Genomic DNA, 531,037 nt, shown 5'->3' on the forward strand with positions numbered 1-531,037 from the left:
CCGCGCTCGCTTCCCCCTTTAGGGACTCCCCTCCCCCATCTCGTCCGCTGGGGAGGCCCCATTTCTCCGACCTCTCCCATCCCAAATTTCCCTACCCAAAATTCCACGGAGGTAGGTGACCACGGCCTGGAAGGGCTGAGGGACCACAGCATGCGAAGGTACATTGGCACCCACCCCCACTCCGACTTGGGACAGCCTAGATGGCCCTTCCCGGCTTAAAGCAGCGCTTCCGCCCGCACGTCCCCCATGCGGCGGATCCCGGCTCCTAGGCTCCTGGGCTGCTGGCTGCGGGCCTCTTAGTCCCGAGATCTGCCGGGACACTGCGAGCCTGCTCGCACCCAGGCTAGTACCCGGGCTAGTACTCACAAAGGCTCCAGGCCGCCAGGGGCGCCGGGAAAAGTAAAGCAAAGACCCTCAGAATGACACCCGCCAGCCGCGCCTGGGCCTTCTGGCGTCCCCTAAGCTACTGACCACCTCCCCACCACTGCTCTCTTACTCTGAGATGCAGCTGAGCCCAGAGATGGGGATCTGTCCCATCCAACCGCCCTAGCTGCAGCACCTGGGTGGAACCAGTGAGGGGGGCGCGTTCATTCATTCATTTCTTCAAAGGTTTTTCTCCATCTACCACCCTAAAGGCCAAGTTCTCCAGTCTCCTGGTGTCTCCTGGATCAATTTGCAAATATTAATATATGACAGTGATCATACTCGGTTATTGTGCCCATTTTATAGACAAGGTCATTGAGACCTGAGAAACCCCAAAGATCGCAAAACACATACTGTAACCCCCCCACACACACACACACACACCCACTGCTGGCCTTTTGTTAATGTGTGCATTCATCCTCACCACAAACTTCAGAGGAAGGCAGGCAACCGCCTTTGGATACCTACCCAGATACATGTCACGTTCCAGATTCCCCTGGCAATATTTTTTGCATTGCCATTTAATTTTTGTCTTGTTATTCACTTGCTTTGGCTTTGTCTCTTTATGTGTAAGCTTGAGGGCAGTTACCCTGTCTTTAGAGACAATGTTTCATTGTTCTTGGTGACAAAAGAGACACAAAGGAGACACAGGCTTGCTCCTGGTGACTTTGAGGTGTGATGTTAGTCTCTGTTTTTTATTTGGAGCAAACTCTCCACATATTCCCTCCCTTGACCCCAGCTTCTTGCTGCCTGCTGAAATGGACCCGCCTTTGAGCTCAGAAACTCACCAAGCTGGTACCCTTTCTCTGCTTAACACAGCCCAGTCGGGTCACCATTCTTTACTCTTGGCTTCTCTCATCTGTTGGTGATTTTCTTGTTTATCTAACCTAAAAAATCAAAAGCCATTTCCCCGGAAGCAAGGGTTCTTAGACCCCCAAGGGGGCTGAGGATAGAATTCTGAGCAGCCCACCTCATTGGAATCTTTTACGTTCCCAAATCCCTAAATGGTACTTAGCATTTCCTTTGGTTATGAATAGGCAGCAAGTAGAAGCCCTTGGGATTTTGTCACTAATACAAACCACTAATTTTTTTTTTCATATCATGCCACAGTTACTCTAGGTATCCTGAGAGACTGTGTAAGCTACCCAACTCTGAAAATCATATTAGACCCACCATTAAATCTTTTTTAAAAATTTTTTTAAAGTCTTTGAATAATTTTTTGAGAGAGAGAGAGAGAGAAAGAGAGATTTTTAATATTTATTTTTTAGTTTTCGGCAGACACACATCTTTGTATGTGGTGCTGAGGATCAAACCCAGGCCACACGCATGCCAGGCGAGCTACCACTTGAGCCATATCCCCAGCCCCCACCATTAAATCTTATTATTTAAAGTTTTAATAAAGAAGAGCATTTTACTGTCCAAATTTTCTTTTTTGATACTTGGATGTCTGTATTTTAGTTAAATGGTTTTATTTGCATGCACTAAAAATGCATCCTAAGTGTTTTTAAAAATTACTCTGAGAAGGGGCCACAGGTTTCACCAGATGCCTGAGGGGCCCATGGAACAGAAAGTGTTAAGAAGCCACACCCTAGGAGTGGCTTCAAAAGCCTCTTCCAGGAAGGATCTGTCCTGCCAACGGTTACCCTAGAATTGGGTGGGAGATCCTCTTGTGGGGGGCAGCCCTGCCTTGGGCACTGAAAAGTTCAGCCGCTCCATGATCGTTTCTGGGCACTTGCTTGGGCACTGATCCTACCCTGAAAGCTGAGGCAGGAGCTTCCGGAGAGCCAGGGCAGCTCCTAGAGACAGCAGAAGCCATCCAGGGTGCAGAGGAGGAAGTTGAACTTGGGAGACGGCTGAGCAGAGGCCAGGAGATCCAAAGGAGTCGCAGGAGTGGTTCCTGAGCTTGAAGCCAGAAGCTAAGCCATACGAATAGGTCGCGCACCTGGGAAATCGTTTCAGGGCCACAGAGGAGAAAAAGGAGATACTGAGTGTCTTGCTATGTGGGTAAGGTGAGGGGCAGGTGTATCTAATAAATGGCCTTCCAAGGACCAGCATGTCAATTTCCCCGGGACCAAGGTTGTCTCCCTTGAAGCTGGACTTCTACTGCCAAAACCCAGAAGGTCCTGAGCAAACCAGAACGAGTTAGTTCCTTACTTCCAGTCCATATATATCTGGAGACTTCTGAGGCTAGAAGTCCTGGCTCTCAATGTCAGCCATGCTCAATAAATGATAACTATTATCATCACAGTCTTCTCACCTTTTTTTTTTTTTTTTTCCCTAAGCAAACGAGGAAAGTCCATAACTGTGTAAAGAAGCAGGGGATAAAAGCATGTCATCAGTCCCATGCCAAGTAGCCCTCTCTGGTGCCACAGAGAATGCATGGCTCCCTCTCCCCCCCACCCGCCTGTGTCCCTCCTCCCCACCCCCAGGCTGCAGTTTCTAGAACATTCCTGTCAGGTTTCTTCATGAGAAATGAAAGCGAGCAGTAAAACATGATGGTACAGAGGAAGGGAGTGGCCACAAATCCTCACGATGCTGCAGGTGAACAAGCAAATTCTTAAGATGTCCCACCTCTCCTCCCCAGAAAAACAATAATGACAGCAGCAGCCAAAAAAAAAAAAAAGTTCTTGGCACAAAAGGTGACTCTTGCTCATCCGGGCATCAGCCGCAGTTCGCTGGCCTGTCCTCCCTGGCAGCCCCAGGCTTACAAGCGGCTTAAGCTGCCTCTTGGTTTGACAGTTTTCCTAGGTGAGTTGGCCTTCATCAGAAAGGGTGTGGATTTCACCCACATCAGGCGCCAGAGTGTCCCACTGGCCACCCTGACAGTGCTGACCAGGGTCAGCTGCCTTCAGGGAGAACTGTGCTTCCAGCACCTTCTCCAGGGCTCCCCAAGGCAGCCTGAGTGGCTCTGTATACTCTATAGCAGTGTGATTAGAAGCAAGGGGTCCAGAGTCGGGCTCCATCAATTATTAACCACGTGACCTTGGGCAAGCTACTCAACCTCTGTGCCTCTGTTTCCCCTTCTGTGAAATGGAATGCTCATGGTTCACAGGGTGGCTGTGAGCCGGAACAAGTCCGCACACGTGAAGTGCTAGCTATCATGAGCCAAACGCCTTGAACCCCAAGTGTGCACCAGGCCCTGTTGGGGACAGGGCTTTGAGCTCCATGTGACAGGCAATCAGAGGTTTGCAACCTGCACATCCCCAGGGGGGCCGCAGGTGGGAGGGGCCCTGCTCTCTGGCCACTTCCCGGATTCCCATCTGTTAAGCATGTCCTTTACCCCAGCCTTCTCCCTAAAACCTCATTTGTTCAAGAACTTCGTACAGACAGGGAAGTGGCTCACAGGGGAGCCCCGGTCCCCGGCACAACTAAGCCTTGAACCCAGCGCTGACCTCCCGTCCAGTCCTTTCCTTTCAACTGTAGCCCCTTCCCTGACACCCAAGGGGGACTGTGGAGTGAGCTGTCGAAGTGACTTCTGGCGGGTGGTGGAAACCTCGGTGTGAGTAGAAACTCCAAATGAGTGGCAAGAGGCACAGAGAGCGCGAGGGACAGGGACGTGGTCCCATGAGGCAGAGACAAGCTGAGGAATGTCACCTGCAGTTTTGCCTTGGTGCCCCTCCTGCTCTGACTCCTCCAGGACACGCCCGCCCCGTGCTGGCTGGCTGGCTCTCACTGACCGAGCATTTCTTCTGTGCTGTTTTGCTGTGGCTCCGGACAGAGGCACAGCCACGTTCAGTGGGTGCTCAGCTCAGGGACCCCCAAGGTTCTCAGCAGGTTGCTTCCCACACCCTGGGAGGCTCCCTCGGCTCCTTTCAGTTGCTACCTTCCAAAGGCTCTTCCCACCCTGGTCCCTTTCTATCCTGTAGTGTGGCCCTGGCTTCCGTGGCTCAGTGCCGTGTGGGTGAGATCCACCAGGTAGCTGTGTGCAGGACTCATCTCTCTGTGTCGTGTCGTGGCTCATGGTGTGGAACGCGGCACGACTGATTTATTCCATTCTGCTGCCCGTGGACATTCGGGTGCTTGCCCCATTCGGGACCGGGAGGGTGAACGTAAGCACCTGCTCCTCTCAGGCTTGGTTCTAGAGATGCTGTGTCAGCGGGTGCCAGCAGGTTGAACATTACCAGATACTGCCCAGCAGTTTTCGAAGTGGGTGATCGGGTTGTGCACCAAGGTGTGGAAGTGTTCTGCTGTCTGTGGCCGAGCTGATCTTCAGCACTGAGCGACCCTTGATTTTAGACGATGAAACCACTTCCTCCTAGCTCTCCCCAGTACAACCTTCCTCCCTCCGTGGTGCACCACGGAGCCAGCACGCCCAGCCCAGGCTGCCCTCCTCTTCCAGCTCTTCCCGGTGTACTCAGAAGTCCCCCCTGGAGGACACGCGTCCTTCTCTTTGATGTGCCCTGCTTCATTTGAAGCTCAGTGTTTAACAAGACGGCGCTTTCCTGGGTGTGAGGCACTGGGCCTCTCAGAGCCTCAGTTTCCCCATCTATAAACAACACCTCTGCCTCCTGGGGCTGTGGAGAGAGTTCGGTGACGCGCTATCTATGAGGTCCTCGGAAGGATGCCTGGTGGAGGGTAAGTCCTAGATCAGGGTGGCTCTCTGAGGTCACTCCAAAGCCCACAGCCCTCCCTCAGGGGAGATGGCCTCCTCTGCCTCGTTTTTATCATTATCTGAAAGCTTTGGAAAGGGCCAAGTGGCCTCTCTGCCCAAGAGGTGGACCCTTGACCTCAGGAACAAAAGGAGCTGAGCCTCTTCCCTCTGGCCCACGGCGGAGGCGCCTTCATCCTCACCTTGGCCCCGGAGCGACGGTGGCGGAGCACTGAGCCTCATGGACCACCGCCCCACAGGACCACCTTGGACTCTCCTCACCCATCTGAGAGACCTCGCTTTACAGGTGGAGGCACTGAGGCTGGGAGGGGAGGCCAGGGGCACCGAGGACCTGGAGATGAGAGGTGCAAACCCTTGAGCAGGTCCTGGGTGGCTGTGCTGCCCACGCCTGCCCCGGCTGGAGGAGGATGCTGAAGCTGAGCAGGGGACAGGGGTGGGTGAGTGGTTGCCAGGGTGACGCCGGGAGTTCCAGAAACCACTGGGCCACTGGGCGGGAGGGCCTCCCCTCCAGCTTCCCGTCTGCAAATGGTTTTCTTGTGTCAGGGAAAGCCTTCTGAAGAAAGCAGGGCAGGTCCTCTGGCCTCACGGTTCAATTGCTGCCGCCACCAAGGTCCCAGCAACAGGGACACCTCCCGGGAGGTGACTGCAAGAGAAGAGTGAGTCACCGGCCGGCGCTCTTCCTGGAGGACCGCCCCTTCCAGGCCAGGGAGGGAAGGAATGTGACTGAGCTCATCCAGGGCTCCCTGATTGTCCTCAACGCGACTTGGAAGTTACTCACCCCTCAGAGCCGCCTGGGTCGGCTGGCCACTCACACGGTGGCTGTTTCATAACCACGGTGGACTCAGAGGCTTCTTGGTCTACACCTGCCCTGCACCTGGTCAGCCCAACTCGAAACAGATTACGGGAATCATTAAGTGTCCAGCGACAGGTGATTGACTAAATAAATCTTGGCGTAAGATGAACTCCTCAGGGCAGGCCACAGGACAGAGCACGTCTGTATTTATTGGCTTAGAAAGAGAAACTGCTTACGGCTGAAGCAAAGAGTAGAGAACACGACGGGGACTGGTGTCGCTGGGTGGCAGAGCACACGTCCAGGATGCAGGGGGCCCTGGGTCCCACCCCAGCACCACGACCAACCAAACAGAAAACAACAGATCGACCCATTTTATAAAGTGTGTTTTTTGCTGGGCGCGATGGTGCGCGCCTGTAATCCCAGCAACTGGGGAGGCTGAGGCATGAGGATCGAAAGTTCAAGGCCGGTCTCAGCAACTTAGCAAGGCCCTAAGCAACTTAGTGAGACCCTGTTAAAATACTGAAGGGGCTAGGGATGTAGCTCAGTGTCAACTACCCACCCTTGGGTTCAGTCCCTGGTACCAAAGAAAAAAGAAAGAAAGTTGTTTGTCTTATAAATATGAGATTAAGTGTGTATATACCTAGAAAAATCTAGAAGGATATCCCAAAGGCCAGCAGATGACTTTTACTTTTTGAAATCCCTTTATGTGTTTTCTGAATTAATAACAATAATGGAAAATGAAAAATCTATTTCTATTTCAAGAAAACACACACACACATTGAATGTGTCAAAGACCCCAGGTGGAGTGGGAGGTAGAGAGACGGCTTATGGCCCTGGACTTCAAGAAGGTTCCAGACCCAGCCACATAAATATCTAGGACAGTTCACACCTGGTGAGTGGTCTGACAGAGGCACCAGGCGAGGTGTCAGGAGAGCACAGAGCAGAGGTGGCTCTGGGGACAAGGGAGCACATGGGCGTTGAACACCCGTCCTGGGCCCCACGCTGAGCACCTTCTCTCCTCTGAGGCTCATGACAGCCCTGGAGGAGCAGGAAGGCCACCACTGTGCTCTGGAGGGAAGCGACTCACACGGCCACAACCTACCCAGGGCCACGACACAGCCACAGTGGACAGGGACAGTGGACAGGGCACTGTGCTGTCTCTCCTGCCCCCACCATTCCCACCATCTGGGGGGAGTGTTGGGGACAAAGCAACTTTGTCCTCAAAGGTCACGTGACCTTGATTCACAGGCAGAATCTCAATAGCAGGAGAGGCCCCCAAAGACAGTCTCCCCCTCCCCAGACCCCCCCCTGCCCCGTGATCGCCCCTGTGCATATCTACGTCTCAGGTCGGTGTGAAGTGGAAATAGGAGCCCAGGGTATTGCAGGCAGATGCGGCAGAGGTCATCATGAGTGTGAAGCACCTTGAAACCGTGCCAGCCCCCGGAGAGCGCTGGGGGACAGAAAGCCACAGAGGGTCTGGGGGAGGGCTACCTGAGATTCGCATCCCTTCCCTGTCACTTACCAGCTGAGTGACCCTGGACAAGCTGCTTGACCTCTCTGGGCTTCTGTTTCTTCCTCTGTAAGAGGAGGGGGATGATAAAGGTCCTGATCTCCTACGTTGGCCTGGGGAGAATGAATAAGGGTTCAGATCGGTGCCCGGCTCGCATTGTTTTGTTCTCAAAGATGTGGAAGTCGCCGGCGCCGGCTCCTTGCTCCCCAGCTTGTGAAGGCCCCTTTGTGTGAACAGGTCCCTAGGAGGAGTCAGAGCAGCATCTGTAGGTTGAGAGGAGCTGATGGCAATGGCTTCACAGGTGTCAATGGGGGTGGAGACTCGGGGTCAGAGGAGAGGGTTGAGGGGACAGAGGGCCTCCGACAGCGTCCAGCCACAAGAGCTCAGGATCAGGCAGAAAACGGGATTAATCAGAGCGCCTTTGCCGCGGGTCGCTGGGGTCGACCAGTACCAGCAAGTCGTGCCTCACGCCCAGGGGAAGGCTCATCTCACGGCAGTGCTGTGGGGACACGCTCATGTCACCATTTCACAGATGAGGAGACTGAGGCCCAGGCAGCCCAGGTGACTTGCAGACATCTCACGGCCCATCTGTGGTAGGACCGGGACCGCGACACGGCTGCACAGGCCCGAAGGCTCCTCTCCTCCAACCCACGGTCCCCTGGGATGCCACTACCTGCCACAGTGGGTGGAACGCACCCCCTTCACCCCGGCACCCACAGCCGAATGGTCCCGCCTCCTGGGCCGTGAAGGTGACATCGGATGGAGCCCACCTTCTGGCCCCTGGGGAGAGCCCTGGGGTGGTCTGAGGGCGAGAGCTCCCCTCTGGGCTTCCCTCCTGACCTTCTCCTCAGGGAAGGTCAAGGGCTCCCGCCCCCAGGCAGGATGGGGACACGTGCTGGGGGAGCCTCGGGGAGGTGCAGCCTCTGCTCTGCTCTGTGACCTGGACGCTGGTCACCTGCCAGGAGTCCAGACTCCCCTCCCTGTCTCAGTCGTGCCCTGGGTCATCCCAGGAAGCGGGCCCCGCAGGTGTGACCCCACTCCCCACCTCAGCTTCCCCCTGAAAACCACGAAAGTTGTCCAGACAGACTCCAAGGGCCCTGCCAGTCCCCCGAACCCAGGGGTTCTGCCAAACAGCTCTCTCCCTTCTTAAAGGGGAAGGAGAGAAAGACGTGGCCCCTGCTGTTAAGGAAGTCACCTGGGGAGGCTGGGGCTGAGAGAAGGCCGCTCTGGGAGGGGGACCACTTCCCACCCACTGGGACAGCACTCATCACCAAAAATGGCAGATCACAAGAGTTGGTGAGGACAGGGACAAACGGGACCCCTGAAACAGAATGTCAAATGGCACAGCTCTGGGGAAAGCAGTTGGGCAGTTCCTCAGAAAGGTGAACAGAATCCTCGGCTGCTCTGCTCCCAGGCGTTTACCAGGAATTGAAATAGGGACCTGAGCAGATACTCGCACACCTGTGTTCACAGTAGTCAAGAGGCCGCAGCAGCCCAAAGTGTCCATGGAAAGATGAATGGATGCTGCATAGTATTTAGCCCTGAAAAGGAGGAAATTCTGACATGTGCTGCAACATGGATGGTCCCAGAGACGGGAGGCTTAGAGAACGAGCCAGACCCGAGGATGAACAGGTGCGTTTCCATTCCTCAAGGTGCCCGGGACAGGCTCATTCACAGAACAGAATGTAGAACAGGCTAACCACAGCTGGGAGGCTGGGGACTGGGAGCTACTGTTCATTGGGCACAGAGTCTCAGGCCAGGATGATGAGAAAGTTCTGGAAACAGTGGTGATGTTTGCACGATACTGTGGAAGTGCTGAATGCCCCAGGAGTGTTCACTTAAAAGGTAGTCGAAGCCGGGCTGGGTGGTGCCCTTCTGTAGTCCCAGCAGCTCAGGAGGCTGAGGCAGGAGGACTGGGAGTTCAAAGCCAGCCTCAGCAACTTAGCGAGGCCCTAAGCAACGCAGCGAGACCCCGTTTCTAAATAAAATGCACAAAGGACTGGGAGGTGGCTCAGTGGGTAGGTGCCTCTGGGTCCAATCCCTGGTACCAAACAAAAAATCAAAAGTTGAAATGGTGAATTTGATGTGGGCTCACTTCACCACGATGGTCAGGGTCTTAGTGACTTCTGAGAATCCTGGGGAGCCGAGTGGACGAGGTGCACAACCTCACAGTACGTTCCCTGGCAAGAGACACACTGTCCCCAAGCAGTGTCTTTGCCGAGAGGGAACTGTGTCGTGCTGAAGCCCCCTTCCTGGAGGCCTGCTCTGCCGGGCCCTGGGGCAGGCTCCGGTGTGGACAGCTGGCACGACTTTACCACCTGCCATCTGCTGGTCCCACTGTCCAGAGGGAGGGACCGGGCATGCCCACCCGTGATGCCCAGGACAGGTCCAGAGTCCTCCAGGAGGCGGAAGGTGTTGAGAGGTCAGAGTGGGTGTGCTGGGCTGGGAGGGCCACAGGCGCAGCATGCGCTGTCTGTCCCGTAAACCAAAGTCCTGGGGAATCTGAAAGTCAGGGCGAGGCCCAGGGACTGCTGAAACCTGGGCGGCTTCCTGGAAGAGGTGGCCTTGAACTGGGTCTGGATGGAGGTAGAGATAGGATGCTTCTTGGGGATGCCAGCTTTTCAGCAACCCCTCCACTCGGGCTGGACGCAGCAAGGACTCATTTATGGAGCTTCTACCCAGCACTGAGCTCATGCAGTCCTCACAGTGTCCCTGTGATGTGGCTGTGGTTATGCTGAGGTTATAGTTAGAGAAACTGAGGCTCACAAGCCCGACTCCCCTGCCCAGGGCAGGGGCATGATGGTCGAAACCCGGGGCTTCTCTGACTCCCAAACCTGTGCTGCTCCCTGAAGATCCGAGCCAGGCCCACTCCCCGCAAGACCCCTGCCACTTCAAGACACAGTCCAGTCCAGCTTTCCACCTTACTTGCTGTGTTACCTCAGAAAATGTACTCACATTCTCTGATCCTGGGTTCTCTGTAAAGTGGGAGAACATAGGAGACCTTACTTGGAAGGATTTCTCTAGATTAAATGAGAAACTTCATCGAAAGTGCTCCAAGCAGCTCCTGCACGTCACACCCCCCCAACAATTGATAGCCGCCTGTTACTGTTATATCATCCTCATCCTCCTCGTCATTATTATTATCATTGTGACTACCATGGCTTCTACTAGTAGACAAAGAGCCTTCAGAGGCTGGGCAGACCACACATCTATGAACACCACCGGGGAGGGGTGGGGTCTGTGGCAAGTCAGAGTGTGCACGTCCCTGCTTAGAGACGGACTGTGGTTTAATTAAAAATAAATGTTCGGTCCTGGTCCCTGGTTCTTGGCACAGAGCATCGACAGCCCTTGGAATCTACTCTCTTTTGCACACTAGTGAGATAACTTAGGGGGTCCTTAGATAGCTTCAGAAAGGGCTGGTTGACAGAGAGACCCATCACAATCACAGCTGGACCTCCTGGCCCCGTCCCCACCTCTGGGGGGAGGGACTGGACCATCACCAATGGCCGATGACCTGGTCAGTCATGAGCACACAACTGATCCCCCGTGAGCCCCCTAAGCCTGGCGTTTAGAGAGCTTCCGGGCTGGTGAACCGAGGGTGCCCTAAAGCTCTGCGCCCCGCCCCCATACCTTGCCCACTTGGCCCTGTTCTGCCCTTCATGGTGGACCCATAAAGCAGGTGCAGTGTTTTCCTGAGGTCTCTGAGTCATCCTAGTGAATTATTAAACTCAAGGAGGCCGTCATGGGAAACCCCAATTTATAGCCCGTCCGTCAGGAGCAGGGGGAACCTCGTGGCCATGGACTGGTCTGCAGGGAGGGCCACCTCTGGGGACCTTCCTGGGGGACTCTGGCAGCTGGCGTCAGAACTGAATGGAGTTGGAAATGGCTGGTGTGGAATCGCAGACGGGTGTGCAATTCTGACCCATCCTGTGGCGTCCAAAGAAAAGACAACCCCTGGTCACCCTGCAAGCTAAGAGCAGGACGCTGCGCTGGGACCCGAGGCGGCACAGGGAGCTTGGGGACCTGCCACACCCGCCCTCTTGGGGTCTGACCGTGGTCCCCCCGACGGTCCTTGAGCAGGGACTGTGCGTGTTTCTGCCTCTGCGAGGACCTCACAGTGTGCAGTGAACCCCCAGAGCTGCTTTGTTTGTTTATGTCAAATCAACCCACTTAGGATCGGATGTGGCCCCAGCCACCAGCCCACAAAGCTGGAGGACACTGACCCGTGCCACAAGGCAGCAGCGGGGGTGGGGGAGGCAGGTCGGAGCAGGACCCAGGGCCGGGCACAGCCCCTCCCCGGGTAAAGCACCATCACCCCGCTTTTCAGCTGAGGCCTCTGGGCCTCGCGCTTGGGGCCTCCCAGTCCCGACAGCCTAACTCTGGCCTCTTGATGCCCTGAGCAAGCCAGGCAGCTGGGGCACACACGAGCTGTCCCTTGGCTCTCTTCCAAGGTCCCAGCGGCTCTGCGCACCCTTACTCACCTCTGGTTTTAATTGTTAATTTAGTGATGCTTTGAAGACGAGCTCCAGGTGATGCACCCGACTCCTCATGACGAGTCTTGTTAACAACCCTGAGGAGGATCCCAGGCAGCCCTGCCAGGCCGTCAGCTCGTCGATGGCCGTCTCTGGGCGCTTGGCGAGCTGACTCGCGCCCACGGGTGGCCAGACACGGCGGGCTTCATAGCAGATCGCAGCTCTAGGTAGAGCTCAGGACGCAGCGCAGAGACCCACCAGTGGGTTCCGGTGACACGGCGGATGCCAGACGGACACCGGGCCCCTGAGGAGGTCAATCCACCCTGCTGAGCACCCGTGATCGGGGATGCAAGGAAAGAACCTTGCTCTTCTTTTCATCTGTCCTTGTCCATAGAGACCACAGCCCTGGCTCAGACCCTCCCTGGGTGGGCCTGCGGGAAGTTAACCATCAGCTCACCCCCACACAGCGTGAGCAACACCCCTGCAAAGGGCCTTCCCCCACAAGAGGTCCACCTACAGAGAGTAACAGCCAACTCTGGCCCACGGGACAAACCCGGCCTGCTGCCTGGTTTTGTGCTATTCTGGAATTCAGAATGATTTTTGCGTTTCTAAATGATGGAGGAAAAAAAATCAAAAGAAGCATCCCATTTTGTGATACGGGACAAACACATGAAATTTCCATCTCCGTATCTGTGAATGAAGTTGACTTGGCACACATCATCGTCTTATCTGTCCTGCATTTGTGCTATCGGCAGAGTCGACTGGTCACAACAAAGACAGATGGCTGTGAGGCCTGCAGTATTTATTATTTAACTCTCCATGGGAAGCCTTGACAGCGCGAGTTCAAAGCCAACCTCAGCAACTTAGCAAGACCCTGTCTCTTATAAATAAGTTATAAAAACAGGTTGGGGATGTGCAGCACTCAGTAGTTGAGTGCCCCTGGGATCAATCCCTGGTACCAAAAATAGATAGATAGATAGATAGATAGATAGATAGATAGATAGATAGATAACAGAACTTGGCCAACTACTGTAGGAGGTGCTGGCTGATGTGGGAAAGATATTGGTGAGGGTACCAGAGTGAACGAACAGATCCCTCATTGAAACACTGGGAGATTGTTTTCATTGGAGGAGGAGGAAATGGAGGTTCAGAGAGGTTTAGTGATTTCCCCAAGGTCACATAGCTTGTCATCATTGAGCTAGGATTTGAACCCACGTCAGATTCTGAAGAGGCAGGTTGGCACCAACTGAAAACAACATGGGTTTGCTCATCTTTCTTCCCAGGGCTCCTCTGCAAGCTGTCTGCGGATCCCAGGCTGACCCCATTCCTGAGAGCATGCTCGGAGGGCGGGTGGGACTGGACACGTGGCTCTTTGGAAACCAGGGGCTGGCAGACCCTCCCCTCTCTACCTCTAGAGTTCTGTGGTTTCCAGAGAATTCCCAGAGGAAGGCGTCTGCAGTCCCCTGTACCTTCCCCAGCGTGAGGGCCCAGGTCACAGCTGGGGCCATCCTGCCAGGGGCTGGGAGTGCCCCCTTGCTCCCCTGTCCTTCCTGCCTGCTGCCCCGTCCTGGTGACCTTCCCAGTCCTCCATGCAGCGGCTTTCTCCTGACCTCAGGGCTTGGCTCTGCTTCCTGGCTGCTCCGTCCCCGTCCCTTCTCTACAGGCCAGTGACTCCGTGACTAGCCTCCAGGTGACCTCCTGTTGGCCTGCCCCGGCTCTCCTGCCAAAGTCAGGGGTTACGGTCTTAAGGGATATTGTCTCAGCACCTGCTGGCGTCCAGTGCTAGGGACGCACAGGGACAGGACATGGTCTGTGCCTGATGAGCCCTGGGCCTGGAGGAGGCAGAAGCGTGAGGGACGGAGGGCAGGGAACCGCTCGTGGCTCTGGGCTGCTGGGGTGTGGAGGGCGGAACTGGGACCCCAGAGAGCCGAGGTCTCACGCACTTTGAGCGCTGGGAGCAGAGGAACTAAAGGAGGATTTAATAAGCAGGCAAGGGCTGCTCAACGCCACGGTTTAGCAAGCTACCACCCGGCCTCCGGGCCTCCACTGGGCCTCTGCGCTGCCAGGCAACCCCACCGCATTCCCAAGCCACTCCTGTCCCCGCCTCCCAGGCCTGTTCACACCTTCCCTCTCCCACAGATTGGGACCCCTCCCTCCTCCTCCTCAGTTAATGACCTTCCTCCCTATTTACTGAGGAAGCAGAAGCAGCCAGAGGAGAGTGCACAGCCTCCACTTCCTCCTCCCAACCTGGGTGATTCTGTACAGCGCTGTCCCCATCGCTGTGTGTGGACCCTCTGCTCCTACCCCAGGCAGGGCCACCCTCTGGGGACGAGACCCTTCCTGCCAGGGAAGGCGCTGCTCCCTCAGCTGGCCCTGCGGCGGCCGGTCTCACCGGCAGACAAATCTCTACCCTACCTTACAAGTTTGGTTTTTTTTTTTTCTTTTTTCCTGACCCTACTTTCCCCTCCGGCTCCTGCTGATTTTTCTGATGACTTTCATAGTAGAATTTCACGAAAGAGTCGTGAATTTTTCTGTAGTCACCTTCAATGTCAAGAATTCAATCAATCAATCAAACTGAACATGGAACAAGAAACTATAAAATGACCATGAAGATTTAAAATCAACTGAATAGAATGTCTACCAATGAAAAAAATCTCTATAAACTGAAATTTAAAAATCAATGGCTAGGACCGCTGGCGGCACACACCTGTAATCCCCGCAACTCGGGGAGGCTGAGGCAGGAGGATCGGGAGTTCAAAGCCAGCCTCAGCAACAGTGAGGCGCTAAGCAACTCAGTGAGGTCCGGTCTCTAAATAAAGTACAACATAGGGCTGAGGATGGGGCTCAGGGGTGGAGTGCCCCTGAGTTCAATCCCCTGTAACCCTCCCGCCCGACAAAAAATTCAATGGCTGGTTTACAAAGCAGATGGTATAGGGATGAAAGGATAATCGGGAGAAAGCATGATAGATCTGGAGAAGCTGTGCAGAACATGTCACAGAGAGATAAAACTATAGACTGAAAAAGGAGGAAATGGGTGTGGTGGGCAGAGAATGCCCCCTCAAAAAAACAAAACAAAAAAAAAACCCTCATGACTTAATTCCTGGAACCTGTGAGTGTTACCTTATATGGCAAAGGGAGGGACAGTCTCTGCAGGTGCAATTAAGTCATGGCTCATAGGATGGGAGATTAGCAAGGATTATCTGGGTGGCTCCAAATGCAATCGTCTGAATTCTTGAGCAGAGAAAGGAGACGGAGGAAGATTTGATAATGTGAAGAGGGGAAGTCTATACGGCAGAGACACATTTGCAAATGCTGCCACGGGTCAAGGAATGTGGACCACCACCCAAAGCTAAGAGCCAAAAGTCTCCCCTAGGGTCTTCAGAGGCAGCACAGCCCTCCTGACACCTGGGTTTCAGCCCAACGACGCTGGTTGAGGACTTCTGGCATCCAGAAGGATGAAAGGGTAGATTCTGTTGCTTGAAGCTTTAAGTCTGTGGAAATTTATGACGTAGCCACAGGAAGCCGATGGAGAGGAAGAGGAGCAACAATCAAAGAGATGATGACGAAGCACTTTTCAGAAGTGATGAAAGACATGAATTATCAGATTCGAGACGCACAGTAAATCACGAGCAAGCTGAACGCTTGAATCCACAGCTCCAGACGCATGTGTCCCGTGGGAGAGCCCGACCCAGGGCAAGAAGAGCAAAACAACAGATCACCAGCAGGGAAACCAGGAGAGTCGACACTGTGGCCAGAGGACAGTGGAACACTATCTTCAAAGGACAAAGGGAAAAGAACCATCTAGAATTGTGTACCCTGCAAAACTATCTTTAACGCACAGGGACAGAAGTCTCCAGTCAAAATTGAGTGGCTCACCACCAACCAACTTTCACCCATTATAAGATACACCTGAGGAGGAAGGAAATGATCCCAAATGTAAGGTCTCCAAGGCAAGACAGAACAAAGGGAAGTAAAATGAATACTAACTACATAGAATATAATGTCCTCACAAATTAATTTATCATTCACTGCAGTTCCAAGAAAAAATCCCCAAGAGGTGTTCAAGTCACATGACCATCTGTTCCCTGTAAGGAAGAGCAAAGAGCCGACACATTCCCAAAGGAGCTAAGTGTGGTCTAGAGTGAATCCGTACACACCCAAGGAATCCATCCTACCCAGGAGAGGCCACCCTCTGGGGACCGGACCCTTTGATGACAACAGAAAGTGTCATCAAAACTCGTTTTAAAGCATTAGCAATTTAGATAGTGTGGTCACGGCTCAGAGGCAGATACACAGGCAAGAGGACCAGCCTGGAGAGTCCAGGAGAGACTCAGGCATAAGTGGAAATATAATCTGCAGAGGATATAGTTTTGCAAAAGAATGTAGAAGATGAGCTACTCAATAAACAGCTGGTGCAGGCTTAGTGCTTATCCATATGGGAAAAAAAACTGAAATTGGAGATACATATGTAATCAATGTCAGGTGTATTAAAAACCTAAATGTGCAAAGGAATATGTTTAGAAGAAAATACAGGAAACGACGCATATGACCTCAGGAAAGGGAGGCATGTCTTTAAAAAAGACACAGAAAGCACAAACCATAAAGGAAAATCTCCATAAACTCCACTGTGCTCCAAATAAGAACTTTTGTTCACAAAAACACAACAAAAATGAAAATGAAAAGACAAGCCAAAGATCAGAAAACGACACTTGGATGCATGTAATCTGGGGTCGGGAGAGCTGAAGGGCTCCTAAAAAATCAATAAGAAAGAAGAAACTCTATAAAAAGGGGCTGGGAGCCGCCAAGTGTTCAGAGACCAGGAAACAAGCGCTGCCAACCAACGTGGGGAAAATGCCCAGCTCATTAAGGACTCGGGCAGGACAAGGGCAGCGCTTCCCAAAGGAAGGAATGACAGCTGGGCTCAGCCTTGCAGGGAGCTCACCAGGGAGCAAAAGCAGTCAGCCCAGGGAGCCGGCAGGACAAGGTTCCTCAGGTTCCAAAGCATGCAGAACTAGAGGCAGACTGCCTCCATCGGGAGGGACCAGGGCCAAGGGGTAAGACAGGAAATCCAGGGGGCTCCTGCCTCTGGACGGGGGCAGGAGAAAAGCTTGAACTCGAACTCAGCGTTTAACGTGGATGGAATGTTCTAGTGTTCGAAGGGAAAGGCTAGTCCTCCACACGTACCTGTCGTCGGGAACGCCCGAGGATGGTGTGGACCACAGGTACCAAAGAGACTGGAGAGAGGAGACCTACGCAGAGGCTGTCACTCTCTGGGGTCTTTGGGCACTAAGTGAAATCCTGGGTGGAAAGGGCTTCGGACAGTGTCCTCCCTGGGGGAGTGTTGCCCTTATTGGGATGACATGGGCTTGGCAGGGGGCGGTGGCAGTGGGTTGAGGGAAAAGGAATGGACTTTCAAGATCTTTGCAGCCTAGACTGATGGGGTGGGGATGAGAGGGTCCCCCGTGATCTCATTTCATTGTATTAATTAGTGCTCTTAGTATCCACAGAAAACCCAGCAAGGACTCTAACAGGAGGATGGATCAGAGGGAGCTGGTTTCTGATCCATGCTTGGGTCGGGTGTTACGTGTACTGAACTGGAGGCATGAGAGAGAGAGAAGGTCACACAGAGCACGTGGAAATCATGGAGACTCCAGGGTCCTGGGGGGGCTGTCCCCGGGTTTGCCCCGGCCACCACGTGCAGACTCCACAGGCCCTGAGTGGGGGCAGCGGCAGCCCCAGGCAACTCCAGAGAGTGTGCTGGTCACACAGCCACCTTCTGTCCTATGACTCTCCTTGCCTCCTAAAAATGCCTGGGTCTCGGTGTGGGAGACACACAGCCTCCTAAGGTGGAGCACTGGGGCAAAGTCTTTGGAGACTCACCCAGGGGCCTTGGCAGCCCCAACCAAAGGTCAAGGGTGACCTCAACACGGATTCCACGGCTTGTCTTGTCCTTGGAACCTCAAATCCCAGTTCTGGAAGGCACTTCAGAAGGTGCCAGGCAGCCCTGCCTCTGAGACCAATGTGGACAGACTTTTATCTCTTCCTTCTCCCAAAGTCTCCCATGAGGGAGATGCCACGAATTCCCTTGGGAACATTTTCTCCACTGTGCGATGCCCGACTGGGTCTTGACACCCTGCAAGTGGTCCAGCAGCCTCTCTGCCCATCTCAGATGACCAGGAGCCCAGGGTAAGGACCAGCACCTGGGATTGAGCCCCATGAGGGCTGCCAAGGACCCTCCCCTTGGAGCACTGTGGCTTCCATCTCCAAAGCAAATGCCAATGTCTTCCTCCATCACCACCACCCCTGACATCCTTAACTGTCACCTGGACCTTGCAGTTGTCCATAAGAGTCCCCATGTCCCCTCTTGTCCCTCCATCCTTCAGACCTTTCTCCACCCGACAGCCAGAGAACTATTCCCTAAACGTAACTCAGATCCCATTGTCTCATGCTCAAGGTCCTCCCCGAGCTTCCTGCTGGACTGGGAATTTGGACCCCTCCTGCTCTCCAGCTCTGTCTGCCTGGCTTGGCCCCTAGGACTCCGTCCAGGCCCCTGAGAACCAGAAGTTCCTCTGAAAAACCTTGAGGGAGAAGGGGTTATGGGAACATGCTACCCTATGGAGTCCACAGCGAGCCTCCCATCTGAGGCGGGGCCAGGGTGCCGCAGACGTTTTCAAGTACCTTCAGCCCCGCGTGGAGTCCCCATAAAAGTCTCCTGAATGAGCTAGGGGACAACTATATGCACCGACAGGGCTGTGCCATAAGAAAAACCAGACACAAGCCTCAGGAGATTTGAATGCATGCTGGTAAACTCGAGCAGCGTGAGACTGTGAGTAAGAAAACCCGCTTGGGAGCAAGAATGACACAGAGATGGTCACACAAACCTGAAAACAAGCAGGTCACAGATTCGCATATTTAATATACTCGTGTTTTTATTTTTTAAGCATAGAGGATTTGGGAATACACGCAGGAAAACCTTGATAATGAAAATCTTTACGGTTTAGTATTGTGGGGTTTTTTTTCCCCTCCTCCTTCATTTTGAGTAGCTGCATTTTCAAAGAATTTACAATGAAAAGAAATATGTAGGCATAGCTGAGGAAAATACATGTGGAATGAAAGCCTGTAGTAAGTGAAGAGCTCTAACTTTCCCGGGTGTGTTATGGGCTGGGGGTCAAACCCAGGGCCTCACACAGGCTCAACAAGCCATCACCGGGCCACGCCCCCAGCCCTTTATTGTTTTAATTACACCCATAACACACCAAGACAGACTCCAGTGAAACAGTCAAACAGAACACACCAGGCCACCATCGTCCTTGACCACCACCTCCGCCGTCCTCCAAGTGCCTGACCCTCCCAGGGCTGACCGTGCGATCCCCTGCAGCCCTTTTTACTTCCTCTTACTGGGGTACATGTGTCCATTCAGGAGCAGGCAACAGTCTGTAGGGGATTCCTAATTTTTACAGAATTGGTATCGTGATGTACGTACCGTACTGATGGGTGACTGGCCTTTTCTCTTATCCACAGACCTAGGAGATCTTTTCCTGGTGTGAAGTGAGACCTCTCTCAGTCATTTTAACTGCTTCTAGGGCCCACGGTATGAAGGGATCACAGTTTGTCCAACGCATCCCCAGTGGATGGATATTTAGGTTGTTTGTTTTCAGCGTCTGATGCAGTAAAAATCCTGGCCCAGGCCTGTATACCTCCAGTGCATACTCATTGCTCCAGGGGAAAAGTAGAGTCTATGGACATGCACATTTCAACTTTAAATAGATAACCCCAAGTCCTCTCCCAAGATGAGACTTTCCTATTGATTTTACCACTAACAGTATGGAAGATAGCTGGTTCTCTAATTCCTTGCCAACCCATGATATCATCAATCTTTTAAATTTGTGTGTACGCGTGCGCGTGTGATCAATAATAAGGAAGAAAATGGGCTTTTCAAAGCCCTCCTTCCTACTCCCTCCACTGTGCAATGCCCGACTGGGTCCTGACACCCTGCAAGTGGCCCAGCAGCTCTCTGCCCATCTCAGATGACCAGGAGCCCAGGGTTAGGCCCAGCACCTGGGATTGAGCCCCATGAGGGCTGCCAAGGACCTTCCCCCTTGGAGCACGGTGGCTTCCATCTCCAAAGCAAATGCCAACGTCTGCCTCCATCACCTCCACCCCTGACATCCTCAACTGCCACCTGGACCTTGCAGTTGTCCATAAGAGTCCCCATGTCCCCTCTTGTCCCTCCATCCTTCAGACCATTCTGCATCCGACAGCCAGAGAATTATTCCCTAAACATAACTCAGATCCCATCGTCTCATGCTCAAGGTCCTCCTGGAGCTTCCTGCTCGACTGGGAATTCGGACCCCTCCTGCTCTCCAGCTCTGTCTGCCTGGCTCGGCCCCTAGGACTCCGTCCAGGCCCCTGGGTCCCTTCCTATGGCACACAGATCTGCAGCTCCTCCTGCCTCAGGTCCTCGCCCACAGTATTGCTTCCGTCAGGGTCCCCGGCCACTCCTTCCCTGCTGGTCCCTGCTCAGTGTTCAGGGCTTGGCTTAAACACCGTGCAATCTAAAAGGAGCCTCCTCTTCTTGTCTGATTTCCCATCCTTTGCCTTCACAGCACTTGCCAGAACCAAAACTTAGAAGCTAATCCGTGTGTTGCTTTGAGTTCCTCTTCCCACCAGAGTGGGCGATGACAACGGGAATTTGTCTTGTCCTTCTCTGTATCTCCAGCACCCAGCACCATGCCCAGCACATCATAGGTGCTCAGTAAGTACTGATGAATGAATGGGTGAGTGAGTGAATGGGACATCTCCAGGACAGCCCGGGAACCAGGGAGAATAGAGAGGGATGAGCAGGGAGTCCTACACCACGGAGAGACGGCTCTGGGGAACCTCAGCCAGGAAGGAGTCCTGGGGCGGTGGTGACCTGGAGATGGCTGAGATGAGCATCCAAAGTCACCTTAGCTACTTGCTATTCTCTCTGTGACCCCAAGTCTCAGAAAAAGCCTGTGCTGCTCGCGTGAGTGATACCATGAGGAGTTAACGTAAAATGGGGCCACTCAGGAGTCCTGAGGGGAAGGGAGTAGGGAACAACTGCAGGACACAGAGGTGACCCAGAGGAGTCCCAGCACCCGAGAACCCTGGTGACATGTGCTAGGTGGAGACACCAGGGGTCCCCTTGGCGGGTACTCGCTGAAGGCAAGGGTGACCCCACCAGATTGGAGGAAATTGGTGATTCTATTTTTCTACCAGATTGGCCATCTTCAGAAGAAATGAGTGTTAGAAAAAAAATCAGAGAACTCACAAAGACGAAGTGGCTTATTTCTCTAAGGAGGAGGGGTGGGGGTGCATGGGGGGAGCCTGGGCTCTGGACTGAGATACATTTTGGGTGGGTCCTCCTGCACACCTTCATGTCCTCATATGCAAAGTGGCATATGCAACCACCTTTCACATCCAGATGTTGAGAGAGAACAGGAGAAAATTCTGGAAAGCCCTGGGCACAAGTAGGCATGCTTATAGTTTCCTTACAGCAGGTGGAGAAGGGGGAAGACAGGCCGCACAAACAGTGGGTTCCTGTGTGTCTGCACAAGGTGGGCGCAGGGCCGGCTTCCTGTGTGTGGCAGCCCTGCCATCTTGAAATTCTTAACATTTGAACAAAGGAGTCCATGTTTTCTTTCTGCCAATTAAATTATATAGTCGGGTGTGTGTGTGTGTGTGTGTGTGTGTGTGTGTGTGTGTGAGAGAGAGAGAGAGAGAGAGAGAGGGAGAGAGAGAGAGAGGGAGGGAAGGCTGTTGCTGCTCCAATGGGATGCTAACAAACTTCAAGAGCCCCGCCAGTCCCCACGCCGCCTGCAATCCTGAACCAACCCCACACACCAACAAGCCGAGACTTCACCCAACAATAGCCCCTCTCAGCTCCAGACACCAACAACAAAAACAACCCTCCTAGCCTTTAGGCTGTTACCCAAACACCCTCACACCCACAGGCCGAGGCCAGGCACCGGCAGGGCAGCGCTAGGTGTGGGCTCCCACAGATTTTCCCAAGGTCCCTTCCAGCTCCTGGGAGGCTCAATTGCCAGGAGGCAGTGGTGGTTTTCCGACACTGGGCACGTGATCTGCTGGCCCCGTAGCACTCTGTGCAGGGCCCTTACCACCCTGGGCGTGCCCTAGGTGATGTGTGTACCTGGGCCAGAGGTGAGCCTCTTGAGGACAGGAGCTGGGTGGCCTTCACCTCCATGTCCCCAAGGTGAGGTACCATGTCAAGAACCCAGTAGATGCTCAATCAATGCTCGCTGAAGTCTTTTTATGCACTCCGTCCACAGATATTTGTAACCCGTGGTAGAGACTGCTCATCGAGAAGACTAACATTAAACCCAGTCATGATAAAAATCTTACAATCTGAGGAAGCATTTAAGCTCAGCAAGATCTGGACTCTCACCACGTCAGGCCGAGCCTCCAACAGGCCAGGATTCGTGCTGCTGGGAAGAGGAACAAGGAAAATGGAGACACTCGGACTCTACCTCCAACACTGCTGCTTCTGGGGCTGGCGTCTCCCCCCTGCTAAAAACACGGCAGGGGGTGCAGTGGAGGGGAGTGGCCCTGATGGAGCCAAGGGACCTTCCTCCTGCCTGCTCAGCCACCCTGGGCAGCCACTCCCCTCTCTGGACCTCGCTGCCAGGGATGAGGTAAACATGTGGGGTCAGAGCTGTGCCATCCATGTGGAAGTGTCTCACTTCAAAATGTGGCTATTGGGATGGAACTGAATTTGGAATCTTATTTGCTTTTAATTCATTTAAATTTAAAATCAGAGACACAGGCCAGTCATTGGAGTGTTGGATTTTGTTTTCGTGGTGCTGGGCTGGCACCTGGGCCTCACCCAGGCTAGACAAGTGCCCTGCCACTGGGCTGCGTCCACAGCCTTCACACTGTGGGCCTATGGTTTTCCATTGTGAAGTTTCTAAAACTGAACCTAGATCAAGAGTGCCTAGGAAAATCCAGCACTAGGACTGAAATGTGCTCTAGTACGAAGTACAGATTGTGAAGACTATGAAAAAGATTGATACTTTCTATATCAGTACTTTTTATACTGGTTGCATGTGGAGGTAACAATTTCCATCTAATGGATTAAATAAGTTACAACATTACAATAAATTTCACCTGTTTCTCCTTTTTTTTCCTAGTGTGAGAATTAAAAATTTAAAGTTACATATAAGCTCACCTTCTACTTCCATCGGACAGCACTGGATTAGAAAACCTCTTTATTGTACTTCCTTTTTTTTAGATTCTGATATCTCCAGCTCTGTAGGCACGTCTTTCTGTAGGTCTGACTGCCTAACATTGGATCTCACCCACTTTTTTGCCTCTGCACCTTGATTTTCCAGAGGAAAATTACCTTGGAGAGAACCTGCACCCTAGCTATAGGGACGGGCCTGACCAATCAGAGCAGAGTTATGCTCCTTTGACCACTACGATTGGTTCGGGCATGACACCTGACCACAGGCACAACCAATGGGAAAGTTTGGAACTGAGTGGGGCTTTCTGCTGGGGTTAGGGGAGGCGGATGAAGCCCTAGGCCTGCAGGTGACCAGGTGACCGTCTCCTCCCTGTCCAGAGCTGCTGCTGACCAGGAGCCAGCGCAGGGACAGGAGGACCAAGAGTGAGGAGGGTCCAAGTCTAGCACCTGAGCCAAGATCTCCCCTAGACTTCTGTTACCTGTGGAGGAAGACAAATCCATTTCCCTGAAGCCAGTTTGACCTGGAATCGTGTCCCCTGAATCCTGAATAACCCTTGGACCCTTGGTTACCCCCTTAACCTCCGCTCAGTGAGCATGTTCCAAAACCTCCTGCTGGGCACCCTTAGGTTGGTCTAACCGGCCGCCCCCTCCCTGGTCCTCTGCCCTGACGCCCACCCTGCCGGCCCCAGCCTCTCCCCACGCAGCCACCCTGCTCTCACGGCCTGTCATTGGGAACAGCTGCGGTGACACAAGCCGGCCCCAGCATCTCCTCTTGGGCTTTTCCACAGGCTGCTCCCCTCCCCACCCCCACCTGGCCCCCACCCCATAGGCTTTGCAGACTGCCATCTTTCAAGCCTCAATTGCCCTTGTCCAGGCTTCCGAGGACCCCTGTGTCGCCAGCTTGGGCACTCTGGTGCCCGTCTCTTGTGCCCAACTCCTTGATGGCATTCGACACAGTCGACCCGTCCTAACTTCTTGAGATCTTTCTCTTTCTCTTGGCTTCCATCCCCCTCCTCCTACCTCTGGCCATTCCTTCTGTTCTTCTTGGGTCTCTTCTTTCCTGTGTCCCTTCCACACATACTAACCAGGGCCTACTATGTGCTGAGCCTTATGCTGCACAGAGAGTCAACAGAACAAAACGGCCGCCCTTGTGGAGGTACATTTGAGGGCAGATCTTGATGGATTCTTTAGGGCTGCTCAGCCTCTAACGTCAGCCTTTACTACGGCTAATTCTGATAGGGCTTTAAATTCCATCCACATATTGATGAGCCCCATTCGGGGCTCTGGCCCTGGCCCTGACCCAGCCCCCTGAACTCCAGACTCCTGACTCCAGCTGCCTGCAACTATTTGGCTATCTACAGGCTATCGCTGTCCTAGAAACAGAAATGCCGGCTCTCCTGCTCCCAGCCTAAACCTGTTTCTCCACCTGTCATTTTCCATCTCAGACGACGGCACCCAGTCCACCCAGTGGCTCAGGCCAAAAACCTGGAGTCATCCTGATTCCTATCTTTTCTTCTCACCCCACTTCCAATCATCAGCACATCTGTCAACTCTATCTCTAAAATGTGCCCTGGAACTACTCACTTTTCCCTCCTACCCCCAGTCCAGGTCACCTGCCTGCCTCCCTGGGCCACTGGAATGACCTCTGACATGGCTTGGCCACTTACACCCCTGCCCATGACCCCTGTCTATTTCTCATGCCATGGCCAGAGGGATCTCTTAAAAATGCAAATCAGATGTCGGGTGTCTCCTGAAAACCCTGCAGTAAACAGCGTGGGAGAAGATAGCTGCACCATTTGTAGAAGACAATGGATTAGTAACTCGAATATATAAACAGCTCCCACAAATCAATTAGAGGAAGACGGCGGCTTGTGGGAAAGGAGCAGGAGGTGTGAAGAGACAGCTCTCAAGAGAAAAAAATCCCAAAAGCCAATAAATACGAAATTACACGTTCAGCCTCCCTAGTCATCAGGGAAACGCAAATTAAACCGAGTTACCATTTTATGCCCAAAACATTGTCAAAATTTTAAAAGGCTGACAAGATCAACGGTTGGCAAGGACATAAAGAAACAGGAACTTTCAGAGGCTGCCAGTGGGAACGTCCATGAGCGTAACGACTTCGGGGAACCAAGGGGCGGCTTCTCGGAACGTTGAAATCGTGCGTGTCCTGCCACCTCCCCCCGTCTCAAAGACAGCTGCAATGTGAGAGAGCAGGATGCGTTCGCCTGTAATTTGTCCAGTACCTGGGGCAAAAAATGCTGGTAACTCAGGACATGGTGGAGAGTCCGTCATGCCCCTCCTGACCATGGGGCTGGGGGCCACTGAGGCTGCCCAGCACCTCCGGGGGCATCCACAGCAGGGGGGAGAACAGAATCAAAATGCAAAGCGTGGTTTCTACTGAATGCAAGTCCCTTTCACCCCCTCATAAAATAGAAAAATCAGACACCGTGAGGGGAAAACCATCTGTGTAACATTTCAAGGGAAATAGCAGGGCACGGTGGTGCACGTGTGTAATCCCAGCAGCTCAGGAGGCTGAGGCAGGAGGATCATGAGTTCAAAGCCAGCCTCAGCAACTTAGCGAGGCTCTAAGCAACTCAATGAGACCCTGTCTCTAAATAAAGTATGAAAAAGGACTGGGGATGTGGCTCAGTGATTTAAGTGCCCCTGTGTTCAATCCCCGGAACCAAAAACAAAAGTAAATACAAAAACAAAATAAAACAAAAAGAGGAACTGATTTATACCTACATCTGTCAAACATTTTCACATGTAAAGAAGGAGGCGGTAGAAAAATGATGCACACGCTGCTTTCATTGTGCAAACTTAATACTCTCACCTTAAAAAGAAAAAATGGTTTCCATGACCATCTGGGTCAAATCACAACGTCTTGTGATCTGGCCCTTGCCCTTGACTCTATCTCTGTCGCAGACCACTCACCAAGCTCTAGCCGGGCTGGCCACCTGCCTTTCCATTAAGAATCTCTGCCCCAAAGCCTCCCCTGGCCTGCAGATGTTCTTGGCTGGTTTATTTTTTTTATCTTCTCCCCCTGGACTGTGTATGGCCCAAGCAAGGAGGAAGCTTATCTCTCTTGTTCAGTGGTCTGCCTCCCCAGGGATGGCATGAGTAGGTGCTCACTAAGTGTTTGTTGGATGAATAGGTGGACTTCCTCCAGGAAGTCTTCCGTGAACTCCTAGGCTAAGAAACATTCCCGGGCTCTGCATTCCTCTAGCCTCCCGGCTCGGCCTTCTCAGCCACATTCCCGCTGTGACTCAGGAACATTCACTCTGGGGTTCTGGAATGGACGTCAGGGGCGTTCCTCAGCATCTTGAAATTCTATGCAAAACGTCACATGCACATGCTCATGACATTTTCTGGGCAAATCTTCCCAGTCTTCACTAAAGGGATCTGTGACACGGGCACCAAAGTGTTTTTCTGCTGCTCTCTTTCCGGTGGGCTATAATTGGCCAGATCCTCCAGCCTGTGGGTGGCCTGGGGACTAGAAGGTGCCAAGTCCACCACCCTTCCCCCAGATCTAGTGCAGGCCTGGTGTGTCACAGGTGGCTCTCCAGGAAATCTCGACTACGGGAATGAAGAGTGATGGAAGGAAGGAATGCGTTCAGAGGCCGCGGACTGGACCCGTGTTGGCTCTCAGGAGCCTGAGACATTAGAAACCGGGGCAGACAGGAAGTAGGAGGCGGACCTCAGAGCAAGGATGCCTGAGAGCTACCCTCCTGGGACTGGCAGGTGCTTGGACAGGGCTCTCTTCTTGCTCACCCTGAGACCAGCTCTGGGGACCCGCCAGAGTTTCCATTCCCGGCCCAGTGACTGCTGTGGCTACAGGGACAAGCTGCCACCCTCCTCCTCGGCTTCCTCCTTCTCCTCCATCTGGCCCCAGAGGGAAGGCTGCAGGTGTGGCCCCCTCCTGCCTCCGGAGGCTTCGGTAGCAAGGGTGTTGCAGCCGAGATCAGTGCCATCACCAAGCGGGGCAGCCCCATGGAAACCCCACAACAAGACACCAAAACAGAAACCAGGCCCTCTGGGAAACCCAGGGGCAAGGAGGGTGCCTTCTTCACCAGGGCCTTAGGAATCTAGAAATTCCGGTGGCGCCAACTGGGCCACGGGTGCGGGACACCAGGCCTCATTCCATATAAAGACATCCCAAGCTCCAGGCTGAGTCCCTGTTTACCATGTGGCCAGTCTTTGTCCAAGGCCACAGCATCCTGTCACCCACTCCAAGGGAGGAGGGGATCTTAACCGAGAGAGCCATGGTCCCCAACCTCCTTCTCACTCTCCAAATAGACACATTGAGGTATTCACAAATCCTAGATAAATCACACTACCATGCACATTATACAATCTAGATTAATCTACCAAGGAGACATTTTGAAAGGGGAAGGTTTTTAAGTATATATGCAAATAAGAGAAGCTCTTCTTGCCCCGCCCCCCACGGAGCACCACCTCCCAAAGTTCAGGAATGAAGCCCAAGCAGGCTGGGCCCTCAGTAGCACCAGGAATATCTTATACTATTGGCTTCCATTTATTGAAGCCTGCCAAGTGTCAGGCCTTGGGCCAAACAATCTGCAAGTTTGGTTGTTGTTCTGTCTAGTTTAGCTTTTCTTTTTTTAGATAGGGTCTCTTTCGGTTGCCAGGCTGGCCTCCAGTTCCTGGGCTCAAGTGAGCCTCTGGCCTCAGCCTCCCAAGTAGCTGGAACTACAGACACACACCTCTATACCCAACTGATGATCTACATTTAAAAAAACTTAATCCTCATAGAACCTCAGTTCCATTTGACAAGGCAGGAAACTGAGGCAGGAAAGGCCCCATGACTTGCTCAAGGCCCCTCTGCCAACCAGAGGCAAAACTAAGATTCAAACACAGGTCACCTGCTACCTGTGACCTTAACCTCCAACGTAATGCCACTACGTATGGCACCTGTACTCCATCACACAAGGCTACCCTGGATAGCTGTCAGTTGTCACAGCAACCTTTGCAGGGGACCACCATTACTTTTCCCAATTGACAGATGAGCAGAGACTCAGAGACTAAATAATCTGCCAAGGCCACTCAGCGAGGGAGAGGTGATGGCAGAGACTCATGCCCATGGACTCCAGCATGCTCCTAACCCAAGCCTGAGCTGTTTTTCCGGAGTCCAGGTGCAGTAAATCCTTCACTCAGTTGAATTCCTAAGACAAAAACCAGCACCTAAAACAATGAATGGCAAATATTCTGAGCTTGGATGGATGGATGGATGGATGGATGGATGGATGGATGGTGGGTGGATGGATGGATGGATGGATGGATGGATGGGTGGGTGGATGGATGGATGGGTGTGTGGATGGATGGGTGGATGAATGGATGGATGGGTGGATGGATGGATGGATGGATGGATGGATGGGTGGATGGGTGGGTGGATGGATGGATGGATGGGTGGATGGGTGGATGGGTGGATGGGTGGGTGGATGGATGGATGGATGGGTGGATGGGTGGATGGGTGGGTGGATAGATGGATGGATGGGTGGATGGGTGGATGGGTGAGTGGATGGATGGATGGATGAGTGGATGGGTGGATGGATGGGTGGATGGATGGATGGGTGGATGGGTGGATGGGTGGGTGGATGGGTGGATGGATGGATGGATGGATGGATGGATGGATGGGTGGATGGGTGGATGGATGGATGGATGGGTGGATGGACGAGCAAACTAACAGGTACAGAAATGAATGGATGGGTTAATTTTTCTGATCATATCTTTCCATCAGTGTTCCACCAGGCGAGACAGACCCTGGTGCCCATTAAACCTTCTCCCAGGTCTGGAGGAGCTCTGTGGGGTGGGGCCAGGTGCACTCTTGCCACAGGTGTGCCTGGAGGATCGGTTCCACCGGCCACACCATAAGAGCCAGCCCTGCGTCTGCACACCCTCTTCGCCTTCTTGAGGGCTTTTCTCCACAGCCATGCCAAGTACTAATGACTACTTGCCCATAGGAAAGGTTGAAGCGCCTGTAGCACAGAGAGGGGTAGTGAGGTGACCAAGGTCACACAGGAAATAGCTGGCAGAGTGGTGGGTCTCACCTTCTGTCTCACGTTTCCTCCAGCCTATCCCTGTGAATTAGCACCCGACCTAAGCAGTCACAGTGTCTAGACGGGATTGCTGGGGGCTTGCCCCAAATCCACAGGCCAACAGGTCAGGAAGAAGCATCCTAGCCCTTATTCCAGCAGATCCCAGTCACCTGGCCAGGCCCAGAGAACTTCAGGGAGCTGCATGGATGTCCCAAATGGGGTCGGCCCAGGAACCAGGCAGAAGCCAGGGCATCAGCCAAGGTTGGAAAAGCAGGAGCAAGCCCAGAGAGGTTGGCGCCAGGAGCCTGTGGGGCCAAATTGGCAGAGGCCTAGCCCTGTCCTCCTGCTCACCCTCCTGGTGGGGCTCAGTATCAGTGGGAAGCCAGATGCCAGGTCATGGGCCAGGAGGGCAGAATATCCCCAGAATGGACACAGGGCTGCGGTACCCTAGCCCCCTGCTATCCAGGCCCAGCCTGGCACACCCGCCAGACTACCAAGGCTCTCTCAGCTAGGCCAGCAGTCCACCCCTCCAGGCCTGGGAGGCCGGCTGCCAGTCCTTGGCTCTCTGTCTGTCTGTGGCTCCTGTAAGTGACTCACTGGAAGGAACAGCCCAGGAGCAGGGCAGGAGGAGCAGGTCTGGTCCTCGGAGCAGAGAGAAGCCGGGGGGAGTTTCCTGCTGTGGATGGGGATGGAGCCAGCGGGTGCTCCAGGGTCAGACGCCACACAACAGGCCACAGCATCCCACAGGCCATGGCCAACAGAACCACAGAGTGTCAGGGGCACGGCACCGTGGACTATCTGAGTCACTGTGAGCCACAGAAAGCCAGTGTCCCAGAACCGTGGGTTATTAAAATCCAACCAAATGGGCTTCCAGGACCCCATCCTCAGGATCCTCACTACAGGGGGAAAGAGCCCTGGGCACCATCCCGAGGCTTCGTTTTGCAGTTGGGGAAACTAAGTCAGATGATCAAGGTCACCAAGGTCGGGCTCGTGCCCAGCCCTTGCCACCCCCCAACCTCACTCCACTTCTAGACAAGAGCAGCGGCCTGAGCTCCTGGGTCCTCATCCAGGGACCTGCCCGCCTGAAGGATCATCTGACACCACCAGGGAAGTGGCCAAGTCCCTGCATTGTGCGGAGGTCTGAAGCTTTGCAAGCTCCAGGGTCAGGGTGACGTGTGTGGCAAGTCTGGGCAGGCCTGGATCCTTTAAGCCAAGTCCCCATCCCCTGCCCAATACAGGAGAACCCTTGTGATCTCACCTGGAGCTGCCTAAGGTGACCGCACAGGGGAGAGCTGGGCCTCCTGGGCTACAGCCTGGGGTACCGTCACCTCCTCAGGGTCACTTCAGGACACACAAAGAAACCCAGCCTCGTTTTCCAAGGGCCTGTCACATGCTGGGCTCAGAGGGGTAGCTGAGAAGGGAGAGACCCTGTGCCCACCTCTAAGTCCCATAGGCATGTAATTATTTCAAGTCAAAGGACATATGTATGAGAAAAGAGGAGCGTTTAAACGGAACCTTAAAGAGCATTTCTGTATATCAGTTCCTGATTCCTGCCCTTCCCTGTGTTGGATTCATCAGGGATGGACTCGCCTCCCCACACTCACCACCCAGAGAACTGAACAAAACATAAAACAACTGTTTCCAAACATTGCCAAAGAGGGGCGGCCAAGTGTGACCCCTAAAAGAAGATAAACAAGTGGGGAGCCCTGGGATGGCCACACCAGAGTTCAGGGACAGACATCCCAAGTGAAATATTGTCATCTTGCTGAATCGGGGATTCGGAGCTTGGAGTTCAGGGCTGCAGCAAAAATTCTGGAAAGGAGGACACTACGGAGAAAAACGCAGCCGGGAACCTGCCTGGGATTTTCTGGGGGCTGTGGCTGTGGCTGTGTGCAGGTCACACCTGCATAGGTCAGAACGCCGGAAAGGCAAAGAACAACTGGAAAGTTACAAGCTCAACAACTTCTGGAACTCGCCCAGGACAGGAGATATTGGAGTTGCAACCGTTCAGAGTCAGAGTGTGAGAACGCGTTGAAAACCCAGTCAATGCAGACTCGACAGAGGTCGTGCCTTAGCCGAAACAGAGCTACTCCTAGAGTGAGGGCGAGTCCAGATTAGCCACAGCAGAGCCTGAAACCAGGTTCAAATAGACCAAGATGGTGTGCAAACAACCTACAGCCCATTAGAACCAAGCCAGACATTCTTTAAAGGAAAACAAGAAAATAGAGACTCAACAATCTCACGTCCATGATGTCTAGCACCCCGTCACCCCCCGTCGGAAATCACCACATGTGCCCAAAGCAGGGAATTGTGACCCAGTGCAAGACGAATCCGTCGACAAAAGCAGACCCAGAAATAAGAAAGATGATGGGGGCTGGGGCTGGGGCTCAGCGGTAGAGCGCGTGCCTGGTACGTGTGAGGCCCTGGGTTCGATCCTCAGCACCACCTACAGATGAATAAATAAAACAATGGTATTGTGTCCAACTACAACTAAAAAATATTTAAAAAAGAAAGAAAGATGATGGAACTAGCTTACAAAGATGTTTAAACAGTTATCATAATAATGTTGAAGAATTTAAAGGAAAAGATCAGCCTAGCGAAGAGAAAAATTTGAAATGGCATCAAATGGTTTAACACATGTGTAACTGGACTTCAGGAAGGAGGGGGGAGAGAGGGAGATGGGGTGGGGAGGGGAACCAGAGAAAGAATCAGAAAATGTATTTGAACAGATAATGGCTAGAAATGTTCTAAATCTGCTAAGAGCCCACAGATCTGAGAATTCAACAAACCACAAGAGGATAAACATGGAAATCCCACATCAGGGGCTAGGGCTGGGGCTCAGCGGTAGAGCGCTCACCTAGCTCGTGGGAGACCCTGGGTTGGATCCTCGGCACCACATAAAACAATAAATAAATCAAATAAAGATTAAAAAAAAAAGAGGCTTTAAAGAAAAGAGAAAAGAAAAAGAGAATGCCACATCAAGGTATATAACATTTAAATTGCTAAAATCACTAACAACAACAAATTAAAAGAAAAAAGAAAAAAAGTCATGTCACAAAGAGACAACGATGATAAGAATCTAGAGACTTCTCATCCGAAACTATGCAGACCAGAAGACAATGGGACCCCTGGAATGTGCAGGAGTCTACCCAGCAACAAGAGCCACGCAATGAAAGAGAAATAAAAATCTCTCCAGACAAACAAAAGCTGAGGGGATTTGTCACCCGCAGACCTGCCCTACGAGAAACAGGGAGGGAAGTTCTTAAAGTGAAAGAAAACTGATCCTGGGTGGAACTCAAAGTGTACACAGAGGACTAGCAGGTGACGGGGTGGGGAACAGGAGAGTTTATGTAAACGTCTGCCCTTTGTTTTTCCACTCTTTAAGATGATCACTGTTTAAAACCAAACCCAGGACAGTGTCCGGTGGCGTTGGTAAGGTGTCCAGAAACCAAGTGCGTTACTGCAGGCACCCACAGGGCCCCTTGGGGAAAGGAGGCACAAGCTCCGTGTTTTAGAGGTTTGGTAGAATCCAGTGGTGACGCCGTCCTCTCCTGGGCTCTGCTGTACTGGGGAGGCTGATCCCATCTCATTGCTTGTCGGGAGACTGTCCCGATTTTCCGCGTCTTCATGGTAGGTTATGTGTGTCCAGCAGTTTCTCCGTCTCTTCCAGGTTCCCCAGTTTGTTGGCGTAGAGTCGTTGGCAACAGTCAGCGTCCGTGCCCTCCGTGGCAGTGGCCCTCTCTGGTGTGAACTAAGCCACGCTGGGGCTGCCTCTCGGGATTCCTCTCCTCCTATTTGGAGTTGGTACAGATCACGAGAGATGTTTAGCTCGTAGCTTTTTAGTTTTTTAAAAAAAATGTTTGCAGAGAGCTGGTGCAGGGAGGCCAGGTGCCGTGGCAGCTTCTGCCCACACAGTCACTTCACTGTCGGGTCACCTTGCTGTCACCAGGCGGCAGCCGGGCCCCTGGCTCCTCTAGCTACTGCTGAATTGTCCTGTGGTTGCTGTGCCCCAGGCCCAGGTGTGCGAAAGTCCCCAGCTTCTCCTCTAAGTCATTCCCATCACTGAAGGTGGGTGGGAGGAGGTGAGGGATGGACACCTGAGTTCTAGATTGTTCCTGCTCTCCCCGCTCCTGTCCCAACTTTAAATCCATCTACCCATCAGTACCAGCACCAGACACGAGAAAAGAGCCTCGTACAGAGAGTTTAGCCAACTCCACAGAATTATGTAAGGACAAACTCCGATAACAAAGCCCTCATTTCATAGCACACTCAGTAGTTCTGTTTCTCTGACTGAACCTTGACTAACAAACAGGCAAAGAGGCATAAAGCGATGTGAACACTAAGTGGTGATTTAAAGGTTTATGTTATTAACCCTAAAGCAGCTACTAATAAAACTTTAAGAGTCAAAATAAAATGGACTAATTCCTTTTCTAAAAATTTTTGCAGTTGTAGATAGATAGAATGCCTTTATTTTATTTGTTTATTTGTATGTGGTGCTGAGGATCGAACCAGTGCCTCATGCGTGCTAGGCAAGGGCTCTACCACTGAGCTATGGCCCCAGTCCCTGGACTAATTCTCTAATGCATCCAAAAGAAGTCAGTCGAAGGGAAGTTAAGGAACAAGGAGGTTATGGGACAAACAGAAAGCCAAGCAAATAGCACAACTGTCCACATCAGCAACTGCATTTAAGGTAAGTTATCTAATAGTCCCATTCAAGGGTTGAGACTGTCAGAGTGGATTTAAAAACAAGACCCCATTGCACGCTGTCGACAAGAAACCTACTTTAAATGTAAAGATACGGATGCATTAAATGGAAAACCAAAAAAATAGACACTAGGGAAACATCAATCACAAAACAAGTTGGAGTGTCTGCAATAATATCAGACACAGTGGACATTGGAACAAGGTCATTATGAGAGGTCAATGAGGACATTTGTCAGTGAGCGAGGGATCAACAAGCAAGAGGATATCACATCCCTAGATGCGCACACGCCTCGCAGCAGAGCTTCAAAATACTTGAAGCAAAACGCGACACACCTAAAAGGAGAAAGGAGCAAATCCGTCATTAGATCTGGAGATTTCCACACTCGCGGAGCTGAGGGAACGGGGTGAGCAGAAAGTCAGCGAGGATGGGGAGACTGGAGCGCTGTCCCTCGACTTGAACCTGCTGACGTTTACAGAACACCCCGCCCACCAGCAGGGTATACAGTATCTTGAAGGGCACAGGGGACATTCACCAAGACACACAGAGGCGAGGCCTCCAAACCTGTCTTCGTACCTTCAAGAGGATTGAAATAGCCGCAGTGAATCTGGAAGAAAAGAAAAATAAGGGGCACCCAAGTTCCCATAGCTCAAGGCAGAAATGAATCTTCTTTGTCATGTGCACGCGGCACATTTGATGGTGACAGGCCGCTGTGGGGCCCGGAGGCCTAACTCTTTACAGTCCAGGCCAAGAGTCGGCCAGGAAGGACTCAGGCCACAGGGCTGGTCGCTGAAGGTCTGGGGGCTCTTCAAAGGAGGCTGTGGCCATGAAAGTCTGAGTCGCCTTGTTCACAGCCCGTTCCCCGAGCTCCTGGGCTGAATCCCACTGCTCCAGCTACTCCTGGGGTCCCCGAGGCACGTCCCTGTGCCCAACACCAGGCCAGCTGTGTTCCCAGCACCCCCACCACCTGCTCAAAAGTCTGGATCCTCTAGAAAGATCCGTCTGAGGTAATGCCGACCGCCCCCCGCCCCAGGACGTGGGCCTCCTGGGTCAGTTGGTCAGCCAGACCTGGGGATCTTTCTGTCAAATCTTTCAGTCCTTCCCACTGCCACCGCCAAGTCCACCCCCACCTCCTTGACTCCCGGTTGCCTCCCGCCCCTCCCTGCCTGGCTGCTAACCAAGCCTCAACTTTGTTGTGTTCCATGTCTTAAAAAATCAAATGAAGCCAGAATTAGAAGGCAGTCGGTGTAGACAGGTAAATGGAGTCGGGGCGGATCCAGGAGGCCAATTTGGAGTGGGTCTGGGAAGTTGGAGACTGTCCCCTGAGGGATCTTATCAAGAAAACTGCCCCTGGTCCAACCTGTTCCAAGGTGACCTGTCCCAGGAATCTGCCCTCCCCACAGGGAGCCCTAAGGTTGTTAAAGTGTCCTGTCCACTCCACCCTGCCCTTCCCCCTTCAGCCCACCTGTGTCCCACCTGTTGGCACCCCCACCGGGCATTCCTGGAAGGAGAAAAGGCAGGAGAACAAAGGAATCCGAGGACATTAAAACAGGGCAGAACCCCTCGCCTCTTGGGATACCAGGACACCAGCTGTGGCCCCTTCTCCCTCACAGGAGTCTCTGTGACCCCTTTTTAAATAAACCCTGCTCCATATGCCTGCCTCCATGCTTCTCTAACGTTATACTTCAATACGTGCGGGAGCAGGACTCGTCACCGATAACCCGCGGTATCAAGAACACATATTTAATACAGGTAAGCAAACCCAAAACAAATTAACCAATAAGAAGTACAAAAAAAAAAAAAAATCCTTAATGGCCTATTGGCCCAATGTCACCCAGAGACAACCAAGCTTAACATTTTGGACCAAGAGCCTTTCTTCTTTTGTGCGCTGGGGATGAACCCAGGGACAGCAACCACTGAGCCACATCCCCAGTCCTTCTTCAAATTTTTTTATTTAGAGACAGGGTCTCACTAAGTGCCTAGGACCTCTCTAAGTGGCTGAGGCCGGCCTAGAACTTGTGATCCTCCTGCCTCAGCCTCCTGAGCAACTGGGATCTTGGGTGTTGCCACAGCGCTGGCTGCTTCTCACCTCTTTTCTAAACATTCCTTTAGATCTTTTACAAACTCGGATTGTACACAAACTACCAGGGTGACCCAGTTCGACTAGCACGGTCCTGAGATTTGTACCAAAGAGCCTAAATCTCAGAAGACTACTGGTTGGTCCTGGACAAATTGGGAGAGCCGGTCACCCTGCGACTCCCTGCTTCTTAGATGAGCACCTTTTGATGTGGATAATGTTTTGTGTCTTCGTTTTAATCAAATGCAGGGAGGCCGGAGCGTATAGATGTCCAGGAGGCCTTTGGAACACCCCAAGGTTTAAAGCATGGAGCTCTAAAGTGGGGGCACCAGAGTCCAATCCAGGGGACGCAGAAGAAGAGCCGCTGGCTCGGGGGAGAAAAGCGCAGCGTCTCTCTCTCTCTACCTAGTCTGCACCTCAGGGTTCCTCTGCTCCAGTCTTTGAGTCTTGCCCGTGCGTGGAATGTTTGTGTGATGGTACAAGTGTTTGATTTAGTGACGAATGAATCCCCATGTAACGGACGTTTTCTTGTTTATTTCCAGCACGATCCTGCAAGTTGGAAACGCTGGGGCAGCTGCTGGCGCCTCACCCCCTCAGCAGGCCCAGAGGGTCCCCCACTGCCCACACTTTGCTCTTCCCCACCCCCCACCTTTACCTACCACCTGCCCAGCCCCACCAGCCATGCCAGCCATGCCAAGCCGTGCCTCGCCCAGAACACCAGGGTCCCCGCCCCCATCCTCTGCACAAGCGCCAGCCGCTCCTGTCGTCCACCTCCTCGCCTCCTGGCCAATGAGACCCAGGTCAAATGCCACCTCTGCCAGGAAATCTTCCCAGTAAAGGGCCCCTCTCAGTCGGGGCTGGGTGCCCTTCTTGGGGTTTCCATAGCGTCCTGGGTTTACCTGCACCAAACATTGACCACATGACTTTATAATTGCCTGTTTAGCCCTCTGTCACCTCCTCAAGGTCAGGGACTGCCCTTCAGATCTGAATCCCTGGTTCCTGCCCAGCCCGGTGCCTGCCCCGTAGCCATAGTCATCTCTTAGTGGCAACAGAATAAACAAACAATAGCAGACACATAGCCCTTCCTCCGTGCCAGGCCCTCTCCCGAGCTCTTCACACGCATTAGCTCATTTAAGACGAGGGACAACCCCACCAGGCAGCGGCTTTTGGTGACTGACCTTTACCAAGGAGGAAACAGAGGTACAGAGAACTCAGGATATCTGCCAAGGTCACACAGCAACCAAGGGGCAGAAGTGGGATTTAAACCCAGGCAGACCGGCCTGGGAGTCTGGGCTCTCCATGGCCACGCCTCTCGGTGAGAGAATGAGCAAATAATGAATGAACAGGTGACGCAGGGAATGAAGACCCCGACGTGCACAGAGAAGCCGGGGAGCAAGAAACGAGCCCCAGCAGCCTGGCACCTGAGGCGCCCTGTCTGCTTCACAGGCATCAACCAACTGCTCCATCTTGGAGATGCCCTGGTCATTGTCCATCTGATGACATTCTTCACGTTTTTCTTGGTGCCTGGGAAGGTGCCAGAAGCTTCGTCTCTCCTCGCCCCACACCCCTTCACCTGCCAAGTCTTTCCGTCCCCTGCAATTCCTCCATCCCACCTTCCAGGGTAATGGGCATCACACTGTAGGATCACCAAGTGTCAGAGCTGGGAGGTGCGCTTACTCATTGTGCTCTCCAACCTTCCATTTTGTAGAAGGGAAAGCTGGAGCCCAGAAAGGCATAGCACCTTGTCCAAGGTCACACAGCAAGTCAAGGGCAGAGTCAGGAACGGACCCACCCACCCTCTCCCTTTACTAACTGTGTGTGTTCCCTGTGTGCGCCTGGTCTATCAAAGGGCATTTTGGGTAAAAGCACAATGGATGGTTTTAATAATTTCTCAATCATAAACACGATCCTCATCTGCTTTTGTGTTGATTTGTAAAGGTCCTGGGAATAGGGAGGTGAGAAATTCAAGGTCAAAACTCTGCAATTCCCTCCAGGCAGAAGAACAAGCAACCAAGACCATCCCCGAGGTCTGGGCGTGTGCTAGGGGCTGGTGCTTCCTCCCACCACCCACTGACTCCGGGCCTGATGGTAAGGAGCCTCGTTGCAGACGTGAGTACACTGAGGCTCACAGAACCAGGGTGACAGCTGGTCCCAATGTTCCTGGGACTGTCCCAGCTTTGAGACCAAAGTCTGGCGTCTCAGGAACGGCCTCCATCACAGGCAAACCACAGGGCCCCGGAAGGATTTGATCCCCAGAGCCACCCCAGACCCCTGCCGCCCCCCTGCCGCCCTCCCACCACCCCCTGCCCTGCCTCCGTGCCCACCCCTCTCTGGATAAGCAGGTACCACTGAGCCGGAGAAGCAGACAGACAGGCCCAAGGGACAGGGTGGCGGGGAGCTGCAGAAGGGTCCCCAGGGACAGCTCCAGAGCCAGGTTAGCTGGGGCCATTGCTGCAGAGCTGTCTGGGAGGTGGAAGGCCACCCGTGTCCCATCAAGGAGGACAAACAGGGCTTTGTTCTCTTCTCCCCTCTCTCCCAGGAGACCGTTGACTGCAGCAGCCCTGTTATCGGTCAGGTCTCTGGTTTCTTGCCAGGAGTGACAAGGAGTTTCAAGTCTGTGACTCTGAGCAAACCAGTCTCCTTGGGACCCTGGCCCAGAAGCCTGGTGGGGCAGGGCAGTGTGTGGACCCGGAGGCCTTTATGGGAGTGGGGTGCCCCGGGGCCAGACTCCCTACTGTGGCCTCAGTTAACCCTCTCCTGCCCAGAGCACTGAGCCAGGGTGAGCACCTGCACACCACAGGGGAAGACACTAAGACCCCGAGAGGGGACATCCCTGGTGAGGTCCACAGCATCCGGGTGACACAGGGTGTCAAAGGCAGAGCCGTCACCCCCAACTCTCCCTACCGCCCAAGCCTGGCATGTTCCCCTGCAGGAGGTTGTGACTTGATGACACAGAGGTGGACATCTGTGTGGCTCCTGCTTCCCACACCACACCTGCCTGAACACCTCTTGCCCCTCCTGCATCCAGCCCACACCTCCTGCTCCTGGGCACCTGGCGTGCGGGCCCCGGTCAGCCAGCTTCCCCTGAGCCCAGGAGGGACCAGGACGCTGCCTCAGATCGGGCGCAGCTGTTCTTGGGCAACCTCGGTTCTTACAGTGGTGTCCCCGGCACTGGGGCGCCAAGAGGACAGGGACCGACCGCCCATCCCCGGCACTGAGGTATCTGTTGACTGAAGAAGTAGATTATTTTGCCAGTAGAGAACCTTCAGCCCAATCATGTGGCCCAGGGGGACCTCTGTTCCACGCCTGCCCCTTGCCCATCTGTCACCTCACGATTCTTAGTGGGATCCCTGATCCACAGTTTAGTGTCACCAAGAGCTTGTTGGAAAGGCAGAAACCGAGGTGCCACTGAGGCCCCAGCATTTGGTTAGAGCTTAGAAACTCAGATGTCACGATGCGCCATCCTGTCCTGCTACAAACCCAAGATGCAGCAGGGGCTCAGATGTGCTGGGTGTAGGGGGAGCGCCGTCCAGGTGGGACAGCCTGGGAAGGTACAGGAGGGTGCGGACCGGGGAGCCCCCCACCCAAGAGTGTCTGGCATTAGCAGTGATATTCCACATGGTGGCAGGAGGAGGGAATGTCACCACTAGGAGCTGGGTATCTGAGACTTGCAAAGCCCTTGACCTACTTTATCCCAATTAATCTTCCCAACCGGATTCTGAACCCGGGGCTGTGCTTTCTCACTTCACAGATGCAAACAGGAGGCGCAAAGCCAGGCGTGGGGGCCGCACCTGAAGTCCAGCTCCTGGGGAATCCGGAGGGGACGGGGCTTGGGAGTTTGAGGCCAGTGTGGGCAGTAGAGCAAGATAGCAAGACCATAGTGGGGGAGAGAGAGAGAGAGGAGAGAGAGAGGGAGGGGGGAGAGAGAGAGAGGAGGAGAGAGGGAAGGAAGGAAGGAGGAGAGATGGAGAGGGACCGGGAGGAGGAGAGAGTGAAGGAGGGAGAGAAAGAAGAAAGGAGGGAGGGAGGGGGAGGGGAGGAAGGAAATGGTGGGGGTGGGCTTGCTCTCCACAGCTAGGAGAGCACAGTGCCTGCCGCCTGTGTGCCCCTGTCCTTGTCGCTGGACCTCAGCCGATGACAGACACCCTTGCAGAACAGTGCTCCCGGGCTCTCGGGCTGCTCCACAGACACCTGTCATCTCAGCCACCTGAGAGCCCTGGCCTTGGGCCACACCTCCTCTCCCTTGGTGACCTTCAGTTTAACCATTACCAGCTCCAAGCTCTCCCTGGGTGATGTCACCCCGCAACCATTTCCCTCCCCGGCTGGGATTCCGGAGATGCTCAGCCCCTTCCTGCGTTCCTAAGACTCCCAGGCTCTCCTTGCAGGCCCTGGGGTCGGGATGTCTGTGGCAGGCCGAGGGGACAGGCAAAGGTATCTCACCGTGCTGATGGGTGCAGCAGAGCGGGTCAGAGCCTCCTCCAGGGCTGTCCCCGTCCCTTCCAGCTGTAAGACTTCTGCAGATTTCCTCACCTCCTGAGCTCCGCTTCTCCCTCTCTGAACTGGGGGGTGACAATCCCACCTCCCAGGGGGCCCGAGCAGCAGTTGGGGCCTGGTCTCTGCAGCTCTCACTGCCTGGAATCCAAACGCTCCTGGGGAGCCAGCAGGCACGAGGGGGCAGCCTGCAGGTGTCCGTCAGTGCATAGAGGACACTCGTGGAGCAGGGGTCACTTTGAAGAAGAGGGAGAATGGGATGGGGCCATGGGTGTGGGCAGTCCCTGGAGGGCAGGCAGTTGGACCCCCACAGACAAAGCCCTCCCCCACTGTTTTTTCTTTGTTTTGCTTTGGTTTTGGTACCAGGAATTAAGCCCGGGGCACTTAACCACAGGCCGAGTCCTTTCTTATATCTTATTTAGAGACAGGATCTCGCTGAGTTGCTTAGGGCCTCACTAAGTTGCTGAGGCTGGCTTTGAACTCATGATCCTCCTGCCTCGGCCTCCTGAGCCACTGGGACTACAGGCGTGTGCCACCTGCCCGGCCCTCTGCCCCACTTCTGCAGGGAGCCCACATCATGGCCAGGGTGACAGGGAGTTTTGGGAACAGCCTCTTGGCTTACTGTACATTCTCACAAAGGACGCTGGCCACCACAGCCAGGCCCCTTCAGCGACTTTGTGACAGAAGGAAGAGGTCAGACAAAAGAAGGGCAGCACTGGTGGAGAGGGGCTGGGCTCCTGAGCTTGGGGACAGAGACACGCTGACCCCTGCCCTGTGACGGCTGGTGCCCAGCTAGTGGCCAGACCCAGACACTCAGGTGGGCGCTGTCCAAGCGTCCGGGTTCTGCCCAGGGCTGGCGATGGCTGGAGATGCCCCCGCAGGGGCAGGGAAAGCCCTGCTAGCAGCTGCGGAGCCCAGCGTCCAGCCGGGGCTCACCCACTTCCCCTGTCCAGGACCTGGGCCCAGGGTGAAAGGCAGGCCCAGGGATCCCAGCGAGTCCTTATAAAGCGAGCCCTCCCGGCGAGCCGCGGCCTGCTTGCTCACGGCACAGGAATTTTCTTTTCCTGTCTTTTAGGCAAAGCTTTCCACCGCGAGGAGGTGGAGTCATCGCTGGTGAAGGTTCTGCCTGTGGCTTCATTTCCTCCCAATTCTTTGCTTCTGTTTAACCTGCCAACCTCCAGGGAGCTGGCTGCCAGGTCGCTGGTGGAGTCAGAGGCCTGGGTCAAACCCAGCCCCACCCCTCCCGAGCCCAGGACCTTGACCCCTGCGTGTCCTATCACGCCTCAGCTTTTCTGTTTGCAAACTGAAGTCACTGCTTCCCAAAGGCCCTGCACTCTCACCCTGGTGACAAAGGCTGCAGGGAGCTCTGTGTGTGGAGGAGCAGGCTGGCTCGCGGGAAATGGTAGCAGGGAAATGCACACACGCATGTGCACATGTATGCACAAATGGTCGTGCATGCACACGAGCTCATAACACACACTCATTCAACACACACACACACACACACACACAGATTCCGCTTGTCGCCCCTGAAAGGTGCACATTCTAGGGCAGAAGACAGACATGAGTCCGGTGACCCCGAACTGGAGAGTAAATAGAGCCAGGAAAGGTGCTGGGCTATCAGGTGCCGTGCTCGCCTGAAATGAGGCCCTGGTCAGTCCTGGGTGGGCAGGAGCGGGAGCCAAGTCCACACGGGAGACGGTGAGATGACCAGGCACTGCCCAGGCAGGGAAAAGAGTAGGCAAAGCCAGTGCAGAACTGTGGCTTGTCCAGGCCAAGGCGAAGGTCCACTGCCAGAGCACAGGCCCAGGAGTGAAGGGGACATGGCCACAGGGGCTGGGGGGCAGGGGGTGGTGAGCGCTGGTCTAGCAGCCCCCGGGCAGTTTCAGTGTGATGGAGGACTTTGTAGGGAAACTTACGAGACGTCAGTGGATCAAACTTAATTTGGATCGAGATGAGACATGACCACCTGCCCAGTTAGGGTGTGGACAAAAGGCAGCAAGTCCCCCCAGACTGATAGCTGAAAACATTCTATTGATTTTATTTTTTTCTGTGTTCTGAAAAATGACCACGATTTGGTTTTAGTGATTTGAGCAACGCCAGCCATGCACAGAGCAGCAGTTTCCTGCAGGAGGCCCGTCTGGGAGGCGCTAACTCAGCACTTACCTTCCCAGACACCTCCAAAGGGCCACCAGGTGGTAGCTGGTGGGACAGGGGCGGGGAGGAACAGTGGCGCTCGGGCAGCTGCTGGAGAATAAATGACACCGAGACAGTTCCCCTCCTTTCATCCCAGGAGACGTGGGTCCAGGATCCAGGCTATACTGGACTCATTAAGGATCTGCAGAGGGTGGCCTCCTCCAGGAAGTCCTTGACCACTGGTCATCTGCTGTCCTGACCCAGTGGTAAACGCAGAATGCAGAGGCGTCTCACCTGCCTCGTTTGCCCAGGCGCCATTGGCACAGGGAGGCCACATTTTGGTGGAAAACACATACAGAAAGAAAAAAGAAGGGAAGAGAGGGTGACTGGTGCTGGCAACAGGAGCCCTGTGGCTAAGCTGTGCAGCTTCTCTGGTGGTCAGCTTCCAGGAATATTCAGAGTCAGCGCCTTCTCTACAGTCCCAGAGGGTTTAGGGGAAGGCCGTTTGGACAACTCAGGTCTCTACAAAAACTTGGACTGCGAGGCCGCGAGTGGAAATGCTTCCCTCGCCTGGATCTAGTTCCTGCAGTGATCGGAGCACCCAGAATCCTCCCTCTGGGCACCGAGGGAGGGAGGGAGCGGGGGAGGGAGGGAAGGAGAGAAGGGAAGTCGCAAAGCATCTCCCAGCACCTGCTCTGCGCCCAGCCCCGTGTTCACCAGAAAACAGCGCTCGAGGTGTCGGAGATTCTAGATCATAACCAAAAAGATGATCAAAGGCTGCACCACCAAGGGCTCCAAATGCAGCGAAGCCATCGGCAGCCAGAGGAGGCTCTAGCCCACGACGCGCAGTGGACCCTCGGGGACCGACACGGGGCAGGCGTCTGGCCTCTGGAGACAGGGTCTGACTTCCTTCTCTTTCAGGAAAGTTCCCTCTCTGCTTGAGCCTCAATTCTCTAGACGTGTGTGTGCAGAGCTCTGTGCGTATTGATGATTTGGTGGCACCTCTCTCAGGGGGGAGGTTCCCTGGGCTGGGGACAGCGGGGGAGGTTCCTCAGGTGTGTTGGCCAGGGCAGGAACGCCCCGGTGAAGGCGTGGGCAGGGATATGCTGAGCACCCACATTTGGTGCTCTGGACACAGGCAGGCCTGGGTGGCCTCTGGTGACAGCGGTGAAGGGGGCCACTCCACGCTCCGTAACCATCTGCCTCCGTTGACTCAAACTTCAGCCAAGCCTGGGGTTAAAGAAAGGTTACAGGAAATGGAAGCCTCACACTTCACTGAAAACCCATGAAGACATCGACTTGCCATTAGGGACGGGGTGGTGGAAGCTGAGACAAGGTTTCCCGGAACTGCAGATCCTGGCGGAGGAGCGGAGGGAGTCGGGAGCCAGGAGAGCGCTGTGTCCACAAAATGCAAAAAAAAAAAAAAAGCAAACACGGAGTCTGCTCTGGGGCCTGTTGTCCTTGGCTGTGCTTAGAACCACTGAGATCTACCGCAAGGCCACAGCAGTCATCATCTGGAAGCTTCCCCAGCGCCCTTCCTGTCTAAGATGGGAGACAGTTGACCCGCGATGGGGAGACTCAGAGTTCACACCTTTTGACCAACCCTCTCCCCATCATAGGTTTCTCTCCTAGAAACGTCATCTATGCCTTTGACAAAGAGCTCCCCGGAGGACCTTCACAGAGAGCTGCACACATCAGGAGGAATCAAATCCCACAGCAGGACAGACAGAGTCCATCAGAGATGCCCCTGATTAAAAAAAAAAATTAGCAAGGGTAAAAGTATCTACCCTATGACTCTGAATCTGCAGCTTCCAACCACATCTATGCACAGAGCTTATTTTATCCCACACTGTGTTTTGTTCAGTTGCTTCCCCGTCTCTGCCCTGGACTGAAAGCTCTCAAAGGGCCACAGCCGTGAATTTGTCACCCCACTGAAAGAAAGCACATTAGTCCATTTTTTGTTTGTTTGTTTGTTTGTTACTATAACAAAATAACCTGAAGCTGGGAACTTATGAAGGAAAAGGGTTCCTTAGCTCACGGTTTTGGAAGCTGAAGGTCCAAGATCTGGCAGTTCTACTAGTTTGGCTTCTGGTGACATCTTGGCGGGAACAGGTGTGAGAGGGGCAGAAGGCGTGGCAAAACAGGAAGGCGGAGGGGCGGGCTTTCACCTTTCCTAAGAACCCCCCGGAAAAGAACCAATTCAGGGGCCCCAGGGGAGCTCCTGTGACCGTGACCCCCACCATGACCTAGGACTTCACACGAGGCAATGACAGCAGAAAGAACTGGAGGTGAGCAGAAGACTGGAGAATCTCAGCAACTAACTTAAAAATAATGACAGCAGCTCCCCTTTGCTGGTGGGCCGCAGGAGCCTCGTCCTGAGCTGGCTCTTCACGCCCCGTGGCTGAGCCCTTGCTCTATGATGCTGAGCCACGCCGGGAGCGAAGGCCATGGCCAAGGCGATCCCCGGGGACACACAGCAGCAGCAGCACCTGGGAACATGCTAGAGACACAGCTCCCCGGAGCCTTCAGATGCAAGTCAGAGCCCCCCCTGGGGTGGGGTGGGGGCGGCAGTGTCTGTGTCCCCAAGGTCCTCTGACTGGTGGGCTGCTGCCAGGTGTCCTGAGGGCAGCTTTGGAGTTGAGCTCCATCCTCCCCCAGGCCACCAGAACAAGCCCACCGTGCCACAAGGTCCCCTTAGCTGACCTGCTCAGTGAGGGAGAAACACTCTCAAGGAAGCAAGAGGGGAAGGTGGTGACGTCCCAGGCTTCTGAGGAGGACAGAACTGGGGTCGAAGCTCCGTGAAGGGCCGTCTGGTCTTTCTTTGCTGTTGCCCTTGTGCTGGGGATGGAACCCAGGGCTTGTGCGTGCGAGGCAAGCGCTCTACCAACTGGGCTGCCTCCCAGGCCCGGGAAGGGCCATCCGGATAGGCTCAGAGCAGAGCCGCAGGTAGAGGGATCAGCACCATCTGCACCGCAAAGTGGATCCCAAGTCCCGTTTCCTTGGAGACTACAGAGTTCAGACAGATGTCGAAGGCTGTGTGCACAAAGCCCTTATCTGAGCCTCCTGTTTCTCTGTCCAAGCTACTGGGATCCTCAGGGCAAGACGGGAGGGTTCACTCCTGCATCCCCTCCCTCCCAAGTCCCCACGGACAAGACGTCAAAGAGGCAGGCTCCTGGTCACCCATGGCTTACTGGAGAGGATAGGCCACACTGGTCCTTTCTCAGTCCAAGCTAATTTTCCCTTTTTCAGCTTGAAGGAGTCCAATGGGTTAATGTTTATAAAGTGCTCAGCACTGTGCCTGGCAAACAAAGTGTGATTTTATATAAAATATAAACTAAATAAAAATATATGGCACATTGCCATATTAAAATAAATACAGATGTCGGTGAATTGACCCCGTGAGGCTGTGGTTAGATGGATAAAAGGCGGCAGAAAGATTTCCTTTTTTCCTTTCCCTCAAGCTAGGCTACAGAACTAAAGGTATCTCAGGCTTCCAATCACAGTCATCAGACGGCTAGGCTGGGAAAGACCCTGAGTTCCAATTTCAGGCATGTCCAGGCAAGGGAGAAGCATTTGCTGAGGGACGATTTTGTGCCGAGCTCTGAGCCACATTATTTGCTCCACAGGTCAAGGACTGTTCTCCCACCGCTATGAAGTGCAGTTGAGGTAGTTGCCTAACTTGGCCTCACTGACTACCAGCACAGCTAGTTCAAAACAGTGTACGACATCGCAGAGCCAATGCAATCCCTATAAAATTCCCCCAACATGCGGCTGGGGCTGGGGCTCAGAGGTAGAGTGCTTGCCTAGCATGCGGGGGCACTGGGTTTGAGTCTCGGCACCACATATAAATAAATAAAGGTATAAAGGTCTACCAACAACTAAACATATAAATATATATAATGTTCTGGCTGCACTTGTATTAAAAAAAAAAAAAAGAAATCTGAAGAACAGTATCAAGCATTCTAACTTATGTATAATTGTAGCCCTGCAAGGAGAGAAAAGAGGAGCAGAAGGAGCTTGAAGTGCAATGGCCAAATGTTACCAAATTTGGTGAAAAACATGGACTAACAGATCCGAGAAGGTCAACAACAAAGATAATCATTCTTAGATAGATCACAGTAAAACTGCTGAGAGATAAAGGAGAAGTTCTAAAAGCAGCAACAGAAAAAAAAAAATGACACATTTTCTATAAAAAAACAAGGATACGATAAGCAGCCGAGTTCTCTTAGAGCCAATGGAGGCAAGAAGACCCTGGAGTGACACGTCACAGTGCTGGGAGAAAAATCTTGTCAATAAAACTTGGTCTATTCAGGAAACCTGTCTTTCAAAACCAAGGGGAAGTAAAGACGTTTATGGATACATAAAAACTAAGAAATCGATTATGGGCAGAACTATATTATAATGAAAACTTTAAAGAAAAATGAAACCTAATGGAAATCCAGACCCCTAGGTTGGAATCCATAAACATGTGATTTATTTTGTTTTGTTTAATTAATTTCTTAAAAAAGATGGGCTGGGGTTGTGGCTCAGTAATAGCGCACTTGCCTACCATGTGTGAGGCACTGGGTTCGATCCTCAGCACCACATACAAACACATAAAATAAAAGTCCATCAATAACTTTAAAAAATATTTTTTAAAAAAAAGAGATGATGACCATTTAAAGCAAAAAAATAATAATGCTCTATCATTGGGTTTATAATGTATGTAGATGTCACATATATAATTACGAGAGCACAAAGGAGGTGTGTAATAGAACTCTGTTGGTAAAAGTTAGTCATTAATAAGTTGAAGCAATTGTGACAAAATTAAGATGCTGCATTGTCCAAAGAAGTCACTAAAACCCCACAAAAACAGCAAAAAAAGATAATTTAAATGATACATTTAAGAAAGTTTGCTTAACAAAAAAAGAAGGCAGCATAACAGTGGCCAAATTATACCGCTATGTTATGTGCACGTACGACTGTGTAGCAACAAATCTCATTACAACCTAACGCACCGATAAAAAATGTGGGTGGAGGAAAAAGAAGTCAGAATAGGTGGAAGAGAGGTACAAAAAAAGCAGAAAGTAGAAAACAAAGAGCAAAATTTCAGACCAATTTCAAACATGTCAACAACTACATTAAATGTGAATGAACTAAACCTCCCATCAAAATGCATGGACTTTAGACTGATTGAAAGCAAGTTTCAATTATATTCTGCCTACAAGGAAGTAAAAGAATGGAAAAGGATATACCATGAAAATAAAAGCATGGTGAACTAGACTGGCCATATCAATAACAAAACAAAATTGACTTTAAGACCATTTCATAATGGAACACTTCATTATTATAAGGGGGTCAACACAGTACAGAGATATAGCAACTAAAAGTGTATATGCACATGACAATAATGTCCCCAAACGCATGAAGATTTAAAAATTCCTTCCTTAGTAATTGATTAAAAAAGGGGTCCAAAAATCAAGGATACGGGATATTTGAACAATACTTGATATAATTGGTATTTATAAAAATCTACCTGACAAAAAGTAGAATATAATTCTTTCAAAGTGTACATGGCACCTTTACAGGTTAGGTCATTTCCTGGTCCAAAAAACAGGTCTCAACACATTTGAAAGAATTGAAAACATGCGGCATATATTCCTTAAACACAAAATAATTAAGTTTGGAATTAATACAAAAAGAAATAATGGAAATCCCCCATACATGTGGAAACTAAACAATATACTTCTAAAGAAATTATGGCCAAAAGAAAACAAATCACAAAAAAAAATTTAGAAAAATATTTTAACCTAACAACTCACATTAAAATTTTCAGGATTTATTTATAGCAGTGCCTGGTGGGAAGTTCATATCTTTAAATGCTGGTACTATTTAAAAAAGAAAGAAGGAGGAGGAGGAGGAGGAGGAGGAGGAGGAGGAGGAGGAGGAGGAGGAGGGAGGAAGGAATGAGTGAATAAAATCAAAGTGCCACTTAGGAGGGAAAATTAGGTCTGAATTAAGTCAAGAAAGGAAATAAGAAGAGCAGAAACTAATAAATTAGGAAACAAATAATTAAGAACATCAATGAAATTTAAAATCTTTCTTGGTAAAGACAAATAAAATTGATAGGCCTTTAGTTAGATTGATTTTAAAGAAAGAATTCACAAGTCACCAATGTGAGGAATGAGATGGGGGCATCACTACGGATCCTACAGACAGGAACAGCATCATCAGGATGACTTCTGCTTCCAGGAAAAATGAAATAACAAGGATGAGATTTTACTCTCCTTCTTGAAACAACTGAGAATATAGACAAAACACAGTGAGCACCAGCTTGCAGACCTCAGATAACAGGCAACAAACATCCATGATCCCCAAGAGACAGAAGTGAGCCCGGCAATTACCCCAGCTGTCTGCCTTGAATGAGTCGCCAGGCTGCAGCACAGGAGGGGAACCAGGTGGGCCCAAAAGATTCCCTGAGTTGAGGTCCAGGGAGACCGCCAGGGTTCAATCTGGAATGCCCCAAAGAACCTCGTGTTGACAGCTTGGTCCCCAGCTTGACACTGGGAGGTGGGAGAACGTTTAAGAGGTGGGGCCTAGTGAGAGGAAGTGAGGTCATTGGGGTGTGCCCTGGAAGGGGATTGTGGGACCATGTACCCTCCCTCTTCCTCTTTTCACTTCCCAGTCATGTGGTGAGTGGTTTTGCCTTACCATATTGCTGCCACCTTGATGTGCTGCCCCACCACCAGGGGCCTAAAGGGAGCAGGTCCATCAGATCATGAACTGGAATCTCCAAAACTCTGAGCCAAAAAATACCCCCTTTTCTCTTTATAAATTGATTATTTCAGGTATTTGTTACAGTAACAGAACGCTGACATAGAGACTAAGTTGGCGAGAGTTGCAGGGCAGTGTACTAAAGAGAGAGATGACTAGAGAAAGAACCCCAGGATTCTTCAGAGTCCCTGTAAAAGGTACATCAGAGTATTGACTGGTACAGGAGGGTGGGAAAGCCACCTCAGACCACGGGTAGGGCCATCCTGATGGAGGAAAGGGAACAGTCACCAGAGATCACACAGGCTAGAAACAGTGCCTAGTTCCATCCCCAGACTGGAAAAACTCAGGATTCACAGGTCACTGGGTGGTACACACACGGGTCGGCAATCCTTCTGTTTTTTTCTTTTATTTTTTTAGTTGTAGTTGGACACCGTACTTTTATTTTATTTATTTATTTTTATGTGGTGATGAGGATCAAACCCAGTGCCTCACACGTGCTAGATGAGAGCTCTACCACTGAGCCTCAGCCCCAGCCCCAGCCCCCATCCTTCTGTTCTTGTTCCATTTTACAAGCCGTACAGTCAAGACCCAAGAGAACTGGACTTTTTTCCAGGTAGCTTAACTGTTTTGGGTGGAGGAGCTCAAGAATGCTTATAGGAGACTCTGATTTACCTGTGGTTGAGTGTCCAACAAGAGTCACACGCCAGAAGCCCAAGAACGTCCCCCGTGTAGCCGTGCAGGGAGGTGGTAGAAATTTTGAGGTGTGGCCCAGAGGAAGGTGACGGGGTCTTTAAGTGGGATTTAATGCTCTTCTCACAGGAGCTCATTCTTGCTCTCTTGGGAAGTCCCCCAAGAATAGATTGTCATAAAAGAGCAAAACTGGACCCTCCTCTGGATGCTTCTTTCTAGCTTGCTCATTTATGCACGTGGCCCCACTGCACGTAGCATGTTCCCTTTCCACTTCCCACCATATTGTAACACATCCAGGTAATCCTCTCTAGGACGCCAGCACTATGATGTTCAGACCTTTCAGTCTCTATCCTTGTGAGCCAAATAAACCCTTTTCATGAAAAAGTTCTCAACCTCAGGTATTTTGTTCCAGCAACACAAGATGGAATAAGATATAGGAATGCAAAAATATTTAGCATCCAACAAAGTAAAATTTATAAGTAAAAAAAATTACCAGACATGCAAAATGCAGGAAAATACCATTCATAATGAGGAGAAAACTCAGAGAATTGAATGGGCTTGGAATTGACATGAATGCTAGACTTACAGATAATGGCATTTAAACATATGCTGGAGCTGGGGGTTTTGCTCAGTGGCACAGTGCTTGTCCATCATGTATTAGGCCCTGGGTTTGATCTCCAGCACCACAAACATAAATAAAATGAAATAAAACATATAGCTGAATCCCATGTGTTTAAAAACTAGAGGAGCTGGGCACAGTGGTGCACGCCTGTAATCCCAGTGTAATCCCAGTGGCTCGGGAGGTTGAGACAGAAGGATTGTGAGTTCAAAGCCAGCCTCAGCAATGGCGAGGCACTTAGCAACTCAGTGAGACCTGGTCTCTAAATAAAATATAAAATAGGGCTGGGGATGTGGCTCAGTGGTCTAGTGCCCCCGAGTTCACACCCCAGTACAAAAAAAAAAAAAAACTAGAAGATTAAAATGACTAAGTAGCGATTAGAAGAAAAAAAACCCAGATCAAAATTTAAGAGATGAAAACTATAATGAAATATATAAAGGGACACAAGAAAACTTTGTTGGGGATGGATCTGTTCATCATATGTAATGATGGGTTCACAGGTGTGTGTGTGTATGTGCGTGTGTGTGTGTGTGTGTGTGTGTGTGTAAGAGAGACAGAGAGAGAGAGAGAAAACTATAAAACTGTACCCTTTAAACATATGTACTTCATTGTATGTTAATTATATCTCAATAAAATCATTACAAAATAAATATAAATAAGAGAAAAGACAACCAAGAACTTGACAGACACCTTATACCCACAAACTTGAAAATGTGCAGGAAGTGGACAAATATCCCCAAAGATGAAAAATAGTAAAACTGTCTCAATAAGACCTACATGATCTAAATACAATCATCGAGTAAATAAATCAAGTTGGTGATTTTAAACTTTTCCACAAAGAAAAAGGCAGGCCCTGGTGGCCTCACGGGTGAATCCTACCCAATCTATGAGGAGGAAGCACTACAGATCCTACAGAAACCCAGAAAACACGGCAGGAAGAAGGGTTTCCCAGTTCATCTCATGAGGCTGGCACCATCCTGGTACCAAAGGCAAAGAAATCACAAGAGAGAAAACCACCATCAACACTCCTCACACACATGGAGACGAAACTCCTGGACAAATATTAGCAAATCAGACCCAGAGACATGCTCAGAGGATGATACCTCCTGGCCCAGTACCAGCTAGGCACGAGTGACATCCAGCCACCCCCTTGCGCACTACTCCACGCTCTCAGGCAGCAGGGAAGCCACACAGTCCCCTTGGGAGTTTTCAGCATGGCTTCCCGAGAAAAACTCTCAGCAAACCGGGAATCGGAGGGCTCTTCCTCCACCTGGTCAAGAACCCCGTGAGAAAGTGCCGGCCGGCATGGCACCTAATGGGTGGACTGGAGGGTACTTCACCTGAGACCCCTGAGGAGGTGGGTCCGGCTCGGCCTTTCCACTCCGCATTGGCGCCGCCACCCCCCATTAGAATGGCAAGACCAGAAGACAAAACAGGTGCCCACACCCACGCTGGCCAGAGCGTCAAGGTGGGGCCTGTCTCCTCGCCGTGGCCCCCAGAGAGGCCCCTCAGCCGGCTTTCTAGAAAGCACCTCGCATGACCATCCAGTAGTTCTCGTCCTAAATACACGTGGGCACCCCTTATCTGAAATGCCCAGGACCAGCAGTGTCTCACGTTTCCTTTTTTTTAATTTTTAAATTTGTTTTAACTAGTTAGACATGACAGTCGAATGCATTTGTGCATTATGTCGATACATCATACATAGATGGGGTACGACTTCTCGGTTTTCTGAGTGTACACGTTGCAGAATCATATCGGTCATGCAGTCACATATATATGCATACAGTAACAATATAATGTCTGTCCTGTTCATTCTACTGTCTTTCCTATCCCCATATCCCCTCCCCCCTCCACCTAATCTAAGGTAACGCTGTTCTTCCCTAGTGTCCCCCGCCTGATTGTGAATTAGCATCCACGTATTAGAGAAAACATTCAGCCTGTTGTTTTGTGAGATTGGCTTATTTCACTTAGCATGATATCCTCCGACTCCAACCATTTTTGTAAATAATATTTTCTTATAGATAGTGAAATATCTTGGGGATGGGGCGAGGTCTAGCCACAGGGCTCACCTGCCCTTCACACACACCTTCACATACACGTAATCTAAAGGCAATTTCACACACTATTTTTGGTGAGCTTATGTTTTGACTGTGACCTGTCACATGAGATCAGGTGAGTGACATTTTCCCCTCACGACATCCTGTCAGTGCTCCAAAAGTTCAAAATCTGGAGCTTCCTGGACTTGGGATTTGGGGATCGTAGCCACCCAAGTGAATTGAAAGTCTCTCCACGTGAAGATACGTACACAAACGATCAGAGCCGCCTTATTTATAATATTTAAAAAGATACAAGCCGCCAGGACATGGTACCCCAGGGGCAACCCTCAAACACGTGGAGCTCCGTGAAAGAAGCGAGACTCCACGGCGCACACACTGTCCCATCTCATTTATGTGAAATTCTAAAAAAAAAAAAAAAAAAAAAGCAAAAGCAAAAGCACCGTGAGAAACCGTCAGATCCGTGCTTTCCTGGGGCTGCAGATAGACCGAAAAGGGACGGGAGGGTGACTCGGGGACCTGCAGGCTGAGCTTTGCACCCATACACCTTCCCTGAAACCCGCTGAACTGTGTGCGGAAACGGGTGACTTCCACGCGGCGTGACATATCTCAGGAGAACTGCAAAGACAGACGGGGACCAGGAAGCCCACGCAGAGCAGGGAACGGCCGGCCGAGGCCGGATGCGCTGACCTATATTCGCGTCTGGTTTGACACCAAGTGCTGCCAACTGCCACCCTCCTAGGCGAGGTTGGCGGGGAAGATGAGCTACCATGGCGACAGGGCCAGCCCGCTCCAACCGGGCAGAAAGGCATGTGACCCAGTCATTGCAGAGTGTGGGACTCCACCGGAGTTCCAAGTCCTGTGGGCACCGCGAGAGGGGAGCCATCTGGCCCTTCGGGGAGGGGGCGGCCTCCTGGGAAACAAGGCACCGAGGGGACCAGCCTCACGGGAGCGGAGATCACGGGGACCCAGGGCCATCGGCTTCCTTCCGGGCAGCCTCCCTCCCCCTTTTCCTCCTGCCCACCCAAATGCCAGGTGGCTGTCATTTCTCTTGTGATTAAAGTGAATCTAATTCCATCTTGCCTGGGGAGTCTCCCGATACCTTTCAGAATAATTAGAATCTCCCTGGGGTGTTGCAAAAACGGGGTTGGGCCTCTCTGATCTAAACTCTGCAGGTCGCTATGGCGACCACCTCCCGATGCTGATTTGATCTCAGTGGGATGGGGGGCAGGATAAGCAGCAAGAGGGACGGGGCTCCAGGCAGAGGGGACTACCTGTGCAAAGGCCCAGCTGTGGGACCAGGAGAGTCCAAAGAACCGTCCAGAAGCCCCACTGACCAGATCCCAGGTAGCAACTACCTCAGGGCCACGGAGGTGTGGGGTGTAAACTACTGTTTCCAAGGGCGAGGCAAAGCTGCAGTGTTATGTCACTCAGCCAGTGCCCTAGTCAGCCAAGGGCGTTGCTCTATGCCAGCTTCACCAGGAGCCTCTGGAGGGCAAGCCTGGCTTCTCCAAGTTTCCTTATAGGAGGCACAAATGTTTATTGCAAACCTACTGTTCACTTTATGGGCAATGTACATACATTTTCTCTCTCTCTCTCTCTCTCTCTCTCTCTCTCTCTCTCTCTGTGTGTGTGTGTGTGTGTGTGTGTGTGTGTGTGTGTGTATTTCATTGGCCTCACTTTAGGATCAGGAAACAGGTCCAGAGAGGTGAAGCTACTTGCCCAAGATCACACAGTGGCAGAGCTAGGATTTACACCATGATCTGTTTTGCAAAAACCCCAGCTCAGAAATCTCTAGGAGGAGCTGGCCTGCTCGTTCCGCTCACCTCCTAAGTCTCAGCACCCAGGAGGGGCACAGCCTGGGTCAGCACCTCCCTGACAACCTGGTGTCTTGCCTCAGTTGTCCTGGGTGCTAGGAAAGTCATATTATCTCGGGGATGACTAATGCCTGAGTATGTACTGAAAGTTTGATCCAGTGATTAACAGGAAGGAAGGGGTGTCCCCCGCCTCCCCACCCCAGCCCCACACAGTGGTTTCCCAATTCTCCGCACTGGTCCGGCCGAGTCTGGGGAGGGAGCTTGGATCTGTGGGTGGCAACAGCCTCGCTGCCTCCAGCAGCTGCCCTGCCCCATCCCCCGAGTCCATCAGGACACCCAGACCCCTGCGGGTTCCCAGCTCCTGGGCTGGCATGTGATTCTTTGTTCCCCAGGTTCACCCCAAACCTTCTGCCCCAAAATACCTTTCTGAGCCCCAACTCATCAAGCTCCAGATGTGCTGACCCCGCCGACTGCCACCCCTGCTTTCCACATGTTGACATTGGACTCTTCACACTGGCCCCTTCTTGGTCATCACAGCAGCTCAGACAACCCTGGTTTGGGGGACTTCACGTGCTGTTCACTGGGGTCCAGCCCAGGGCGCCTGGCGTTTTAGGTCACCTTTCTGAGGGCCTTTCCTGGCTCCCAGGTGACTGCAGGATCCCACAGCAGGTCCTCCTTGGAGGACCCTTCACCTACTTCCAAGCAAGGCCAGAGCCCAGGCCCGCCACCCCTCCCCCATGAGCAGGTGCCAGATAGCACTCAGGACAGAGAGTCGAGGTGACTTGTGTCTGGGTCTGGCTCCCATTGGATATGAGTCTCCGGCACATCGAGGTGTTCAGGGAGTTTGGAGGAGGAAGGCAGGAAGGAAAGGTCAGTCTCGCACAGTGCCCAACCTGGACGTGTGGACTGGAATAGAGAAATGATCCCGATGCCTCTGTTTGCTGAGGGGGAGTTGACAACCTTCCAGATGCGATGCATTTTGCCGTTTTGCCATCGTGGCAGTAAGACAGGCCGAGGCTGAGTTTTCTGTAGACCAAGGGTTGGCCAATGTTTTCCCGACAAGGGCCTAAATAATTTAGGCTTTGAGGATCACGCGCCTGCTGCAGCACATTCTTCTGTTGTTATTGGTTTTTACAACCCTTTAAAAACATGAAAGCCCTTCTGAGCTCATGGGCCAAAGGCAAACAGGCCTTGGCCTGCAGTTGTCCTGCAGGTCACATAGGGCGGTCCTGGGTGGACACTCCGAGAGGACACAAAGGAGAGGGCCAGCCGCAAGTCCCTCCTCCAGAGTCCGGGGAGTGCTCCAGCCCCTCTGGACCACCCAGGCCTCACTCTCCCTGCTGTCGGGCAACCTCGGAGCGCGAGGACCCAGCTCCTGCCTGCGGAGTATGGATCTAGGACATCATCTTTACCGGGCCGCTGATCCAGGAGCCCTGGAGTTTCCTAGCCTCCCTCCTGAGGGTGGAAGAGTTACCTGCGTCCTGGCTCAGTTTGTTCAGAGACCCTGGAGGTGGGGAGGGATGGAGCTGATCCACGGGAGCGCCCTCAGGCCTGGCGCCTCTGCCTGCCTCTGACAAGGGGCTCCCTCCCACTGTGCCAGGGGCCCGGATCCCGCTGGGCAAGCAGATGAGGGTGCTCAGGGCAGGCTCACCCTCGGGGTCAGAGCCCCGCTTTAGAAGCAGGCACATGTGGGGAGACGTGCCTCCGTGGCTGCTCCACCGTGCACCAGCTTCCCCGTGAGCCCACCGCAGGGCAGGTGGGACTCCCAGTGGGGGGCCAGGCGCACTCTGGGTCACAGGATGTCAGGGGGACACATTAGGTGAGCCAGCCTGACAGAGACCCTTGTGGAGAGGCCAGAAACAGGAAAAGGGCTTGGGAGCAAAGTAAGGAATCTCCCCTCTGCCCAGGAGCCCAGAGCTTGTGGAACCAATCTCTCCTCTCTGTCCCCTGCCTAAAAACTGAGCCCGGACCTGTCACTCTCCTCTTCAGACACTTATGTAGACCCAAGACCTGGTCCAGCCCTGGGGTAGCTTGCAACCTCTGCCACCCAGCCCTGTTCCCACCGCCTCCTCCCACCCCTGCTCCCCTGAGCCTGTGTCTGGGCCTTTGCACATGCCGTTCCCTCTGATTGACATGTTTCCAGGGCATCACCCCATCCTGACCCCAGGCAGCGGGTGCTCCCTCCTGGGTACACCACACAGGTCAGGACAAAGTCCAGGGTTTGGACACCTCTGTGCATCTACTCGCCCTGGCCCGGTTGGGCTGGGTCATCCTCATCTTTGAACACCGATGCCCCTCGGGAGCCCGGCCCAGAGTCAGCCTTCGGCCCACAGGGGTTGGTTAAGGCAGGGTGACAGGTGGGCCTGGGGCCCCTCCGCCCACTGACCCCCCGCCCGGGGTCCCAGCCCATGCACCAGCGCAGGTGGAGCTGGGGTGCCAGTGGGAACCCAGCAGGCCAGGCAAGAAGGTGCTCGCCTGAGAACCAAGCCAAAGGTGACCTCACCCTGAGTCAGCCTCCAGGCCCTAGGGGAGGGGGCGGGGCGGGTGGGGCGGTTCGAACAGGCGAGGTGCGCGCCTAGCGCCAGGAGCCCGCGTGAGTCAGGGAAGGGAGCCGCCTTGACCTTAAAAGGGCAGCTGCTGTCCTCACCTGTCGGCTGAGCGCATCCCTCGTAAAAAGAAAAATGAAAAGCAATGGGAGGGAGGAGCCCAGATCCTGCAGCTGGCAGCTCCTCTTGGAGGTAATTAATGCTCATTCGGAAAGAATGATCACACCGTCCCGGACTGAGCCCGGGCACAGCCCCAGGTGTGTGCCAGGCCGGGGGCCAGGACTCAGCCTATCCCGCCGAGGGCCAACGGAGCCCAGGACATGGGCAGCCCTGCCCGTCACCAGGGGCCACCTCAAGGGCTCCATGCCTCCCGCTGGCTCAGGGCTTCCCACCAACAGGCCAGAACGCAGGGACCCTGGAGGTGCCTCGTCCCGCCTGCTGAGGGCTGGGCGCCGTAGGGTGTCTGTGAAATGCACCACCCGCGGGTCACAGCAGAGCCAAGAGCTGGCTGTGGCCATGGACCCGGGCTTCAGAGGAAGAGCCGGAAGCAGAGGACACACGACACAGCCACTCAGGGTCATCCTCTTGGACAAAGGGACAGGATCAGCCACCATTCCCAGGCAGCGACTGCTCCGAGGGCGCTAGTGGGGACAAGGAGGGCCGGCGGGGTCCACAGCAACACAGCTCGGCCACGAGGTGGTGGCTGGGCTCCCACCCAGCTGGGAGGCCCTCAGGGTCCATACCCTTCCAGGGTCACCTGAGGGACCTTGGGTCCCCCGAGGCATGGCCAAGGCCTGGCAGTCACCGGTGCTGGGAGTCCAAGCTGCCTCCCTCCAGAGGGTTCTGTGGGGACAGGAGGCTGCTCCAGGCAAGTTCACCTGCTCTAGGAGGGAGCTGGGCACAGAACCACCAGGTCCACCAGGTCCACCAGGTCCACCACGTCCACACGTCCACCAGGCCCACCACGTCCACCACGTCCACCACGTCCACCACGTCCACACGTCCACCATGTCCACCAGGTCCACCACATCCACCACGTCTACACGTCCACCATGTCCACCAGGTCCACCACATCCACCACGTCTACACGTCCACCATGTCCACCACGTCCACCATGTCCACCATGTCCACCACATCTACCACATCCACACGTCCACCACGTCCACCAGGTCCACACGTCCACCACGTCCACCACGTCCACACGTCCACCACGTCCACCACATCCACCACGTCCACACGTCCACACGTCCACCACGTCCACCACATCCACACGTCCACCACGTCCACCACGGACCACGCCGAGCCAAACCCATGGAGGCCTTTGAGCAGGGCTAGTGCTGCAGGGTGGACTGTGTCACCTCCAAGAAAGGCCCGTTGGAGTCCTGGCCCCCCAGCCTCTGAGCAATCTTATTTGGGAATCAAGGCTTTGCAGAGGGGACCGGGTTAAAACGGGGGCAGAGTAGACTAGGACTGGGGACCCCTAGAAGGAAAACGTGGACCCAGGTGCCTTCGAGGCAGACGACGAGGAGACACAGGGTGAAGAAGCCACGTGACAGCGAAGGGCAGGGGCATCTGCAGGCCCAGGGTGCCAAAGAGCAGCACCCCCCTGATGCAGGGAGAGGCCCCAGGACCTGCCCTGGAGCCCTGCGGGGACACTCCCACCCACCCCTCTGCCAGGCCTCCAGTCCCCGCTCTGCAGGACAAGACTCCTCTGGGTCTTAAGGCATCCAGCTGTGGCTCTTTTTGCAGGAAGACGGCTTTGGCCAGGCCCTGGCAAGGCCACGCTGCTGGCTGCGGGTCTGTGGGCACCCGCGGGGTCACGGGGCTCCGGGGCCTGTTGGGTTTGGAGCTCTGCATCGCCATCCCAAGGTTCCCCCTCACGTCTGAACACGTGCCTCATTCTGCACGGCCCACGGGGTCCGCCCCCTGGCCAGCCCCTGCCACAGGCCCAGACAGCTCGCCAGCCACCAGGGACAGCTTCGCTCTAGACTGGGACCTCGGAGGGGGCCGCCCCAGGCTGGGTGGGGTCCCAGAGCTCTGACTTGGCCTCCTGCCACCTTGGATCCTCAAAGACCTTCTGGGGACGGGACAGACTCCTGGGTGGCCTCAGTAACCCCAGATCCTCCCACGTTGAGGCTGAAGAGGAGAGGCTGCCAAGCCCGTGACCATCTGGAGACAGGAGGTGGGGCCAGGCACCCCCGGACCCCTCGGCCAACACCGTGTGCTGATGAGACGCCCCATCACCCGGCCGCCCGGAGTCCTCGGCAGCCGCCTTGTTGTGGAGGCTTGTGGCCGTCTCCCGGATGGCCCTCTTGTCCCTCACGTCCAGTGGGCCGTGAGCTGGCTCCTCGCCCTTGACCCGGTGGCCAGGAGGAGGGGGTGGAGACGGGAGAGGGGCCTGCTGCTGTCTCTCGGTCCAAAGGCAAGATTCGGAGAGTCCATCAACGCCCTGCACAAAGCCAGGCAAGAGCGAGAGAGAAAACAGAGCCGGGGTCATCGAGGGCCACAGTGACCCCCAGATCTGGCCGCGGTTTCACAGCTGCGCAGCCTCTCACCCTGTTGGCTGGCGGGAGCACCCCTGCCCACACCCCCAGCTGGTCGGCAGGAAGGGCCGCAGGGTGACCACTCTGCGGGGGTCAGCAGCCCGGCCCCGGCCCACCAGCCTGGACTGTAGCTCTTGCACACGATGGCCCCCAGGCCTTCCTTCCGCCCCTCTGCCCAGCCCACTCCCCCTGAGGTCCCTGGGCAGTCGCCGTTGGCCACTCAGCCCGCCTGCCCTCTGGCTCCATCCCTCCAGGCATTTCCCCTAGACTCTGTTAACCATCTTTCTTCCCAGCCAGCGGACCTGTCCCTTCAAGCCAGAGCCTCGTGCTGGAGCGCTTGGCCTCCGAGCCCGAGCCTGCACCAGACATGGTGCAGAGGAGGAAGCATGAAATATTTCTGGGAGGGGAACACTCTTGAGGAGACAAAAGAAGAAAGTGGAAAACAGGGAGGAGGCCAGGCAAGAGGAAGAGGGCGACCGTAACACCGGGCGAGCTGATGAGCACGGTCAGATGTTAGTTAAGGAAAGAATGGCTGGATAAAGTAGAAAACGATCTTGGGGCCCAGTGGAGACACAAGTCCAAACTCATTTTCGGTGGTGAAGAGGGATCTACAAGGGTGGAGGGAGGGGGTGACTTTTGCCCTCTTCCGGTCCCTGATCTCAGCAACTAGGAATGTGCTCAGCCCCCCTGGGGGCAGCAGTCAGTGACATTTATTGAGTAACCTCTGGTTGTTTGGGACATATTCCTGGCATGGACTCCATGCTGGCAGCCAGGAGGGGAACAGGCAGCCGCGCCCGCAGCCCCAGCCCTAGAAGCACTCACCAATCAGGAAGAAGGCAGCTGCAGACCCCACCTGGAGGGACTTCCAGTGAATCCCAAGGAGCTAAGGTTTGCTTCATTGTCAAGGCCAGGTCTGGGGACCTAGGAAAGAACAGGGACAGTGTGGCCTGTCACCTCCACCCCCACTCCCAAGACCATCGCGGTTTTATTTGGGTGCATTTCCCAGGGGCTCGCTCCGCTCCAGGTGTGATTTTTGGCAGAAGGAAGAGGAGAGGCAAGGGACCTCCAAGGAAGGGGCTGTCCTGCCCCCTGTCGCCGGCCCCTCGCGCCTCCCACTGAGCTGTGCATCCTGGCTGGCGGAGTCGTGACCCTGCCCTGAGGGTCTCGGGCATCACCTGGTCCCTGGGCACATTTTTACTAGGCCGATGAGCAGTACACCTGCACGGGGGTGGCAGTCCTCTCGGGGACTCTGAGAAGGTGGGCAGGAGGCTTCAGGGCTTCCAGGAAAAGCGAGCAGCGAGCGCCCCCTCCGGGACCTCCTCTGCACCCCCTTCTTCCGCTCATCTGTTCTCTAGGTCGGTCCAACAGTCAGTCAGCAAACCTTCAGGGGACCCAGGGGAAATAAGACAGAGTGCAACCATGAGGGTGTCCTCGTTTTAAAGAGGTGACAAACAGCCCCAAGACAATCAGAACTGGGCATGCTCAAGGCTCCACGGAGCTGCCGACTCCCTAAGGAGCCCAGAGGGTTCCCAGGGAGCAGGGGCCCAGCCTCCAGGTTCCCGTCCACTCTGTAGCTGGGCCTCCTCCATCAGCTCTGGAAACGCTGGGGAGAAAGGTTCTCCATTCTCCAAATGGCCAAGGCGGTTCCCTACGAGCAGGACCCTGGCCCTCCTCATTAGGCCAGTCACTTAGTGAGGATGGCGGTACAAAGACACTTTGTAAACTGGAAAACGTTGACTTGGGAGCAGAGGTGGCCACCCAGACTGGAGGCCTCCAGCAGGCCAGGGCTGGGCCTCCCCATCTGACGCTCAGTGAGCGGCTCCTGAGTCAGGGCTCTGCCTCCTCCGCTGGACGCAGGCTCCTGTTTGAACTCCACAGGCCCAGAAGACCCTGCACAGGGCTTCCTGCGGAACTCGCCCCACTCAGCGCACACAGATGGCCACTGCCTTCCCGGCCCAGCTGGCTCACCTGGGCCCTCTCTGCCTCGCCAGGAGAATCCTCAGTGGGCTCTGACTTCTGAGGTCATATTTTTAAGCCATTTGTGAAACCCCTTACTCTATGTCTCCTCACCTGCTGGGTGCGGTAACTTTGACCTAACTTCATACTAAAATGTAAATGACTTTACAAGATTTTTTTGAAAAACATGTTCCCAATTGACTAATAAAAATCATACGTTCTGATGCAGGTTCACCACGTGGAACGGGTCTGTCAAGCTCATTACTCCCTGCGTGATACCCCATCCTTTTCCAGAAAACAATACATTGTTGTTCACTGTAGCTGCTACATTGTTGGGAAACAAGATCTTATCTTGGAGTTAGGAAAAAACCTAGCGCTCTAGTTCTTCTCCACCTCGGGGGTGCAGGGTCCGCCTGGGAGTTTGGGGAATCCCGGGCCCGGTGGCTCCCCAGGGCAGTCAGAACCCAGGGGCGAGGTCCAAGCAGGTGAACCTGTGGTGTAACCAGATGTGGGGACTCTTCTACACCCACCTCTTTCCCAGTGCAGGAATCCGCATCATGTATTCATTCACCTTCCATAAAGCACCCACTCGGTGCCTGAACCAGGCTCAGAACCTGGTTTGCTAGCCTTTCCTTGAATACCGCCAGCGACGGGGACCCGCTGCCCGACAGAGCAGATCTTTCCCCAGGAGCCGGTTCTCGGGTGGTGGGTGTGGAGGAGCAGAGAGGGGCCGGGGAAGGGAAACAGGCGGATCTGGCTGGGTCCTACTGTGTGCCACCTGTGGTGTGGGAAGCTGTTTCTTTGGCACTTTGTGCTTCCCTCCCCTACAGCGTTGCTGGTGAGGAAACGTCTCTTGAGGTTCAGAGACGAGAGGGGCGCTCGGAGCCGGCTCAGCCCCAGTGTGGGGAGCGGATCTACACTCAAGCGTCACTGCGGTGGGTTGGGCAGTTGTGGGTTGGGGGACCCCAGGCCAGAGACCATGCCCAGGCAATGTGTCCAGGGGTGATTTCCAGGTGTCCAGAAAGACCTTCCCTGGTCTCCGTCCACCTCTTAACCCCACCTTCTGCACTGATTCTCCTTCGAGTTCCCTTCTCTCTCGACAGAGCGACAGAGAGAGTCCAAGGAAGACATCTGTCCCCAGTCCCTGGGGCCAAGTCACCCCTCCGACAAGAGGCTCTTACACATGAAAGGAGCCCCGTGGGCAGAGTGCGCTCACCCTCCCGGCCTCTCTGTGGTGACACTGAGGTCCTGGTGGGTGAAGAACATCCCCCTGCCATTCCCTAGAGGTGACAATCCCAGGCCAGAGGTGACAGTGCCACCCTAGCCTCCCAATGGCGGCTGCCCTTTCCTGTGCACCAGGGGCCCAGCTGTCCTCTGACACACCCCTGCGAGCCCGGGACCGTGCGCTCTCAGAACGAGCCACGGGAGCCTGCCTCCTGCACCGGCTCCGCCCTGGACCAGCACTCCAAGCTGCAGGTGCCCAGGGGTGCGAAGTCCAGTTAGTGGGCACAGCCGCATTTTAAAAAATGACCTCGAATGGGGTAGAAAAGAGTAGAAAATTGCGCATAATGGAGGAGCGTGTCCCTAAAGCTCTGGTCTCAGCCGGGCGCAGGTGCCGGTACACAGCAAGTCCGCCCTGGGAAACGCTCTTCCTTCCGGAGCTGGGAGCACGGTGCCCTGGACACTGTCCCACTGAGGTGAGGGCTGAGGGAACCCCGACTCGATCACCCTGTTCATCCCTGCCCACGACGCGTGGTAAGAGAGAAGGTCTAGCAGCCACCACCAGGCAGGGAGCAGCGGCTCCCTCTGCCAAGAGCTCATTCCTTCCAGAAGGTTCCTTGTTTGGACATAACCTCCACAGCCAGAAGGTTCTAGAGAAAACCCTTAGGAGCCAGGGAAGGGGAAGGAGGCCTGTGTGACAGCATGACAGATGGGGGTCAGACGTCAGGAGGACTTCCATGAGAGCCTTGGAGGCTGGGATGAGCGAAGCCACATGGATGATGGAGCCACAGACAGCAGGAGGGGCCTTCCCCTCCAGAACAGTTTGGCGGACGTCTCCCTCAGGCAGACTGATGAGTCGGTTCCGGGGCCTCTCAGGAAGCTCAGGCGATTCCCCGAGGCGCGGTCTGGACGGAGGCTGTGGGAGGTTGGAAGCAAGGACGAGCGGGCAACGGCAAGGGACAGAGCAGGGCCACCCAGCCACCGGGGCCTGCAGCCACTTCTGCAGCCCAGCCCCCTCTTGCCAGCCGCAGGGGTGGCGCTCCCAGGGGGCGCGGGAGCGGGACTGGGGAGGCAGCTGGGCCAGCGAAACCCCTTAGCCAGTTGCTCCCCGGCCTCATTTTCCTTGCGTTAGATGAATAGTGGCCTAGATGGGCCTGTCCCCTAGAATAGGGCGCAGCCACACGTGTCCTAGAGCCACATAAAAAGTCAGAATAAACAGGCGTAATTTACTTTAATAATATGTGGTTTAACCCACACCCAAAATGTTATCGATTCAGCATGAGTCTTAGAGACCTCACCTTCTCTCTCCCTCTCTCCCTCTCTCTCTCTCTCTCTCTCTCTCCCTCTCTCTCTCTCTCTCTCTCTCTCTCTTTCTCTGGCGTATCTTACACTCACAGCGCACCTCCATCGGGTGATTGCGCGTCCACGGGAGCAGTCCTGGAGGTCAGTGGCCGCCTCATTGCTGTAGACAGTCCCAGGGCTCCCTAGAGGGTCAGGCTCCCGTTGACCCCGGGCCCTGGCTGGTCCAGTTACAGAAAGCCACTCAGGTGGCACACGTACGAGTTCCTTCAAATGGCAATAAAATGCGTCATTGATTCTGGAATCCAACGCACCTGGCTTCCTGGGCTTTGCGCTCTGGGCCACTTATTCCTCCTCTCTGGGTGTCCATTTTCCCATCTGGAAACTGGGAACGGTCATCACACGCTGTGATGCCTACTCTACGCTCGCACGCATTGTTCTAAGGTTTTATGGATCTTCGCTCTTCATTCAGTGTCTCAATACATGGGCAGCAGAGCTGAGAAGCACTGAGAGGTTAAGTACCTTGCCCGACGTCACACAGCCAGTAGGTGGCAGAGATGGGATTCCCACCCAGGACTCTGGCTCCAAAGTCCTTGTGCTGAGCTCCAGAGTCACACTGCTAACTTGAGGTGGCCTTGAGGATCAAGAGCAGGACTTCCCTGATAAGGGCACAGCCTCTGGCCCACAGCGGGCATCTGCTGTTGCTGCTGCCCTCAACAGAGGCAGGAGAGCAGGGGAAGAGCCCCTGTGTGACCTCCAACACCTGGGGCATCCGGGTCACGACTGGCCAGGAGACAGCCCCGACTTCGGTGCTTTCCTTGTGCCGTCCCCAGCCAGAGGCGGAGAGGGGAATTTGAGAAGGTGTGTCCCTCATAGCTCAGTGCGGAGGCCTCTGAAGGTGACTCAAGGCTCTGGTTGGTGGCTTTGGCGATGGTGGGTGAGATGCGAGAGGTGGCCCCGTGAGAAAGGCTTTCCCAGGGCAGGGCCAGGAGCCAGGAGTGGGCACCTCATTTGGGTCCCACCGCAGATGGGCAGGGACGAAACACCTGGAGGAGGGACTCAGAGGACAAAGGACCAGGAGCCTGGAGGTGGCCCCTGGCCTGGCGGCAGAGATTCCACAGGGGGCGCATTGTCACTGTCACAGGGCACCAAAATCGGATTCAAACAGGCAAGGTGGGACTCAACTGTTCCGAAACCTCCAGGAGGCCACACTTCCTCCAACCTCCGGGCGGGCTGGGCAGAGCTGGCCCCACTCAAGGCTGCCTGTCCCGACCCCACAGTGGCTCCTGGGCAACGAGTCACCCCATTACCTCCAGGCAGGAAAGAGGGGCGTCTCCATCCCAGAGCTCCCACCTGGTTCCCACTCTCCTCTGATTGGTCCTGCCCCGGTCACATGCCCACCGTGAGCCAATCGCTGTGGCCGGGGGATGGTGAACTCTGATTGGTGAGTTCGGGCCTCCAGCCTCCGGCTGGGCGGCTGTACCAGAGACCCTCTAAGTTCCCTTTAGGGTAAATGGTGATGTCATCCAGCAGGGGGATGGGAGGCATGACAAGAGTTGGGGTCCCTCTTGGCCGTCATCACTCTGGCTGTAGCGGTTTCCCTCCCTATTGGTCTCCACCAGGTTCCGAGTCCCTTGAGGGCAGGGGTGGTGTCTGTCCTGAATGCCAGTCTACCGCAGCACCTGGCCAAGTCCCAGTCCCTTGGTGGGTCTCTCCAGCAGCCACCTCCCCCAGCAAGTCTTCCCGGATTGCACCAGACAACCCTAGGCGTCTCCCCTGCTCCCGGCCCGCCAGCTGGCAGGTGTCTGGGAAGCCAGAGGAGGGGCAGGCACTCCGCCCGCTCCCACGCCCGAGCTTGCAGGGTAGTGAAGCGGGCAGCCATGGCCAGGCTGCTCCGAGGTCATGATCAAAACCAGGGCACTGTTCTCGGGGCTGCTAATTGCATGGCGAGCGCAGCCTGTTAACACAGCTCAGACGCTCTGCCGGCCCGGCCTGGAAGAGAGCCAGACACAGAGCCTGGGGCAAGACAAGTGTCCCCAAAGCCAAAGGTCCCAAAGGGGTGACAGCATCTGCCTCACCTGGAGACCCTGCCCCAGACCTACAGGATCTGTGTCTGGGTGCCCAGGAACCTGCCTTCCTGACAATCCCCCCCACCCCTGGGCCATTCTGGAGCCCAGCCCCACCTGGGCTGTCTAACCCCTCCCACCCCAAAGCCAGGCCAAGCCCTCGCAGCCCTGCCGGGTTCCCCTCCAGAGTGTTTCAAGGTGCAGGAAGAGGCTCTGACTGACGGGAGAGGAGCTTGGGAGAGGGAGGCTCACCCAGCAGTGGGTCCAACCGTCCTCTGAGCTGAGGGACCCAGGTCCAGTTGCTGCCCCTCTCTGTAGGGAGATTGACCCTGGGTGGGGCCCTAGCAATGGGCTCACTCAAAGAAAGTCTCTTTGTGTTCTTTAAGAGCCCCCTCCCCAAATTCTAGAAGCTTCAACCCCCTGCCCCCATAATCGAGAATGACATGGAGCTCGCGGTTACTGGAGAATGAACCCCTGGGGGTGAGGCTCTGGCTCGGGCCGGGCAGCTCGACCAGAGCAGGCTCGGGAGGATTGGGCCCTCTCTGCGCCTCTGTTTGCCCATCCAGGAGAGGATGCACAGCTGTGGCACCCCAAGGCGCTGCACCAGCTCAGACGGGCTGAGGGAGGGAGTGCCCGGCTCGGCCAGCAGGGAACCCTCGGCACCAGCCCCATCCTCTGCCTGGAGTCCACAGCTCTCATCGCAAAGACTTTGGTCTCAGCTGACACTGTGGACACCCTGTTCCCTGGGCCTGCAGGGGAAGACGAGGCCGCTTTACCAAGCCAGATTAAGAGGCAGGGCAGTGGACGTGGCCAGCCAGAGTCACTGTGACTGTGGGGTGGACTTCCCCTGGGTGGTGGCTTCAGAGGAGACACTGCTCTGAAGAAGGTGGTGCACACCCAGATCAGAGGACACTGGGAGATTAGGGGAAGGGGACACCGTGTCATTAACCCAACCCTCTCCTTTGCTTCCGGTGCTACAAGCAATCGTGAATGAAAACAAAGCCACAGGCCAGAACCTGGAAGATGGGGGTGACCAGAGTCAGTGACATACACGACCCGTCCAGGAGGACTTCCTGGAGGAGGGTCCTTCTGAACATCCAGGGGAACGGCAGAGGTCAGCAGAAACAGAAGGCAAAGCCAGCAGCTGCAGGGAGCTGGCGAGTCACCAGGTGACATCAGATGAGCACGGGCTAGGTCCAGACTTACCTGAGAGCTGCGCCCGGGTGCTCTCACCTGGGGAACGCTTTCCTTGATGCTCATTTTATGTCTTTATAGTAAGAATGATTTTAAGTTCTGAAGAAATTGAAGACCTGGTAAGATTTGTGCCGGAGTTCCCCCCACCCCCCAGAACCATTGAAAATTTACGGACCTAGGGCCCCATCGTCCCCCAATTTATTCATTTTCTACAAACAAGGACATTTCATTTCACAGCTAAACCACCAAGTCAGAGTTCGGGTTGAGAGTTTAGTAGTTGATCGTTTCCGCTCCGTAGACCCCACACCGGCCTTGCCAACTGTCCCCAAAGTGTCCCTGTATTGAGGGACCCCCCACAATGTCCTGAGGTGTGAGGTTGTCAGGCCATTTTCAGCCTGGGCCGGTAGCTCCGTGCTCCCTTCCACGGCTGTGGTGCTTTGGAAGATTCCAGACCAGTTATTTGGCAAAATTTGGGTTTGGCTGCTGTTTCCTCGTGGCCAGAGTCAGGATACGTGTTGGTGGCAGGACCTTGTCTGGTGGCGCTACTGGGCGTTTTGCGTTTGTGACTTCAGTGGCGATGTTAAATTTTTAAATGAGGTCATTCGTTAGGACGGTGGCTATTAGGTTTCTCCACTGAGAAGTTATTCTCTCTCCCTTTGTAATTAAATATTTTGTGAAGAAATACTTAGAGCCTGTGTGAATGTCCCAGGCCTCGTCAAAATCTCCATTCATTCACCCACTTACCTCTGGAGCGGGGACTTGTGGTCTCTTATCCGACGGGTTACAATCCACGATGGTCCCTGTTATGAGAATGCACAAATTGTCCCCAGGTTTGTCAGCGGCTGCCCCTTCAGGCAGCCCCGTGGCATTTTGACCTATCACCATCATTCTTTTACCATTTCCTGACTTGATGGCGCTAAGAGGTCTTGCGGGCTCACTCATCTCTTCCCTGATCCCTGCTGGTCCCTGGAGGAGGGGACCTCGAAGCCAACGGCTGGGGGTGGGGGCTGCTGCCAGAGCCTCTCAAGAGACAGGGGCAGGCTCAGGACGGGAAGTACATGCTCACGTGGGCCCTCTGTCTCTGCAGGTTCCACGTCCTCAGGGTCAACCGCCTCAGATGGAAAATGTTTGGGGGAGAAACCCCCCACCCGTACTGAGCATGCATGGATTCTTTTTCTGGTCGCTCTCTTTTGCACAACACAGTGTTATAACGACTTACGTCGCATTTGTGTTGTATTAGCTGCTGGAAGTCATCTAGAGCTACTTGAAACACAGGGGAGGAGGTGCTAGGTTCTAGGCAAATACCACTCCATACGCCCATTTCCATCTGTATCTATCTATTGCTCTCTCTTATGTTGCAAACCATGAACTCACTCATCCTGGTACCTCAAATTCCAATCCACATCATTCCTTTTCTTTTCTTTTTTTGGTACCAGGGATTGAACCTTGGGCATTTAACTACTGAGTTGCTAAGGCTGGCCTTGAACTCGAGATCCTCCTGTCTCAGCCTCCCTGGCCACGGGGATGACAGGCTACCGTGCCCGGCAACATCATTTGCTTTCGTTTTCTCCCCTCCCATACGTGTAACTTCCGTGTCCCTGAGATGAATTCTGATCCCCCTTTATCCTCAACGTATTTACCAAATTGACCGAAGCTCCCCCACCCACAGAGACACCCCCTGACATCCCTTCCCCACTTGGGCTCTCCCCGCCAGGCCTCCCCTCCGCAGGTCACCCCCCTCCATTGCTGGGGCTCTGACCCTTCTCTGGGCCACTTTTGCTGCGGACACCCACGCTCCTCAACAGAGCTAGCAGGGGCTCAAGCCAGGATGCACTCGAGGCCCATGTGACCAGACCCCAGGCTCTTCATCACTGTGTTTCCCACAAAATCCAGAGAGAGGCTGGCATCCAAGGAAGCAGGGAGCTTCAGCCACAGGCTTGTTCCCCAGGGGGAAGGGGCAGGCCACCTCCAGCCCTGGCCGGGGCTGCAGACCCGGCCCTCTGCTCCCACTGGCTGGCAGCTTAGCGGGGCCCTCAGGCCTCCGCAGGGTGAAGTTGGGGGTGAAGGATTGGGGGTGACTTCCCACCTGCGGCCGATAATAAAAACACCTTACTTTTAAATAGCACTTTTCGGTTCACAGAGCTCTTGGTAAACCTGCTGAGTCTTCACAGTGGTGGGATCAGGAAGCCTGTTTTATAGTCAGTGATCTGGAGTCCCAGGCGGTGGCCGGCAAGAGACTTGATTCAGAGACCTGAGCCAAGTCCATATGGGACAGCCAGGCATCGGAGGTGGGAACCCCAACATTTAGGCCTGACTGTCCAGGCCCGAGCCCCTGAGTGTCCCCTGCACCCCACCACTCTGCTTCTGTCTTCGGGGATGGCTTAGCTCAGGGGGGCTCGCCACAGCCCCACCCCCCTCCTGAGGACCCTGGGTGTGCGCTCTGGACCCCACATGGTGGGGCATTTCCGTCCCTGCCCCCAGGAGCTCACAGTCTGGGGCAGACATCCCAGGGGAGCTGGGCACCCACACCCTCTCTTCCTGGAAGCCCAGTGCCCTCTCCCTTCCATTGGGACCGGTCACTGCAGGCTGAACCTATGTCCCTAGTGAATCTCATCAGCACCCAGGACAGGCAGCCCCCCTCAAACTGGTGTCCTCCCCGCATTCGAGTCTGGCGGGAGAAACCAGCCCCCACGAAGGACAGAACCCCAGTCAGCAGGCGCTGGTGGCAGGGGCCGCCTGGGGCTCAGGGCGGCTCCCCCAGCCCAGAACACAGGCGGGGCAGCCAGCTGGGCAGGCGCGGTCCTCAGCCCGCACGTGTACGGGGAGCGAGCCACCAGGGCTGCCTCGTGGCAGCCCCGGGGAAGCCAGGCTCCTGCAGCGGGGCCACGGCACCAGGCCCTGGGAGAGGCGCCGGCCTGAGTCAGCCCGAGCTGAGCTCAGCACCAGCTCACCTGGCCCTGCCCAGGCGCCACTCCCTGCAGTGGGAACAGCCTTGGTTCCCCCAAATTCCGCAGGCTGGGAGCCGAGTCTCCGTGCAGCCCAGGACGGGCAGTGCCACCCTCAGCAGGCAGAGCCATTTCCGCCAGGCAGGACCGTGGGGGACTTCCAAGGCCTCTGCCCACCCCAAAACTTCAGGGGCCCTAACCCTCCCCGGGGTGGAGGACAAGGTCACGGTCAGCTAAGGGGCAGACAGGGGTAGGACCTTGCTCGGTGACCCTGGTGAAGACAGACCTCACACAGCAGTCTCTGCTGGGGCGAAGCACACGTTGGCCGGGGTGGCAAGGCCACCCAGAAGGGAAAGGGTCTGTGGAAAGACCTGGGGCGTCAGCGGCTCTGCCCCCTCACAGAGCTGCGCGTGACCCCCGCGGGCCTTGGCTTCCCACCTGGAGAACGAGACCCTCTCCAGCGGAGGCTTCTGTACCGGCCTCCAGGCAGCCTGGGGTTCTGCACGGGCATCTTGGCCCATTTCGGGGAGGGGCAAGACCGTGTCCTCAGCTGGATCTTGGGCATCTCTTCCGTATCAGGCGCGGGAATTGGGAAGGGCTGGAAAACGCGAGGAGCCCGGAGCCCCGCAGAGCTGCTGCCCAGGCCGCCCGCCTCGGCCTCTTTCGACAGGCAGAGCTGCTGGCCAGCCCACGGTGCGCCGGCAGGGACAGGCACAGGTCTCAGGGATGGGCTGGGGCAGAAGGGTGGAGGGCGGCCTCAGTGTCCCTCAGGTGCTCACCCTGAAAGGCCAAAGAGGATGCTGATTGTGAGGCTATTGGTAGAAATACCCCTGGGAGCGGGGTGCAGGGGTGCACGCCCGTCACCCCAGCCACTGGAGAGGCTGGGGCAGGAGGACCACAAGTTCAAGGCCAGCTCGGGCAACCTAACGAGGCCCTGCAACAATAGTAAATAAATAAAAAGGGCTGGGTGGGCCGGGAGTGTAACTCAGTTGGTAGAGTGCTTCCCTCACATGCACAGGCCCTGGGTTCAATCCCCAGCACCGCACACATGCGTGCACACACGCACGCACACACGCACAAAAGAGCTGGGTGGGCAGCTCAGTGGCAGAGCACTCCTGGGTTCAATTCTCAGCACTACAGGGAGAAGAAGAAGAAGAAGAGAATGAGGGGGGAAAAAAAAGAAGAGGAGGAGGAGAAAGATAAAAAGAAACACGCCGAGGCCCCCCTCCAGTGAAGGGAGTGACAGGATGGAGTCTCTGCCCTGGGATCTCCGGGTACCTGGCATCTGACCCAAGACAATTACTGCTCAAAAAACTAAAAATAGAACTACCGTGTGATCCAGCAATCCCGCGTCTCCACACGCACACAAAGGAGATGAAATCCGCCCGCCAAAGAGACACCTGCCGTCCACGTTCACGGAGGACCTTGTCCACAGCAGCCGAGGTGTGGGTCGACCCCGGTGTCCATCAACGGGAAAGTAAAACGTGGTTCCTATACACACGAGGCAGGTTGGAGACAAGAAAAAGATCCCCTCACTCCAGACGACGCGGATGACCCAGGCAGGCACTATGCTGGGTGAATGAAGCCAGGCACAGAGACAAATGCCGCATTGTGTCATTTACACATGGAAACTAACCAAAAAGGAACTCATAGAGCAGAGCAGAGAACGTGGCCCCCAGGGGCAGCCAGCAGGGCAGCTGGACAAACATCAGCTCCACAGGAGGAATGAGGTCAAGAGATCTCTCACACGACACGGTGACCATAGTTCATGCGTCGTGCACCTGAACATTGCTCAGAAAGTGGATTTCAAGTGTCCTCACTACACACAGAGGTCTGAGAGGTGGAGGTCTGAGAGGCAGAGCGTGCATCAGGTACTTGATTTACCCCTTCCAGATGCACACGTCTTCAAAACATCTTGCCATGGACCATGAATAATACGACCTTTATTTGTCAGTTTTGAGTGAGGTGTTTGCACCCACCATGAGGGGCTGAGGCTGAGCTGTGCCTGCAGTGCAGGGGGCAGCCCACCATCAGCCAGAAGTAGATAAATACAGTAACTTTGAAGCACAACAACATCTTGTGTAAAAAGAGGACAGTGGGAGAGAGAACGAGGAGGACAACACGGACAGAAGCTCTGGGAGGCCCTTGACCATGGCAGGTGAGGTGAGATCTGTGGCCTGAAGAAGCTCTAGAAGTCGGAGGAAAGGACTTTCCAGGCAGAGGGAACTGCACAAGCAAAGGCCCTGGGGCAGAGAAAGGGCTTGGCTTGCTGCAGGGTCAGAAGGGCTTGTGCAAGAGGAGCTGTTTCTACATGGCTTTGTCACATTTGGGGGGCCCTGCTCCCCCCAGCTCCACCTGTTACTTGGGCACGTGAACACAGTGAACTGCTTCCTGTCTCCTGAACCTCAGCTGCCCTTGACTGTAGACTTTGGGTCCAGAGTCTCCAGATGAGGGGAATTCCTGCCTAACACAAAGAGACCCCAGGCTCTGGAGAGGACCAAGGCCACCCTGGGCAGGCCAGAAAATCGCCAGGAGGCAAAGACCTCGGGCCCCTGGCTCATGGCTGTGCTGTCCCCACCCCTGGCCTGCCTTGGCTCAGATGCCTAGACTCGTGTCAGACTACACCTGGGGCCACCCCTCCAGAGATGACGCCACAGCTCAGGACCTGGGACCAGCTGGGCAAGGCGGTGGAGCCCAGTGTCACAGTGGAAGGGCAGGGAGAGGGGCTGCCCCTGACCAGAGGAGGGCAGGAGGGATGTGTCGCCTGCTGTGGCATGGACCGCAGCTCTCCCTGCCCTGCCCAGGCCTCTCTGGGGACCAAGGGGCTCGGAGTGAGGCTTTCCAAGGTCAGGGTGAGGGGGGCTGACCTGGGAGAGGTGGGGGAAGGAAGGAGGGAAGAGGAGGCCCAGGAGGGCAGGGGTGGGTGGGGAGGAGGCGCAGGCTTCAGGAGGTGGACAGCTGGGTTGGCAGGTGCTCTGGGTGGAGACGTCCCAGTGCAGAAGGAAGGCGGGGGGCGGGGGTGGGGGGAGGCTCCGCAGCCACCCAGCTTGTCCAGCCTCACACCCGTTTTGGGAAGGAGGGGGCTGGGCGTAGGACAGCCTCCCCGTGGTCCCCAGGGTCTCAGGCCACATGCCTCTGCTCCGTGGCTGTGCTCTCCACCTGGGGTGAATCTGGGGTTCCCTGTCATATCTCAGTCCCCACCAACCAAGCCACAGCTGGCCTCACACCTCCACCTGGCTACCCTGCCTAGAGTGTCCCTCCCTGGCCAGCCCCACCACCCCATTTGCCTACGTCCTGTCCAGTCCCATTGGTCGTGGGACTCAGCCCTGGAAGCCTCCCTGCTAACTCCTCTTCTCCCTGGCTCTGTCACATCACCTCTGTCAGGGCCTCGGGATTCCTCCTGTCCATCCCCTGACCAGAGCTGGCTCTGTCCCTTCAGGGAAGAACCATGAGACACAGGCCCAGTTTCTGCCTGTGTCCCGTATCAGGCCGGCGAAGGAATGAAGGAGCGGGAAGCCAGCTGGGGTCCCCTCCAGAGCCAAGGTCACGCTCGGAGTCCCTTGTACGGGCAGGCAAGTCTCACGGCATCACCGATACCCCCCAAGCTGCCAGGCCCCACTTACAGAAGGCGGAGGCGGCGGAGCCCGCTCAGTGACACTTCGAGTCATTGCTAGAGGGAAAAGGCAGGGATGGTGATCTGGTAGAATAAAAAAGAGTCAAAAGACAACAAAACGCTATGTGCAAAGGAAAAAGACACCAGGCAGTCTCCAAAGCACTGGCACCTGCCCTGCCAGCTCCAGTCTGGGCTTCAGTTTGCGCGTCTATGACATGAGGGACTAAGCCCCACAAGGCCAGGAAGAGCAGGCAGAGTGGGTGCAGAGATGCAGAGACGGAAGGTTCCAGAAGGATGGGCTGGAGTCCCGGGTTCAGAGCAGGAGCGGGAGAGGAGCAGGTGGGTTTTCTAGTTGGAGACGGGGGAGGAGGGAGGGTGTGGGGTGCGCAGTTGAGTCTCATGGGAGATGGGGGCTCTGTGGAGCAGAACCTGCTTTGAAGGAGCCACGTGAAGGGGACCCTGATGGCTGAACAGGAAGGAGGCACACCTGAGTCTCAGCAGCAGCTGTCTGGAGGCCACGCTTGGCCCAGGGCTTCACCCAAAGCAGCAGTGTCTCCAGGCAGCTCCCGGGAGGACTTCCAGGGAACCTGAGCTGTGGTGGGTACCGGTCTTGCCCCTCCCAGCTCAGCCATGTGACGGGCATGTCCTCACCTGAGCAGATCACTGTGGACTGGGGTTTGAAGGTCGTGAAAGCAGGTTTGTCTCCATCACATGGGGGTCTCATTCTCGGGGACTGAGGACGGGGTCTCCTGCTCTCTTGTCTAACAAGATCCAAACAGGCTCCTCTGGAAGACAGCTGACCCCAAGGTGGTCATGTTTTTGTGTCACAGACATTTGTCAAAGACTTTGGCTCCATGGGTGGCCCAGAGCTGACCATCTGACTCAGAGGAGGAATGGGAATGCCATGTCCCCTAACACCACCACGGTGCCCTGGGCAATGGGCTCTGGGCTGAAGGACAGCCGCCCTGGTCTCAGGTGCAGGCACGTGTCCATCCCGGCAGCCCCTCCAGGACAAGCCCTGACTGCACATCCTGACTGCTGAGCTGTGCAGAACGGGTGACTCAGCCCCTCTGGAGGACACTAGGGCCAGATCATGGCTGGGGACCTTTGGTCCAGAACAGAGCAGGGGTGCGGTTGTAGACCAGGGACTCCAGGCTTTCTGCAAGTTCTGGGATGAGTCCTTCAAAAAAGCAGCCCTTCACGGGCTGGGGTTGTGGCTCAGCGGTAGAGCGCTCACCTAGCACGTGCAAGGCCCTGGGTTCAATCCTCAGCACCACATAACAATAAATAAACAAAATAAAGGTACTGTGTCCAACTAAAAAATAAGTATTTTTTAAAAAGTGTCCCTTCAATAGATGAATGGATAAATAAACTGTGGTACGTATACACAATGGAATATTACTCAGCATTAAAAGAGAATAAGTTATATATGGCATTTGCAGGTGAATGGATGGAGTTGGAGAATATCATGCTAAGCTAGGTAAGCCAATCCCCCCAAACCAAAGGCCAAATGTTCTGATAAGTGGATGCTGATCCATAATGGGGAAGGGGGAGGCATGGGAAAAATGGAGGATCTTTGATTAGGCAAAGGGGAGGGAGTGTAGGGAGGGTGCACAGGGGCAGGAAAGATGGTGCGATGAGATGGATTACCCTAGGAATATGGCACATATGGTGTGACGCTACATCGTGTACAACCACAGAGATGTAAAGTTGTGCTGCAATTGTGTGGATGAATCAAAATGCATTCTGCTGTCATGTGTACCTAATTAAAATAAACAAATTAATTTTTTAAAGGGTGGGGCAAAACTTCAGGCTCTGAAATCAGACAAACCTGGATTTATCCTCCTGCCCTATGTTCCTGTCATGTGACTTCAGGGAAAACACCTTCTCTGAGCCTCAGTATACCCCTCTGTCAGATGGGAATAACTCTGATAACCAGACTGAGGAGTTCTGCGAGCATGAAGGGCCGCAGAGGAAGGGCTGTGTGAACACCTGCTGTTATTGCCACAGCTCTCGTCATCATGACCGTGGTCACTGTCACCGTCAGAAAGGCCCGAAAGAGCTCCCTGGGGAAAGACACCCACAGACTGTCCTGATGGTTTCACTCAGAGCAGGGGTCAGGTGACCCGGGTCGGGCGGGAGCCTCTTCCATCTCTGAGGCCCAGGAATGGTGACCCATAGGTGCTCAGGTGCTGGGTGGGGTTAACCCAAAGCACCAACAGTGCTAACAGCACCAATGCGCGCCAGGACCCGCCGACGGTTCTCACGCCACCCCCACATCACGTGGGGGTCAGGTCTGCATCACCATCCAGCTGCCCAGAAGGTCCTGGGGACAATGGGCCCTGGGAGAAGGAGGAAGGGGAAGCCCTGAGGGTTCCAGGAGCAGGGGATCCCTGAGCAGATGGAGAGCAGGGCTAGGGTCGAGGTCTTGTCCTCTGCTGCCACGCCCCCTCCTGTCTCCCCCTCCCAGGGGCACCTGCCCTGCAGCCCTGCCTGGCTCCCAGCACCCCGACACCTTCCCAGGACAGCATCAACCCCAGAGGCAAGACGTGCCCAGGGCTCTCCAAACTCCCTCCACCATGCCCCCCCCGCCCCGGTTCTGCTTTCCCCTCCCAGGAGCCCTGATTTCCACCGCCCCCCTCCAAGAAGCCCTGCCCTGGTGCTTGCACACCACCCTCCAACCACGCCTGACTTCCCCCTCCTCAAAACCCCAACTGTCCTTTCCTGCGCTCAGTCCTGCAGCCCCGCTCCTTAGGTTTTCCTCTTGCCATCTCAGGACACCTGGCCTGAGTCTGGGGACATGTGAGGGCTTCCAGGGAAATGGCCACAGCACCCCGTCCTCTTCCCATGTGCTCCGGTGGGGGCAGGAGCCACGGGGGACTTTCAGGGGAGCAACCTGGAGGCAGAGCACACAGACTGAAGACCCCAATTCCCTGCTGTGCCACTGGTTCGGACACTCTTGGTCCACCCTGCCGCCACCCCCATGTCAGCTCACTATTACTAGTTATCAACTCTCTTCAAGGTGGGTGCGGCCGTCTCCATTTCACAGGTGAGTAAACAGGTTCAGAGATAAATTCACTTGCCGCAGGCCAGCCAGCCAGCAGCAGAACTCACATTTGCACCCTGATCTGTGTGACCTCCCACGCCAGACTCCTTGTCCCATCCCGCACTGACAGAGAAGGGGATAGATGGCCTGTGGAAGGGCTGCTGGAGGCTGGCAGGGTCCCCAGGCTGCATCTCTCTTCCATGAGCCACGGGGATGAAAGGAGCCTGGCCAGGCTTTGTCGGAACCAGAGCTTGGCAAACTCGTGGAGTCAGAAAGGACTGGGGCTTCGAGGGCCCCAGGTGGCGTCCGGCCCTGGTGTGCCCTCCTGGAGCAGGTCGGCCTCCCGGACAGCAGAGTCCTTGCCATCTGCCCCACAGTCCTGGAAAGTCAAGTGCCTAGGTTTTCAAGATAGTGTCTGACTGGGACAAGGACAAAGACAAGTAGCAAGAAATGTGGATGGTGGCCTTAGGTAGCCATGGACGGAAATCCCTGCTCTTTCAACTTCTGACAGGGCAGCCTCCGTTCCCTCACCTCTAGGATGGGGAAGAAAACAGTGCCACCCCACAGGGGTGATGGCTGAGCGCCCTAAACTCTCGCCATGGAACAAGGCCCACATCAGCTGTTGTTGGGACCTGGTCTGAGCAGTGCCTCGGTCAGCCCAGGACCAGGCTGACACCCACGAAGGTGTGCAAGTCCCTGCCCTCTTGGGCCTGTTTCCCTGTCTTTAAGTCAGACTAGACCAGATCACTTCAGGCCCTTCCACCCTCCAGGAGTTCACAGAATGGAAATGTCACATGCAGGTGGGCCATCGATGCTCAGTCTTCCGGGCTGGTGCTCCGGGCGCCACTGAGAACCTGCCCATCTGGCTCGGGGCTGCCTCACCTCCCCTGGCAGGAAGAAAGCCACAGAGCCCCTCCCTGGAGGTGTCGGGTGGGTGGCAGGGCTGCTTTCGGCAGCAGACACTGTCCTCCCTGGTTCCTTTGGGCTCTGAGAAGCCTGTTTTCACCACGGCACAGCCCCACCCACTGGGGGACCAGCCAGAGTGGCAGGGAGGGGGACTGGCTGGCTCCCAGCTTGGCCCCATGAAAAGCTCCTCAGAGGCCTCTCTTCCCACATCAGGGAGACAATTCCTGGAACCCACACTCTTCCAGAGCGCTCATGGTCACACCAGTCCTGGGAGGTAGAGCCACTGTCCCAGGGGTGGAGCAGCCTGTCTGAAGTCACACAGCTAGGATAGAACCAGAACCCTGACCTTTCCACCTGATGGAAGCAGCCCTTTTAGCTGGACATGAACTTCAATGTCATCAACCCCCGTGTGACCAGCCTGACACATGGCTGGGCTGCCCCTTCCTGGACGTCTCCCCACCGTGGCGGGGGACTCAGCCCCTCCAGTAGCTCTTCCCACTGCACAGGTTCTGCCGCTGGCGCTGATTTTTTTTTTTAAAGATGGAACCCAAGCCACTCCACACAGCCCTTCCTAATGACTTATTTCCACAGCCTCCATGAGACATTTCAGTTTACATATGAAGAAACTGAGGCCCAGAGAGCTGAGGGATTGGGTTCAAGGCTACCACACAGCCAGTCCTGAACCCAAATCTGACTCCAGACCCTGACCCTGATGACTTTGCCTCCCATTCCTGGCCACCAGGGCCACATGCAGAGCCAAGCAGCGGGACAAGGAACTGCAGGGTCAGGTGCTGGAAAGAGGATATGGGGCAGGGTTGGGGAGGACCTGGAGCTGGCCAGGGGTCTCAGCACAGTTCTCGCAGGGGCAGCAGCTGCAGAATGCCAGAGATGAGGGTGCTGGGACTGCGTCACCTGCTCACGACCCTTGGACAAGCCTCTGCACCAGCTTCTGACACCCCCCAAACACACGCTCCAGGCCTGTCCACCTCAAGTTCCCCAGACACACTACTCTCTCCCCAGCTTCCAGGCAGGGCTCCTGTGGCTCCTTTGGCCCCTACAAAAGGGGTCTGTGCTGGGTCTCATCTCCCCCTCTGCAGGGGCTCCTTCGGGTGAGGAGTCCAGCAAGCTCATGGGTTGGTCAGACTCAACAAAGAAAAGTACAGGACACCCAGTGACACTCAGAGAAACAATGGGTCGTTTCTAAATATTAGTCTGACCCAAATATTGCATAGGACATACCCATACTAAGTTGTCCTGTGCAGTACTGGAGAGATACTTGGGTTACTAAGTCGTCGACCTGAAGTTCACATTTCTTTGGCCACTGGCTTTGCCTGGCCGCCTGATCTGAGCACAGCCTGTGGATGAGGCACCCCCATCTTGAGCCCCGATCTCCTCATTTTAACAGAAATAGTAGCTAACCCCAGAGAGTTGTGGGCACAAGGGAGGTGATACCTGCTACTGACATGAGCAGGAGGTAAGAGGGGTTTTCCTGAGGCAGAAACCAGAGGGAAGGTGGTGCGAAGGGCAGTGGGCCTGGTACCCCTGGCCTGGGACACCTCTGTGAGTCAGTTCTCCTGTGGGGTGACAGGAGTCCTTTGCCCATCAGAAGCAGGAGGGGTGTGAGGGCTGGGAGCCCCAGTCAAGATGCGCTCTGGAAAGAATCAGCCTACCCGCAGCCACTTCCAGGACGGGGAGAGGAGACAGAGTGGCATTGTTTGACTCTTTGTAGCCATCCACAGGGCTGTGACCCTGTCCCCACGGACAAGCAGATTCCTGCCACAGGAAGGGGCCAGGGCCAAGAGAGGCTGTGTGATTGGGGCTGGGCCACCTGCACTCCCAGCCCTAAGCCCCACCAAACAAAAGCCACCTTCTAATTGCCCTGTTTGCCCTGGCATTAGGGCCAACTGGGGCCCACGTATTGGCCCTGTCATCCCAGCCCATAGCTGGTTCCCAGGACCTTGCAGCTCATCTACCCAGCCCCGAGCACAACTCCCAGCATGAGGCAGTTAGCCTTTGGCTGTGTCCCCCACCACCGCCTGCCTGCTGGGCACCTGGCCAGGTCCTGGCTCCCCAAGCTGCTGGGAGCTGGGATGATCTAAATGAATCCATGTGTAGGCCAGATAGGAAGCAGGACCAGATGAATGAGAAGGGCTCAGGCTGACTGGAAAGACAGGGGCTAGCTAAATCTCATTTACAAGCTGTGCAGTCTTGGGCAAGTGAGCTTGCCTCTCTGAGCCTCAGGTTCCTAATCTGCAAAACAGAAAGAAAAGTAGTAACTGAGGGTTAGCAATCATGCCAGGCACTGTGCTCTGGCCAGAGAAGGTACTCAATGAGTACTGTGGGGTCTCCAAATTTCTACTCCTTCCTTCCTCTCTCTTCCTTTCCTTCCTTCCTTCCTTCCCTCCCTTCCTTTCTGTACCAGGGATTGAACCCAGGGGCGATTAACTACTGAGCCACATGTCCAGCCTTTTTGAATTTTTATTTTAAGACAAGTTGCTGAGGCTGGCCTCTCAAACTGCCTCAGCCTCCTTAGTCTCTGGGATTGTAGGTGTATACCAACACACCAATAGAGACCCTTGTATCGACCCTTGTAGACTGAGCAGGATCGGGGAAATGGACTGACAAGGTCATCAGGCAAAGGAGGTAGAGAGATCTGAGGGGCAGAGGTCAAAGAGCAACAAGCGTGAGGCCCCTCCTACACTCCTGCCCACACCACACCAACCGGCACTGCCCCTCGGGAGGCGGCTGGGCTCTCCCACTGATCACTCCTGGGCTTGTCACCTGGGGCTAATTCTGCTACTGTCTGGCCCCTGGATTCAGACCCAGTGAAGTGTGGATTTTGCTGCCACATGCCACCTGCAGATGGTGGCCACCAACAGTGTTTCATGTCCCCAATGTCTGGGCAACTCCTGCTTCCTGCTCCTTCTTGGCCCCATCCCAGGAGGGTGCTGAAGGGGACAGCATGACCCCTCGCCCCCGAGAGGAAGCCCTACTGTTCCAGCAGCTGAAGTTCAGCTCAGTGCCTGGGCCAGAGATCTGCCCCCATCTAAGCCCGGTGTGGACAGAGGGGTGAGCAGGGGACGCTCTACTCCATAGGTGACTCTGCTCACTCCCGAACCCCGCACCACTCTTTCCTGTGGGTCACACCCTGCTGGGTGACACATGGCTGGGCTGCCTGTAGTGCCCCTGAGTCCTGCACAGGACCCCTGAGGCCTGGACATGGGTAAGCAGAGATTGTGAGTCCTGGCCTGGCCTGGGGAAGTCCCTTCCTCCTCTATGTCCATTGTCCCCAGCCCTAGAGAGTGGGGGGGGGGGCAGAGGGCTGAGCAGCAGGGAGACAGCCCTGCATCCGCATGTGCCTGGCCCAGCATCTCCAGGCCTGTCAGGAGGCCACAGGGGGCAAGCTGGCAGCACACGGAGATGGGGCCAGGCTCCAAGACTGGGCAAGAAACAAGGACAGGTAGGGAAGGGAGTAGTCCTCCTGGGGCAGGAAATGTGGTATAGCAGAGACCACAGGAAAGGAAAGCAAACAAATACATCGCCAAGGCAACTGCACTGCCGGGAGAGTGCTCGCCTGTTGGGTGGGACATCTTCCCTGCCACCCAGAGAAGCAACACGCAGTGCTTCCCAAGAGCCCTCTGCCACAGTCTCTGTGTACTGCTGCTGCACCTGAGCCTGGGCCAGGTTCTAGGCCTTTCTCCCAAACTCGCTCATGGCATCCTCACACAGACCGGGAACTAGCCCAAGCCCCAAGGCAGAGCTGCACCCCGCTGAGCCCCCTGCTGAGCCCTCTCTCACCACAACCACATGCCACCAGATGAAAGGAGCCCAAGACATTCAGCTGCTTTACTTGGGCAATGCACACTTGCCACACAACCTCTGGCTGCAGGTCGGGTGGGAGCGTCCCAGCTCCACTCCCAAAGGCAGCCTCAGCCCCTCACCAAGGTCCTCCAGCTCCAGCAGGAAGTATGGCCAGTTCTCCTGACCACGGGTCAGAGCTGACAGTCCTGCACCAACTCGGTCCTTCCCCTCCTGCAGTGCCTGGGCCTGGGCAGGCGAAGCCCCAGCTCCCCAGGCACCAGGCAGAGGTCCCCATCCCTGCTCCCTCCGACATGGCTCTGTCTCTCCCTCTGCAAATGAGTGGGGACCAAAAAACCTGGGCACAGACAGGGCAGCCAAGAGGTCGAGGCTCTGTCCTGGCCCTGCCCTGGGGTAACCCTCGGCAGCCAGCTCCGGGAGCCCCATCTGGGGACTTCCCATGTCCCCGTTGCTGCTCCTCAGCTCTGCTTTCAGCCCCGGCTAAAAAGGTCTGCTGTGGCCTGGGACACCAGAACCAGCTCCAGGCAAACAAACGGCCCTGCCCTTAGGGGGGATCTTCGACAGGAGAAAGGGGTACCCCGTGGGGGTCTGTGACAAGGATACTCCCAGTCTGTAGGCCCAGACCACCCAGGTGATCATCTCTCTCACGGAAGCAGAGCTCCACGAGGACAAGGCCTGACACGCTCCCTTGGTGCCCACCTGGTACCAGGCAAACATGCCGGCTGTGGAATGTGTGGTCCTTGGAGTCCCACAGCCTACCACATCCTGACTCCCGCAGGTGAGGTACCTTTTCTGGGGTTGTTCTCTCACCTGGAAACTAGAAAACTGCCACCTAACTCAGGGCTCAAGAATGAAATGCAAAGAGCTTAGCACAGCCCCAGCTTCTCGGCAAACACGCTTGGGGTCGGGGGGACAGGTAGCAGGCCTAGTGAAAAGGGGGGACACCCAGCTTCCATGCAATCTCTAACAGAGTACTGAACTTGGGAAGCTAGGACACCAAGATGGCAAAGAACACCGGAGGCTAGCCCAACGACCCTCCTCTAGTAACTGCGGCACACAGGCTTCAGGGGCTTCAACTGAGCTGCCACCAGGCACTGCCAGCTGGATTCAGCAAATTCCACAACGGGGCTGAGAAAGACAGCAACCTAGGAAGTGGCTGAGGACAGAAGGCACTTGCTGGTGCTGCTCCCAGGGCCGTGGGACGTGGCTGGGGAGGCGCTGCTCTCCCTATACCAGCTTCCCCTCCCACTAGAGGCCCTGCCAAGGTGCAGCCCTGGATCCATCACAGACTTGCGTGGCTACTGTGTCAGCAGCTTGCCTGGCATGGTGGCAGGGCCACTGGGAAGCTGTAACAGTGGGCTGGGGCCAAGATTCTAAGGCCTTCACAAGACAGACACCTTGTAGTGAGCTGTGGCGACTCTGGGGGCAGGCCAAGGAGAAGCTTTTGAAGGTTCTGGGTCAATGCCCAATGTCCCGAGGTGTGACAACAAACACAGCTGCCTGCAATAGAGACACCCAACAGCAAACCTGGCATCCAGCAGGTGGGTCCAACTCCCTGTCCACACTGCCCCCACCCCAGCCCCATAGGAAGCCGCTCTTGATTTACTCCCCACCGGCTGTTATGGGATAGCAATTCCACACAGCCCCAGGCCTTTTGCTAAAATCTGGGAGAGGCTCTGAGGAGCCCCCATGAATGTGGGGAGGAGGTCTCAGGTTCAGAATGCAGCTTCAGAGGCACAAACCTGACCACTCTGGCTGCTGACCTTGGCAATGAAGTTAGTTCACTGGCCCTTCTTGTCAGTGACACTGAGGAAAATGGAAATAGCTACTCTCGTCCTGATCCCAAGTCTTCCCTGGCCTTTCTTCCCATGACAACCCCAAAGTCACCAAAGGATGCCCAACAGGCAGCCAGCATGCTCCAAGGCCTGCCAGAGAAAAAACAGTGTCTGCTCCACGGTGCCTGCCCCTTTTCAGCTGGACACTAGAAAACTACCAGGGCCCCTGAATCTGGATTCCAGCGCTTAAGGCCAAAAATTAAGACCAAGGCCTTGGCCTGGAGCTGGTCAGGCTTTGTTTTGCAGGGGGAATCATAGCCATTAAATGCAGTGCCCCGACTTATTGGCTGAGAACAGACGGACTCCCTGTGGGGCTGACAAGAGGCCCAGAGACTGTTCCGGTGTTCACGCCACTGAGGGCTGTGCTCAAGCACCTGGCAGCATCACCAGGTGGGTGCAAGCAGGAGTCCACACCTTAAGTCATTCGTTTATTTCTCAAGATGTGCACACTCAAGTATTAAGTTGGCCAGGACAACTCATGGCTCCTAGGTATGTACAGGTCCTTCAATGGCTTGGGTTACAGACAACTTCATAGCTAGTGCACCACACACACACAAGATAAAACAGGAAGCCTAAAAACCCCAAGCCACTCCAAGAAAAATGAGGGAGGGGAGAAGGGTAATAATGCAGCATCCTGTGGGGGGAATCAATGCACGAGGAGGGGACAACAGAGGGGTGGAAGGCAAGCTAGCTTCAATCTCCGTCAACTGCAGCTTCCGTGAGGATGTTCAGGGGATCGAGTTCAACAGGTCCTTCAGGAAGCTCTCTGGATCGGTGATTTCTGATAGGAGACCTGGAAAACACAGAGCAGAGGGTGGGTAGGAGCAGCGTGCACAGCCCCCAGCCCCAGCAGAGTTGGCGAGGTTGAGAGAGACTGAGAGGCGAGCAGGGCTGAGTGTGGCCACACAGACAGCATAAGCAGGCACTGGGCTGAAGAAAGCCCTCCACCGAGGCCACTGCTAGGAACAGCCAATGCAGAGGCTCCAAGCTCTTGGAAGAGCTGCTCAGCTGGCAGTGGGCTGGGAAGAAAGAGGAATTCATACTGCACATCATTCCATACCTTCAGCCGGTCTCATTTCCAGAGAACGAAAAGATAAACGTTAATAGAGGCATTCTCTTGATAACGAGATCTGGGGGAAACTTTTTTTTCCCTGCATTTTTACACTTACACAATCCTCACAATGAGCATCGGAAACAGTGAAGCTGAGAACCAAGCTAGCAAAACAGAGCTAGGCATGTTATTACCTCTGCTTTGGCCCAGGGCAGCTTCCTATCAGGACACCTCTGACAGAAGGCTGTGAAGCAACAGCGCTGTGACACCAGAGGGCCCTGAACTTTATTCCTAGGTGGGCTTCCGAGGCCTGGAGCCCAAGTCACCTCCCCCTGCTATTACCTGATGCTGGATCATGAAGTCCAAACATAATTTTAATGTGTTTGCAATTAGGATGACAAATTTATTACACAAAGAATTTGTGCACAGGAGGGTATAATGAACCTCGGCTTTGCTAGCTTTGGGAAAGGAGCTGTCTACCAGTGTCTCCCATAATATGTCTAATGTGCTGCCCTATTTAGACACTCAAGAGGTGCTTTTTGCTGATGGATTTACCATCTATTTAAGAGTTAAGAGTGAAAAGCCAGCCTCAGCAAAAGGGAGGCGCGAGGCAACTCAGCAAGACCCTGTCTCTAAATAAAATACAAAATAGGACTGGGGAGGTGGCTCAGTGGTCGAGTGCCCCTGAGTTCAATCCCAAGTACCAAAAAAAAAAAAAAAAAAAGCTGTGACATGAGAGGTCTCTGTCCCCAAAAGGCAGGAAGAAGACAGATTCACTCCCTTTCTCATGTTAATTCTCTGGCTATGTTACTTGGCACGACTTTGTTTTGGGAAACTCAGTCTCACTGCGTCTATAAAACTGGGGATAAGCAGAGTGGCTTTTTCACACGGGGCAGCCTAGAGGACTGAACTCAGACTCAATGAGGGGTGCAGAGCCTCGGAGGCAGACAGCGCTCAGTCTCAGTACACAACGGAGCTGCTGCCCGCTTGTCCGTGGCTTGGTGTTTACATGTTCTTCCCAGGCATTTTGGTGGGAGCTGGTTCACACCTGTGGCTCTTACAAGACAAGCCTTGACACTGACCGGCTACATCAAGGAACTCTGCAAAGGTCTCCACTGGCATGAACTCATCCTGGAAGGTCTTCAGGGCCTTGTCGGCAGCTTCGTAGATGGGCATGTCATTGTGACGGATGTACTCGGCCAGAGAGCAGGACCAGCCGCCCTCCGTGTTACTGGTAGGCACCTTCTACAAGAACCAACAGATAGGGCCAGATGACTCACTGAACGCTGCCTGGTCCTTGGCCTGGAGCTGGTCAGGCCATCTCAACCCCATGGAAAGAGCTCTCCCTGTACACAGAGCTTCCTGAAGGATGTGTTCTACCTCCAGGACCAAAAGAACCTCAGTCACTCCTCACAGAGCTCTCATAATGCACGTGCCACCGGAACCTGGGAGCACCACCACAGCCGCTCTCTTTCCTCCCCACACGTTTCACAGCTGCACGCCAAAGCTACGGGAATCATCACCATGCTCTGACCGAGCTGTCTCACTCAGATGACAACAGAAGCCACCCTAAACACTTTGATTTTCTGAAGGCACAGCTCCCTAGAGAAGTGCACAAGGAGCAGGCAGCAAGCTTGAGGGACATGAGGAGTGACCCAGCTACATACAAATGGATAGCCCAGATGCGTGGGTTTGGCCTGAACCCTCCCCACAGCACCAGCTAGTTGCTTCTGAGAAGCAAAGTGCCTCCAACCAGTGAGGGGCAGCCTGTGGATGCTGAGGCCAGGTCAGAGCCAGGACCACAGACATCCTATACCCCTGCAGAAACCAGCTGGGCTCCCTGGATTCCTTACCTTGAACATGTTGTAAATGAGATCGACGAGGGCCCAAAAGAGAAGGGAGGAACGATAAACAGAATAGTCCTTCACTGCCTTATCTGTCAGCCTGGAAAAGAAAACCAAACCCATTCCATGAAGTTCCTAGAAGGCCACTTGCAAGGGCAGAGGAAAGCAAACATGGGGCCAAGGGCAGAGTTACTATGATATTTGCCTCACATGGCTTGGTCTATGTGCCTGTCTTCTTCTTTTTTTTTTTTTTTTTTTAAAGAGAGAGAGAGAGAGAGAGAGAGAGAGAGAGAGAGAGAATTTTTAATATTTATTTTTTAGTTTTCGGTGGACACAACATCTTTGTTGGTATGTGGTGCTGAGGATCGAACCCGGGCCGCACGCATGCCAGGCGAGGGCGCTACCGCTTGAGCCACATCCCCAGCCCTGTGCCTGTCTTCTTGGAAAATGCAGCTGTGGGCAAGGAAATCTGAAGCCCTGGGCCAGAGGGTTATTCATCACAAAGACAGTCCATGAAATCCATTTGATTCTTAGCACTATCTTCCAAAGCACAGTAAAACCAATGGGGAGAACTGAGTCCAAAGGCAATCAAGCCTCCTGACTTAAGTAATGTAAACAGTTCCAATGTTTCCCATGTTTAGCCCTACACTAGCTTTTGGACATGATGGTGCCTAATATATGAAGAGGAAACGAGGTTCTATTTCATTTTTTTTGGGGGGGGGGGAACCAGGGTCTGAACCCAGGGGTGCTTAACCACTAAGCCACATCCCAGCCCTTTTTATTTTGAGACAGGGTCTCGCTAATTTGCCAGGGCTATATTTGAACTTGCAATCCTCCTGCCTTAGCCTCCTCAGCCACTGGGATTACAGGTCTGTACCACAATGCCCCGCCACCTCAATCTTTACTTTCCCACCAGAAGAAATTTTATAAACAGCCAGGAGATGCAAACCAGCCAAATGCCATCATTTGTCAAACACATGCTCTATTAAAAACAGCAAGCTGGTAGAAAAATTGGTGTTGAGCAACAGTACAGTACTGTCTAGGATGGAGCATGCAACCACCCCAACACCTCCTAAAAACTGAGGTAATCCCAAGGCTAGCTTTCACCACACCCCTTTATTTCTAACCTGTATTGTCGCCACTTAGTCTAATGATTCAATTCAGGATTAAAGACTAGTCAGTGCCTTGGAATGCCAGGGGCTGCCTCTGACAAGGGCCATGGCCTTCACAGTAGACAGTCTTGGCTTGAGGAATGATCACACCAGGTGCAACCTGATGAAAAATAGGAAGACTGGACTCCCTTCAGTGAAGGAAGTGAAGTTTCAGAGTCAAGATTTGGTTTCTACCACCTAAGCTCCATGAGAGAGCTTATTTGCAAATAGCCATAACATCTGTAACAGGTAAGTAAAGGCCATGAACCCTGCCATGGAGTATTCTATACCCTGGAACACTTCTCATGATTAAAGGGACATGCATGAAACTGTTCAGTACAAAATACATGTATATGTAAGAATGATAATAAAATAAGCACAGGTGTTATTTCCTAGAAGCTAAAACCATGGGCCTCAAGTGAAGGGAGCACCTAGCATGAGACAGGCCATTCACACCTGCATTCAGCAGACGCTCAATTCACAAATGTAAAGTAAATAATAAAATGAGAGATGAATGTTAAAATATGCTGCCTAGACCCCCTCTGCCCAAGATCTCCCAAAGTGCCCCACTTCCTCCTCTGCCTCCCAGCCCAGAGATGCTGCAACATAAAGTAAAAATTACTGTCAGGTGGGCCCCTGGATGAGGGTAACTATCCACCCCTGAGTCCTGGCACCCGAGTCCTGGCAATAAGACAGTAGATAAGGCTGTGATGAAGGCCTGAGCAACTCCTATCCTTAAATACCTGCAAGTTCCCAGCAGAGAAAGAACCACTTTTTTCTGAATGTAAAATATGCAGAAGTCATTAGTTTGTCTTGAGCTACTTTTGCATATATCTGCTACTGCTCCTACCTCAAAAGGTACCGGACTGAAGCCGGGTGTGGTGGCACACGCTTGTAATCCCATCGGCACAGGAGGCTGAGACAGGAGGATTGAAAGTTCAAAGCCAGCCTCGGCCTCAGCAAGGCACTAAGCAACTCAGTGAGACTTTGTCTCTAAATAAAATACGAAATAGGGCTGGGATGTGGCTCAGTGGTTGAGCGCCCCAAATTCAATCCCTGGTACCCTCCCCCCCAAAAAAGTAGTAGACTGAGGACAAAGTCTGCTGACAGTGACATTGCCCAATACCAGCATGACACTCTCTGACACATACTGCAGCATAAGGTCATGAAAGCAAGGACCACTTCCTTCCTGAAGTGCAGTTCCCTCTTTGGGAGATGTCCCCAGGATTAGAGAGTGGGCCTTAAAGAAGAAAGGCCCACAGAACATAAGACAGGTGGAATAAATGCCCTTCAGCCATGACCTCTCCTTGGAGGGTGTCCCAGTACTGGGAAAGCCCTTAGCACCTCTGCGGGTCTGTTTCATAGGTGGCAGGTTCACAGCCCAGGCCATGGCCACGCTTGGCTCTTTTCTGTGGCTGCCCTGCTTGGTAAGCAGGAATTCTTAGGTGACCCTGCCCAATTTAATTATTTAAGGCTAATTAGTAAAGGTGACTAAATTGCTACAGAGAAAATGGCAATGCATAAATGTAGCTCACAGTGAATTTCCTAATTAAGCTTGGACCAAACTGACTTTTCTTTAACTGCCTGGGACAGTAGTGAATCCCAGTCTCCTCAGTGAAGGCAGAACAACTCTAGCAAGCTTGGACCCCACACCTGCCGAGAACCTGTGCCCGACTAACGGCCACTCTATGTGCCATGGGTGCAGGCTCAGCCTGGCTGATAAACAGTGTCACAGTCACAGGATCTGACTTTAGATTTCAAGGAGCTGGTTGATTACCAATGCTCAAGCTCTTGGGAAACACTGGCCAGTGACACATGTGGAATAGGGACGGGATCACATAGGAGACTAACGAGATTCCCTCCCTCCCTGTACCCAACAGGCTGGAGTTGGCCACACCATAGGACAGCTCCAGTCTGGTCTCTCTGGGGCACCAAGTGCCTGGAGCTGAAAGCGGTGAAGGACCAAGTGTGCCCACTCAGGCCCCTGCTACTTCACTTTGTTTGTCATCATCATGGGCCTGAAAGTCCCTCTGCTGCTCCCTTGTTGGCCCCTATGTGAGGAAATGATCCTAAGATCCTAAACTACAGGATCTAGAGAACTGAAGCAGAACTGAAGAGAACTGAAGGGACATCTTCCAGAAATGAAGCAGGGTCACATTTCACTCAAGTGGCAGCCGCAAGCTACTGGACTACCCCATGCCTACTCCCCAGCACAGGCAGACTGCTCCCCAACACCAGCCTAAGTGGGGCCAGAGTTCACTCCACACAGCCACCACTGCGGTCATCTCAAAGAGCTGGGGGTGGTTGTTTTTGTTCAGTTGTTTCTCCCAGGACACCCACCATCTGACCCAAACTGTAGCACAAGGTCATGAAAGCAAAGGACCACTTCCTTCCTGAAGTGCAGCTCCTCTTTGGGGGTGTCCCCATGATTAGGGGAGTGGGTCTGGAAGAAGAAAGGCCCACAGAACATGGGACAGATGGGATATGAACAGTAACCAAGAAGTGAGAAGGATGAGCTTTTAACTATTATAAAAGAAAAAAAAAAAAAAAGAAAAGAAAGAAATCCCCTATCACAGTCACCCTGAAACTTCTTAGTTTATGGCAAAACTATCAAATCAAAAAAATTAGTCACCAGGCTTAGTCCCTGCTGATAATCTTAGTAGCTGTATCACCTGGTGCCTGGCTGCCTTCCTCCCTGAATTTTCTACCGAAGGTAAAACTGGCTTCACTTTTTCAATGGATGAACACAAAACCAGAGGGGACCAGGAAACTGCCAGCCATCAGCCTAGACTCTTCAGTGGGAGGGAACCAGTGTTAACATCGACTGCTGAGTCAGCGAGTCGCCTTTACCTAGCACTCATGGATTAGTCAGCAGCTTCCTGAAGCAGGTACTGACCTGGTGGCGCCCCCTGGAGCCACTGCCCGTGCCTGTGAGGTCACCAGCAGCCTCTGCAGGATCTCTACGCGTGTGGCTCTCCACTGCTCAGGGGGCAAGACGTGCAGGGCCAGAACTGTGAAGTAGTGGGGCCCATCCACATCAAAGGCACTCTCCACCCACTTCTCCTTGGGCTGCTCCAGGAAGCCTTGGAGGTTCTTCTCCTCTCGGGATGTTGCTCGGGTTCTGCAAGAAAAGGGGCATGGTGGGAGCAGGAAAGTGGCATGGCGTCACACAGTGGGGTGCCAGCGTCTTTCAGAGCTGGCTGAACATGGGCAGAGCGGAGAGCCCCTTCCGCCATCAATACTCCCAGGCCCTTGTTCATGGCTGATCCCTGCCTCCCACCCCCAACCCCTACTCAACCCAGGACCTCTCGCCCTTGAGCGCCCTGCGGCTGGCATGTTCACTGACTCTCCAATGTGGACGTACCTGACCACTTTGGAAGCCCAGAAAGTGAGGACACTTGCCCAATGTCACTAAGCCAGTGAGTAACAGCATCAAGTGTGGAAGGATCTAGACTCCCTGACTCGACCGCAGCCCAAACTTACCCTTGCCCTCACAGACACTGAGGCGCACCTGGCTACTTTCCCAGGCTCTTTATTTGGTTTGTTTTTCACAGCAGGTGCTCTTCCTCCTTCGTAAGCAGAGCAATTTCTTCTAGGCAAGCACTGCTGGCCGCGCGCACTCTTGCCTAAGCTATGTGGTGATCGCCATCATAGCAAACCTGAACACCAGGCCATTCTGAGTGCTTTATGTGGATTATCTTATTTAATCCTCAAAAGAACCCTGTGAGGCAGGTACTACCACTGACCCAATTTTACAGAGAAGAAAACTGCAGAACAGAGGTATTAAGGACCTGGCCCAAAGTCATGAGTTTTGGCTGAGAACCCTGGCAATCTGGCTCCAGAGCCTGTCCACTGTTAACTCTGCCTCATCCCCATAACGAAGTTTTGACCAGTAGTCATGGACCTGTCAATAAGAGATCACCCAGTCCTTCCTGATTACACTGCCTCCTCATTACCTGGCCGCTGTTCTCATGCCTCAAATGCTTGATGCCCTATCCTGACTCAGTGAGTGTAGGGGGAGGGTGGGGAGTAAACAAACCATGCTAGCAGCCACCCAAATCCCAGTTCCCAGGTCTGCAGGTGGCACTGCCACAGTTGCTGGGCTATGGAGACAAGGGGTGGGGGTGGGGTGGGACAAGGATACCCTGCTTCCCACAGAATGGGTCTGGCTAGAAAGGACAGACAGACCTGATTGGCTTTTCCAGCCCCCGGGGAAACCCGAGGCCTCTGGACATCCTAGGATGTGCACAAGCTCACCGTAGCTTGCAGGTGTCATGGTGTGACCAACTCGTCTTTGTACATGTCCACCAGAGGCACTCAGTGCTCTGTAACCAAGCTCACACTGATGTCAAATGGTTAGTGAGGGAAGGATGAATGTGCTGGAAGAACAGAAGCCTCTGGGTCAACCTCTGCTTGTCCAAAGTAACTGTCAAGAGCCAACTCCCCTCCAAGTCAGGGTCTTGAGCAGGAGTTCTAAACATCTGGCATGCAGGATCATGGCAGTACCTAAGTAACCAGCTCTACCCAAGCAGGGTGTGTGTCGGCTTCTCCCCCTGGGGAATGGAGCAGTCCACTCCACCCCATGGCTGCCAAGACACGTCTCACAAAAACCTGCTGTCAGGGCCCCAAGAACACTGATAATGAGCGCTGTCAGGCCTGCGGCAGAATCTGGACAGTGGGCATGTCTGTGCCGTCAGCGAGGCCAGGTGTCTCCTCTGATACCCAAGGAGTCTGGCAATGATGCAACGCACTCCAAGGAAGCCCTGCCCTGCCTCTGTAACAATGCAGCCTGCACTCTGGAGGTCAGCCTTTTATCTCAAGGACAGGAAAGGAAGGAGAGAACAACATTGTTGATGAGAGAAGGCCAAAAAGGACAAAAGCCGACTGTACTGCTGCCTCCTCAGCACGGCAGTGCCTCAGGTGGGTGGCATAGCTTTCCATAGGCTGCCAATTTTCTGCCCACCAGAGCTGTGGGGCTCTGCCAGGAACATGTCCTGTAAGTACAACACCATTCACACCCAAGAGCTAAGGCATAATAAATCTCTTAATTTGCTTCTAAAACCTGGTGTGGAATGGGAGAATCTTCTCCACCTCCTGAGTGCTTCTTTTAAAAGACACTTCTAGGTGTCACCTAACTATGCCATATTGTGCACACAGATAAAAAAACACATTTTCTTCCTGGCTGCCTTCCTTCTCAGCTGACTTCCCAGATAATCTTCAACGGTCCCTTCCCCTCTCACTTGCCAGAGTTTTACTTGCTGGAAGAAAAACAGGAACAGCAAACCCAGTTTCCAGGCATGCAGTGGGGCCTCAGCTCCACTGCCCTGCCTCGATGGGAAGCCTCCACCTGCGACAGCTCGTGTGCCCTGACTAGTGCTGCGCTGAGCTCCAACCATGACCCCCCAAGCAAGAGCGCAGAATGGCTTTGCCCATTTTGCTACCCTCCAGGCTGAAGGCCAGTCCGAGGATGCAGCCCATGGCTGCCCACAGTGGGACACATGGCAGTGTTAGAAAGTCACCCACCCTATATTATTCTGGGAAGCTCCCAAAAGCTACAGATGAACCTCTCTACCTCAGTAGAGGCTGCCTAAGGTCAGACACTGACTCTGGAACTAAATAGAGAAGTGATGGGAAAGCCAGGGGGTCTTGTGGGGCAGAGGGTCCATGGGGTAGGCCACCCACTGGGCTACAGGATACTGACGTGTTCAGGACGTAAAGCACAGTGTGAATGATGTACGGGATCAGGTGGATGTTACTCTCCCGGCCACCCCCGCCGGTGTCTGCGCTGAAAGACTGCTCCATGGCAAAGCGCAGGAAGAGCAGCTTGATGTCGTGGATATTGAGCTGGTACGTAGGCTCCCGCTGGCCCGTACACTCCTGGAGGTAAGTGTTGTGCCTGGAGAGAAGCAGCACAAACATGGAAGCTGGAGTGAGTTCCTGGAGAAAGCCAGGTTGACAGAACCAGAGGGAGAGCTGGGGACAAGGGCAGGGCCAGCAGGAGACAAGACCACAGGGCATTTTCATTTCTGCTGTGACCAAGTATGACATTCCCTAAGTGTGGACAGATGTCATAGCACATATTGTGGATACATGATATATTTTGGAGGAAACATGGAACTTACTCCATTCTGGCAAGATGATCTACCCACAGGAACTCTCTCTTCAACCTTCAAATTCATTTATTTATTTTTTTTAATAAGTCAATATATATTCCTATCCTTCTGGGCCTTGTCTCTTATTAGTTGGGTGACTTTGAGTAAACTACTTAACCTCTCTGTACTGCCAAAAACAACTCATGGCAAACCTATAAATATGATACCCTTTGTTACTTTCATCATTATTACTCTCAGAGCCTGGTTTACAGTAAATATCTTCTTGTTATTGAGCTTTAAAACAGGATTTGGTAAGGGGCCACTGTGCCATGAAGCCCCACTAGGACACGGATCCCAGAGAAGCTTAAGCTATTCCACTCTGGATTTTCAGATACAGGGAAGCCTTTAAAGGAGTCCAGTATCCTCCGTGCAACTAAGCTACTTTCATTGTTGTTGTTGTTGTTATTATTATTATTATTTCCTTTCCTTTTTTTATTGTTACTAGGGATTGACTGCAAGGCACTCTATCACTCAGCTACATTCCCAGCCATTTTTGAGACAGGGTCTCACTGAATTGCCTCAGCTGGCCTTGAATCTGTGATCCTCCTCCCAAGTAGCTGGGGTTATAGGCATACATCACAAGCTTGGTTGTTTTTATTATTTAAACATCAGAGCCATATACAATTATAAGTGAATTCCAGGACATTCTGGCCTTAAGGACTCCGCTCAGGAGTCTGACTTTTATGTCATAAAATCAGCAGGAGGAGAATGACCAACCATAATTTTAAACAGTGTCTCAGAAACCAAAGGTTCTCCTTTTCCTCACCCTGTGGGTGGGGCTCAGCAGGCGAGGACTTTTGAACCCAGGGGCACTCCATCCCCAGCCCTTTTTAGATTTTTGAGACCAGGTCTCACTAAGTTGCTGAAGCTGGCCTTAAACTCGTATTCCTCTTGTCTCAGCCTCCCATTGCTGATATCACAGGCATGCACCACTGTGCTTGGCAAATTCCATACTTTTTACCATGGGAAATGCTTGATACTCACCTTGCCAAGCAAGTGGCAAAAGCCGATTCAGGGACATGGGGCCCCCAGACCGGGAGGAGCCCATTGCACTTAGTGTTGGCATTCTGCAGAGCGGCACTTTCCCACTCTTCCCGGCCTCGAGCCAACCTGGGTGGGGAGTAGAGCAGGGACAAATGACTACTGGAATTAAGCTGGCATCAGACACCTGGGCGGATGGGGGAAAGGGAGGCTTGCTGTTTAACAGTAAATACGTTAGGCCATGCTCTGACCTATAGGGAGAATGAGCCATTTATAATCTCTGGACTTAAGGACCAAGTCTATAGACCCGAGTTTCATAATGAAGAGAGGAGTGGAATAACCAATCAAAATTTTAAACAGTTCCCCAGAAACTGAGGGTGCTCCTTTCTCTCACCCTGTAGTTGGGTGGGCCGTGGCAGGTCCAGACTTCTATAAACCATGGCAAAGGCTGGCTTCACTAACTTAGGTCGACAAACAACTTTTTACCAGCCTTGGGTTCCTACATCAAGAATGGCTTCTGGCCTATGGTTTAAGGTAGAACATGATTACTCCCCAGAGACTAAGGTGCAGATTTAGAACCTCGGGGTTGGCAGTCCCACTCCCTGCAACTCCAGGGCTTTAGGGAAGTGGCCCACTCCTCTGAAATAATGTAGGTCCAGAGCAGAAGCATACATGAGAGAAAAGGGAGGCTCTGGGAAGACCTGCTGAAGGAGCCACTCTGCAAAAGCCAGTGCCTACCTGACAGCAGCCAGGTGACAGTCGTAGTGCACAATGTTGAAGTGGGACACGGTGCTATAGCCCTGCTGTTTCCGGGGCTTGTTCTCCATCTCCTCCAAGGCTACCCGCTTAGTGAAGGTGTAAATGCCCAGGACCTTTGTGGGCTGCAAAGACAACAGATGATAAGAGAGGAGAGATGAGGAGAAAACCCCACCTCAGGCTTAGGAAGGAGGTAGAACAGAGTGAAGAGAACTGAGTGTCCTCCTTCCCAGGCAATGCCCTAGGATTAGGCTGCTTTACACAGGGAAGTGCACAGAAGAGCAGGTGCTCTGGTTGAAAACGGTTTGTTCTCATCAAAAATCAAGCTGAGGTGTAATTCCTCAGAGCAGCGTTGAGGGTGGTGGGATCTTTAAGAGGCAATCAGGTCAGGGCTCCACCCTCACAAAGACCAGCAGTTCCCTGAGGGGTGTTGTGAGAGGGCCTGGTGCCTCTCTTGGACGCCCTGGCCCCCATATCCTTGCACTTTGCCCAAGAGATCTTACCAGAAACCGAGATTTCAGCACTATGCTCTTGGACTTCCAGAACTATAAGCTAAATGAATCTTTGTTCTTTACAGATTGATCTGGACATTTTGTTACATATAGCAGCAGAAATGTACCAAAACATTGGCACCTCAGCTGTGGGTTTGGCACCAAGCTAGGTAAAGCCTAGGGAAAGGGGTATGAAAGTAGCCAAAAGGAGGGGCTGAGCAGACAGGCAGAGAAGCAAGCCAATGCCATCCTTCTCTCCGGGTCTCATCCATTTGGAAATGCAGGACGTGCTGCTTTCTTGATAAGTCACCTGCTTTTCAGGAGTTGACAGGCAGTGCTGAGGAAGATGCAGCACAGCAGGACCAACAGAGACACTTGCCCTTCCACACCCTGGGTGCTGAGAGTGGTTAGTTCATGCTGGGGAGGAAGAGGCCACCTTCTAGGCCTTCAGGGGAGAAATAGGTCACCTGCTGCTCTACTCCTTTCAGGTTAATCTAGCTTGAATATGCCTGGAAAGTGGGGGCTCTGATCCTTTCCCTCATCATCCTGAATGAAAGCAGCACAGTGTGCTGTGAAGATCCCAGGTCTGGAGTCAGAGCAGCTCCAGCTGGAATTCTGGCTCCACCATGTGTCCTTTGTTTTCTTGACCATAAACTGGGGCTTTTTTACATTTAGACATGATTACCCAGTTTACACAGAGCTCTGAGCCTGAGGCCTCACATACAGAAGGAACCCAGTGGGTGCTATTTGTCATCAAGGATGGTGATGTTCAGTGTGCCTTCCTGCCTTTAAAAGAGGACAGCATACAGCCTTGACCCCAGGCTAAGAACAATAGGGTCTGCAGGAAAGGGACACCGACTGAAAATGAGGCCAGACCATGCCCTCAGAGCCCATGTTCCTGAGGCCAACTGTTGCCCAGCAGTGGTACCTGGAATTTGTATCCCTCTCTGCAGATGCAGCATGTGAGGCCGGGCTCCTCAATCAGCTCTTCCATCTGCTTCAGGAGCGCAGTCTTGGTCACCACCTGGCCTTTTTCGTTTGTCTAGAGAACCCAGGTAGCATGTCAGAAGGGGATTCTCACATGCCCTTCCACCCTGACCTGGTGAACCTTAAACACTGTTAACACCAAGAGCAAAGTCCTTCAGACTCAGATTCTTTTGCTATTCTCCCCTCCCTACAGGAACCCTTGAGGCAGAGGAAAACTACCAACGGGAACTCCAAGTGGTACTTCCATTTGCCACCAAAAAAAGCCCCCTTTCTTTGTTCCAGCAATGCCAGGTGTCAGCTGGGAAGAGCTGCTGCATTCTGACTGGCCCACCATTACAGTGTGATTGTTGAAACTGCTGACACTCAAGTTTGCAGGGACAAGGCTCTTCTAGGATTACTGCTTCCTCTAAGGTGGGATAGTGAAGCACAGAGCCCTTTGTGTCAAACAGATCCTGATCAAAACCCTGTCAACCAATTAGTTTTGTGCCTTGACCTACTGACTTCTCAATTTCTTCATGTGGAAAAATGAATATAATGCTATCAACTCATAGAATCACTTGAGGGTTTAGACAAAAATCTTATAAGTAAGGTGTTCCAGCATTGTGCCTGGCACGCAGCAAATCCTCAATACCCAATGGTATTTTTACTGTTTTTGTTAACTTTTGCTAAGTTAACCCTGAGCCCTATCCATAAGCAGAACAGCAGTCACACCTCTGAGGTACCCGTATACTTAGTTCCTGCCTCCTCCTGTCCTGCCTTCACCTGCACCACTGTCAACCCAGGACTCGAGGAGGTGGCTTTACCGTCATGCCCAGGGTGCCCAGGGCCTTCTGCCTCATTGCCATGGCCATGCGCTTCTTCTCAGCCCGGGTCTCCCTGCGGGCTGCGTCAATCTTCTTGTTTACATCAGGGTGTTCCCGCAGTGCCTCCAGCAGGTTCTCTGCCAGAGTCCCAATGCCCTCGTCACTGGACACCTGCTCCAGTTTATGCAGGTTTGTGATGGAGTCGGTTCCAATCAGAACCTGCCAATAAGAGAGATAAGAGAGAGACCAGAGAGATACATGTATCCAACTCTTGAGACAAGCCTTCTTCCCAGGAGCATAAAGATCTGAAAATCAACTAATACAATCTGTCACTTGCTCAACTGCAATGAGACCCTCTGATTCCATACTGACACAGGGAAGGAGGGTGCCTCTGCTACTGCCCTTCACTTGTTGCTACAATCTTTAGCTTCAGTGTTTCCAATTGTAAAACAGGGATAATGCCAGGGTGGAAGTGAAAATTAAAAATCAAATGACCCATGTAAAATAGCTAGCACAATGAGAGTGAACAGGGCCAGCAGGGCCTCTTATCCTGACAAGAGAAGCAGCAGCCCGCCAGGCAGGGCAGGCACTGTGGTTCATGACACACTGCTCTTAGGTTCTTCATCCACGAGCCCTCCGGGCCCTCTGAACCTAGGGCACAGCTTCCTCAACCCAGGGATACGAGAGGCACAACTAGTATATGTGTGAGCAGAGATAATAAAAAAAAATAAAAATAAAAACAGATATCAACCCCAGTGCTTGAGAAGGTTGGAAGTCACAGTACCATGGCACTGCTCATCAGGCGCTGTGGAGGATGTCAGAACACCCAAGGCAGATGGTGCCTGGAAAAGGCCCCCAGGTGTACTCACTGAGCATCACCACCCCATCACCAGTGAACTGATAGCAATGACTATATATCTGACAATAAGTTGAAAACAACAAAGCTAACTTGCAAAACTCAGCCCTCAACTCAGATCACCTGCTAGCTCATAAATCTACTCTCTCTGCAGCTATGCTTTAAATCACACCTCAACAAAATTACATGTTATCTTATGTCTCATGCTTCTATAAGCTGAGCCCATATTTCAAATCCTATTGAACTTTTCCCACAGGTGCCCCAAACTTAACACCCTGGGTATCTACTGTGAGTGCACATGGATGTATGTGTGTGAAGGAGTGTTTTAGGTGACAGGGAAACAAAAGACTGCTGTCAGTTCACATTTCAGCAAACAGGATAGAACAAACATCCACAATGTATGCTAAAGAATATTTCCCACACACTCTCAAACCTCCCGGGTCCACCACCTCCTTGCACCACACTGCCATTCACCTCGACATCCAATCCAGGGACTGAGCAGTGTTCCTGATCCATCCGGCTTCTTCAATGTGCACAGTCTCTAAATCCATTATTCTACCTCCCAGGTCTCTGTTGAGTCTACTAACTAGTCCAAGCTGCCACTGCACTCCCCTTGACCATGACAGTAGCCTACTTCCAGTCTCACCTCCCTTCAGGGTCTTCTCTGTAATATGGCCAGGCACTGCCCACTACAGAAAATGCACACTCCTCTCATTGGAGAATATTCTTGGACTCACTGTTAGCTCTTGCCATATCTCCTCTGCCCTACACAACTGCTTCCGTTTCTTATGATGCTTCAAGCTTTCTTTTGCCTCTGAGCCTTTCCAGGTATCACTCTCTCTTCCTAAAAATCCTCTTCCCTTTGTCCCCTTCCACACCACATCTATCTCATTGCATGGTCACTGCTATTTTTCTGGTTCCATCTTCCATCAGGCACACTGAACATCTCGTTCAGCAACTTAGCTCAGCCCAGTACCAGACATGACAGCTGTTCAATAAATCCTCTGAAAGAAAATTATGAATGCCAAGCATTTAACTAGATAAAGTTTTACTCTAAAGAAAAGAATTCAATTTAATAATGAAAGCAAGCCCAGGAAGCAGCTGATTGGAGACTATAGGGCTCAATCACAGCTGTTCCTTGACTTAGTCCTCTGCAAAATAGAGCTTCCTCATAGCAATGGAAAACAATGTATGGGAAGACCCTTACTGCAAAAAATCATCTCTACAAAAATAGCTAATTGTGACAATCTGTACTGAGTTGAACAAGAGTTTAGAACAATAAAGACTGGAGTAGAACACTTGGAAGAATCTTTAATAGAATTATCACATTTTTGGAGCGAGTTATCAGAACAGAGCATCAAATAAGAAATTGGAACCACATTCAATATAGAACATTATAGACATTAAAAAAATACAACCCTAAGGACTCTCAAAACTCAACATTAAAAAAAATTAAATAATCCACCTAAAAAATGGGCAAAAGATATAAAGTCATTTCACTGAAAAAGAGACACACATGAAGCACATGGAAAGGGGTACCTGTGCAGCAGCACAGCCACCAGGGAGACACAGCCAGCACAGCAGCAAGAGGTCACTGCACATCTGCAGGAGGCGGAAAAATCAACACAGCCTCCAACTGCTAGTAATGATGCAGAGAAACCAGACCACACACATGCTGCTATAGGGATCTTTGATTTCTTGTAAACAAAACATGCAACTACTATTCAACTGAGTAACTGTACTCGTGGGAATTTTTCTTAGAAATTGAAAACTTAAATTTACCCAAAACCCTGCACCTGAATGTTCACAGCAGCTTCATAAGTAATAGTCCAAAACTGGAAACAACCAATTATCCTTTAGTGGGTGGACGATTAAACTGACTGGGCTATGTCTCTACCATAGAACACTGTGAAGCAATAAAAAGGAATACATGTATTGATACAGGCAACAGCCAGGTCAATCTCTAGAAAATCATGCTTAGTAAAAGAAGCCAATCCCAAAAGGTTACACATAGTATGATTCCATGCACATGACAACCCCCGAAATGACAAATTATAAAAATGAAACACAGATCAGCTCCAGTGTCTCCTGGCAGGGACGTAGAGGGAAGTGGATGCAGCTACAAAAGGGTAACAAGAGGGATCCGTGTGCTGATGAATTTGTCTTGTATCTTGACTGTCAGGATTAACAGTGGCTGTGACACATGCTGTAGTTGTGCAAGATGCCTTCATTGGAAAAGACTGGGTACATACCATTTCCCTGTATTATTTAATGACTGCATATGAATCTATAGTTATATAAAATGAAGTTTGGAGGAAAAAAAAAAAAAAAAAACCCAGCCCTGGTTACTTGCTTTTGGGGGCCAGTTAGGATTTGTGAAGGGTTAATAGACACCTCAGCCCAGTGGGGAGAGATCAGGAACGGGCTGAGTAGAATGGACGGACCTCCCCTGGTAGAGTTTTCAGCTGCCTGAGGCACAGCAGAAAATGGTGGCAATGGTATTGTGAATGTCCCTGAAACTGTGGTCAGAAGTCATAACTGTTTTACAGTCTGGCCAAGTCATGACCCTCATAGTTCAAATGCTATACAGCTGATCCATGAGACAAGAAACCTTACTTAAGACTAAGCAAAGGTGGAAATCACAAATATAATTACTTCCCTCTGCACAGAGAGAACGAGATGACTCCTAAAAGTCCCTTCTACTCTAGGAACTGAGTAGAATCACATCAGTGGTTCTTTGTTCAGTTGGTGATAGATATAAGAGAGTAAATGGCTCCCTCCTACCACACATCCTATCTACAGAACAAGGTCCACATGCACACTGGCCACTCACCTGGGTGGCAGGGTGCTGGATAGCCAGCCCTCGAAGAAGCCTCAAGATAAATGGCAAGGCTGGGCGAGATAAAAACTTTTTCCAAATGTCAGCATCCAAACTGCAAAACAGAAGAAATTGTATTAGCAGGCCAGAGAAGCAAAGCACTTGGAAGTCAGTTGTTCATTCTGTCTTTCTTACACTCCCAGAGTGTGCTTGTTCATTTTGAACTTGTGATCCTCTTGCCTCAGCTTTCTGAGTTACTAGCATTATAGACCTGCACTACTACACCTGGCTTTCCCACTACTGATTTAAACCAGACCCATTAAGAATGTCACAAAGATTTGATAAGAACTACCCAGCTCAGCCTAGAAACTAGACAGAAGTGATGAGCCTGAATAGAAACAAAAAAGCTGCCATCTTTTCCTTAAGGACTCTGCAGTTGTTGAGTGGTCACCCTGATAGTTTCCAGAAGGGGAGGGAAGTCTCCCAGAAGAGCAATGGGCATGAAGCTCTGCACCAAGATGGTGACAGAGAAGACCAAGGACAGGGAGGGAAGACCCAGTCTCTGGAGGAGGGCTTCTCACTTCTTGGCACTAGGGATGTGCTTCTTCATGTAGTCCAGAGCATTCTGGGTGATTCCCTTCTGGAGGATCAGATCTTTCAGCTGATGCCCATTGCTGTTGTTCTTGATGCCAGCTGCGATTTTGCAGAAGCAGTCCAAGAAGACTTTATCATCACCACTGTGGTCTTCATCGTACCTAGGAGCAGAGAGCAGAATCTGAAGGTGTGAGGGTAAAACAAAAACCCACCAAGTCATTCTCTTGGTTAACAATCACCAACCACCTCTAGTCCAAACTCCATCATGATAAAAATCCTTGGATCTGACCATGCCACTCTCCCTCTTAGCTGCTATGTGCCAAAACTCACACCGTTTTTTTTTCTTTTTTTTTTTTTGCATTTTCAAGCTTTTGTGTACACAGCTCCACCTTATCATGCCCCTTTCCATCTCACAAACTACTTCACCTTGTCTGCTAGCCAGCTCTACTTTAACATAATATATTTCAATTGTTGCCTCCCCCACTAGACTGAGCTCCTTAAAAGCCAGAAGGGGGACATAAAAATCCAACAGAAATTCAGTGTTCCTTCCTTGGTCTCACAGAACTAGTTTAGGCTTTTGTGGGGACTCTCACATACTTATCAAAGTTGCAGTACGGTTTGAACCGCTCTACCAGGATCTGCATTTTCTCCACCTCTCCAAAGGAGAGGTATGGGATGATGCGAAGCAGGCCCTGGAGAACACTAGGATTGGAGCGGACAAAGGTGCTGTTGATCTGGTCCAAGAGCATCACAAGTTGATCCTTGTCACCTGTGAGGAGGAGGTTGCCCTGCAAAAGAGAAGTGGGGGTGAAGTCAGGACTGTGTAGTCAACAGCTGACCCCATAAGGTCATCCATTCCTATCACACACAGAAGAACTAGTTTTTAACACTTCCTGGGCAATTATAAACAGCAGGAGTTTCACTTGATAAATTACTTTCTAAGTTTCTGTGATGGTCTCTCAACAATCTCAGGTGGTCAAAATGAACTAGTACAATCTCCCCTCCTCCCAGAGAATTCAGAGGGCCGAACATCCATCTGGGCATATTTCTGGCCAAATCACTGGTACCAATAAGAATGGAGAGAGTTGTAGGTGGAGACAATGGAGAGAAACTGAACTGTGTTCTAGGCCTGAATCTACCAGTGATCAACTATAAGGCATCGAACAGCTCATTTCATTTCTCTGGGCTTAAGGTATCCTCAGTTGACAAAGGTCCCTGACTATCAGCTAAGACATGCCCTGATTCCATCAAGGAGCACTGTTTTAGTGAAAGAACATCCTTAGCAGCTATGTTTCTTCTGAATTCAAAGATCTCAGGCTCTAAGATAATGATGTTCCCATAGTTAAATCTTGCCATTCCTGTGACTTGAGAGGGTCATTCTGGGTTCAATTTGGCTGGACACATGCCTACTGCTGGTAATGAGACAGGGCAGGTTCCCAGTGTTTGTCAGGGAGGGAGTGGGCCCTATACTTACCTTATCCTCGCTCAAGGGCTCAGCATTGGACTCATCTAGAATGATCTCCATGATGCTAAGCACCTGCTCGGCCACAGCCGCACCCCCACTGTCCTTGCTCTCCTGCTCAGCTACCAGGGCCTGTAGAAGAAGAGACCCAGACATTCAGGATACAACCATTGCTGATGACATCTGATGCCGTACATGGCCTTAATTCCCAGAAACTGTGTGAATACACACAAGTGCCTGTTCTGAAAAGGAGACAAGCATGTGGGATTTTGACAACAATGAAAATGTGCGGGTCTCTTTCTTGGGTGCCCAGGAGAAGGGTACTACTTTTCTATTGGTGTGGCTTATGGACTATTTCAAGGACTGCCTTCCTCTCATCTGAATTCAGAAAAGGGACAAGGAAGCTCTGGGGTGCCATAGCAAGAGCATAGGCAAAAGTTAGCAGGAGGAAGGGGGCACTGGAAGGACCCACATTTCTCTACCAGTCAGTCAGAGAGATGGAGGCCTTGAAGAGGCTGTAAGTCCATTTCACCTTGCCCAGAACTGAAGATGCCTCCCAGCCTCGACCTAGGGCTCCCTCTTCATCATCTGAAGCCTCAACTTCTTACCAAGTTTAGAGTTCCCAGCATGACGTTCAAAGTGTTCATTTCCAGCTTGACTAACTGTTGCCGGTTGACTTTCACCTTCACACAGTAACTGAACAATTTCAGCAGCACCTGACAAGGGAAGCAAATCAAAGCCCATGAGAGTGTCCACAAGGGTAAGATATGGGGACCAGCAGGAATGTAGTCTCAGAGGGTTATGTGTAATCAGTAGGTACTTCTTCTGAAATGCAGGGGGGCAGCAGGGGAAATGAACACAAAGGAGACATGGTAAGGTGGCGGGGCTCTTAACAGGTTGGCATTTAAAACAGCAATGTTCTCCAGAGGCCACACCCAGAAGCTGGGCTTATTTCTATCATCCCTAAATGATGGCAGTGACACAGGTTCCTAATGGGATGAGTACTGATACTCTGTCTTGGGGAAATTCTGACACTAAGAGCCTGAACCAATGGTAAACAGAATGATGCCAAAGTTCCCAGAGACTATGGGAGCTCAAGCACCAGGCAGGTCATTTAAAACAGACATGATAATATTTAGCCTTGTATGTTCTAGGGATAAAAATAGTAGTGAAATATTTGTGGTGCCTCTGGAATCCTGTAATTCTGACTAATAAAATAGCCAGAAAAACCTCCAAACAAGATCCTACAATGTGAGAAATTAGTTACATGACAAGATCCACTTAAAAAGCAATAAAAAAAAATATTAATGATGATTGACATAGTTCAGTTACTTGGAGGAAAATAATGAGATTATTGGTTCCATAGATGACTAAAGAAGTACTAGAGGGCTGGGGATGTGGCTCAAGCGGTAGCGTGCTCGCCTGGCATGCGTGCTACCCGGGTTCGATCCTCAGCACCACATACCAACAAAGATGTTGTGTCCGCCGAGAACTAAAAAATAAATATTAAAAATTCTCTCTCTCTCTCTTTAAAAAAAAAAAAAAAAAAGAAGAAGTACTAGAGGCTGCCATGACACTGGGTTTTGGGGGAGCAGGCCGGGAAAGAGGAGTAGGGGGTCAATGATTCAGAGCGTGTAGGGAACTATCAGGTTCTTCGCTGGTCCATGGCACCATGCTGCCCTCTAGGGTTAAGTGGCACAAATGGCCATAGCTTTGTGTTGCAGAGGCCTCTCCTTCCCAGTACAGAAAGGCTGATCCCAGCCCTGCTGCCCACAACTTACTGTTAGAAGGTGGCGGCCCTGCTTGAAATCTTTGATCCCAGCCAATCTGTTAAGCATGCATTCTAGGCCCCCACACTGGGCCATTACACCAGCCATCTTGTAAACTTCTTCTTCATCTTCTTCTTCATCTGGAAGAAGAGGAAAGCCACGAAGAATGGAGATAGGTGAAGATGGGAATAAATCAGAATCCCCAGAATGCAACAGCCCCCTCCTGGGCTGACAGCAGAAGGCCCTTTTCCCTATCTCCAATAAAGACAGCCACAAAAAAGGGTCAATATTGGATACTAGACTATACAACATCATTCCAAAAAGAGCTTTTCTTAAGGTTCAAGTCAATTAAAATCACTTATTCAAACAGGAAACTACAACAATCACTATCACCAATGGGAGAACAAAACAAAACCAGAACAAAAATAAAACTAAACTCAAATTTATTGCTAACTGGGCTGGGGATGTGGCTCAAGCGGTAGCGCCCTCGCCTGGCATGCGTGCGGCCCGGGTTCGATCCTCAGCACCACATACCAACAAAGATGTTGTATCCGCCGAGAACTAAAAAATAAATATTAAAAATTCTCTCTCTCCTCTCTCACTCTCTCTTTAAAAAAAAAAAAAAAAATTTATTGCTAACTGCATTTTCGCCCTAAAAGCTTGATCACTCTCAATCTTCAGATGTGTTGAAATCAGGCCCTGATGTCTATATTTTCCTCCATAGAGAGGTAAATCCACAGCTCTGATGCAGAGTATAAGAGAGTATTTGTTGAGAATACCCAAGTTCCTGGACAGGACTATGTGGTCTGAAACCCCAAGTCCATGTGCAGCACTGCAGGTGGAAGGGACTTTACCTGTGGTGGAGTCCAAGGACTCAATGAACTCCTCAGTAGCATCGCCCAGCAGCCCCCGCATTCGATAAACAATTCTCATGGGCTCTCCCTGAGCAGAGAAAGTTGAAGAAAAGTACTTATAATAAGCCCAGAAAAATGCAAAGGATCCAGCACCTGTTAGGCTTAATGCCCAGCAACATGAAGCACCTCTGCTTTTCTACAAGGCCTGAGCCCCGTTTCAAAACGCACTGCAATTCCTTAGGAGAAAGGAAGCGGCCCAGTGTCCACTGCAGGGTAAGCATCACGTAGACTTTATGCGTAATCTCATTCACACCTTTTTATTAAGGGCTAAGTAGGTCCTATGCTAATGAAGCACTTTACATTATCCTTTTGTACCAGGCTCAACAGCTTGTTCAGTTATCCAGCCGTAAGCCCCATTCTAAATCTAAGCCTATGCCTTGCTCAGGAAAAACTCCAACTCCTGGGACTACTACCCAAAGAATCACGTCAAGCAAGTTCATTTACATCAAAGAGCTTCAATGCAGGTCTCAGGCACTGAGGGAAAAATGAGAACCCATCAGTCTCTACCTGGAAGAGTGTGAAATCTCCATGTCATCACACAAGGAGAGGATTTGACCAGACTGCTCCAAGCTAACACCCACAGCCTGACTAGAACAGTTGGGAATAAGCCCCTGTGGGAATCCATGTGGTGCCAGGCACTGGGCTGGGCTCCCCAGCACAGGTGCACTTGGTTTGGAGGTGAGAAGCAGGAGCTCAACGACATGCTCTAGGATTGAGTGGCAAGTGGGCACCACCCCAATGTCATCTGCCTGTTTCCAACTCTATGCACAGCTTCAAGACAAGAGCCCCTGTTAGAAAGGCCAGTTCTTTAAGGGCCTCCAGCTAGGGAAGCCCAGTGAGGACTCCTCAGAGAAAACCACCACAGAAAACAGAGCACAGGAAAGTAACTAAAGAGATGGGCTATTTATCAGGCAGACGGAGGGTAGAGAAGGGACAGGAAGTTGAAGACCCAGATACAAAACTATCATGAACTCTGGAATTTTCCAGAACCCCTCAGTGAAGTAAGCACACCAACATGAAGAATGAATGATTTTCAACTTAAATATGACTTCATGGTTCAGAGGGGAGATGCTCACATGCATTCTTTGGTGTACCACCACCACTTACAAGAGTGCCCATGGGTGCTTAATCTTTATTATTTATTTATTTATTTTTTAACATGCATTGGAGATTAAGCCTATATTGTTCTATTTGGATGCTAATAAGTCACTGGCAAGATACAATGGCTGGGACAGTCTTCTGTCTGTCACTCTGTCAACAATGCTACATTTACCTAACTGGCAACAGAAACAGGGACCAGGACTCCTGGCATAGTGGGAGGACAGAAAGGAGAGGGGCAAAAATGTACAGTGTATCGCCAATTTATTTTCCTACAGAAATATTTGGGACTAAGTATTTTTAAAAGTTTGCTGTGCCAGGCATGATAGTGCATGCCTACAATCTCAGCTACTTGAAAGGAAGGCTGAGGCAGGAGGATGGCAAGTTCTAGGCCAGACTAGATAACTTAGTGACACCCTGTCTCAAAATAAAAGGGGCAGGGATATGGCTCAGTGGTAGAGCACAAAACAAAGATGTTTGCTATGCTTCACTAACTTAGTTACAGCAAAGTAATGTACTAAACATTTGATGTTTACTAAGAGCCCCAGCAGAGACAAAAGAAGAAAAGGAATAGAAACAGAAAAATGAAGAAGGAAGGGACACAGAAAGAGAGGAAAGGAAGGAAAACAGAAAGAAACACAAAAAAGGGAAAGGGGAAGTAAAATGTCTGACTTTCCTAAGAGGACAAAAAGCATCAAGGTGACCAAAATGACCACAGTACTGTATTTCCTTCATTTCCTTTTCTCCTCCTTGAGAACAACTGCCTATTTGAGTTTCAGTTCCCCAAGGAATAAAACAGGAACAATGCTTCCTGACCCAGCTTTCGATAGGGGGTATGCCTGTGAAAGCTGAATTCTTAAGAGGATACAAAGTTCAAGATAGCCGGCATTCCCCATCACAGCATGGGCTCAGAAAAAACACCACCTGGCCTCAAATCTTTGGGATTTGAGACCTTGCAAGGCAGAAAATGCTCGTGCCTTCTTGAAGCTCTTTGATCTTCATTAGTCAGATGCTTCCAAAAGCAGACAAGATAACTGGTTGATGCCCCATAAAACAGAGAAAACAAAATGCCTAAGGGTTCTTCCGAGGTGGGTAAGTGGTGACATGTGATGGCTCTTCCTGGTCCAAGTCTGTTGAGTCAGAGAAGGACACCCATACCTCCAAGCAAGAAAATAAGCACATACCTCATTTGTGGTACACCAGACCTTTTTGTAAACCTCAGCCACAGGAAGGTCCAAACTAATGATCTTATTGTTCACTAGAAGCTGAAGGGAAAAGATGAGGCCGTTATTCCAAATTAATTGTAAGGCAAGTAAATCTCAAGATCAAAGAACACTTCATGGCAGTGGTTCATAATCTATAATTTCCGTGTGTCATGGATCTTTCCATCAAACACCTGCTCAGGGACAAACACCCTAACGCAACCATGGACTCCAGTTTAGAAACCTTGCTGAGGACCTTCTATTTTGAGCCTACTTTAGTACCAGAAAAGGCAATTTTTCGTTTTATTCAATGTGTCCTACACAATGTGTTGTTTGTTTGTTTGTTTTGTACTGGGGATTGAACTCAGGAACACTTGGCCACTGAGCCACATCCCTAGCCCTATTTTGTATTTTTATTTAGAGACAGGGTCTCACTGAGTTGCTTAGAGCCTCGCTGTTGCTGAGGCTGGCTTGAATTTGCTATCCTCCCATTTCAGCTTCCCGAGCCACTGGGATTATAGGAATGTGTCACCATGCCTGGCCATGATGTACATTTAACACCAGATGCCAGAGGTTGTCTGCCAGAAAGTATCAGACACAGGGCTACAAACTTAAATAGGCACTAAAATGCCAGGATTCTGGGAGCACCATTAACTTGGAATCTCTCAGAAATCTCTGCCAGAAGCATACAATGATATGAAACATATCACCACTATAACCAACAGCCATGAACCACTTGCTTATTCCATGCCTTGGGCAGAGCCATTCATAGGTAATTACCGGTAAAACCCAGGGAGGCAGAGAGTGGGAATCATTAACCATACTTTATAGATAGGAGGCTGAAGTCAGCTCTCTTCCCAGGGCTAATCAGCTACTTAGAACAATCAGCTGGATTTGATCCCAGCCCACACTCCTACTAGTCTCCGGCAGACTATCTTCCCTGATTACCTCCATTCCACTGTCATCCTCCAGGAGAGCCACCAGGTCACAGTCCTGGCAAATCTTGTTCTTTATATCCCTCATAAGTGGCCCAATGCCTGGCTCATTGCTGCTATACGGGTTCCCAGGCATCCTGCCCTGTAAAAAGTCTTCTTGTTGGGGATCCTTCTCCAGAGTCACAAAGAACTCAGTGACTTCATTCTCCTCCTAGAGGAGACAGAGAAGGATGTATCAGAAGGGACAGAGGAAGGAGAGATTTATACCATGCTACCTTGTTCTATGGACCCTCCAAGGGAACACGCCAAATGCATCCAGCCTTTAAATATGAGAGACACAAAGGACAGAAAACTCAGAGGTCATTCTAAATGGCCACATACAATCCAAATAGCCTTCTCTGATACTCAGGTAGACGAGGAGAGGAAGCCTAACACTAAAGCAGAGAGGAAGTGACATGCTCATCTCATGCAAGGCTAGACAAGACCAGTGACTGCGTCACTGATGACCCTGAAGTTGTGGAGAGGACCTCTCTATATGACACAGTAAACCCAGCCCCAATGCCCTCTTATTGCTGTCTGAGGAGACTCATGTCTTCCTCAATAGCAGGAAGGGGTCTTGGGTTCACACTGGGCTTCCATGTAGCTCAAGCCAGAGAGAAAAGACACATGTGTTGCATGTCCACAGAATAAGGGGCTGTAGGGAGGGAGGGAAGGAAGGAAGGGAGGGAGGGAAGGAGGAAGGATGCCTTTATACTCACTCAAAACTGCTTCTTCAAATAGCATGGTGGATTGATAAGCAATGGGATTTTTTGGTAATTAAAAAATAAAGACTAATCTTGACCTAGAATCTAGGAAGTAAGACCAAGGAAGACCGTTGATTTGCTATCATTAAGAACATGAGGTTGCTTCTGCTCTTATGTCAGGGGATCTTCCTACAATTTTGACTGAAGGTCCATAGGTGGCAACATTCCCCAAGACTCTCATGAATCCCCAAGAGGCTTCAGCACCATGGCTTGTGCTGACAGCTAAGGGCCACAGGGAGCACCAAGCTGCTTACAGGATAAATGATGCTGCAGAGCCTCTCAAAGATGAAGACAGGAGTCCGGTAGTCATCCAGATTGTAGCGCTTGGCTGTCTCAATGCACACAGCCATAAAGGCCTTGGTTTCTGATTCTGTACCTGCCAAAATCAAAGTGGCCAAGTTAATTAGGAAAAAGCTTCACCCACATGAACTGAGACAAGGCTTTCAACAAAGTACCATCACTTACATCCTTTCTGCCTGCTAAGTCTTTAAGTATTCTACCTGGCAACACCAATAGTTCAACTGAAAATCTGATGCTGACATGTTTTAAACTCAGACACATTTGATTAGACATCCTGAATACCCAAATCAATATTGTGCCTCATGGCTGGTTCTGTATATGTGCTGCTTTTTCTGAGGGTAGGACCTCCTTATAGAGAGAACTATGCCTTACTCAACTTAGCAACCCCTTGCTAAAAACAGATCTCGGGACAAGGTCAAATAATAATCCTGACTGTATTCCAGTCAAATCAAAGGACAGTTCCAATTTTAAGCTTCTTTATAAAAGATTAGGTAGACTGACCTCATAAGCCAAAGAGAACTTTAAGTCACATGATGGGGAGAAATATGGTGTTTAAATGGGTGGCACTGTAAGGTCACCAGCCAGCTTAGCATGGCATGAAGAAAGTGGCATCAAAAGGACTTCCATTTTCAGGGCTGGGGTTGTGGCTCAGTGGTAGAGCGCTTGCCTAGCACATGTGAAGCTCTGGGTTCGATCCTCAGCACCACATAAAAATATATAAATAAAGATATTGTGTTCAACTACAACTAAAAAAATATTTTCTTTTTAAAAAGGATTTCCATTTTGGATAATACAGCAAGAGAGGTTCCCTGACTTACTCCCTACTTCCCACTGCTAAAAGCAATTTTTAAAAGTTAAATGAATATGTATTAGTGAACTACTATACTAACAAGAAGAATCAAAAGCCAAAATCCTTGAGAAATCAGGAACCCAGGAAGATAAGCAAAATACCAAAGTGGTTTTGGCCTTGAGCTTTGATTTCCACAATCTACCCAGATTTGCAAGCTATATATAGAGCCCTGGACCTGCCCGCACAGGAGTGCAGCAGGAACCACCTCACAACCACCTCCCACATAATCTGTGGTCCCAAAAGAGCTATACTCTTGACATATGGGTCAACTGGAAATAACTTTCTCATTCTTGCATCATCAAAATAACAGACACTAAATTGTCTTTCCTTAAATTATGGCATTATTTGAGTAGGGGTGCAAATCTCCACTGAGAACCACAACAAACTATTGCCTGAATGGGTTTGTGGCTCCAACTTTCTGCTACCCAAGACTGAACAACCTGAAACTGAGGGCTTCCTCTGAGGTAGCTCTGAAATGGCAGTGCCCTGGGATGCTTCACAGAAGCAATTATAAAACTCTTTCTGGAGAAATCCATTTGGGATTGAATACTAAAGAATTTCCACAATAACCTGAGAACAAGGTCATAGTTAAAAAAAAAAAGAATCACAAAATACAACAAGTCTTAAGGTATCATATAAGAACCTGAATAATAAACAGCAGAATCAGATCCATAAAAATTTCAAATTTTAGAATTATCAGACACAAATGTGTTTAACATGCTTAAAGGCTATTAAAAGGGATGGGAGACATGAATAAAAAACAAAAGACAAAATTTAGAACTAAAAGAACTCAGTGATAGATTAAACAGATTACATATAGCAAAGAAAAAATGACTAAACTGAAGAAATTATCCAAACCACACACACACACGACGAGATAAGCACCATGGAAGATGGTGGGAAGGGAGTGCCACAGGAAGAGGGAGAACAGAGCAGAGCTGAACAACGAGACAAGGCTGAGACTTTTCTAACTGATTAAAAACACCAGTCGAAGAACTCCTGCCCTTCTGCTGCTTTACAGCACAACATATTAAGTCCAAATTGACAGAGCCGAGCTCTAAGAACCGGTGCTCTTAAGAGATAGGTTTCTGTCCTTGAATACGGGGAGATGTTTGCCACTCATTCTCTAGCTCTGTAGCACTTGGGGACATCAGAATCATGCACTTTGCCAGTCTAGGAGGGGTGTGTGAGCCTGGGCTCCAGCCCCCAGGAAGTGCTACCTGTGGTCATGTCCTCCAGCATCTCTAGCAGCATATCCTGTGTCTCGTCGATCAGTTTGGTCCTCTGCACCACCAGTTTCCGCAGGCACAGGTATCCATTCAGCACAGTACCCACCAAGCGACTTTTAAAGTGCCTTTTAATGGATTCCACCTCAACAAAGGAGGAGAGAAGGCCTGTGGGGAGAGGAAAATATTGCTGCAAGAGCTCTTGATGAGAATATAGGCAAGGAAGGTCTGTGTCACTGGTCACTAGTGAATGGGAGCTCACAAGTGCAAAGCCATCAATGAGGAGAAAAATGCAGAGCTTAAAACCGCACCATGGTCAACACAAGAGGGAAGAGAGTTGACTCAACACCCAGAAACTAAGTGTCAGTCCTTAAAACATACCCAGGATGCCCTAACAGAAGGGCCAGGTGGCTCTCTCTACCTGTGAGACTTTTGAGGGCATAGCCTTGCTGCAGATCAGTGCTCAGGGTGGCCTCCTCCAGAGCCAGCAAGCGGGCTATTTCCTAAACAGGATGACAAGCACAGTGTGACAGCACTGCCAATGATCCCAGTCCCCTCCACTGCCACCCCAAGGAGCTTGTAACACCAACCAAGGCACATAGGAGTTGCATCTCCTTCTTCTAAGTCTTGGGGCTGCTTTCCAAGAAGCCAAGGGCAGCTGCAGTGCTGTTAGGGCACTGCTTAAACCTGGAAGCAGCCTCAATGGCCAACAGACCATTGATACAAATACCAACAACCACGAAACAAATAATGCTAAGTCATGAAAATAATATTTTCAACAAATATTTTTCCTCAACAAAAAAGAACTCTGAGGCTGGGTGCGGTGGCACACGCCTGTAATCCCAACAGCTCAGGAGGCTGAGACAGGAGGATCGCAAGTTCAAAGCCAGCCTCAGCAATGGCGAGGCACTTAGCAACTTAGTTAAGACCCTGTCTCTGAATAAAATACAAAATAGGGCTGGGGATGTGGCTTGGTAGTTGAGTCCCCCTGAGTTCAATCCCCAGTACTAAAACACACCACTGTTTCAAATACCATCTTTATCCCCTATTGCAATTAAATGATTTAAAAGAGGGGGAGAAAAAAAAAAAAAAAGAACTGATGGAATTAGGGAAACAAGGGCTCCGCTGCAAGGGGGCAGAATACCTTGGTGATGAGGTTGCCCACATAGGGCAGGACTCCCCGAGCTGCCAGGTAGACTTTCCAGTGAGCTGAAGTGATGAGCTTTTGGTAGAGAGCGAGGTACTCAGCAGCACACTCCCCAGCTATGCTCAGCTCGTCCAGGTAACTGACATCAAGAGACAGGACATCACTAGATAAGTGCTCTGAGAGACCCAATACTCCCTCTTACACATCTTCTGCTTTGCCTCTCTTCCTCCTCCTTCTAAAGGTGGAAGAGGACATCTGAGCAACCTGGAAAGACTTCAGAGCACCTCAGGGAATGAATGCATTCATATTTTGGTGTTTAATGCTACAAAGATTACATACAATAATGCATGCTAACCATTTATGTGCTCATAAGATCTTAATAAATTCTAGCTACTACTGCTGCTGCCATTACTACTACTACTACTACTACTACTAAAATGCAGCTTTTTACCCTGTGTTTTTTCTGTGATAGGCAAGGAGAGGGTTATACACACACATGCTTCCAAGCTCTCATCAGTGATTCCCTTGGGAACAGGGAAACCATTCTAGATGAAATCTAGCCACCCTCTGCATCCCACCCTGAAATATATACCTAGTGAGAAGGTCGAGGACCTGCTGCTTGCGGCTGGGGATGGTGGCTAGAGCTTCCACAATGGTACAAGCTGCCTGCCGTGCAGCCTGTGTCGCCGGAGTGAAGAGGACCTGCAGGACATGAGAAAAGACCAGCTCAGAAGAGGCCCTGTTTTCACATGCCCCAGCAGGGCAATCCAACCGTCACCCATCCAGAAGTCCTCTGGGAAGCTCTCTAAGAAAGGGCTAAAAATTCAAGTCACCAGCTAACACAGGACCCACTGCTGCAGACTGAGAAAGAGGCTGTTAAAAAGCCCCCCTTCTTTGTGGAAGTCTCTCCACCAAATAATTTGGAGAATATACCTAAGATGACTAAAAGAGAAAAGGTGAAGCCAGCATTTTTCTTAGCAAAACTTTGGTCATTCTTTTTGGGCATACCTGCAATTCAATTTAAACAAAGTATTTATTTTATTAATCAATGAAAAGCATATAATGACTTCAATCCTTTAAAACCTTAGCTAGATGAAAATGGAAGTTGATCCTCAGGGTTATACAAAATTACATATAAGAGGAAAGGAGGGGTAAGAGAAGAATAATACAAGTGGAAGAAATGATTTACAGTAGAGGGGGTAGAGAGAGAAGAGGGGAGGGGAGGGGAGGGGAGGGGAGGGGGGATAGTAGAGAATAGGATAGACAGCTGAATACATCAGACACTAGAATGGCAATATGTAAATCAATGGAAGTGTAACTGATGTGATACAGCAATATGTATACGGGGTAAAAATGGGAGTTCATAACCCACTTGAATCAAAATGTGAAATATGATATATTAAGAACTGTGTAATGTTTTGAACTACCAACAATAAAAAAAAAATAAAATAAAACCTTAGCTAGGAAGAAAGGGGAAGGAAGGAAAGCAGACACAGAAAGGACAGAGGAAAGGAGCATAGTGCTGACATTTAGTCCTTTAAGCAGAGAGGAGCAGACAGCACAACGAGTCTGACAAGAAAGGCAGATGAACAGTTCTGTTTTGGCCAGTCCCCCATGCTGGTGGTTCTAATTAAGAGGCTCTATCATTTGAAACGAAACAAGAACAGCAAAGGAAAAGCAGGATAGACATGATGAGGAGCAAACACACACTGCTGAGACCAGGGAATGGAGGGCAAGGGACCCAGGAGGCGGCCACTCACCTGTCGAAGCCAGTTGTTATGCCCTAGTTTGAGATCCAAGGGAGTGGTCCTCTTCCCACGGCGGCTCAGGAACTGTTTCCACCTCCACACATACTTCTCGGTCAAATAGAGATGGCGGAGCTCTGACTTGCTGGGGGATTTCCCATTGCCATCTGTCCCTGAAAGACCAAGGATTACCGAGATAGGTGAGTATGAAGAAGTGATCGAAAAAGGGTGCCATCAGGACCAAGGCAGGAGGAAGGAGCTCTGCACATCTTGGACAGACAGTCACACCTCTGATGGGAAGACACTTCTTCCAGGCTTCATAGGATGCTTTGGGATCTCTCTTGAGCCACAGCTGAGCCTGGGCATGGATCTCGTTGCAGTATGGCTTCACTGTGGTGAGGGCCTCGACAGGGACATCCTGGAGGAAGCAAGTAGACAGAGGCGAGAGAGTTCAAGACCCTAGCTCCAATGAAATGACAGTGACCCCTAAGGAGTGACGGGCGACATACACTCTACACTGAGCTTAAGATCACTGGCTTCCACAGTGCAGAAGGTATAGCTGCCTTCCTATGGAGAGTCCTACAACCACATTTACGGATCTCCATCCCAAGGCTAATCTGCAGTTTCCAGAAGCACAGACCTTCCAGGGTTCATTGCACATTTTACAGGATGTGGAAAGCCATCACTAACCAGAAAACAGCTTTGTCTACACAGATGCCCTGAAAGTCTTGGGAACGTCTAGGGAGCTGTGAAGCAAAAACCCGAACAAAAGGCAAACATCAACACTGTGCTTTGGTACTTAGGAAGTAAGTTATTCTGTGAAAATCTCCTTTTGCCTCACATGGTAGGAAAAAAATGACAGTTATACTGGGGGTGAGGTTCCTCTTTCCAATCAAGGACTAATTGTATTAGCTGGGAATCAGCTCTGGGGAAATAATTTTTCATTAAAGGGAAGAAATGATGGTGCTCTAGCCCTGTCTTTGGTGAGGACAGGTGGGTTAGATCAGGACAAGGGAAACACAGGAAATTGTGTGATGCCTCGCCACAACCCCTAGTGCACAGTATCACAAAGCAATCTTTTGCCATGAAGATAACCCACCACCACCACCACCACCACCACCACTCCCACTTGCTAAAGCCATGGTCCATCTGATGCAGCAGGAATCTGAAGGGCCTAAGGACCAACCCAGGGCGGGTTGGAGGCACACAGCCTCAGGCATGCCCAAGAGAAAGAATTAAGGCCTACATATTCTACAATTTGTATAAGCAGGTCAACCTGTGGCTCAGCTATTGTTATTTTAGGATAAAAACTTAGCTTAAAGGGCTGGGGTTGTGGCTCAGAGGTAGAGCGCTCACTTGCCTAGCATGTGTGAGGCACTGGGTTTGATCCTTAGCACCACATAAAAATAAAAATACTGTGTCTACCTATAACTAAAAAAAATGCTTTTTTAAAAAAAAGCTTAGCTTAATTCATTCACTGAATGATTCGCTGAGCAACTATATATGCTAGATATCACATTAAGTACTAGAAATAAAAAATTATAGTAAGACAGTCCTTACTATAATTACTATAACTTAGATTCAAGGAACTCATTAAATCATTTATTTTATACAAACTTAAAGGTGGAGACTATTTTACAGATGGAAAACTGAGGATCATAAGTAACTTCCTCAAGGTCACAATGCTAGTAAAAAGAAGAGGTGGGATTAGAACCAAGCCAATTTGGGGGCCTGGGATTTCCTCACTGCACCATGACACACTCACAAAGGGCGGGAAAGAACACAATGCTTTCTGGGAGCTGCAAGTCTTCTGATGTGACTTCAGAAAGACATAGTCCTTCCAAGTACTGTATCCTATATGTATGTATTTTAATGATTACTTTAAACTTCCTTTTCAAAAATCCCAACCCATCTCTGCTGAATTGAGAGGCAGCTTGGTGTCCATCCAGGTTAGATGAGTTCAAGTAAGCAGAGGCCTCAGGCAGGGCGCAGTGCTAAGAGCCCCCCAGCCTAGTACCTTGTTCTTCTTGCTGGTTGGAGCAGGTGGTTTAATCAGCTTCTGCAAGATCCGCAGGCACATGAGGGTAATGTTCTCAACTACCACAGGAGTCTTAATGTTCACAGCCATGAGGAAAAGACTGAGTGCTAAAGATGGTCAGGAAAGATAGAGTCACAATCACAAGACACATGCCACCTGCCCCAGCAGAGGCTGCCCAAGCGTCCTCTCTCCTTCACCTCTCCTCTGTAGCCAAGACTGCACCTTGGAGTCCCTTTCCATTCCTGGAAAAGCCTTGACCCAGATGTTCCCCAAACTCACCACAGCGTAACCGGAGCTCCCAACAGCTGTCCTCCTTTGAGATGGAATCTGTTAGCAGCAGCATCTCATACTGAAGGCTACTTGCCTAGAAGGCAAGTAGGAAGAGAGATGAGTCAAGAAGACTCTAAAGGGCAGTCCAAGCTCTGATCAGGGAGCCTAACTAATGTCTGACTGTGGGAAGCTCCATCAGAGGAAAAACAGCACTGGAGACCTTTGTGCTATGGAGTGCAACTGGGAAGTCATTCTGGGATGTGAGCTCTCCAAGAGGGTCCCTCCTTACCTCCTTAGTCTCTACAAATGGAGCTGGAGGAGGTGAAGCCAGAACATAAAGGAATACAAGGGAAGAGTCAGAGAGGACAGCTGGCCTGCTCACCAGATCCGGATTGGCCCAGTGGCCCTTCAGGGCTGTGGAGACTTTGCCAATGATCAGGTCATTCATTTGCTGGGTGGCTTCTGGGTTGTCTCTGGGGAGGAAAAGCAATGGAGTTCTGTTATTCATCACTAGTTATGGCCCCCCTGTCCACCTGAAGAGGCCCAGAGAAAATGAATGACTAGGGCTCTATGCTCAAAATTTTCTACTTCCTTCCCAGGGCGAGACTATAGCTTTAGCCTTATAAAACCCTGCTCTGTAATAAAAAGGGACATGTCACATTCACCTTCCCTGGGAACAGATGCTGGGTGAGGAAGAACAACAATGTCTGGGGACCACATACCAATCTGCAGGGCCCCCAGGAGCTGTCTAGTGTGTCAAGTCTCCCAAATCTAGGAGTCCACTGTCTTCTGTGTGGGACACCAGACTTTCCTCATCTTCCCCAACTGCCTCAAGTCATTTCCTACACAGCACCCACACTTCCTATCTATGTCCCTTGTAATATCTCCGTTACTACTAACATCAAGAAAAAAATAAATAAAACTACACCATGCCACTCTCTTGCTTCCAAACACATTTTGAATAAAACCCTAAGTCCATCGATGCCTCCAAAACTGTGGGGCCTGCTCCTCTGCAACATCTGGCCCTCCTTCCCTCTTGACTGCACCCTTCTCTCCCCAGCCACGCAGGCTTCTCTGTCACTGCCCATACTCCCTGCACAAGCCTGCATTTCAGCCTCTGCATCAGCTGCTTCCTCACCTTGCCTCAGAGGAGTCCCCAACCACCCTACCCACTACAGCAAGTCCTCCTACACCTGGGCTCACCATCCCTGCTTTACTTTTCTTCACAATCTTTACTTTCTGACATTATATTGTATCACTGTTTGTTTATTATAGCTTTCTCCGTTTAGGACGTAGGCCACATGAGAGTAAGTACTTTATTTACCACTCTATCCCTAGAGCCTGGCATTCAACAGATACTCAATAAATACCTGTTAAATGAGTGAATAAATAACATAGCAGATAACATTTACTAAGCACCCAGTATGTTCCAGAACTTATGCCACACAGTGGATCTCTACTAAGTGCTCCACAACATGAGTTCTTACTCACTTGACTACTGCATCTCTCCTCCACAAGCCTGTAAGGTACTCACCCACTACTACTGTTAGTACTTTTCACAGGCTCAGAGAAATTAAGGAATTTCCTCAAGGCACATGGCACAAAGTACCATATCCAGCGCCTCATTCTTTCTGTTCCAAAGCCTAAGCTTAAGTCCCTCCTCTCCACTGTCTTCTTGCGTGTGAGTTTCTTAGTCCAAGTAAACCACCACTTTCTCACCCTCCCTTACCAAGACCCAGAGAGTTTCCTCAGGACACATCACTGGAACCAACAAAGTATAAGCCAAATAAACAGTCTGCAAGGAAGCCTGGGTTTCAATGCTCTCTCTCTTTGCTCACCAACACCTGGATGTTTTCACACATTTCCTCTGTGATAAACTAACCCATTTGGCAGGCAGCAGTACAATTCTCTGTACCCTTTAGAGCCCCCAGAAGCACCCCAGTGATAGTAGGAATTAACAGGCCCAATAATCACGAAGCAGGGTCTAACCGAGTTAGGAGGCACATGAGCTGGCGGACTTCCTCCCGCATGGCTGCAGCCCCTCGGCGAAGATTATAATCAAAGAGTTCCCGGATAAGGCCTTGGGAGACCAGGATGTGCCTCAGGGCTGGATTGGTGGCCAGGGCCCGGAGCAGTGTGATACAATGTTCTGTGACAGCGGAGGCACAGCCATAGCACTTGGTGGAGGAAGTGTGGCCACAGCCTAGGACAGACAAGGCGCGGTACTGGCTGGCAGTGAATGTGGGCTGCACAGAGGTCCTTGATGATTTGGTGGCTGCTTCCCTTTGCTGCAGGTCATATTCCAACAACTCTTTGCGTGAAGCAAAGACTTTCTAAGAATGAAAAGACATCAAAGAAAGAAATTGGCAACTAAATAAAGAGAAAGAGGAAGTAAATTGGAAAATTAGTTTTGCTTTGGACAAAATGTGCATGATATAACTGAAGTTTCTCAACAACCATACACCATACCTGTTATATACTTTAACCCTATTTTGCAGAGGAAGAAACAAACTTACAAAGGGTGGCTTGACCAAAGTAAGGGACAGAGTCAGAAATCAGACTCTGATCACAAGCTCTCACTCTTAACTCCCAGGAAACTGTCCTTTAAAGAAAGGTATGCAAATGTAGCAAAGACAGCACACCAACAATTTGAGGAGTAGGCAAAAATGGGTGCTCTCTTTCTATAAGACTTCATTGCTTATGGCCAGTTTCCCTCTCTCAAGGACTAGTCTAGTACATTGACACATGGTCACTCTGGTCAACTGCAGCTGATGTGCCCTGACTCTCACTGTAGCCTAAATCTGGCATAACAGAAGAAGAGGGAACAGAATCCTGGCACCTATCTTTTTTTTTAAGTCGGTAACCCCTCTATTGAACAAAGAAATCAGTTGGGCATGTTGGCACATGCCTGTAATGCTGGCAACTTGGGGAGTCAGGATCTGAAGTTTAAAGCTAGTCTCAACAACTCAGAAAGACCCTGTCTTAAAATAAAAAATAAAATGGGTTGGGGATGTGGCTCAGTGGTAAAGTTCCTCTGGATTCAATCTCCAGTACCAAAACCAAAAAACAAAGAAAAGCTAATGGCCAAGAAAACAGATAATAAACTCAGCTCTCTGACAAATGCCAGGATCTACCAGGTGAGAGGTGGTGTTTGATGTGGTGGCTCTGCCTACTTCAGCAGCTGCAAGGGCAGCACCAAGAGCTTAACTGCTGGATGACAGCAACAGACTACTCTGAAGATAGTATCAATGACACTTGGACAAGACATTTGAAAGTTATCCCCATTCCCTACCTGAATGATTTTGGAGAGTTCATCAAAAGAATTCTTACAGTCTCCACAGTATTCCTGAGCCAGTTGTAGGATATAGCGATTAACGCTGGCTGAAGTGGAGCTGATGCCCCCTGCTGTCCCCGAGTCTTCCTGCAACCACAAGAGGGTGACTGTAAGACTTGTACATACGGGCACTCTTCAGATCATGACCCAAAGCCCTCTCTAAATGCTCTCCAGTTTGAGATTACCTGTGGCTTTTCTGGAGCTGCCTCGTTCACTTTGCAGAGTAGGTTCTCCAGCTGTGGCCGATGGCCCATCAGCTGATGATACACTCGATCAGCTTTGTCCAGAAGAGTGTTGATATTGGAAACAGCCTACTCAGAAAGTGACAGGAACTACGTGAATATTCAAAACACTCAACAACATGATGACTTTCCCTGAGTAATTCCAATTGCCAACCATTTACTAAAACATTTCCCATAAATCAGATAAAATGTTTTAGAAATTATTTTTCACAATAATCTTAGAAGCTGGTATATTTTTCTTAATGGTAGACAACAAAAAACAATGCCGAGGACTGGGGTTGTGGCTCAATGGCAGAGCACTTTGTCTCACACGTCTGAGACACTGGGTTGGTTCCTCAGCATCAGAGAGAGAGAGAGAGAGAGAGAGAGAGAGATAAATGAATAAAGGTGTTGTGTCTACCTACAACTAAAAAAAGAAAAAACAATGCTGAGAAGTAATTCAGACCAGGTCACATAAGAATTAAAAGCACAGCTAGAATGGAGCCTTGAGTCCCTGGCTCCAAGCTAAAGGCTCTGCTGTTATCCTAGCAGGTTCCCCCCTTTTCACTGCCCTTTACTACGCACAATACTCAGGGAAAGCTGGCAGCCTTGGTGTGAAACAACCTATGCAACAAACGCAGGGTGTATCCTCTGCTTTCTTTCTGCCTGTCTAAATTTGGGCTCTAGTTTCAAGACCAACCAATACCTCTCTGAACTCCTAAGCAAACTATGAGACGGAGGCAACTTATGCCATTATTCGCTCCCACCTGAAAGTTGGTCCCTAAGCCCATTATTTACTGGGTTGAGGAAAACACGGGCTAAAGGAAAAGCACATTGCACTGTACCAGCTCTGCCCAAGTTCAAATCAAAGCCACTGTCCTGTGTCTAAGCCATGTATGGCCTTACCTTCTTCCGGTCTTCTTCATTCTCAATGGGATCCACTGCACAGCAAGGTTTAGCGTAGAGCATGAAGTCAAAGCGAGCATATTTACAGAAGCCACAGGCGTTGCAGAGGAAGGGATCCTTTTCATCATAGTTGATGGATCTGAAGAACCAAAGTATTTGAGTCAGTGGGTGGCAGAGTTTGCATAGGTGCCTGAGGAGATGGATTATGCCACATCTGTACTCTGGAAACAATTACAGGAATTACCCAAGAAACAATAACAATAGGTGAGGATGATGTACCCATTCAGGTAACAAAAATGGGTAGAACTAGAAGTAAACTCAATTCCCTTCCTGGGTCCACACCCCTGCCATTGGATAGGCAACACACACAGACACATAACCCACTCTTCTGCCTCTTTTCGTTCTACTCCCAATCCATGCACCCACTGTACATACCCATAATCCTCTAAATATGGAAGGCACCAACCCTGAAATTTTATAACTAAAACAGATAATTACAAGGAAGGTGCTTGGCCCTGGCCTGGGGACAGTCACTGACTTACCTGCATTTGTGACACTGGTACACATTCTCTCCACAGTTGCCACAGACCCCTGGGTTGGCAGGGACAGAGGCACTACAGCGTGGGCACTGCAGGGTCTCTGTGGAGGCCTGATAGTTTTCGTAGAAGTCCGCAAACTCGATCATTAGGTTGGAGGCCACGATGGGCAAGGGCAGGTCAATCTTTACCTCTGTCTGCCCAGGGGTCAGCTGAACTTTCTTGGCTTTGTGCCAGCGAGCAGGCCTAGAAGAGATAGTGTCAGACAAACAGAGGGCCTGAGAGTCATTTAACCCTCTATGGTGACAGTCTGGATGAGACAAAGAGAAAGACTACTCTCTATATTTTTCTAAGGCAGTTAAGTAGTAGCTCTAAAATAATTGCCAGTTAATTTAAAAATTTTTTCCACTATGTTTTCTCTACAAAAAAGGACAGATAGGGACTGGGGTTGTGGCTCAGGGGTAGAGTACTCGCCTAGCACATCCAAGGCCCTGGGTTCAATCCTCAGTACCACATAATAATAAATAAAAGTATTATGTCTATCTACAACCAAAAAAATACATATTTTTTAAATGGACAGATCATATAAATACTTTAAACTGTTCATACAACTTGAGATTCTAAGAAAATAATGAAAGACATTACTCCAAAGTATGCCACACAAATGTCTCAAATAATTCCAAGGGGCACAATGGTGACTGCCACCAAGTTCCCATCACAATGACTACCTTGGAAGGATACAGCTAGGCTACTTGAGAGCAGAGGCATATACCAGGATCTGGTTAGGGTCAAAACCAAGTGCTAAACCAAGTCATAAAGAGAACAAACAGGCTTGTAGTAGTTTAGGGATGACTACAATAATATGATTAGAGTTACACTTTACTGAGTACTTACCACGTTAGGCAATGTTCCCAGCACTTTATACATATTAAGTCATTTAACCCTTAAAGACCTTGAAAGTGAGAACTTGTGTTCATTTTATACTTGTGCAAATCAAAGTTTAAGTCAGTCCTCCAAAGTCACACAGCTGGGAACCAAAGCACATAATCTACCAGTAGCTGTGCTGACTCAATACAACAGAAAACCAAATCCACAGTCTCTGCAGGTGCTACCAAAATGGGCAGCAGCTGGTTTCAGGTTTCCAATGTTAACACTGCTTCTCAAAGGAAGAACAGAAAACATCCTTCACACAGAGCTCCTGGCCATGTGTTGATGGGGTGCACTCACATTATTCTGCCTTTTGGAATAATAGTTAACAATTCCATTCTCCAGCACCACAAGTCTTTTCTTTCTTGTACCAGGAATCCAACCCAGAGACCGTTCCAGCACCCTCACCACCCGCTTTTTTCATTTTGTAACAGTGTCTTGCTAAGTTGCTGAAGTTGCCCTTGAAAGCATCAAAAGTCTTAATATGCAAATAGCAGCTACCTATGTTCTCTAATAGCAAGGAGTGAGACTTCAACAGACAGAACTCTTTCTTTGTGACAGTAGACATAATAACAGCCTCAGTCCTCTTTGGACCCACATGACACATGCTCTGATCCAGATGCTGGGGCCCAGGGGTTACAAAGATTCAGAGTGGGGAGATATGGAGGATAGGCACTATGCAGAAATGAAAATACACTCTAGAGAAGATTCTTGAGAAACACTTCATGCTCTATGTGGAAAAATATAGCTATCTTAATTTAAGAAGTGGCAATGTAGACGGTTTCCCATAAGACTAGAATCACTCTAGTTGAAATGGACGTGAGATGCTGGGAACCCTTGTTGACTTGCCCCTGGAGGCAGGCTGCTGAGGAACTTTCACAGGTCTCTAGGTTGTCACTGAATTAATTTAATAATAATCTATCAATATCTTCAAGAATTAATATTTCACTTTTGTCCCTCAGTCACCAGTGACTCAGCCATAAAGCCATAATGGCACCTAGGGATGTGCTACTTTGTGTCCTTCCAGGAACCAAAGCCAACAACTAGTATTAAGCCTTACAAACCTGCTACCCCACCCCAAGCCTGCAAATCCCATACTTGTTTTTCAACTCCACGATGGCCTGCACAGTTCGGTTGTTATAATACAGGTTGATGGTCCGCACCATCTTGGTCCTCTTCAGGTCCCCAATTTTCACTGTCACTTTGCTAATGGTGTGACTGCCGATGAGCTTCACAACCTGCTGAGTGGTGGTATACCGCGTGTCCACTTTAATGGAAGACAGCTTGATATACTAGATACAAGGGTACACAAAAACACAGAATTAGTTCAAGGGCTAATAAGCTCCTCCTGCCTTCAACATTCATCAGCATAATCCATTCTTCACCCATGGATGAAGCTGCTACTCAGAGTAACAAATGTGGCAGGCAAGAATCTATACTGTGGGTAAACAGACACTAGAGAAGGAACTTCTACACAATAACAACCAATCTCTGGAACCAAGAAACCCACCCCACTGCTACCCAGGAATAGCATGCTAACAATGTTACTTACACAAAATGGCACTTCTGGATTGTTACACACCAGGCAGGGATCACTCTCCAGGTAGTAGCCATCGAACTCCACCAAGCCAGACAAGGTGCTAAGGAAGAAACCATTTCAGCATAAGGAAAGTTCATTTTAGGAAACACTGAGCTTCACAAAGAAGCACAACAAAGCCACTATCAGCCATCCCAGAGTGAGAAAATAAGGAAAGTGAGAAAATCCCAGCAGGGTTTAGAAGCTATAGGAAAAAAATTCAACCAATTGACCTTAGATACTTTCTGTTTCTCAGTTGACATTCAGTGCAATCTCAAAATGCACTAAAACTTGCCTCAAAGAAAAGACATAATTAAATTTACCTAAATAAATAAATAAAAGAATTAAGTCATTGAATTCTATGTTTCAAATAGGTAGGGCTGGGATTGTGGCTCAGTGATAAAGCACTTGCCTAGCATGTGTAGGGCACTGGGTTCGATCCTCAGCACCACATTAAAAAAATAAAGTTATATATATTTTTTAAAAGACTAGAAAGAATCAAACTACTTAATAAAATAGGAAAATTTTGTGGTAAATAAATTATACCTCAAAAAAGTTGTTTAAAGAAAAAAGTTAGCTGGGTACAGTGGCGCATGCCTGCAATCCCAGCAGTTTAGGAGGCCGAGATAGGAGAATCACAAGTTCAAAGCCAGCTTCAGCAACTTCGAGGCACTAAGCAATTCAGTGAGACCCTGTCTCTAAATAAAAAACAAAATAGGGCTAGGGATGTGCCTCAGGGGTTGAGTACCCTGAGTTCAATCCCCAGTACCAAAAAAAAAAAGGAAGAAAAAAGTCACTTTGAAGCCAGAGAAATAATAATCCATCAATTTAAGCAATGTCCTTTTTAAAAAGTCTTTGAATCCCAGTAACTTGGGAGACTAAGGCAGGAGGATCTCAAGTTCAAGGCCAGCCACAGCAATTAGTGAGACCTTGACTCAAAATAAAAAATAAAAAGGGGTGAGGTATAGCTCGGTGGTAAAGTGCACCTGGGTTCAATCCCCAGGACTAAAGAGATTAATTTTTTTTTCTCTTTTATCTTATTTAGATTAAGCCCTTGAAACCAGAGACCTTCTCCTTACCACCATGTGAATTCAGAGATTACACTCAGTGTCTTACAGGGCCAAAGGCCTGAGCACATGGGAGAGTATCAGACTTTATCAACTAGGTGGGTTTACTGTTCCACATAAAAAAGTAAATAAAGTTATATAAACCCCTGAGGAGTTTCTCAATTTATATGTAAGAGTCTATCAACAGGCACAAAGCTATTCAAAATGTAACTGTGCTTATAAACAGGCAGGAAAAAAAAAAAAAAGCTCACTTGTAAATGTTGGAGTTAGGGTGGTTTGTAAGAATATGGTTTTGAGTCCGCAGGATCTCCACAGCCTTCTGTGAATATTCCTTCAACTAAAACGGGATCCAGTAAAGAAACACAGTTAAAAGTCATGTTTTACTGAAAATAATTTTTTTTTTTTGGTTTTTGGCTTTCTGGCCAAAGACGAACCTCCAAGTACCAGACTTCAGTCTCCATTCACAATTATACAAAGTTGGCCCTAATTCCCAACTGTTTAATTTCCTAACATCTCCTTTAGAAGTTCCAAAGATTAAGTGATAGGTCATCCTTCAGACGTTACAGAAAAGATAATTTTTATTCTTCTTTTTTAAAAAAAAATTTTAGTTGTCAATGGATCTTTATTTTTATTTATTTATATGCAGTTCTGAGAACTGAACCCAGTGCCTCATACATGCTAGGCAAGCGCTCTACCACTGAGCCACAACCGCAGCCCAGATAATTTTTATTCTTTTGGAAAGTCATGAAATGGTTATCAAATTGTAGAAACATTTTTAGGCACAAAAATGAGCTACCTGCACCAGGAGGCCATTCTCTTTCCCAAGCAACTGCACAGGGTTGCATTTCTTCCCTTACTTGACTGACTTCTTTTGGCAGAGTCAAATTCAGATTGTACTTATGTGCTAGTGCATATTATCTACATGATATACAAACTTATTTAGCACATTTAATTAAAAATACATAACTAAATATCTTCAAAAGAGATTTCATATATGAACCCCCCCTCCAATCTAGTTGGTTATAATTTTCTTAAGAGAAAAAAGAAAAATGGCAAATTAGCATCTCTGACCATATTGACTATTACCTTCTTCTCTGTCTGTGGAGTTTTCAAGGAGAAATAACCCAGTAGATCCACAAACTGGGCAGCCTTACGACCATAAGCTGGGAGTTCTGGCCAGATGGACCACATCAGATCTAGAAGGAGCTCCTGCTGAGATTTGCTGGAATTTCTGTAAATAAATGATAGCTCCTGTTACCAGGTGGCACAAAATGCTGAGGCACCTTTATTTATCACCAAGGTCCATGTATTATTTCTGTAGACATATCTACTTTCTAAAATCTATAGGTTAAGTTGGAATGGATTGGTGGCTCTTTTGACAATCAATCCTAACAAAGGTAGCACCATCACTCAATCTTCAGTAGGTGGTCTATTCTTATCCAACCTTACTCCAAAGCCGGAAACTGAGCTTTGTTTAGCCAACAGAGTCAAGCCTGGTCGTTTTAGGTTTATGAGCAGAAAACAGTCTCTTACCTATAAAATTAGCTTAATAGCTAGAAATCGATAGCTCAAAGAAGAAATCCTTAATGCTCAAGAGGATTCAGGCTAGTGCCAATACTGATTGTGACAATGAATACATGACAAAAAGCCAAGTAGAACTATTTCATATGCACCCTGGTTCCAGACCCATGCCCATTTGCCAAACCACATCTACTGGCCCTACCTGTAGATGTGAAGTGTCAGGCAGTGGGCCTGCCAGCGCACTGAGGAAGAATTAGACTCCAACAGAAAGCAACGCAGAAACTGGATCAGGGTTTCCTTATCGGCAAATTTGTTCAGCTGGTTCACCAGAGCCGTGCACAGCTGGTCCTCCTGACTGCCTGAGCTCTCACCTAGAAGATCAGGGCAGGACTGAGGACTAAAGAAGACAGGAAGAAGTCACCCAGGGGCCTAGGCCTGCACTATCAGAAGGAGAAGACGGAATTCTTCCTATTTCTAAAAGTTTCAACTAGATGATTATAATTTGCAAAACAATTTTCAGTTTACTGGGGGACAGACGGGATGGCCTGAATTGAGACTCAAAATAATGCAATGTAAACCACCTCCTTTGCTACCAATTGCTGATAACCTGTGTCAGGTCTCCAAGGATCAAGGAAAGCAGCAAGACTTAAGGGAAGGGGTCAGCCAAAAGAGCTGACCTCCACAGAGAATCCACAGCAGATTAAGCAGGATTTCACTTAACTCTGACAATCACATCACAGGGTAGGTATTGTTACTTATTATTTCACAGGAGGGCGGGGGGGGGGGGAAGCTTGGCCTACTAAAAATGTTCAATGTACTTTGACCTTTCCCATTAGTTACTTGGTATAGGAAGGCTTACCTTCACCATAACTGAAAATGAGATAAAAAAACAGATGCTAGAGAGCATTTCAGAAAACCTGAATGAAGGACTTTTCAGAATTTCAGAACAAAGTACATGGTCCAAAAGGGAATTAAACACTTTACCCCAATAACCAAGATCAGAAGTGACTCTTACCATCTTTCTCTTTCTCTTTTTCTTCTTTCTTGCTCTTTTTAGTGGAAGACTTGGACTGTGTCGTGGCTTGTCCAGAACTGGAGGCCACAGGGGCCGAGGAAGAAGTGGTACTAGAAGACCCCGTGGAGGCTGCTAGGGCAGCGAGCACTTTGCTGCCACAGAGAGCACAGGAGAGCAACTGCAGTAGCACCGGGGACACCCCCTCATCCACCAGGAAACTCACTTGGAGGAGGAAGTACAGGACAGCTGTAAGCAGAGGGGTGGTGGTCAGACACACAAGAATGGGAAGACTGTGCCACACAGCCATAGCTGCCCTTCTCCCACCAGCTTTCTTCTCTGAGAAGACAACTGGACCCAGCCTCCACTCCTTTGAACATAGGTTTCTCCAAACTTCTCTACTCCTCTTTAGCTTCACTGCCACAATCTCAGATATTCCTACTCTGTGCTCCCACAGCACCCCAAATCTTGACAATCAGTCCTTATCATTCGTAAGTTTTTACTTTCTTTTTTCTAGGCAGTTTTGTCTCTATATCTTCTTACAGCTCCAGCATCCAGTTCAGTGCTTATTAGCACAAAGCAGCCTCAATAGACAGTTCTTGAAGGAATGAACTATCAACCACAAAAAGCAGCTATGCTTACAGTCATCTTTGATGCAGAATTTCTGCCAATTGATGGTTCGCTGGGCGGCAATTTCAGCACAGGCTTTTAGGTGCTCCATCTGAAACAGAAACCAATCACAGGTAATGAGCAGCTCCACCAACAGCCCAAATAAGCCCACATCTGCTGTCTTTAGTGACTGTCACCTAGCTTGAGACTGCAAAGTGACAATAGTCTTTTGTGTAGGGTTGCTAGTGAACCTGGGAGCAGAGCCCACAACAACTGCAGTAGTAGGAGGCTCCCTCTGTTCTGTTTCCCACCACACGGAGCGGGGCTTTGTTTTCAGGGAACCTTCAGGCTACTCATAAGGCACACCCTTACCCTACAATTTCCCAGACCTCGTACCAGACTGATGAGCGTGTCATACTGCAAGGCGGAGCCTGAGCTGGCTGTAACCACACTTGCCCGGAGGAATATCCCCTGCTCCTCTAGCAGCTTCTTGATCCCACGCACATGGGAGTCTAGAGTGTGCAAATCCCGGAGTTGGCGATATTTCTCTTTTGATCCACAGATGAAGAGCAAAAGTTTGCGGACTTGGCGGCGCACAAATGGAGTCTGCTGGATCATGAGATACTTGAGGGGATAAACATGACAGGGTCAGTATCTCTGGAACTGTATCTCTACAATCTTGACTCTAAAACCCTGAATATTAATGAACTGCAATTAAAAAATGGTAAGCAATCCAAGCCAAGGCACAGCTGTCCAATCCATAACCCAATCCACAGGGACTGGTTCCAGGAACCCCCCCACCCCGCCCACCAATACCCAAGCCTACAGATAGATGCTCAAGTAAAATGTATAGTATTTTTATAGAACCTATGCACATCCTCCATATATTTTAAGTAATTGTTACTTATTACATCCAATACAATGTAAATGTTTTATTTCTGCCAATTGATGGTTATATTGAATATGAATAGATGTTATATTGTATTATTTATAATGACAAGAAAAAAATCCATAAATGTTCAGTACAGACACAATTTTTTTAAATGGATATTTTTGATGGGGCACAGTGGCACATGCCTATAATTTCAGTGCCTCGGGAGGCTGAGGCAGGAAGATTCAAGAGTTCAAAGCCAGCCTCAGCAACTTAGGAAGGTCCTAAGCAACTTAGCAAGACCCTGTCTCAAAATAAAAAATAAAAGGGGCAGGGGATGGGGCTCTGTGGTTAAGCACCCCTGGGTTTAATACCTGGTATCAAAAAAAAAAAAACAAAACAAAATAAACATGTATTTTTGGTCCAGCTGGTTAAATGTATAGATATGTGGATACCAAGGGCTAACTGTATTTCCTTTCAGCCATGTCAGCCTCTGATGAACTTAAGTATCCCTCAAAGGAACCAGGAGAAAGAAAAGCACAGAAAGAAATAATTTAAAAGGAAAAAAAAGAATCACAATATTAATTTTTCTCTTCCTTCCTCAAGTACTTGAGATATTTTGCACGGAAGCTGGCAGTTTCACGCTGCCCATAAATACCTAGAAGGAAAAAAGCATTCTGAATCACTTTTCCAGGTAAAAGAGCTAGGAAAGAGGCTGAGGTGGTGCGGCTACACAACTCAAAATGGGCGTCTGAGATTCTTCTTCCCAGAGTTGATATCAGGTTTGCCATCTGGTCAAGCTTCCGTCTCTGTACTTCAACCCCATCCACCTTACTCCACTGTGGTGGCCAGGTCTGAATCACATCACCTGTGCTGCCCCTTTGCCAGTCAGCTCCCTCCAAGGTTCTACCAATGGGAGCACTGGAGGGAAAGGCGGCAAGGGGCTAACTCCTCTGCAGTCCTACCGACAGCCTCACACAGGATGACTGTCAGCTCTAAACAGCAGCTTCTTTGAGTGCTCCCTGAATCTTCACGTCACAACCCCTCAGAGCTCAGAGGGTACCAGCAGCAGTACCCACTCCTCAAAGAGCTGCTGCTCAGATCTATGGGCTTCTCTTCTTCATTCCAGGGCTGCTGGTAGCTATCCATATTACCACAGTGTCCCATTTATGTCTTTTTTGGTTCTCACACAGGCATTTAACCAAGACCCTACACTGAAATCTCTAAAGATAACTAGAGTGCTTCTTGTTTCTCTGATAGAGCCTGAATGAGTGAAGCTACTCATCACTGTCCATGTGAGGGAGTTAAACATATACAATCAAAAACTAGTGCTGATGGCTTGCTGGGATACGCAGCTTCCACAGTCTGGCTAAATGGCAGGTTCCAGAGGGGCCAGATCATGACCTAAATGAATGGGAAGCTCCACTAGAAAAACACTGGGTGAGGGTTAGGAAGAAAACAGGCCAACAAGGTGACAGCAGGTGTGTCTGCTTCTAGACTGGCACGCTGCACGGGACCTTTACTCACCTCCGAGAGAAAGTAGAACCACGAGTGATCAAAGACAGGAGGTGGGATTCGAGAATTGGTGTCAGCAATCTTTTTGATTTGGTACGGAAGCCTTAGTACCATCTCTGTGAGAAGTTGAGTATAGGCCTCAAATACATCAGCAGCATGGCCCTAGGAGAACATGAACATGAGAACCAGTGCTTGCCACTTTTCCATGGCCACAATCAGGAAAGGGCTAGGTAGTGCTCACTAGGCATTCTACATGCTGGTTGGTAAAGGGCACTTTTCAAAGCTACAACCATTATTGATAGACAAGTTAGTTCACAAACTCAGAAAGCCCTAGGACAACTTTAATACAAAGTTACAGTAGCGACACCTCAAAGCTCTTCAATGGCCTGGCATTTTCTTCTGTGGATTGAGACACTGCATCAAGTGTATTCAGCTTACACAAAAGTTAGAGCTAGATTGGCAAAATTTTGAAAAAAAAAGGAGCAGTTAAAGATTTTCTATTTCTCTACAAGAGATGTATCACATTCCCTAGAACCAAAACTTTCGATTATAACATCAAATACTTCAATAAACCAAGCAGGCCAGAATCACTCAGTCAAGCTTCCTGGGTTCGTATCACACAAACAGGCAGAGGTACTGAGAGATTTGAGGATGACAGGAATAATAGCTATCTTACAAACTGTGCAGTCCCAAAGGAAGATCTTACAGAAGTCTGGGAGTACAATATGTCCCATATTCAATCCCCAGTTTCTTACTGGCTCTATACTACGCACTGGAGATAAAACCTGATAGCAGAAAAGTTTTCCAAGGATCCAATGCTTAAGGTGGATGCTGAAGTAGGACTAGGAATTCGCTAAATGGAAGAAGAAATGATCACAGGAAAAGAATTTCAGAAGGCACAACACGCACAAAATCAACATGCCACATTTAGGGAAACACAAAGCCTGGCAGGGCTGCCTGCAGGGTGTGCTGTAGGTGATAAAGCTAGAGAATTAAGGAGGTGGCTGGATCCACAATGGACTTTTTGACCTAGGTTAGAACACCCAGTGGGAACTCTTCTTGGACTCTTCCATCAGAAAGCCCATGGTAATTAGCATGTTCAAGAGCTTCTTGTGACAGGACAGCAGAGGGCCATCTGACATATACCAGGACATGACCCACAGAAGTTGGCACTACCTTGTACATGTCTCATCTTTTTCTAAGGAGCTTCATGTGGAATGAGATGACTGATTTCATTTAGTTCCTCTGATTCCTACAGGCAGGAATCAGAATGCCAGGAGTAAGGAAGCAGTCATTTATTAAATTCTGCTGAGATTAAACAGCACCAAGGAACCTGGTTCCCTCTTGCAGCAGCTCATTCTAAACTCACTGAGTACAAAGCAGAGTGCTTGGGAGGAGAGCTGGGAGTGCTCCTTGGACCTCACCTTCACATACTGGCGGAGAAAGAATGGGCTCATATCTGGTGGGGAGGAAGTCGTATGTGGTTTCAGCAACTGGCTAGTAGCCACGGGCTCCTCATCATTCTGTTGGCTCTTCCAATACTCCAGCAGTGACTTGAGCACATGCAGGCAATAGTCCACAGCCCCTGAGCTCAGCAGGGCTGCTGCTGTGGCACTGGAGATGAGGGAAGATGACTGGAAGGGAGAAAATACACATAGAGAAAGCAAGAATGTCTTGTAAAAACTGTATAAACCAACTGAGTGCTAAGGGGTAGGAAACACACTCTCACAGTCTTAAAATCAGCTAAGGAAGTGAGCTCATTAGTCTCTTGCAGTTAAAGTGTCCCAACTAGCTCAAAGATTTCCCCCAACTCTTTGGAACAACCACACATAAGAGAAAATGAATACAGGTGCTCAGCCTATCCTCTCTACACACATGTGCCAAGAGGCCAGGGAGGTGAGGACTAGAATAACCATTCCTCCTGGAGTAAGAGGAAACAACCTCCTGGTTTTCTTTTTCCTTGGGCAACAAGGAAAGAGAGAACTTTCCATATAAGTTCTTATCACAGCAACCTCATCCTCCCAGTAGGGGTGCTTCCATAGAGCCAGTTTCCAAAGAAGACCGGGGTGAGTGATCACATGCATAAAAAAGTAGGAGGAAAGCTACTGTAAATAAGACCATTAGGAGAGCCTTGCAAATCCCAGCAAACCCCACAGCCCATAAGCTCATTAAGATTGGATGCAGTTCAGCCTCAATTTCTACCTTCTCCGCTTTGTGCTAATCTCCTTTCACCACACACACTTCGCTTTCTTTCTGCTTTATTACCATACCTTATAGCAACAGACACTAGGGGAATCCTCTTAGCCACTCTGTGCCTTGCAGAACAGGCCCTTGCTTTTCAATAATAGAACTTCCAAACCCTTTAACCCCTCCATTGGAGGAATTGTTGGCAAACACCAGAGCTTGGAAAGGATTCTGAAAAAGGTGGAGGTTCTGTTCTTGAAGAGGTAATAGCTTAGACTCTTACTCCCCTCAGGTAACAATAACCTTATTCTAAAAGAGGAGTATCACACCTCTGCCCTCAGCATGCACCAACTGGACAATCCTCTTACCTTTCTCCAAATTCATAAGCTAAAAGCAAAAATACCTCACATATAGATGACTTGGATCCGGATTTGGTGCGAGACATGAAGACACTAAGGAGTCGCATCACTACCAGGTGGACTTCATTCAGGGGACTGCGCTCATTCTTCTTGGAGACATCCTGCAGGGAGAAGTAGAAGCCCAGAAGCCTGCACTTACTTACAGCTTGAGGTAGCCTCTGAATAAAAGTCCCTTATCCCATCAGCCCTAGTCTTTCTTGGGTGGAATCACAGAAAAACCAAGTTCCAGGGTCCCTGAGGGATCAAAAGCCTGCTACACTCAGAAAGCTACAGTAAGACACAAATACCTAATTAGATGTTTTCATCTCAATGAGCTACAAAAGGTTCATGAGGGTGGGAACTTTGTCTGGTTCATCATTTGTGCTCAATACACTAAAGTATGCCTGGGCTAGTAGAAGCCCTGAACCCACAGAGTCAATCAACAGAATGGGAGCTGTCAGTGAATGGTCACCCTCAGAAGCCAAGTGAAGCTCCTCCAGAGGAATGCGAACCAGAGGAAGGATCTTAGTCAATTTCTGCTTCTTACTTGGTATGCTGCTCCATTTTTACCTTTTTATCCATGCCTAGTTCAGCAATAAGCTGAGAGAGTAGGTTGTCCAGGGCACCCTTGTCTTTCTCATCTTCTCCATCCAGATCCGTAGTGAGCATTAGAATGACCTAGAAAGCAATGAGAAAGAAAACATGAGGGCTGGGGATGTGGCTCAAGCGGTAGCGCGCTCGCCTGGCATGTATGCAGCCCGGGTTCGATCCTCAGTACCACATACAAAGATGTTGTGTCTGCTGAAAACTAAAAAATAAATATTAAAATTCTCTCTCTCTCTCTTTTTTTAAAAAAGAAAACATGAAAGCCAATTTCCTAAGGAACAGTTACTCTAAATATAGGCATCTCTAAAGAAATCCTAATCCTACTTCCTGTTGACCATAACTGTAATGCACTGAAGCGTTTCCACATTCCAAGTTTTCTAAAGTTTAAGTATCCAGAGTCGTTAAGAATCATATTTTGGGGGCTGGGGCTGGGGTTCAGTGGTAGAGCACTTGCCTGACACGTGCAAGGCACTGGGTTCAATCCTCAGCACCACATAAAAATAAATAAATAAAATAAAGGTATTGTGTCCATCTACAACTTAAAAAAAAATTAAAGGTTTTGTAAAATGTGAACAAATTAATTGACTAACCTATATTATATCCATCCAAAGATAATTAAAATAAGGCAGTGTGCTGAGCTAAGAACTGTAGAACAATTTGCCTCCAAGGAAGACAGCTAGTGGAAAAATAGCAACCAGACCACATTTTAATACTTAGAGACAACAGACTAAGAGTCTCAAGAGTAAGCCTCTGCTCCTGGCTCAGTCCAAAACTAGAGTGATGATCTTGAGCATTTTAAAACGATTCTCTAACCCTTAGCCTTCTCATCTAAAAATGAAGGGCTGTGGCTTGTTCTCCTTCCTCTGTCACCTGTGGCTTTTGGTCCTCTGGAAGACATGTTCTCTGTTTAGGACATTTCCACTGTAATGTAGTAGACCCAGGAGAAGCAAGGGATACCTGCATGTACGGGATGGCCCGGACACCTCCAACATTCCGTAGCTGGGGCAAGGTCTGCAATAATCTCTCCAACAGCATTAGGCGTACCATGTGCAGCCTAAAAGAACAAGAGAAATACAAGAAACATGAGTTAGCACACAAGAGCACCAGCTGAGGATAGTTCTTTCCTCCTGCCACCAAACAAAAGAAGGAGCATTAAAAAGATGTTAAGAAATAGGAGCTGGGGTGTGGCTTAGCGGTAGAGCACTAGCCTAACGTGTGCAAGGCCCTTGGTTTGATCCACAGCACCACATAAAAATAAAAAAATAAAACAAGGGTATTGTGTCCAACTACAACTAAAAAATATTTTTAAAAAAAAGAAAGAAAGAAAAAAGAAATGTTAAGAAATACACAGCAACATAGGAGCAGAAATCTCACTCTGTTAAAAGGGAGCAAAACTTGGTGGGACTGCAAATTGGTAAGGCCAATTTGGAAAGCAGTATGGAGATACCTGGGAAAGCTGGGAATGGATCCACCATTTGACCCAGCTATCGCCCTCCTCGGACTATTCCCTGAGGATCTTAAAAGAGCGTACTATAGGGATACTGCCACATCAATGATCATAGCGGCACAATTCACAATAGCTAGACTGTGGAACCAACCTAGATGCCCTTCAATAGATGAATAGATAAAAAAAGTGGCATCTATACACAATGGAGTACTACGCAGCAATAAAAAATGACAAAATCATAGAATTTGCAGGGAAATGGATGGCATTAGAGCAGATTATGCTAAGCGAAGCCAGCCAATCCTTAAAAAACAAATGCCAAATGTCTTCTTTGATATAAAGAAAGCAACTAAGAACAGAACAGGGAGGAAGAGCATGAGGAAAAGATTAACCTTAAACAAAGAGGAGTGGGGGGAGAGAAAGGGAGAGAGAAGGAAAAGCATATGGAAATGGTAGGAGACCCTCAATGTTACACAAAGTTACATAGAAGAGGATGTGAGGGGAAAGGAGGGGGGAAACAAGGGAGAGAATTGAACAACAGCAGATGAGGTAGAGAGGGATGATGGGTGGGGAGGGGAGGGGGGATAGTAGGGGATAGGAAAGGTAGCAGAATACAACAGTCACCAATATGCCATTATGTAAAAATGTGAGTGTGTAACTGATGTGATTCTGCAATTTGTATTTGGGGTAAAAATGGGAGTTCATAACCCAATTGAGTCAAATGTATGAAAGATGATATATCATAAGCTTTGTAATGTTTTAAACAACAAATAAAAAAATATTAAAAAAAAAAGGGAGCAAAACTATTCTAATCTACAACTGATGGTTAAAAAATATTTCCCAAGCAAGCTATCAGGTTCTAGCCATTCTTAGAACCAAACCTCTGGTGGTACAGTGGCACATTTCTGCAATTCCAGCTACTTACAGGGTTGAGGCAGAAAGACTGTAAGTTTGAGGACAGTCTGAGCAATTTAGTGAGACCCTATCTCAAAATAAAATTTTAAAAGTTTTAAAAGCTATTGATATAACTCAGTGGTAGAGTGCTTGCCTAGCATTTGCAAGGGAAGGCCATGGATTCAATTCCCAGTACCAAAACAGCAACAACGAAACAAACAGACAACAAAAAGAACTAAACCTTTAATTATAGGTTTCATGGTTTCCTAACACATGCCTTTAACCTGCCTCCAGGCATTATTTTCTGGAATCTGATGTACAGGCCTGTTGCACCGTAACCTGACCTTTTCTTTTTCATGTTTCCTAAGTCCTTAGGAAGGTCAATAACTGCTTTGTTCTCTCTCACATCTTCCCCATCATTTTCCTAATGTAAAATTTAATGTCAAAACCACTCTCTTACAGACCCAGGAATTTTCTGACATATTTAGTTGGCTTCTACCTACTAGCGTTCTTCATCTAATAGATACACAGTTGGCCTTATGTACCAAGTGCCCACCTAGCTAGTATTCTGACTCAAGAAAACCAATATGAAAATTTATCATTTAAGGTCCCGCTGACAAGATTGGCAGCCTCACCTAACACATGATCACAGACAGATTAAAAGTATGGTTGCTGAATGAATGGATTCACTTTCATAATTAGTAAACTGTCTCTTCATTTCACCTCAAGGACTACTTGTAAGAAATGTGCATGATTTTCTCATGCATTATATATCCTAACAGGTATCCAGAATATTTTCAAAATCATAAATACTTGAATGAAAGCATTTGACCTTACCTGAACCACAAACGGTTGTTATTCTAAAAAGAACTCAAAGGAATGAGTTAACTGTTCTTCAGAGTATAGTAGTATATAACATTCCACACCGGCACCCATGAACAACTTGGGAAGCTATAAGCTGTGAGTAAAATGAGTAAGAACTGCTCAGAGATGGACGAGGTACCAGTGAGGAAATGTAAGACAACAGCAGGAGTTTAATGGTTTCATAGATAAAACAGATTTGGGGATGGAATCATGTCTTCAGATTTGGAAAAGATACATGTGAACACACAGGTACAGAGAAAAAAGACAAAATGAGTGGAGTCAGATCTCAACCAAGATCATACCATATTACTGACTTTCCAAACAGATACTATTCTTGAAATTTAACAAGAAAATTAAAACTTGTGCTCCCAAATTGCAATTTTCTTTTCCTGGGTGACTTAAAGTATTTTATTCTTTTAAAAAATTCAGTGACCATTTAATTAACTTACTTATGGAAAAAAAAAAAGGGGGGAATTGAAAAGCACTATAGGGGCTGGGGATGTGGCTCAAGCGGTAGCATGCTCGCCTGGCATGCTTGCGGCCTGGGTTCGATCCTCAGCACCACATACCAACAAAGATGTTGTGTCCGCCGAAAACAAACTAACTAACTAAATAAATAGATATTAAAAACTCAAAAAAAAATAATTAAAAAAAAAAAAAAAAAAGAAAAGCACTATAGACTCCCACCACCAATATGGCTAGGTAACCTAAACTGACTCTCCTAAAACCAACTGAGAAATACTAAAAAGATATTATAACATTTTAAAAAAAATGATAAGTCTCGGAAAGTTAAGGTGGGAGGGGGTGGGATGGAGAGAAAAGCAAGCCAGGAGGTGCTACGACTGCTTTAGTAGTTTCCAGGTGCTGCCAGGTGGTTAGGACCAAGAGGTCCTGAGGCTGTGGATGTGGCCACTTGGGAGTTGGTGGGGGATATGGTAGGAAAGCCTATGGCCAAGTGGGGTGAGGGCAATCCATGATGGACCATGGAGGAGCAGGCAGACCCCAGCAACATGAACAACTAGCATTTGACAGAGAGGGATGCTTCTAATTGGTCCACAGAAAAGCTGAAAACACTGTTCCTGGCAGCAAGAATGCAAAACAAGGAAGGCAAGTGTGAGGTGACAGAAGTGAGTAAGCCTGATGGACAGGCATTCATTAACAATCGAAAAGGCAAACTTATCTTCTTTCATGAGTGAAGCATCAAATTAAACTGAACAGGATCTCAAATTTGACGAAAATAGAGTGGATGAAGAGATTAGTGTAAGCCTTAACAAAGATGAGCCTGACACAAATTTCGTGGCCTTAATGAAGGAAGAACAGGTGAAACTTCTAAGAGAAGCAATGGGAATTTACATCAGCACCCTCAAAAAACAGAGTTCACCCAGGGCATGATCTTGCAGACAGTGAATGGAGAGTGAGTAGACCCAACAGGGAAGCCAGCACTGAAAACGGAGGCACACAAGACTAACTCTGCTCCTCAAACAAACCCAGGCCAAACCTGGTGGTGTCAAAATCCCCCGTTTATAAGAGCAACCTTAGAGAGACCTTCTCCGACATCCCCAGAGGAACTCTCTATAGAGTTAACCACCCAAGGCTGGTTCAGGCCTTTACCCATGATCCCACAATGTCAGAAGCAGACAAAGGTGAGAAGTTTCACATGGAGATGGCAGTGTCTCTGGGGAATTTTCTGATCCAGTTCCTGAAAAACATATTGCGATGAAGGGAGGTTTAACTCTTGGCCAAAGGGGCACTTTGCTACCATCATGTTGACCTTCATTGACAAGAATGGAGAGACTGAGCTGTGCATGGAAGGCGGAGGCATCCTTGACCCTGAGGAGGAGAGGACACAGCAGAGCTGGCAGCGGTACTACTCTGAAGGCATTGAACAGACCTCTGGCTATGGAGCACATTGTTTTAGGGCCAGCAGCAGGGGGCTCCAGCCTGCTGGATACTTCAATCCAGCCCTCTCCTGACTGGGGCTCTTGACTCACAGGATTGCACTATGTGTATGTTTTCTGCTTGGTGAGGTCACAGAGTAATTTCCCTTTTAAGTGTACATACACTAAATAAACATAACTTCAAAAACAAAACAAAATAAATGATATCTCAAAAAATTTCAAAGGACTAAAATCATCTAGTATGTCCTCCAACCACACAAAAAAATTAAACTATAAATCAATAACATATAATTAGAAAATTCCCCAAAATATTTAGAAATTTAGTAAATACTTCTTAATATCCCCTGGGCCAAGGACTAAACTACAACAAAATCCAGAAAACAGATTAAACTGAACAACAATTAAAACATAATATCAAAATATGTGGACTACAGACAAAGCAAGGTTAAGAGGGAATTTTAGAATAAAATATACAGTTTCAAACATGTATTTTGAAAAATTTAAAATTAATAGTTTAAGTTTCCAACTGATGGAGCTAAAAAAAAAAAGAATAGAAAATTAAGCAAAAAAGTCACTAAGTAGAAGAAGGAAATAAGAGAGGAATAAATACAACGCAGACAAACAGAAAAAAACAGTTCCTTATAAGTTGATAATCACTAGCTAGATGACTGTTATAAAAAGAAAAGATACTATAAACCCTAAAGACATCATAAGGATGATAAAAAATAATTACAAACAACTATATGCCAATAAAATTGGCAACTTAAATAAAATGAATAAATTCCTTATAAAACATAACATGCTAAAATTGATACAAAGAAATAGAAATAATTCTCTATCACTTAAAAAATGAATCTATAATTTAAAATCTTTCCTTAAAACAAGTCTAGATGACTTCATTGGTAAATTTTCCAAGAACTTATAGAAAAATATAGTAATCTTATTACACAAACCCTTCCAAAGAAATGAGAAATGGGGAACATGTCCTAACTTATTTTAAAGGAAAATCACTGTGCTAGACAAAACATTAGCAAATCAAAAACCCCAAAATATAAAGGATAACATCAGAATCTAGTTAAACCAAACCATAGGGTTGGTTTAAGAGAAAAATTGATGTAATTTACAACCATTAACAGAATGAAGGAGAAAAAGTGATATAATCAACTCAATAAATGCAATAAAAGTTACAGGAAAGTTTCAAAACATCACTAGAGAAAACTGTCTCCTAATAAACTAGGAATAAAATTTCCTTGATTTTATAAGGAATATCTGTTAAAACAAACCCTAGTTGGGTGCAGTGGCACACGCTTGTAATTCCAGGGGCTCAGGAGACTGAGACAGGAGGATCACGAGTTTGAAGCCAGTCTTAGCAATGGCGAGGAGCTAAGTAACTCAGTGAGAACCTGTCTCTAAATAAAATACAAAAAATAGGGCTGGGGATGTGGCTCTAACACTACTTATGAAATCTTTGCTAAGCCTGAGTTATGAAAATATTTTGTCTCCTAAAACTGATAATGTGTTACCTTTTAAATTTACATCTACAGTTCAATGGTTTGGGGCATAATGTAAGATTAATTTTATTCTGTATGAATTTCCATCTAACCCCCAGTTTTACTAGAAACACCATCCCTCCCCTAATGTCGCCTTTGGCATAAATCATATGACCATGTATGTATGGAATCTACATCTGAAACTCCAGCCTGTTCTATCGACCTACTTGTTTATCCTTACACCAATCACACTGCCTTAATTATCATAGCTTTATAATAAACTATCATTGTTATATTTTCTGATTTTATGGATTTTCTTCAATATTGTCTTGACCAAAATTAGTCCTTTACTTCCGAACAAGAGTCAGTATCAATTTGTCAATTTAATACATACATAACACCAATTGGGATCTGTGACAGGGATTACATGGATCTCTATCTGAAGACAAATGTCATCTTTACAATGAGACTTTCAATCCATAATCATGGTATAGTAAGTATTCCAATTATTTAGGTCTTCATTAATTTCTCATTAGATTTTGCAGTTTTCAGTAATTAAATCTTATCTGTCAAACTTATTCCTACATGTTATTATTTAATGATACTCGAATAAATCTTAACAAATTATACACACAAGGAATAAAAATGAAAAGTGATTAATTAAGAGACATGGAAAGAGACTATGATAACTTAACATCTATTTAAATGAACTCCCAAAAAGAAAAATAAAAAGTGAGGCAGAAACAACATCTGATGAGATTAATACATGAGGATTTTCCAAAACTAATAAGATACTAACCCATACATTCAAGATTCCCAGACAACTAAGGAAACAAACAAAGAAAACCATCTTATGTAGTTCAGTGCTACGTAGAGCACTTGCCTACTGTGCAAAAGGCTCTGGGTTTGAGTCCCAGCAGCAAAAAAAAAAAAATTCCAGCAATCTCAGAGACCCCATATTATCTGAACACAATGGAATTAACCTAAAAATCACATTAATTTTTTTAAAAAATCAGTATAAAACACTTTGAAGAAAGTTTTTAAAACCCTCCATCAAAATATCAGAGTTAACAGTGTCTGAGATCATCTTCATTCAAAGAGATGTTATAAGTGGCTGACGTTGAAGCAGAAGGGTACAGGAACATAGGAGGTGTTCACAGATGTTCTATTCTGTCTCTAATGCCTGTGTCAGTGATTGTTTTCTTCCTGATAGAAATCATTCAGTTTAATATGCGGATTCATTGTTTTGGCACTAATGTGATAACTGTTGGTCTCAACAAATTCAACAAACATTATATCACAAGTATTATTCTTTTGTGGAGGGGAAGAGGATACTGGAGATTAAACCCAGAGACATTTTACCACTGAACTACATCCCCAGGCCCTTTTACTTTTTGAGTCAGGGTCTCACTAAGTTGCTGAGGGGTCTTGCTAAATTGCTAAAGCTGGCCTTGAAGTTGCAATCCTTCTGTTCAGCTTGTTGCGTAGCTGGGATTACAGGTGTGTGCCACTGTGACCAGCTATCCCAAGTGTTATTCTTAAATTTTTCTTCCTCTGTCTTCTATTTCTCTAGCTACTCTTTGGTTAAATACCAAATCAGTACCAAACACCATCACGTTTTCTTAAGGGGGATAGATTAGAAACTCACAGATTATCTTGTTTCAAAATATTCTACCATTGGTATTTACCAATGCTCTTATTTCTCCTTTACCTTGTATACAAGCTGAATAAAGGAACTATTTCTGATATAATCTACCTATTAACTTATTGATGAGCCTCAAATAGCGCCTTTTACAAAAAAGGATGCAACATAATGAGTTCATCAGTATTAATGAAACAAATTTTTTTTTTTAAAGAGAGAGAGAATTTTTTAATATTTATTTTTTAGTTTTCGGCAGACACAACATCTTTGTTTGTATGTGGTGCTGAGGATCGAACCCGGGCCGCACGTATGCCAGGCGAGCAAGCTACTGCTTGAGCCACATCCCCAGCCCAGAAACAAAATTTTAATAAGAAAAATTCATGGTTTTAAGACAATAATTTTAGACTTATAGGATTTAGGGAGCTTTCAGAAAAAGAGTATTTTCTATTCTCTCTGAAATTGATCTATAGAACTCTAATCAGACAACAGATCTAAGCTGCATATGGGGGCATACAACTGTAATCAAGCTACCTGAGAGGCTAAGTTATGAGAATTAAAAGTTTGAGGCCAGTTTGTGACAACTTATGAAGACCCTATCTCTAAACAAAAAATAAGGAGTAGGGATGCTGCTCATTATTAGAGCACATTCCTAGAATGCAAAAAACCCTGGTGCAATCCCCAGTACTGGGGGGAGAAAAAAAGAAGGAAGGAAGAGAGAAAGAGGAGGAGGAGGAGGAAGAGGAGAAGATAATAGCTCTGGAGCACTTCCTAAGATTTTAATCTGTTTCATGAGTTTATTGTCTTTATATTTCATAAGAAATACACTATTGTCTCCATTCCACCTCTGTTTCTGAAATACTCTGATAAAGCTTAAGATGGTGAATGGTCAGTCCTGACCTGTTGCTAGTGTGGACGTCTCCTTCGGCTTCCCCTTCTCCTTCTCCCTCTGAGCCATCTCCTTCCTGGTGCCCAGTGGTGGTGCTGATAGCACCAGTGCTTGAACTGACACTTCCTGGTCCAGCTGGATGTCCCTCAGCTGTGGCATCACCATAGGCACTGCTCCGGCCAGATACTAGAGGAAAATGGTTAAAAAAAAAAAATTGACTCCAAAGCAGAACGGAATACAATACACTCTGAAGTTAGCTTTAGATATCATTTTTTTCTATATGAAGCTGAATGAGGACTGAATTCATGATCCTGATCCCACAGCACCATACTAAATCACACTCTAGCCACTCAACCTCCTATCGTACCCAAGCTCCACCCACAAGAATGATCTTCATCTCAACAAATTTATCAAATAATTCAGAGAAAACAAACCTGATATGTAAATCTAGAAATTATCAGAGCTACTCTTAATCTCCTCCATAAAAATTTGTCAGTCAGTTGTTAACTATAGACTCATTTTCAAACAAAAATGGCTTTATCATGCTCCCTGATTCCAGAGTCCCCCGCTTATTAGCTAGTGTACTGTGGGGTTGGCTTGCTACATCAAGACATCTGATCATTAATAGGATTGCCCCAAAATATAGTTTATAGCAAAAACTATAGGCTAATGGGTTTCAAGGTCACAGTTATTTTAATCAAGATGTAGAACTGTGCATGTCACTGCTTTTCTTCCACTAATAAAAACTTACACATGCCTGTAAAATATTTCAATGTTTACTTCACTGAGTGTCAGCAAACTCAACACTTGAAACTTCAGCACTGAGGGTAAATGAACTCCACAAGACTTTCAATGAGTCCCTACAACTTCTCTTTGCTGAAAGCAATTCCAAGCAGGGATTCCTATTTGTCCCCACCCTCTGCCCAGCAAGATCAGGACCCCCAGGCACATTACCACTGTGCTCGCCAGCCACTGAGTCCACTGCACTGCCCCCGCTCTCCGAGCCCACACTACCACCATGGTCGGCAGGAGAGGTCCGCAGGGTAGAACCGTCAGTCGCTGCTGTGCTGCCCTCATCATCTGAGGCTGGAGCTGAGAGAGTAACAAGAGCTGTTACAAGTAAAAACCCCTCTTCGGGGTGAAAGTATCAAACTACATAGTGCAGAGGACACGATGCAGTTTATGTATCCTGTAGTCAGAGAAAAAAGGGAAAGATTTGCTTCGCTAGTTGACCACTAACAGGAACAAACACTGTACATGGTGCATTGCAAACAGTACTGAGACAGAAGTAAAAACCCAGTTTACTGGGCATTTCCTTCGCTCTTACACTACAGCGCAGAGATTCAACAAGAATCAGTGATGTGGACACTGAGTCTTCTAGCTAAATGCTTCATGGTCACCATTGTCTAGGTGTTACTGACACCTGCTGAGAGATCTCAAACTAGCCATTGCCATTCAAAGCATAAAACTCTGGATTTTAATGAGATTTGTTTTGCAATCAGTCAATTTATGCTTAGGAAATCACTTATCATGAGCTTTTGAATTGACTGTGTTTTTTTAAAATCAAGTGGTCCCAAGGGGGCTCACTAGGAAATTTCACACGTCCTAATCATCCTCATCAGATGCTAATAATGAAGCAAGGAAATTCCCCAGAGACAGCCACAGCATCCAGGATCAGGGCTGAGCTGAGACAGGAGGAAAATGCTGGATGAGATACACGGGGGGGGGGGAAGCCACGACAGCCACAGAGCAGGTACAGTATGCACACAACCAGACAACACAACAGCGACCTCAGAGCCTGCAATGATAGCAACAGAAGAGACCTCAGAAAAGCAACAAGCCATGGCAGCAGGTGGGGACAGCCAGTTTCTCTTTTTCTTATCTATCCAGGGTCAAACTCCCAGAATAAAACATTAAAAAAAAAAAAAAAGAAAGAAAGAAAGAAAAGAAATAGAAACAAATACAGAGATTCATCAGTCTGGAAAAGTATAAATCGACTCTTCTGTTACTTGAGGGTTGATTCTCCAGTGAGTTTCTCAGGTATGACATCCTCCTTTGTTTGGTTCAACTCTATTCAAAAATATTTATTTTTTCTTATCACATTAGGAAAGTGAGTGAAATTCAAGTCAAAATGAGTTCTGAAGATTTCCTGTGGATCTTGGTTATCCACAAAAACCCTACCTCTCCTGCTCATAGGTGCCTAATGGTCAGCCACGTAGTCCCACAATTCTGAAGCACAACCCAGCTACTTGCAGCTTTAATTTTCTTTGCAAAGGAAGAGTAAAAACTTAAACAGTAAAAACTTTACAGTATCTTGTCTCCCTTTTAAATTTTTTAACATGTTAAAACTCTACAAAGAATACTAAACAATATAACTCAAGCCCTAGTCTAATCAGCCTACCAGCTGCTCTCTGGACCTCTCCTCAAGAATCAGCTCAAGCCAGGCAGCATGCGAAGTGTGAGAAAGCAGAGCCATGAGCACCATTGCCAAGTTCAGCACTATGCCTTCCACACTCATATTCCTAAAGCCAGGCAGAAGCAGGAAGTCCAGAATGGCCTGTCAAAGCAGCTGCCCATTACACTCTCACAGCACTAAGACAAGGCCAAGGGTCCTGGGGCCCTGTGCCGTGCTCCTTGCTGTGGACAGTTACCTGATGCTGTGGTGTCAGAGAGGGTTCCTGCGTCCAGAGAGGAAGAGCTGGGTGCCTGGCCGGACAGTCCTAGGCTCTGAAGGCCCAGGGCACTGCTGCTGCTGCCTGGGAAACAAGTGGAGAGTGAGCACGACATCCCCTCCAAACCCCGTCCACAGCTGCTTTGGCCACCTGCTGCCCTCAGGAGTCTCTACAAGCCAGCACATGACCCTCTCTGGCCTATATCCACTGCTGTCCACCCCCCAAATTCAGTTACAGAGGTGGTAGAATGCTTCCTTCAGCTCAGGCAGAACAGAGGCTGGAGGAATCTAGGAGATTCAGGAGAAATAATCCAGAAGACCAAACCAGCAGACAAAGAGATTGGCTCCCAGCCCGAAATTCTCACCACAATCCCTCTCACTCTCCACCTGTATCCCTTAACAGCTCTCACCCAGATCAACCTCTCCCCAAAAGTGGGGACAAGCTAAGTCAGCTGGATATCAGTAACTGCCAAATCCTCTTTGCTGTGCAAGGCAAAGGCCACTCTATTCCTGGTATTGCCTTCTACCTTGCTGGTCCTGCTGCAGGCTCAGGGCAATTGCTAGTTCAACCATGGTCTCATCATCTGCGTCAGGCGGGATGTCCAGCATGGGAGGGAAGCCCTCTGCGCCTGCCAGCAGGGCCTCCAGGGGAGAGGGGTTGCCATTGTTGACATTCTCAGCTGTCTCCAGGACCATCGACTCAGACTGCAGAGAGAAAACTCTGTCAGGGTCCCTTAGCAAACAGCAAATTTTGGAGTCTATTGAACAAGAGCTAGAGGGGAGCTGAAGCTCCTTTTCCCCTCTCCTGCTGCCAGACTCACCACCATCTCAAAATCTCCGTGATCCACCTCACTCTGCTCCTGGCTTTCCTGACGGATGTGCCCACCATCCGGGATTCCTGATGACTGCATTTTTTCATCTGCATCATCATCGTCATCATCATCCTTGTCTCCTGAGACAAAGAAACCCCAATCACCTGAAGGTGCTTGCTTTTTCCTCCTTAACATGTGGTGGTATAAGTTGAACAGCAAAAAGCCAGCACATGGCACCCTGTGCTTCCAGGGTAAAACTCCCAGGGTGCTATGCCCAGAAACCTTTTTCTTTTGTTTCTTGGACCTAGCAGAATCTAGGAAGATGGAGTTAAGCACAGATAGCTTGTCCCCAAGAAATAGGACTGAAAAGGGATTTGAAAAGGATTTCCCTAAAGCAAAGAAATCTAAGGTCTGACAAACTCCCACCAATTCTCAGGAAGCCTTCGACAAGACATGAAAAATAATACAATTGAGATGTGTATCTGTCATGGAAGCTTAGAGTTTATTCTTTACTTATCTCCAAAACAACTAGGTTAGTAAGACTTTTTTTTTTTTAATATTTATTTTTTAGTTATCGGCGGACACAACATCTTTGTTTGTATGTGGTGCTGAGGATCGAACCCGGGCCGCACGCATGCCAGGCGAGCGCGCTACCGCTTGAGCCACATCCCCAGCCCCAAGACTTTTCACACTACATAATCATGAGAAGAATTAGAATTAAAATGTAAAACTATCAAATGGGAACTAAGGGAACTATAATAGGTCCTATGTAAGCCCACTTCCGTGGGAAGGTGGGAAAGCCTTCTAGAAAAGAAATAGTCCAGGTGAGACTCCTGGTGGTCAGAAGAGGAGACTCTACTCAATGGATTTTGGGGGGGGGGGGGGAATGGGGACTGAACCCAGGGGTACTTAACCACTGAGCCACATCCCTAGCTCTATTTATTTTTTGAGACAGTGTCTCACTAAGTTGCTTAGGGCCTCGTTAAATTGCCGAGGCCGGCCTTGAACTTCTAATCCTCCTGCCTCAGTCTTCCAAATCCCTGGGATTACAGGCCACCATGCACAGCCAGGTTTGATGGATTATTAAAACAGGCAAATATGTCCTTAATTAGAAAAACAAACTGTTGGGCTGGGGATATAGCCCAGTTGGTAGAGCGCTTGCCTTGCATGCACAAGGCCCTGAGTTCAATCTCCAGCACCAAAAAAAAAAAAAAATTTAAAAATTTAAAAAAAAAAGAAGCTTGAAGAAACACAAACTGTTGGCAGTGTAGGTTCTTGCTAGAGAAAAGACTGCAAACCACTACCTAACTCATCAAAACCTTAGATAAGATACATGTTACTCAGGGAAGAATGTCTGAAAGTTACACTCCTCTAGACCCAGGCTGTCCCATACAGTAGGCAACAGCCACGGGTGGCTACTGAGCTCTGGCTAGTCCATCTGGAGATGTGACATTAGCATAAAATCCACGTTGGACCTGAAAGATACCGCCAGAAAACAAAGCATTTCACTAGTGGTTTTTTATATTGGCTACATGTTGAAATAATATTTTTGATACACTGGATCAAGCAAATTTTTAGTACATCAATTATCCTTATTTCTTTATACTCCTTATGTGGCTGCTGGAAAATTTAAAAATATATTTAACTTTCATTTGAAACTTACTTTCAAATCAAATCAAGTAACCAAAGAGTTATATAGTATAATGCTATTAGACAGTCTATAGAATTGCTCTTATTAAAATGTAAAATGGTGAACTCTTGACCAAGGCCAAGTGTATTATGAGGGAAATCTGTGAAATCTGACAAACTTATTATCGGTATGGCCACTGAGGATTCTGTTCCTTAGGCAAAACAAAATGGAGCCTTAATGAAGAGCTTTGGTGCCTGGGGAAATTAAGTTCATTTTGTGTTTGGTCACCATGATCTTTTCAAATGTTCTTATGCTGGGACTCCGGAGAAGCTCCAGCCAAGTATAAGGTATTCACTAACGACCACGTGGGACCCTGTCATGAAGAGTCCTATATCCTTTGCTTGGTTTTCATTGTTACCTTTATTTTTACATAGTCTTGACTTTCATTATTTTTATTCTACTTAACTATACGCATTTTTATATGTCACCTTAAAATTCTTCATGAAAAAGTAGGGTAAGACATAAAAAAACCAAAGGCTCTTGGTCAACATGAGCAGCACTTCCTAAGACTGCACCTCTTCTCCCCCACCCCCCAACCCAGACAGAAGCCCAAACCCACACCTCACATTACCCATTGGAGTGTTGCTTCGAGGGGAAGAGGGCAAAGTCACATGTCTCCGTTTGTTCCTGGGCCTTAGGACTCGAATTAGAGCTTGTTTACAGGAGAAGCTCACAGCAGGATCCTGAAGTTTAAAAGGAAACTGTCATGCTTGTTCACAAAAGCAGCTGCGACACTTTCTCAGCGCGTCACTCACATGCGTTGTGAAGACCTATCTCACAGGCACCCAGCTGACCCAAATTCAGCAGGTTAAGCTGACTGGCACTTCCAACCTGGCATACAGAAGACCCATTCACTGCCTTCCTGTCTCTCAGTTCCTGGTGACAGTCTGGCAGGTCATTTGCCCCTGAAGTCACTTTTGACTCCTTACATATAGACACTGGCTTTTCTTCAGATGTTTAAGCCCTCAGTGCTCCTCTTAGCTCTGTGCTATAAACAGTACCTCTAACATGTAGCTTCTGTGACAGGGTTCCTAGAAAGAGACATCTTAATGTGCTACATTCATTCATGTGCTTAAGTAATACTTAGCACTATATAGCAAATACCAGACTAGTCCTTAAGGATTCAGCACTGAACAAGAAAGACTAAGCCCACTCACTCCCTTTCCTAACCTTACTCTTCCATGCTGTAAGATCTTAAAGCTTTTATTGATATTTGAAACTATGAATTCCTTTAAGCCTATTAAAAAATTTTTCCCAGACATTCTCAGGAATGGTACGTACAGGACATAATAGCATCTGCATGTAGATCTTGGACGCAGTGTTGATACAATCCAGCTCACAAGTACAGTAGCCATGGATAATGTCTACCAGTGCATTGACAGTAGCTTCAATATGAGTAAGGCCTACAGGGAAGAAAAATGTCATCTGAAAACTTGGTGGAAAAGCCTCTAGATACTTGGGAGCTTAAGATAAAGTACAAATTCTTATTCCCACATAAAGGTCAAGCTAACAAAAGACAACAAGCACAACACAGCAGAACAAACCCACAAAACACACACACAGAATGTGGACTGTCAGCAGCATTTGTGATTTGTCTTATTAATAGTCTTCTAATCTCCCAAACTGTCCTCAAAAGCCTTTCCAGATATCCTGCATGATAGAAGTGAGCAGTTGTCCACTCTGCAGCTATCAAAAGACAAGGCAGGGAAATGTGAAGAGGTAGGCAGATGCTAAATGCCCCCTACAATCCCCAAACCTCAGGCAATGATAGAACATGACCTTGACAAGCCTGCTGGTCTAGCTTCCAAGTAATCTCCAAACAGATGAATACCAGGTTGTTCTACTATTCTCTGTTGCTTCCTCTTCCGCCTAAGCTTTCAGTAGCATGAGAAGTTAAGATACCTGACACAGTAGCAGCTTGTAAATAAAATAATTCAAGACTGATACTTAATTTTTAACTTTCGAATAAACATTGAACAAGTTTTAAAAAATGTTCTTAAAAACAATAATAAATACCATAGAAGATACATACACCATACACACACAGTATCTCTTTACAAGAAACGTGCAACCCCACGTGAAGAGATACAGCACAAGAAAACCCTACTCTCTGCCACAAAGCTAGTTCGTGTATCAGGAATAATACACTGATCTAACAGACTTCTAGTTCCCAATTATTAATTCTGGAAGAAGTGAATGATGAAGGCTAAGGGTCATAGCTATTCAAAGACAGAATTTATATCAACTTCATTGTGTATCAAGTTTCAAGTGTCCCTTTTAATATGATACCTGGCAGGCAAGCAGGTGCCAAGAAGGCATTCTTGGGTTTGGACGCATGGAGTTTCCAGAAGTGGTTCACAAGCTGGGTGATGAAACTACAGCAATCTCCTTCCACCTGCTTCTGCAGTTCCTTCCCCTCATCCACTCCTTCTACGCAGGAGAAAGAAGATTATTAACGATGGCAAATCAAAGATGGAATTTAATTTGTTTTAAGGTTAACTCAGGTCAAGGAAGCTTGCCTGCGGAGGGAGTTTCAAGTGGGGCCCCAATCAATATGCCAACTATCCCTAGATTCCAGCAGGCACATCTAGGAAAAAAACAGTCTGGGAAAGGAATATCACAGAAAACATTGAATGTTAGAATTAAGTAGAAAGGGGAGCATTCAGGATCTTTACAGCAGATTAAAAGATGTCCATTCCAACTGTTCAACTTCTAAAATCTAGGGGAACATCTGAGAATGTTTCTAGGATTGTAGTGTTAGGAGGGAGGACAAGCAGGACAATGACAGCACATGGGGACGTATAAATAATAAAAAAATGTAAAGGCATCAATTAATTCTATTTGAAAATGGCAAAACAGGTTTGGTACCCAGTCAATGTAAGAAGAGATGAAGAAACAGAATGCAGCACTGAGTAAGGCCACTGAACATATTAATAAAGTACTGGCAAAAAGACAATATGAAAGTACAAGATACAACCCATAACCTCAATATGAGCAGGACCGACCAAGTTTAGCTTTACCCTAAAGACCGTAACAATGTTAACTCCAGAGACAAATTATACCTGATGTTCAGAACACTAAATAAACTCAAGTATAATCAAATAAAACTCAAGATGAGCACTGGAAAGGGCACGCAGTTAAAATGGGACATCCTAACATTCACAAGATATAGAACAGGCAGCAAAATCCTTATCACAGAGCCTGAGCTCAGTTGAAAGGCCAGTGAGAATAGAAAGAGGAGGAGAGAGCGTAGAGAAGTGTAAGCAGATTTCAGGACCACAGCCACGTAGGCCAAGTTCACCTGTTTCCATCTGGGGCAGCTTTGACTCCGTGAAGTGGACAAGGTTATTAGGTCGCATGATGGCGATGGAACGAGCTGTGATCACCAGCCTCTGGAACACCTCAGGGTCCAGATCCTTGCCTTCTCTGCTGGATGCATTGAGACACTGCACAGCTTTGCTCAACAAGGCCTGATCCTATACAACACAGCATCACAGAGAATCAACCATAAGCAAAGGCTGAACACTAAAAACAAAAAATAGAGGGGAGTGGCAATCATCAGGACTGCTACCTCCTCTCAGGAGAACAGATCAATTCCCACCAACCACCCAGAACAAACCTTCAAAGCAGCCCAATATGTTGGACTTAAAACACATAAAACATTAAAGTCTTTTTTTTTTTTTCTTTTTTTGAACTGGGGGTCGAACCCAGGGCTCTGCGAATGCAAGGCAGACGCTTTGCCACTGAGCTACATCCTAGCACTAAACATTAAAGTCTTTAACAAGTCAAAAGTCATGCAATCAGTATCAAAGCATGATAGGAAAATTAGAGTCCAATCAAGTCTCCGGTACTGCAGCAGCCCAGATCTCCCTCTAGCAGAAGAGCAGTTTCTCAGCAAGTTCCTAGTGCCTAAGGGTGATGTTTCCAAAACCGCCTTTCCTTGGGGAGGGTCACAAGTTAAACTCACATTTCTCAATTTTATGGGCAAGAGACATGAAAGCTAACCAAGGCTTCTGGGCTAGTGGCTTCTAAACTGTCATCTCGTCCAAATAAGGAAACTGGCCCAACTCACCTCCTTTAGCATCTACTGATTTTTATGGGGGAGGCCCTTCAGATGCTCTCCAACCACTAATAAGTCAACACTGCTCCAGGGAACAGGATGCCTTTCACATTATTCTACAGCCAGGGGTGGAGTGAAAACACCGGCAGCTCTATCCACTGAGTGACTCTCCTCCCCTCACTGTTCTGGGGAGAAGCTGCCACCCCTAGTGTCTTTCTCTTTCTTAAGCCTTGCTGATCCTACTAGAGGAATAAAAAAAAAAAAACACAAACCAGTGGCCCACTGGTCGCTGACCCTCAGCTTTGAGTGGTGTTCATGCATTTCCCAGAAGAAAACTCTAGACTCAGGTCTAATCTCACTGCTATCAAGCCTCTCCACAGCTTACACAGCTGTGCCCTCACTTCACATACACAAAACCAACTTACTCAGTTCCCTGTCGGGGCCACAACTTCCAATTCTACAGAAGCCTCCCTGAAAGGGAACGATTACCTTGTGGCTGTGATAGGCCGAGCGGCTGGTATGGAGGCTGGCCAGAAGGCTCTTGGACTGTTGCTGGACACTGGCAGGTGCTGGCAGGGACAGCAGCAAAGTGGCCAGCTCCTGAGCTGCATTCTTGTTTCTCTCCTGATGTGAAAGACAGCAGTTATCACTAACCCCACAATGCACTGTACAATGAACCCTCTAGTCTGCCCTCCCATCCTGCCTTTGAGGCCACCAGAGTGAGGTCATATGTCATAGATTGAAAAGACCAAAAAAAGAAAACTGGTTTTAGAAATCATAATTCTCATATAACACAGGTGAAGGACTAGGATCCAAGCTCACACCACATATCCTACTCTCTGACATGGCTCACTACCCGGCTCCCAAAAGCAGGACGTGAGGCCCAAAGCTGAAGACTTCTCTGGATCTTCTTGGCAAATCAAGATTAGGCTATAAGTGTTGTTTAACTGTGAGGCCTTGGGCCTCAGACAACTCCAATGACTTCCTGCCTCTTCAGAAAGCTCCCAAGTGCTTTGAAGAAGTAACTTGCCTTCTCGATGATTGGGCCAACAGCAAAGCAGCTTTCCAGGGCTTCTAAAGAACTCACAACCAGCCTGGGGAGACAGAAAACCTGGCTTGAGTACAACAACTGTTCTCTCCGCCTCGTGCTTTAGCCTAGGCAAACTATGGTCGTGAGGACCTTGGGGACAGCTAATGAATGCCAAATACAAAATCAAAGCACAATAAGACCTGCCACAGGCACCATGCATATCGTTGCCTGTGTTACAGGCCAGAAGAAACCCAGCTCCTGCTCGGAGATCAACCTGAGGCCATGTTCATAATCCGTAACTCAAAGACAGGGTTTTTCTTGCTCAAAGAGGATAAATGTGCTTCCTTCTGCTGCCTGTGGCAAGGATCACTGAGATGGGCTTAGCAGTCTTGATGCAATGGGACCCGAAGCTCAGGTGCCCAGAGATCAGTGGGCAAGGGAGACACAAAGGGAAAGGTTAAAGCCATCTTCCTACATTAGGAAGGTTAGATTTTTCTTACACTTCCAAGAAAATGCACAAGAGCATTTCCTGAGTCCCAAGGTACGGCAGAGTAAACAAGCTATTTTTAGGTGCATGCCACTAGCCAATATTCAAAGGGCAGTGCAAAGCATCTCTCAAAAACTGACAATTCTCCCTTAGGGAAGGAACAGGAAGCCCAACTATTAAAGGTACCAAATAACATGTTCCCAGGGCTTACTCCTTTGAATTTAACATAGCACAGTGAAAAGACTAACATCCTGACAGCTGAAGCTCTGGACAGAGAAGGATAAGTATTGAGAGGGTAGCTGGGGAGAAAAGGCATGAGGGTAAAGGAAGGCAATGAAGTATTAGGGAAGAGGACCTGAGGTACAGAACAAATGTGGCTGGAATGAGCCCTCTATGGCTCGTGAGCTGACAGGGCTTTCTGCTTGCCCCTCCGCTCCCACCCTTTCTCATCTACTGCAGAGGAGTAGAGAGGACTGGGGTAAGGGAGAGAGCTAAAAGAGTCTGACATGGCCAACACCAAGGTGCACTCACGATCCTGGGTATGCTCCATTTTTACACATGGAGAGCGCTGCAGCCATGCAATGATCAGAACAGAAAGAAGCAGGAGGACTCTTCACAGAAGCAGAATCAATGCAAAGCCACACCATCACATACACTGCTCTCTGACACACAGTCACTCGTGCAGAGAAAAGAAAGAGGGCATACTAACCGGTCCAGCTTGGTTAGGGACTCAGTTTCAGAACTTGGGGGAGAGGCAAAGAAAAAAAAGGAAAAAAATGTGAAGCTCAGAGAATCCTGGAAACACATCCTATGCAAACCATATATGAATAGGGTGGGGGAAAAGAAAGAGAAAGAAGGAGGTGGTTGCTGGTGGGAGGCACTGACTTCAAGCAAGGCTATTCTTACAGCTTACAATGTAAGAACTCACAATCTTACATCGTGAATTATTTCATCTACCATGGCAAACCAGCAGCTCCCCAGCACACAGAAGCCAAGCACAATGCTTGAGAATGCCACCATAGGGAGACCTAAGGAGACTCTGCTACAGGGCGCAGCAGCAGCCTCTCTTGCTGGCAATGTCATTACCAAAGTAAATAGCTAGTGCCCAGGAAGATGAGAAGATGATGAAACCGGCATGGAAGGGAAGATGTTTCCCTAGCATCTTAGCAAGTCTGGATCCTATTCTAGAAAACGGACTTAAGTACCTTCCAGTCTGTGGCCTCTGGCTGCTCCAAAATGTACTAAGAATTAAGAGAAAGGATAAAACATCTGCCTTAGCAGAGACTGTGGCATCAAATGACTCTGCACCCACTTTTCAGGCTTCAGCTGCACAGTAAGGAGACACTGAATGTGGGGGGTGGTATGTGAAAACTAGAAAATCACAGGCTAGACTTGGGACAGGTGCAGAGGCAGACTCTCAAGACACAGTGAGGTTCTGCAGCAAGTGGAAAATGGTGAGAACTGAAACCAACCCCCGCCAGTGCTGGTACCTCTCCAAGACAGTGCCACTGGTCGTGGTAGGGGCGGCTGAGTCGCTGTCGCCAGTGCCATTGCTCTGGTTCAGGTTGGAAGGGCAGATGTTGCTGACGGAAGCAGAAGGGAACTCTTCCGGGGGTTCATCAGGCCAGCCAAACTGTTCCTTCGTCTTGCCGTAAACTTTTACAGCATCTATCATGGTGACACCTGCTGGATCCACCGAGGCACCGACTGCAATGAGCAAGAGAAGCCTGTGGAAGCGCATCCTCTGAAGAGCCATGAGCACCTCTTCAAAAGCAAAGGCCAGACCAGGCTGGGCAAAGGCACAAATCACATCAATTTTTATAAACATAGAGGAATTTTATCTCCTGAGACACTAATGGTACCTTAGATGGTAAATACATGAAGAAACAGTTCCATGGAACAAAAGTCTATGAAGTTTCCAAAGCGTCCCCAAACATCAACATAAGGACCCTCTTGTGCTGTCCCATCCCCAGCAGTCTCCAAACACTTTACTGTTCAAAGTACAGGTCATCACCACTCACATTAAAAACAACTATTTCTAGGACAAAGGACATCAGATGGGTGGCCAGTAAATGACAGAAAAGATGCCAGTCTTAAGAAAAGCTTAGAGATTTGTACCTGGAACTTTTTTAAGTCTTCGATGGCACAAGAAGGCCTTGCTAAACACCTCACAGAGACATGTGACTTGAGGCCTCATCTGGAGAAGGCCCTGCAATCCCACATGCCAGTCCTGCCTCCCCTCTGCCTAGACATAGGTGCAGCCCCATCAGTGAGGTTAAGTCACCCCACAGAAATCAACATGTAACTGAGTTTACCCTATCTTTATCCCTCTATTTTCAAGTATGCCCTTTCCCTGGCACCTGCCTTTTGTTTATATCTCAAGTAAAGATTTCTAACAGCACAGACCACAGAGAAATCAGCAAAGCTGGGAGAGCTCAGAACACTGATGGACCACAGACTGGTGGCCTCTAATCCAGCACTCATAATGAAAGGGTAGAAGTCTGCACCCAGGGTTGGCGACTCACTAAAGAGGTTTAGCTTCTTATCAGCTTGCAGGGCTTCTTCTCTGGTGAAGGGGAAATCAAACCAGCGTGAGCGACTCAGATTAAGCTGCATAGTTCTGCCAAAGATCTCAATGTACGATGGGGCCCGTTCGATGGCCTGAGTCCCGATCTGGATGCGCATGCCTGTCATCACCATGGTGCTGTTGTTGTTACTAATCTCGATAGTGAAGCCACCAGGCTGAAGGGAGAAAAGACTGGAATCAGAAAACTAAGAGAAGTTCTTAAATTAAATTCAGTTGCTCTGATGTAGTCTTAATGTGTGCACCCACATAAGACTTTTATTCTTTTAACTCCTCAGTGATGACTGTCTTGCTTCCAAGGATGCAAAAACAGGCAGGGAAAGGACTTTTTCATGTCTGACTTCCTTCTCCCCAGCATTTAACAACACTCTGCTGCCTTCTTGCACAGTGACCCCAAATGGTGGAAACCTAGCCTTACAGGATCGGAGTCCTTCCGCGTGTGAGTGAAAGTGTTCATTCATCCCAGGATCATTTAGCCACAAATGAGAGTCAGTGATTATGAGCTCAAATTTCTAAAAGGAAAATGTTCTTGAACCATACTGTTGACCAGTCCTTCTATCCAAGGCTTAAACCCAGTCCATCAAAGTCCTCACCTTGGTGTTGGCCACATACATGCCAGTGGAGTTCAGCCGGTGCTTTATTTGTTGTGCATTGTAGACTTGTAGGAGATCATTACCACCAAATTCCACATCTGTCAGCTGCTGGTTGTGTTCAAAGAAGTCAATGGGGAAAGTCACCTGGCTAGAGGTGCGGGTTGCTGTGGAGAACAGTACCAGATTGCCAGAGAGCACTGGTATGGGTGGTCTCTGGCCACCTCCACTCCCACTGCACAGCTAAGGACTCTTCCCAAACTGAGGTCACAAGCTCCCTCTCATCTTTCTAAGCAAACTCACAGGATTTGCATCAGCATGATGCATACGTGATTCCTACCAGCTCTCTAGTAGTTACTATCCCTAACCACTTGACCTAGCAATGCCAAGAAATCTCATACTAGTAATGCATGGATAATCCCAGTGTCTTGGGCAGCTGACACAGGAGGATCACAAGTTCAAAGGCAGCCTCAGCCACTAAGTGAGGCCCTAAGCAACTTAGTGAGACCCTTTCTCAAAATAAAATATAAAAAGGCCTAGGGATATGGCTCAGTAGTTAAGCACCCCTGGATTCAATTCCTGGTATCCAAAAAAAAAAAAAAAAAAAGAAGTCTCGTACTGATGGTGGGTATATGGCAAGCAAGCATTAGTTTCAAACTATTTCTGTACAGGAGGATGTGCTACACCATCATCTCAAACAGACTCTAGAAAAATGTAATGTGATGATAGCTGCAATGCTCCTTGCTCAGCCAGGGTCTCTCACTCCTAAACTCAAGGTTTCTCTCCCTTGAACAGTCCTCTTTCAGTCAGCAAAATCATCAGCTCAGAGACTGTGATAGGTTTTCTTCACTACTCAGTGGTAAATTAAACAAATGAAGTCATCTATTATTTAATCAGTTCAATCCTACGAGCAAGTCATTTTTCCAAACCCAGAAAGAAAACCCCTCAAGCAAGGGCACCAAAGTGATGCATACATCATTCTTTATGGGGCACCAAAGAACTGCTGACTTGCAGCAGATAGACAGCCAACATGTGCTTGTCATCTAGAATCCTTCCTTTCAGGAAACTATCTAAAATTTATCTCTTTTTTCGAACAAATGTTCAAGCAGGACAGTCAACGTTTCTTCTCAAATCTTTATGGTGGTCTACTCTGTCACTGCCTATAAGACTGTGTACCCATTCCCCACGAAGGGGCCTTACTGATGGTAGCTGTTTTGCGCTTTCGAACAGGCTTCATGATGCTGATAACACTGCTGGGCTGCAGGGATGGCTGGAGCCAGTAGGAGGTATTCTCCACATTGGCCATGTAAATGCGAAGGCTGCCGTCCTCACACAGCAAGATCATGGTTGTGCGCTGCTGCTCATTGCAGGCTGTGTGCCTAATGGCAACCATGTCTTGGATCTGTGTGGAAGAGACAAAGGAAGGTCAGTTCCTACACCTAGAGCTTAGAACCCAGAGAGAAAGATCCAGAAAGGCTACTGGTTCCATAGTCAGGTAGGGTTGCAGAAGGGTAGCAAAGAAAAGGCGTCTAGGGGGAATGGATTGCAAAACCTTTTTAAAGGCCTCCGTTGAAAAGAGACAGAAAAGTTTCATAAATAAATGGGCCATTCGGGCACTGACCTTTGCTTTAGCAGGAAGAGTCTTAATCTCTTGGATAAGGAAAGTGTCTGGTTTCACCATAACTACCAGTGGCACACCTGTAGTTTGCTGGACGCAACACACCAAGCCAGGGTGATTCATCACCTCGGACCACTGGCAAAGGGCAGGAGAAGTCTTACTGCCACCATTGGAACTGCAGACAATAAAACTCCCACAGTTAGGGTGTCAATCACCATTGACCTAAAGCCACCCTCCAACTAGCTGACTCCAGAATAATACCCTTGACCAAGGATTCAGATCATCTATGGGTCAGTTTTGTTCCAAACCCTGGGAAACACTCATACATTCTAATGTGGACTCCCAGGAAGGGTCCTCATTTAAAATCTAAACTGCTAAGCTATCACGGTCTGAAGGAACAAGTGACACTAAGTGCCCAGAGGCTTTCAACTCATAGAGCCATGGAGCTGCCTAAGGCTGATGACCAGCATCCTATAAGAATCTCTAAGCATGTCAAGTTATGTCTGAATTCATGTCCATTTTATTTCATCCCAAACCAGGTAATTCCCAAAAGAGAGGCCTGAGAGACTGCCATAATGGCTCTTGAGTAACAGATAGTACTAAAAGAGATACTAAATCTCTTGTTCCTTCTCCCTAAATAAGACCCACTACCACACACATACCTCTCATCTGGAAATTGGATGAAAGTCTCTGCCTCCCCTAGTTCTAGCCATGCCTCCAGTACTGATAACATGTTCTACTTCCTGATACAGTAAGTTTCCCACAAGAAGGAAATGTAAAGGACATAATGGCAGGATGAGTACCTTCTGTCCCCTAATCAAAATTTGGTAATTATTACAATCACATGTGCTGAATTAACTATAGAGCTTTCTCCCTTCTTCATAACAGGAACCTGCCCCCCTACCACTGCCAACTACTTCTTAAATCTCCATGGTGGAGGATGAACCTGCCAAACTTGAATGCCGCTAGATTTTAAGGCTATCTAGCAAGAAAGGAGGATTGCTGGAGAAAAATAAGTTTCTTACACCTCTTCAGATGGAGACCAATACTTGGGAGAGGAGTGAATAGCCCCTGTTGAATCAGGGTATAGGAAGGTGGACATTCAATTCCTACCTTTTGATGTTGATGGGGAAGAGCTGCAATACCTCCAGAGTTGTCCTACTGATGGTGGCAGCAAACGATTTGCCCTGACAATAACTGAAGAACAGCATCTGCAACACGTGGGAGTAGTACACAGAAACACCTCCACCTGCCACCTGGCTGTTACTGTCCTAGTGGGGCAAGATACACATGTGCATCAACTTGTTGTCCTGGCTACCAGCCTCCTGGGTATGCTGGCTATGAGTTTTAAATCATGCTCAGGTACTCTCACACTCCAAGCATGAGATTCCCATGGGGAAACTTCAAAAATGTTCTCAGAATAAAGGAATTTCAAGTTGAATCAGTTTAGTCATGAAGGACAAGAGCTTCTGCTGTTAGGTTAAAACATTAGAAGCACAAACTGAAAAAAGAAAGAAAATGGAACAAAAACAGAGGAGTTACTAAACTAATTAAACCTGGAAAAAAAGGAAATGGCAACACCTGCACTAACCTTCAAGTCCTCATGATTGACTTCCAGGACGTTAGTGACATAGAAGGGTCCCTGCTGGGCACTGCTGGCCTCCTCCATAAGCTGAGTATAGATGTACCCAGCTGAAGACATTATGACAATGATGTTCTTTCCCTCCTCATTGAACAGAAAGGTAACATCTCTTATCTTTGAGCTTGGCAAGAGAAAGTAGAAGGTTGGACTCAAGGCATCAACAGACAGGTCGTAAATCTGTAAAATGGAAGGAAATCCTAAATAAAGGGTAATATAATTCAGTCCCATCCCCCAAGGATTCTGGAGAATTCTAACAGCTGCAGTTGATAATGGGCATTCACTCTCCATTCAGCAAGTTCCTACTAAGTGTTAGACACTAGGCATACAAATATGAATGAAATATCTTCTACTCTTCCTCAAAAAATGAGTGGGAAAGAAACACACAAATTCTGTAACAAGGTCAGAAAAGTGGACAACATCGTCATAGAGCTATAACTGTACCTTTACAAAATCTGCAGTGACGATTGCTAACTCAGTCTGTGAGCCAGGCAACCACACGGCTTTGATGATGAAGTTTCCTGTCGCCAACTGGGGATGCAATACCAAGTGATCCGAGACAGAGCCTGAACTACTGAAGGTGAGCACATGGCAGTCCTGAACACAGTTTAAAGATAAAGTGGTTAAAGGTGATTTGACAAGTAGACAAATTCATCTGAGTTTTCATGCTTCCTCTTCTTCCCTGCCATTCCCTGGCTTAAGACAGTATTTATACTGTCTAGTAACGTATTCAGGTTTGCAGAACACACACAGACTGTTCAAACACAGGGAAATCTGGAAGACCTGGAAGAAATCCAAAGGAAGATTTCTTCTTCATTCCAATAGCATTTAAGCTTCCATTCAACAATGAGTAAGAAAAAATGGTGCTCAGAACAGGAGAGAACATGACTAGGGCACACAGTTGAAGAAAACCAAACTGGGATCAGAATTCTTACCTTCAGCCCACAAACTGCAAGATAGTCCTCCTTGCAGGGATTTCCAGTGAGGCTCAACACAGTAAATGGAACTGGGGCAGAAGCCAAGCGGGTCAGCGTCAATTTCCTTTTGCTGGAATCTGCTTGCTTTAGGAGTGCAGAGAGCTGCAGAACAGTGATCTGCAAAGGAAACATTATCAATTTATTCCCAACCCTATTCTTCTCAGAGAACACAGGGCACATGACAAAAATTCCTCCAGTAGACATGTTAATCCACAGGCTTTTTTTTTTAAATGGAAAAGTCTCTTAGGAAATTTCTAGACAAATATTAGCCTCTATTTGTTCTGGCAAAAAAAAAAAAAAAAAAAAAAACCACAAAATGACTTCGATCCCCACTTCTTAAAAGGGCATTGAGTAGTAATAAAACCAACTTTTCCTTGTAGAATATTTCACAAAATAGTTCCTTATGTCATTCTGTTCTTTCCTAGTTTTCTATGAAACTGTTTTTGAAATATTTTGTAGCTCTTTTAAGAATCATAGTTGTGATGAGAGAGGATAGAATCCAGAAAAGCATAAGTTATTAAGCACTCTTCCAACTTCTACTAGTTCCATAAAACACAAATTTCCCTGTCCTTAGAAAGCCAGGAAGACAGAGAAAGACTGAATAAGGAACACTGGGTCTTCCTATGAAGGCTTTAATCTCTCAGCTTGTACCCTTATAGAGTGACCAAACTGAAAAAGACTGGGGACTAAGCTCTCCTAAGAACCTACTAGTCCCTGCAAATTTCCTAAGAGCATGAAAGATGCTTTGAGTGGGAATTTACAAATAGGAACAGTCTTTGTCCTACTTATATCGGCTCTAATCAAACAACTCAAGGTTCAAGTAGAAAAGTTCAATGAAATCTGTCCCTAATACACTTCTAGAACCCACTGTGACCATGGTCACCTCTTTATTCTGCTTGGGGTTTAAAACAAGCATGACCTAAATAAGTGGGAAGGAATCCAAAGACTCACCTTGCCCTTCTCATGACTGACAGCCAAATGCTGGCGACGCCCATGGGGGGAAGAGAGCACACACATAGCCACACGCCTGAGCACATGAGCGCTGATCAGCTGCCGTATGGTCTGGCCCTGGTCTCCACTATAATTCATCCGAACATTCTCAAAGGCACCTTCCTGAGAGCCTAAGGTGGGAACCTGGCAGAGGAAAGCAGAGGAAGCAGGCAGTAATAAGCAACTAAGGTCCAGTGGATTCATACAGCATTCACATGCCATGCACTGCACAGTTTAGTCATTCAAAAGCAATGGGTTCCAACCTCCCACTCAGGCACATCTGGGTAAATCTGTCAGGCATCTGTCAGCCCAATAAGAACAGTGCAGTCAAGTTTTTCCTAAATTTAATCAATACAACGTACTGGTCTCTTATAAACTGATTTTTAATAAAATACCAGAATACATGCGCACGTGAGTGCTTCCAAATGAATCCTACTCCCTTAGTAATAGCCACCTTGATAGATCCACTCAAGGGTCTCACTCATATTTGTTTGTTCCTCTTCAGAAATTGCCTTAACTTCACTTCCTACTCACTACTGCTACTAAAACAACCAGAAAGACCACACTGAAAAGTCATATTCAGTGCTGAACAGCTGGTTTTAAAGTGAATAATGACTTATATCTGATAACCATATAACCATACCTATCCTATGAGGAATTAAATGTAAATTGTCTAAAGGGCTATAATCAAAAGAGGACAAGAGAAATCCTGAGGAAAAATACACAATAAGGAGGTTTTCAATTTCATATAAATAACAAATTTCTATTATAACTGCCCCAAGGTGGAGTTCCCACATCTTGGGGGTTCATATACTCATGAACTACGAAGAGGACTTGGATCAGCCAGATTGACTTAAATGCCCCCGATTCTCTTCTTTTGAGGCATGCCTCACATGTTGATTATGACATTGTTTATAGTACAATTGAGGGGAGAGGGTCATATCTTAGACACTAAGTCCTGAATGGTCTGGGGCTGACTTGTAAGTGCCTTCCTCAGAGGATCTAGCACACTCAGGTATTCCAACCAACTTGCTGGTTCCTATAACCACCAAATTTCATGCCCTGACACACTCACCATTAGCTGGTCTGTCATCTCAACCACCTTGTCCACTGTGTGCAGCTCACTGAGGGCTTTCTGTGCCCGGCTACTACTTCCCACAGCAGAAGCCTGCTGAAAGTTGGTCTGAATGGCATCCATAAGGAAGTTGAGCATGTCTAACACAAGAGGAGCGAAGGAGAAATTGGCCTGAGAAAAATTGAAATACAAAAGTGAAAAATAGAGCGAGAGAGAGAGAGAATGAGAATGGGTCATACTCATAATATTCTTGCCAGTAACTGCCTTCAGAATCCAGTTTCCTCACTTCCAGTTGGATATCCTAACCAAATCATCATCTCCTTCTCTCCATAATCCTGGATTTGATTCCAGTTAATATGCTACCATGCTACTAATTCTAGAGGAATATTTCCAAACTAGGTGCCCAAAAGAGAAACCCTAATGATCCAAGGTACCCAGCAGATATAATAAGCTAACTTCTCTCCCATATATATATAGAGAGAGTAGGAAAATTGAGAGAATAATCAAATCATTTTCTGATTCTGGACTCCAAATGAGAAACCCAGGCCAAGAAAGGTGCTCTACTACTGGGTGCAGTGGGGCACACCTGTAATCCCAACAGCTCAGGAGGCTGAGAAAGGAGGATAAGTTCAAAACTAGCCTCAGCAATGGTGAGGCGCTAAGGAACTCAGTGAGATTCTTTCTCCAAATAAAATACAAAATTGGCTGGGAATGTGGCTCAGTGGTTGAGTGCCCCCAAGTTCAATCCCCAGTACCCCTTCCCACCAAAAAAAGGAAGAAAGAATGCTCTAGAGTATTACAAAACTAAAAGTTATTCTCACACCAACCCCTGCACTACTAATGCTCCTCAATCATAAATCCTTCTCTAGAGACTGATCACACATACTATTTATATTGTACTGTGAATATTAAGAGAGAAAAAAAGAAAACAAGCTGCAAGGGGAGCCCTAGGCATTACTGACTTTCACACTAACTTGCCAGGCTCTGAACTCTTTCTACTGTACCAGGGACCAGCTGGAAGTCCCACCTGGTTCTGTAGCTCCTCCCGGCAGCCCTCCACTGTACGGCATAGGCTGCTCTTCTTGGGCTTCTCTTCGTCAGTGATTTTTCCATCACTGATGGTGACCTTGGCCTTGTCAGCTGGTGAAGTGCTGGCATGGCGCACCAGACTCTCTGAAACCCTGGGTTCACTCTGAAATGCCGACTCCTTCATGGTGGAGCTCATGCCACTACTAGGAGTTCGTTTCACCAGTGCCTAGGGACAGAAAACATCAGGGTCCCTCAGCTCTTACCAGAGCACAGATGAAATATTTCCTAAGATCTTGGAGCCAAAAGAGAAATTACCTAAGCATGTATAATTATTCAAAATACTAAAATTCATGGTATTTACCTAATATCTAACTTTGCTGCCCACATGTAGTGTCAAGCTTTGATTATAACATCTGCAACTTGTGGAGTTCTTAGGAAAAACTGACTGCAAGATCTTTAAAGAGGCTGTGAGTTCTAATATTCCAAGTGAAGTGCATAGACCACAACTGTACAGATCAGGAACAGAACATGAATATGTTCGTAAACCCAGGTACCATTGAGGTGATGTGGAAATTTTCCAGTTTGGATTAAGTATTCCAGTGTCACTAATAAGTCACCCTTTATGGTTCAGAGAAGGTTGTAAATCTCTTACCAAGCAGCTGCCATCTTCCTTGGCTCCACAGTCACAGAAAAAGGATCCATATTTGGCATAGGAAATCTCGTGATCCTTATGGCACACCTTAGCACATACTGTGCACACACCAACCCCATCCACCATTTTACAGGTGTGACAGTGGTACCTACAAAAAATAAGATCCAGAAAGCAAGCTCAGAAGCATCAAACATCGAAGCCTAGGGTTGGGGTTGTTAGAGCGTTTGTCTTACACGCTTGAGACCCTGGGTTCGATCCTCAGTACACATAAAAATAAACAAACAAAAATAAAGATATTGTGTCCATCCACAATTAAAAAAATTTTTTTTAAATTTTTATTAAAAAAAAAATCAAAGCCTAGCAAATCCTCATCTAAAATGAAGAGCACTTACCAATGCTGGTTCATGAATTCTTTCTGTGTGATCGTAAAAGTGCAGAGTTTATTGCAGAGAGAATCTTCATCCTTAAAGACAATAAGTAATTTTAATCAGAAATCTATTCTTCCATATAGATACCCAGAAAACCACATGAGCTTCCACACTCAATATACAACAGAAACCTATCCAAATTGAAACAGCCTACTGGCTGAAAATCTGCAACAACCTCAAGTACAACCTCAGGATATTGTGGTTAAGAGAAAAACCAATGCTTTCTCTACAAAAGCACTCCCATCCCCATGAAGGACTCATCCCTGAAGTTCTACTTTGGATACAAAGTAAAGAAGCAAGACAAGTGATTCTGAATAAAAGAAAGGCATCTGCTTAATGAAAAGTTTCTTCCCTGAGAGATTAACTCCCCATAGCTTGCTCCTGCAGGCCTAGAAAAGCCAAACCAGGCATGAAGCATGGGAACTAGAAGAAAGGAATAGGGTTGGAAAGTTTATGAAGGGGCTGGGGAAAAGTGCCAAAGGCTTATTAGCACACTAGCCCTGACCTTAAAAGGCTAACTTAGAGGGTACTAAGTACTCAGTACTTACTGAATCCTCAGCCTGGGAATCTTCCTCTTCCACTGCCAATTCCTCCACCCAGTCTGAGTCCACCTCGATGGCTCGCTCTTCACCATCCACTGAGAGGTGACTTGGCCCTTGACCATTACTCTGGCTCAGGGCATTCGTGACATCAGCCAAGTAAGACATAATATGGCACGTGCACTCCAAGACTACCACATGCTACAAGAGAAGACCACAACCTCACAGAAACTTGGTTCTCCAGCTTAATTATTATGTAAACCACATTTTCACAATAAGGATCAGAGGAATGGTATACAGGAAGGGAAGAAAACTAAGATCATTTTAATTATCTATTTCCCCAGCTCTTTCCATTATCTACACATAGCTAGTCAGTAAGCTGTAGTGAATTAGTGTACATTCATTTGTTCTTAAGCACAAAAATAACTCTTCATGAAGTCTTATAAAGCAGAATTGAAACTGGGAGAATGAAGTAAAATTGGAGACAAATCATTCTAGACAAGACCCAGATTATAAATACAAAGAGGCTTTCATTGGCCTTTTCCCTTACCATCTGCTTTTTTTTTTTTTTTTAACCACTGTGAAAGTCATTTTAATTAACTGAACTAAGGCAGAAGGGAAGCAATCACTTTAGAGATAAAGAGAAAAAGTTTCCAACAAACAACTGCAGGTAATTAGTTCATATTTCCCTAAAAATACCAATAGACTATCAACAAAGACTCAGATGTCTAAGCTCTTTCCTCTGCACTGTGACATTTCAGTGCAAAAAGGATAACGATGAGGAAGAATGGAGGGAGAGACGAATGCTGCTGTGGTATCAGAGACCAATTATCTGTCCCTGGCCACCACATCAGATTCATGAGATAGGTGGTAGAAAAAAGTGCTTGAATGCAAAATTTCTCTCAGTCTCAAACTGAGAGAAAGTCACTGTGTTTTCAGATGTATTCTGGTGGATCTTTACCAGGACATTTCCTTCCTATCACTTCTTGCCACCTGGAAGAGGACTGAGGGCACACAGTCAGGAATGACATACTGCTAGGTCCTGAGATCATCAGCCTCATCCTCTGCAGGCTAACCCAAGCCACAGAAAGGAGAGGTTTCCACTCAGTCACAATGACAAGATCATCCCCCGACTCCCTGTTCCTACTTCTCATGTTTCTTACCTTTCCATGCATTACACTGGCATTCAGTTTCTCAACCACATTCTTCTGTGACAGGTATTTCTTGCTGTCCCAAAGCGGGGGAGGGAGAGGAGAGGAGAGGAGAGGAGAGGGAAACATTAAGTTATCTAAGTCATCAAACAAAGGAAAAAATCTTTATGAGCCTTGAATCAATTTGTGGACACTATGAAGCAAAAATATCCTCAGAAAAATATAAGAAATATAGCTATATATCTTGGAGGGCTCTGTTCTTAGGGCTACCATTGACATTTGGCATATTTTCCCAAGACTTCTTAAGAATAATAAGCAGGATTTTATTTTCTCTACTAAGAAAATAAAGAAACAAGGCGCAGTGGCACATGCTGTAATACCAGCAACTTGGGAGAATTCAAAATTCAAAGTCAGGCTTGGCAATAATGAGACCCTGTCTCATAAAAAATGAAAGGGCTGGGATGTAGCTCAGTGGTAAAGGACCCCTGGATTCAATCCTGAGTAGAAGTGGGGGGTAGGAGAGGGGAGAGTAGGGGAGGAAGGGAAGGACAGTGTCCTCTAATTTCAACATCTTACCATCTGCCCAGCCAGTCCACAGCAGCATTATGAAGCTGAAGGTGACCAGCACCTTGACCTGCGCTGGCCAGAGTGGCCATTACAACCATGAGTTCAGGGAAGCCAGTGCCATCACCATTGGCCAGCATCTCTGTTGCCATGGGGGTCAGGGTGCCCAGAAGCACAGCACATACACCTTCTCCAACTTGGCTGGTAGAAAAGAAAGAGCAAATTGGTGAATTACCAACAGGAACCTGACACTATATATTTCAAATTTGTAAGAGCAATTAGAAGAAGTTTTGATTAAATACTAAATATGTGACTCTACACACCAATCATTCACTGAGGTTGCAAATGATGGGCCAAGTCATTCCAGAGGTTTTTTTCCCAAAGGAAAGATCAAAAAGCTAGACTAGAATCCTGAAGTCCATTGAGAGGCAAATACAGAACTACTGAAAATGCTAAGACTAATGCCAGCAAATGCTCTCCACAGATTTCTGGGATTATTAGGGACACAACACACACGTGTGTCTACCTGTTTTCTCGAACAATGTATGTGGTCAGTAACTGTAATAGCTGCCGGTTCTCCTGAATTACATCCAGCTGATCGGAATCTTTTGGGGGCGATGTAGTCATACGAGTGAGCCAGGCCTGCAGGCGCACAGGCTCCACACAAGCCAGCTGTGCCAGTGAGCCACAGAGATGTAGAAGGCTGGGGTTAGGGCTCTTCTCAGCTAGGAACAGACCGAGAGGTTACAGTCCATAAGGGAGGGCTGGGAAAAGGCAAGAAGGCGACAGAGAGCCAGAAAGGGGGAAAGGCTCCAAGTAGTTTCTACTTCCTTCCCAACTTTCTCTGAGGGATTCTCTCCACTTGTTAGCATTTTCATGCGGCAGTTAAACTCAGGCAGAAGATAGGCAAAGTATTAGCTGGACATCAAAGTTCCCATAAGAAGATTACTAAAAGCTGTCACTCACTCAGCTGGAAGAGTTTGGTGAAGAATTTCAAGACTCGGTTACAGAATTTAGCAGAAAGGTTCTCATTGGCTGTTGCCATCATGATCTGCACAAGTTCTCCACTGGGAGGCGGGAGGGGGAAAAATGGAAGAATCATGTTAAGCCTCATATGAAAGGAATCCATCTCTATTTTTTCACAATCTCATCTCCTCTAGGGAAGATGGTCACTGTCAGTCAGCAACACAAGGTGTTCATGAAATCCAGCCCCTGTTTGATAACCCCGAGGAGTAAGCAATTAACCCTCAAGAGAGATGCACAAGCAGGCCTTATGTATTGCCTGAGAACACCTAAATGAACTGTTCCTTGCTCTCAGGAGACATTCAAAAATGTTCACACTAAATAAGTAAAACACATCTCACCTGTCAGAGAAAAACTCCTCCATAGCTTTCCGGGCCTGGCTGCTTTCTAGCTGCTTTTCCAAATACTGGAGACATTCCTCCAAGATGGATTCATCCAATCCGCTGAGGATTAAAAGGAATAATTAACTGTCAGTAATAAGATCTGTTTCAATGTCTTCCTCATACTGACTCTGAAAAATCTAAGCTGTTTACAACTCGACCTTGAGGGAAATTTCCAGTTGAATTTTGTCAAAATTTAGCAGAAAGCCTGGCACTCAGCAGGTAGTCAATAAATGTTTAATGAATGAATGACAACACCTCAATTTTATTTTACTAGCCCTTTAATTAGGAAATTAAATAAGAAAGGCACCTGAAGCCTAGAGTACTGATCCAGATTTGGCCAATAATTTTTTGGGGAGGAGACATTTCAGATGAGTCATTTCTACATAGCTAAACTCTCAAATTCCTTATTTAAAAAGAAAGAAGGAAAGAGAGGAGCAAAAAAAGGAGTTGCTTATGAAAACCTAGACTCAAAGACACAGGATATCCCAACACTTAGACCCTTGTATTATATGCAATTCTCAAAGGAGTAAGCACAACATGACTTTATTTATAGCGCTTACCTACATCAACACAGCATAAAATACCAATGTCAAACAATGAGCAGGACCTCCAATTCCACAGACCACCCGTTTCAAAAGTATGGTGACCAAAATACTAAAAACCAATTTTTTACGGTGTTCCCCTGTATATCTATCTCATCACACCCAGTCCAGTAATTTGTTCAATTGTCTCCAAATCAGAACATTAAACCTTCCATTTTCTGAACATTTATTCCTAAGAATTAATCACAAGAGAACTCCAAATAATTCTTCACACATTTCCACAAGAATGCAAAATACAAGCACAGAATTTCTAGTTGAAAAGCACAGTAGTAACAAGCTCTCAGCTAATGACACAAAAACAACAGAAGTGTTACATCTCCAGCAACAGCAGTCTCGGGAACCTGACTGCTTCCTCCATTAGGCTCACCTGTTAGGATCTGCATGATTAGCCAGAATGTTGTAACAACCAGTGATTAGCTTCTCATAAACACGAGCCAGGAACTCATCAGACTCTGCAGGGCCCAAGATGCGTTCCAGAGAGTTGCTACTGATCTCAGCAACACTCTCAGTGCTTGACTCCAAAAGAAGGGGTAGCAAGGTCCTAATGACCTGTGGTGGATTCATCTCATCTGACCACCTTCAGCAAAGAAAATGGAACTATGTTAAGTGAATATACAACTCCAAAACTCTGCAAGGCAGGATAATTCAATTACTTATTGGGGCTTTTATTCCAGTCTTCTCCTTGATAAGTTTTCTACATACATATTATCATGCAATTTCATAATTTAATATTGTATCAGAAGAAAAATCATTTTCATACAAAAAATACACTTAAGCATCAAATTAATAAGATACATGTTTACAATATTCAAAAAGTAACTAAACCTTATAAAGTTATCCAACCTAGAAGGTTTTCTGGATGAACTCTCAGAAATCTGACTACTCTGTCTGGGGTTGTGGCTCAGAGGTAGAACGCTCGCCTACCATGCGTGAGGCACTGGGTTCTATCCTCAGCACCACATAAAAATAAAGATACTGTGTCCACCTATAACTAAAAAATAAATATTAATTTGGAAATATGACTACTCATACAGCATTGAAGTGTAGGACTTTACCTGTGACCTATGTACAGGAAGACAAACTGTGCCTTCCCTACTCCTTAGGAAGGCAAAGTCTAACTCCTGCAATGACACTGGAGAAACATTAGTAATCAGTCCCTATCATGTGAACATTTAAACCCAAAGCACCTCCAAATCACAATACAGTTTTTTGCCTCTTCTGAAACATACTGCACAGAAAGAAAGGAGGCAGTCCTCTGCTGCCCTTCAGATATGAGTTTTTAAAAACCATTCTAAGATTAAGTGCTTACCCTCTACTCTAAAACAGCAAATTCTCTTGGATCAGGAAGGATATAAGAAAACCACTGTTGTATAGTTATAGAGACTCTCACTATCCTTAAGCTACAGCAAAGCACAGATGTACAAAGCAATAAATTCTAGGTACTGGTACTCACACGATCAGATCTCCAGTCAACCTCACGAGTGAGAGGAGAGTGTGCTTCAGAGATGCTGCCAGGGGCAGGCTTTGGCCACAGAGCGTTCCTAAGTGAGCAGCCTGCACAGCACTGATGTAACTCTCAGAAGGGATGGTGTCATTGGCAAAAGCATTGCGCTAAAAGAAAGCAAATCAGATGTGAATAGACAGATCATCTACCCTGGATAAAATTGTCTAGTGGGGAAAAAAAAGACATAAATTAAGGTTCCACTGAGGTTTATAAACTGTGGCCTCTACCCAGTATACACTGTTATTCATCCTAGGAAGAAAGACAGAGGGGTTGGAGGGCAGTTCACAAATTCTATTAAGTACAAAGTTAACAAATGAAACTAACACCCAATACCAATTCCAAATGAGTGGAATATACAATATACTACATTTAGCAGTAAACTACTGTCTGCCTGTAATAACTGAGATGGAGGTGGATTTTGCAATGCATCTGATCTCCATTACACAGATTATAATTATACTTGTACCACAGCTCTGGGTGATATAAACAGAGGTCACAATTACAAAGCAGGGATAATAAGATTATAACACTTCACATTTCCAAAGAACTTCAATGGCAGAATAATCTACTAACAGAGGTTGTGTGAGCATTCCCAAAGATCAAGTAAACTAAGAGAAGACTCAACAGCATCTAAAAGCTTAGAAAATCTAAAAGTTACTGCATAAAATCATGGCAAAAGGAGAAAATTCCTGACACATAACCTAAAGTGAAAGGAAACCGTTAACACTTACAGCAAATAAGTTGCAACATAGATCTCTTTGCAGGTAAGAGTGAAGAGTAAGAACAGAACACAGAACATCCTGTGTTCAGCATCTACCCCTAGAACACCCATGACTCACCCAAGAGCCAATGTTAGGAAACTCATTGGTGTTGATATTATTCCAGGACTCACACACAGCCTGCACCGAAGATGGCAAATTCTGAACCAAAGTTGGACCTGGAGGCAACAGAAAAGACAAGAAATCACAAGAAAAAAAGGAATGACACACAGCATTTTAAAAGCCAAGTTCAAATGCAGAAACATTATAGCTCAGACTATCAAAATAATTACTGGGACAGCTTAGATAGATATTCCAATAGCAGTACTTTGTCTAAGAACCAGCTAATTGCTTACTAGCTAAGAATCTCAATTGTAAGGTTTTCATTTTCCATTGTATCTACTTTCTAACCTTGCAAGTAAAGACAACTGAAAACAAAGGGAGGAGGATTCATTTTAGCAAATCAGGCTAACATCACCATTAAACATCTGCTCCCCCTTCTATAAGCAAGGAATCTCTTTTCTCCTAAAAACAAATCTGGAGGCCAGAGATCATAAGTGCACATTAAGAACAGCATTCAATGAAGAACAGTCAATGATACTGAGACTCTGAATAATAAGAGTATTTAAAGCTTGACATTAAGAAAAACACAAATCGGCCATAAATTTTAAAGGGTAATTTCTGCACCTAATTCCAATGCTGCTCAAGTCCTTTGTCCACTCTAATAAACTTCTAGATCATTCCTAACACAGGAAAGACATTATTTCAAGCATGAAATAGCAGGGTGGCTAGTTTTCCTACTCTCTGTAAGTGAAAAGAACACAAGATCTCTGATAAAGGTAAAACAGCCTTCTACTTCAGAACAAACTGATCTTGGTTTAGATGTAGGATTTGGGGCAAATAAACTGCTTTCTCTAAGTCCCAGTTTTCCTAGTGAGTAAAAAGGAGATAATAATACTTTACTTCCTGTGGTTACTGTGAAGTTCAAAACAGACAATCCTTTGTAAATGTTTTAACTCACAGTAAGGCAAATGCTTGTAAATGCCAGTAGATGGGTAGAGAGAGAAGCGGCACATTCACTCACCCAGAGTGTTTGCCTTGCACCTACTAGAACCAATAGCCAAAACAGCAGCGAAGCCTTGCAGCTTCTCCTTGGAAGGTTTTTCAGTGGTTCCCTCTTCATTAAAGTTCTGTAGCAAATAGGCTCTGAAGAAAAAAGGAAAGTGAATAGGAAAAGCTGTAGGAATCTAATCCCATCATCATGGTCAGCAGAAACTACCCCAGAAAAGTTGCATAGTCTGTATCTCAGTTTCCTAACCTACTAAATATAGTTGACAATGCCAGCCCCCTCATAGAAACCCCAATGGATAATTGTTTCTCCAAGAATACAAGAATAGCCAATCCTCCAAAATACTCCCAAAACAGGATTCCATGACAAATAAATTTGGGAAACAAATAAATAAATATTCTATCTAGCCTCCTTTCTCAACCTTGGAAGATAAGCAATGTGTATATAAAAGGCTCTAAGTAGTATCATATTTTAAAAATCAAATAAAAACCTATTTAATTTACCCAACATTCCCAAACTTACTTGCACAGGAATATCTATTAAAAACTCTATTTTCAAAAGCACTGGCCGAGTAGGCCAGATTAGAGCCTAGAATATCTACAGGGCAGTAACTGGGTCTGCTCTGGTTACCACTATACCCTAAATACCAAGAACACTCCATGGCACAGAGTAGGAATTCACATTTGTTATTTACATTTATACCTCTATTTGTTAAAAAAAAAAAAAAAAAAAAAAAAGCCTCAAGCAAATACCTTCTCTCTGCTGCAAGATATGCACCCAAAAATACAAGATTAGTCTTATAATTTATAATTAGTCTTTATAGTTAGTCTTACAAGTTTTATAATGAACCCCATCCCTGTACAAAACTCACAGAGCAAGTGCTCACCCATGAGACACTACAAGGGATCAAATAAATAAATGAGCTGAATAGGGCCACCATCAAAGTAGGCCCTGCAGCAGGGAGAAGCCCCTCCTGTGCTCCAGTCTATTACTGTCATGACTGGAGTCCAGTTTTGCCAGTTCTTCAAATTTAAAAAAAAAAAAAAAAGAAAAGAAAAATATCTCAATTTTTAAATAATCTTCCAAATTTTATGTTAAAAATAAATTTTAAGTTTGGTTATTTGTTGTTGTTTATTTGGTTTTTTTGTGAGGTACTTTTTGGTACTGGGGATTTAACCCAGGGGTTTGAGCTACACCCTTATTAAGACAAGGTCTTGCTTGGCTGCTTAGGGGTTCTCTTAAGTTACTGAGGCTAGTCTCAAAATGTTTGATTTCTTCATCAGCCTCCCAAGTCACTGGGATTTCTGTCATGTGCCACCATGCCCAGCAATGTTAAGGTTGTAAAACATCATTAGCAGAACAAAATCTATAGGACATCCAATTTTCAATATAAGTTGTAGAATGGACAAAATTTCAAGATATCCTCTAACTCATTAAGAAAAGATAGGCTGGGGATGTGGCTCAAGCAGTAGCACGCTCGCCTGGCATGCGTGTGGCCCGGGTTCGATCCTCAGCACCACATACAAACAAAGATGTTGTGTCCGCCGATAACTAAAAAATAAATATTTTTTAAAAATACTTAAAAAAAAAAAAAAAAGATGTTTTTCCTCTCTACATACCATGAAATTTGAAGAGCATTTAAAGGAACTCAGTTAATAATAGGAATGATGGAGCTTTTAAAATTTACATTTCTTTGAATCCCAGAAATATAATTCTAGAAAACATTTTAAAGAACTAAAAGAAATCAAATTTCCTCCCAGCTATTATGTGAAAAATTCCTCAATAGGCACCCCTTCTTATTAGAGAAGAAAACATTATACCAAGCATGGGGCGGTTAAGGGGAGTCCCCGGGGGAGCTGCACAGAGTAAGCAGTACTAGCACATCTCAGGTGGGCAATTCGTCACACCTAGTGAACGATGCATAGGTGTCAATGAGTTGGAGCGTGGCTGGAAGGAGGTTCTTGGTGATCTCGGATGACTTATGAGGATCAGTCTCTGCAGCCATCTTAGAAAAATGTTCATCCAAAGAGACCTGGACCTTCGAGATAGCAGCGTCAAGGGTGTAGATGGACTGCAGACTAGGAATTTCATGGAGCTGCAAGATGGTGGTACAGTCGATGCTACAGAATGATGAAATCTTTAAAAACACCCAGGATATTAATTAGTTGTGGCCAAAGGCTGTGGTAGAAGCTAAGTTGTCATTATGGTCCCAACACTACCATACCTGTCGAGCGAAGTATTCCTCTACAATTTCAACATCATATTTCACTGAGCTACACTTGGTGGATGCCAATTCTACAAGAGAGCCAGCATGTTCAGCTTTCATTCCTTGTTTAATAAGATGATCCTGTTTGGATGTCAAGAAAAAAAGCATTTTAAGATCAGTATGAATAGTCCAAAGCTTTCACCAAACTTAAAAGCCCCCATACACATAGAGCAAGGTAACTCTGAATAGCCCTTGGCAGCAAGCTTTGTGTTCCACTGTGGTACCTTTATCCAGTTCACATAGGAGCTGATCCGGAGGCGGGAAGACCATCGCAGAGTATGTAAGATGTCACATTCACTCATCTCAGGTGAGTTCATGGCCAGCTGGTTCATGTACGTCTTCGATGGTGGCAAAATACCTAAGATCCTCCACAGTATCAAGAAGTAATACTGAAGGGCACAGGCCTCCTGGAGAAAGCAAATGGAGCAGTTATTATATGGTATCTCTATTTTCTATTTTCTTTTTATTTCTGTTACATTTTTTTAGTTACAGTCATATGAATGGTAGGAAACTGTTCTTACATATTCATACATTCATACTATATAATAATAATTTGGCCAATATAATAATATAATTTGGCCAATATCATGCCCCTGCATAGTCTGTATTTTCAACAGGGATTTGGCCCTAGAGTCTGCTCTCCAGATCTTTCTAGAAAGCACCCCAAAATGATAAAGCAGAAAATGGCAAAATGAACATACAATTTGTTCCCCACATTCTGCAAACCTTATAAGCCAAAAAGGTTGCTCAGTGACAACTCTAGAACCCCCCAAATTCACCAATTAACCAAAAAAGAATAGGACATTGTTGGGGCAGGTCCATAATCAGTCAGACCTTTGTGTGGCCTAGAATTGCTGCTATGGCTCCTAGAAGTGCAGACACATGTTCACAGGACCATGAAAAAGGCTCAAGTGTGAGGTTTTCAACATTACACCAGTAGTCATAAGGAACACAGATCTAGGGTGGCCACTAGTCCTTAGTCACATTTCTTTCAATGCTGAGAGAATAGGAAAAAAATGATAAAACTGCCTCTACAGTGAAGAGAACTACTCAAATGACATAAGCACTGAAGTACTGATCAATTTTGAAAATAGATATCTGATAAACTGATTACATCCCAGAAGAAAATTTCTGGTAGAAATGATCAATTATTAAACACAGCCCAAACTCCCCAGGCCTCCAAGGTCTTACCAGAGCTGTTACGTTTTTGTTTTCCTTCCTCCTGACTGTATCGATCTGGGATCCAGCTGCAAGTAGGGCTGTCAATGCAGTGTAAAGCTCATCAAACTTGACAAGCTTGGAGAAAAGAACTTCACATGCCTGTGATCGACAAAGAAACATAATCATTTCATTTTATTTTTTGAAACTTGTTTTCCTCTATCCTTGCACTATTACCTAACTTCATAATTGACAATATATCCCATCAAATTATACTTATTGGTTTCTTCCTGTAGCAGTTTCCAGATTCTGGGACCTCACTCAGTTTGTGGACCACTATGAGCATACAACTGCAAGCTAAAGAATGAGAAAGAAGTGAACTATTTTTGTCCATTAAAATATTTGTCTAGGGGCTGGGATTGTGGCTCAGTGGTAGAGTACTCGCCTAGCACACATGAGGCACTAGGTTCAAACACTCACACCACATAAAAATGAAATAAAGATATTGTGTCCACTTACAACTAAAAAATAAATATTAAAAAATATAGGGGCTGGGGTTCAGTGGTAGAGTGCTTGCCTAGCACGTGCGAAGCCCTGGGTTCAATCTTCAGCACCACACATAAGTAAATGCATTATGTGCAACTACAACTAAACATGCAATTAAAAAGACAAATATATATACATATATATATATTTGTCTACAGAAGTTTGTGTCAGAAGTTAACAACTTTTAGCTAAGGTGTAGCCCAGCAAATAAATCCCAAAGTAACGTTTTTCCTTTTAATAGAAGTTCAAATCTTAACAAAGACCAAATTTCCTCATTACAAAAAGTAAATCATTCCCCTTCTCCCTGAAACACTGATTTGGTGGAGACCATCAGGCCCATATATAAAATGGGATTTAAAATTCCTAGTACCACAGCATCAAGTCGGTTCAAATCATCCTCTGAGGCTTCTGGGGACAGGACACAGTAGAATCTGGGTTGTGGGATGGTATCTGGAAAACATAAAAATCTTAAAATTACATTAGAACAAGGTTTCTCACACCTGAACTGCTAATATTTGGAACCAGATAATCCTTGGCTTTGTGAGACTGCCCAAAGAATCTCAGGAGCTTTAAGAGCATCACTGGCCTCTGCCTATGATGCCAGAAGCACCCCACCAAGTGTGACAACCAAAAAACGTCAAAACATTAGCAAATACCCCATGTAGCAGGATATCTGAACTCCTAAACTCACTGCTTTAGGAGTCAACTCAGACACTCTGCAATCCAGTTTATAACATAACTCTATCATTAGATTGAATGCAATAAACATATAAGCTGTTTCCTCAATAGCAAAGGGGCTAACCAGTAAGTTCACATTAAGGCTTCATGAAAGTTAACATTTAGTGATCCTCCAGATCAGAGCAAACACTAAAAATGAACCCAGGGGCCCCACGCTCAGCAACAGAGCATTTACAGAGCATGTGCAAGGACCTATGTTCAATCCCCAGCTCTGCAAAAAAAAAAAAAAAAAATGAAACCCAGAGATACCTTATCAAAAGAATAAGACAATTGCTATGTGAGAAAAACACTGGAGAGAATATTACATCCCCATGACTTTCAGAATAGTAATATCACCAAGACCAAAAGGGAATTTAACTTGTGGGTGAGAACCATATCCCTACAAGGAAAATTAAATTTAATTCCTGAGAGTGACAAGAAATCATGCATTTTACCCTATAGCCAGACACCAGCATTCCTAATTTCTACATCTCAATGAAAAAAGTAAAAATTAATGAGGGTTGTGGGAGTCAATTTCTAAAACTGTCTTAAACCCATAGTTATTTGCCATCCATAGGGAGCAGATTAAAGCAACTGGCAAAAGATCCTCCAGGCATCTCCAAACTTCAAGTTCAATCCTGCTAAAAAGAATCAATAAGCCAGTTTCTTACGAGAACGTTTCTGACCTGATGAGAAATGCTTAGACCAGTTTTCTTCCACTTCTTTGAACCCATGATAGAGAGGAGTGGTCACCCGGCGGCTACTGCTGTCCTGAGATCCATTTGCCCACCCAAAAGGTGGACTCAACAAATTGTGCTGTACCTTTTAAAATAAAAATACTCAATTTGAGGATACACAGTCACCAGGCATGATAACAAATCAGTATAAGAAACCAAAATTCATAAGCCAAAATAAAATTTTAATCTTCTGTGACTTCTTTTAGAAAGGAATTTTTTATGGAATATAAGGGGAATAGTGCTCAATCAAACATTTCAAGAACTGCTAGACATAATAACACTAACTCAGCCTCCCACCCTCAGATTGAATCCTTACAAGGAACTTTACAAATCCATAAAATTTACTGCTTGACCATTCTTCAACCACCAACAATGCTCAGATATTACACATGTAAAGCAGAGTAATTAAGAATAACATGTGAACAGAGCATAAACCTAATTTTAACAAATATCAAGTAATCTATACTTGCCACTTCATAAAGTGCAACTGCACATATGAAAGTTCCAGGAGTTTTTTTTCAATCCTACCTATAAATTTACATCAACACCTAAAACCTAAAGTGAGCAGAACAGGTCATTTTGGATTTGGATCATAGCTGCAATCAAGTTCTCAGTAACAGTAAAGCAGACACAATGTATTGGTCTGTACCTGCTCAAACAGATACATGGGGGCTTTGGAGTATTGATGAAGCAGATAATCGAAGATCAAAAGGAGGCGAGCCAGGACAAGAGGCACAGAGCACATCTGAGCCTCCAGGCTGACACTTAGCTCCTGAATGATCTGGACAAGCAGGGTCAGAATGGCTCGCCGGCCTTTCTCAGAGAGATGGTGAAAAATGAGGAGAAGCAGCTGTAGGTGCTCTATGTTCAGATCTTCTGTCTCACTGGGTACCACCCCCTGTAGGGCATTCTGCTTCATCGTAGACAAAAACCTACCAGAAAGAAAGGAGAACATGTCTACTGGGAAAACACGAGCAACTCCCAAATTTATAATATCTAGCATTGCAAGAGTTAAACTTCTTAAACACAGCCACTAAGATAACAAAAAGAAGCAGCAAAAGGGCTACATGGTAAAAGCAAAAATTAAATTTTTTTCTACAAATCCATTAACTTAGCTCCCAAATATTTACAAGATCCTTTTGATTCTCTTAACTGTGGCCACAGTAGCATTAATGTCCACTTTGCCATTTGTGACAATGGAAAGAACAATAAACTCCCCAAGAGGTGTTGTTGGTGTTGCTGTTTACCTAAAAGACCCAGAGAAGTAGAACTAGTCCAAATACTTTCTTTTCCTATATTTTGATGGTCTCAGTCTCTTTCTTTCTCTCTCCCCACACTGTATATGTGTATGTGTGTGTGTGTGTGTGTGTGTGTGTGTGTGTGTGTGTAAAAAACTAAAACAAGGACACCTACTACTGACTTACACTCCCATTCTGATTCTATAATTTAAGTCTGGTTTTGATAGTTTGGAGGCTATAATCATTGCATGATAATAGTTCAAAATAAATCAGACACAAAATATAAAAAAGAAATTATAATATTTGAGAATGTGTCAGGAAAGCTTTTATGCAAAAAAAAAAAATGAACATAGCACATAGCCAACTGTTTCCATTGCCTTTGGCTATTAGGAAAGAGATTTGTGTTTTAATAAGGCCACCCTTCCCTCACTTGCACCCCCCACTGCCAGCTCCCGGCCTTTTTGCAAGATTCCACCAGGAAAAATATAGTGGGCCTCTGGCATTCAAGGAGGTTTATGATTTCTCAAATCCAACATTAGAGCTATTTGATCCTAGAATGAGGAATAGAAAACCAAAGCCTTTTAGGAAAACAAACTGCTTTGAAGACTTCTAACCATGTAAACAAAAATGGCAAATACAGGTCCATCTAAGAAGGATTTAAATGATTAATCTGAGCTTCCCCCAAGGAAACAAATTCTTTAAAATTTATCCAAAAAAGACTGCAAGTCACTCTAAGGGGTTTCATGTTGAGAGCAAAATAACCAAGGATAGAGTTAGCTTCCTAGCTCCCTTTCTCTCAAAAAAACCAGGTCAGGATAAAATTGGTTATGTTCAAGATTCAGGCCCCTTGTTTTTTTTAACAGCTCACCTTCCCACGATTCGCCCATCATTCCTCTACCCTTCATACTCTAAACACACCATCACACTAGCATCTCAAAGATTAACTACAAAGAACTCAAACAAATAAAGACAGTAAATAATCTTCTCATGGAGTTATCTTACCTGTCCCAAACTTTAAGGCATTCAGGGACATCAGGGTCACCTTGTGTGCTAGCTTTATGTTGCCAGATGAGCAGGAGACGGGAAAGCACAGAGAGGCCTTGAGGGTGAATGTACAAGGGCCAAGGTCCCTCAGAAAAAGGAGCAACTCCCAGCTGCTGCAACAGTATGTTCTGATATGAAAGACACACATAACACCATTAGGGAAAAGGCGTGGGACAGGCTAAAAAGTTACTCATGCTCTTCAATGCTACTTTTTCATCCATTTTATTCACACTGAACAGAGTAAAGAAAAAGGGATCAAGAAATTCAAACTTAGAGATGATCTGGAGAAAAATCATCTGGTCTATGGCCATACCACCCTGAACACGCTCCCAATCTGATCTCAGAAGAAAAATCATCTAGTTCAACAAGAAAAAAACTTAAGTGAAAAATTACTAATCTATCCCAATAACATCCATAGTTCAATTACTGTCTGAAACGGGATCCTAAATGAGGAGAAATGCTTTGAGAATTTTCAAAGGAAAACTACTTGAACTGTAGTAGCTGACCATCTCTTTCATAACCAATTACATAAGACAAAAAAAGCACCCAAATAACCCAAGTTGTGGGGAGATGCAATAATTTGTAAATCCAACTACTCCTAGTAACAGTATTAGCAGAGAAATTCTGCCTTTAAGATATCAAGGGATTTAGAACTAATTGAGAGCATCCTTTGCCTCCAGTTGTAATAGAACTTCTAAATGAGCCTCATTTTTAGGTCAGTTATCTAAACTGCAACTTATTTTTTTCCAACACAAACACACACAATGAGAGTAAACAGATTGCCAATGGGAAAAAAGGGGGTGGGGGGAAGATGCACTTTTTTTTTTTTTTTTTTGGTACCAGGAATGGAACTCAGGGCGCTTAACCACTGAGCCACATCCCCAGCCCTTTTTTTCAATATTGAGACAGGGTTTTACTAAGTCACTTAGGACCTCACTTAGCTGCTGAGGCTGGCCTCAGCCTCTCTGAGCCGCTAGAATTACAGGCATTCGCATGAGTCTCTGCGCCTGACTCTGCATATTTTTAAGTGAGGGCTTTTGTTTTCATCTTTCTGTTTTTTTAGGCCTCAGAGCCATAAGAAATGAGTAAACACGCAAGGGGAGGCCCACTCGCATGTAATCCTAGCCACTCAGAGAAGGACTGCAAGTTCAAGGCCAGCCCAGGCAAACTTGGTGAGAACAGCTAAGGAAATAGCTCAGTGGTACTAGGCTCAATCCTCAGAACTGCAAACAAAGAAAAATGAAAGGAACAAACTTTCCAAAGGAGCCTGGTTTTTAAAGACCTCTCCAACGCTTAATTCATTTTCTAATAAGTAAAACTGCTGTGGTGTGTATAGCAGCAAAATCCTGACTGAGTCATCACCCCTCCACTCTCAAGATCCTTCCCCAACATCCCCTAGGAGGGAGCCTCAGCTCTACTGCTCTCCTCTACTCATCTCATGGTTTCTCATCATGTCAACAGCTGCCCTGTGTGGATAATTCCCAAAGCCATACAATCAACCTGAATTTTCTAACTAACTTCAGACTCATGCTTCCAATGATTTTCTAGATCTTTACCTCACTGGTAGCCCCCAACTTCATATTTAAAATGAAATGCACTGTGTGCATGTACAAATATATAATAACGAGTCCTACCATTATGTACAACTATAGCGCACCAATTAAAAATATGGGAAAAAAATAACAACAAAAAATGAAATGCACTGTCTCTCCTACCCCAAACCAACTCTCCTCGCTGGCTTCATTGTTGTTGCATCACAGTCTTATCTGAGTTCTAAACACAGGTAATATCTAAGACTCCTTCCTCTTCCCATCCTTCACCTCATTTATTTAAGTAATTCCTCATGATCTCTGCAACGTGTATATTCACACCATTTTTCCGTCCTTCCTCACCAACCCATAGAATTCAAAACACCTTTATTTCCTCATGCCTATAACAAGCAGGTGTTCAATGTATATGAATGGACCTAGAAACTGCCATATTATTATTAAATACCAATAATAAAATCATAAAGATAGCAGCTCACATTTAGCTGGTACTATAATGTATCAAACAGTACATTTTTGCCCCCCAATTTTTTCTTTTTTTTTTTTTTTTTTGGTACCAGGAGTTGGTACCACTGAGTCAAATCCCCATTCCACAGCCCTTTTTTAAAATTTTTTTATTTTAAGACAGGGTCTCACTAAGTTGCTTAGGGCCTCACTAAGTTGCTAAGGCTGACCTTGAACTCGGGATTCTCCTGCCTCAGCCTCTGGAGCTGCTGAGATTATAGGTATACACCACACCACATTTTTGCCACTTTTGTATGATAAAATATCTTAACATAAAATTTACCACTTTAACCTTTTTTCATGTATAGCTCTGGCATTAAATATATATATGCATTATTATGCAACCTACATCTCTAGATCTATTCATCTCCAGATCAAATTTTCAGCTTCAACTGGATCTCTGCCCCACTAGACACTCATTTCCCACCCTCCCATCAGCCCCTAGTACCCGCCCTTCCACTTCCCGCCCCTAGAAACCAGACTGCTGTGAGTGGAACCACATATTTGGCTCTTTTCTAACTGTTTCGTTTCACTTAGCATAATGTCTTCTAGGTTCTTCCACACTACGGCATGTGCCCGTATCTCCTTTCTTTTTAAGGCTGAAAAATATTCACTATAACAACTTTTATCTGTTAAATTTTGATGGCCCCCTGGTTGCTTCCCTCTTTGGGCTATGGTGAATGATACTGTTTTGAACTTGAGGTATATTTGAACATTCATTTCTTTGGGGGTATGTAAGTGGAACCACTGGGTCATATGGTAATTTTTTTTTCAGTACTGAGGGGAACCCAGTGCGTGATAGATAAGCACTCTAGTACTGAGTAACATGCACAGTCCATTTGGTAATTCTATCTGTAATTTTTTTTTTTTTAAAGAGAGAGAGAGAGAGAGAGAGAGAGAGAGAGAGAGAGAATTTTTTAATATTTATTTTTTAGTTCTCGGCGGACACAACATCTTTGTTGGTATGTGGTGCTGAGGATCGAACCCGGGCCGCATGCATGCCAGGCGAGCGCGCTACCACTTGAGCCACATCCCCAGCCCTCTATTTGTAATTTTTTTGTGGAATTGCCATTCCATTTTCCCCAACAACTACATCATTTTACATCTCTATTGGCAATGTACAAGGATTCCACTTTTTCCACAGCCTTACCAACACTTATTTTCTGGGTTTGTTTGTTTCGTTTTTTAAAGTAGCCAACCTGGTGGGTGTGAATGCTACTTGTGTTGTTTTAAGCCAGGCATTCCCCCCTCCCAAGTACTAGGCACTGAACCCAGAGGCACTCTACCACTAAGCACTGTTTTAAACACTTATCACTAAAGCTCTGGGCCTCCATTTTCCCCAATATTCATTCTACTACCACACTAATCTTACAAAAACATACTCCAGTGGCTCTCCACTATTTCACCTCCTTTAGGGAATTCAAGACTCCTTAAAATTTGGCCTAAACTATTTTGTATCCTTTCTTACCAAAATGAACCACATTACATCATGAAGTTCCTGAGCCCGGCTAGCACCCTTCCATTTCCTGTGGGGCATTATAACAGCATCCATTCTGCTACTTCAGCTGCTCTAAAGTAGGGCCTTCCCACTCCCACAGAACCCCTCCCCAAGGCATTCTCCCTCTTCATTCAACACCCACTCCACTTCCTCCACCTAGACATTCTACAGACTGTATTAAATTGGTGATCTGTGTACCTACCACATTGTATTCCTAGACAACAGGGTTTGTTTGACCTTTGATTATCTCACAGCACTTAGCAAGGTACTTTGTTCCTTGAGGGTGCTAATAAATACTTATTAAAGAAAGAGTAAACTCAATGAGACCCTGTCTCTAAATAAAATACAAAATAGGTGTGTGGATGTAGCTCAGTGGTTGAGTGCCCCTGATTTCAATCCCCAGTACCACACCCCCCCCCCAAAAAAAAAGAAAAGAAAAAAAGAGTCTAGGGCTGGGTGCAGTGGCACACACTGGTTATCCCAGAGGCTTAGGAGGCTGAGGCTGGAGGATTGCAAATTCAAGGCCGGCCTCAGCAATTTAATGAGGCCCCTTATCAACTTAGTGAGACCCTATCTCAAAATAAAAAATAAACTGGGTGCAGTGGCGCACACCTGTAATCCTAGCAGCTCAGAAGGCTGAGGCAGGAGGATCATGAATTTAAAGCCAGCTTCAGCAACTTAGCAAGGCACTTAGCAAGGGCTGGTGATATGGCTCAGTGGTTAAGCACCCCTGGGTGCAATCCTCACTACCAAAAAAATTAAAACATAAAAATAAATAAAAAATAAAAGGGCTGAGGATGTAGCTTAGTACTGAAGTACACTGGGTTAAATCCCTAGTACCAACATAAAAATAAGAATCTACGAAGACAGCCTTCCAACAAAGGACATCCTACAATCTAGCAATCCCAAAGAGTACTCTGGCTAGCTTACCAGACTGCTTGATTAGAAAAATGTACAATAAGAACAAGTAAATATTCTCCCACAAACTTTCAGCAGAAAGTCTACCTTCAAAGATATTCAAACACCACTAGTTTTAATTTCTTTTCTAATTAGTGAGTAACTTAACTGGTCTTTCGCAGTCAGAATCATACTCCTTTAATGTCCTGACAGCCAAAGACCAAGTTTAAGACTTAACTTCTGTACATTTACTTTCACAGATTGGGTACATTTTCAATTTCCTTGAAGGATGTTGTGTGTATTGTCTTGCCATGGAAGTCAGGCACCTGGGTAAAGATGTGTTTCACATTACTCTAAAGAAATAACACCCAGGGGCTGGAGTTGTAGCTCAGTAATAGAGTGCTTGCCTTATATTGTGAGTCACTATATTCGATTCCAGCACCACATAAAAATAAGCAAATAAAATAAAATAAATAAATAAATAAAAAAAGAAAAAGAAAGAAAGAATATCTAAGTAGGAAAGGAATTCAACAGCAGATAGATTAAACCAATTATCCTTCACTTTCTTCCATCACAGAAAAGAAGCCTGGGGGAAGAACCTGAAGTCCCATGTTTGGAGACGGAATGAAAAGGGAGATTTGATGATTTCTTTTGCCATAATGTAAGTAGTTGGGGCAACCAGACTGCATGTCCACACAAGGCCTGTAGTTATTTTTAAAATGACAAGTGGATAATGTCATTAAGAACTCCTCTAGAGAAAAATATTTCTTCCCTATTCTTTGGGCAAGTTTAGGCAGGCAAAGATTACATCTGTGAACTTTGAAACTTCCCTAAATAAACCTGATCTAGGAAAGGAGCTACTAACTTTGGAAGTGCACCTGTATGTCTAGGAGGACACTGTGGGCTGTATGCTAACTGAAGTATTTCCTTTGTCTTAGGTCAACAACCTCTCAACTCAATTTGTTTCCTACCAACATAAATTTTTCATTTAGGGGCTGGGGCTGTAGCTCAGCAGCAGAGCATTTGCCTAGCATGTGTGATCACTGGGTTCAATGTTGTCAGCACCACATAAAAAATAAACAAATAGGGGCTGGGGATGTGGCTCAAGTGGTAGCGCGCTCGCCTAGCGTGTGTGCGGCCCGGGTTCAATCCTCAGCACCACATACAAACAAAGATGTTGTGTCCGCCGAGAACTAAGAAAAAATAAATAAATGTTAAAATTCTCTCTCTCTCTCTCTCTCTCTCTCTCTCTCTGTCCCCCTCTCTCTCTCACTCTCTCTTTAAAAAATAAATAAATAAACAAACAAACAAACAAATAGGGCTAGGGTTGTGGCTCAGCGGTAGAGCACTCGCCTCGAACATGCAAGGCTCTGGGTTCGATCCTCAGCACCACATAAATAAATAAAATAAAGATGTTGTGTTCAACTATAGCTTAAAATAAATAAATATTAAAAATAAATAAAAAACAAATAATAAAGGCATTCATCTACAACTGCTAAAAATTATTTTTAATAATAAATAATAAATTTTCATTTAAAGTAAGTTTAAGTAACCCTCCCCACCTGTGCTTCAGGTGCAACCACGCAAACACTTTACCACTAGACCACTGAGCCATGCCCACAGCCCACATAACCACATTTTTAAATAACAAAATATATTAAGAAACGGCTCAAAATAAAGCTTCCTGGATATTGTCCCTTTCAGAACAAATGACAGGTTCTTAAAATTTTATCTTGATTCTGAGAATCTCCTACAATAATCCTAAGAGTAACATTTTTCAAAATACACTCAGGACAAATAATTGGAGACCAACCTAATTAAATTCTACTGAGAGAAGGGGGTATAGGTTAACTAAGAATCTGCATTATTTTTGTATTTTAAGGCACTAGAGATTGAACCCTAGGTCTTGTCTTGCACATGCTAAGGCAAGCACTCTACTACTGAGCTGCACACCCAGCCCTGGATCTGCATTTTCAATAAGCGTGTCCAGGAATCCTTAGACTCTGACTATACTAAGAAAATTATCATCAAAATGTTGGGGAAAAAATGTGAAACCACATGATTTGATAAATCACTGATGGTAGTAAAAACAGTTGCAGCAACTTTAGAGAACTTGTCTTGGGTCTTGTGTGCCGACGGTCATACCTTGTATAACCTGGCAATTGTGCTCCTAATTATATTCCCGAAAGAATCACTGTCCCTATATAACAGGGGATCTTAATATAAGAAAATTTGTAGCAATAGCAAGAGTAGCAATAAAGCCCAGACATAATTCAAATGAACTTTAGTGGAAGAGGATAGGAGAGGAAAAAGCTGGAACAATCACAAACAATAGAAAATCATACAGCAGCTCAAACAAAAACTATAGAAATATACAACAATGCAGGTGAATCCTGGCAATGTAATACTATATAATATTGAGAAAAGATTGCATAGAGCATGCCGTCACTTGCTATAAAGTTAAAAACGATTTTTTTTTTTAATTTAAGGAATATAGACATATGGATTTAGGAAAATGAGAAGCTTGAGATTTAAGACTCAAAACATCAGCAACCTCAGTGGAGACAGAACTATAAGATTAAAACTCCACAGTAATGATTTTGCAAATAAGTGTATTTGAGAACATCTACCTCCTATATTTGACTGATCTTTTAAAATGCATTTTAATTTGTATTTATCCTATTACTAATTGTAATATTTTTTCCCCTATGTTTCTTGGTCATTTATATTTCTTTTTTTTTTTTATAAATGGCCTTCTTGTATATTTTGTCTGCTTTTCTATAGGCATAATCATTAGGGGTTTGTTTTTATTGTTTTCACTTTTCTTTAAGCTTACTCATTTGGAGGGAAAGGTACATTTTCTTTTTCAGGAAATGGTCCTATATAAGGCACAGGAAACAGAATAATCTCCCAGTGCTCTTTCCAGCAGGGTAATTCAAGGACAAAACATTCTTTAACAATGGGAACAACTGTATCCCATAGGAGCTAGTGTAAACAGCGCCTGGCCTCATAAGCCACAGTGCACACAAACCTGCAGGTTGGGAGACTGAAGGTCAGAAGTCACCAGAGAGTGGTTGAAGTGATAGAGAGCAGCAGCAAACTCTTCATCTGATGAACCTTAAGAAAGATGGGAAGCCATTTACTAACACCCTGCCAACAGCCAAACTCCACAATAAAAATTCACCCAGCATAGAATCTGCCTACTAACCCTTCAGTCCATCTTTGTCCACCTCCTTGATGATACTGGCCAGAGTGGCCATATGGTGTTCTGAAAGAGACACACTCAAATAGTTTCGGATGAAATTGTTCCGAGAGTTCAACATGGAAGAGGTAATGAAGTTCAAAATGTTGGAAGCCAGACCTAAGAACTAAAAGGAACACAAAACCATTCATTATCAGGATCATAAGCCCTGAGTTCTTACAAACCCTGAATATAAAAAGGAAATATGCCCACAGGTCTCATGCAATAAACACAATGAACTAAAGAATCAGATTTTAAACTACTTCCTAAGTTTATTTATGACACTCTTTCCTATGTAATTCCACCAACGACATAAAATAGTATGCTAATTTAATACAACAGACTTCAGAATATATTCTATAAAGATACAGGATTTCCAACTACTAACGCATTTTCTTTGTTTCTTGAAGGGCCTTTGTCCAGCTCTAGAAATTATTAATAGAGTGAATTCTGAAACCTACACTAATGATTATTACACATATGTAGAATTTCTGACTCTTTACTTCTCTATTAAAATTAATTTCAATTACTGAATAAATTTTTATGTTCATAACCTTAAATAGTGGGTAAACTGTATGAAACTAAGAACTGTAACTAAGTCACTGACTGACAAATTATCAGAACAGGGCTGACATATAGTAGATAATCAAGAAATACTGGCTAAACCAATATTTACAAAGTACATATGTGAGACCTATGCTAATGGTTTTTCAAATATTTTCCCCCAACATACTTAGAGGCAGGTACAATCATTCCCATATAAGGAGACAAAAAAAAAATTTTTTTTTTTTTTTTGGTACCAGGGATTGAACCCAGAGGCACTTAAATACTGAGCCATATCCCTAGCCCGTTTTTTTATATTTTATTTAGAGGCAGGGTCTCATTGAATTGCTTAGGGCCACATTAAGTTGCTGAGGCTGGCTTTGAACTCACGATCCTCCTGCCTCAGCCTCCAAAGCCACTGGGATTACAGGTAACAAAATGTTTTAAAGCTTGGAGTAAGTAATTCAGATTCTTGCCTAGAGTCATTGAGTGGTAGAAATAGGATTCAAACCCAGTTCTGTCTATTCTACAGGCTGTGCTAATAACTATCCATCAGAGAAACAATACCAAAAGTACAAATTATTTAATGAAACATAATTAATACACATAAATTCTAAGCAAAACTATATTTAAATGCTAGTCATCTAACCTGTTTTTTTAGTTCAAATGATCTGATTATCACAATCATTCCACTCAAATCCCCTCCCACTAAACCTCAAAAATCCACTCTTACCAACTCAGGATCTTTGCGACTAGCCAAAATATTGCCCTTCTCACCAGGGGCCTGCTTACTGGGGCTTTTAACTCTAGGAGAGCTCTCCAGTGGAGGGGGTGGGGGAGGGGGTGGAGGTGCCACTTTTTCTTTACTGGGGGAGATGGTCTCCTCAAACCACTGGCCCAAAATAGGTTCACTGTCATCATCTGAATAGAGAAAGAGAAAGCAACAAAAAAAATTTTTCTTCTAAATCAAAAATCACAAGGATATCCTGATCATAGAAGTGGCTACAAAGTACACAAATTTGTCAAAACTTCTCTAAAGGTATACATAAAATGAGAGTATTTTATAGTATGTAAATTATATCTCAATAACACTAAATTTTTTAAAAGGAGCCCAACAAGGAGAAATAATTTTGATTTTTTTAAAAAAAATATTTTTTAGTTGTGATGGACCTTTATTTTTTATTTATTTAAATGTGGTGCTGAGAATCAAAGCCAGTGCCTCACACATGCTAGGCAAGCGCTCTTCCATTGAGCTACATACAACTCCAGTCCCAATTTTGCTTTATTTTACTGATAACAAGTCAAATATTTTACAAGAGGAAATTTATATTTGTCTTATCAAATGTAAACCCTAAGATAAGAATCACACCTCTCTTGATATCTCCCATTGCTCTCATAGACTTAGCGGTGGAGAGCAAGGCAGAAGGGACTATCAGGCCTGTAGTTCATCAGACTCTCCAGTTCCTCCCCTGAATTGCCCCACTACAAACCTATGAACAACAGCCAAAGCAAGTACCTCAGATGTGACATTTAGAGTTGCACTAAGAAAGCTGTAAGCAGAGGTCACATAACAGGGGTCAACACAGATTTTGGTGGAAAAGGCACAATGTAAGCTTAGCTGAGAGTAGCATTCCTCATTCATTCTTCAATGCTCAACTTGCTCTTATTAAATATCATGTTATCGTTGATAGCACATAAAAGCAAGGTTGAAACCAGGCAAGTGAAAACAAAATGGTAATCAAGGAACTATACAATCTGCTGCACTCTGTAACTAAGCTGGGAGAGAAAAGGAGAGGCCTGTACCTTGGCTGCTGTCCTCCTCTGTGCTACTGAAGTCATCCTCATAGTAGGTGTTGGAGTCGGTGGAGGCGCTGGCATCACTGCTCATGGAACCCTTCCTCTGCCGCTGTAGGACACATGCCTAGAACGACAAAGATTTCCGTAATTGGCAATTACAAAAACAGGGCCATTCTACTTAATCTTATTCACCACATGAAGCATTTTCTCCATATGTCATTTTTTTTTTAATCCAAGAGTATTAGACCTTCTGGTCTGTTCCTGCTCTGAGGATCATGCCCAGTAATGTTAGGGAATATATGGTCTCCACTCTCACATGACTTAGTTGACTAATGAATAGATGTTCTAAGAAGGAAAAGATGTAGGGAACAGCTTGTATTTGGCAAATAGGTATTTCTGTAGCTACAGCACCCATGCAAATGATGGGACCTCAAGGGACAGTTGGTGGCAATAACAGATATGGTCTAATTAAATTACATAAAGTTAAGTTGAAGTTAGGCATAGCACACGCCTGTAATCTCAGTGACCTAGGAGGCTGAGGAGGAAAGATCACAAGTTCAAGATCAGCCTCAGCCTCTTAGCAAGACTCTGTCTCAAAATAAGAAATATAAAAACAGGGCAGCTCAGTGGTAAAGAGCCTCTGGGTTCAATCTGTGGTACCAAAAAAAAAAAACCTCTCCTTTTCAAAACTATTACCACAATTTGGGTTTTTAAAGATGATAGTGTATAGTGAATCCTATTCATTTTGAGAAGGGTATATAAGTTCTTCCAAAATAGCAATGGTTTGATTTCCACTCACCTTTCTGTAAGAAGTTGAGAGCAACGTCAAGAGCAGGTTCGTCAGTGGGACAGAGTCAATGAGCCGCTGAATCCTTTGTATAGAAGAGCTCTGGGCCATAATGTTCAAGACAGCAGGGGGACCATCTGTATCCCAACCCTGAAAATATCAATATCAAAGGGAAATTAATGATATGACTTAGCCAAAAAAAATAAATAAATAACCTGTGTTAATAGACCAAGCTAGCTGACCCCAAAGTGGATCTAGCACTTGATATGCTGATTCCAAGAGAATAACCTCCTCACCTTATAAAGAGCCTCCACTTGCAGGTCTTGAAATAGAGATGTTAACAGCTTGATGGCATGGTTTGCCAATATCACTGAGAGTACTCCAAATCCCTGATGCCTACACAAAGAAAAATCAAAACACAACCTTTACATGATTAACAATCAATTACAGTCTCTAAAATGGTATATCTTGTCATTCTGGCATCTTAGATCCCTTGGAGGCTCTATGGACCTCCCCCACACTCCAAAAAATTGTACATACACAAAAAATTGGCATTAAAACAGAAACACAGTCTCTTGAAGCCCATCCTTGGACTGCAAAAGGATCTGCAGGCATGATGGCAAGAATTCCTGGACTAGAAGAAACTCAAATCCATAGATTTTTGGAATTTAAACTCCCAATTCAAAGCCATGATGGTCATATAAAAATACCAACATTTAAGTGTTAACTGGACTTTTAAAGAATCCTTCTTTTTGGGAAGAAAAAGATTAAAATTACCAACTTATGTAAAATATCTGAGAACAAACCAAAGAGAATAAAAAGTTTTATATAACATTTGAATAAAACCTTCTATATGCCCAAAATGTCCACATGACAAAGGGTTTACTTATCAAATATATAACAAGCCATGTAAATTAATAAGAAAAAAAGAGAAAACCAAAGAGGAAAACTGAAGCAAAGGACATAAGGCAGCATACAAAAGAAACCTAAATGACCAATAAATCAGTGAAAAGAAAGAAAACCACACTAGTAATCAAAGATATAAACATTTTTTTTTCTTTTCTCTCCAGATCTCGGCTCCCTAATTTTTTTTTTTTGGCAAAATATTGTAAAATTTAAAATATTTGTGTCCTTTATCATCATAATTGAACTTCTAAGAATTTACTCCAAGGAGACAGCTAAACAAGTTCCCAAAAACTTACATTTCAGGTGCTGGGGATATATAGCTCAGTTGGTAGAATGCTTGCCTTGCATGCACAAGGCCCTGGGTTCAATCCCAGTACCACCAAAAAAGATTTACATTTCAGGAGGTTTACCAAGAAGCATGATTTATTCCTGGGCATGGTGGCTCATGACTGTAATCCCAGCAACTCAAGAAACTGAGGCAGATGAATCACAAACTCAAGTCCAGCCTTGGCAATTTAGCAAGATACTGTCTCAAAGAAAAAGGACTGTGGGTATAGCTCAGTGGTAAGAGAGCCCTTGGGTTCAATGCCTAATACTTAAAAAAGGGGGGAAAAATTATCAGAACAATAAATCTGACACAATCTAAGTATAAATCACTAAGGAAATTAGTCAATTATGATATAATTACTTAGTAAAATACTGCCCATCATTAACAAATCACATAGAATAATAACTAGCTTCCTGCAGTTCTCCTTCCTTCTATGCTTTTGAAGTCTCATCTTCACATAGCAGCTAGGTCCTCAGATCACCAATAAATCAGGTCACATCTCTCCTGATGAAACCCCTCAGACAGCACTTGTCCCTATATTATTTGGCCACTGGCAATCTCTGTGACCTAATTTTCTACCACTTTCTTGAGTTAATTTCTCCAATCTAGTCACAATGACCTTATGATCCTCAAAACTGCCAGTCACACCTCTGCCTGGAATCTGAACAACTCTACCTCAAATATCTACAGGGTTCACCCTGTCACTTCATATATGGTCTCCATGTACCATACCATCTTCAGAGTCCTTTCCAGTTCCATCTCAATTAAAAGAACAGTCATTCATTAATCCCTACTCTGGCTTCTTTCCCTCCACAACACCTACATATGACACTTTACAAGGTACTTAATGGTATATTTGTTCACTGTTTCTCCAGTTGTTAGAAAACAAATGTCATAAAGGCAAAGGCACTGCTTGTTTAAGTGCTATATCCTCCAAACTCTGTATAATAGAGCGGAGTACATGGTAGGCACTAAAAGAATACATAAAATCCAGAAATGCCTGGGCTTAAAAACTAAACTTTGAACAGCACATGAGTCATATCTCCTCCTTTCAAGAAAGGGTGGCAACAGTGACAAATGTTCCAGGAACCACTCCAGCATGAGCAGACGACATCCTCACCCCACAGGTTAAACAGGTGATTGAACACTCACTCTAAGTCAAGAGAGCCATTTTACAACACAAGCACTTTTTTTTTTTCAGTTGAACTTGAAAATAATTATAAAATACACATTACAGATATTTTTCCATCTGACATATAAGAAAACAGGGTCAAAGGAAACCAGTGACTTATCAAAAATCACACAGCTATAATGCAGAGCTAGTGGACCACGAGCTTTATCTTTATTGTTAAATTCAAACCATGTAGGAAATTGCATCTTTCTGTTGGAAAGGTTAGGAGAGGCTGCAAGTGCAGCTCAGTGGTAGAGCAAGTGATTGGTATGTGCAAGGCTCTGGGCTCAATTCCAACACACATACACACAAACTCTAATTCAGAGAGGAGAGAAGTTAGAGCAGCCCCTCAACCAATGAGATAGCATAACAGAACAAGAGTGGCAGTCACAGGAACAGACACATACCCTTTGCCAGGCCCCAGTTTGGGAGAGCCTACTCCTTCTTTTGTACGAGAAAGGATGTCTCTGACTCGGAGGGCAGCCAACGGGTCTTTCTCTTTCCCCTTATCAGCCAATGCGGTAGGACTGAGGTTCAGTATAAGGAAAAGGCTGTTCAACAAACACCATGCGCCTAGCAACTGGAAGTTCTGGTAGTGCTGTTAAAGAAGGCACAAAACATAAACATGGAGAAGAATTCATATCTTATAGACTATAAGACAGGAACCCATTAGAGACATGCTTTCTTACCTCACCACCAGCCCGGCGGGAATTGCTTATCGCTTGTCCAATCATGTCATAGATTTCAAGCTGTTCAGTATCAAACACAAAAAAATCTCAGCAAGGTGACATATTTCATTATAGATACCAAATCTTAACCTTAATTAATTTAACTTGAAGAGTTAAATATCCACAGGCCATTTTTCAACTAGATTATCCCACCATACATTGCTTGATTTTCACATGGAGCCAAAGTCCAATTTACATTTAGATTTTTGTCTTTTTTTTATTTTTGGCGGGAGCAGGCAGATACCAGATTGAACTCAGGGCACTGAGCCACATCCCCAGCCCTATTTTGTATTTTATTTAGAGATAGGGTCTCTCTGAGTTGCTTAGCACCTCACCATTGCTGAGGCTGGCTTTGAACTCACCATCCTCCTGCCTCTGCCTCTTCAGCTGCTGAGATTACAGGCGTGTGCCACCACACCTAGCCTTACATTTAGTTTATCTATTTTTTTTTTTCACATTTCTTTCTCAGGGGTATTCCCTCCACCCAATCTAAAGTAGCACACCAAGCCTGCATCAGATGGCTTTCGATCACCATTCATTCCTCGTATGCAATTATCACTATCTGAAAGCATCTCATTTATTGTGTGCCTCTACTAACTCAGGAGGCTGAGGCAGGAAGATCGTAAGTTTGAGGCTGGCCTCATCAATGTAGACCCTGTCTCAAGATAAAAAATAAAAACAACTGGGGATGTAGCTCAGTGGCAGAGCATCCCTGAATTCAATCCTCAGTACCAGAAAAGAAAAAAGAAAAGAAAGTATATGAACACCTAGTAGGCCCACAAATGATTTGCTGAATGAATGAATAATCTTTCATAAAGCCCACTACTACCACAAAGTTGCAGGTTTCCTAAAGAGCCAACAAAGGGACACATCTTTGCAAACCAATATGCCAAGGAAATCAGCCTTAGACCTACTACACAAGGAAAGGAATATAGAGAATATCCCAACTCTTGTCCCTGTTGAGGAAAAGGAACTGACATGCCCCTCATCTGAATGATCAGGATTCCCTGTACCCAAAGCTTGGCTTACACATTTCTGGACAATTGTAGCTGCATCACTTTCATAGTCGTCTTCTTTGGAGCTTGTGGACCCTGTCCGTACTTGCTGGGCACTACCCACATGAAGGATGGCCATACAGGTTGCCACACTCACACCTGAAAAAGAACAAGCAGAGATTCCAAAACTGAAAGATAAAACATATCTCAATTCCATGACTGAGTATTGAAAATAAACTCCATGGGCAGGGGTCATGGTTTAGATGTAGAGCGCTCGCCTACCATGTGTGAGGCACTGGGCTCGATCCTCAGCACCACATAAAAATAAAAATAAAGATATTGCGTTTGTCTATAACTAAAAAATTAATATTAAAAAAAAAGAAACTCCATAAGGGCAAGACCATAATAAACATAGTCACACCATATAATCCAACGATCACACTCCTATTTACCCAAATGAACAGAAAACTTGCACCCCCCCAACACACACACACACACAAAAAAAAACCCCTGCACATTGCAGCTGTACTCATAACTGCCTACAAATGGAAGCAAACAAGATGTCCATCAATGGGGAAATGATAAACAAACTGTGCTGCATCCATACAATAGAACATAAGTCAACAACAAAAAAAGATGAGCTGTTAAACCAGAAAAGACATGAAGGAACCTTAAATGCATTTGACCAAGTAAAAGAAGCCAGTCTGAAAAGGCTACATACTGTATGATTTTTGACTACATGCCACTCTGAGAAAAGACATACAACAGAAATGATAAAAAGGTCAATGGCTACCAAGGGTTGGAAAAGAGGGTAAGTTAAATAGGTGAAGCACAGGGGATATTCTGAACAGTGAAACTACTCTGTATGATATGATAATGATGGATACATTAACATTATAAATTTGTCAAAAGTCACAGAACTACACAACACAAACAGGGAACCCTACAAGACTAAACACTTTACTTACACTGTGTCAAACTGATTCATTGAGGATAACAAATCTATCATACTTATTTCAGATGTTAACAGGGGAAACTATGCAAGGGGAAAGGAGGTATATGAGAACTCCATATAATCTATTCAAGTTTTCCGTTAACTAAAAGTACTTTAAACAAAATCTGACTTTTTTTTGAGACAGATCTTGCTATATTGCGCAGAATAAATTCCTGAACTCAAGTGATCCTCCTACCCTCAGTCTCCCAAATAGCTGTGACTACAAACAAGTATTAATTAACACACCTAGCTAAAATCTGGGTAACTTTTTTAATGAAAAAAAAATTAAATTTAAGATTTGGAGCCTGGAGCTCAGTGTTAGACCGATTGGCTAGCATGTGTGAGACCCTGGGTTCGATCCTCAGCACCACATAAAAATAAATAAAATACAAGGTATTGTGTTTATCTATAACTAAAAATATATCTATTAAAGAAATTTAAGATTATGAACAAACAAAACCTTGAGCTTTACATGGTATTTCTCAAAAGCATCCAAGCTAAATCTCTCTCCTTAAATCAATCCCAAAGGATCAATTTTCAATAATAAACTAAATCTGAGATATATAATCCAACCATGAATTTTTAAGAAACTTGTCACTGCTGGACGCAGTGGCTCACTGCCGGTAATCCCAATGACTCAGGAGACTAAGACAGGAAAATTACAAGTTAGAAGTTTGAGACCCCATCTCAAAAAATAAAAAGGACTGGGCCCTACATACACATATGATTACACTACTGGTGTGACTCTACACCATGTTCAGCCAGGGGGGAAAAAAGGACTGGGGATGTGGCTCAGTGGTAAAGTGCCTTTGGGGTTCAATTTCCAATACCAAAAAAAAAAGAAAGCTTTAATCCTTATCAATTTTAGTTACGTATTGATTAAATGTATTGAGATCCATGTGATAATCAAGAAATTCACTGAAAATCTAAATTGATAAACCTCAAATTAGATATAAGATCAAATCTCACACGCCTCTTTAGCTTTCTATTCTTAAGGCTACTTCTTTAGCTAAGGCCCTAAATGTGTCTTGCCTAAATGAACTGCAAATTCCTCCTAATCCATCTTCCTGCCTCCAATACTTCCCCAGACCAAAATATCCAGTATTCCACTGTCTAAATGTTCTTCCTATAAAATATAACTCATAGGCTTACACACTCCAGAACCTGTTGTCTACTTCTATAGGATATGGTCCAAATGACAGTCTTGTGTTTTTACATGAGCCTCCTTTTGGTCCATCTATACAACCCCCACCAGTACCCACAAAATCCACAGACTTTACACACATGCATGCAATGCAGTATGTTCTCCCAAATTCCAGAATTCTTTCGGTCCTGTTTTGCCTCTGCCTAGGCGTTGCCAAGGTGAAATCCTATCTGTCTTCTTTTTTAAATTTTTTTTTATTTTTTTAGTTATCAATGGACCTTTGTTTTATTCATTTATATGCAGTGCTGAGAATCAAACCCCGTGCCTTGCACACGCTGGGCAAGCACTCTGCCGCTGAGTCACAACCCCAGCCCCTATCTGTCTTTTAAGAAACAATATCAGAACTCCTTGGAGACTACTGCCTTCATCAACTAAAACAAATTCTACTATTTCTAAAATTCCATAGCAATTTCTCCTCGCCTCTTTCATTGACATAAAAAAAAGTTTTTTAGTAATACCCTCTAAAACACAGATGCTTTTATCTTTATGTTTCTGTTTGAACAAAGATTCTCTAACTAAAGCTGTTCAAAGAATGTGGGGAGATGGGGCAGAGAGCAGTGATTCATACCTATAATCCCAGCAATTCGGGAGACTGAGGCAGGAGGATCACAAATTTAAAGCCAGCCTCAGCAATTTAGCAAGGCCCTAAGCAACTTAGGGAGGTCCTGTCTCAAAATGAAAAATTTTTAAAAAGGGATGTGGCAGTGACTCAGTGGTTAAATGCCCCTGGGTTCAAGCCTGGGTACTACCAAAAAAAAAAAAAAAGTAGGTAGGGAGATGAACCGACCTCAGCAATTTCTTGATGTTCCCCAGGTCTATTTTCCAAGACTTTCTGCACAAACCCTCACCTGCAGAACCAAGTGAATTTCTGAAATTGCTATACCTTCAAAGACATACCAGGGCTATGGTATGTCCAAGACTTAAAACCAAGGATCAGTGATTTGAGTTAAAAAGTCACTTTAACATTAACTTCAAAGAATAAACACCAGCTGTCAGGCCCTGCTTCCAAGACACCATGGTCAACAGGAAGAAGGGATTTTATGGAAACATAAATAACATTCTTCACATTTGTCAACATAAACAGATCCCTTCTGTCCCACAGTCTCCTTCAAACCTGGTCCCACAGCAAGATTCAATCTCCCTTGAGATTTATATATTCTATAAATCTCAGGTATAGAATCCTTATAGGCAAGGATGATATATTATTCATCTTGATATCGCCAAAGTTCTTGTCATTTTGTTCTTCATGCAGTAGATACTTAATATCTATACATTCTATGAAATCGAATGTGCATATAACACAATGCCAGCAGTTAAACAGGGTCCTTTACAAAGATTCCTACTGAAACTTTATTTCACTTACATGTGACTAAATTAGAGATTCTCTAGGAGAAGGAACAAGTTAAGGGGGACAAGTACTCAGGATTCTCACGGTTTCCTGAAATTATATCTGTGTTTAAGAAAATAAGACCAAACATCATAACTTCTCACCTGCATATAGACAACTTAGGCTGAGGACTGTCACTTCTTGTAGACGACAAGGATTAAGAGGTTCCAACACAGGTAGAGAAAGAGCATCCAATGCCATGGTTACATCAATCACCAGAGAATGAAAACTGGAACATAACAGAGAAAAATCAAAGAAGATCAAAGGAATCTTCTGGAACTGCTTGCTTCTATAATTTGGTTAAAAAAAAAATAGCATGCCATAAAAATGAAACAGGTAGCTCTTTTTGGGGGGTGGGGAGTGTACCAGGGATTGAACACAGAAGCACTCAGCCTGAGCACCTTACCGTTGCTGAGGCTGGCTTTGAACTCATAATCTTCCTGCCTCAGCCTCCCAAGCCTCTGGGATTACAGGTGTGTGCCACAGCACTCGGCTAGAAGCACACCTCTTTTGATTAGAATGTAAAGCACAGCTTGGAGGAGCACCTTACCCATTACGAACAGCTGTGGCATCTGCAACCGTTGCAGGCATGATAAAGAAGGAATTGGCTGATACTGCATCCTGGAACCGATTGATGTAGCGTAGGAAATACGGCAGGTTCAAACACACACGCAGTAGCTTCTCTGAGCCACCTGCATTATGAAAACGCACAACCTCAAGACTCTGTTTGATGTCTGTTTTGTCCACATGGAAGAAGCATGCTTAAAGAGTTTTTGTAAGCACAGAAATCATTTTCCAACAGCAGCAAATGTCTTACCAAGCTCTTGAAGACTAGCCACATTCTGAGCTATAAACACATTCTTGGTTTTGACAGCAGAGGCTTGATCTGTGGATGACTGCTCATCAGTTTCTCCTTCCACCTGAAAAACAACACAGGTCTATCAAGACACTACCACCCGTTCACCTCAATCTGCCCTGCTGTACAAAATGAAAATTGAACAGCAATTCAAGGGATACTCAGACTCGCTTATAATGAGGGGGGGAAATTCCTCACTAATATTGGAAAAAATAGAGATATTTTCCCAAGAGGAGGGGAAAATATCTATTCTATAGCTAACACAGAGTGATGCCCTTTTTTTGGGGGGAAGGGGGGAGAACTGGGGATTGAGCCCAGGGAAAATTTGTCACTGGTTACATTGCTAGCCCTTTTTATTTTACTTTTTTAAATTTTGAAACAGAATTTCACTAAATTCTTTAAAGCCTTACCAAGTTGCTTAGGCTGGCCTTGAACTTACAATCCTCTTGCCTCAGCCTCCCAAACTGCTAGGATTACATGTGTGCACCAACATGCCCAGCTAGAGTGATGCCTTTTACAGAAAATTGTACATGGTCCTTCCCCCTGCCCCCCGCCCTGGGGACTAAACCCAGGGACACTGTATCACATTCCCGGTTCTTTTTTTTTTTTTTTTTTTTTTGAGACAGGATCTTGCTGAGTATCTCACTAAATTACTGAGCCCGGCCTCAAACTAGCAATCCTCCCACCTCAGCATCCCAGTCACTAGGATTATGGGCATGAACCACTATACCCAGCTTCTATATGGTCTTTATGCATTGAAAAATGCCTAGAAGGGCTTGGGATGTGGTTCAAGTGGTAGCACGCTCACCTGGCATGTGTGAGGCACTGGGTTCGATCCTCAGCACCACATAAAAAAAATAATAAAATAAAGATATTGTGTCCACCTAAAACTAAAAAATAAATATTAAAAAAAAAGAAAGAAAAATGCCTAAAAGAATGATCATCAAAATAGTAATAACTGGGGCTGGGGTTGTGGCTCAGCGGTAGAGCGCTCGGCTAGCATGTGCAAAGCACTGGGTTCAATCCTCAGCACCACATAAAAATAAATAAAGGCATTGTGTCCAACTATAATTTAAAAAATATTTTAAAAAAATAGTAATAACAGACAGAATCAATTGGCATTAATTTTACTTTCATTGTTTTGTATTACTTTATTTCTACCATAGGCATGTGTGGTCATGCAATGGCTTAACAGAGGGAACACATTCTAAAAAATGTATCATTGGACAACTGTGTCATTGTATAAAATCTCAGAGTATACTTAAACTAAGATGGCTTTGAGGTCACTAGACGATATAACTTCTCAGGACCATATGGTCCATCCTTGACCAAAATGTTATATGTGGTATGTGACTATCACCTTATATCACAAATACAAAATACATAGTTATTTTTGTTCCAGTGTTACCACCTTATCAAATCCCAGAGATGAGGATATTTGGCTGAAGGAACTCACCAGAGCCTGTGGACTGATAGGCGGTGAAGCTACAGTTCTAGGGTTAAAAACTGAGGTCAGCTGGTTCAAAAAATTCATCTGTACCTCCTTCTGCCTCAGCTCAGGGCTTACTGGTGAGGCCAGCTCTTTCTGATCTTCCACTGTAATACAGCAAGAACAAAAAAAGGGGGATCAGCAGAGTGCCACCAAAAGGCAAAGCTGGCCAAGGAGGTGGCCGTGAACCAGGTCTGGAGAAGGAACACGCACCATCTGAAAGTGTCTTCACTGTTTGTGGCAGCTTGGCAGATTTCATCATTGCTGTAAATGTGATAATTTCAGTTCTATCTAGTCGGCTACAACCAGTGCACAGGCCCTTGATTAGGAGAATCAAGTGTTTCTGAAAAGAAAACAAATTCAAATATGTCTTTCAGGAGATTCTACTCTTTTGGGGAATTCCAACTGGCACAGGGCCAAATTTACGTTCACATAAAGAACTGCAATTTGGGGGGAAGGAAAAAAAAAGCAGAGATGCAAAGCTGATGGTCCTCAGACACTACCTGGCCTACAGATTTGTCTTATTCTCACAGTAATTATTTTTTCCCAATTTGAAGTTATGGTTAAGTTTTTTTAAAATGGAAGGTTTCACATACAAATCCAGAATTCTTTCAGCTCTCAACAATTCACAAGATATAACCACTTGGAGCCCCCATTTCTACATGGCAATAATCAGACAGAGCCAAATAACAGTTGGTTCCTTTCATTGGCGCCTCCAACCTTGTCAACCAGCATATTTCACTCATGTTCTATTACCTGCCTGGCCCCTATAAGTATATAAATTTGCAATCCTTGAAAAAGATTCCACAGTCCTATCCACCAAAGGTTGACAAACTACAGCCCCAATTCAGCCCATTTCCTGTTTTTTTTAAATAAAGTTTAACGGAATGCAGCCATATTCGTTCATTTACATATTGTCTATGGCTGTGTTCACAGTACAAGGGCACAGTTGACTAGCTGCAATAATTACCATAGAGTCCACAAATGATTTATTATTCGATTACAGAGTTTTAGCAACCTCTGCTCTATGCCATCCATTTTCCATCAAACCCACCAATCACAATCCTACTTCAAAATAAGGGCCAGAAAGAGACCCATCACTCTCACCTGGGACACAGCACAAGCCTCATCTGGATTTTCAAGACGCAGGAGAGAAAACTCAATTAGGACTTTACAGGCTGCTGCCACCGACTGAAGTTGATTCCGGGGAACTGAGAAAGTAATAAACCTTACTTAATCTGACTGCTCAGCCTCACAGTCAATAAGCCAAACAAAACAAATATTGAGCTCTGTATGTTCAACATTCCCAATATCATTCCATGAAAATAATTATTCAGAACCAACAAGCCAAGGAGTAAAGGCACTTTGGCATTGATAACCATCAACTGCTTATAGATCCATTCATCTTACACTCAATGGAAATTAAAATAATGATAATGAAATATGTTACACTAAGTGCCAAGTACTTCAAATGATATTAGCTTATTTAATCCTTAGACAAAACCTATAAGGCAGGTATTATTTTCCCCTCCCATTTCTAATAAACAAGCAAACTAACATACAGAGAAGTGGCTTGCCCATCACATTCAATTAAGAATTCTGCCTCTTGAGTTTATGCTCCTGACCATGAGAGTAACCGCCTCTCTTTTCCCACAAGTTCTAAATGACTTTTTACACAGTTTCTTCAAGCTAAAGTAGTTTTTCCAGCAGCAGTCAGTCCTATATATAATAAACAGCACTGGACACAGATTATTCAATGGCTCTACGGTTCCTTTTAGTTTATTTGCTTAGCCAATTATTCAAATAATAAGTAACTAGAATTCTTCAGAACTATTCAATTTAGTATGAAAATAAACTAAAAATGCAAAAGTTCAGAAATAACATAAAATAGGGCTTGGTCCCTCTGAGGGTAGGAAATTTCAGAAAATGAGGAACTGAAGATGAACTCTTTTTATAAACCAGAGAACACAAGAGGAGAATTCACATTCTCACCAAAACCAACAAGAAACAAAGTCTAACCTGTGCATACAGGTTATTAGTTAATTTATGGGGGTACCAATATCCCCCTAGAAATTCACACACCAGGAATTAAATGTGTGAAATCAGTAAAATACTTCTGATTGAGAAAGAAAGGAAGATCAACTTAATGGTTACAAAGCGGATGCTGAAGCATAGTAGCTTTTAAAGGCCACTCTGCTGGCCTAGGTAAGGGAGCCCGGCACAGCTGACAATAGTCTCCACTCCTCAGCGGACAGCTTAGGAGTGCTAAAACACAGACCTCATTAACAACTTGTTGGGATGATCTGACAAGAGGATAAACAATCCCCCTATTCACAAGCTCTCGAGAGAGTGACAAGAGTGGAATACTTACTGAGGCTGCAAACTGTTGTAATATAGTGTGTGGAAAGCGCAACAAAAGAGGAGTAGAAGGGCTCGTACTGCTTCTCGTGGTGCAGGATTTCTGATTCACTGTAAAGAAAACAATGCAGCCGACATTTACTGAGTGCCTACTATGTGCCATACATCCCTTTATAGAAATTACTTCATTTAATCCTTTTCAGCAGCCCTACAAGGTAGGTAGTATTCTCTATATTCAAGATTTGGAGCTGAGGATGTGGCTCAGTGGTAGAGCACTTGCCTGAGGCCCTGGGTTTAACATCATTTAAAAAAAAAAAAAATTGGGAAGGTGAAGCTTATAGAATTAAGTATCTTGTTCAAGTAAGAAGCAGAGAATAATAAACAGAAAACATTTTCAAACTCATTTAGAACTAAAGATACACAAGTAAAAATATAACAGGATGCCAGTCTATCCTATATTATTATTTTTTTTTTTTTAAAGAGAGAGTGAGAGAGGGGAGAGAGACAGAGAGAGAATTTTTTTAATATTTATTTTTTAGTTCTCGGCGGACACAACATCTTTGTTGGTATGTGGTGCTGAGGATCGAACCCGGGCCGCACGCACGCCAGACGAGCGCGCTACCGCTTGAGCCACATCCCCAGCCCCTATCCTATATTATTGATTGGCAAAGACCAAAAGCTAATAACATCATTGATGACCAACAAAAGTGGGCAGACCAGAACACTCAAGATATGATTAGCAGAGCTGGGAATGGTGGTGCACACCTGTAATCCCAGCAACTCGTTATGTTCAAAGCCAGCCTCAGCAACTTAGTGAGGTCCTAGGCAATGTGGCAAGACCCTGCCTCAAAATAAAAAGTAAAAAGGGGCAGGGATGTCACTCAATGGTCAAGCACCTCTGAGTTCAACCCTGGCACCAAACCAAAAACTAAATAAATAAATAAAAAGATAGTGGAAATACAGATTAAAGTAACTCATCTTGAAGACCACTAGCAACCCAGAATTCAGTAACTTGAAAAGAATCAATTCAAGGTTAAGTAATAAAAATAAATATATAAATATAAACATATAAATATTTATATTTATATATTTTTGAATTAAGTTAAATCCTCTGATCTGGGCTGAGGTTGTGGCTCAGTGGTAGAGCACTTGCCCAGCAAGTGTGAAGCACTGTGTTCAATCATCAGCCCCACACACATTAAAAACAAGTAAATACATAAATACATAAAATAAAGGTCCATCTACAACCAAGAATCTATAAAAAAAAAAATCCTGAGTAAAAATTCAAAATTCACCACCAGAATATGAGAACATTTTCCCTACTCCACATGCCCCACCACCACCCCAAGGGAGCTAAAGTTAGATCACAACAGATTTGGTGATTTTCAAACCACATTCCTCATCTTTAGCTGAGGAAAGGCCCTATTCTGTGAGAATCTGAAGCCCAACTAGTTCTAAAGGCTAGATACAATGAAGCTGTTTTCTCTATGAAGTCAGATGTTACTCTAGAGAACAAGAAACACAGAACAAAGAGTAAAATGTATCTTATTTAATGAAAAGAGCAGAGCTATATGGTCAATAATTTCCTTAGTAAATTCATCCCCAGCTAGAAGTATTAGCCTAGGAAGGGAAACATAAACAGCTAGGATTCTATTCACTGCCAGCAAGAGTATTCACTTGCAAAATGAACGTAGAAGCCAAAAACACAAGTCAATGTTTGGAAGGTGCTGATGTGAATGATGAATCACCTCAAGCAACACTGAAGAGTCTGGCATTACAAGGACTTTGTTATTTGGAGATTTATCAAGGATTAAGTGGGTATTTATCAAAGATTAGTCCTTTATTTTAGAACAGCTACTTCATCAAGAGAAAAAATATGGAACACCTATGATATACAAGGATCTTCCTGTCCATCAAAGGTCATTTTTCCCTACTTGTTATGATAATTAAAACAGAAGAAACAAGCAGATGAAGTGGAACATGCTTTGTAACCTCAGCAATTTCAGAGGCTGAAGCAGGAGAACTGTAAATTCAAAGCCAGCCTCAGCAATTTAACAAGACTCTGTCTCAAAATAAAAAGTAGGGCTGGGGATGTGGCTCAAGCAGTAGCGCACTCGCCTGACATGCGTGTGGCCCGGGTTCGATCCTCAACACCACATACAAACAAAGATGTTGTGTCAGCCAAAAAGCTAAAAAATAAATAAAAATTCTCTCTCTTAAAAAAAAAAAAAAAAAAAAAAACACAAAATCAAAATAAAAAGTAAAGTGTTGGGGCTATAACTTTGAGCATCCCTGGGCTCAATTCCAACACCCCATTCCCTCAAAGGAGTTCAAAATACCAGGTGTGGTGGTCCACATCTATAATCCCACATACATGGGAGGCAGAAAGATTGCAAGTTGAAAGTCAACCTGTGAAACTCAGTGAGACCCTGTATCAAAATAAAATTTTTAAAAATAGCTAGGCATGTAAGTTCACAGGAAGAATGCTCTTGGGTCCAATCCCTCACACCACCAAAACACAAAACAAAACAAAAACAAAAACTTAGTTTACTAAGCAGCACTCAAAATTCCTGTTGACCAGCTCATTTATAACTCATATACTCAGCAGAAAACTACTAGATCCCCTTGCTTCTCCCTTATGTACTTAGTTTTTCCCTTCACTTCCATTTCCTTTCTTATTCACTGTCCTAAGGTATTCCTGCTCCATAATTTGATGTGCTTTACTGAGTCATTTACCTCCACTGCTTTATTTTAAAAACTCAGAGCTGCTTACCCCCACATTTTTCAGCTGAACAGGTTTACCAAACCCAGGGGGAACACTGCCCACCCAAAGGATGAACTCATTCTGTGCTTTCACTCCCATTCTGGTAATGAAATGCATTCTAAATAACATAGCAATAAACTCATTTAGGTGCCTGGCAATGTCGGACATTATTTTTGATTCATTTGCGGGGAGGACTGAACCTGGGGACTTGTGGATCCCGTTGAGACTTAACAAACTTCTTCCCCTAGAAATATACAACAGTCTTATTTCAATAAGGAAACAGAAGAACAATGGCAGAGGAAATATGGAGCCCTCTTGACCTCCACTTATAATCTGTTTAGGGTAACTAAGGATTAGTTTTAAAAAGACTTGAGGGACAGTAGAAAAGCACTGTGTGTGGCACTGTCACTTTTTTGAGAAAAGGTCTCACTATATTGCCCAGGCTGGGCTTGAACTTGTGATCCTCTAGGCAGGGGTTTCAGGCACATGTCATCATGGCTTCATTGTCAGATCTCTTGATTTTTAAAGAAAGTGTCAGAGTCATGAGTCACCTAATAAAAATGCGCTGCCACACTTCCCTACCCCACCCTCATTCCCCAATAAACTGACAGACACCAAAACACCAAATGTAGGGCAAGAGGTTAGGTGGGAAAGGGAAGAATGAATAAACTGAAGGCAAATACAACCCAAAGGAAGAAAAACAAGGAGACCTAAAGGTGAGTATGCCTTTATTCGGGATGGCAAAGGTATCTTCCTGAAACACCTGCCTCTTTAACACATTCTAACAAGAGCACCACTGAGGCTGAAACACTGCTGATGGACATGGAATCTGAGGCTTTTCTATTCTGTGATAAATAAATGCAATGTAGAGCACAAAGGGAAACAGCAGCTAAGCAGCCAGGTCAGAGAAATCCAATTTGATGTGTAGGTGAAAAAAGAATTGACTGGAGTCTAGAAATATCCACCTCTTTTTAGGATGAGATGGAAATCTAAGGAGGGGGCATAATAAAAGACTACAGATTCACCTCACTTCTCCCTCTTTAATAACATATTGAATATCTGTTTCAAAAACTAAACTCCACAAGCCCCTTACTCCTTATCAGATACCTGAACTTCTAATATAGAAATTCATTACATTTGTTTCATAATACTTTATACATACATAGATACATAGATAAATATTCTGTTGTTATCCAAAAATCTAAGTGCTTTCTTTCAGATACTTTCCTCACACACTGACAGACCTATGGTTAATGTCTTACAATATACAGAATCATTAGACACCAGAACTATTCTCACAATGAGACACTATCTTTCGACAGTGGGCTTTTTGATCCCTGTAGGTCAATCATCACAGCTTACAAATGCAAAAGCACATTTGTGCATTACAGCATCACATTCTCCCTTTCGAGATTTTTAAGAAATGACTGTGCAGTATCTAATGACAATGTTGTAACAGCTTCCCCTTCCCAAGTAGATGTCTTTGCCCTAAATTTTTTCAAATATCCGGGAGGCAGAAATTGTCAGAGGCTTATCAGTAAAGAGGCCAGGTCAGCTCAAGGAAAAGGTTTGTTTTGATTGGGGGTTTGGTGTGTTTTGTTTTGTTTTACTTTTCCAGTTTGTTTTTAATCTGTAAAGACTCAGACTGTCTAATGGCAATTATGCTCACCAACATATCTTGCACAGAGTTAAGGATTTCTCTATACCTTAACACAGAAAGCTACATTCTACATTCAGCAATTATATTAATGAATCCCATGTATAGTATGTGGTCCAATGAACAAGTTTTAGCCACTTCTGATCTGAAGAGTTAATGTTGTTTAAATGATTTTTAAGTCTTTACTACTAAAATGCATACTAGCTATAGACAATGGAAATAAAAGTTATTCCCCTACTAGGCATGCTGGCACAAACCTGTAATCCCAGTGGCTTGGGAGGCTGAGGATCACAAGTTTAAGGTCAGCCTCATCAAATTAGCAAGGCCCTAAGCAACTTAGTGAGACACCCATCTCAAAAAGCAAAAAAGTGTTGGGGATGTAACTCAATGGTGAAGCAACCTTGGGTTAAATCTCCAGTACCAAAAAAAAAAAAAAAAAAAAAAAGTGAGAGAGAGAAAGAGAAGAAAATGAACCCCTGTCAATAACTCAGTTATCTCTTTCTTTAAAAACCTAATGATTCTTTTTACTTCATAATTTATTCATGCTAATATTAATCCATTCCTCCTTCATTTCACAACTTGGTTATGAAGTCAAACAAACTTGTCAAAAAGTACCTTTTCAACTATAAAAGCATGAAAGAAAAGCTAGGAAGTAGAATGGTAGAGTACTGAGGAATCTCTCAGATTAAGTACCATCATACCCAATAACCAAAGGAGGAGAATTCAATAAATGAGCAGGCCGCCAGACAGGAAGTAAAAGTTGATATGATGGAACCAGAACATCAAAAAGAGAAGCAGAGAACAGAAAATTACAACAGAAAAATAGAAGGTCCCAGGAGATAGGAAGAAAAACAGGGCAAGCATAACAATAGAAATAAGGGAACTGCAGAAGTTAGGAGTGGCAATCACACAAGCAAAGTACAGCCTGGGTATCTAAGCCTATGATTAACCAGAAGACAAAACTCACCTCAGTATCTGTCAGTGTTTGGTCTGATACTATACATTCTGTGGCTATAACTCATTATGCAAGAAATAATTGCACAATTTGAGAACTTTTCTTCATTTTTTGGAAAGGCAAATAAAGAAAACTTCTCAAACTGATGGCTTGGTATAAAATTTGTGTGTTCTAAGGCAAAAATCAGCACAGTGTGGCTGGCAGATCAAGTCCAACTAGTTGCCTATCTTTGTACAGCTCACATCTAAGAATGGTTTTTAAACTGAATATTCTATGACATGTAAACATCACATGAAATTCAAATTTTAGTGTCCATACCTAAGATTCTGAACACAGCTGCACCCCATTCATTTATATAAAGTATTGCCCACAGCTGCAATGAAAGAGTTGAGCAGTCCAGAGACCACAGGACCTGCTATTATGTGGCTCTTCCCAAAGTTTACCAACACTGAGCTCTACACCAAACTAACATTTTATGTTTAATTGGTATACACCATAAAGAACTTGTAAGTCAGATATTTCTTCCGTAAATTTTTCTTATGATCATACTTCTCTTACAGGACATGAAGAGGAAAAAATAACAGGCGTTCAAAATTAACTGAGGCCAGCACAGTGGCACACACCTGTAATCCCAGTGGCATGGGAGGCTGAGGCAGAAGGATCACGAGTTCAAAGCCAGCCTCAGCAACAGTGAGCAAGGTGCTAACCAATTCATTGAGACCCTGTCTCTAAATAAAAAATACAAAATAGGGCTGGAGGTGTGGCTCAGTGTCAAGTGCCCCCGAGTTCAATCCCCATACCACCATCCCAAAAATTAACTGAGGAACAAAAACAAAAATGAGGCCTTCAAAGATCTTGCCTTCCAATAAAACTGTTACTTAACCTATCAGTTTGGACTTCTTTTCTAAACCAAAAAGAAGTCCCACTAATAACTACAACCACAAACAACTACTCATTATCTCAGCTAATACAGGATGTGTGGGAGGGGTCATTAAAGCCTATACTAGCAAAATTCAAACCTATTTTGATGAATTTGGTTTTGGCTCCTTCAACAAGTTGGAGGAGTTGTTTAACTAATTCAGTTTAAAAGGCTTGGCCCCAGAAGAGAAGAATGTACAGGAGGTGTCAACAATTGATTTTACAACTTTCTTGGTTCAGATCCACAAAAACATAAAAGAAAATGTTGTAAAAAGAGTGGAACATTGTTAACAGCTAGTAACATTATGAGTATGATTCTGGAAAAAAAATACCACTAATCCAAATGTTTAAGACAGTTTTTTTAAAAAGCTACATAATTTGAGAGCGCTATCTCTGACACTTGTTTACATCTTTAGAACATTCACAGCTTACTAATTAGAAAGGAAAATCCACTTAACTCTGAAGTTATCAAACCCAACAATTACTTTATTATAATTTTTTAAATTCTGCATCCAAAACATCACAAGCCTAAGAACAATAAGCACCATAAGAAGCTCAAGTGTCAAACCATGAGCCTTCCTTAATTAATCAATAGCAATTTCTAACATCCTCGATAACACTTAGATATACCCTTGTTGGTAAGAAGCTAAAATGACCCAGTTAGCAACTGCAGGGAGTTGCCAAAGCAAGGTTTGGCTAGGAAAATGAAAGTGAGACTGGCCTTAAAAGTGTTAAGTCTACTATTAAACTAATGAAAGACCGCTCTAAGTACAGTATGTCAGGAAAAGGTAGACACTCTGAGATCACCACCTTCCTATGAACATGACTCTTGCAGTCTAAGAATCTCTGCAAAAAAAAAAAAAAAAAAACCATGAAACAGTAAGGCGATAAACAGTCTCACGTAAAAGTCTGCAGATATTTTATTGCAAGAGATGGGAGAGGAAGTACTCACTCCTCCGGGAAAATGATCTCTCAGACTCTCAGACTGCGATGTTCCTAATCAAACACCCGTTACAGCAGAAATGTGCAAGAAATGCAAAGTAAAAAGAAAGTCATCGGTGGAAACTAGTGGCTTCAGTCAGAGAAATAACACGTGCCTCTGGTGATTAGAGCACCACAGGGAGACCGTTATAAAATTATGTGGTAGATCTCCAATTTAAACCTCGGGCTACGCTCCAGCCCAGGCTAGAAGGATGAGTGCAGGCGAGAAATGCAAACTCATCCCAGCCTTGACCTTAGCACGGGGGCATCCCCGGGACGTTTCACTTGGGGCGCGATACATCTCAAAGTCACTTCAACGAGTGCGACCACGCCCTCCCGCGAGGCCGCCTTAAAAGTTTTGCTCTGGAGGGGAAATTGAGGCACAGATGGCTTCCCTAGGCGGCGGAGGGAAGCGGAGGCAAGCCCTGGCCTCCAGGGCCGAGGCGCCCGAGGCCGCGACTGGGGCGGGGGTCCCCAAGAGCAGGAGGCGGCCGGGGAAGCGGGTCCAGACGCTCCGGCTCCCCTCCCCTCCCCCTTGCGCCGCCCCGCCGGGGCCGCCGCCCGGTACCTCTCGATGACTGAGGCCACCAGCTGCGGCAACTCCTTCATCTCGAAGGCGGAGTAGGACGCGGACAGCAGGGGCCGCACCGCTACCTCCCAGCCCGGGGTCGTGTCCGCCCCCGTTGCCGGGGCCCCGGGCGCCGGTGCCGCTGCCGCCGCCTCTTCGCCGCCGCTCGTCGCCATCTTCCGTCGTACTACTGCGGCTCCCTCCGGGGGCTTGCCACCGGCCCAGCGCCTCCTCCCGGGAGGGGGCGGAAGTGACGCAATCCGTCGCGTCAGGCTGCGCGCCGCAGTCGCCGGCCAAAAAACGCGACGCGCGGGGCGGCCTCTCCCGTCTCACTTGAGGAACGAAGCGCGGCTGGGGGCTGGTCAGAGGTGCTGCGCCTGCGCAGAACCTAGCTCCGGACGAGGGCCGAGAGCGCTGACCTCTGCGCCTGCGCGCCCGAGATGCTGCTGCAGGTGGGCGCGATGTGGCTCCCGGAAGCCCAGGGAAGGTGAGCTCAGTGCTTGGGCTCGTGGAACTTGCCGGGTGGCAGAGCAGACTGCGCATCGGCGAAGGTACTAGCCCCAGCCCTGGAATGTCAAGGACGAGAAGAGCTGGTCGAAGCCTCATCACTCTCACCTGCGTCCCCTGCCTAGAGTCCCCACAGCGGTCATATATTAGAACTTAGTAGTGTGCAAACTTTCTCCATCTCACAACACCCTTGCAGTTATTTTAATCACTAATCCTTATTCTCTTCACTCTCAAATTGTTTGGATTTCCGTCTGTAATAATCCTACCAGCTTGTTTTTGCATCGCACTTTCCAGTGTTTCTGCCTAATAAATTTGGAGAAGGCGCTCCAGATAAAGATCTTCCTTTATAAATACCTCATTTATTTCAATATTGGAGGCGCGTTCTAGTGTTGCCCCAAAGGCTTGGAATGGCATCATCGACAGCCTAACTTTAGATGACAAATTAGGCTGAAAGCGACCAAAGAAAGAAACGGACCAAAACACTGATACATCTGACCCAGAAAACAGAAACTAATGACTAGTAAGAAAATTTTATGAATTAACTAAAGGATTTAAAATCCCAAGCAAAGACCTTCTCACCCCAACTGGCTGGACATGGAACTGAAATAAATTTTAAAATTTATAAAATGTATGATACAGTCATGTCACGGGAGATGCAACGCAAACTTTGCTAAATGGTATGGTCTAAAGATCAGTGTGGAAGCCGGCGCGATGGCGCAAACCTGTAATCCCAGCAGCTCGGGAGGCTGAGGCAGAAGAATCGCGAGTTCAAAGCCAGACTCAGAAAAAGCGAGGCAGGAGGGACTGGGATTGTGGCTCAGCGGTAGAGCGCTCACCTAGCACGTGCGAGGTTCGATCCTTAGCAGCACATAAAATTAAATAAATAAAATATAAACTGCTGAAACTATGATCCAAAATAAATCTTTAAGCAACTCAGTGACACCCTGTCTCTAAATAAAATACAAAATGGGGATTGGGGATGTGGCTCAGTGGCCAAGTGCTCCTGAGTTCATTCCCCGATTCCAAAAAAAGAAAAAAAAAAAATGAATGTGGAAATACTAATGAAGACACCTGCAGTGAGTAAAAAAATGATCTGCGGGCACGTGTGTTAACTTAACATTCATTCTCTTTCAAGTCGTTCCTCTCTTTCCTTCCTTCCTCCTATACTGGAAATTGAACCTGGGTGCTCTCCCAAATTTTCTGGGACTCTCCCAGGCATGGTGGTGCTGGCACTGGCCTGTAAACACTCCAGCTTGGGAGGCTGAGGCAGAAGAATCGCTAGTTCAAAGCCAGCCTCAGCAACTTAATGAGGTCCTGAGCAACTTGGCGAGATTCTGTCCCAAAGTAAAATATAAAAAGGGCTGGGGTGTGACTGAGTGGTTAAGTCCCCCTCGGTTCAATCCCCAGCACAAGGGGAAAATATTACTGAGACTGGACTCAAATTTGGGATTCTTTTGCTTCAGCCTCAGTCATCACTGCAACTACAGGTATGCACCCTCTGCCAGCTCAATTAAAATCATAATAAAAAGAGCTGAGGGTGTAGCTCAGAGGCAGATCACTACTGGTTCAATTCCCCAGTACCACAGTGGGGGGACGATTATCTTGACATAAATTGGAATTACATGAATATACACACATGACATGTTCACTGAGTCATACAATTATAATTTGTACACTTTAGTGGTTGTAAATTGTACATTAAACTATTTAAAAACAAACAACCAGAGGTGGATTTGCCTTACAGCTGGAGCCTCAAAAGCAAGAGATTGACATTTTTATTTAAAAAAAAAAAATCCTGTCTGATACACAGTTGCCTAAAATAAATTCTAATAGATACAGTGTTTTAGAAACAATGGAATAAAAAACTCATAGCTTTTAGCTCCCAGGGACCAGCCACAGAGGTCAAGCTAAGCTTTTACAAAGTTACAAGAAAAAGTAATTGTGCCTGTTTTGTGGAAACTCTCACTCTATTTTGAGTACTGAAAGATACAAATGGGGAGCAACTTCTTTTTGGTCAGTCACAACAGATTTTCCCCCAACTACCAAGAATATAAATATTTAGATTAGAAACAATTCAATTTAGCAATATGACACAATTATTTGTAATCTACAAGTATTTATTATTGTCCCCAATAACACTATGAACTGAAAACAAAGATGTGTCTTACAACCGTTTTGCTTTAAGAAAGAAAGAAATTTGGTAATTCTACTGCGACTAAAATAGGAGGAAGCAAGACTTACAGAAAACCAAGGAAGGAAAGAAGAGCAACACTGAATTATTAAAATCAGTATGACTTGGTGAACATCCAAATTTGTAGTGCTGTTCATTAGTAGCCAATGTGAATCAATAAGAGCTTAACTTACAAATTGCTATAAAATGAAGTTTAGATGTGCCAACTCAGCTTGAATAATTTACAAAAAATCAAAAGTAGAAGAGTTTTGTGAAATCTTATGTTTAATTTCCAATTCTATTACATCTCTTAGGATTTACAGTCTCAAGAATGTTTTGACCCATCAGATTGAGAGAGAGACAGGAGGGGAAAGGATAAAGCAAGTGTAAAACGTTAGCCTTTGGGGGTGGGATTGGATATCATAAAAATATAGGGAGGGGTCTGGGGCTGTAGCTCAGTGGCAGAGCACCTACCTACCATTGTGAGGCACTGGTTGGATCCTCACCACCACATTTAAAAATAAATTAATATTGTGTGTCCCTCTACAACCAAAAAAATATTTTTTAAAAAGCAGGGGGTGGGAATGCTGGGGTTGTAGCTTAGTCATAGAGTGCTCACCTAGCATACGTAAGGCATTGGGATCGATCCTCAGCACCACATAAAAATAAAATAAAGGTATTGTGTTCACCTACAATCCCCAGTACCACCAAAAAAAAAGCATATATTAAAAAAAAAAGATATAGGGAGGATCAGTGGAGTAAAAGGAGATCAAGAGGGAAGGAGGACGTGGTACAATGGTGCATGCCTGTAAGCCCAGCGGCTGCGGAGGCTGAGGCAGGAGAATTGCAAGTTCAAAGCCAGCCTCAGCAACCTAGCAAGGTCCTAAGCAACTCAGTGAGATCTTATCTCTAAATAAAATACCAAAAAATGACTGAGGACGTGGCTCAGTGGTTAAGTGCCCTTGGGTTTAATCCCCAGAGCCAAAAAAAAAAAAAAAGTAGTGATGCATTTAAAAAAAGAAAACTTAATGTTTGAGGAATCTGGGTGGAAGGTCTCTGGGAATTCTTTATACTATTCTTGCAACTTTTCTATATAAAATTGTGTGAGGAAAAGTCTGTAAATATTTAGGAAAGCATGATTAGAGTATAACGACAGAGCGCCTATTATGTAATAGACACCTAACAGAAGGAAAGTAGCTTCCACATAGGGACAGTGGTTCTTTAGCACTGTTGGAAGTTGGGGCACAGAAGTGCTGTCCTGATCAGTCCTCATCAGTGAAATTAGTAATCTTGTTTCCTCTGCAGATATATGCCTACAGTAAAAACCATGAGTAGGATATAATATCACACTTCCTCTTCTTATCCCATAATGACCAAGCAAACATTTACAATGGCATTTTAGCTTATCAGCTTTTTTACAGGAGGAAAAAAACAGAACATTAACTTTTTTTTTTTTTTACAGAATATGATTTTTTTTGAGAGAGAGAGAATTTTTTAATATTTATTTTTAGTTTTCGATGGACACAACATCTTTGTTTGTCTGTGGTGCTGAGGATCGAACCCGGGCATGCAGCCCAGGCGAGCGCGCTACCGCTTGAGCCACATCCCCAGCCCAAACTTATTTTTTTAAATTAAAGCATTATAGTTCTACATAGTAGTAGTTCACTTTGACAAAATCATACCTACAGGGAATTTAGTGTGTGTGTGTGTGTGTGTGTATCAAATAGATATTTTTTTCCAGGATACCCTGCAGATAGTAAAATCTAGATACTCAAGACCCTAATATAAAATGGCATAGTATTTGCACATAACCTATGTACATTCTCCCATATACATCATCTCTAGATTATTTATAATGCTTAATGCAATATAAATGCCATGTAATTTTTATACTGTATTATTTAAGGAGTAATCACACACACACACACCCAAAAAGTATACATGTTCAGGATAAATGTAGGGTTTTTGGTTGTTTTTTCAAATGTTTTAAGTTCAATGTTGGTTGAATCTGAGGGTGCAGAACCCACTGGTATGGAAGGCCAATTATATGGGCTTCTCATTAGTGAACTGACATTCTGGTTTATCAGTTTTGGTTTTTTGTTTTGTTTTGTTTTCTGGTACTGAGAATTGGACCCAGGGGTGCTTAACCACTGAGCTACAGAGCTACATTCCCAGCCCTCTGTATTTTTTTGAGACACATTCACACTAAGTTGCTTAGGGGCTGAGACTGTCCTCAAACTTGCAATCCTCATGCCTCAGGCTCCCAAGTCACTGGGATCACTGGCCCTACCACCATGCCTGTCTGGTGTCAGTCTATTAGTCCAATTCGGACTTCATCACAGAATATGGGATACATAATGTCATCACAGCCATGATGTGAACCACGAGGTATGATGGAGTTTAGGAGTGAGTGTGCCTTTCAAATTAATTTCCACTTAATAATTTGTTTTCTTGACTCTCATTCTTTTCTTTTGGAGCTGCTGGGGATCAAACACAGGGCCCTGCACATGCAAGGGATGCCCTCTCCCACAAAGCCACACTCCAGCCCTTCATTCTTGCTAAGGGATAGAAGAGCAGGGTACTTCAGTATAATTCTGGCTGTTTTGTACAGTTAGTTTCCTGAGTGGCCTTAGCCTCTATTCTGGAAAGAAAAAAAAAAAAAAAATACTTTCTTGGTACCAAGGGTCAGAAATTTATATCAGCACTTAGGCTGGTGGCAAACAGCCTTCTTGGCTAGAGGTAACTCTCAACCAGCATGACACCCCTAACTCCTAAAAAGTGGGGGAGGGGTGAGTGTGTACACATCCTTTATGCTAAAATTCTTACTGGAAAGATGGCCCAAATAATATAATAATGATTTGCTGGGATTACATTCCTGAAAGAATATTTAATTGATCCAATAAAAATCTCTAATGGAGGGCTGGGGATGTGGCTCAAGCGTTAGCGTGCTCGCCTGGCATTCGCGGGGCGCTGGGTTTGATCCTCAGCACCACATAAAAATAAAATAAAGATGTTGTGTCCACGGAAAACTAAAAAAAATAAATATTTTTTAAAAAATCTCTAATGGAGCCATGCACGGTGGCGCAGGTCTGTAATCCCAGCAGATCAGGCGGCTGAGGCAGGAGGATCAAGAGTTCAAAGCCAGCCTCAGCAAGAGCAAGGTGCTAAGCAACTCAGTGAGACCCTGTCTCTAAATAAAATACAAAATAGGGATGTGGCTCATTGGTCGAGAGCCCCTGAGTTCAATCCCTAGTACCAAAGACAAAAATCTCTTTAAGAATTTCAACCTTGTAACCATTAAAAGTGGCATGGAAGATTCATACTATGGTTGACAGGAGCTCTCTATGGTGTACCAAGTGATAAATTCAAGTTGCAGATCAATTGGGTAGCCAAAAGAGAGACATATCAAATTGCTCAGTGGTGACCTGTGAAACAGGGGTTGAGGGGAGATTTTGGTTTTTATATTTGAGGTACGGGGGATAGAACTCAGGGCTGCCAAGCACTCTACCATTGAGCCATAGCCAGAGCTCAAAACTTTAAAAGGATGGGGGTAGTGGACTGAGGAGGTAGCTCAGTTGTAGAGTGCTTGAGTGACACACATGAGTCCTGGATTCAATCCCCAGTACCACAAAGAGAAAGAGAGAAGCTGACAGAGATTTATAGATTTAAGGACTGCCTTCAAGAAGTTTCACATTTGCTCAGTACAGACAAGAGGGTGGACAGGCCCAGAATTCCACCCCACTGAAAAAAGGAGAAATGAGTTAACTCACAATTTAGAATTGTGGACTGTGGTAGCTAAATAAATATTGGGCAATGCAAACAAAAATTATTTGGATTTCAGAAAAGTTGAACCCTATAACTCATGTGGTAGTTAAGTTACAAGGTCAGTTGTCTATTAGTACCACCTCTAGGTTACGGCAATAAAATCTTAACATAAAGGGATGGGTACATACAAAAACTAATCTCAATTAAAACAAACAAAAATTCTTCCTAACCCTAAATCTTCTATTGCAATTGGAATTCTGTTTCTAATTCTTGCACATTCCTCAATAATCAATTCCCATCCTAAGTCCAAGGCTAAGGAGAAATCAATAAAAGCCACAAACCATTTTACATGATTCCCAACAGGGATTTAGATCACTAAGTACTCAGAACTACTTAGCTGCAAAATTTATGCGAAAAGGTCTACTAGGATGACCAAATTTAAAAATTGGCCCAGAAAATACTAAGGAATCACCCATTTTAAGTTAAACATCATAGGGGGCCCCAAACTAACCTAATTCGTAAGACCAGGGAAGAGAAAGCCCAAGGGATGTGCACAGAAAGAGGACAAGCAAATGGATCAGAGAATAGGGAGGAAACAGGGTCCCAAGCTGTGCGGAGGGTGGAGTAGCTGGTCAGACGAATGCAACTTCAAGGTGTCTGAAGGCTGCACCTGAGGCGAGACTTGGGTGTGACTGTGGCATTAGCTATTTTAAGCACCTGCTCCAAGGTAAGTTTGAGTAGTAGATGGTAATGGTTAGAGCCAAAATAAGGGAATCTTATAAATTGCAGATAACTTCCCTCCATTAGCTTGTTCTTTAAGATTTGGAAACGTAGGTAAATGATACTAGAATCTTATGGATTATGTGGGCTGAGGAAGCAGAAAAGGCAGCAAGACAATAGCTGATGATGTCACTTATGTATCTTTATATAAATACCGACAGCCGGTGTTCCAGCCAAGTATCTCAAAACAAAGGCAATTTTTTTTTTTTCCCTAACTTGTACTTACTCCTTTCTCCCAGGTTACTTTAAGTAATTATTCAAGTACTGGAGATTGAACCCAGGGGCATTTTACCACTGAGCTATATCCCCAAATCTATTTATTGTTTTATTTTGCGATGGGGGCTCACTAAATTGCCCATGCTAGCTTCAAACTTGTGATTCTCTTGCCTGGGCCTCCTGAGTTGCTGGAATTACAGGCCCGTGCCACTGCACCCAGTCCAGGTTAATTTAAACAAAACACGCTGAGTCAGGGTGAATAGACATATTTTCCTGGCAATACATAATCATGCCTTCACTAATATCTATTTGACAACCTTATTACTAAAGTGCGAAGATTATCATTTTTCTTCCTTCTCCATGATAACCTACCTTCAGAATAAGACCACAGAAAGAAGAATTGTTTTTAAATAACCTAAACCAACTCAATTGTCATGTTTTCTTACTAAATACACTCACTCTACTTCTGTACTGCTTTTCTCCACTCTAATGCAAAAGTAATCTCATAGTGGTCATCTTAAGATACAGAACAGGACTCAGGTCAGTCATTCATCACTTTATTCTGAAGATTGAGTGTACCTCTCCCTCTAATCAAAGGGCTAGAGATGACCTATGCTATCACGGTAAAGAGAAGCCCCACTATTCCCCAAGTCCATGAAGCCCTTAGATCTCCTTTTGTCTGAAGCAGTCACAGCAGCCCAGCTAAGCACTGTAGCACCTGCACAGTGCTTCTCTTGTTGAAAGCTTCAAAGATTAGGCTGGGGGCCCGAGATATGGCTCAGTGGTAGATCCTTGCCCGGCATGCCTGAGGTCTTGGGTCAGATCCCCAGCACCACAAAAAAAAAAAGTCAGATCAGTAAGATTTAAAACCTCATCTTAAGAGGAAATATAACACACATTTTAATTTGTATTTAAAACTAGCTGAGGATTTAGCTTAGTGGTAGAGTGTGTGTTTAGTATGCACAGGCCCTGGAATCAATCCCCAGCACCAAAATAAAATAAAACAAAAAAGCCCTAAACTAAAAATAAATAATAGGGTTCTTAAACTTTCTTGAACTAAGCCATAAGATGACTAGGCCAGTCCATGGGTAAAGTGAGAGTATGAGATACCAAGAAACAGGCAGACTCTTTCCATTCACTTGAAATCTGTTCAAGGTTCAGATAATTCAGTAGTTTTTAAAAGGCCTCAGCCAGGCTGGGGATGCAGCTCAGTAGTAGAGCACTTGCCTAGCATGTGTGAGGCCCTGGGTTCTGTTCCCAGCACCACCAAAAACAATTCAAAAAAAAAAAGAAGCTTCAGCTCTGACATATCTCAGGAGAAAAGCACAGGTAATACCCAAACAACCAAGATGTAATTATGCACTTGGCCTTGATGGACTGAAGCAAAGCCTGGGTGGCCCAACCTAATAAATTAAGCATGAAACAAGAGGCTTAATTAAAATTAGTTCTAACACCATGTACAAATTCCACAACGCACCTTACTTCAGAGGGAAGTCTTAAGAAGTTGATCAGCCCTCAACCCTCAGCTAAGGAAGAGCCCACCCTACCCTTCAAGGTCAAGCAGTAAATGCACCTATAACGTGGAGCTGGCAAGAAAAGCTCCCTCTGGTTTTGATGCAAGAGGCAAGGGAAAAGTCAGAAGGATTTCTAGATAAGGCTGGGAAATAAAGGCAAACTGAAATCAAATTAAACAGGTCTCACAAAAGAAGACAATCATTTGGAGGTCTTATGAAGAAACAGAACTTCCATGAGAGGACAAAGAAAGAGAACTGAGCAGCAGCCGTGAACTTGAGCAGGAACCCCTCAGGTGCTCTGTGATCCTCAGCTGAGTTGGAGAGTGTGGTCTGCATTCGTGGGACTGTGCATCGTGTATCCCAAAAGCAGTTATGCATGAAAGTTCATCTTCTTTCCTTCAACTCTTGAGAACAGGAGCAGACACCCCTGCCACTGACCCGCCAGGCCACCGCTGCCACTCCCTAGCTGACCCACGTCCTCAAGGCTCTCCAATACCAGCACAATGTCTTCAGGCTTTACCGCCAGGCTCGATTCAGGAGTTTCACCTGTGCCAGTCTCTTAGTGATCATGGTGGCAAAAACAAGGCCAAAGAGGACACTGCTGATTAACACATAGTCATAGTCATCCTTCAGGACATCAAACTGTTTGGATGGGTAGACTCGCGTTTGGTAAATGTCCAAACCATAGGCCACAACCTGGGAGACAGACGGAATGAGAATTAGGAAGAATGGCAGCCGGAGAGCCACCACAACCTCAAATTCGGGGACAGAAGGGAATGCTATCCTCAGCTGTTTCCCAAGAGTGGTACGATGAACAGATGCCTTACAGGGTGGCTGTGGGCTCCACTCACCAAACAAGTGGACTCCAGGCCTGAGGGAGCCGTGTAGATGCCTCGCATCCGGGAGACTGTCTGGTTGTAGTTGATGAAGCGCTCTGCATGTATCTGTACGTCTGGAGAATACGGGATTAGGTTCTCCTCTCTGCAAAACAACAGAGGGGACAGGCACTCTGAAGCTGCTGTACAGGGACCCCTTGGCTGCCTCTCCTTGGTCCTGGGACTTTTCCAGGCCACATATCTAACTTCAAATCTCCTGTGAAGCCTACTTGGATTAAGTGGTTAAAATCTTAGGGCTGAATGTTAGGAAGGCAGTCTGGAGGGTACTGCTGAGATCTGGATTCCTACTTTGCTCTAAACCTGAAAAGCAGCAATATACAGTTGACGGGGATTTCACACAGAGGAGAAAAGTCAGGGCCATTTTCAAACCAATACACTGAGCCACAAGGCCAGCCCCTGCTCTCCACTCCAGTGCCTCTATCCCGCTCCTCCTGGCCATCATCCCCGGTGCTAGCCACCTTTCTCATGCAGTGCTCCAAACCACACTCCCCTGCCCCTCAAGGACAAATCTGCTATCTTTACAATGTCCACACTGGGAGTGCCCCTAACTGAACAGAAGTCAGGATGGAGGTGGGAATGTACACAGAGATGGTGTCTGCTGACAGTGAATGACCTATCTGTTGTCCCCAGGCCTGGCCCCATGACTTCCATGACTCGCCAGTGTCTCCACACTCAATGATCTAGCCACACAGGCCTATCCTCCCGAACTCCGCAGACATGACTGCAGGGCCTCAGCCCACCTGTTCCCTCTTCCTAGAAAGTTCTGCGTCATCCACAACACAGGATCCTCCACCTCCTTTAGGGCTTTACTCAAGTCATTCTCCTTTTCAGAGGGGTTTTCCCAGGCCACCTGATCGCAAATCCCACCTGGACACATCCCCTTTGTAGCCGGCTCTGTATTATTTTTCCTCCTCAGCATTACAAGTGCCGGATACTGCACTTAATTTTCTTGTTATTTATTTATTTATTTTCCACCAGAAGGTAGGCTCCTCTTCGTCAGACTTATTCAAGTCCCCAGTCCCTAGGTTGGCAAGATGGCACAGGGCAGGCTAACAATCAAAGTTCATTGGTGAAGTGAAGTTCCTATGGCCAGAGCCTTTAGCACAGCCACAGGGCCTCACCTGCTTTGTTCCGTTGGGATCTCAGGACGCCGGGGATCCAGCAGGGCCTTGGGGAGGGAAAGAATTGCTCCAGAAGGGAGCCCAACTGCAAAGGAAGAAGGGAATGTTCACTTACCTAAAACACAGGGAGGGTCAGTTACAAAAATACTGTTACAGAAATTTCAAATAAAGAGTTTAAATCAAGCAAAAGATTGGTCAAGGAGGCTCCTTTAAATCGTCAAAAATGGTAATCCAATAATATACATGGGTCTGAGTGAAGGTTCCCACTTTTGAAGATACTGGTTTCTTCCCATACCATCATCCTACGACACTAGAAGATGAAGTTCTAAATCAAGTTATGGGTAACGGTGAAAGAGAAGAGTGTGGAAGGAAGGCAACTTGGACTTCATCATCCCTCTGCCTCCCCCCAGTAGTCTCCTTCTCCTTAAGCAAAACAGGCCGTGTCTGGCAGTGTGGCCGGCCAGGGAGTGCGGCAGGCCAGCAGCATGAGTTTGTGTGGGAGTCAGTGATGCTGATGGAAGCTCTTACGCTGCCAAGAGGGTTGCCTTCCTCGGATCTGACAGTCCACACCGTAGCCAGTGGCTGTCTAAGCTGAGAGCCCCAAATGTAGGCCTAGGAGACCACTGAACAATCACTGAGTCCTGAACTTGGACTATACAAGATGAAATCTTGCTGACGTCTAAACAAGTCAACTCAGGCTATGTTAAGAATAATACCAGGGGGCTGATATTGTGGCTCAGTGGTAGAGCGCTTGCCCAGCATGTGTGAGGCACTGCGTTTGATTCTCAGCACTGTATATGAATAAATAAAATAAAGGTCCACTGACAACTTAAAAAAAAGAATATCAAGCCACATGATGTACAAAAATGGGATCTTAATGTCATGTAACCTTAAAAGAACAACAAAAAAATGACATCAGGACCATAGACAGTAGTGCACATCTGTAATCACAACTACTTGGGAGGCTGAGGCAGGAGGATCACCAGTTCAAGGCTGGCCTTGAACTTTTGAGACCTTGTCTCAAAAAAAAAAACAAAACAACAAAAAAAAAAACGCTGGGGGTAGAACACCCCCAAGTTCAATCCCCAGTACCACAAAAAAAAAAAAAAAAAAAGAATACCATCAGGGGTTGCTTTTCTAGCTGGGTGAAAACACCAAAGAAGGTAAGTGGTTCATCGAAATGAGGACTAAGAAGAAGTGGTCATCTTTATAGGGCAAGGCTAAACTTTCCCCCTGAATTGGAGCCCTTTTAGCCAACCTTCCATTATAGGTGGTCAGACAGGACAGCCCTTGTCCTTCAGTGTAGCTGCCTCAGGGAACCCGGCCATCCCAGAGCCAGCCCCCAGCACTCACTGAGCAGGTGTCGGCTGGTGATGCCCCGCTCAGTGATGGTGGCTTCCATGGCACTGATGGAGGAGGGGAAGATGTAGGATTGCTGGAGGACCTGGGGCAGCTGGGGACGGTCCAGGGAGCTGAAGGCGGTGGCATTGTACTGCTCGGTACCCTCATAGAGCTCCAGTGCAGTAAGCTCGTTGCGCCGCGCCTTGGTGTTCCAGTACTGATACTGCAAGGAGAGGAAAACTACTCTGAAAGGCACCTTTCGAATCAGCTATAGACCCAGGGAGGAAAAGAAGCGCCTAGCACACCAGCTTACTTCCTGGCTCCTAAGTTTACTAATTTTCAAGCCAGTTTAACTAGGCTATTCACAATTTGCCACATGACAAAGAAATTCTCAATATTCCTAGAAGCTATATTAACAGCTAACTAGATGCCTTTGAGTGCTTACCAGGTCCTAGGAATTGCTATTAGCAAGACGAGGTGACTGTTATCATCCCTATTCCACCAGTGATGTAATGCGGAAAGCTCACGCATTAATTCATAGTCACACAGTCAGGAATAGGAACAGCCAAGATCACACCTAGGCAGTGTGGTTCCTGAGCCTCTGCCCCTAACCAGGACCTATGCTGCCATCCAGAGACCTTTGGATCCTATGAAAACAGAGAGCAGCAACTGGGTTTCTGGAAAGAATTTAAGATGCAGGAGACCACTGGGCACAGTGGCACACACCTGTAATCCCCACGGCTAGGGAGGCTGAGACAGGTGGATGGCAAGTTGAAAGCCAGCCTCAGCAACAGTGAAGCACTAAGCAACTCATTGAGACGCTGTCTCTAAATAAAATACGAAATAGGGCTGGGGATGGGGCTCAGCGGCCAAATGCCCCTGAGTTCAGTCCCCAGTACTTGAAAAAAAAATGTAAGAGACCTCCTGAGCTACCTTATGTCCCTGGTCCCTTCTTACCACCACCCAATTCTCTGAATGCACAATATGGACAGGGCCCTTGGCTTTCTTCTGCACAGATGAGTGGATGATACGCCCAGTGACACCATCAATGAGGAAGATGCCAATGAAGGTGCGTTCATGGTGGACATCCATGCTCTCGGTCACCACGGCCAGCAGGTTGGGATTCAGGCTCTGGGGAGAGACAGAAAAGCTCCTTCAGAAAAATGACATGTCATGTGCTTGGCCTCACAGTGAGCCCAGGGCCACTGTGAGGCTGACCTGTGATTCACTGGCCTGGCAGAGGAACCAGTGTTTCTAGTCATAAGAGCTTCTCATCCCTGGGCTTAGTTTATGTCCACTGGGATTAGGGGCCACGCCAAGTGCCTTGACTCTCCCTTAATTCCCTCAACAACCCTGTGAAGTGGCTTATACCACCCACAGTCCACCAATGAGGAAGTCAGAGCAGTGAGGTGACTTGTTAAGTCTCAGAGCTGGCACTAACATGGCCTTTGGAGACCCCAGGTCTGGAACCTCAGGATACCACTCTAGCACTGTCACTTCTCTCCACCAGGACTGTTCTCCCCAAGGTCACCGGTAGCCTTTCTGCCCCTAACTCCAGTGGGTAAGTGCTGGTTCTCATATTACCTGACCAATAGAACCATCTGGGAGAGTGAGCACGCCCTCCTCACCCAGGACACCTCCCCCTGGTCTCCTTCTGCCTCACTGGCCTCCCCTTCCCAGCCTCTGGAGGAATCCTCCGCATTTCCCCAGGACCTTCATGATGGAAATACCCACAGCACTCAGGCCTTGGATGTTCCCCTCTACGTTCACCTCCTGGTGACCTCAGCCAACCCCTACCACTATTTATAGGTGCTGGCAATGTTCAAATTAAGTATCCAAGCCAGACCCCAGCTCCCAAAACTCCAGGTATTACCATCAGCCATTGACCTCTCCTTAGATTTCACCTGAAACTTCACAAGCCCCAGGCTGACTCTTTGGCTGTACCTGGCTGTGCCTGGGGCCTCCACCTCAGTCAACAGCACTCCATGTTTTGATGTCCCAGAATCAAACTGTCCAAGTCATCTCTCTCTCTCTCTCTCTGTCTCTCTCTCTCACACACACACACACACACACACACACACACACACACACCCTACCTATCAACATTTCCTATTGACTCTACTTTCAAAAAATATCCAGAATAAGTTTCCTCTTCACCACATCCTCCAACCCAGTTCTGCTGCCACCCAGTTCTGCTGCCACCCTCTTCCCTGGATGACGACAACAGCCCACTGGTCCTGCTTTCCTCCTGGGCCCTCTATAGTCCAGTCTGGGCTGCATGGGCCTGTTGAATCTCAGCCTACGTCACTTCTCTGCTCAAAGTTTCCCAGGGGTTCTTCCTCTCACTCCAAATGAAGCCCGAGTGGCAGCCTGTGATGGGTCCCACTGTCTTCAGCAGTCCAGGGCCCTCACTCGCTCTGTGCCGGGCACACAGCCTGCTGTGGTTCTCAAGCACATGAGGCATGCTCTGGTCCCTGTCTGGAAGGCTCTTCCCCAGGTGGCCACCATGACTCATTTCCTCCCTCTGAGTCTCTGCTTCTTTGCCACCTTCACAGGGAGGCCTTCCTTACCACCTGTTTTAAACCCGAGCCTGCCAACACACTGTATGATTTACCTATTTATTGTTTTCACTATTAACTTCTCTCAACTACAATGACAGCCTCATAAACTCCGGAAGTTTTGTTCTTTGATTCACTGCTGTATTCCACTATCTAAAAACAACACACGGCATCCAGCCAGCACTCAAAAATAGTCACGGCTAAGCCTCTGTGGACCTCCTTCCAAAACCCATGGCCACAGTGCAACCATAGGAAAAATATCGGGGACTCCAAAATTGAGAGGCATTCTACAAGACACCTGACTAGTACTCATCAAAACTATTCAGTGGGCTGGGGTTGTGGCTCAGTGATCAAGTGCCCCTGAGTTCAATCCCTGGCTCCCCCGCCACTCCAAACTCCAAATATATATTTAAAAAGGGCTCAGGACCTGGGGTTGTAGCTCAGTGGTAGAGTACTTGCCTAACATGTGTGAGGCACTGGGTTCAATTCTCAGCACCACATGTAAACAAATAAAATAAAGGTCCATCAACAACTAAAAGAATAAAAATAAAATAAAATAATAAAACTATGGAGATCAGGAGCCTGGTGTAGTGGCATATACCTGTCATCTCAGCAATCTGGGAGACTAAAGCAGGAGAATCACAGGTTTAAGGCCAGCCTCAATAACTTAGCAAAACCCTGTCTCAAAATTAAAAATAAAATAAAGGGCTCAGTGGTAGAGCACCTCTGGATTATGACTATGAAGTCACAAAGTCCTACTGGTAGCTACTATTCTTTTCAGCACATGAAAGTACAAGTGCTCTAGTTGATTTTAACTTTTATACTTATGGATCAAAGTTTATTTTTAAAATTTTATCTATGTATATATACACACACACTAATATGATTTTTTTTTTTTTTTAATGATCCTGAGGATGGAACCCAGTGTCTTGTACATGCCAAGCAAGCATTCCACCAGCCCAAAATGTACTTTAGAATTTGTAACATTTTGGGCATTCCAAATGAACTAAAACTGACTGCTGTCACATAGAAGATGTTCATCAATAAAGAATTCAAGTTAAGGACAGATGCGGTGGTGCATGCCTGTAATCCCAGCCGCTCAGGAGGCTGAGGCAGGAAGATCAGGAGTTCAAAGCCAGACTCAGCAACTTAGGGAGGCCCTAAGCAACTTAGTGATATCCTGTCTCAAAATAAAAAATGAAAAGGGCTGGGGGTCCTGTAGATATAGCTCATGGCAGAGTGCTTGCCTCACCTGCACAAGGCCCTGGGTTCAATTCGCAGCACCACCAAAAAAAAAAAAAAAAAAAAAAAGAAGAAGGGCTTGGATTGTGGCTCAGTGGTAGAGTGCTCGCCTAGCATGGGTGAGGCACTTGGTTCGATCCTTAGCACCACATAAAAATAAATAAGTAAAAATAAAAGCATTGTGTCTACCTACAACCAAAAACGTATTTTAAAAAAAGAAAAAGAGGAAGAAAAGGGCTGGGGATGTGGCTCAGTGATTAAGCACCCCTGGGTTCAATTCCCAGTATTGAAAACAAGGAATCAAATAAATAGGATTAATAATAATGTGACCCCGTGGCAGGCATTATTCCAAGCATGTTACCTTTAACCTTCAAGACAGTCCTCAGATGTCAGTGCTACTAACCCCATGATACTCGTGACAGTGAAAGAGTAGGTAAACTAAGTAAATGACCCCTGATGAAGAGCAAGTCTGTGGCTGGGCAAATCTGGACCTGACAGTCCCACTGGAGGCTTGCACTCTGCTGTGTGCTTCATGCTCAGGGAAGCAGCGTCTTGGGGAGGTTCCACAGTCTTGTTACACTATTCTACTGCACCCTCCTCTAACTTAGTCTCTGGCTCCATCAAAAGAGGTATGAAAGGTCATTACTACCAGGATTACCTTCTCACACAAGACGGTCTTGCAGCCCACCAGTCACCCTGTCTCCCTGACGGACTGACTAAGGGTTAGCCCCAGAAGGCTTTTATCAGTGCTACTACTAATGATAAAAGCTAACATCTATCAGGTAGTTACTATATACCAGGCACTGGGTTCAGCACACTATCTCATGTGATCATCACCACAACTCTAGGAAGAAGGTATATCACACCCAGGTTGGGGTATAGCTCAGTGGTAGAGAGCTTGCCAAACACAGGGGAAGCCCTGGGTTCCATCCCTAGCACCAAAGGGAAAAAATGACACCCACTTCACAAATAATAAATATAGGCTCAAAGGAATTAAAAGCAAAAGTAGGTCACCTATCTATTAGTCCTAGTGCCAGAACTGAAGCCCTTATTTCCCTCATTCTAAAGGCCTCACTCTGCCAGGCTGCTGTAACATACCTTGTAGAGCACACTACGGTCCCCCATCACCCGGCCCTGGGAATGGACATGCTCGCTGCTGCGTTTCCCCTTCACCTTGACAATCCGCTGTACTTCTGGGGGAATGGTCAGCTCCCAACTCAGTTCAGTGGTGAGATCCTAGGGCAGGAGAAAAAGTGCTTGTGTTCAGAAGGGGACACACAGACCTCAGACAGCTACAGCTGGTCCATCTTGCAGTTCAGTGTCTGAATATTCTGGGTTAAAAGAAACAAGATCAGAACTCCTTGAAAAATAGCAATAAAGACCTAGCTTATGAAGAAGTTTGGAACCCTTGGTTTGATTAAGAGAAATACTAAAATACCAGGCACAGTGGCCCACGCCTGTAATCCCAGAGGCTCAGGAGGCTGAAGCAGGAGGATCACAAATTTGAGGCAGACTGTAAAACTTTCTATTTATCTCAAAATAGAAAATAAAAAAGGCTGGGGATGTAGCTCACTGGTAAAGTGCCCCTGGGTTCAATTCCCAGTATTAAAAACAAAGAAAGAAAAATATTAAACCCAGTAAAGAAAAGAATACCCAACAGTATTCCATAAACAGTAATGTTTATCCAAGGAGGATGTCTCCAAGGAAAGTTTAGCATTTACTAATAAAATCTGAGATCCCTGCACACCAGGGCAGCAGTGAATTAGTCAGCTAGCCAGGACCTCAAAACCTTTCCATAGTCATAGGAAACAAACATGCATTCACCACTCAGTATGTTATTAGACATCCACACCACAGAATTACATGGAGCCCTTGGGGACAGAGGGCCCGGGACTGGAAAGGGACAGGAGCCTTCCCAAGTGCAAGTGCTCTTTCGATTCTTGATGTGACTGCTACATACACCAGTGGATTCCTTTCATGCAGGTTCATTGAGCCTCATGATTTTATACTTTTTTCAATGTTTCACTTAAATCAAAATGGAATTCTGAACAAAAGGTTAAGGCAGAAAACACATCAGATGAAAAAAGCAAATAAATACAGGCCAATTTCCTTTCAGTAAGAAAACTTTCATGAGACACAGGTGTGTATCCACACAGCTGTGGACACAGCCTCATAAATGCACATGCACCAGAGAAGAGGCATCGAGTGCCATGGGACGACAGCGGGGATCGGGTGGCGGGGCTCTCACACCCTGCTGTGCGCCTCGGTAGCAATGCAATCTCTCGTGATGAGAATGAATTCGTGTATTCCTTAAGTGTTTTAATAAACCTTTTTATTAATACCAAATAAGGTGTCTTTGCCACAGCCTCCTTTGAGGACTCACTAAAACATTCACATGAGGGGACAGGCAGTGAACACGCTTGGAGGTCAGATGGAAAGGCAGCCCTGGCTTGGGCCCATGGGAAGATTCGCCTCCTCCATCTTCCCTTAATCACTGTTGACTCGGATGAAGTCCCCGGGGCTCCACTGACTCACAACAGCCACGTCCTCTTTGCTCCCCTGTCTACAAAGAACATCTCCTGCAAGGTCCCTTTTATGAACTTAGAAAGATAATTTCCTTTTTCCCCTGAGGGTAAAGCATGTGTTTTCTGAGCAGGCCACTCCTATGCTGTTTACGATAAAGTTGAGCTGCCACACATACGTCAGGAAAGGGCATCACACTGTCAAAACCTCCAATGGAACTGTTTCAGTGTCAGCCACTGATTTACACGACTTACATGTAAGAATCCCTGGATCCTCACAGCAACCTCGTGCAGGTGCCTTTACCATCTTATTTTATAGACAAGAAAACATTGGAGATATATGCCCCAGTTCACAAAGTTAATGTGACAGAGCTAAGCCAGGCATGACGGCAATGCCTGTAATCCCAGTCATTCAGGCTAAGGCAGGATTGCAAGTTCAAGGCCAGCCTCAGAAATTTAACAAGACCCTGTCTCAAAATAATATAAAATAATATGGGGGAGTGGCTCAGTGGTAGAGTGTTCCTGGGTTCAATCCCCAGTACTGCAAAAATAAATAAATAAATAAAAGCCCTTCCAGGACAGGAGAGGAGGTCTCTCTGCTGAATACACACCACCAAGTACCCCTCTATGTAGCCCTGCTAACTAGGCCAAAGCCATCGTTTGTGAACCTCAGAGCTGGTGTGTATTGCTGTATGGAAGAGCTCAGCTCAAGTGCGTCAGGATCAAAGCAAACCAACCCTATTTCTAGAAATAAAATTTAAAGCACATGCTTTTTCAAGAGCTGTCCTATAATATCTCCTTCATATAAATATACAACTCATTACTCAACCCCTATTCCCATGTCCCACCCTCCTTTCCCTCTAAGAATAGGGGAAAACATCTTTTCCCTGGGCTATAAGGAAAGAAATGTGGAATGAAAAGTTCATGAGGGCCAGGGATGGTGGGCACACCTGCAATCCCAGTGGCTCAGGAGGCTGAGGCAGAGGATCTCTAGTTCAAAGCCAGCCTCAGCAACTTAGACCCAAAGACCCTGTCTTGAAATAAAAAATAAAAAGAAATGGAGATGTAGCTCAGTGAAGGACCTCTGGATTCAATCCCTAGTACCAAAAAAAAAAAAAAAAAAAAAAGGGCCATGAGGGAGCCGTGCACAATGGCCCATGCCTGTAATCCTAGCAAATCGGGAGGCTGAAGCAGGAGGATCACAAGGTCAAAGCCAGCCTCAGAAAAAGCGAGGTTCTAAGCAACTCAGTGAGCCCCTATCTCCAAATAAAATACAAAACAGTGCTGGAGATGTGGCTCAGGGGGTGAGTGCCTCTAAGTTAAATCCCAATACCTAAAAAAAAGGCCAAGAGGACAGAGGCTTAGTCCACCATGCACTGCTCTGTCCATAGCACCCAGACCACGTCCTCCAAGCAGAACCTGCCAACCAACATGAGCAAGTGATCGATTTTCAATCAGATACTAGGGTTGTGCTGATCTAAAAGTACAAAAAGATGAATAGCATCTCAGTTAAATAACTTGGCAACACCCACATCCTCCCACAAAGAGTCCTGCCAGAGCACTCTTCCTACCTTTCGAAGCCGGTATCCACTCAGCCGTCCCTGCTCTGCATCCACCAAATAGAAGAAGATGGAAGGGGCAAGCTCATGTAGCTGTCTCAAGACATTCCGTGTGGCTGGGAAAGCTGTGACCTTGAAAACCCCAGAGAGCCCATACAAAACGTTAAAGAAAAATTCAGGAATTGCTCAGCCCCATTTCCCAATACTCACTACTGCTTCCCCATAAGAGACAGCCTCAAAAATAAAAGAGCAAATCCTAAAGGAACTAGAGGCAACTCCGATTAGGGATTAAGCTTAATTCTACTAAGTACCTGTGTATTCACAAGTGCAGAAACGCAAGTCACAAAAAAGCCAGGCACACACAGCAGTCATGTCTCTGAGGGACGGTCTGAGGTCAAGCATATGCTGACTGCAGATAGCATCTGCCTGTGCGCCACCTGTGTCTGACCACCCCATGCCACACCCTACTCCACCTGCCATGTCCCAGGAATGCATCCCCCAGGAATGTAGTACCTTGTACTCATCATCTATCAACAGCAGCACCTTGGCATAGTCTTGATCCATGACCGGGAGAAGCAAGGACTGCAAGATGGGCCGCTTTAGCACGGGGGGAGCCACTTGACTCCACTTCCCAAAAATGGGATTAAAGACGTACAGAGAACTCATTCCTGTTTCCTAAAATGGACAGAGCAAACTGTCAAAAAATTTGCAAATCCTAAGGGTAAAACAGTATAGCTGAGACTTTGGCTCAACTGTGAGAAAGTCCTATTCTTTTGCCCTCTTTGTGGAAATACATTCTTGGCTGAAGGTGAATAGTCCCAGAGCTAATGTCAAAGGAAAAAAACAAACTGCCTTTGGCTCCAAACATAACCAAGAACTGGACACACTGAAGAACAAATAAGAGCCAGGCACAGTGGTGCACGCCTGTAATCCCAGTGGCTCAGGAGACCGAGGCAGAAGGACTGCGAGTTCAAACCCAGCCTCAGCAACTTAGCAAGGTCCAAGCAAATTAACAAGACTTTGTCTCAAAATAAATATAAGAAGGGCTGGGGATGTGGTTCAGTGGTTAAGTATCCCTGGGTTCAGTCCCAGATACAAAAAAAAAAAAGAACAAATAAGAAGGTCAAGTAAATACCAATTCAGCAACCCCCACAACGGCCATTCCAGAAGTGTCCACATTCCCTCTCTCTTACTATCAGAGATCCCCCAAATCCATTCTAATTTTGGGAGAGAGATATTTATAAATAGCTTTGTGTTCCACCCTTCCTTATAGAAAACAGTCACTCAGTCACCAACAGTAGCCTATGACTAGAAAAGAAGAAAGCTGGCTAGAGCTAGATCCATTTTCTAGTCAATTCCTCCTGCCAGGCAAGAAACTGGAAGAAACAACCCCCAACCCCTGAATGTTCCTCTTGGGCACTTGGAGGATTCCAAAAGCCTGGGAGAAAATTAAATTTCAAAACACCAAAAGAGCCACACCCACTCTGCCTCAAGTCACACAAGACAGCCTCACCTTGTCCTTCACCAGGAGGGTGCACTGGGGCGGGTGGGGGAAGTGAGCAGTAGTTCTCTGGACCATCAGTTTAAAGGAGGAATCTGGCTTGACGCTGGGTAGATACTGTTTCCACAGGATGGTGCCAGAGCTGCTCTCAATGCCAAAAAGCTGCAAGGTAAACAAATACTCGACTCACTACAGAGAAGCCAAAGAACTGATTCCGTCCTTGCAAACTGGAACCAGTGCCATCCTCTAGCAAGGCTTTTTGACTCCCACCCCCTGAACTTCAGAAGATTTGGTACCCGGAGCCTACAGCCCTCACCTTGCCTGAGGCTGTTACCATCACCATCATCTTCTGCAAGTTGAACTCATCTCTGGCCAAGGTGTCGATGTTGATCTCGTTCTTAATCTGACTTCGGGGCTTCCGAGCATCGTAGAACATTTTCCAGAGGTGTGAAGTCCACGCCTGCAGCAGAATGAGCTGAGACGAGAGGCGTTTCAGGAACATCCCCAGCAGGCCATCTGGCATCAGGAAAAGGGTAAAGCACTCCCCATCAGACAGGGGGTCTGGCAAGGTGTCTGGACCCACTCTCCAAGGAGGACCCTGCTCTCTCCTGCAGAGCATCCAGGTCACTCTTGCTCCAGGCCAAAGCCCAAAGGGCAGTTTGCTCTGACACCCACAGTCTCCCACTTAGCCACACTCAAGCTTCACAAACCCAGCTCCTTTAACCATGTCTGTCTGGAACTGGGACTAGAGGACTAAGAGGCCAGGTTCACCATGCAGGATGCAGCCATGCTGTGAATGTCTAGCACAGTCCCACACCGAGGGTGGTGGGGAAGGCTTCTGGGTGCCACACAGAGCCAGAGAGTATGGGGTGGGGGTGAAGGGGCACGAGTATGTTCACGTGTATATCATGTCACCTCCCATTGCCTCATTCCTATTCTGTCAACTGATCAACATCACCTGACAGCATACCTGTGACCCATCCCAAGGCCCTCCTTCCCTCTAACCCTAACTTCATCATGAGGCTGCATTCTTCAAATCTTCATGGAGACTTGGTGGCAGCTACCAGGTGACACAGTAAACAGCCGTGTCTCTGGGGCCTGCTGGCCTGGATTAAAATCCCAAATCTACTCCTTACTCCTGTGTGACCTTTGGGCCTTGAGTTCCTCATCTGTAAAATAGCCTGCATCCTGGAGGGCTGTTATAGAGATCAGATCACAGAACACAGATACAGGACTTAGCATGGTGCCTGGCACGTAAGTGCTCACTACAAAATAGAACCATTGTTGATCTATTTTCCATTCACCTCAGCTCAAGGAAGAGAAGTGAGGGGCAGAGAGAACAAGTCACAAGTAGAGCAGTTCACACGCACAGCATACACCTCATTGATGCAAGTTAGGAAAAACAATTAATCAAAAGCTAGCCGTGTGGGCAGGCAGCAAGCAGCAAGGCGGCAGGAGGTGGGCTTTACCTTGAATCGCTGGATCCAGGAAGCAGAAATAAACAGTAAAGTCAAATTAATTCTCCACTTAAGAAAATTTGCAATGCCTAGCAGGACACCTGGCCCAGAGCAGACCCTAACAATCACTTCCATGAAGGGGAGAGGAAGGAGGCAAAACTGAATCAGAGTGGGGTGGATCAATCTTATCTGGGCAGTAGGGACTACGGCTGGCTTCGAAGGACATGGAGCTATTTCCATAATAAACAGATTAATCCAGTCCTGTCTCTCCAAGTGTGGACAGTGCCTAACAACTGTGCCTGACAACCTTTAGATATTCAGGGGATGAGAGCTATTGTTTTACTGAGTGTTTTTTTTTTTTTTTGGCCCCAGAATCTTTCCTGGGGGATTCACAGTTCACTCATACACTGGAAAGGGTGGCTACACAAACCACAGGGCCACCAATGCACTGGAAATGGAGCTCATTCACAACAGACTGGCCATCTGGCTGAACCAGGGTGCCAGGGTGCCATGAGGCAGCATCTCCTCGGGTTCAACTAGCAAACTCAGTCCAGGGCAGCCCCCTCCAACACCTCTGCTGTCCCATCCCTGGGTTCATACCTGCCTTCTTGCCAAATTCTCCTTCCAGCTCAGCCTGCGCCCCAGTCAGGGGGAGGTCCACCATTTCCAGGCACACCACTTCTGCCAGGGACTCCTCCCGGGTCCACAACACCACCTTCCCTGCTATGGGAAACCAGTTTGCAAAAGCTCAGCTTGCCTCCCTGACCTGTGGCAAAGCCAGGCACGCCGGTACATGCTTGTAATCCCAGCAAGTCAGGAGGCTGAGGCAGGAGGATCACAAGTTCAGTGACAGCCTCAGCAATTTAGTGAGAATTTGTCTCAAAAAAAAAAAAAAAAACCAGTAAAAAAGGGCTGGGGGCTGGGGTTGTGGCTCAGTGATAGAGTGCTTGCCCATGTGTGAGGCACACTGGCTTTGATTCTCAGCACCACATACAAATAAGTGAATAAAATAAAGGTCCATGAACAACTTGAACATACATGTACACATACACACATATACATATATGTAAGCATACATGTAAGTACACATATACGTATACGTACAGATACACGTATATATATATATGTACACATATACCTATATAACAGGGCTGGGGATGGAGCTCAGTAGTAAAGCACCCCTGGGTTCAATCCCCCATACCAAAATAAAATAAAAAAGGAATCAGAAATAGCAGAGTAAGGAGCTGAAATCAGCAAGTCAAATGCGAAACGTTCTATATGCCACCCTACAATGCTAAGGAATTACTCAAAAGTAGGTGACATATGGTTCTAGAGAAAATATTCAAGCTATACTCCACTTGAACCTTTCCCAGACCTGTTCGCAGCCCCCCAAAACCAGTCTGGGCAGGCTGAAACAAAACCAGGTTGAATGAGGTGCACTCACCCAGCTGCTGTAGAAAAAGGAGCAGGTGATCCTGCGTCTGCACCAAGGCCCGGTAGCCAACTGAGTCGTCCTTCTTCAAGAACACCTGGATGTACAGCTAGAAACCAAGATCATAAGAATCCCAGGATTCAAGTATTAGGCACATCAGGTCCAGGTCACGGCAACATCTACAACTACCATCCACACACCAACAAGGTAACACACGTTCGCTGGAGTCAATACAATGGTCCCTCAGCTCTCTCAGACCAGTCCATGAAGGAACCCAAGCACCTGATGATATCACATCACCCATCCATGCCCTACAAAGCCAGCAGGAGGCCAGGACTAGAATTCCCATCATAAGATGAAGAAGCCACAGCCGAGAGGCTGAGGAACACGACTCAGTTCCCTGAAGGAACACTGGGATCACAAACACAGGCTGTGCAGCTCAGCAGCCCCAGCTGCACCCCCAGCAACACGTCTTACCAGCTCTGCAACTCTGGATACGGTACCAACTGCCACCAGGCCACAGTTACATTGGTAAAACCAAGTCAGTAACTAGCACTTCAGAGGACCACAGGAAGGCCACATCAATTTGTGCATCGGCAAAAAGCTCATCACAGGGCCTAGGGCACAGTGACAACCAGGCATAAATAATATCTGCCTTGGCTGTTATCTATGACCAGTCAGAGGCTCAGGAAAGAGCTAGAACCCATGTCCAGAGCCCTAACCCAGGACCCATGGCTGTGACCTAGCTCTGAGGACAGGAAGCCCCATGCTGAGACACCTGCAGGTTTTCAACGTCTTCAGGCCAAGGCCATGGCTCACCCGCTCTGGCCGAGTGTCATTCTGTTCCAGGCTAAACGAAATTGCAGTGTCCAGCAGTCGCCGACCCGTCTCTACTAAGTAGAGGTTAATGGTGTAGGTCTGGTTGAAGCAAGCCAGCGAGTCCTAGGAGTGCAAACAGCACACATCAACTAGAGGAATCTGCCAATGGTCAGTCCCCCAAAAGATGTCCAATACCAGGGGCAAATACCCTAGAGAAGGGACCAGGCCAGAAAGGGAAATAGGTGCAGGGGAAAATAAAAAAACAGAGAAAGCCAATTACTGAGGCAGAAATGAGGCACCTGGGTAAATAAATGAAATTACAACTACTACACTTGTTTTAGAAGGAACCAGTAAGTAGAGTGTGGCACAGGCATCCCAGAAAGAGGCGAGACTGCCCAAGGACAGAAAGCAGGGAAGAGCTCACAGGAAGCCACAGCTACAACCCGTGCCTTCAGCCAGGGCCACGCTTCTGTCGCACAGCAACTGCACAGGGTACACTCAGCTCTACCAGCTGGACCCCAAAAGAAACAGGGGAACTGAGGCCTAGAGAAGGATGCAATTAGCAACAGATTCTATGGATTCTACCTCTTCATCTCACTGTGAAAAAGGGTCAAGAGCAACACCATTTAATTGACAGTAGTTAGAAACCCAGGGGAACTCAGGGAGACCAGCTAGCCTCAGCTGCTCCCCACTTGCCCTAGTGGCCTCCTGGGACTCCAGGTCTGGCACGCTGCCAGATGCCACACCCTACCTGTGCACTAGACTTCTCCGAAAAGCTCCCCATTGACCCATCTTCAGAATTGCTAGGTTTCTGCTAGAAGAAAGAGAAGGACAGAAGAAAATTCAGATGAAGGGTCCCTTCCAATCCCAAAACAAAGCTTTTATTTCTGTCTTCTTGTCTCTTAGAGAAGGCAAATCTCACTTCTCATCCTGCCCACAAAGCCTATGTGGTTTCTAACTCCCAGGTGAAAGTGGGGATGTCCTATTAAGGCCTCCTTCCTGGGGAGAAAGGGGGTACGCAGAAAGCTCCAGATATGAGGCAAATTCATCTTTCAGCAGCCTCATGTATTCAACCTGACCAGAAGAATGCTCCCAGATTACTGGCTCAGGGCTCCCAGCAGAGAAGAGTCAGGACCCTCCCCCCACACCCGGCTAAGATTCTCAGTACTCACCACTTCGTTTCGACAGGTCATGACTGCGGCCACGGTTTTCTCCCCAGTGGTGCCAAAGCTCACCAGGGCAGTCTGTGGGGAAAGGAAGGGTCAGTTCCCAAATGGGAGCTATGCCAGCCAGCAGCCTTCTGGAAGATCACCTGTCTTGGAGTTCAAAGTGTTCCCAGCTTTGAAAATGATGGCCAGGGCATCTGTGAGCAGAAGCAGGCCTCAGCCACATCTAACAAGCCAGGCACAAGTCCCCCTAAGCCCCATGTTGCTCTTGTATCCATAAGAGGCTTTGAATGACTGTGGACTCCAAGGAAGGTGACAGTTTAATTCTAAAGACCCTCCAAGAAGAAAAAGTATCCTATTCCTACTGTAAGGCTACCTCCAATCTCGGTCCAGAAGCCAATGCCTCCAGGTTCGAGGACACTGTCTCCTAGCATCGATAGCCCAGTCATTCACTCCTGAATCCTAGCCACCCACACTGCCAGTGGTTACCTGGGGGAAGTTCTTGAGCAGACTCAGAGCCCCGTGGTGGTAGTGCAGCAGAGCATAGTGATTTGGGGACAACTGTAGGAAGAACTGGGCCCGAGAAGGATCCACTGGGGTGGGCTGTGTTGGCAGGACCCGGGGTTGGAATCCACTTCCAAATTCTAAGTCAAGAGACTAAGGGAGGAAAGAACAAGGAGGATGAGGACATGAAGCCAACCAGTGACTAGCCCCCCAAGCTGGTGTCCTCTGCCCCACTTTGCTAGAGGATGTAACTAAGCCAGGCAGGTGGCTCCAGAAGCTCCCATTCAGCTTCCTCAAAGGGGAAAGTGGCCCATTTCCCCTGACACCAGCTCTGCCAGAGGCTTGAACTTCTCCTCAGGCTACCACAACCCAAAAAAGAAGCAGCACCACCACCAGAAGAAAGGCCCCCATAGAACTGTGTGCCCCATCCACGCCCCGCAGGCAAAGCCGAGGACCAGGGAAAGCAGCTGCAGCCCGTCGTCACCTGCAGTGGGATCTGCCGCAGTTCCCACTCTGTCTCCAGGGCCAAAGTGTGGAGGGATCGTGAGCCTGGGTCAGGGCACACCAGCACAGCCTCATCCACCAGGCCACAGGCTCCGGTAAGACGGTGCAGCCATGGAGTCGAAACCCTGACCTGCAGAGGGACAACACAACAGGACACTCACGAGGGATCTTCACATTTCTCTCAGCTCATCAGCAGCATCACTGCTAAAATCCCATGGAGGGTCCTAAGCTCAAAGGCTTGGATTGTGGTTGGTTCCACAGGGGTTTTCCTGTCCCCAACCCAACCCCAATGGGCCTCCCAAGAACCTCCAAAGACAAAAAAAAAAAAAAAAATCAGGAATTTCTTTCTGGTCACTTGAAAATACACCAGATAACTATAAATGCCTAACACTTCGGACAGGTATTTCCCTACTATCTATCAAATGTGGCTTCCTATTGTTATTTTACAGAATTATCTTAGAAGACACCTACATGCAGTGACTAGATCTGTGTAATTTTTAGCCACCCCAGAAGAGAACCACAAGAAAAAACGTACTTTAAATACACACAGATGAAGACAAGACAGCAGCAAGTGACCAGAATTAGGGACTAAATGACTTTTGCAACTGTCCAGCCAACTTTTCTGGTCCCCAGTGCAAAAGAAGGGTTTTCTTGACTCCCCTCCCCATTCACGAGGCTCCTCAAGTGCCATGCCCTCCCATACCTGCTGAACAATCTCTCCATCTTCCACGTTAAACTTGACAATGTTCACATGGCTAAAGGGAACGATGCCGAGGGCCCACACCACCCCAGAGCCGTAGGAATACACCATCTGGTAGTGGATGCTGTCACTAAGAGGCAAGAGAGAGCAGGGGCAACAGCTTTATCCCTCAGACAGGAACATCTTTAGGGGTCTTCCAAAACTTGGATGCTAATCCTTAGACAGATGTCACAAACTGGAAATTCCCAGATAGGTTTGTTTATCTCACACAGTTTAGAGTTTTACTTCTGGGTTTGTTTTGTTTGCAGTTCTGAGATCAAACCCAGGACCTCATGCGTACTAGGAAAGCACTCTACCAAAAGACCCCTAGTCTTTTTTTTTTTTTTTCATTGCTTTTAGGGGTTTGTTTAGCAGTATTGGGGACTGAACTCTGGGGCACTCTATACTACTGACCCATACTCCCAGCTCTTTTTATTCTCATTTTGGTATAGCAGCTCAGTAAATTGTCCAGGCTGGCCTTGAACTTGCAATCCTTCTGCCTTAACCTTCAAAGTATATGATTTCAAGTGTATTTCACCACACCTAATTACCTTGCTTTTGTTTTTAATTTCTTGTAAACATTCCTGAGATTATACATAAAAATAATATTTCCAGCTTTTCTTAGGTCAGAGATGTGGTGACACTGGACCTAAGTATAAGCCTATGTACCTACAGAACACCAATCAGCTGAGTAAGGCTGACCCCTGGAGGTAAGCTAGGTACACTGCAGTTCCCAGCAGTCCTCATCAGGCCAATGTGACTCATAGATATTACACACTTGGTCCCACAGGAATTTGACTTTTGATCCCATCCGTATCTGAAAACTGCCACACGAGGTCTAAACAGAACCTTTCCTTCTCCTCCCAACTCTTGTTCCTTCTCAGCTTCAAGTGTCCTCCACCAGACCCCTGGAAACAACTGTTCTTGATTATTCTAGCTCTTACTATGAACGAAAGGCTCAGTCTAACTGGAACTAGAAGTGGAAAGGCCCAGAGCACCACACCCAGGAGCAAGCAATACCCAACCCACGGCTCCCTTGCTTGGTGGCTCAGGGGTTTTCTCCTCCCTGCAAAGACACTCCAGGCATAGCCACAGCTTCTGCCTTCAGACCCACATCCAGGGAGCACAACCCACCACACATGACACCAATGTGCAGGGGGCCTGGCAAACGCTGGAGGCCCCTTAAGGAGAAGGAGGGGCTTATAAGGGAGAGGAAATATGTAGCCACCATCTGGAAGGAGACAGCCTTACCTTTCTGGGAGTTGTTCTACCCACTTCAGATGCCCACTGGAGAGGTGATGGAGGGCAAGAGTCGTCCTCTTCAGGACTGCAACATACCTCACAGAGTCCTGCAGGCCCACCAGCCCAAGTGCCTGGAAACTGAGTACAAGTAGAGAGTGAGCCTCAGGCCAGAGCAGACAGTCCCACCACTGTCCCTGTGGCTTGGTAGGTAAGAAAACAGACTTTGAATTCAAACATACTTGGATCTTAATCCTGTCTCTGCCAGCTTGTTAGCTGCCTCAAAAGTCTACACACTGCTTCCCTAAACCCCCCAAATTCCCTAAGGGCTGCTCCTTTCTTTCCATGGAACTTCATAGCAAACAGATCACAACCCCCTACCATGCACCCATGAGACAGTGCTATCATTATCGGGCTACCTGCCTGTCTGACTGTAAACTTGATGGAAGAAGTTATTTCACATATATGCCCATTGCCTGGGGCCACTAAGAATTTACCAGGTGAATTACCATCCTAAGACATATAAGCTAATGTAAATGACTCTATAACTTAACCTTGGCAAAGATGGAACAGTGGCTCAAGCTGTTTTCTAAACATGAAACTAAAACACAAAGTTTTATATTACGTTCTCATACCTAGAACATGGCAAAGTTCATGCATCATGACTAGGAAAAGAATTCAAGCATAAGAATAAGCACTGGGGGCTGGGGATGTAGCTCAAGGGGTAGCACGCTCGCCTGGCATGCGTGCGGCCCGGGTTCAATCCTCAGCATCACATACAAACAAAGATGTTGTGTCTGCCAAAAACTGAAAAATAAATATCAAAAATTCTCTCTCTCTCTCTCTCACCTCTCTCTTAAAAAAAAAAGAAAAAAAAGAAAAAGCACTGTGCCTTGCACAGAGCTCTGCATCTAATAGGTGCTCAGTAAATGCTGGCTGAGTAAACATGTGCCACACAGAACATCAAGAACAGATGTTTGATAACCAGGCACAGTGACATACACCTATAACCCCAGTAGCTCAGGAGGCTGAGGCAGGAGGATCCCAAGTTCAAAGCCAGCCTCAGCAACTTAGGCCATAAGCAACTTAGAGAGACTGTTTCAAAAAATAAAAAGGGCTGGGGATTTGGCTCAGTGGTTAAGTGTCCCTGGGTTCCTGAGTTCAATCCCTAGTACCAAAAAGAAAAAAAAAAAAAGGCATTTGGTGATCTTTGCCTTTTCATTTATCCTTGGGGGAAAAAACAAAAGGCCTAGGGTTGCTGCCCATGCAGTTCTGTGCTCCACAGAGACTTTCACTCATCCAAAATGAAATACGGCTTCCTCCCTTACCTGCCACTGTCCAAGGTTATCTCCCAGTTCAGGCCCCCAATGTTAGTCTCCCAGGAACGCATGATGCGGCCTCCATTGGACACAGTGATTGCATCTGGAAAAGAAAAGACCAAGGTGAAATTATTTCCCAAACTTGCTCTGTCACTTCCTAGGGTCCATATAAACAGATGATAAACAGGAGCACCCCTCCTCTTTTCCCTATCAGACCCCATACAAAGGAAGGAACCAAGGAATGGGAAGGGGTTGCCCCCACAGTGGAAGCCCCGCAGGCCTCTGCTCACCCTGTCCATGGAGCAGCATGGCGTCCACAGCCCCCTCTGCCGTGCCCTTGTCCACGTGGCGCCACACTGAGAGACACAAAAGTCAGGCCTTACTATGAACATTACCATGACCCAAAAAGAGGACTGAAGAGGTCTTTGTTTGCATAAAAGCCTCCAATTTTATTTAGAAGGAGGAAAAAAATTCAACTAACTGCCCAAGATGCAGTCCTGCTCGCTGCATAGGAGGAGTAGAGAGGAGGCACAAATATGCCCATCTGAAGTGTCTGCTCATCCAGTCCCCACTGCCACCCCCATCAAACACATAAATGAGATGGGTATGATGATGCACACCTGTAATGCCAGCTACACAAGAGACTGAAGCAGGAGGATTGCCAGTTGGAGGTCAGTCTGGGCAACCTGGCAAGACCCAGTCTCAAAATAATTTTTTTTTAAAAAGGGCTGAGGATGTAACTCAGTTTACAGTACTTGCCTAGCAATTGCAAAGCCAAAGGTACTATAAAGAAAAAAAATATATATTATATGCACATATACATAAAAGCATACACACAAAATAAATAATGATAAGATTAACAAAAAATATTACAAGAAAACAGTGATTATAAATTCTATTTTCATGATTTTAGTGCCTAAACACAATCCACCCAGCAGATGTGATTTCAAGGTAGGAGTTACTGCAAAATAGTATAATGTGCTTTCTGCAGCAGTGTCTTATTTAAGGATACTCAAGACTGAGACAATAAACTGCAAAGGCCAGTGCTAGGAATATGTGAATTAGTCAAAGGTGAGAAGAAGTCTGAAAAAACTATCACAATCCACCAAGAAAGGCACCTTTTAGCCATCATGTCCCTGAATTGGGGACTAGTCAGGCAAGCACAGCAAGCCACAGGCCACTTGGATTTATAGCTATCAGCCTTGCCACCCTGAAGCCAGTCATTCTGCACAGCTCACTCACAGATTTCCCCAGTTCGGGAATTTAAAGCTGCAATCACATTCTTCTCCGTGGCCACAACCAACTTCTTGGATCCAGGGGAAAATTCCAAGGAGGCAAACTTGAGCTTCCCAACATACTGCTGTCTCCTGAGAAAAAGAGTGCAGGGGAACACAAGGGTCAAAATCACTGCACAAAATGCTTTGCAAAAAGACAACTCACTGGGTTATCATCATCACACCTACCTTAAGACAGATAAGAAGTGGTTGTTAATGAAAAGAGCTGACTAAAGGCAAGATGTCCATGCAATGCAGTCAGAAGCAAAGGGAACGAGGGTATGTACCTCTGAACAGCTGAGAAATACTAAGTCTTCCAGCTTAGTATTTGCTCAAGGTGATACTTTAAAAAGCCCCCGTCCCAAATCCCACTAGAACAAAGCTAAAGTCTTTTCTGTATTCACTGATAGTCTGACTAGGCACTCACTTAAAAATGGAAGAACCCAGGCCCTGCCTTCAACGAGCATACAATCCAACTCTTTTCACTAGCTATGGAGAAAAAAGCATTTCCAACCCAGCTCCACAAACTGGGTGAGGCCTTCGTCCTCCGTGGCCCTTTGTAAGCCCACACATACTCAGTATCCACCTGATTAGCACTCACTCTCTCGCTGGGCTACATCCACCACTCAGCACTCTTACCTGCACAAAAAGGGAACAAAACTAGTTTCACAAGGTAGACTGTCGCATACAGGAGTGCTTGCCCGTTCCTATCAAAAAAGGTCTGCCATCCCTAGCACACTAAGTACACATGACATTTACACTGCATTTCTCTTTATTATGATGTTGCTTGGTCTAGGTTTTGTTTTGTTTTTTGTTATTTTTTTTTTTTTTTGTGGGACTGGGGGCTAAATCCACAGGCACTCAACCACTAAGCTACATCCCATCCCTTCTTCATTTTTTATTTTGATACAGAGTGTTACACAGGCTGGCCTTGAACTTGTAATCCTCCACCTCAGCCTCCCAAGTACCTAGTCCAGTTTTTTTGTTTTGTATGTTTTTTAAAGAAACCAAACTAGTAGTAGAGAGATGGGTTTATATTTGGCAGTTTCTACCTGCATTTGCACATATTTTATTCTCACTGTATCCACTGAAAAACCCTACAAAGTATGTTAAAAAAAAAAAGTAGTATTACCCCCATTTTACAGGTGAGAAACTCAAAGCCCAGAGAGGTCAATTAATTACTGTTAGAACTAGGACCCAAAAAGAAGACTTTCTGACAATAAATCACATTATCTCTTGAAATACTGTTGTTTTGGCCAGTGCAGTGGTACATAGCTGTGGTTCCAGCTACTCAGGAAGCTAAGGCAGGAGGATCACTTGAGGTCAGGAGTTTGAGACCAGCCTAGGCAATACCCAATTGGGCAAAACCCAATCTCTAAATTGGGGGACGGGGGTACTGGTAGAGTGCTTGCCTAGTATGTGTTAAGACCTGAGTTGATCCCCAGCCCTGCAAAAAGGATGGGGAACGTGGTGCTGGGGGTGTAACTCAATGCATGTGCACAGCCCTGTGTTCAAGTCCCAGCAATGCAAAGATGGGTGGTGGTGTAACATCGCTCATATGGAAAATATGAAAAAAGCATAAAGGTATAAAAACAAACCTATAATACCAATGATATGGACTGAATATTATGAATCTATCTGAGACAAAAACAATTCACAGAAGAGGAGATATCTGAGTTGGGCCCTGATGGAGTGTAAACAGTAATAATGGGTAACATTTATTGATTGCACTCTATGAATCAGACTTTGTGCTAAGTACTTTAAAGAGATTATCTCATTCATCCTCTGAAATTCTATAGGACAGTTAGTAAGCTCGTTTTACAGATAAGTAAACCAAGGCACAGAGAGGTTCAGTCACTTTCCCAAGACTACAAATTCTTAGGGGCATCCTGTGCAAAATGAAAATATTTAAATGGACATTTAAATAGAAGCAAGCCATCTACAGGGCCTTAAGGAAGGGGTAAGTGAATAAGTTCATGGCATTTCCTGGCTGATGAGTTTGGGGTGGCCATACTCTGAGCCCTGGGCTGCCCTGGGATGAAAAAGGGGGAAGAGGCCTCAGTTTAAGACTTATAAGACATAAAGCCCTGTTTACGTGCCTAGGAGACAACAACCAATTAGAGAAAGAATGAAAGTCCACTGAGGCCTGGTGACCTCTGACACCCGGGAGACCAGCAAGCTGACAGTCATAGAAATGAAACCTGAAGAGGGAGAAGGAATCAGTGATCCCTGACCAGAACCCCAAAGCCTGCCTGTATGGTGGCGCCGACACCGTGGGCATGCAACCTGTACAGTACAAGGACCAGCTTAGAAGAGGCGCCCGACGCTTGACTTAATGCTACTCGGTAGTTGTCTAAAAATTCTTGGTTTCTGATTTAAGAAATCACATATTTTCATTTTGCACAGGATGCCGCAAGTCATGTAGCCGATCCTGCTTCAACGGTAACCTCCCGGTAAGAGACAGGTGCTGGGAAACCAGCCATCTACTTCGCGAACAGGCCGCACACGTACACACCAATCAAACTTGCCCACTTGGTCTTCATACACTGCGGCCGCAGGGATAAGCAGCGCAGCCCAGAGCCACCACCGGGAAGCTAGCGTCGCCGCCATGACGGAAACTCAGGCGCCGCCGGCCCGGCATGCACCGCGCCGCAGGCTCCGCCCCCGCGGACCATAGAGTTGGGGTAGCACGCGAAGCCCTGGAGTGTGCTCGCGACTAGGAGGCCTCCGGGACTTCCGGGAAGTCGCTCTGCAAGCTCCGGAGGAAGAGGCGAGTCGCAGAGCCGATTGGGTCAGGCACACGCGAGGGCAGCCCCCGAGGGCCGTCTCAGAGGCCCCCGCCCCGCGTCCTGTTGGCCCACATCCCCGAGTGCCGCACGTGGCTTCAGCGAGATGCCAAAATCCAAGCGTGACAAGAAAGGTGGGCGAAGGGGGCATCGGGATCTGGGGGTAGGCTCTGGAGGGCGGGGACACGAAAAGGGACGCTGGAGCATCCGCGGGTGGAGGATTGGGGCGGCGGAGTCACGGGAGGGAGCTGGAGCCTGGACGGGTCCAGGGATCGGAGACTTTGCATGGCCTCCAGTGCTCTCGCAGCTCTCGTGGGCGAAAAGGCAGATCCCAAACACCTGGGCTGTGCCGGAGGTCGATTTGGCCCACGTTTCCCCCCCTCAGCCCCTTCCCGTGTCCCTTCGTTCTCTAGGCCCCTGCCACCCCGGTTTCCTTTCCCTTTCAGCACAGGCTTTTTGCCACGTCTGGCGCTTTGCAGTCTCTTCTTGGTATACTTGTGCTTCTTTCTTCATGGGGCTGTCCCTTCTTGGTTGTCAGTTTACGGGCACCTTCTGAGAGCATTCCCGACCACCTTTACTATGCTGCCGTGCTCCTCGCCGCGGACCTCTGGCACGTTCCAACAAATGTATAGGGGCCTGGCACTGTAGGTGTGGGAAAATACAGCAGTTACAGGAAGGGCCTAGTCGGGAAATAAATATATCCCCCACCCCCCAATTGAGTGTTTGTCAGGTGGTGATGAGTAAGAGTAGGGTAAAGAGAAGGCAGAGATGACATTATTTTGTATAATGCCCTCAGGAAAGTGATGAGGTGACAAATGAGCAGAAGTCTGAGGAAAGGAAGCAAGCAACCAGTGGAGATATCTGGGAGAAGTGTATTCCAAGTGAAGGGAGCAGGAAGTGCAAAGGGCTTAAAGTGGGTGCATGGTTGACACGTTGTGGGACAATAGGCCAGTGTGGCTGGAGCAGAGTGGGCAAAACAGAGTTGGGGAAGGGCTTCATAGACCTTTGTAAGGAATTGGCTTTCACACACAGGTGAAATGGGTGGACATCCTGGAGCTTGAAGGGAGGAATAGCATGGTTTAACTTGGCTTTTAAAGGATCACTCTAGTTGCCTTGTTGAGAATAGCATTGGAAGATGGGGTCAGAGGGCAAGGATGAAAGCAGCAAGGCCGGCAGTAATGCTGCCTTGGACCAAAGTCGCAGCAGTGGAGGTGTTCCGACGTGGCCAGTTGTATTTCGTTTGCCCTCCTTTGCTGCACTTGCCAGTGACTGGTATTGAGTGCCTTTTACTCTGTGCGCCTTTTAAGGACTGGGCACACCAGGCAGGATGAATAGAGGGGACCAGGCCGCTTGTTAGGAGTACTCAAGGCTTTGCAAATGGTGCTTTTGGTGTTTGTGGAATAATTTGATTCTGTGGGGTGATCCCTGTTCAGATCTGGCCAAACCCAAATTCTCCTGGACAGGGAGCAAATTGAGCCCCAGTTATTTATACAGTGGAGGTACTTGTCCCTTCCTTAAAAGGCAGTGCTACATTCTAAGTGCATGTATGCAATAGGAGATATACAGTCCCCAGATTTAGCATTCTGAGGCCAACCATTGATGGTCTCTATGCACCATGGCCAAGAGCAGAAAGGAATCTACCTCAACCAGCAGGAGAGGAGGGGCACTCCAACAGCAAGAACAAGTCTGGGCCCCTACTGCTGTGGTTAGTTTGTATAACTTACAGGAGATGTGCCTAGGAATCACCAGGCCCAGGAACGCTAGAGAGTGGTCACTCCACAGAGCCTGGGAATGGCCTTGCATGCTAGAAAATAAGTCTCCAAGACATCCAGACTCATCTCTTACCATTCTTTTTTCTTCTTTGTATTTATTAGTTTCCTTAACCAAAACCACCAAGAAAGGGTTGGAACTGAAACAGAACTTGATAGAAGAGGTAAGAGGTCGTTCTTTTTTTTCTTTTAGTGCTTGTGTTTGGTTTATAAAGGTAGGGATAGGACTGTTTGCTAGGGGAGCTTACTGTAGGGAGGTGTTTTTTTGTTTTGTTTTGTTTTTTAAGGAAAATAAAACTGCTGATTGAGCCCTTTTTCCTTTAGCAGCAGCAATACCAATAAAAACTCCCATCATGGGGATCTCCAGCTTTGCTTGAGCCCCTCCTTTGTGCCTAGCACTGTGCTGTCTCAGCATAAATCTTTCCCTCCTAGCATTCTTGTAATACAGATACTAAATTATGTTATTGCTGTTTTGTTGTTGGGGTAACTGAAGCTTCGCCAGGTTTGTTTGCCTACCCAAAGTCAAAAGACTAGCTAGTTACCAGGTACAGATGACTACACCCACCTATCTGCACTACTTCTGACCTGCCAGTCCTGGGCTACAGTAGGTTGAGAGCACTCAGTCTCCTGCTAAACAGAGATTTCATTCCTTAAGAATGGAATTCTATGCCTGGCAAGGTGGCTCACATTTGTAATCCCAGCACCTTGGGAGACTGAAGTTTGAGGATCAGGAGTTCAAAGCCAGCCCCAGTAAAAAACCAAGGTGTTTTAAGCAACTCAGTGAGACTTTGTCTCTAAATAAAATACCCAATAGGACTGGGAATGTGACTCAGTGATCAAGTGCCCCTAGGTTCAATCCCTGGTACCAAAAGAAATGTGGAATACTTTGCTGGGCATGGTAGCACACAACCTGTAATCCCAGCAGCTTAGGAGGCTGAGGCAGGAGGATTGTGAGTTCAAAGCCAGCCTCAGCAATTTAGTGAGGCCCTAAGAAACTTAGCAAGACTCTATCTCAAAAACAAAATATAAAAAGGGCTGGAGATGTGGCTCAGTGGTTAGGAGTACCCCTGATTCAATCCTCAGTACCAAAGAGAGAGAGAGAATGAGAATGGAATTCCACCTCCTGATGGCTTTGGCTTGCATCATAGGTAGAGCAGTATAGATAAGCTGCCTCCCCGAAAGGTAACAAGGCTTAAATGAAATATAAAAAGGGGCTGGGGGTGTTGTTCAGTGGTTAAGCCCCCCAGGGTTCAATCCAAAAAAAAAGGCTAGAGCAGGTTCTCTCCCATCTGAGGCAACAGTTGCCCTACCCATGCTGCCCCTTGAACTCCAGAGCCTCATGAATTGTCCCACAGCTTCGGAAATGTGTGGACACATACAAGTACCTCTTCATTTTCTCTGTGGCCAACATGAGGAACAGCAAGCTGAAGGACATCAGGAATGCCTGGAAACACAGCCGGTGAGTGGGCAGAGGGAAGTGGACTCCTTGGAGTGGCAAAGGTGCCACACTGCTCAAGAACCAGCTATAAGGGGCTGGGGTGGTGGCTCAGTGGTAGAGCACCTGCCTAGTATGTATGATGCACTGGGTTAGATTCTCAGAACCACATAAAAATTTAAAAAAAGGTCCATCAACAATTTTTTTAAAAACTAGAAAAAAAAAGAAAACAGCTGTGGGGTTGGTCGTGCTGTACCAGCGCTGGTGGAGACTGCTAGATGTGCCTCTGCCCATATCCAGATGAGGAGGGATCGTTCCGTGGTGCTCAGGGTGGGCCTATGGAAGGATGTCGCCAGTGTTGGTTCCTGTGTAGGAAGACAATTAAGGAACCCTGGGCTGGCAGCAGCATGATGGGCCGTGTGGAGACCTAGGCGCCTCTAGCCATGCCTCCTGGCGTACTTGGGCCTGGGCTCCTGTGAATTAGAGAATTTAATGGAGAGGCAGGGCCTTCCTTCACAGCCCCCCCTTTTTCTTGGTAGGATGTTCTTTGGCAAAAACAAGGTGATGATGGTGGCCTTGGGCCGAAGCCCGTCTGATGAATACAAAGACAACCTGCACCAGGTAAATCACTGACCCTCACAGGGAGGCGCTGAGGCTAAGCTGCCTTCTCTCCAGCTGCTCCCACGTGCCACACCCACCTCCTCCAGCCACGTGGCCAGCCCATCGACACACCTGGCATGTCTTACAGCTTTGGGTTCTCCCTTCACCTTGAGACGTGAGGAGGGGTGTGGGTGTGTGTCTGTGTCTTCAAACATTATCAGGTGTCCCCTGGGGGACAAGACCACCCCCAGTAGAGAATCAGGGCTCACTTTTGGTTTGCAGGTCAGCAAGAAGTTGAGGGGTGAAGTTGGTCTTCTTTTTACCAACCGCACAAAGGAGGAGGTGAATGAGTAAGTGCTGGTGAGGAACAGAGGGAGGGAAGGTAGGAGGATCCCAAGGGCATCAAGTCGGAGCTGGCTTCTGGAAGCCTCTTACTGAGACCGGGGGCCTGTGACCAGAGGCATCTTTGTTCTCTCCAGCATGGTGACCAGCCTGGCTACAGGGCCCCAGCACCCTAGCTGGGAGGACCTGACCTCAGCTGGCTGGTGGCCCAGTCTGGAACCTCCCCCCACCTCTTACTTCTGTTTTCCCCAAGGTGGTTCACAAAATACACAGAAATGGACTTTGCCCGAGCTGGCAACAAAGCAACTTTCACTGTGAGCCTGGATCCAGGGCCCCTGGAGCAGTTCCCCCACTCCATGGAGCCACAGCTGAGGCAGCTGGGCCTGCCAACTGCCCTCAAGAGAGGTACGGACAGTCCCTAGAGCTGAGAGGCCACGGCCCAGAGCCCAGGAGCACGCACACACAGGCTCTCCCCTTGCTGGCCGGGCAAGCCTCTGTTTTCTCATGTGAAAATGGAGTCGAGTGCCCCTCTCCTAGTTGGAGTGGACAGTGAGTTAAAACCAGAGTACAGCACTTAAGGAACTTTGAGGAGGCAGCCACTGAGTATGAGCCATGGGGACAATGAGCTCTCACCACATGCTTAGCTCCTGCTGCAGTGGCAGAAAGTGTCATGCAGGCCTCTGTGCAGGAGTAACGTGGCCACCCTCCTGCAGGCGTGGTGACCCTGCTGTCTGACTACGAGGTGTGCAAGGAAGGTGATGTGCTGACCCCGGAGCAGGCCCGCGTCCTGGTGAGTCTGGGACACAAGGGCTCTGGTAGGAGGGATGCCATCTGTCACCCGCTGCAAGTGCCTGGGGTCATACTCTTCTCCTCACTCTTGCTTCCCTTTGCAGAAGCTTTTTGGGTATGAGATGGCTGAATTCAAGGTGACCGTCAAATACATGTGGGACGCACAGTCTGGAAGATTCCAGCAGATGGGAGATGACTTGCCAGAAAGCGCATCTGAATCCTCAGAGGAATCAGAGGAGGACGAAGATGACTGACTTGGGGACTCGGGACCGAAGACCTTCTAGCACGTTCTGAGTCTCCATCACACCACGCAGAATTGCTACTGCCCCTCTGGAGGAAGCAGTTATTTATTTTTGCTGTTGATGAAGCCAAGTGTGGGTGACGGGAACTGTTCCATAAAGAATAAAACTTGGTCTATGGGGTGCCACCCTGTAGATAGCAGGAGACTTTTCTTAGAAAAAAGGCCTTTGGGTATGTGCTCTGTTTGGGTCCAGTACCACCCAGTCTGGTGACCTAGATGGCCAGTACAGCTTTGGCTCCTGTGGGGCCACAGTGGCAGTGCAGCTTTGCAGTTCTGGGGACAGCCAAGAGCAGACCCTAGAACTAGGCTTTGTCCTCCTTTCCAGCCTTGATGCCCTTTGCTTGGAATAGACTTGAAGAAAACCAGGCCCAGGCCCCTGGTGGCCCTTTGCAGCCCTGCTTACGTGCTCCCTAAACCAGGGCCTGCTGGTGGCTGCCAAGAAGCCAGGGCTCTAGGATGAGAGTGAAGCCTCTGCTGGGGGCGAGAGCGAGCGTTCGGAGTCTTGCAGCACTCTGGAGGTTCTGCTCTGGGTGGCTACCGTGGTAGGTCTTTGTCCATATCGCTTCATATACAGGTATTCAGTGAAAGCATCAGAGGAGAGAGCTTCTGTTTCAGGCAACATCTATTCTTTGGTTTATGTCTACTCTTCATGGCGTCTAATTCCCTTTAATTTTCCTCTGCCTTTACCTGGCCATAAAGGTATTCTGTGGGGCCTGAGCGTGTGGGTCAGTGTTAAGTACTTGTCTAGCACAGCATGCTTGAGGTCTTAGAATCAGTTCCCAGCATCACCAAGAAATAAATTCTCTGACCTACCTGTTGGAATAGTAGGTCTTAAGACCCCCATTCCAGAGGGATCCTGCCCCATACCCTCAAGGGAGGAAAGCTGCACCAAGAAGCCAAGACAAAGCTGAACAGACAGCCGTGCTGGGATTCCCCACCCAGTCTGTTGGTAAGCATGCCTGTGCAAGGAAGCCTCCGCAGAAACACACAGGGGGCTTGATGTGGTACCCCATCGATTCCAGCTTCTCAGGAGTCTAAAGCAGGACAAGCAGATTTGAAACCATCCTGGGCACTTAGTGAGACCCTATTTGAAAAATCGTTAATAAAGGGCTGGGGATGTAGTTCAGTGTGGAGTGCTTGCATAGGGTCAGTACCACCAAAAACCCAGGTGCAGTGTCCACACACCTGTAATCCCAGCTCACAAAGGCTGAGGCAGAAGAATTGCAGGATTGAGGCCAGCCTGGCCTCAATTTAGCAAGACTCCATCTCAAGATATAAAACTAAAAAGAACTGAGGAGGTAACTTGGTGGAGTATCCCAGAGTTCACTCCCTAGTACTTAAGAAAAAGACTTACATTCAGAGAGCATCTGGGTATGTGGACCCGGCAGTTCCCCAGAGAGCAGAGGACAGCACACCCAGAGAGGGCTGGAAACTGCATCGCCGACCCCCACGTTCCTCACCCTACACATCTCTTTACCCGTTTCCTTTGTAATATCTTTTGTAATAAAACTGGAACCATAAGCAGTGAGTTCTGTGAGTTGCTTAAGCAGATTAACCTGAGGAACCCTGGTTGTAGCCAGTGGGTCAGAAGCACAGGTAAAGCAACGTGGAATTTGCAATGTCATCTGAAGCGTTGGGGGGCAGTCTTGGCGACTGCACCCCTAATCTATGGGACTGTGGGATCTGATACTGTTCCCAAGAAGGTAGTTTGGGGATCAGGTTGGATAGAGCACCCCACTGGTGTCCACTGCTGCTGAATGGTCTGTTCCTTTGCTGGGTGAAAACTTCTCTGTTGATAGGGTGCGAGGGGGAGGAAGGCCGCTGCTTTTCCTATCAGCATCATGCGAAGCCTTCTATCCATCAGGCACATAAGAGGCCACTCGCAGCCCCGCTGTTGAGAGGACAGGCTAGATTCAAGAGGTGGGGGCTGGGAGACCCTGCTGCTTGAAGACTTCAACTCATGCTCCGCCTCCCCCAGAACAGCAGAAAGCAGCCTTTGGCAGCAGAGGAAATATTCACCAGGTTCACCTCAGGCCTAGGCTTCAGCCAGGCCAAGTGCCAACTTTATTCAACAGGAGATGCTGGGGCCGAGCTCAGGTGGCCCCGCATTGTGAAGGCATCTGGGAGTATTGTAAGAAAACAGAAGAAAAATGATCTGCGAACTGTGGTGAGGAGGGAGAGAAGGGCCAAATCAACTAAAGGCTAAAACTGGCCAGGGTAGCAAAAAGAGGACAGGCAGTGCTCTGCATCTGAAGTCAGGTTCAGGCCTAGAGGAAGTATTTGGGACACTCGTGAGCAACCAGGTGCCAGGCTTGATCAAAGGCATCTACAACAGCTGGCTCCAGGGGCCCTTCTTCAGCTGCAGCCAAGTTCTGCTCCAGCTGCTCCAGGCTGGTCATGCCCAGGATGACCGCGTCCCCATGGGCGCCCTATAAGGGGAGAAGGCCAGACTTCAGCATGCTTCTCTGTCCAGTGGCTCCAATCATATGTCCCTCCCTGCCCTGCCCCTGCCAAGATTTGGGATCCGTTATTTAAGTCTTTTATTATTCTGGCAAGAATTTCTGTTGCCCCCAAATAGTCACAGCCATGTGGCTCATAGAGCCATCCCTCCACGTCTCATCAGTAGAGAGCCTCAGCAGCGGGGTAGGGCTGGTCACCTTCCATTTCCAACTGCCTTTACTTTGGAGGGTGGCTGTAACAATTACATATTTCACGAAGTACTTTGCTCCAGGTCTGGTTCTTTTTTTTTTTAATATTTATTTTTTAGTTTTAGGTGGACATAATATCTTTATTTTTATGTGGTGCTGAGAATAGAACCCAGTGCCTCAGGCATGATAGGTGAGCATGCTACCACTTGAGCCATATCCCCAGCCCCAGGTCTGGGGCTTAACAGAAGCTCGCTAAAGGCGAGCCATTTCCCTAGAATGCCCACCCTGGAGAAACCAGTCAGGAAGACTGGGGCAGCAGGGAGAGAGGGAGGTCCCCCAGCCACAGGTGTAGAGCTGGGGTCTATCCAGGATGGGCAGGCAGAGAGGCAATAATTGCTAATGGTTAAAATAATGGAACTGGGTATGGTAGCCTGTAATCCTACCACTGGGGAGGCCAAGTCAGGGAGAGCCCCAGCCTCAACAACTTAACAAGACCTGTCTCAAAAAGTTAAAAAAAGGGGGGGGGGCTCAGGATATAGCTCAGTAGTAGAGAACCCTGGGTTCAATCCCCAGGACCAAGAAAAAAAATCACAAAACTAAAAACATAAATGCAGACTTCAGAGTCAAATCCATACTTACTCCCTACCACATGAAGCTGTGGGAACTGAGGCAAATGAAATAGCATCTCTGAGCCAATATGGTAAGCTGGCACTTCAGTAACTGCTCTAGAACAACAGGACGGCCACCCAAAAGAACTGAGCCATTTCAGAGGAAGAAAAAGAGTAATCACAGAAATAGCCGAATAATTGTATAGGCCCCCTCCCTTCTTCCCTGTCTCACCCCCACCCCTAATATAAAAGAAGAAGCTGTGCCCCGGGGACAGCTGGTTACCTGCAGCTGCGAGTGGTGGTACATCCATCTCAGGGCGGCCGAGGTCATGCTGGGGGCACTGGTGCCATAGGTGGCCTGCAGGGCCTTCTCCATCAGGGCAATGGCCTTGAAGTGGTCCTCCTTCCAGAAGCTGAGCAGGTGGGGAGGTGACACAGGGGTCAGTACCTTGGGATCATTCCAGGGTGGCCCAGTCCTAGACACACTGAGACCAGCATCCTCAAGTAGAAGTGTTAAATTTTGAACCTCAGAATGCTTGCAGATTTCCAGGTGCCCTGTTTTGAGTCCGGGGATGCACTGGGCAAGAATCCTGGCATTTAACATGCCCAGCAGGCGGTAACAATACAGCTCCCAAAAGTGGGATGCTCAAGTACCTATAGCACCACACCTGTGTGCCCTGGGTCACAGGAAGGACCCATGACAAGTTCTGGGCCCAGGTCCAGCTTCTGTGGCCTTGACTAAGCCACCTCCCTTCCCGGCCCTCAATTATCTGCTCAGTGAAGGAAGGAAACACTCCCTGCCAGTCCCATATAGTGACTACAAGAGGTGACAAACTGATCATGCCTTGTGGACAGGAGAGGGTGCACCAGAGAAGACCATCAGGCCCTGATTCTCCACAGCTGAGGCCTGCTCCCTGGCACAAGCAAAAAGGAACTTGAGAAGCACAGACCAGGGCCATGGTTCCTAAACACAGCAGGAAGGACCTGAAACGGGGGTGGTGGGGTGGCGGTGTGCAGATAAGCCTTTAAATCAGCAAAGTACCCAAAGTGAGCACAAATATCAGATGCTCTGCCTCTTCGTCCTTGGCCATTTCACAAAACTAGCACTGGGGTCTCCTGCACACTTCTTGACTTGCTCTGCCTTCCCCTCCCTTGGGGGAAAAAGAAAAGCAAATATCTAGCATTAACTTTGTGATCTGAGGTATACACTTTGTTGCCGTTCTTTAATTCATTAAATTGACATGTCCCCTTGTACTGCTGGAGAACTATTTCTCAATTTGCAGAAGTCAAGCCTCCAAGGTTAGTTTTTTTTTTAAAGAGAGAGAGAGAGAGAGAGAGAATTTTTAATATTTATTTTTTAGTTCTTGGCGGACACACCATCTTTGTTGGTATGTGGTGCTGAGGATCGAACCCGGGCCGCACGCATGCCAGGCGAGCGCTACCGCTTGAGCCACATCCCCAGCCCCTCCAAGGTTAATTTCTGTGTACAGTATGATCTATTTGCAGGTGGTAAGGGAGATGAAGAAGGGCATAGGGGGCTGGGGGTGTGGCTCAGTGGTACAGCGCTGCCTAGCATGAGTGAGGTACTGGGTTTGATTCTCATAAATAAATAAAATAATAGATCCATTGACAACTAAAAAATTAAAAATAAAAAAAGAAGGGCACAGGAAGTCGGGGCAAGATGATAAGTGAGGAGGTTGCGGGCAGGACCAGAATAAAGGGGCAAGAAGAGGGTCTTCTGATAAGGTCAACTTCTTGCATGGACAGGGGGCACCGATCGATGACAGTGAGGAACATGTAGATGGGGAGGAGATAAGGAAAGGAGGAAATTCCAGAGACCATAAAAAGCACAGGTCAAAACTCCCCCACCAGACTCCCAGCTCTGGGCCCCTTCTCTCTGAAGAAGTCTATCTCTGTCACTTTTACAATAAACCTGTTTCAGGGCTGGGGTTGGGGCTTAGTGGTAGAGCGCTTGCCTAGAACACGAGAGGCACTGGGTTCAATCCCCGGCACCACATAAAAAATTAATAAATAAAATAAAGATTAAAACAAAAAAAATAAATAAACCTATTTCTTTGCTTCCTATCTGTGTGTCCTGTTCTTCAATTCTTTTCTGAATAGAGACAAAGAACCCAGAACCCCTAGATGGTACCAGTGGCACATGCCTATAATCTCAGTGAGTCAGAAGGATTGAGACCAGCCTTAGCAAGTTAAAGAGACTCTCAGCAGTCAGGCGTGGTGCACACCTGTAATCCCAGCAGTTCGGGAGGCTGAGACAGGAGAATCATGAGTTCAAAGTCAGCCTCAGCAATGGTGAGGCGCTAAGCAACTCTAAGACCCTATCTCAAAAATGAAAAAGGGCTGGGGATGTGGCTCAGTGGTCGAGTGCCCCTGGGTTCAATCCCTGGTACCAAAAATAAATAAATAAAGAGACTCTCAGCAACTTAATGAGACCCTGTCTCAAAAAGTAAGTGTGGGGAGCGGTGCCTAGTGTTGTGGCTCAGCGATAGATAAACACAACCTAGATAGGCACAACCTAGCACGAGTGAGGCCATGGATTCATCCTCAGCCCCACATAAAAAATAAATAAAGATATTGTGTCCAACTACAATTAAAAAAATTAATATTTTTTAAAAAAATAAAATGGGGACTGGGTATAGATATAGCTCAGTTGGTAGAGTCCTTGTCTCGCATGCACAAGGCCCTGGGTTCAATCCCCAGCACCACTATATATATAAAAGCCACATATATAAAAGAGGTTGGGGGCATAGCTCAATGGTTAAGTACTGTGGGTTCAATCTTTTGTGCAAATGAAGAAATGAATGAAATAAAATATTTTTTAAAAAGAAAAGGAAGGGAAAAAGTGGCTGGCCCCAACAGCTGTCCAACCAACTGACTTGAGGCACTGATGACAGTGTTACTGCCAAGAGTTTACAAGACTCAGCGTGCCCCAGGGGACAGGGCCAGCACCGAGTCCCAATTTCCCCCAAGTCCATCCACAGTTGTCCCCTCCTGTGGACCCTGGAGGAGCTCTTCCCAGGGAAGAGACAACAGTGCAGACTGGAAGAAAGCAGGGATGCACATCCCAGCCCCAGGTCCCTTCCTAGAGGCCATCAGGACTGCAAAGGGGGAGAAGGGGCTCTGTAAAGCCCCTGGGAACTCAGAGACCTAGTTCTGAGCAGCAGGGGAAGAGGCTGCCCCGGGAAAGCAGCCTCAGGGACCACTGTCTCAAACTAAGGGAACCCACCCACGTCCCATCCTGACCGTCCACCCAGCTCACCGATCCCTGTAGATCTCAGCCCAGGTGTGCCCGAAGAAGCGGCCCAGCGGCTGTTTCCCGTCCTTGTCCTCGTACTTGTACTTGCCGGTCAGCAGGCCCCCTGCGGAAGCATGCATCACACTCCAGCCCAGGCCGCTCCCAGGGCTGACACCCCTCACAGATCTGGACTGGGGAGCAGGAGGGACCCAGGAGGGATGAGGGGTGCAGCCCAGCATCTGTCAAAGCCCCCTCGACTTCCCAGGGCCAGGGCTGGGCATCTACCTGGGCAGGAATAGGCACAAACAGGGCAGGAATGCCCACTACCCCCCAGAGGGCCTGTCCCAGGGCAGCCCATACCAGCCAAAGGGTTGAAGGCATAGAATCTCAGTCCAAATTGCCTGAGGCAGGGGAAGAGCTCTGTTTCCACCTGCCGGGTGGTGGCGTTGTACATGCCCTGCAGGGAGAAGGGACAGTTGGAGAGTGTGGGTGTGTCAAGGGAAGGGACATCAGATGTAACCCACAAAACCCTCAGCTCAGACCTTAATGGTCCCAGGACCCTGCCAATCAGGACCTGTGCTGACAAACAGCAGTGGAGAGGACTTATTCCCGTGGGAAATTAACTCTGATGACGTCCTCTTACTACACGAGTAAGTTCCGTGACAAGCGCTGGGCACCAAGCAGTGCCCAAACACTTGCTGTCTGAGGGGGAGGAGGACGGAGCCTGAGATGTCAGCTCCTGGGACTATGAGGAGGTACTCCCAGAAGAAGAGCCACTTAACTGAGACTGAGCACCTCTCCCAGGGAGCGGGGCATGGAAGGAAGGGATCAAGGTGCGCACTGAAGCACGAAGCAAGCTCGTGCCCAGTGGCCAGGCTGGGGAGCTCGGCCTGAGGGCACCTGGGAGCCTCCCACTGGCTCTGAGCAGGGGTGTGGCTGATAGGTAGAGGGCACAGGGGCCAGTCAGAGGGGCAGGGAAACCTGGGAGCAGCAGAGCCCTGGAGCCCGAGGCCTCTGCAGCCCTGGCACACCAGGGAGCCTCACCTGGTACACGGTCGGCAGGATCCAGCCGTTGCTCTTGCACAGGGTACAGATCTCAGCCACCTCCCAGGCGGCATAGTTGGACAGGCCCAGCTCCAGGAACTTGCCCTGTGGGGGTGAGAACACAGTCAGAACCAGGAGACCAGGAAGGGGGCACTGGGGTGGCGGGTGTGTCCCCCACTCTGCTCTGGGTGCCCTATTTTTCTGGTAGTGCCAAGAAGAGGAGCAGAGCAGAGGTGACTGCCCAGAGTTTGGGGCCACCCTCACCTCCTGGTGCAGCTGGTGGCAGGCATGCAGCGTCTCCTCCACAGGGGTGCCGTGGTCTGGCATGTGCAGGTAGAAGAGGTCCACTCGGGGACACTGCAGCCGCTTCAATGATGTCTCCAGCTGAGTCCGTAGACTGTCAGGCTTTAGTGTCATTCCACCCAATGGAATGGCCTTAGTGGCAATTTTCACTATTTGAGGAGAGAAATGAAAGCTCAAGCCAGTTTACCAAACATCAGGATAACGATTAAGAGACAGATCTGGGTTCATATCCCAGCTCTGCCATTATCTTTGTGGCCTTGACTAAATTCCTTAATCTCTCTGAGTCTCAATCCTCTCAACTGTAAAATGGGAGTGAAAAAGATGTTTTGTTCTGCCCCCCACACCCCAAATGGAGGATTGATCTCAGGGGTACTTGGTCAGGGGCACTTGGTCCCTGAGCCACTTCCCCAGCCCTATTTTGTATTTTATTTAGAGACAGGGTCTCACTGCGTTGCTTAGCACCTCACTGTTGCTGAGGCTGGCTTTGAACTTGTGATCCTCCTGCCTCAGCCTCCCGAGCCTCTGGGATTACAGGCGTGTGCCGTGCACCAGCAAAAATGATATCTTGTAGGGAAATCCTGACGATTGATCAGACTTGGCTGAAAATCTGAGCTGCTGATGGCCTCACTATGTGATCATATATAAGGCACAGGGGTTGGCAAAGGAAGGGGCTCCCTGCCCTCAAGGACTGAGTCTAAGGGGCCACTCAGGAGAAAGGAAGACAGGAATATTCACAAGGTACTAGAGAAGCCTGGAGCAGAGGCGAGCGGCTACCTAGGCACTCAGGAAGGCTTTCCCCAGAACCACAATTTGAATCTCCAAGGGTAAGTCAGAGGCCACCAGTTGAGGAAAAGTGGGAGGCTCACTCCAGAGCATGGGGACACAGGCAAGAGCCCAGGGCAAGGACGTCCCGTGTGGGAGCCATGCTTACTAGTTACAGCTCAGGGCACCAGTCTCTGGTTGCATACATGGGGCAATAGAAGGGGCCACAGACCAGACACCAACCAGCCCTAACTGCATCCAGGGACTTTAGGGGACTGAACGCCTTTGAGTGAGGAACTCCATGGTCAAAGTCATAGTTTTGAAAGATGACCTGTATGCAATATGGATGAAACACAGGTGTGGGGACAGGGAGAAGAGTGGGAGGGCACAGCTGGAACTCGGGGCTCCCAGGAGAAAAAGGGCAAGTATCAGCTGGAGACTGCTCCCCAGAACACAGGCCAGCAAGGGGCCTCCAGGTGAGTTCACGCTTTTCTCCCTGCCCCTGTGAGAAGCCCAGTTAGTTGGACAGATGGGTGAGAGGAGAGTCCTCTTCTTGCTTTCCATGTTTGGAAAGTCACTTGGGCAGGTCAGAGGGCAGTCCCCAGTGCCCTTGAGACCCGGGAGAGAACAAGTTCAAAGAAGTATGCATTTTTTTTTAAATATTTTTTTTAGTTGTCAGTGGTCCTTTATTTTATTTATTTATATGTGGTGCTGAGAATCGAACCCAGTGCCTCACGCATGCTAGGCAAGCACTCTACCACTGAGCCACAACCCCAGCCCTGAAGAAGTATGCATTTGGAACTTTAGCATCCACCACATTTTCTGTCCTTCATGTCAACTTAACTTTAGATCTGAGATCTGGGACTTTGGCCCAGCAAACTCTGGGAAGTAGGTGTTGGGAAAGAAAAGGAAAAAAAAATCAGAAATCAAAGATCAGAGTTCTCACTGAGAGGCAGCCAGGGGTTCTAGAAAGAGGGCAGCATTGAAATACTCATATCTCCTTTTGTTCCAGATCTATCATACTGTGTGATAGACCCCAGCCTGATTTTCTCTTAAAATTGGAGCCATCTCACCACAAGGCCATGCAAAGCTAATTTCGGCTTTACTATAAATTCCTGCAAATTCTGAACAAGCTTGGAATGCCTGCCCGTGCCTTGAACTCACCCATGCCTGGCTCTCTGACCAGACAGCAGCTCTCTCTGAAACTTTAGTGACGCCTCACAAATCTTGGCCTTCCCTGGCCAGATAACAACCCTCTGAGGCTCTAATGACCTTCATAAATTCTGATGTCGGGGCCAGCAAAAATGTAAACCAGCCTTTGTGTTATGCTCGTCAGAGTTCTGTTATCTGTAACCCCCCTTTGTGTAACTGTCTGGGCTATTAAGCTGGGCTGCAGGAAAGCTGCGGCTGCTGTCTTGTTCCCGCGGTTTTGGGTGGGAGAGGAAGCCCGGCCAGTCGAAATAATAAGCTTGCTTTAATTTGATTTTAATTGCAGTCAGTGGTCTTTTCTTGCGTCCTGGTCTAACACTGTGAAGCAAAGAGCAAGGCTCCATTGGAGGGGGACAGAGGAAAAAGCCAGAGTGGAAGGAAGCTAAGGGCGATATTAGGAAGAAAGCAACCATGAAATTTCACATTGTGACATGGCGTGCATTATCAAATATGGAACAACAAATTCCATCATTAAGTACAGCGATAATGCACCAATGTAAAAAATGTGGAGGGGAAATAAAAGAAGAAAGCAAATCACCTGGTTGGGTGGCACACACTGATAGTCCCAGCACTTCAAAAACTAGAGGATCATTCCCATGATCCCAGGAGTTTGAGATCAGTTTTGGTGAAGTAGGAAGACCTCATCTCAAAACAAACACCAAGAAAAAGAAAGCAACAGCCAACTTGTCTAAGCCTCACTGTGCGCAAGCACTGGAAATGGCATGGGACCTGCCTCATACACACCTCTTCCCCTGACACTTCATAGATTCCTCCAGCCCCCTCAGCACCATTACCTCATTACCTTTGCATACCCATGCCCACTGCCTGGAAGCTCTTTCCCCTCTTACTCCCTCCCTGGCAAAACTCTTTCCTTTCTCTAAGGTCAACATTCCCCTGTGGGAGATTTCTTCCATGGCTCCTTCCTGGGAGGTGCCCCTTCAGGGTTGCCCAGCCACCTTTAAAACCTGAGCCTCCTAGAGTGAGCCAGTGTCGATTTCTCTCTTATTTTTCAAGAGATGAGTCCCTCTTAGGGACTCCCAGGGCTGCCACATGCTGAAGCAGGAGGCACTGGCAACCCAATAGCCATCTGCAGCCAGCTACTAGGAGCTACCTCTAGGGCCCAGAGAAAGGCTGACCTGAGCAAATAAGGAAGTCCTCTGCCAGGTTCAAAGTCAGATCTGGGCAGCATTCCAGAATGCCAGGGATAAGGACAGGTTTTTTCCTGGTACTAAGGATTGTACCCAGGGTTGATTACCACTGAGTTATAAGTCCTACTTAATTTCTGAGACAGGTTCTTGCTAAGTTGCTGAGGCTGGCCTTGAGAGGGACTAGATGGGTGGGGCTGCATAGTACCAGATTTCAATGTTCTCCGGCCCCCAAAAGAACTGGTCCAGTGGATCCAGGCTAGACCAAGGCTGGGGCAACGCTGTGGGAAGGGTCCTGGGCCACCTTCCCAGAAGGGAAAGAGGAAGAAAGGAGTAAGGGAAAAAGGACCTCCAGTTGTTAGAGGCTAGAAGTGCTTGAGGAGCTTGTTGTGGGACTGGCTCCGGAGGTCGGTGCCTAGAGGACGAAGCTAGCTGGGAAGGGAGAGCTCTGTGCAGTGCAGGGCGAGTTCAGGGGTGACTGTTACCTCTGCAGTCGCTGCCGCCCAGCCCGAGCCCCAAGCCGCCTAGGATGCTCTCGGACTGGCCGTCACCGTACACGAAGGCAGTGTCTATCTCCGTGTGCCCGCGCTCCAGGAAGACACGCACAGTCTCAGCGCTGGTGGGCACGTCCATGCGGCGCCCCATCTCCATGGCGCCTAGCACGGTGGCAGGCCGGGCTTGCGACAGCGGTCGGGACATGACTGCGGTAGCGGAGGGCAACTCAGACTGAAGGTCGTGGAGCCAGGGCTACACCAGCTTCCCGACGCACCCACACCTGCACGCTGCTTTAAGAAGCTAGCAGGGTCCCGCCCACTAGGGGCGGGGCCGGCGGGCGAGGGGCGGGCCGGCGGGCGAGGGGCGGGAGTGTGTGGCTGCCACTGGCACCACTGTTGTGGTGGGGCTGGGACCGTCTTCAATCCCGTTGCACAAACTGGGGCATGGCTGTGGCTGCCAGCGCGTGATCCAGTCTACCACTGAACCACATCCGCAGACCTTTTTTTTTTTTTTTTTTTGGATACAGGATCTCCCTAAATTACTCAGGTTGGCCTCAAACCTGAGATTCTCCTATATCAGCCTCCCAAGCCCCTGGGATTACAAGCACCGACCACCATGCACGGCAAGATTTTCTTGATTCTTTATATGACCATTTTTTTTTAATTGATACCTGGAAATTTGGGCTATTAAGAGCTTGGTGTGTGTGTGGGGGGCAGGTATTGGGGATTGAATCCAGGGTGCTCTACCACTGAGCAACATCCCCAGCCCTTTTTGTTTTATTCTGAGACAGGGTCTCACTAGTTGCAGAGGCCAGCCTCAAACTCAATCCTCCTTCCTTGGCCTCCTGAGTAGTTGGAAATATAGGCACGGGTCACTGTGCCCAGCTTGCTATGAGACTCTTGATTTTATTTAAGCCTTCTGTTTTAGTGCATTTCTTCTGGTACTTCTAAGGGCTTCCTTATTGCCAGGGGAGGGTAAAGATGCAGTCTCCCCACCAGGCCTCCAGTGATCACTCCTTGGCTAACAGGAGTGGCAGGTCTCCTTATTGCTCCCCCACGTGGCCTCTACTGACCCCACTGGGAGGTGAGGAGCCTCTTTAGCGTAGAAGTGAATGTCCTGACACTGCACTAGGCCTCCTCTGACACTGCTCTGGTTGGGGGTGGGAGGGGAATCTTCATTACTGCCAACTGGGGGTGGGGGATCCAGGCTCCTGGAGGGGTCTCCTAGGACACGACAGTGCTGGGTGGGGCTGGGAGGCCTGTGCTGTCTGGGAGGGAGGAAAGTGCAAGCTCCTGCCCAGCTTCTCTAACACCACCCTGAGAGGCCCTAGAGGCACCTCCTAGTAGCCTGGAAGGGTGGAGGTCTGGGCTCCCCATTCAACATTTGCAGACCTGGGTGGTGATAAGGCCCCAGTTTCTGTTCTCTGGTGTTTGACTGGAGTAAAGAAGTTATTTCCTCCAGCTTTTCCATCTTGCCGCCCTACCCCTTTTCTCTTGATTTGGTAAGAACGAGACTTTAATTGGGACTTTTCCTGTATTCACCTGTTGGCATTTCCAGGTTGCTGGCTTCTTCAGCTTTAAATCTGAGATCTCTGAGTGGCACAAAGAAAAACCCAAGAAATTCCCCTGTCATTCCTTAGATTCTGACGTTACCGGAAGCCAATGCAGGGAAACTGACTGGGTCCCAGCTGGCGGGATTTGGCTGTCCACCTGTGTAAGAAATAAGTAAAGGAAAGCTGGTGTGGTCATGCACACCTGGAATCCCAGAGGCTTGGGAGGCTGAGGCAGGAGGATCACAAGTTCAAAGCCAGCCTCAGCAACTCAGTGAGACCCTGTCTCTAAATAAAATACAAAAAAGGGCTGGGGAGGTGGCTCAGTGGTTAAGTGCCCCTGGGTTCCATCACCAGTACCAAAAATGAATAAAATTAAACAGCCAGCCTTGACGGCATGCACCTGTAATCCCAGCCATTGAGGAGGCGGGGGTGGCAGGATCTGGAACTAAGGAGTTAAAAGCCAGGCTGAGCAACGTGGTGAGAATTTGCATTAAAAAAAAAAGTTAAAAATATACTTTGAATGTGATAGCAGCCATACTCCTAGATATGTAGTAAAGAGCAATAAAAACATTCAAAAAAAGATTTATACACAAACTTTCATACCAGTTCATTCACAATGTTCCAACCCAAATCACCTTTCGAATGGATAAACTGTGGTCTAGTCTTACCATGGAATACGATAAAGTCAGCAATAAAATGGAGTGAGCCACTGATACACACATTGTCACTGATGAATCTCAGAAATATTTGCTACGAAAAACAGACACAAAAACCTATGTTACATGATTCCATTTTTTTGTGAAATTCTAGAAAAGTCACATTTATTAGCATGCAAAAGGCCCTGGGTTCAGCAGTGGTGGCCAAGAGTCAAATTTGGGGGAGATAACTGATGACAAAGAAGTATAAGGAGCAGGGTGTGGGGGTGCACACCTGAAATCCCAGCAGCTCCGGAGGCTGAGACAGGAGGATCCTGAGTTCAAAGCCAGCCTCAGCAACAGTGAGGTACTAAGCAACTCAGTGAGACTCTGTCTCTAAATACAATACAAAATGGGGCTGGGGATGTGGCTGAGTGCCCCTGAATTCGATCCCTGGTACAAAAAAAAAAAAAAGTATAAGGGACCAACATTTAAAACTGGTGATTTTTATTTTATGTAAGTTATATCTCAATAAACCTATTTTAGTCAGCTTTTTCATTGCTGCGTCTAAAGGACCCAACAGAGCAACTGTAAAGAAGGAAAGGTTTATTTGCGGGCTCACGGTTTCAGAGGTCTCGATCCATAGACAGCAGACCCCATTCCTTGGGCTGAAGGTGAGGCTGGACATCATGGCAGAGGGCGTGGCAGAGGGAAGCAGCTCACATCACGATCAGGAAGCAGGGGAAGATCCCACTCTCCAGATACAAATATATACACCAAAGCCACACCCTAATTCCCACCTCCCCCAGCCACACCCCACCACTTCAGTTACCACTAGTTAATCCCTCCCAGGGAATTAATTCACTGATTGGATTTAGACCTCCCCAAGCCAGTCATTTCTCCTCTGAACTGTCTTGCATTGTCTCACACAGGAGGTTTTGGGGGGACACCTCACATGCAAACCACAAAACTGGATTGCTAAAGATTCGAACTATCTCCAAATGCAAGTTAAAACCACAAGGAGGTGCAGTTACACCCCCATGAGAAGAGGTAAAATTAATACCAGCCAGTTGGCGGTGGCCGACGGCTGCGATGTTCTGACTGCTAACCTGGGCTTTCCTATCAGGGAGCAAATCTCAGAGACACGGCAAATCCAGTGATTTGCAGTGGTAGAGACAGTCTCTGTCCCTCAAGTGTGGGCAGCTACTTACATTGAACATGGCCTTGGAAGCCACATGCTTGGTCCTCGATGGTATCCTCTCCTGTCGGGTCCCATTTTTGGACACAACCCAGTTTATGTGGGTTTGATTGAAAAAATACCATTAATGAATGCTGAATCAGAGAGGAAGGACCTCCTCCTATATTACACAATTCCTCTCCTGGGATCTAGACATAAATGAGCTCAAGGAAAAGGCACCGTTAAGCTCCAGAAGGTTTAAGTTCAAAGCCCAGGAGAGAGCAAATGACCACAGTAATGAAACGCCAGTCTCTAGCTAGTTATGTGTTTATTACGAACACCTGTAAGTTTTTTTTTTAATCTTTATTTATTTTTATGTGGTGCTGAGGATCGAAGCCAGTACCTCACTCGTGCCAGGCAAGCGCTCTACCACTGAGCCACCACCCCAGTCCCCACCTGTAAGTTTTTGAAGATTCCAGTGAGACAGGACCTGAAGGCAGAGCTCGGTCACTGCTGTCTGCGCCTTTCAAAGACTCCTTTTACGTTCCAACGTGCGTCTGATAACTTGGTTCAGAACATGTGATAGAATTTCAAGGCATAGGATGGACTATCCTCAAGCTTCCTAATGTTGGGCTTTGTCCTTCATGGCTGGGGCAACAAGCCAACAGTTTGCTTTACAGGAGTCATAAATGTCTCTGGAAGCTGCCAAAGTAGCCCCACAGGAGATTACTTGAGGACCTGGGCATGATGATGGTACGCACCTGTGGTCCAGCTATTCAGAAGACTGCAGCAAGAGGATCTCTTGAGCCCGGGAGTTTGAGATTAGTTTATCCTGAACAACACAGCAAGACCCTGTGAAAGAAAGATAGAGAAAGAAAGGAAGGAAGGACGGATGGAAGGAAGGAATGGAGGGAGGAAGGATGGAAGGAAAGACAGAAAGAAATAAAAGAAAGATTGCTTGAGAAATATTGCTTGGATTTGGGGGAGTACTAGGGATTAAACCCAGGGGCATTTAACCACTGAGCCACATCCCCAGTCCTTTAGAGACAGGGTCTTGTTGAGTTGCTTAGGGTCTCGTTAAATTGTTGAGTCTGGCTTTGAATTTGTGAGCCTCCTGCCTCAGCCTCCCAAGCTGCTGGGATTACAGATGTGCACCTCCCTCGCATGACCCCCCATTTATGTTCCACGTAGTCTTGGATGGGTGAAGTGAGAACTTTTGTTCCAGGGGAGCCATTATCAGAATGTGTGCTACTCAGTTACTTTCTTTTTCATTTGGCAGGGATGGAGGGTCTTGCTGTTTCCCAGGCTGGTTTCAAAGTTGTGATCCCCCTGCCTCAGCTTCCTGATTTGCTGTTATTACAGGTGGACGCCATGGCACCCACCTTTAGTTCTATTTTTTTTTTTTTTGCATGCGAGGTAAGCACTCTACCCACTGAGCTATATCCCCAGCCCTAGTTCCATTTTGATAATAAAGTGTTTGGACATTTGTCGTGACAGATATTTTTGTACTAGTGTTTGTCTAACCTATTAGTAAAATAATCCAGAAGCATATTGAAAACTCTGTTAAAGGAAGATAATGTGTTTTGCATATCTCAACAGGTGAAAGCATTTGGAGGTTTTTTCCCTCACCTTTTGCCTGATTAAATATTGAAAAGCCCATTCATTAGCAAGTCCAAGTTCACATGCCAACTGCCAGTAACTGCAATAATTCTGTCATGAATGTTCAATGCTGATGGAGCAAAACTGGCCCCTTTGACTTAAGCTTCGGTAGTCCAGAGTGATTTGCCAACCGATTCCATCTTTTTTCATCTACAGAAAATACTATTAAAATGGAGAAATAGAATTGTGTTATTTCTTGAATGAAGAGAGCATTTTTTCCCCTCTGCTACCTGTGGTTCTATGGTAATTCCCTGACTTGCAGGCTTCGGGCATCGGCAGTTCCTCCTAAATGTGCTCTACCCAATGCATGCAGCCAACTCTGTGGAGATTGTGAGCACTTCTAATCAGCATGTCAGAGAATTTGCACCTTGCTCAAAAAACTATAAATATACATCTCAATTATGCAGTCTAGTCAGGGCAGGGCCATTGTACTCAACACAAAAAACTCAAATGCTCTCATTATTATTTTAGTCTCAGGGCTTGGGGATTCTTTATTCATATTATTGGGGGGAACAGGTACCAGGGATTATACTCAGAGGCACTCAACCACTGAGCCACATCCCCAGCCCTTTTTTATATTTTTATTTAGACACAGAGTCTCACTGAATTGCTTAGCACCTCACTTTTGCTGAGGCTGGCTTTGAACTCCCAATCCTCCTGCCTCAGCCTCCTGAGCTGCTGGGATTCCAGGTGTGCACCACTGTTCCTGGTTATTCATATTCTTTAACTCATAGCAACATAACTTTACATGAAGACAATCTCTGGGGAGAATTCTACCAACAACAACTTCATCATAAACCAAAACTTATTTCTCAGGTTTTTTCGCATTTCCTCTCTCAAGGCAGGGTGTGTATCTGCACAGAAAAACAACCATTCTAACAGGATCAGCCAAAGACAGAGTCCAAGTCACTTTCAAAGGGCCAGATGCCTAGTTAATTGAATATTAAGCCCTGGATTTCCATTTCTCGAGAAAGTTGATAATAAATACATGACTTAATCACAATGTCAATATTTGTCTTCTGTCATGAAGTATAATGATGTCACTGGCCACATGAAAAGCAGAAGACAGCTGGGCACAGTGGCACATGCATCCAATCCCAAATACTTGGGAAGTTGAGGCAGATGGATCACAAGTTCAAGGCTAGCCTGGGCAACTTAGCAAGACCCTGTTTCAAAATAAAAATTAAGGGGTTGGCGATTTAGCTCAGTGGCAGAGTGCTTGCCTAGCATGTGCAAGACCCTGAGTTCGGTCCTAGGCCTTGAGAAAAAATAATAAAAAATAAAAATTAAAAGGGCAATGTGGCTTAGTGGTAAAGCACTACTAGGTACAACCTCCAATACACCCCCTGCCCCCATATACACGCAAAGAAAAGCAGAAAACAGTTGAAGAGGCATAAGTGTCTTGATATAATTGCTGTGTGTGTGTGTGTGTGTGTGTGTGTGTGTGTGCGCGCGCACACGTGTTGCTGGGGATCAATCCAGGGTCTGGTGCATGCTAGGCAGGTGCTCTACCACTGAGCCACACTCCCAGATACGTAATTGCTAATTTTTGAAGATTGCATCTGAAGAATGAGATTTCGCTTTTACAATGCAGAAGGTTCATTTTCTTTTTTTCCTTGTTCTTTTTTTCTGCTACTGAGATTGGACCCAGAGGTTCTTAACCACCAAACTAAACCCCCACTCCTTTTTATCTTTGTTTTTGAGACAGGTTCTTGATAAATTGTCAAAGCCTGCCTTGAACTTTCCACCCTTCTGCCTCAGCCTCCCGAGCCACTGTAGAGCTTTCGAAGCTCATTTTTTTCAAAATGAAGCATTGCCACTTCTGTGAACGTCATGTTAAATTTAGTTACAAAGTTCAACGTTGAAGATAGAAATCTGGGTTTGCCGTGGACAAATTCGAATTCTGGTGGGACCCGGTGTCAAGATGAAAAGAGCCTCATTAAACTAAAACTCTATGGAGTAGAAGTGTCCATGCTCATTAGCAATTATGGAACCTGACCTTCATGCCTTCCGATTGCTTCTGGAATGTATTCAGAATGCAAATACTGGAGATGCGAACTCTCACAATCATTAGCAACAAGTAGGCCAGAACTGAAAGGAAACAAGTAGGTCAGCCCTCTCTGCAGCCTCCAGCATCCGTGGTTTCCCTACTCATTGATTCCTGCCACGATTCAATGGGAATTGTCCCCTCAGAAACTCATGTTGCAATTGGATTGCATTGTGATGGTGCTGGAAGGTGGACCTGCAGCAGGAATTTGGGTCACTGATGCTGACCTTGTAGGACCGGGTCATTGCTCTTGGGAATTAGTGAATTCTCTCCTTGGCAGGACTGGAGAGTGGGTCCCCGCTCACCCTTTTACTTTCCCTGGTGAGTTGAAGCAGCAGGAGGCCCTCACCAGGACCTGGGCAGATGCCAGGGCCATATTCTTGAGCTTCTCAATCTCTAGAACTGTGGATCAATAGGAGAACCTCTTGTCCGGTGAGAAGGCACACGGCTGTAATCCCATCAACAGGGGAGGATGAGGCGGGAGGATCGCATTTTCAAGGCCAGCTTTAGCAATTTAGCAAAGCCCTAAAAACTTAGCAAGATCCTGTCTCAAAACAAAAAATAAAAAGGGTTGGGAATGTGGCTCAGTGGTAAAGCGCCCCAGAGTTCGATCCTTGGTTCCCAAAATATAAAACAAAGACCTTGGTTCCAAAAATACAAAACAAATCCCGGAGTCTCAAGTGCTCTATCCCAGCAATAGAAAATGGCCAAAGACAGGGCTAGGGCTGTAGCTCAGGGGCAGAGCGCTTGCCGAGCATGTGTGAGGCACTGGGTTTGATCCTTAGCACATATACAAATAAAATAAAGGCATCCTGTCCATCTAATCTACAGAGGGAAAAAAAAAAAAAGAAACCAATTCCAATATAAAAACCTCTGCTAGTTCATTCAATTTTTTATACTCTATGGACCAGTTTTTCTTATTTTGATTAAATATAGTTGCTACATTTCAGATCAAACACAGCTTCTTTTCCCTTTTTATTTATGTATTTTGCAGTGCGAGGGATGGAACCCAGGCTTTGTACATGCTGGCCAAGCTCTCTACCACTAGAGCCACATCCCCCAACTTGTTCCTTTGTATTTTTTTTTTTTTTTTTTTGGTACCAGGGATTGAACTCTGAGGTGCTTAGCCACTGAGCCACATCCCACATCCCCAGCCCTTTTTATTTATTATTTAGAGACAGAGGCTTGCTGAGTTGCTCAGGGCCTCACTAAGTTGCTGAGGGGGGCTTCAAACTTGTGATCCTCCTGCCTCAGCCTCCAGAACTGCTGGGATTACAGGTGTGTACCACCATGCCTGACTCCATGTTTAATTTTTTGAGCAACCGCCAGACTGTTTTCCAAATGGCTGCTCCCTTTTACCTTCCCACCAGCAATGTATGAAAGTTCCACTCTCTCCAACCTTGACCAACAGTTGTTACTCTCTCCTTCCTTCCTTTCTTTCTTGTTACTTTCTTTCTAACTCTAGGCATCCTAGAGAGTGTGAAGTGTTGTGATTTGCTTTTCCCTAATCATCGTCATGTTGGGCAGTTTTTCATGTGCTCATTGGCCATTTGCATATCTTCTTGGGAGCATGGTCCATTTGGATTCTGTGTCCATTGTTTAATTGGGTTGTCTGTCTTTTATTAGGTTGTAAGAGTCCATACAGAATATGTAAAACGTCCTGGATACAAGTTCCTTGGAAGATGTGTGATTTCAAAAATACTTTCCTCCATTCTGTGGATTGTCTTCTCACCTTCCCATTGGTCTCTCAAAACTTTTTCTTGATGGTGTCCAAATTATCTGTTTATCTTGTTGCATGTACTTTGGTGTCATATCTCACCAATGAAGATTTACTCCTAGATTCTCTTCCTAGGGTTTTAGGGCTGACATTAAGGTGTTTTACCCACTTTGAGTTAAATTTTTCATATGGTGTGAGGAAGGGATCCAACTTCATTCCTCCACATGAAGAAGAATAAAGACATCTAGTAGTTCCAGCACCATTTGTTAAAGGTGATTCTTTTCCCCATTGATCCTCTTTAAATATCATCATATAAGATTATTGTACTGTCATATGTAACTAATAAAAAAAATCATCATATAAGGTACATGTAAGGGTTTATTTCTCACCTTCTGATTCTCTGGTGGTATTGATCTGTGTTTCAATCATTATGCTAGTTCCCCACTGTCTTTAATACTGTAGCTTGTAGTAACGTTTCCAGGAGACATTGATTTTTCTAACTTTGTTCTTTTTCAAGATTGTTTTGGTTATTCTGGGTCCTTGAATTTCTGTGAATTTTAGGATCAGTTTACCAATTTGTTTATCCCATCCCCCCAAAAAGCCAGCTGCAATTCTGATAGGGAGTGCATTATCCTTTAGATCAATTGGGAAAGAACATATTAATGCAATTGGTGGGGGAGGTTGTTGTGCAATGACAATGGATACACCAGCCCACTGGGGACCATCTGCTTTGGTACAGATGAGGACAAAGGAGAGTGACTTCTTCCTATAAAAAACAGAGCTGAGCTGGTTGCACTGACACATACCTGTAATCCCCAGCAATGCAGGAGGGGAGAGTCTCAAGTTCCAGGCCAGCCTCCACAACTTAGGGAGACTGACCCTGTCTCAAAATAAATTAAAAAACAAAAAGGCTAGGGGTTTAGCTCCTCAGTGGATCCCACCCCTGGGATCCATTCCCAGTACTGCAAGATGATGATGATGTCGTCATTGTCATCTGCAGGGTGTCTCCCTCTAGACAGCACATGGGATTTCCCAGTTGAGCCCCTCTTTTTTTTTTTTTTTAAAGAGAGTGAGAGAGGGGGGAGAGAGAGAGGGAGAGAGAGAGAGAGAGAGAGAGAGAGAGAGAGAGAGAGAGAACTTTTTAAATATTTTTTTTAATATTTATTTTTTAGTTCTCGGCGGACACAACATCCTTGTCGGTATGTGGTGCTGAGGATCGAACCCGGGCCACACGCATGCCAGGCGAGCGCGCCACCGCTTGAGCCACATCCCCAGCCCAGTTGAGCCCCTCTTATCATTCCCAGAGGGGGCTCTTACTGCTGACTCCAGCCACCACTTGTCCCACAACCTGTGCTCCCAACCCTCCCACAGCTACAGGGATTTGCCACATGGAAATGGACAAACAGCAACCACCAGGCCTGGGATTTTCTTCTCAGGCCTTTGTTGCCTCCTGTTTGGACGAGAGATCTGCCGAGGGAATGGGGACCCTGGCTGCAGGTGGAGTCATGACAGAATGCCCGAGAAGAACAACTTAAAAGGAGGAAAGGTTTATTTTGGGCTCATGATTTTAAGGTTTCTGTTCCTGTTACTCTGGGCCTGTAGCTAGGCTGAACATCAGGACAAGAGTAATGGTGGAGCAAAGCTGCTTGCCACATGGAAGCCAGAAGAGAAAGAGAAAGGGGCCCCGTTCCCAGGACACCCTTCAAGGGTTCACACTCAGTGAACTAACTAGGGCCCACCTCCTAGTTTCCACCAGTGTGGACCAAGCCTTCAATACATGAGCCTTTGGGGCCCATTCCAGATCCAAACTATAATACCGCTGTGTCCCCACCTCCAACAGTGGCTCAGAGTGAAGGCCAAACATCCCAAGGATGACCTGGCAAGAGGCTTCACTAAGACAAGAGCAAAGCCATGGCTGCTGACACTGAGCACGTGTGCACCTGCAGCCCAGCTGCTCCTGAGGACTGGGTGGGAGGGTCGCACGAGCCCAGAAGTTTGAGGCCCTTGTGGGCGAAACAGCAGGACCTCATTTCAGAAACAAAGAGAGAGGTCCACAGCATCCTGAGACACTTCTTTATTCTTCTTAGTGTTGACACTAATGTAGCCTTTGCCCAGACTGTCGTTTCTATCGAGTGAGTTGATTCTGAATGAGCGGAAATTACTTCCAGGGTGCACGGCCCGTTTTTCTATCACCAGCAGAAGACTGAGCGATCAGGCTGGAGATCAGGCGAGGAGACCCTTACAAAGGCAGCGTGTTCCTGAGACCTTCCCACTTCCTTTGCTCTCTGGAGACCCCAGCTCATGGGGCCAGCCCCTTCTGCAGGTCCCCAGGCAGGTGGGAAACTCCTTGATGAGCAGCAGAAGATGAGCCTGTGGTTCTACCCAGGCCCAAGCTGCAGCAAGCCGAGTGCCTGCTCTGTTCAGACAGGAAATGCTGGTGTGGGCCTCGGCTCCAGCACCCTCTCACCATAGAGGCGGCAGGGAGAGGGCAGGAATCTAGAAAAATACTGCATGATCAAAACAACCAGGAAAGACCATGCTAAGTCAGTTTAAGGCAAAGACTGGCCAGAGTGAGAGAGCAAGAGAGGAGATAGAAAAGCCTTTGGTACCCCGAGCCATGTCAGGGCCTAGCGGAAGTAGTTGGGACACTCATGAGCAACCAGGTGCCAGGCTTGATCAAAAGCGTCCACCACAGCTGGCTCCAAGGGCCCTTCTTCAGCTGCAGCCAAGTTCTGCTCCAGCTGCTCCAGGCTAGACATGCCCAGGATGACCGCGTCCCCCTGGGTCCCCTGTAAGGGAGAAGGCCATACTTCAGCAGGGTTCTACTGTCTAGTGGCTCTAGTCACATGTCCCTTCCTCTCCCACCCCTGCCAAGATTTGGGATCTTTATTCTTTTTTTTTTTTTTTTTTTTTTGTGGTGCTGGGGACTGAACCCAGGGCCTTGTGCATGCAAGGCAAGCACTCTACCAACTGAGCTCTATCCTCAGCCCAATCTTTATTCATATCCTCTACTTCCAGAAAGAACTGAAGGTGCCTTCAACAGTCACACCTAGGAGACTCTATAGCTTCTTTTCTCTTCTCTTCATCCCCTGCTTATCTAGAGACCTAAGAAAGTTCTGCTACCCAACAGCTGGGCAAACAGCTTCATTATGAACCTCTCTGAGAGTCACTCTTTTTTTTTTTTTAATTTTTAATGTTTATTTTTTAGTATTTGGCGGACACAACATCTTAGTTTGTATGTGGTGCTGAGGATCGAACCCAGGCCGCACGCATGCCAGGCGAGCGCACTACCGCTTGAGCCACATCCCCAGCCCCTGAGAGTCACTCTTGTTCTCCATTTTCAATGTGGTTATGAGAAAGAAAAAATCACATAGCACACTTAGGCCCTGTTTACTGAGCATGAGGGACATGGATGTCACATGATGAGCAACTCCTAAGGCCAAAGCTGGAGGGATTTTTCACAAGGCAGACATGGCCCTGGGAGAAGGAAACCCAGCTCCCACCAGAGGAGCGAGACCCAGGGGTTGCAGAAGTAAAGCTGTGTTTCGATGTCTACCCCCTTAACACCTGTGCAAGCTGGAGTTTCCTTCTCAATAAAACTGGGATGCTTCCTATTAAGTGATAATTCAATCCACGTTTGTAACACTCTTCTTAGGAAGGAGGAGAGCTTTCAGAGGAAAAGCAAAACACACTCTAGAAATCACCCAAAGCTAATTTTGGGCCCCGTAAAAGGGTAGAAGTTGTGCCCCAGGGAGAGCTGGTTACCTGCAGCTGCGAGTGGTGGTACATCCACCTCAGGGCGGCCGAGGTCATGCTGGGGGCGTTGGTACCATAGGCGGCCTGCAGGGCCTTCTCCACCAGGGCAATGGCCTTGAAGTGGTCCTCCTTCCAGAAGCTGAGCAGGTGGGGAGGTGACACAGGGGTCAGAACCTGGAGGGTCATGCTGGGAGTCACAGTCAAAAAGCCCACCAGGGTGGCTGCCCCTCAAGGCCTGAAGCAGTGAAGCCCAGGTCCTCCCTGACAGTGGCTTCCTACTCCGCCCAGGCTGCTGGCTACCTCATCAGACACCAATGACATCTTTATTCTTGAGAGCACGTAAACCTGCCCTTCTTTTCCCCAGGGAAGCACACAGCTAGTGCAAGGGCAAGATCCAGCCTCAGGCCTCCTGGGCCTTCATCTGGGTACTTTCTTCCTTCTCAGAGATGCTCCTCAGGGAAGATCTCTGACGTGACAACCACATGGCCCTGGGGTCCTCGCAGAGGATGACTGACCACATGGCCCTGGGATCCTCACAGAGGCCACAAGAAAATAAAAAGCCTGGCAGAGGGTTTGGTCATTCTTAGGGGGATTAAGAGATTAAGTACAAGGAAAGTCTTGACCCAGAAAACATCTGGAACTTCATTTCAGACCAAAGGGACCTTCCACCCTACCCATCCTGATGCAGCCAGGTGGCTCACCGATTCCTGTAGGTCTCAGCCCAGCTGTTCCCGAAGAAGCGGCCCAGCGGCTGTTTCCCGTCCTTGTCCTCGTACTTGTACTTGCCGGTCAGCAGGCCCCCTGCGGAAGCATGCATCACACTCCAGCCCAGGCCGCTCCCAGGGCTGACACCCCTCACAGATCTGGACTGAGGAGCAGGAGGGACCCAGGAGGGATGAGGAGTGCAGCCCAGCATCTGTCAAAGCCCCCTCTATTTCCCAGGGCCAGGGCTGGGCATCTACCTGGGCAGGAATAGGCAGAGACAGGGCCAGGAATGCCCACCCCCCCCAGAGGGCCTGTCCCAGGGCAGCCCATACCAGCCAAAGGGTTGTAGGCATAGAATCGCAGTCCAAAGTGCTTGAGGCAGGGGAAGAGCTCTGTTTCCACCTGCCGGGTGGTGGCGTTGTACATGCCCTGCAGGGAGAAGGGGCAGTTGGAGAAGGTGGGTGTATCAAGGAAAGGAACCCAGCCTTCCTTTTATTAAAAACATTTTTAAAAATTTTTTGAGCTGTTTTTTGTTTGTTTTAAGAGACAGGGTCTTGCTATGTGGCTCAGGCAGCCTTGAGCTCCTGGGCTCAAGTGCTCCAACTGTCTGAGCCTACAGGGTAGTGGGGAGCATAGTGTGTGCCACCGTCTTGTTCTTGTATGACTCTAAGTTCACACCAGCCCAGGCTTTCCTGCCCCTAGGCCTTCTTTCCCTCTTTCCTTCCTTCCTCTTCCTCCCTCTCTCTCCCTCCCTCCCTCTCTCTCTCTCTCTCTTTTTTTCCACCCCCTGATACTGAAGATTGAACCCAAGGCCTCATACTAGGAAAGTACTCTACCACTGAGCTATATCTCCAGCCCTTTTTATTTTATTTGAGATGGGGTCTCACTAAGTTGCCTAGGCTAGCCTCAAACTTGGGATCCTCCTGCCTCAGCCTCCAGAGTAGCCAGGATTACAAGTGTGAACCAGAACACCCAGCATTCAGCAATTATTTCTAAACACTAGTACTGATATGAAGTGAAGAGAAGTGCTGATGGGCTGGGGATGTGGCTCAAGAGGTAGTGTGCTCGCCTAGCATGTATGTGGCCTGGGTTCGATCCTCAGCACCACATACAAAGATGTTGTGTCTGCCAAAAAAAAAAAAAAAAAAAGTGTTGGGCCCAGGGAAGAGAAACTGGCCTTCATTTATCATTGATAAATATCTATTGGCCCCATTCTATGGGCTGGATACTGGATTTACAACTATTGACAAGCCTGGCAAAATCTCTGCCTCTAAGAGATTATAATCAAATTTTTAAAAAATAGACAAAAGGCTGGGGGTGTAGCTCCGTGGTAGAGCATTTGCCTAGCATGTATAATGAATGTGCTTCATCCCCATTACCACTGAAAATAAAAAAATCTGAGGCTAGTGGCACACACTATAATCTCAGTGACTTAGGAGGCTGAGGCAGGAGGATGGCAAGTTCAAGGCCAGCTTTAGCAATTTAGTGAGACCCTATCTCAAAAAAGTAAATAAATAAAAAGGGCTGGGAATGTGGCTCATTAAGCCCCTGGGTTAGATACCTAGTACTAAAAAATGAAAAAATTAAAATAAAAAGGACTGGCAGGGCTGGGGTTGTGGCTCAGCGACAGAGTGCTTGCCTAGCATGTGCGAGGCCCCCCTCCACTCAGTACCACGTAAAAATAAAGGTATTGTGTCCAACTACAAGTAAAAAAACAAACAAACAAAAAAACAGATGTTTAAAAAAATAAAAATAAAAAGGGCTAGGGATGTAGCTCAATGGTAAAGGGTCCTGAGCTTAGTCCCCAGAATCTCTCCCTCCAAAAGACAAAGAGAATTACAAGGTCACAGTGGGTACATAGGAGGTTTGAAGACTGGAGGCTCCTGGGACTGTGAGGAGGGGCTCCCAGAGGAAGAGCCACTTCACTGAGACCTGAGCACCTCTCCCAGGGAGCGGGGCATGGAAGGAAGGGATCAAGGTGCGCACTGAAGCACGAAGCAACCTCGTGCCCAGTGGCCAGGCTGGGGAGCTCGGCCTGAGGGCACCTGGGAGCCTTCCACAGGCTCTGTGCAGGGGTGTGGCTGATAGGTAGAGGGCACAGGGGCCAGTCAGAGGGGCAGGGAAACCTGGGAGCAGCAGAGCCCTGGAGCCCGAGGCCTCTGCAGCCCTGGCACACCAGGGAGCCTCACCTGGTACACGGTCGGCAGGATCCAGCCGTTGCTCTTGCACAGGGTACAGATCTCAGCCACCTCCCAGGCGGCATAGTTGGACAGGCCCAGCTCCAGGAACTTGCCCTGGGGGGCGAGAACACAGTCAGAACCAGGAGACCAGGAAGGGGGCACTGGGGTGGCGGGTGTGTCCCCCACTCTGCTCTGGGTGCCCAGGTGCCTCCATTCTCCTGGTAGTGCCAAGAAGAGGAGCAGAGCAGAGGTGACTGCCCAGAGTTTGGGGCCACCCTCACCTCCTGGTGCAGCTGGTGGCAGGCACGCAGCGTCTCCTCCACGGGGGTGCTGTGGTCAGGTGCATGCAGGTAGAAGAGGTCCACTCGGGGACACTGCAGCCGCTTCAATGATGTCTCCAGCTGGGACCGGAGACTGTCAGGCTTCAGTGACTTTCCATCCCAAGGGTTGGCCTTGGTGGCAATTTTCACTTGGAGAAGAATGTAATGGTTAAGAGACTTACTAGAGCCACTTAGTGGACATATAACTGGCTAAATTACTTAAGTTCCCTGAGTCTCAATTCCCTAATCTGTAAAATGGGGTGACAATAATATAACTGTCTCCACATGGATGTCATGAGTAGTAATTAATGTCTAAGGTCTCAATATTCACCTTTGTTCCAATCACCATCATTAGTCACCAAACTGCTGGTTTTGCCTGGCCTTGTGCTAGAGACCTTAGGGGCAGCAATGAACTAAGCACACTGATCTCTGCCCTGTGGAAGTCACAGTCTAGAGAGTGTCACTACGGTATGGTTAGGTGCAGTAGGAGAAATGTGCATGGTGCCACATGAACCCAAAGAGAGGCATGAGGCCAATCCTGGAATCCAGGGGAGGCTTTCTCCAGGGATGATCTCAAGTGGAGTGCACAAGAGTGAGTCTTAGCCAACAAAGGACAAGCCTGGGGACATAAAGTCACACAGGTAAGAAAACACGGGTCCAATTCTGAGTTATAAGCCTGTCAATTCCAGGGCAGGGGACATGAGACAAGAGATGGGAACACAGACTCCACCTCAAATACCATCCCACTGAATCTGGGCTTGATCATTCCCATGTTTTCTTGGGTGTGAACCATTCAGCTAGTTCCCTCTGCAGGATGGAGAAGGAACTCTGGAGGGCAGGCCTGGAAGCAGGAGACCAGTAAATAGGCCATCGTAGTATTTAAGAAAGAGATGGTGGCACCTGAATGTGGGCCCCTGGCATGGACCGATCTGAAAGAGAGAGGGAGACTGCACAGCAGGCAGAATCCCTCTCCCTTCCAGACTCTCAGACCCGCCACAGCCACTGTGCACTGCAGAGGCAATGAGAACGACCGTGTTCTGCCATCCAAGCAACTTGGCATGAGCTAACTTAACCCTGTTCCTCCCTCTGTAAAGCATCCCAGCTATCTAGACTGAAGAGTGGAGAGATTCTGCATTTTTCATACTTGGCAAAGTCAACTCACCAGGTTGACCCTGATCATTCTGGATATGGGAGAAAAGTCCACAGTTTCTTCGCCCATAGTCCTCCACCCCCTCAGGCATTCTTGTGTGAACTTTGCCTCAAGTCTGGTCTGAGGACTTTGGTCCAGTGAATCCCTGGCCTCAAAGAAGGAAGCAGGGAAGGACTGGAGAAGAAAAAACAATCCAGAAACAAAATCTGCATTATCAGTGAGAGGGAGCCAGTGAACGAGAAAGCATGGCCTGAGATACATTCCACCAAGGTGTGAAGGCAAGGAGGGCCCAGAGAGACCACTCCTCAGGAATGGGAAGGAGGAGCCTCAGGATGGTAAAGAGGAGGCCAGGCACTTTCCTGGGCACTTCCAGTGGCACCGAGCTAATGAGGGGCAGTCCCCACTCACAGCATCCCTGTCAAGCCACATGTGGCCATCCTTCCACATACCATGAACTTTGCATTTCCAAGCTGTCTTCTGCCCAGCTCTGCCCTGTGCCTCCAATGCCCTTTCTCTTATTCTCCTTCAAGGAAAGTACTAATGACTCTTTAATGCCCAGGTCATGTTCTGTGAGCCCTCCCTACTGCCTCCCCTAAAGTGGTCTCTTCTGCACCCCATAGAGCAATGGTTGCTTCATTTGCCCCACTGGACTCAGAGCCCTCAGTGGCTTGGTCACCTTCCCTCCCACAAAGGCATGACAAAGCCTGGCACAGAGCAGCCACAGAAGCCTTATTCTCACCCCCAGACCTCACCGCCCTTACTTCTTCAACTGGGCCCTTGGCATTCCTACAGTTCTCCTTGAGCTCCAGAGGCACTGCCAGATGCAAAGGACAAAGTCTAGGGACTGGTCAAAGACCAGAAAGAGAAAAGGGTGCTTGTGGGGCGCATGGATACAGGATGGGGGGCACCGGGATTGCAGCTATCAGAGAAGAGGAAAGGCAGTAAAGCACTATTCAGTTGTCTGAAGCTAGATGTGCCTGAGGAGCTTGGAGTTCACAGAGCCGGGGCGAGGCAGGGAGGGGCTGGGGACATCGATGACCACCGCGGCCACTGCACCGCTAGGGGAGGAGGGATTGAGCTCTGCACCCTGCGGGGTAAGGTCCGGCGCGACTGTTACCTCGGCAATCGCTGCCGCCCAGCCCGAGCCCCAGGCCACCCAGGATGTTCTCAGACTGGCCGTCGCAGTACATGAAGGCGGTGTCCAGTTCGGTGTGGCCGCGCTCCAGGAAGGCGCGCACTGCCGTGGCACTGGCGGGCGCGTCCATGCGGCGACCCATCTCCATGGTGCCCAGCACCGTGGCAGGTCGGGCCCGGGCGCCCGAGGCAGCCCGAGGAGACGGCGGTGGCCGGGACATGATGACAGTGAGAGGGCCGGGCCGATCCAAACCACTCGCAGTGCGGACCGCAGCGCGGCCCAGGGCTCGGGACGCGGTGAGCAGCATGGGACTGCGCTTGCGCGCTGGCGGGCCCCGCCTACAACGTGGGAGGAGCGTTGAGGTAAGGGAGCGAGGCCAGGGCGCGCGGTGCTTTCCGGCGCACACACGCCGCGCCGAGACGCCTCCAGGGACCGTCTGCCAAGTGCGCGGCGTAAGAGGCGGAGCCGCGCGGCTCTGGGGACCTGGCGACGGCGCTCTGTCAGCTGACCGAGGCTGGGACCAAACCTAGAAGCCTGGTCCCGCGGCGGATCTCGACGTGGTGAGGTGGCTGGGGCCCGGGACTCTTGGTGCTTTCTGCACGTCTTTCCAGCATCTCACTCCAGCCTCTGCACGGTCCCGGGCTTCTGTCCCCTCCTGTGGCGCGAGATCCTGGGGCGAGACACCGGGCCGGCACTGGGTAGCCCTCGGGGCCCCGGTCGCCTCCACCTCGGGGGCGATCACCACGGCTTCTTGGGCTGGCCTGGCCAGTGTTTGGGGTCTGAGTCCTCTTTCACCTGCTGGTGGCGGTCGACGGGCCCCTGGCTTCCGATGGCTTTGTTTTCCCCCGGGCGGGCCGGGCGAGGGGGGCTCGCGGCGCTGGCCCCAGCGGCCGCCCTGTCATTATCCTTCTAAACAGGCGGCCCGCGCCAGGCTGAGTCACCAGGAGGGAGTTGTGGCCGCCGCTCCGGAGGCTTGGAGTGGGTGGAATCCTCAAGCCAGGACGCTGCACGCCACATTCTGCCCAGGTATGCAGGGAGGGGAGCCCAGATGGGCCCCTCCCACGCCATACTTAGGGCAAGGGTCCACGTGTGTGCTGGGGGAGTGTGGATTTAGATATGTGAGGACTGGCCAGGGTCTTGTCCATTCAGCTTACTGAAAGCTACTCTGTGCCTGGGACCCGGGTGGGTTGGAGTGGGGTGGGAGTGGGATAGCAAGAGCAGACAAATAGCCATCCCTGAAGGTTACTATCCAAGTGTGTGCCTTGTGCCCAGCACCAGTCTAACGGCTGGCTCTGGGTTATCTCATCCAACTCTGGCAGGCAGCAGGCAGGTTAGCTCTTGCCCTCCATCCCGGGCCCTCTGAGATCACAATATTGCTCTTCTTTCCTTTTCTTTTCTCTTTTTCTCTCTTTCTCCTCCTTTATGATTCTCTTTTCCTCCCTCCTGTTTCCTTCCTCTCCGTGTCAACATTTACTGTGCACCTGGTGTCACAGGCCGTGAGAATAGGAAGTACACAACCAGGTTAAGGGGAGAAGAGCGTGTGTAAACAGCAGTGGTTGGCTGAGGTCTGTGGGTAAGCCTTCTTCGTGTGTGGCCTGTGACAGGGGAGGAGGCAGCAGGTCCTGTCTGGCTACCTCTTCTAGGCCTCTTGGATAGGGCAGTTCAGAACTGGGTCATAGTATGTCTTTGCCAGGCCTTCAAGGGGGATAAGGGCCTTACTAGGGAAAGAGAAAGCAGTGAAGATGTCTGACCCTGAAATGACTCTTTGAGGACTTGGAGCAGGAGATAAAGTTAAGAGGGCAGTTCTGGTGTCTTGGGGCCTTGCCCTCAAGGACTTTAGCTTGATCCGGTAAACCAAGGTGGACACTTGCTCTGCTTTGGTGGGAAGTCATCTCTCTGGCTTCCCTTGGGATCCAGGAGAAGGTTTGGGTGGGGATAGAGATGCTCTCTCCAGCCCAGCCTTTCTCAAAGTGCATCGTGTGCACTGGAATTCTTTAAGAAGCTGAGCAGAGGGCCCTGCGGGAACCCAGAATCCCTGTCCACCCCATTTCTGTCTTAATCTGGTGAAAGGAGGGAGTGAGCAAGAGGCCCCAGGGTGGTCAAGATACTGGACTCTCTTGTTTACATCAGACACTAGCCTGTGTTGGATCAGACATGGACCGAGAGGGTCATGTGCATTTCGTCACCCCAGCCACCCCCAGGACGGAGTGTCATTAGCCCTGTTTTATAGATGGGCTCAGACAGATTAACTCACTTGCCCAAGTCCACTCATCCTCATCTGTAAAATGGGTCAGTGTTCCCTGAAGGTTACTATCTGAGTGTGTGCCTTCTTAATGACATGTGCTGACACGTGATGCACTTCGGGGGCATGCTTAGAATCCACGGGGGAGGACGAGGGAGGCAGTCCAGGGGAGGGGCTGGCTGGGGAGCAAAAGGACCGGATTTGAAATGCCTGTGGCATTGCAGAGGTGCAGTTCTTACCTGGACCGAGTGTCAATCGGGGTGGCCTTGTGGGTGCCAGTGACAGACATCAGGTATATGCTTCCATCAAGGGTAGCCACCGAGATCCAGGAGGAGGCTTTCTGCCACCCTGAGCCTGGCCCTGGAGATACTGCAGTGAGCAGTCCAGACAGTGACCTGGGACGCCCTTGCCCTCAGAGCCGGGGCTTCTGAGCACAGCTAGTCACAGTTGGACTGAGAACCTCAGCTTCCTAAGAAAAGGAGCTGACTCGCTTCCTTTTCCTCCCTGACGCTGCCCCCTCCCTGCGACCTCAGCATTTCCCTGCATCCAGCCAGGGCATTGCTTTGTGAGGAGCCCGGGGCCCCCGGCACAAGTGGGAAGTGAGGTGGCTGGAGCACACCCCCAGCCTGGGTGAGGAAACTCCCTCTTGGCACAGCGAGAAAAGGGGAAGCCGGATTTCTCCTCTGCCAGAAGCCAGCAGCACTAGCAGGGACAAGAAGCATCTGAGGCAGTGGGGTGTGGCAGGTCTCCGTCCTGGGCTTGGCTCCGTTGCTTCCTATCTGGGTGGCCTGGCAGATCACGGCCCTCTGCTGGTTTGAGGTGCCTCCTGGATCTATCAGTGGTCCCTGCTGAGCACAGAAAATACTGGACAGGTGCCTGGCACAGAGTCCGGCAGTTAGGATGGTGGTGACTGTCATGGATGAAGGTGGCCCTGGCTAGACCCTGCTTCCTCTTCCCTGTAGGTTATCACTCAGGCAGTGATGGCTCTACTTTGTCCTGGGAGGGACCTTCTCTACTGGCCCCCATGCCAGCCATGTTCTGGCTTGGGAGGTGGCTGTCCATTCCCATGGGCCACAACAGGAGAACCTAGGGGGGCTCGAGCATCCTGTGTGTGGATCCCAGCCATCTGACCAATGCATAGGCAGCTGTCCTTCCAATGAGATTATGAACTTAACAGGCCTGGCCTCCCAGACCCTCCCAGAATAATTTACAGCAAAAACAGAATCAACCTAAATGTTTATGGGTTATAACAAAAGCTCACCCTGGGGACCCAGTTCTACGTGCTGTTTGTCTGAACGCACTTAAGCAGCACAGCAGCCATACGAGGCAGGCCCTGTCGCTACCCCACTGCTTAGGAGAGGGCCGAGGCCCGAGAGGCCGAGACTGGCCCACGGTGGAAGCGCTGCCCAGTGAGACGCTGGGAGGTGAATGCACTTGTCTCGACCACAGCCCCTGCACTCCCCCAGCACATGTTTGAGGTTGTCAGAGCTTGATTTGATCTGTGTCCCCAGAGGCCATTGCATCCTGTGGGGGAGGACTGTGTCTTCCTCCTCTTCTGGCTCAGGGGCTTGGTCAGGGGCAGATGACTGGGCCCAGGCAGCGTAAGTCGGGATGACCATGGACAGGAGCTGGACCTTCCACTACTGAGGCCTCCTCTCTCTCCCTGTAGGACCAACCCTCGCCTGCTCTGCACAGCACCTTCTCCCACGCAGCCCTCGCAGGCTGGGGCCCCTCTCCCTGCAGCCATGGTCCGGAGGAAACTGGGCCCTGGCAACTTCTCCAGCTGCCCCAATGGATCCAGCCAGTGGATATGGGATGTGTTTGGCGAATGTGCCCAGGACGCCTGGGACGAGGCCAGCGTGGGCCTGGGCTTGATCTCCATTTTCTGCTTTGCAGCATCCACCTTCCCGTGAGTAGTCCCTAGTGGCAGAGTTGGGCAGGGACAGTGGCTGTGCTGGCCTCCAGGCCAGGTGTACCCCTTCTCTTCCTCCAGCTGCATTCACTGACAGTAGGTCCAGCCTCATGCTGGGCAATGCCTATAGAGACGCAAGAACATTTGCAGCAGTTTATTGAGTGCCTGCTGTGTACCTGGCTCAGTTCCAAGGGCTGGACATGCTTTTACCTCATCTGGTCCTCTTAACAACCCTGTGACAGAGCTAGTTACTTTCCCTATTTGACAGATGAGGGAACTGAAACCCAGGGAGGTGAAGGAACTGGCCCTGGGTTGCACAGCTGTGAAGGTGGGGAGCGGGCGGCCTGGAGGCAGCAAGCGGGCTCTCGACCTTGGAGCTTGGACAGTCTGGGGGTGGAGACAGAGCTGCGGTGTGAGCACTGCTGTTTTGGGGGTCCAAGGACACTGTGCCTGACAGCACAGGGGTCAGGAGCGTCCACACTCAGCTCTATCACATCGCTGCTGTGAGTCTGGTGTCTTCTCGTCTCTGAAATGGGAACAGGTTGCCACCCTTAGGTTGCTGTGAGGGTGACAGGGGAGTGTAAGGCACACTTGGGCCTTCACACGCAGAGGAGAGGGCACCTCCCCAGGCTGCAGGGGCAGGAGGGGGTTGCAGAAAGGGCCTGGAGGTCTGCCCTAAGCCAGGAGCTGTCGGAGAGGTGAGAACTGGAGTGTGGGGGAGAGTGCGTCAGGGGACAGCAGGTGGAGGAGACAAGGGACAGTGTCACAGCACTTGGCTGGACAGTGTGGGGAGATCAAGGAGGTCAGCAAAGGAGGTGCCACCCGAGGCTTGCTCTCCAGTGTGAAGAAATGAGCTCATGGTCGAGTGTGTGCCTGGCTCGAGGAGGCCCTGGGTTCCAACCCCAGAAAAACAACCACCACCAAAAGGTCGCTGCTCTTTATTGAGGCCCAAGATCATGGTTTGATCAGGGGCTTCCCGTGGTTTTAGTAGCTTCGTTAAGAGCATTCGCATGTGGTACAGCTGACCCATTTCAATGTGTAAGTCAACCATTTAGTGGATCCAGAGTTGGGTAACGGTTGCCACGATTCATCTTAGAACGTTTCCTCACCCGAAAAGAAACGCACCCGTCCGCAGTCACTTCTCCTTTCCCCAGCCCTCTGTCCCGGCGGCCACCCATCTCCTTTCTCTGTAGATCAGCCTGATCTGGACATTTCTCGTTTTTGAACAGAATTTTAATTTTTATTTATGAATTGTTTTCTATCGTATAGTTTTACATGAGGACACTGTTGTCCATCAGAATAAACATCAAGCGGTGTTAAACGAACAAACACACAAACAAAAATCTCTTTAGGATCCTCAGTAATTTTTAGGATATGAGGGGATTCATAGAGAAAGGATTTTGAGAACTGCAGCTGAAATTCATCCCCTTGACCTTGACATTCTAAGTAGAACTACACCGCAGCTCATCAGTCACGAAATACTGTCAGGTCTGCACTCTGTTGAGCAGCTGGGAACTTATACATAACTGAGAGGAAACAGGAAGCACAGAAGGTTGACCAGGTGACGAGCTCCCGAGACAATGGGGAGGCAGAGTCTCGGTGAGGTGAGCGGGTGTTGGCTGTTGGATAAGTAGGTGGTTAAAATTGGTGGTGTTTCTAGAAGAGTCAACTCGGAATTCTCCTATGAACGGCCTCAAAGAACCCCGAGGATGGCTGGGGATGGAGAAAAGGAGGCCGTGGGAGACTGCCTGCCACTCCCGCACGCCACAGTGCTGGATACGCCTGCTCAGTGCCATCGGCGGGGGACTGTGGTCAGTTTGCCAGGAAGCCAGGGCACCGAGGACAGGATGGCCCGTTTTGTCTAAAATGCAAAGTGCGCACACACAGAGCCACCCACCCACACAATAAAAAACACTCAAATCTCTATCAAGTACATCAAGCCACTTCCCAGAAGCTCCTGGGGGAAAATTGCGTTTCATAGGTGACCTGTATTTCAGTATTTGATGAAAAATGCAATGTCTGTCTCTTTTTTCTCTTTTGGCATTCTTGTCACTACAGCGAGAGGAGCCGTGTTTTAAGTGTTTATCAAACTTAAACCCCATGGGGATATAAACCTGGATAATAACTCAATAAGATAAGCATTTTTTCAAGGAAATTGTGCTATGGGGAGGGTTGGATAATGAAACCCATGAAACATATGTATATTTTAATATCTAATATTAGCATAATTTTTTTAATTTAATGAAACTAGATAGCAGCATCTTTATTATATGTCCTGAATTTTGTCCCTTGATTTTGTTGTTTTTTCAGGAAAAAAAAAATGAGCCCCTTAATTTATGAAGCTTGGGAATATTTTTAGATTCAGGCACCTCAGGCTTCATGTAATTAACAAATTGCTTCTGATCCAGAAATTTCTAAGGGCAGTTCTGCTCCCCTGCGTACTAGGCCAGTAAAACTTTACTGCCTTTGTCAAGTTTTATGTAAGTATCCTATACAAATACTTGTTTTAAGCATATAAATATCATTCACATAATAATATTTAACAATGTATCTGATCCACTTCATTTGCAAAGCTTGCCACTTTTCTCTGTCCTTCACTCAGAACGTCATTTTGTTTAGTTTGATACCTTAAAATGATGGTGCTAATATGGCTGTGTTTTTTTATCTTGCTCTTCTGGGGTACACAAACACAAAAAATATCTTATTTCAACAGAAGACCCTGCTAGTAACAAGAAAGCATGAAAATCTTCAAAGAACTCTTTTAAGGATGGAAATTATCCCATAAATTCCCGCGGGCTTAAGAACCCTTCATGATGTCTTTTCTGGCAATCCCTCACCCTTGTGTCCCACCCTCTCCCCGGCCCACACTCCAATCCTAATGTTCATTCTCAATTCATCGCATCTAGTAGAAAGAATCCTGCTGAGATCTAAACTCTCCATCCGTCAGGACAAAATCCTCTTATTTTTTAAACATTTTTAGTTGTAGATGGACACAGTATCTTTATTTATTTATTTATTTATTTTTAATTTTTTTTTTTTAAGAGAGAGTGAGAGAGGAGAGAGAGAGAATTTTTTTTTTTAATATTTATTTTTTAGTTCTCGGCGGACACAACATCTTTGTTGGTATGTGGTGCTGAGGATCGAACCCGGGTCGCACGCATGCCAGGCGAGCGCGCTACCGCTTGAGCCACATCCCCAGCCCTATTTATTTATTTTTAATGTGGTGCTGAGGATCCAACCCAGTACCTCACACATGTGAGGCAAGCGCTCTACCACTGACCTGCAGCCCCAGCCCCAGGACACAGTCCTTTTAAATTGATGTGCTGAGTCACTAATATTAGAGAGAGGAACAAATTGATTTTTAAAAGTCAATAAAATACAACAATCCTTAGGATGCGAATGGAGATGTTTGATCTGGACATTTTATCATCGACTTAAATGGAATCATACAGTGTGTGACTTTTGGCACTAGTTTCTGTCACTCGGTAAGGTCTTCAAGATCCATCCGTGTTGCTAGTGCAGGGGTACCTGCCTCTTGTCCAGCTGCTTGGGAGGCTGAGGCTGGAGGATCACATGAACCCAGGAATTCAAGGATAGCTCGGGCAACATAGCTGGACCCTGTCTCAGAGGAAGATAGATAGATAGATAGACAGACAGGGGGAGAGAGAGAGAGAAGAGAAGAGAAGAGAGAAGCTAGGCTCAGTGACACATACCTGCAATCTCAATTCCAGCAACTTGGGAGACCAAGGCAGGAGGATCAAATTCAAGGCCAGCCTCAGCAAATTAGTGAGGCCCTAAGTGAGATCCCGTCTCAGAATAAAAAATAAACAGAGCTGTGGTTGTGGCTCAGTGGTAAAGTACTTCTGGGTTCAGCTGGAAGGAAGGAGATAAGAAGAGAGCGAGGGAGGGAAGGAAAGACGGAAGAAAGGAAGGTTAGTCATCCATGTTGTATCATGTTTCAGTAGTTCAGTCCTTTTTATAGCTGAATAATATTCCATTCTATGTACATACCACATTTTTTTTAAATTTTTTTTTTAATATTTATTTTCTAGTTCTCGGGGGACACAACATCTTTGTTGGTATGTGGTGCTGAGGATCGAACCCGGGCCGCACGCATGCCAGGCAAGCGCGCTACCGCTTGAGCCACATCCCAGCCCTATATACCACATTTTGTTCATGCATTCATCCATGATGAACATTGGAATCATTACCCTTTTTATTTTTTTATTTTAAGATTTTTTTTTTTCAGTTTTCGGCAGACATAACATCTTTGTTTGTATGTGGTGCTGAGGATCCAACCCGGGCCGCACGCATGCCAGGCAAGCGTGCTACCGCTTGAGCCACATCCCCAGCCCTCATTGCCCTTTTTAGTTACTGTGATTCCTGTTGAATGTGTGTTCACATACAAGTGTTAGTGGAGATTTATGTTTTTACTTCTCTTGAGTAATTTTCCTAGGATTAGAATTGCTAAGTCAAATAGTAACTGTTTAATCTTTTTTTGGGGGGGTGGGGTGCAAGGGTGGTACTGTGTTGGGCCACATCCTCAGTCCTATTTATTTATTTATGTATTTTGGTTGCCAGGGATTGAACTTGGGCACTCGACCACTGAGCCACATCCCTAGCCCTATTTTATATTTTTTATTGGATACAAGGTCTCATTGAGTTGCTTAGCACCTCACTAAATTGCTGAGGCTGGCTTTGAACTCGCAATCCTCCTGCCTCCGCCCCCCTCCCCCAGCCACTGGGATTACAGGCGTGTGCCACCGCGCCCGGCTTTTATTATTTATTTTGAGACAGGGTCTGGCTAAGTTACTGAGGCTGGCCTGGAACTTTCGATCCTCCTGCCTCAGCCTCCTGAGTCACTGGGATCACAGGTGTTTGTCACTGTGGCCAGCCTAACTTTTGTTTAAAATTTTGAGGACTTGCTGGACTGTTTTCCCAATGGGCTGTTCGTTTCACACTCCCCCCAGCAGTGTTTAGGGATCCACTGTCTCCAGATCCCCCTCAGGACCCGGCGCTGTGTGGTTTTATCACAGCCGTCCTCGTGCGTGTGCTGTGGTATCTAATGATGTCTACTTTATGTTTTTTTTTTTTTCCCCCTTTTGGTGTCATATTTAATCCAAGTACCAAAGACTGGGCCTTTTATTCTAAGAGGTTTCCAGATGTGACTTACGTTTGGTTGTTTGATCTGTTTGTGTTATGGTTCATATATGGTGTGAGGTAGGGGCTCACCTTCATTCTGACACATGGGGATTTCCAGGTGTCCCAGCATTGTGTGTTGAACAGACTGTCCCTTCCCTGTTGAATCACCCCAGTGCCCTGTTGGAGGCTTCCATTCTGCTGAGTCACCTGCTCCCAGGTGCCAGGTGCCAGGTGCCCTGTGGCATGGGAAACCAGGGGGATGCATTCTTACCTCTGCAGAGCATCTAGGGAAGTAGGATGGGAGCCTGGAGCTTGGGGCCAGGAAGCTCAGTGAGCAGTGGGCGGGGGGGTGGGTAGGGGCCACAGGAGGAACCCTGCACGGGGCTGGGTGACTGATGGAGGCTGGGGAGGCGACCTGTGTCCCGGAGAACTTGCCAGCAGTATCTGAGGAGCTCCTGGAGCTTCCGCTTCCTGCCTGGGCCTGGCTGATTAACCAGGGAGGGGTATGGAGGTTGTAGAGGGAGCCCCGAGTGACAGCGGAAGGGCAGCCACCTCCCAGTTATTCCTAGGACTCTGGGTCCCCTGGGTGGACAAAGTCACTCTCCTGCAGTTTATGAGACAACCAAGCAGAGCATCTTAGGAGGCGCCTGAGGGCCAGGGGGTAAGCCTTCATCCAGGGCCTTCTCCCTGCTGGGCCTCTGCTGGCAGCTGCCCCTGCCCCCAGCAAGTGTGAGTCCAGGAGGGTGGGGCTGTGGGTGTCACCAAGAGGGAGGAGAAGGGGCCTGCAGGGCTGCCGAGGAGGAAGCCCAGGGAGGAGCGATTTCTGGCTATTTCTGAGACAGGAAGGATGAAGAGGCGTCCCGGTCCCGTCCTGTCCCATCCCTACCCGGAGGGGGCCTGCAGGCCATGCTGAGGTCAAGGGAAGGCAGCCCTGAGTTGGGGTGGGGGCCTCGGGGCCTTGCAGGGAGGTGCCAGAGGATGTGGTCCTTACTGAGGAGCAAAACACGGGACAGCTGTTTTCGGCAAGATTGGGGTTTCAGAAAAGTCCCCGAGAGGAAGGGTGCTTTGAGGGGAGCCGACTCGGCTAGGCCTGGTGGGGGAGGGGCCGTGAGCGATGTGGCGGTGGCAAGGGCCAGGCCCAGGCCTTCTTGGTCTGGCCTTGGGCAGCGGGTGGATGAGAGGCCGTTTGGTTTCTCCCTTTCCTTTTCTTTTTGGTGCTGAGGATGGAACCCAGGGCCTCGCACAAGCCCCGCCATGGGGCCACCCGAGCCCAGTCTTCTCTCCTTTGCTGGTCCTTCCTGTTTTCCTCTTTGCAGATGATTCAAAAGAAGCTTGAGGTCTTGAGGGTGCAGCTCGGTGATGGTCTCGCCCAGCCCGTGGGAGGCCCCGCCCCGGGTCCCTCCTCAGCACTGGGGGGGGGAGGGCAGGGAGGGGAAGTCAGTCCGAGCAGCAAATGGCTTGGGTGGGGTGTGAATCCAAGCCGTGTGACATGACCTCCCGGTCCCCGGGGCAAGGACCATGATGGACCTGACTTCATGGGGGCTGTGGGGACTGGAGGCGCTAAGGCACACCAAGGGCTCTGAGCCCTGTGACCCTCTGGCAGCCCGGGCTCACGCTGGGACTCGGGCTCGTATTACCACCCCATCAAAGTTCCAGAGAAAGGGTCCCAACGCGGGGGCCTTTGGGAAGACGTCCAGGGAAGCAAAAGCCGGAGACGTTTGTTCCAGAGTGACAGGATCCCTGCCTGCGCTCCCCGCCGGCCCTCTGAGGACAGTCCGGCTGTGGTCTGGCCTGTCATATCAAGCGCTCCAGGGTCCTGGGCCCGGCCACCGACGCCATCTTGCTTCCAACCCCCCTGTCCTGATCCAAAAAAAAGAGCATCCAGGGAACCTATGAAGTTGTCCTTAGGGCCTGACACAGACTTTAGGACCCCACGTCCCCAGGGACCCCAGGGTCCCGTGGAGGGGATCCTGAGAAGCATGGGGTCTCTCCAGAAGATGCGCAGCCCTAGGGCTGTCAGGCCGGAAGAGGGTGCCCGGTAGAAGTCCTCTGAAGGGCAGAGAAAGGAAGGAAGGATGGGCTCCTGGGCTGCCTCCTGGCCATTGCTGCCCCTGCCTCCCTGTACCACGGTCAGTCACCTCTTCTGGGGAAGGTTCCCTCACTGGCCCTCGAAGGCGGCTCCACAGCCCCCAGCCTCTGAGCTGTGTCCCCTCCTGTTCCGTAGCCAGTACATCAAGGCCTGCAAGACCGGCAACATGGACCAGGCCCTGTCCCTGTGGTTCCTCCTCGGCTGGATTGGTGGAGATTCCTGCAACCTCATCGGCTCCTTTCTGGCTGACCAGCTGCCCCTGCAGGTGGGCAGGTCCCTGGGCAGGTGGGGCAGCTAAGGACAGCCCTGGCAGAGAGGCCTTGGGAGCAGCTAGCAGAAGAGGTCCAGGCTTCAGAATCCTGACCCCACACCTAGAGAAAGCCTTCTGCCTGCCGTGCTGTGTGATAGTGGGCAAGTCACAGCCCTCTCTGGGCCTCAGTTTCCCCATCTGCAGTATGAGTTTACCAAACCCAGGGCTCTTTAGCTTCTGACGTGTTTTCTGGATGTGGGGCCCTGGAGGAAATGAAGTCTCTGGGAACCCCAGATGTCATTATCTCCGGTGGCCAGGCAGAACTGGGAATCCCAGGAAGACAGTGTCTTCCCAAGAGGGACCATAAAGCCTCGACCGCTCTCATGGCTGAACCAAGGCGTCACATGACCCCCGAGTTCTGTGTTGTCCTGGCAGTGCCAGCCGTGGATCCTTGGCACCTGCCGGGGCTGGATGCCTAGTGGGTCCCGCGGCCCGCCTGCTCTCTCGTGCCAGGGTAGGTGACTCCTCCTTTCCAGGTGAGGAGACAGGCTCAGGGAGGTGAAGTGACGCAGTCAGGTCCCCCAGCTGGGCTGCAGCAGTCTCCTGGGACCGCAGCCAGCGCCAGGGCCCTGCCCCTTGTCTTGCAGACCTACACAGCCGTCTATTACGTCCTGGCCGACCTGATGATGCTGACGCTGTACTTCCACTACAAGTTCAAGAAGCGGCCCTCGCTCTGTGAGTAGCGGCTGCTCTGGTCAGGAGCTCTGCCGGCAGCCCAGGGGGCCCGGGGCGGGGGAGGAAGCAGGGTTCCCACTGCAGGCTGATAAAACGGACCGCACACAGGCCTTATCTAGAAGCCTGGGCCTCAATTAAACAAGATGGAAGGTCAGGGCGTGAACACATCCGGCCCAGACCACAGGGAGGGTCACTTCACTGAATTCTCATTCAGCACACATGGCCTCGCTCCTCTGTGCCTGGCCCCAGCCTTAGAGCTGGGAATTGAGGACGTGTCACACGGGCTGCCTCTGCCCAGCAGGACTCAGAAGGCACTATAGACAGGTCACTACGGAGACAGTGGAGGCACTAGGCGGGCACTGAGCCTCACGGGCCTCTCTGCTTGTGATAACTGCCGCTCCCGCTGCCGTCATTTCACCTTAAGGAAGGTACTGTCATTTTACCTAATCTACAGATGAAGAATTAAAACTCAGAAAGGTTGGCTGGGAGTGGTGGCACGTGCCTGTGATCCCAGCAACTCAAGAGGCTGAGGCAGGGCTGGGGTTGTGGCTCAGGAGTAGAGCACTTGCCTAGCAAGGGAGGCCCTGGGTTTGGTTTGACCCTCAGCACCACATAAAAACAAATAAAATAAAGGTTAGATTCTTAAAAAAAAAAAAAAAAAAAAAAAGAGGCTGAGGCAGGTGGATCACAAGTTCAAGGCCAGCCTTACCAACTTAGCAAAACCCTAAGCAAATTAATAAGACTGTGTCTCAAAATAAAAAGGCTGGGGATATAGCTCAGTGGTATCAAAAAATAAAAATAAAAACCCTCAAAGAGGTTAGGTCACTTGTCCAAGGCCACCCAGTACCTAAAAGCTTAGGGGCAAGGCTGGGACTCCATCCCAGTCTGTCTGTTGCCACTCAGATCCCTAACCTTGGCTTTTCTCTTCTGCCTCGTGACCAGTATCTGCACCCATCAATTCTGTGCTCCTGTTCACCTTGGGGACCGTGTGTACCATGCCACTGCTGAGGGGCACTAGCCCTGTGGCTGCCCAGAGGGAGGTCTTCCGGGGGAGGACACTCCTGTCCGTGGAGCCGGGCAATAAGGTGAGATGGGGTGAGTGGTGGTACAGAGGGTGGGCTCCCCGCTGCGTGGTCAAGTGGGGTGGGGGTCACCCTCTGGGAGGGATCTCTCTGCACCTGCAGCGCCCACTCGCCACTGAGCAGTCTCTTCTGCCCCTACCCAGCCCTTCACGAAACAGGAGATCATTGGCTTTGTCATCGGCTCCATCTCCAGCGTGCTGTACCTGCTGTCCAGGCTGCCCCAGATCCGCACCAACGTGAGCCCTGAGTCGGGTGGGCGGGTGCTAGGGCACGGAGCAGCTCTCCTGGGTTAAGAAGGAGCCTGGTGCAGGGTTTTTTATTCAGATGGTCTGGGACCAGCCTCACTGTTGGCTTGGGCGAGTCACGTCCACTCTCTGCCTCAGTTTCTGCCTCTGGAAAATGGGCATGTGAGGGCCGCCATGGAGGGCTGCAGGAGACCCATGTGTGTCCCAGGGCAATTGGAGGTCACACGAGAGGGAGGAGCTAGGCTTGGAGGCTGAGGGGAGAAGGTGAGGGCAGCGGTGAGGAGGCTGACCGGGCCCCAGGAGTCCGGGCAGGGCTGGAGAGTGAGGACCTGGGGCCGCCAGTCACGGGTGGGGCCTGGGTCAAGTGGTTGGAGCGAGGATGAGGTGTCTGGCCCTGGATGAGGCTGGTCGGTATGCCAGGCGCATGTCGGGTGCTGGGCAGATGGTGAAAAACCCGCTCAGAGTGTCATAATACAGGGCAGACAGACATGTGGACAGTTACCGTCCAGAGTGACAAGAGCCGTCTTTGATGTCTCTAACCCCAGCCCTCTTGGCCCCCAGTTCCTGCGGAAGTCAACCCAGGGCATCTCCTACTCGCTGTTCGCGCTGGTGATGCTGGGGAACACGCTGTATGGACTGAGTGTGCTGCTCAAAAACCCCGAGGTGGGCCAGAGCGAGGGCAGCTACCTGCTGCACCACCTGCCCTGGCTCGTGGGCAGCCTGGGCGTGCTGCTGCTTGACACTGTCATATCCTTCTAGGTGTCCAGGGCTGGGGAGCAGCGGGGGGTGGAGCTTCAGCACCTGTCTACCCATCTACCTAGCCATTCATCCCACCATTTACCCACCGACCTGGGCAACCTGGCACCCACCCACCCACCCATCTGCCCATCCATCCACCCACCTACCCATCAACCACCCGCCTACCATCAACCTACCCATCCACCCATCCCTCCCTCCCTCCTCGTATTAATCCATTCTAGAGTTCCTACCTCCTGTCTGCCAGGCACCAGATTCATTAGTGAGCAAGAACAGCATGGCCTTGCCTGGTGACCCTTAGAGCTCAGTGGGGAGCCAGGCAGGACACAGGATTGTCAGCTAGTCCCTTCCTTGCAGTGACACCAAGAGCTGCAGAGAAAGATGGCAGGAGTGCTCTCCTCAGGACTGCCCTGGCATTTGAGCTGGCCTGGGGGAGGAGACGTTGGTCAGGCAGAGGTGTGGAAGGAGAGTTCCAGGCACAGCTTGTGCAAAGGGCCTGAGGAATAGAAAAGAGGGCTCCATCCAGGCCATGGGAATACAAGCTGGAACATGGAGCCCCATGGGAGTTAGAGTCAGAAACCCTGGGTTCAAATCCTGCCTCCTCCACGACTTCATAGCTGTGTGACACAGTGCAGACCATCCACCTGGGTCCCCATATCCTCATCTAAGTCTGCAGTTGCTGTCTCACCAGGATAATTGGTGATTATGTCAGATAAGATATCGGAAACCTCCCCACGGGACCTGGCACTCAGTGAGTGCTCAGGAAATATTTGCTGAATGGCAGAACAGGACATTATTTGGGAGAAAGGAAACATGGACCTTGTTTTAACATTTGCTGAGTCCCTGCAGGATGTGATAAGGAAAAAAAATTAAGCTCTAGTGGCCCCAAATGGCCCAGCCGCTGGGTACACCCCAAGGTGCTGTAGGGTGGCTGGACAGCAGGTCCTGGGCCTGCGAGGCAGGCGAGGCCACCTGAGGAAGGCCTTGGCTGGACTTGGAGACGAGTGGAGTGTGGTTGGGCACTGGGAGCCAGGACAGCATGCAGTGGGGAGGGTACAGCAAGAGCCAGGGCCGGGGGTCCTGCCTGGCCCCTCCCCTGTGTGGGGGGGTACTGAGGGAGGGTGAGAAGAGGGGACATGGGCCTCCGCTCCTGCTCCGTTAGCCTTGACGCCAGCCCTCAGATCTCTATCCAGTTCTTGATGTACAGGAACAACACCACGTCCTCAGAGCACGAGCCCCTCCTCCCCAGCTGACGGGCACCTCAGAAGGACAGGGACCTCCAGGTGCCACGCCCGGGAAGCGAGAGCTGATGCTGCCCCTGTATTGGGCCCTGGTGACTGCCTGGGGGAGGCCTGGAGTTCCTGGCCCAACTGTCTCCCCACCAGATCGACTGACTCTTCTAGATGCCAGACAGTCCCAGGGCCGCCCAGCCACCCTGGAACACACTTCCCGGGTCCAAGGCAGCTGTCCCAGGAAGCTTCAAGGGAGGGGCCGAGCAGAGAGCTCAGGGCTCAGAAGACAGCGCGTGGCCCCTCCAGCCACCTACCTCATTCTGCCTGCACGCTGGGGCCACAGCTGCAGCAGGTGGACCGGGACAGTCGGGTTGATTCAAGAGGACCTAGTAAACGGTACTTCCCAGAACCACCTGCTTCTGTTGCTCCTTCCCCAGGTGCCGGGGGCTGGGCTGCTCTGAGGAACGTGGTGGGTGGGGACCCAGTATGAGCTGGGCCAGAGGGGACACATCTGCCCACAGCCCTGACCCAGCCTCCTGGGGTGCCTTGTTCCTTTAACCTGCATCTCTGGGCCTCTCTGTGACCCACCCCACCTTGGTAGTGGGGACAGAGAAGTGAGAATCACGTCAGTGGGTCCTTGTTCCTGGTGCTCAGAAGAAGCAGAATAGTTCAGGTTCAGCTCGGTCGGCCTCTTAGCTTTTCAGTGCCTCAGTGACCTCTTCTGTGAAATGGGGTGACAGTGACACCACTTCATATGTCCTTTTAAGGATTAAAGGAGATGATAGTGTAGTTTGGAGTTTAGCTCCAAACTCTGGTATGTAGTAATTGCTCAGCAAAGGTTAGCCTTGTCGATTTTCAGTTGGAAAAGAGGGACAGTCAGGTCTCTCTGGAGACAGGGTGGCTTCCTGGAGTGGTGACAGGCATCAGGGGAAGAGCAGGGTGTTGTGGCTGTCTCCCTAAACTGCTGAGACTGGGCCTGAACTTGCAACCCTCCTGCCTCCGCCTCCGAAGCAGCTGGGACTGCAGGCATGCGCCCCTGCACCCGGCCTCTGGCTGAAGCCAATTCCGGGGGCAGGGGCAGGTGCAAGGCCTGGGGCTGGGGCCTGGGCCGCTCCCACCTACCAAGAGCCTGCCTGAACGAAGGCCAGACCTAGGCTGAGGACAAGGACCAGGTTCTGGGGCCAGGGCTTGTGCAGGTAGCTCGTGGGTGGACAGGGTTTGGGTGGGGAGAACCTCTGTGGCTGGAGAGAGTGAGGAGAGGACTGGGGTCCAGGTGGGCAGTGAGATCGGGAATGGCCAGTGTCCCCAGCCCCGTCTTGAAGGTGCTGTGGAGCTAGAGTGCCGTCGGCCATGCAGCTGGTCTGCTGAGCACTGCCAGGCCGCGTGCCTCGATGTCACCCTCACAGCCCCCGGTCCATGCCACAGCGCCCTGTGACAGGTGGAATGACGGGAAAGAGGAGTTGGGTGACTTGCCTAAGGTTGCCCAGCTGGGAGTGTCCCCTGGGTGACACATTAGGCCCTCGGCTGACAGTGGCCTTCTTCACCCGGTTGGAGCCGAGGCCTGGAGTGGGGCTCTCGCTCCCTCCCTGGCTGGGGGTCCTGGGTGTGGCGGTGCCATCCAGCCTTCCTGTGCTGGGCTCAGTCCCCCTTCCAATCTGGGCGGCCTTTCCGTGAGTCTCTGGACCACAGGGGAGGGTGCTCCCGGCCACTGCTGGCCACAGCTCAAGCTTGCTTCAGGTACCATTTGCCAGCTGGACATGTGGCTCCATCCAGGGCTCCGTGCCACTCACCTGGGGCCAGGTGGCACCCTGTCAGCCTGAAGACCCGGTGCTCAGTGTAGCAGCATGAACCCAAGGGCAGGCCCAACTGGAGCTGGGCAGGAGAGAAAATGAAGCCACAGCCCGGCCTCGGGAAGGCCCGTCTAGTGGGAGTGTCCTTGTCCCTTCCTCTGGGAAGTGCCCAGGCTGACGGGATGCTCTTGCTTTCAGGTGTCCAGTTTGCTGAGAGCTGTGGCTCCTTCCGCTCAGGAAGCCCCAGCCTTATGGGGGAGGGGTGGCCCCTGTCCCCGGGGAGTGCCCTGTGTGATGGAGGAGGCGCTGTCCCTGCCTCTGGGGGCAGCTGGGGCACAGCTGGCCTCCTCAACGTTGGAGGCCTCATTTGCTGCTCCAATGCAGCGAATGCAGTTGGGCTGGCGCCATGGCACACACCTTTGATCCCAGCGGCTCTGGAGGCTGAGGAAGGAGGATCATGAGTTCAAAGCCAGCCTCAGCAAAAGCGAGGCACTAAGCAACTCAGTGAGACCCTGTCTCTAAATAGGGCTGGGGATGGGGCTCAGTGGTTGAGCGCCCGAGTTCAATCCCTAGTACCCCCTCCCAAAATAGATATATATGAAAAAGGGCTCAGGGCCTGGGGTTGTGGCTCAGTGGTAGAGCACTTGCCTAGCATGAGTGAGGCACTGGGTTCGATTCTCAGCACCACATATAAATAAAATAAAGGTTCATCAACAACTAAAAAACAAAGTGTGTGCATTAACTAACTAAATAAATAAATAAGAAAGAGCTGGGGATGTGGCTCAATTGTTGAGCACCCCTGGGTTCAATCTCTGGTACAAAAGAAAAGAGAAAGAAGAAAAGAAAAAGAAAGAAAGCCTGGTATATAGCTGGCTCTGGGGCTGGAGGAGCCTGGTGACCTGCCCCAGGGCCTCATGTTCCATGCCCTGGTGGGGTGACTTGGTGACACCCGAGTGGGAGGGCAATGTGGGGCACAGACTTTGAGGTCTGACATCCTGAGTCCCAGGCAGGCCCCTCTATAGCCCGTGACCTGGAGAGACCTCCCAAGATGTCGTGGGACCAGCTGTGACGCCCTGGGCCTCAGAACACAGTTTCGATGATAAAACGGGCCGCGCTGTGAGCTGCCCAGCGCCTGGCCTGCACGGGAGCCGGTGGACAGGCTGCCTCAGCTCAGCCATCCTGGACCCCCGGCTCTTCCCAGGCCAGCCCAGCTGGTGGACACCTCCACGCTGCTGTGTCCCTGCTGACCGCCATGGGGTCGGAGTTCAGAGCCCGGCCCTTGTGGCTTTCCCTTCTCTCCTCTTGTCCTTGGGCAAGGCTAGGGCCTGATGGGACAGAGCCCCACTCCCTGCCAGATCCCCAGGCCAGCGTGTGGGCATTGGCTTCAGGCCAGGCTTGGCCACAGAAGTGGAACCGCACTTACCAGTGGTCCTTGTGGAGGAGGGGCTCCCTCAGGATGCGCGTGGCAGCCTGGGGCAGGCCGGTCACCCCGCATGTCCCTACCCCGGCAGGCTAGGTCTGTGGAAGTGCCTGGCCCCGTGCTCCACAGCCTGCTGCCTCCCCCAAGTCCCGGGGTGGGGTGGGGGGCAGGAGGAGCTGGCCAGCAGCGGGCCTGCTCAGGAAGGCAGCGTCCGCCTCCTGTTGGTTGGTCATCTCTGGCACCTGAGGACTTTTGGGAACACCTAAGACAACATGGCCGTCAGCTCTCCCACTCTGCGGGAAGGCGTGAAGTCCACAACTCACCCCCTTCTGCCCTTCTCTGGTGGGACTTGGCTTCAGCGGGGCAGAATGGCAGGACCTCAGAGGTTCTCAGGGAAACAGCCAGGTCCTGAACTAGGAGAGAGCATTAAGCCAGTCGGCCTCGCAATTAGCCCTGAGCGCGGTGTGGGGTGCCTGTCAGTGTGGATTGACTCGGGTTAGCCGATCCAGTCCCTCAACCCTGTGACAGCCCGGAGGACACAGTCACCTCCACTGTGCCCACTTCCCTACCCCCACAGGACTGTACAGAGCCCATCTCACCTGTTCACCATGTATCCCCAGTACCTAGTAGGTGTTCAATAAATGGTGAATAAGTGGATGCTTAACAGTCCATCAAAGTATTTGAGTGAGAAGTTCAGGGTAGGGGCTGGGGATGTGGCTCAAGCGGTAGCGCGCTCGCCTGGCATGCGTGCGGCCCGGGTTCGATCCTCAGCACCACATACCAACAAGGATGTTGTGTCCGCCGAGAACTAAAAAATAAATATTTTTTTTTTAAATGTTTATTTATTTATTAGTTATTGGCGGACACAACATCTTTGTTTGTATGTGGTGCTGGAGGATCGAACCTGGGCCGCACGCATGCCAGGCGAGCGCGCTACCGCTTGAGCCACATCCCCAGCCCATCACTCTCTCTTAAAAAAAAAAAAAAAAAGAAGTTCAGGGTAATGAGAATATGATTACATCCTGTGACAGTTCTACTCAGATACAATCCTAAGTAATCTGAAGGCCAGCTATGTAGGCAGGAGAATGTGGGCAATTAGTTGCTAGAGAAAAGTAAAGATTTCATTTACTTCTAAAAGCTCAAAGGGATACATACATATGATATAGTTTACTCATTCTACAGAGCTGTATTTATTTATTTTACACTAACTGGGGATTGGACACAGGGGCCCTACAAATAAGCTACATCCCCAACCCTTTTTATTTTTTGAGACAGGGTCTTGCCAAGTTGCTTAGGGTCTTGCTAAATTGCTGAGGCTCACCTTGAACTTGGGATCCTCCTGCCTCAGCCTCCCAAGCTGCAAGGATTTCAGGTGTGTGTCACCAAGCCTGACTTCTACAGAGCATTTATTGAGCACTAATTCCAGATTAAAAAGTTTCACAAAAGAGGCAGAGACAGTGATATGGGAGTGCTCATCTATGAAGAAATACTTTAAATGACAGAAAATAAGAATGGAAAATTCGGATAAAGTATATTTCAGAATGTATTTTTTTTTCTTTTTTTCTTTTTTCTTTTTTTTTTTTTTTTGGTACTGGGGCTTGAACCCATGGATACTCCACCACTAGGTTACATTCCCAACCCTTTTTGTTTTCTGAGAGAGGGTCTTGCTAAATCGCCCAGGCTGGTCTCAAACTTGCCATCTTCCTGTCTCAGCCTCCTGAATTTCTGGGATTACAGTTATGTACTACCACATCTGGCTCAGAAACTTAATTTATTTTAAGTTTATATAAAATGATGCTGATATTCTGAACTTTGTCTTTTTAAAAAGGTAATTGAATAGAGTAGGAGAGATAGACATGATAACCAAACTGTAAATCAAGAAAAAGATAGCACAGACTAGTTTGGGCTAAAGAACCATCTGTTTAATAAATTGATCATTAACTTCACAGTAAACTGCAACATCTGTGAGAAAACCTGGCTCGGTGGTTCGTTCCTGTGGTTCGAGCTACTCGGGAGGCTAAGGCAGGAGGACATTGAGACTAGGAGTTCAAGGTCATCCTGGGCAACATAGTAAGAGCTGCCTCAAAAACTCAAAACAACGGGGCTGGGATTGGGGCTCTGTGCAGAGCGCTTGTCTAGCATGTATGAGGCCCTGGGTTCGATCCTCAGCGCAACATAAAAATAAATAAAATAAAGCTATTGTGTCCATCTACAACTAAAAGTAATAAATAAATAAATAAATAAAACAAAGCAGATCAGTAACAAAGTTCTCAAAATATTTGTAGCTAACTGGTCCAGTTTGACAGATTTAACAGCCTGTGATTAAGTAATGTGGTTTTCCTGCAGCGGGTGTTAAAAATCTTAGTTCTGTTGAGAATATAAAGCAGGGTGCTTAAACTTATTTTAACTTTTATAATATTTATAATATTGTTATAGTTTGGATGTGAGGTGTCCCCCTAAAGCTCACATGAGACAATACAAGAAGGTTCAGAGGAGAAATGACCGGACTATGAGAATCTTAATCCAATCAGTGGCTGAGTCCCCTGATGGGATTAACTGGGTGGTGGCTGGGGTGGGGGGTGTGGCTGGGGAGGTGGGGATTGAGCCGAGGTTTGGGAGTATACATTTGTATCTGAGCGTGGAGTCTCTCTGCTTCCTGATCATGATGTGAGCCGTTTCCCTGCTCCAAACTCTCCGCCATGATGTTCAGCCTCACCTCAAGCTCCAAGGAAGGGAGCCGCTGTCTATGGATGGTGACCTCTGAAACTGTGAGCCCCTAAATAAACCTTTTCTCCTGTACATTGGGCTCTTTTAGTCACAGCAGTGGAAAGCTAAAACAAATGTCTGCATGACTTATGTTTGGCCCTGGGTTCCATCCCCGGCACCAAAACAGCAACAGTTACAGAGAGAAAAGGAGAAAAAGCCAGTTCTTGGAACTCAGAAGTGGGCATGAGGGGCCTGCTGGGCACTGAGCAAGCAGCCAGGGGTGGGGCAAGTCTGGCTGTGGAGTGGATCGGCTGCCCTCTGACCACCTGCCCCGGACCTGCTCACAGGGAGAAGTCCTGTGGCCTCTTTGGCTTGTGAGGTTCAATGCCAGCCTCCAGCCCTGTGACCGTGAAAAGTAGGTGGTCAGACAGGACACTCCTTCCCCCAGTCCCTTAGGGCTCCCTGATAACTGGAGTGCCCCTCACTCAGCAAGCAGCCCAGGAAGCTACATGGACTGTGAACTGTCACAGAAGGTGAGGCTTCCACGTCTGGAAGGACAGAGGCCAAGGAGGCTCCAGGACCCTCTCAAGCACTGCGTGCGGTGTGTGGAGGTGACATGGTGCACAGGCAGCAGAACGTCTAAGGGCTGCCAGCAGCCAGGGTCCCGTGCCCTTGGATGTGGAGCCAGAGCTGCCACGAAGCAGCTGCTTAGTGAATGTGCAGAGCCAGGGAGGCCCGAGCCTCAGGACCACCCCAGATAGGGCCCCTGTGGCTGATGTGTGTGGGCTGCAGCAGCGGGAGGGGAAGGTTTGGAGACCCCAGGGCCATCCACCTGAGCCCTCGCCCCTCCGGAGGTGCAGGCAGGCTGCTGGCTTCAGGGCCAGGGCTCCTGCCACCACACCCTGACAAGGTTGTCTCCTGTTCTGCTAAGTGCCACCGGGGAACTTCTAGGCGCTATCTAGTGACCCATGGGGTGGAGGACATGCCTCTGCTGCCAAGTCCCAGGAGTCTGTCCCTGAGCCCAAGGACCCAGCTGTTCCAGGCCATTTTCTTAAAACTAATTTCTTCGGAAGGCTCCCGCCGGGACCTCAGCCCACTGAGGAAACCAAGGAAGGGGCATGGAAAGGAGCGTCCGGAGGTAGCAGAGTGGCCCTAGGCCAGGCTACAAACTCTCCTCTTTGGCCACTCGATCCCTGCTGCCTTCATCTAAGAAACCCTTTATCAGCGCCCACTGTCCACGACCTCACAAACTTGACTTAGCATCAAGAAACTAGCAGTGGTGGCTCCTTGGAAGGCTCCAGAAGGCAGAGCAAGATCAGTCCTGTCATATGTCACAATTTCTGGGTTTCAAATGTCTGGTCACATGGCTGCACACCTAATAAAACAAGAAAACTCATTTATTCAGCACCTCGTCTGTGCCAGGCACCGTGTCAATACGACCCCGGGAGGCTGCCGCCCCCTACTGGACACAGGAGGAAATGGCTCGCTGGAGAGTCCCAGCCCAGGCCCAAAAGCCATTGTGCACACTTAAGGTACACATTTTGGGATTCATCATCTCACACTCATTTTTTTTTCCCGCTGCTGTGAAAAAAGCTAAAAACCTAGCAGCCAGGTGAGAGGCGCACACCTGTAACCAGTGACTCGGGAGGCTGAGGCAGGAGGGCCTGAGGTTTGAGGGCAGCCCGGCAACTCAGATGCTGTCCCAAAAAAGAAAAATGGGCTGAGGATAGCTTAGTGGTTCAGTGCTCAGAACCAAAATAATAAGTAATAATAATAATAATAATAATAAAACAAGCTAAGTCAAGCTAGCGAGACTGAGGACTACAGGCCCTGAATAGGGTTTATTGGATGAGGGGCGGCGAGGATCCAGTGGCCTCAAAGCCTAGGAAGGTAGGTGACAGGGCACTGGGTGGGAGGCAGCGCAGAGGAGAGAGCCGGGTCCTGAAGCGCTGTGGGGTTTTGAGGGGACACCCTCAACTTTTACAGTCTGTTTCTTTGAATCTGCAAAAGGGGCATTTCCCCCACACTGTGACGCCCACGGCTGAGTCTCCTGTGCATGGTAGGGGCTTGCTGGCTGCCTGTAGCTGCTGTGTTCCCAAGAAGGCAGGACGCTGAGGGCTGATCTGGGGTGGGGCAGGAGTGCCCCCGTGTGAGTCCCCTCCCCACCGTGTTCACCACCTCTGTCCCCACAGGCGCTAGGTCTCCACATGAGTCCGCAGATGAAAAAACACAACAAGGCCAGTGTGAACTGCGTCCCAGTTTCTTTTTTATTTTTTTGTTCTTTTTTTCCTTTTTTTTTAAGTATGGAGGCTCAAGTATAAGATGTAGATTTTTTTTGTTTGTTTAAGCTTTACAAAAAAAAACAAAATAAAACAAAAAACTCCTTTTGCATTCCATAAAAATTGACAGAAGAGCACCTGGCCAGAAGAGCAGGACGGTCACCCCACCCACACCGTGGTCTCTGCAGGACAGGGGCAGATCTGCGCAGGACGCAAGGCCGCCTCCCCCTCCTCCCAGAGCCGGCCCTGTCCCCCACCCCCAGCCCCAAGCAACTCCCAAACACACATGGAATCAGATTTCCAGTTTTTCTTCTATCTTTCACACACCACAGTTATTTCATAAAATTTTTTTGTTTTACATTTTTTACACCAATGTAACAAAAAAGGTGGGAGGGGTGGCCGACAGACAGTGTATTTTATGCCTATAAATGGGGGGGACGGGGCCCAGGTGAACAGAAAACACAGGTCTCTATGGAAATGTCGAGAGTTTCGATAGCAAAATGTGGTGGGAAGCAGGCCTCGGAGCCAGAGGAGGGTGTTTATCGGGCTTTATTCTCAGGGAGAGATGGCGCTGTGCGGTCGATGATGCAAGGTGTTATGTGACCTGCTGGGGAGGGAGGGGACAAGGAAAGGGAGCAGAAAACGAGTTTTCTAAGAAAGGAATCTAACGAGTGCATGGCGTGTCCGGTTAGCCGAAGCGGAGGTTTAGCACTGCTGCTTTCTCTTCAACGCCTCCACCAGGTCGTTCTTAAGAGCTTCTTGTTTTGATTTGTCTGCAAAAGTCTGCACAGACCTGCAAGGGAGGAAAGGCGCTGTGAGCGATGGAATGGGAGGAGGATGCGGAAGGGACCAGGCCTTGAGGGCGCGGAGCGGGCAGAGCTGCGGGACCTGCACCCTCTTGCCTTGCTGGGCCCCAGAGGCCTGCACAGGCAGGTCACCGCTGCCCCGGGCCATGGGTGACCTGGCCCTAGCAACCAGAACCCCAGTCTGCTCCTCGGGGCACAGGCTGCAACACCTTCTGGAACCAGGCGGCTTCCAAGCACCATGTAGTGAAGACTCTTGGCTTCAGACCCGCGGCCCCAGGTGGCAGACTGAGGCTAGGGGCCAAAAGGAGCAGACTCTGGGCCTCTACAGGGCTTCCCCCTTCTCCCTTCTCCACTCCAGCCCTGCAGGAGGTGGATGCTCCCCTGGCAAGTCAGGGCGCAGCAGCACCCACAGGTGTCCAGGGACCCGCGTCTGTGTGTGCTGCGGTCACGTCAGGGCACAAGGCTTCTGGCTTCTGCTGGGAGGCACTGCGGCTGTTAACGGCCCAGAGAAGCCCTCACCAAGCTCCAGGAGGTGGGGGGAGGGTGCCCTGGGCCCCCCACTGTCAATCCTGGATCTGTGGGGAAACTTCAGCAAAGCTAGAAACAGGGATTTAGGCATTTACGATTCACAAAGTGCTGCTCATACACTGCGTGTCATTGGGTCCTCACACGCATCTTGGAGTCTTCACTATTATTAACCCTCATTTATAGACGAGGAAACTGAGCTCCAAGAAACGCCCCCCGCAGCGATTCCCTGGGTGATCACTTGGTCAAATTTGCCCAACAATAGTAACTGACTCACTGAACTATTAACAACCGTGTAACAGTCTAGAAGCGGTGGGGACGGGAGGAAGCGAGCGTGGGACAGCGTGCTCAGCCAGGGTCTTGCTCCCGTCCACCCACCGTGACAGAGTGGGGAGGGAGCGTGCTGAGAAGGGGTAGCCAGGTGGAGCAGGGCCGGGAGGCCACAGCACTCCGGCCTGAGTTCTGGCTACCGAACCCTAGAAAATCAGGAAGAGTCCTCGGGAAGCTGAGAAGGGCGCTGGTAAGAGAAGCCATCTGCACACAACTGAGAAAAGTCTCCGTGAGAAGCGCTGGCGTTAGGCTGATGCTGCCCGTCACCCTGGGCTGCCCCGGGACCTGCCACAGCCAGGGGCGGGGCAGGGCACCACTCCAGCAGCCCCGGGTCTCCAAAGCTCAGCTGGTACCGAGGGGGGACAGGGGGCGGGAGTGGGAGGGCAAGGAGGCCAAGCAGCAGTGCGGGGCTCGGGCCTGGCGTGGCCGGCTCTTCTGCGGAGGAGGAGCTGAGCGCGCCAGGCCCCAGCTGAGTCTAGCCAGCCCCACCCCACAGAGGAGGACCAGGTGGGAGACGGGAAGTCAGAACGCGAGAGGCACCAAGAGCAGGGGCTCATCTCACAGGCAGAGCTGGGGAAAGTCACCTAGGCAGAGCGTTCAGCAGGCGGACGCACTCTGGGCAGTCGGGTGCCCGGTGCCCACCACCCACCAGGTTTTTTTGTGCCAGGAGGCCAGCAGTGGGTGGCCAGGGAAGGGCACTGGGTGGTGCACCTCATGGAAGGCTTCCTGGGAGCACAGCAGGCCACCCGAAGGCCCCAGCTGAGGCTGGAGCTGTGGCCACCGTGGACCTCAAGCCAGTGCCCACGGCCTCAGCGCAGGAGGGCAGCCCCTCTGGCACGCACACGCCCTGGCCACCCCACTGGCAGCCCCGTGCCTCTTCTGGGCCAGGCTTTCGGTGTCCAGCCCTGGACTAGATGGGCTCCGCAGCCCCCTGCTCTTGTTTCTAGTTTCTAGAGGCAGCCTCCCCGCCCCCGCTCTCTAGGGTGCTGGCTGCTGCCACACATCGTGGTTCCTGGCCGTTAACCAACAAGAAGACCATTTTCCTTTCCAACAGCGCAATGCTGAGGATAGCCTCGGCTCGCTAGGGCGGAGGCCACGTTGCCAGGCACCCCAGACACCCCAGGTACTACAGGCACGGGTGCCCAGGGGCTCCCACGGTAGCCAGGATGGCAGGTGATCACAGGGACTGCTACCCTTTCCAGGTCCATGTGCCACTAAGACTGGGGCTTATCTTGGTCCTGGGAAAGGAAAAGGGAGGACCTGCTGCACACCCACTGCATGAGGTGACAGAGCCAGAGACACTGCAAGAGGTGACAGAAGAGGGTACAGCTTTGAGCTGGTGGGACAGGCGCACACAAGGGGCCTGCTAGTCACCCGACTGGGCTTCTTTAGGAGCAAAAACCCAAATCACACCTCTCCCCCACACCTGGCCTCCGCCCAGAGTACAGTGCACACACGCCACGCACATCACACGTGTCCGGGTTACGTGGGGCTGAGGCTGCACGTTAATGTGGCTGCTCACGGCCGTGAGCGGACTCGGAGGTTAGTGGTGGTTTAAATGGGTGCGTAGCAGCTGGACGGCGGGTGTTGGCGGGTTGGTGAGTCCTGTTTAGTGGGGGTCTCACGCCTTTCAGGCAGGGTACCTGGATTGGCTTAGTTATCTGGCTGGATGTAGACCTGGCGCTGGGTCAGCACTTGAGAAAGCTCCCTCTGCAACTGTTTAAACTTGTGGTTGTCGGGGAGAGCATCAAGAGATCTACAGAGAGTGTTCAGAGAGGGTGAAGCCAGGGGGCGAGAGCACAGCAACGCAGAACACGGTGTAACAGCCAGGGAAACGCAGGGACAGGGGGGCTGCGGGAGTCCCCACTGCAGGTCTACCTGGGAAGTGGTCCTGGTTCTCGGGGCTCACACCAACCACCCCACAACACCAACTGCGCCACTTCTCGTTTCGCAGCCGTGACCTGGGGAGTTTGCTTCTCGGCCTTTTGGCCAGGATCAGCTGTAGTGTCTGACCCCCAGGACCACTGGGCTCTACCTGCTGCAGGCCAGGAAGGACAGGTGAGGGCCCAAAGGGGACTCCTCCTCTTTTTAAACTGCAGAGCAGACAACTTAAATGTGCCTCCCAGATAAATTCATAAGGCCGGGCAGCTGGCCCCCGAGGGGGTTGTGAGATCTGGGCAGGGAAAGGGGCTGAGGGCTCCACCAAGGCCACCCTCCAGCCACCCTCCAGCCACCCCTGGAGCTGGCTGCAGAATCCATCACAGACTTCATCTGACCCCACGAGCACCCTGCACCCTGCCTCCCTGACTGGGAGGTGCTGAGCAGTGTGTGAAAGGTCACAGCTCAGGTTGACGGGGTTTGGAGAAGCTCCCTCTTCCATGGCTGCCCCTGCACCAGCTGGGATCTGTCTCCTGCCCAGACCACCATGGACCCAGAGTCTCCAGAGAGCTTGCCGGCCTCTGCTCGGCTGACATGGCACAACTCAGGGTGTGAGATGGGTGGGGAACAGCTCAGGGCCTGGCAGAGCACAGAGCAGCCAGGGTCCTGTGCAGGCTGGAGGGGCTCTATCCAAATGCCATGCTCTGCAGCCAGGGGCCAGGGTCAGCCAGAGGCGACCGCCAGCACTCCCTCCCGTGTCCTGGGGTGTGGCTGCTGAAGCTCTCAAGCTCCAGCACCCAAGGGCCTGGACATGCTCTAGATGGGCCAGACACTCAGAGGAGCCCGGCTCCAGGGATGAGGGCACCAAAGGCTGTTAAGGAAGGTGAGTCCAGAAACAAAACGGTGGAGGCGAGAACCAAGAGTCACTGTGTGTGCAAAGTACCCAGGGTGCAGTGCCCTCTGGAACAAGCACAGCAATCCCAGAGGGAGGTACTTTTGCCCCATCTTATAGGGGGTGAAGGGAGAGAAGGCCCCCCATGGCATGGCTACTCACTAGCAGACCTGGGGCTTTTATTGAGGCAAGCGCTCCACCAACTGAGCTCTATCCCCAGCCCAGCTGGCAGACCTAGGACTCAAACCCGTGTCTTTTGGTTCCAAAACTTGTACTTTTAGGCACATTACCTCAGCCCGTTGACGATGTCCTTTGTTTTTCCAAAGTAGATCTCATTCAGTGTACTTCTGATTTTGTTTTCCATGTCCTGAGGAGGGGGAGAGAGGGGAGCCAGCATGGCCAGCAGTTAGGAAGGAAGCCTGAGGCCTACGCCCACCTGCCAACAGCTCAGCCTGCAGTCCCCACCATGGACACAGGGGAGCGGCGCACCACTGCACCAGCACAGGGAGCCCACTCTGGCTGCCAAGACCCCACCTATGACTTGTGCTCTGGCCTTGCGGTCCTGTCCTGGAGGAAGCCCATCCTAGGGCTGGCGGCCAACTCTGACCATGACTGGGAGCCGCTGAAACCACATCACCACCCCTCAGCCTGGCCACCCCTTCTGTGAACAATTCTATGAAACTGGAGAGCACTTCCCCCTCTTCAAACAACTTGGTGACAGGAGAGGCCAAGGTGGCCACAATGGAAGCTGCTCCAAGGCCGCCAGCATTCCGGGCCTGTTTCCTTCCTGAGCCCAGGTCTCTGTTCACACCCAGTTCACTGCAGAAACAGGACTGGGCACTTCCTAGAGCCAAGGACAGAGTGAGTCCTCCTGGAGCTCGCATCCAAATCACAAGGCTCTGAAAACCCCAGGCGCGGTGCAGGAGTTCGGGACAGAGCGGAGGATTCGTTCCAGAGAGAGGCACCAGCCCACTCCTGGTGAGCACGAGGAGGGAACCCACCCGAGTCCCGGAGCCAGAGGCCCACTCACCTCCACCAGGCGCCCAATATTGGCTATGTGCGGGGAGCAGTCGCTCACAGTTTCATCCTTCTCCATCTGAAAGACAGAAGCATTCCTGCAAATCAGAGAGGGCAGGGGCTCCAAGAAAGCCCAACTCTGAGGCTCACAAAGGGCCCACAGTCCCCGCTGGTAGCTCTGTGGAGCCAGCCACAGGTGTAAGGGCCCCCCGTTATAATTGAGTTTTTAAAAATAAATGACAGCGGAATGCATTACTATTCATATTACACAGTTTTTTTAATATTTATTTTTTAGTTGAAGTTGGACACAATACCTTTATTTCACTTATTTATTTTCATGTGGTGCTGAAGATCGAACCCAGGATCCTGCATATGCCAGGTGAGCGCTCTACTGCTGAGCCACAACCCCAGAGCACAGTTTTTTTTTTTTTTTTAATTGGTCGTTCATAACATTACATAGTTCTTAATACATCATATTACACGGTTTGATTCACGTGGATTATGAACTCCCCCTTTTACCCCGTATACAAATTGCTGTATCACATCAGTTTCCCTTCCATTGATTGACATATTGCCTTTCTAGTGTCTGATGTATTCTGCTGTCTGTCCTATTCTCTACTATCCCCCTTCCCCTCCCCTCCCCTCCCCTCCCCTTTTCTCTCTCTACCCCTTCTACTGTAAATCATTTCTTCCATTTGTATTATCTTGTCTTACAGAGCACAGTTTTTATACCTCTGGTTGTATATAAAGTATGTTCACACCAATTCGTGTCTTCATACATGTACTTTGGATGATGTGCATCATATCTCACCATCATTGTTAACCTCCTGCCCCCTCCCACCCCTCTGCCCTATCTAGAGTTCGTCTATTCCTCCCATGCTCCCCCTCCCTACCCCATTATGAGTCAGTCACCTTATATCAGAGAAAACATTCGGCATCTGTTTTTTGGGGGGATTGGCTAACAGCATTATCTTCTCCAACGCCATCCGTTTACCCGCAAATGCCATTTTATTCTCTTTTATTGCTGAGTAATATTCCACTTTTTTTTTTAATCCACTCATCTACTGAACTGTGCTGCTATATAAGGGCACGTTTCTAGTACAAAACGATTGAAGTTTTGGGTCATCAATAGCCCAACCAGCAAAACTGACATGATATTTCAGGAGAACATTTTTTGCTACCTTGGGAGGAGCAGATACCTCCCCCGCCACAGCAGGGAGGGCGAGGGGGACCACCCTTGCCAGGTACTGGCTCATCCAGGGTCACCCGGAGAGGCTCACTCATATCTGTCTCTATTACCAACAGGTACAGGCACAAGCTGCTGCTCACCAGTAAGCAACACTGAGTGCTGGTGGTGGGGGATGACAACAGGTCAGCCTGACGGGAGCACCTGGCCACCAACTGTGGGTTTCCCTGTGGCCAGCCTCACTTGTCTGATTTGCCTGTCTTATGCTTTATGCCTTGCTGAGCAAAGGGATAATTATATAAATGTGCAACGTCACTAGACTTAAGATAAGGACACACTGTTGTTAAAATTAAAAAAAAAATTTTATTCTGGGGACTGACACTTAGAGGGGCTTAGCCACTCAGCCATATTCCCAACCTTTTTATATTTTATTAGAGAAGGTCTTGCTAAGTTGCCCAGGCTGACTTTGAACTCAAGAGTCTACTGCCTCAGCCCCCCGAGCTGTTGGGATTATAGGCGTGTGCCACTGCACCCAGCTGAAAACAATCTGAGAGCTGGAGTAAGTTAATTAAGAAATGGAAAGAAAAGTCAGGACGGCCACAGAGCAGAGCCACGGCCGACACCTCCCGAGGACAGGGAGGGGTGGGTGTGGGGTGGGACGGTGTGCTCAGGGGTCCACGACTCTGTGTCCCACCTGCTCCTGTCTGTCTTCATCAGGGTCAGTGACCGCAGGCTGGGAAGGCAGAACAGAGCCAGGTAAGCAGGGCCGAGAAGCAGACAGGTGAGCTGAGGGTAGCCAAGAACAGGGCACTTCAGATATCAGGCTTCAAGGTCAGATAAACGCGAGAGCCCACACAGCAGTCCTTGAAAATGACGGCTGATGGCGTACTTGCTCCCAGAGGAGCAGGGACACTAGGGGGAGGCAGTGCTGACCTGACTACAAGACCTGAGGGATGGAGGGCAAGGTGGTGGTAATATTCCACTGTGTATGTATGCCACTGAAGGCCCATTGTGTGTGCGTGTGTGTCGGGGGGGGGTACTGGGGACTGAACCAGGGGTGTTCTCAATGGCTACATCCATAGCCCCCCTTTTGTTTTGAGACAGGGTCTAGTTTGGAGGCTGAGGCTGATCTTGAACTTGCGATCTTCCTGTCCATCTGTAAATGCAGCGAGAGGCTGAGACAGGGAGATTGCAAGCTCGAAGCCAGGCTCAGTAACTTAGTTGAGACCCTGTCTCAAAATAAAAAACAAAAAGGGGTGAGGATGTGGCTTAGAAACTGATCCAGATACAAACTTTTTTTAATTTTAGTATTTTTTTTTCCCAAGATGAGGTGTCGCTATGCTGCTCATGAACTTGTGATCCTCCGGCATTAGCCTTTTGAGTAGTGATGACAGATGTGTCACTACAGCCAGCAGGCACTGGCTTTTAAGAGAGCCTTGGACAAAGTTCATCCACTTAAAAGCTGAGGGGTTTAAGAGGAGAAATGGGGTGCTCACTCGGCAGGATGCTATCAGAGGAGGACCCAGTTTACTGAGTGACAGTCTGGACCCCGTGGCCTTGCAGGGCCCTCCCAAAATTATGCCACTGAACCTCTACAGAACAAAGAAGCTGGCTCTGGAGGCCGGCTGCGGAGGCCGGCTGCAGAGGCCGGTTAAACGCAGAAGAGGGAGGGGAACGCTAGGACGATCGGCCTCCCAGCCTTGCTGGGCCCCAAACCGTCCAGGGCACTCTTTGGTGAGTGATCTTGGGGTCTTGATCCTGGGAGACTGCAAAGGGCCCCCTAAGACTGGGGTGGTGTGAGTGCAGGGGAACTCGAAGGCGAAGCGGGCCCCCACTTGGCCTCAGGTCTGATACACACTCCACCTGGGCAGCCTCGTTTGTTGGATCATCTTCTCTCAGAAAATGTCCGTTGCCAGGACAACTGGTGGGTGTTCTGTTGAACAGGAGCTGGGAGCTCACTCGGGAGGAAGGAGGGTGCTCCTCCACCCGTTTCTAACAGGACTTTTTGGACGCGCGCTTGCTCTCTCCACATGGAAATGGTTACAGTGCCCAGATTCGGGGCTGCTCCATTCAGGAGCAGCCTGCAGGGGACTGATCCAAATGAACTTTGTCCTTCCAGCAAATTCATCTTTCTCCTGCCCCAGAGCTCTACACAGAGGGCAGATTCCTGTTCTCCCTGCTTTGAGCCACTGAAGGCCCCCCCACCCGTGTGTGGAGGGGTACTGGGGACTGAACCAGGGTGTTCTCCAATGGCTACAGCCCTAGCCCCCCTTTTGTTTTGAGACAGGGTCTAGTTTGGAGGCTGAGGCTGATCTTGAACTTGCGATCTCCCTGCACCACTACGCCCAGCCTGAAGGCCCCATTTTAAATGAGAAGCAGCAGTCCAAGGAGAGGGCCAAGAGCTCGTCACCAGATAAGTCCAGTCACACCAGCAACTCAGACTCTTGGTTCCCATCTTTGTGCTTCAGAGTCAAGAGCGACTTTCTGACAAAGGTTGAAAACACTGGACAATCAAAGGAAATATAAGGCTTGGGCTGGGGGACAGATACACTCCCCAGGAGCATAGGAGGGGCCCTTAAACTCAGGCTGGGAACCTGAGCCTGAGTAAGAGGCCTGGGGGAGGGGAGGGCGGCGGGCTGGTGGGTGCAGTGGGGCCGGGACCTGGCACACAGACTTCTTTCCATGGCCCCCTTGCCACCCCCTGCTGACGCCCCTCCACACCTGGCCAGGGTCGGCTTGCTGGCAGTGCTGACCACCACAAACAGACCTATTTTTGTAATGCATATATTATTACATCCTTATAAAAGTGGCTGCCAGAAGGAAAACATTTTTATGTGCTGTGGCCTCGCAGATGTTCCACAAGGTGGTTCCAACTGAGTCTGGAGTCAGAGCCAGGCTGCCTAACCCCTACCAGACCCTCCCCTCTGCTCCGTGGCCTGAGATGGAGATGAAACGGGCAAGCGCTTGGACCATGACAGCTGCTCTCCTGGAAAGGGGGGGACAGTCTTCTTCTGTCGCAAGGCACCTTTCAGCCAGCACAGTCGGAGGCAGAGCCTGCAAGAAGCCAGCTCCCCTCAGTCCCAGCGGCTGCCATCAGGCCAGGAGGCCCCTGGGACGGCGCGCAGAGCAGGGACCTTGGCTGTCTAGCTCTGACCTCCTCACCTTCAGCTCACGATGAGCCACCACAGGAAACAGTGGAGCCCACGGAGTGGCAGCTCTAGGGCCCGTCAGAACAAAGCTCCACCCCGACCCTCTGGCCCTCGGTGTCCTCCTGGTTGCCAAGCTGTGCTGTGGCACGAGACTGGTTGGAGGCAGAATAACCTGCCGCCAAGCCAGAGACAGTGGTCAGACAGCTGCCCATGGAAGGCCAGGACTGCCCAGTGTAGGAAAACCTAGAGTCTAAACTGCACATATTCTAGAAGACTGGTGGCAGCAGCAGTAAGAGCTGCTCTTTATGGAGTGGAAAATGTGTTGACATGGTAAGAGCTTTCAAAGTAGAATCGCCAACTCTACAGTGAAAACCCTGCTTTTCAGAGAGGTGAAGTGGTTTGTCCTGGTCACATGGCTCAAAAGCACAGGGTGAGGCCCTGAACGCAAGTCTGGATGATTCCCAAGCCCGTTACCTTCCCAGAGACCCCTCTGCTGCCATTTAATCTACATTCTTTACCAGAAGAGCTGAGAGCAAACCACAAGCTGGGCTCAGAAATTCCACCTCATCCACTCTCCCCACCTCATCCACTCCCGCCCTGTCCCCCGGTCAGGGAAGGGTGCAGGGAGGAAGCCTGGGGCTGGGTCAGCCCACCCAGGCCACTGGACACATGCCCAACCAGTCTCAGAAGCCCTCCTGCTAGAGTGTCACCACCCAGGCGACCTCATGAACACAGGAGCTGCTGCAGCTGCACCTCGGCAAGCCCGACTCCCAGACCTGCCCTGAGCTTGGCCTGGCTCACCATGGGCTCCCTCCAGCTGGAAGGAAGGACCGGAGCTTTGTCCCCCTTACGAAACCACACGCCTGGCTTAACCACCAGCCCAAGTCTGGGAGGGCTTTCCTGTGGGCTCTAGGGACAAGTGCCACAGCTGGGTTTTACTGTCCCAAAGACATGTTAGGGCTGCTGCTTGCACACGCCCAACCTGGTCGCCCCATCTGACAGAACATCCCACCTCTGTGTCTAAATATTTACAATCTGAAAAAAATATCAACTGAACATCTGCAGGCCCTTCCCCAGATGGGCGACTGTGAATCTCTTACCAGAGACACGGCCCGCCTCCTTCCCACGCCTCTGCCGTCGCATGGGCGTAGTGGTCCCTCAGTGCAGCTTCCTGCTCACCACGTTGGTACCTGGCGCCCCACACTTTCTTATTTTTTTTTAGTTGTAGATGGACATTGTATCTTTATTTATTTTTATGTGGTGCTGAGGACCGACTCCAGGGCCTCAGGCATGCAAGGCAAGTGCTCTGCCTCTGACACAACCCCCACTTTTTTACCTGCTCCGGGACTTCCTGCTGGGGCCTCTGGAAGCCTGCCAAGGGGCTCCTTCTGCTCACCTGCCCTCACATGCGCCCCCCGGCCCTGGCAGTAGGGCTCCAGGAGGCCGTATGAGCCCCCACGAGGCCTGTAGCTCACCTTCCCTGACAGCCCACAGCTGCGGGGACTTGCCAAAGCACTTTCTAACCGATGTCCCTGAGATGTCTCTGGTGGCGGTAACGAAAGGCCACTGTGGCGGTGGGTTGGGCACAAGCTCACACTCGGAGTGTCCTGGCCAGCTGGGAAATGAGCTGCCATTCATCACAGTGACAGGCACCACTGAGGGTGGCTCTCAGTTCATTCACCTGCGCCCCATAAGCCACCTAACGGGAAAGCTCCCGCAGACAGGGCTGGGAGTGCCGGGGTCACACACACAGGCAAGGGCCCGGGACAGGCTGCTGCTGCCGCTGCTGCTGGGGGAGGAGTGTGACAGGAGGATGGGGACACTGCTTGGCCGTACCCTGGGGGCTTCTGACGGCTGACCAGGACAGCTTGTAGGTCCTCGCCCAGCACCAAGGTCCTGGTGAGGCAGCTCCCCAAACACAGGGCCTCCCTCTCTCTCCGATGGGGGCTGAGCGTGGGATGCTGCTGAGGACGGGGCCCAGCCTGGCCCTGAGGACTGTGCAGTGCTGGAATGAGGAAGCCCCCTCAACCCCACTGCTCATACCCTGGGGTCACCTGGCCCTGACGGCTCTGCTCCCAAACACCTCCCATCCTGAGGCTCCTCCTTGACCCCCTTCCTTCCGTGGCCTAATCACTGGCTCCAGCTGCCACCCACCTCTTCACTGACCTCCTTGCCACAGGCTCATCTCCTCCAGCCCCCTGGGGGGTGCCCAGTCCGGCCATCACCCTCTCCTGTCAACCTGGCCTCCATGTCAACTGGCAGGGCCATGGCCTGAAAATGCAGATTTGTTCATGCTAACCCCCTCCCTCCTCACTCCTTCCAGCAGCAAGCGCACCTCCTGGGGTCAACCGGTTTCTCAGAAGCCCAGGGGACAGTGTCCTGCCCACACTGAGCTCACTGCTCAGCATGCTTCCATCTGAGTGTTTACTTAGCAACTACTGAATGGCAGGTGGGGGGTGGGGGGGCAGACTGACAGCAAGGGTGTGGTGTGGTAGAAAGCAGCACAGATGGATTTTCTTTTGTCAGACCAGTCTGGGTTCAAATCCTCTCTGCTTTCTACTGGTCAAGCCACGGCAGGCAAGTTATTTAGCAGCTTGAGCCTCAGTTTCCTCATCTGTTAAACGGGAAGGATAACTCTACCTTGCTTACAGTCTAACCAGAGTCAGCCTGCACAACCGCGCATGTTTACTGTGAATGACTGATTTGCCCAACTTTCCTGGAACCCCTCATCTTGCATCCACAGCAACTGCAGACATTTTTCCAGGGTTCATCCGGGACTTGTAGCTAAACCCCTCACCTCTTATTTTCCCTGCTTGCCCAGAAGCTGCGCATCATTAACTTAGATTTGTCTACCTCACTGCTCCCCTCCCCCCTTTCATAGTTACTTACACTGGAAAGGAGCCCCAGCTTTGCTGCACCCAGATGAACTATGGGATTGGCTGTAAGAATGATGACAGAGGCATGAATTTCCTCATTAAGCCCCAAGAGCAAAAGGCAATGCAAACAAGGCCCGTGGCCCCGCCCAGGTGTGCCAAGGACAGCCACTCATCAGGCCTGTTTGGCTTGGCAGGAGCCCCTGCACAAGGCAGGCCGGAACCAGGCGCTGGCCATGGGCTGACAGCTCTGACTGAGACTATTAGGAAGGCTGAGGATTAAATATTTGTCCAGGTCACTGTATACCAGGTGGAATTATAAACGGTTCGGAGCGGTAAGTGATGCAGGAAGCAGTCTCCGGATACAGATTTAGGGTTTCCCACCCACTCCCCAAGTGGCGGGGTAGGCAGGCAGGCGGTGCTGGAGCTGGCTCCCTGGGGGTTCTACTGGCCTTGCCAGTCAGTGGCTCCTGGAAGGAAAAGGTCTGTTTCCATGCAGCAAGATGGACTCCACCCCAGAGCACACCAGTGCTTCCTGCTGGGACCGGGTGGGGACAGCCCTGCCCAGAGGCCAGACCAGGACATTCCAAGCTCCCAAGCTCCCTCTGGCTTCTGGTTCCCTAACATAGCAAAGACCCTGACACAGTGGGGGTGTGAGTGTGTGGCAGGGGTTGCATGAAGCCCACAGGTGGTCTGAGGGCCATGTGCAGCCTTGGGAGTGCCGGCCAGCTTCTACACTGCCATTGCTTTTTAAAAGCACAATGAAGCTGTTGTCACTAGTAAAATACAATTTTTTTTTTAGTTGTCAATGGACCTTTATTTTTTATTTATTTATATGCGGTGCTGAGAATTGAACCCGGTGCTCACATATGCTAGGCAAGCACTCTACCACTGAGCTACAACCCCATCCCAGAATACAAATTTGCTTAAAAGATTTACTAAACTGACCCTTTCTGCCATATATTTTTTTCTATCAAGAGCTATCAGTTGGTATCACACTGATACCAAAACCAGGTAAGGACACATCTAGGAAAGAAAACTACAGCCAATACCCTTGATGAACTTAGATGAGAAAATCCTTAATAAATATTAACAAACTGTATTCAACAACATGTTAAGAAGTTTGTATATTACAACCAAGTTGGTTTTATCCAGGGATGCAAGGATGGTTTAACATATGCAAGTAAACAAATGAAGTTCATCACATAATTAGAATTAAGGACAAAAATCACTTGGTCATCTCGATAAATGCAGAAAGCCTTCAAAAAAATTTAGCACCCATGCATGATTAAAACACTGAAGAAACTGGGGAAAAAGGAACCTCCCTCAACATCCTGAAGGCCACGTACAAAACAAAGTCAATGTCATAATGCATGGAGAAAAACTGGAAGCATTTCCTCTAACATCTGAAACAAGATGAGGCTGTCCACCCTCACCACTCCTATTTAATACAGTTCTAGTAATTCTAGCCAGAGCACCTAGGCAAGAGAAGGAAATAAAAGGGATAAAAACAGGAAAGGAAGTCATCAAAGTAACACTGTTTGTAGATGACATGATCCTCTACCTAGAAGATCCAAAGAACCCCACCAGAAGTCTGCTAGAGCCAATACACAATGCAGCAAAGCAGCAGGGAACAAAATCAACGTATCCATTACTATATGCCAATAATAAATCTGCAGAGAAAGAAACCAGGAGAACAATCTCATTCACAAAACCCTCAAAACAAAAACAAATAAAACCTAGGAATAAATCTATTAACCAAGGAAGTGAAACACCTCTATAATGGAAATATACAACACTACACTGCAGAAAGAAAATCGAAGAAGGTACAAGAAGATGGAAGGAAAGACCTCACAAGTTCATTAACAGGCAAAATCAATATTTTTAAAATGGCCACACTCCCCAAAGCAATATACAGATTAGATAAAATCCACATCAAAACACTAATGACATTCTTCACAGTCCTAAAATTCATTTGGAAGAATAAAAGATCCAGAATAGCCAAGGCAATTCTAAGCCAAAAAAGCAATGCTGGAGGCATCACAACCTGACTTCAAACTGTACTACTGAGCTACAGCAACGCAGCCGTGGTGTGAAACAGACACCCACACCAAGGGAACAGAATAGGACACAGAGACAAACACATCCACCTACAGTCTTCCGATCCTTGACAGAGGTGCCCAAAACATACACTGGAGGAAAGACAGCCTTTAAAGCAAATGGTGCCGGGGCAACTGGTTACCCACACATAGAGGAAGGAGAGCAGACCCTTACCTCTCACCCTGCACAAAAGTCAACTCAAAATAGAGCAGAGATCTCGGAATCAGAGCAGAAACTATGCAACCCCTAAGAAGAAAACGCAGGGTGAACATCCAGCAGAGAGGCAAGGACCCCCAAAGCTCAGGATATAATGCCAAGAGTTAATAAACAGGATGGCATCAAAGCCAATCCCCCAAAACCAAGGCTGAAAACTTTTGTTAGCTACTCTTCGGACAGAATTAATACCCAGAATACATAAAAAACTAACACTTCACAGCTGAAAAACCAACCCAATGAACACAATGAACTAACCACTTTTCCAAAGAAGAAATACAAATGGCAATAAATATATTTCAAAAAGTTTAACATCCTTAGCGATCAGGGAAATGCAAATCAAAACTACACTGAGATTTCATCTCACTCCAGTCAGGATGGCAGCCATCAAGAATACAAACAATAATAAATACTGGAGAGAATGTGGAGAAAAAGGAGCACCTTTACCCTGTTGGTGGGACTGTAAATCAGAACAACCACTATGAAAATCCATAATCCAAACGGAGGTTCCTCAGAAGACTAGGCGTGGACCCACTTTATGACCCAGCTACCCCACTTCTTGGTATTTATCCTAAAGAATTAAATTCTTCATACACAGTGAAAACACGCACAACTATGTTTACAGCGGCACAAGTCACAACAGCCAAATTATGCAACCAGCCTAGGGGTCTACCAATAAATGGGTAAAATAAAGTGTGATACATATACACAGTGAGTTTTTTTTCCATCCATAAAGAATGAAATTATGTCACTTGCAGGAAAACGGATGGAATTTGAGAACATTACGTTAAGCGAAAGAAGCCAAATTCAGAAGGTCAAGGGTCATGTTTTCTCTCCTATGTGGAAGCTAGAGAAGAAAAGAAAAGAGGTGTGTGGGGGGGAGGGGGATCTTATTAAAATCAAAGGGAGACCAATAGAAGAAGAAAGTGGGGGCGGGGGAAGGGGATAGAAGGGGAGGGAGGGGAGAAATACTGAGAAATTATATTGGCCAAATTACATTGCTATATTGTAAACATGTATGGGTATGTAACAAAAAGCCCCCATTATATACAATTATAATAAACCAATAAAAAATAAGGGAAAAAATAAGAGCTACTTCCCAGGTACAGTGGTACATGCCTGTATTTCCAGCAACTTGGAAGACTAAGGCAGGAGGATTGCAAGTTTGAGGCCAGCCTGGGCAACTCATACAGAAACCTCATCTCAAAACAATAAGGAATATTACTCAACCTTAAAGAAGAATGAAATTATGACATTTGAAGGTAAATGGATGGAACTGGGAATATCATGCTAAGTAAAATAAGCCAATGCCCCCAAACCAAAGGCTGAATGTTTTCTCTAATATGCAGATGCTAATTCACAATAAGGGGGTGGGGATAGAAGTACTTTGGATTACGCAGATGGGAGTACAGGAGGAGGAGGGGGTATGGGGGTGGAAAGGATAGCAGAATGAAGTAAACATTATTAAACTAAGTACATATATGACTACATGACCAATTCTACATTATGTATGACCAGAAGAATTTTTGTATGATGTGTCAAAATGCATTTTACTGTCATGTGTAACTAATTATAATAATAATAATAATAAAAAGGGGATGGGGACCTAGCTCAGTAGTAGAGCACCCTGGATTCAATCCCTAGTATTGCCCCCCGCAAACTTATTAAAAATCGAATTATCTTTTGTGTATGTGGGGTGCTAGGCACATGCTCTGCCACTGGGCCACATTCCCAGCCCCAAGCATAGTTTTCTTATCCTCACACTGAAAAGTCAGGAGCTCCAGAATGGGAGGGGAGAAGCAGCAAGCTCCCTCCAGAAGCCCTCCAGGCTGCTGTGCTTCTGCCAGTCCTGACTTGTCTGAGCCAAGCACTGCTCCCCATGGGCCTTCTCTTTCCCCTTTACACAAAGCTTCCTGCTGCACTACATGGGCCCAGGTGAAGTCCTCTCTCGGGACAGACATGGAAGGCTCCTGAAGGTGTCAAGGTGTTAGAATGGAATTTCCCTTTGAATGGACGCAGAGTCTTAACCCACTTAGATTCTTCCAGCAGTGTCTGATGCTGACACTGAGAGCAGCTGGTGTGAGGGACAGGCGGGGCCTTTAGTCCAGGCTCCAAGCTCACCTTAGACACAGGCTGGGAGGGAAACGTGGGGCCTGGTTGCTAGTGATACCCAAAGAAAAGAGATGAGAGAAATGGACAAGAGGCATTTCTCAAATTTATTGCTTATGAAGAACTCCCTGGAGAATTTTGTTAAAATGCCAGATCCTGAGGTGATAGGTGTAGGTGAGGCCCATGATTTCTACACTTCTTTTAAAGACATCGATGGACCTTGATTTTATTCATTTGTTTATATGTGGTGCTGAGAATTGAACCCAGTGCCTCATACATGCCAGACAAGCGCTCTGCCACTGAGCCCCAGCCCAGATTCCTGCATTTCTAACAAGCTGTTCAATGACACTGATGCTGGTCCTCAGACTGGGCTGAACAGCGAGATGCAGAGACCCTGAGCTGCTGAAGAGTGACTCAGAGCTGAGGTGACCTGACTTGGTGGCCAGTTTTGGCCACAGGGATGCCGAGTGGAGCAGTGTACCCCCCCTTAGAGCACAACATGTGCCTGGCGCACAGGGTGAGGTGACCCTGGTAAGTGAGAAGAAACCATGGCTGAGCCTTATCCTACTAGCAAGGAGCCAGCTGGGAAAGGACAGGAGTGTGCGGTGCATGTAGCTCTGAGCGCTGATCTGCAAACGGACGTGGATTTACAGCTGGTCAAATCCGCCCAACCTAAGTGAGAACTGCTTGCCTGTCCCGCAGAAGGTCAGCTCTGAGGCTGGCCACCGTGGACACAGGCAAGAGGTTGCCAACAGGAACTCTACCTGTCTGGTGAGGCTGCCTCCGAGATTCATGGTGCCCGAGCCGGATTTGTTGGTTTGCAGCCACAGCATCACCGTGGAGGTCAACTTGTAATGGGCAGTGCGGCCACTGGACTTCTCCTGGGGGAATGAGACAGAGATCAGAACTGGGGTGCAAACCAAGCTGAGGAGGGCCTCAAGTGGCCCCTGAATTCAGGGTCACCCTAATGTGCCACTTTCTGAGTCACCGCTGCAGCACTACCTTCCTTAAAAATCCCAAATGGTGGGCTCGGGATGTGGCTCAAGTGGTAGCGCGCTCGCCTGGCATGCATGAGGCACTGGGTTCGATCCTCAGCACCACATAAAAGAAAATAAAGATATTGTGTCCACCTAAAATATATTTTAAAAAATCCCAAATGGCTTTTGAAGGGCAGGACCTACAGTCTCACACAGTAGGTCCTTTCAGGATCTTTATCTTCAATGACCACTGCAATCTTGACTAAACGCCATCCGGGCACTGTTATGGATCACAGCAGGTCCCTCAGGGGAACACCTGCTGGACAACAGGGCTGTACTGCTGTGCTGAGGCCTTGGCTGCCAGCTGCTGGGGAGGCTGTACCTGCACTTCTACCACATGGATGGAGTCCCAGCAGCCCTTGATCTTCTTGGATCCATCTCCAGCCTTCTTTATGAGGATCACTCCAGCAAAGCCGTGATCTAGATCCCAGAGGTAGACAGATGAGACACCGCCTTCAAAATACCTGCAAGAGACAGCCGTGTGCCCATGAGAGGCCAGGTTGAGTTACAGATCATCAGCCTGAGTCCTGGGCTGTCACCTGGCAAGGACGCACTTAGACAACTGTCTGGGATTAAGGACCCTCCCTGTAATGCTTCCAGGGCCCATCCTTGGATGTATCTTGATCATCCTTTAGTTAGAAGAGGGTGCTGCATCCTTAATGGGGTAACAGAAGGAGCAAGGGATTAGGAGTCATAATCCCTTGATTTTGAGCTCTGTGTCTTTGTTAATCTTACTAAGTGTGTCTGGGCTTCAGATTCTGCCCAGATAAAGGGTTCATCACAGTGAGTGACACAGCAGACCATCAATGGAAGCCACTGCTGCTGGAATAGTCATTACTGCAGATGACTCCGTCTGATGTTCGATGGGAAGGCTCTCTGAGAAGGGAAATGGGGGAACACAGCCAGCCCTGCCTCCCCAGCCAGGCAGGCCAAGGCTCCTATTGGTGGTAGTGGTGGTGTTTTTTTTTTTTTTTTAATGACTGCTAGGAATTGAACCCAGGGCCTTGGCACGTGCCAGGCAAGTGCTCTAGCACTGAGTCAAACCCCAGGCTCTCCTGTCAGTTCTTTAAAACAACTTGCTACAAAACCCCAACCAGAATCGAAGGCTAAATTCAGGACAAGAGCTTCCTCCTCAGCTCCAAGTCAATATGGGAAGTCCCTGATCATGATCAAAGGGAAGAGGGAAAGAAAAGGCCGGGAGGACAGCTAAGGAGCCGGGATCCCAAGCCCTAGGGCCCACATCCACTGCTGTGGCTGAGGAGCTCCCTGAGGAGAGATCTGGAGGGCGGAACCAGCTGCATGGACTGCAAGCTCTGCAGGCAACAGCTCTGTCCTGAGAGGTCAGAATCACGGGTCTTTTTACCAGAAAGCCCAGGGCCTGTGGGACCACAGAAGCCCTGAGAGAACAGTAGAGCAGGCATCTCGGGGAGCAGGCCAGCAGGGGTGGCGCCACCACGGGACCTCAGGCCTGGCAGCCCACAGGCTGGCCGCAGGTGTACAGCAGGCACAAGACACAGCCCAAAGCTGTGGGGTGCTCAGCAAGCAACGACCTGCTGAGGGCGACTGGGGAGCAGCTATGTGAACTTGGACCATGGGGAAAACATCTACTTACATCTACTTACAGGGAAGAAATCAAAACAATAAAGGAAAGTAGATAACCGACAAATAATCACTGTTGTTTCTGACGTTAAAATAAAAGTACCCAAAACGAACACGCATCTGTGAATTACATCCCGACACAGCTGTTCTACAATAAAGAAACGCACGTGGCAAGTGCCAGTGTGCAGAGCGCAGGGGTGGAGGTGTGCAGAGCTCTAGCCCTCCGTAGCTACAGCTTCCACATCCTTGGACTCAACCAATTTTAGATTGAAAATATTCAAAAAGAGAAAAATCACATCTGTACTGAGATGTATGGACTTTTACATGAGGGACACGAGCATCTGAGCACTCCGTAGGTGGGGAGAGGGTGTCCTGGAACCAAACCACTGCAGACACCAAGGGCCCATTACACTGTTTTGCAATTTTACCTAAGTGTAAAACTATTTCTAACTACAATGTTTCTTCTACAGGTCAGCACGTAATAGATGCAGATCAGACCAAGGGAGCAGCCGCTCTACCCAGGAGGGAACCTCCTGCACATGCTCACACCACTGGGCGCCTCGCTGACCTGTGAGTGCCCCCCCAGCCTCCTGCCCAGGGGGCCAACCTGCCCCTCCCTTCTGGAGTCCCTCAGGACAGAGGCCAGCCTTCTTTTGCAGGACCACATCCTGTCACCACTTCTTCATCCCACTTCCTGCATGGGGTCAAGCGGTCATATTCTTGGCCTGCCTCCCAGTGGCATGGATGGAAGAGAGCAGGCCTGTCCCCTCAGTGAGCACCCACTAGGTGTACCTCGAGGTGCCAGACACAGAGCTCAGTGCTGGCTGCACCGCGGAGGAGGCCTCAGACAGTGTGGGCTGGGAGAAGTACAGCATGCAGGGACAAAGCCTGGGACACCAGCCCACACTGGGCGCAGAGGGACCCTGCTCTGGAACACAAATGCCCTTGTTCCTAATCTCTCTCCAACTCCCCTTCCCCGGTGGGTGAATCAAGCAGAGAAGTGCTGTGGCTCAGGACTGAGGTCCCCTCTCCCTCTGTGGAGCCATCCTCCTCGGGACCAGCTCTGCAACGGGCACACACGAGGCCACTCTGGAATGCTCCTGGGTCATGTGGAGATCGCTCGGTCACCTCTAGATGGGAGCTCTTCTGGACAAGAAGTTTTGCAGTGCTCCGGCAGCGTGCGCTAGGATCCTTCTGGCTTGTTCCCCTGCGTTCTGGTGACTCGCTTGGGTCAGAAGTTAACAACTCAAGAGGCTGGAGGAGGGGAGCCTTCTGGGAACCTTCCTGTTGGTGACAAGTGGCCTGGTTCTAACAGTTTCCCCACCAGGTCTGCTTTCGGGGAGGGCCGCTCCTCGGTGTGCTGGGGACTGGGGAGCAGCAGGGTCGGGCTGCCCTTGAAGGGAACCAGGAGGAACCCTGGTGGCTTGATAGCCCTCTTCACATCATCTGGTGACCAGTTAAAAAGCACCAGGTGGCTAAGGTTGTCCCCTCCGCCCATCCCTTAGTGTTCTGCTTTCTTCCAGAAAAAAATGAAACAGCAGCATTAATATTTGATAAGGTGGAACCGGCTACTTCCACTCCAACGCCCCAGCCTGTGGCCCGGCTCCCACGCTGGGCAGCTTCTCTCTGGCAACCTCCGCTTCCCTTTGGGCCGCAGAGACCAGGTCTCCTTTCCAAATGCCAGAGATGAAGGAGGTGACACGCAAGCTCAACTGTGACCGCCTGTGGGTTACTATCCATCCCCCAAAATACTTTTTACAAGCACATTATAAAAGATGGAAATTTAAAAATTAACCCGCAATACCGTAAATCAACATGCCCATAAACCTGGTTTTTCCACAGTCCCTTCCAGTCATTGCCCATGGCCTAATCTTTCCGTGACATCTGCACGGCAACGGCACCATGTCAAGCTCGGCCTTCTTCACCTGGCACCTCATCACTAGCGCTTTCCCACAGAGTTGCGTGAGCAACAGCTGGGACAGTATCCACGGCAGGATCCTCGTTACAGCATGACTTTTAATACAGAACGGATGGCAGTGGAGGTGGAGGCGACGCTGCTGGCTGCTGCCTTTGAAGGCGCTCCCTCCCTGAGTGCATCGGGCGCGCTCTGTGGGGGTGGCAGGCGTGCTAGGACCTAGCCCGCTCAGCTATGGCCAGAACATCTCAACAATTCAGGAATGGACCTGTGCATGCACCAAAAGGGACCTGCAGGGACTCCAGCGGCCACAAGTCTCAACATGATGTTCTAAGACAAAGCAGTGACAGAGGGATCAGAAAGGGCCACACCAGCCTCTCTGGCGAGCGCTGTCAAGACGGTTCCTTGCGTGGCGGGGTGGGGTGTCTGCAGGGCACAGACGTCCCCCGTTACACAGTTTATGGTTCTACTCTGCGCGTGAAGCATTAATTAAAGAGGGACCTCAACAAGGTTTTGAAGATTTATTCTTACCTACTGTACTTTGATCACAAGGACATGAAACAAGGAAAAAAATATTTTTTATGTGGTTCACATTTATGAGTTTCTACATAAAGGCTTTTGTGGGTATTTTAAGAATGTGCTAAAATGTTGTCTGAAACCACATGAAGCCATCTGAGGAGTCGCTCGCCAGAACTAACAGCACACACATGGAGGCACTTTTCTGGCCTTTGTGTCTTTAATGAGTCAAACAGCATTAATACCGTTTAAATGCTAACATGCTATTTCCACAAGGTGGCTCTGCCACTCCCAGCGACCTGCTCTGGGGCTTTTCAAGGAGGGATCCGATGTGGCCGGGCACGGAGCAGGCCGTGTGGCTCTGCCCCGGGTAGTTCTGGATCCCCAGCTCCCCACAGCCCCGGGCAGACTACCCAGCTCAGCAGAGCAGGCCTGCGGGGAGAGCCCAGAGTTCCAACAGTGGGGTCTCTGCTCAAGTGGGTGGCATGAAGACGTCTGCTTGACGTGGAGGCCCAAGATGAAAGTGGGGCTGCTCTCGGCCTCCCTTCCTGGTGGCACGTCAGGGAGCTCAGGGCTGGAGTCCAGGGCGAGGGACGACCTCAAAGGCCTTGCCGTGAGCAGGACGAGCAGCACAATCTCACAAGACCTCGGAAAAGTCACCTTGGACTGGAGCAGACTGTGGGGGGCCTCAGACAGTTCCAGGAAAACCCCAAGTGGTGAAGGACAGAGCAAACCGGGCACAACTGGAAGTGGAAGGCAGAGCCACCCGCTGCTGCTGTCCACAGAAAGTGAACTCCACCAACCGAGTGTCATTAGAGAGTCACCAGAGTCCTGGTGACTCCCAAGACCTCCCCAGCAAGGATGGACATCGGCTAAGGCAATGGACTGGCAGAGGATTCAAGAGCTGGGATGAAGGAGACCGGCCACTTGGAGTTGCAGCTCTAAGTCCCACCACTTGAAAATACTGCGACGATGATTACAACTAGGTTTCACAAACCCCCAAAGAGCAGGTCACCAGGGGGCTCCTCTGTCCCGATGGGCTGGGGGCACAAGGCAAGACTTGCTAGGCACTGGGCTGGGTCACTCCACCACCCCCAGATCCCTGGCCCTGGAACAGCTAAGAGCCTGACGTGTCAATAAGAACAACAGAGGACTGGGTCATTTCCCCCTAAAAATCGCTCTTCCAGTTGATTAATGCCACAGTCGAATGTTATAGAGAGTCCATGCCCATAACTCTTTCCGCACAGGACTTGTGGGGAATGGAGGGAAAAGCAAAACAATACCTCACACTTAAATTACCTACTTCATAAAAGCAAGAAGAAAATATTTTGGCCCCAAAAGCGTTATGGAGTGCTCGCAGCCGAGGAGCGTGGAGACCTTGGATGGAACTCGTTTGGGGAACCTGAGCTGTATCAGGGATCAGCCAATCCGCAGACCTGGCTGACACCAGGCTGCAAATGTGATGGATGGATGGGCCTGGAGTGGGCCTGGAAGCTGGCCTCCACTCCTCCCTAAGCTGCCTCCTTGGGGTACTTACAGGCTGGATTCCAGGTTCGCATAAAAAGGCTCCTGACAGGTAGTAAGTGCAATGCTAGAGCCGCCACAAGACAACCAAAGGGACAGACGTGCTGGGAAGGACGTTAGAGCACTGGCCTAGAACCCAACCCCACAGTTCTGGGGTTCACCCAGACGCAGCCTTTCAGCTGTTACCTGGCTGGGCCACCATCACAGGCTGGGCTCAGGCCAGGAGGCTCTGTAGACCTGGACCGCCAGCCTGACATCTAGGCCGCCTGCAGAGGCCCACAGACCTAGACAAGGGGGGGACATGGGAGGTAAGTTCTGCAGATGCTGGACAGGGGTGTCCTCTGGGGTCAGCTTTATGAAACACAGCAAGAGGTAAGTACAAGGGCTGGTTCGTGTTTTCTCATCTATAAAATCAAGGAGCTGGTCAGAGGGTCCCACCAAGCTCTGTGACTGCACCAGGGGCCCTATGAGCAGACCCTGAGTGCCACACAGGTTCTAAACATCTTAATCAAGCCTCGGTCAGAGCTCTGCTCACTCACCTCCAGCAATGGGGAGTTCGTCACATTGCTAAGGCAAACATTTGTTCTGAACAGCTCAAATAGTTCTCTCTGGGCTTGAATGACAACTTCTACTTTCTGTCTTCTAGAGCCACACAAAACTACTTGACGCCCTTTCCTCAAAGGTTTCTTCAGATATCTAAAGATGGCTTATAAAACCCCAAGAGTTTTCTTTTCTACTACTTTTGTCACCCCTCGTGAGCCACAACAGTGAGTGCCTACTCTGGTTTCTCCCTCCTCAGCACCTCCAGGGAGACAGAAGGCAAGGACCACCCTCAAACCCGAAGCTCGCACACCAGCACCCGGCTGGCGGGGGTGCTGCTGCTCCTCGGTCGCGGCCCAGCCAACATTCCTGCAGCCACAGCCGGCATACACCGAGCCTGGAACACTTCCCCACGTGTCGCCAGGGACTTGTCTCCCATCCCAACTTAAGGACTTGGTGGATTGGACCCCAGATCACTCTCCACGCAGGTCCACTCCACATCATTCTCACAGACCTGGCTCCACCGTTTCTACTTGTCTTCTGGGACTCCATATCTGCTGTCACCCTAGCCGGGCCACCTTCCTCGCAGTCTGTGGGGCTTAGGAACAGAGGTGCAGGGAGGAGTCAAGACAAAGAAGAATACAGCCGCGTTCAGGCAGCATGGATCAGTCCTCCGCACTTCCTTCAAGTTGACAGGATTCAGGGGCTGCCAGGCTGCCTCAGGGAGACACCAGGGAACAGAGGAGGAGCCTGAAATGCCAGCCAAGAGTCCAGACTAAAACTGTCAGTAAAATCCACACGAGTGGAACCCTCTGTCATCTGGTGCCAAGCTCACAGTCCCACTCTCAAGAGGTCTAAAGCTGGGAGATCCCATGAGATTGCCCCATTTTCTATCCATGTCCTTGGGTCATGGATGTGGTCTCTTCTGAGATCTCCCTAAACAAACAGCAGGAGCAAGACCTGTGATAAGTGGTCATGGAGGACTTTTCACTGTGGACACGGTGAGGACGGGGTCACACAGGCACAACTCCCAGGCTTGAGGACCAATTTCATAGCAGAGGGGGAGAACAATACCCAGAGACAGTGCCACCCACTGCGGGCTGAGGTTCTGGCTCAGACAGTACCTTCTGGTGCCTTCCCAGCCTCCAGCTACAGCAGCAGTTGCTTCTTCTGATCATCTTAAACACCCTTACAACTTGCTCGGAGAGGCATCTGAGGCCTGGCCACCGACTACCAGCAGCGTCCAGAGCTGCAGAAGGCCACGAGGACGAACGGCTGGACAGAGGGCCCTCTTCCTCTGCTGGTTGTGCAGGCGCCGGAGCAAGGGCTGCACCCAGGAAACGAGCTCCCTGAGGCAGGAGGGAGGTGACCAAGAAGTGCTGGCCTTGGTGCCCATCTGTTTTCATCAGGTTCATTCCTTCCGGGCCGGGTGGGGGACACCGACAGCCTTGACATGTTCTGAACTGCCAGGAAGTGTCCATCAGAAACCCAAGGAGCTTCGTGCGGTGGGCAGGGTCCCCATCCCCACAGCGGGAGGCCAGGCGGGCTCCACACAGAGCCAGAGCAACACGGGGCTGCCCTGTCCACACCTGAGGGTGAAACCTGATCACCCTTGTGTTGTGTTGAGGCCAGCTGTTTTCACCAGGAAACGTGCCCCCGAGGCTGCCCATGTACACGGGACAGGCATTGTGCAGAATTCCTCCAGCGCACACAGGTGCAACAATCCCTTGAGCAAACATACCGACCGGCTCAGGCATGTGCGACTTTAATGCCAGTTGCACTTAGAAGCACACATCTGGACCACGGCTCTCGCTCTTTACAGCCTCTTTATGAGGTTTTTTTTTTACTTAAAGGAAAAAAAAAATGAAGGCCTCTTTGGAAACAATGGCAGGGCTGGAGGGGCCGTCGCTCTGCTCTGGTCTCTGGTTCTGTGCTTTGCCTGAGCATCCACACCCAGACCACCACGAGCGCCCTGTCCGTGGACAACACGTGGAAAGGCTCTGGCCCCGTTTAGCCATCCATGAGCAAGTCCACAGGTAAGATTTCTGGGGCTTCAAAGCCATCACTATCATCCAAAGCTGCCACTTTTGAGGATCTACATTGGACCAGGAGCCATGTACACTTTACTTCAGAGTTAAGACAACTGGAGGCCAGAGATAGAAGGGAACCTGCCCAAGTCAGAATGCCGAGGAGCCGGCGGCTGGGACAGGACGTCCGGTGTGGCTGGCCAAGGCTATGGACCAGCCCCACACTTGAGCTGCCTTGTGAGACATGCCAGCAGTGGAGGGCACATCACAGCAACAGGACAGCTTCGGCCCGCAAGTTAAATGTGCACACACAGCTGCTGCACGCCCATGGCCTTGAGGAGGAGGAAGAGGGGTCTGCTGGGTGGCCAGGAAGCCAGGCACACCACTGACCCCCACTGGAAATTCTGGACAGGAGAGCCTCCACCTCAAAAAGCCTCTGCAAGATCTTGATACTTCCACCGAGTGGCCTTCCATCACAGGAGTCTGGGAGGCAGCCTAGCTAGGGGACTGCAGAGGCTCTGGCAGGACTAGGACCTGATCATAGGAGGGCACTGGTCCCTGCTTCCGGGAAGAATTTTTGTCACAGCACATAAAACTGCAGAAACCCAAATGCGACTGTGTGCCATATGATCACAGGAACCCAGGAATCCTGGAGAAATCCGAGTCCTGATGTGGGGGACCATGTTTACAAGAGAACTTGTTTTCCTCACTCCTGTTTTCCATTTAACTTTCTTTCAGCAGATGAAAAGCAGACAGTGCAGCCAAGGCAGCCTCAGGATGCCAGCTGCAGAGGCTACAGTGGGTGCTGTCACTAGTCCCCAGAGAGGGCAACACGCGGCTTCTCCTGCCTAGATTCCCTCTAGCTCTGGGAACTGCAGCAGCTGCTAACTTTCTAAGCTGAGGCTCACTGGAGAGCGGGAGGCAGGCTCCCTCCACTTCTCCAGGCCGGGAGCTTCTCTGGGTGGTCTCCGTGCTCAGCTGACACTAAGTGCAGCGAGTCTGGGGTCCCGCTGCTTCCAGGACTTTTGTGCAGGCCCACAGCAGGCAGGGAGTGCTGAGGCCTCTGCATGGCTGGAGATCAACAGCACGTGACAAACCACCACCAATCAGACAGCCCACAAGCTGAAAGCCAGAGATGACCCTACGGGCTCCACCTGCTGTCCTTCGGGCACAAAGGGACAGCATGTGGTGCCTGTCATGAGACCGCTCTGGAGATCTTCAGATCCACAAGAAGGTCCCATCTCTGGGCTAGGAAAGGACACATGCCAATGTGAGGGTGCCATGCCCAGTGGACCCTCCAGCTCTAGAACTTTCCCGCATATTCTCCTTTGGCTGGAGTGACTGCTCCTGGCTCCCCCCACCCAGGTGGGGCTTTGCCTCCCAAGATGGAAGGTCCCTGGAGGCGGAAAGCCTCAGGCCTCAAACCTCAGCTCTTCACCCACCAGTCTTTCCTGCCCTGGCTTCTCGGCTCTGGACGTCAGCACCAAACCTGAGAGGCCTCAGAATGACACCCAGGTCTGTAGGTCTCCCACCACCCAAGCCCCGCTGTGGCCTTACTTGTTAGACTACAACCACCTAGAACCATCCCCGTGGGCTCTCCATTGCCCAGAGCACTGCCCTGGCCACTCCCGCCAGGTCTGTGGCTGTGTGGCCTCAAGAGCGCTTGAGGTTTGAGGATGCATAAGGAAGCACAAGACCAGCACGGTGCTGTCCTCAGGGCCAAGAAACTGGAGTGAAGGACACAAAGCCAAATCCACTGAGGGACAGCACACCCAGGCAGGAGCCAGAGAACCCAGGCACCAGCTTGCACACTCCTCAGGAACGTGTGACACCGTGGCTATGCAGCGGAGGCTGCGTGGAGGGCGGGTGCCTAGGACTCTGCGTATTTATTTACGCATGCATTAAACCCTGAGACTCCTGGAAGGCAGACGAGTTCAGACCGACCCCCGTCTGGGAGCCACTTTCATCAAGCAGGCAGGCCTTGCCCGCAGGCTCTGGAAGGAGCGTCCCAGGCCTGCTTAGCCCGCTGTCACCTGTGTGGGCCACCTGCACGGCCCCCAGAGTTGCCCTCAGCCGCCTCCCCCAGGCCCTGACTGCTCCTCCTACCGCAGCCCTCTGCTCGCCTCGCCGGACGGCACAGCGTTGTTCACTGGCTCTTTTTCTCCGTGCGCCTCTTCAGCTCTGCTGAGAAGCCTTGGGAGGGCAGGGCCAGGTCGATGCCACCGAGGCTGCACCTGCAGCGTGAGGCCCCGTCCCTGCGAGAGTCTAAGGAAAGGTGGCTCCCCTCATCCACACATGGCGGTCTGCAGGCATCTCACTATGCCCCAGGGTGGACCCAGCAAGAATCAGAACTCCACTTTCTGGACAGCTTTACTCGAGGTCTAGTGGCTGGTGGCCAAGCATGGCCTTCCAGCACGGCCAGCGACACGAGTGGCCCACCTCACCAAGTCTGCTGCCCAAACAGCCCCACACCCACCACTGTAAGCAGAGAGAGGGGGACATCTCTACGCATAGCTGCTGCGGAATCATGATGCTGCTACCCTGGCAGCCCGAGGGTGCCACCTGACTGCGAGGGGTTGCAGTGGCAGATACCTCACAACAGCCCTCCAGCCTCACAGGAGAGGCAAGAAGCAGCTCAGAGAGGGTGACCAAAGTCACTCAGCAGAACAGCCTAAAGTCCAAATCTCTTTTAAAGCCAAGGTCCTGCCTGTTCTGTGGTCCAGTCTCAGATCATGGTGAGGGTCTGGACCTCCTGCATGGGAGGCCCTCTGTGCGCCTCAGCTACTGCTTCTCACGCTTCTGCAGGTTTCCTCAGACCCCTTCCCCGAACACCCACTATTTGCAATTTTGCACAGTACTGAAACAGTGCTCATGTCACCCCTAGGTACCCAGGGGCTGGGAACATACAGTTTCAGGGACCCAGCGAGACCAAGACGACAAACTTCACATACTAATATGGGTGTCCCACCCCTCCTGGGCCAGGGTAGCTCAAATGTCATTTGAGCCTGAGAAGGCCCATTTACCAAGCACCTGGATGCTCCTGAGAGACCCCGGTTCTGGGACTGCCACAGGGATACCAGCTTTGTTTTACTCTATAAACTTCTTCCAGACAAGGAGGGTAGATTAGAAAAGCTAATTAAAGCTTTTGAAGTTTATCTCAAACCCAAAACAAGGAAGAACACCAAACGCCTCCCCGCCCTGCTCCTCCACCCCCAGACTCTGGCCTTCATTAAGTCTTGATTTCAATCAATTGCACACACACCCACTAAAATTAACTCAGAAGGCCAATAAATTACATCCACATGTTTCAAAGTATTATCTGCTCCAAGCCAAGGGTCGAGGATTGCAGGGCATGGGGCTGGCAAGGATGGCAGCTGTCATCTTTAGAAGAGAGTGGTGTCAGCCCCTTGGGTTAGAACATCTGATCCCAGGCAGAACCTGGCCATCAGAGGTCAGGCGAGATCCACTGAGCAAGCTGGAGCAACAGGGCTCCCTGCTTTCCCTGGAACTGGAAGCGTCCATGTGCTGAGCCTGGGGCTCGTAGCAGGCCCGTGGCTCACCTCTGGTTTCTCTGGCAGCTGTGAGCACATGGCTTGCATTGGAAGCTCCATTTCTAGGTCCTTCTCCCTCACTCAGGTCACAGCACGAGGTTCCACAACCAAGGGGCTACACCATGCTTGGACCTCACAAGCAAATTGTGATGTGACAGCCATCCTGGGGCTTGGGGGACACGGTGAGAACAGCAGAGATGCTGGGACCAGGGTGGAAGTAACGAAATTCAAGATGACTCAGAGTAGGTGATTCCGTTGTCCAAGCCTCAACCTCTAGCAAAATACACCCATCGTCTCCCAGCTTTGCAACAACCTGACCCTCTTACTGTAAAAACAGGACTGTCTGGGGAGTGCCGTCAACAGCTGCTTGACAGATGCCCTCACAGGGAAAGGACCATGTGCTCCTTCTGCCCGGGACTGACTGAGCTGGGGACCAGCGACGGCTGGGGGCACCAGGTGCACGGAGACCCAGAATTCCTGGGTTTTAAAGGAGCCATGCTGCATACCCGGCTCAGCTTCCTGGGCTCCCACTTGTCTCCTGTCCACTTGGGGAAGAGCCACACTCCCAGCTGCCAGCCTCAGCCCACAACTGAAAATGCTGTGCACAGGCTGAGAGGAGGATCCATAGGAATCCCCACAGGAATTACAAGCCAGAGGGCCTGAGAGCCAGCTGTCCCCAGCCCCAGCTCCGTCACTGACCATACCGATTCCACATGCCAGTTATTGGCTCCAATTCCCTGCAAAGTCAAAGCCTTGACAGACTCAGAGATCAAAGCTGGGGCCTGAAGCGAGGCCCTCGGGGAGACAGCAAGCAGCCCCTGTCTCTGAGGGGCGGCATGGGCTGAGGCTGCCTGGTGCACATCGTGGTCCCCCCCCATGTCTCCTGGGCTCACTGCCACCTCCTTCCACAGAGAACCTCAAGTAAGGACAACGTTAAAGGGCTTATGATAAGGGACAGGGAGGGAGGCCTGAAGCTCGACTCCACTGTGCACACAACATGCTGTTGGAGCACCCCCCCCATCTCCACAGACAGCAGGGTCAGGGCATCGGGGTCTCCTGTTGCTTGTCTGGGGGAGGAGGGGGGCACATGTGCATGCCAAGTCTCTGTGAGCAAGTCCAGTGTGGCCTTCTGGTTGAAAGGGAAGTGTAGTCCATGAACATGCAGCCCCTTCCGCTCAAGAAGGACTCTGAGTCCTGCAGTCTGGCTGCTCCCCATCATCTGATGGGTGGTCGAGGGGCCCAGCACAAGCCATGCGTGGTCTTAACTCTGTTAATCCACGAGATCCAGAGATCCCAAAGCACTGGGACTGTCCCAGGCGATGGGGCGCAGGCCACTTTTAGCTGGCCTGGGAACAGCAGCTTCGCTTGCTTAGCCCTCGTGACACGAGCAAGCACCGGGTCTGTCTTGCTCAGGCGGCGGCGGTGACTCTCAATCATGCCTTTTCTTTCTGGCAGGGTGAGTCTGCCTGATGATCTGGCATCTCCCACAGCTCCCCAGAGTAACCATGGCCAGCAGGCATGAGGCGGCATCGGATGAGCTGCCTCCTCCCTCAGAGGGATTTTTCCTTTGCCTGAGCCCATTTACCAATGTGAAAGGGTGACTGGGAATAAAGGCATAGGCCACTACACCTGGCCTGTGTGTCAGATCTTGATAAGTATCACTTTCCATCCCAAACTAGCTTCTGAAAGACATTTTTTTAGCCTGGCACTGTGCCACATCTGTAATCCCAGCAACTCAGGAGGCTGAGGCAGGAGGATAGTGAGTTCAAAGCAGTCTCAACAACACTGAGGCGCTTAGCAACTCAGTAAGACCCTGACTATAAATAAAATACAAAATAGGGCTGGGGAAGTGGCTCAGGGGTCAAGTGCCCCTGGGTTTAATCCCCAATACCCCCAAAAAATTAAAAGGAAAAAAGACGGGTGCAGCACCCCAACCCCTGACACAGGTTCAGCTGTTCCGATGTACCATTTCTCTTATTTTGATTCTCTTGCCTACATTTGAGACCAGAGTCAGTCAACTACAGACCCAGGGCCAAATCCCACCCTCCTCAGAGCTAGGGAGGTAATTTTTACATTTATTATGGGTTATAAAAAAATAAAATAAAAAAACCTCCACAAAAGAATGACCCTGGTGTCCTGCAAAGCCTGGAAGGCTCTGTCCAGCCTCCTGCGGGAGGAAGCATGCCGACTGCCATCCTCCAGGAAGGGACGGGGACTGAGCTAGTGCTGCGTGTTGTACGGTTTCATATTTTTGGTATAGAATTTACCATGTGAGAGGACAGCCAGTCTCCTCTGGAGCCTGATTAAGTGACCCATGTTCTGGTGGTGTGGTGGCAGTAGGAAAGATCAGACAGGAGCAGAAGGGAATCTAAACAGATCAGCAACCACACTTTCTCAAGGCAGGGGCCAAGGCCGGATCGACTCCAGGTTCAGCTGTCAGTCTGGAGTGGGGTGCCGCAGCTCCACTGCCTAAGACCTCGCCTCGTTCTGCCCAGTAGTCAAGCTGGCAGCGGGCCTCCCAGCTCCCTGAGCATGCGGTTGGTAAAAGGCAGGTCTCTGGAACTGGATCTAAGGATGAGTCCTGCCTCTGCCACTTGCCTTGGACAAGTACCTGAACAGTTCTGCCTCTTAGTTTCTTTATCTGAAATATGGGGACTAACACAGCTGTGACATTGTGAGGTCTTGAGTATGCAAAACATCTGGCTGTGTCTTGCACACAACAGGTATATCTCAATGGTGCTTGCTGTGGTTATGAACTGTGACACAGAGTGACACACAAGTCTGCAGAAGGTGGCATTCTGTGGTGAGTGATTAAGAGCTGACTCAATTAAAAAAATATGGTGCCCGCACCCTGCCATGGGTGGTCCTGACCTTCACTTAGGCAACAGACCCAGGGGAAATGGCTTGACCTGGCCACTTGTTAACCCTGAGAGTGAGGTGCAAGGGCAGGGGCACTCACAGGTCTCGGTACTGGTCAAAGGCATTGTTGGCCTCCACTTCTAGCTTTCTCAGCCGAGCAGATGGCATGGCCCCATCTTCCAAAGGAGGATCGTACTTGTTACTCCATGGTGACCTGGAGGGAAGAAAGGAGGGGCGGTCACTGATGAGTCCAGGGAGAAGTTGCCGTTGAGCAACTTGCCTAAGTCCCAGCTGCCTGAAATTTCAGAGGCAAAGCCATTACCTATAGCAAAGATGTCTCCAGGCCCTGGCATCCAAGAGGGCTCTCTGGAAGTGTGCAGAGCAAAGGCCCAGAGGGGAGCCCCCCGCAACTGCGTAACAGCAGCATGTTACTTGGTCTGAACCTCATCCCTCACATACCAGGGCTGCTTCACAGGGATGCTGCGAGGGACTCTCAGAGTCAAACCTGGGTGGCAGCCTGGCCTACAGGAAGTGCTCAGCTGTCAGCTTTACCCTTCTCACTAAGTTTCCTTTTTGTTCATCAACGGACGCCCCCTCCTCCCTGACCTGCTGGCGGCTCTAGATAAACTGCTCCCAAGACCTTCTTACACAGTAAGTAGTAAGAAGAGAGCCATCAGGTGGCAGCAGGCAAGAGAGCCAGATCCAACAGGGAAATGCTGCAGACGTTAGGAAACCTGGGTGCAGGTGCTGCCTGGTGGCAGAGGCAGTTTCCCAGCACCCAGCCTACGCACACAGGAAGACTGGACGAAATGAGAGCCAGCCTCTCTCTTCCCAGTCCAAAGACTTACAGCACTTCTTAGAATGTATTTTGCCCCATCAGGAAAGCATTTAGTCAGACAGAGACCTGGGAGGGCTTAAGGAAAAGGTCCACTTCTTAGTTCCTGCAGGTGGCATTCACAGGGTTGGGCGTTGAGAGGAATGGAATTAGAAAGGCGAAAGAATGAGGAGGAGGAGGAAGAGGAGACAGGAGGGAGCTGGGGAGAAGCCTCTCAGCTCCTGAGCACGAATGCCATGATGTTCCTGCCACCAGGAACCATGCTGTCCACCTGCCGATGTGGGAAGGGTCTGATGCCTGAAGGAAAGGTGTTATCACCTCTGAGCCCCAGTTAAAAGGAATTCTATGTACAAGTCTTTCTTCCTGGTAACTGAGGCTCTGCCAGGAAGCTATGTCAGCAAATCTTGCTGAAAACAGAAATAGACTAAGCATCCTCAGGCAGAGTCGCTGCCTTCTCAGAGGCTGCACCATAAGAGAAGGGTCTCCAGGCAGCAGCTGCTGGCCACCCAGAGCAGGAGCCTTAGGGCTGCTGATCCCACCCTGCTCACAGAGCTGGTGGAGACTCTGCACAATGGGAAACTCCTTGGCTGCCCCAGGACCAGCCCTACGACCAGCACGAGCTAACGGTCACACTGGATGTGCACATATGAGCCGGGGCCCAGGTGGCCTGGACAGGGACGGCGCCTCTCCCTTCCTGAGCTTGGGTGGATATGCTGGCTCCTGTCCTGGAACTTGCTGGTTCATCCTTGGAAAACTGCCACCACATGGAGCCCACTGTGAGGATGGGAACGTTCTATATCGGCCTTGGCCGACAAGACAGCCAGGAGCCACACAAGGCTTCCAAGTACTGGAAACGCGGCTGGTGATACCAGGGGGCTGCATCTCCATCTGAATGAGCTTAAATCTAGTAGCTGACTTTTGGGCTCCAGCTCTGAGGGGGAGACCTCTCCTGTTCTGTTCTCCACTGGTTTCTCAGCACCTAGAACATGCCTGGCCTCTACCCCATGCTCGTTAAAAAGCATTAATAGAAGAATTGCACTTTCTTCCCCTGAAAAGCAGATGGGACCACTCCCTCCACCCAGATGTGGACTGTCACTGTCACTGAGGCCCTTGCCCTGCCTGGCCCGCAAGAGTCTCTGAGAAAGAGGGCAGGGGATGTCTGCGCCAGCACCCACCACTGCATTAGCTTCAGGGAATGCTGCCAGATCCCTGTAGCAGGGCCCTGCAGACAGTCCCCCAGCCAACAGAGACAGCGGCTATCTGTTCTGCTCAGGGACACGCACGCATCTAAAAACAAAACAAAACTGGGCATGGCTGTGCATGCCCATGGCTGAAGCCCAGGATGGGACCAGCCAGGGAACTGCTGTGAGGCCTCTCTCAAAGCCTCTTATCAGATCTCAGAGACAAAGGTGCAGGTGAAGCTGTCAGTGGCGCCACTGTTCACCTGTAAACGAGGCCTGGTCCCCCCAGGAGGCACAGCAGGCGAGAGAATGAGTGGGAGCCTGAACTCCCACTTCCGCCTGCTCCTCTGAGACTCTCCTCATGACTGGGTGTTCCCACAGTTAAAGGGCTGTCATCGTCCCTGGGCCTGAAGATCTGCCCACTATGGCAACGTGAGGAGACACGAGAGCCTATCCTCTTGCAGACCGGGGGCCTGCAATTTTCAAGAGGTCTGTAGCTCACAGTCCTTACGGCTCACAGACGACAGCATTTCAAGCCGTCAGTCCTGGAGCCAGGGTAATTGTAGCTGGGGGAAAAAATCATAACATTACCCAGAATATGCTTAGTGGAAGGGGCACTCAGAACACATTTAAGAGCTTAAATGGAGGCCATTTGAGAAAAGACAGATGGACAGAAACGCTTAGATTTCAAAAGCCAGGCCTTTCATTCCCCCCGAGAAGGCTTTTTGTTTCAGCTAACAGGTTTCAAACAGCGCTCCTGGCAGCAGCCACACCATAAGGATCTTATTTAAGCGAACGATCAAACAGGATGGAAATGTGTGGAGGAAACAGAAGACCTTGAAGTTTCAAACTGAGAAGGGGAGAGAGGAAAGACAGCCTCTGCCCGATACCCACACTTCTCTGGGAAGGCTCAGCTCCCTAGAGCCCACTGGTGCCTCATGGGGGGCACCCTGGAGGGGCTGCTGGGCTGGAGCCTAGCTGGGAGCGGACACCACCCCATGCTTCACGGGTTCCCATGCTACCTTACGCAGGACTCCGCGGTGGAAAGAAACATAACCATCAAACGACTCGGCTCAAGGACCACTTCTCCCAGGAAGTCCCTGAGCCCGGTGCCAGGGCTCAGGAGATGCCTTTCAGACCACCCACCACGGTCACTGGACGTCTCTCTCCAAGGGCTGTTCCTCCCTTCTCCTTGAAGGCTTCCGAGGACTGCCCCTGAACACTGTGCTGTGAACTTACCTGCCAAGGGCTACGTCACCAGCTCTATGCAGGACGTCTACAGTTTTCTCTCCAGCCCCAAACCCTCTCGGGAAACTCAACCGTGTATTTGTGCCCATCTGGCATCTCCACTTCGATCCAAGGGCACATCAAGCATGAAGTGTCCCCAGACCTGTTCTTGCCTGAGCTGTCTTTCTTTCTAACAACAGTGGCCCCATTTTCCAACTGCCCAGGCCCAATGCCTGGCACCACCCTTCACATTCACCCTCTCCACCCTCCGCCCACCTTATGGCACCCATCTCAGTCTCATCCTATTCCCCATCAGGAGCCTGAAATAGGCCAACTGACACTCTAACTCTCTTCCACTGATGATAAGAAGGAAATACGTATAAATTAAACCTTTTAAATATATGATGAGCTCTACGCTGATCCACAGTTTGTGTGCTATTTCTTTTTATTTCCCTGAGAAGCCTTGGCCTGCCTTCCAGGTCTTGCGTGCCTGCCCCGCCACGCCTCTGATCTCATCTCCCACCCTCACTGCCTCCGGGTCCTCTGCCGGCCCCACCCAGGGCCTTAATGCCAGCAGAGCTCTTCGGCTGACCTGTGTGTGACTGAATTCTTTCCTTACAGGTGAGCCTTCCCTCTGCAGCCGTCTTGTCCTCCCTCTTGTCCTCTGCTTTCTTTGGCAGCAATTTCAGAGTCTGTATTACTTGTGCGTGTGCTGTCTGGCTTCCTCACTAGGATCCAGACGCCACAGGAGAGAGACTCAGAGCAGTGCTTGGTGCACAGGACATGCTCAGAGAAAGATGCCACTGCTCGTTCTGCTGCACACACGAGTACTAAACTATTACTGTGTTATAGATGAGAAAACAGCCCAGAGACAACAACTGATTTTGTCAAAGTCCTGGTGCCCTGGGGAACAGTGCTGGCCTGGAGCCCACACAGGCCGACTGCAAGTCATTCTTCCTGCTTCTACTTACACCCCTGGCACCCCCTCCAGCAACAGCACTAGGCTGAAGTCCCAGGACTGAGGCCAGGTGGTCTCTACTAAAACTGCAGCACACTGTGTCCTCCACCGTTCTCGAAGCATGGAGATACGGGACTGCGTTAGGGATTCCTACTCTTAGGAATAACTTCCACATCCCCTTAAAAATCCAGATCAGCCAAGCATGGTGGTGCATGGTGCACACCTGCAATCCTGGCAACCAGAAGGCTGAGGCAGGAGAATCACAAATTCAAGGCCAGCCTGGACAACTTAGCCCCTTTCTCAAAATAAAAACTAAAAAAGGCGGGGATGTGGCTCAGTGATGGAGTGCTTTTGAGGCCCTGGTTTCAATCCCCAGCACTGAAAAAACCAAAAAGAAGGCTAGAGCTCATCGCTTCCTTCAACAAGTCCTCCTGGAGCTGACAAATTCTCCTGGAGATGACCATGGCTTTCTCTGTGCCACCTCTAATCTCTGGACAGGCTACAGGGTCACCAGGGGCTGCCTGTGTCTCCCAGGACAGGGGCTAATGTCACCTTGGCTATTTAGAGCCCAGAGCTTGGTGGTGGGAAGAGGAGGGAGAGGTGCGTATCTGACAGAGCTGGATCCCTTAAACACAGACCCCAAGTTCAGGGCACCCATCACCTGCACTCCGCCCCTCTCCCATCAGACTGTGAGGCGATCACAGAGGCACTCTGCACACACCTGCTTGTTGAGAGGATGAAGAGCCAGACGGAGCCAGGGAGGGAGAAGGAAGAGAGGAAAGAAGAGGACAGAAAGACAGACAGAGAGAGGGGTGGCTGGGCCCCAGGCAGCCCGGTGGAGTCCAGGGTTCTGAGCTGCGGCAGCAGTGGCAATGGCGGCCCTGTGGCACTCCTGGGTGTGAGCTCACCTATAGGAGTCCCCATCTCTGTTGTAGTCACACAATAGGTAATCCTTTCCCACCACCTTGTCTCTGGCAATTTTCAGTGGCTGGTCAACAGAAGACAGGAGATCTTCACATAGGCTGGGGACCTGGCAGAAAGAAAGGAACAGACAGCAACAGTGATTAAAATCATACTTTGAATTCAGGTTGGAGAGCGATAACCATAGCCATCTTGTGGTCAGTACGTTTAACATCTGGCCCTTGGTGCCCTGCCAAAATTACAGGCCTGTTTTTTTTTTTTTTTCTTTTCCACATGTGCCTGAAACCAACTGTGTCCCTCTATAAAGAAACCTGCTCTTGAATTACAGTGCAGCGTGATTTCCAACACAGTCCTCCTTCTACAAGCCCTGTGCAGCTTCACCGGGGTGGTCTAGGAAGTGCAGCGTGTGGCTGCGTGGTATTGGTCTCTGGTGGGCAAAGCACAAGCTCAAGTCCTGAGAAGAAGGTAAATATCTCAAATACACAGGAATCCAAAGAACGCGGAGAGGAGCAGCCCCTGCTGCTGGAGCACTCCCCCGGGCCGTGCTGGGTGGGGTTTCCAACACTTTCCAGGCGCCTGGCCAAGCACCACCGGCGGGCTCCTGCAGTCAGCCCGAGCTGGGGGAAGGTGGCTTCGCAGTGGCCTCCTACGGCGGAGTTGCAGCTGGCTCATCTGAGGACAACCCCATGGAACCTCAGGGCACGTGCTGCCGATTCTGACCAGGGCCTTGCTGGTGCGGAGGCCGCTGGCTGTCCCTCCAACCCAATCATCCATTTCCACCCAAATTTTCTGGGGGTGGGGGTTGGGGGGGGCAGCACTTTCAGAGCCAGCTTCCTTCAGGCTCGTTTCAGAGGTGGGCTTGTGGGGGTTCACCGTGTCACTTAGCACGCAGTGGTAAGGATGACCGTGACCCTGCACCCAGGACCCTTCCCAGTGAAAAAGTGGAACCCTGGAGCACAGGCGAGCAGCAGAGCCGCCGACAGCAGGGGGTTCCCGTGCTCCTCCTGAAGGCCTTGCCCCCTGAAGACAGGCCACGACTACTGCCACCTGAGACAGCTGGCCTCGGCCTCCAGCCACACTGGGGTACATTAAAATCCAGAGTGCAAAGCACTACCTGGCAAAACTGGAGGCCAGGAGCCTGCCCTGAGGTTCACAGGGATTCCAGCCTTGGAGACATGGGGTGACTTTCAAGGTCAAGTCTGGTGACAACATCCCCCTACTGCCACTTCCAGGTGCCAGGCGTGTCACACACCATGCTGGTGCTCTGCATACTTGAAATCTCACACTCGTGCCGTGAAGCGTGTATGTCACCCCCATTTTATGGACTAGAGCACTGAGGCCCAGAATCATTAAGTTGCCCGAGGGCCACACAAGTAAGGGGTGGATGCAGGAACTAAATTCAGGGCTCCGTGACTCCAAAGTCCCTGCTCCTCCCACTCTGTACCCCTGAATTCTAAGGGGAAGGACGACATGCCAAAGGCAACAACAGCACCCCCACAGGCCCGCTGCTGCTCAGCGATGGCTACAAAACCCCCGGCCTGCGAAGTCCTGGCTGCGGAGGGGGTGTCTAACAGCTTCCCTCAGAGAAGCGGGTCTGGGGGGGGCTGGCTGTTCTGTCCCAGGGCCAGCGAAACCCCCACAGGTGCCCCCCTGTCATGTCACCGCCCGAACCTAACATCCCCACTTACACCGCAGGGTGGAGCCCCAGCTTCCTTCCCCCTGGGGCCCCGCAGGGTGGAGCCCCAGCTTCCTTCCCCCTGGGGCCCTCACTCCAGCAGGCTGAGGCCCTGAGGCCAGGCCTCCACTCCACCACCTACCAGAGGCCTCCCTCCAGGGCAAGTCACTGAATGTCCTTTCTCACTGAGACCGAGGGTGACTCAGAGGCCCCCCCCGGAGACAGTGCATTCAGTCCTCAGGACGGTGGCGGGCACAGGGGTGAGCACACAGGGCATACCCCCGCCCTCCCTGGCTGCCATCCTTAGACGGCAACACCAGGGGCAGAAGCCGCCCCTCCGCTCCACCCCTGGCTGCTTCCTCACCCGGTTCTGCCCGAGGCAGCCGTCCCCTTTCCCCCCACTGAGCCGACAAGACCATGGGATTTGGCACAGAAGAGGCCGATTCCACTCCCGCCCAAGAGGGAAGCCGGAAAGGCACTTCAGCAACGCCTTCCCAACATTCATACGAACTCCAACTATTTGTTTCTTGGTCTTTTTTTTGGTCTCCCTCACTGGGCTGTAACTTCTACCTGGGCAAGGACTGCGGGTCTGTTCACTGCTGTGCTCCCAGGGCCCACACTGTATGTGACACGGGCACAGAGGGAGACGGGCGAGCAGGCAGCGGGAGGGCAGGCAGGAGGAGCTCTACCACACGCGGCCTCCTAAGCGCTGACTGGCTTTATTTTTAAATTAATAGATTGCACACCAAAGAACTAAAATTTACTTGTCAAGAATTTGGGGGCTGGGTTGTGGCTCAGTGGTAGAGCGCTCGCCTAGCACATGCGAGGCCCTGGGTTCGATCCGCAGCACCACATAACAATAAATAAAACAAAGGTATTGTGCCCATGTAAAACTAAAAAAATTAAAAAAGAATTAAAATTTTGATGGATGTCAACAACCAATTCCACCCGTAGTTCTACCTGGGCATCTTCAAGCCTGATACAGCGGGAAAGCAGCAGAGAGATGGAGCCTTCACCTGAAGCTCCTGGGGCTGGGGCTGGGGCGGGGACAAGCGTACCCGGGTGTAGGTTTTAAAGACAGAGTCGCACCAAGTTGCCCAGACTGGCATCAAACTCATGATCCTCCGTCTTAGCCTCCTAAGCAGCTGGGATTACAGGCATGTGTCACTGTGCCCAGGTGCTGGTGGTTTTGTTTTGTTTTTAAAGGGATAGGGTCTTGCTATGTTGTCCAGGCTGGCCTCAAACTCCCAGGCTCAGATGATCCTCCTGCCTTGGCCTCCAGAGTAGCTGGGACTACAGATGCATGCTGCCATGCGTGGATCAACTCCGGCATTTTAAATACCTGACCTGGTACAGCCATAGCAATGGTGCAAAGATTTGAGAACTCATAGATAGACCTGGGCTCTGGCCTCTGCTCGGCTTATGAACTCGTCAAACACAGTGTGAGCCACACCAGAGACGAACCACCCCTGAAGATCTGAGCCTAGGCTTTTGAGAGTCCACAGCCAGGTTCAGAAAAATCTCAGAAAAACAGACATTTACACAAAACCCCCAGATTGTGGCAGTACACAGAAAAGGCCCGGGGCTCATGAATGCCTTATGATCTGCCCCACTACCAAAAGGACGTTGGCTCTTCTCCACCCACACGGTATCACTTCTAGCATAAACACTCAAGCTGGGCCACGTTTTCGTGTTCCATTGCTACCAGTCCTGTTTCTTTTCCTGCTCTGAATAACGATGCTATCATCATTGCGGGGAAGAGAAAGTGTGAACCTGTGGTGTGCCCACAGGTGTGTGCCAGAGCAGGTACCCAAAGGTGCACCATCATGACCTGGCACCAACTTCCAGTCCTGCCCTACGATCTGCCCTCCCTCCGCTCTGGCCAAACACCGGCCCACTCACTGCTCACTCAATGTATTGGTATGCACATGCGCCTGCCACTAAAGACCCTCCCCCATTAAGGTCTGATGCATAGAACACAGGACGGCCAGTTTAAATCTGAACTTCAGATACACATGAATACTTTAGCCTGATGTCCCAAATGTCATATGGGACATGTATTTTATTTGCTAATCTGGCGACCTAGACCCTTGCCTCCTGAACCCCACTGTCACTGACCCAGCCCAGTTTCCAACTTCTCCACCAAGCCGCCTGCAGGGACCCTCTTGCTCCCTGGCGGCTTTCCCCTCGCTGCCAGGGGCGAGCACTGTTCTGCCGGGTGCCTCTCACGTTTCATCCTCAGCTGATTCTGCGTCCACAGAGGTCAAGGCAGGCTCTGTAGACCCTGATGTCCCACATGCGGCCCCAGTGTTCAGTCTGGGTTTATTCCCCGGGAGTGGATGATCCCCCTGTGGTCTGAGGTACCACTGGGAACCAGACGATGGCAGTTTACCCCTGTCATCTAGTCCACCACGAACAACTCTTTCTCCAGGCTTATCCCACCGCCACTGTGGCAGGCTTAGAACAGCGGAAGAAATCACAGTGTGTGTCATGGACCCAGAGTTTCTACAGTGATTTAACTGAAAAGAACAGGTCCAAGCAAAGTTGACTGTCCACACTTGGATGTGCAGGGCTCTGGCTGGGCAAAAGCGCCCCTCTGAACTGCTTCCTGGCCTTTGTAAGGAACAGTCAGGAAACACCAAAGGCATCAGGCTGACCCAGGCTGCTGGACGGCACCACGCTGGCCAGGACAGTGCCCACTGTCTTTCTGGAGGGCAAGTCCAGGGCTGGGTCCATTTCACTGCCACCAGGGATCACGGAACACCCAAGGGGGCAGGTCGCCACCGGCATGCCCACCTAGCTTCCTGATACCTGGGGCGGGGCCTTGGAATGACAGGGGATAGGGATAGAGCAAGCAAGGGCTGAGGAGGAAGAAGCCAGAAGGCAAAAGGTGAGTAAGAGGCACGACGCTTCCTGACAATGAACACGGCTGGGGTGTGGCTCAGGGGGAGAGCACTTGCCTAACACGGCCTGGGTTCAATCCCCTGCACCGCAAATATTTTTAAAAGAATGCTGCATTTATCTAGTAGGCGCCAGTAGACCCAGCTACTCAGGAGGTAGGTGCAAGGATGGCTTGAGGCTAAGGGTTCAAATTCAGCCTGGACAATGGTGAGATCCCATCTCCAAAACAATAAGAAGCAGCAGAAGCGAGTGCCAGGCACCCTGCTGAAGTCTCCCTGCGCCCACTCCCTCCAGCCTGCAGACAGCTCTACACAGGTCCTATTTTAAAGCAGGGGAAACGAGGGCCACAGAGAAGTTACCCAAAGTCACAGCTACCAGCCAAACTTGGAAAGGACATGAGAGATGCAGTCCAGCTGGACTGAAAAAAAATCATTCTTCTTTTGCACAAACTATCTAACCCAAGAGCTGATCACATGAAAGGAGATACAAATCAGAAGCTTCCGGCCACAAGGAAGGCTGTGTCTGTGCTGCCATATGGTTCTACTTTGCCTCTTCCTCTTCTCCATTAGTTATTAATGTTGAAAAAAATTGTTCAACCAGAAAAAAGAAACTTGAGATGAACCCTTTAAAAAAAAAAAAGGCACAAAAGCCAGACCCACTCAGCTCCACGGATAATCCGACCAATGGAGTCATCTCTAAGAAGTACACCCTGTATCTTGTTTTTTTTAAAAAAATGGCCATTGATCTGCCATTGGTGGAGAGCCACCTGAGAGATAAGAATCAAAAACAGCCCCATTCACTTGGTGACGCTCAGGTGAGTAACGCTGGGGAAGCCATGGGCAGAGGGTCCCACGGCCCCAGGTGAACAGCTGTCTTAGCTTTGGGCTGCAGGGACTCCCGCTGGCCAGCAGAGGGCTCTGTTTTACAGCTTAGTATTTTTTCCCAAGTCCTCAAACTTACTTACCTTGTGTTAAAAATAAAGTCACCAGAGTGTTCCTAGAGGCACACACACCAGCATCAGAAACAACACTCGGTGAAAAACCAAACCCCGGTTGCCACCTCCTGGTGGAATGTAACCCTCCCACATCCCAGGAACTGGAGGGGGTGTCACAACACCAGCCTCAAAGACAAATTCAGTCCCAGGATTCTGCCACAGACAAGGTGGACACGCAGGCACAGGTCCAATAGACATCTCAGGGCGGCGAATGCGGGATGAACCCGAGGACACCGATGTCCCCAATGACCTAGGAGGTGGCAGGGGTTACATGAATGACAGCCTGACAGGGAGGAAATAGGGGTGCTCCAGGAGGAGGGGCCCACCATCTCTGCGCAGTGGCCCTCCGTGTGGGAGAGTGTGCAGCACCCTGCAGTGGGAGCTGGAGGAGGAAGGGAACACAGGGCAGAGCGGCCGGCCGCTGGGCTCGGCCTCCCAGCGAGGCCACAGGCAGGCTGCTCCCACCCAGGGGTAGAGGACGTGGGGTGCCCCTCACCAGCCGGCTCGTGGGCACCATCACGGGGGTGGGTAGGAGACGCCTGTGCCACAGCTCAGTGGGAAGGAGACTCGGGCTGGTTACAAGCACCTGAGTCTGAGGCAGAAATGCTGCCACAGCAGCGAGTGTTCCTGTGAACTGTCCCGGGAGTTGTGACCAATTTACCCCAAAGCTGCTGGGAAAGGGCCTGCAGGCCTGGCCACCCTGGCCTGTCTATGGACCCAGGGGTCAAGACTTGCCTGGGCTGGGAAGCAGATATGCCAAGTGATCCAGGAAGTGGGGGGCCTGAGTCAGCGGGGGTCCCAGGCACAGAAACACATCACCTGGGATGACAACCACACGGGCAGGTGCTGCAGGTGGATGCCAGCCCAGCTCTCCCCAGGTGGTGAGGACCAGGCCTTGACTCTGAACTTCACCCAGCTCTTCCAAAGTGTGGACCCTCTGGGCCCACAAGGCAAGGGGCTCCCACCCCAGCTGGGCTCAGAGGACCAGAGAAAAAAGGAATGAATGTGGGGTAGAGTGGCACTGCGGGACTTTGAAGACCAGGGCTGCCTCTGTGGGGGGTACAACTAGAGCAGACTGGAGCAAGCCGGGGGCTGTAGGAAGCAGGGTTGGGCTCTCCAAGATGTGGGCAGGGGCACATACCCACCACTGAGCAGAACCTGGCAAGAAACAGGCCCCTGGCCCCCGGGGTGCACCTGGGCCATGCAGCAAGGGCGCCCCGGGTCCTTGGGCCCAGCCTCCGCCCTCACAGGGCACCGCGGGGCTCTGGGGATGCTCGTCTGTGAGTATGAAGTTCAGGCCCTACTCTTCATTTGAAGACTGTGACTTTGAGACACACCATTACTTAGAATCGTGCTAAGTGTAAAAGGCAATTTCCCCACTTCAGAGAAATCAGCAAGTGCACGCGTCTTGAGCCTGGCTCTGAGGTAGCCTCGCAGCACACCTGGCAGGGCCATCTTGCTCCTGTGGGGCATAGTCGTGGGCTGGGGTTCTGTGACTGCGGGTCCCACTCAAATAAAGCTGGTCAACAGAGCCAACACCGGGAAATCGTTTTTGGCCAACAAATCTTTTACTCTACTTAGAAATGAGTTTTTCACGAGGCATTAACAACCAAGAACTTTCTCAAGAAATAATCAAGCCCCCTCCACCTTTCTCAGGCAGGTGCCCCAAACCACCCCTGAGATAAATTAAATAAACAGGCCAAACCCCTGGGCTCAGTTCCAGCCATTCACACTCAAGACTGGAATAAGAAAGAGGTCAGAACAGCTTTCTGAAGGAAGGGTCAAGAGTGGGCAGAACAGAGGGAACACAGACTGAAAGGAGAAATTAAAATCCGTGTACTGGAGTGGTCCACGCGAAGCTCCTGCTGTCCACGGTCAGACCGCGGCTTCCCCGGGGAAAGCCCAGGAATTGGAGCACAATTAAGTTAACTATTTCCTGGGCAGGGGTGGGTCGCCGCCTGAGGGGGAAGAAGCCATGGGCCTTTCTAAGCTGTCTGTGCCTTTCCACTAAGAACTATGGATGGTGTCTGAAGACAGAGCACCATACCCAAGCACCTTTGAGTTCCCAAAGAGGACGTAGGTGGTCTGACAGTGCTGGGGACTGTCTGCAGCCACCCACAGCAGGCAGGCAGGCAGGGACTGTCCCCCGAGCCTCCTGGGACTATCCCTGTCCTCCCTACTAGGAACAAGACCATGGACTTCTAAACGACGACAGCCTTCCACATTCCAGCAAGATCTCTGCTTCCTTCCCAGCAGAACTGTGTGTTCGTCTGTGCCCAAGTCTGGTGGAAGCAGGCACAGAGGCACGCAGGGAACAGGTGGGTGGCCGTCCTCCCTCCTCAGCACAGGGGCAAGTCATGTGTCCCTACCTCTAGCATCAAGGGCTCCTCTGTGTCTTCACTCTGGCTCATCAGCAAGTCAAACCCAAATTTGTAGCTCAAGAAAAGATTTCACTTACATTTACTAGGGATTAAAAATAAGGCCAGTGCCCCACCCCCAAAGAGCTCCCAGTCTAAGGTGAAAGAGGGACACAAGTGGAGTATCAACAATCACGAGTGCTCCGGAGGGAGAGGAGGAAGGTGCTGGGTGTGGGGTGGACACGGTCCCAGCCCGGGGAGCTGCTCTGGAGGTGGCGCGTGCAGGGGTGTCCTGGAAGCTCACACCCAAGCTGCGCTACAGCAGTGCAGCCACAGAGCATGCCCATGGGGCACAGGGTGCGGGAGGAGCACCTGCCAGTCAAGAAGGGCAGGGGGAACCTGAACAGCCACGACCCGTGGAGACACCATGAGCCCAAGGGCTGTGCCCCGCAAACTGTGTTTGACGGCACGTGAGTTTCATCTTCATAGAGCTGGTGTTTTACGGGGAGGGTAAGTCAAGAGAGAAGGCTGTTCCAGGTAGGCCGGCCCAGACCCGAGAGCACAGGGCTATGCGGGGAAATGAGCTCACGCAGGTGAGGTGACAGTGTGCCGTGTGGCCAGGCAGGGTCATCTTCCTCTGACTGTTCACCCTGATGACTCAGGACTGCAGCACGGGAGTAAACTGGTGTCACAGGAAGTCTCTGTCTTACCTGTGGCTGAGTCACCACTCACAACACTGGACAGCCCCAGCCCCCCAGTTTCCTTGTGTATGAAAGGAACAGAGCAAGATGGGTTTTAGGTTCTCTAAAGCGGAGGCAGAGGGATGTGCTGCGGCTGTGAGCACACAGTGGTGGCGCAGGCTGGCAGGAGGGGGAGGAAGCCAGGCCCACACCTTCTGGGACCCTGACCAGGCCTAGGGTTGTTTGAAAAGAAGGGTCCACTAACTGAGGTGATCAGCAAGGCTCACTTCAGTTTGAGATCCCACAAATCATGGTCAAGATTTAGACAATTTACTTATTATCATTCTCAATCCCCCAGGATGTGGCTTTAAGAGCTGATCAGAAGTTTACGATCCTCTTCCTAAAATGAAAGCTCTACCCCACACGGCGCTGTGAGGTCTGGGTTGACTGCCCTCTGCTCCCAGCAGTGGGACACAGGCATAGCACTGCAGGGAACTGTTCCCAGGGTGGGGAAGGAGGGGAGGCTTGTGACCACCTAAGCTCCCAAACATGAGTAAAAAAGCCTCTTGGAAAGTTTCAAGGTTGGTACACAAATCCACAGCCCCTTCTCTCTGCTCCAGGACAGATTTGCTGGCCAGCCCCTGGTCCCAAGTCCCCACTGTTAATCCTTCTTTCTAAAGGGAGGCCTGGTCTTCCTACTGCCCACAGCACAAGTCTTTATCAATTCCAGGATGCCCTTGGTGCACCCAGTCACTGGCAGTCAGCATGTCGGCTTTTTGGGTAGGAGGGAGCCACCAGAAGCCCTGGGCTCCTGCCAGACAGTCCAGCTCCAGCCCCCATAGACAGAGGCTCGGGGCCTGGCTCAACACTAGGGAAGGCAGGCAGTGTGCCATGCTCTCCCCACATATTTTTAACCTATTTCCAAACCCAGATGTATTCAAGGGGACCCAGGCCCTCCCCACCCAGGGCCGGTGCCTGCCCACCTGGAAGATGGTGGCTCACTGGCAGCTCTGGGGAGGAAATGCTGCCTGCCCCTGGTCCCTGGGAAATAGAGCTCTCTCCATGTTTCTCACCAACCAGACAGAACCCAGCCAAAAGGAGTATTTGCCAGCCGCTCCTCAGCTGAAGCCACACACGGTTCCTTTGGTTTCCAAGAGCAAGAGGTTCCATGAAGTTCCTGAACCGAAGCCGGGCAGACCCTGCCTGAGCAGACTCCACGAGCGGGGGTCAAGGCGGCTGTGTGTGCACTGCAGGTGAACCCTGGCTTCGGTGACCAGAACGGGACCTTCCTCACCTTGGGGCACGGTGGCCTCCTGCTGCTCACCCCGATTCTCACATGTTCCTAGCGACTCCTTCCTAACAGATCCCTTCTGCCGCTGCCCACGAACTAAAGGGTAAGCTATCTTGCTCATTAGCCAAAACGCTAGTCTGGTTCCATGTCCATTTAAAGGCTCCTCCATGCCAGCTGAGACAGCAGGGACACTCGGAGCACCCCCAGCCACCTCACAATGCAGCAACGAGATGAATTCCCCAAACTTAAATTTCCCACACATAAACAGAATAAAAACCAAAGGGAAAAAAACTTGCTCCAAACAAAAGTGGGGGTTTTCAAGGAGACTTGCTGAGTGGAAAACATGCTGGAAAGATGGAATTTTAAACACAAACACAGAAGGGCAGAGACGGGAGGCAGAAGCGCCCTGCACACACAGCTGGGAGGCCTTTTAATTGGGGAAAGATTTGCAAACCCGTGGAGCGTGGGCAAATCCCAGAACGGAAAGAATGTGGAAACCAACAGCAGTCCACAAGTCAGGCCTGCTGGGCACTCCTGCCAAGAACGGGGCACGAGTCCTCGCCCTGCACCTTTCAGGAGCCCAGGTGATCGCTCAGGCAGCAGGAGGACCGCCTGGCCTGGGAGCAGCCGGGCTGGAGACTCTCCTCGGGCACTGCAGATGGCAAACAAGGAACTCGGGGAGACCAACCAGCCTCCGACATCTGCGTGCGGGCCTTTGTACTGTGTGCTATGGGCCATTCCCACGAGTTATTTCCAGTGAGTCTTAATCTCACACATGGCAGATGATCTGTAATGGCACACAAAAATTCTATCTCCCCCTGCTCGGCAAGTCCTGAGGGGACATCTCTCCTGTTTGTCCCCCAGCTGGCAGAAATGGAAGCAGTGGTTTTCCCCAAGTAGCTGACACACCCTTATGATCTTTTCCTTTCTGGGATGTGACCACGTTCAGGGAAATCCTGGGTGCACTCTCTTTAAAATGGTTAATTTAGCTCTATTCTTGAAAGCACCTTGTGCACCACATGCCCCCACCCCCCAGATATGAAAGGGGTAGGTAACCAAATCTTAGATTCCAGAGGCAACAGGATTGGGAACAAAGGCCTGCACCCTCCACCCTTTTCCTCTGTCCGAATCTAGAAGTTTGGAAAAGAGGGCAAATCAAGGGCTTCAGTCCCTCCAGACAGCACCTCCTTGCACAGAGCTGCAGAGGCGGCGACAGGCACTGGGAGGGCAACCGCAGGCAGAGCCAGAGAGGCCTAGGCCCAGGGAGATCAAAGCCAATGGCGGGTGCACCAGCAGCTCAAGAGGGCCTGTAAGGCCAGCGGAACAGACACGCTGCTGCTCGTGCTGCCCCGCTGGGCTTCCCACCTTACCCCCCCCCCCCCCCCGGCCCCTTACGCAAACCTGCCAGCCAAGCTCCCAGCACCTCTGTCCCCACCACAGGAGGCAGCAGGGCAGCTTCCTTCAGGGCTCACAATGGCCCCTCTGGGAACAAGGAAGGCCTGCATCCTTCCATTCTGCAGATAAGGACCCAGCCCAGGGCCCAGCCAACTCACGACCTACCAACCGCCTCCTCATGTACTGCCACCTGGGGGCAGGGGTCTCCAGAGCCACAGCCCAGCTATACGAGGCATCCGGGTCCTCAAACAGCCTGGGAAGCTCAGCGCAGAGACCCCTCCTCCCAAAGTGGGGGGGCGACTAGACTGGTTTGAGGTTGGCATGTGGCCAGGCAGTGTGTTAGGGTCAGGGACGTGGATAAGCGTTACCATCTTCCAAGGGGGCTCAGGAGCCAGTCCTTTGGGGCCCTCCACCAAGCCCTTTGAGCGACTCAGTTTGGAAAGATGGCTGCCCCCGGCACAAGTGGTATGGAAGCAGGAAGGCTGGTGCAGCAGGTATAAAAACATGGGTGAAAGAGCAAGAAGCCACAGTAACACATCCGCCCAAGCCGCCCCCGGCGACTTGTACCCACAGTCAGAAAGAGGCGGAATCCACCTGACGAAGGGTCCTCGTTTCCAGCCTGGGGCAAGGCTCCTAAGGGGTTTTGTTTTGAACCAGGAGTATGGTTTCAGCTTCTAGTCCACAGTAATTAGGTGTCGGACACATTCCAGAAAGAGGGGAGAGGGAGACTGTGGACAAACCTCCTCTGTTCTTGGCTCAGGACCTCTCCTGAGAGCGGCCTGCTGTCAGATCCTCACGCAGAACCTCCACAGGACAAAACTCCCACCACTACTACCTGAACCTGAAGCCTTCAGTTAAAAAAAATGGCAATGGGCCACAGGTCCTGGTGGCCTGGGTTGAGAGCTGCTCGGGAGGCATCCAAAATGCGGCCAGTAAACATGTGGAAAGAGACCAATTCCAGGGGTGCCAGGGCTGGACAGCCCCTGCCATGGGGGCCACTCTGGCCTCCTTGAGGCCTCTGAGGCAGGATGTGTGTGTGCGTGATTGACAGGCTCTCTCATGAGCCTTAATTGTGAGCTCAACAGGCCCAGAAAGGTAGCAACAGAGGTGGCAAAGGGGCGACGGCAAACCGCCTAGTTAGTGAAGAAAGTGTCAGGCTTGATGGGGACTAATGACCCAAAAAAGGAGGAGGGTGCACTCACGGGGCAGACACCCTTCACCCTGTGCCTCTGAACTCCCAGACTCCTTTCCACATGCGATGCAAAGCCTCTGGGTGTACCCCCACCCCCGCGGGGTTTACCATGGAGTGGCACCTGGATGCGGGGTCCCATGTCATTACCACAGACGCCTTCATCTCCATCAGCACTTCATCTTTAAGGATGGAAGGCCAGAACAGGACACCCTGCAGCGGGGAAAGGGGAAGCTACGTCCTACGAAGACTGAATAACTTCTTGCTGGCACTAATTATTGTGAAGACACCCGCGTTCCGAGTCAGCAGTCCGCTGGTGATCTACCGACCAAGGAGAAAGCTATTCCTGGAGGGGCTGTGGGCCCAGAGGGGGAGGCTGGAGAAGGACAGGCTTCAGAGTCGCCCGGCTGGGGGACCCCGACCCCACTACTTAGCAATTATCCATGAGGCCGTGACCAACCATGAAACAAGCCTCTGCTTCCTCAACTGTGAAATGAAGACTGACCTTGTGGTGTGCGGTTAGTCATTTAATCCCGCACCCGCGCCAGAGTGGGGATGAAGCAGGGCACTTTTCACATGCTAGGCAAGCACTCAACCACTGAGCTACGTCCCCAGCGCTGGTATGTGGTTTAACTAAGCTAATATGTAAAGGGTCTGGAACAGGACCTGGTAGACAGCACTCTGCTAGTGGAAAACCAGCAGACCTGCAGGGCGTGTTGGGCAGATCTGAGGTGACCTCAGAAACTCCGGCTACTACAAGCCAAGTGCTGCGCCAGCAGCTTTATGTCCACAACCTCTGGTTCCTAAGGTCAGCATCAGGTTCAGAGGCCACCAGGTTAAGACATGGTGAAGACAAGAGCAGGCTCCACTGGCCCATCAGTGTCAAGGCAGCCAACCATCTCACACCCAGTGCTCCTAAGTGGACACCCCAGACACCCAGGCTCAGACTGGCAGCCTAGCCTGATCCCCAAGCATGCCCAGCAGGCTTCATTAGCTAGCAAATTCAGGAGTGGAGTGTGTGGAGGGCAACCACTAGGTAGCCCATCTGTTCCCAGGTTGTGTGCAAAACAAATGGGCACCCTGGTCTGGGTCCCCTCCTTGGCCAGTGGCCCCTACAGGTATGTTCCACATCCATGTTGGCGGATGAGCTGCTCAAATGACCTGCGTGGGAAACAGAGAGACGGGGGTGGGGGGAGCTACCAATGGAGCCTCGCTGGGCAACTGTGAGAGACCTTCAGAACTGGACTTGGGGATTCTCCAGCTAGGGGAGGGGGTAACACTGGCAGCAGGAGGTGGGGTGGGGAGATCAGTGGGGAGATACGGGTTCAAGAGGGAGAGATGTGGAAGACATAACAGGGCAGGAGATTAGCAGCCCTGGGAAGGGGGGAGGGAAGGCTGCAGAAGGCTGGGAAGCAGGAGGCGGGCCCGGAGTGTGGCAGGAGGCATCCTGTAGGTCTTGACCTCACAGGTGGCCTGGTACCTAGAGGGGCTGGGGGGTAAGGTGGGAAGGCAAATGACCTGTGAGGCCACAGTGTCAGCTAGCTCGTCCCTGGACTCTGAGATCGGCCTGACCCCTTGCCACTGTCCGACCATCCACCCACTTACTCTGAGCTGCCCTGCCCCAGCGCATCCCAAGAGCTGCTAAGCTGGACAAGTTCCCTGGGGGAAAGTGCCTACCAAGGAAGAGCAGGGAAAAGACCCAGGCCACCAGGTGCACAGTGTGACTACATGATCTCTGCACAACGAAAACCAGCAGGCTGCAGCCTCCACGCTGACCTCTGACCTCTGTGAGCTCTGAGGCTGGGGCAGCTTCCCACTCGGGGATCTTTGACTTGGCACTTAAGGGAAAATGAGGGCGGACAGCTTTCACGACCGTCTACCAGGCCTCAGTGGAAGTCCTTGTAGTGTCCCTCCCAGGTCAAATACACTGAATCCTCACCATCTCACACTGGGTTATCAGATACTCCCAAGGCCGGGGAACAGGGAAGGGGTGAGCCAAGGGTCCTAGGAAGCCAGGAGAGATGAGCTGGCAGCACCGAGCAACTGTCTGCTGTGCACCTGTTAGCACTCGATGTGCACTCCCAAGCACATTCAGTTTTATTACCCCGTCTTTCAGATGGAGTAAACTTGGGGTGAAGTGACGCGCCCAGGGTCTCAAGCTGGAAGGTGCTGCACCAGCAGCGATTCCCAGTCAGCCTCGGTCTTCCTGCATCAGCAGGTGTGGAGGCCGAGTGGGATGTGCACACGGTGTACTGGCTATGGCTGCTGAAGGCCCACGGGCTCTGCTCCCTGTGTTCCTTCACCACAACGGGCAGTTCTGTGGTCACAGACCTGAGAGAGATCAACAGGCTTGCCTCTTCTGCCAGCAAACGGGATCCTGCAAGTATTAGTCTCACAGAAAAGTGCATATGGTGATGCTCTAGTTCCAGGCCATGGAACTCAGAATCTGAGACAATGAGAGACCATTAGGCCCTCACTTCACAGAGGAGAACGAACCCAGAGATCTGCCAGCACAGATAAGTTAGTGGCAGACCCAAGGGTATTGCCCGTGCTTCTGGACCTTCCATTCGACATGCCACAGCGTTATTTTATCAGACACAGGGCCTGTCTGCTCTCTACCTGCCTTTCTCCTTCCTGCTGAGGAAGCCAGATCCAAGGTACCAGGACAGAGGGTTTCAAAGCATTTCTCTGTTTACAAGGAAAGGGAAAAAAAGAAAAAAAGAAAAATCCAAGGAAGCCAAGTTTTTCTCCCCATTTTCCCAAGAGTTATGAAAACAAAACATTCAGCTAACATCACATCAGGACCATTGTCAAAAAGGGCCCAGAATCTACTTTACCAGAAGTGCAGGTTACAGACCCTCCCAGGAAACCAATGCTTGCCAAAGTGCTTCCAAGAGCGTGAGCTGGAGAAGTGCTGAGCTAAAGGGAAACGTGCTGAGCTAAAGGTTCTTCTCCTTTTCTCCCTCCCTCCCTTTCTCTAATTGCAGGACTTCTCAAACACTTAGTAAGCCAATACGAAGCTCCTAGTCAGTAAGAGACAGTGCCACTCACTGTCCTTATCCCTCAGGAGACTCAACGCCAAGGGGAGGGGACCCCTTTCATCAGAAAGCCAGGAAACTGCAGGCCACAGTCCAGGAAGAAGCAGAACCCTGCGGCAGGAGGGCAGTACCCTGAGTCACTTCCCCAGCCGCTGCCGGCCTCATCCTGCACTCTGACCACGGCTGCAGGTGAGGCGCCTGTGTACTAGATCATGTCCAGGTTTCTACCCTGGCGACCAGCAATTTGTGTTCCTCTTTTTAAAAATCCCTCCCAGGGGATTAAGGCTAGGAGGGCCCCAGGCCTGGCTCCCCTGGCCAAGCTGCTACTGCTCTGCTTCTTTTGTGGACGGAGACAGAGAACTGACCTCAGATGATGTTCTGACCATTTCAAGAGAGAAGTTCTTTGCCAAAAGGTGCAAAAAATTTTCAAATGTGTTCTTTGCCCTTTAATTTCATTTTGTGCCTATTTTAAAATTAAAGAATGTTTTAAAAATTCCATGTAGTCAAAGCTATCATTTTGGCATTAGCATGTATGCCTTATATAAAGGGCTCCCCCAGGTCAATATTAAAATTATATTTTTCTCTCTGGTTCCTTCATGTTCATTTAATAGTTAATTCTTTGGTCCATTAGGAATACAATTACATTCAGCCAGGCCCCATGGTAGGCATCCACATAATTCCAGCATCTTGGGAGCCTGTGGCAGAAGGAATATAAGTCTCAAAATAATAAAAAGGGCTGGAGACGTAGCTCAGTGGTAGAAGGCTTGCCTAGCATGTGCACAAGGCTCCAGGTTCAGTTCCCAGTAACAGAATTAAAGTCCTTTACCCTGAGGTACTTAGAAGTTCCCTGCCTTCAACTTAATTTTAGCAGGATGCATAAGAAATGGCACTCTATAATTTCTTGTTTTCTTCTTTTGTGGCACTAGGTGATGACACCATAGTCCTTCTACTACTAAGTTACACTCCCAGACTCTTTTCTATTTATTTCTTATTTTGAGACAGGGTCTTTTTATTATTATTTTTAGTTGTAGATGGACACACAATATCTTTTATGAGGTGCTGAGGATCAAACTCAGTGCCTTACATATGTGAGGCAAGTGCTTTACCACTGAGCTACATCCCCAGCCCTGGCCTTAAACTTTCAATCCTCCCACCTCAGCCTCCCGAGTGGCTGGGATTACAGGCATGTGGCACTGTGCCCAGCCTATTTTCATTTTCAAATAGCAGTCCAGGGCTGGGGTTGTGGCTCAGTGGTAGAGGGCTCGCCCTAGCATGTGCAAGGCCCTGAGTTTGATTCGCAGCACCACATAAAAATAAATAAATAAAGATATTGGGTCCAACTACAATAAAAAATAAATATTAAAAAAAAAAGCAGTTCAGAGGAGTGGACAGCTGGTTTGGACATACCCATCAGTATCAGGTAAGGAACTCTGGGAAGCCCCTGCCTTCTGTGCCTCAATCCCCACCTATGACCCTCCTGGACACCTTCAGAGAGCAGCTGTGAAGATTAAAGAAGGAAACGGAATGTGTGTATTAATAATAAAGCCTACATATGAGCATTTCTAACACCTGGTGTTAGACCTCCATTAAAGACATTTATCTTTCTATGCCATTCATTGGACAAAGACTTTTTATGGGGAATGAAAGAGGGCAGAGTCAAATTATAAATCGGAGACCAACAAAAATAGCTCTTATTTTGAACTTCATAATCTGAAAAACAACAAAAGCATTCTGGGTAGTCATCTGAAATTCAGGTGAAGGGGGACAGTGAACTTTTAAAAGATCTGGCTGTGGAGAACTCTGAATCCCTAGCCGTGATGAGAACCTGTTCCTGTTCTAGAACTGCTCAGGACTGACGCACATACCGTGGGCTCCCAGAAAGCCTGTATGCTCCCAGTGGAATGAACCACGCGTGTGCGCACACACACGCACGCACGAGGGCCCACAAGCCAGCAGCCTCTGAACTCTTCAGTTTTCAAGGTGGCAACTCATCTCTTCTTCATGGGACTGGATGAGGGACTACTGTCCTGCACACAGAACTCCTCAGGACTCCAAATCACTTCCAGCCACATTTGTAGAGGAGCAGAGCAGGCAGGGCACCCCAGGAAGTCCTGGTCCTTCCAAGCAAATCAGGCTGTTTCTTCCTGGTTTGTAAGGGCTTCCAGCAGTTGGGGCCACTGTCCTCTGCAGCCCTGGCATGAAGAGAGGGCCAGCGTCTGCTTTCCTGTCCTCCCCACCTCACTTAACCCCACCTAGTTGCTCAGAAAGCAGGACCCCAGGGTGAAGAGGCAGACCACAACCCCCCAGGGGCGGAGTGTGTTACAGCACTGCCGGAGGCCTTCCGGAATGCTTCTCCCCTTGTCAAAGAGGGACTGCAGCACAGTGTCGCCTGCAGGAAAGCCCAGAATCAGCTGAGAAACGTCAGCACAGCCAGCCTGGACAGGGCTGATGCATGCTGCAATAATTCCATCTACTCCCTGACCTTGCCCCAGAGACAGCATCAGGTCCAGCAGAGAAAACTTCCTGGCAGACCCTAATAAGGACAGGACAGTGGAAGCCAGGTTCTCCCACCCCAGACCGAAGCCCCCAGGGAACCTCCCTAGGCACAGGAGAAAGCCAAGTGCTAGGCTGGCAGAGCAAGGTCCCAGGGAGTCAGGGCCCACCCTGGGAGCACCAGCCAGACTCAAGGACTTGGTGGAGAAGACGTGATTTTCATATTCAGATGCCTGTTCGTGTGAGCATGTTATGATGAACTGGACTAACAGAAAATTTTCTCCCTTAGGCAGAAGCTTCGGTTTGATCTCCTATGCTTGTCAGGAACTTTGGGCAAAGAAGCTGGGAAGCATTGAGGTGCATGTCACTACAGTCTGGTTGAAAGGTGGGGGCAGCAAGTAAAGAGTGGGCACAAACACACAAGAGGTGGCATAGCTATCACAGCCGAAACACTTTCACAAGAGTAAAGACAAGTAAGTTTCTATTGTTTATCCTGTTCAACAGACACAGGAGGGCAGAGCTGGGCACTGCCAAGCTGTCCTCCAGAAATCCCCCACTACACAGCTCTACTGAGCAGGGCCTTTCATCTTGGTCACCACTATAACCTCAGAACCTGGAATAGCACCTGGTACATAGAAGATGTTACATAAACAGCTGCAGAAAGAATCATTTGGTTCTGCAGTTTTTTGTTGTTGTTGTTGTTCTTTTTAGATATACATGACAGTAGAGTATATTTTGCCACATTATACATACATGGAGAATAACTTATTCTAATTAGGATCCCATTTGGTTCTGCAGTCCTTAACGCTCATTCTCAGAGCTTATTAACTGATGAATGACCAGTGGTCCCAGAGAATCCTACCAGCTTCACACTTTTCAGTGATCCAGCTGTGGAATTCCCTGTGGAAGAGGAGGCACACAGTGCCCAAGTCCTAGGAGATGCTGGGATCCGTGTTGACCAAACCCATCAGTCTTTCACCTCAACTTACATTAAAGATCCCTTCAGGAAGGAGAAGGTAATGTGAGATAAAAGAGGAAAAAATGCTGTTTTACATGCAAAGAGAAAAACTTAGCAAGAAGAAGGCCAGTCTACTCCAAGAAGGCGAGGGCCACAAGGGGTCCTCATGGCAGCAACACCTCAACACCTAGAGACAGAACTGAGTTTTAGGCTTCCACCCATACAGCTGTACTGGAAAGATAATTTCCAGATTTTATGGGTTAAACTACCAGAAATCAGAAATTGAATAATAGTGCTTGGCACAAATATTGGCTGTTCTGATAATCAAAATATTAATGAACTACTAATAGTGTATTAGCCTTCATTCACCACCAATCACACAGGTGTGTGGGCTGCTGCACAGGCTGCCCCAGGGACAGCAGGCCTGAGGTGCGGGTGGTGGTCTCCGCTCACATCTGCTGAGGTCTGGGGTGTAGTGCACCTGTGTTCCAGCCTCCTACTGTCACATTGTGCTCTCCACACACGTCATGCTACATGGACTAGGGGGACACTTTCTGTGAGCTGTTCAAAACTCAGGTATGCTGAGGCTGGTGGGACGAATCCCTGTGCCCAGCTGGCCCTTTCTATTTCTGGAGGCCCATCTTGCTGCTAAAGGAGATACGCCGAAACCAACACCGATCAAGTGGCCAACTCCCTGGTGAAGCATCAAGACGCCTCCTCCACCTGCACCCGTGGCCTGGTCGGGGAGGAGTGGCAGCTTTGCCAGCTCTGAGGTCTTCCCTCTGCTGGAGGAAAGCCCGGGGATACCTAAGAGGCAAGCTTTCAGGGAATGATGGGAAGGAAGAGAAGGAATCAAAAACTGAAGTGACCAACCTTCCCAAGCAGACCTTCTGGCCTGGTTAAACGGATTTATGGCTATTTTTGATTTGCTCTTAAAAAAGCAAAGGATGGCCTGCTGGGTGCCGATCTGTAGGAACAAACTCCTTCCTCAGCTCAGGGCTCAAAATACACCCCAGCCAAGATGTCCTGACTCTGGCTGCCAGTGTGCACAGGGAGGCCACAGCAGGTCAGAGTTTAGGAAGCCAAGGGAGCACCCTCACATCACCCGGTTCTCGGCCCAGCAGGACCAGTGGGTGTTTCTGAAACAGCTTAACAGCAAGTGCAGCCAGGCTCCCGCCAGCACAGTGGGATGAACATGTAATAAAATGACATTCTGGCCATCGGGAAAGGACGGTCATTCCCCCACCAATCAGAACACGCATCAGAATCCCAAGACAGCAAAAGCTCTGATGCCGGAAAGAAAAAAGCCAGCTGCCCTGGCATGGGGAACCGGCAGCCTGGCCCGGCTGCCAAGCACGCACCACAGTGCTCGCTAACGCCGCTCTGCAACGGGCGCGGGTGAACCGGCTCAGTCCCCTGTGGTTCCCTGGCTCTGACATCTAAGCGAGGCCACTCCCCTCAGGGGGAAGGCTGGCAAATCCTAACACTCCTGTCAGTCTGAAAACTGGAGACATTTCTTAAAGACAGCCGCTTCCTCTTCTATCCAGGCAGGTAGCCCTGGAGGAGTGGCCCGATGCCCGCGGGGCGAGGCCACAGCCGCTTGGGAAACCCAGGCTGGACGCCCAGGACGCAGGCTCCACAGTGGTTTTCAGAAACCACAGCTTTTTTTTTTTTTTTAAAGAGAGAGTGAGAGAGGAGAGAGAGAGAGAGAGAGAGAGAGAGAGAGAGAGAGAGAGAGAGAGAATTTTTAATATTTATTTTTTAGTTCTCGGCGGACACAACATCTTTGTTGGTATGTGGTGCTGGGGATCGAACCCGGGCAGCACGCATGCCAGGCGAGCGCGCTACCGCTTGAGCCACATCTCCAGCCCAGAAACCACAGCTTTTGTGGGAAGAGACTAAGACTGTGTGTGAACTCAGCCACCACAGGACACTAGGCCCAGGTCAACTTCTGGAGGAAAGGAAAACAGCAGAAAAACGGCAACGAGAAAAGGAAGCCATCCACGCCAGCGCTTCCAGGTCTGTCCCAGGGTCTGACGGGGGCCGCCCCTCGGCCCTCAGCATGGGCCAGCTGCAGCCAGGCCCGACGGCCACCATCAATCAGATGGCTTTCGCAGCATGTCAGTGGTCTTAATGAGGCGTGCTCTACCAGGTCCTAATTTGTTGAGCGGCCATGCTCCATTTCCATTTTGACATACATCATACTTCAATTAAAAAATTAATGAGTCCCAATTCCCCAACCCATTCCACAACAGGATCTCCCAGGGCCCCGCTCAGGTGAAGTCTGTGTCTTTCAAGCCGCCCAGAAGCTACCCGGGCAGGTGGACCGTTAATGCTAAATGGCCTGGCTCTAAGAAAGAAACTTCCTCTATGTCCCTAATTTTTGTTTTTCTATTATGTGAATTTAAAATTATTCCTCAGGCTGGGCACAGGAGTGCACACCTGTAATCTCAACAGCGTGGGAGGCTGAGGCAGGAGGATTGGGAGTGCAAAGCCAGTCTCAGCAACTTAGCAAGTCCCTAAGCAACTCAGTGAACCCTGTCTCTAAATAGAATACAAAAAAGGGCTGGGGGTGTGGCTGAGTGGTTAAGTGCCCCTGGGTTCAATCCCTGGTACAAAAAAGAAAAAATCCTCAGACCATTCCTACCTATACTCTAGCACCTCAGATTACTAGTGAATTAAATTACTTAACACCTTCTCTTCAAACAGATAAAACTGACACACCACGAGGCACCGTCTTCAATGTGCTGCTGTGAATGTGACTCCCCAGAGCACACAGAGCCATCCAGGTAGCAGAGACAGGGCTCCGGGGGCTGCAGGGCCTCTCAACTCCTTCTTAGAATTTAAATCATCTAAAAAAAGGTGGATGGGTATCGGGAAAATCCGATGGGCTAAGAACACAAAGAGAAGTGCCAGGCAGAGGGCACACAGAAGGTACGTCAGTTTTCTGTCACTATGACAAAACACCTGATAATCAACCTTGAGAGAGGAGGAAATGTTCATTTAGGCTCACAGTTTCAGAGGGTTTGTTTCATGGGGTCTTAGCCCTGCTACTTCTGGGCCTGTAGAACGGCAGAATCTCATGGTGGGGAGTGCAGCATGGTGGCTGCAAAGCTCAGAGAAGGAGCCAGGTTCCCAATATCCCCTTCCAGGGCATGCCCCCAATGACCTCTCTTCCTCCCACCAGGCCTCACCTCTTAAAGGTACCACCACCTCCCAACAGCACCATAGGCTGGGGACCAAGCCTTTAACACACATGCCCCTAGGAGACATTTTAGATCCAAACTGTAATGGTATGTATTCAACAAATGTGTACTCTGGGGTACACATTCTGGAGAGCTGAAAAGAGAAAAGCGGTGTGCTCTGACAGCATCCTACAGAATGCCCCAGACTATAGTCATGCATCCATGACAAATGCAGCTGGGAACTTCAACCTGCACCGGAGCACCAGCCTGCACACTGAACCGCAGGCTGAGTTCTCCTATCCAGTATTTGGTGCAAAACCGTTTCTGATTCTCTCCTTTTCTCCTGTCAATGCTGTGAGCCCAAGAAAACTGCCATAAAAGCAGATGCACACAAATGCATGAATCCTGATGAATCCTGAAGAAAGTACAAAGCTTCAGCTGCCCATAGAACAAAGCAGCCCATTCGACACCAAGTGTTTGAGGGAGAAAAATGTGCTTATCCTTCCTTGGGCCTTATGTTTAGTTTATTTCTGAAACAGGGATAACTGAACAGAGACTCAGCCAAGCACACACTCACTAGAGTTTAACAGGAAAAGAGGCCCCAGCAGGCAAGCCGAGCAGAGACTGAGCACATCTTTACTTCCGAGGCACCTCTTCTACACAGGCAGCCAGATTCCTGACCAAGAAGGGAAGACGTGCAATGCTTCCCAGACTGCGCTGCAGTGCTGTTTTATGGGATCCTGGGGCCCTGGAGGCCAGGAGAGTAGCTTAGCACAAAGCACTCACTGCACACCAAATTCAGAAGTGGGTGGATGGGACAATTACACTACATCAAGTCCCCCTCCTACCTTCCAAGGACACTACCCACCCACCTTTACGATATTTCTCAAAGTCCACCCACTTGGTAGGCTCAGGGCTTTACACATCAGACCCAGCCCACCCAGTGCTTACACCAACATTTACAAATCAGGGTATCTTGCATAACGATCCAAATGCATGGCTCCAGAAAACCTCAAAATGAGCAACAGGTGAGAAGATCATGCTTCCAAAAGGGCACAAGCACTCTCCTAGGTGAGGCCTGTCCCCAGACTCTGCCACCCTTTCCCTACAGCATGTTCATTTCAGTGACTTCCTCCCCTGCTGGTTCTTGGTCTGTATCTTGGTCTGGCCCTGGGCTTACAGTGATTCCTTTGCATCACAATTCAATCTTCCATCCTTCAATGCTCCTCTAAAATGTGCATCTGCCTAACCTGGGACTGTCACTTCTACACCACAGGGCCACAATCTCAGGACCTTCCTCCTCCTGATCTCCCAAAGCCCAGCTACATGTGAACTACAGCAAGCTCACAGGTCTTTCCGCAGCTCCTCTCAGTCGCATGCCTGCCTCTCACTGGGAATTCGTGTGCCCATAAGTTTACATTAGTAGCATCGTGGACGACTTCCAGACTGTAGTGCTGCCTGTGAAGGGCACAGTCTCCTACCAAAACTGTTCTGAATCCATGCACTGGAATTAAATAAAGCACCACATCAGAAGAACGAGTTTTTGATCCCCTATTTTAGAAGATCTTGCTGATGAGCCTTGTTTGGCTGCTGGGGATCACACCCAGGAAGACCCAGGGCACCAGGGGAAGAGAGCACACTTGGCTTCCAGACCTGTGAGAGCCAGGGCTGAGGGCTGAGTGGTCTAGGAGGGTCGTTTGGCCTCCTGAGACTCAATCTCATTTTATTTCTCTTCAATTCTTCCTTACAGATGTTTTCTAAATCCCTGCCTTTTCAGCTCATGTCATAGTACCAGTTATTCAGAGGTATCATCTTGAGACCAATCACTGGAGTATTCAATGAGCTGCAAGGATGAACCGAATATCTGACACACAGACGTGCTGAGCTCTTTCACAGGAGTGAGGCTGCTGTAGGACTCTACAGGGCAGATGCTGGTCAGGCACTGGCTGGAGATACTCAAAAAGGCAGATGCCTTGCTGGGCCTGCAGCCTCTTCCTCAGGGTGTCTAATTTCTAGAAATGTAAGACAAGGCAGCTGGAGGAGGGGTCAGGCAGTAATCAACCTGAGAATGCTTATCATGGGCTTTATCAACAGATGGTCTCAAAGGAAGACCACCATATGAAACTCATCTTCTCTCTGTCCGGAAGAATCTGGGAGCCCAGTGGTGCTGTCTGCCTCGGGAGAGAAAGGGTTTCCTGTGTTTTGAATTCCACACAAAAAGAGTTACACAAAAGCAGGCAATTACGAGCAACAGCCTCAAATGAAACCACATGAAGAAGGCACGTACCAGGTCGATCAGGTCACTGAGGTTCTTCTCGATCTGCTGTGGAGGCAGGCGCCTCATGAGATCCAAGGCACAGTCCAGCTGCTGATCACTCTGTGGAAGGAAAAGAGAAGCACTAAGTAATTTTTGTCAATATCAAAAACTCGTTCCAAAACCCATTCTTGCAGTTGCTGCTTGCTTGGGGGAGTTCTAAGTCCCAGAGAGTCCCACAGTGGCCTGGCCCTCCTAGGCCTGCAGGCTAGAGGAGACACTGCACAGGGTGTCACCCCCTTCCAGTGCAGAGCCCCCAAGGGCTCTCCAACAACTCGGCAGACCTGGCAGCTGCAGATGCGTCAGCTCCCAGCTGGTTCTGTGGAGAGCAGGGCAGGCTGCAGGCTAGGGTCCCCCTGCCTGTAACCCAGATATGAGTGGCAGGTACCGTAGCCGGGTCAGGGGAGAAACTAGGTGAGGAATCAGTGAGTGGCAAGAGGCACAGAGAGAGTCAAAGTGCTTCATTCTCCCAACTGAAACTCAGCCAGTCCTCTCAGGTCCTGTGTGCACTGGAGTAGACCTGAAGCAAGCTCCAGGAAGAGCTCACGCTCCCCCGCCGAGGGCACAAGCACTGTGAGCTGTGGGACAGGAGATGGGCAGTGCTCCCACTCCCTGGGCGCCTCTCCTAATACTGCTGCTGTGAAGACTTATGGGGCGCCACGAGGTGCCAGTCACCATAAACATACACCAAACGATAAGGGAAGAGAAGGCAGGTGGGCGGGGCCTGAAGGGGGGCAGATGGCAAAGTGCACAGTGAAGGCAGGGTGGCGGGCGGGTGAGGATGGCTGGCACTGCAGCACAAGAGGCCAGATTCTAGGAGGAGCAGGAAGAAGGGCCAGGTGAATAACGCAAAGACCCCTGACTGCAAGCAAGGCAGGTAGAGTCCCTGACACTGCCACCAGAGAGGCACCATCTGACCTGTATCTGAAGCCTGCACTGCTCAGACTAATTTCAGGACTTTTGAAAGCCCTAAATCAATAAACTAAGAGTCTCATAAAATATACAAAGTAATCCTCAAAATGCCATGTTTGGCTGTACGACAGACACCAAGGCCTATTAACCCTCAGCAGGCCGTGGGGCAGGCCCTGTTTTATATCCATGGCAGACACAATCCATTTTCACATGTTCACATGGCTTGTGTATCAGGATGGTCAAAATTAAGGCCTGTCCCTTGCTCAAGGTGATTATCAGCGACACTTTATTCTAGGACATGCAACAATCTGGCTACCCTGCAAAACCTCAAACAACCCCAGGCTAGAAACCCTGCCACCGGCTCGCCCTAATGCGGCCCTATGCCAGCAGGTGTCAGCTGAGGCCATGAGGCATGGGGTGGCTCAGAAAGAAATCTTAATACCATGTCTAGGGAGACACAAGTAAGCTGGCCTGTCCCTAGAGAAAGCACTTCCCAGGGCTGCACTTATCACCCCGCGACCTGGGGCAAGCTTCTGCCAGCCTCCACCCATAGGTCGGGGGCAATCCCATGGATAACTCTCTCATGGAGTGTTACAGTGACTTGGATAATTCATGTGGAAAGTATCAAACATCATAGGATGTGGTCCACGACTGGGGACCATATGTAAATATACATACAGGTTTTAAAGAGCTAAAAATACTTTTAAAAGTAAGTACTTTAAATATTCCCAATATACACTCAACCCTACCCTGCCTGACCTCTCCTGTGGCCTTGAACTAGAGTTAGGTAGTCAAACTCCACAAAAGGCTGTACGTTCTCTTGCCTGTGCAAGAATGAAAACCCCAAGTTTTCAAGTCAAGCGGAACTCACTAAAAGCTATAAACCAGCCCTTCCCACTCGGGGATGATTCTTCCTACGCACACACCCCTCTAGCCAACCTGCTGCCAGGAGATGTGGGGCCAACTAGCGAGACATTTTGACTGTCACAACTGGGGAAGGGGAAGCTGCCACCTTTTAATGAGGCAGGGATGATCTCAACACCCAACAATGCAAAGGACAGACTCCCCTGGCCTAAATGTTAAAGGAGTCAATGCTGAAAAACCCTATTCCAAAAATAATCAGTTTCTTTTTTGGAGTGTCAGGGGCTTCTGGTTCCTAGAATCTGGTCAAAAAAAAAAAAAAAAAAAAAAAAAAAACTCGTCCAGCACATGAGAGAAACCTTTTATAACAGTTCTAATTCATATACCACTCATAAGACCTAAAAACTTCTGGTTTTTGGAAAATAAGCAGATCTTAACAATCTTCCTCTGAACTCCAAGGCAAACTTAGAGGCAAGCCCAGCTAACTTGAAACTGTAATCCAGAACATGCTGGGATTCGGGAGGGAGCAATTGGAAGTTTAGCAGTGTTCTTCAGAAAGGGAGAAGCCACATCTTGACCAGAGAGGGTCAGTGCCAGAGGAACATGATTTTAATCGCCTCTCTGGGGGTCCCCGCCTCACACCCCGAGCCTCCACGCCAATAGGCCCCCACTCGAGGATGCCGGTGCAGGAGGGCTTCCTTCCAGGCGGTCTGGCTGTGCCTCGCTGGCAGCACTAAACACTCCCAGGGCCATTGAGCTCATGTTTTGTACTCATCCCAATTAATCTTAATTGGAAATGTTTCACAACAAATTTCTAGGGCTAAGGATGTTTAACTATCATTAAATTAGGAAATGACTAAATGCTTCCCATAAGTGAAGCAACATGGGAAGGCTTAGTGGCAGCTTGTAAAAAGTTAAAATTAGAGTCAACTGCAGCCTTGCTCGGGAGTCATCTCATACCCTACGGGGTCCTAACGGGAAACAGCATGGAGAAAACACGGCTGATCTACAGCACACACAATGGCACGGGCGAGCCTGGAGACGGGACGGTGACAAGAGTTCGGGAAGACTACCTGGGATGCCACCACTCTTACGAGGCTCAGAAACAAACGACGGTGATCTCTGTTATTTAGATGGACACGTGCACTTTCAACTGACAGAGCAGAGCTTGCTTCTTGTTAAGTGGAAGGAATGATAAATAAAAAATTCAGAAGAGCGAGAAGTTACCAGGGAAACCACCAGGGGAAGACAAAGGTTGCTCTGCCCGGGTCTTACATGGAACGGTAAAATCAAGGTACTCATTATATCATGATGCTTAAAACTTACCCCAGTAGGTTCCTACGTCATCATCAGAGATCTAAATGTTTTTCAAAATACAAACAAGACCAAGTGAGGGCAGGATTTAGTGTAAGTCCAGGGTGGAGGTCTTTCCTGTCACTAGATGTCTGTGATTTGGGCTTCATTTAACAGTGTGACATGGGACTTGGACTCAATGGCCTCTAAGGTTCCTTCTAGATGGACAATGCCCTCTATCTTGTAGGGAGTGCAAATGTGCCCACCACTGGGTGCCACCCGCCCTGCAGTGGCTCACACTGCTAAAAACATCATCCCTTCAACAAAACCATCGTTCTGGACTCAACCTCCTGCAGGCCAGCAACTAGGTGACAATTCAGCAACCAGGCGTTCAGTGCCACACTCAGGCCACATCCTGACCCTCCAGGAACCGATCAGCCATAAAACAGCAAATGATCACCAGTCACCAGGCCGTGTGATGTGGTCAAGTGGAACATCACAGGATGTGGAGGCCCCGAAACAGGGAGTCACATCTGCACTTCCTCCTGGCAACCATTTTCCTAGGGTCCCCCTTGTGGTCACTCCTCCTAACCAGCTTCCTATTTATCTTGTAAACTGTCACCCCTTAATCAGGACAGCTTCTTCAAAATGTCAACTGCTCCTGTAGTTCTGCCTCCCACTGGTGCCCTGGGCTGAAAAACAGTATAGGAATGACCACTTCACTTCACCCTCCAGGATCTCCGCCCATTCAATTAGTCATTCGATAATTATTGTTGAATGTTTCCTAGGTAACAAGCACTGTGTTTGATGCCGAGTGGGGAACGTGAAGTCCCTGGAGCTTATGGTGTACCAGAGCTTCTGATATGGTCACAGTCAATAGGGAAAAAATTCGAGGGTGAGTCCATGTGCGGATGTGCAGGGGAGAAAGGCTGTTTCCCCATCTTAAACCTCTTGAGCGCACACAGGTGGAAATGCTCTGTTTTTGCTGGTTTACATATGACTTAAAGCACAAAACTGCTTAAGTCATCCTGTGACAAGTAAAATACAGTTAACATGGACCAGAACAATGTTTCAGAACAAAATTAAGTAAAATGCTTCAGGCTAAAATATCTGCTGAAGAGTTCAGACACCGGACAAAGCTACAGATCATCTACAGACAGCAAACCCAGGTCTATGCAACAAATCCCACACAGAATCCACCAGCAGGTAAACCCCATTCAGCTCCTAGGTGGGTGTGAACACACCCAAGGCCGCGATGAGCTCAACGTAATAGGGTAGACCCACCATCGCATACTGATGAGCACTGCTGTACAGGCACCCTGGGAGGGGACAGGGAAGCCTAGGAGATTTTCTCAAGAGCAGGCACAGGATCTGGACCATCTCCCTGTGCCTTAGGCAGTGCCAGGGGCCTTTTCAGGACGCAGGGCACCTGGTCAGAGCATACCACTCACTGGGGCAGAGGGAGAGAGAGATGGGAGGAGTACACTGCGGAGGGTGGAAGCATGGGAACTAATGGAAGCAATAAAACCACCCCTGTCCTTTGAGGTCACTAGGTCTTGGGGTGACTATTAGATGGCAACAGAGACTGACACAGAAGGATTCCTGTGGCAACCTTGGGAAGGCAGTTCAACTAGAGAAGAGACTGGAGCCGGAGGGCCAGCACGGGAGCCTCTGGCTGGAAGGGTGCAGGGGCAATCTAGGGGGCAGAATGGAGAGGAGTGATTCTTCCCAGAGAGGGGAGGGCCAGAACGGATTCCTAGCTGGGGCCACCTGCCGAAGGGGGGCCTTCTCAGGGTGCATGTGGTTCTTGTCTATCCTTTTAAAACAACAAGGACAGCAACTCAGAATGCTAATATTTCCCAGCAGGAGCCCTGCCTGGCCTGCCCCAGGACTGGTCAGGGCAGATCTGAACTCCAAGGCGGGGTCCATACATAAACAACCCTGCAATGCTCTGAGGCTCGGGGCCTGCAGTCTGTGCTGAGGTTCGCTGAGGCCTCTGAAGGTTTACATTCCCAAGAGGCTTAGCAAATACTCGCTCCACAGACAGCAGGAAGGTAAACTCTGCTGGAGCCGGGGCTGCCTTACCACAAACTCGGGGAGTCTAGCTCAGCCTCGGCTTGTCTCGTATCATCTGGGACCCGAATGAGTTATTGTTAAAAAGCCAATCTGTTTTCTGCCTGTGGCTTGGGAACAATTTGTGCTGAGGGCTATTTGGGGAAAGATGTGAGGACAAGCCCAGCCACAACTCCTCTTTAGGCCATTCCAGAAAACTACCCAATTTATATTAATAAAAAGAAAAAGTCCACCCCTCGACTGAGCGCCCTCTGGGAGGGCACAGCAAAGACAGTGGCAGGGGCACAAGTGCCTGCACCCTCCAGATGACTTTCGTTCCCATGGGAATCCTCCAGCCGGTCAAAGTCACAGTTCCAGAGCCTCCCTGAACCTGGCAGGGTCTTCTCTGTCACAGAGCTTGGGTCAACGTCATTCTTTACCACTGAAGTTAGAAGAGAAACCAGACAACATAAGTACTTCCTGCTAGGCCTGTCTGTGCCCACGCGGACAAGGACAGGCCCAGGAGGTGAATGATCCACCAACCAGGTATGCAGGAAACAAGCTGCGGCCTCACTTGGGGGAAGAAATGGGCCATTTAAAGCGACAGCCATAATGGTTGTGTCAATGTCATTTGGATCCCCAAACGACAACTGCTTCATAATTCTCTCTTTAAAAAAATCTTGTCAGGATCACAAAAACGAGGCCTGGATGGACCATTCAAGTTCATCTCAGTCCTGCCCCCCCTCTTATGATGAGTAACAGGTGTACAGAAAGAATTGAAGGTCACAGACCCAGCAAGAAGAGCTTCTGATCCTGTGCCTGGGTGATGGGGTTCCGAGCACCGCCCTGCCATCTCCCCGCTGGATTCACCCACCCAGCAACTGGGAGGGTGCCAGGCAGGCACAGCTGCTGGTCAGCAGACCCTGTTCTTGCCTGCAATGAGCAGATGGCTCAAGGGATATGAAAGCCAGAAAACAGCAGGAAAGGACAACTATGCCACGCTCCTTCTACACCTGGACAACCAGTTCCCCCGACCATGGAAGATGGAGTTCTGGCCAATGGCTTCTCTAGATAACCAAAGTACTAACTTTTCTTTAATTCTAAAAGAGCAGTCTCTTTAAGCCCAGACACAATGAAACCATTTCTCCTCGGCCCAAAAGCACCACTGGAGCGGCCACTCCCAGAACAGACCTCTGGTTTTAAATCTTTTTCTGCTTCTTCTGCCAGGCCTTGTGAGCTACACTTCCTCACCTAACATGATGCTTCTAACCTGCTCTGGACTGGCAGGCCAGAAAGCTGGGAGACCATTCCTGCTGCAACAAGAACACTGAGACAGGAAGAAAACAGGGCATGACCTGGGGCCCAGACTCGCCAGCCAGTCTCTGAGTACCTGGACCCAATACTCAGACTGGTGTGCAGGCACACAATTTTTCATCCTTATCTCAAAGCAATCTAAGACTCTAAGACACAGTATAATAATAATTCCTCCTTTCACATATAGCCTACAAGGTGGAAGTGAGGAGGTCACCACTTGGTCCCTTGCAGCCTCAGCTTTCTTGACAATGGGGACCGATGCCTGGCCTGCAATGCCCTCACAGCACATCCTCTCCGTGTAGCAGGACTCTCCCAGAGCAACAGCACATGGCTTTCCTGCCTGGCCTGTTATATAACATTCTTTGGGTGCTTGGAGGCCCGCTGCTCCGTGATTTCCCCACCTGACACAGGTTTTCTGTTCAGGCTGCCGCAGTCTCTAGAAAGGTAGGCGGGTGTTATTTCAACCGTCTTTAAGCAAAGGAGGGCAGCCTTCCACAGCACCCCCCGACACCATCCCCCGCCCTGAGGGCCACAGAGTACAGGACCCAGGCCCCCCAAGCCAACGTGAGAAGAGGGACAGAAGACCAGCAAGAGCCAGGCAACTCCTTATTCATCCACGGAAGGTCTTTGTCCCCTGGATCTTCTATGCTCCAGGGATCCCTCCATTCAGCTGCTTTCTGAAACTCTTCATCCACTTTCCCAGCCTAGGACACGACCAGGAATAGTTCCCCCACTGAGCCTTCTCCGTATGTCCCCAACCCACTGAGGCCATCAAAACTAGACAAAGTGAATAGTCCCAGGAGAATGTCCAAGTGGCCTCGACACCACCCAGCCAGGAGCTTCCATGTGCCTCTCCCCAGCGTATCTGTTCTGAGGGTCTTCCCTTTCCGCATCCCTTCAGGAAATGACACATCCGAAATGAGCCCCAGCCAGAGCTAGAGAGGGGCTTCTGTTGACAACTCCAGATCTCCAACTGCAGGGTACAGGCAGCTTCTCTGCCGAGATCAGAGTTGGCCCATGAGCCCGGTGGAATGGCCAATATCTCAGAAAGGCGGGATGGCTGCGCCGGCGTCTCTTCACTGACCATGGTCAGCGCTCAGCAGGCACAAGCTTATTTTGGTGACTATTTCACCTCCCTGGAGGCAGGTGCCCTCCCGCCACCCCCAATCCACCTCTGTCCACTGCCAACCTGCAGCTAGCAGCCACCCATCTCCACTAGCACCTCAAAGAGCCTGCTGGCCACTCTGTGCTCTGGAACTCAGCTCCCAGCCAGCGTCCACCTACAGGCAATGCTGCCTGCTTTCTGTGGCCGGGACCCACCCAAGGCAATGCAGAGAAACACGCTGGCCAGCGTTCCCTGTGGATTGCTCTGCAGACCACTCTGCACCGCTCTCGGGTTTGAGCAGAGTATGTTCTCCTGTCCAGCCTCGAGACAGAAATGTCACACTGAAGGGGATCTTTTTTTTTTTTTTTAATTTTTTTTTTTGAATTTTTAATATTTATTTTTTAGTTCTCGGCGGACACAACATCTTTGTTGGTATGTGGTGCTGAGGATCGAACCCGGGCCGAACGCATGCCAGGCGAGCGCGCTACCGCTTGAGCCACATCCCCAGCCCCTGAAGGGGATCTTAAAACCAGCTAAATGAGGAAATCTGAGGCCCAGACTTATCCACAACTCTAAAATTAGACTTGTCACATAACTACACAGCAAATGGACCGGGACCAGAACACAAACCCTTTGTTACATACTTTACTGCTTTCCTAAGTAGAAATTTTAAAATGCTGCAATGTTTGCTTTGTAAAAATACTATCTTGAATACAATTCTACATTGTGAGAATTAGCAATCACAATATTAAGTTATCTTAATTGTGTAGGCAGCTTGAGGGTAACTCTTGCCTAACTTGTGTGCACAGGTGTGCATGTGCACACACACATACACAGACACGCATCACTAATCCAGATCATTTTATTTTTCAAATCATTTGCTCCTTCACTGATTAATAATACCAAGCAAGGGCTGGGCATGGTGGTGCATACCTCTAATCCCAGCTACTCCAGAGGTTGAAGAAAGAAGGTCACAAGTTTAAGGCCAGCCTCAGCAACTTAGTGAGACCCTATCTTCAAATAAAAATAAAAAGTACTAGGGATGTAGGTTCAGTGGTAAAGCACCCCTGGGTTCAATCACAGTGTGTGGGGGAGTAGCACATGCTCATAATCCCAGCTACCAGGCAGGGAGTACTGAGACAGGAGATTACAAATTCAAATTCAAGGTCAGCCTGAACAACTCTGCAGTTTCAAAATAAAAAGGGCTAGAGATGTACTTGGGTGGTAGAATGTGCCCTCCCTGCCTCCCCCCCACCCCGCCCCCCTCCCCCACCCCAAGAATACCAAGTATCTAAAATGCAAACCCATTTCAGGAGACAAAGGGAAAGAAACTAACATCTGCTAAGGGCCCACTGAGGACCAGGCCCTGCACCACATGGGCTGCAGGAGAGCCAAACAACAGCTGCTTCACATGGCCACTAACCCCAGTTTCAGAAGTAGGCAAACTGAGCTCAGGAATGTTAGGCAACTTGGCCCAGAGCCACAGCACTGAAAGATACAGGCTGGCCTCCATACCCAAACATCCTCCAGAGACTATAAAACACCCTAAACTACAATGAAACTAATTTCTAATTCCTTTTTGGGAACAACCTGCTTAGCCACAAAAATCAATAGGGGCATAGTGTGTGTCTCCTCCCTGGCTGGGTAAATTATGGGCAATTCCTTCTGCCACCAAATTCTAAAATCTGTCACTTGAATTACAGACTCTGTCCTCACGAGCATTACCACTTATAGGTGGATTTCTCAAAAATACTAAAGCCTTTTCCCACAGTTTCTCTTAAGTGATGGTTTCGTGGACCCCTTTAGAAGATCTGCAAGGCACCATCACCTATGGTCTGATCACTGATGTTTCACAGATGTCCACAGCTGCTGCCCCTGCAGCAATCCTGGCTGGTTTCATGTAACAAGCAACTAATCCCTCCACTTTGTCAACTGGCAGTTAGACACATAATTAGGGGCAATCCCAAGATGTCTTCAAGGGTGCCATACGTGCTGTCCAAGTCCACCTCAATGGCACAAGAAACTCAAGAAGCCTTTCTCAAAATTTGAAGACAATTAGAACAAAGTGTCCCTATATTCTAAGTAACGATCTTCTAAAAGTTTGGGAAAATGTCATCCACGCGTTCATTGGCCAAGAGAATTAACTTTTTACATAGCAGGAGCAGCCAACCCACACGAACTTTCTCCCAGTTTGCCAAATGGCCACGATGCAATCTGCAACACCTGGGCATGGGTTCCCTCCACCAAAGCACTGTGCATGGCGTCCAGAGGTGGGGAGACAGGGGTCCGCCAGCAAACAGCACACAGGATAAGTCTTGATGAAAAAGAGCAAGACTTGAAAGATTTGTGGGGGGGGGGGAGTTAAGCCTCCATCAAACCAAGTATTTCATCTGAAAGAGGCCAGGATGCTTCCGCAGTACACCCACAGGGGGGCCTGAGGAAAAGCACAGGTGCTTATGAAGCACGCAGTGAGTTCTGCTTTCTCTGTTCTTTTGTTGTGCTGGGGGTTGAACCCCAGGGGTGGTTCATTCGGAGTCAGGGTCTCGCCAAGTTGCCCAGGTTGACCCCCAACATGGGATCCCCTGCCTTCTTTGCCTCTTGAGTTGCTGAATTTATAAAACGTGGGCCACCATGCCCAGTTTTGTTCTTTTAAAATACCTTTCGATTTTTAATTGGAACACAGTAATTGTACATGTTTATAGGGTACAGTGTGACATTGCAATACATGTATAAAAAGTACAATAATCAAATAAGGGTAACTGGCATATCTGTCACTATATATATAAGATAGAGATAAAATTTCTTCATGTTGGGAATATTCAAAATCCTTTCCACTGGATATTTTGAAATATTCAGTTAAATATTCAGGACAACCACAGCTGTCCCTGTGCTCTAGATCATTAGACTCCTCCTAGCCAATGGCATCCCTGCACTTGGCTATTTCTTTCCTGGGTTCCTGGGTTCTATTTCAGATGCTATGTGTGAATAAATATGAAAACCTCACCAGCCTCTGCGCATCCCTGTCTGCTGCCCCTTTCAGCTCAAGGGCAACTCTATCCTGATGCCACACAACATTGTCAACCATAGATGCTCACAGCAAGATACAGCAGAGAGTGCACCCCAAACACCCTCAGATATGTCACCAAAGCCTTAGCATACCTGGTGACAGAAACGTACAATGCAACATTTTACCAATCTGTAGTACATCTGCAAGCTTGATCCAAGACCTGTCACAATGCTCCCTTCTATCAGTTATCATCAGGCCCTGCCAGGCAGATGCCAAAAAAAAAAAAAAAAGAAAAAAGACAACTCTTGGCTTGTATTCTTAAGACCTAAGACAGAACACTTTACAGGCTGTTGACTGGCAGAAAGGTCCCTGAAATTAAAACATGAAGGTTTCCAACCTGCACCTGCCATATCTTAGCAGGCAGTCTCACCTTCCTGAGCCTTAACTCCTTCACCTGTTTACTGGGAATAATCATAATCATAAGCATGTAAAGAAACTAGCAGAGTTCCTAAAGCAATCTAAGTGCTCAATAAAAAGCACCCTCTTAAACATCTCCTCACCCAGAGCTGTGTTGCAGAGGGCACAGGCGCTCAACATTCCTGCACAGAACTAAAATTCCCTCCACCCTTTGATAATAGTGGACATGACTTGAAGGCGTCCAAGTGGGGAGCCATGAAAGAGGCCTAAAAATCCAAGGAGTCGAGGCATTCCTTTGGGTTCTCTCTGGCTAGACAGAAGTCATCTTTCCAAGCGGAAATTTACTCCTCCATCAAGTTGGGGACTGTCCTGCCCACTAGACATGTTTCCAGAAGCTCAGAACGTGCTTCCCTCCTATCCTCAGCTGATGGCTGTGTGCCACGTCTCAAGAAGGTTGGCCAGGCAAGGACACTAACATCCTCAGTGAGCAGAGAGAACTAAAGAAAGGGATGTGACAGACAGGTGCCAGCCCCCAAAGAGCTTTCTGATAACCAGGGACTGCACCCGGCCCTGGTCAGCAGATGGCCGCCAGGTCTCACTCCCCTCTGCGGCAGACCCTGCAATGACAGCATACACATGGCCACTGCTGACAGCTTTCGCTGGGCAGGTGCTGCACGGCTGAGGAAGGGTCGTGAGAAATACCAGCTCAAAATTTTAAAGTCACTGTCCCTAAGTGCTTTTTACATGCCCATGTCACATTTAATCTTTGTTTGTTTGGTGCTGGGCATCCAGTCCAGGGCCTCTCACCTGCTAAGCATTCACTTACCACTGAGCCGCACCCCGAGTCCCATGTTTAATCTAAAAATAAAAAGATCCTAGGGGTGGGCATGGAGCTCAGGGGCAGAGCACTGCCTAGCATGTGTAAGGCCCTGGGGTGCTGGTATAAGTCTCAGCTGTGGAAACAGGCATGGAGCATGATGGAGCTGGGATTCAAAGGCAATTGTTCCTACCCCCAAAGCCTCTGTGCCTGATCCCTCTCTACAGCATGGTGCTGCCACCACGCTCCACTCCTGTCCCAAGAGCTGCTGCCAGTTCTTTGTTGTACAGTCTCCAGAGAAGAGCAGCTGGCTGTTCAGCCTCCTCATCCCCGCAGCTGACCGCAGGTGAGGGTGCAGGTATGAGACCATCTGCACGTGGATCCTGACCCACCACCTGACCTCACGTGGGACCTCGGACAAGTCACTAAATTCAGCCTCAGGTTTCTCCATCTGTAAAATGAGGGTCCTAATGGCACATAAACTGTACTGGTATTTTAAAGATTGAGTAGGGGTAATTCCTACCTAGCACCTAGCACACTCCTGGGACTCAAGACGTTGCTCTGTATATTTTACCTGTGAAGTCCACAGGGAGGAAGAAGAAAAGAGAAAAGCATACGTAATCTCACATTTTGAGATAAAGCCCCCTGGCCTGCTGCCCACCCTGGAGACAGCGTTCCGCTCTTGTCACTGCATGGCCAGTGTTGTGTTTTTAAGGGCCTGAGAGCGCAAGGCTGCAGAGGTTCTTCCAGAGCTCCACCACAGGGGTGGGGGCGCCCCTGGGTCCCGCAGACCTCCACACACCTCCCCGCAGCGCAGACAGGGCCTGTATGGCACCTCTACCAACCCCGGTGCTCAATTTCTCAGAATGGCGTTTTCTCATTCTGTGGTGGATGATGTCTGTCATCCAACGGCCTGAGAGCTTTCATTAAGTCAAACAGGCCAGTGGCAAGGGACTTTGAACTAGCATGGCCTTCCAAGAACAAAAGAAATGTCACAGGCCCTCACAGCCTACCTGAGAGCAGGAGCGGAATACACTGGAGGAAAAGGTGCTGACTGGCTCAAGAGCTCAGTACGGTCACCCTGATCACCTACAGTCAGCGCGTTCTCACAGACAAAAATGATGGTCAAGGCCACACACAGTACAGAACTGGGCCCCAGGAGACACACTTCCCCAACAGGTGTCTGAGTGGGAACCTGCAAATTTCCAACAGAGAAAATGCCCCCCATTGATAGATCATCTGCTCATGGAAGTACAGAAGGCCAGGGCAGCTCGAGAAGCGTGTGCACCTTCCACACAGTCAGAAAGACCCGGATGGAGGAGGGAATCTCTACTTCGGGAAAAGCCATCGGGATGCAAACATTGGGCAGCGAGGCTACCTGGGCCCTGTCTCCAGCCCTGTCGCAGTGAGATGCCTCTGCAGTGTTCCAGAGACTAAATGCTTCTCCCTGGACGCCCCCAACCCCAGCCCAGGAAACCAGAGAAACTGTTTATGAGGGACCTCAACAAAGCCAGCCTCAAAACTCGCCAGCGGGAGAGCTTCATGACACAAAGAGAAAACATCTCTGCTTCAGTTTGCCAATTTTTTATACTTTGCTCATAAGTTCCGTGACAAAAACTAATGGGAGGCACCGCAGGAGAGCTCAGGAAAGCAGAGGTTGTTATGCTAGGCTCCTTCCTCTAACAAGAAGGTAGAAATCAATTCACTTTCCCCTCTAACCCAGCAGTCCCCAGGGAACACGGTGTTTGGATGGCCTACAGATGCTCAGCCAGACGGGAATCCATCCATCCAAGTATTGTTCTTACCTCCCACCACCTCTGCGACAGGGAGGGACTGGGCACATGGCTCCGAGGTCACGCTCCTCACTTACAGGATCGTGGGAATGCTTACGGAAACCCTTGTCACAGCTCGGCCAGCTGGAATGGCCGCTTAGGGAGAGCTGGAAACGAGGGAGGGGAGGATCTGACCCGGGAAGCAGGGAGGCGATGCTGCAGGCAGTCACTGCCACGAGCAGCCTCTATAACCCTCATGGCGTTGGGGGAGCCAGCCCTCAAGAGTGTACAGCCGCCCACCAATTTGGGGAAAACAGATTTTAAGGAGAAAATTCAATTAGGAAATAAACTTAAGGCAACCACTGGAGCGTACTGAGTGGAATATTTTCCCAAGCGTCTGGATCGAGGTAGTCTGAAAACTGACCACCGCTCTGTACATCCAAAGCTCATAAGGCCCCAGAAGCCTTCTGGCTTGATCTGGTCTGCCCTGTCTCCTGTGCCACTTCCAGTGAGACTCAGCATAGGACCCTAATACTGGGCCGGGTGCCCAGGTCAGCACCCCTGCTCCCCAGCTCTCATCCCATGACTGCTGCCCAGTGGGTGGGAACACAGGTGCAGTGCTGGACTCCCTACCAGGGCTGGTGGCCTAGGAGGCCTTCATGGTCATCAGCAAGGGCTGTTCACTTTTTCTTTTGGTTTCCCTGACGTCCTCTGGCTGAGGAAAATAGCTTAGTTCCTTCTCATAGGAAGATTAAATCCAGAGCAAGGGGCAGGAGCAGGAATCCGTGTCCAATCAATGATGGAAAACAGCTTTACTCATCAGCAGGGACTCATTCCTGCTTCTTGTAAAAATCACCAAGTTCCACCCCAGACCACAAAAGTTCAAGGCGGTATGGAGGGTGGTAGTACATCCTGGACAGGAGCTGCCTGCCAAAGCAGCCTATGGTCCTGGGCTGGCCCATCCGAGAGACCAGGAACAAGGTGCCTCTCGGAAGGTGATCCAAACTCCCCAGGAAGTGCACGACTGCCCCATTCCCTGAACGTCCTACATTACAGGAAGATGCAGAGCCACTGTAGGCAGCCACAGCCCTTCCTGTGGAACAACCATGCACACTTGCATCTGTACGGAGAGAAGAATTAAGAGTCAAGTTTCGGAGTTGAAAGGGTTTGTTCCTAAAGTATTAGACGTTCTCAAGTTTAGCGAGCCTGGCGTTCACTTTCCCTCAGGATCCCTGCAGGCTTGGGCCTTTCGGCCTCTGCTGACCATGTCCCAGCACCTGTCCAAGTGGCTCCTTCCAGGTGCACCTTCCGCCCAATGACTGGCCTTCTGACTTCCAGGGCTGAGCCCAAGATGTGCCAGTTTCTTTGCCACATGGCACTCCCGAAAGGCCCAAAGCAGCCACCTTGGACTTCCCTGCATGCCCAGCCCTGCCTGATCCTGCACAGGACAAGACCCAGGCCACTCCCTACTGGGCTGCTCCCGGGTCAATCCACTGGCTCCCAGGTGCATGCGTCACTCATTTCAGAAACCACATCTGACTTCTGTGAGCGTCAGTTCTTGGCGGTCTCTTTCTTGCGCGCACGCGCGCGCGTGTGTGTGCGTGTGTGTGTGTGTGTGTGTGTGTGTGTGTGTCTTGAGGGAAACAGGTCCTAACTTCCTAACACCCAGTACTTCCGCAGTAATTTCTCCAGCTGCCATCCACATTCTTGGCCCAGATGACAAGCCACACAGGTCGGGGCCAAAGCACGGCCAGGTGTGGGGGGCAGGGGAACACTGATTTTTTTCCCACAGCTGAAGTAAAACATGCAGGCATCGCTGAAAAGTCCAATAAACTGCCTGTGCAGTACTGGGAGGTACACTCATAAGTGTCTTATAAGACACCTCTGTGATGAGTTTGCGTTAGAAACACACACTGGCAGGGAGGATGGGAAGACAATTGGCTCTTTATGTAGACCAAGCATTTTCCTTGAAATCCAATTCTTCTGGCTCATTCTTAGCATGGAAAGATGAATTTCAGATCATTCCGAATGGCGACCACAGGACCCAAAGCAAGAAGCCGCCACTTTGCCAGCCCTGCCGTTTGTACACTTATGGCAATGGATGGCAAGCATCTACAGACACCCCTGTGGAGGACCCCTTGGGGGACAGGCCATCTAGGACTGGATATTAGTGGTGTACCCACTCTGCCAACTCCCTTCACCTTTAAGACACATTATTATACTAAAAACCATGTATTCAAAAAATAGGGAAATCAGAAAATATAGATAATATAACGATAAGCAGGGCTGAAAATGCTTTTGAAAGATGAGTCCCTGTTAGTTCACCCGGCACTTCTTGCCTATGCAGTTTGAGTCCCAGCTACAGCTGCAGGGAGGAGACATGTGGCACACTGATGGCCTGAGCACCTCAGAACTCATGCCTGTGGGCTCTTCCTGGAAGTAAAGTGAGTGTGAAGGTGGACAGTGCATTTACTGGGATCCAGCCCAGCATGGGAAGAGTCTTAAAGGCAGAAAGGGAAGGCTCTATTGGTCTGATCCAGCAAGGGTGGGTGTGGCTATGGGGAGCTCCACCCCTTCTGCATGTTACACAAGTAGTAGTTCCCACTGCTCAGAATCAGGAACTGCAGAGAGGGTGCTCCACACCATCCCCACATGAGGCTGGGTGAGGGCCCCAGGGCACAAGGCAGAAAACAGCTGCACTGTTGCTCAAAAGCACAGGGGGCAAAGGCAAGGGGCCTTCCAATCCCCACAGGGTGTTGCTGACGGTAGGATTAGGAAAGGCTTTGTTACCTTTAAACTTTTGTGATTCCCAATTATAATAGCCCTACCCTTTCAATCATAAGAAAGGCTAATGAATTCAATGAGCCTGTCTTATAGAAAGGATTTTTAAAAATTCATTCTTTATTTTAAAACACTATCTTACTGCATGACAGAAGCACCTGACTTAGGGCTTCACTTTTATTTTTCTTTTTATTTATTTTTTAGTTTTCGGTGGACACAACATCTTTGTTTGTATGTGGTGCTGAGGATCGAACCCAGTGCCGCGCGCATGCCAGGCAAGCACGCTACCGCTTGAGCCACATCCCCAGCCCATGGGCTTCACTTTAAGTAGATACAGATCCACTTGGGGAAGTCTCAGGACCAGCGCTTCCTTGCAAAACTGTGTAAGCCAAGGCTCAAATAATAATTCACAATAATACTTTATCTAGAGACAGGGTCTGGTTATAAGTTGCTGAGGCTGGCCTTGAGCTTGAGATCCTCCCAAGCAGCTGGGATTACTGGTGTGCACCACTGTGCTCAAGCACTTTTGGTGAGATGCTGAGTACCTCCAATGTGTCAGGCACTGTCATGCTGTTTACGAAGGAGAAAACTGGGATGCAGAAAGGCCAGGTCACTCGACAAGGCCACATAGTGACAGCTGTATGGGGACGTGTGCCAGACATAGCCCAAGGCCCCAGGGCACTTTGTAATGAAAGCTATGGTCTCAGAGAAATGCAAGGCCCTACGAAAGTCAGAATAAACAGTGGGTTCAGAGACCAACACTTTGGGTTACAAACTTCAGGGTTTTTTTTATCCTTGAAGAATTTCGGCAGGAGAGTCTCTTAGAAAAGGCAGGCGCAACTGGCCTCCATCTCCTCCCGCAAGCTGCACGTCCACAGGGTTGCAACCCCAGCACCTAAGCATCACTGACACCCGTGCTGCCGTCTTTCCTATCTGAACAACTCTGGATTGAATCTGATCAAAAATCTCTCTGTGCTGGCGCTAAAACAACTAAAAACCCTCTCACCCATGTAAACAAAACTTTACTGGAAACTAATGATGAACACAAAGGGATTATTTATATAAAACAAACAGGCCTACACCCTGTAGACTTGAAAGGTAAGATTTTGTGACAATAAACCCCACAGTGGCTCCTAAGGGTACCTTCATCTTCATGACCCCTGGGGTCTGGCACTTCTGCTCATGCCCTGTCACTATCTACGCTATACCTCAATGTGACAGAACACAGCCACCTCCTGGAAACCCAGACCCGATCCTGGGGTCAAAACAAGTCATTTCAAGGAGCAGGTAGAATTCAGACAGGCATCTACAAAGAAATTTTGCAAAACATTCCAAATTGAGAGGGAACAAACTTTTTTAAAGGCTCAAACTCTTGGACCCACGAATTCTGGAAAGGTCTTACACAAGGTTTTGACACAAAGACATTTTAGTATTATTTATAATAGCAACAAGAAAAAATAACTGTAAGTCCAACATTTGTAAATTATAGTCCAACTATAAAATGTGGGACTGCACAACTGTCAGCGGAGGCTCACAAAGGACCACACGTGGCGCTGTCAGGAAGCAGCAGAGGCGGACGTGAAGAACGAAGGCCGGTTTCAGAAACTTGCTCAGGGAAGACGGTAAAACCCACAAAAAGGTAAAAGGGACTTTATCCAAGAGGGGAATTCTGAGTGGCTTATTTTTCTCTTCTCTTTGTATTTTTCAGCATCGTTTCCACGGATAGTACATGTGCCCCCTCCCCTTTCCCTGATCATCAACACCAGGCATGCCCTCTGTAAAACAGCCGGGAAACAAGACAAACAGGCATTACAAAAATGCCCCAAATGCCATCCGGAGACATTCCAAAGACACCCGTGGGTAACCGTGTAGTCCCAGGCCTCCAGATGTTTTCCAACAAGCATTACTTTCAGAATCAGTTTCTTTAAAAAACAATCTGCACAATTCGGCACATGTGACAATGCAGGCCAGGCTGGGCGGGGCGGGGTGGGGTGAGGAGTAACTGCAGGGGGAAGCAGGTCATGGCCATGGTGGACTCTACCTTCATTAAAAACGTGCCAAACTGCACTGGACGCTTAAACCTGGGGAAATAAATAAATCAGCAACCGCCCAAAAAGCAGTTGAAAAAATAAAACAAAACATAACCCCAGGACCAGAGGCAGAGAGGGACGGCTATTGAGGGAGGCAGCCGGGGACTCTGCACCTGTGTTCCCCAGAGCACACGCAGGACCATGTCGTGGGAACGGGAGAAGCTGGCAGCCACTCAGTCATGGGCAGGACAGTGGCCCTGGACACGCTGCCAGGTACCTGGGCGAGTGGGTGGGAAGGTCAGCTCACACTACCCAGGGTGCAGAAGGGGGCGCTCACGAGGTGCTGCTGAGCTGCCAGGCTCCCTGCAAGTGGTACCACTGGCCAAAATGCCCAACTGTTCTACACAGCTCCGGATGTTCCATCTGCCGAAAAACGGAACATTTTGCTCTCCACCCCTGCCACCCCTGACAAGATGTTACTTCCTGCAAGTACTCAAAGAGGAAAAGACAGCCAGGCGCCACAGCACACGCCTCTAACCCCAGCACCAGAGGCTGGGAATGAGACCTTGTCTCAAAAAAAATGAGCCAGGGCTGCAGCTCAGTGGAAGAGCGCTTGCCCAGCATGTGCAAGGCCCGGGGTTCCACCCCCAGCGCTGCACAAGGGAGGAAGGAACACAGGCAACGACTCAAATGAGTACTATGGCAGTCAGGCACCTGGGGGGAGTGGGAGAGGAAGCCAGGTTACCTAAAAGGTACAAGGCCAGGAAGATGGCCTGGTGCCTGGAAAAGGTGCACACTGTGACAATCCTCTTAGAAAGGAGCGGGCAGTTACATTATCAGCAGCTTCTAGAACACCCTTCCCTGTCAGCATGCACCCTACGGAGTCCCAGGCTGAGGCTGGGTGCCCACTCTGTGGGCCATCCTGGAATTGGCCTTGCCACACAGGGAGGCGACCAGGTACTCAGTAACCATTACACGGGCAAAAACAGGAAATATCTATTTTATACTAAACTAGCAAAACTGGATCTAACAATTTAACCTCAACTGAGTAAAAAAAAAAGTCCAGATCCTGGAGAGGGACATATGCAAAAATGCTCACTGTGCTTTCCTCTGGGTGCGAAGAGTGGTTTTCTTTCCTCCTTTAACATATATATTCTGAACTTCAAGTTTCTTTTATTTCACATTTCTCAACCTCTGAAAGTCCATAATCCATATGCCAACTGGATTTTGTCAACTTTACCCTCTAGAGTTTGTGTTGTGTAAAAACTTAGACTTTATTTCCCAGACATAAAATTCTGAGTATGTTTTCCCAAATTATACTACCACTGTCCAGAACATGACAACCGCCACATTCGAGGTGCTGGGGGGCCCGGGAAGTGGGCCCTACTCCACCCCCACTATGAGCAACCTTGGCTAGGAGCTTGTCAGACACCTGCCATCGTGGGAAAAGGACTGGGTAGTATCGATGCTTTGTTTTAAAAGTAATAAAGGAAAACTACTGAAAAGTTGAAAAGCTGGCCTGGACAGTGGTTGGGCAGCCCTCAACCTCACCCTTGAGGGGAGCTGGCCCTGTCTAGGGGGAAGCAGCAATCATGGGCCTTCACATGTGCTCAGAAGCACTCTGTGGATTCGACAAAATTTTAGCTGGCAGGCTAGGCAAACAGAGGGGCCCCCAGGGAAGCCTCCCAGAGATCAGGGCCACAACTCCCTCTGCAGGGCTCACTGGCCCCATCCAACACAGCTGCAGCCACTTGCAAGCTACCATTCCCATCTCAGTGGCCTCAGCAGAATGCCCCTGCATGGATGAGCACCTATAGCCAACGGCAGGTGGAGCATCCAGCGTGGATTAAGTCTAAGAATCAGAACGGAGCGGGTGCTGCTCTCTAATTATGCCATGCCTCCCTGAGTTCTAATAAGCTTCTTCAATATGGGGAGGAGGGGTGTAGACCGCTCGGGACCTGGGAAGCTCCAGCTTGCAACTCCAGTCTGGGGTGGGCTGGCTTCTCCTCTGGAGAATAAACAGCCAGCCAACCTACCTGTCAATCAAGAACCAAGGGCCACAGACGGAAGCCAAAACCTCTTCCAGTAACCAAGAAAGACAGGAGCCTGGAGCAAATAGGCGGTGTAGACCTGGGCAGCATCAAGGGCAAGCCTGTGTGGAGAAGGCCTGTCTTCTGCAGGCACCTCCCACCGGGAATGGGGGTTCCCTCTCCAAGGGACACAACTTTGCTCCCAGCTGTAAATCAATGTGAATGGGCCATCTCCTCCTCCCCTGCACCCTACAAGCAAGCATTTGATTAATATTTTTCTACTCCAGTTGCCCTGAGTGGAAGAGTATTTACAGACAGAAAATAATACATTGCTTCCCTCTCCGCAGCCTCCTTGATCCACGCCGTCCAGAGGCCAAATCTCCCAGGCTCTTTCCTCTCTGAACCATGACTCAAACCTTTGCAGTTGCAACCATTCAAACCAAAGATGCAAAACGTCCTACCCTCTCACCTATGATGAATGCTGTTGCGGTCTTCTCCCCACTGGACAGCAGATAACTCACATTAGAAGTTGCTTGGTGACCAGACCAACTTTGCTCGCTAGTTTGACAACAATCTGTCACTTGGCCAACACATTTCCTGGGGGACTGTTCTCAGTCTGTCTTTAATCACTGGCCTTCTCAATACGAAAGATCACTCCTACCCTGGCCGTGTGGCTTCCATCAGCTTGCTATTTACTTTCCCTCCCATCTCCCTTCACCGGGACAATTAGCATTTTTAACCTGATGGCCATTTGGCCACCTGTTGCTCCTCCACTCCCATCGGATCTGATATGTGTGTCACCTTTCAAGGTTCTGGGTCACATCATCTGGGCTGGCCACAGCCTGGGTGGGAGAGCCTTGTATCCTGCAAATATCTGGCACTGGAGGAGACAAAGGGTTAAAAGCAACCATTTGCAGGCTGAAGAGACGAGGGGAAGCGGAAAGAGGCCACTCAGATGTGGCCCTAGGCTGCCCCTACCCCCTCCTGACTTCTCCCATCTGGCTTCCATCTGACCCGCGCAGCTGGCCAGGTGGTTCTCATTTGCAGATGAAACCCCAGCGGCTCCACCACCACAAGAACTCCTGACCCGGGAGCCTCTGTGAGGCCGATGTGCACAAAGTACGCTTGTGTACCACCGAGCAGAACTGAAAGGTCACACCTTCCAAAGCCGGAACCAGGGCTACAGGAACAAAGTGGGGTCTCGATGCCTGGAAATTCTGTTGACAGCCAGAAAAAAAAACAAAAACAACCCGGGAGTTACCCTTAGGTGTGGCATTGAGGAACAGGAAGATGGTCCTCAACATTCCGCCTTTTGTCTGAAACTGAGGATATCATGTACCCAGCCTCAGCTCCACACCCTGCACTAGCATGCTCAGGGAAGCAAGAGGGCCTCAGGGAATGTCCCTGCAATGGCAGAGTATAGAACAGCTGAAATCAGGTTCCTAAAGAAACGCAGAAACACATGGAGATGGTGATGTGACTGTAAGAGCGGCTGTACCAACACCAGGTCTTCCCGTGCCAGGCGCTGCTCTAACCACATCATGTCTGTTACCTCATTCAATCCTCACGCCATGCTAGGAACACAGCTTCTAGTATTGATTCAGTTCACAGATGAGGAAACTGAAACACAGAGAAGTTAAGGAACTTACAAAGGTCACAGAGCTAACGAGTAGCAGAGCTGAAACATAAACCTGGGCAGCCCGCTCCAGAGCCATGATCCTAACCAATATGACCTGCTGTGTCGCCACCCACAATACAGGTTTAAATATGAAAAGCACTATCTATGTCCTCAATATGCAGCAGAGGGCTTGCCTAGTATGTGCAAGGCCTTGGGTTTTCCCTCGGCAACACAAAAAAAGAGAAAAAATGTTTTCTTTGTGTACATATGGTCACCAAAATAGATAATAATAAAAGGTGAAAGAGAAATACTTAAAATAAATGTTTTGTTTAGGTCATGGGAAAAAGGTAGTATTTTCTTTGTCATGCACTGCTAGTTTTCCTAATTTGCTACAACTTATAAAATCTGAGGGAGACCATCACTATCACAAGTTCAAGTCCTCAGGAAACAGGTAGGCACTCCTTGCTGGCATCAGGACTGGTGTCATCAGTGCGGGGCAAGTCTCAGGAAACTGCTGCAGGGCAGCTAACCTGGCCCAGCCAGCAGGCACACACACCTTCTGGGCTGCGGAAGGGAACATGCTGCCACCGCTGAACCCCAGGAACTGTGAAGACAGCTGAGGCACTGGTCAACTCTCAGTGAGAATCTGACATCAAACAATGACCCTTTCCAGAGACCCCCCCGCAAAAAAAACATTATTCATCCCAATAACAGCTGCTGCTTTATGGCCACCCTCTAGACATTTAAAACAGACAGTTAAAATATAGTCAACTCTCACTGACTCCCTGGTAGGTGAACTGAGCTCAGGAACTTGCCTGGAGTCACCAGCCTGGAAGAGGTTGAACGAGATGCAAGCCGGGTTTGCCCAGCACCAGGGCCCACTCCCTCACCAGCCTGCTTCCCTTCCAGCTGGAGCTGCAGGCAAAGACAGGCCAGGTTCCTCACCACTTCCTCCGTCTGGGTTGCCCCCTTCCTTTCTACGGGCTGCAGGACTCCTTGGAGCCCGGAGGAAGGAGCCTGCAGGAAGGAGCCCGCTCACTTCACTACGTCTCAGCGTGGGGCCTGTACCCTTGCTCATACCGGAAAGCGGATCCTCCTGGTTCAATTATCCCAACTATCTTCAGCTCAGAGAAGTTCACAGCAGACTGATACAATCTGGGGAGCAAGGTCACCTCCCCTTTCAGCATTAAATTCAAGAGAAAAAGATCACTGTGGTAGCCATTTTGTTTTGTCCAGATTGGGTTTTGTTCTTGCTTTGCTGGGGCAGGACCACCTATCCCGACACCTGCCCCCTAGATGAGCCTTTCCGTGGTCTATATGTTACTGCTGCCTACAGCACACTGCAGCAGAGCTTGGAGCTGGTCCATCCTGCTTCCCTGAACCTTCATGTGCGATCCAGGAGGTAAGTGTGCTAAGGTGGTCTACAACAGCGCATTCTGATGGGGGACAATGGCACTGTTCTCTCAAGACGGGCCAAAAGCTCAACCTCAGGAGGCCCTAGTGGGTAAAGACAGTAGCACCTCTATGGATGAATCTGGACAACTGGAGGACAAGTGTCCACTTGCAAAACTGGACCCCAGCACACCTGTAAACAGGTGCTCTTACAGAGGCTGACACTAACCCTAGCAAAATAGGGCATGCTTGATGATGGTCCTGACAGGCAGAAGCAGATCCTGTTCTAAATAACCAGACTGATGAGCATCCTGGTCCCTCCACTTCCCAAGCGCTCCTGCTAGGCTCCATCACATGTGGCATGAGAATGTTTCCCTTTTGGAATGCTTTTAAAGGTAACTGTGTTGTCCTTTAAGATGTGGGTATGGGGGCTGGGGTTGTGGCTCAGTGGTAGAGCACTCACCTAGCATGCTTGAGGCACTGGGTTCGATCCTCAGCACCACATAATGTAAAATAAAGATATTAAAAAAAATGATGTGGGTATGGTTGAACATGGTGGCACACATCTGTAATCTGAGTAACTCAGGAGGCTGAGGCAGAGGATCACAAGTTAGAGGTCAGCCTCAGCAACTTAGTGAGACCCTGTAGCTCAGTGGCAAATCAATCCCCAGTACCAAAAAGGAAAAAGGAAACAAAAACAAAGAAAAAAGGAAACAGAAACAAAGAAAAAAGATGTGGGTCTTACGCACATATAGTAAGTGGTGTTCGTGGTCAGTTGGTCAGTCTGAGGGCAAAGGCTGCCTTGAGTAGCTCCACCGTAAAGCAGGCAGAGGAAGGGCCGGTGGAAACCAATAAGGGTCACTCATCCTTTCACAAACAAGAAAAGTGAATCCAGAAGAGAAGCTGGCACAAGAGCCCCTGGAAGCAAAACCCTTAAAATGATCCCTCTGCAGCGTCACCTGATATCCAGGCTTGTACTGGAAAGTCTTGTGCTTCTGAAGGACAAAGCTGCAGAGGGGGAAAGCATCTACGACGCAGACACACAGACCGCACTTGTTTGGGAAAGGACCAGTCAAGAGTCCATGGGGTCATGAAAAGCCCCAGCACCACCACCACCAATGTTTGCCTCTGGAATGACAGAGAGATGTTTATTATTTGTAAGAATCATCTCTGCTGTTACATGACTCATTCCTGCCTGCCAGGGCTGCTCTCATCTGTTGCCAAGGAAAGCCTGCTGAATTACAAAGCTTGCAAAAGCCATCGCTGACCAATGCTCGCAACCCTCCAGGGCAAACCCAAATACCTCGTGGAGGGACTGCTATTGTTCCTCTCATTATTGCCAGCTGTTCCTACTGCACGGGAAGGCTTTAAAGGCATTTAACCCAAGACTGCAGCAAGCTCAGCTGTAAAAGGCCTGAGTTCTCGAGTTCCCAAGGAGAACCCACGGCAGGTCCTGGAGATGGGAGTCACGGACAGAAAGCAGAGGCTGAGGCACGACAGGACAGGGAAGGGAAGACTGGAAGGGAGAGACAGATCAGCAGCACAGGTGGCACTGGGTGGAAATGGATGACCCTGTGGCTGGCAAATGGTGAAAGCTCCATTCCTGTTGTCATCCAGCATGGGGTAGGAGGACGGAGAGGAAGGTGCCAAGATGCCGCATCACCTGACACAGTGAACCCCCGACAGCCTGGCCCTCACCAAGCTGCCCCAGGACACTGCTGTTCCCATAAAGCAAGGGAGGCAGCTGAGTCCCGAAGGCCACTCACTGCAAGGTGGGGGCTATGGGAGAGGGCACTTCAGCACCTGGCAGTGTGGAAATGTTAGCAAATAATGTGTCCTCAGATCATCTCATTCCTGTGGCCTGTTTCTGATGACTCAAAGAGCCTGGTCCTCAACAAATCCAAAACCAAACTTGGGTCTTCCCACCAACACCTAGCAGCTACAAGGCACACAGCGCCCACATTCTGAGCCCCTATCATGTGCCAGATACAACACGGCAAAACATTTTAATCGACTGTCGACTGTGGTGCTTATTTTATCATTGTATCTCTCCACCCTAATCCCAACCCCCACTACCCCCCCCACCACAGCCACCCCCTAGCAGTCCCAACCCCTCCCCTGTCCACCCTTGAACCTAAGTCCTGGGCCTAGGAGGGCCTGCCCCCTCCACCCTGTTACACCAGCTCTTCCAGACTTCCTGTTCTTTGGACCCTCCCAAGCTCCTTCCTGCCAGGGCTCTGCTGAGGTTGCTCCTTCTGCTGGCCTTCACACCGAGGGACTGCAAGGGTGGGGTGGGAAGCGCACTGGACAGGGAGGGAGTCAGCTGGTCCAACTCTGGAGTCCTGCTCTGGTGACTCCTCAACCTCAAACAAACCCCAGGGCAGATGTCATCCCCTGGGAACCAATGTACTGCACAGGCCCCGCGACTCCCACTCAAACCTCTGCCCTTCACCTCGGCGGCTCTGCCCTCCTCCACACGGGTCCTGCTTCCAGCCTCTGCATCCTGCTTGGCTGTCCAAATAACCTATTTTAACATAAATAAGATTTTGGTATGCTCCTGCTCCAGCCCTTGGGCTTCCTGTTATTATCAGAATTACAAATGATGCATAAGGCCCCGAGCACCTGGCCCTGGCCACCTGACAGGCTCTCTGGCTCTGCGCTGCTCTGCTCCCTCCCAAGCTTCCTTGAACCTCCCTAGGGCTGGCTTAATGGTCACCCCTGGAAGAGCTCCTGTCTTGTCACCTTGCTTTATTCCCTCGGGGCACTTACCAGGAGGGAGGGTGTTTCTTTACAAACATAGTGGTGGTACAAGACGCACATCCACTTGGTGGTGCTCACCCACCAAAGCAGGGCTTGGTCTTTTCACTGGACCAGTGGGCACTTGCTGAACTGACCTTCCTCCTGTGCTAACAGTAAACAGCTGCTGGCCCCTGTGGCAGCAAGTCAGGTGGGCGAACTGACCCCGACAACCTGCTGTTGCAACTTCACAGAGGAGGACAATGAGGGGCCCAGAGGCTGAAGGGCAGGGCCGCTGGATTCAGACCCAGGCGGCCAGCACAAGTCTGTGTTCCTGCCACAATGGCACACCACCAAGCTGCTGCCATGGCTTCACTGGACTGCAGACTTCTCTCCCAGAATGGGAAGGGGATCCTGGAGGAGAGGCCCCATGTCTTAGATACACTGATTTCTAGGGCCAGGGACTCTAGTGGGAGGTCCTGGATAAAAAATCAGGAGTAAACTAAGGAGTGCAGAAGTTCAGCTAAGAAAGCCCCAGGAGAGGTGGGCAGGACCAGCAGCAGTGCACCTCTGTGGCACCCCTGGTTCCCGCTACACTCACAGCAGGTGGAGAAAGAGGACTGCAAATGAGAGATCAGTCTGGGCAACTCAGCAAGACCCTGCCTGAAAACAAAATGAGAAAGAGCAAGGGGGTGGCGCCATGGTAGAGCCCCCAGTTCCACCCCAGCACTGGGTGGGGTCACCAGGACTACTATTAGTTGAGTGCTCACTGTGTGCCACACTAGTGAGCGGCCCCCACTGACAGCCAGGAGATGGAGGCTTGTGATTCAAGGGGACTTGCCCACAGCCTTGCTGCAAGTGTGCACCCTGTTCCGAGAAGCCAGCAGCTTCACTGCAGAACACCATTGTCACCAAGTTCTCAAAACTACTCAGATGCACTCACTCAGAAGGAGAACCCCAGAGCTGCAGTCAAGGGCAGAAGCATTTTTGGATGAGGCACCTGAAAAATTACTGCCCAGTCCTCTAGATGGTGTTTAAAATGCCCCAGGGCATGACAGCGCCTATGGTGGCATCTGTGGGAGCCAGAGGGTAAAGCCAAACTCTAGTCAAGGGAAGATGGGCCGACCAGGCTGGAGAGCGCTGACCATGGGACGTCCATCCTGCAGAGAGGAAGTCAAGCCGCAGTGAAGCAGTGGCGAGGGCAGGGCCCAGCTGAGCTCCACTGGAGGCTGCCTGGCAGGGACGGAGCCCAGCTCAGGCTCCCAGCCCAACCCAGCAGCACCCACAGGCAAATCTGCCCTGTGTTGGTGAGAGGGCAAGGGCACCCAGGTCAAGAGGGAACACAGGGATCCACCTAAGAAACAGGAGGGCCTGGGGTGTAGCTAGTGGAGAGCTCCAGGCTCTACCCTAGCTCCAGAGAGAAAAGAAAAATAGGGAAGGCCCATCTGTGCCCAGAGAATAAGAGCATCCAAAGACTTGACCCTACCAACTGCTAACACCCAAAGGCTCATGTCACCACAGACTACAGTGACAGTCCTTTTTTAGGGATACCAGGGATTGAACCCAGGGGTGCTTAACCACTTAGCCCTTTTTTACATTTTTATTTTTAAAGACAGTCCAAGTTGCTCTAGGGCCTCACTAAGTTGCTGAGGCTGGCTTTGATTTTCCTGCCTCAGCCTCCCAAAGCCACTAGGATTACAGGCATGCACCACTGTGCCCGGCCCTATTTTTCAACTCAAAAAACAAAACTAAGCTTTATTTTCTATAAGGCAATCTGAGAGGATTTCTGCATGGCCACTAAAGGGTCAGAAAGCAAACCTCTCTCGCTGGCCACCCCCCACCTTGTTATGGCCGGGGCCACTATTCCTCAATATGCATGATTTAGTTCATCTTGTCACACAGTGGTGGTTATGACAAGGAGCACAGCCATGACGGGTGCCCTCCTGTGTCACAGGCTTGCCACATGTTGGGCCCCTAGGTCTGGCCGACTTACTCCTATTATCTACTAGCCATTGTGGGCCTTTAGATCAGCAATCCTGTTTGATCAAAGTCCTGGAGAGCTACCCAGGGAAGAGAAATCACAATCTCAGAGCAAGTTATTTATGTGGGAAAAATAAAGACCAATTTCCTATGCTTCACAGGGTTCTTAAATGCAAGGCACTTAGAAAGAGCAAACAACAATCTGCAGCTGTACAAATGGAACCAGGTAAAGAAGGCACATGAGAGAATGGCTTCCTCTCATCCTTGTCTTTAGGAACAGACCCAAGTATGCCCCAAAGGAGATGAAGCACAGGACTCGCAGGCAGCATTTGGCTAAGATGGATGGCCAGGGCCGAGCTGATGCAAGGTATCCTGCTGGTTTATATGGACGTCATTAGCACTGACGGGACCATGGAGAGCTTCCACCTGACCGCTGACACCCAGGGATCCTGTGCTCCTCATCATCTTACCCCTGAGAAGGTCAACTACAAGCTCTGCAAAGTGTGAAGGATCCTATGGGCACCAAAGGAATCCCTCCTCAGGTGACCCCAATGCTTAGGCCCTTCGTTGCCTGGCCCTGGTCAAGGTGAATGACACCCTCCAGACTGATGTGGAGCCTGGCAAGATTACTGACTTCACCAAGACTGACACTGCTAACCTGAGAGTGATGAGGAGGTGCTGACTTGGGAAGAACTGGTGTGATCCCGGACACAAAGAGAAGTCCTGGCGTTTCTGATGTGGTTCATGTGAAAAATCCAATGAAAAAGATTTGCCATCAGGCTCGCCAACATTTTTGTTATTGGCAAAGGCAACAACCGAGAGATTCTCTTCCCCGAGGAAAAGGAATCGGCCTCCCCACTGCCAGAGAGAGACAAGCACACAAAGAAAGCAGTGGGTTCGAGGTGACTCGATGGAGGGGATTTTGGACTTAATTCAAGATAATACAATATGATTAGAACAAAACAAACCCCTGAATACTAACAACACCTCGCAAAAGAGGGGCAGGTCCAAGTCAAAGGACAGATCAGGTGGCCTGCTGGAAACCAACTTAAAAAGAAAATTAAACCCCACCGACTGAGGCTGGCATCACACCAAGGCTGGCACCTTGCCGCCCTGGCCTCGCGCAGTCCTGCGTTCTTTAATGCAGGTGCTCTGGACAGCCCCGGAAGGAACACAGAAGCACCCCTACTCAGACAAGGCGCCCCAGCACGCAGGAGTTCATTTGAGCCAGAGGCCACCCCGCTGCAGAACACCTGCGGACTGTTTCCTAAGGCATACCTGCTGGTCTGCCTGGGAAAGGGAACTGCTCAGGCCACGGGAATCTGCCACCCAACACGGAACGCCACTGGCCTCCAACAGGACTGTGACAGCAGGGGCTGCTGCACTATGGAAGGCACGGGCACTGACCAGGGCCCCATGCTCACCTGGACAGGGCACTACAACCAGCATTCAGACTAGGAGGAGACCCTGAGGGGGCGGGGTCAGCACGTGAGGACTAGAGGACACATAGCAAGGCAAAATGCTGTCCTTCCACCCAAGTCTTGTCAGAAAAGCAGCTCAGCAGAAAGTCAAGCAAACCAAAGGGGAATCAAAGCCACTCACAAAGGGAGGGGCGTTGGGATTAACGGACTCTTAATTTTTGAACTTCCTGAGGTTTATGGCTAATTAGGCCCTCAGCCATACTGTAATGTGATCAAATTCATGGAATAGTTCAAAGTGGAAGATGGCACAGAAATCACAGTGAACCCCTGGGACTACAGACAAGGACCCTCGTGTATGCTTCAGTCTTGATCTGCACTAATTAGGCACCTTTCATTCCCCAAGCAACAGCACTCAAAGGACATTGGAGAATGCATTCTGCACCCTCACAGAGCTCTTTTCTTTTGTTTTTGGTAGTGGGGGCTGAACCCAGGGGAACTCTACCACTGAACCACATCCCTAGCCCTTTGATTTTTTGAGACACGTGCCACTAAGTTGCTGAGGGTCTTGCTAAATTGCTGAGACTAGCCTCAAACTTGTGATCCTCCTGCCTCAGTCTCCTGAGTCGCTGGGACTACAGGTGTGCACCACTGCTGCACCCAGCACAGGAGTTCTTTCTTATAGTCTTACTTTAATTCCCTAATTGGGTAGAAGCATATATACACACACGGCTCAAAGGTGAGGAGAAATGACACTGAGTACAACTAGGAAACCTATTCGTGAACAAGAATATTCAATCTTACTAACCAAACACATAAAAATGAAAAACGAGGAAATATTTACTGCTTAGTAAATTAGAAGTTTTGGGGAAAAACACCCTATGTTGACAAAAAAGCAATGAACTAACATGCTGCTAGGAGCACTGTGAGCGGGCAGGACACCTGGAAATCAACCTGACAGTGTTTGTCAAGAGCTGGAAAAGTGTGCACACTCTGACATGTGATATTACTTCTATTCATCTGTCCTAGGGAAAAAAAAATCCAAAGATAGAGAAAACCACAGAAAGAACTACAGTCACCGAAAACCTGTGCACAGTGGAGCTCCCGGGGGCCACCCGAAGGCCAAGCATCACGGAATGGCTGCTCGATCCCACCCCGGCAGTTAGGAGAGAGGGCCAGGAAGAATTCTAATAACCCGGGGAAGTCTGGGGTCACGTTAATTTTTTAAAAGAAAGAAGAAATTACATAGAGCCTATGGCTATAACTAACCAAAAACCACATGTATGTGAGAAATGAAAGGACTTATAAAATATCAAACTGTTACAACTGTTTTTTTTCCTTCCATGACCCAAGCTTTTTTATAATGAAGCTTTATTAAGCTGAATCATATGAAATTGCCAGTGGTCAACCACTTCTGGCTACAAAAATGGCAATTTTGTGTAGTTCAACCTAGTATTTTAATAATTAAAATAATTCTGATAACCTCAGGCTTTCATAGAATTCATCCTTATTATATATCACCACCACTCTTTAACATAATCCTCACATACACGTGGGTACACAATCAGTCTTAAAGTCATCCTTAGAATTTTGTAATCCAAAAAAGTAGAGAAATCCTGCTAAAAGGATTTAAAGTAGCCGACAGAAAAACAGCTAGTGAAAGTCGGTTGCACCACCACACTTCAGATCCCAAGGGCAGAACCTCTTCAGCAGGACAGAAGAGCCAGCAAGTAGAGCCCGGGGGGGGGGGGGGGGGGGGGGGGGGGCCCACCTGGGAAGTTCTACCCACATTTCCCTCTCGCTTCTGCCTGCTCTTCCAAAGGCCTCCTCAATCTTCAACCAGGACCCACTTTTCCAAGCCAGCATCTTAGAGGAAGTCCACTTCCTTTTCTGGCTGTGAGACGAGACTAATTTTATTAATGAAGTACCCCGATTCCTGGTACCCAGAAAAAGGGCTTAGAGGAAGAGAGGAAGGAACACTGAAGAGCAGGCTGAATAAACCTCTGTTTGGGTGGAACCTCTTTATAATATTAGCACATTCACAGAAACACCTGGATGCATCTGTGCATCAGACACTTAGCCATCTCTCTGATAGAACTGGGGTGGGGGGAGGGTCCTCCACTTTCCAAGGTACACATTTCTACGTGGTTTACAAAGAATATGTATATGCTGGGCATGGTGGCGCATGCCTGTAATCCCAATGACTCAGGAGGCTGAGGCAGGAGGATTGCAAGCTCAAGACTAGATTGGGAACTCAGCAAGACCCTATCTAAAATTAAAAAATGAAAAGAGAATGTAATTCGGTAGTAAAGTATCCTGGGTTTAGTCTCAAATACTGGGGGGGGGGGGGAATCAAATAAATAGAATAAGTATCATTTTTTTTCTGGTACCCCAGATCTTTTTTGTATTTTATTTAAAGACAGGGTCTCACTAAGTTGCTCAGAGCCCTAGCTAAATTGCTGAGGCTGGCTTTGAACTTCTGGTTCTCCTGCCTCAGCCTCCCAAGCCGCTGGGATTACAGGTATAAGCCACTATGCCCACCTAAATATTACTTTTGCAATCAGAAAAGCTATAAAGAAATTAGAGTGTTTTTAAAAAGAGAAAATGAGAGACCTATTTTGATAGATTTATTCTTTTAAGCTCCCTACCACCCCTTGCTCAGCCTCCCAGGACCTACTTTACAATTCCCAAGTGGCAGAGTTCATTGGAAAAAGGAAAGGGTGGGAGAAACTCCACTGCTTTCACACCCACACTAGGGCTGAGCAAAGACTAGAGCTTCGCCTACAGCCAGCCACACTTCTTCTCAGGGGACGGACATGCTACTTCTTCAGGATAGCCCCCTCCTTCAGGAGAGCCTCTATAGCCATCTGCAGGCAGCCAAGGACCCTGACTAAGACCCACTGTTGGTCAATGATGGCCACAATGCTCTGAATCTGTACAGCATGTGATCTGAAATGCATTACTGGTCTTTCTGGAGGGGAGCACCGGGAGCTATACTGGCCTTTACCTCATTCTTTCTTCAAACAGTCCCAGGAGGTAGCACTTGACACTGGACTGACCCAGCAAGCAGCACTTTCTCTCTCTCACTCCTGAGGCCCCAGCACAGCACGAGCCTCAAAGAATTGCTAGTGGGTATGAGAATGAATCCCCAGGGCTCCTAGGTGAAGTGACTCGAACCAAGGTCACCCAGGCAGTAAGCACAGGTAGCAGAGTCGACATTCAGGCGCCAGCCAGCCAGGTTTACCATGGTCTCTGCTGCTTTGGGCACATGGGGAACAAGAGAAGCCTCTGAGATCAAGTGTTGCCTCTTCCTTCCTCCAGCCCTCCCCCATTCCCCAAAGCTCCCGACAGAAGCCAAGCTTCACCCCATCTGAGCTGGGCACTGGCACCTAGGGGGCATGGGCGGGGGGGGCGGTGGCTGTGGGTGTGCTTCACAGAGCAGCCCTCCATGGGCGTTGGAGGCCATGAGCATGTCAGCTAAGCTGGCCTGCTGCTCACCTCATTCCCAATCCCAAACCCACCGGGACCCTGACCCCCAACTTGAGCACTGGGGGCGTCAGTCTATTTTTAATAAAAACCTGAGTGAATTTTTACTTAAAATAAGACTTTTAAATGTTTCAGAAAACAACCTATTTTTTAAATAGCCACTGCAAAAAGGAAGACTTAACTGAAGATGAGCTTGAACTGAGATAACCTGAGTAGAAATATGAACTTGACAGTCAACTGGCACCGTTATAAGGAAATTACTTAACCTCAATGAGCCTCAATTGTTCTCATCTAAAACATTAGAATAACCATCTAGATCATTAGGATGAATGAAGATTAAGTCAGTATATTTAAATGAGCTAATGGTTTTCTTAGTGTCTTGAGTACTACTCAGGGCATGCAGGGCAATCCATCAATAAATGCTGTGTCTGTTAGTTCCAATAAGGGCAATATCATAAAAATTACTATACAAGGCGGCTTTAAAAAGCCCGCCTAGTCCAACAGCCTCATGACAAAGGGGGAAACTGAGGCCTAGGGAAGGTAAGTATGCTGGGCAATTTCCGCTTCTCTAGGAAGCAGTTACCATGATGCCTCATACACAGCAGGACCCAGAAAGCACATGGGACATAAAATACCACAATGGAAAATGACATTTATATTTAACCAATCTGCTTAAAAAATCATTAAAAACAGGTCCAGTTTGAGGCTGAACACAGTGCCTGTAGTTCCAGCTCCTTGGGAAGCTAAGGAAGGAATATCACAAGCTCCAGGCCAGACGACCAACTTAGACCTTGTTTCAAAATTTTAAAAAATGGGTCAGGGGTGTAGCTCAGTGTGAGCAGCTCCTGGCATGCAGGAGGCCCTAGGTTCAAGCCCCAGTATTGCAAAAAGAAAAAAACTAAATAAAACAAAATATTCAATTTCTCAATCATATGAGCTCCTCTTCAAGGGCTCAAGGGCCACAGGTGGCTACAGACAGGGAAGATTTCACCAAACAGCCCCACCCACCCCATTCGGCATAGGGGACTGAACTCCAGGGCACTCTCCCAATGAGCCACATCCCCAGTTCTTTGTATTTTTTATTTTGAGACAAGGTCTCGCTAAGTTGCCCAGGCTGGCCTTGAACTTGTGATCCTCTTGCCTCCTCCTCTCAAGTCACCTGGGATTTCAGGTGTGCGCCACGGTGCCTAGTAATTAAAAACAACAGACTTGGTTTCCTAAATCCTAATGCCCATTAGCAGTACTACAAGAATGGTAAGACCTCACTGGCCTTCTTGTTTTGATACAAAACTGAATTTTCTTGCCAGGTTCAACCTCTCTCAGAAAGTTCAAAGCAGCGTTACGACTGGAGACTGGCTGAGGTCTAGAAGGCCGTGGGGACTGAGGACGGATGAAAGTCAATATGACACCGATAAAATGTCCTCTCTGCAGCCCCTGCACTGTTGTTCTCCTCATCGGCACACTGGACACTTAGCCAGGGCAGCCACTCTCTCACCGAGACTCGCTGCCATCAAAGTACCCGAAGAGGCTGCATCTCTTACCTCTACAAAGCACCTGTGGTTTACAACAGGATGTGACTTCTTAGAAGTTGGTAAACAAGCTAATTTCCTCTACAATTGAATTCTGATGCCAAAAAATACTCCTACACCCCACCTAAAACCAGCACAGCCTCATCCGCACCCTTTTAATGGCCTGGAAGGCAAGAAACCCTGCTAGCTACAACATGACCCAGGAAGCAATGCCTTCTGCCAGGACACGAGGCCACCATGTCCACCTGCACCACCTTCCTCTGGGGTCCCAGCAGCCTGGCACCCCCTCAAGGAGCCAGAAGGCCACTGGCACCTTGGGTCCTTCTAAGATACATGACTTAAATGCACCTTCTCATATGGTAGAAAGGCCCTTTAAAGGACAGAAGGTAAAGAGGCAGGTGTGAAATATTTCACTCTACCCAACAAAGGGGGAGAGAGACTTCATTTGTATTTGCTTGTTATGCTTTAAGAAATGAGGAAAGAAAAAGCAATCCATGTCCACACCAAAACTCAGCCATGAAGATGTATGGCAAAATTATTCATCATCTCCTAAAACTGGAATCAACCCAAATGTTCATCAACTGATGGACAGATGTTCACCAATTGCTAAGTGACACATTCATATCATGAAACACCACACAATGCTACACAATAAAAAAAAAAAATACTAATACCTGGAGAACTAGGGGAGGGAAGGATGGGGAAGGTTGGTGGATAAGTTTTAAGAGTTAGGTAAATCAATAAGTTCTGGTATTCTACTGTATTAGTAAGGTGACTATAGATATTGATAATGTGCTGCACATTTTGAAAAAGCTAGGAGAAAGGATTCTGAATGTTTTCACAAAAAAGAAATGATACATGTTTGAGGAGACAGATGAGCTCCCTGACATGAACATCACAGGACACACTGACAGAAACATTACAGGGCACGCCAATAACTACAACTAGTATGTATCCGTTAAAAAAGAAAATATGAACACTTGCCACTTGAATCTGAAAGAATTCACACAAAATGGAAGAGTCAGGTGCAGTGGCACATGCCTACAATCCCTAAGGCCGAGGCAGGAGGATGAAAAGTCAGAGGCCAGCCTCGGCCACTCAGTGAGACTGTCTCCCACAGGACTGAGGATGCAGCTTAGTGTAGAGTGTCCTTAGGTTCAACCCCAGTAACAACAAAGGGGGGAGGGTTAAGACAAAGGGCCATACATTCTATGATTCTGCTTATATGAAATCACAAAACAGCAAAACTACAGCCACAGAGCGGACCCTGGCTGTCAAGCACCAGGTGAGAGAATGCAGAGCAGGTGCGGAGGCACAGGTCTTGCCATCTCTGTCTTGCAGAACCAGGGATCAAACCCAAGGCCTCAAGGATGCGACAGGAAGCCAACACACTACTCCTGAGCCACACACCCAACCCTTTTAATTTTGAGACAGGTTCTCATTAAGTAGCCCAGGCTGGCCAACTTGCCACCCTCATGCCTCAGCCTCCCAAGCAGCTGGTTCACAGGCATGTGCCACCACACTGGGCAACAGGAAATGTTTTAGGGCAAGGGAATTATTCTGTAACTAGATCATGGTGGCAGCTACATGTTTATTACCAAAATTCAACAAATTGGACACTTAAAACTAGTGGATCTGGGCTGGGGATATAGCTCAGTTGGTTGAGTGCTCGCCTTGCAAGCACAAGGTCCTGGGTTCAATCCCCAGACACACACCCACACATACACACACACACAAAAAAAAAAACAAAACAAAACAAAACAAAAAAACCACTAGTGGATTTTATTATGTAATACCTTAATAAAATAATGAGGGAACATTTATAGGATAATTATTATGTTTAATGGAAAATAAAATGTTTAAAAATAAACATAAAAATGAAATATTGACAGTGGTCCTCTAGGGATTTGGGGTGGCTGGGGCAGAGAATGAGGGAGGGAACAGGGTCAGGAGATTTTTCTTTATACAGTGTTTAGGTGTGCTATGGTCTGAATGTTGCTGTCTCTCCAAAATCCACATTAAATCTGCACCCCCAATACAAGATAAGAGGTGGGGCTTGGGGAGGTGAGGAGGTCATGCAGGCTCTTCGCACGTGAGCAAGGTTAACATCCTTGTAAGAGAGGTTGAAGGGACGCTCCCAGTCCCTTCATCTGCTGGCACCTGGATTCTGGACTTCCAGCCTCCACAACTGAGAGCAATGCATTTCTGCTGTGCATAAATTATTCAATCTAAGGTATTTTGTTGTAAGAGTCCAAAGGGACGAAGACGCGTATGTATTTTTGAAATCTGCTCTCTGTCCAGAAGCCAGCGCTCCCTGTCCTGAAGTTTGGGCACCATGTTAGAAAAAGAAAAGCTGCCATTTATTCTGCACTTAATACACCCCAAGTGCTATTACTCATTATTATCTTATTAATAATGATAAAACTGACAGGTGTGGCGCATACATGCATTGTCAGAGCACGAGGAACACAAGCCAGGGAGCCACGCCCAAGTCTACAGAGCTACAAGTAGGGAGAGACCAGGATTGTAACCCAGCCCGTCTGGCTCCGGAAACCATGATTTACACCTTCGTCCAATACCAACCACTACATCATCCAGCCTTGGGGACGGGGCGTCCACATCAGACCAGGCAGATCTGAGGTCCTGGTTGCCAACACCACAGCAGCAATTCCAAGAGGGTCATCCCTCCCCCACATTAGAAGGAGGAGCCAAAGGGAGGCAGGGATTCAGGACCTGCCTGGCCCCAGAGCCTTTCCTCCCTACATGGACCAAGCTGCTGGCCAGTACGTGGCGACAGCTGAAGCCCAAATACAAACACAAAGCACATGTACAAACTGCTCCTGAGCTGCAGTTTGGGGTGGGGGGCACTTTACCAGAGATGCTTTTCACCACTGAGCTACACCCCCAGCCCTTTTTGTTTTGAGACAGGTTCTCACTAAGTCACCAAGGGCCTCGCTAAGTTGCTGAGGCTTGGCCTTGAACCTGTGCTACTCCCGTCACAGCCCCTCGAATCACTGTGATTACAGGAACCCAGGCTGATCTGCAGTATTTTTAAATCTCTTACCTCTTGAGCCATGAATTACACATCCAGGTCAGAATTTTAAGGTCCCTCATGACCCAGGTGCTGTCAGACCAACCAGGGACCCAACCACAAAGGGGCCACCAAAGAGCATCCTGCAATTCTTGACCCTGGAGGGACCCTGGTGTTCACATGCAGAAGAAATCGAGGCAGAGGAGGAGGGGACAGTTCAAGACCCCACGGCACATCAGCTCCAGACACCTGCACAGTGCGCTCTATGCCCCTCAGCATTTTCAGGGTATGCTGCGCAGACAGACTGTTGGGGTTTGAGAGAGGTTTCGGGGGGACATGGGTAAATGAAGCTTATCATTACCTATTTTTAATATGTACACATAAAGTTTAGCTGGCACATTAAACATGTGATTTTGCAGATGTTTCTGCTTAGGAAGAGGCTACAGTCGATTGTGGTGCTAGGCTCAAGCCAAACATTAAATAAAGGGAGCACACCAATCCAGCAAACATTGTGCTGGGAGATGGCCAAGTCGGCAAACATGGCCTGCAACTCCCTGGGTTTGCTCCAGCAGCAGCTAAAGCAAGGAATAATAAAAGGAAAAAGAAGAGCAGGGAGGGGAGGGGGAGGGGAGCAACAGAGGGGCAGAGCCTCACCCTGGTGGAAAGGAGACTGGGCAGCCAGGTCATGGATGTGCCTGCCGTCCTCTGCCCAAGCTAGTGCAGGCTAAGTCGACAGTCCGGGCACCCCCAATGTGCTCAGGTCCAAAATTCTGAAGACCAAACTTCAGTGGTCCGGAAGCAGTCCTAGGTCCCAGGCCCCCCTCCCCACGCCCCATCTCAAAGCTGTCGTACCAGATGGCTCCCTCTGACTGCAACGTCTGAGCCAGCAGTAAGAGTTCGACCCATTTCCTGGCCTCAGTGATTCAGATGTCACAAGCAGACTGTATTTTGCTGCACTCTTCCTTTAACTCCCTTACAGAGAGAGGCCAGAACCCGCCTCGAAGCGTCCTGGTTCACAAGAGTCCAGATTACCATGACTGCTTTGGTAACACCCCACGAGGCCTCCCCACATCTGCATCAGACATGGGAGCTGGAGCCTGAAGAGGCAGCAGGGCAGGGCCCACAGGGGAACGAGCCCTCATATGACCACCAGGGACACCTCAGTCCTCATGGCCACATGGAGCCAGACCACCCCCCAGAGGGAGGAGCCCTGGGCTATTGGAAGACAGGAATAAAGTGACTCCCCAAACATCCTCTGGGCAAGAGTCCCGTATTTCCTAGAAAAGCAAATACAGGTATCATGCTCCCCCAGCCTCTCCCCACAAAACACCAGTTGACGCAAGGAAGAATCCATTTAAATCTTACGCTTAACACACCATCACTGTAAATCCTCTACCTGTGAGGGCTACCCAGGACAGGCTTCTGGCCACTTGTTACATGCAGATTCTGTATTTCCAAGTCGCCTACTTGATACAATTTATTTTTAACTCCAAAACCAATACAGTCATCCTTCAGTATCCAAGGGGGATCAGTTCCAGAACCACCCACCTCTCCACTCCATCCCACCCCCCATAGAGACTAACTCCACAGATGCCTGTCCTTTATATAACACAGCTAGTATTTGCATGTACCCTATACACATCCTCCTGTGGACTTCAAATCCGCTCCAGTTTACCTGTGATACCTAATATAATGTAAATGATTTGTAAATAGTTATTATTCTATATTACTTAGGAAATAATGCTCAGAAGTTTGTGTGTGTTCAGTGTGAACACAATCTCCCCCCACCAAACTTCTGATCTGCAGCTGGCTGGATACATGGAACCCACAAATGTGGAAGGTTCTCCTGACGCTCTGATGGCCATTCACAGACGTGCAGAGCAGTCAGAACCTGAGCAGCCCTGGGTTTGTGCTCCTGGGTGAGGATGAGGAGGTGCTGCTGAGTTCTCCCTGCAGTTCTCATACTATGCACAGGCGCCCTTGCCATGATCTACTTCAGTGTGCACTTTTCCAATTTTTGTTGATTTTGTTATTTTCAAAGCCCCCAAAGCTTAGTTCTGAACAGCTGCCTAGTGTCCCTAAGCACAATGAGGCTGCGATGTGACTTATCTAGAAAATACTTGCTTTGTTCAGGTGTCAGTGTGTTGTTCCTGACTTCCATATTAATTCATCAACAATATATATTAAATAAAGCAGCCTCAAACAGAAACACAAATAAAACAGGTTATGCTGCCAGGTTCGGTGACCCCTGCCTGTAATACCAGTGGCTCAGGAATTGAGACAGGAGGATTGCAAACTTGAGGCCAGCCTCAGCAACTTACTAAGATCCTGTCCCCAAATTAAAAAGGGCTGAAGATGTAGCTCAGAGTTGAGCACCCTGGGTTTGATCCCTAATAGCCCCCAACATCACACAAACAACAACATCAACAACAACAACAACAGGTGATGCATAATCAGCTGATAAAGACACTGTGACCAAGACTGGGGATGTAGCTTGGTGCCAGGGTACCTGGGTTACACTTCCAAGGAGAGCAGACAAAGGGGAGCTAATTTTAAAGAAAAATTGAGGACAGTTCTGGCATAGTGATGGATAGGTAAAACTAGGAAGGCTAACCTTAGCACAGGCCATCCTGTAAGAAGGGAGCCCTCTCGACTTGACCAGGAAGTGCAGCTAGGGAGGGGAGGGAAGATGAGACCAGCTCAGAGTCCCCGAGGATGGCACAGGCAGAGAGGCGGAGAGCTCCTGTTAGGGCAAAGTGCCCAGGAGGAATGGAGAGAAAAATGCTTATTCCCTTTAGCCCTATACCCACTCCTGAGGACTCAGCTCAAGGAAGGGATTCAAAAGGAGCGAAGAGGGATACAGAGATGATAGACAGATGCCGCTCTACCTAGCAGCACAGTAGAGGGCCTACGACTCCACTCAATCCTCATGATACCAAGGCAGGTGCTCTTAATGTGAATTTCTTGCAGAATACAGACCACCTGTGGATTCTAATCTGCTCAACACTGTCCATCACACACGCTTTTCACGCTGTTCCTGGTCTTCACGTTGCTACCTCCCTGGCTGCTCACACCTTGATGCAGCGTGCCCTCAGCCCACTGCGGACGTCCACTTTGTCCAGAGCCTTTTCACTGCAGTCCCTGTCTCCCAGGTGCATGACAACAAATCAGGAGCTACTATTGCTCACAGAGCCCAGGATTGAGCCTGGCAAGCCTGTCCCTAGATTTTTCTTTTATCTCAGCCACTGGCATCCTGGACTGGTCAAACCAATTGCCACGCAGCTCTCTCATAACGCCACACTGAAAAATGTGGTCCTTTCCAAGTGTCACTGGGGAGACCAGTTCCAAGATGAACTTTCACCTGTGAAAGATGAGCTTTCACCTGAGTTTATGTGGCAAAAAAAAACAAGAGTGCAGAACACTGACTCTACAGGGTTAGGTCCTAATCCCAGATGCTCTGGGGGTTACACTGGGTTCTTGGACAAGCCCTGGCTCTAGGATAGCAAAGTTCCATGACATGGCAGAGGTTGCGGAAGGCTTTCAAGTCAGAACAGCTGGGTTCAAATCATGACCGCCATTTGTTAGCAATTACATAAAATCTGTAAAATTTAGAGAATTTTCTAATTTCCTAAATTCGTAAGATAAAGTCCTAAATTGACAGAATCCCATGCTTAGGAGAATTCAGTCCATGTAAAATGCCAGTTAAAGCGCATAGGAGCAGGGCACTTGGCCCATGAGCTGGGGCCTGATGGGTGCTGTGAGTATTCACCAGCACTGTTCCAACTCCCCCATCACCTGAGACCATTTTCCCCATTCTTCTCTTTTCCTTAGAGATGCTGGAGTAAGATCCAAGCCCCACAAAGCACTTTGAGCTCACTGTACAAAGCTGTAGGACTTGACTATGTCCTGCCAATTAGTTACATGGCAGGAGGGCCCTTCCTTGAGAGCCTCGATGACCAGTTCTTCTCAATAATCAATGTGCACCACGAGGATACAGTAGAACCAAAACAAATGCAGAATCCTGGGGAAATTCTCAGGAAATTCTTCTGTGTTCCCCACCTGGAACTCAGAAAGCTCAGAAACACGGGAATGCCTTGAAAACCAGTTTCATAGGAGGCAAAACAAAGGAATTCTAGCCTTGGATGATGCCTCAGAAGGAAGTTTTAAAAGGATGATATAATGAAATCAGGGTGGCTAAGAAAATGCGACAACTGGACCTATTATTTCCCAGGAATATCACTCATGCAAAAGAAGAAGAGAAGTAACAGAGGCTGTCAGACACTGAGCTAAGATCCTACCATCTTGTGGGCAGGCGCGGTCATCCAGCCTGGAGCTCCAAGCTGCCTGAGATCAGAGGTCTCCTTCAGTACCTCTGGATGGCTTCATCCTTGGGGATGAACCTGCTACGCCCTGGCTCATTTCTGGCAAGTATGGCACAGCCAGGACATGAAGTAAGTCGGTCCCGAGTGTAGATGCCAGCCTGGTCAACCACAGCCCTCTCCCCAGTAGGCTCCATTACCTCAGAAGCACCTGAACCTGCACTGAGGAGGAAGAGAAAGGCAGAGGGGGAGAGAGACAATATAGCACTCGTGGTCTCAAAGAGGATTCCAGACCCCAGTGCAGGTCAGAGGTGACTGTGGAAGACAAGGCTACTTTCAAATGAAGACCCGACTACTGAGCACATCCATTCTTCCTAAATCTGAAGCTGGGCTCCCAGGAAGGGAGGGCTGGAAAAGGCTGGTGGATGGGTGCTAAGTTACAGTTAAGTATAAGAAATAAGTTCTGGTGTCCTACTGCCTAGGAGAGTGACTAAAGATAACTATTTTGTATGGTAGGTTTCACAAAAGCTAGAAGAAAGGATTTTGAATGTTTTCACCATACCCACACAGAAATGATAAACCTCTGAGTAGATATGCTTACTCTGATTTGAATGTTATACAACATATACATGTATGAAAACATCATCTGGTACTCCATCAATACTTACAATTTTCATGCCCATTAAAAATATAAATATAAAAATATAAATAACAATAAAATTGGAAGAAATCAATAAAAGACTAAAATACAGTTAAAAAAAAAAAAAGGTGGACTCCAAGTCATCAAATCAAAGCCAGGGACAGCCACCAAACACACTTCATTTTCAACTGCAGATTTTTAACAAACACTAAAGAACTCGGTTGCGATCCTCAACATGAAGCACCCTCCTCTGCGAGGCAAGCACTCCTGGACCAGTCTCCAGGCAGGTTTGGAACGAGAAGGGACTGGGTTTTGAGACCACCTCTGCCTCTCACCAGCTATGTCATCTCGTCCAAGATACCTCACCACCTCTCAAGCCCCCATTTCCACATCAGCAAAATGGGGACAAGACAAGGCTACAGCAATGATTCCATACATTGGTGTCCAGGACGTTCAGCACCCAGAGGCTGGCCTAGGGCAAGTCCCCTGTGGGCAATGTGCAGAGGCGTGGCCAAGAGCAAACACAAACGGGAAGGTCAGGGCCTCTCCTTAAGCTGACCTGTAGATTTACAGTGTTCCTTAATCCAGGGGTTTTTAGAGCCAATCCAGTGCTGCTACTGCACGTGACAAATGATGGAATTTCTAAGGACAGTAAAGAGCCCATGTCAGGTGTCCATGTGTGTGGCCTGAGCTCCTGCGCTCTATATACACCATTCTTACTTAGTCCTCTCTCCTGCCGGTGAAGATGACGACAGTGTGTTCATCTGCCTGACTGGGAGGCTGAGGCTGGAGGGGTGAAGGATGCGGTCAGGCTGCGTGGCTCTCCTGCACCCACTGTTTTCCACAGCACCAATTCTCTCCTCACCTTCCTCTATTCTTCCCCTCCTCAGACACCGGAGCCCCAACACTCCACACACCTTGAAATCAAACGCATGTCTACAACATGTATGCACAAACCCCTGAGGCAAGGAAGTCTGTCTGTGACAGTGGACAAACACAACACAGGCCAGCAGAAGCCAAGGGCACCTATGAAAACTGCCACCTTCAGAAGGGGAGGAAATGCACTCCAAAGTAAGCACTGTCCCGGCACGGGGGAAGGAGGTCACAAGGAAGTCTCATAAGTTCTATGCCTTGGTCCCCTCAAAAGCTCTGGGTACCAAATGCAACTGGCACACCAAGGCTGGTCACTTGCTCTTAGACAAAAAAAAAAAAAAAAATCAAGCCATTTTCCAAAAAGAGTGGTTTATTTTATCACCTGGAACAAAAGTCCCATTTCAAACAGCTTGCTCCTGGAATGGCAGGCGTGCACTCCACAAAGCCAGCGAGGGTTTGCAGTTCACCCCGACACATAGCATCAGCACCAGGGCAAACTCCCTCCAGCTTCATGAAGCAAAGGGGCATTCACATGTGAAGTCCTTTTGGCTCTAATTCGATGCAGAGAGTCCATGTCTTGCTATTATCAGTGTTAACAGTGATAGCTAATACCACCACAAATCTGGTTTTACATATATTAATTTGTTCAATCCTCATAAAACTCATCAGAGATAGCTTCTTTTGTGTATGGTGCTGGGGACTGAACCCGGGACCCTGCTCATGCTGGGCATGCGCTCTACCATGAAACACGGCCCCAGACAGCAATCACTTTTATTCTTACCGTTTCATGAACAAGGAGACCAGGAAAGGAGGAAAGGAGGGGCTGGGGTTGTGGCTCAAGCCATAGCGCGCTCGCCTGGCATGCGTGCGGCCCGGGTTCGATCCTCAGCACCACATACAAACCAAGATGTTGTGTCCGCCGAAAAACTAAAAAAAAAAATAAATCAAAAAAAAAAAAAAGAAAGAAAGGAGGAAAGGAACTGCCCAAGGCTGCATGGTTCAGACGTGATCCCAGGTTTTCCAGTTCCAGCTCCTCCCTTTGCCGTCCTCGACTCAGGAATGGAGACTGCCTGGGACCACTGAGAAACCCCACAGCGGCTGGTCACAGGACTTCAGGCCAAGTGCTCAGCACCCGCAGCCCTGTCAGCCATTTCAGGATCACTGTTCTCACCACAGTCAGTTCCACCCAGGCCCCAATGCCACCGTCCTTGGGGCCAGGAGTGGCACAAACAGCTACAAGCATTCTGGCCTCATCCCTGCCGCAGACCCTGCTCAGCTCCTCTGTCCTGACCAACAACCCGACACTATGACTAGTTTGGCCTCATGAAAAGCCACATCTGCGGACAGCTCAGGCCTGAAAGGACATATGGGTGTTGCAAGGGGCTCACGCTAGTGTTTTCTATTAGATCAAACCACACAAAAAAACCCATTTTGACCTACAAAAATGACCAATGTAGGTTGACCCTACATGGTTCAACCTGATACAGGAAGGGAGGCCTACGGCCTGTGCCGGGGACACTGGCCATTGCTACCTCAGTCACAACTCTGAGGGGAATCATCATCTAACTTCCCTCCTAATAATAAAAAACAAACTTACCGGGCAGAAGGGGAACCCTCCACCTGCCTGAGGTCAATGATCACTAGAGCAGCTCACCGTGCCTCTCCCCTCCGAAGCCCTGCGCCTTACCTCAGACCAGCTGCTAAGGGCTGAGACGGGGCTTCAGAAAAAAGGCAGCGGAACCCTGCAAGGCTTTGTCAACCAACAGTCCCCCAATAAGGGTTGTCACAGTGAGTACACAACGCGCTGGCACTCATGTCACAAGCAGAAGCTAGGGATGCTGGCACTCCTGCACAAAGACCTGTGCTGCCACACCACCAAGCGCACCCCTCTGGTGCGAGGCCAAGACCCAGCCAACGCTTTTACACGGCAGGTGTCTTTCTAAACACTGCAGCCCACCAAGATCCAGCTGCTTGCATTTCAACCACCTGAACCAAAGCAGACTTCCAGACCAGATCCAGACCTCTTCAGCCACTGCGGCTGCACCTCCAGGGAGACCTCCTGGCCACAGCTTCCTCATCTGTAGTAAGCAGCCCAGTGAAGCAGACAGCAGGATTCAACCAGCATGAGCTTTCAAGTGGGTTGGGCTGCAAGGTAACTGGCACTACCAGGCTGGTGCCCTGGGGCAAGCCAGTGCACCTTTCTGAGCTTGGGTTTCCTTATCTGCAAAAGGAGGAAACAGACTCCAGGGCTGGGGCTGAGAGAAGGGGAGCTGTCTGTAGGCTTCGCCCGGCACAGGAAGCAGCTGCTGGGACTAATGGAGACTCCAAAGGTGAACATGGAGTGTCCCCTGGAAGGAAGGATGATGTTTCAAGGCAACTGCCAGTGCCAGTACCGCCAGCGCACCCCTCAAGACAAAGTAGAGGCTCAAGTCACAGGGCAACGAGGGTCTGCACCCACTGTGCCTCAGAGAGATTTCAGGTGAGGTGCTGTCTTCGGGGTGCACCCTGAGGGACCAGTGACACTCACATCTGAAATCCTCTAAAGGACAACCTGATCCAAGCCTGCCAAGGTCACCAAGCAATAAGAGAAGCAAAGGACAGATCAAAACAAACTGGAGATGGGTCAGGGAGAATTCCAGAGTGGTCCTTCAGTGGCTGTACTGCCCTCAGAGGGTGTGGCAGACAAGAGCTCCTCCTCCCAGTTTCTGAGCACAAAATTGCAAGGCAGGAAGCTGCACCCACGAAACCAGAGTCGCACATCAGGGCCTGAGCCTCAGTGCAGAAGCCTGGAGGAGCAGCACGACAGGAGCAAGCCAGACCCGAACTCCCCACCTGCCACTTATAGCTACAGCGAAAAGGGAAAAGGGCATTCAGGACCACCAAGAAATGCCACAGGCTCCGTTCTAGCTGGGGGCTGCTTGCCCTGCATTTGCCCCAGCACAACGGGCAGAAGCAAAAGCATCTTTTCAAATCCTTACAGTAGTCACATGCCGCATAAGATGACTCCTGAAGGACGGCTACAAAGACCATGGTGGTCCCATAAGACTATACCCCTAGCAACATCGTAGCCATCTCAGTCCTATAAGTACATTGTTATGATGTTCCCAAACCGATGAAAACTGTCTAAGGACTCTCCCTAGAATGTGTCCCTATCCTTAAGTGATACACGGGCTATATTTTTGGTTAAAGATATTTTAATTCACAAATGTAAGGTCTGGATTTTCTTGTTTATAAGACCAGTAATGTGGCCAGGCGTGGAGGTGCACAACTATAATCCCAGCGCTCAGGAGGCTAAGGCAGGAGGATCTTGAGTTCAAAGGCAGCCTCAGCAAAAGCAAAGTGATAAGCAACTCAGTGAAATGCTGTCTCTAAAAAATACAAAATAGGGCTGGGGATGTGGCTCAGTGGTCAAGTGCCCGAATTCAATACCCACCCCCCAAAAACAAAAAAAACCAGTACTGTGAAATCAGATAATGGTTTCAGGGCAGATCCTAACTCACTAGGGTCCTGTGAGCCAAGAGGAAGCTTCACAGAGCAGATTAACAGAAGTTCAGAGCCCATGGAAGCAACAGCCCGTAACCTCCACTGTGGGAAGAACACTGGGCTGGGTTCTTCTCCACTCTGGCTTAACCAGACTCACTCCTAAGACTGCCATTCTCAGACCAGGGACTCACCTCCAGGGGGCTCCGAAGGGCCGGCACTGCCTCCCAGAATGGCTGGGAAGTTCAACAAAACACTAGCCATGGACCCATGTTAGTAAGATCACTAAGGAACCCAGACTCCTCTCAGACTCACACCGCACCAGGCTTGTCTACACCGCTCACCTGTGAACTCACTCAATCCTCACAACTCCTCTGTGGCAGGTGAATGGTAAGCCCAGGGACACTGCCTTGGAAGAAAGAGGACTAGGGAACAGGAAACCGATCACTAGAAAGAGGCAGTGAAGGCTCCTTTCCACAGGTTTTGAAGATGTCAGAAACAGGCAGGGTGGCAGCAGGAGGAAGCTCGCCGTGTCCCCTGGTACAGCTCCACCATGCTGGCTCTGCCCTTGTCCCTGGGCCTTTCAGAACCTTAGGTGCGCTGCTTTCCCTGCCTCCTCTACTTAACTTGAAGACCAATCGGAGGTCTACCTGACTGCTCGGCAGGTGCATGAAAAAACCCGATAGAAAAGACACCAGAGGCCACTCAGCCTGCAGCGGGGACATGCGTAAGGGGACAGCATGAGAACCTGTCTCGAAGGGCTGTGTGGGATAATATTAACAGGCAGCCAGGAAAACCAGCTCCTGCCACTCCTACAGCTGCCCTACAGTCACCCCCAGCAGACTGGGGGTCTTGGGTGCTTCACTGCGCCTAGAGACTAGAGCTCTGGGACATGACGAAACTGGCAGATATGAGCCAGCTGGCGTCTGGCTGATCACTGGGCTAACCAGGCTGGAATCCCCATTCAGTTGTTAATGGGATATCAAGCCTTCGCAGGCACCACTATCTAGGATTTAAACTGACCAGAAATAGCTGTGTGTCCACGATAAACTGTCCAATCAGAATGTCTACCCAGGGGAGCGCTGGGGGCAGAAGCATGCTCCTCAACCCAGAGGTGGCAAATCTCTGTCTCTCACTCTGCCTCCTATCTTTATCTCTCTCTCCCTATTCCTTCCCTTCCAAGCCCACAGCCACAGGGACCAGAGCCCACATAACCTCACAGGCTGATGGCCAAGAATGCCTGCCCCCTCAGTTCTCTTTCACCTCCCTAGTCCTTCCTGCGTGCCACAGCAAGAGGACTCTTCCTAAAATACCACTACTCTGCCACCTCCTCAAATTTCTACCTGCCCTGTCAAAAATGTCACTGGCTCCACACTGTCCCAGATCAAATGCAAACTCCTTAGCTTAGCAACTCAGGCTTCGCACACCCTCACTCTGGTCTACTCTGCAATCCTCAGACTCACAAGGCTAACCCGGCCCCTGACCTTGGCTTTTGTGGAGTGGACTCTCACTGTGCCCCACCCCATCCTCTGCCTGGGCAAGGTCTGCCCAAGCTTCAGGCCCAGCACTCAAGCTGGCTGGGGATGGGTGGGTGGCAATCCCTGGAGGAGGCGGAACGCTAACCTCGCCTACATGCACACAGCCCTTCACAAGCCCCTTCCATTAGTGCTTCCTTCAGGCCGCACTTCACTTTTCACACTCATCTTCCCCCCCACCCCCCGACCCCCTGAATTAGAGGCTAGGGATTATATCTTCTACCCGTGTCCCTTACACTAGAGGACTCAGAATAAGACAAGTAATAACCGCTGCTAATACCATGTGCCAGGCTGGATTAAGGACATTAAAGTTTTCAATTTCCTTTTCCCAGAATCCCTATAAAATGATATCCTCACACTGCAGTTCAAGAAACTGAGGTTAAAGGAGATGGGATCTTCTGTGCCAGACAGGACTCAGTTCACAGATGCCCTCCTCCAAAGCCCATGTCCTGTATCACAGCTTTATCCTCACCCACTCGGGGTTCATGAGGCACTTAATAGTGACAGGTAGCCAGTGCAAGGTGCGGCAGACAGGGCCCCTCCTCTCAGAGCAGCTCATCTGCTCTGCCCAAGTCTTGCTCTTCTTTTTCCAAGACTGGAAGAGGGCAAGGATCCTCTACTTAAAAGAGGCCCTATTTGCACAGACACAGCACAGGACTAAGAAGAGCACATGCTCGGCTCAAGGAATACTATCTTTTGTGGATGCAAAGTCTTAAGCTCAACTAATGAAGATCTCTGTTCAAAGCCCAGCCCAGCCCAAAGTTAAGCACACTTCAAAGCAGCCTTCAGCTGGCAGTAAGGAGTGCAGGCAAGGGGCCAGGGCCTAGAGTCGAAAAACCCAATTCCTCCATTAGCTACAGGGGGACTAACCACATACTCCTTTGCACCTTATCTGCCACCATGATGATAAGTTACTCTCTACACAATTATGGGCACTAGATAAAGTCAAATCATTTGACATGCTATCTCATTTAATCTTCCTCATAAGGAGGTACTCCAAGTATAACTTCTTATACTATGCTGCCTCCCACCTAAGGCTGAGCCTTCCTCACTGGCTGCTCATGGAAGCTGTGAGGGTACATAGCCTTGTCTATCCTGCTCATGGCTGGCACATGATCCAGGGGGCCAAAGCACTCAGCACAGTGACATGACCAACCCCAAATGATGGAAGCTGGGAGGGCACACACGCTTCTCTGTCTTGCTCATCACTGAGTCCATGGTACATAAGCAGCAGAGTAGCCAATGTGAAGTCTCCACCTCCTCACATGGAAACATTAACCTGTAAAAGCCTAAGTCTGGGAATGGCATTGCTTTAGCTGGTTCCAACACAGATGCTCCTGCAGTGCCATCCTTCAGGTTTCCACAACCCACCGTTACTGGACGGACCTGCAGCAAGGGGAATGGAACAAGATCCTGTACTGTAGGCCCTGCCTCTCACAGTCCTGCACAGTAATCAAGTTGCCCCAGAGATGAATCCCACGCCTGCCATTCACACTGGTCACCCAAACCCTGGAGCTTCAGGTTCCTTGTTAAGTTAAACAGGGACTGAGTTATAACCTGTATCACGGTTCAGGATCACAGCAGATCCTCAGTCAATGGCTGAGACCAGGCTGGAAGGGCGGGACTTCTGCAGCACTACAAGATTGCACATCTGGTGAGAGAGTATGTGAGATGTGCAGAGGAACCAATTGCAAGCATCTGCAATTCACGTTCACTGCAATGGGAGACCCAAGAGCAGGCACACCCCAAAATGCCTGGGACTGGAGCCTGGCACAAGCCCCAACCTTATCTTGTTTCCTGTCATAGCTCATGCTCATGTGCTTGCAGTTACACGAAACAGGGCTTTTCCTCCTTAAACTTTACATAAGAGTGACAGTGATCAACCCCCCAACGTGGAAGCTGTGAGGGTGCATAGCCTTGTCTATCCTGCTCATCGCTGGCACATAAGTAGCCACCTCACACATACATACTTCAGGCCCCACCACACCGCCGCACCTCTGTATCTGCCAACAGTAAAATCTCCCAGCCTGACAAGCAGGATTCAGGATTGTCAGGTACCTGCCCTGCTACCATATCCCTGTGCCATCAGTTATCGGCCCCCCCTCCCCCACAGAATGTAAAAATATAGGACTTCTCTATAAATAGGGAGATCTGCTTCAAAAGCATGGCTTATCATCTTCTTATTCTCAAACTATTGATCCTTGGCTACTTTCAGAAGCATTTCACCAAAAAGTGGCCAGCTTTAACAGGACTGTCTAAATACAACTATGTATCTTATCCACACCAGAAGACCACCAAGACAAGTATCAACTCTATTGTTTTACCTTGTAATATGAGGGGCTTCTCCTATCAGGTCCTGTTAGGCAAAACCACCTCTGGGTTGGCATGACAATTCCAGAGTGGCCCCCTCCAGCCCTACCATCAAGTACAGAATTACAGCTCTCAGAATAATCCCTAAATTAGAAGCTACAGTTGTGTTAGGAAAAGTGCTTTGAAACTGCAAAGTGGTAAGATTATTACCTATTAAGGTAATGAAAATAAATTTCATTTGCCTATACATTCTTAACAAGGAAAGTGAAACTGATGCCAACAAAAATCATGGAATTCACCCCCAAATCAAATGCATTTTAGATTCTCAAACCCATATTTTCCTCAATGGAAAACTGAGATCTTTTTTTTCTAACATCAGGACTACTGAAAAGCTGGGCCTTGGTGTCTCTTGCCTATAATCCCAGCTACTCGGGAGGCTGAGGAAGAAGGATTGCAGCAAGTTCAAGGCCAGCCTGAACAACTTAGCCAGCCATCTCAAAATGAAGAAAAAAAAAATTAAGGACTAGGAATGTAGCTCAGCACCAGAGCTGTTGCCTAACATGCAAGTGACCCCTTGATTCAATCCCCACCAGTGAAGGGGGGGCGGGCAGGACCATGTTGGTCTAATTCATTTGCCTCTGATGCAGACCCACACTACCACTTCCGTCCTGTCCCAACTATCTATACTGATTTATCAGTTTATATAAATAGGGAATAAATTTAAAAATAAGCAGTCAGAAACTATTTGTGAGCCTACAGGACACCAAGAACACGTTACTGAAAGACATGAATATGAAATCCAAGTGACTTAAGTTCACAAACATGAACACAGACATATTCCAAGTCGTTTCTTTTCTTTTGAGATGGGGCTTTGCATTTTATTATGCTGCCCAGGTTGGCCTTGAACTAGTGATCCTCCTGCCTCAGCCTCCCAAGTAGCAGGGATTAGCTGGGATTACAGACACAGGCCAATGCACCCGGCTTTCCAAACCATTTCTCTCACTGCCAGATGCTGTTCTGGCCCACAGGGAGGGATACAGCCATGGAAAACACAAGACAAAAATCCTGGCCCCCAAGCAGCTCAGGTTTTGGCCCACACTAAATTGCCTGAATGACCACATGACTTCTCTATTAAATAAGACTTTCTATGTAAAGAATCTAGCATATAATCCAAAGACCATAAATGCTGCTCCTCCCCTGCCACATTTGAGCACCCCATTATTATGTTTCTAAACAATTTCGTTATATCTTTGGACATATAAGCAGCTTGGTACAATGGGAAAAACACAGTTTAGAACTGGCCAGATGTTATTCCACTGACATAGCAATGCCCTGAATGTGACTCCTCCTCCTGAGCCTCAGCTTCTTCACCTGTAAAATGGGGACAGCATATACCCAAATCTGGATTAAATAAGCTCACTCAGGTGTGTGGCACAAGGTAGGCCCTCTCCTCCACCCCTTCCAGTCTTTTCAGATTATCAGATGAGAACCAAGGCCAGGACTCTTTGTCATATGCTCCTCCTGGGTCATTACTGGCACTTTCCATCACACTCAGAGAACTGCCCCTCCCTATCTGATCTACCGCCCTGAGCACCCCATCTGGCCACTCCACCCATCCTCCCTTGATTTGCCCTGAGAGCACATTTAGAAAACTTCAGTTAAAGTCCTCACCCCAAACTATCCCGGACAAATCCTTCTTGGTCAAGCTGGGAGCCAGGCCCACCCCCCCACAGGCCAGGTTTCAGCCTGTAGCAATAGTATTAAAAATGACAACACCTCTATTTTTAATCAATATACAGGAAAGCATCAAGAAAAAACTAAGCCGGTCTGAATTAGTCACCCAAGTTCTACAGCAACATCCTTTGATTAAACAAGGAACTGAGATCCTCAAAACCATTTGGGGCCCAAAGTTCACATGCAAATAACTGCCTGCACTGGACAGGAGGCACCAGCACAGGACCCTGATGCAGGAGGTGGATGGCCTTAGCTCTGACAGTTCCTTCTTCAAAGCTTCCTTGATCACATGAGGCAGAAGCCCTGTGACCCTCCAACCTGGGTCTCCCCTACAGATGGTTCCACAGTTGGTTAAGTGGCAGGCCTACCTGTGGGGGCCTATGTGAAGCCTGCTGCCTAGAGCCCACATCGCCTGCCTTCATTACCAAAACAAACACCACGAGTGAAGCTAGATCTCTGCTTCAAGTTTTGCTCACCTGATCCGAAGCACCTCCATAATCAGCAGTTCCAACCCTTACAAGCTGACAGTTTAGGGGGAAAGGAAGGCTGCGCCTGCTAGGGTGCATTGTGTCCAGGCCATATGTTGAGCTCTGAGCCCGGTGGCTCCCCCAGGGCTGCGGCCTCACAAGGGGGATTGTGCGTTCATCCCAATCCGGTGGGCTCCCCAACCCTCACCCTTCTGCTCCCACTTGGGCTGGGGCGCGCTCTAGCATCTCACTGAATCGGCGGCCGCGGGAAGGGCCCGGCGCTGCCTTCCGGGCACACAGATGTCCATCCTTCCCTCCCTGGCTCGCTCACCAGAAGAGGCAACCCTGGAGCCCAAAAAGGGATGGCACCCCCACCCCGACCGGGGTGTTCACTCCCGTCTCCCCGGCTTCCAAGAGGTTGCGAGAAGGGGCACTGGAAGTGAAGGGGAGGGGACACCTGGGTCGGGGGCAGTCCCTGATGGGAAGGTAAGGCCTGGGACAGAGGGGGGCTGACGCAGGCTTCGTTGAGAGTGGTGAGAAGTCCGGGAAACCTGATCGAGGGGGTCCTGTGGGCAGGGAGGCCCAAGAGGGGGCCACAGCAGAGGAGGAGAGGTCCACACTGAAGACCAAGGAGGAAAAAGAAGAATTATGCCCGAGAAGAGAAACAAATCTAGGTTCAGGTCACTTGAAGAAGGGCTGTCGCGGGTACGGACTGAGGCCACGGAGAAGGGAAGGAGTGTGAGGGGAGGGGGGCCTAGTCTGGGCCAAGGCAGGGAGAAGCGACGGACTGGCGTGGACCGCAGGGGCCCTGGTAGAGGGCCCAGCCCGGGCCAGGGGAAGAAGAAGGGGGACCATGGCTGGGTCACTGGAGGGGGGTCCCTGGCCTGGCCCATGGGGAAAGGAGGGTCCAGCCTGGGCTCTGGGGGAGACTCTCCTGGACTTGCAGGGGGAGAGTAGGACTCCAGGTGGAACCTAGGGCGGGGACGGCAAAGTCACCGGCCACCCAGGCGCCCCGCGGCCCCTCCCGGGCCGGAGGGAAGGTGTGCACCCAGGGCCCGGGACCCCGCCCCTCCCCCACCCCGGGAACCCACCCTCCGGAGCCGGGGTTCGGCGGGGCAGGGGGACGCGAGCTCGCGGGCGGGACCGAGGGGCCTTTACCATGGTGGCGGCGGCGGCGGCGGTCCCGGTCCCGGCGTCTGTGGCTCTCCCCCCCGCAGCAGGGCCCGGCGCTTCCACTTCCCCGGGTGCCCAGGAGTGAACATCCGGGTCAGCGCCCCCCTCCCCCCGCGCCGGGCCGCCGCCACCTTCCTTCCCCGCCCCGGCCCGGGCCCGGGCCCGCCCCCCACGCCGCCAGCTCCCGGCCAATGAGCGCGCGGGGCCGCGGCGATCGCCAAGTATGGAGCGCGGCGCGGGGGGCGGAGCCCCGGCCGGGCGCGCGGGGGCGGGGCCTGCGGGCGGGGCGGGGCGGGGCCGTGCGGGCCGGGCGCGGCGCCGGGCTGGAGCCCGGGGACTAGGGGTCTCCTGCGGCTGCGACGCTCGGCCCCCTAGTCTGTGGCTGCATAGCTCGGGGCTGCAGAGGGACCGCTTTCACCCGCCGAAGAACCCCCAGGCGAAGATGCGGAAGGTACTAGGCTGGGAGGGGACTGTCCCTCAGCGCCCCACCCGATGCACGCGTTCACGCCGTCAGTGGACCCGGAACTGGTGAGGACAGCGGATCTACCCAGCCCAGCCCGGCCCAGCCCAACTCTGAGAGAGAGGTCCGCGAGTGGAACCTGACATGGAATCCCAGCGCTGCCGCCTGCTACCGGTGGGGCCCCGTGGGACCTGGAGCCCAGCACTGCACCTGAACCTGGTCTCCAGAATCAAAGAGCTTTGGGCTGCACCCTTTATTGAGCACCTATTATATACCAGGCCTTGTTTTAGGCACTAAAAGATGATAGAGGTGAATAAGACATAGATTGCTGTCCTACCTGCGACAGGGTAGTTATGATGACACAGGTGAAGAGATCAGAAATGTGGGCTCAATAAATACTAGGTCATATGCAACCTTCTACATTTTCTACAGGGATTCAGCTCTATGGGGCTGCCTTCCTCCACACAGTAGCTCAGAATTTTTTTTCCCTTCTTTTTCCTCTCTTCATTCAACAAATATTTGTTGAGCTTGGTTTAGAATGCAGGAGACCTGGAAAGTAAATCCTGCTAGTAATACCAACTCTCCCTTTCTTGCCCTCTTTGGAATCAAATCAGGTCACCTCTGAGGGGACAGTAACCGCATAAATGAGTTCAATAATGTGTGAGTTGCATAATGTGTGAAGCCACGGACATGTAAAGAATGGTATAGATGGGATTATAAGGGTTCAGAGAAGGGGCTGGGGTTGTGGCTCAGGGATGCACCATTCACCTAGCACATTCGAGGTCCTGGGTTCAATCCACAACACCACATATAAATAAGTAAAATAAAGGTATGTGTCCAACTACAACTAAAAAGTAAATATTAAAACAAAGAGAGTTCAGAGAAGGGACGGGCACTTAGTAAGTTGTTACCGGTATTTATCAAGCACCTATGTGCCAGGCTCCATGCTAGGCTCTGGTCACATAGTCCGGAACAAAACAGATTGCTCTGGTGTGGAGCTTTTATTGGGGAGTTGCCACTGGGATTCAACTCAGAGCCTCCTGCATTCTGGGCTTGCTCTTCCACTGACCTATGTCCCCAGCCCCTGGCATGGAGTTTGAATGCTGACTGGGGGACAGTCAGCTACCAAGAACGGATAGTGTCCAGGATGGTTAGAGGTGTGGAGAAAAATCAGTGAGAGAGCAGGTAGGCAGGCTAGCACAGTGTGGCTGTTTGTGGGGTGGCCAAGGAGGGTCTGACTTAGGAAGTAAACCATTGAAAGGAAGGGCCATGTGACTAGTAGGGGCGCACATACCCTGTAAGGAGGCCAGAGGACAGCCTTGGTCTGCTAAGCAGAGGGTGGCAGGAGCTCGAGCGCAGAGCAGTGACCAGCTCTGACCTGGGCTCCAAAAGGATCATGCAGCTGCGGTGTTCTGGATGGACTGTAAGGGGGACTGGGGCCTGAGCAAGCTATTTCTATAGTGTAGACATTTATTTTAAATGTCTACCTATATAATAGACGCTGTGAAGCATTTTACAAATAACAATTCATTGAATCCTAACAGAGGCCCTCTGAAAAGGAGCTTGCTCAAGGTCATGCAGCAGAGAGATGACGGTGGCTTCAACCAGGGGAGTAGCATTGGAAGAGGCAAGAAGCCTCCCCCTCCAAAGTATTCTAGATGGTTGCTGATGTATTGGTGATAAGTGAGAAGTAGGAAGAAGTCCAGGAGGATGCTAAGTTTTTAACCTGGAAAGATTTGCCATTTACTGAATGGAGACTGTAGAGGGAACAAAGTTTTTTCGGGGAAGAGGGAGTATGAGTTCAACTCAAGCAAGTTATTTTTAATATTTTTTACTTGTTGATGGACCTTTATTTATTTTGTATGTGTGCTGAGAATCGAACTCAGTGCCTCACACATGCTAGACAAGCGCTGTATGATTGAGCCACAACCCCCAGCCCTGGAGCAAGTTATTTTAGAGATGTCTCTTGGAGGCTTCATTGGAGATATCCAGTAAGTGACCAGATATGGAAGTCTGGAGTTGAGGAAGCAGTCAGAGCTAGGGTTAAACTGGAAAGAGCCAGCCAGTAAATTACATTTAAAGGTATTTAAAAGCACAAGATAGCTGGATGAGTTCTCATAGAGAAAGAATGTAGACAGAAGAGACCAAAAGATAGACAAAAAAAAAAAAAAATTGTCCCTGGGGCAGAGTAGAGAGAACCAAGAGAAGGTAGACCCCATCCCAGAAGGAAAAGTAGGCCCAAGGGAAAGTTTTCTGAAATTAGTTTCAATTATTTAAGAAACAAGAAGAAAACTGGATCAAAAGGAAGCCTTGTGGTTCAGAGTTCGTTGTGTGTAGTTTCTCACTTAGTCCTTAGGACCCTAAGGGGGCATTACGTTATTATTCCCAATCTACAGATGAAGAAAATGAGGCACAGAGATTACATAACTTGTCCCAGATCACACAGCTAATGAGTTCAGTGCTAGACAATCTGGGATTGGAATCCACACTCATAAACCCAGGTCTGATCATGTTGCTTTCCTGTTCAAAAACTTGAAAGTTTAGGTTTACCTTACGAGAGGGCTCAGCACCCAACACCACGTCTGCCCACGAGGCCCCATTTCTACTTCTTTTGTTGCCTCTGCTCCTTTTTCCTCTACTAACCAGCGTCCTCAGCTTCATGTAGTTCTGTTCCCTTATTCTACATGGGGTCATCCTGGTGGCTTTGTCCCTCCTTTGTTCTCTGCATCGGCTTCTATTAAATGACAACTTCATGTGTTTCATGGTTGAGATTCCCAAGACCAAATCTGGTTGGCATAGCTCATCATATTGACAGCTCAGTGACAGGTCATGGGTCCGTCTACAGATTGGCTGCCTATAGGTTAGATCCTCCCCGAGACCCACCAGCTATTGCAGTGAGCACGGGGACCTGTGGCATTGAACATGGCTGCGTTGAAAAGGGGATGTGGGGAGGTGTGGGCGCGATAATATTTTGAATACTGTTTCCTCCCTCTTTAAAAAACCCAAACCCCCTTAAAACTCATCCTGTCATATGGTTCCACCTGCCCCTCTGCTTTGCTTGATGATTTCAGCATCTATAAGCTGAACTCATCAGAAATATTTTTTGAATTTTTTTAGTTGTACTTGGACACAGTATCTTTATTTTTATGTGGTGCCGAGGATCGAACCCAGTGCCTCACACGTGTGAGGCAAGCGCTCCACCACTGAGCCACCACCAGCCCCTCACCAGAAATCTTATTGACTTCTCACTGATTTCTTCCCTACCAGTGGGTCTCCTTCCCCTCTTCCTGGGTCCCCACTCCCATGGGCTCACCCTCACCAATAATTACACTGTCTCAGAAAACAATCCCAAAGACCTCAAATCTGACCTTAATGTCCTTGCTAAAGAATCAACATAGGACTGTTTCTTTAGCCTCCTTAAGACCTGTTAACCTGTGGCCCTGCCGGACTTAACCTTCCCTTTTGGGTTCATTGGGTCCTCGCTAAGTATTCAATGATTGTTATACTCACTTCCTTGCAAATAGCCATAAACTCTTTACCCACTCCCTTTTCAACTAACTTGCCCAACCCTAGCGAAGCCCAGGTATTCCCCGATTTCCCCCCAAATCAGCACATCTCAACATTTCAATAAAATTATAAGTGACTGCTGCCACATAAGTGGGTGTCTGTAAATTTCAAGTGAGGCTTCACTCCTGCCCAGCAATCCTCTCATTTTTTTAAAATTATTTTTTAGACATTGACAGATCTTTATTTTATTCATTTTATTTGTATATGGTGCTGAGGATCCAACCCAGTGCCTCACACGTGCCAGCAAGCGCTCTACCACTGAGCCACAACCCCAGCCTGGCCCATGTTTTTTTTTAATATGTATTTTTGAGTTGTTGATGGACCTTTATTTTATTTATTTATACACAGTGCTGAGAATCGAACCCAGTGCCTCATACACGCCAGGCAAGTGCTCTACCACTGAGCCACGACCCCAGCCCGCCCCATGTTTCTTTTTAAGAGTCAACTCTCCACACTAAACTCCGCATACCCTTCCTCTCCTCCTTCAATCGAAGCAATGACCTTGCCTCACACTTCACAGAGACAAGTCCAGCAGATAGGCCCTGTTGTCTCTGCACCCACCCACCCCCACGTTCACCTTCCCTGTTCACAATGAAGGGTTCACGTCCATCAGAGCCAGTCCCTCTGCTCGCATTCTCGGTCCTCTTGGCTCCCTTTCCCATCACAAGCTTGTGAGTTCTCTGCAGGAGCTGATTCACCATGGAGTCTCCAGTTTCTCCTTAGGGGTCAGGCTTCTCTCTCCACCTGCCCACAAAGTGACATAGCCCTTCTGAAGAACTCCCCTCCTTGACATGCAGATCTTGGCCCTCCCAACACCATCTCTCCTGGTCTTCACATGTCCTCGGAATTTCCCTTGATTGTTCCTCTTTTCTGAAGGCTTAGTTCTCTGATCCCCTCATCTTTGTATTTAAATCTTCCTCTGGTCACTGTGGATCTGCGACACCCAGAACATAGTAGGCGCTCAGTGAAGGAATGTGAATGAAGATAATAGTATCAATATGCTAGGATTTATATGTTATAAACAGACCAAGAAGGTTACTGAAGTGGTGGCTACTTTTTAATGAGCCCTCACTATGTGCTAAACATTTGTCCTGTATTATCTCAGTGACTCCTCCCAACCACCCTTTGAGCTAGGAACTTCAATTATTATTGCTTTATAGAAGATAGCATTGAGGCATAGATGGAATTTGCCTAAGGTCACACAGAGAAGTGGGTGAGGTCATCCTCACCTTTGGTCTTTCTGACTCAGTGTTCACAGAACCACCAAACCGATCATATGTAGCTGTGAAACTTTGTGCTAGTTACACCCCTAGCACAAAGCATGGTAGCTGACACATAGCAGGTGCCCAGGAAGATTTCCCAAACTGAGGCAGGGTGGGAAGGAAGTCTTGAGCCATAAAACAGCATCACCCAGAAACTTGGGCGCTTTTGCACAGTATGTGGACGCTCATCAGCCGACAGAGACACATCACAGTGGGCATTACCTAGAGTCTTCCCAATGTCGTTCCAACCTCCCCTCCTTCGGTTAAGTCCCATGGCTAGAACTGTTGGGTTAATAAATGCATTATCCCAGGGCTCTGGATTGCTGAGCTCCTAAATCACCTCTGATGAATAGGCTTGCTTCCTGAGTTGGGGGTCTCTTCGTAGTTTCGAAGTGGTATTTATTTATTACTTATTTTTGTGGCACTAGCAACCAAACACAGGGCCTCCCACCTGCTAGGCAAGTGCTCTACCACTGAGCTCTACCCCCAATGATCTAAAATGGTCTTTATATTACTGTGACTTTGGAGCTATTCGAGAACCACGGAAGATGTTCCCCCGGTGAGTACCAGGAGGGAAGGAATACCATGTGGTGAGGAGCTCCCTGGTGTGCAGACTCCTCTTTCCCACACTTAACCCCTCATATTCAGGTGTGGAGTTTGGATGGAGTTGAGTCCACCCCCAGGTGTAGAAGAAAGGATCCTGATTGACTGAAGCCAAAATATAATCTTGGTCATACCAGTTGGTTTAGGGATGGCCCTTTGACCTGATTGGGGACCCAGTGCTTTCTATTTTCTTTCTTTCTGTTATGGTCCTGGAGATTGAACCCAGGGGCGCTCTACCACGGAGCCACATCCCCAGCCCTATTTATTTTTTATTTAGCCCTTATTGAGATAGGGTCTCTCTAAGTTGCCCAGGCTGACCTTAAACTTGTGATCCTCCTGCCCCAGCCTCCCTCGTTGTTGAGATTCTGGGCATGCACCATTGCGCCTGGCTCCTCACTTTCTTTTAAAATAAAAAAAAAATGTTGTGACTCCCACGGTTTCTCTAGCCTACTCCCCATCTCCTGCCTTGCCCAGCTGGAAGAATTGTCTGTATTTCCTCCCGACACTCTGTGACTGCCCATCCTCTTCCCTCACTCCCCCACTGAATCTGCCCTAAGGTCCTGGGTAACCTCCCTGTCACAGACAACAAAGGCCTTTCTCAGCCCTCACCTCCTGTGGCTCTGAGGTAGTGTCCCACAGGGTTGGCCACTTCCTGTCCTCGACACACGTCCTTCCACTGGAGTCTGTGGTGTCACATGACTCTCCTGGTCTGCGACCTTCTCTGTACACTGTACACACCTCCTCTTCCCCGGGACCACTCAATAATGATGGAGTTGCTGCAGGCCTGGCAGCAGATAGCAGGTTCTCTCCTCCTCTCGCTTGGTGCTGTCTTTGTACTCTCTAAGAGTCTCATCCATGGTCTCTGTTTTGATGACCAGTAGCCTTCTCAAGAGCCACCCCGGCTGCTGGCAGAAATGAGGTCCTGGTCATGAGGGAGGGGACTGTTTCCTTGACAATAGGGCAAACCAGGTGCTGTCACCATGAAAAGAAGAAAGTGACGCTGAAGAGGACAGAGGGGAGGAGAAAAAAGAAAGAAACATGGTCACTACAGGCATCTGGGTAAGCTCACAGGCCGCTTTTGGGTCATTGGAACCTTATGTAGGACTGAATGCTGGAAAAAAATAAATAAAAAGCTGATTTCCTTTGAAGACAGCAATCTGTGTGGTTTGTAGAGGAGGCAGCCTCGGCTAGACAGCTTAGCTCAACTTTTTCCACCCCTCAGCATCTTGAAAGAACGTGTAGCAAGAAAGGGGGAGGTAGACAGACCACTAGCAATCCACTTCTTTGTAACACAGCCCCAAAGCTTTGGTGCCAAGCGGGTACTTTACCCTGAGGTTAGACATGGTCATCTCAGGGCTTTGTTTTTGCTTTTCTAATAGGTACCTGGAGAACTCACAGCTGCCTTCTGCTGGGCCGGAAGTGTTTGTATCTTGTCCATCTGGGGGGTCTCCCTGTGAGCTGTAGAAGGGCCTTTCACATGTGGGCCAGCTGTTGGAGTTTTTACATGTGTATTTGAGAGAATTCACATTCGGTGCATGACGTGGCCAGCCAGCCACCCACCAGGGTTGGGCTGGACTCTGTAGCCACTCGGGCTGACTCTGCTCTTGGGCTCAGGATGAGCAGCTGCTGCCTCTCCAGGTACAGCTTTCTCACAGTGACTTCAGAAACCAGGCGTGGGCCCTCTGTTCTGCATTCCCATGGAAACTCTGTACACCTTGTTACTGATCACTTGTCCCCACTGCTCTGTGGGTTTCTAGGGCAGGGACTATGAGCCATATCACTAACTATTAGCATAGTTCCTGAGACACAGCACAATACCAATGAAGCCTGTCAAATCGTCAGCCACAGAAACTCCAAGCACAGTCATCCAGGATGCAAAACACCGTCACCCTCGACTCCTCCCACGCTCACCTCTCGTTCCAGTCAGACATCGCCGTGCTCCGAAGGGAACTCAACCTGATGCAGAACTGATACAGCAGTCCTTGAAGTGGCAGGTCTTAGAGAAAGGCTGGACTTGAAAATCAGAGTGGGGTGTGAGCCTGGTGGCACCTGCCTGTCTATAGTCCTAGCCACTTAGAAAGCTGTAGCAAGAAAATTGCTTAACCTGGGTCCTGTGGCACATGCCTATAATCCCAGTGGCTTGGGAGGCTGAGATGGGAGAATTGCAAGTTCAAAGCCAGCCTCAGCAATTTAGCGAGGCCCAAGCAACTCAGTGAGACCCTGTCTCTAAATAAAATATAAAAGAGGACTGGGGATGTGGCTCCGTGGTTGAGTGCTCCTGAGTTCAATCCCTGGTACTCCCTCTCCCCCAAAAAGAAAGAAAATTGCTTAAGTCAGGCAGTTCAGAGTCAGCCTGGGCAGCTAAGTAAGACCTAATCTCTTGGATGCTTGCTGAATATTCCCAGGGCTTATTTTGCTCTAGGACTCATCTGGTGGTATTTGTTCTTGGTGGTCCTGAGGATTGAACCCTGGTCTGCATGCTAAGCGAGTACTCTACCACTAAGCCCCAGCCCCAGCCCTAAAGACCTAATCTCTTTAAGGAAGAAAAGGAAAGGAAAAAAGAAGATCAGAACAATTAACAATCGGAAATTTTAAAACATTTCAATACCATTTATTATAAAAATAAAAAAATATTGAGGGATTCATGAATGAAAGACACACAAGTCCTGTGTACTCTGAAAACTAGAAGATGTTGCTGAGAGAAACGAAAGATCTAAATAAACAGATGTAGTCTATTTACAGATTGGAAAGTTCAAAATTGCTAAGATGTTCAGTCTGAAAATGATGATTTATAGATTCAATGCAAAGTGAAAATTTCAGCAAGTTTTCCTGTAGAAATTGACAAGCTGATCCTAAAATTTGCATGGAAATGTGAAGACTCCAAAATATTCAGAATAATCTTGAAAAAGAGGAAAGAAGTTAGAGGACTTACCCCTCCTAATTTCAAGACACAGTGAAGCTATGGAATTAAAACAATGAGATATTGGTATAAGGATAAACATGTAGGTCAGTGGAGTAGTTCCAGCATGTACCCACATATACACATAGAGTCAATTAATTCTAGACAAAGGTGCCAACATACTTGGATGGGGAAAGAACAGTGTTCAACAGTGCTGGAACAATGAACAACTGAAAATCTGTTACCAAAAAAAGAAAAAAAAAGAAAAGAAATCTTGACCCCTAACCTCAGGCCATTCATAAACATTAATTCAAAGTGGCTCATAGACCTAAACATAAACTAAAACTATCAAACTCCTAGGAGAAAATTTTATTGACATCAAATTGGCAAAGATTTCTCAGGCTATAAAAGATACCAGTTTTTAAAAAAAATTATTAAAAAAATTCTTCTCTTCCAATGATACCATTTAAGAAGCGGATTTCAGAACCATGTAAAACACTACTTGAACACATACTTTACTTAAAAAAAAAAAAAAGATATTCTCTACAAGTTCCAGTCCTTCTGAACAAATATCAGCCTTAGTTTCTGTTCAAGGGAACCAGTGGAAAGCCCAGCAAAAGAAGTTTTGACTCCCAGGACTGGACTAGACCTGGTAGCCTGTGGATCTCAGGCAATCAAGGTCATTGCAGCCGGGAAGACTCCAGATAGTGGTCAAAAAGAAAAACAGGTCAAAACCAAGAAGTGATGATGAATACCTGGTCTGGCATGAGACCAAAGTGGGGAAAATTAACTATCAAGTGTGAAGCAAGGCAGACTGGGAACAAAAATGCAAAGAACAGCGAAGGGCCTGGGAGGTCAGAGCGAGTTGGTGAAGAGGCTCAGAGCCCCACTAGTAGTAATGGAGCCCTTTGCACAGGCGCTGCCTTGCGACAGTTTAAAATTTAGGATCAGACATGGTGATCAGAGATCTTGAAAGTTCTTGCACAGTTTAAAACCTGTATCTGGGGCTGGGGATGTGGCTCAAGCGGTAGCTCGCTTGCCTGGCATGCGTGCGGCCCGGGTTCGATCCTCAGCACCACATACAAAACAAAGATGTTGTGTCCGCTGAGAACTGAAAAATAAATATCAAAATTAAAAAAAAAATAAAACCTGTATCTGTCCAAAAATTCTGATTGCTAGAGGTTTCCCTCTCAGACACCTGGGATAACTATCATTGCAGTCTCTTGGACTCTAACCTTGATGACTGTTCCTTCCCTGCCTCTCGACACCTGTGCTTGATACAGGTAGGATGGCACAAGTTACATGGTCACCTTTTCCATTTGCTCCTTCTGGGTACATAGTTCATATTGCCCAGGCTCCCTTGAGGCCATGTGACTCCCTTTGTAATCATGTGACTGGGTTTTGACCAACGGAGTGTGGGAGGAAGTGACATGTGCCATCTCCCAGCATAGCCATGACTTGATGATGTCCTCCCTTCATCTCTATCTGTTCCTCAGCCAACTAAATGCAGAGAATCGAAGGAAAGACTCCTTGATGGAAGAAGACTGTACTCCTTTCCATGTTAGAATACACAAAAAAATACCCAGTCACACTGTGTTTGGGGGAGGGGAAATTCTCCTTCGTTTTAGTAAGCCATGGAGAGAGAGAGAGAGAGAGAGAGAGAGAGTGTGTGTGTGTGTGTGTGTGTGTGTATGATCACAGCAGCTAGCATTACCCCGACTGATGCAACTCTAAGGAGCTCTCCACAATAGCTCGAAATATAGCAAGAAATGTTTACAATAATTACGCGTTAAGCATGAAAGCGTGAAGGCTCTAGAGGTGGCTCAAGGGGAAACAGCAAGGTTGGACAGGACCACATAGCTGCAGCCATGGCAAGCCAGCATGTCCATGGACTTCTGTCTGATCCCAAAGCCCATGCTTTTTTGACTCCTGCACCTTGCCCCAAACAAAGAGGTGTTTGGATGTTGTGAATGATGATCATGATGATGATAGACTCCAAGGTTCTATGTAATTTACTCCTCCCAGGCACATCTGTTGCTATATCTTACTGCAAAACCTCCACCACTTCCCACAAGCCCGGGGAGTTGAATACAATGACACCCTGGAATCCTCCCTTTTTATGTCAACATCATTCCCAAGCACTTAAAGGAGCGTTGTTTAGATTAGTATCATTTTCTCCAGCCTGCAACCTAAGTGTTTACCAGTCTGGTAAAAGGCTGTGGGACCAGGCAGGCCTAGAGGTCTAGATTGATGCCCTGCATCCTCCCTGCTCCACCGTTCCAACTGCAGACTATGTCTCCTGCCTCTCCTACCAGAGCAATGGCATCTTTTTCCCTTGTGCAGTGATGGGACAGGTGACCCAGCCTCCTCCTATCCTGTTTCCATATCTACAAAATGTGAGTATGATATCTACTGTGTACTCTTGTTTTTCAACAAAATAGACAATAAACCTGTGGCACAAACTATGCCATTCACAATACAGGTGCTCACCTTCCCCCAATACCCAACAATTTTACACTGTTGTTAACTAAACAGCAAATGGATTCCTCCTATTTTGTAAGGGCATCGCCTAGTCTGATTACATTGTCCATGTATCTTTGTTGGCTTTCCATATCTTTTTTTTTTTTTTTTTTTTCCAGTCCTGGAGAGAACTCAGAGGCCTCTGCCATTCAGCCCTAGCATACCTGCTGTTTCACTGCTGGGTCTAAAAGGACCCAACCAGAACAACTGGAGAGGAGGAAAAGTTGATTTGGGAGGCTCATGGTGTCAGAGGTCACAATCCATAGACAGCAGACTCCAGAGGGAAGCGGCTCACATGATGATCAGGAAGGAGAGAGAGAGAGAGAGAGAGAGAGAGAGAGAGAGAGAGAGAGAGAGAGAGAGAGAGAAGAGAGAGGAGAGAGAGAGAGAGAGGAGAGAGGAGAGAGAGAGATCTACTTTCCACATACAAATATAAACCCCGAAGCCACACCCCCAATACCTCACCTCCTCCAGCCACACCCCATCTGCCTTCAGTTACCACTCCTTTAATCCCATCAGGTGATTAATTCACTGATCAAGTTAAGACTCTCACAATTCAATTACTTCTCCTCTGAACCTTCTTGCATTGTCTCACGTGAGCTTTTGGGGGATACCTCACATCCAAACCATAATTGTCAGGGGCCATCCTGAGCAGGAGCTATGCACACACCTTTAAATCCTGAGTAAAGAGGTGCTGGACTGGCATTGCGCTTTGGATTAGCAAGGTGTAGCTCTGGGAGTGGGCGTTACCTGGTTGGAGGCAGCTGCCTCCTTGTTCCTTTGTAATCCTACACCTTTTGCATGTTTTTTCCAACAGCCTACCCCAATAAAACCCAGGTTCTAGGCGTGCTCTCTTTCTTGCCTGCCTTGCCTCCTTTGTGGGAGCTGGGTCAGAGGGGCCATCACAGAATCCAAAGAAAAAGGTATTTCTCTATCTTTGTGAGATTATTTTGTGATAGCCCAGTTCTCCTGGAGTGACCCTGACTGGTTTATTCGTGTGTCATGACACATAATAACATCTTAGTCACTCCCCTTTTTTTAAATTTTGAGACAGGATCTTGCTGATGCTGCCCTTGAACTTGCAATCCTCCTACCTCAACTCCTGAATTGCTGGGATTATAGGTGTGCCTCACAGTGCCCTGCTAGCTTTGTGTTTCCTTACCCTTAATCTCCAAAAAGGCAGAAAACCTCTGGTTGTTAGATATTTATGGGACCCATGTACTATGCACATCATATGTTATCTTCAAACCACAATAAAAAATCGTGAACACTTCTTATAAGCTTTGAGCAAGAAGTCTCCTAGAATAAGATTCTATGCACATGAGGACCACCAGAGAGATGACTTTAAAATGGATGGAAGCTTATTGTTCTATTTTAAAATAGCATTTTAAACACCCAACTGCAATTATATATGCTCATTATAGATAGGGGCTGGGGATGTAGCTCAATGGTAGAGTATTTGTCTAGCTTGCACAAGGCCCTGGGTTCTATCCCCAGCACAAAAAGGAAAAAAGAAAAATTATAAGTAAAAGCATCAATAAAAAATATCCCCAATATAGTCACTGTTATCTACTTAGATTATTTTTTAAAAATATTTTTACACTGTTGATGGACATTTACTTTATTAATTAATTTATTTATATGTGGTGCTGAGAATCAAACCCAGAGCCTCACACATGCTAGGCAAGTGCTCCACCACTGAGCCACAACCCCAGCCCAAGATTCTTAACTTCTAATCTTTCTTTTTTTCTCTTTCTTTTTCTTTTCTTTTTTCTTTTCTTTTTTTTTTTTTTTTTTGGTACCAGGAATTGAACCCAGGGGCATTTAACCACTGAATGAAAACATCAGCCCTTTTTATTTTTTATTTTGAGAAAGAGTCTCACTACGCTGCTTAGGGCCTCACTGAACTTGTGATCCTCCTGCCTCAGCCTCCTGAGTCACTGGAATTATAGGCGTGTGCCATGGCACCCAGTTCTAGTCTTTTTTTCAATTGCGCACATATATGTTTTACAAAAATGGGATCATACTGCATGCATTTTTGTAACCTGATTTTTTGTTATCTACCAATATATCATAAATATTTTACACAGTCTTAAGGTTTCTCCTGAGGCATAATTTTTAAGGGTGGCTCTGTATCCATTTAAGCAATCCCCTAGTGTTGTTCAGTTAGGTTATTTCCAAATTTCCACTGCTATTAGCAATAAACATCTTTGTATGTATCCCTCTACTCACATTCCTAATTGTTTACTTAGTACCCAAGTTGAATTTTAAATCCAAGAAAAGGATACATTGTCACAGATTTTGCAATCCATTGCCAAGTTTCCTATTGAAAAGTTGTACAAATTCACAATCACCCCAGTGATGTTGTATGAGAATGCTATAATAAAGGCTTTTGGCCAAGATGATGATTATGAAAAAAAAATAATCAAGAAGATAAGTATTTGCTAAAGGCTCACCCCACACCAGCTGTGCTTATTTGTTGAAATCTATAGCCATGTTCCTTGGACCAAACACTGAAGGTCCCTTGGACTCTAAGTTTACTTAGTGCCTCTTTCAACACCCTAAAACTCTGACCCAAGTTTTATCTGAAGGAAAAGGGATTTCTGGTAACTGTGGTTCTGGATTTGGAAACCACCCAAACACTTAAACCCTCAACCCAATGTGGACCATCTCTTTGGTTTTAATTGCTAGGAATCCATTAAAAAGGGAGGCTGGCAGATTTGCAGCTGAGAACTCAAAGGCTTGTAAGATATGAAAGAAGTGGTTTGGGGTTAAGAAAAAAAGAAAAAAAAAAAAAGTCCTGTTCCAAAGTATGAAGGGAAAACCCAATAATAATCCAAGGGTTTGGCTGTGCAGTCTGACCCACGCTGATAATATCACTATGGAGATGGTCCCCGCAAACAGTTGCATAATAACAAGATGAAAAAGAAGCAAGTTCCACTCAGGCGATCTGGAGTTATTTTGAGGACCAAGGCGGTGTCATTTGGGGTAAATATGGAATGCACAATCTGTTCTTTTAATAATCATCCTCCCTTTTGTGAGTCTGAACAAAGGCCTGGCAAAGCAGTCAGCGCTGAAGGAAACACCGAGCCAGCATCTTTAGGGTTGAGAAAGTGCAGCCCAAAGAATGGGAATAACGGTTAAGAACAGATGCTGGAGTTATTCTTCTCACACACAGTCTGCTGTAGAGTTCCAAGGTTGCAACCAGGGTGATGTTCTCGGGAAGGGTTGGCCTGGTTGGGAGGCTGGGATCCGGACCCCAGGGAACTGAGCTTGGTTGCCTGCCCCTGACCTTGATTCCTGGGCCAGAGGCGGCGGAGGGAAGCATCTTCAAGGCCATGTTCTGTCTCTGGGGCATCACCATCTGCTGCAGATGACATTTGCTACGCCTATCCTCATGCTATTCTCTTTGAACCCCTGAGTCAGCGAGCCCCAGTCCAAAAAGCAGAACTAACTATTTTTGTACTAAAAAAAAAAAAAAAATCAGATGCTGCACTTGCTGAATTCCTTGCTGACCCTGAACTGCTTCCTCTTCACACTTAACCCCTGTTCTTCCCCTATTCTCATTGCTCCCTTGGCTTCTAGACTGTCAAGTTGCAAATGCCACCATTGTCTCTAGTGAAGATCCCTACAGGGAGGGGTTGCACTTTGGCCATGGAGTCTGGCAAGGTGCCTGACGTATATACAGTTCTCCCTGAGTGTGGCTGATAGGAATTGAATCCAAGATCTCATATCTATCCTCAAACAGACATTTCTCCAGCAGGGTGGAGGCAGAGACTTTTTCTTCATTCACTCAACAAATATTTGTTGTGCACTCTTGGGACCCAGAATTTGTGCTAGAACTGGAGCTATAATCTTACATTTTCTCTTTTTTTCTTTTTGGTACTGAGGATTGAACCCAGGGCCTGGCACATGCTAGGCAAGTGCTCTATCACTGAGCCACATTCCCAGCCCTTTTTGTTTTTATTTTGAGACAGGATTTCACTAAGTTGCCCAGACTGGCCTCTAACTTGCGCTCCTCCCGTCTCAGCCTCCTGCTGGATTTTGTGTTCTTGATGGAGATTGCATTTTTTTGTGGCTCGAGTGTCTGGACGGATTTCTTTCTCATCACAGAGCCCTGTCTGACGTTTGGACATAAAACTGTGCTTCCTCCTCCCCCTGTTTCACTTTTCTTCCCTGCACTCGTCATCATAGGACCCATCACATACTTCTTGGTTGTTTATCTGTCCGTTTTCCCATGCAAAAATGTGTCTTCTGTGAGGACGCTTTGTCCCTGGGGTTTGCAGCTGACTCCTCGGTACCTGGAATCATCCCTAGCACGTGACGGGTGTATCTTCATTCAATTATAACAAAATACTGTGGACTGGTTGGCTCATAAGAAGCAGAAACTCGACCTCTCCCACTCCTGGTGTCTGGAAGTCTAGATCAAGGCCCTAGCAGAGCTGATGGCTCGCCTGAGTTCTATTCACGGTTCATACACGGCACCTTCTCCCTGTGTCCTCCGTGGGTAGAAGAGGCCAGCTTTCTCTTTGCAGTCTCTTAGGAGGACATGAATCCCAAGCAACCCTGGTGATTCAATAACTTCTCCCAATCACTGCCTCCTCCTCCTATCATCTTGGGGGTTAAGATTTTTTTTTAATTTTTTTTTTTTTTTAGTTCTCGGCAGACACAACATTTTTGTTTGTATGTGGTGCTGAGGATCGAACCCGGGCCACACGCATGCCAGGCTTGCCACATCCCCAGCCCCGGGGGTTAAGATTTTAACCTATTGTTATTCCCGTTTTATAGATGGGAGTTTCAGGAAGATACATTCACCCTATAGAGGTGCTCAACACATATACGTCAAATTCCATAAATTCTTCCATCCTCGAGAAGAACTTTCTTGAACTCTCCAGGGAATGAGCTGAGATCTCCAGAGGGCTATAACAAATTCCATCTGTCCAGGGCTTCATGGTTTGCAAAGCTGGGGTGCACTGAGATGAGCTTGTGCCTTGTCTCTCCTGAAGCCCTAGTTTCCTTCATGAAAAATGGAAATAACACCACCTACCTCCTGGACTGTCGCAATGATTGGATAAGCTAGGGCATGTGAGCTGCCCCACATGGGATCTGGCACCTAGTAGGTGCTCCAGGCCTGGGGACGAGGGATTCCTATGTGGTGAGACTGGGACTCCCCCCACCAATAGGGACCAAATTCCAAATCCTGTGCTTCATCCGGGTTCTTCCTCCACCCTCCCTCTGACCTTCTCCATGGTCGCCACCCATCACCGCAGGCAGAGAGGAGCTTGGGGAGCCCAAGCTTGATGGGAGAACTGTGCCTTCCGTTGGTGGGTGAAGGACACCTCTCCCCGTGCACCTCCCTAGTGGTTCTGCAGCTTCCTGCAGCTTCCGCCAATTTCCCCACAGTCCCCACTTCCCTAAGGCCGCAGGGACCCTCAGCTGCCAGGTTCAAGCTGACCAGGATTCTGACCCAATCAGATGGGCTGGGCTATGAGGCTCATTAGCATAAAAACGAATCTAGAAATTTCTTGCAATGGAGAGGCCTTCAGACTATGACTGGACTATAAAAACTAGCAGCAATTGAACTTCCTAAAAATAATTATACATTTTATAAACAATGGTAATGGTTAATAGTAAAGTGTCTCCTCTGTGCCGGGCAGTGCAGGAAGCCTTTTACAAATGTCCAGTGCTGATAACAACCTAGAAAGGCAGGTATTGTTGTTCCCGTTTTATAGATGGGAAAGTTGAGGCTCAGGAAATGAATGATCTTGATGAAGGTCACATGGCTTCTAAAGTAGTGAAGGCCTGGGATTTAAACCATCTGGTCTGCCTTCAAAGCTCATGCTCCAGGCTAGGGGCATAGCTCAGTGGTAGAGCACTTACCAAGCATGTGTGAGGCTCTGGGTTCAATATCCAGCAACCCATTGGCCGGGTTCTGTAGCACATACCTTTAATCCCAGCAGCTCAGGAGGCTGAGGCAGAAGGATCACGAGTTCAAAGCCAGTCTCAGCAACAGCCAGGCACTAAGCAACTCAGTGAGACCCTGCCTCTAAATAAAATACAAAATAGGGCTGGAGATGTGGCTCAGGGGTTGAGTACCCCTGAGTTCAATCCCCAGTATATATAAAAAAAGAATCCAGCAACCCACTACCCCCAAAAAACTCATACTCCTTTTGCCACTCTACCCACAAATAAATGGTGTTGGAGTTATGTGCACTGGGACACATCCCAGTATCTTTCTGAAGAAAATTGGAAACATCCTAAAAACCAAAAAAAAAAAAAAAAAAAAAAAAAAAAGGAGGATGGTTATATGAATTATAGTGAGAGTAGTCAAAATGACTATTTTGCAAATGTTGAAAGTAATATAAAGAATATAATGAAAGAAAAGTACTGATGATAAATTGAAAATGTAGAATACAGAATGTATGCCTATGGAGATTGCAGTTTACAAGTATGCATGTGATATAAAAGCATGCTTATGTAAGATAGAAAGGAAATATGTAAATAGGATCATAACTGTGTGGTGGGATTTCGAGGGATTTCCCCCTCTTCTAGTAACTAATCTTTCTGTAATGCTCTTTTAAATTACTTTTGCAATTTACAGATTAAAAAAAAAAAAAAACTTCTCAGAAATCCTGTAGCTTTACACATAGAGTCTGTAACCCAGCAGGCGTTGCTTTAAATTGCTAGCTAGCTCGATGAATTTCCTTTAGCACCTGCTGCCACCCTGGAGCCCCACCTGCTTCTCAGTCACAGCCCTTCCTGCCCAGGCAAGAACTGGGTATGGTTCTCACCCACTTCTAGGCCTGTCTGTGAGTGCCATGCTCCAATCTGGAACTGCTCTTTCCAATATGGCACACACTGCAACATGAGGACCTTTAAGTTCACTTCCTCAGTTGCGTGGTCACACTCCAAGTGCTCAGTAGCCGCTTGCAGCCAGTGGCCTCTGCTGTGGACAGCACAGATATAAAATATTTCTCTCTTTTTTAAAAATTTTGTTTTGTTCAGATATACATGACAGTAGAGTGCATTTTGACATATTGTACATACATGGAGTATCGTTTGATTCTAATTGGGATTCCATTCTTGCGGTTGTACATGAGGTGGAGTTTCACTGGTGGAGTATTCATATATGAACATGGGAAAGTTATGATTCATTCTACTGTCTTTCCTATTCCCACCCTCCCCCTTCCCTTCATTTCCCTTTGTCTAATCCAGTGAACTTCTATTCTCCCCTCCTCCACTCTTGTTATGTGTTAGCATCCACATATCAGAGAGCACATTTGGCCTTTGATTCTTTGGGATTCGCTTATTTCACTTAGCAACATAGTCTCCGGTTCCATCCATTTACTGGCAAATGCCATGATTTCATTCTTCTTTATGGCTGTGTATATATACCACATTTTCATTATCTATTCACATGTTGAAGGGCGCCTAGCTTGGTTCCATAGCTTAGCTATTGTGAATTAAATTGCTGTGAACATCGATGTGGCTGTGTCACTGTAGTTTGCTGCAGATACAAGATATTTCTACCATACCACAAAGCATTAGGTTAAACTGATGTAGCATCTAGGCTGAAGATAATTTCTAGACTCTAGCTAGACAAAAGATTCCCACTTGTGATCAATGGCTTGATGAGACAGTGACATTTCCATCCTGAGATTTTGCTCCCTGGATATATACTATCTCTATACCTCACTATTTCCTGGAAAGCTCAAAAATCAGGGAAAATTAAGGAAGCCCTGCCTATTAAGATGGGTTTCCTGTTAGAGCTTTTTTTCTTTTTGGGGGGTTACCTGGGATTGAACTCAGGGGCACTCAATCACTGAGCCACATCCTCAGCTCTATTTTGTATTGTATTTAGAGACAGGGTCTCACTGAGTTGCTTAGTGCTTCGCCATTGCTGAGGCTGGCTTTGAACTCGCAATCCTCCTGCCTCAGCCTCCTGAGCTGCTGGGATTACAGGTGTGCACCACTGCACCCAGCACTTTTCTTCTTTTTCTTTTTAGCCCCAATCATAGCTATTTAAAAGTGCTTTACGGAGCGGTCATTGATCAGGCAGGGTGGAGAGGGAAGATGGATAATTGTAGAACTGTTTTTCATTGTGAATATTATCACCAGAAGCCATTTATTGATGCTTCCCATGTGCCAAGAACTGTCTATATTTTATCAGTTAACCCTACAAGGTTGCTTGTACTGCATTATATACCAAGATGAAGAAGTATAACTCAAAGAAGGAACAAAACTGGTCCAGCTTTCGAAGCCAGACACCAAAGCTCCTGTGCTTTCTAAAGTACTGACAGGTATCAAGGGGGGGATTCCAAATCTCACAGAAGGGTTCTGATGGACCCTCTTCAGTACCCCAAGACTGGTCATGGCACTGGAAAGACTGCTCAGACCTAGGTCATTTTCTACCCATGTACTGACAGGAACAGTGATTGACAGTCCCATTAGAACCACCAAAGACCAGGAAAAGGTATTTGCCAAGTAGGAAGAAGGATGGGGCTGTTGTAGTTTGGATCTGGAACGTCCCGCGTGCTCAGAGGTGTTGGGTAGCGATTGGACCAAGAGGGCTCTGACCACATGGGTGGATTAATCCACTGAGGGCATGCCTGGAAGGGTTTATATTCTCTCTGGCTGCTTGCTCTCTCCTTCTCTCCCTCTTTCCTTCCTGGAGGCCTTGAACTGAGAGCTTTCCTCCCCCACACCCTTCTGCCATGATGTTCTGCTCCATCTCAGGCTCCAAGTGCTAGAGCTTGCAGACCATGGACTGAAACCTCCGAAACCGTGAGCCAAAATAAACCTTTCCTCCATTAAGTTGTTCTTGTCAGGTATTTGGGTCACAGTAACGGAAGGCTGACTAACGCAGGGACAGACAGAAGCCACTGCTGTTCCCCGCCTCGGCCCCATTGGTGCTGTTCCTACCGGGCCTACTCACAGGCTGATCTCATTAGTTTTCCAAATTATTTCAAGGAGAACGATAATAACAATTGACTAGCTTTGACTGACAGCCTAGGTACTGTGGCATGTACGTTAATATTGAGGTTCACACCTGTACCTCCATTATTATTTTTTTAAAGCAATATTGGGCCTGTTTTCCTGCTCTGAATACAAATAGAAGATCTGGTTTTTTGGACACTCGGACTTGGCCTTCCTGGGTTCTCTGTGGCCTGTTCCCACCGCTGGCCCACCTCCTGCATTATGCCCCAGCCTAATCAAATCGTCCATGCATGAAACGTCAACTCCTGTGCCCCGAAGCCTAAGCTCTGTCTTTGGTGTTAAATGAATGAGACATTCACACACAGGCTGACTCACTAGGTGAGGGGCCAAGGGACCAATTCTAAAACAGGGCTTAGTCTACAGGGTTCAGCGTGGGCACTGGACAGCTGACCAGAGGCTGGACTGGAGGCCCTCCAGAGGGCCTTGGAGAGCTGAGAGGTCTGCGTGGCAAGAATCCTGGAGGAGGAATGTTCCCCGGCCGTGGCTTCTCCTTGGATTGAATCCAGCCTACACAAGAGCCGCTCGGGGCCCTAGTTGTCTAAGTAAACACTAATTCCTTGACGAGTTTCCAACATCAGGAACACAGCAACTGTTTGGATTGAACAGGCTGTGCTCCCTAAACCACCGCTTGTGTATCACCAGGGCCCCGTGTAAATATTTTAGCTACAGATTTCAAGAGCACAATTTTTTTTGAAATCCCATCACTTCATTGCTAGACTTCTAATATGAATTATGTGTTGTCTCTACGTGTTGTTAAACTTAAAATGAATCATGTGCTGTTTCTATTTGTTGGGAGGTCCGGTTCTTCCTAGAAGCGTCCCTGCTGAGGCTGTTGGGATTTGGAGAAATCCCGATAAATAACATGCTACTTCATCTTGATTGCACGTGGCACCAAATGAAGGGCTGACCCAGGAATCAAGAAGTGGGACTGAAAATATAATTTTATTGCCAATAAATCTGATGATGGGGGAGTTAGCTTTAAGGGGTCTGACTTGAAGTTTCTAATTCCTCATCCTAGAATTTGGCATGCTTAGGCACCCAGTCTGAAATCACACTGGACTAGAGTAGACTTATGTCTTGGGGGTCAAGTCTGCCTACCAGGACCTCTGTAGGAACGAGCAGAAGAGAATGTATGTTGTCCAACAGAATAAAGGAAAGAAGGAACTGTCTTAGTCCGTGATCTGTTGCTATAACAGAATACCTGAGACTGGGTAATTTACAAATGAAAGAGGTTTATCTTGACTCACAGTTCTTGAAGTCCAAGAGCATGGCACCAGCTTTTGCCGAGCTTCTGGTGAGGACGTCATGGTTGTTGAGCTCATGATAGAAATTGGGAGCACAGGGGGCACACGCAGGAGAGAGAGGGTACAAGGGTATAATAGCCCACTCTCTAATTAAGGAAGTGCAAATCAAAACCACACTGAGATTCCAGCTCACTCCAGTTAGAATGGCAGCTATCAAGAACACAATAATAAATGCGGGAGAGGATGTGGGGATAAAAGAACACTTCTACACTCTTGGTGGGATTGGAAGTCAGTATGGAGGTTCTTCAAAAGACGAGGCAGGGAACCGCCATATGATCCAGCTATCCCACTCCTTGGTATTTCTCCTAAAGGCTTGAAGTCAGAATACCACGGTAAAACATGCATACCCGATGCACAACAGTCAAGGTATGGAACCAGTCTAGGATGTCTCCGTGGATGAATGGATTAAGATCTACACCCTGAGTTTTATTCAGCCATCACCTTAGGTTGTTTGCAGGAAAATGGATGGAACTAGAGACTGTTGTGTTAAACGGAATTAGCCAAACTCAGAAAATCAAGGGCCTTATGTTCTCTCTCATTAGTGGAAATAGAGATGAAAAAGGAAAGGAAAACTTGAGAAGAATCTCATGAAAATTAAAGGGAGAGGAGCAGAAGAAAGAGACCAAGGGGAGGCAGGAGGGGAGGTGTTATGTGAGATGACTCCCACAGAATTCACGGGTGAGACAATGCAAGTGGAATAATTGGTTAATCAGTGCATTCACCCTCTCAGGGGGTCAACTGCATGTAGCTGTAGGCAGGTGAGCTGTGGCTGGAGGGGGTGGACCTTGGGGGGGCGTGCTTTTGGGGATATATATTCTGTTCTTGGTGAGTGGTGCTCCCTGCTTCCTGGTGCCTCTTCCTGAGCGGCTTTCCTCAGCCATACCCTTCCTCCATCAGGTTCTGCCTCACCGTGGGCCCAGAGCAAAGTAGCAGACCGTTTATGGACTGAGACCTCTAAAACCATTTGCTCCCAAATAAACTGATCCTCTACTGATTGTTTTTGTCAGGTCTTTTGGTCACAGCAATGAAGAAGCTGACTAAAACAGGGAAATACTGGGGAATGCTACTAGTCCAATTATATAGTTACAGTGTGTGCACGTAGGACTGTGTAACAGTGACTCCCACTGTATGTAGAACAATGATAAACAATAAAATGCGAGAAAAGAAGAGCTGTTCTCACCGTAACAAACCGAATCTCACAGGAGCTTTGAGAATCCCTTCCCGGGGCAGAGCCCCCAAGGCCCAAACACTGCTCAAAGGCTGCAGCATCTCTAAAAGCTCTTATATTGACAATGACCTCGCAACAGTTTTGACTGTAGAAAAGCACATCCAAACCCCAGGAACCAAGCGGAGCATGCCCAGCTCCTTCCCGACCTGCCCATCAGACACCCACCCCTCCTCCCACGGGAAACAGTCAGAGGGGGACAAGCTAAGACGTCACTGTGGTGGACTTCCCACACCAGGCAAACGAAGCCAGAGCAAAAGAGGCCTGCCACCCTCGGAGGCCTGGGTGAAGAGAGGCCAAGCCAGGGCCTGGTCAAGGGCCCTGGCACCACCCTGTCACTACCAAGACACAGCTACCAGAATCGGAAAGCAGAACTCGATTGTGAAGGGGAAGTTGGCCACCAGGCGTGGTTTCAACACTGGTAACACTTAGGTCATTTTATATGCAGAAAAACTGAGAGAATATTGTTTGCAGGCCCTGTCACCATGGCGACACCTTCTGCCTTTGAAGAGAGCACGCCCCTCCTTCTTGACCAGCTCGGATAGAGCTTGCTACCACACATAAGGGCAAGTGCTGTGCTTCTGCATGGCTGGAGAGTGCTAGGTTTGCTTACAACACACACACACACACACACACACACACACACACACACACACGGTAAATTGTCGTGCTATGATGTCTTCAGGTGGTGGGAATTTTTCAGCTCCATTGTCTTTTTTTGGAGGTGGGAGGTGGTGGTACTGGGGGTTGAACTCAGGGCACTCAACCACTGAGCCACATCCCCAGCCCTATTTTGTATTTTATTTAAAGACAGGGTCTCACTGAGTTGCTTAGCACCTCACTGTTGCTGAGGCTGGCTTTGAACTTGTGATCCTCCTGCCTCAGCCTCCCAAATCGCTGGGATGACAGGAATGCATCACTGCTCCCCACTCCATTAGAATCTTATGGGGCCACTATGATATAGGCATTATCTATGTATCATGTGGCCGTCACTGAGCAGAACACCTCATTGTTCGAGAAACATCATGATTATTTATATACATATATGAATATGTGTGTGGGGGGGGTATACACAGAGGGACAAAGAGCGAGTGAGGGAGCCAACAGGTCTCAGGCCCGGGAGCGCAGTGGTGATGTTCCAGTCCAATGTCAGGCTTCAGAAGAATTCCCCTTCCTCCTGGAGGAGGTCAGTCTTTCTGTTCTAGTCAAGCCTTCAACAGATTGGAGGAGCCCCTGCCCCTATTTATGGAAAGCAGTATGATGACTAAAGATTTCAATGTTGATCTCAACTAAAAACACGCTCAGGGCTGAGCACATAGTCCAGTGGTGGAGCGCTTGCCTAGCACGCACAAAGCTCCCAGCACTGAAAACAACCAAACGGATCCCATAAATTGACCATTACAGACAGTTACAGACAGTACCAACAGTATCTTTTTCCTTCCTTCTTTTTTTTTTTTTTTCCAGTACTGGAGATTGAACCCAGGAGCACTCTATCACTGAGCTACATCCCTGGCCCATTTTTTTTTTTATGTCTTTTCCTTTAAAAAAAAAAAAAAAAATATATATATATATATATATATATATATATATATATTCAATAGACCTTTTTTTTTAAAGAGAGAGAGAGAGCGAGAGAGAGAGAATTTTTTTAATATTTATTTTTTAGTTTTTCGGCGGACACAACATCTTTCTTTGTATGTGGTGCTGAGGATCGAACCTGGGCTGCACGCATGCCAGGCAAGCACGCTACCGCTTGAGCCACATCCCCAGCCCAATAGACCTTTATTTTACTTATTTATATGTGGTGCTGAGAGTCGAACCCAGTGCCATACACATGCTAGGCAAAGCGCTCTACCACTGAGCCCCAGCCTCAGCCTATCTCTGGCCCATTTTATGTTTTATTTTAAAAGCAGGGTTTTGCTAAGTTGCAGAGGCTGGCCTTGAACTTGTGATCCTCCTTCCTCAGCCTCCTGAGACACTGGGATCAGAGATCTGTGCCACTGTGCCTGGCACCATCAGCATTATTCTTGTCAAAAACAAACAAACAAACAAACAAACAAACAAAAAAAAAAACCCAAAAACAAACCCTAACCAGATCTTATCAATTTCTATACTTGGTTATCAAATTATGTGAACAAAAGTGGATAGAGGAATATGTTAAAAGACATCACGAGGATTAACTAAGCCAGTACAAGATGAATGAACGGATAAATAACAAGGGCATGGGGTAGATGAAGACTGGCCTACAGGGCAGACTAGCCAAGAGTGGTACGTGGGCCTTGTTTGGATCTTCATTTGAATGAACTGTAAAAATTCATTTATAAGATAATTTGGGAAATCTGAACATTGACTAGATATTAGCTGATATTAAAGGTTTTCTTCATGTGTTAATGCTAGTGTATGTATAAACATATATACATCATATGAACGTATATACATATACATAAGTGGGGTGTGTGTGTGAGTGTGTGTGTGTGTGTGTGTGTGTGTGTGTGTGTGTGTGGTGCTGGGGATCAAAGTCAAGGCCCCCGAACATGCTAGCCAAATGCTCTTCCACTGAGCCGTATCCCAACTCTGCAATAGTTTACATTTCTTTTTTAAAACAAGAGGTCTTGTCTCTTAGAAATACATACCAAGGCAATTACGAACGGAAGGACTTGACATCTGAGCTTTGCTTTGAGAGAATCAGCAACACTGGAAGGGGATGTCCACGGAACGTGTGTTTAGGACTGTTAGCGCTGGGGCCTGGGCATTGAATTTTTTCTACGTTTTTGTGAATGTTAAAATTTCTACATCTTTGGCCAGGCATGGTGGCACATGCCTGTAAATCCCAGAGGCTTGGGAGGCTGAGGCAGGAGGATCACAAGTTCAAAGCCAGTTTTAGCAACTTAGTGAGGCACAAAGCAACTCAGTGAGACTGTCTCTAAATAAAATACAAAAGGGCTGGGGATGTGGCTCAGTGGTTAAGTGCCCCTGGGTTCAACACTCAGTACCAAAAGAATAAAAAGTAAAAAGGGCCTGGGCATGCAGTAGCAGATTGCCCCTGAGTTTAATTCCCAGCACCACACACATACACAATTTCCATTAAAATGTCCAGCTCTTCACCTCTTCTTCTAACCTAGATACAGAACTTTTTGCTGCATGCCTATCTTAGGGCACAGAAATTCAGTATTCTCAAAGTCACACTTCCCCATAAATGAGCAGATCAATGGCACACCAGCTTACACAACTGTCTAGAGCATCACTCTCCATTAGAAACAGTACGTGAGCCACATGCAGTTCACCATCTTCTTGTAACCATCAGTGAAAGTAAAAAGAAGCAGACGAGCCAGGTGTCGTGGCCCACGCCTGCCATCCCAGCAGCTCTGGAGGCTGAGGCAGGAGGATCTCAATTTCAAAACCAGCCTCAGCCTCTTAGCCAGGCCCTAAGCAACTTAGAGTCCCTGCCTTAAAAACAAAAAAGGGGGTGTTCTGCAGGTGGGACCTGGGCTGTCTCTGTGTGGACTCAAGTGGCAATGGCTTGTGGCCCCACAAGGTCCCTGGCAGACCAGGAAAGGCTTATCTGTATCTATCCTGCTTATTTAAATAATAAGAAGACCATCACAGACGGAAGGTGGATCTCCATAAATAAGACTCTTGAAAATCCTACGGCCACAGAGATTCAAGATGTATCCTCAGTGGTTGATCTTAATGTGTTTGTTGAGAAAAATAAAATGTGCCCTAGAGAATGGAATTGTGATGTGTAATACAGAAGCAGTCCGGATCCAGCTCCGCAGGGAGACGGCAGCCTCCGTCTGATTTCCCACCCATAAGTCAGCGGTGCTGTCTGCTACAGAGGCGATACCTAAACCCAAAACAAGGGCACGTGAACAGGAGGTGGTGACCCACGTCTGCAGAGAGGAGAGGGAAGTCAAAAAAGGGGAAGAAAGAAGCGATCAAGTGTGCTGTGGTCCTGCTGTAAGACGCAGGGTGGGGACTTCTTTGCATCTAAGGAAAACAGCATTTTTTTTTATGGATCTTTTTTTTTTCATTTAGTTTTATGCAGTGCTGAGAATTGAACCCAGTGCCTCACAGGAGCTAGGCAAGCGCTCTACCACTGAGCCACACCCCCAGTCCAGAAACAGCTCTTTGTTGGCATCATTTGACCAAACTGGGAACATTTATGCCTCCCACCTTCATCATCGGAATTAACAATGAATTATGTAAGAAATTTGCATCTAGTATTTACACAGTATAAAAGACAAGTTGTTGTTGTTGCTGTTGTAGTAGTTTTGGAGGTTTTGTTGGTTTTGTCTTTCAATGAAGGGGTTTTGTGGAAGAAAGAATCGTTTCAAATGGACAGTGGACCGTCTCTAAGTTACTTGAAATTCTATTTGTCCTCGATACAAATGAATATGTCAGAAAAAAAATAAGTTTAATAAGATTTGAAATACGTGTTTTGTTCACTTGTTAAGTTAATGAAGTAAAATTTGCATGTCAGGTGTGGTGGTGCACGCCTGTCATCCCAGCTGCTCAGGAGGCTGAGGCAGGAGGGTCACAGCTTCAAAGCCAGCTGCAGCCACTTAGCAAGGCTGTAAGCAACTTAGCGAGACCCTGTCTCAAAATAAAAAAAGGCTGGGGATGTGGCTCAGTAGTTAAGCACCCTTGGGTTCAATCCCTGGAATCCCCACAAAATAAATAAAATAAATAAAATAAATTTTTCAAACTGAAAAAATAAATAAATAAAAAAGGGGTGAGACTATGGGTCAGTGGTTAAGTGCCCCTGGGTTCAATTCCCTGTCCCAAAAAGCAAAACAAGACAAAGCAAAATTGTGAAATCAATGTTAGTAACAATTTTACTTAATCCAATAGATTAAAATATTATTGTGTGAAACTGTAACCAATATTTTAAAAATTATTGATTATATATATATATGTGTGTGTGTGTGTGTGTGTGTGTGTGTGTGTGTGTGATGTATTTTTTTTTTAATCCTAAGTCCTCTAAATCTGTCAGGTATTTTACACTTACTGCATAGCTCCGTTTGGCCCTGTTTTAAGTGCTCAGCAGCCGCATGTGGTCAGCGGCCACCCTGTTGGAGAGTGCGGGACTGCAGGCCTGGAGATCCCGACGCTGGAGATTCCGTTGTCTGGGATATCACATGTCATCTAATTCTTCCGGCTGGTTTTTCATGGCTGCAAGGGGACATCCCATAAAACCAGAACCACGTGTTCCTGGTTTACGTCCAACAGGACTGAGAGCCTGGCAAGGTCTTCTGGTGTCTCGTTGACCCCCATTGGCCTAGACCCGCCATCCCTGCGCCCCTGAGCCCATCACTGGCACCGTGGGTGGGCCTCCTGTGGCCGATGACACGAACCCGAGGCCTGCAGGTGGGACGATGCCCCACAGCCACTGCCCTGGAGGAGCAATGCAGCAGGTCTGGGGAGCCCAGCCCAGCCGTCTGCACCGGGGAAGGCGTGCCACCCAGGAGGACAGCTCAAGCCTTCCCGGCACTGGGGGGTAGGAGAGCGCGACACCTCCAGGGGCGACGTCCGTAACCCTTGCATGAAGCACAGAGAGCTCTGTTTTACATCTGGCAGAAGCCGAGCTGTTCACATGACCTGGGAGACTGTCTTAGGGAAACAAACCCCCGTGGAGGGTGTGGAACACAAGACCAGAGCCCCGGCCTGGCCCAGACCCTCGGGCTGCCCACCCCTCTCCAGCTGTGGGACCTGGGGCACGGAAGCACAGAGGGCTTCCCATTGTGAAATCCAGGGTTATACTCCAACAGGAATGGTTGCCTGGTGTTCTTGCTCTGACTGACATCTTACAGGGAAGCCCAATGTATCTGACAAAAACAGAGATTCTCCGCTTCTAGTGAGGACAGGAGCCTGGCCTGAGATGTTCTTAATTTTTTTTCCGCTTGTTTCGCTTCCGTGGATTCTACCACTGAGCTAAATCCCCAGCCCTTTTTATTTTTTGAGACAGCGTCTTGCTAAGTTGCTGAAGCTGGCCTCGAAATTGCGATCCTCCTGCCTTGGCTTCCCAAATTGATGGAATTGCAGGCCCTGCCCACAGACTATCTTTATTTTAGGCTTTTGGCTCTGTGCCTGTCCGAAGGAAAGCGAGGCACAGAGAGGTGAAGTGACTTGGTCAAGGTCACACAGTCAGAAACTGGGAGAAACAAGACTCATCCTGGGTAGGGCCAACATTTCTACTGGACACAGTACTCACTGTGCCTGGAGTCATGATAACTTTTTAGGAAGTCACAAAGTTGCTTTATTTTAAAATCAGAGGAAAAAAAAAACATAATGATCATGAACTTATACTAATGCTTCGAGTCTGAATTAGATGCAACTTTATTCCGTCATAGTCATAAAAATATATTTATTTTTATATCTATCTATCTATCTATCATCTTTCCGGGAGGGAAGGGACCCACAAATGCAAGATTGCCTGGGATCCATAAAATTGGGACCCTCACTCAGATTCGTGGGCTTAAACCGTTCGAGCTTAAGGACCGTGAGGAGCAGGAATAACCACTGTGAGGCGGGAGAGCAGGCGCAGAGGGCCGCTCTTTCTGTGCCTCAGGCTTCTCCTCTGTATAATGGGAAGAATGAGTGGCATTCACTTGCCCATGGCCATGAGGATGCTGAGCTGGTGGGCAGCGCCTTAGCGGTGCGCCTGCTGCTCATGGGCGCTGGGAGATGAGCTGCAGCTGACGGTTCCCGTGGCAGCAGCCGCGGGCCTGTCTCCGGGAGGGCCAGCTGGCCCACAGCTTCAGGACCCGGCACCTCATCAGAAGCAGCAGCCATTCCGTAGCATCCCCTCTGCAGCCCCCCGAGGGATTCCGGCGCATTCCTCAGCAGACCAGGGAGAGCCACGCTCATAAAAGCTTCCAGACCCCCGCAGTCCCCCATCCCACACCCGTCTCCGTTCTCCTGGGCCCTTTCCCATCTTCTCTGTTTCTGCAGGAAGCGGAACAAAACTTAAAAACTGATTGAAGCCAGGGTAAAAGGGGGAGCGCAGGCTTGAACCCCTCGGGACCGGCTCTGAGGCCCGCTTCTGCCAACAACCACCTGGGACAGGCCACTCAGCTTCTCTGGGCCGCAGAACCTGGGTAACAGGGATGCGCTGTTAAAATGGTAATAAGAGTCGTCACCATGATCACTGTAGTCAGTGGCACAAGCACACTGGCTTTGAGACCAGGCTGTCTTGGTTCTCTTGTGGCCTGAATGTTTGTATTCCCCCCAAAATTCCTAGGTGGAAATCCTCCCCACTAAGGTGATGGTATGAGAAGGCGGGGACTCCGGGAAGTGACAGGACATGAGGGTACAGCCTTATGAGCGGGATGAGAGTCATTAAAAAGAGGCTTGAGTGGGGTTATAGGCTGTCCCATGCCTATAACCCCAGCGGCTCGGGAGGCTGAGGCAGGAGGATCACGAGTTCAAAGCCAGCCTCAGCAACGGGAGGCACTCAGCCACTTAGTGAGACCCTGTCTCTATTAAAATACAAAATAGGGCTTGGGGTGTGGCTCCGTGGTTGAGTGCCCCTGAGTTCAATCCCTGGCACCTAAGGAAAAAAAAAGAGGCCTGAGTGAGGCTCCTGGCCCCTTCCACCACATAAGGACATGGGGAAAAGGCAGTTTCTATGAGCCCTTCCTTGCCAGGCACCAAATGTGCTGGCTTGGTTACCTTGAACTTTGAGCCTCCAGAAAGGCTTGTTGGTCACATGCTGCCCAGCCAGTGGTATTTTTTTGTTGTAGCAGCTCACAAGGACTAATACAAGTTCTGCTCATGAATTCTACCTCTTAAAGGCACATGACTACCCCTTTCTGAGGTTTTCATTTGTCAAATGAGAAATACTAGTATACTTGCCTCAAAGGGTAGTGTGAAGATTAAATGAGATAATATCACATGAAGCTCTTTGCAGTCCTGAGTACATAGGAAGTCCTCTGGAAAGGTCAGTAGTTGTCATTTTGACTATAACTGTGCCTCTTCGTGCAGTCTGCAGCACACAGCATGGTTTCCCAACTGCACGTGGTAGATAACTCGGTGAATGGCTATGGCATGAGCTGAATGGAAGAATGGATGAATTGATGGATGACTCTCACCACCCCCCTCAATCTGGAGCCCTTTTTGCCAAATCTTCATTGACCTAACAACAACAGGAATTTTAGCAGCTTCAAGACCTTGAAACTTCTTGTTTCATCCTGACTTAACGAGATCAACACTCTTCAAAAGGTGGACCTCAGTGTCCTGCCTCTTGACTGTGATCTGACCTGAGCATGCCCAAGCAGCTCCATGGAGGAGTGATGTTGTAAGGAACTGAGGCCTCCTGCCAACAGCCACATGAGTGCACCATCAAGGAAGCAGGTCTTCCACCTGCTCAAGCCTCCAAATGACCACAGCCCCAGCCCACAACTTGACTGCAACCTCATAACTGAGCCAGAATCCACAGCAACTGTTAGATAAATAAATGTTTTAAGCTGCCTTGTTTGGGGATATTTGTTACATAGCAATAGGTAACTGATATATTTTGAACAAGTACTCTTGATAAAACGTTGAACAAATGTTTTTCTAACAATACCTGGCTTAGGGAGACGATTCTCCATATCGTCTTGGCACTATTCACAAAGCCTAAATTCTACACTTGTGACATTACTAGTTTTTTCTTTGCAGCACTGGGGATTGAACCCAGGCTGTTTTTACCTCTGAGATACATCCCCAGCCCTTATTACTTTATTTTATTTTTACTTTGAGACAGGGTCGCTCTAAGTTGCCCAGGCTAGCCTTGAACTTGTGAGCCTCCTGCCTCGGCCTCCCAAGGATCTGCTGCTGGCATGATGTGGCCTGCCCTCCAGATCCCAGGTGGGCTGCATTCTGACACGTGTTACACACCAGATCTCGGTGCACCTGGCCCCCCTGGATCCTCAGCTGGGAGGGAGGCTGCTGTCTCAGGAAGGAGCAGGCTTCATTCCAGTCAGTAGCTCCTATTTGGAAGCATCCCATTGTCTCTTCCAGGAGGATCCATCTCAGAGAGAATATTTCCTTACTAACGGCTCCCATGCTGTTTCCACAGCGGCTGATCCTTTCACCTTATTTGGAGAGAACTTCGGATCCTTTCCCTGGCTAGCTGAGTCTCAGCTGCCTGGAGGGAACTCCCAAGGCCTTTCCCTGTGAGGACACTGCCTACCGTGACGTGCTGGTGGCTGACAACACCCAGGGCGAGGGCTGACACAGACAAGCCAGCTCTTGTAGCTCACAGCGATCAGAGAGACCCGAGGATGTGGTGGTACAGCCGGGGCTATCAGTCTTTAACTGAGCAGCTGCTAAGTGCCAGACACGGTGGGCAAGGCCAGGAGGCAAAAATGATGGACCAGGTCCTTGACCTTGGAGACTCATGGACTCGTTGCGGGAGACAGGCACAACCAGCAGTCACAGGACAGAAAGACAAGGCAGAGCCGAGGAGGCAGAGTTTTCCCCACAAAGCAGGTGAACTGCGAGCATCCAGCCAGTGGAGCAAAGAAGGTTCCAGGTTTCATGGAGGCCGAAATCCTGGGCTGACCATGAGGCGAGAGTAGAAACAACCACACGGAAGAGGCCAGGGAGGGTTTCCCAGCAAAGAGAAGAGCATAAGCCAGAGCTTGTGGCCAGGAAGGGGTAGAGGAGCACCAGGAAGTGAGGTCCAGCGCTCCCAGCAACCGGGACCTGGTATTTGTAGGAAGATTGCCTCAGTCAGCTTTTTCGCTGCTGTGACCGAAAGACCCGACGAGAACAGTTAGAACTGGGAGGCTGAGGCCAGAGGATCGAGAGTTCAAAGCCAGCCTCGGCAAGAGAGGTGCTAAGCAATTCACTGCTTGGGTGAGGGCTCTCAGGACCCCATCACTTCACCTCTGAGCCTTCTTGCATGGTCCCACACGCGAGCTTTTGGGGGACGCCTCACACCCAAACCATAACAGAGCTCCTCACTGAAAGAGGTCCATGAGCCCACACCATGTTCGTAGCCAGGATCCAGGCAAGGGCTGAGCGCAGATGTCAACTCTGAAGTGTGAGCCTCTCCCCGCCTGCACTGGTCCTCCCTGGGTCTCAACCACCATCTTCTCTGGCCCTGACTATTGCTGAAGGTGACTATTGGGTTTTCTCTTTCCTACCTACTTATATTTCTTTTCTTTCTTTCTTTTTTTTTGGGGGGGGGGCGAGGTGCTGGGGACGGAGCGCAGGACCTCAGACATGCTAAGCAAGTGCTCGACCACTGAGCTACACCCCAGCCCCCATGTCTACTATTTTTTTTTTTCCTGGATACTGGGGATTGAACTCAAGCGCACTCAGTCGCATCCCCAACCCTATTTTGTATTTTATTTAGAGACAGAGTCTCCCTGAGTTGCTTGGTGTCTCATTTTTGCGGAGGGTGACTTTGAACTTGCCATCTTCCTGCCCCAGCCTCCTGAGCTGCTGGGATGGCAGGTGTGTGCCACTGTGCCCAGCTCCCATGTCTATTTTTGACCTCTAAATCCAGGTCCATGGGGGCAGCCACAGTGACTTTTTAAAAAGACAACTTGAATCATGTCGTTCCTCTACTTAAGCTCCTTGAAACGTCTTCAATTTTATTTCTCTTTAAAAAGGGTAATAAAAGGGCTGGGGGTGTAGCTCAGTGGTAGAGCCCCCCCCCAAGTCCAATCCCCAGTGTCTGTCTACCCCCCAAAGAATTTCAGGATGATGAAAGCAGAACATCAAAGCAAGCGGGGGCTCTTCTACAGCAGAGACCCTGCAAGACGGCACAGGTCGCAGCCCCAGGAAGTCAGTGCTGCATGTAACCATGTGCGAAATCAAAACGACAGCTGATTGTATCTACAGACGACGACTCCAGTTACTTAAGGCAAAGGGAGTTTATGAAATGAATATTAGGTGGCCCGTTACAATCCCAAGAGGATCAGAGAACTTTGTTCATGGCTACCCAACTGGAAACATCTCCAACCTGGCTGTAAGCCGGTAAGGTGTGGATGATGTGGTTGCTGCCATGAGCCAGACACTGCAACCCACAGAATGACAGGTCCCTGGGGCCTCAGGCATTCCTATGACTGACTGCACAGCTTTCTCAGTTCAGCTTCTGCTGGAGACATTCTGGGCATTCCCTACCTCCTCCGACCTTAGTTGTCAGTTCCAAGTCTGGAATGGATACATCTGATGGGTGGGGCCCAAGCCACGCACCCTGGATGCAAGAGGCTAAAAACATGAGCATCTTGAATCTTGGGTTTGTACGTTGGGGACTCTGCTTCCCACGAGTCTCCTAAGGGGGACTCCCAAATACAGGAAAGACTTAGAATCTGTCTACCAGGAAGAATGACAAATGTCCAGTGTAGGTGTAGAGTATGGAAAGAATTGGTGACATGCACTGAGGAGGAGGAAGATGGGGAGAGGGACTGGAGCTGGTGTCCTCTTGTCCCTCACCATGTGACAGTCTGCCTGGCATGTGAGGTGACCCACATCCCAGGTGCCCACTTGCCTCCTGTAAGAAGGCCCGTACCAGATGCTGAACAGATGTTGGCACCACACTCTTGTACTCCCCTGAACCAAATACACTTTTTTTTTTTTTAAAGTTACTCATTCTCAAATATTTTGTTTGTTGGTTTGAGACAGTTCTTGCTATGTTGCCCAGGCTGACCTCAAACTCCTGGGCTCAAGTGATCCTCCTGCCTCAGCCTTCCAAGTGGCTGGGACAGTAAGCCCAGATCAGATGTTTTGTTATTGTAAAAGAAAACTAAGACAATAGGGGAACTGCTATTTTTATTGTTTCTTTTTGTTAGAAGTCCTTTGGTCAGGCTATGTTATGCTATGCTGCAATAACAAATAAAACCCCAACATCTCAGTGGCTTAAGACAATAACACTTCTGGGTTTTTTCTCCCCCCACCTCGTCAAGAAATTTAGTTAATAAAGATATCATGTCCACCTATAACTAAAAATAAATATTAAAAAAAGAAATTTACTTGTTTAAAAAATTCAAATGCTGACATTTGAAAAATGTCAGAAAAATCTAACAGTTTTATTTATAATTGTTATAAAGTTGAACTGCTGAAACTTCTTCACTGAAACATTTTGACTTGCATTAATGTTTTACATCCCTGCATTTATATTGAAAATTCACACACAAATGAAAGTGGAAAAACTGCCAATACCTGATTCCCCCGCCCCCTATTTTTCCACTCACAATCATATACTTAGGTATCTTTTGACTCCATGGGGAAAAAAAATCTAATGTTCAGAACTACCAAGAACAGGAAGAAGAGAATTTTTTTTTTTTTTTTTTTTTTTAGAATAAAATGTTTCCTATCGTAGTGAATTCTCAATCACCTACGTGGCATAGTAATTGGACGTCATTTGGCATAATTGCTACCCATTTGTCATGGATAGCCCACAGGCTGGTGCCTTCAAAAGGCCAATAAGGGTTCGGGATATAGCTCAGTTGGTAGAGTGTTTGCCTTGCAAGTCCCTGGGTTCAATCCCCAGCACCACCAAAACAAAAAACAAACAAAGGCCAACCAGGTGGGTCCCACTTGCCTTCTGCAGAGCACCTGGGTCCTGGAAGCACAGTTCTGCTTTGAAGTCCTGAGCAATTTTTGCACCAGGTGCCTCCCAGGGGGTTTGCAAATCAGAAAATCAGAAGTTCAGTGGACTTCAGGTAACCTCTGATCTCACAGAGTGCCTCAGTGCCAGTCCTGTAAGATGAGGTTTCTTCCCCCTTCCAGTAGAGGGCGCACTCTTGTGAGCGGCTGCTGTAGCCAGGTGTTTCCTGGGGGCTTGACCACCCGCTGACGGCTTGAATAGAGGAGCTGCAGCAGTGGCTGCCAACCCAATTCAACAGTTCTGTTTAGTTTGGTTTTCCTTTTATTCATGAGGAGTCCAGTGTGAGTTGGGCAGCCCTCTTTGGTCTTGTATCTGGAATAAGGTAGAACAGACCGGAGTTTGGCATAAGATGCTTTGAAGGGCCAGGCCTGGAAATGGCTTTCATTGCTTCCTACACAGTCCATCTCCTCAGAGGGCTGGGAAATGTGCTCTTCCCAGGAAGACACATAGCATAGTTTTGCCAAAACACCATTTACTTAAACACACACACAAATATATATATATGTATATGCTGAGAATCAAACCTAGTGCCTCACACATGCTAGGCAAGTGCTCTACCACTGAGTCACAACCCCAACCCCAATAACATTTACATATTACTTAGAGCATTTTTAGGTTCGTAGAAAAATTGAGGAGACAGTACACAGCTCCCGTATATCCTCACTCCCCCTTGTGCCAACATAATGTCCTATATTTTTAATATCTTGTATCAGTGGGGTGTATCTGTTATATCTTACGAACCCATACTGATACATTACTATTACTAGGATCTACAGTACTTATTACTTCTTTTGTGTTGGTCTGTGTTTTGACAAATGCATGATGTTATGCATCACCATTACTGGATAGTTTCACTGCCCTAAACATCCACCCTCTCCTCCAAATTCCTGACAACAACTAATTTTTTGTTGGTTTGTCTTTGTTTTGTTTGTTTTTGCAGTATGGGGGATCCAACCCAGAGCCTTGTGCATGCTAGATAAATGCTCTACCACTGAGATACACCCATAGCTTGACTACTGATTTTTAAAAATTTTTCTCTTGAGTTTTCCCTTTTACAGAATTCCATAGAGTTGGAATATGTAGAATGCAACCTTTTTAGAATACATTCCTTTACTTAGCAATATGTATTTAAGTTTCTTCTGTGTCTTTGCATGATTTAATAGCTCATTGCTTTTTATTGCTGAATTAATATTCCATTATATGGATGAACTACAGTTTATCCACTGATGACATCTTGGTTGCCTCCAAGTTCGGGCAATGATGAGCATGTCTGTTATAAACATTTCATGAGCAGCTTTTTGCATGGGCATGTTTCAACTAAGAGTAATACCTAGGAGCATAATTTCTGAATCTTGTAGTAAGACTATATTTAGCTTTGTAAGAAGTCACCAAACTATTATCCAAATTGGTTATACAGAATTCTTAATGCTCCACATCCTAGCCAGCATTATCAGTGTTTTGGCTTTTAGCTGTTTTAATAAGTGTTAGTGGTATCTCTATGTTGTTTTGATTTGTAATTCCCTAATGACATATAATGTGGAACATCTTTTCATATGCTTGTTTGCTATCTGCAAATCTTCTTTGGTGAGGTGTCTGTTCAGGCTCTTTGCCCATTTTTTTTTTTTTTTTTTTTGGTACTGGGGATTGAACCCAGGGGCACTTACCCACTAAGCCACATCCCCAGACCTTTTTTAATATTTTGTTTAGAGTCTCACTGCATTGCTTAGGGTCTTGATAAATTGCTGAGGCTGGCTTTGAACTCACAATCCTCTTGTCTCAGCCTCTCCAGCTGCTGGGATTATGAGCATGCTTCACCAAGCCCGGCTGATCGGCTGGTTGCTTATTACTTATTGCTGAGGCTTAAGAGAGTTCTTTGGATGTTTTATATCCAAGTCCTTTTATTCTCTTAACAGTGTCTTTCACTGAAAAGAAGTTTTTAGTTTTCTTGAATATTGTCCTCTCATTTTTCTCTTTCATGGTTTATGCTGTTGGTGTTCTATCTAAAACTCATTGCCGGGCTGGGGATGTGGCTCAAGTGGTAGCGCGCTCGCCTGGCATGCGTGCGGCCCAGGTTCGATCCTCAGCACCACATACAAACAAAGATGTTATGTCCGCCGAATACTAAAAAAATAAATATTAAAAAAATTCTCTCTCTCTCTTTAAAAAAATAAATAAATAAATAAAAAATAAATAAAACTCATTGCCAAGCCCAAGGTCTCTTCCTCCTCCTTTCTCCTCCTCCTCCTCCTCTTCCTCCTCCTCCTCCTTTTCCTCTTTCATCTCCTCCAGGACCAAGGAGAATGGGACCTCCTCCTCCTCCTATTCCTCCTTTTCCTCCTCTTTCTCCTCCTCTTCCATCTCCTTCTGAAAGTTTTATAGTTTTATGCTTTACATTGAGGTCTATGATCCCCTTGGAGTTTTTTGTGAACGGCATAAGGTTAGTGTTTAGATTAATTTTTATTGCCTTTGAACACAGAGATGTTCCAGTGCCATGTATTGAAAAGTCTATCCTTTCTACACTGACTTGTCTTTGCTTCTTTGCCAAAGTTCAACTGGCCATGTTTATGTGGAGCTATTTCTGAGTTCTCTTTTCTGCATGACTGATCTGATGGTCTCTTCCTTTACTAACACCACACAGCCTTGGTGATGGTAGTTTTACAGTAAGTCTTGATATTGGGTAATGTTCAGCCCTCTGATTTTGTTCTTCTTCACTAATAGTTGGTGCTTTGGATCTTATGCCTTTCCATATAAATTTCAGAATCAGTTTCTCAATATCTACAAAATAATGTATTGGGGTTTTGATCCAGATCAAATTGAATTTATAGAGTGGAGAAGCACTGATAATGTTAAAAATATCGATTCTTCCTTTCCATGAACATGGAATGTCCATGTTTAGTGTTGAGATTAATTGTTTATAATGTCCCTTCGTTTACTTAGATCTTTGATTTCTTTCATCAGAGTTTTGTAGTTTTTCATGTAGAGATCTTGTGCATGTTTTATTACACTTATGTACAGAGGGTTGTGTTAGTGCTACTGTAAATGGTGTTGTGTTTTCAATTTCAAATCCCCATTGTTCATTGCTAACATATAGGAAAGCAATTGATTTTTTATTTTATTTTTTTGGTACTGAGGATTGAACCCAAGGGTGCTTAACGACTGAGTCACAACCCCAATGCTTTTTATTTTATATTTTGATACAGGATCTCACTAAGTTGCTCATGGCCTCACTAAATTGCTGAGGTTGGCTTTGAATTTGCAATCCTCCTGTCTCAGCCTCCCAAGTGACTGGGCTTACACTGCTCCCAGCAACAGTTGACTTTTGTACATTAAACCTGTATCCTGCAACCTTGCTACTCTTACTTGGTAGCTCCAGGGGCTTTGTTGTTTTGGGTAATTTGGGATTTTTTCTATACGGCCAATGATGCCATCTGGGAACAGAGAAGTTTTTTTCTCAATCTTTGTGCCTTATATTGTTAAATTTTTACTTAATGAAGGCATTATTTTGCTTAAAATGTTTAATTTTAAAAAATGAAATGAGCCCCAGCACCCCCCCCACCCCCACCCCCACCCCACAAAGAAGCGTATCTTAGAAGGGTACCTGGAATGATCTCTTCCACAGGACACAAAAATTTAAATGCATTAACCTCTGCTCCTTAGTTCATCAAAATTCAACGACCTTTCAGAAAATAACGAGTATTGGCAAAGAGGCGGAGAAAACTGAACTCTTGCCACTTGGCAGTTGGACTATACAATGGTGCACCTTCTATGGAAAATTGTATGGTGGTTCTTCAAAAAAATTAATGAACCCAGCAACCCTATTTCTAGTATATGTCCAAAAGCATTGAGAGCAGGGTCTTAAGGACAAGTTTGCACACCTATATTCATTGCAGCTTTGCTACAGTAGCCAAGAGCTGGAGACACCCATCTATGTTGATAGATGAATAAAGAGGCTGAGGCAGATACACGTGCATTCGTTTCTCATCACCACAATGAAATACCTGAGACAGACTACTTGTGAAGAAAAGGAGGTTTCTTTAGCTCATAGTTTTGGAGGTTCAATTCTGAGTCACATCATGGTAGATGGTAATGGTAGGAGCCTATGTTGGAGGAAGCAGTTACCTTTTGAATGAGGAGCAAAGAGAATGGGTACCACGGTTCCTTCCAGGAACACACCCTCAATGATCTAAGGACCTCCCACTAGGAACCACATCATAAATATTCTATCTCCCAATACCACCACTCTGGGGACCAAGCCTCCAATTGCAGTGGACCTTTGGAAGGACACAAGCTATATCCAAACCATAGCAATATACAATGGAATATTAGTCCGCCTTAAAAAAGGAAATCTCATCACCCAATAAAATATAAATGAAGATGATGACAGTAGTAAAAATGAAATAAACCTGCTACAAAGAGGTAAATATAGTAGATTCCACTTATATGCACTCTCTAAAGTAGTCAAACTCATGGCTGGGTTTGTAGCTCGGTGGTACAGTACTTGCCTAGCCTTTATGAGGCCCTGGGTTCAATCCAAGTACCAGGAAAAAAATTAACTAAAATAGTCAAACTCATAGAAACAGAAGGCAGAACAGTGGTTGCCAGGAGCCACAGGGAGGGGAAATGGGGAGTTTCCGTTTAGCGAGATTAAATCTAGAGATCTGCTGCACAGCAACGTGAACATACTCACCACCACGGAACTGTATGCTTAAAAATGATCGAGGCAGTAAATTTCATGTTATGCATTTTTTTACAATAATTTTTAAGGAGTTAATGATTTTTCCATATTCGACTGGAGGGATGAACTAGAGGGCTTTTGAAGCCCTACCAGACCCTACTAAAAATCTATCTGTAAGCACATACTGAAGCAAGCCAGGTTCTTACTATTTACATTTTATAAGCATCTCAAGAGGGTTCTTGCTGGGATGGAGCTCAGTGGTAGAGTACTTGCCTAGCCCATCTGAGGACCTGGGTTCAATCCCCGGTGTGGGAAAAAATAAAGTCTTAAGAGGATTCTTTTTAAAAGAAAGGATTATTTTGCAATGACCAAGTCTAATTTACCTAATTTGGAAAATTTAAATGTTGTTTCTTGAGTTTTCTTAAGGTCTCTCTCTCTCTCTCTCTCTCTCTCTCTCTCTCTCTTTCTCTCTCTCTCGTGTTTGTGTTACCAGGGATTGAACCCAGGACTATCAGTGAGCCACATCCCCAGGACATTTTATATTTTATTTTGAGACAGGGTCTTGCTAAACTGCCTGGTCTAGTCTTAAACTTGGGATCTTCCTGTTTCTTCCTCACAAATAGCTGGGATTACAAGTGTGCACTATCACTCTGGACTAGTATACAGCAATTCTTAGAATTAAAAAAGTTTCCATATTCTGAGACCAATCAAAAAGCAACTATACCACTAACACTTATTTTTCTTTAATATTTTTTTTTACTTGTAGATGGACTCAATGCCTTTATTTTATTTATTTAACTATTTATGTGGTGCCGAGAATGGAACCCGGGGCCTTACATGTGCTAGGCAAGCACCCTACCATTGAGCTACAACCCCAGCCTCACTAACCCTTATTGAATGAAAAACAAAACAAAACAAAACAAAACCAAGAAAGTTTTTTTGTTGTTTTCATTTTTTCCGAAATTGAACCCCAGGGCACTGAACCACGGAGCCACATCCCCAGCTCTAATTATGTTTTCACTTTGAGGCAGGGCCTCCCTAAGTTGTTTAGGGCCTCCCTAAATTGCTGAGGTGCTGAGAGCCATAGCCGAGTCCAAATGACGCATGGCATTTTTGCCAGAATGGAGTGGTTGAGAGGTGACGCCAGCAAGCCATTGAGATGATAATGGTTATGTTAAGCTGTGTATATTAGACCCCTGCTGTCCGCCTCCACCTGCTACTTTGGAGTTCTCGCGGGATTCCCGGAGAGTTCCCATTGGTTGGGGAAGTGCCGGAAGAGGAATTTCCGGTTGGTTGGTGGTTCCTGGAGGAGCCGCGTGGGTGGCATTCGGGAGAGTTCCCGGGGAGCGTGTGTGTGTGTGTGTGTGTGTGTGTGTGTGGAATGGAGTGTGCTGGTGGAGTTCAGAAATAAAGTTTGTTCCTGCTTCAGTGGCTCGTGATTTATACCCAGCCAGACTGCGGCACTGAGGCTAGCCTTGAACTTGTGATCCTCCTGCCTCAGCCTCCCAAGTCACTGGGATTACAAGAGTGGACCACCGCCCCTGGCTTAAGAATGTTTATTTTCAATCTTAACGACACCATTAATTGTACATCATATATGTTTTCTGGTCATAAAGAAATGACAAATGGCCAGGTGCAGTGGTGCACGCCTGTAATTCCAGCTACTCTGGAAGCTGAGGTAGAAAGATTCAAGTTCAAAGCCAGCCTGGACAACTTAGCAAGACTCTATCTCAAAAAAAGAGTTGGGGATGTAGCCCAGTGCCTGCCTAGCACACATGAGGCCCTGGATTCAATTCCCCAGATAAGAATGAAAAGGAAGGAAGAGAGAAAGGAAGAAAAAGAAAAAAAGAAATGCTAAATACTGAGGAGATAGATATGTTTAACTTGATTGAAATGTTACATGATATATACATGCACTGAACCATTATATACTACCCCACTAAAATATACAGTTTTATGTATCCATTAAAATTAAATTTTTAAAAATCCTCTTTTATAAAGTGTTTCCTCTGTTTATCAACCAGGAAGCTCAGAATAAGACCCACGGTGCATCTGTAGCAGCTGCATGGCACTCAACGCAGCACATGTTAAGGCAAATTTATGTCTAGTTTACCTTAGTTCATCTGAGTTTTTTTTCCTCTCCTAGTTTTTGCTCAGCCCTGACATCGTCTCTAACCTTTAACAAAAAAAAAAATTTCTGGGCACACATTTAATATCTCCTCTTTGGAACATGGCAGGATACGGAAATAAAATGCAAATTCAAATGAATAATGTGGACGGAGCGCCTTACAGATACAGTCTTATGCAGTCAAGAATTTCTAAGCATCATCAAATCCATTACTTCCAATAAAGATAAAACCCCAGGGCCACAGGAAACCCATCTTGTAAAGCAGAAGGAAGCCGCAAAGCATCCGAGGTGGACTCTTGAGCTAATACACTTCGCATCTCTTTGTAAACAGGAAGCACATAGTTCTGACAGCCAAGCAGCTGATGGGAGGAGGAGGAGGAGGGGAGGAAGACTGGAAGAGGTTATTACTCAGCGCAGCTTCCATGGAAGAAACCAGTAACCTGGGCTGGGGATGCGGCTCAGTGGTAGAGCACATTCCGGGCACCCACGAGGCCCTGGGTTTAATCCCAGCACCACAAAGAAAGAAAAGAAACCAGTAACCTTTCAAGCGAGAGTTGAAAGGAGGCAGTGGGGAAACTCTTCAACGCATGGATGCACTGTAAATCAAGGTGACACTAATGACTCCTGTTAACTGTAATCTGCTTTGAGCTGTTGCTCCAGCGTAGGAATGAGGGGCTCTGAGCCGTCCCCAGCCGCCTTCTAGTTTTCTTTCCTAAGAGCCTCATGGAATTAAATGAAATCGAGTAAGTGCAACATTAATCAGGGTTCTTGGTAGCGAGCCACAGAAACTGACTAAGCAAAAGCAAAATGCATTAGGAGAATAGGGGGGCTCAGAACCAGCCGGACGCCTGTTGTTCAATGCCTGGGGCAGGGGTGGCTGTTCTCCCAGAGCAGGAGTCAGTAGGTTGTGGCTCACCAGCTGATTCAGACTCAAAGTGTGTTTTTGTTAATAAAGTTTTATTGATACTACTTTTTTCTAACATAGGTAGTTTTTCTTTTTTCTTTCTTCCTCCTCATTACCCACTCCACTCCTGGGGATGGTTGAACTCAGGGGTGGCTTATGACTGAACTATATCTCCAGTCCTCTTTATTTTCATTTTTTTTTTAAATTTCATGAGTCTGGGCATGGTGGTGCACACCTGTAATCTCAGTGGGTTGTGAGGTTGAGGCAGGAGGATCATGAGTTCAAAGCCAGCCTCAGCAATTTATCGAGCCTCTAAGGAACTCAGTGAGACCCTGGGGATGTGACTCAGTGGTTAAGTACCTCAGGTTCAATTCCCACTACAAATAAAAAAAAAAAAGAAAGAAAAGATAAAAAATTGTGGCAAGTTTAAGTTTCACTAAGTTGCTAGGGTCTAAATTGCTGAGGTTGACCTTGAATTTACAATCCTCTTGCCTCAGCTTCCCAAGTCACTGAGATTGCAGGCATGCGATGTCATACCTACCCAGTATAGGTAGTTATTTCAAGCAGATCTGCATGCAGGTCAATAACTGCTTCTAGAAGTTTCATCAGAATACATGTTGTCTCTGTACTGTAACAGTGGGGTCAAGTAGTTAAGGCGGAGATCACATGTTCTGCAAAGCCTGAAATGTTTACAGCAGAGTTTGCTGATCCCTGCCATAGATTAACATAGAATGGAGTGTAAATGGTGCCCCCTTGAATTGTGCAATGCATTCACTGGTGACCTCATCAGGAGAGACGCTGGGCAGATGAAACTGCAAATAAGGCTATATGCCGCAGGACAGGTCAGGTTCGTTTGCTGCTCCAGCGAAGCCTCTGGGGTCTCCTGCTCCTTTTCCCATGGACCGTGTCTTTAGAGAGTCCACTGGCTGAGCTTAACCCTCGTGCCCACCCATGGCTGTTCTGTGAGACAGAGTGTGAGCATCTGGCCTCCCCAGATTCATTTACAGAGTGGTACAGGCCATCAGGGATTGCCTTTCCATGAAGACTCCGAGGAGTTTCTTGCAGAGAATTGAGGTAATAATAGGAGGAAAGAGGCTGATTAGCCAAAAGTCTACACATGTCCCTGGGAAGACTTACAAATACTTACAAATTGTGACATGACCCTCCCAGGCTGATTTACTGGCTCATTCATTCATTTATTCCATCATGTCGCCCTGCATGAGGCCTCTGGCCGTGTCTCGCCACCTGTTCTGCTGCAGCTGGTCCGGGCAGCTCGGTCTCTACCTGCATTCCTGCCACAGGCCTCCTCCGCCTCGCTGCCTCCACCCTGGCTCGCTGCAGTCTGCTGGCCACACAGCTGTCCGAATGTTCCTCCCCCGTCTGTGTGTTGGCCTGTTGGCTTGTGATGTGATTCCTTAGACCCAAAATCAGATCGTGTCACAACTTCTGCTCACACCATCCAGTCAGTGGCTTCATCTCCCACGCAGCATAAAAGCCAAAATTGTGACCACGGTGTCCTCCTGCTGTGCCTTGGACCCCAGCTGCCGCAGTCTGGCTGCAGCAAAATAACTGGGGGGTGAGGAATAACTTCTGTACATCGATACAGCAGGAGTAGGAGTCGTTTATTGTAGGACAACAGAGGTATTTATACATTCCACACAGCTTATCTTAATTAGCGTAAACTCGATACAGCAGTCAACCAATAAGGAATCTCCACACTTAATGGCTTGCTCTTTACTTCACAAACCACTCCCTCTGGCATTTTGCCAGGCGCCATCCAGACTTGTTTACAGACTCTAACATTTCCCCCTTTTGTTTAATTTAAATAACGACCATAGTGGTTTTTACACAAACACCATAAATAATCTGCTACAAGCAGAAGGGGAAGATACAAAATGCCACAATACCAAGCCAATTGATGGCTCCATGCAAGAAGCCCTTGGAAAAATTATACTAGCAATGACACCATTAGCAAAGATACCGAGTTACAATTTGTTGTAGATTACAGTTTGTTGTCTCAGTCCAGGTAAAGCAGTATCTCAATAGATTAATTCACAGTCCAGGTAAATCACAGTCCAGGTAAGTTCTGCAGGCAGCTAGCTTAAATCACAGTCCAGGTAAATTCTGCAGGCAGCTAGCTTGATCCAAAGTCTGGTCCGGTTCTCAGCAACACTGGAAATTCTTCCATCCTCGTCCTCACCGGCACTGGGATGAAGGCAGAAACTCCGGATAGCTAAAGAAAATCTTGTAGCATTCCACTAAGAAAATAACCTTCTGAACAGTTTAGTACATTATCTCAAGGTTTTTTTACATTTGAAATAAGCCTTCCCGCTCCCCCGGCGGGGGGGGGGGGGGGAAGAGCCTGCTGCCACTGCTTGGAAGGTCCTTGCTGCGCCACAATTCGCTCCTGCACATGGCAGCCGTTGCACGGATTCACGCACCCTCTGGTAACAAAAAGTAATAGCCTTTTGCTGCAACTTTTTTCCTGATAATCCTTCTTCTTCTGAACTTTCTTTTTCTTTCTGACTAGAGTTCCTGGGCTCTTATCAACACATGCCCTAACTGCTCTTGGTTCCGCTGGGGTGCCTCTTTCCCTTATCAATTTACTTCTCACCCCTTCCATATTTTCATCACAAAGACAATACAATGCACTGAGACAAAACAAGACACAAACATACTGTATCAATCCTCGCCATTTTCTCAAAATGGCCATTTTTCCTCTCGCCCTATCTGTCTAGGGACAAGCAGATTTGCTCCCGTCCTATCTAGGGACGGGCAGCTTTTTTTTCCATCACTTACCCCCGAGTGTCCCGGGGCTCCCGTAACAGGCCACCATCTGCCGCAGGTCGGCTGCAGCAAAATAACCGGGGGGTGATGAACAACTCGAGTAGATTGATACAGCAGGAGTGGGAGCCGTTTATTGTAGGACAACAGAGGTATTTATACATTCCACACAGCTTATCTTAATTAGCATAAACTCGATACAGCAGTCAACCAATCAGGAATCTCCACACTCAATGGCTCGCTGGCCTTACTTCACAAACCACTCCCTCTGGCAAAATGCCAGGCGCCATCCTGACTTGTTTACAGACTCTAACACCCAGCGCCTGCCATCCTTCCCGCCACTCAACTCTGCTCCAGCCACACGGGCCACCTGCCTGTTCCTCCAACAGCCCTTGGATCTTGTCGTTCCCTCTGCCTAGAGCTCTGCTCCCCGGGCAGCTGTGTGGCTCTGTCCCTCACGTCCTTCCTCTTTGTTCTGATGTCTTCTCAACAGAGAGGACTCCCTCCGCCATTGGTGACCCTCCACCCCCCTGCACCCTGTTTTCCTCTGCTCTTAGCGTGTGGCATCACGTAATGCATGTCTGAACGCTCCTTTACTCTGAGGCTCGTCTTGGAGAGCGCACCCCACCAGGGCTGCCGGGGCTCTTAACTGTCGCTGCACAGTCTGCCCGAGCCAGAAGGCGCTGGAGGAATAGTGGTAAAATGAAAGAACCCAGACCAGCAAGAAGCACCGGGGAAAGTGGTTCTTGAATTCCCTCCCCTCACCTGAGCCTGCAGTTAAAACCTGGAGGCCCTGAACCCTTGACCGGCCAGGCGCAGGGGAGAGGTGCAAGTCGCAGGGCTGGGGGGGATGTGCTCTGCCTGGTCCCAGCCCTGCAGCCTCTTTTACTTTTCTTCATGGCTTCTGTCACTATCTGAAATGGAGCTCAACCCCCACCCAGCCCTTTTCTGTCCCCAATTTTGACACTCTCTAAAGACACTGCTCAAAGCTTTTCCTCCTCCTGCTTTTCCCTTGGGAATACCACCACTGTCCCACACTCAGTGCCTGTGACTTGGATGAGTTCATTCTCCCCGAGCTCTGGGAATGTGCCTGAGGTCCCCGTCTTCACTAGTCCGTCCGCTCCTGCCTAGTCACTAGTTCTGCTATGAACATGGCTGTGGAACTATTTGGAGGGAAGACAATGAGGGCAGGGGACCAAAGCACACCAGTGGGCTGCTGGGAAAATGGAGCATCTTCCACTGGGTTTAAGAGAGGATAAGGCCTGGAGCTGCTGGAGCTGGGGCCACAGCTTGAGGAGACTCTTCCTGCGTAAAGTTCCACAACAGAGAGACTCGGAGAGATGGGCCCTGGGAGCATTCAGTCCCTGGATCCAACCGTACCTGAAGCCAGTGGACTTTTCAGAGACATATTGCCTAAGCTAGTTTGTGTCTCTAAGGGATCTTTACTTATTGATCTGCTCTTTCCTCTCAATTCATTGTTCATTGGTTCATTCCCTCTAAATCCCTTCTGCCAATGAGAGCTATGTCTTTAGGTCAGACATCAAATCCTGAAATAGGACACAGAAACACTTCCTGCTCAAAAACAACTAAGTGGGGGGGGGGGATTTCAGTTTATTGTCCTCATGCTTCCAAACATTTGGATGCTTGTCAAATGAAGACAGAACTTTTAGCTTTTAATCTGATAATTTTGGAAAGCTATTAATGCCAAAGAGCTTGATTCTCATGCTCTCCTAAGAACTGTAAGGCTCATTAGATTGTTACTGAAGTCTTGCAAGCACCCAGAATTGCCCCAAGTACATTTGCTGAAATTCCACCTTTATATCAAAGCCCCGGGGACCGACCTGGCTTCCTGTTAGCATTCCAGCCTCATTTCTCCCCACCCACCCCCAGCACCTTCAGTCCAGCCATGCGGGGTCCCTGGTAGTTATCTGAATATTTCTTGTTGTTCTTTCTCCTCTTTGGGGCCTTTGCATAATCGTCTTGCTGATTATAATAACTACGTTATTTATAAAGCACTAAGTTCCAGGCAATGTGCTGTGAGTATCACCCACCCCAACTGAGTGCTCACAGTCACCCTAGCCAAGGCAGGAGGTGAACACATGCTCCCCAACTCAAAAATAGTCTCAGTCCTTTACCAGCTGTGTTACCCAGGGCTCAACCTCTCACTGCCTCAAGTTCTCTCTATAAAATGGGGATAATAATACCTACATAAACCATATAGGGGGCGGTTGTGAACAGTGAAAGCGAGAGCACGAGAGAGAATGGATGTCCGATCATTCATCTGTCAGGATCCTCTTCACCTTTTCTTGTTTTTGAGTTACTTTACAATTCTGTAAGTTGTAGTAGTAAATTAATAGCAATGCCATCATTCTTTTCAATATGGATGCAGACCGTGAGTAGTAAAATGCAATTGATTTTGTCCCTAGGATATTGATCAATGTCTCGTCCACAGTCCAATTGTGCCAGAGCGGTGGGGTAGGTTGCAGACAGGCATGTCTCCCATGCCCGGTGGTAGCATGGGAGACATGTGTTCTACTGGGAAAAGTTTACAAGAGATCAGAGACTGTTCCAAGAAGAGTCCAGTGAGACTGATAGCACCTCTGTCTCTCCTGATGCTTTGCCAAACAGTGTCTCCCCTCCCTTCGGTGTTTTGTCTGGTGGCGGCCAGCCGGACAGGTGACACCGTTGTCTTTTCCACAGTGCCCTTCGATCTGTGCCCAGCCCCTCCAGAGAGGGGTCTTAAATCTCAGACTACAGAAGCAGTGACATTAGCTCATTTATTTGCCTGTATGACCAGCATCCCAAGGAGCAACTGTCCCAGGGTACATGCAAGCAGGTAGCTTTCGGCATGCAGATAACCCTGACTTTCTCTGGTTCCCAGTGTGCACCGAGAAAGCCATTTATGAATATGTCAAGAGGAACCCCACTAATAAGCATAACCATAAGGAACTAAATTTTTTTAACACCAATCAAAAAAGATGGAAAGGCCAATATCCTTTGAGATAATATGTATTCGGACTTCCCAGCCCAGACTCGCTTTCATTGTGGCCTGAACATGGCTAGGTTTGTGAGAAAGGAAGCATACGGGACATGGTGTTTAACTGTCTCCCTCTGTATTTAGGGATGATATAGCCGGGTTTGTCAGTTTTACATCTATTTGTAAACTCATTTCCACATTTCTTTTCTGACCATAAATAGTAGTGCTTTGTTTCTTTTATCCAGTTGTAGCTACTTACTGGTTCCCTCGTTACTTAAGAGTTCAGCAAAGTCTTTTGACAATGTTCATTTATATCCATCTGAGAGCCATAATTCTGTCTTTTTTGAATCTTACCTTTTAACTGTTTGGAGGTCCTGCCAAGGCATCTAGAAGAATCAGCTGACCACGATCCGCAGCCTGGTGTCCCCCAGGTGTGGTTTCAGCCTGAGCGGGCCTTTTCTTGGCTCCCAGAGGTGAATCCCAAGCAGCAATGGAACTTTTACTTTGCCAACTCAGCTTCTCTATTTCCTTTCCCTCTATTAATTTTGAGTTGGGGTTTTGGTTTGGTTGCAGTCAGTAAGCCATTCCCCATTAGGGACAGCAATGATCGAGATTTGATTTTTAGGGTCAGAACACTGAGTGATCTCTGTGATGGATTAAAGAATTAAAGAGATCTATCCTCTGTCGAGAGGCAGAGAATCTGTTTCCTGGGTCATTTTGTCTATATAAGCTCCAATCAATTAAGGATTTCATGCCCACCAGGAAGGAGAATATCTCCTTGATATCTGCACCCTATGTTTTTTGGTTTTGATCCTTGACTAAACTTGCAGAATTGAAGCTATAGATTTTTGTGTCTATACAAGACCCTTATCTCCCATTACCTATCTTCAGAGGATATTAGAAAATTTGATTGTGAAATTTCTTTTTTTTCTATTTTAATTTTTTCTGAGTGTGGGGATTTAGATCCAGGGTCTCATGCATACTAGACAAGAACTCTACCAGAGCTGTATCCCTAGCTTCGATTGTGAAGTTCCTTTAAAAAGGAGGTCTTTAGCAGTGCACCGTTGCACACACTGTGATCCCAGTAATTCCGGAGGCTGAGGCAGGAGGATTGTGAGTTCAAAGCCAGCCTCAGCAAAAGTGAGGTGCTAAGCAACTCAGTGAGACCCTGTCTCTAAATAAAATACAAAACAGGACTGAGTGGTTGAGTGCCCCTGAGTTCAATCCCGGGTAAATCCCTGCCCCCTGAAAAAAAGGAGGTCCTTAATGAATCCCTTGTAAAGTCTTTTTTAAAAGTGCTTATAAATACTCCTCTAGAAATGAGGACATTGAATTCCTAATATTCCAAATGTGCTAGAAAGAAAAGTACTGTTGTTATGGAAACTCAGAAAATTCACATAATTAAGGTAGATCAGTGGTAAATAAGACTGGTTTAATAAAAACGATATCTTTTCTGATTTATCAGTGTTGACTATAATGACAGTGACATTTTATTCCACTTAATTTGTTTTTCCTGAACGTATTCAGATTTACTAATCAAATAAGCTAAATGTTGCTCCCATGTAACATTTACAATAATAAAGAAATGTAAGTGTATGTTGAACTAAATCGACTCATCACTCTGACAAACTTATTTATTTATTTATTCAGGTGCTGGAGATGGAACCCAGAGTCTGGTACATGCTAAGCACATGCTGTACCACTGAGCTCCACCGGCAGCCCTCGTGAACTTTAATATGATGACAGTGTCATGTATGTCAGCTGAAATATAATTCCCAAGATCTTGAGATGACTTATCCCCACCGAGGGCTGGGATGTGCCTTAGTGGTAGAGCGCTTGTCTCGCATGTGTGAGGTCTGGGTTCAATCCCTAGGTCTGCAAAAAAACAAAACAAAAAACCTGATACTAAATTGACTGATTTAATGAACAATCATTGATACCTAAATAATATCTAATACCTGATCCATTTCCATCTTACTTTCTAAGTAGGCTAGAACACTAAAACATTGCTTACTAAGCATAATTTCAAGTTTATGTACTTCTGCTTAGATGCAATATATGAAGGCTTTATTTTGGGTTGTGTTAATGAACAATTTTTTAAAAGATGTGAAAGAGATGTGTGGTTGTAGAAAGTTGTACCATAAGCTTTGCTATTCAGCTCCTCATTAGCTCCTCATTGATCTGGGAAACAGAAGTTTGTTAGTTTGTTATTTCAGTAAAAAGTAGCACTTTTATTAAAAATAAAAATTAGCAGGGTACATCGGGTGCATGCCTGAAATTCTGGTGGCTTGGGAGGCTGGGGCAGGAGGATCACAAGTTCAAAGCCAGCTTCAGCAACTTAGGAAGACCCTAAGCAACTTAGTAAGACCTGTCTCAAAATAATATATAAAAAGAGCTGGGGATGTAGCTTCGTGTTTGAGTGCCCCTGGGTTCAATTCCCTGTCTAAATAAATAAATAAATAGAAGCAGTAATGACAGAGGACTATTGCTGTAATATGACCAAGCAATGGTTCTCAATCGATGATGATGATGATGATGATGTCCTCTTTTTATTCCTTCACACTCTCAGATCTTTTTTAAAAAATTTTTTTAGTTGTTGTTGGACCTTTATTTTATTCAGTTATCTATATGCCATGCTGAGAATCAAACCCAGTGCCTCACACATGCAAGACAAGCCCTTTACCACTGAGCCACAACCTCAATCCTCTCAGATCTTATTGAGGATCTCCAACAGAGTTTGCTTATGGGAGTTATAACTGCCAACATTTGCTATGTTGGAGTTTGAAATTGGTGGAAATTTTAAAATATTGATTGATTCATTCATTCATTTACAGATAAACTATAGTAGCACATAGCATGTCAGCATAAATAACACCTTAGTATTAACACTGAAATTGTTTGGACCTTGTAGACTCACTGAAGGAGATATGCACCCAGTTAAAGTACCAGTTTAAGCCACAATATAAAAGAACATTAATAAAAGACAAAACTTAGAAAGCAAATGCTAGTTGCCTTGTCATACCTGATTTGAAATGTTTTAAAATGTATTCAAAGTTTGCTCCATCCTAGTTGGAGAATATTATGCTAAGTGAATTAAGCCAATCCCAGAAACTAAAGGCCAAATGTTTTCTCTGATAAGTGAATGGTGATCCATAATGGGGTGTGGGGCATGGGATGAATGGAGGAGGGGGGGTGTGGCATGGGGGTAGGAAAGATGGTAGAATGAGACAGACATCATCAGTAGGTACATGTACGAATGGTGTGACTCTAACTCATGTACAACCAGAGAAGTGAAAAATTTTGCTCAATTTGTGTACAATGAATCGAAGGACATTTTGCTGTCATGTATAACTAATTAGCACAAATAAATAAATAAATTTAAAAAAAAAGTTTGCTCCATCCTAATGGGCTTGCTCCCTTGGTTTATTGACTAATGTTTTCATCTGCAATATGAAAGTTTATTTTATTTTCTATACAATCATATCGATAGCAAAATCTCAAGTCTTAGCAATTTCTGTGATTTATGTATGTATTTATTTATTTTTGGTACCAGGGATTGAACCCAGGGGTGTTCAACTACTAAGCCACATCCCCAGCCCTTTTTATGTTATATTTTGAGGCAGGGTCTTGCTAAGTTGCTTAGGGTGTTGCTAAACTGTTGAACTTGTGATCCTCCTGCCTCAGCCTCCCAAGCCACTGAGATTATAGGTGTGCACCACTGTGCCTAGCCTGTGATTTATTTTGATTTTTATTATAGCCTTGATTATTTAAGGGGGGGAGGAAAAAGAACCCAGATTTCTCATATATGAAGGAGCTATTAATTCTTATAATTTTGTTACTTGCTGTGTTCAATTTTTTTTCTTTTTTTTTTTCTATTTCATTTGTGGTACTGGGGAATTTAAATAAGTAAATAAATAATAAATCTTTCAGGGTATCTTCTGCACCTAAAACTTTCTTTGAGATTTCCCAGAAGATCCCTGGAAGAAGACAAAGATTTGTTCTTCCTCTTTATAAAAAGAGATGCCAGAAATAATCAGGTTTGGATAGGAAGAGTTGCCAAGGAAGGAAATCTCAGCCATCTCTGGGTTAAATTCTCGTAGGCAAAATGTTATTCACATAAATATTTACAAATCCTGTGCTTTATGGGAAGTACCCAATACAGTGTCACTGCTGCCCACAGTATGTTTTTCCCTCCAAGGACAACACTCTTGAGCTGGTCCTCCTATGAACTTCCCCACGGGAAGAGATTTCCTGATTTTAGTTCTGGTGATGCTTTGCTTGATGGGACTCGTAAAGACAGTAGAATATTCTCGGCCATGAGTTCAGTCATTTAGAAGGTTGCTAGCTGGGCTGCGGAGGTAGCTCAGTGGTAGAGCTCTTGCCTGGCAGGCATGAGGCCCTGGGTTCCATCATCAGAACCTCAAAACAATAGCATAAAGGTTCCTCTTCCCTCTTTATTTTTTGCATTACTGGGGATTAAACACAGGGACGCCCAACCACTGAGTTACACCCCAGTCCTCTCTCTTCCTTCCTTCCTTCCTTCCTTCCTTCCTTTCTTTTTAATTTGGAGACAGGGTCTCTAAATTGCCAAGGCTGACCTCAAACTTGCCTCTGCTAGGATTACAGTTGGTGCCTGGTTCCTTATTTATTTATTTATTTTAGTTGTCAATGGGTCCTTTTTATTTATTTATATGCGGTGCTGAGGATTGAACTCAGGGCCTCACACAGCCCAGGCAAGCGCTCTACCACTGAGCCACGACTCCAGCCCCATGGCTCCTCTTTTAATTTGAACCTAGCCTGGCCAAGGTCAATGGGTCTTCAGGGGGGACACACAGCAGACTTAGTGGAAGAGGGAGATCAGTGGACATCTGGAGGATGACTAGATCCTCCTCCAGACTTACTGAATATTTTTATTTGGTATTCTTTTTTTTAAAAAAAAAATATGCCTTGAGAGTGTTAGGTGTCTATCTCAAGATTATTTTTCTCCTTTGCACAAATTATGTTCATCTGTTTTTATGAAATAGATGTAACATTTACTGAATTTTTTTGCAGGTAGACTTAATCATCATATTCAGAGATATTTTGTCTAAATTCTATTCTTTTTGGAATGGTTTTACTATCTTTGTTTTGCATGCCACAGAATCAGCCAGATTTCCTTATCAGTTCCACGATTCCTGTGGTGAGCCTTCATTAAACCTTCCACATTTTTTTAGAGAGAGAGAGAGAAAGAGAATTTTTTAATATTTATTTTTTAGTTTTCAGCGGACATAACATCTTTATTTGTATGTGGTGCTGAGGATCAAACCCGGGCCGCACGCATGCCAGGCAAGCACGCTACCGCTTGAGCCACATCTCCAGCCTAAACCTTTCACATTTTAAAGAAACCAATATAAATTAAGCACAAAGCCAGGCCTGGTGGCCTGAAGCCCTAGCTACTCCAGAGGCTGAGACAGGAAGATTGCTTGAACCCATGAGTTTGAGGTCAGCGTAGGCGACATGGCAAGACCTTGTCTCAAATAAATAAATAGCCACACCCATTATTAAGCCTCTGTCACCTACATCGTCCCCGAGGCTTGCTGTTATTAAGCCACAGACCAGTTGGCATTAGCAACCACGAATATAGTCTCTGAGCTTCGGGAGAAAGGACTCTTCCAGATACTTTAAACAATCGACATTTCCATGCGGAGCTGACATCCTTAGACAACTTTCAGACTGACCAGTGGAGTGACTCAGGGTTGCCAGGACTCTTCTCGGCTACGGGCAGATGTTTCTTGAGCGTCTAACTCAAAGCCAGAAGACTTAGAATTAATTACCTAGGACTGAATGAACTCATGAGGGAAGTTTTATTGTAGCTATTTGTTTGGAATACTGTTGAGTTGTTTTAATGTTCTATTTTCCAGATTTATAAGGAAGGCCTTTGTCTCTCAAGCCATCTGCAATCCATAGCAATTTAGTAGACTCTGCTTTTATAAACTGAAATAAACCATTTAAAACGGATATCTGATTCTCATAGATTTTTTTCCAGTACCCTGAAACCCTTATAAAATCTTTTTTTTTTCTTTTTTATTGTTTGGCACCAAGGATTGAACCCAGGGACACTTAACCACCAAGCCACATCCCCAACCCTTTTGGTATTCTATTTAGAGACAGGGTCTCGATGAGTTGCTTAGGGCCTTACTAAGGTTCTGAGGCTGGCTTATAAACCTCCTTCCTCAGCCTTCCAAGCCACTGGGATTACAGGCATGCACCATGGTGCCCAGCTTTTCTTCTTTAATCTTGAGATGGGGTCTTACTAAGTTGCTTAGAGCCTTGCTAAGTTGCCCAGGCTGGCCTTGAACTTGTGATCCTCCTGCTTCAGCCTCCTGATTACAGTCATGCACCACCACACTTGGCTCGTTTTATGGTAATAGTTAATTGCACAGGTTCACTAAGACTACATGCTCCTTACCAGGAGGAATAGATAGTAGCCACGTCCTCGTCTGGAGTGTGCTGTGTTTGAGAGCGGTGCTCATTAAATCAGGTGTGATGAGACATTTTAAGGAAGGAAGTTGGTACTATGGAGCTAATGCCAACCAACATCTGCAGGAAAACTGGTTTAGGACCTGGCTTACAGGTGCTAAGGAAGGTGATTTCCTGGCTTGCCAGGAGCATTAGGATTTTGGGAGACTTCAGAAAGAGAAGAATCCACTCAGATTTCTGCAACAGGTGAAAAAAATCTGGTGGGAAAAGTTTTTGGAGCTGGGTTTCTTAACCTTGGAATAACAAATAGTAGAGGTTTTAGAAATTCCACTGGAGATTCCACACGAAAACTTTCAAACAAAAGTTAATTTTGTAATTGTTTCCCATGGTCTGGCAGGTCTGGAGATGGGGCTCAGGGGTAGAGCACCTGCCTCGCAGGCACAAGGCCCCTGGGTTCAATGGAAAAGCTGTATTTCTTTGCGGGGGGGGGGGGGGGGCTGGGGGGGCAGCTCTGTAGTAGAGCCCGTGCGGGGCCCTGAGTCTGATCCCCAGCACCAAAAAGAAAGGAAAAAAACTATATGGCTCTAAATTTTGTGAAGCAAATTTAGGAGACTTGTATGACAAATTGACATTCCTGCTGGGTGTATGTAAACAGACAGTCTGAATTGAATGAAACCAGCCTCATTTTGTGTAATCTCAGCTACTCTGGAGGCTGAGGTAGGAAGATCGCAAGTTTAAGGTCAGCCTGGGCAGTTTAATGAGGCCCCATTTCCTAATATAAAACAAAGATTTGGGGATGTGGCTCAGTAGTGGAGAGCCCCTGGGTTCAATCCCCAATACTTTAAAAAAAATAGATAAAAAGAACAACTTTAAGATGATCATGATCATGGGTTGCAGGTGGGGGGGGAAGACCTTGACATTTAGTGACTGTCCTTAACTGACATCCTCTGCCTTTCATTGTCTTTGAGCTACTTGGCAGGACTGCAAGTTGTAGATAACTGACAAATGGTTTTTATTCTTAGAAATGCAATCTCTGTCCAGTAGGAGGCAATTCACCACTGACCAACTTTGCCCTTTGAGCACCTATTTGTAATTTTATTTCCTTTTCCCCTATCTTACTATAATTGTGGGGTGCTTTGATTTCCCCTTGATCTAGTCCTAACACCTTACCGGTTCCCTTATTACTTAATGCACTTCACAAAGCCTTTGACATGACTTCATTTAACAAACATCTGTATCCGAGTCGTAATTCTATTTTCTTTGGAGATGGACGACCCCTTGAATTAAGGGGTAAGATGCTTAGATCAGTGCCTGGCACCCAGTAAGAGCTCCATCAATGTTGGCTTTTGTAACTAAAGGATGAAATCATGGTGCCCATTTTACAGAAGAGAAAAGTGAGGGGAAGAGATGATAAGCAAAGTAGCTTACGCTTGTCAGAGATGGAGCAGCACGGAAAAGTTGAGTCTGTCTTCAGAGCTCCTGTTTTCTTGCCTCTACCCCTTTCCTACCCACAGACCTCTCTGGCTGTGGACTGCTAACTCCTAGTCATTCTTTTGTTTCATCTCGGAGTCTTTCTGGATTCTTCTCCGCTAGGTTAGAGCCCCAACCTTTGAGTCTTTCCCTATCAAGCTCATAAGGCAAACATGTGACAACTGTCAACTTCCACACATCTAAACCTTGAGCCCCACAGGACCAGAGGTGGAGACTGGCTGGATGGCCAAGCACAGAGCCCACCACGGGGCAGGCAGCAAGCACAAGTGCCAGAGGAGAGGCCTCCCAGAGGCGCCATGTCCCTCCTGGCCTCAGGCGCGGGATGCTTTGCAGAAGTGACTCCAGCCTCTGCTCCCTGTCCTCCCATGGCCCGACCCTCCCAGGGCTCCCAACAGCCCTAGGGACTATGGAGCCGCCTCGAGAGGATGCCCAGAGCCACTCATCTCCCATGACTTGACTTTCTATTTTGTCTTGGGTTTTTTCCAAATCAAATTCCAGAAATCCAGGTTTAAAAATAACCGAGAAATGCAATCTTCTCCACCAAGCCGCTTGGCAAAAACACACCCTCAACAAAGACCAGTGTGCGGTCTCCCTTCACACTTACTCAGTTTCAGCCGCCAGCTCAGCTCTGTTTGGGGTGGGGACAGAAGGGGAGGCAGGACTCCGGGGGGGGGGGGGGGGGGCTGAGGACACATGGACCCAGGAGCCGGCCGGAGGGCGGCCGGGCTTTGCAGCCCCCGCCCTGGTGGGAAGACAGCTGCCCGGCCGCCGAGGAGGACCGGTCTCCCCGGAGCCCTGGCTCACTGGTCTCCAGCCCTGGATCGGGCAGGAGATCAAAGCGGCCCTGGAAACCGGTCTCCATTAGTAATCCAGAATCCATTCTCCTCCCCAGGGGGGACTGGGGCCTCTCTCCAGCCTGCTTCTCCCCATCATTACCCGGGGAACTGGCGGGGCACAGGGAGCAGGTTTACACTGTTACCCAGCAAACCACCTCGGATGCCCACCCTCTTCTACATGGTCTATTTTTTAACCTGTCATCTTTTCTTTTTTTTTTTTTTGTTTAATGCCCGTTTTGAGGGCGAGAAAAATGTGTGATGGAAGAGAGGAAATTCAGGACCAGAGAAGGGCCTGGAAAACTGTCAAATTTTATATTTCCTCCTCCTTTGAATCAGCACTGAACCCCTCAATGGGGTTTTCCTGCATGTGCTTGTATAACTCCCTTTTAAAACAATTTTTGCTGTTTTTTCCTTTCCCTGCCCCTGGGCTGAGTTGTTCCAACGGACTACTTTCCACCTCAAAGGAAAGTAGTGGACAGGAAAAAGTGGTCGTGTGGTCTGTTGGCTGCAGCTCCCAGCCGAGCCAGGAGAGCTTCAGTTCTATTCTGAGCCTTTTGAGAACAGGACGGGGAGAGAACCCAAGCCCTGCCCTTTTATGGGAGTTCCAGGGACCCCATGCCAACAGGGGGAAGTTACCTACGCAGATCAAAAGGGGACCAGGAAGTCACATTTATGAAACACCTCCAAAGTGCCAGGCCTTGACCCACGGACTCACTGAGTCCTCAAAACTTCATGAGGTACGTTTGAGACTTTTGTGTTACAGATGAGGAGACTCAGCTCAGAGAGGGGCCGTGACTCCTTCCAGGTAGCACAGCTTGTGGGTGGCAGAGCTGGGAACAGAGTTGGATTCTTGCTTTTGGGTCAGAGCTGTTTCTCTGTGACATGCCACCTCCCAATTGCCCTTTATTTATTGGCTAAATCAACTTACTGAGCACCTAACCGTGCTACCTCCTGTTCTAGGTGCTAGGAACACAGCAGAGAGCAAAATAAAGATTCCTTTCTTTATGGAGCTTATATTCAAGTTGGAGGTGGGTGAAAGGAGGGAGAGAAAAAATAAACATCATAATTAAGTATATTATATAACATTCTCGAATGCCTTACATGCTAAGGACAAATGAAAACTTAGAACAGGGTAAGGGGACCGGGAGGGCTGGAAATAGCAGTTATATGTTTAAATTGGGTAATCAGAGTAGGCCTCATGGGGGAGGTGACATCTGCCTGAAGACTTCAAAGAGTCAGGGAGGCTGATATTGGAGGGAAGATTAATGTCCAAGGAACGGTGAAGTGAGTGCAAAGGCCCCAGTGTAGAAGCTTGCCTGGCATACTCAAGGAATAGCAAGGAGGCGGATATGCCTGTAGCCGAGTGAGCAAAGAGTTTGCACATAGAAAAGAGACACTCAGCTGGGCACGGTGGTGCACACCTGTAATCCCAGCAGCTCGGCAGTCTCTCGGGAGGATCACAAGTTAGAGGCCAGCTTTAGCAATTCGAAGAGGCCATACATAAGCAACTTGGCCTGTCTTAAAATAAAAAGGGCCAGAGATGTAGCTTGGTGGTAAAGCACCCCTGGGTTCAATCCCCAGCCCCACTTCCTTTCCAAAAAAGAATGTTGAGAATGAGTTGCAGGGAGGAATGGGAGGGTCTTAGCAGTTGCCAGGTGATGGGTAATAGTGGCTGAGAGCAGGTTGGGAGGAGTGGAGGGGGTGAGCAGTGGTCAAATTTGGATTTATTCTAAAAGCAGAGTGAGAGGATTTCCTGATGGATCGTCATGGGTGTGAGGCCCTTTGTGAAGCTCGGCGGATTTCACTGGGCAGCTAGAAGAGGAAGGCTTTGGGTGGGGCAGGTCTAGGGGTGGGGGAAAGCTCAGGAACTTGTTCTAGGGCACAGTGATTTTTAGATGTACTAGTTCTCCCATCCAGAGCCAAGCACTGCACATCCAGGAACATGACCGAAGAGGCCCCCACCTGCTGGAACTGACTCCAACAAATGGGCCAATTCCAGAGCTCCCTCTGCATGCCTTCCCCTTTGTACACTTGAATGGGGAAAAAAGTTACATTATTTAAATCAACTGACTTCTGACTGCAATTGAGCATTGTCTTCGGTTGTGAATGTAGGCAACAAAACCCTGTGAAAGCCGGGCATGATGGCGCCCGCCTGTAATCCCAGCTCTCAGGAGGCTGAGGTAGGAGGGATTTCGAGTTCAAAGCCAGCCTCAGCAGTTTAGCAAGCTGCTAAACAACTCTGTCTCTAAATAAATTACAAAACAGGGCTGGGGATGTGGCTCAAGTGCCCCTGAGTTCAATCCCTGGTATTCTTCCTCCAAAAGAAAAAGAAAACCCAGGGGACTTAGCAGGACCAGCTACTATCACCCATAGGAACCTCCAATTGTTCATTCACATGACAGGCACTGTAGGCTGTCCCCCAATGTCTTATCCTCATTAGTTCTTTGAATTTACTGTAGTTAATGAACCTGCCACAGGTCTTATTATTATTATTATTATTATTATTATTATTATTATTTTTATTTCTTAGTTTTCGGCAGACACAATATCTTTGTTTGTATGTGGTGCTGAGAATCGAACCCAGGCCGCATGCATGCCAGGCGAGCGCGCTACCGCTTGAGCCACATCCCCAGCCCTTATTATTATTTTTTAATCTTTTATTGATTTTATTTTTTAAATACAAGACAGCAGTGGAATGCATTACAATTCTTATTATACATATAGAGCACCATTTTTCATATCTCTGTATATAAAGTATGTTCACACCAATTCATGCCTTTATACATCATGTACTTAGGTTTTTTTGCATTATAATTCTTAATACACATATATACCACAATTTTTCATATAAAGTATGAAAATTTTCATATAAAGTTTGTATATAAAGTATGTTGACACCCAATTCAAGTCTTCATACATGTACTTTGTATAATGATGTCCATCACATTCCACCATCCTTGCTAATCCCCTGCCCCCTCCCTTTCCCTCCCACCCCTCTGCCCTATCTAGAGTTCGTCTATCCCTCCCATGCTCCCCTTCCCTACCCCACTATGAGTCAGCCTCCTTATATCAAAGAAAACATTTGGCATTTGGTTTTTTTGGGATTGGCTAAATTCACTTAGCATTATCTTCTCCAACGCCATCCATCTACCTACAAATGCCATGGTTTTGTTCTTTTTCAATGCTGAGTAAAATTCTGTTGTGTATATATGCCACATTTTTTTTATCCATTCATCCACTGAAGGACATCTAGGTTGGCTCCACAGTTTAGCTATTGTGAATTGTGCTGCAATAAACATTGATGTGGGGCTGGGGATGTGGCTCAAGCGGTAGTAGGCTCGCCTGGCATGCGTGAGGCCTGGGTTCGATCCTCAGTACCACACACAAACAAAGATGTTGTGTCCGCCGATAACTAAAAATAAATATGAAAAAAAATTCTCTCTCTCTCTTCTCTCTCTCTCTCTCTCTCTCTCTCTCTCTTTAAAAAAAATAAAAACTAAACATTGATGTGGCTGTGTCCCTGTTGTATGCTGTTTTTAAGTCTAGGGCTTATTATTTAATGCATTATAAGTACTATGTCATAAATTTGAATTAAATTTTTCTTTGGTAATGGTATTTCATTATCTTCAGCTTCCCTTCTAAGATTGTTTTCCTGAGAAAGGCTTCATCAGCTTCCCAGATTTCTAAAGAGCTGTGATACAAGTGAGTCAAGACCCCTGATCTAAGCTAAATATCCGTAATGTGATGGAGGGGAAAAGTCACTAAAAGGTCTTGATTCATGTCAGGAACTTTTATGTACATTGCCTCATTTACTCCTTAAAATTGCAAGATGAATACTATTATTATTCCCAAGTTACAATTAAGGAAATTCAGACTCACAGGAGTGAAGTTCATCTAGCCAGTGAGTGGAAAACCAGGTGTTCAAACCCAGTCTCTGTTATCTCACCAAATCAAACTGGGTCATATGTCACAACCTAAATGCCAGCCATTGTTATACCAGATTTGTGGGACCCCGATAGCTCTCCAGGAGCCAAATCCGATGCAATCACACAAGAGTCTTTATTGCAAGCTCAAGTTTCTCACCATCAGCTCTGCCCCTCTGTATTTGCACAGTATTGTAGCCAGGTGAATCTGTCCACTTGGTATTAGTTGAGAGTCCAGAGGCTGGAACTAGATCCTTGAGATGCAAATCCTTAGGTCTATTCCTTAATCTTCCTGTGCCTTAGTTTCCTTGTCTATAACATAGGCATGGTGGTGATAAGAACAAGAATATTATGGGGTAGCAAGTGTAAGTGTACGATGCTTAGAACTGTGCCTGGAACATAGAAGGCATTGGCCTCATAAGCACTTTTAAAAAATATTTATTTTTTAGTTATGGGTGGACACAATATCTTGATTTTATTTTTATGTGGTGCTGAGGATCGAACCCGGTGCCTCATGCATGGTAGGTGAGCACTCTACCTCTGAGCCACAACTTAGCCCCAGCATTTATTTTTATTGAGAGCTCTGACTCTAGGGAGAAACAGTTTGGATTTTAATTTCAGCATAACTTCTTACTAGCTATGTGATCTTGGGCAACTCACTTAACCTCTCTGACTTCACTTTCACACATGTAAGTGAGAATCATATTGGCTTCCTCCAAAGGTGGTTTTAGGTATCAAGTGAGATCATGAATATGAAGTATTTAGTTACTTGTTGACAGAAACAAGTGATTCCTAAAAGACACACGCTTGGTGTGAACATTTCCTATTATTAATAGGTCTATTATTATCTATTTCTCTCTTTTCAATGCCTCGATTTCCCCAGTTCTTATCCTTCTCTCTGCTACCTCTCCTGCCCTTGATTCCTTACTCTTAGGGATTTTGTGGAATGTCCCCAGACTTTATTGGTCTGGGGATAGTTCAGTGGTAGGGCACTTGCCTAACATATTCAAGACCCTGAGTTTGATCCCTGGCACCGCAGAAGAAACAAAAAAGGTAAAAATCAGAAATGTATTACCCAAATATTTATTGAGCTCTTACTACTTGCCAGATACATTCTGGGCATCTTGAGCAGCCTGCACAGAGCTGACCTTTTAAACATCAGACATTCTGCGTCACATAAGGTCCCCTTTACTGATTTGGAGGGAATCAAGTGACTATTTGACAATGACTTCGTATCAGCACGTCGGTGAGGTCACGCTCCGTTGGTGGCTCATCCCCTTCAGCCACTCGTTGTCTTTCTCTTGCTGATGACCTCCAGCTAGAGCCTCCCCATTCCAAAGTCTAAGACTCTCCAACACCTGCCACACACACCCACCAGGCTGCTCCTCTCATGTCCCCTTTCTGCTCCCCTAACAGTGCACCGTGATGGCCTGCTGGGGGCTGCTGGGACTCCACAAGCCACCAGCAATAGACAGGACCTTCATTGCTGGCTAGTTGGCAAGTGATCCAGCCTCAAAACCCAATTTGCTTCCTAAGATCCCTTCTAGTGATCTTGTTTGAGAAATTCTCAAGATTTCAGTACCTCTAGGTGGGTGACTCCCTATTAGTAAATCTAGTCCTAAATTCTCTTTTAAGACTTTATCTTTTTTTAGAGCAGTAACTGTTTCACAGCAAAATTGACAGGAAGGTACAAGGCTGTCCCCTAGAAAACCCCTGGCCTTCACATGCATGGCCTCCCCCAGTATTATCCCCTATCAGAATGGTACATTTGCTACAGCGATGAATCTGTACTGACTCATGGCCATCACCCAGAGTCCAAAGTTTATGTGATGATGGGGATCGAACCCAGTGCCTCACGCATGCTAGGCAAGCGCTCTACCACTGAGCTACAGCCCAAGCCCAAAGATTCACTCTTGATGTTGTATTTTATAGATTTAGATGAATATATGTACCACTATGATATTATACAGAGTATTTTCACTGGCTCCCAAATTCTCCATGGTCTACCTACTCACCCATCTTTTCTCCCAACTCCTGGCAACCACTAATCTTTTGTCTCTTTGGTTTTGTCTTTCCCAGAACGTCAAGTAGTTGAAGTCCTACAGTGTGCAACCTCTTTAGATGGGCTTCTTTCATCTAGTGATCACGCCTAAGCTTCCTGTGTTCAGGTTCAGTCTGAAACCGAAGTGTCTGAGCTCCAGCATGAACAGGCCTGTCGTGAATATTCTGCACAAAGGGAGGAGTACCCTACACAGCACCCTTTCACATCTGTAAACTAAGTTGAGGGAACTGCAATTGCCTTTTCTTTCACAGATTAAGAATTTGAGGGCTGAGGCTGTGGCTCAGGGGTAGAGCACTTGCCTAGTATGTGTGAGGCACTGGGTTCGATCCTCAGCACCACATATAAATAAATGAATAAAATAAAGGTCCATACATATAAAAATATTTAAAAAAAGAAAATAGCATAAGAAGGAATCACAGAGCCAATCACAATATCTTTAAAAAAAAAAAAAAAGGAATTTGAGCCGAGCGCAGTGGCACACGCCTGTAATCCCAGTGGCTCTGGAGGCTGACGCAGGAGGATCACAAGTTCAAAGCCAGCCTCAGCAATTTAGCAAGACTCTAAACAACTCAGCAAAATCCTCTCCCTAAATAAAATATAAAAAGGGCTGGGGATGTGGCTCCGTGACTAAGCACCCCTGGAATCAATCCCTGGGACCAAAAAGAGAGAAAAAAAAAAAAGAATTTGAAGCAAAACATCAAATGAGCGAGCACTTTACAGTTTACAAATGCCCAGAACTCAGACTGGTGGTGGGGTGGGGGGGCGGCTTAACTTTTTTTTTTTTTTTTTTTGTACTAGAGACTGAACCCAGGGACATCCTCAGCCCATTTTACTCTTTGTTTTGAGACAGGATCTCACTAAGTTTCCCGGGCTGGCCTTGAACTTGCTGTCCTCTGGCCTCAGCCTCTGGGGTCACAGGTATGCGCCACCAGCCCATTCTTACTCAGTTCCTCAGGTGGGCAATGGAGGAGGTTGCCCATCCACCGCGATCCCTTTCAGTGACCTGAGCAGCATATTTAAGCAGTGCAGGGACGCGACTGAAAGTCACCACAAGCATCCCCAGCCTGTCTCTGGAGTCCTTCCAGACCACCTCCTTGTTTTTCCACCCTGCTACTCCTTGTTCATAAATTTCTTGGTTCTCAACTCTCTTTGTTTTGGCTGCGTACCACAGTCTCTCTCCTCCACCCATCCCTCTGCTGGATGGTCTGTCGGCCTTGACTCGTTCTTCTGGCTTTCAACAACCACACCGATCCAAGTCACTGCTTTTGGTCTTTGTCCTTTGATCCTCCACACTGCTCCCAAAGGGAAAAAGCAGTCCATCTGTGGGATCCACCAGATGTGTCCCATCTCTCACCAGGACCATGAGGGTCACCATGGTGGTCTGCCAGTTTCAAGATAGTAGAATAAAAGTGTTTTTGCTTCCATTAAAAAAAAAAAAAAAAAAAAACACAAAACACCTCCAAAATGCTGGGGATGTGATTCAGAGTGCTTGCCCAGCATGTGTGAGGTCCTGGGTTCAATTCCCAGCATTGGAATTGAACCTCCAAACAAGTAGAACAAGAAATGAAAGCAGAAGAACTGCATATGCAGTGCATGGTGACATACGCCTGTAATTCCAGCTACTTAGGAGGCTGAGGCAGGAGGATGACAAGTTCAAGGCCAGCCTCAGCAACTTAGTGACACTGTCCTGAAATAAAACAAAAAGGGCTGGGAATGAAGCTCAGTGGCAGAGTACATGACTAGTGTGTGAGGTCCTGGGTTCCATCCCCAGCAATACACACACTCCCACACAAATGGAGGTGGGTGGGGAACTGTATAGAAAACCAGTAGACAACAGTAGCCCCTACTGGAAGTGGAGGGTACAGGGCAAAGCCTCCCAGCTGTTTCTGATGATGGTAGCCATTAGGGTACTCACTGAGAAGCCTCAAGATTAGACTTTAAAGACAGGATTCTTTTTTTTTTTTTGGTACTAGGGATTGAACTCAGGTCCTTGTGCATGCAAGGCAAGCACTCTACCAACTGAGCTGTATCCCCAGCCTCAGGATTCATTTTATGTTTCTTTAGGATTTTTCTGCTTCCTCCACCATCTCCTCTTCCTTTTCCTTCTCTTCTCACATTTTTATCCCCAGAGTTTAGCATAGGACTTGGCCAAATCAACTCCTCCTTAAGCGTTTGTTGAATGAATAACACTGTTTTATTGATATCATATAATACTTACCAGCACATGAAGACATTATTAATAGAGGGAACTGTAAAAATGTTTACTACATTACTAAGCGAAGCTTCCATTCCTTCTATTGGAGAGCGGGCCCTTCTAAACCCATAGTCGGAGGAACAGATTTCTTAGCAATACCTTTGCCCTGATATTTAGCATTTTGTTTCTTTGAGTATTTATTAACATATATTTTTATATAGAGATATATGTGTTGTGTGTGTACACATTTTTTTTGGGGGGGATGGTGGTGCTGGGGATGGAACCCAGAGCCTCACATGTGCTAGGCAAGGGCTCTACCACTGAACTAAACCCCCAGCCCAAGCTATATTTTTAAATTCACAAAATCTGCTCTTTCATTAGCTCAGTTTTAGTCTTTCATTATTTTAACATGAACTTGGTTCCCATGGAGGTCAGGACTTGATAATTACATTCAGCCTTTTGCAATTATTGGTAAGGAACCAGGTAACAGCACTGACATTTAATATTTAATTGTTTTTGATCAGCATTAATTAGTCACAGATGCACACCAGATTCCCATTTAATTAAATACTCTTGGGAACATATTGTGGGCTCAGGGATTCTAACCACATCAAAAACTAAACGTTCAACTTTAAAAGTTGGGCCCTGGAGACTCAGGCATGCATGGAGAGGAAATTCCAGATGTCTAGCATTCCCTCTTCCCTCAGAAACAAACCTCCGACTTCTAGGTCCCTAAGACCTAAAAGCTTAGTGTCTCTTCTGGGAACTTGCAGGCTGCAGTCATCTCCTGGGTCTTGAATCACTGGTTTTGCCCTCTCCATTCCACCGCTCTCCTCCCAGGCAAACATGACTAATTTCTCCCACCCTAAAAAACTCACTACTGGCCCCACCTTGTCTCAAGCTATTGACCCTTTTCTTTGTCCCTCTTTTGGAGAAAAACTCAGAAAGATGTGTGCACTTGCTGTGGACGGTCCCTCTCATCCTAGCCTTGCTCAAATCCGCTGTCCTTAGGTTTTGACCACTTCATAGAAACCATCCTTGTCAAAGTCACCAACATTACTGACTTGATGCCAAACCCAGCGGTCCGTTTTCCATGCTCACTTATTTGACTCTCTTAATTATGCCCTTTTCTTGGAATGCTTTCTTCATTTGGTTTCATTCCATGAAACCATCTTGTTGGTTTTCCTCCCAGTCAAGGTCATTCCTTCTCATTCCCCCAGCCTGTAAATGTTAGACTGCCACAAGGCAGGTCCTTGGTTTCCCTCTCTTCCTTTACATTCATTCTTTGGGGGATCTTTTTTGGCAGGGAGACATGAGGGTTACCAGGAATCAAACTCAGGGGCACTCGACCCCTGAGCCACACCCCCAGCCCTATTTTGCATTTTATTTAGAGACAGGGTCTCACTGAAGTTGCTTAGCACCTCGCTTTTGCTGAGGCTGGCTTTGTACTCTCAATCTTCCTGTCTCAGCCTCCCAATCCCCTGAGACTAGAGGGGTCAAACACCATGCCCAGCTCTTTAGGGGATCTTAGCAAAGCATATACAATCGGCCCTTTGTATTTGTGGGTTCTGCATCTGTGGATTCCACCAACCCCAAATAGAAAATGGCTTTTAAAAAATTGATGACTTGAACTGAACACATAGCCTTTATTCCTTGTTATGACTCCCTAAACAACACAGTATAACAATTATTTATGTTGCATTTACATTATATCTGGTATTATAAATAAAAATGATTCCATGTATACAGGAGCATATGCATGGGCTCTATGTATACTACAGCATTTTATAAAGGAACATGAACATCCATGGATTTAGGTGCCTGAGGGAACTCCAGAAAGAAACTCATCCCCCATGGACACCAGGGATAACAGTATATGCTTTTAACTCCCCCCCTTTTTTTAAAATCTCCAACACTGACCTCTTCCCTGTATTTCCACTTGAATGTTGACTTATCTTGGTTACCTTAGAAGTCAGGCCGAGAAGCAAAGCTTACCCACTTGCACTCTATTGAGAAGAGGGAGAGGAAAGGAAACCAGGTAGGGAGTGAGGGAAAGCCAATGCAAAGTGCTCACTAGGGCCACCTGAACAGGAAAACAGCTAGTTGCTTGGTGACCCAGGAGCTTCTCCAGAGAGGCCTGGCAGAACCACAGCACTTTGGTTCTGACTCTTAGGAGAGAAGAGGTGCATTTCTGTCACACAGAAAGAAATGGAATATATCCATTGACTTCTCATCTCTTGTCTTTCAATGATACAAGTTTACCTCTGCGTGTCTGAGTTGTGTTGAGTTGTGCTCTTCCGCCTCTTTGGGTTCCACTGGGGTTTCAGCTCCCCTGTCCTGGTTTAAAGTTCAATCTGTGCTCAGGAGTGGTGGGTAGAGTCATAGTTTCCAGGTGTCCAAGGCCTCTGGGCCTGGCACCTGGAACTTTTGCAGCTCTCATGACAACATGCATGATGGGGGTGAGCAGGAGCCTTCTTTGAGTCAGTAATCAAGGCAGGTTGGCGGAGGAAGAGGGGGCTGAGGAAATATGGGGTAGCACATACACTGGGTCTAATCAGCATGGTCAAACTTAACCTAACCAAGATGGAGCTCCTGATTCCACCCCAGCCTGAACGCTTTCCCTCTTTTTCTTATCTCAGTGTCAATTCTCTTTCCATTTTTACATAGCAAAAACTTAGAGCCATACTAACACACACACTCTCTCTCTCTCCCCTTGAAACACCCTACAACCAACTATCAACAAACCCCACAAGCTCTGTCTCCAAAGCACAGTCATCCTTGGTGTCCATCCTTGGTGTCCATCCTTGGTATCCATGGGGGATTTGTTCTTGGAACCCCTCTACTTGGATACAGAAATGAAGGGATGCTGAAGTCTGGTGCAGTATATGCATAGAACCTAAGCACGTCCTTCCATATGCTTTACATCATCTCCAGATTAACTATAATACCTAGAACAATCAAATGCTTTGAAAATAGTTCTATTGTGTTTTTAAGGGAAAAAGTCAATGCCTGTTCAGTAAAAATGCAATTCTTTTCCCATATATTTTCCATCTGTGGCTGTTTAAATCCACAGGTGCAAACCCACAAATACAGAGAGCCTCGTACCTGGAACCCAGCCTCTTCTCACCACCTTTGGACGACTGCGTAGCCTCCTCCCTGGCTCTTTGCTCCTGCCCTGTCCCCAGCATTCTGTTCTCAGTGCAATGGTCAGAATGATTCTTGTAAAACATGAGACGGTATCACTCCTCCCCTCCAAATCCTCTAATGCTGTCTCATCTCATTCAGAGTAAAACCAACGTCTTTGCTAGGGCTGTAAGGCCTTAGAGTGTGTGTCTCCACCTTCTCTCTGGCCTCCTCTCCTGCTTTGGCACTCTGCTACAGGCATACTGCCCTCAAGGGCCACCAGTCTTTGCATTTACCCCTCTCTGCCTGCCAGGCTCTCCCGGATTGTCTATGTGGCTTGCTTCTGGGTCTTCCCAATCCCTCAACCTCTATGCTCCACTGTTTCCACAGAGGAAGGAGGGACTGGAGGATGGGAAAGTTTCAAAACAAAAACAAAGCCCAGGAAGGAAAGAGTGACCTCTTCCCCAGCTCGTTGCAAAGCAGAAGCAACTGCAGGAATAGTTGGACCAAGAAGCAGGCTTTTGGTGTGGGAGACAGAATTGAAGGGAGGGTGGAAGTATTCTCAAAAGGGTTTGAAGGCTAAGCGAGCGGCTAGATGTGCATTCTAGAAGTGAGGGCATCCAACCACAAAAGTTAGTTCGTTCAAATTTCCATTGAAAATGTCTTTCCACCAGGACCTCTGAATCAATGTTTACTCTGGCAATCTAAACATGTCCGTGAAGGAAGCAAGAGAAACCAACGTTGAAAAGGGAACAACAAAGCTTGGAAAAATGTGTGTCTCTGGAAAGAGACTCTGGGCCCTTTCAGGAGGTTGATGGGAGAAGGGGTTTCCCTGGAGCTCCTGAATCCCATGATGTGGGAAATGGGGTTTCAAAGTCAGCTGAGCAGGAAGTGCAGAGGAAAGGCAAGGCTGCCTTTTGGAGGCCTTGGGTCAGTCCCACCTGGCTGAACCTTGGAAACTCCTATTAACCAATGTCAAGGTCAAGGAGGTCAGTGAATATGGGTGTCACTGCCCTCTGCTGGAGGGATTGGCATCCTCCCTGTATTTGGCTCCTGGCCAACAGATCTTAACCTTTGGATGGATCCTGGGTTCCTTTGAGAATTTGAAGAAAGCTATGGATGCCAAGAAAACAATAAATGAAGCCATACATTCAGGGCTGAGTGTCCGGCTCAGGGGTAGAGCACTTGTCTAGCATTTATGGGCCTTAGGTTTGTCCCCTGGTGAAGGTATAACTTTAGAAGCAGACAGATCTAATGCCTACTTCCCTGGTTGTGAGACAGAAGAGGAATTAAGAAGCAGCTATCTAACATGTTCCCAGCCAAGAATTTCTTTCCCCTTTTTGGATTCATGTTTAGAAATATTTTCTCTAACAAACACATTACATTGAGTAAGAAATAATTTATGCATAACCTAATTTTTAAATAAGCCCCCCCAAAACGACTAAGCAAATGGTAGCAAGTTATCCCATGATAGTTAAGATCATAAAAATAAAAACATTAAAAATTAAATAAAAATTAACCTTACATTGTCAGCCTGGTGGACAAATGTATGATTTTGGCTGCCTTTGGAATATTAATACTCAAGCTATGATGTTTAAAGTTCCACTGACACTCACTGTAAAGCTCACTCCAAAGAAATTTAGTGATATTTGTCTTAAACTCATGCTCTTACAAATTGCGTGCAACGTGGTGCAGCTTTAAATGTAGGTAAATGCACCAATTCTGCCTTCCCAAGAATTTTCTCACACTCAGACTCTCTCCAAGGTCCATTCAGACACACATGGATCACAGAGCCACACTTGAACCCCACTCTGGTCCTTACTCTTACGCTTGTGTTCCACATGGGGAAACTCTGGCTTCAGAGGTAGGGCCACATGAGAACACAGAACATCAGCTGAGCACCACTAGATATTCTGGCAAGGCTAGTGCTAGAGATATAACAATGAAAAAAAGATATTGCTCCTGGTTTTCATTCATTCATTCATCAAAGAAATACTAGTTAAATGCCTGCATGTAGCAGACACTATGCAAGGCATTATAGATATAATTACAGAGCAAGGAAAGTCCCTGCCTTCATAGGGCTTGCTGTCTGGTGGGAGAAACAGTGAGGGAGGGAGGAGTAACCTATCAGAGAAGATAACTGCCAACCATGATACTCAAATGAAGGAAACAAGCGGGTAGGGCTGGGAGGGAATGGGGTGGGTCCCTTTATCAGTCAAGGTCCTGGCAGGAAACAGCTGCCACACTCTGCACAAACTTGGAAATGGAGAGTTTAATAAAGAAAGGGGCCATTTGCAAAGCAAGGGGGACAGGTGCAGAACCCTGCACCAAGTTGCACTGCCTCCAGCAGAGCCCTCACTAGCAGGAGGCAGCTGGAAGCCTGTAGGAGAGCATAAGGGAGAGCTGATGGGCACGCCCACCCGTCAGGACAGGTGATGCTGCCGCTGCCGTGGCAGAGCAGACTGGGATGCAGCTGTCAGGATTTCCAGTGCAGGTGTTCCCTGGTGCTAGTCTCCTAGGACTGTCATAATGAAGTATTACAAACTAGGTGACTTGAAACAGAAAATGCTGTTCCTCAGAGTTCTGAAGGCGGACTCCAAAACCAAGGTGGTGGTAGGGTTGATTTCCCTCCAGGGGCTCAGAGGGAGCATCATGCCCTGATTTTCTCCTAGCTTCTAGTGGTTGTTGGCAGTCCTTGGGTCTCCTTGGCTCGAAGCCACATAAGTCAGACCCCCCTGCCTCTGTCGCCACATGGCTGTCTTCCTCTGTGTCTGCATCTTTTCTTTCGTATAAGGACAGCAGTCATTTTGGTTCAGTGCTCGGTCTTATTCCGGTGTGATCGAATCTCAGCTACTTACGTCTGTAAATTCCTATTCTAATTGAGCTCATGTTCTGAGGTTCTGGGAAGAATATAAACACTATTCAACCCAGTATCCCTGCTTCAAGTTAGCAAAACATTAAGCTAGTGAGATGTGTCTGACTTCTTTACAACTCTTTCAGGGACTCTTAGCCTCTGTTGGAATCTCTCACTCCTACTACAAGTACATGTGTGTATACATTTTTTTTTTCATACCAGGGATTAAACCTAGGGGCGCTTAACCACAGAGCCATATCCCCAGCCCTTTATATGTTTTGAATTTTGAGACAGGGTCTTGCTAAGTTGTTCAGGGCCTTACTAAATTGCTGAGTTTTGGATTTGAACTTGTCATCCTTCTGCTTCAGTCTCCCAAGTCACTGGGATTACAGGTGTGCCTCATAGTGCCTGGCTATGTTTTTTCATTAAACATTTGGAGAACATGATCTAGTAGCAATACCACCACACACCTAGCAGATTGGCAATAATATTGAAGTGTAAATAAAAGTCAACTGTCGGTGAGAATGTGGAGTATCAGATATGGTCAGATACTGTTGGTGAGGATATTAATAATCACTTTGTGTTAAAATTTGGCAGTGTTAGTAAAGCTAAAGATATGCATTCCCTATTGCTCTTCTTTTGTATTTATTCATTAAAAATGTATGCTAGGGGCTGGGGTTGTGGCTCAGTGGTAGAGCACTTGCCTCCCATGCATGGGGCACTGGGTTCAATCCTCAGCACCATATAAATAAATAAAATAAGGGTACTGTGTCAATCTACATAAAAAAAAATTTTAAATGTATACTAGGGCTGGGGAAAGTGGTGCATGTGACTGAGGAGGCTAGGGCAGGAGGATTGCAAGTTGAGGCTAGCCTGGGCAATTTAGTGAGACTCTGCCTCAAAATAAATAAATAAATAAAAATAAATTTTAAAAAAGGGCTGGAAATGTAGCCTAGTGGTAGAGTGCTTCTGGGTTCAATCCCCAGTATCAAGATTGTGGGGGATGTACACCAATGAGTATATATGTATACACATATGTAGTATATGGATAAGAATGAGAAAACTTGTTGGCAATACTCCCAATGTGGAAACAATCCAAACATTTATGGACAATAGAATAAATAACAAATAGAATATAATGGAATACTATATATCAAGGAAACAGAATCTTAAAGCACAACAATGAGCAAAAGAAGCCAAATACCACAGTATACAGACATTTGATTCCATTTATATTAAGTTCAAAGCTAGACAAAATTAAACCATATTGTTTAAGGGTATATAACCAGGAAGTTGCATGTAGTGAAAAGCAAGGAATTAATAACATAAAAAGATTAGGAGTTATGCTAGCAGGAATGGAGCAGATACCAACTGGCAAAGGACACACAGGGGAGGAGCTTCTGAGGTGCTACAATGTCATTTTACAACAATTTGTTAAGCCCCATTTATGTTCTTAGCACTTTTCTGTATGCTTTTCATATTTCACACATATACCTACATAAAAAGGGGGGTACACCTGAACTTTGGAATCAAAGAAAGCAGTAACAGAGTAGCCATTTGATTCTGGACACACTCCCAAAGGGGCAAAATGATATACTTCTTGGAGAAAGAAGATATGAAATGAAAAGTGTGACTCTCCCTTTAAGAAAGGAATTAGTTTTTAATTGAAGGAAAACTATGAAAAAAATCACTGGCATCTTAAAAGACCTTTATTTATGCAGGTGCGGTGCTATAAAATAGTCTAATCTGCCTTGTTAATGAAGCTGACTTTACAACCTAGTAAACTAAACAAAAGGCTTATGTTTAGTTGATGACCCAATGGAGGCTAAAATCTAGTCTACTTACCTGAGAGTTTTCACTATTTTACTTTCCTTCAGTTCAGGGTAAAAAGAAAAAATGTTGGCCCTCTTGCTGTGAAATTGTTTTATTCCTAAAGTCTGTTTTTATCTATTCGAAATGCAAGCTTGTCTTTGTGAGACGTGGGTTGGACAATGGAGAGGAGGGCTAATAATAGTGGTAATGACTGCACAGGGTTCCAGTTCGGAGCCGAGCACTCTTGAGACAGTTGGTAGTTATCAAAATACTTGTGACATGTCACTATCATCCTTCATGGGCTTCCTCATTTTGCAACACAAGATATTCCAGACTAGTCTTGTATCTTCCCTGCTCCAGTCCTGCTGTCTCAAGTCATTTTTCCAAGGAGCCCTGGTCCTTTTAGTAGAGAATGGTATTTAGAAGCCAAGAGCTCAGTTTGCTTATTGTTACTGGTTTGTCTTTGCTTTTAGGCCCTGTCTGTAGGCAGGATCAGGAAATTTGTACATACACTGAACATATGTACATGAACACACATGTGTACACCTTTATCTTTTTTGGTGGGGGGAGGGTAACAGGGATTGAACCCAGAGGCACTCAAACACTGAGCAAAATCCCCAGCCCTTTTTAAATATTTTTTTTTTAGAGACAGGATCTCGCTGAGTTGCTTAGAGCCTTCCCAAGTTGCTGAGGCTGGCTTTGAACTTGCCATCATCTTGCCTCAGCCTCCTGAGCCACTGGTTTTACAGGTATGCACTACCTAACTCAGCTTTATCTAACTTTTTTTTTTTTTTTAATGTGTGTATAGTGGTGGGATTGAGCCCAGGGCTTTGCACATGCTAGGCAAGCACTCTACCATTGAGTTATGCTCCACCTCCTATCTATCCTTTTTTAAAAAATATATTTTATTAAATACCATGAGATCATAGTAACACTTTCAAATCCAATTCAACAGCAGAGTTCTCTGGAGCTTTCCTGCTTTCCACATTTGTAACTTCAGTATTGAAAAACTTATTTTAAATAAATAAACACAATGTGTTATATAATGTCCTAGTGCTGGGGTTACCACACAGTGCACAAAACATTGAACTGGGGAAGGAATAGTGGAAATACAGCATAAAGGATAGAAGCTCGGAAACGGCAAAGCTGGGATCTGAATCCAGACAGCCTGGCTCCGAAATTCTTGCTATACCATCTGCCTGCGATCGCTTTCGTAATTCACTCTCTACCTCTTACTAAAGTTTACAACTCTCCTGAATCCAATAAAAATGCCTCTGTCAGTTTCTAAATCTACACAGTGCAGAGCCTTGTGCATCTCCCATATTGCCTAACTTCTCGAAGTTTCCAAATCCGTGAAAACGAAGATACTAATCTCAACCTGAAGTGAAATTAAATCTTTTTCAACACAAATGCGATGCTACTTTTCCCAGAATAGAACTTCTGTCTCTAATTCAATCATTTTGTAATTCATTTTACACTCATTCAATTCAGTTCAACAAATATTTAATAGAAGTTCCTACTATTCACGGTATTGTGCCCTAAACTGGCAGTGTGCAGATAAGGAAGGGGCAGTTCAGGCCCTTAAGGAGTTTCTAGCTTTACTGGCAAATAACATCTATATAAGCAGGTGTTTCCACACCGGGGTAGAGAATTGTATGGGGGAGCAATGCAGCGGGGAGCAGCTGTGAACTCGGTTAGAGTAGGTTTCCTAGAATGAACGCAGCGTCGAAGCTTGGACAGACGCCGCCTGTCAACTAGTCATTGGTAGCTTCTCATTTGTGAGGTTTACATTTGTGGGTAGGATGGAGGATGGCAACGCGGAAGACTAAAATTGATGACACTTGTAAGGAGGCCGCTCGGCTCCTGGAACTGGGAGCTCGAGGCCGACGTCCGATCTGGGGATACCATGTAGCGGTCGGTAGTCGCCATTACTCAGGGGGCGATATGAGAACATCCTTTGAACAGTTGGAGGGGAATAAAACAGACCTGGGGGACGCCTAGAGAAGAGGAGAAGAGAACTAGGAAAGGGCGGTGTCCAGGGGGGACAGACAGTCAGGTCGGACGTCGTATGGAAGTCAAAAGAGCGTCCGTTTGATTGGCAAGCGGTGGCCTCAGCCGGGCCGTTTCCCTCGGTAGTGGGTGGGCGCAGGCCCGAGGGTCGAGAGCCGCGCCCCCTCCTGCCCTCGACGTTTTCTGGGCCAGCGTTTCGGCAGGTGGTGCAGAGGCAAGGCCTAGGACGGGGCTCTGGACGCCGCCTAGGAAGCTGTCAGCATCGCAACCCCTGACAGCTCAAGGTCAGGGTCACCTCCCGGCTGCAGGCAACCCGTCACCTTGACGACCAACTGAAAAAAACGGAAGGGACGGAGGCAGTCGGGTCATCTCGCGATATCTGGAGCGCCAGCGCCGGCCTTTCCGGCTCTCGGCCGGCTCTCGCGAGACTTGACGAGAGTGGGAGCGCGGGGGCCGGCTGCGAGGAAAGCTGGAGCCGCGGGAGGGGAACATGTCGGAGTCAGACCTCGGCAGGAAGTGGGATCGGTGCATGGCGGATGCGGTGGTGAAGCTAGGTGAGAGCCTCCCGCCCCTGGCGGGCCGGGCTCGGAGCCGAGCGGCGCGGAAGGCGGGAGGGGAGTCGCACGGGGTCAGGCCTGGCGACTGCCCAAGCGCGGGAGGTCACCGGCGGCGGGGGGCACGGGCCGAGGAGCCTGTGCCGCCGCGGATGGCCGCGGTTGAAGCGCCGGCGAGGTGGCCGGCGGAGTGGCAGTGGCAAAAGAGCCGCAGGGCTCCTCGCGGAGACAGGTGGGCAGGGACACAGCCTCGGGCCAGGGGCTCGGCAGTCCCCCGGGTGCCGCGTCTCCCGGCTCCGGGCGTGGGGCCTGCTCGGGTGGCCACCTTGCTCTCGCGCTGCAACAAAAGTGCCTCTGCAGAAGGTCACTGGGAGGGAACGTTTTATAGACCCTGCCCGGCCCTCATGTGAATTGCTGTCATTCCCGACCTGTCACCTCATTTATCTGAATCACTGTCGTCTGGGGCCTGAAATTGGAGCCGGTGAGGATGATCTGGAATGAGAATTACCCTAGAAAGTAAGAGCTAGGTCACTTTTCCGTCCTCAGTGTAATTCCGAGTAGTTTTTAACGTATACAAAGTGATGATACAAATTGTGAAATCCTTGTGAAACTGCGTGGAGTGGGTGAAGGAGGGGAGAGAGGGAAATATGTTTATAGATTGAAACAAGTACATATTTTCTTTGTGCTAGGTGGGCAGCTTCATACATTATCTCATAAACAGTCTTTTTACAGGTTAGGAAATGGAGAGTCAGGTGAAGGAATTTGCCCAGGAACGTGCTGCCAGTAAGGCAAAGCTGAAAATCCAGCCCAGGTTTTCTGGCTCCGAGTAGAGTACCATGCTCTTTCTTCCATACTAATTTTTATTATCCATATTTCATTTTTTTGTGTGTATGGAAATCTTGGGTCATTTAAGAGGACTTAGAATTATGTACTTGAAGGAAAATATTGGAAAAGAAGATTGTAAGCTGCATGAAAGCAGGGATTTTTTTTTTTTTTAAGAGAGAGTGAGAGCGAGCGAGATTTTTTTTTTTTTCATATTTATTTTTTAGTTTTCGGTGGACACAACATCTTTGTTTGTATGTGGTGCAGAAGATCGAACCCGGGCCACAAGCATGCCAGGCCAGCAGCCGGCTACCGCTTGAGCCACATCCCCAGCCCCAAGCAGGGATGTTTTGGTTTATCCGCTGCTGTATCTGCAGCCCCTAGAAGACTGTAGAAATAAATTGTTAGGTTGTGGCTCAGTGGTGGAGCACTTGCCTAACATGCGTGAGACACTGGGTTTGATATCCAGCACCAAATAAACAAACTAAATAGACAAAATAAAGGTATTGTGTCCATCTACAACTTAAAAAAAAAATGAGTTCATAAATGAAATTCTTTGAAACAGTTACCATATCACTCCCAACTTAACACTTAGCAGCTCCAAGACTTGGAACTGAATTTGAGTTCTCTACTCTCTTTGCTCTCATCTCACTAGTTTTTCTACCTTAAGGTTTCTTCCTCAATTATGAAATGGAAGTAGAGAGATTTACCAAGATGGATTAAGGAAATGTATAAAATACTTATCATGGTGTCTGACAGTGCATTCAGGAATTGGTTGTAGTAATATTGTTGATATTAATATTGTATTGCTGATGACCACCTGAAGCAGCAGTGTCTCTGTCACTCATGACAGCATCATGAGTGGGATGCTGGTGGGGAATAATTAGATAATGTAGATGCACAGGTAAAAGTTACAATGAGAGCTTCAGACTTTGTGCTGTAGAACTTTTGTGAAGTAAGTGAAGGGAGCAGCCGAGGTCATCCAGTAAGAGTTTTCAAGGAAGTGGGCCTTCAGCTGACCTTTGTAAATGACTTTGGACTTGGGTAGTCAGGATGAAAGAGTGGGCACAGACCAGCGTGGACATTTACAGAGGAGGAAGTTGAATTAGAGAGGGTAAAGTAGCCAGAAGCTGGGGAGCTGGCGTTAGAACCCAGGCATCCTAATTTTAGTGGCTCTACTTTCTAAAGAAAAGAAGGCTGGTTTGGGTAGAGTCATGATTGTGAAGTGTCTTAGATTCCATTTTATCTTCAGGGAGTTTGAGTTGCCTTCACTTTTGCACATGCAACTTGAGAGACTGAAGCAGGAGACCCCAAGTTCAAGACCAACCTTGGCAAATTGATGAGACTCTGTCTCAAAATGAAGAACAACGGCTGGGGATATGGCTCAGTGGTAGGCAACTCTGGGTTCAATCCCCAGTACCCCTCCCCCTTATCCCCACATATATAATGGACTTAGATAAGGGCAGAAAAGGAAGGGAGCAAAGGCCTAAGAGGCTCTGTTTGAATAGTGTCTAAGACCATGAGGGTGAACTCTGCTTCCTTTCCCTATAGATAGTGAATTTGTGGAGCTCTCTTAAGTCTCTGGATGCTTGCTTTTCTGGTACTTCAATACAGAGATTGAGTCTCAGGGATTGGCAGCCAACCATGAGATAGTTATGAGATTTGGTGGAAGATGTAGACAGGAATGAAAGGGTCAGTGCAGAAGCTCCATCTTGATGATTTCCTACTTGCTCTGCAGAGACCACAGGGATAATACCATAGGACTGGAGATCAACCTTTTCAATCTGTCTGCCTCTGTACAAGTATCTTCATTTCTTTTCCTATTGGTTTGCTGAAAGGTGACTTTTGTTATATGATGCTGGGGATCGAACCCAGGGCTTTGAGCATGATAGGCCAGCACTGTTCCATTGAGCCTTGTCACCATTCCAAAAGGTGACTATAACTGCTTCTCTGTAGTGAAGATGTTGTACATCAAATTAAATAACTCAGAGTATGCTGAAGGCACATGTGCTTTTAAAAAATGCTTTTAAAAATTTTCGTGGCCATGGTGGTGCATGCCTGTAATCCCAGTGACTTGGGAGGCCTAAATAGGGGGATTGCAGGTTCAAGGCCAGTCTCAGCAATTTAATGAGATTCTCAACAATTTGGCTAACCCTGTCTCAATTAAAAAAGGACTGGGATTGTAGGTCAGAGGAAAAGCAGCCCGGGGTTCAATCCTCAGTACAAAAAAAAAAAGCAAAACCTCCGAAACTATTTTGTGTCAAATAATTTGGAAAGAGAATAGGTGATTTGTAATATTTTTGATCTGTTATATTAAGATCCTAGATTGAAAAACTCACATGCTTCCCTGATTTTGGACAGGAGCTACTCAGGGATAGGCACAATGTGCCATTGTTCTTTGCCTCTGTTTCTCTCAGCCTTTGTTCTTTCTTCTGCGTTTTTTTTTTTTTTTTTGTGTGTGTGTGTGTGTGTGTGTGTGTGTGTGTGTGTGTGTGCTGGGAATGGAAGTCAGGGCCTCAAGCATACCAGCACTCACTGTATTATCAAATGAATGACATATATTGTTGAAAATTTTGTAGACTATCTTCTCTGTCCATATTTGCTGCTCAGCTTGCTTTTATTAACTGAATAAATTAGCATTTAAATGGAAAAGTCTGAGTAAAGTAGATTTCATGTGAATTTTTGCCAGTTCACATGTTTGATCATGTGTCCTTGAACTCTTGGGACTTTTACCAACTTTATGTTTCATTGGGGGATATAAATTACTGTCAGTAGATCTTAATAATAAAGTAGAATTAGGTATGTTTGAGAGTAGTCAACCGAGAAACAAACCAGAGAGCACTTTGCATTTAAACAAGTAGAGGGTGATGTTGGTTTAAGCAGTAGTGCCAAAGCCTTATTGCAGGAAATTAAAAAGGAGTGAAGAATATTACATTTTATGAATGGCATGTTCCGTTAGTTTTATTTGAATGCGTCATTAATGGTTTTTGCTAATTTTATGGATTTATTTTTAAATTTTATCAGATTTATGGAATGCTTTGGTTTTCTATGTTCAGCTTAAGGGTTGTGCCATTCATTTTCTTGTATGTACTGAGTAATTTGTCTTGTGTGCACCCACAGCCTGAGTAAGCCACACATTTCTTGTTAATGAGTACAACAGGCATAGTGTTTTATGACTGTAGAAAGTTTAGTAGTTCTGATCTCTGCAGTGCTGATGCCCTTAGTTTGGTCTTAGCACTCTGGACTGGATGGGAGATTATATCTGTTTACTATTTCACAAGGAAAATAGGATTTTTAGATGTTAATATCACAGAGGTGCAAGACTTCCAGGCGTCTGCTGTTTGTGGTGTGAGAGTTCCTGAGCCCCGCACTGATAGTCAGGGAGACATGCCATTGCCCTTGGAGGCCTGATATAGCTCACTCTTGAATGCTGGAGGCAGTGTGGCTGTGGCTCTTGTGACCAAGTTGGTACTGTTGTATGATAGGTGATAGTGGGCAGGACCTCAAGTGCAGAGGTACCAGAGGATGCTTTGAGGAATATCTGATTCCAGTATTTCCTGGATTCATATCCAGGTCCTGGGAATCCCAAATGTGACTTGGAAAACTTTAACATTGGCTGTGTCCCTTTTCCTCTATTTTACTCCTGCTATGAGGGGTTAGAAGTGAAGGGTAGAAGTCATAAGGTAAAATAATTAACACATTGACCCTAATGTTGGGTGTTGATGGCGGTATGGAAGCCTGAAAATCAATATTCCGGTTTCTGTGTGTAATAGTAATTGTTTATATATGCTTCTCAAAACTGGTTAACAGCAGTAGTTATGGTCAGCTATTGTAAGGGGCATGATGCATCATGAATAGGTCCTGGCCCTGGCCTGGAGGGCCTGGAGGACAAGGTGGAGGTGATATTTGAGCTTCACCTTGGAGAATATATAGATATTTAATAGGTGAACCAGGTGGAGAACTGCATTCCAGGCCTCATAAATTGCCAGACAGTGTCTCAGAGGAGAGAAGAGAGAGAGACAGAAAGACACTGGCTGGCTCCCTTGGGGAATGATGAGAATGGCTGCCATTTACTGAGCATTTACCTCAGTGTAATTTGCAAGCCATTGATACTTACAAGCAGCCTGTCCTGTACTCAGCTTGGGACTGTGGTAGCATACATAAGGGCATCTTATTTTTCGAGCTCCATCTTGGGAGAATATGTAGATGTAACTGTGTGGGGTATTTTCACCATGAGGACATGGAAGCTCACAGTGGCCGTGGGCTTTAGCTGCAGAGGTGGGTTGAATCCCATTCTATTGGCCTTTCAAAGCGCATGCTTGTAACTACTATGTATTAATGGGGGAGACTCATGGGAGGTGGGAGTCAAAGGACTTGTGGGGAAGGGCAGAGGTGAGGTAGGAAAGGTAGAAGGGGGAAGTAGGTAAGGAAAGCCCCCCCTTTTTAACATTTTTTAGTTGTAAATAGACACAATACCTTTATTTGTTTGTTTATTTCTTTATTGTGGTGTTGAGGATCAAACCCAGTGCTTCACACATGCTAAGCAAGCACCCTACCACTGCGCTACAACCTTAGCCCCGAGGAAGATCCTTATAAACCTGTTAACAAGTTTGGATTTCATCCTGAAGACATCACCTTTTTCTTTGGTTTTTTAAAAAATATATTGGTAGAGACCAAATCATGATCTTTTCATGTGAACTGGAGTATAGAAATAGATTGTTACACAGCCTAAAACTAACTTCCTGAAAGGAGTGTAGAAATATTGATCTCTCTTAAAAACTGCTTTATTGAGGTATATTTCACATACCATAAGAGAATTTATGGAGCACTCTCCTAGCATGTGTGAGACTCTGGGTTCGATCCTCAGCACCACATATAAAGAAATACATAAAATAAAGGTATTGTGTCTAACTATAACTAAAAAAATAAATAAATATTTTTAAAAAGGATACAGTTTTGGTAAATTCACAGAATTACGCAACTGTCTTTACAATCTAATTTTAGAAACGTTTAATTTCCCCCAAAAGAAACCCTAGGCCCAGTTGTTCCCATTACCAAATCCCGCCTCCACTCTCCCAAAATTACTGATGTACTTTCCTATCCTAGACATTTCACATCATGAAAATATAACATATGTGTCTTTTGTGTCTGGCTTCTTTCACTTAGTGTTATGTCTACAAGGTATATGCATCTTGTAGCATTTGTCCTTGTTTTATTATATTTTGTTACCAAATAATATTCTGTGGTATGGCACTAGCATCTTTTGTTTATTCATTTGCTAGCTGATGGGCAGTTAGGTTGTTTACACTTTGTGTGCGTATGTGTCAGGGATCGAACTCAGGGGCACTTAACCATTGAGCCCCACATGCCTTCTTTTTTAAATTGGAAACAGGATTTTGCTAAGTTGCTTAGGGCCTGGCTAAGTTGCTGAGGCTGATTTTGAATTTGGAATCCTCCAGCCTCAGCCTGCCAAGTCACTGGAATTACAGGTGTGTGCCTGGCTACACTTTTGACTGTTCTTAATGATGCTGTTGTAATTAAGTGTACAAAATTTTTTGATTTTTATTTTTTGTTTTTAATGGTACTAAGGGTAGAACTTAGGGATGCCGTACCACTGAGCTATACACTATACCCCAGGCCTTTTTACTTTTTGCTTTGAGACAGGGTCTTGCTGAGTTGCCTAGGTTAGGCTCCAACTTGTGATCCTCTTGCTTCAACCTCTTAAGTATTGGGGCTAGGGGCTGGAGATGTGGCTCAGCGGTAGCGCGCTCGCCTGGCATGTGTGCGGCCCGGGTTCGATCCTCAGCACCACATACCAACAAAGATGTTGTGTCCGCCGAGAACTAAAAAATAAATATTAAAAATTCTCTCTCTCTCTCTCTTTAAAAAAAAAAAAAAAGTATTGGGGCTATAGGAGATGTACACATCTTTGTGTGGACATATGTTTTCATATGGAATGGAATTGCTGGATTGTGTGGCAATTCTGTACTTAGAGTTTGATGAAAATCATTGGCTGTTAAGACAAAGAGGATGGAGGTTGAATTTCTGGTTTCAGAAATATCACTGAATTACATGAGACAATTGGGGAGGGCTAGAATGAAGGCAAGGAGATGGGATCGTATATTACAGATTGTATATGCAGAGCCATGCTGAAGCTAAGATGGGAGCAGGAGTGGAAAGGAGACAAATGAAATAGCACCAAGATAGGGACTCAACAGAACTTGAAATAAGGGCTCAGGAGCACAAGGATTCAGGCGATGCCAAGCCTACCCAGGTGAGAGTTGTTCCCCTTGACAAATAAGAAAGGCAGGAGGGGAGTCCAAGTAACATTTGCAGTTTTAATTTCTAATGTCGTGAGGCAGGGCTCAGTCAACAGATGGAACTTATTGAATTGCCATGCATTCATCTTCGTGAAAAAGAATTTTGGCCTTGTTCCTTCATTACTAAGAAAATAGGACAGTACATGAGCAGCTGACCTGCCTTAGGATTAGCCAGCAGATTTTGTGTATTCTTCTAATAATCAATAAAGTATGGTTAGATTGATAGTTTAAAGCCATTTTAATGTTAAAAAATACTTTCCTGAAAGAGGCCATTGAATAAAGTCACGGAAAAAGAAAGCAAATCATTGTTTTAAGTATCAATTCATCTCATAAATGTGGGTTACCACAAAGCGTTGGTGGCTCACCAGAAATTGCCTTTTGGTACCCCGTATTTGCAAACTGATTCCTCTTCATTTCATGGAGTGAGATCAATTAGTCTAAACTAAAATACTTCAAAGGTTTTGGTTGTTTACTGGTTTGGGTTTCAAATTAGTACATGTTAATTGCTGAATTGGTAGCCATATTTGTTTGCTTTATGTATTTGTAAACAGTGTGAGCAAAGATAACTTTTTCCATTTGCTGCAGCAATATAAATAATGGAACATTGTGATCCTAGTAGAGGAGGATTTTCTGTTAGTATTACAGAATAATGTAATTAGGCGCTATATGGAACTTGAAAACATTACAGTTTTTGTTCTGGTTGTGGTTTTATGCTTTCCTAAAATGTGGCCTGAAACAGTTTATTAGTAAATATGCTGAATTGCTTTTTTTGGCAAGTGCATTTCAATACTGAATCCAAGTAAAAATACAAATATTTACTTATAAAAGTTGTTGGTTTGGTAATATTTTTACTATGGCCATTGACCCACTAGTGAAATGTTAGGGCATTGCTAGATTTGTTCCTGTTTATTTAAAGGCCAAGAGGGAAAAAGAGAAAGCTAACATTAATTGAAGCTTGTTAATGTGCCACAATATTTGGTATGTTAATATCCCCTTTTTACTTTCCTAGAAGCTCATTGAGGAAACTTAATGTCCCTTTTTCTAGCAAGAGAAATAATACTCAAAGAAGTTTAGGAATTGAGAAGAGTATTATTTTTGTATGAAGATTGAACCCAGTGTTTCATGTATGCCAGGCACGTGCTCTGTCACTGAGCTACACCCCAAGTCAAAGCTGATTTTAAATTCTATATGAAAATATAAACCATCCAAAATAACCAAAGTGTTTTGTTTTTGTTTTTGTTTTTTTTAAGAATCAAATTGGAGTAGTTATATTTCCTGCTCGCAAGATTTAAGCTATAAGACAGTGTGATATTGGAGAAGGAATACACATAGAGATCAGTAGAAGAAGGGAGTCCAGAAATAGACCCAAAAATATCTGGCATTCATTTTTGTCAAAGGCAATATAATGAGAAAAGAAAAAAATTTCAACATATTGTGTTAGAACAACTGAGAATTCATATAGAGATAAAAATGAACCTCACTTGAGAGGGTTATAGACCTAATGTAAAAGCTAAAGCTACAAAACTTCTAGAAGAAAATTCAGGAGAAACAGCTTTGCGAACCTGGGGTCACAAAAGATTACTTGGGATACAAAGAGCAAAAATTTCAAAGACATACTGGATTTGATCAAAAGTAAAATTTTGCTTTTCAAAAGACACCATTAGTAGAACAAAAAAATCCACATGGGGAAGCTGGGAATATAGCTCAGTTGGTAGAGTGCTTGCCTTACATGCACAAGGCCCTGGGTTCAGTCCCCAGCACTGCCAAAAACAAAAACAAAACACTTTATGGGGTATGTGGTGCATACCTGTAATCCCAGCTATTTGTGATACAAAGGCAGGAGGATCACAAGTTCAAGACTAGCCTGGGCGGGCTGGGGATGTGGCTCAAGCGGTAGCGCGCTCGCCTGGCATGCGTGCGGCCCGGGTTCGATCCTCAGCACCACATACAAAGATGTTGTGTTCGCCAAGAACTAAAAAATAAATATTAAAAATTCTCTCTCTCTCTCCTCTCTCACTCTCTCTTTAAAAAAAAAAAAAAAAAAAAAGACTAGCCTGGGCAATTTAGGGAGACGCTGCTTCAAAATAAAAAAGAGCTGGGGATGTAGTTTATTGCACAAGGCCCTAGGTTCATTCCCTAAAAGCCAAACCGTGGAATGGGAGAAAATATTGTCTTGAATCCATCTGACAAAGGATTTGCTTTCAGAATATGTAAAGAACTCATAATAAAATAAATTATGGTAGAATTGTTTAAAGACTTAGTTATAATGGTAAATAAACATATGAAAAGATGTTTAACATCAGTGTTCATTAGGGAAGTGTGAATTAAAATCGCAAGATACCCCTGCACACCCATTCAAATAGCTGACATTTTAAAGATTGTCAGTACTTAACATTGATAAGATATAGAGCAACTGGAACTCTTGAACACTGTTGATGGAAATGTAAAATAGTAGAACCACTTTGGAAAACTGTTTTGCAGTTTCTTATAAAGTTATGATATAGGTAATTCTACCCAACAGAAACAAGAATGTGTGTCCCACACAAATACTTGTATGTTAATATTCATAATATTCATACCCCCAAACTAGAAACAACCCAGATGTCCATCAACTGATAAATGGCTTACGAAATGTGTACTTTCTATGTATGTTATACTTTCAATAAAAGCTATTAACAAGACATATGCTGTCACGGGAGGGTGCTCCATGTGAAGTGAAAAAAGTAAGGTGCAGAGCGTCAAGCTTGTTTATCAGATATAAATGGAATTATATATGTGTGATAAACAGTAATAAGCTTAATTCATATTATCTCTAGGGAATGATAATGATGCTTGGTAGGGAGGATCAATAACTTTGCTGTTTTTATAATTCAAATATACAGGGGCTGAGGGTATATTCAGCTGTAGGACACTTTCCTAGCACACATGAAGTCCTGGGTTCAAACCCCAGCATGCCAAAAAAGGAAAATACACAAATAAGAATAGTTTGTTAAAAAGCATTCATTAGCTGGGCGTGTTGGTACATGCCTGTAATCCTAGCTATTAAGAAGGCAGAGGCAGAAGAATCACAAGTTTGAGGCCAAATTCTGCAGTTTAGTGTTCTCTAGGTAGAGTTGTCTAGGTCCAGTTCTCTTCTGAAAATTTCATTTATTGAATTCAGTCAGTTACCCTGTAGTTTTAATTTAATGATCCTTAAACAAGTCTAATTCTGCTGTTTAGCATGTTAGTAAAGTGAAGTTTCTTCAAACTTTTCACCAACTGTGAAATTACTTTGGCATTCATTAATGAAGTTTCTCATTCATTGGCAGGTTAATGGGTTTGCTCTTGGTGGATATGAGGTCCCACTGTTGCTTTTCTTGGATACTCCAGTTGAATAACCTCCTTGAATTTATACCCAGAACGATAAGAGTATGAGAGCTAGAAGGAACTGTTTTGTTCCTTCAAAGTCATTCGATGCGGTCATTTTTAAATGTCTTCCAAAGTACCCTTGAGGTTGCTTGCTAATGGCTGGAGTAAGTACCAAAAAGAAAGTGAGGGGAGGTGGGCAAGTGGATCTTTAGCTGGGTTTCCAGCCTGTCCTACCCCACTCAGTGGAGAAGCTCTATGTGTCTGTTCTCTTTGAAATTGTTTTTATTGGGAAAGTAAAATTTCATTGCTGATAACACAATATATTTTACCCCTTTCATTTCACAGATTGATCCCAGTGAGGTTGAAATACATTCCTTAGGGTTATTCATGTAGAGTGATTTGTTTGGAACCTGTTTGTTCCTGTGTCCTGGATATCACACAGATTTGTCCATGAGGCTGCTGCTTACTGGTCCATTGATCCCCTTTATATCTCCTCCTGGATTTATCCAGCCATTGGGGTCTCACAACATCCCCTACTGCCAGTTGTAACTTACTTGGGAGCTTGGTCTAAGGTACTAGTTTTGCTGAATGTGGCTGGTTCCTATTTCAGCCTTTATAATCACACCAGAGACCTCCCCTAACCAAGAGATGGCTGTTTGGAATTGTGTAACATGAAGGAGTTTGTTAGTCACCAGTTTCCAGAACATATTTCTCTAGAGCCCTAGGGTTTATGCAGCCCCTCTGGGAGAAGGATGGCGTTCAAGAGTTGGGGCCTGTATGCTGCTTGAACTCCAAAAAGCAATTACTTTTTATCTGTTGAATATGCTGGACTTCCACAGAAGGTTACTCTGGAGGGAGAAGAAGGGAGGAAGGAAGGGACCAGCCTCTCCCTGTCAGGATGAGGGAACTGGGGGTCTTACATGTTGCTTTCCATTAGCTGGTGAGGCAGTGTGAGATAGTGAAAGGAAGAGGGATCTAGAACCAAGTGACCTTCTCTGAGCTCGGTTTCTACTTCCGGCCAGGTGTGGTGGCACAATGCCTGTAATCCCAGCTGCTTGGGAAGCTGAGGCAGGAGGATCCCAATTTCAATGCCTCAGCAATTTAGCAGGCACTGTCTCAAAATAAAAAATAAAAAGGGCTGGGGATGTGGCTCAGTGGCAAAGCACCTCTGGGTTCAGTCCCCAGTAGTAAATTTGGAATGCTGATCCCTATATGGTTTTTCATTTTGTTTTGTTTTTCCCTGTGCTGGGGATTGAACCTAGGCCCTTGCACAGACTAGCTAAACACTTCACCACTCTATGGTTACATCCCCAGTCCCCTACGTAATTTCACCAAGACCCAAGGTAAGATAATGGCCATGAAAGAATTTTATCAATTATAACCCCCTAGACCAGTGTTTCTCAACCAAGGGTGATTCTGTTTTTTCTCCCTTACCTTTGGAAATTTGACAGTGTCTGGAAATGTGTTTGACTGTCACCGCAGGGTGGGGTGGGGGTGTTGGGGGTGAGGGAGTGAGCGTGTCTAGCAGATGGGGGCAGGGATGCTGCTGAAGACCCTGCAGTGCTCAGGACAGCACCCACTAGGAATCACCAGCACAAAGTATCTGGAGTGCCAACCCACGGAGCTACCCCAGCCTCCCGACTAGCACACAGCACAGCCACGCGTCCCTCTGTGTGCATGTGTGAGTTCAGCAGCAAACACAAGGTGGGAATGAAGCAAAGAAAAAGGAAGACTAGGGCTGTGGCTCAGTGGTAGAGTGTTTACCTAGCATGTGTGAGACCTGGGTTCAATCCCCAGCATGGCACCAAAAAAAAGGTGGGGGGAAATCCCAAAATAATAAGAATGACTTTACAGAAAGCATAGCCCACAGTTCTTAAGGTTTTGTTTTATTTTGTTTTGTTTTTAAACCAAGTGCATGCCTGTACAACAAAACAAAAGAACTATGTTATTTATAAAGTCATAGTCCATTGGAAAATAAATAAATTTATTTATTTATTTATTTATTTATTTTTTAAACTGGTAGTGGGGATTGAACCCAGGGCCTCACACATGCTAACACTGAGTTACATCTCCAGCCCTTTCTTTTCTTGGGGGTGGGGGGTACTGGGGATTGAACCCAGAGATGCTTAATCACTGAGCCACATCCCCAGCCCTTTTTAAAAAATATTTTATTTGGAGACAGGGTCTTGCTAAGTTGCTTAGGGCCTCAGCCTCCTGAGCTGCTGGGGTTACAGGCATGCGCCATTGCGCCCTGCTCATCCCTAGCCCTTTTAAAAAATTATTGGGATAGGGTCTTGCTAAATTTCCCTGGCTGACCTTGAACTTGGTTGCAATCCTCTGCCTCAAGGGCAAAGAAGAAGTGGGAAAAGCTAATTTACAATGCTGTTTAGGCAATATGAAAAGAACAAGAACTGAAGGGTGAATTTGAGTGTGCAAATTGGAAATCTGATGGTTGTTAAAGGAGGCTCTCCACAGGTGAAAAGGTGGATTTAGAAGACAGTTGGGAGACATGAGTGGGAAGCACAGTGGGACAGGAGGAGAGGGAGGAGACAAGCACATTGCAGTGTGACTGAGTTGCTTGTTTAAAATTATGGAAGTCAGGTCCAGTGGCATATGCCTGTAATCTCAGCTATTCAGGAAGCTGAGACAGGAGGATTGTAAGTTTGAGACTGGCCTGGGAAACAGTGAGACTGTCTCAAACCAAAGAATAAAAACAGGACTGGGATTGTAGCTCAGTGTAAAGTGCCCCTGGGTTCAGTCCCCAGTACCAAATAAACAAATAAATAATAAAATTATGGAGATTTTCCACATTACTTTAATTATTATTTTCAGGTAGAATATTGAAACTATTAATAGTTAACAGTTTATGTATTTGGGAGGAACTGAAATCCAGAGCTTTTACTTCAGTGTTCATTATCTAACCTAAACCATTAGAATGCCATTATAAATTAGGATAATTTATAATTATTGTAATGTGCTGACATAATTGTTGACAGATTTGTACTTAATGTTACTTTGACAAATGTTTACAAGTTAGAACTAATGTTACTGATTTTTTTTTTTTTTTTGTCAAATCCTACACATATAAACCTCAATTCCTGTTGGATAGATTTTAAATGATTAACTGAAGCAAACAGTTTAAGCAACATAATTCACTTTTTACTAGGCAGATAGACCTAAGAAAGCTGTTAAATTTTTGGCATAATTTCAGATGACTAAACTAAAATCTATTAGTTGTAGGGGTTTTTTTTTTAATCATTTCAACATACTCTTGAGTGTGAGAAGCCCTGAGCTTGTGTGCTCACTAATATCCCGTTCTAATTAGAAGCCAAAATATATTACTGCTCCTGTCCCATGTTTTGTCTTAACACTAAATAAATGCTACTCATCTTATGTACTCCCAGAAAAGATAATCTGTGAGCATTGAAAAATCAACTTTTTTCCTTATTCTACCTACAATGTGAAATTTATATCAGGGCTGGGGATGTGGCTCAGTGGCAAAGCACCTTCTGTTTTAAATGACTTTTTTCTCTTCACTTGGTTTCTTAGCGTATATAAGTTTAGTGACTCAGATTTATTATGGGGCTTAGTAGATTGAATGACAATGAAAAGTTGCTGAGGACATAGGTCAGTGGCAAAGCGCTCACCTAGCAGTGCAAGGCCCTTGGTCCACCCCCAGCACCACAAAAACTACCAAAAAAAGCACTTACACAGTGAAAAAATGTGTCTGTTTTTGGAAGCCCTGAAATTCAGGCAGGTCCTTCCAACTCCTTTGCAACCGCTGACTTAATTCATCATTTGCATCAATAGTGTCTTAAGTGCAAAAATGTTGTTATATGTTAAAAATATTTAACCTCCTTTGCCGTCATTCGTCTTTGTCCAGGAGGCTTTCTACCATATCCTTCCTTACCTGTGGATCCCTTACCCAAGAATTGTCATTGAGTGTGCTCACTGCCATTCCTCAGAAGATTCCAGTCTTAGCCAAAGTCCTGTTTTACCCCACAGTGCCTGCCTTTGATACCATCTTTCAGTTCTGCCTAGCATGGAATACTGGCAAGGTCAAGGGAAAGCTGTTGAGAAAATGAAGAATATATAGGTAACCTTGTCAGTCAGATGAACAGAGAAGCGAAAATCTGAAGTCTGGTCCTTGGGTTTGGAGTGTGTCTCAATGGTAGAGAATGCTTGCATTACATGCTACAGACCCTAGATTCTATCCCTAGTACCACCCAAAACCAAACCAAACCAAACCAAAACATACCTGAAGTCTGGACCTTACCTCTGACCACAGTGGTATCCTTCTAACTGCTGTGTGTATCTTTGCTGGAAACTTCTTCAAATCTGTCCTCATTCTGCCAGAATGGACTATACAAAGTCCACATTTAACATTTGCTTTGCTATTTAAATTCATTTATTTCTTCCCTATTGCTTATAGAGACCAGGACCCTGAATATGGCAGAAGGCTGTTTTGTTTCGTGTTCTGCGTCCCACTTGACAATTTAGTGACAAGGAACTCCTTGTAGCCCATTGCTAATGCTGCCTTCCCTGGTAGTTAAGTACCTCCTTAGTGCTTCTAGTACATACTTTTTCTGTAATTGTGCCTTGCACTTTGTTTTTAATTATCAGTTGGTACCAACACTAGATAGTGAACTTTGTGTGCGCAGGAACTTATTACTCCCCAGGGCCGTGCATAGTGCCTGGTGCACAGCAGATACTCAGTTTGCATAACTAAGGCAATGCACACACCACAAGTTTTGGAAGGTGTTTGGTCTCCATGTGAATCCAAAGTTAATGTAGTAGTTTCACATATCCAGGGAGACTGCAGTGGGCAGCATAGCGTGGCAATGAGGGGCCCAGGCAGCCTGGGTTCAAAGTTGCAGTTTTATCATCTATTAAATGAGGCTCAGGAAAGAAGTTTATTGTAAAAATTAGATGAGAAAATTTAATTCAGTAGCATTGGTGCTTAGAAAATGTTTTTAACTTTGCTGTTGTTTAATATTCTTGAAAACAATGTAGATATTTTAAAAAATCAACATTAAGGGAATTTGGTATTAAAAGGTTATTTGGTGTCTTTTGTAAATAGCCTTAGTGTTTTTGTAGTTATCCAGGTAGAAGTTCTCAGCATTCCTTTGACCCAAATATACTCACAGACACACACACACTTCATTAGTTGTTACAGCCTTGTAAGTTCTGCCAGCAACATGTCTTTCTGTCCATATCCTGCACACATTAGCTGAATCTTCCTAAAGCATAGCTTTAGTCATGTTACTTCTTTCTAAACCCTCTTGGAGACGTACCCTGCCTACTTAGTGAGGTGCTGCGTAGACTCCGTGGCCAGGTTCTGGTTGGTGCTTTCTGTGGAATGGCCCAAGATTCCTTTCTGGCCTCATCTGCTGTCTTCCTGGATTTGCCTGGTGTTTCACCCTTGGGCCACTCCTGGTTTCCCTGCTTTTCTGCTCCATTCAGTGTGCTCTCATCCTCTAGGTCCCAGCTGTTAAAAGTCCACCTTGCCTCCAAGACAACTAAAATACCAACTCTTTCTTGAAGACTTAAAAAAGTCTTCACCACCAAATGTGTCCCCACCTCCTCCTCTAGATCTTGAAAACACTCTCATGGCGTGGAGGTTCTGCTTTGGGTCATGTTTTTGGCTGCTTGACTTCTTATCCCTTTTGGATCACAGAGACTCTAGGGAGAAAGTAGTTCTTTATCTGTGACTCTTATTGAAGCCAGGCCTCTTGTCCTTCAGTGCTCAGTAAATATTTGGAATTTCATTTTGTTCTTGAAATGGTTTTTAAGTGGGGAAAGAACATAAATCACAGTTACTAAGTGCAGTGCCCTGTTCTTCCAATCATTTTACACATAACATGCTGTTCCATTCTCACTTCTCCCCAGGCAGGGATAGGCACTGTCAAGTGTTCTTGTTTTGTTTTGTTTTGAGATGGTCACTGTGTGGATTGGGCTGACCTAAAACTAGTGGGCTCAACTAATCCCCCTGCCTCATCTTCCCAAGTGCTGGAATTATAGGAGCTTCAATCACTTATTTTGATTGATTTATTGATTGATTGCAATGCTGGGGGGGTGGTCAAACCCAGAGCCTCATGCCTGCCAGGCAGGTGTTGTAGCACTTAGGCACACCCCCAGTTTTCCTTTTTTCCATATGAGGAAGTTGACACCTGAAGAAGTTATATAATTGCCTAAGGACTAAGTCGCACAGGTCATAAGTAACCCAACCAGTATTCACAATCATGTTTAATCTTTCTTCCCGCAAGCCCACATATCCCCATAACTGGAGTATAACCACTATACTGCTTCCCATTTTTCAAAGAATAAATACTATATACTTGACTGATGTGCTCTAAGAGTAAAAAAAAATTTCCCTAGTGCCTTCCACTTAATAAATGTTGATTAAATCCATGTGTGTAAGGGAAAGAAACTATTGGTACCTGGTTCTCTATTGAATTTTTCATTTGAATCAGAGTAGGAAACAACATAATAGCAACAATGGAATATACATAGATATACATAGGGTATAATGAAACCCTAATTCTTATATTTACACTTGCAAAAATGATAATCCAGTTATTGATAGAAATGATGAGGACCTAGAGGTGCTGGAGATATTAGAGAAGAAGGGTCTTACTGGAAAATACTCTTCAGCAATTTATAAGTCTTCAGCCCATTTGGATTCATTTTATCTCCAGCCAGTGCACAGAGCGAAGTATTTCCTGGCTTCCTTTGTTGACAATTTCTCATTGATTCTAAGTAATTTCAGGTTTTTATTACCATTGCTAAGTCAAACATCTGTGGTTTCTGTTGTTTCCTTGAGGGACCAAAAGTAACATAGTAACATACTTATGCCTAGTTACAGTCCAGAAAAGCATTTGTTGTCCCATATAACAATCGATTAGACCCCTGTGGTTATGGGAACCTCTCCATGAAGTTTAGCCCTTGGTATAGGAAAGAGCCATGACTTTGGAGTTGGCCTGGATTTGAGTTCTACTTTTTTAGTTGTGTGTAGTAAATAACTTTACTCCTTCTGAATTGTTTCCTATTCTGAAGGATGGGATCATAATAAATCACATAAGGTGATACAGTACCTGACACTATAAATGTTAGCACCTCCAGGGTACCCCCCCACAAATGTAATATAAACGTGTAATTGTGTTTGTATAAGCTTGATAATAATTCTTTTTTCCCAGCTTCCCTTTAATAATTAAGCTTGTCATTTTCCTACATATGCCCACATGGGAATTAATTATATTTTAGTTATATGTCCACAGCTATTTCTTATTTTATGCATTCTTGAAAGTTATACAGCTGTCAGAATTCTGAAAGTTGAATCATGTGCTGTATGCACTCATTTAGAAGGACCCTTTTGTGAGTTTGGCTTTTCTTTTCTTTCTTTTTTTTCTCCCTTAATATTAGTTGTAGTTGGGCACAGTACCTTTGTTTTATTTATTTATTTTTATGTGGTGCTAAGGATCGAACCCAGGGCCTTGCACGTGCTAGGTGAGCACTGTACTGCTGAGCTGCAACCACAGCCCAAGAGTTTGGCTTTTCTTGAAGCAGAGCACACCATTGAAGACTTTCACATTTGCCTTCCATATCTTTATTTCTGCTGAGTAGTTTGCTTGTTCTGATCAGAATCCTGGTAATAGATGTTCACCCGAGAAATTCCTATATATTTTCCAGCTCCTGTCTAGTGTGGACGGCCACAGGAAGGCTAAGGTCTTATAAAAGAGCCACCTTCCTAGTCTATTTCCTAAAGACCCTGCAGCAATATTGACTTTTGAGAAGCTGATTAGCAGACTAAATTTACCATCTCCAGGTCTTTGGTCTGGCACACTTTCTTGGTTAATTCACATGACTTGGCTTACATGTGGACACCTGGGACTTTGCCTCAAAGGATTAAGTAACACAATTTGAAACTGACTTATAACTATTTTTCCCCCTCATAAATTGGGCCCTGAGCATCTTTTGTAAATCAGGAATTTTCTTGAAAATTCTCACTAAACTCTGTCCCAAGTGTACTTTTCTATAAAAGCACATTCTTGTTTGTTCTTTCATAACAAATGCACTTGGTGGTTATAATAGCATTGATAGAAACATGATTGAACAGGAAAGCAGCCTGTTATAAAATAGGTCAATTTGATTTAATCCACGTTCAAAGCATAAAAATAGCTTTATTAAACACAGTACAGCTCAAGGAAAATCTATTACATTTTAAAAAGGAAAATGATCTAGTTAAGCAGTAGTTCTAAAGGAATTCCATGTATATGTACACACACACATAAATTTATGTGTGTGTGTACATATATATATGATGTGTTCATATAAGCAATTGCTAATGCCATTGACAAAGTCAACTCTCCAGAATAGGAAAAGACAGTTTCTGGTTTTTAGCTGTGGCTCAACTATAGTGTGATCCTATGTAAGCCAGGGAGTTGTATTTTAAGAGAGGATTAACTATTACTTTATACTTTTGACATCTTTTGAGTTTTACTGGGGAGATGACAGAACTTAATACCACTTATTGAATTTGTGTCAGACAGTACTGGAGACTTCCGTTTTCATAACACAAGCAACTCTGAAAGGTTTTCACCCCAGGTCTGAGCAGGTTGAGGCTGGGTGAGGTTATGTAATTGACCAAGGTCAGAGAGCTGGCAGGTGGGGACACAAGCAGCAGTGTTCACCGGGCTCTTCTTGGGCTACAGGGCAGTGCTCTTGCCACTCCATCCACCTGGAGAGTACATCCTGGAAGCTGCACCCTTTCTTTCAGACATTTAAGAAAGAAACAGTTGCTTGGCGCACAGTTTCTAGGATCTTAAAAACTTAACTGGAAATTTCTGTAACTTTTCATATTTGTAAACTGCCAATTGACTGTGGTACTTAAGTTTTGCTCTATACTCTTTTTTGAACTGGGAATTGAACCCAGGGATGCCTTACCACTGAACTGAGCCACTTCCTCAGACTTTTTTATTTTTTATTTGGAGACAGGGTCTCGCTAAGTTGCTGAGGTTGGCCTTGAACTTGAGATCTACCTGCCTCCCAAATTTCTGGGAACGTAGACATGTTCCGCTGAGCCCTGGCTTGCTTGTACATCTTGATTTGAGTTATACAGAATAAAAGATAATTGCTTAGCAATTTTAATCAATTTTGAGACATAGGTTAAAATTTAGCACTGATAACTACACCTTAGACTTAAGAATATTGGAGGCTTGAATGTTCAAAATGTTAAATGTAAACTGAGGTAAGGTCTTAATTTTCAAATAATAAGTTATTGATAAATTGAAAGGGGCTATAATCTTTTATTTCCTTGGGTATTTTGTTGTTTTATTGTTATGGGGTTTTTGTTGTTTTGGTTTTGGTTTGAGACCAGCTGTCCCTGTGTTGTTCAGGTGGCCTGGAATTCCTGGGCTTAAGCAAAATCCTTCTGCCTCAGCCTCCTGAGTACTTGGGCTATAGGCACACACTATCGTGCCTTGCTTTTCCCCTATGATGTTTTACAGTAATGTTTCAAAAAAAAAATTCTATATGATTTGTTTTGTTCCTCTTCAAGCAGTGGAGGTCCATTGGTCATTGTAGCTTTTGAAGAGTCAATTCTGCAGGAGCATGTATTGCTCCAGCTTGTTCTTTTTATGGGCTAGTAGCCAAAATACATTTCTGCAATCAGATTTTATAGCTTGCTTGTTAGTTCCTGCTAATTATGTTTGTTTGTAATTATTTGTAGTGAAGTAAAGCTTTATTATCTGTGGCATGGTGAGAGCAAAGATTTTTCTAAATGTAAAAATAAAGTTGCATCAAGTAATTAGAAATTGTCCTTAAGTACAATGGCCATCAACATATATTTCACCCCTTTCTTACCAAAAGGTGGATTAAGTGTACACCGGTGTACCTTTGTTGGTTATCCTTTTTAAATTTGTTATAAAATCACTGAGGCATAAGATAAGGTATATTGTATATACAGTTAGTAGGGGCAGAGTTCTCTGATCTTTTGTTATTAAAACAGTGTCACATGACCTGTTAAGGAATTACTTCTTCCAAAAAATGTGTTTATCTACTAACCAGTTTTATAAAGTCCTTTTGGGTACTAGAATGCATTACATTGCATGGTTAGATTGATTTGGAATAATTCCTTCTAGAAAGAATTTGTGCCAATTCTTTTTCCTCTCTGAGAGGAATGGTTGCAGAGTACAGGCTCTGTGCCTAATGTCAATTCCATAAGGCTCTTCTGTGTGTGTGTGTGTGTGTGTGTCCCCAAACTGGATCTGTCATGAGGAAGAGATGTATCTATAATCGAGCATTTTCTTTACTCAAGGGTTATTTGTCATTTCAGACAGCATGGACTTTTGAGAACAGCCTTGAGTTGGGGGAGGCAAAGTTATATAAACTGCATTCATAGTTAAATATTTGCTTCTAGGGAAAAGGTGAAAAATGCTTTGTACTTTTTCCTTTGGCTTTTTCCTCCAAAAGAGCTTGTCATGCAACAACAAGAAAAAGTGGCCAAAGGCAGAAAAAACCTCTTCTCTTTTCCATGTTGGTTTGTTTTTATTGTAAGACAAACCTTTCATGTTTTATTGTTATAAAGCTTAAACCTGGCCTAGAGGTGCCAGTCTTTAGTGGAAACAGCTGCACAGTTGGTGTCCCCTGGTCAGGTGGAACTTTCTTTGAAGCAACATGTTGCCTTTTAAAAGAGAATTGAGCATGTGAGAACTTGACTCTGTAAAACTCATCAGCATTCTGCCATTGTTTATCTCTTAAGTGACTGGCATAGCTAACTTTAAGTAAAACATTGCAATTAAAAACCATTTTATGAATGAAAAAATCTCTCTTTCCTGAAAAGAATACCATATTACTTTTTGTGTTAAAAATATAGAAACATAGATGGGGGGAGATCACTCAAGAATCGAAATTCTGACAGCCCCATTTAATCAAGGCCACAGAACATGTCCCCGATAACTCCTCCTTTTGGTTGGACTGAACTGTGATTTTGAGTTTTTATTTATATTTGCAGTTAGATGCCATTGGTAGGAGCAAAACAGGGTGGTTGGGCACATATCTGGGTTCTAGAGATAAAAGATTTTCTCTTGGTCGATGTTGCAGTGTTTCTCATCTTTTTGATGGAGCGATACTGGTAGCAGAGGACTTAGCATCACTCTTGGTCTCTTGCTAGGAAAAGTTTAGCATCAGAGAGCTTTCTTTCCTTGGGGAAAAATAGAAGAGACAGGCATGGAGTCAAGAGGGACAAGAAAAATGCTGAAATATTTTCCTTTTGGGCTTTTGATTTCTTTGCCAAAAAAATTGCCTCCAGATGGGGAAGAGCAAAAGCTCTGATTGTAAGCCATTATGTTTTTACTGGCCTGCCTCCCCATCCCGTTGCCGGGTTTGGAATCTGTAAGCCAGTCCAAATCCTTTACCTCATTTTCTAGTACCAATTTACTGTCTTACTCATCTTCCAGCTGCAAGGGGTGAGGCAAGTTGCCTTGAAATTGAACCCTCTGCCATTTTATAAACCAAGCAATAGCAGAGTATCAATATCAGTGGCTCCGATTTCTCTGAAGTTCTTGAATCTCACCTACCAGGTAAATTTGCATCTGTGTCATATACACACTAGGATCAGTCTGGAAATGAGTCTGAATAAGCCCTTTGGGCTTTGTGTAGACTTGTTACACAGGGTTGCCTAGCATTCTGAGCTGTTGCATGGGGAGCACAGTTCATGTTTTGACTGTTAAGTGTCACTGGATGCTCCAGTTTCCCTTGGGAGGTCGTAATTGTGGGGGTTGAGGTTGTGGAGAAATCTAGTGTCTGGACATAATGGGTCCAGTGGTGCTGGAGTCTGGCAGACTCAAGCCCACATCATTGCTCCAGAACTAATCAAGGGATGACTTGAAGACAAGTTATTTTCTGTACCTGGAAAATGGGGGAGAATGCCATATTCGCTTGTTTGACATAAACAATTTTTTTTGGAGGTGAGGCTATTGGGTACTCATGAGAAATACTCAAGTATTAAGTTCCTTTCCCTGTCATTATGCCAACCTTGATTGTGGTCTAATTTTTCACCATTTTATTAAATGGAAATTAGGATGATAAGTGATTTTCATATATTGCATTTTAAAGTTGAGCACCAAAATAATATATAACACATGATCTACTGGATAGGGCAAAGTAATTATTTTTAATTAAAATTTATATTTGTGTAGGATATAGTCATATGTATGTAGAGTCTTGTTGCTTACCTATGGGAATATGTTCTGAGAAATACATCATTAGGCAATGTCCTCATTGTATGAACATCATATAATGTAGTTTCACAAACTTAGGTGGGACAGCCTTTGCACCTGGGATGTAGGTATTGCTCCTGGGCTATGAATGTGTACAGCCTGTTACTGTACTGACCATTTTGGGCAGTCATAAACAGTGGCAAGTGTCTGTGTATTTCCACATAGAAAAGGTAAGTAAAAAATCCTATAAAAGATTAAAAATTGTATAATTATGTAGAACACAACACTCACCAAGAATGGCATTGAACTTACTCTGGGTGAGCCAGTGAGTGAGTGGTGAGTGTGAAGGTCTCTAGGACGTTAATGCACATCATTGTAGACTTTACACACCTTATAAATAATAAGGCTACACTACATTTATTTAGAAAATTTTTTCTGGGCTGGGGGAACGGAAAAGCTCAGAGGCCCTTGGTTTGATCCCTAACATCACCCCCTCCCCCACAAAAAAATCAGTAATAAAATAACCTTAGCTTATTTTAACTCTGACTCTTGTAATTACGCTTACACTAAAACACAAATACTTTGTTTATGTTCCAAACATAGCTGTACAAAAAAAAAAAAAAAAATGTTTTCTTTAAGCTGTTTGTGGTGGTGCACACCCAGCAACTCCAGAGGCTGAGGCAGGAGGATCCAAGTTTGAGACCACTCTAAGCAACTTAGCAAGACCCTGTCTATTAAAAAAAAAAAAAAAAAAAAAAAAAGGATGGAGATGTAGCTCAGAAGCACACCTGGTTTTAATCCACAGTACCTATATATCTTTGTTTTATAAGCTTTTTTCGGTTTTTAAAAATTTCTAGGCTTTTTTGTTATGAACTAAGACACAAACACACACATTAGCCTAGGCTTTCATGGTGTGAGGATCCATCAGTATTACCATTTTCCACCTCTACCTACCTTATTTTCCACTGGAAGGTGAAACTTGGATCCTCCTCCTATGATGACAATGCCTTCTAGAATTCCCTCATAAGGACCTGCCTGAGGCTTCTCTCCATGAGATATCATTCTTTTCAGAAATATGTTCATGGTGGTTTGTTTATATTTATTTATTTGTTTGTTTATTTTCACCTTCGATTTGCTTGTATATAGATAATGCACCATGAACAGTCCTCTCTGTTAATGAGACCCTGTCTTTAAAAAAAAAAGAAAGAAAGAAAGAAAGACTGGAAGTGTAGCTCAGTGATTAAGTGTCTCTGGGTTCAATCTCTTCTCCCTGCCCCCCTCCCCCTGCCCCCAGTGCATCAATCAAAGTGCAGAAGTGACCAGGGAAGCATCCTCTGGCACTGTTTATCTGGCTTCCTTATGCAAGATGGGCAGCAGTGCAGAGGGGGCTTAGAATAATCTCTTGGCTGGTTCCCCAGCCCCCTACCCTCATATCCTGTAACTTGTCTAGACAGAATGATGGAGAACAGAGTTTTTATTTCCTATCATGGGCGGGGAGATCAAAGGCATCTATAAAGCTTCTGACAGTAGGAAAGGTTAGAAATGAAAAAATCAACTCTCTACCAAAATATGAAAAGATAACCTGCTTTAGGATGTTCATACTTAAGAAACGTTAATGTTATCTTTGTCAAGTTATTATTATGCAATTTAACATATATATATTTTTTTCCCTTTTTTGTAGGTACTGGTTTGGGATTAGGAATTGTTTTCTCACTTACCTTCTTTAAAAGTAAGTTTGACTTATTTTTTCACACAGTATATATGTGCGTAGCAGGGACACAAGTTTGGAGAAGGCACATCTAAATGGCTGTCGGCCCATCCATTTATGGGTTAGGTAGGCCATTGTAAAACAGACAAAGAATGTGGACTTGAAAGAGGTCAAAATGGGCTGGACAGCTCCTGCATTCCCTCTGGGCGTTGAGTCAGGTGCCTGTTATCTTAAAATATGATATCATTTCAAAAGCCTGTACCTTATGCCAGTGAGTCATTTAGCCAAGTCTTCATGCTCAAATATTTCTAATTAATTATAATTTTTTTCTAAAGGAACTTGAAAATGAGAGTCTTGCTGGTAATAAAAACGAGTGAACCAGAAATACACATGCTTCCTGGCCAAAAATTCTAAGTAAAGGCAGGCAGTATCCCTTTCATTCTTTGGAATAACTTCCAATGTTTGGATCATAAACTGAAGCCAAAGGGGTCACTTTGACCTGTTTCCATGAAGAGCTGTCAGGGACTACATAACTAGAGAATCACGATTAATACTCTGCTGATGTGAAATAATCATTTACAGATTGGTTTAAATAAACTCCATGATTTACTAAACCAAAGTATATAAATATTGGTGAAATTGCTACCTATTTAAAAAATTTGAAGCACCTTACTGAAAGGTATTATTACTTCTGACAAGGTTAAAATATCAAACTGAGCAGATGATTAGAACTGATACCAAAAAACTCTATTTTCATATTGTACTACTTAAATTTTCCTCAAAGCTAGCAGCATAGATGCTTATAAATATTTGCTACATTAATATTTATGTATTAACCCTTTTGTGGTGGCATGGACAAAACATCCACAGCATTGTGGTATCTCGATATGGTGCCCACTGAGGATTTATTGAACCCTTAGCAGATGTATTAAAGGGGTGGGAAACTTTATCCTCTCTAAATGATTCTTTATTGAGATTTTCCTTTTTTTTGCTCAATAGGAAAAATGTGGCCATTGGCCTTTGGTTCGGGCATGGGATTGGGGATGGCCTACTCCAACTGCCAGCATGATTTCCAGGCTCCATATCTTCTACATGGAAAATATGTCAAAGTATGTATACAATTGATTTTTTTTTTTTTTTTTTTGGCAGAAGAAAAAAGTTTCTTCTGAGGTTGTACTTTAGTACAAATTGGCCTTTAGTGATGTTGACACTATTTGGTGTTAAGAGGGTCTCCCCTGGGTCTTTAGTTGCATATGTGCATTCAGGTGTGCACTTCCAGGGTAGATGGCTGGGACTGAAGTCATTATCAATGAGGAAGCATTAGCTAGCTGTAAGTAGCACTTTTCCTTTAAGATCTCAGTGCCCTGTAAGCACCTCACTCAAACTAAACCTGAAGACTCTGGCTCTCGGCCATGATTCTGCATTTTTATTGGAGAAGATAGTCTTGACTAAATTTCCTGTGTTTCTGTCAAAGGTCTTGTCTATAGGTGGAGTTTTCTTTTTACTTTTTGCTGTGCTTGGATTGAAACCAAGGCCTCACGTATGATAGGCAAGTGCTCTACTACAGAGCTACATCCCTGGCCCTTTTAAAAATTTTGTTTTGATATGGGGTCTCGCCGAATTGCCCAGGCTGACCTCAGACTTGCAATCCCTTTGCCTCTAGCTGGGATCACAGGTGTAAGGCAGCACACCTGGACACAACTGGAAAAAGGAAAGAGTGTAGCCTGCCTCCTGAAGTTTGGGTGGCAGCCTTTCCCTTTGCCTTGCTTTAGATGGTTGGTTCCTATGGGGCTTTAAGTGACAAGGTCAGGGGAGGCTGGGTGTTCACGGTTAGAGATATTATTTTTGTGTCTCCAGGGCCTGGAACAAAGAGTAGGCACTGAAGTAAACGTAGAGCAGATGAGTGAAGTGAGTCAAGTCTTCCGCTAGCTGTAGGTGGTAAAGGCCGGGCTCGCTAAAGCACAGCCTTTACAGCAACCCGGCCTCTGGGGAAGAGCTGCACAGACCCTACATGTCTGGGATTCCCCGCTCTCCAGCTTTCCTTTGAGCTGGAACCTTCACTGCGATGGGGCAGCAGCAGATCAGGAGACCTGTGTGCAGGCCGGTCCCTTGCTTCTTACGGGAATCTCAAGTTGTTTCACTTTCAAGCTTCCGTTTTCCATCCGTAAAATGAGGAAGAATTTCTCCCTATGGGGGATTTTTGTTGTTGTTTTGTGGGGTGGATCCTGGGGATTGAACCCAGGACCTCACACATGCTAAGCACATGCTCTGTCACTGAGCTACAGCCCCCAACCTCCATAGGGTTGTGGTGAGGGTTAAAAGTGAAAATGTTTTTAAGCTGTGAGGTGCTATATAAATAGAAACATCAGTTATAGTTGAGGCCAACCAAGAAAGGGTGATTGACTTGTCCATTGTTCCACCATAATAACAAGTAGAGCGGAAAATGTGGCACAAATGCGTGTCCTAATTTGGTCAAGAGCTGAAGCTACAGGGTCACGAAATCTCAAATAACAGTATTTTACCACAGCTCCGCAGCCTCCTCTTTAGGAGCTGCTCGCACTCTGTCAGCTGCCCACCAGCTAACCCGGGAGCTGCAGAGAGTGGGGGCAGGGGGAGTTGATATTAATGAACCACCTCTGAGCCAAAGCCAGCGGGAGGACAGCAGAGGGGGACAAGGAGAGGCACAGCTGCATGGCAGCAGGCTGAGGACAGGCCTTTCCACTGCTCCCTGACTCCACTTTCCTGGCAGCGAGCTGAGTCTGGGGTGGGGGAGAACAAAAAGAACAGGCAGAGAGCAGGTCTTTTTCTTGTTCAAAATGCTTCCATTGTTCCAAACTGGGTTGTCATGGATAATAGCTCAGAGGTGATTATATGGGTATTATATGTTTCATAGCTGGGAGTTACAGTGGAAAATGTTGTTACATATTTTTTTACAGCCTAGTGTATATTGTTCCAAAATGGCCTTGTAACTTCATCTGAACTTGAGTCTATGCCTCAATGTTGTCATCCTCTACTTGCTCTGAAAAGAGGAAGGGCTCATTCAGGGTAGTCATACCATGCTCACTGCTTGTCAAATGACAGCTACGGCCCTGTGGGCCATCTCAGTGGCTTTATCTTCATGTGCTTTCTCTCTAGACCTCCCAGTTGGTCCTGAGAGAGGTGTTATTACCCTCAGTCAGCAGATGAGAAAATGGAATCTTACTGGGGTGAAGATCATATAATTAGTAGGTTGTTTCAAGTGATGTCCTTTGCACTCACCTATGACCCCTTAGATGGTTTTAGGAACATAGTTTGCCAGGGCCTGTTCCATTTCTTGCCCATTCTTTTTCCTCTTAATATTGGGGGAACCGTTCTTAGGAACCTGAGAGGGATATTTACCATCTTCTGGTGAGAGTTTAAAGCAACAGTGTAGGGAGGTTCTGTCCCTTGGGTCTGTCCTGAAGCAGCAATTCAGGTCATCCAGCTGCTGCCTGCATTGTTCTGACCTGAGTATCCTTGCTTCACAGGAGCAGGAGCAGTGACGCACACTGAGAACATCCCAGTGGGAGGACAAGAGAAATCATGTTTATTCCTCAGGAATACTGAAGTGCCCTGGAGTAAGCTGACATTTCTTCTGGAACAATGTTATCAGTAATGCTTTAAACTCCAGCACACTGTTTATGTATTTGAAACCAAGTCTGTTTCTTGTTTTGTATTTTCTCTCTGGAAAATGTAAGGAGGTGATCTTAAATAAATCTAAACAAAAATGGGAAGCTGTGTGCATGGCCTTCGTTTCTTGGCCTTTGGTCTTTGAGCATCAGGCTCTGTTTGAAGCACCTGCTGGAGCCTCTGAGCACCCCTGATGCTGTAGCTGGCATGTGTTCCTTTCCACTTGCCTTCTCATGTGTGGTTACCAGAATCGCCTCCACCTCAAAAATCTGAGGCTGGAGGGCTGCTGCATGGTCCTGTGAAGACGACTGGTGTCTCGAGCACTTCCTCGCTGGAGCAGCTCTTTGGGCCTATATCTTCTCACAGCGTACCTAGAGGGCACGTCCCTGCCCTGCTGAGGGCCAACAGCTGCTGCATTAGCAGGACATGAACCTGATCGTAGATGGCTCACACCATTGATGTCAAATCCTGCAGTTTCACGGAGCTGGAGCTGGTGCAGTCCGGGCTTTGCCCCCCTCCCCCCTGGGGAGTGGCTTTCTTCTGATGGTAGAGAGAGCTCCATGCGCACCCACCTGGCTGAAAGGCCACTTTTGGGGTGGGTGTTGTCTTCTCATAGCACTGAGGCTTTAGGACAAAGGACCACTTCTGATACCCTCTGTGAGTTTGTTCCTGTGGTTTCACTTGAACCAAGTAGGCCGGACGTGAAAAGAGTATTTCAGAGCCAGATACGGTGGCACATAATTGTAATCCCAGGTACTTGGGAGGCTGAGGCAGGAGGATTGTAAGTTCAAGGCCAGTCTGGACAATTTAGCAGTACCCTGTCTCAAACTAAAATGGGTTGGGATGTAGCTCAGTGATTGAGTGCTTATCTAGCATCTAGGAGGCCCTGGGTCCAATCCCTAGCCTTTCAAAAAAAAAAAAGTATACATTAGGGCTGGAGTTGTGTAGCTTCGTGGTAGAGTGCTCATCTTGCACATGTGAGGCACTAGGTTCAATCCTCAGCACCACATAAAAGTAAACTGAAGGCATCATGTTCATCTACAACTAAAAAAATATTTATATATATATATATATATATATATATATATATATATATATTTCATAGGGCTAGAATTATGGCTCAGAGGTATAGAGTGCTTGCCTAGCACAAGGCCCTGGGTTTAATCTTCAGCACCATGTAAAACATAAATAAAGGTATTGTGTCCAACTACAACTAAAAAAAATAAATATTAAAAAATATTATATGTGTGTGTGTGTGTGTGTGTGTGTGTGTGTGTGTATGCAGTTTCTTCTGGAAATGTATAGAACCCCAGAATTCAGGCTTTTGTGTTTAATTTACCGTTTTTATAATAAGATGGGCAGAGCTTGATCCTATTACCCTTCATCTTGTAAGTGGATTTTCGTATATTTTGTTTGTATTTGAAGTACTATGTATTGAACCCAGGGTCACTCTACCATTGAGCTATATCCCCGCCCTTTTTAGTTTGAGACAAGGTCTTACTAAGTTGCTGAGGCTGGCCTTGAACTTGTGATCCTCTTGTGTTAGCCTCCTGAGTCTCTGGGATTACAGGCGTGCACACTGCATCTGACTTCATTTGAGTATAGGCACCGTAGGCAGCAGAGATAAATAGGTAAAAAGCACTGACTTCTAACTTTAGAGAGCCTGTAGGAAAGATAGACATGCGGACACTCAGGACCTCCCATTTTAATGAGGTGGGCAGATGAGGACTGTGAGAGCAAAGGGGAAGGAGTGGCCAAGGCTCTGCAACCTTGCAGAGGAGAGAGTGAGGACAAGAGGAAGGAAGCCATCGCGTAGGATGAATCCTGGAAATTCGTGTCTTAGCTGGGAAACAACAGGTGGTTTGCACAGTCAGAGTGTGCAGTGAAGGGAGAGGTACGAAAGGGTGAAGCTGGGTGGCCTCCCAGGGCAGAACTAGTGTCTGACCCCAGTTTGGGCACACTGAGTAGACCTTAGTTCTTATGATTACTGTGATGAGTAAATTCAGAATAAAGATCTCCTCCCTCCATTTCTCCCTCCCTCATTCTTTGCCCTACTCCCCTTTCCAGAAATGTGTGCTAGGCTCTGGACTGGAACAGGCAGCAGAGCCACTCTGCCCCAGATGGGCTGAGCCCAGGATTGTTAGTCATGGTCATGATGCCGAGGCCACTTGGCTGCTTTTCTTTCTTTCTTTTTTAAAATTTTTTTTAGTTGTAGGTGGACTCAATGTCTTTATTTTATGTGGTGCTGAGGATCCAACCCAGAGCCTCCCACGTGCAAAGCGGGCGCTCTACCACTGAGCCCCAGCCCCAGCCATCTCTAGGCCGTTTTACATGTTGCCCTCTGTTCCACTGCTGGACACCTGTGGCCTGCTGGACTCATTTCACTGGTCTTCTCCATATTTGTTTTAAAAGTTAGCAAGTATGGAAAAGAATCATTCCCCATTTTTCCATCTTCATTCAAGCAGCAATAAGAATAACAGGTTCCCAGCCAAAAAGACAAAGACAGAAAACAGTGTGCTTACTAATTCTCTAGATATGTCAGAAAGATAGAGTGTCCATCGCTAGGTTGTAGGTTGTAGCATCCATTTGGAGGGATGCCTTTGCCCAGCACCTTTGAAGTACCACCCAAGATTTTTGAGGTATCACATCAGTTCTGTGAGGGAACAGTTCTGGGCAAAGGTCAGCAGAGACAGCTCTGGCTGTTTGTTTTAGTCCCAGAATACTTTGTATCCCTGCCTTACATACCTTAGCAGAGACTGGCCCAAAGCACAATGCTTCATCTTGTCCCCACTCCCTGCTCCCTTCCCAAATCTACCTTCAGAAAGTTCCAGTTTGTTGGCAAAGGCACACATTCTCTTCTACTTTAAGTTTCATTAGAAATTCAAGTCCTCCAGGACCCTGTTCCCTTGTGGGGTTGCAAAACTTTGACTTTGCCTCTTGTCTGCCCTTCTGGAACCAAATACAAGGAAATTCATGGGTTTGAGAAGAGAGTGATGGGAACCCAGCTGGGCACAGGCAAGCTAGGATAGAGCTGTGGCGCCCCAAAGGTGGCCTGCTCTGCCAACATACATAAATACATACAGTCTGAGCTTGACACTGTATAATTTGGCCCAGAACAATATGTATTTTGAACTCATTTAGGTGAATGACTTTGGCATTCCAAGTACCCACTAGGGGAGTCTATCAGGAGCGTTGCCTTCTGCAGAAGTGTGCCTTTGTTCTGAGACATGGCCTTCAACACACTCTGCTGAGCTGTCTCCTTTAGTGAGTGTCATCCTCTCTTGCCCATTTCAAAAGACCCAAGAATGCAGTCTTGAAATCCTGTTCATAGGAAATGTAGAGATTGGGGGAACGAAGATGACTATGTAGTTTTGCTTTTAGTTTTCCCAAACCTCACTGTTTACATTTTTTTTATGTAACCAAGCCATAATTGCATTTTACTTGTCATGGTTCAATCTGATTGTATTGTTGGATGGACTATTTTTGAACCTGTCCAAATAAACTCTGCAAAATCTTTCCACAAAGATGTACTCCATGGGGCTGGGACAGCCTTCATCCCAAACGGTCCCGAGACACATGGTTTCCTGTTGCATGCTTTCTAATTGCATAAATGCAAAAGGGTGGAAGGGAGAAAGTGGAAATTCTAAGTACCAAAAGGAATGTTAAGTTTAGAATAATAAGCTCATCTGGAAGCCATCACCACTTTTTCTTTTAAGTGTGCTGCAGTGAGTACCACTTGGCCTCAGACACCAAAGCATGGTGTTGGGGTGCACATGGACCCGGGCAGGAGCAGGGAAGACATCCCATGTTCAGTGAGTAGGCTCTGGGTGAACAAGTATGGGTCAGTGATAACTTACAGCAGCAAAGGGCCTGAAGGAGGATGAAGGAGGGGTGGAGATAGAGGCAGGCTATAAGAGTTGGGATTAGACCCTAGATCTAAGTGCCTACTCCATTGCTTACTTGCTGGGTGGCCTGGGGGAGGTTCCTAATCTCTTCCAATTTAAGATTCTTCATCTGAATAGAAGAGATAAATTCCTACACTATGTTGTCATTGAGGGTGAAATATATGTGTTAACATAGGTGTTATAAAAA

At 48.0% G+C, this 531,037-nt stretch overlaps 8 protein-coding genes and 2 pseudogenes across 25 annotated transcripts; 5 read left to right on the top strand and 5 right to left on the bottom strand.

Moving 5' to 3' along the window:
• Positions 1-83,824: 83,824 nt before the first annotated feature.
• On the bottom strand, positions 83,825-212,986 carry Ubr4 (ubiquitin protein ligase E3 component n-recognin 4). 8 transcript variants are annotated; one of them, XM_077803682.1, is made up of 108 exons: positions 212,758-212,986; positions 204,928-205,025; positions 203,664-203,767; positions 202,770-202,899; positions 202,524-202,663; positions 201,029-201,131; positions 200,762-200,903; positions 200,316-200,440; positions 196,661-196,785; positions 195,593-195,652; positions 195,311-195,501; positions 192,795-192,894; positions 192,511-192,648; positions 191,718-191,835; positions 190,648-190,835; positions 189,339-189,498; positions 189,162-189,247; positions 181,643-181,812; positions 180,052-180,334; positions 179,352-179,487; positions 178,319-178,398; positions 177,436-177,564; positions 176,469-176,651; positions 176,203-176,325; positions 175,886-176,115; positions 173,994-174,115; positions 172,991-173,088; positions 172,101-172,258; positions 171,015-171,224; positions 170,004-170,105; positions 169,606-169,706; positions 169,166-169,364; positions 168,652-168,840; positions 168,088-168,151; positions 166,934-167,125; positions 166,350-166,420; positions 165,958-166,105; positions 165,304-165,531; positions 164,277-164,447; positions 163,163-163,345; positions 162,170-162,328; positions 161,679-161,831; positions 161,187-161,414; positions 160,709-160,866; positions 159,599-159,770; positions 159,178-159,379; positions 157,981-158,144; positions 157,329-157,545; positions 156,294-156,510; positions 155,513-155,545; positions 154,317-154,380; positions 153,776-153,910; positions 152,528-152,702; positions 151,746-151,829; positions 151,516-151,656; positions 150,508-150,629; positions 149,798-149,909; positions 147,546-147,676; positions 147,252-147,429; positions 146,705-146,809; positions 145,008-145,139; positions 144,065-144,239; positions 135,893-135,989; positions 134,900-135,007; positions 134,335-134,451; positions 133,172-133,381; positions 131,760-131,909; positions 129,758-129,985; positions 129,395-129,473; positions 128,756-129,001; positions 127,943-128,111; positions 127,306-127,450; positions 126,471-126,556; positions 125,129-125,216; positions 124,675-124,868; positions 122,656-122,895; positions 122,114-122,252; positions 121,172-121,297; positions 120,945-121,073; positions 119,642-119,985; positions 118,035-118,125; positions 117,662-117,746; positions 117,362-117,489; positions 115,633-115,762; positions 115,360-115,517; positions 114,192-114,301; positions 113,597-113,738; positions 112,874-112,955; positions 112,447-112,620; positions 110,331-110,452; positions 109,287-109,484; positions 108,321-108,401; positions 105,979-106,066; positions 105,137-105,264; positions 103,964-104,071; positions 103,368-103,487; positions 102,491-102,681; positions 101,881-102,054; positions 101,315-101,414; positions 97,626-97,844; positions 96,764-96,877; positions 95,327-95,469; positions 94,592-94,747; positions 93,157-93,351; positions 90,352-90,576; positions 86,314-86,404; positions 85,543-85,705; positions 83,825-84,202 (listed from the first exon to the last, which is right to left on the bottom strand). In XM_077803682.1, exons 1-108 carry the CDS (start codon positions 212,931-212,933, stop codon positions 84,138-84,140), a joined length of 15,687 nt encoding a protein of 5,228 aa, XP_077659808.1. In that variant the 5' UTR covers positions 212,934-212,986; the 3' UTR covers positions 83,825-84,137. The 8 variants fall into 8 exon arrangements, with proteins under 8 accessions (XP_077659808.1, XP_077659809.1, XP_077659807.1 ...); XM_077803683.1 differs by having other exon boundaries at positions 94,592-94,717; positions 145,008-145,145; XM_077803681.1 differs by having other exon boundaries at positions 145,008-145,145.
• LOC113191149 (activator of 90 kDa heat shock protein ATPase homolog 1 pseudogene) lies at positions 139,085-140,110 on the top strand (annotated as a pseudogene).
• A 5,295-nt stretch (positions 212,987-218,281) lies between the features above and the next one.
• Positions 218,282-247,525, bottom strand: Emc1 (ER membrane protein complex subunit 1). Of its 7 annotated transcripts, none has more exons than XM_026400803.2 (24): positions 247,418-247,525; positions 244,871-244,995; positions 243,919-243,984; positions 243,638-243,731; positions 242,322-242,450; positions 241,035-241,161; positions 240,312-240,461; positions 239,813-239,980; positions 239,330-239,401; positions 238,909-238,968; positions 238,158-238,280; positions 237,351-237,447; positions 236,507-236,629; positions 235,919-235,927; positions 234,766-234,965; positions 234,462-234,611; positions 233,462-233,623; positions 232,961-233,080; positions 229,966-230,103; positions 226,025-226,198; positions 225,080-225,290; positions 223,727-223,811; positions 222,561-222,690; positions 218,282-222,405 (listed from the first exon to the last, which is right to left on the bottom strand). In XM_026400803.2, the coding sequence occupies exons 1-24, from the start codon at positions 247,510-247,512 to the stop codon at positions 222,226-222,228; spliced, it is 2,988 nt and encodes a 995-aa protein (XP_026256588.1). In that variant the 5' UTR covers positions 247,513-247,525; the 3' UTR covers positions 218,282-222,225. The 7 variants fall into 7 exon arrangements, with proteins under 7 accessions (XP_026256588.1, XP_026256587.1, XP_026256593.1 ...); XM_026400802.2 differs by having other exon boundaries at positions 238,909-238,971; XM_026400808.2 differs by lacking the exon at positions 235,919-235,927.
• Positions 247,526-247,642: 117 nt separating this feature from the next.
• Mrto4 (MRT4 homolog, ribosome maturation factor) lies at positions 247,643-254,426 on the top strand. Its single transcript, XM_026400775.2, has 8 exons — positions 247,643-247,822; positions 249,563-249,621; positions 250,813-250,916; positions 251,432-251,513; positions 251,775-251,842; positions 252,088-252,239; positions 252,548-252,624; positions 252,728-254,426. Exons 1-8 carry the CDS (start codon positions 247,795-247,797, stop codon positions 252,875-252,877), a joined length of 720 nt encoding a protein of 239 aa, XP_026256560.1. The 5' UTR covers positions 247,643-247,794; the 3' UTR covers positions 252,878-254,426.
• Positions 254,427-255,058: 632 nt separating this feature from the next.
• LOC113191171 (aldo-keto reductase family 7 member A3) lies at positions 255,059-264,598 on the bottom strand. The gene is made up of 7 exons (XM_026400836.2): positions 264,385-264,598; positions 260,745-260,932; positions 260,481-260,585; positions 259,797-259,893; positions 259,461-259,560; positions 256,464-256,593; positions 255,059-255,353 (listed from the first exon to the last, which is right to left on the bottom strand). The coding sequence occupies exons 1-7, from the start codon at positions 264,596-264,598 to the stop codon at positions 255,192-255,194; spliced, it is 996 nt and encodes a 331-aa protein (XP_026256621.2). The 3' UTR covers positions 255,059-255,191.
• Positions 264,599-275,240: 10,642 nt separating this feature from the next.
• LOC113191179 (aflatoxin B1 aldehyde reductase member 4) lies at positions 275,241-282,751 on the bottom strand. Its single transcript, XM_077790971.1, has 7 exons — positions 282,410-282,751; positions 280,104-280,291; positions 279,832-279,936; positions 277,975-278,071; positions 277,639-277,738; positions 276,947-277,076; positions 275,241-275,970 (listed from the first exon to the last, which is right to left on the bottom strand). The coding sequence occupies exons 1-7, from the start codon at positions 282,732-282,734 to the stop codon at positions 275,809-275,811; spliced, it is 1,107 nt and encodes a 368-aa protein (XP_077647097.1). The 5' UTR covers positions 282,735-282,751; the 3' UTR covers positions 275,241-275,808.
• Positions 282,752-282,904: 153 nt separating this feature from the next.
• Positions 282,905-296,926, top strand: Slc66a1 (solute carrier family 66 member 1). Of its 4 annotated transcripts, none has more exons than XM_026400831.2 (8): positions 282,905-282,987; positions 283,345-283,453; positions 286,339-286,578; positions 293,948-294,077; positions 294,710-294,797; positions 295,740-295,882; positions 296,023-296,115; positions 296,686-296,926. In XM_026400831.2, the coding sequence occupies exons 3-8, from the start codon at positions 286,415-286,417 to the stop codon at positions 296,881-296,883; spliced, it is 816 nt and encodes a 271-aa protein (XP_026256616.2). In that variant the 5' UTR covers positions 282,905-282,987; positions 283,345-283,453; positions 286,339-286,414; the 3' UTR covers positions 296,884-296,926. The 4 variants fall into 4 exon arrangements, with proteins under 4 accessions (XP_026256616.2, XP_026256617.2, XP_026256618.2 ...); XM_026400832.2 differs by having other exon boundaries at positions 282,941-282,992; XM_026400833.2 differs by adding an exon at positions 283,921-284,000 and having other exon boundaries at positions 282,943-283,453.
• A 9,348-nt stretch (positions 296,927-306,274) lies between these two features.
• Capzb (capping actin protein of muscle Z-line subunit beta) lies at positions 306,275-422,750 on the bottom strand. 2 transcript variants are annotated; one of them, XM_026400800.2, is made up of 10 exons: positions 422,643-422,750; positions 368,519-368,608; positions 344,063-344,184; positions 339,054-339,167; positions 324,745-324,886; positions 324,150-324,266; positions 311,769-311,834; positions 311,029-311,105; positions 309,612-309,724; positions 307,015-307,100 (listed from the first exon to the last, which is right to left on the bottom strand). In XM_026400800.2, exons 1-9 carry the CDS (start codon positions 422,643-422,645, stop codon positions 309,622-309,624), a joined length of 834 nt encoding a protein of 277 aa, XP_026256585.1. In that variant the 5' UTR covers positions 422,646-422,750; the 3' UTR covers positions 307,015-307,100; positions 309,612-309,621. The 2 variants fall into 2 exon arrangements, with proteins under 2 accessions (XP_026256586.1, XP_026256585.1); XM_026400801.2 differs by lacking the exon at positions 309,612-309,724 and having other exon boundaries at positions 306,275-307,100.
• Positions 422,751-449,009: 26,259 nt separating this feature from the next.
• On the top strand, positions 449,010-450,643 carry LOC113191150 (signal recognition particle 19 kDa protein pseudogene; annotated as a pseudogene).
• A 48,097-nt stretch (positions 450,644-498,740) lies between these two features.
• Positions 498,741-527,049, top strand: Micos10 (mitochondrial contact site and cristae organizing system subunit 10). Its single transcript, XM_026400828.2, has 4 exons — positions 498,741-498,881; positions 523,271-523,318; positions 524,297-524,406; positions 526,804-527,049. The coding sequence occupies exons 1-4, from the start codon at positions 498,818-498,820 to the stop codon at positions 526,816-526,818; spliced, it is 237 nt and encodes a 78-aa protein (XP_026256613.1). The 5' UTR covers positions 498,741-498,817; the 3' UTR covers positions 526,819-527,049.
• Positions 527,050-531,037: the final 3,988 nt, after the last annotated feature.

This window comes from Urocitellus parryii, chromosome 11 (genome assembly GCF_045843805.1).
Source record: "Urocitellus parryii isolate mUroPar1 chromosome 11, mUroPar1.hap1, whole genome shotgun sequence".
NCBI lineage: Eukaryota > Metazoa > Chordata > Mammalia > Rodentia > Sciuridae > Urocitellus > Urocitellus parryii.

What these genes read in the sequence shown, in the direction of transcription:
- Ubr4 (XM_077803681.1), bottom strand. Translation starts at nt 212,933, where the DNA reads ATGGCGACGAGCGGCGGCGAAGAGGCGGCGGCAGCGGCACCGGCGCCC. An exon ending in CCTATGTGAACTGGATAAAG is followed by an intron (nt 176,326 to 176,468) that starts GTACCACAGTGG and finishes ACATCCAAACAG; the next exon opens with GATCATCTTATTAAACAAGG. An exon ending in TCACTGCAGATTTTGTAAAG is followed by an intron (nt 161,415 to 161,678) that starts GTACAGTTATAG and finishes TCCATTTTACAG; the next exon opens with ATTTACGACCTGTCTGTTGA.
- Emc1 (XM_026400802.2), bottom strand. Translation starts at nt 247,512, where the DNA reads ATGGCGGCGACGCTAGCTTCCCGGTGGTGGCTCTGGGCTGCGCTGCTT. An exon ending in GTAGAACAACTCCCAGAAAG is followed by an intron (nt 241,162 to 242,321) that starts GTAAGGCTGTCT and finishes CTTGCCTCTTAG; the next exon opens with TGACAGCATCCACTACCAGA. An exon ending in ATCCCAACGGAACAAAGCAG is followed by an intron (nt 222,691 to 223,726) that starts GTGAGGCCCTGT and finishes GTTGTTTTGCAG; the next exon opens with AGAGGAGAACCTAATCCCGT.
- Mrto4 (XM_026400775.2), top strand. Translation starts at nt 247,795, where the DNA reads ATGCCAAAATCCAAGCGTGACAAGAAAG. An exon ending in ATCCAAGCGTGACAAGAAAG is followed by an intron (nt 247,823 to 249,562) that starts GTGGGCGAAGGG and finishes TGTATTTATTAG; the next exon opens with TTTCCTTAACCAAAACCACC. An exon ending in ACAAAGGAGGAGGTGAATGA is followed by an intron (nt 251,843 to 252,087) that starts GTAAGTGCTGGT and finishes GTTTTCCCCAAG; the next exon opens with GTGGTTCACAAAATACACAG.
- LOC113191171 (XM_026400836.2), bottom strand. Translation starts at nt 264,598, where the DNA reads ATGTCCCGACCGCTGTCGCAAGCCCGGCCTGCCACCGTGCTAGGCGCC. An exon ending in GCCACCAGCTGCACCAGGAG is followed by an intron (nt 260,586 to 260,744) that starts GTGAGGGTGGCC and finishes TCACCCCCACAG; the next exon opens with GGCAAGTTCCTGGAGCTGGG. An exon ending in GCTGAGATCTACAGGGATCG is followed by an intron (nt 256,594 to 259,460) that starts GTGAGCTGGGTG and finishes CCACCTGCTCAG; the next exon opens with CTTCTGGAAGGAGGACCACT.
- LOC113191179 (XM_077790971.1), bottom strand. Translation starts at nt 282,734, where the DNA reads ATGCTGCTCACCGCGTCCCGAGCCCTGGGCCGCGCTGCGGTCCGCACT. An exon ending in GCCACCAGCTGCACCAGGAG is followed by an intron (nt 279,937 to 280,103) that starts GTGAGGGTGGCC and finishes CTCGCCCCCCAG; the next exon opens with GGCAAGTTCCTGGAGCTGGG. An exon ending in ACCACCACTCGCAGCTGCAG is followed by an intron (nt 275,971 to 276,946) that starts GTAACCAGCTCT and finishes TCTCCCTTACAG; the next exon opens with GGGACCCAGGGGGACGCGGT.
- Slc66a1 (XM_026400831.2), top strand. Translation starts at nt 286,415, where the DNA reads ATGGTCCGGAGGAAACTGGGCCCTGGCAACTTCTCCAGCTGCCCCAAT. An exon ending in CAAGAAGCGGCCCTCGCTCT is followed by an intron (nt 294,798 to 295,739) that starts GTGAGTAGCGGC and finishes CCTCGTGACCAG; the next exon opens with TATCTGCACCCATCAATTCT. An exon ending in CCGTGGAGCCGGGCAATAAG is followed by an intron (nt 295,883 to 296,022) that starts GTGAGATGGGGT and finishes GCCCCTACCCAG; the next exon opens with CCCTTCACGAAACAGGAGAT.
- Capzb (XM_026400800.2), bottom strand. An exon ending in TCAGTGACCTGATCGACCTG is followed by an intron (nt 344,185 to 368,518) that starts GTACGTGCCTTC and finishes TCTTTCTGCCAG; the next exon opens with GTCCCCAGCCTATGTGAAGA. An exon ending in TCCATGTGGTAGAAGTGCAG is followed by an intron (nt 324,267 to 324,744) that starts GTACAGCCTCCC and finishes TCATTCCCCCAG; the next exon opens with GAGAAGTCCAGTGGCCGCAC.
- Micos10 (XM_026400828.2), top strand. Translation starts at nt 498,818, where the DNA reads ATGTCGGAGTCAGACCTCGGCAGGAAGTGGGATCGGTGCATGGCGGAT. An exon ending in GGATGCGGTGGTGAAGCTAG is followed by an intron (nt 498,882 to 523,270) that starts GTGAGAGCCTCC and finishes CCTTTTTTGTAG; the next exon opens with GTACTGGTTTGGGATTAGGA. An exon ending in CTCACTTACCTTCTTTAAAA is followed by an intron (nt 523,319 to 524,296) that starts GTAAGTTTGACT and finishes TTTGCTCAATAG; the next exon opens with GAAAAATGTGGCCATTGGCC.